The 576,716-nt window shown below is 42.8% G+C and overlaps 6 protein-coding genes and 1 non-coding gene across 9 annotated transcripts; 3 read left to right on the top strand and 4 right to left on the bottom strand.

Annotated features, from left to right (window-relative positions):
* Window positions 1–29,420: 29,420 nt before the first annotated feature.
* On the top strand, window positions 29,421–176,984 carry ETV6 (ETS variant transcription factor 6). 2 transcript variants are annotated; one of them, XM_068402111.1, is made up of 8 exons: window positions 29,421–29,965; window positions 77,428–77,554; window positions 136,996–137,160; window positions 140,948–141,082; window positions 146,211–146,753; window positions 166,439–166,581; window positions 169,395–169,495; window positions 172,793–176,984. In XM_068402111.1, exons 1-8 carry the CDS (start codon window positions 29,933–29,935, stop codon window positions 172,896–172,898), a joined length of 1,353 nt encoding a protein of 450 aa, XP_068258212.1. In that variant the 5' UTR covers window positions 29,421–29,932; the 3' UTR covers window positions 172,899–176,984. The 2 variants fall into 2 exon arrangements, with proteins under 2 accessions (XP_068258212.1, XP_068258211.1); XM_068402110.1 differs by having other exon boundaries at window positions 77,425–77,554.
* A 42,693-nt stretch (window positions 176,985–219,677) lies between these two features.
* On the bottom strand, window positions 219,678–219,793 carry LOC137664480 (U5 spliceosomal RNA). The gene has a single exon (XR_011048329.1). It is a non-coding gene; the product is annotated as a U5 spliceosomal RNA (small nuclear RNA).
* Window positions 219,794–234,537: 14,744 nt separating this feature from the next.
* On the top strand, window positions 234,538–240,786 carry BCL2L14 (BCL2 like 14). The gene is made up of 5 exons (XM_068402429.1): window positions 234,538–234,973; window positions 237,540–237,704; window positions 238,658–238,725; window positions 239,741–240,013; window positions 240,745–240,786. Exons 1-5 carry the CDS (start codon window positions 234,538–234,540, stop codon window positions 240,784–240,786), a joined length of 984 nt encoding a protein of 327 aa, XP_068258530.1.
* A 19,338-nt stretch (window positions 240,787–260,124) lies between these two features.
* On the bottom strand, window positions 260,125–390,381 carry LRP6 (LDL receptor related protein 6). Of its 2 annotated transcripts, XM_068401150.1 has the most exons (23): window positions 389,978–390,381; window positions 373,974–374,367; window positions 332,639–332,836; window positions 321,032–321,228; window positions 320,157–320,288; window positions 311,185–311,581; window positions 310,504–310,675; window positions 294,672–294,888; window positions 293,023–293,312; window positions 288,706–288,932; window positions 286,308–286,492; window positions 284,254–284,580; window positions 280,080–280,282; window positions 278,055–278,266; window positions 277,672–277,862; window positions 273,033–273,242; window positions 271,565–271,690; window positions 269,984–270,220; window positions 268,164–268,274; window positions 266,074–266,304; window positions 264,619–264,755; window positions 263,317–263,414; window positions 260,125–261,525 (listed from the first exon to the last, which is right to left on the bottom strand). In XM_068401150.1, the coding sequence occupies exons 1-23, from the start codon at window positions 390,030–390,032 to the stop codon at window positions 261,234–261,236; spliced, it is 4,839 nt and encodes a 1,612-aa protein (XP_068257251.1). In that variant the 5' UTR covers window positions 390,033–390,381; the 3' UTR covers window positions 260,125–261,233. The 2 variants fall into 2 exon arrangements, with proteins under 2 accessions (XP_068257251.1, XP_068257252.1); XM_068401151.1 differs by lacking the exon at window positions 320,157–320,288.
* A 15,451-nt stretch (window positions 390,382–405,832) lies between these two features.
* Window positions 405,833–412,559, bottom strand: MANSC1 (MANSC domain containing 1). The gene is made up of 3 exons (XM_068401869.1): window positions 412,081–412,559; window positions 411,056–411,196; window positions 405,833–407,324 (listed from the first exon to the last, which is right to left on the bottom strand). Exons 1-3 carry the CDS (start codon window positions 412,298–412,300, stop codon window positions 406,339–406,341), a joined length of 1,347 nt encoding a protein of 448 aa, XP_068257970.1. The 5' UTR covers window positions 412,301–412,559; the 3' UTR covers window positions 405,833–406,338.
* A 4,848-nt stretch (window positions 412,560–417,407) lies between these two features.
* On the top strand, window positions 417,408–494,278 carry BORCS5 (BLOC-1 related complex subunit 5). Its single transcript, XM_068402302.1, has 4 exons — window positions 417,408–417,565; window positions 418,489–418,632; window positions 471,223–471,380; window positions 490,135–494,278. The coding sequence occupies exons 1-4, from the start codon at window positions 417,508–417,510 to the stop codon at window positions 490,363–490,365; spliced, it is 591 nt and encodes a 196-aa protein (XP_068258403.1). The 5' UTR covers window positions 417,408–417,507; the 3' UTR covers window positions 490,366–494,278.
* A 3,941-nt stretch (window positions 494,279–498,219) lies between these two features.
* DUSP16 (dual specificity phosphatase 16) lies at window positions 498,220–567,109 on the bottom strand. The gene is given in 9 exon segments (XM_068401439.1): window positions 498,220–502,336; window positions 502,338–502,475; window positions 506,066–506,189; window positions 506,889–507,048; window positions 513,974–514,137; window positions 528,957–529,095; window positions 530,234–530,833; window positions 537,412–537,488; window positions 566,632–567,109. Coding segments are annotated over 7 exon segments (1,995 nt in total). The 5' UTR covers window positions 530,465–530,833; window positions 537,412–537,488; window positions 566,632–567,109; the 3' UTR covers window positions 498,220–501,297.
* Between the last annotated feature and the right edge of the window lie 9,607 nt (window positions 567,110–576,716).

Genomic DNA, 576,716 nt, shown 5'->3' with positions numbered 1-576,716 from the left:
CTGAATTATTCTGTGATTCTATAAGGAGAGGAGGAGGAGTGATAACAGCTTCCACCCTCCATTAAAGATTTCAGCTTGAAGCCTCAGATAGTCTATTAAGGACTGTGATGCTGTAGTCATATGAACACTAGAGAGCAGAATAGTGTGGAAAGGATGCGCTGTTCTCATCAGCCCTGTCTGGTCTAGCACATTCTGCATTTTGTTACAGGGGCTAATCCTTCTAGCACTGCCTCTTGCCCTCTCCAACACCACATCCACATCTGGGCCCTGCTCTGCTGCTTTGCGTCAGGCCTCCTCGTAGCTTTCTGTGATCTGCCTTGTTACAGATATCCCTTTTTCTGGGCTTCCAGGTTCTCTTGCTTTCTTGAAAAGGTCCCTTTTCAAGGCCAGCTGACCTTGTCTCCTGCTCTATCTATCTATCTATCTATCTATCTATCTATCTTCGAACTTCTGAAGGACAGACAGGCTGCCCTTTGTGTTCCATACTCTCATCATCCAGGTCCCTTTTGTCTCCATTGTCCAAGATTACAATTTCCTCCTAGTGCCCTAGTTCTGCGCAGGCCAAAACCTTCCAGCCATCAGCTAAAGGTGCTTGTTAAAGTGGCCAGCATGCTCTGCTACAGTCATTTTATCCCAATCACTCATTTGCTCTATTAGTAGTCTTTACAAACATTGCCTAATATTAACCAGTTGTTAGCATAAGCCTGAATTCACAAGAGTTAGTAGTACAGTGAAGGCAGGATGGTGAGTCTGTTGAGCTCCTCAGTCTCTCTTCAGTAATCCCCCTTGCTGTGAGACAGTGGGATGCTGAAAATCTGTGGGAGTTGCTTGCAGTTCTTTGGGCTAGATGAAAGATTACTATGATTTAGAGCCTGTGGAGTAAGCTAATAGTAAAGGAAAATGATAAACATTTAAAGAGACAGAAAAATGAAGCTAATGAAAAAGAAGCTAAGCTCCAACCCAAAATAAATGTTTAGATTGTTAAAAACATTCCACAAAATTTCCAGTCGTAAAAGATGGAAACCGAATGATAAAAAAAACATCAGGAGCAATAGGGCAATTTGCAGGCTGGATTGTTCTCCACATAATATCAGACCCACTAAAGCTCATGCTGTCAGTGCAAAGCACAAGAATTTGTCACTTGGGTCTTCCTAATCTCCTTTTCCAGCTGCACCACAGCTGTGGTACCAGGCTGGAGCTTTTCTCCTTGTGTGATGATTCGTGGCCCACAAGCCCCAGGAGCAGGAACAAAGGTAAAGCAGTGGGTGGTAGACAGAAGACGTGCAGGTATCAATGACTCAGAGAGGCAAGGAGTCAAAGACTGGTCAGAAATTAAGTTAGGGACCAAATATGTGGTGATGACATAGTAAAAAATATGTTATGTCACAGCTTTCCCGATGCTCCTGGGTCCTGGGGGAGAGGCATATAATAAAAGCAGCCCATTTGAGAGACACATCTGCTGGGGAGTTACTAACCACTAGATGGAACCCAAACGCTTCACACTCATCAGCTGTAGGGAGTTAATCCTGATTTTAGGTGAGGCTGTGGTTCTGGTAGCTGCGTGTCAACACCTGTACTCAGTAGCATAAAGCTTATATGAAACTACAGCGAGAGCTCCCAAAATGTGGGTAATTCATTCACTCCAGTGAGTAGAGACACTGAATGTTTCATGTCCAAACTGTGGAAATGTTACTGGTTCCTACTGCATGGCACAAAAACCTCTGATGAAGAGTGCTGGAATACATCCTCCATTAGACAGACCACCAGCACGTGATTTTGGGTAAGTCATTTAATTTGACTGTGGCTTGGTTTCCCCCATCACTAAAGTGAGTTTTGAAACTATCTGCATTGAAGTGTGCTGAGTGTCCAATACATTATTTGTGAAATTATTTAATACTCTTAATTGGGGTATGTTGTGCCAGTACACAGTGACAGACAAAAATATGGTTGTCTAGAAACAGCTGCTCTACCACAAATCCTGCACTCTGCTGTCCTCCAGGTTTTTGGGCAGTAGGGATAGGAGACTCCAGACTTATTTTCTAAATAAAACAAACTAAAGGAGAGTTACCACTCACTTCTGAAAAGCTTAGAATGTTTAATTATTATTAAAGAATAACCAGTATTTCAAAGCCTAGAGGCCCTGGGCAAGATCAGGTCTCTGTTGTACCGTGTCTTGTACAAACACAGTAGTAAGAGGAATTCCTTCCCTTAAGCAGGTTACAATCTTCATAGGAAAAATATACCTGGGGACAAAGAAAGCAAGCCGTGCCCCAGTAAATGCAAACAAGCCTTTACACAAGGGAATTCAGAGGGAAAAAGAGTACCTCAGCAGCTGGTGTAAGGCTGACATAGCACCACTGATGCTGTGAGTTTACAGCAATTTATACCAGCTGAGGATATGCCTAAGGTAGGCGAAGTGTCTTTCTTAATGTAATATTCAAAGTCTAGCCTGGAGTTGAACCAGATCTTCAGAACCCTAATCACAAGGCTTTCCTTTTCATGTGCTTGCTTTCCCACCGGCCAGCTCCTGGAAGAGCGTCTTGCTTGTCTCAGATTCTGGTCCTCAAGGACTCAGCTGAAACATCATTGTACACAGCTTGTAGGAACCTAGCTGGGATCTTAGATGGGCACACAGTAATGTGGAGAAAGACTAGTTCAGATCTGAGAAAAAAGAGACTGAAAAATTGTAGTTCGTGATTTTAAAGGAGAGTCAGGTGGAAGGAAGGTAGAATTCTCGCTATTACCAAGCAAATTTTAAAAATAAATGCATATTCTAAGTGATGCTTTATGATTAAATGTTTGGTTTTTTTCACAGAATGCAGTGTGATATATTGCTGTCTAACCTTTTATCAGATAACTGAGTTGTGTATTAATTGAATATATTGCTCCAGATGAATTAATGGCCTGTAAAAGTCATAAAAGATTGCTTTTCCTTACCTGCATTGGGGTGATATTGTGACTATATTAATAGCTGCCATGCAGCACAGTGCAATATGGAGATATTTGATTTCTCGAGACACATGGGAGGTAGATGGCTCCAAAATATTGCTCAACAGTTACTTTACCTTTCAAATAAAAAAACAAAACAAAACAAAACCAACAGGTTTAACTGGTAACTATTCTGAGAAATGTTTATAAGCTATCCAGCTGAAGATTAAAAAAAGAAGCATTTTTGTCAATTTGTATGTATAAACAAAAGGCACACCAAGAAACCACTGAGAGTCACCAGAATATTGAAAATGGAGCAGGAAAACCTGCTCTGTTAGTGCGAGACTGATGGTCCCTCTGGTATACTGTCCTTCAGAGAAAGAAGAGCCAGACCTCCAGCAAGTACATTTTGCCAACTGCCAAAAGCTTGCTGGGTAAGTGGTAGGGAAGTCAGTCACTAATTTAATTTGTTGATTAATTGATAGCTTATATGAAACACATGAACAAATAATGGAGCAGTCCAAAACTGTAACTTAAGTTTGTAGAGTGTTTAGTCTTTTAGAGTACCAAATTCAGCTTGTGGGTTTAACAGGAACAGTTTACAGAACCTAATTTGAAGCCAGTGAAGTTCCCTTTGGAGGGGTTCAACTAGGAGAGTAAAACTCCAGATAAGACATTACTGAGTAGCGTTAGTACCAGTTACACAAAAAATCTATAGAAAAAAGATAGACGATGAGCGCTATACAAGCGGCAAGCCAGTCTTCCCAATTCACAGACCAAGCTAAGGACATTGCATTTCCCAGTTTTGGCATTTCTTCCTGTCTGTGCAATGTCATTAAAACAAGAGGCAAAACTTTGACTTTGCAATGTTGGTGACTAGAGGAAGATAAGTCAAATCAGGTACTTGGACTGAAAATAGGTTGAACAAGGTTTTTTTTATTGAAGGCTTGCTCTGCACATGAACTCTGAATTTCCTGGCTTTGGTCAGTCCTCTTCTGTTTCACAAACGCTAACAACTGAACAACTCCATCCTCCAGCTCTCGCGAAAAAAAACAGTTTGTCTCAGAGACTTTCTGCAGTATTCTTGGAAATAAGGACAGAAATGAAATTAAGAAAGCAAATGACTTGTGAAAAGGGAGTAGCAGGGTTGTTGTAGTAGTCTCTGCATATAAAAGAGACTGTGCTTGTAATCATAAAATTTGTTAATCTGATATAAAGCGGTAAAACTTTAAAACAGTAACTAACATTTTAACAACTCATTGCTGATCCTCCTAAGAGTAAATAATAAATGCCCACTCAGTTCCTCTTCACTTTCATAAAACTGTGTTTGACACTGACCATGCAGAAATATTGTCTTTCAGATTGAGACTACTGACACGCATTCACAACTTATGCTTAATTATAAAGTCCCTGTGGTCTTGGTTGGAGACAGTTTTCCTAGACTTTAGGCATGATTATCTTATGTGATATGCTGGCATCTGTTCATTGGAGAACACAAGTCCCTATTAAGAAAGCCTGTTACTGATGTGCCCCATTCACAAGTGATTAAGGCTTTACATTTAGTTTAATCCTGTTCTATCTATTCTGGAATAGTTATGCCTCCAGGAAAGGGCAGATAACTGATTTTTGTTTTCCAAATAGTAGTTTAACAAACAACAGCCAACAAGAAGTTAAAAAATTAAATATAGGATCATGTGTTTCTCCAAGCGGACTGTACTCTCACGCTTGGGAAGAAATTGGAAATTGCGTGGAGGTTACATACTACTCCAGAGTAGTATGTTGGATGTTGAATGCCTTGATTTTCATAAGGGCTTTGACACAGTCTCTTGTAGTCTCCTAATCATCGTCATTGGTGAGAAATCCAGATGGGGTGGATCAGTGGGGTGAAAAATTGGCTGGACAAGGCCTAAAGACTTGTGATCAGCGATGCAAAGTCCAGCTGGTAGTCAGTAACTAGGGCCATGAGTCAGGGACTGGTACTGGGACCATAATGTTTAGCGTCTTCATTAATGACCCGAATGATGGGATGGAGTGTACTCTCAGCAAGTTTGCAGATGACACCAAATTGGTAGGAGTAGTCAATATCCTGGAGGGCAGGACCACTGTTCAAAGGGACTGGAACAGCAGGAACAGGCTGAAGAAATGGGCTGACAAGAAGCTGATGAGGTTCAGCAAGAACAAGAACAAGGTCTTGCATCTTGGATGGAATAACTTTATGCAATGATGCAGACTGGTGGCTGACTGCTATGAAACAACTCTGCAGAAAAGCATTTGGAGGTCATAGCAGACAGCAGGTTGAGCATGAAGGAACACTGTGCCCTTGAGTCAAAGAAAGCCAGCAACATCTTGGGCTTTATTAGGAGGAATGTAGCCAGCAGGTCCAGAGAAATCCTTTCCCTCTATTTGACACTTGTAAGACCATATCTGGACTACCATGTCCAGATGTACTGGACTACTAGATGTACATGTACTACTACAGTGCGATCTTACCAGTTCCAGGATGCTTTCAGTTCCAGCTCTGAATGCCAGCAGACACAAAGTGCAAAGATAGTGAGTGCTGGGATGAGAAGCAGAAAAGGGAGTGAGATGAGTTAGTTTTGGTGATTCCAACAAAAAGATAAACGGTGTAGATTTTGTCAAGCTTTTTTCTATTTAACCACCAGTTGTGATTATAAGACAGAATTCATAGCACTAGTTGACACAGGACTTTTATGCATTGTGCAGCTCCATCTGACTAGAGTAGAACCAGTGACAAGGCTCTGCAGTTGGGACTGAGTTCAAGGGGGTGTACATGATGCCTCCTGGTCTCCATGGTCAATATAGTTCTAGATGATACAACTGAAGGATCCCAGAGGGTGACTCATCTGATCAACCATGAAGTGACTTCTTTAGGGTGAGATGAACTGTTCTTTAGACCCCCTTGACTGTATTGACTAGGAGTGCAATTCAGTTTCTCAATCTCAGGCACCTAGGGCCATCTGAGATGTCATGCCATATCTGCCAGCTTTCTAGCCAATGCTACAGAAGGTCACCAAGTCTCCCACAGACCTTGTGCCATATCCACCAGTCCCAATACCCTGTTATCTCAGGCTAGTTAGGTCACACATACAGACTGACAGAAGTCTGTAGAAGTGGGTGTCTTTATCTGGAGGCAATTTTCCACCCTCTTCTGCGTTAATGTTATGAGGCCAACAACATCTTGAAAGTCCAGCCTTTGCATGTAGCGCAATGACGCTTCACGTCAAAAGCATTGCACGGTTGGTGTGCAGTAAGGAGCAGTGACAATATCACAGAGGAGCGCTGTACTTCCCTAAAGGTTGAATGAACAGAAAGATGAATAGAAAGAATTACCTTGGACCACTGACTCAAAACTAAAAAAAAAAAACCTTAAAGCCCCAAATCTTTCTCTCATAAAATATGAAGTACGGTTGACTAACAATGGCAAAACTGGAAACTTTGCTCTGAATCAGATATCATAAAAAATAAAAGGTGGCCCACAAGTTTCACTGCGCCTTGATGACTGATGGAGAACAAGAGCATGGTAATTGTTTGCAAACCAGTCCTGGAAACCTCTTGACTGTTCTGAGATGCAGAAACTCATCTGAGGATGACGCAGCAGTAATCAGCATTTTACCTGAAAAATATTACCAACAGTCTCTTCTTTGGAGGCTGAAATGATGGGAAATATAAATATGGCAAATTAATGTAGGAACATATGTTAGAATGGACAAAAAGCTGAAAGAGAAGAGGAAAATATCAAGCTGATTTACTCTGGATTAAAAGGCAGTGATGTTTTTCAGGCATGTAGGAAATCACTAAGCCAGCATAGTGTAGGACAGATTAAGGTTGCAGCACAAAATTGGAATCAGCATCTGAAGTTTTCAGTTTTCCTGCAATTTTCTTTTAGATTTGGTCTTCACTTGGACAGGTTTTTACATATATATACATGTACACAAACTTTACATATATATACATGTACACACCTAAATCTAAAGATGTACTTAGGATTGTTTTCAAGAGCTTTTAGATTTTTGCAAATTTTACATAGCACTTTGCAGCATCTGTGATCATTTGGTGGCTATGTGGAAAGATATCCTTGCTTATTGTTTGCCGTGCAGGGTGCCTAAGCAGCAGGGCCATTCAGAGGCTCAGTGGTTATGTTGGTTCAGGGCTTGTTAGCACTACAAAGACCAGCCACCATGTCTGCGCCTATACTAGTAATTTAAACGGTGCCAAGGAACATCCCCAGCTATGGGAACACAGTCACCTACCCTGTTTAGTCGTTAGAGCAATCCTTGGGGGCTCCTTTTGGTTTGAACCAACCAGCATGCCCCTGAGCGAAGCCTGGGCATCGTTCAGGAGTTAACGTGGGCCAGGGACCATTCCTCAAAGGAGGTTTGGGTGCAATCAGGCTGATTTGGAGGGGTGAGCTTAACAGTGAGGTGGTTGGCTGTCCCATGCCAGTTGGCAGCAGGGCCAAAGAACTGTCTCAGAGACACTACGTTTACTAGTATACACGTTACCTGAGAGTACCAAGATACAGTCTGGATGCGCTGGCTAATGAACCTTGCTGGGAAAGGGAAGATATTATCCCAGTTAAATTACTACACTAACAAGGTTGCAGCACCTCCATTACCTGCAGTGCCCTGGGCATCTCTAGATGTCCCATCGTGACAGGCACTGTCCAGGCACAGATCATTTCTGCCTGTCAGTGGGCAGGAAGGTTTCGCATCCAGCAGTTTCCCACACAGCTGGTGCCATGTGCCAAGGTAGCACATTTTTTAGCATCCTTTCCATGGACGAACACAGACTTTTGCAGCACTGAATGTGTGTGATATGATCGACTGGACTTCTTTGTGCACATTTGCATGAATGAAGGAAACAAACCTTTCTCCTGTCCCATAAACTCTATCACCCTTAAGCTCCTAGTGACACTTGCCAGGTTTCTCTGCTCTCAGACAGGCTGCAGTGGGCTTTCTCCAGGGCCCAGGCTTTCTCCTATGCTGTAGACAGGCCAGCAAATTAGCCCCTAGACATCTCTCTTGGCTTTCAGCCCTTTCTTGCTTAGGAGAAACTAACAGATGTGCCCTTTTGCTGTTCTGCTCTGAGCTCATTACAGGTTTCCAGGCAGGGGAAATTAGCAAAGTCTCCTTAGCATCTGCCTTTTCCAGCCAAGGGAGGGCCACATGCAGACAAGCTCCTCAGCCCTGGCTATCTGATTTTATTTGGGCACAGATCCCTGTAAGTTCACTGCCCAAACTGTCCCCCTCCTTTGCCACTTGTGTCAGCCTCAGCTGGTCCTCCCACATGTGTGTACCTTTCTTCTCACAGGGGACATGAACTTGCCATGCTTCAAGAGGTCAGTGCCATCGTGGCGTTGCTCTGGAGAATTTGCAATAGATTTAGATGAGGAGTCAGAAAACTGAAAAAACCTCTAAGGCTTTAGTTATATTTCTTTAATGGTGGTAAAAGAAGCCATGGATCTGTTGTCAATCAGTTGCCATGGTTATTTATTTTTCTTAAAGCCTCAGGTCCTACAGCCCAGTAATTTACCTGAGAAGCTTGGTTCTTGCTTTAAAAGAAATTATTATAAGAGCTGTGGATAAAGGCATGAAAATACTCATTCTAACAGGCAAAATAAGAAAGTTTTAAAAAAAAACCCAACCCAGCAGGGCCAGATGCATGGATGTGAAAGGGGGGAGGATGACAGGTGAGTGGGCCACATCCTGGGAGGCATGTCCCCACACCAGATCATCTGATAATTGACACCGAGGTTGTTCCTTCATGTGACAAGGGCCCATGCAAGACCCAGTCATACGACAAGGAAGAGAAACACCACCCTCTCTGCCAGGCCAAGCGCCAAAGGCCGGGCCATCCAGTTACGCAAAGAGGAAGGTCTTTTCCTCCTCCTCTCCCTTAGCTTTGTCACCTCCTCTGGCTCCAGCGCAGGCAGAGGCAGGCTGTCATGTTGGGCTTTGAACCGGAGAGTTATGAGCACTTAGAGCAGGCAGCAGGAGGCAGGGAACAGCAGGTTAATCACAGATCCCTCATTTGGCAAAGCAACATCACAAAGTAAAATTTGCTGGTGATGTTTTAGAGCTTGCTGGTTTTAAGTGTCTACATGGGGAGAAAACCCTTCTTCATTGATCAACCATTATCATGATTGATAATCATGGGGACTGTTAACACTGTTAACCCATTGTGGCGGTGCCTTAGCAAAAAATACGTTCTGTAATGTAAGATAATATCTTTGCAGTTCTTGTTTACTTGTAGTAACTTCAATATTAACAATTAGTTCTAGAAAAAAATTTATGCCTGTTTCTTTCACCAGCAGAATGTTACTGGGAATCAAGATGATACTATTATGGTGTCTAACAGCAGGGCAATGAGCTATAGGAGACTCTTACCTTGGTTGAGGAAGAGTTAACTTACACTGGGGGGGCTTTGAACCAAGAAGGGATATTAATTTTCTGAAGAAATTGATCTCACTGAGCCTCAAACTGTTGGAGCTTGGTGCAGGAATTATCAAGGGAAATCTACACATCCTGTGACATGCATTGGGGTGGACAAGATAATCACAACAAAGGTAGGGGTTGATGGAGTTTTGGAGTTTACTCTGGTTTTATGCTGATATAAATCCTCATATGCTAAGCCACTGGCCTTATTACAATAAATGCCGTGATCCTGTAACTGTTTGCACCTCAGAGGGAGCCAGACAGCATGACTTCCTCTGCTGAGTATGTTTTTAGCCTTGGAGCTGTGATGGACCTGCCACAGTAATATGAAGCAAAGGCAAATACACTACAAGCACAAAGGGACAGCCTGGAATATATGTGTGCATGACGTTAGCTAATTGCCTAAACTCTTGCTGTAGTCAGTGGAGACAAAGAGATAATTCGCCTGTTCCTCTGACCTGTTTCAGACATCTGGCAGTAGGATGAGATGAACTTCGAGTCACTAAAGCAAGACCTTTCCCTCTCAGTGCCACAAAGTGATGGGGAACAACTGATTTGGACCTCCTGGCTCTATTGATTGCAATGATTTTTATTTTTTTTTTTGGTGTCCATCAGTAAAGGTGACAGCAGAATTAAATTCAATTTGAGGAAGGAAAAGGCATCTAAATTTGGTATGGTTTTGTTCTATTTTGAATTCTGTTTGTCCATATTAAGAACTGACCAGTACTGAATGAGTCAATATGGTCCAGAAACTCAGGAAATATCCTGGTATCAGAACAAACAAATAAGAGTATTAATATGGGAATTAACCATTCAGATTGTGTGAATGTGAAATTATATAAATTGAAATCTAGAAAGGCAAGATTAATGGGGTAAATTTGAGATTACAACAGTGGTCTCTGTACTGGGTCAGTGGCTGTTCCACGTGCTGTGACAAAGGCCACTCCATATGACTACTTTTGAAACACTAAACAAAAGACTTTGGCCTTTTTGTGGCAAACAGAAAACAATATCCAACAAGTTGTAATTAACCAAATTACATGATGGTCAAAACAAAGAAAAGATGAAACTCTCCCATTTAAAATTAAATCAAATGCCTTCTAATATTACACAGATAAATACTTCACAATTACGGGATGCAACATCAGTGCCCGTAGGGAAACACAGAACAATACATTTCTAATGCCAGACACTTGAGAGACTATTTATTTAAATTGCATGAAGATTTACACTCCACTAATCTTATTATGAACCATACATAGGAAACATGGGTTAAGGCACATTGTACGATAAAATCGGACTTTAAAAGATTACCACATTCATAAGGATCTTCTCTTAAATAAAGGTAGCAAGACACTTTATATTTTGCAACACCTGGTTCCAGAAAGTAATGCTGTTAGAAAACATTAATGCTGTTGGACTTGTTTGGCGAGCAATTTCTCTTCCAGGCTTCCTTTTTCAATTGAAAGCCATCATTAACACCTGTCAGATCCATATAAACACATTCACCTTTCAAATTATGTGGCCTAGTTGTATTATAGCTCATGTGCGTTCTGAATTTGTGTCTCTGAGGGTGGTAAATTAAGTGACAAAACAAACCTTTTCTCCTATGCAACGATAATCTCTAGCTCCTGTGCTGTCCCTTTCCTCCGTACATGCTCAGCTGCTTTACCACTATTCTCATTTATGTCTTGTGAGAAAGCTGTAACTGAGAGGTGAACTCACAGGCGCAAATTCCCCCAGCAAGGTACTAAACCCTAAGTTTTTGTGCTCTCTGGGACCCTGGAGGTAAGGATGGCACTGCAGTACCACACCGCTTATGGCACTGTGACAGTTGTATGGTCTGGTGCTCTGGGGTTGACCAATGCCTCCAGGGACATAGGGCGAATTTATGATCAGCAGTGGGCAAAGTGGCAGCTTTGATTTAAAATCATGCGCCTATGTGAAAGGACTGAGAAATGTTCTCATCTGTTTTATCAGCTGTCCATCACCATTTGGAGGACAAGTGCCCAGCTGGGCATTTTACCCACTGTGGCTCACTGCATCCAGGTAATAATGATATTTTTTATAGAATTGTCAGACATGTGGATGCATTAGCACATGCTCTGCCCAGGCATCTCAAATGGCTTCAGCTCCTGGAGCTCAGATCAAAGATTTGTGCTTTCCACCTGGTACAAAGAGGCCAAAGGGGTCCTCCCACAGATAGGTATGTTTCAGCATAAACACTGCTGGAACATGAAACATGCACATGTCTGATCTATCTCCTAATTATCTTATCTACAGAATCAGGGTACATGTATATCCATCATGTTGCAATCCAGTTAGGGCCTTGGCAAATAATGAAGTAAGTGTTGGGAGAGCCATAGCAATTAATTCATGGCTCTGGCCTGGTTCAAGGGCAGAGACTTGCCAAGTCTCATAAGGTGAGTGTGAAATTCATGCCCCTGTTTTATCAGCCCCTCTTGCAGCCTTTGCTGCCGTTTCTCTGCTTTCTGCCCGGGGCCACCTCGTGGTGTGCTGGTGACCACAGACCTGCTGACCCACCATGAGTGGCCTATGGGCTCTGAAACTGTGCAGGGCAGTCGCAGACCCGCATGGGGGACAGGATGATGAGGAACCTCCCTTAGGTTCAAAGTGATCCACTGTGGAGGAACTCAGCTGCTGTCCCATCATGTGGCCAGGAACATGACTTTGGTGACCGTAGGCTCAAGAGATCAGAAGATATGGTTACTGAAGGACATCACCTCTATGGCTGTTGTGCCTGTGGCTCTTGCCTGCACATTTTTTCCCATTTGTTCCCGTGCCTTTGCCTCAAGGAAGCCAATATCACATCCATGGGGGAAGGAGAGCGGAGAGTAGAGTGTAGACAGGCAAGGACAATGATTTAAATGACTGATTATTAATATTAAATTGATTTAAGGAAGTCCATTGAATGAGACTCACTCATATGCAAGAGAGAGTAAAATACCTTGACAAGATCAGCTGTTTCAATTTTCCTTCTCTAGAAAATGGCATAAGATTACAGCATTTTCCTTTCATAAGCTATCTCCAGTTCCCCAAAACAAATTTATTTCTTTAATTTCTCTGTCCTAGTGCACAGAGAAATCACCTCTTGTATACCTGAAGAGAGTCTTCATGGATCCATGTAATTTACTTTTTTACAAACAGCTTGAGGCAACTTTCCCACTTGCTGTCACTGAATCATCTATAAACCAAGGATTTATAGACAATCTGGATTTTAAAACGCCAAATTATGAAACAAGCTGGTTCTATATTGCTGTAGAAATCCACTCTTGCAGGAGTCTGTACATATAGTTAAATGTTATTTCTCCCTGGGAGTCCAATAGGACTCTGCTGGTCTCGGTGCCAGCCATTTAGCCTCTGGAAGAAGTTGAAGTGTTATTTCGTAAGAAAGCAGCTAAATTTTATTTTTATATACTTACTTTTTTTTAAAAAAAATACCCCATTTTTTTTCACAACTGATTTAGATCATGTGATGTTTCTACTTAAATTAATTCAATAAATATTTTTAAGTTTGGGCTTTTCCCACCCACTTTTTTCCTTTCATCTTTTTAATTGGGAAAAGAGGTGAGAAATCTCATAAAAGTCAGCTTCTGATTTTTATTTTCAATTGGTAGTGAAACATTTTTTTTTCACACTTGAGCACACACATGTCCATAAAATAATTTTTCTTAAGCAAACTGCAGAAAGTCTTGTCACTCCATCAAGCACTCATGGCACTGACCTTTAGCATTTTAGATGATTTGAGTTCTGTCTCACACAAACTGGGAAGCAACCTTTCAATCAGCTTCTTTTGGTATAATAATGTGGCACCTGACATCAAATGAGGCATTTTAAATAGAGCCAGCTGGCAGCAAGTTTTTTCAGGGAGGAAGCCTGGACTTGTAATTTTCCTTACTTTCCTCATTACAGATTTGATATCTTTAAACTGTAATACTTAGAAATTTTCCCTGCCCTTTCCTTTATGCTGTGTTGGTCAGACTTGCTGGCTGGTGGACAGCTAGGATTTGGGGCTCAACAAACAATATAGGAGCCAGCCTGTTGATTTGGGATCTTCAGAGACAAAGGTATTGTTAGAAAACTACACAAGCTGCGTGGGAAAAAAAAAAAAACAACAAAAACGCAAAACCAAAAAATGAAACATTATTTCTATTGCAAAAATATTTTAAAGCTTTCCAGCATGTAAAGAAGTTTGAGAAAGGATTCTCTATGTCATGGGACATTCATCTGTGGGAAAGTGTATCGAGGAGGGGCATCCAGGACATGCCCTCTTCACCTTTGCTGTCTGGGTGGGTTTTGATGGAAGAAACATCTACCTGTGAAGCAAGAGGATGTGTCATTCAGACTTATGCGTGTTTTACCCACTCAGCTAGTAAAAGATTTAGAGTCATAGAGCAAAAGAATGCAATCCCTTATATTGGCTACAAATAGATGTTGTAAATTTCCACCAAATATGACAAATGAAGTTGAACTTGGTAGTGCTAGGTTAACAGTTGGACTTGATCTTAAAGGTCCTTTCCAACCAAAATGATTCTATGATTCTATGAACATGTCTCTCATAAGGAACACACATAATCTGAGAAAATAAGCTGCAGCATGGGAAATCTTTTACTGATGAACTTAATATTTTTTTACTGGATGATTAAATTGTGGAATTAATTTTTTTTTATTATTTAAGGCATCATATGATCAACATTAAAAAATGGCTTAAGAAGCAGTGCCCACAAAGTCAAACCATGACATAAACTGGCCAGTAGCTTTACTTGCCACAAATATTGTCACCTGAAGACACACATTTGCTGTTAGTCCCCAGAGAGGAACCAAAGGTAAAACACAATCTTTGTAGAAAGTTCCTTCACCTTTGAGATTCATTCCTTTTCACAGCCTGTGACAAGCCAGTTTTGACCATTGAAAAGCATGATGCAAGATGCCTCAGTTTGCCATGGCTTCCTCTTCATCTGGGCAAGCAGCCAGGATATCTCTTGTGGGTGGAGGTGAAAAAGGGAGACGAGTTCTGATGTGTCAAGAGCTGCTGCTTTGAAAGTTGTTTGTTTTTAATTTTGTGAAGCACATTTCCATAGCAAAATGGTGGGCACAGTAGATGTTGTGTTTTCTGTTGTTTTGTGTAATTTAAATAATGAGCACTTGGCTATGGACAGGAGGGTAGATGGGAGAAAGAAGGGGTAGTTATTCTTGAGAAGTGTGGAGACACTACTGGAATTTTCTCTTTTTTTCAAAGGGGAAAACTTTGTGAGCTGTTTGGCATTCAGATATGGATAGAGATTAATTTTATATATGAACTTAAGTCAAGCATTTTTTTTATGTCAACCTAGAATACAAAATTTACACATCTATACAAGGGCCTTCCTTTAGAAGAGGAGGAAAGAGAAATGGATTTTTAAAAAAAGAAATAATTTGTATCTATATGTGTCACAGGTGGCCAGGGTCTCTGTGCTCCTTGTGGAGTGATCCAGATTTGTAAAAAGTGAGCCTGATGTTGATCTCCAGTATATCCACACCCACTTATTGGAAACTATGGACCCACTTGGATATATACTGTTCTATGTGAGATAACATACATGTGGTACAGTGGCCTTGGTACAGTGAATAGCAACTGTGCATAAAACTGTCAATGCATTTGCATAGGTTTTCTTCCCACAGTGCAAGTGGCTGCCCAGTGTGGAAGTGACAACACATGATGAGCTGGTGTTTGTGGTTATGTCTCTTCAGCTCAGCAAGCTTTGGTAATGAGACCTGCTCCTGACAGACTGGGATGCTGAAGTATCTCTGGTGTCCCTGGAAAAGGCAGGAGGATATAACAGAGGTCTATACAAACCATAAATACTGTGGACAGAGTGAGTAAAGCTATTCTTCACCACCTTTTCCATGAAAAGACCTGGGGGCTATCAGATCATGCATTTAGGAGCCAGGCTGGGAGCAAACAAATGGAGGTCATGCAGGTGTTGGTAAACCTGTGGCACTCCTTGCTAAAGCATGTGGTGCACGCAAAAGCCTTACAGGAGCTCAAGAAGCAATTAGCCAACTACTTGGAAGAAAAATCCATTGAAGGTTACTGACAAATGACATGAGGTTCAGAAGATGCCCTAAGCTAAAAATAGTCAAAGCTTGGGAAGTAACTCGGGAGAAGCATTGCATATGCTTCACCTGTTACTACTCTTTCCTAGGTGTCTGCTTATGGACGTTGTTGGACATAAGACGCTGCATTAGATAGATTCTTGGTCTGAGCCAGTATACTCCTTCCTATGTTTTTATATTCCTCTTGAGGAAGACTTGGAGTGCCACACTACCTGCAAGCATGGTGTCTGAATGTGACCACATGGAAATTGGCTGCTTGGGAACTTTTGCTTTCTGAGACTTTCCCAGGCCTAGAAGGGGGAGCATGTAACAAACCAGTCCTCATTTCCATTGCTTTCTAATGCCAGGCCCACAGGACTACACACATGCTCTCTAAACAAAGAGATTCCTAGCAACCCCAGATCTGTTTTTTTGTCAGCTGTTTGGGACAGACCCATTTCTGGTGGCGAATTCAGGGTGGGGAACACCGAATAGTTCCCTTTCCTAAGGACATCTCAGCTGCTACAAAATGTTCATAAGATGCAATGGACCTCTAAACAGTCCTCCCACTTTGAACCCAAGAAATGAAATAGCATTGCTGGCACTCAGGGGTTGTTTACACAGAAATTGTAGGACTTTAACTACCCTGCCATTGGGACAGTAGTTTAACCTTCTAATATGGATTTGCAAATGTGTATAAAATTACTAATGCCTACATAGCTATTATCATGCAAAAAATAGACCATACACTATGGATACGGTTCCACTGAAACATCAGTGTCCACTGAAAGGTTGTACCATAATATTACTGCATCAAGGGGAAAAAAACCCCACACTTCCAGCATGAATTGCTTTACCAATAGAAAAATCTACATACAGGCTTAAATGACTTACTGGGGCAGCTAAATTCTTATTTGATTGAAATGGCCATTTCTGACATCTTAATGAACCAGGTTCTTTACAGGGTCACAGAGACATGACCCTATATGCTTCTAGTTGGCTCCCACCTGTATGCTGCTGTCACAAACCTAATAGCATCTTCAAAGAGATTTTGGAGAGCAGATGAAGAGTTTGGGTGAAGTCCCAGTGAGCACTACACAGTCAAAACCCTCCCTGTAGCCTTACCCACAACACTTGTAGGAAAGGGTGTGCCGACCTGTCACCTGTAAGCAGAGGCTGTAACAAGGAAACGATAAAGAACAATGGATGCTTTCACTGCTCCTTCAAACAGGACAAGTCCGGAGTGATCCTCCATCACTCCTAAAGAGCTATAAAGCTGGTACGATTCTTCAGGAAAGCACTTTGTCGCTTATGCTTCTCACACTTCCTTGTCCTATAACAGTTGAAAAAAAAAAAACATGGTTTGCTTGCCACAAAATAAAGCACCATGCTGGAATGCGCCCTTTGAATTTTGAAGCCACCTTTTCGTTTATGAGACTGTTTTTCTCTCTATGCCTGTTTTCATTGCATACTTTCTTGCAGAAAATACAAAAAGTTGGGAATTTTTCAGCAAAATAAGTTCAGTCTGCTGACATAGTAGCAGTATGTGAAATATCTCTCATATTCCAAGTACTTCGGGCTTTGGTCACAAATTCTTTTTTACTCTTCCAGTCCTTCCCACCCCATACCTTCTTGCTGCTCCTTGGGAAATGAGCTAGTGGTCTCAGTGCAACTTCTGATGAACACAAGGTGCCCCCACTGACAAATATCCCTGTAGGAGCCTCAACATTGGTAGCATCAGTACAGAACAACACGGATGGACTGCTACGCAACTTGGCATTTTTACGTCCTCATGCCCATGCAATCAAAACCTTTCATGAATTCATCGTGGCATCATCTGTGTGCAAGAGCTAAGGTATACAATCTCTGTTTTGCAGCTGAGGTGCTGAAAGATAAAGTGTCTTGCTCAGGGTACCACAGTAAGGGCCATTCTAACAGTTTAATCTCAAAATGACCCAGGAACATCTCATCCCACAAACGACATCCTCAAAGTAGGAATCAGCCACCATTTTAATATGGATGGTGTATCCTTACAAGGAATCATGAGAAGATGAACTCACTGGCCACATGTGCTGGATCAGCGGAAGGACCAACACATTTGGAAGTGTCAACCTTTGCATCCTTCACCCAGATGAAATCTCTTTACAAAAGCAAGCGGCCAAAAAAGGTGTTGTGTAGAGCTGCATCAGAAGGTGTAAATCACTGTCTCTCTTTACTGGGTACACTGAAGGGCAGCATTTATCTCACAGAGAAGATGTACAAGGCAGATGACTGAGTTCAGGGTACTCCTGCAGATGGAGGACTGTGGTGTTGACGGTGGCCAGAGGGTGGTAGCACTGCACAACTGAAGTGCCACAGCCCTCTGCACCGGGAGGAGGGAGCTGTGGGGTGAGGCAGCCTCTGATGCACCTGAGTAGCTGAAGAGGAGGTGATGAAGTTGGAATAAATGGTGGAAACTAATACCAAAAGACTGTTACTAAAAACAGGCCTTATCTTTTATACTGCTTTTTTTCTGATTCCTTCAGCCGATGTGTTACGCTGGTTTTCTCCTCTCACTTTATACTGGGGGATGCTTCTCTGCCCTCCTCAAGCTAAGGTAAAAATAGCTACAGCTTCTTCATTTCTTGTGAGGAAAAGGAGGAAGAAGCGGTGAGGAAAGGTGGGTTTGGAAATGAAGAGAAACTGTTACAAAAGCATCTCACTTTCTTAGGCCCTAAAAACACTGTGCTACCTCAGACAGTGCAATCCACCAGTAACCCTGGTGTCTGTTTTCTGGGCTTCTACTTTTTCAGATGATGTTCCTTCTGGTGTGGCAGTCACAGGCTGTCAGACATACAGTTTTTGCCCTGTGGCACATAACGACCACAAACAAATAACCCCACCAGGATGGTGGTCACGTGCAGAATTGTAAGTCCCTTCTGACTGAAATTATTCTATTCTATTCTATTCTATTCTATTCTATTCTATCCTATCTCAAAGCACTTCGAGAACCTAAGAATACTTGGTGTTGTGAAAGTCTTCTGGAGTATAGGTGTGTCTCCATTTTGTAGTTGTAGGTACAAATTGTTACCTTCATTCTGCTGAAAGAAGGAAAACTGAGGAAATAACTTGTTTAAGGGCACAGACCACACTAATGCTAGTGTCAGGGCTATTGTGTGTGTGTGTGTATTTGTGTGCGTGTGCATATAGTGGTGTGTCTGCCTGTTAGTATTCCTTAGCTTGTAGTTTAAAGCACAGAGGATCCAAAGCTCACAGCCTCCACCTGTCATTTTACTTGGCATTATGCATTCTAGAGCTATAAAAAATAGCTTTGGGCTGCTGACATCAGTCATCTCTTCTTCTCTCATATGCCACTGAGAACTGTGTGTCCCTGTCTGTCCTACTCCTATTTCAAGTTGCATTTATTGTAAGAGTTTAAACCAGAATAATGTGTTGGCCTTGCTGCATGACCATTAACAAGTGCCTTCACTGCTGTGAGCCTTGGCTCTCCCATAGGTTAAACAGAGGCAATGATGCTTACCCCACACTCAGAGCTCGGAGGGCTCCGAGATCTCCAGCTGCTGTGCAAGAGACAATAGCGTGATTATAAATGCCCAGGCACTGTAAGACCCTGTGCTCAGTGTCATTTCTTTGCCAGCCTCCTAACGCAACAGCTTTCAAACACCACCATGCACGGTCTCACTGGATTTTTTTCTCTTTCCCCATCCCCTCTTGCTGCTCTTTCCTTTCTTGCTGCCTCCCCTCCTCTCCCCTAGGCCTCTCTCAAGAAAATCTGCCTTCTCTATTGACCCATTTTCCTCCCCTATCATTGGGTTCTGGTTTGTCAGATCCCTTCTCTTTACAGCCGCTCGTATCAATACTTACTTCACCATCCCCTTTCCTGCTCCCTTCCTCCAAAATTCTCCCCCAGCCCTGACACTTTCCCTAGAAACAGCCACAGGCTATTTCTAACCTTCCTTCTCTCATCAAAGCACTTGAGAAATCAGCTCACTTTCATCTCTCAGCAGGGAAGTTGCCATGCAGTGGTGGTGGCGGTGCTTCTTGGGCTGGGCTGGGAACCAGGAGCTCCTGGTTGGTGATGGTGGCACCACCACTGACTCACCGCCTGGCCCTTGGCATGCTGTTCGACCTCTCTCCTCTCCTAGCTTTAAAATAGGAGCAATAATTATGCACTTACCTCACATAGGTGGTGTAAAAATTTAATTACCACTTGTAAGATGCTATCTAAGAGTGAAATGTGTCTTTATATCTCACGGTGGTAGCTGTGACCAATGCAATCTGCGCTTAGTTCAGGCCCTGGCATATGAAACTGTCTTCCCTGGGCAGCCGAAGCCTTCCCTCATTCTGGTCACAAAGGTCCCTGGGCCATAGTCCTCTGACACAGAGTAATCTCCCTGGCTGTGGGCCATTCCCCCTGGATAACAGGCAGGGGGGCTGAATTCACCTCCGTTCAACATCACCTATCCAGCTGCTCCTCTGATCACTCCCTCTCTCTCCCCATGAAATTGCTGATGAGGCCTCTCCTGAACCAAAATCCTGGTCCTCTTCTTGACTGCCTTTTCCATCCTCACCCATTGCCTCACTCTTCACTTTCCCTCTGCTATGGCTGACAGGACTTGTCCAAGCTGCCCTACCTCCTCCTCCTTCCTGGCTGCCTTCTCAGCCTGTCTTGACTGGTACAACCCAACACTTGGCCTCCACTTTCCTCAGGCAGTGGCCACAAAGATGGGTCTGTCTAGTGAGATGCTGCCCACCCATGAGGGTGGGAAGGGGCAGTGGACCACGTGCCGGGCAGGCAGCAGTGGCAATGCTGCCATCCCACCACTGTCCAAGTGACGAACCACAGGTCATGAGGAAAGCACAAGGCAGTGAGCAACGTGTCCAGAGCCCAATGCTTCTCTCCTCCTATGCATGCACATGGGGGCTCCACGGTCTGGTCCTCCATCGCCACCTGTGCCCAACATTAAGCAGGAGTAGATGCATCCTCAGATACTGCCCTGGCTTGTCGCACACAAAAATGACACAAAACCCACTGGGACTGATGTTGCCAAGAACAGTGCTCAAGCTGAAATCAAGAGGAAGGGGCTGGCGGCCCTCCGTAGCCACCAAAGCCCCATGCAGAGTTGGGCCTGATAAGGTCGGGCCTTGGCACCCAGGTCCACCCACCTCTGTGCCTCTTCTCAGTCATCTCCCACGCTAATATTGGGGTCAGCTCAAATTTCCGGTCTTAATTACGCCACTCCCTTCATGCACCAAAAAAAATCGTCAGCAGCTTGGGCTGATTACCACTTCTTTCCTGTGAGAGGGCAATCTGTTTGCTCTGATGGAGATTGCAGAATATGCGGTGCCTGAAGAAGCTGCAGTTAACCCTTCTGGATGTGGACCTGCTTTTGGAAATAAAAGACAACAACAGAAATAAAGGCCATTTTAGATCAAGGCAATCTGAATGACCTGTAACTCAAATGGAATAGAAAAGTTGTTTATTTTTTGTATTCTTGGCCAAAATCTTTGTCTTTGGGGTGTATTTGGCAGTTTCTGTGCTAAAGTTATAAAAGGGCGTGAGGATGGAGTAAGACCTGTGAGAGGAAACTGTTTACTGCTCAGCCACGGAGAGGCTACTGCCTATCTGTAATGCATGCACTCTAAACTATATCCATAAACATCAGGCATGATTTAATAGGCTATAAAATCCTACATCATGATGCCACTGGAACTATTGAAAATAAAAGCAGATAAATCACAGTTCTGTGCAACAAGCTGTACTCACGCTGCTTTTTTTCATTTGCCAGGGTTTCATTCTGTCGTTTGCTGAGCATGCGCTACTGTCACTCGGCCTTGAGTTGAGTTTCTCTTTCCTTTTCCTTTTCCTTTTCCTTTTCCTTTTCCTTTTCCTTTTCCAAGTTTGAGTTTCCACATCAGCCCACCAGCTTTGCAGCTGTGTGGTCATGGTGCTGTAAGCTTTTGCCCCGGGGGGTGCAGAACTGGGCACAAAGGTGCTGAGCTTCCACAGGCTTGAAGCAGCAGCACCCAATTTTTTTTCCCTAGCAATACCGGGCAATCATCGTAAGCAGATTGACTGCTGTTGCTCATATAATGTTATTCCTCACATTAGATTATGAGCATTAAATCTACTAGACAATGTTTATCTGGCAGGAAAACAATTTGTGTCACTCTTTTACTGCCAGCAAGATATAGAGTTACAATGACATGGATGACAGAGTGTGCACCACAACTCCGAACGGGCACAACAGATGTAATCCTGTCACCCCGTAGAGAAAATGATGCTGAAAAAGGAGGAGAGCGGGTGTGAGGCTGTGAAAATATTATTAATACAGAGGACTGGGTTTTGAGAAAAGTTTGCTTCACTTCTGCAGCTGAGGTGAGTGAACAGAAGTAAAAACCAGCCCTAGTACATGCAAAATGTAAATCTATTTGGACTTCTCTGACAGAGAATTTGAACTCTGTCCCTTCAGCTTCTATTTTTTTAAAAAATGCTTTGCAGTAATAGAATATAGCTTGATGATTTTTCCACTTTTACCTTGAGTTTCATCATATATCTTCTTATTCCTTCATTTTCCTGGTATGAATCATGTAATTACATATGAAATGAGAAGGCAGGTGGGAAGGTGAGAAAGGAGGGAGGGAGAAAGAAAAATAACAAAGAAAGAAGAAAAGAAGGAAGGAAAGAGAAGAAAGACACTTTCTAGTGTTCAAAATTTGGGGGAAAAGTTTGAAAACATGTACTTTACAAGATGAATTCCAGAGACAAGGTAAGAAAATGCAGACACATACAATTTAAAGAATTTTCTGAAGTAATTTTTTCCTCAAAATCTTGTTATTGTTGAGGTAAAAGGAAACTAACTCATTATTTTGAATTAATGAGGTAGTCAATATTGACATACACTTCACTGTTCTGGACTGTGCAAGAACAAAACATGGAGGTATAGCTTACGTCTGAAATGGGAGGCTGGGGATCTAGGGCTTTGCAGAATTGTCTTCCAAAAATCCTATTTTTGGTAACCCTTTTTGCTTTCCCTCATTTACTGGTGTTTTTGCGCACCCTGCAGAGCCCTGCTGGCTCAAGAAATGAGCCCACATCTGTGGCAACCTCTCTGTGGCATCAAGGACCTCAGTCCCGGCTCTGGCTGCGCATGTGCTTGACCAGCGTAGCCCTGCCCCTGTCGCTGCACATCATCAGGTGGTGCTGTGAAGTTCCTCACATATCTGCGGAGATTTAAATTCCATTAAACAACCACCCCATGCTAAGTAGGTCGAGCGAGGAGGTTTCACCCAGTGCAGGCTAGCCTCTTACCCCAGCTCCTCTGCAGCTCCCTGCTACTGATCTTCCCTCAGCAGAGTTCCCTCCGTTCCTCTCAGCCCTCCTAGGCTCAGGAGACGCTCTCCCTCCTCCGAAAAGCCTCTGATACAGCCTGACTGGCCTTACCCATCTCCAGCCACAGGCAGAGGTCTCCTGCTTTTAGTCCTTGGCCCTTGCATGCCTGGTGGCCCTTCCACACATTCTGTTGGGGCAAGATTTTGTAGGGTCAGGGCAAGGAGCAGCACCTGGCCAAGCCTCTCGTCTCTTTGCTAGTGAGCAAGAGGGCTACTAGCATGAGCTGAGGGGAGAAGCTGCATCTATGGCTTTGAGGGACCAGAAGATTCCAGTTTAAGGTATCCCTCCCAGTCTCCATCTGCTTTCACCACAGCGAGGGGAACTGAGCTGGCTTTAAAGGTAGGGATGCACACACACAGACACGCAGACGATACACTCTTTGTGCCTTTTCACAGTGCTAAAGGCAGCTGCTGGCACAACCAAAGGAGGGTGTGCTGTGACCTGCACAACACAGCAGTGTGGGATGGGGCACTTTTACAGGGTGCTAGCCCTGGAAGCTTTGCTTTGTGGCACCATACTGTAATCAGAACACTAGTAGAGGTAGACAAGGACTTGGCTGTAACAGCCTCGGGGTGCCACGGTGTTGCTCCACAGTGGTATGAGTGGTCCCATGAAGTTTAGCCTGACCTGATAGTCAGGTTTAGCTATTGCCAGGTTGGTGCCACTGGAGTTAGTGCTCTCAGGAGCTCTGTCAGGGCCACTCACTGCCTCATTTTTACGTGCTGCAACGTGAAAGTATGTACCAGGAGCAGCACTGTCAACACGTGTCTAAGCAGTGACTTGTGCAACGAAGTCCGCTTTTCAAACATGACTATAAACTTGTCTCTCAGAAGACGCTGCACTGCTTTGAACATCGAAGAGGAGTTAAATCAGTACAGTCCTCGATCCCCCTTCCCCTTTCTCCTAATAGAATAGTCACACTTATGGTGGTAGAAAAACATTTCTCTTATTTACAGAAGCAATATACTAGATGATTCAAAATAATCCAGTATATGATGATGTGTGAGGATGACATAGCTTAGAGCACCAAGCATGTTCAGTGTTATTTTTTTACATATATTTGCTGCTGGATGAATTGGTGTCATACCAGGATTTTTGCATGTCCATTTTGACTGTTGTGGGTTTCTGAAACGGGAAAGCTATGCAAGTGCCTATGTAAATTGTCTAAGTATCTTTATCTCAAAATGCCTGCAGCTTTAGGGAATGCACTAGTATTGCTATTTTGATTTAAAAACCAAACCAAAACCAAAACAAAAACAAACCTTTTATCAAAATCATTATACTGGTGCAAATCCTATTTATGGAGCCAGTCCTAAGCATTTAGAAGTTCACTGAATCTCAAAGAAGATTAGGCTCTTAGGTGAACAAACAAGAATGCAAATAATATGGATATAGCATTTCTCACTCTAACACCTCAGACTGAATTTCATATATATTCCTAAAAAGCCAAAGATTTGTGACTTCTACCACAAGAAACATTAACCTGGCTGAATCTTGGAATAAGGACCTGCCTGAGAATATCAAGTGAAAGCTAATCTTCTTACTGCTAATGATGAGAAGCAGCATGACTGATGCACATTAGGGCCATAAAATGCAATTCGGTTTCAGAAAGGAATTTGGTAAGTGAAAAAGAATCGTAGTGCTAAATATGCAACGGGGATCACTTCCACAGCACCTCTGTGCACCAACACTCATGGATTCCCTGGTGTGTCCTCAGGACCAAAAACTCTGTTGCATGCTAACATCAACATATCCTTGCATGATCATGTAATTTACTGCTGTCTCCTACTGCGTTCTGTTCCTTAAGAGCTTGATCCTGTCCCTCAGTCTGGAAGAGTCATCTGTGTCGAGGCTCAGTAATGTCAGCAGACCCATCAAGTCACATCAAGTGACTATTTGTATCTGCTCAAACATTGGCAGACAAAAATAAAACTAGTAATACAAATGAAGCAAAGAAAGGAGCACTAAATGAGTGAGTCAGTTAAGTTGTGCTCAGGAAAGATAAAGGGAAGGAAAAGATAACGGCAGGGAAACAGTAGAATGAGTTAATGATAACCGTGCACTGGGAACTAATAAGTGCCTATGCAAACACAAAGAGGAAAGAAAAAATTCTACCATGAACAAAGTCTCCTTAATAAAAGTGAGGTGAAGTCAATGATTATTGCAAATGTCTGAGGTACTGCTCTACACTGCTGAAACCAGAAAACCAGTACACAAAAGAATAAATTAAAACCTTGGCTTTTGGCTGGATGTAGGTTCCCAAGTATCTAACTCCTTTGGGAAAAAGGCTCCAACATCCTTTAGGGACATATGAATAAAACTAGCCTAGCTGTTGAGAAAGTGCATGTAGGAAGACCTTGGGGGTCTCACGGATGTAAAAGAGGTCCAGGTGACAGAGAATCAGCAGAAGCTGGTATGCAGCTGCACCACTGTGGACAGAAAATGAAAAGTCCCAACGAAAGGTTGGTTTGCCTCCTTTTCTACAGGGCTTGCTCTGTTTCCAGGGACAAACTCTAGACCAGAAAATACAAGCATCCAAAGCCAGACTTTCAGGCCACTACAAGGAGAAAGAACATACTTCTGTCTATGGGTTTTCTCATCCTGCTGCTGTCCCCCAACATGCCATCCATTTCCCTTTCCTGGGAGAGCCCTAAGCAAGGCAGGAACTTGGCCTCCCTTCACAGGCCAGAGCACGGTTAACTTCTGCCTGAATTAGTGTTGCTGCCATCTATTCAAGCAAAAAGTTAGGGGATTTCTGGCTAGGGTGTCAATGAAAGGTGGCTCTGAGGGATCATAAATCCTCCTTTTAACTAAAGGGTCCTCCCTGGAGATAAGCAGTAGCCTCTAGGTGAGAGGGAAGGAAACTAACCGGGAGCCTGTTCAAGGTTTAATACGAGCTAATGGCCTTCCTTTCCGCTCTGTGCAATCTCCACGTGGAGCGGATCTAAAGGGGAGCTGACAGCTGGAGAAGCTTTCTCCTCACATTTCCAGAGTAACTGTCCTGCAACCACAGACCATCCTGCTCACCAGGAGATTTGGTAGCATTTTTCTTCTCCTGCACAGAGCAGCAGACAGGACCATATAGTCTGAGGTCTCAAGAGATGGAACTAATGAGAGGAACTGCAAGAAATCAGGTCAGAGAAACAAGGGCAGAAACAAGCAGAGAAGCTAACACATTACAAGGAGTTTGGCCCTCTTTGTTCAAAGGGCTCAAAGATGTTCTCCAGTCACTGTGGCTAGCATCTGGCTAGCATGGTTGAGGCACATCTGCTTCTCTTGGCAAGTGCAGACCACAGGGTGGTGTGGCATGTGTTTTGTCCATACAGCAGCTTCAATAGGATTGACTTCTCACTGGAAAGGTGCTGCACTCACAGCTGTAGCCTTCTTTACACATTCACCATTTCTCTCCCTACCTTTTGTAGTTACTATCCATTGCACTCGCATTTAGTGGAGTAGTGGAAAAAAAGAACAGAAGGAGCTGGAAGAGAACGGCTCTAAAACAGGTTGTGATCTTGGACAGATACTTGCAACCATTCATACTGGTTGAGAGGTCTACCAATATGGTTCAAGGCCTATATTTGTAAGGGATGTTAATCGTAAGTGAAAGGAACAGCAGATATCAGTGACCCCCAGAAAGAACAGATGTCAAAACTCCAAGCAGAAAAATGAGACTTGGGACACACAGCTTCACCACAATCTCTGTGGAGGAAAACAGATTGCAGTTGCACTGCAAGAGAGAACACTGAGGAGTAACAGGACCAGATCTGATTCAGGGCAATGGAAGGTGACAAATTTTATACAAGCTTCTGAGGCAACCTGGAGACAAACTAAACCATGATGGGGTTTTGGCTGCTTTCACAGAGGATCAGGCAGATACTTGTCCCTAAATGCAGGCATCCACGGGCTGAGGAGATGATGACCAATTGGACAGGGCTCAGAGAAGACCAATGACAATGATAAAGTGGCTGCAGGGACTGATAATGAAAGGAGAAAAAAAGAATGAATGGCAATGGCTCGGAAAAGAAGTGATACCTGGGTGCAGGGCACAAACAGCCAGCGAGGAGAAAAATTGTTTAGGGGAGTACAGTACATGGTTATAACCAGAAGTAATTGGGTGAAACTGGACAAATTAAAATATAGGCCAAATATCTTCCTGACCATGGGACTTGCTGGACCGTGAAATAGTCTCCAAAAGAAAGAGGTGGAAGCCCCATTACCTGATGCATTTAAACCAAAAGTGGACAGAGCAATGAAGCATGTGCTGTAAATCCTCTGTGAGCAGGGGAGAGGAGCAGATGACCAAATGGGTCTCTTCCATCTCTAATTTCTACATTTAATGTAAGGAATCACAAAAACCCTCAACTTGCCATGAGATACAGAATAATGACTCAGCACTTGGGGAAAGCCAGTGGTAGTCACGCAGGTAGGAAGGGAAAATGACATGGTGATGAAGCAGAGAGGATAATAGGGGAGAGAGCGGCATTGTAAAAGCAATAGAGATGCAACAACTCTACTCCAGCATGGCTCCAGTTCAGCCATGCTAAGGGAAGACAGGTAAATATGCATCCTTTATTATTGAGTTGGCTCTGTATTAAAAAAGTCATTGGTTACCAGGCTGAGAGGGAATAGTACCTTCCTTCCCTCTTCCTTGTTTAGTTTCAGGGACTGGAAAAAATGAAGCTGTAAGAGGCTGCATGGAGTTGGTCTTGCTTTGCAAAATGGCCTGCGGTAGCCCACCAAGCAATGCCTACCAGGAGATCCCAGCAGTCTTGCCTCTCGTCCATGCAGGTGAAGCAGTACTGCATTTGATACAAGCATGCCACGGTTAAGCAGACACCAGATAATGTGAGCTAAGGCTTGCTTTAAAACACCGTGGTAGGATTCCTGCTCGTTTGCTGTTTTCGGTAGCACTGAATCACTTAATAGGCGGCTATTCTATCCCAATGCACAGCATCCTTACAGCAGACTTCAGAGGCGGCTCTGCCTTGCAGTGACACGGGCATGAGCAGGGCTGTGCCCTCAGCATGTTCAGGACTTACAATAAAGCAGGTGCATCCAAAAACCAGCCACAACACTCAAAACTGTCTTTAAAATCACAAAGACTCAGACCAAGAGATGGCCAAGTTGCCTTTTGCCTTTCTCCCCATCCTTTTCACCCCCTCCATCACAAGGGCTGGGGCTGTACCCAGTTCTGTGGCTCCGGGAGCTGGAGGGTGAAGGAAAACAGGGTAACACCATTGCGGCTGGGCATTCTGGCGTTGTTTATTCTGGAGAAAAGGAGGCTCGGGGGAGACCTTATCACTCTCTACAACTATCAGAAAGGAAGTTGTAGCGACGTGGGTGTCAGTCTCTTCTCCCAGGTAACATGTGATAGGACGAGAGGAAACAGCCTCAAGTTGCGCCAGGGGAGGTTTACACTGGATATCGGGAAAAATTTCTTCACCGAAAGGGTTATCAAGCATTGGAACAGGCTGCCCAGGGAAGTGGTGGAGTCACCATCCCTGGAGGTATTTAAAAGACATGTAGATGTGGTGCTTAGGGACATGGTTTAGTGGTGGACATGGCAGTGTTAGGTTAACGGTTGGACTCTTATGATCTTGAAGGTCCTTTCCAACCAAAACGATTCCATGACTCTATAACGCACGTGGCAGTATGTCTCCCATAAGGTGCGGGTGACACAACGGCCCCTGAACCTCTGCGCTGAGCTACCTGCGACCCGCTCCGGAGTCTAAACACAGGCAGAGCCCCGGGGGCTTCCCTCGCCCGGCGGGCAGGAGGTTTCCCCCGGGGTGGCCGTCCTCCGGTGGGGCAGGGGCTGGGGGGCGACCTCCCGCCCCCCTCCTCGGTCCCTTCGCCTTTGCAGTCACAGGCGGGGGGCTCTGTGGGGCGGCGGGCCGGGCCGGGCCGCGCGTGGGGCTACGGCGGGGCGGGGGGGGGGGGGGGAACGGACACGGGCCGGCAGTGCCCCCCCCACCCGCCCCGGACTTCCCGTGCCCCACGGTAACCCGAGCCTCATTTCCTGGTCGGGGCTCTTAAAGGGGCAGCCCCGGCGGCGGAACAAAGGCCATTGTGCTGCCCGCGGTCCGGCGTTCCCCCGCTGTGCCCCCCCCGCCCCCGGCCACGCTCGCCCATCCCGCTGCCTGGCCCAGCGCGGCGCTGAAGGCCGGTACCGGCGTGCGGCGTTTAAAGGGCCCGGGCGTCCCCGCCGCAGCCGCGGCACCCCTCGAAGGCAAATCAAACGAAATAAGGCGACACGACCCGGCTGCACCCTCCCAGCCTCCGCTCCGCTTTAGCCGGCCCGCACACGGCACCCGAGGGCGCCGGCGGCTCGCCGCACTCCCCACGCCGGCCGCGGGGCAACCGCCGCCTCCCCTCCGCAGCGACGGCTGCGGCGGTGGCCGTTCATACTGCCGGCCGTCTCCTGCCGGCGCGGCCCCTTTAAGAGGCGGTGCGGGGTGCCGGGAACGCACGTCAGTTTCGGCCCCGAAACTCCCGATCAATGAGCGGCGCGGGGCGGGGCGCAGCACCCGGCCAGGCCAGGCCCGGCCCGGCCCCCGCCGCCTTTCGGTTTCTCTCTTCCAGGAAGGAAAACACCGGCGGGGAGCGGGGCCGTGCCGGCAGCCCCCGCCCCTCCCGCCAGCGCCCCCATCCCTCCCCCTGCGTTCCCCCCGTGCTCCCGTTCCCCCTGCCGCGCGCGCGCACCGGCTCACACACGGACTCGCACGAGCAGAGCGCGCGCAGTCACAGGCACACAGAGCCGCGGGAGCGCGCGGCGGAGCGGGGGGGCGGGAGTGATCGCGCGCCCCCAGAGGAGCGGCGGCGGCGGCGCTGCTGAGGAGGGGACTCCGGCGGCGGGGCGCCTCCCCCGGGCAGCTCCGCGGGCCGTGCTGCACCGCGCCCGCCGCCGGGCGATGGTGGCGGCAGTAACTTCCCCTTGAGGGGACAGGCCGGGTCGGGCCGCGCCGCCGGGCCGGGAGAAGAGCGGAAAGTGGGGAAAGCCCGAGAACTTCCCGTCCGCCCGCGCCCGCCCCGCCGGGCTTCGCCGTTTCCCTCCTGAGAGATGTCTGAGGCTCCTGCTCAGTGTTGCATCAAGGTAAAGCCCCGTCCCTCCTCTGTCCGTCCCTGTGTCTGTCTGGCCCCTGTCAGCGCGGGACGCGCCCGCCGGCGCCTCGGGGCGGTGGGCGCTGTGCTTTGCGCGGGGTTGTTTGGGTGAAAAAATAACTGTTTCTTCCTCTTCTTTTTTCCCCCCCGCGTGAAGGGCGGTCGCCAGGGGGTCGGGGTCCCCCCGCCTTTGCAGGGCGCGCAGCCCCCAGCCCCGGCAGTCAGGAACGGGGATCTGCCCGCGCTGGCGGCCGGCCGCGGCCGGGGGGAGGACGCGGGGGGGCGGACAGAGGGACGCGGTTCCCGTCGGTTGTCAGCGCCGTGCGGCTGCCCTGGGGGGACAGGCACCGCGAAGCCGCCGCGGCCGGGATTTCGCGGCGTGGCTCTTCACGGCTGGAGCCGGCGGCGCGCTGGGCTCTTCCAGCGGAGCCCCGGGGCCCGGCCTGGCCTCCCGCGGGGCCGGCTGCCCGCTGCCCCCCGCCAGCAACTTCGCAGAAAGTTTCCTGCCGTCGGGGAGATGCAGCCGCCGCTGCTCACACCAGCAGTGGCTTGTGGGGCTTTCTCTCTGTTTTTTGCCTTTGAATTTTTTTTGTAATATCCATATTATTTATTTTTAGTCGCCGCATTTACCGGCATCGCTTGCCCGTCAGCAGGTAGGGGAGCCAGGGCTGCACAGCCCGGCCTCACTCTGCCAGGGCCTGGGGGATGCGTTTCTCCGTGGCTCGGCCTGTTGAAGAAGGGGTTGCCCCGTGAAGTTTCTTACTTGAAGTGGAGGCGGTATAAAGCTGAGACAATGGAAACAAAATTGAGTTTCCTTTTTTGTCCAGACCTTTCCTATCTAGCAGCCTGCTAGAAACAGTGCTTTCCTCTCTCCTTCCCTCACCCCTCAATTTTGTTTCAATTATGCATTTTCTTCGGGAGTCGCTTTGCCTTTTTGCCAGCCTGGAATCTCCCTTCTGCTCACAACTAACTGTGTCCGAGTAAGAGTGCTTTAGCGGTTGTCTCTCCCTGCCTGACAGGAAAAGGTGACTTCCAGACTCTCTCTAAGGGGAAGAGTCTGGAATAACCACGTATTTATTCAGCTTAAAAGCGTGATGCTTTTTTGTTTGATTGTCCCATGCATATGTGTGTACGTTTGCTATGGGGGTCTTGCATTCTATATGGTGTGACCACAGTTTGAAAACTTCAGAGTGTATTTTCTCTTGCTGAGTTAAATGTATTCGGGCCTGTGTCCCATGAAGTCTTGTGGCTTAGAGAGTCTAGTTTGACTTTTCATAACATAGAAGGACAAATTAGATAATAGGGTATTGTGTGTGCGTTACAGTATGGCAAAATGCTAATGCAGGCGAAACGTGTACAATTAACTAAGAAGATTCCTATGTATATAAACTGAAATATAACTGGTTTTTTTTCTGGTAAACCCTGTGGAAAGGTAGGATGTGTTCTCCGGACAGAAGAACACGAATGTCATGAAAAAGTGGTGTTGTATAAGTTGTGTTTCCTTGTTTTCAACGTGTGTTGTTTTGAAAATATGAGGCTTACTTCTGCTCTTACTGAAGTCAGCAACAAAACTACTGTTGATTTCAGGAACAGTAAAACTGGTCCTTCGCTAACCTCACTAAGGTATGTTATAGAGTCATACTCTAAGGGATCAGCTACATAGCAGGAGAGATACAAGCAAACTTCTGTTTGAGTCTTGAAATGACTAAATGCCAATTTTTCATTACATTTAGAGAGATATTGGGAAACTGATTTTAAGTTACCTTCTAAACATTGTGGTCTGAACTTATTTTTATTTTTCAATGTGTGATTTGTTTACATGCTGCCCCTTGCAGTTATCTTTGTCAGAAGACAGAAACTACTTTGTTGGCTTCTCTGTTGGTGATTATTTTAATAGTTTTAGATGTAGAAAGTATGTATTTTCAGACAGAAATGTGAATTTCAAATGATAGCATTTCTTCACCAGTCAAACCATTCTGGCTAACTTTCTTTTCAGTTTTTCTAACTACCATTGTTTTTTCGATGCTTGTTTCAACCAGCCAGAGTTAAAGGTGGTTGCAATCAGCAGCTGGATTTAAGAGGAGCTGTTTAAATGGTAGTGTGATTGTACAAGTACGATCGATTATTTCTTCAGCGCGCCAGTCCAGCTCACAGCACGGAGCGAGAGGTCGAGGCAGAGGAGCGAGCTCTGCACTGTGCTCCAACTTCGCTGCTAAGCTGCTGTGTTGTTCTGAAAAGTAGCCAAGTATTGTGCTGTGAGGGTGTTGCAGTGTTTCATTAGGAGCCTGTGAACTGGAAGCGGTGGTACTGGTGGATGTATTTTGTATTTATTTATTTTTTCCCTTCCTCCTCCAACACAGGGCAAGGGTGCATGCAGTAAATGTCTAAGCAACTGGAGTGATGAACCATGGAAAGCTTCAGTGGAGGGAGTGAAGGCTAGTGCTTTGTTTATGCCTGAGCTGCTCAGAGCACGGTCTCCCTATCTTGCCTTACTAGAGTAGCGCTCTAATAAGATTTAGGAAAACTTTGAGGAGGTGAAGTTTTGGTATATATTTAACTACTGGTAATCAATATAAACTTGCAGTAATATCTCTGTTCATGTCAAGTACTTATCAGTATGTGTGTGTGATTGTATATTGATATGTGTTTGCTTTGCGGCAAGTATGTGTGCTTACTTACATTAACTCTTTCTCCAGAGGAGAAATATAATGCTAGTATCCTGATCTTGCCAACACTTGGGTGTGTGCTTGCTTGGCTGATGGCAAGCAGACATGGTAGCTCCAACTGTGCTGTTGTGGCAAGGAAGTTAAGTGTGTGCGTGGAGAGTCTAAAGCTGCAGAGAGAAGTCATCGCTGGGGTTTGGAAAATAAGATCTTGGGGGTCAGAGATGAGCATGAAAGTTGGACCCTCAGTGTTCGCTACAACTTAGGGCAGCAATGTACTCTGTGCGTGAACCAGTAGGCTTCGGGCTTGTAGCAGACTCCAGCCTGAGAAGGCCTGAGGGATTTGACTCTGAGGTGAGTTGGGAAGGGACATCTGGTGTGGTTGTCGTATTTGGACACTTTTTTCATCCCAGTTGTTGGGATGTCTACGTTGGTAGTAAACCTGTTCCTCTGATCCTGAGCCACAGTAGTTAGCTGATTATATTTTTGTAAATACTGCCACGATGTTATAGTATTGGCAAGTGATCCTTACGGCCTCACCTCTCTTCCCCCAGGTGGGAGAACTGAGGCACAGGGAGAGTATAAACATCTTGGCAAGGGCTTACACCAGAGCAGAAGTTTGAAGGGAGACAGAACTAGCAGTTTAGACACAGGTGATGATTTTTGTGATTAATTAAGGTCCATGAGCTGATGAGTTCTGTTTAAAATCTCACCTGGAGCTTTCTGATTCTGAGGATCTCCCTATTTTTTTCCTGAAATTATAATACCTTGAGAATATCCCCATGGTGTCATATGGGGAGGCTCAAAATTCAGCAGGCCAATGGAAGGGTCCCAAAGGGCACAGTTTAATTTGCTTATTTTCCTTTTTTATAAATCTGTTACTTTCAGTTGCTTAGTCTGATTTACCATGCAACCATACAAACAATTGTGCTAGTGCAAGTGTGGAGTTGCAGGGGAACTAAAACTGGGAATATGGGGAGGATCAGCTGCTTTATATCTCCCAGATCAGGGCTTCTCTGAGCCCAGGCACCCTTGCACGCACCTGGCTGATGCTTGAGCTGAGAGTGCTTTCTGTGGGCAGTGCTGAAGGCATGGAGCCTTCCTGGAGTCAGGTTTCACAACTGACTCCAGTGGAGGTTTCATGCAGCTGTACACTGGTGGATGTGAGTGCTTTCTCTTGCAGCGAGCTGACGTAGTGGTCCTTGTGACTGTGTGGGCACCACCAGAGTCGGCACAGAACCCTGTAGCTTGAGGACTTGTCTCACTGGTGCTTGTTTTGGATTTGAGGATGTACTTTGTAATCATTTAAAAAAAGGAAGAGGAAAAAAAGACTGATCATGTAAGCTGAAGGGCAAAGAATCAGCATAGTGTTTGAGCTTTCAATCTTAACTGGCTTCCCCATATTTACTTAATTTTTAAGTAGTGCTTTATGTCTCTGAATACTTCATTGATGCTGTTTTTGCAAAGAAGTCTCCCACCAAAGGCTTCCCATGCTGAGGGACTGTTCAGCACCACGCAGACAGAATCCTGTTACCTTTAACCAAGTCTGAGTATCTGTTAGTGCAGAGTACATTCCTTAATGTTTATTAGGGAACTTGTGTACTAGGAGGAGGATCCTTCTTCTGTTAGTGTCAATGACAAAACTCTCATTAAGTTCAGTTGGTGTAGGAATGAATGGGAGAAGACCAGTGTTTAGAAGTACATACTATTTAACACCTGATTAATCATTTAACTCCTTGGCACCAGATAAATTTAATCCCTCTGAAGCAAAATTTTACTAACACTGCCCCAATTAAACACTGGTCATTACTAGTCACTGTGTCATTACAGGTGAAGTCAGTTTCCTGGGAGGCAACCCAATAAAACGGCAGCCCCAATCTGAAATGTCCCAATTAAACAGAGGATACTTTAATGATAATTTACATTCATATTGCACCTTGCCTTTTGGAGGGAGGTGGCTAAGCAGCGCTGTGCTGATAGAAATAATAGTAAGCAGGAGATGAAGTCTGGTACAGTTACACAGAAGCGAGGTTTCTGCCTTTTAGAAAAGTTATCTGGGTCCTTGACTGCTTGCTTTCTGAAGTCTTCTGACAAAAGCCTTCCTGATAACCTGCTTACTGTGAGAAAGGAGAGCTAAGGCAACCTGTGGTTTTGGCCTGACCTACAATCCAAAAATTGTCTAATTTGGGGTTTTTTTTGTATGCATTTGTTTTGGAGTATTTGTGGTTCGGTGCCTTCAGATGGGCATCCCCAGAGGAACAGCAATTCAAAAGCAAGTGCTTCTGAAAATGTTTGCTTTGGCCTTTGCTTTCCCTATCTGTGAAACAGGCATAAAATAATAATGAACTTACCTCTGTAGGGCAGCAGTGAGGCTTGGTGTTTGTAATGCAGCGTGGAAACAAACGGTGTTTATTACAGAAATCAGTGACAGAGTGGTCTGATTTGTTCCTGGCCTTTTAGTTCACATGGTGTTGGGAGGGGCATGGTGGCTGGTTGGCTGTTGGTTTCTTTTGGTAGGGGCCACCTCCCTCTGCTGAGCAGTGAGAGAGCTCAAGATACTACAGCTTCACTGTGTCCCAATGGCTGGATCAGCCACATGTGGGCAGGGTAGTGTTTCTGTGCCTACAGCCTGCACTGAACTTGGCTTTGGAACAGCTGGGCACGTGGTGCAGGCATAGCTGTTCTGCCGCAGTCCTGCTCCTGGCCGAGGGCAGGAGCCCCTGGGAGGGATGGCAGCCAGATGTGGCTACCACAACGATCCCCACCACCTTGCCCTGACCACTGTCCTTCCCAGGACTCCCTGAAGCCAAATGCAGAGCAGGCTGTGTACTCGGTTGTCCCAGACGTTACTTTTTCCTGGGGGTAGGGGGGCATCCCTCTTTGTTAGATCAGATACACCTTCGTCATCTGGCAAGGGAGGGTCCTGCTAGCAAAGGCAGCGGCTGGTGGTCAGCTGCTAGCATTGTCACAACAGTTAATTTTTAGGCTGATGTGTCTCTGCCTCCTGAGGGAAAGAGGCCACCCAGTACAGCCTACGGGTTACGGGTGGGATGTTACTCTTCGGCAGTCGTGAAGAAGCCAAACCAAGCCCAGGTATCCGGCTGAGCAAAGAGACCAGACAGGCCACCAAAACTCCTGTGCCTTTAACAGCAGAGTTGCAGCAGTTGATTTCTGTTAACATGGGTTATTTTTTTAGGTCTACAGCCCAAGCCAAATTTAGACCATATTGGTTCTGGTGTTGCTGAGTTGTCTTTAGGCATGCTGGAGCACAGAGGACTACTTCTTTAGTAACATATGGAACTCAAGGCTAGATTATACTAATTTTTTTTTTCCAAAAATGCCACTGCTGGCAAGAAAATAAATGCAGAAAACTCCAGCTGAAGTTGAACTTGTTTATGGAATGTTTGGAGCAGCGCTAAATAAAAGATTTTGGAAGGAGTTAAGCTTTTCACTGATAGATGGTATCGCTTCTCTTCTGGAACACTACTGACCAAAGTGAACTGGGCATAGCAATTAAGGAAAGCTGTAAATGATTCTTTATCAAAGTGATTTTCTAAGGGTTATTCCTTGTTAAGCCACATGCAGTTTCTGTGCTTCAGTGTTGTTCTTGTACAGTTTGCAAATACTGTTGTGGTTAAGACAGTCTGGAGAGAAAATAGGTGTGAAAGAGAGAGAGAGATTCTCACTGCAGTGTTTATGTTGGTGTTATATGGAATGTTTGCACACAGAAATAAATTGCATTGTAAATCATTTTAAAGATGTGTATAATGCCAAGAGTAGTATTGGGTGTGACTGCAAGAGTTAAGTGTTAGTACAACTCCACAAAAATACTTCGAATGTGACAACTGGGCTTTACATGTTAAACTACTAACAGCTGGCTAATATTAAATCCAGACTTTGGATTTTTAATTTTAAAATAAGATTAAATGTGTTTATAAATAGGAACTATGGGTAGTTTCTTAGTGGTGGTTCTTGTTTGTTTGCTTGGGTTTTTTTGTTTGTTTTTTTTTTGGTCTGCTTTGGTTGTAGGGTTGGTGTGTTTTGTGGGGTTTTTTTTTTCTTTTTTTTTCTAGCTAGCTCAGGTAGGGTCTGATCAAGCTTGGAAATAACTTGTTTTGAAAAGTCTTGGGAGTTTAATCTGGAGGAAACCAACTGGCATCTAGTGAGGAGTATCCTTAAAGCGGATGGAATGCAGCAGAGAGTGAGATTCTGTATATAGCCTGTGTTTCAACAGAGTATGGCTGAAGTGATTTTTTTCCATTATGTTTTCAGTGGGATCCTACAAAACATCTATTAACAGAAACTAGAAATGTTTTCTAAATGGTATGGGATTCTGTGGAAATCCAGGGGCTTGGAGTTCTACCAGATAAATGAAATGCTTAATAGAAGTGACAGAGATAGTAGTACTAGAATGCAGAGACAAATGTATCCAGTTAGTAGAGCCACAACAAGGCATTCAATATCTGCAAAGTGCATTTTCCTTTTCTCTTTCTCCTTTTTTCTGAAAAAGGACTTCACATAAACTTCTTTTATGTCATTGATGGAGCACTGTGAACCTCTGCTGATGTGCTTGGAGGTTGAATGGAGCAAACCCAGGATTACAGCAATATTGGGGAGCTCCTTCTCCCTTTCTAGGAACTCATCTGAGGTCTGTACTTGGATTCCCCCCTCCCATGACAGAAGTAATCCTTCTTTCTTCTGGTGAATTAGAGCTGGAGATTGTTGTGTCACCACGCTCCCCCTTGAATGGCAAGTTATCATCTTCCTACCTGCCCTGTGCTTTAAAACCAAGGCCAAGCCAGGCCTTCTCAGACCTGCCCAGGAGTTAAGCTTAGATGTGGTAGGGTGTGAGGAACTGGAGGCTCTGGGGTGAGGATATTGGTCCCAGTCATCACTGGAGGCTACTGTAAAAAATATTCTCTGGCAGATTGGTCCTCCCTGCCACATCCACGAGAGGCTGCTTGGATATTTCCAGGGGGCACCCCTGTGCAAGACTAGCTGCAACTTGAAGCCTGCAGAGCGATGGGAGTAGTGCTGATGGGCCATTGTCAGCTGTGCCACCACTTTTCTACCATGGCAGCTCTGGTCCCAGCCCAGCTCCAGAGGAACAGCTCCCTCCAGTTTAGAGCACTGTTGTGCTGGGTCGGGCAGCCTGGTGTAGGCACATGTAGGTGCCAGGTGCCCGACTGGGTCTGTGCTGTGACTGTGGAGTGATGGACCTGCCATCTCCCTTGGGGTGAGGTAGAGGTAAGGAAATGAAGGGCTGAACTGCTTTCACAGAAGGATGAGGATGCACTCGTTCCTGCTAAGCCCCAGTGTGCCAGGAAAGGCACCAGGCTGCAGGAACAGGAGTGCTGATGAGTGTAAAAGATATTTCTCAGTTGGCAGTCTGAATGGTTGTGTCACCATCAAATGGCTTGAGCAAATGGGTTCTCTGGAAGAGGACTCGGGGAAGACTGGGAGCGGCTTCCAGGGGAAGAAGGTTATGGGCTGTAAAATATTTCATGGCATGTGGCCTGAGATATGTATCGCACGTTGCACAGTAAACATTGGGCTCAAACGCACTGGAGATAGTGTCTTAGGCAAGCTACCTCACACCAGCTGAGTCATCAGAGCCATCCGCGACTGACCATGTGCTGGCTTTTATTACCTCCCAACTGGGACAAATTACAACTTCTTTTAAACCTCAGAGTAAGAAGAGAGTGAATTAATAGTTTATGCACAGCCAATTAGCACAGCCAACTGAACCACGTTGACAGGCAGTGGTTGAGTTTTGCAGGCTTGGTGAAGCGGACAGAAAGTGCCGTATTTTTTTTTCCTCTGGTAGTTTTTAGTGAGTCTCTCTCATGGCTCTTCTGCTTAACAGAAACTGTGAGGTCTGCTTGAGATGTTCGGTCCTGTTCACTGATAGACCTCCCAGAACTGGTCTCTGGCAGCTGGGATCATATTTTGAGAAATGATTTGGTTGGTGAATAAAAGAGAAAACTGAGTTCAGTTTTCAATTTGGAGTCAAATAGGTAGATGAAACTGTAGTGGGAAAGGAGCAGGGAGTACAATAGAAATTATCTGTATGTTGCAGTTTGAATCCGTGCCGTGTATTGGTTCTGATTACAGAGTGTTTTCCTGACTGCTAGGAACGTTTGTAGTGGCACTGAAAAAAACACAGAAATGAGCAGTGAAGTTGCCTGGGGAAACTTCTATAGGAAGAGAAGCTACATTGCCTGTGACTTTGGCTTGGAAAGGAGACTGCTGAGGGAGATATAATAGAAATCTATAAAATTGCACAGTAGTGTGGTATGGGGAACAATCATTTCTGATAGTACAAGACTAGAGCAGGCAATTAAATTACCAGCCAGCAAGATTAAAATAAGTACTTCTTCCACCTGTGTTAAATTATGGAACTCCCTGCTGCAGGATGCTGCGGAGGCTAAAAGTATAAATGGATTTAAAAAAGAGGGTAGAGGAATACAGGGAAGATATTAAGCCTTAACAGCCTGTGTGGGGGGAAAACCCCCCTATAATTACACAGGAGAAAGATTGCTTTTTCTGTCTGTTAAGCCTTTCCTGAAACAGAGACTTCTTGTCTTTTGGGGACAAGATCCCAGGCAAGATAGAATTGCTCTGGTGATGTACAGGCATTCAGATGCTTCAGCGTAAAATTTTGCACCCTTGAAGGCTAGTCTCAAGTGCTTATTAGTCTCCTCTGCATTGTTTTCTAAGTCCTAGGCCCCGCAGTCTTGATTTCAAGAACACTAGTTAATTGTAAGTGGGAAGAGAGCTAAGGAAGAATTTGCGTCTGTGACTCAGAGAGATTTGTGAAGTCTGGATTGCTAGGACTAGCAAGAGATTGGCTTTGTTGCTTTAATTACCCAGAATCAAATGAAAGAGGGGAAAACCTTCAGGGAATACATGGAAGAGGAATTACAGACCAGCATCTGAAAAAGGGAAGTTTTCTGGTCATGGGGAAGGGACATTGTTTGCTTCTAGGAGCCAAATGTGGGTTGACCTATGCTTTTCCAAAGGTCTCCCGGTTCCCATTATCACCCATGTGAAAAGTGTTCCTGAAGCATTAACTCTTTTTCATATACGTGACAAATGGTGTCCCAACTAGAGCTTGCAGACATGGGCATGAGTTGCTGCTCTCACTGCCTGGCCAAATGTTGCAAGCGGTCACTGAAGTGTCTCACTCGCTAAGAAATGCTGTCATTTGTACAGACCTTGCATCATGCTTTGATTGTGACGCCTTTTTTTTTTAATGGCAAACAGAAGAATGGATATACAAAATCAGCTCTGATGTTGTTTTGCATGTGTACTCTTTAGTTATTTTTCCTAAAGAGAGAGTGATTCACAGTGTTGGATAGCCATTAAAACATATTGATGTGCAGCTAAATATGGCCTTTAACCTGAATTTAGTTCTCCTTTCTGCTAATCTATACAATGTCCACAGGTATCTATTGAAGTAATTGGATAGCCTCATACAGATTTAGTTAGGTTTTTATTTTGGAAAATAACAAATTGCTGTTTATGATAGACTGCACTTGGCTTTGCAGTAAAATGTAATTACAAGTGCAGTCTCCCCCATCAAAAGCCTGAACATTAAAAGTAGTTCTTAAAAAAAAAAGTTTTGATAATTCTACATGAAAAGGAAGTATCTGGTACATTTTGAGGCAATATTAATAAATAACAAACTTTTTTATTAAGCAAATGAAATATTACCTTTCGTTTTTTAAATTGCACTAATTGTTTCTTGTCATGCTGATCTAGTATTAGTAGATTTTGCTCCCTCACTCCTCATTTTTATTTGTTGACTGGAGGAAGAAAACAACTGTTTCTGCAACTCCAAAGCATTTTCCAGCTTTGGGTAAACTACTCATTGTAATGAGCCAATTGACTAAACTGAAAGAAGAAAATATTCTCTCGGTATCTGTTGCCAAAAGCTGGCTTGGCTCTTTGGCAGGCTCGGCTTCTAGGTGTACAACAGTGAGTCGCACTCGTTCAAATGGTTGGACTTTCTTTTATGCTTTGGCACAAAGTTTTGTACTTGGGATTTACCTTTAAAATTATTTTCTGCTATTATAATTATAACTGGATCTCAGTACACTGTAGATTCACATTTCTTAGGATTTTTTTAAATAAAAAAAAACAACTTAAAATTGAAATTTTAAAAGAAGTGGCTTAGAAAAATTATACATGTTTAGACATAGTGCCTTGGCGGATCTTGAATACAGTGCTAGTCAGAATTTCTTTCTGCCCTCTGCATGTCATCATCTGTACTGAGTTTTCCTGTAATACTTTAGTGGTGAGACCCATCTTCTTTAGCCATGGAGGGATGAAGCAATGGAAAATCACCTGATGTGAAGGGTATTTCTCCAGTCTAGTGTGAGGGTTTGGCTTTGGAAAAAAGAGAAGCCATTGTAGATGCAGAAGACAACTCCTGGTTCCAAATGAAATGAAACCCCATATAATATTAGTGCTCCTGGAAAGAAAAGGCTCTGAAAAAAACAGGTTTTAACTTGCATCCATAGTAGATGTCTCTGTATGCTTTCTAAGATACTCAAAAGTCTCCATTAGCTCAATGTTTTAATATGTTTGTTGTCACAGTCAGTTCCCTGTGAGGCAGGGAACTAGGATTGCCCTGCTTCACAGATGGGGAGCTGAGTGGCTTCATGTAGTGTCTCAGTATCTATAGCTGCAGCAAAATAATGCTGTCCTCTCCCAATGCAGTCTCCTTGGGCCCTTTGCCTGCTGCCTGCCTGGGATGCCCCCTCCCTATTTGCTTGGCAGGTGATACTGTGCTTAGGCTGGCCTGTCCCATCACTCATACTTGTCCTTCCTGCTTGCTGGGGTGAGAACCTCATGGTCCTACTGGGTGTCTCTAGGAGGTGAAGAGTTATCTCACCATCCCTTCAGCTAGTCCAGTTATAAGGTGAACTTAAATACTGATTGGGCTAATTTTCTTCAGTCTAGACTGGAGTTTCCTAATTCCCTGTCCATTTTTCATCAGTGGTCCACAGAGCACTCTGTCATGTGCAAAATACTCCTTGAACTTTATGGGCCTTGGCCTCCTTTTTGTTGAAAAAGAGGAAAAACCCCTCCCCCAAACAACAACTGAAGTTCTGTCACTTTCTTAATCTCAATTTAAAAATAAACGTAGGTGGACCCAGGTTGTCAGCAGGTGGTTGGCATAGCGGTGAAGAAAGTGTGAAAGCCATGGATCGAAGACATAGAGATAGCTCCTTTGATGATTTGCATAGAAAGGATGCTGAGCAGCTGGCCTGGAGTAGGGCTTGTTTTAGAGCATGTTTAAGCCTTATAGTGAGCACATGCATATTTAAATTTTCATCTTCTAAAGAGAAAAAAAACCCAACAAAACCCAAAATGAATTAAGAGAATTAATTACTAGAAGTGGTTAGAATGATAACTTTTGGGGATGGAGGAAGTTCCATTTTTGGGTTGTTTTCCGTGTAACACCTGAGAAACAGAGCCAGCCTTAAGTTTTGACTGGTCAGCAAAATTTTTTCTTGCAACTGTTCAAATTCCTTGCTCACAAAAATGAATGGCTTGGTTGGTATCCATGCTTCTGGAAATGAAATAATTACATATACTTGAAAAGTAGACATTTTTTGTTCAGAACTTGTCCCTGTGGGTTGTCTGAGAAAACTTTTTACTGTAGTCTTAAAAACTCCCAACTACAACTCCTGGTCAGCTACAGGTTTTTTTAGACACATGCTGGTGGTGATAAGAGTATAGGTGAGCAGTCTTGCACTTCAGGGTTGGAGCTTCAGTCTTGATTTCCACCAGAGCTCCCAGAGTATGCTGCTCTCAACCCATCCACCTTCACAGCCAGACACAGAAATTTAAAGATACTGAGCACTGCTGCAAGATGTGAGCTTTTGACATGGGGTGGCTCTCCATGCCTGTGTAGATAGGGAGCTGTTTGAACCAAATAGAGATCTGGTATCTGTATTTCTATATACCTACTCTATACTGTGGGACTGGAGGTTAGTGAAGGAAGGAAAACAGGAGCCAGGGAATAGGGTGGGACTGAGAATGAAGGAATTAAGAAGTGAGGTGAGGGGAGTTTGCCATGGCAGCAACTGCAAGCAGCTAGGCCCATTGCAGACTCCTGTGGAAATCATGAAAATTTGCTTTAGAGGGTCTTGAAAGGCAGAAGCAGGGAGAAGCTGAATTGGGAAGGGTTATTTCTTATCATGTGGGAACAAAGAGAATCAGATGGAAGCATCCAGCAGTTATAAATAGGGGGAAGTATGTTTTCATGCAACATAACAGTGAGGTTACCAAACTTACTGCCAGGAGTTGTAATGCAGGGCCAAACAGGTAATTCGTTTCAAGAAACAGTTCATACTAGTGGATTTATCTGGGACCATTAATTGCAAAGATACAGCTGCAGTCTTTGACTCAGAAAGCCCCTAACCTGAGAGTTGGTGGGGGAGCATGCAAGGGAGAGTTTATTCCTTGTGCTCTTTCCTCAAGCATTTCCTGATGGGTGTTGCTGGAGATGTGGTACTAGCTTGGACAGACCTTTGGGCTGACCAGAACTACTGTGGTTTTCCATTTTTCTTTAGGGCTTTCATACTTTGTTTCTGGACTCTCTACAGATGCCTCTAACAAGTGGAAAAATAATAGTTGAGAAAACCTGTCATGTGAATCGTGGAATCAGACCTTCTGCTTTGTTTCTTGCTCTTGTTGTGATGTTTCCTTAGCAGAGGTAACCTGACCATCTGAAATTCGTGAGACTAATGTCCTTCAGGTTATGAAGGACTTCTCAGTGAATTTTGTTTGGGAAAATTATTGGGGATTTTCCTGTCCTTGACTCTCCTCTTGGGCTGTGATGCCATTTATTGGCATAAAGTGCCCTGACCTATTTTATTTCTCTAGGTTTTTCCCAAGATCTGGCTGACAGAGGGTGGAAAAAAATTAGATTCTTAGATAATTCAAATGCTATTTGCTGTGTTAGCTACACCTCTTCTGATGGCTGATAAGAGACAAGTGAACACAGTTCCTTGCAAGACAAGGATGTGTTTGTTTTGATGGCACAAACACGTAACCACATGACTGTGTGGCTGATGAACAGGTGTTATACAATACAGGGGCAATTTTAGCGCTTCCATTAATTTATTGCATCAGCATGCGTGAAACCTGCTTTGGAGTGACTATCTTGATTTGATAGTTCAATCTCTTTGCCTTTCAATCCTTGACTTTTTTTTCAAGTTCCTAATAGCTGAGAAAATTGTTGTTTACTGAGTGCCTGGACTTCATTTTTCTACACATAATGATTAAAAAATGAGTAAGCCGGCAGACAGGACCTTCTCATGGGACCCTGTGTACACCAAATGTTTTTCTTCAGTGCAAGTTGAGGTGTTTCTCAAACCGTGCTTGTCCTGTGCTAATGCAGTTAGTGAGCAATTAGAACTAGAAAGGTGAGCTGGCTAAAAGGAAAAAAAAATGACTGTAAATGCTTGTGTGTCCTTTACCAAGCCCCACATCTAGAATGGTGTCCTACGGCAGGCAGATACAATAGCAGCTTGCTCTCACGTGGTACATACTTGCCTGTCTTTAGGCTGAACTTAGTTGTGGTGTCTGAGCTGTACAACCTGCTTACCTTTAACTGTCTCCTGAGGTCCTGTCCCACTGCAACAGCTTGGATGGTCCCTATGGGGACAAGCTCTTCCTTTGCTGTTTCCAAATGCTGACTATAGAGCCTGAATGTCTGAAAAAGTTATAGCTGCTACCAACACAGTAAAACAGAAACAGAAATTCCCCAAAAATGCTGATGGCTGAAGGAATTATGTTTTCCTAATGTTAAACACAAATAAGTTAATTTTATCATTCCATACAAAAGTGAATTAAAGAATGTCCATGTACCTCATGGAGAGGCTGGATGTGCACTGTCCTAACGCAGAGTCCAGCACAGCAGTAACGTGATCCTGTGACCAAGGACTGTATTATTTGCCCAGGTTTTGTAGATCATCTTTAATTTCTTACTATTATCCTAGCTGTTTGCACTCAACTGCTTAACTCCTGAATTTCCCGCTCAGGCTTTGGGTATCAATATGGTTCGTGGTGCTGCAGGACTGGGTGCTGGGATGCCAGCTTTGGATAAATGAACAGTTAATGATGCACTCTTGAATGCAGCCCTTGTTTTCGGCTGGGTGAAGCAGGTCTAAATTTTCTCATGCCTGCCTTTTCCAGTGCTCAGCCTGCCCCCTTCTCACATTTCCCAATGGATAGCGTATTCATTCATGCAGTTACCATGCTGTGTTTTCCTTCAGGTTGGTACCTCAAGTTTTACCTTGCCTTTCACGTGTTTGAAGCCTCAGTCCTTAAAAGTGGTGATGACAAGGCTACTGGGACAACGCAACCCTTGGAGATTGCAAAGTCCGTTTGTTCTTCAAGTTACTTGAAATAGGAGCTAAATGAAATGCCTGGTTTTAGAAAGTATAGCAGTATTCTATGTGATCTTGTCCTTCCAGTGGAAAAAAAGGCGAGGGTTTGATAATCTATATGGCAGTACGGTGGTAAACTTGGAGTGATTTAGACCGTTAATGGAAAGTACTTTAACTTTGATTTCTTGACAGTGTGTCAGATTAAAGGATAATCTTAGCCTGTTTGATTTCCCATTGCTGCTGGCTTGCGTAGCATCTGCCTAAAATGAAAAGGTAATGCACGGATCCCAGCATGCAAAAGTAGCAGGCTGCTTGCATGGCCACGTCGTTAACTTCCCTCCCTCCATTTCTCGATCTCAGGTCTTGCTGCTGTCCATTGTTAATTAAGAAGCCCTGAATGCCAACCATTTTTCAAGACACAGGTCATTTGTGCTGAGATGTTTGTTTCTCCCGTGGCTAACTAGTGTCTAGCCTCCTCCTGTTCTGCCTCTTGCGTGCTCTGTCACTGCCCTTTTCACAGGGTAAGGGTATTCTCCCTAAACTCTGCCCTAACTATTTGTTGATGTAAAGTGTATGTAGGAGGTTGCGGGCTATATTGTCAGGGTACGATATAAGGTGTTTTCTTTTAAAACACAGTGGGATTTGGCACCATAAGAGATGAGGCTCTTTAAGTATGATGTGAGGAAGAGTCCTGCTCAAGATATGGTGAGGCAAGTGAAATTTGTGACTTGAGCAGGGGTCCTGAGTCTTTATCCTAGGTTGGGCCTGCTAGTTCCAGAATTCTTCTACGGTGTGGCTGTATGATACTGTAATACCATCCTTCCCTGCCTCCGGCAGTGTCTCTGTGAAGGAGTATTTGCCCATATCCAACTTCGGGCTGACATGAAGCTGGTTACTTTTCCACAGATATTTAACCATTCTTTAAAGGCACTACAAAATTGCACCATTGTTATTTTGCTGAAGTAGTAGTTTGATGAGACTCTTAATTCAAGATAAGGTGATAGCACCCTGAAAGATATTGTCCTACCCTTCCCCTTCCTCCTCCTGTGGGCTGGCACAAATGCTTGGGCGGACATGTGCTTGATAAGGTAGCAGATCTGGATTAAAATGGACAGCTTGTGCTAGAGCAAGGCAGAGCATGGTGTGGAGGTGGGAACCAGCAGCTGGGAACATGAGGAGGGCAGGGCATGGCACGTTTTTTCAGTGGTGGTGCCAGTTGATCTGGGATTAAAGCATTGATGAAACTCAGAATAAAGCTTTGGCCAGATCTGTGTTACCTGACATCAGAACCAAAGCTTTTAAAGATTCACGCCTACTTTCTTTACAAGGACTGTCCCTTTGGGCTAGATAGAGTAGCTGCAGGAAAAGTGGTCACTGGTTCAGGAAAACAGGGTTCTTCATGTGCCAAGAAGCCATCTCTCCTTTTCTTATGCCAGCAGACACCAAGCATCTGAAGCAGCACGGGTTGCTGTTCTAGTGTGAAGGGTAGAGCTGTTCCCTGGAGGTATGAATGAGCCTTTTGGTATCAATGTGAGGCCCCGCTGCTGTCACCTGCAGACTTCCAACTGTGCTATGGCTTGCTTTGCATTTCTGAACACACCTTGACTGTGCTGTTTAGGTTTAATTGTAGGAGGACACTGCTTCAATAAAAGGAGGCACTTGCACATATTGAGTCTTCTGAGATAGACTGAGAGCACTGACTGCCAGACCCCCCACTTTGATTGCAAATTTATGCTGTTCTCTACCGCTGGTGCTGGCAGACGGTCTGGACCTGTTTAACCATGCAGCAAAGCGTGAAGCCTCTCTGGGTCAGGGGAGGAAGTTCGTGCCTAATCTAGAGGTCATTTCGGAGTTTCAATTATCTCTTAAAATTGTGTCCTTGAAGCATGCAAACATGGAAATGATACGTTCAGTCCATAAATGCTAGCTCTTTATGAGCCATGCTCACTGCAGCTTTCCTGGGAACTTGGTATATGTGCCCTGTATTGGATTTGGTGTGAAAGATATTTGTGGCATCCTTTCGATAGAAAACTAGGCCAGCTCATAGATATTGTTTTGTTTTTCTTATGTCTTCTCTGCTGGCCTTGCGACATGGTTATAAAAAATATACCACCCTGCTGCATATGCTCATTATCCTGGGCAGGAAGGATGGGATTGGGTTAAAGGTACTGTATGGAGATACAGGAGGTTTTAGTTCAGTCCCTGCTCTGCCACTGCTTCTCTGTGACCTTGAAGTCATTTAATGTGATTGCCCCTCCATAAAACGTTAACGCCTAGCAAAATGGAGTCAAGATCACAAGTGGAAACTGCTTGTGCCTCTGTAATACAAATAATTAATAATGATCTTGCCGTGACCCCTTGCTGGGATAATTAGTATTGCAGGATCATTGGCGGTAGGACCCAGGGTTTAACAGTACCAGGGTATGATTTTCGGTAGTTCACTTTTGGTTTTTTTTTAAACTTCTGTTTTGAACTCTTATCTGAAGAACTCTTAAAGATACCACTGTGTTGGCTGATGCATAAAAGGGGGCCTGAACCACGGCTAGGATAATGAACTTAAAATTTAATGAAAATTAATATTAAAAATCTGCACAGTGTGAAACTGCCAAGCTATCAGTTTGGTATTACCCCAGCGTTGGCAATTTGAGTAGATTTTAGTGAAATGGTTCCTTCCGGCTGATAGCAGCTTAGGTGGTGGTTGTGGTGAAGACTTGAGAAATTGTCCTCCCTCCTCCAAAGTTACTTGAAAAACTAAAGAAAGTTTTGCAGCTAAAGGAGGAGAGAATTCACTCTTAAAGACCCAAGTATTTACCAGAGATTATAAGACAATTGTGTTTTATTGACCCTCATCTCTATGCTCCCCTGAGTTCAAGAGGATTTGGCTGAAGCCTATAGTGATAACTGATAAAGGAAAACTCATTATTAGTCAGTGACACTGGCCATAATGAAAGCTAGTCGAGAGACAGATTTTGTCACACAGGTAATGTCACTACTTTTAATTCAGTTTCTGAAAGTTCAGACATCGGGGAAGAAGAATGTATTTGGTTTAAAAAAAAAAACCTCACAAACCCTTAGAAGTCTGGTCAGATTCCTAGGGATTTCTTAAGAGCAAGGTCAGTTTGTCTTTTTTTTTTAGTTACTATTATTTTTTATTTTGAGGTATTCACATGCAAAGCAGAATGATTCAGCATTTCAGAACTCCATTCTTTATTTGTTTTTTCCTGACTCAGCTTGAGGAAATTGACAGAAACAGCACCCTTCCCTCAGATTACAGACAACATGTTTTCTAATAATGATAATTTCTGATTAGCAGATGATGGCACCAAGAGCAACAAAAATGGGAAATAATGGTATGAAGTAGAACTTACTCGTTTTTTTTGTTTGTTGGTTTGGTTTTTTTTTTCCCCCAAGGCCAGAGGGCCTGGTAAGAAGCCATGAGCGGAGTCCATTGCATCTCTTTAACCAGTGTTTTACATCTTACTTGTGACACCTGTACAACAGGCAGCAGACAAACCTTCCAGATTTTTTTTTTCTCGACCCACCTACCCAACTACGTGTCCATATCCCATGTCCAGTCTCAAGTAACACTCGTGACTGCCTGAAACTGTGCAGACGCTGTATCTCTTAGGTTTGCATGGTGTCTCTGTCTGACAGGCAACCTGGCTGGGGAAGGGGGCAACTAACTGGCTGTTCTTGCTCCGGAACAGTGGGTAGCACCAATGCTGTTGCTTCTCTGCAGCCTCAAGAGGTGACTTGATGTCTGATTACCTGTCTCCTCTTCTGCTCAAGACTTTGCAACTTGAGGCTCAGCAGATTTTAAGGCTGACCTTGCCCAGATGAATCATCTCTCTTTGGTGTGTGTGTACCTTTTATGGGAGAGAAAGGAGGCAGGGATACTCGCTGGCTGTGATAGAAGACTACTTTCCCCTGCCCTGTCTCAGTGCATCAGATGGAGGCATCTTTTCTTCCTGAGCCCCTGCCTTGCCTACAAGTTGGAAAACTAATTGGGCTCTCGTACTGAGGAAGGATTTGTATTCCCACCACCCCCTGCAAAATGTAAAACATTCAGAATGTCTTTGACAAGTATGAAATTGGTGCAGGAGCTACTTTGTTAGCTTAGTCAACTGCTATCCACCTGTCTTCCATTCATCTGGCTATGATTTTATTATCAGTTCATTGTTTGTACTGTGACTGGAAGAAATCTCCATTTGTTGTTAAATCCCTTTCATATTTATTTAAAGTGCTCGTCTGTCTTGGTTTTGTCTCTTGTCCCGTCTCAGAGATGTGATTTCCTCTTTCTTCTACCACCCCTTGCCAAACACTTTGTACCATACATAGGTGTCATGGTAGAGTAGTAGCACTGTAGACCTGTTCATCATGGACTGGATGGATATCAGACAGTGAAGAGGTCCAATGCTGGATGTTTTTGTTTTGTTTAATTTAAAAAAAGTAAAGAAGCCTTAGCTGGAACACTTCCCTATGAATAGACAGCCATTAGCTCTTGGAACACTGTAATTACCAGAGAGAACTCCTAAATATCTCAAAGTGAGGTTTTTATTTTTTTTTTGAGTGGAAACAAATTACCTAAGAATGGAAATCCTTGATTTAGAAATGTAGCTTCCACGCTAGTCCTGCTGAATGTCTGTGCATTGCCCTCCCTGCTGCTCTGAAATAAGTCCTGCCAGTGCTGCTGCCTCACTGGTAGTGTGGACTCTCAGCTCTGTTAAGGGACAGCAACTATGGCCTGACAGTCGGCTCCCAGGGATTACTCCCTTCCTTTTCCTTTTCTAGGCTGAAATGGTCAATGTTTGCCACCTTGTTTGAGAACAGGCACTTTCCAAGCTGCAGCAGCTGTTTGTACAGAATCTACATCCCTCTTAGGTTATGTGAGCAGCTGGACAGAGGATTTTAGAGCTACCCCTGCTGGGCTTAAGTTTCTGAGAGTCATTTTGGTTGGATCCATCCTTGAATTAGATCAGCTCAAGCAATGTTATTGTGCAATTTTTACTCGGGACCAGTACAGCAGACAAGGAAAGGTGTGCATATGTGTGTGGGAGGATGTTTTCAGCCCTGTAAATAATAATCTCTAACTCTTCGCAGGTCACTTCTTTCTTTCCTCTCCCCTTACTCCCAAAGATTGTTCCTGCATGTTTTACTGGTGAGATGAGGTTTCCTTTGGAAGTCAGGTGCCAAGTTGAGCTTCACTCAGATTTACTAAAAGGTGGTTGAAGTGCTGGGGGAGGGAGCTCCCTTTGAGCATCTGCCCTTGCCTGCAGGGTATCCCTGTGAAGAACTACTCGTTCTTAAATGCCTTGAGAAAGGGCAGGGGCATAGGTTCCTGGAAGAGTTTTCTTTCCCCAGGGGACCCCTGAGGAATTTTGCTTGCACTTGTAGCCACTTTGTGGTGAGTACAAATGCACCTTGCTCTGCACTTCTTGGAACTGGGGCTCACTCACCACTTACATCTCAAGCAGTGGTGCTGCATGTTTTCGTGTACCCCTCCTGACTCCCACAGTCCTGCAGTTATGGTGGATTTTTGGCCACCTGTGGTTTGAAGCAGAGTTGCTGAGGACTCTGTGTGTGTATACAGGAATAGCAGATTAGAAAATGAGAGGTTGAGAGGCTCAAACAGCTTCCTGAAAGTGTGGGAGTACAGGCCAGAGAAAGGAACAGGAATCTTTTTGAAGCTATATCAGTGCTTTACACGGGCAAGAATAGCAGACAGAGCGTATTGACAGAGCAGTCTGAGGATAAATGGGGCTGTGTGGCAAAGCTTTAGTGCTGTAAAAATCACCGCTGTCCACTAGTGAACAAATTATTCCAGCACAAGTGCAGTTTTACCAGTACAGTTCGGTGCACAGTGTGCGCTTCTGCTGGCATAGTTAGGCTAATCAGATCTGTAGGACATCAGTGGGCCTGCATGTGTCTGTAGTGTACGTGCAGCCTTTCAAAAAATTACGGAGGAGGTGTGAGAGTCAACTCAGACCATGTCTTGTGACATACTCTACCCCTGGGTATTGGACATGTAATGGACTGGCATGGACAGTCATCGTAGCAACGATTGGACTTGCTTCCAGTCATCGTAGCAACCAATGCCCTATCTTGCAAGACTTCATTTACCTCGCTTTGCTTCTGAGCCTCCTTCTCAAAGAGTTTTTCTACCCTTTTCTCGTCTGCAGCTTACAGCTTGGGGTTGTTCCCCAAAGGGTGTTAAAATACTCATAGTCGAACTCTGCTTTTTTCTGTATTAGCTTTTCCCCACTTTCCCAAGCCCATACCTTTTTGCCTCTTTGCATCCCCATCTCCTGGATGGCCCAGATGGGTCCCCATTTCCTGGATGGCCCAGCAATACTCTGTTTTCTTTTTCAGTAAGCTCCTGCTCCTTTTTTATGGAGCATGTATTCCTGGATAATGCAGTAGCAAAACTGTCTCTGCAAATGGCACAGTCAGAGGGAATAGCCTTTCCTTCCCCCTTAAGCACCCAAGTAACAGATTGATAGACAGAGGTCCACCAGCTTTTTTTTTCCTCCAGATTATTTGGAAAATACCTTGCTTCTCTAAGGGAAGCGATCCACTGGGCAGTAACCAGGCCTTGGGTCCTTGGTGGAGTGAGGTCCAGTTTTTGTTTCATGTTTCACCTGCTGTTTCCAAAGGCTTCACAAAGCAAATCAGTGCAATTTCCCCTGTTTTTCCAGTGGGAAAACTGAGGCAGAGAGGAGCAGTGGTGAAAAGGGAACAGCTTGTTAAGCGTCTGCCATCCTAAGATAGAAATAGCAACCTGTTTTGTTCTGGCCTGGTGCGTTGGGCACTTTTTCAACACCTTTAAGCACATGCTTAGTGATAAGCATGGCAATAGCTCCCTCACCATTCCCTCTTTTCAGAGCATCATGAACAGTACTGCTCACTGAACCCAAACTGCAGGGCTGTTTCCACTTATGCCAACCCATTAGCATCACCCAAGCTGTCAGCCTGGAGAAAGCAGTATTTGCTGGTGTAAAGGATGTCAGCGTCTGGCCTGTAGAACCTGTCTTATCATTAAGGATGCAGGAGATGGAGCAAAAAGTCATCTCTACAGTGAGGAAGTGTTATCAGCTGGGTTGCAGGAGATGGAGGCAAACAAACTTGTCCTGACAAGTTGGCTTTTGGATGGGGTTGACTTGAAAAGAAACTCCTGAACATCCAGGTGGGTTCAGAACAGTCGCACAGAGGCGTCACAGGGTCACGAAGCAAACACTTTCATACAGAAGTGTAATGACCCCTGTTAGTCATGCCTTGAGCATTTAAGTGGTATAGTACCTCTGTTTAAAAAAATAACAACCTAAAACAACAACAAACTCCAAACCAAACGAGCAGTGACTGTTCCAATACATCCACTTGCCTGTCTTCAAAGAGAGCTTCAGTATTCGTAATCGTTCTGGTGTAAAATGTTTCATGATTATGCTAAGAGGCAGACTTAGGTCAGCGTTGGAAGCTACTTTAATGAATCCCAAGGTTTGACAGCCAACCTAGCTTTTGTAAGAGCTGCAATTTATTGTTGCCAAGAAAATTGCCTTTTCCAGGATCTCAACTCAGGAGCTGTTTGCAGGGTGGTGGGATTACAGTGCCTAGAAAGAGTGTTACAACTCCATTTGCTGCTTGAGTTCTTCTCATATATCATGTGAGACACCATTCATTTTTTTTCCTCTGTAGGCCAACCTCAGTTCAGCATATCCCTCTGGGCATTTTGATCGTCTTGGGGTCTTTGCCACTGATTTCAGAAGGATATGACTCAGAACTTTCACCTGGGTTGGATTTTCTCAATAAGATTGCTTATGAGAGAATGAGTTTCAGGATCGTATCTCAGGAATTTATGTACTTTTGTTTCTTTCCATCTATAGACCCAGCATTTTTGTGAGTGTTACAGTCTTAGCATCAGGACTTAATCCATTCTGATTAGAACCAGTGGGAGTTTCCATTATTAATTGCCACTGACAAAAATTCCAGCTCATAAATTTGGGATCAAAATGTGTGTTGTGTATGTTATATGCTACATTAAGTGCAGTATATATTATATATATCATAATTTTATGTGCAATATATTCTGTTGCCTGTTACATTTACTTTTAAGTAATGTTATTTTCTAAAATTAGAGACTACTGTATGCTCTTTAAAGAGTTAGTCTGAAGTGGATTTTTTGTCCAATCCTGCAGACAGCTGGATTTTCTTATGGGTGATTCCTTGACCTCTCTGTGTGCTTCTCGTCTGTGCCTCAGTATCCCCTGCATAAAAAAATAAAAAGGAGAAATGCTGCTCTATAGCCTTGTGCTGGGAGGCTTTAACTGTGCTGCTGCCTGTACAGCATGCAGCAATCCTGAAACATGTTCCACAGACCGTAAGCACAAGCTACTAGCAGGAATGGACTGATGTTGTGTGGGACGTTTGAAACACTTAGATAACTTAGTTTCCACAGAGGAGAAGCAAATTGTATGAAGGATTGAAGGGAGTGAACTGATGTCTAAAGATGAGTGAGAGGTGAAAGGGAAGACTGATAGATGGAAGGAGAAGAGAACTTGGTCACTGCCAAATTGGGAAGCATTGAGTTAACATCTAATTCTATAGCCAGGAGGGTTAAGAATTAGTTAAGTAACATCTATATAGTGATTTATTAAATAGTTAAATGATTTATTAAAAGGTTAAATTAAATTTATTAAATGGTTAGTAGAAAGCTAGAGCCATAATACAAGGAATATTTTCTCATTTTTCTCTTTTGTTTTGGGAGATGCGTGGAGCGGATGGAACTGATGGTTCAGAAAGGGTTTGCTCATTTCTGCAACATCTCCGAAGGTCAGGATTAGCAACTAACAGAGCCCAGATGAAGAAAGAGAAAGGAACATATTCTCCACTCTTAGAAACTTGCAATTTGTGATGCAGATTGAGAGGAGGCACATACACCAGTTTTGCAACTTGTCCTTGGCTCACCCAGGTAGTTGCCATACATGAGATTTGCATCAAAAATTTTGCTAAACTTTCATAACCAAATTAACAGAATTGTGCAAAACTTGTGTGATCTAAGGTTTTGTGATTTAGGCCTGAGTCCTATAAACATCTCCTGAGATTTTCTGGACCTGCACTTAGTTTTGGCCAAATATAGCTTGAGCATCTTGATGGTTTGAGGGTGAAACAATTGAAAACTTTCATGTTTACAGTGCTGATCATGGCTAAAAGACTAAAACAGCAGCTCTTGATCTGAACATTCCCAAATTTGGAAGTCTGAAATCCACATCTGGTTAGAATTTTTAGATGGAAATATTTTATCCTTAAAAAAAAAAAAGTAAAAAAAAAAACCCAAACAAAACAAAACACTGGTGCTTAAACTTAAACAATCAGGAAATAAACCCTCAGGAAAAAGAAAACATTGTATGGAGTTGTATTTTTTTGGAAAGAATTGACTGCAGTTCTTGTCACCTTGATGTCCTTAATTCACACTGCTAATTTCATATTGCTCAAGTTAAAAAAAGAGGATGGTAGATTAAAGCAAGATGTATATAATGGTTTAACATGCTTTGAGACTTTCTCTTGCACTGCCTCTCAGTGAGAAAGTTAAGGGTTAATAATTTGCTCTGTCTGCTCTTGATGTATAGATGTAGTCTTCACACACCAAGAACACAGTGCTACAAATGTGCATGGGTCCCACTGGGTTTGGTGGGATTACTCAGGTGTCTGCATGCCTGCAGGCTTGCAGCTCAGTTTTATAGGATTTTTTTTTTTTTAGAATCCTTTTTTAAAATACACAGGAATTAAGCAATTTCCTTTACACAGTGCCTCAGCCAAAGCCCAGTGAAGTCATTGGGAAGACTCCCACTGTTTTTTAGTTGGCATTTGGATCTATCCCATATTCCTTATGGCCTAGTCAACTGGGTGGGTGTATGGGGGTGTATAACCATCTTAGTTTTTCTAGAATGGCTATCCTGCTGTAATTTAGTTACCATAGAATAGTTTTCCCACGTTACTAGCAGCATAATTATTCTGGAACAAAAATACTTTGATTCCAGAATTGTCTCTGTATGGGGAGCTACTCCGAAATGAAAATAGGCGGCTTCATCTGCAATAGCTGTGCCACTTGGTTGCTTTCTATAGGCAAGGTGTTTTAAACAGAGGTGAAAGGCAGTAATATGAATCGCTTTTTACATCAGCACAGCATGTCTGCTGTGAATTTTTGCCGAGTTGTAGTTATCCTAGTTTATAAAACAGAACACCCAAACCCCCCAAACCCAAGTGTAGACAAGCCCTTACTATGGACTTCAGCTAAACTCCTGATCCCGCAATCAGATCTGCGTAGGTGGACCTCTGTGCCTATGACTTCAGTGGGACTCTCTATATGTTCAGATACCCACCTATGGAGATCTGATGGCAGGATTGTGGTCCCGCACTCGCAAGAGAGCACAAGTGTTGCCCTTTGTTAGGGATGAGCGCACAGGGAATGTGGGGTGTGACCCAGGCGGTTCAAAGCATTGAAAGTGTGCTATCTTTGAGATCCCTGAGCAAACCTACCCACTCTCACATTTTAATGGGAGGCCTATTTATGGAGATGTTGATAAGCAATCTGGAGGAAAAAGCTTTATCTGTCATTGCCTTTTTTCACTAGTACAGATGAAGCGAAACATTCAGTAAATTAACTCTTTTTGCAATGTGAGTATGGATCCTGTGAATGGACTTGGAGCGGACTTTGAGGCTACAGTTTCCATCCTTAGTGCCTGAACCCACGGATGAGACCTGTAGGCCTGGGCATCTTAGGCTCATTTTCAAAGCTACTACATTACTCTTGTCTGTTTAGCTCTTCCTTTAACACCCTAACTTTTCTATTAACGTGAGTACTGGCTAATACACTACACATATGCACATACACAATATTAATTCCAGGCATTTCACAAGACAGTTTTTAGAAATTCACCCACATAACGTGTTAACTTTAAAGCATCCACTTCAGAAATACAGCAGGAGTTTAACTAACAAAAAAAAAAGAGGGTTTAAGTGACACTTACTCAGTCCTTCTCTTTGTAGTACGTAAGTTCATGCACAAGTATGGAATTTGCAGGAGGAGATGAGTTAGAGTTTCTCTGCCTTTTTTTTTTAATTAACTACATATATTGAATGTGGTGCATGTTCTTACATCTGTGTAGCGTGTTTATTATATAGAAATAGAACTGGTATTAAGTGGCATTTCCCGTGAAAAATGTCAGAAGAAAAGATTTTTTAATAGATTTTTCCTTTGTGGTGAAAAAAAAAAGTTTATATCCATTTTCAGAAGAAACACATTTTTCCATAAATACAAGGACTTGTTTTGTTAACCACAAACAGAAAATCAGCCACTTCTTTGTATTACTTCCCATCTTAAGATCTCTGCTGTGAGTGTCTGTCCTAAAAACTGTTGGGTGTCGTCAGCTCTCATCAATTAAAATAGATATGGAAGCTTACCAGCATGTCACTGGATTGCATTCAGAGAAATCTGGTTGAAGACCTGGTCAGATGTGATGTTCTGGCTGCAGTTAATCCAAACTGAAGAGGTACTGCCTCAAGTAATTATCACCGTATTATTTGTGCCTTCCACCTCCAACCCACCTGCCTATAAAAGGCTCTTATTTGCTCAGGTTTGGCTGTGTAGTTGCTTTCTAATCCAGTGCTATCAAAATTATCAGTTTGTTTTTTGTTTTTTGTTTTTTTTTTTTAAAGTTGTCATTTTCTTTAAATAGTGAAATTTGGAAGTTGAGATTCCCATCTCAGTGGGATTTACTTCCCATTGGTCCTAGGGTCTGTTGTAGTTTCCTGAGCCAGATTTTCCCTGTGTTTAAAGCCTGTTTTCTTAGTGGCATCTGCATATTGAGGTAAAGATACTGATTAAAAAGCAAAGAAGCTAAGACTGCAAACTAATTTTGTTTTAAAAATAGCAGAGATCTATTTTTCCGTTATAGGGAAATATGGAAAGCAGATGGTAGGAATTTTTGGCAGCGGGAGTTACTTTATTTGTTGGTGGAAAAGGGCTTGTTCTGGGGAGGGTGCATGGGGCGGGACTTGATTTGTGTGCTCCAGCACTGCAGAGCCATCCCAGATGCATCTTGAATTGTGCTGTGGCCAAAGCTCGAGGTGGCTCAGAGAGGCTGCCTAGATGAGGTGTGCTGGGCAGCAGCTTGACTTCTCGGGTCTAGCTTGTCTAAGCAAAAGCCGGCCCAGACCTCACTCTCTGTGGAGCCTCCATCTCTGTGTATTTTCTTCAGAAGCAGAAGCCCCTTCACTGTGTGCCTCCTTTGGCTACGGCACCTTGGAGCGGCGACTGTCCCTTCCACAGGCTGGGTGCATACCTCCTCTTCCCAACTGTACCCACCATGCTTCGGTGCCCTACACTTGGCAATGCCATGCAGGGGTGATGGTGAGAGGGAGCTGGGCTGCTTTGCTTGGCTCTGACACTGGCCAGAGAGGCGAACTTGGAAACATGCTTCGCTTGTTTGTGCTAATAGGGTGAGTGTAAGATGTGGATCCCCTTTGAAAGGTGCTGCGTGGAGAAGGCAGCAATGTTGCTGACGTGATGTGTTGTGAGTGGCCGCACATGTGCGCCTGAAATCCACCCAGGACTGTCAAAACCTAATTGGTGTAAAAGGGGTGTTTTGCTGAGAGCCCCCACTTTCTCACAGCCGTAGAGGAAAGGAAAGCGTGTGGGCTGAAGCCAGCATAACAAACGCGGCTGCCGGCCGTCCTTCCATCGGCCGGGCGTGCGGGGCACTTCCACGTGCCTGGCCTCATCCCAGTCCAGGCGTTTCCAGGGCAATGGTGCAGTCTCTCAGCATTTCTAGTACAGGATTTGCCTTGCAGCAGAGTCCCCTTGTTCTGTGGGTAGGTGGGGATGAAGAGACTCCTCTCCCTCATAGCCTAAACTGTGTTATGAACTTACTGCAGGTACATGGCTCAGTTTAGGAGCTGTACAGCTGAGCTACCATTCCTGTCTGCTCATAGGCTGGGTTTCAGGTTCAGGTAATTGAAATTATCCCCCAGCAGCTTTAATCAGCAGGTAGTTCATTGCCATGATGTATTTTGTGATCCCAGCTTTGCTCGGGCTGATCTCCTGCCACCTGTCTGCTGGCTGGATTGGGTGGAGTTACCTCCTGGGGTTGGGAGGTCTTCCTTTCAATCCCGGGCTCCTCTGCCTCTCCTGCTGTTATGCATGTACTCTGTATGTTAATGTTCATCAGCTTCTGTCACGAGCCTTGCAATATCTGCTCAGCTTTCGTCCGCCTGCCAGCTAGCGAGGAGGTGACTGTGCTTTCCGAAAGGGCAGGGGAAGGAAGGGAGGAAAAGAGCTAAAGCAAACGGGCCTGTGAGCCTGGTGGTGCAAAGTGTCCCTTCTTATACTAAATTTAACTGTTGTTGCGAACGAGCGGGCTTGCGCTCGGCAGCAGCTTGTAGTCCGTAAACCGTCTCTGTTTCCTGCTGATTTCATGTTTTGCTAGGAAGGACATGGCACAGGACTTGAGATAGGATTAAGCAATGATCATGGGCATTAGTGGAATGACCGTAGTGAGAGACAGGCTTGTTCTCTCTCTCAACTCTGTCCAAAGGGAGGTAGCTATGACCTGTCATGTGACAACAAGCTTTTCCTTCAGTGCTGGAGCTGTTCTCTTGTGCCACAGTTTAGTTGCCTCCCGAAAATGCCCAGTGCTGAACCTTTATTAAGGGCTCTGTGACCAGATGTTTGTGGTTCGACAGAAGCAGCTGACATTGGTTTAAAAGGAAAAATGTTGTAATATTTCCTTCATAGAGCCACTGATGAGAAACTTCAGACAAGATTTTTACTTGACAAAATTCTGCTTTGACATAGTTGAGAGAGGCAGGAGGTTTCTCTCGTGGCTTCTTATTACAAACGACGTCATCAAAAGAGCAGCGTCTTTTGCGTCTTGAGAATCTGTCTGCCCTTGCTGCTAATTCCCCACCTGAAATCTTAACTTACCATGGGTGACATTAGACACACTTCAGCAGTGGCAAGCTGTGAAGAGAAGTGTGAACAGCCATCCCCATGGTAAGGAGATTTCTAAGAAGAGTTAAAGTTTGTTTAGTCTATGGTTCAAGTACTTTTAAAGGGACGAAACCATGTCCAAGTTGTCTGGAAGCCTGTTTTCTGCATGAAACTTGAAGAAAACGAGGCCAAAGTTCAGGTAGACTTCAGGGGTTTACACTGGCGAAGCAGATCTGTTGCATCAGTGTAAGTAAAATTTAACTGAAGAAATAATTCCTGTTTTTTTCCTATAATATCCCCCCCCTCCCACTGGCTTCAGAGGTCTTTGAATGAAGATTTATATTTCTAAATTCTAGCTAAATGGCAGCAACGAAACAGTGCTGTTGTACAATCATCCTTAAAGTTCTCATATATCACATGGAATAATCAGGTACGGATTTTTTTTATGTAGACCTGAAGTTTTCTGAAGACTGAGATGGCATTTTGGCCAAAGCTTTTATAGACGCGGCAGAGAATCATAACCTCAAGTGCAGTGCAAGAGCAGAGACGATCCATGCGGCCTTATTCCTTCTGCACTCAAAACTTGGTCAGGCCCTGCTCCTCAGCCATTGAAGCTTGTTTAGGCTTTTGCTATCTACACTGGTGTGGCAAATAATAGTTAGCATGGACAACTACAGCCTTATGTATGTGTTTAGAAATTAGGCATGACTCTCTGGGTGCTGATAATTTACCTACTGTTGATCTAGATTTGGTGTCAGTATGTGTAAGTGATCAAGGTTGGTTTTTTTAATAGTGGTGTAGATTACATGCCTTACATAGTATCCTTTAATAGAAAAAAAACCCACCTTGAGAGATTGACCACTGAAGATTTGTCCTCACTACTCTGACAGTATGCCTTGTAACTCCAGTTTCCCCACTACACTCCCTCCTGTTCATATGCACATCCTTACTTCCACTAGAGCCTGCTTTCTCCTTGAGCTTAAGCGGTTGAGACTCCCTGTTGACAAAGCTCAAGTTACAAAAATAGTAGAGTGTGAGAGATCCTAGTTACATTAACTCTGCAGCTGCTGGTGCAGTCACTGTGTGTAGCTAATCAAATGCTTCTGTTTAACCTGAGGGTCACTTCTGCTTGGGTTTGAGCCTCCAGTGGCTTCAGGTAAGCCACTGGACTTTGCTCTGGAGCAGATAAAGAGCACTCTCACATTCCCTTCTGCCTAGTCTGCTTCAGAATGGTAACTCCTGGAGGCAGGGTGGTAAGGAGCAGCTGCAGGGATAAGCAGGAGCAATTAAACCCCTGCAATTGTTTATTAAACTCTGAACTTTGACTAGAGGGGAATTTGTGTTCCAGCATAAATTGAAATGAAGAGATTGCCAATTGACTCCCATTGACTGACACAGTTCTAAAATTTGCTAGCCAACTTTTGCTCCAGGACTCCTGCTTTGGGTGATTTTCCTAGGCTGATACACCAATTTTGAGACTGACAGCATGCCACATGTTTGGTGCAGGATCTATGGAGCGTCTGTTCTTGTGTATACTGAGATAAGTTAGTTTGAATTAATACAGGACAAAAACCCCTCTAGATAACCCCTAGCATAGCAATGAGTTTTAATGGAAGATTAGCATTTAGTTGTCTCTCTGTAAAGAATGGGGTAGGCTTTGTCTAAGTCAGCCGATGTTAATGAATCCACACTGACAAAAATAAATATTCTGATTTTGGTTTTATCAGAAGGACTAATTTTTCCAGGGTGTGAGGGTGTAATAAAATGTTTTTCTTTTAGAAAAAAAGACTGCTTTCTTCATTGTATTAATGGGCACCTGTAGGTATTCTGAATAGTGAACACACACACATACTTTGGTCTCTGTTCTCTAGGATTTGCTGAGGTATTTGGATTTGCAGTGGTTGTGTCTGAAGTCTGCGCATCTAGTGCCCTTACAACTTTGTGTTTCCATCAAGAGGGGAAAAAACTCACCACCTTTAATAAAAAAGATTTTTATGCTTTTTTATGACTTTCATAGTTAAACCTTGAAGGTAAGACTCTTTGCTCCTTCTGTAGAGCAGGGAACTCGTGGGGTTTCCTTCCACTTGCTCTCATGGGTGTCTTGTGTTTACTTTCCATCCCCGTCAATGAGATCTGATTTCCTTCTGTGTTCTTTGCTGTATCTGGGGCTGTCAGTGTTTCCCATTTTTCTTTTCTCCCATGTGCTAGGGAATTTGTGCCCCTAAATTCTCACCTGTCTCTCAGTAACAGGCTTCCTCATTCTCTCCCCAAACTAGGACCTCTGTGTACATGTAATAATCATTTCTGTTGTGCCAAGGGTGCTATGTGCATCTCTCAACAGGGTTGATGTGGTTTTTTTTCAGCTGTTCTGTAATTATGGGCTTAGCTATGCCAAGGGGTATTGTCATGCTGGACTGTATCGCAGGCTATATCGCCAGCTAGCTATTACAAGTAATAGGAGCAGGTAGTTCTAAAGATACCAGTATCTCCATTTCCCACTTTTGCAATTTCCAGTGTTCAGCAAAACCTGTGTCAGTAGGAAAGTGCATGCTTGCTCACAGTTATTTTTTAAGATTAGTTCATGCAACATCAAAGAGTAAGATCATGCATTTATTTTTATAGACTTGTAGGTGGAGATGAGTTTCAGCACAGGTTCCTGATTATTACTATAAATTTTGACATTAAGGTTAAAGCTGCAATCATGATATGTAACACTACGCATATATAAATAAATGTCTGTGCACATATGCATGCATGTATTGAAAGGTAGCAGAGCTTTGCCTGGGAGCCTGTCCACTCTTCCACCTACATCAACTAATCCAACAAAAAGTTTCAGGTTTCCCTACAAAGCAGGCTACTGTGCTTTTTAACTGTGTTAGTAGCTTTAGCATTTCCAGTCTGGGGCCCTGGGTCATTGTATTTTTATTGCTAGGATTCCAGTCTGGATGGAAATAGGATGAGGAGAAGCTTTTGGGGTAAATAAATATAGTTTTCTGTGGCACCTTACAAAGTTATGTAATTTTAGCACTGGATTAGCAGGCAGGAGGCAAGTGGAGCGGTTGCTGGCTGCACAATGAAGGCAGTTTGCTGCGTGGATATCATCCAGTTGCACATACAGCGTGCACCATTCTAATTCAGATTGGATTTTCCTGGTGCGAAGAACCACGCTTGCCCTAAGAGGGATGTCTGTATGTCTGAACCTAAAAGCGGCTTGAGGATGCATGCTGTAGAGGAGCAGTCTGTGTAGGATGGCTGCATTATGCATGTGAAGTGTAATCCACACAAGTTTTAAGCATCCAGGCTGTTACGAGGGATCCTTTCTCACACTGCTATGTGGTTACGTATGTAGATATTACTATTGAATCCCTCCATGGTGGCCATGACGGGAGCTGGACCAGTTCAGACAGCTTACAACCATAGGGGATGGTGTTTCTGTGGGGCTCACAGGGTCGTGAGGGCTGGCTGTTATTATTTGAGCTGATTTTAAGGGCTCCCCAATAGCTGCCTTTCTGGTGTAACTGGAACGTGGTGAATGATTTTGTTGCTTGCAGGTGTGTAAGCAGTGGTGCCCATTCACTTGTTGTGCAGTGAGCTTGTAAATCCCTCATAAATTGTTTGTAAATCGCTTTGGGATCCTTCTGGCTGACAGGCAGATCCTGTATAAGCACGTCACCCAGCCCTGCTGAGGCAGTCCTGCAAAGCGCAAGCCTTCAGGATCAAAACCAGTTGCCAAAGAAGCAGGTGTGTCAGTGCGAAGTGGCCCAAGAGGAGCAGCTGTAAGCTTGAACTTTGCCCATTTATTTGCTCAAGGTTTTATCTCATCCTTTATTATACAGCCCAGTGAAAATGAATATTTAACGTGTCAGTTGAACCGGGGCCAGCCGAGTGGCAGGCTGCGTGTGTGCTAGGTGGCTGTGTGTGCTGGATGGCCTCACGGGTGAAAGAGCGGAGTGATATGAGAGTGTTGGAGGGGAAGGCCGTGCTTTCTGTGCCATCGAAGAAGATAGGGACACCTGAGTAAACAGCTGGTACCCGGGGCTGTGTGGGTAGGATGACTGGTTTAGTACACTCAATTGATTTTTTTTTTTTTTTTTTTTTATACTCATGCCTGTAGCATTTTCGTTTTGTGGGGAAATTCTGACATTAGAGCCAGACAAGAGCACTCAGAATGGAAAGCTAAACTTGCATGTTATTTTTGATTTTGCTTCAGGATTTTGAATGTGGATAGCAAAATTAATATTGAAACAGAATTTTCTTCTGAATTGAAGGCCAAATGTTCCACTTGGAAAGTGTAGTAGCACAGTGTGCTGCTGCGCTTGAGATAAGTTATTCTGAAAAAAAACCCCAACAAACCTCAACATTAAAACAGAAAACCTATGTAGTAATTGAAAGGTCTATGTTTGGTGCGGTGTTTTGATTTTTAGCAGGATTGTGTGTATTGAGGGAAATGTTTACAGTAAAATTTGTTACCACTTCTGGTCTTCAGATCTTTGACAGCAGACTTATAGCCAGGCAGTTGCAATTGATGAATTATTTTTTTTGTCTGGTGCGTTGTAGGAGGATAAAGCAGCATAATTTTCTAGGATTAGGAACTGTTTGGTGTTGGAGGTAAGGCATCCATATCCACATACAGTAGCCCGGCCTTGGTTGTGAATTAGGCACGTGTACATAGGGGAAGTGGCATGACCTAATATGCAGGGAGCCAGGTGGATGTTCAGAACACCTTCGTTCTGTCCCTGGCTCTGCCTACCTTGAGCTGTTCGTCTGACTGCTCTGTGCCTCAGTTTCTCATTTTATCTGACGCGTAACTTATCTACTTAGATGTTAAACAATTTGCAGTGGGACTGCCTCTTACTATTCAAAACAACTGCTCTACTTCAATGCAGTCTTAATAATAAACATAAACAACTGCTGTCTCTGGAGATCCAGAATAAATTTAGGAAGATTCTGGTTAATTTTTGATTTTTCAACTGTATTACCAAGGGTTGATCTTTGGACCTATATAACCAAACTTTTTCCTTATTTGCTTTCTGTTATTCTGCCTTTCGAAGGACTTTGTGGAAAAGAAAGCAGCATAAAAATCACACAACCGGTTTGGCAGGTCCTGTATAAACAGGAGAAATGCCAGGAAAAGTCTCATGTCTTTGTTGCCAGCTTTAAAAAAAAAAAAAAAAAATCCAGTTAATTTTCTCCTAACAAAAACCTCAGCCGTCGCTATGTATGAGCAGGACTGTGGGGAAGAGCATGTGGTGGAAGGGGCTGAGGGATGCTTGCTAGAAGGAACATGCGTGTCCTCAAATGCTGGGAAAGTTCCTATTCTTGGGCAATTGTCCCAGTCACCTTCTTGGCTGTAGGAACAGAAGTGTTTTGCCGTGCTTCTTGTAAGCAGGTTTGTTTTTTTTCCTTCCCCCATCTCCTCTGACAGTCTCACAGCTCAGCTAGAGCGTGAAACGCACCCTGCTTGATTAGGCGAGGGTGATTGATGCCCCCCTATTTTGCTTTGCCTGTGCCAGCAGAAAGCTGTGCTGGTTTTTGAGGCTGGTTAGCTGTGAGTTGGGTCGGGTAGGGAGACCTACCTTCCTAACTGGATCTGTGCCGTTGCGTAACCGTGGGAAGGGTTGGAGTGCCTCTGTCCTGATTCTTCTGGCAGAGGAGGGACGTGTTTCTGGAACGGGTTCACAGCTCTCTTCTGAAGAAGGCCATCTCTGCAGCCACTTGTGCGTCAAAAGATTTCAGTCAATGCTTTGACAAGGAGCATTAGAAATCAGGAGTGCTCATGGGGAGGGTATTTAAAATCAGTGCTGAAATGCAAAGTGAAAAGATGCCTTCTCAGAGCTTTTGCATGATATCCATGTCATTTTACTTCTCTCTTGTAGTTCATCCTTCTGCTTCCAGAACAGCAACATAACCCCAGAAACATGGCCATGTGGGTAGAGGGGCAAAATGGGATTTAGACAACTTGCTGCTTCTTCCTTCACCTCTGTTCCTAATTGTAAAATAAGATTCAAAAAGATCCTTCCTCTGGTGCTTCTCTGTCCTGACTATTTTGGCTTTGATCTCTTCAGGGCTGTCCTCTGCTCAGCGCTTCTGCAGTGCCTTGGACAATGGCCCAGTGGTTCAGTTTGCTTCTGAGTGCTCTCACTGTGTAAATGTCAAGTCCTAACAGTTGGGTTCAGATCCCAATAGAGTTCTTAGGAGAGAATATTATTTTCTAAGGTGTCAAAGTAGGTTTTTGCTCAGCTCTTGTGCTCCTGATGGGCTAACCACCTAATCTACATTGGTCCTTCCACTTGTAAAGGTGAGTGTAATAACGCTTCTCTTCATTGCAGGAAAGTGGTAAAGGTATTATAGGACATATTTAAATAGTGTAATAATGAGGACTGTGGACAAGCCTTCAGATTGAGTCAGAACGGCCCAGGACTATCACTTTATTCTTTGTCTTAAAGATGGCTTCAATTTACTCCATTTCAACTGGCTCAGTTCCCAAACTTGTCACTTATGTAGTGAGGCAATATTTGCAGCTCATGGTAAGAGTGGAGTGGCTCTCACTACAGTGGCCATTCAGTTGTGAACCAGCAATGCTCAGCTGTGAAAACAAGCCAAAGATAACCAGAGTGAAACTTCAGCACTTCTCTTCTGCCAGGAGCAACATCATAACCAATGCTTCAGGTTTATGAGCTAAAACAAAATAATAATTTGAGGAAGAACAAAAAGTGATGCAAAAGTTGAAAGGAACAATTAAAACAATTGGGGAACTTAACGAACAGGAAGAGCTATGGCAGAAGGAGAACAGCTCAGCTGTGATTTTTGTGCTTAGCCATCCCAGGGCTTGACAGACCTGTGGGCTCAGCGTTATCCCATTGCCCTGTTGGCACAACCAAGGCAATGATGGCTGCGGTAATGTCACAACTTGTTTTGGAGAGTCAGTAGCAGGTCTGGGAACAGAATCCTGTCCTTCTCACCATTTGTCTTCAAACCTCTTCTGTGGAGATTGTTTTTTCCTGTGCTTTGCGATGTGGCATCTGCTGCCCAGCCCCATACAGCAGCACTATGCAGGGGGTGATGCACTACTTCTTCCCCTTCTGAGGACTGGGAGTGCCGCTGGAATTTCCAGAGTGAAGGAATAAGGGGTGTGGGATGTACCCTGTCACATGGACAGGTTGTACCTGGAAGGCATCTCTTGTTTTCAGAGCAGTTTGGAAAGGATTGCTAATAGCTCTCCTTACACAACAGAATATTCACCCGCTTAGTTCATTACTTATTAGCTCCAGGCAGGGACATTGCAGATTTGTTAATGGTAAAGGCCAAATCATTAGAGTGTGCAGCATTAATGGAGGAGAAGGCATTTAATAAAGAGCCATCACTCGACCCTGTCATTGTCCCTGGAATACAGACCATATTGTCGAATTCGAGCTCTGCTCTCCTTCTGTCACCTACCCCTTCTTAAAAGGATGGCTTGCTTCGGAGCTTCAGCTTCTTTTCAAACACATGCAAAAGCTCATCTTCTTTTGAATCAGTTACGCTGTACCATGACCAGCTGTTCCTGTACAAACATATTTAAAATGTCTCCTTAAAGTTCTGCCAATCCTGATGGTTCTGTGCTGGAAGGACCATGTTTTAGAGGAAATAAAACATTTTGCTGTGCCTCAAGCTATCCCCCAGGTGGTTTGTTTACTTTTTCTAAGTGATATTTTATGTCTAATGCATTGATCAGCAAAAAGTTCAGTTTCTTCTAGTTTGCATTCTCATACCGATAGACGGCTGACTGGAGAGACCTTCCAAAAGCAGCTAAATAGCTTGTTAAATAAATTGTAAAAAAAAAAACCCAACCCTGGTTCTTGTACAGGTTGACCTGCTTGCAGATTTTCTTTCTTTTGATGTAACTCTGCTTCCTTCAGTGGTCTCCCTTAGTGTTTTAATCACAGGTTCTTATTAGCTTATCCTTCTGCAATATGTCTTCCAGATTATCTTCCCCTTCCTCTGTTTTTATTTACTTTTAGCTGTTGGGCTGTATCTGTTCTATCTCTCTCTGTAGTTTCTTTATTCCTTCCTTATAAGTTAGACCTTCTGACTCTTGCAAAACTTGTCTATCTTGCGTATATAGATGCGTGTGTGTGTATATATGCGATGCAGAATGAAGAGCCTGCAAATGTGAAGGATGCAATATTCTAAGTGAAATCCTACCAGCTGTATTTTATATGCTCTCCTTTGTCAGCTAGAGTTTCCTTTTTTAGTCACACTGATCTCATGTTGTTCATGTTAAAGTAAGTGGCTGGAGTAGGTGAAAGATAGTGGGAGAGGAAGATCGTAATTTGATGTTTCTTCCATATCCAGTTTCTGTAAAGGAGACAAGGTCAGTGCGAGTATGGTCGTTTTTAGGAACTCCCTCTGCATTTAATGTGCTGGGAGTCAAATAATCTTTCTGGTATTTTATAGTGGTAAACATCCATCGCAGCTTTGAGAAGGGGTATTTTATTTGGCTGTCTTACTATCTTCATGGATTCTGTTCAGTTTTCCTGAGCACCCATGTGGATCTGCCCATTTTTTCACCAACAGCCCTTACTATAGCTAACCTTTTCCCAGGCTGGCCTAGATTTCCCTCTGAAAGTTGCCTTTACCTTTAAAAGTTTCCTTTTAAAGGTGTGTTGAATGTGCCATGCTGTGTATGCTGGGTTACTTTTGTGCCACTTGAGCCTTTAGGAGCAGCAGCGGTAAGGTGTAGGGTTAGACCTCATCATGGCACCCCCAGGTTTCTCTGTGTATTTGGTATGTCCTTTTTTCATGGAAAGTCTGCCAGAAGTCTGAAGTGTGTTGAAACGCTGTCATGAAAATGCGGTGGTGCTGCATACGTATGCCAATAGTGTTTTGTTTTGCCAGTGAGGAAAGTTGTAAAGATGTCAACCTTGCAGGGTTAAACTGTTGTTTCACAGGATAAGAAGTAGGTACACCAGTTCTCTGGTCTGAAATGGTCTTCCAATGCCAGAACCCAAGCCTGTGATCAGGGTTGTATTCTCAGTGCCTCCAGTGGTGGATAACTTTTCTTGATAGAGGAGAGATGTTCTCATGCTTACCAGGGTAGGGACCTACATGGCCAAACCTAAACAACTTTTCTTCCAGTTTGTTATAGTAGCTGATTTTTGGGTGTGCCTACATTTTCAAATGGTAACAGATATAAGATAATTATGGCATATCATGATGCAATTTGTTTTGAAACAGGCGTATATACACACTGTTCACCTTCATGTTCAAACTGATTTCATGTAGATAAGGAAAGAGAGTAAACTTAAGTGACTGAACCAGAGAAGATAAAAGGTTGAGGCCTATATGTGGACTTTACTTCCACTAATGTAAATCAGGACCAGAATTACTGTTTTAAAAAAATCACTGGAGAGTTTTGAAGGTGTAGATAAGAGCAGAGTCCAGCCATGCAATGAGACTGAGAAGGGTAATTTCTTATATTTTTAAATTGTATTTTTAAAATGTATGCTTGGATGTTGTATCTCCTCAGGAATTTTGTTTCTATCAGTGACTGAGGATTAAAAGAAGCTATGACTTTTATGTGAACTACTCTCCCATGATTTTTCCACTACTTAACCAATGGGCACGTAGATAATCCACAGCGGTGAATGAGTTGACCTCATCCATGTGACAGTTCTGACCTGTGGTTCTTGCTATGGAAATATTCTATATCCCCTGTTGTGAAGGATCCTGTTCACAGTTAGTGTAGTGTCAGTAAAAATATTCAGAAAGCAATGCTCATCCCTTGTAGAAAGACCAGAAATGATGCTTCTCCTGGAAATGTGTTTGAATACACAGCAGCATTGCAAGTTGCCAGTACAGTGACAGTTCATAATGCAACTGAGTGAAAACACTTGTGCTGCCATGCCGGTCCTGAGATGCTGCAGAGTAGCTCCAGGATTGTCCTTTCCCGTAACACGTGAGAGGGCAGCTCCCCTTAGTTTTCCCATCTCAGTTTCATGGCATCCAGAAATTTTGCACTGAAATGAGTGCATGACTCCAGTCGTGGCTGTTCAGGGTGTGAATTCCCACGTGTACAGGCAGGGTTGTACAACCACCGTATGTTACAGAGATGAGACTCCCCAGCACTGCCTGTTTTAGGAAAGGGAATGTAAAAAAGATGCAGTGAAATGTCTCTGATGCGCAGATATCTAAGCCTGGAAAGTCTTCTCTTTGCTTTCCCTGCTGCTTACTCACTGGCCACAGTACTTCAAAGCCTCACGTGTTTTTTTCCTAGCTGTACAGTAAACTCTCTCTCTTAGCCTTCTGTGGCGCTTTGTGCTAAGCGAGTGTGCTAACAAAATCACGATGTAGGCACAAAAGAGGTTGCCTTGTGGATCACAGCAGTGGCCTGCCTTTCTCCGTGCCCTGCTTAAACAGAGGTCAGTAGCGAGTTCTTTGGAGGAATGTCGCAGTGACAACCCCATAACTCAAATTTTGGAGTTGCATGTGGAAAGAAGCTGGGGGCAAATAGTTTCTTAACATCAGGCAGTTGAAACCAGGGTTGATGTTCTGCCTTGAAGTAGTAGGTCAGATGGGCCAAGTCCCAGCTTTACTGCCTCTTCTTAGAGCCTTGCTGCAGAAGGGTGGATGGAAGGGTCTCCCACGTCAAACTGATAAGGCTTTACTCCCGTTTTGGAGTGTGATGATTCCACTTCCAAATTCTGAACCAGAATCTGCCTCTCATATATATTTTGTGCTACCTGGGATATCTATGGATAACATCCATTATTATTAATATAAATTACTAATCCTTTCTTGAATCTTATTAAGCTCTTTACCTTAGTATTATCTTTTAGTTTTACCTGATATTATCTTCCCATAGCCTGTTCCTGCTCTCTATTCCCCCATATGATCAGTGACCTCAGCGAAGAAATACTCTTTGAGCATGTGGTTCAGCTAGTTTATTGCTTCACTTATATTTGCTAATTTGAGATATTTTGCAGTGCTTAGACAATAATGCAACCGTATCATGGCATTTTCAACAACAACATTGACCTCCGCAATCTGCCTTTTCACGACACTTGAGTGCATCAATATTGCTGTCTGTACGATCTAAATTTAATTAGAACAGTGGCTGTAATAATTTTGAGAGAAGCATGAACTTCCCCACTGTCTCCTTTCCCCTTCCCTTTCATGATGAACTGTTGCACCTCTGTGGGTTTTTTTTTTAATTTGCTTGAGTAAGGATTGAGATGTGAGAGGGTAGCCATCTCCTGCCCATGTGCTGGGAGGTTTGTCAGAGGCAGGCTGAAGGGAGGAGGCAGGGAGGAACTGAACTTCACAAAATCACTAAGGTCACTGAGACAATCTCTGCTCTCTGTGTGCAGGAAATGAGATGTTAATCTTTTCCCAGTGCTGCTTTGCATAAGGTCCATTCCAGAGGACTGTGTTTGTTTTAATTTCTCTAATTACTGATAGTGTGCTGATTATGCTCTTGTAGATTTGATGTGAATTGCTATATTAATGGGATCAAAAATGAGAAGCCTGCCATGGAAATTAAGACGATGACAGCAACTAGGGGAAGGGAGGGAAGTGCAGAGTTTATTTCATACCCTGGTACTGCAGAGCTCTACTTTGCTTTCTCTGGAGCCTGATCCTTTGTCCCTGGCAGAAGTTGGAGTATGCAAGCTATAACATTGATCAAAGTCCCAAAAGGTTTTAATTGTGTACTCAGTGCCATACAGTCAGTCTCTTAGGGACTCTGACTTCCACCCTCCTCCCTATGTTAGACCCTGTAATTCATCTCATAGTGGTTGCTTAGACTTTCGTATCCAGCTATAGTGTTGCATGCAAAACACCGGTGAACACTGCATATGTCTTCCTTCCCTTTCTTCCTCCCCTCACTTGCTTCCCTAATGATTAACTTACTTGAATCTCCTGCTGTCCCCCTGTGCTATTCTGTCGCTGGTTTGCTGGCATTGCCCTGCTGAGTACCCAGATGTGCAGGGCCTTCTGAATCTTTCCTGCAATCACCTCATTCCCCCCCAACAACCCTTTTCTGTAAGGCCATTTTTTCCTCCTCTACTGTACCCAAGGCACCTACTTCTAGGAGGATCCACAGTAGCAAAACCAGACACCATCCCCACCCCCCACGCTCCCCGCAGCTCCTGGTTACTTGGCTTATCTTTCCACTTTCCCTGCCTCACTGTGCTTGCTGAAAGAGATAACAGCCATGGTCCTGTGTCCTTGCAGAGCTGAACATCCTCCATGATTTGGGGTATTCAGTGCTGTGTCTAGAACACCAGCTTTCACAGTCCTGAGAGTTACAACCATACGTTTCAAACCTGGATTTGTACAAGGCAAGGGCATGTTACTCAGGGCTTTTTAAGCCTAGGGCTTTCTCAAAAATCCAAGAGGGCACCAGAACATCTGCAGACCTGCTAGTGCTGTCCTCTCTGAGTACACCTCCTACAGGCGAGGAGTTGGAGCAGGGTGATGGGATGATACCCAGGGAGCTGGAACCTTGCCTTAAAACAGCATCTCACTACCACTGTCCTGCGAGTAAGCAAGGATGATGGCCTGTGAGGACAGGACAGGTAACTCTCCCTTTTTACTTCTAACTGTTGGCTTCCCGACAGTTACCGCAGCACAAATTGCTGTATCTCCACCTTGCGGTAACGCCTGCATCTCTGGGGAGCAGGGGGAGTCTGGGCCATTTGGAGAAGCGAAGGTGAACTGCAAATGCAACAAGATCGGCGGGGAGTGGCACACGTACACCAGCAGCCTGGGGGGCAAGCGCATGTCAGCTTTCTCTTGGTTAACTTCACCCTGTGTAGTATCATTACATGCAACATAGAAGTAGGTTTTTACGCAGTGATAAGAGGCAGCTGCCTTTTATGTCCAACACAGGGTATTTGCAGACCATGTTGGCCATTCTGGTTTCCTGAAAACTGCAGCATAGGTAATGTGTTTCTTTGCTTTATCAATTTAAAAAAAGTCATTTTAGTATACCATCCTATCCAACTACTGAAGTAGTCATGTCATTGGGACAACATGAGGGCTTGCTTAGCATGCTTTCTTACATATTTTATTTTAATTTCTGCAAAAACATGTGTGTCTGTTGTGCCCGCCATCTGAGTGGGGTTAGAAAAGGGACAAAAAGACTTAAGACTGCAAGCTGGAGAACATTCACGATGAATGCTCCTGCTTTGGAGTTTAGAAGGGCATAACTTTAGCAAAAGCGTGAAGCTATTTTTACTTGCAGCATCAGTCATCCTCAACTGTTAGACTTTTTTTAAAAGGTGACTACAAATCTAATTTTGCAGTTTTGACATTTTAAAATTATTATTTTGGCAATATTAATTATTTGTGTTCCTGACAGAATTTTCTAGCTGTTCGGGTAGATCTTGTCTGTAAAGGATCTACCCTGATTCTTCAAACTGAAATCAGTGTGTGCTTTGATGGCTTTGGGAGTCTAGTCAGCTGTTATGTACACTCCTACTAGATAGTCATGATGAATATAGCTTCCTTTTTTAGACAGGATGGTTTGATCTAAGGTTTTCTCAGCACCTGGATATTTAGTGTTTTGTACTTTTCTAGTACAAAGAGAACAGAACCATAGCTTATCTTGATTCTTAACCATGTATTTAAGTCTGTCTCTGGGAGATCAGGCAGGTGAAAGCATGCCCCAGTCTAAGCAGACCTGGCTGGTTGACTAGGTGGCACTGTTGGAGCACCAGCCACTACTAGAGTAAACCCCAAGGAGGGTCTCTGCAAAGGTTGACTTAATGCGTCTCTTCATTTATTGTAGTCAAGGTGAAATTTCAAGGTGAAACTTTTCTGACTCACTGTGAGCTGAAGAAGCCTTTCAAAAACGATGACAACAAGCAGTATGCCAACTGTTTAATCCACCTCATTGTGGCTACTGGCAAAATACTAGGGAGCTGCTATTTTGAAGTTGCTTGTAGATGGCATTTGTTTGAGGTTGAGCGTTTGGTCACTTGTGGGTTTAAATGTTTATAGAGTCCCCTGGCAGGCAGCGAATCTGGAATGTGGTAATGCCAAGCTCTTTCCTAGCACTCATCACCAATAATCTCAAAGGACCACACCAAATGTGTATTGATAGTCTCTTTTACAGGGAGACTAAGCTGCAGCAAGGCTGTTTGCTGAAGTACACACAAGGCTCATGCTGGTTCTGCTACCAGCACTACCTATTCTTCCTCCCGAGCTGTTGCTTGAACCACCCTACGATTGAACCATCTATTCTTGGCCTTGATGCAAAGGGAAATGTTAAACTGACTGTTTAGGAAACTCGCAGAAAAATTCCTAGTAGCGGAGTATCTGGTTGCATAACCTTGGAAGCATGAGATACTAGCCATGTTTTGTTTGATGGGTCACACAGAGAGAAGCCCTAGGCAGTTCTGGAGTTGTGAAGATTAAAGCAAATCTGTTCTCAGTGGTGTGAATACAACAGGTACCTACTGGAAGTGTGACTCTAAAAAGCTTCAGAAAGCCTGGAGGAGCAAATGTGACCTTGTGCGTTCACGTGTCTGTGTAGGCCAGGAGTTGCGTGTGGCTGAAGCACAGAGCTACGGTCGGTTGCAGAACTGGACTGAGGTTTGCAATTCTGCTTCCAGCCATGTTACTGACTCATGCTGCAAACAGGGATGAAGCTCATTTCTCCACAAGCTCAATGTCTTGACCTCCTTGTGACATTACCATTCCACACCTTTCGGAAATGTGGCCAGGACAGTTACAAGGGCTACTCTTTCAGGATGCACTTGTTGAATCACACAGAATCACAGAATCACAGAATCAACCAGGTTGGAAGAGACCTCAGGGATCATCGAGTCCAACCGTTGCCCTGACACCACCCTGTCAACTAGACCATGGCACTAAGTGCCATGTCCAGTCTTTTCTTAAACACATCCAGAGATGGTGACTCCACCACCTCCCTGGGCAGCCCATTCCAATGTCTAATAACCCTTTCTGAAAAGAAATTCTTCCTAACGTCCAACCTGAACCTCCCCTGGCGAAGCTTGAGGCTGTATCCTCTTGTCCTATCGCTAGTTGCCCGGGAGAAGAGGCCGACTCCCACTTCACTACAACCTCCCTTCAGGTAGTTGTAGACTGCAATAAGGTCACCTCTGAGCCTCCTCTTCTCCAGGCTAAACAACCCCAGCTCCCTCAGCTGTTCCTCATAGGTCAGACCCTCCAGACCCTTCACCAGCTTGGTCGCCCTCGTCTGGACTCGCTCCAACACCTCAACATCTTTCTTGAAGTGCGGGGCCCAGAACTGGACATGTATTGCCCTTGAGAGGCACATGCCGTCCTTTTTCAAGACAGCCTAACTCTGAAATTACTTGGCTCATTTGAGCTTTGCTCTTTCTGTAACTCAGGTTGTCCGTGTGTCTAATAGAAAGAAAAAGACTTACCTAATGTCTGTAAATTGCTTTGATATTTGGGTTAAAGGTGCTGGGAAAAAAAGCAGGCTGCCCAGAGAGGTTGTGGAGTCTCCTTCTCTGGAGACATTCAAAACCCGCCTGGACGCGTTCCTGTGTGATATGGTCTAGGCAATCCTGCCCCGGCAGGGGGATTGGACTAGATGATCTTTCGAGGTCCCTTCCAATCCCTAACATTCTGTGATTCTGTGATTCTGTGATTAGTAAGAGAGGGCATTTCAAAGGCAGTAATGAGAGTTGGATAGCTAACTCCCCTTTGTGCCTTCTAAAAGGTGTTCTGCAAATATTACCAATTCACACATTACTATGGATATCCAAGGTGTGCGGAGAACGTAACTGCATTTCCACAACCTCTTTTTGGTTTTTACTGTTCTGTTCTTGTGAATACTAGGAAACAATGAATCAAATGTATTTATTTATAGCAGTAAATCTCAGTGAAGCTGTCTTGGTATAAATCAGGTTACCATATGCCTTTAGGAGGTTGATCAGTGTGGAGAGAAAGGCAGCAGGCACTGGAAGTGTAATGTCTTAGTTTGGTACAGCACCTCCTGGGTGTTGAGGGAAGTGCACAGGGTTCTGGATTTAATTTTGTCTTCTGCTTGCGCTTTCTTTCTGCTCTTGGCCAGTGAGAAGGCCCTTTGAAGCCACTTAGCCCTTTTCTTTGCAGTGGTGATTCAGTATTTCTGTGAGCATGAAATGTGACCTGAGGTTGAACTGTATCCTGCGTTCTTCGGGAGGGAGGAAAAGGACTTCAGGTCTCCCATCTACCCTCTAGTGCCTGTTTGCAGAGGCAGGCATCTGTGTGGCTATGTTTCAGAAGTGTTCCTCTTTTTATAAATATCTCATTCAATAAACAGAACGAGCAGCTGCAGTGTGGTTTGATTATCTGAGCTGTGGATCGCAGCGGGAAATGCTAGCAAGTGGCTAGTCTCGTTGCGAATCGCTGGTGTATGCACCAGTGGCGAGAAGGTGCAAATGGGCAGCAAGACGGCAGAATGGGCACAGAGAGCTGCACCTTGTGGGAACGTGAAGCATAGAGTCAGCTGCTTTGGGTCAGGGAAGGAGTTGCGTAAGTTGAAAGCAGAATAATGTTTTGTAGCTCCAAAGGTGCGTCTTTTACCGTGTCTCAATGAACATCCCTGTTTGTTAACGAAGGAAAACTAAATTCATATGAGCTAATGGATTGCTATTGACTGGACAGTGATGAGTAGAAAGAAACTGAGTGGACACAGTGAGGTGTTAAAGGGCTTTGTGGGAGACTGGAATATAAGATTGAACAATTTCTGGTTAATAAGTACTGAGCTGGAAGTCACGGAGGCTGTGCTCACAGAAATAACATAGTGGTGGTGGAGTGAACCAGGCCTGTCTTCCTACTCCATCTAAACCCAGAATAGTTAGTGTTGAGATGGATCACTTATTCTCCACGTGCCATCAGTCTTCTCTGCCGTTACTGTCAGCAGTGGTGGCTGTAGTATAGTGGTGGGACTCCAGACGTTGAGGTGAAACTTCTGGTTCTGCGTGAGCTCTTGAGCAGCAAGCTGATAGCAGCACCTTGCACCAGAATGAGCTGGGCTTGCTTTGAAGTGGTGGCTGAGAGATGCAAGACTTTCTAGGTGCTCCATGTCCCATTTCTTTTTGGACATGTCACCTAGTCTGCATGAAGAGTTTTCTGCTTTGGTACATTTAGTTATTTACTAATGTTGTACAAACCTCTCCTTCCCTTTGCTGGCAGTGAGGGTGCTAATGTTACGTTCTCCAGGTGCCTCTATCAGCCTCAGTCTAGTTCCCTGCCACACGGCTGTGAAAATGTTGTGGTTCGTAATGGAAGTAATCACCTTCTCTTGCTCCAGCACTGAGTTTGTCTTTCCCATTTGCCAGAGATCGGGGTCAGGGTGGGGAGCTGCACATGTACTCTCCTGCAAATGCTCAGAAATGAAGGTAGCTCCTTTTGCTTCTGTATGTATGTGGATGTAAATCCACACTGTTTGTGCTGCCATCGTTAAATGTCAGCAGCATGGTTTTGGGGAATAACACGCATTGCCTTCCAGGAAGCATAGGATAATGATTTTTTTATGCTCCTGTAAAATTGTGGCTATGTTTATTTACAAAGGATATAATTTCTGCTGTGATTGGAGTACACGCTTAGAATACGGAAAAATTTTCCCATCAGATCAGATGAAATTTCAGTCTTAAATTTCTTGGCAGATGTTTTCAGAAAATACCAAACAGTGACAATTATGAAACTAATGCCACATTCACAAATTGCCCTTTAATTCTATTTGACTGTCCTTGCGTAGCTGCTTTCTGTATGCTGACTTACTTACTTGGTTGCAAGTTAAACTACTTCAAAGAAAGTGCTAGTAACTAGTTTAGGCAAGAAAAAAGTAGTACTACATTACTCGGTGGTAAATAGTTTTTAGTCACAGCCTATGGTTTTCTGCAGCAAAGACAAAACTAATTGCTTAATGTCTTTAAAATGCTATGAAGGAATAAAGTGTTAAACACTTAATAAACATGCTCAGATCACGACTGATTTGTTAGCATAAGATTAAGTGGTTTTGTCACTTTCTGTAATGGTACTTATGCACGTATCATGGAGTTGCAGTCAAATTTTCACCAACATAAAACCCTCAGAGTCTCCCCACTTGTGTGTCACTTCCCTTTCCTCCCTCAGCAAATTTCTGAGAAGACCCTTGGAAACTTCATGGACCTTTTGAAAATTAAACCCATCACCCCTGGCCACAGCGCCGGGCAGCACGTTGCCCGTGCAGCGCTTGCCCGCAAGTGGACAGGCTACGAGGTTCGTGGCTCCGTGGGCAGCCGGGTGCATCACTAGTGCTGTTCGCCCCCACCACGCGCGCACATTTCCTTCCTTCCACCCACTTCCCCCTCCCCTGCCTTGGTTTCACACCTCTGTTCCAAAGTTCACATTGTCCTCTCTCTTTCTCTCCCCCCCCGCCGCCCTTTCTTTTTAACAGCAGGAAAGAATTTCGTACACACCTCCAGTGAGCCCGGTACCAAATTACACTTCCTCGTCACCACTACATGTCCCAGTGCCTCGAGCGATCAGGATGGAGGAAGACACGATCAGACTGCCGGCACACCTGCGTGAGTGTCAGCATGGAAGCTTCTTATGTTCTTGGATTGAGGAGGGTGTGGGGTGGGGTGAGGAGCCTAAAGCTTCAGACTACTTTTTTCTAAAAAAAAAAAGCTCTAGTTGTACTCTTTTTAATCAAAGGAAATTGCTCTTAAATACAGTACATTATCCACCCCCCACCCTGCCACCTTCCGTCCCCTGCACCCCATGTCAAGGATGTGGCTTATTTCTCATGACAGGCACAAATGTGAAGGGAAGTGCTGTGTTTCTTTCCATGCTATGGGAATTGCTCAGCGATGTGCTGTGACGGAAAGTCAGAGTTTCATGAACTGTGGCAAGTGGAGTGCATTTGTGCCGTGGGTATTTTCAGGTTGTTATGGGTCTTGGTATACTCCTGGTGCCCAGGCTCTCTTACTACAGAGCCTGTGTGCTGACAGAGGCACTGGGAAAGGAGGAAGAATGAGCTTAGCTGTGCACAAAAGGATGCTGCATAGGAGGAAGGGCATATCACTGACATTGGAACAAAAACTGGAGCTGGGGGCATGGCGAGAGCCAGGCGCTTCCTTGCTGAGATGACTTAATGTTTGAGGAATAGGAAAGGCCAAGGGCTGTTGGCCAGCGAGAGGTGATAATTTAGTGAGATAGGATGGGGACAAGGAAGAGTGGAATTTTCCTTTTTGGAGGGGAAGCAGTTCTGATGTAAATTAAGAAGTTTTAAGTAAACTTTTGTCAGGTGTTACATTCCTGTGGTACTTGAGCCCCAACGAGCAACAGAGCCAGGAGCAAATGTAACTTTGTGCGTTGCCATCTGACAAATGCGTTTGGGTTTTCAGAGGGAGGAAGAAGAAAGTCCATGTCTGTCACAAGACATTCTCATTCCTGTCCTCAGCTGTCATCCAGGCACTCTCCTTTTCTGGATGCAAACTGTGCTCCCAGTGCTTCTGTAATCCTGTGCTTGCTTCCTTGCTGGCCACTGCGTTGCGGTGTCCCAAGGTCACTCGTTGCCCACGCTGCGTTCTGCACGGTCCTGTTTTGCCTGCTGCTGCCTGTTACTCTCGTCTGCCTGTGCTGTAGTGTAGCCCAGGTTGTACCTTTTCTGTGCTTTCTGAGGGGAATGGGAGCTGGTGCTGCAGCATTTCTGACCGTCTGGTCGCTGCCTGAGTATCCCTGAGCTTCCAGGCCCTGCTTGTCTGTGCATGTGGCTGCTGGCCTGTTTCCCCAGCCCAGGGAGGACTTGCTGCCACACTTACAGCACATTTCTATGCTTTGCCCAAAACTTAGACGTAAAGAAACCAACACAGAAGCAGTTCTTCTTCAGCAGTTCTCTTCCCCACTGTGGTTTTTAATCCTTGAGATGGTGCCCCCCCCACCCCATAGCATTAGTTGGTAGTTTACTTCTGCTGTGGGAGCCACTGTCTGTCCTCTTCACAGCTAGGATCACGGCTGGCTTTCCAATTACTTACTGCCTTCCCTGCTGGATCTGACAGATGCACCAGGCAGGAAGGTAGAGACCCTCGATACTGAAAGGGGTGGGGCACTGTGTTTACTACCTGCTTCCTTCCCATCAGCTAGCCAGCATGCTGGATAGTGTGAAGCTTATAAGGCTTCTTCTCAGTGAAAACTTTTTATCCAATATTTTTAGGTGCGATCCAACCTTTCACCTTGATTTTTGTTTTGGTTTTTCTTTCCTTTTGATTGGCACGTTTTTAAACTTGTAAGGAGGCTCCTTTCCCATTAGTATTTCCCCATCAGTCTGACTTGTTGTAGTGTAAAAACACAGATGATTAATCATTAAACATCTGTGGAATAGTCTTCCATAAAGTCAGTGTCTCAGGTCATAAACAACACGGAGCATGTTTACATAGCCTTACTAGTTGCAGTCCATGGCAGTGTAGTATTTTGTAGCTCAGTGTGCAGTCAATATTGACTCAAACACTGTCACCAACCAACTGACCCAAACAGTGTTAGAACCACTGTTTATAAATTCATAGCTAGGCCAGAAGGGACCATTGTGAATTCCTAAAATGATCTCTGGTATAACTTGAGTTACAGAAGTTCGCTCAGTAGCTTCGGTGTTTAGGTCCAGTAACTGTTTTGAGCTACAGCATGTTATGCAGAAAAATTTCTGCTCTTCATGTAAAGACTTCGGTGATGGGGAGGATATAAGGTCTCTAGATGTTCTTTCAATGCTTAATTATCCTCCTTATTTGCTTTTTTTTTTTAAGTGCCCTATTTATAGTTTGAATTAGTCAAGCTTCAGTTTCCAACTATTAGATCTCATTATCTCCTTTCCTGCTAAATATTGTCAAAAGACTACTCCTGATATAGATGCTTTTAGATAAAGTAATTTCTTAACCTTTTCTTGGCTGAACTGGATAGGAAGAGAGGTTTTTAAGGCTGTCAATCTTCCTGTAAAGCTTCCAGATTTCAAATTCTGTTTGCATCATCTCTGTGAACTGTTTCCCACTTCAGACATCCTTCTTAAAGTGAGGGCAACAGAACTGAAGATCGTGTTCTAGGAGTAGTCTTCCTAATAACAGGTATAGAAATAATGAAGTGCCTTTTGGACCTTGGGTCATGAGGTTTAAAAGGTATTAACATGGGATTTTGCAATTCCTGCGTGGAACCCTCTAGTTTTTTTGAGATGTGTGTAAATCCAAAATGCCTTAAAAGTCAGGCAAAGTAGCTAATTTCTAGTTCAGAGTGTGGAAGGATGTGTGAAGACTGGGTTTAGATCCACAAAGTCTGAGGGTTTTTTAGGTCTGAGATTTTGTTTGGTTCCAGCCTTATTATTGTTTTTGTTGATTAGGCGAAGCATAATAACCTCCCTCAACCCTCACTCACTCCAGTGCAACAAGGAGATATGGTAAGTTTCTCTAGCCATTCACAGAGCTGACAGCTGGACGGGTCTCCACTCATTGTCTGTTTCGGTGACATTCTGATGGCATTTACTGAAATAAAGGCAGAGTTCGGTCCTAACCCATACCTCTTCATTTGTGCCAGCCTGCAAGTTCAAGAACCATGCTAGAGGTGCAGCTGAAAGCAACAGTTGGCCCAAGCGAAGGTACAACTAGAGATAAATGTTTCAGATGTAACGTGAAGTGCACTCTGTGGATTCACACAGTGTTTTACGCCTTCCTATTAGAAATTTCACTGTTTCTAATGTTTAAGAGCACTCTGAAGGTGCTAATAGCCAATAGTATCAGGACAATTAGTAGAGCAATTTCCTTTGGTGCAATAAATTATTTCTCACTGTTTGGTGAGCAAATGGGTTTCAGCTATGCTGAGCTGATTTGATCCAGAGACTGGAAAAGGGAGAATTGCAAAGTTTAGAAGGGTAGAATGCAGACCCCTCTTTGCTACAAGCATGCAGGGGAGGACTCCTCCTCTTTGGTCAACAAAGCTAGAAATATACAGAGAAGTCCCTTTTCCTGGGGGTGATGTGAAGGCACTTTTCCCATTTTTGCACAACCTTTCTTGTTTTAGTTAGCTGCTTGCTTTCCAGCCTGCCGCCCTATTCCTATAGTGTAGAAGTAGAACGTAATCAGTCTTAGCTTTAAAGCTCTGGGAAAGCGAGAATCGTTTTCTGGTAATATACACCTTTCTCTGATGATGTACTTCTCTGTAAAGGACTTTTGACCAATACTTTTAAACATACTTGTTTGCCCAACATCCACTTCTTACTTAGCAACTGAGTATTGGGAGCATTGTAAACAAACTATCAGTGGGGAGCTGGAGAATATGTTTTCCTCTATTTTAGGTGTGTAGTCAGAAAGCACAGCGATCTCCAGTTCGCTCTTTGTTGCTGGTGTATATGCTGTGGTAGCTTTGCAGCATAGCTGATCTCTGCTAGACTGCACTAATGTCAGATAGAAGGAGTGTTTGGAAAATGGAGATGTTTACCGAGGATTCAAAAGAAGCAAGTTCAGCTCTCGCACAAGGCTCTGCCCTTGGTGCCTTCTGTGACCTTGAACATCTTGCTTGAGTTTCGCCACTGTAAAATGAAAAAAAAAAAGTGCAAAGACTCTTAAAAGTTGTAAAAATTAGTACAGTGACTGCCCAGATATTGTGATAAAGAAGAATGCTGAGATAGGTAGAAGTCCTGAAACTATTTGCATACCCCTTATCTCTGAGGAAACTTACTCCATATTACCATGGAAAGAAAGTTCTCTTCCTCCCGCCCCCCCCCCCCCCCCTTTATTTTATTAAAGCCAGTCTTTTTGTCATGTTTGGTACAATGTCATTAGTTAGTCATTTTGTGCAATGGCCAATACCTTGTGGTAAAAAGTTCATGGAAGTGGATAGAGGATACAGCATTTAAGAGATGGATGTGAGAACCCGTCCCTATATCTATTAATATGCTCTGAATCAGAGAGAAAATAGCTTTTTCCTTTTTTGTAATATGCAAGATAAAAATAAGGTGGTTTGCCTTTTACAACAGCAACTGTAAATGTGTGCTAAAGACTTCATGGTTTTCTTCATCTCCTTCAAAGTAACACTTCTTCAACAAGAGACACAGAAATACCAGTGCTGAAAAAGGACTTGTGCATGCTCTGATCCTGTGCAGCAGCCTTCCCCCTTGCACGTTTCTGTCGATTTGTACAGTCTGATTTTTATCTCTGAAGGACATCTTCCCTTGGGAACACATGTGTATTTGTTTAGGGAGATGGACCTCATGGGCAAAGATTTCAGTGTTTTCTATTGATACAAGCATGAACAGGAGTTCATTTCTTCCTCTGAACTACTTACTCTTCTTTCTCTAGTGTTGGCGTCCTTCATATGCCTGCAGCCCATTGTCACAGAAGGGCACACTGCAGATACTTTTCTGTACACATGAAGCGATTATTCTTGTCAGCAACTAGTTTTTCTTGCTTTTGCTTTTTTTCTGAACCCCCAGCAGCCTTCACTGAGGTTCAGAGTAAAATGACACACTCTAGATGTCAGGGTACCTGCATCACCTCATGGGGAGAACTTTTACATCGGGACTGTAGTGTTGTTGTCTTCTTGACTGCATTCACTTTTTAGGGGGTTATGGTGGTGGGGAAGGCTAAGGACCTATTTGTAAAATTGTTTCAGTACTTTTTGTTTCAAATGTAGGCTTGGGTTCTGGTCTTTGGTTTTCCAGTGTGTGATATGTTCCAGGCAACTGCTGATTTTGATGAACTTCAGAGTGTCCACACCTGGTCACATACAGCTAGTCAGATCACATTTTTTATTTCAGTATTTCTGTGTCCCTTGTAATTACTCTCTGTTCTACTACCCTCATTAAGGAGGACAGAAGGGAAATTTTGGTTTTCACAGAATGACAGAATCACAGAATGTTAGGGATTGGAAGGGACCTCGAAAGATCATCTAGTCCAATCCCCCTGCCGGGGCAGGATTGCCTAGACCATATCACACAGGAACGCGTCCAGGCGGGTTTTGGATGTCTCCAGAGAAGGAGACTCCACAACCTCTCTGGGCAGCCTGTTCCAGTGTTTGGTCACCCTCACCGTAAAGAAGTTTTTCCTCATATTTAAGTGGAACCTCCTGTGTTCCAGCTTGCACCCATTGCCCCTTGTCCTGTCAAGGGATGTCACTGAGAAGAGCCTGGCTCCATCCTCATGACACTTGCCCTTTACATATTTATAAACATTAATGAGGTCACCCCTCAGTCTCCTCTTCTCTAAGCTAAAGAGACCCAGCTCCCTCAGCCTCTCCTCATAAGGGAGATGTTCCACTCCCTTAATCATCTTCGTGGCTCTGCGCTGGACTCTCTGTAGCAGTTCCCTGTCCTTCTTGAACTGGGGGGCCCAGAACTGGACACAATATTCCAGATGCGGCCTGACCAGGGCAGAGTAGAGGGGGAGGAGAACCTCTCTTGACCTGCTAACCACACCCCTTCTAATACACCCCAGGATGCCATTGGCCTTCTTGGCCACAAGGGCACACTGCTGGCTCATGGTCATCCTGTTGTCCACTAGGACCCCCAGGTCCCTTTCCCCTACGCTGCTCTCCAACAGCTCTGTCCCCAACTTGTACTCATACATGGGGTTGTTCTTGCCCAGATGCAGGACTCTACACTTGCCCTTGTTATATTTCATTAAATTTCTCCCCGCCCAACTCTCCAGCCTGTCCAGGTCCCTCTGAATGGCTGCGCAGCCTTCCGGTGCGTCAGCCTCTACTCCCAGTTTTGTGTCATCAGCGAACTTGCTGACAGTGCACTCTATTCCCTCATCCAAGTCATTAATGAATATATTGAATAGAACTGGTCCCAGAACCGACCCTTGCGGGACTCCGCTAGACACAGACCTCCAACTGGACTCTGTCCCACTGACCACCACTCTCTGGCTTCTTTCCTTCAGCCAGTTCACAATCCACCTCACTACCCGATTATCCAGACCACACTTCCCCAGTTTAGCTGCGAGGATGCTGTGGGAGACCGTGTCAAACGCTTTACTGAAATCGAGATTTTCTGAATTCGAGATTTCAGTAATCGAATTCAGTAAATCGAATTCTTTACTGAAATCGAGATTTTCTACAGTGATTGTATTAAAGGCTTTAAGTTTTCAATGAGTGCTTCAGAGGAGTCTTTCTGCATGCCTATTTATATTGATGTTTGATACTCTGATTAGATGGAGACCAGTCTGGTGGCTCTATATTGGTTTGACATCTTTGTGACCCTAGCTGTACTACATTCTGCAAAAAAACCCTCTGTGTAACCCCCAAGTGTGGACATGAGTAATAGGGCAGGCCAGGCAGCTGGGCTGTCAGTTGGGCAGGTTCTTTGAACTAAGGCATTTATCAGACCCAAAAGCAGTTTATTACAAGTTTCTTTCTCCCGATCACACATTGTTGGTTATATGCATCATTTGTGTTTTAAGGGCACCAGTTTTCTTTTTTTTTTTAAAGTAATGCAGGAAACAATTACGAGAAGGAGGAGGAAGCAACAACACTGTCAGGGTTGCCAAGGATCCATTTTTCCTGTATAGCATCTATTAATTATGCTGCTCCTTTTATTAATCCTTTGGCACCTGTTAATTATTCTGCAATTTTGGCTAGCAGCTGGAAAGCCACTTCGAAGCATTAAGCATATTGTTATTTAGTTACCAGAATATTGAATGCATTGAACTGAAAGTATGTAGTGAGACAGGAAAAAAAGCCCTTCACCCTAAGCCACATTTAGAGCAGCAAGCAATAAAAATATTTGCTTTGGAAGGATCTTTGTGGAACAAAACTGACTGACGCACATACAGAGAAAATAAAATAAAAGCTGCATAAGACAAAGGGACTGTAAGAGGTGGCCAGAATGTCAAATTAATGACTCTGAGACTTATTCTGGTCCCACTGAAATGAGTGCTTAAATTCCCACTGATTTTCGTGAAATCTGAACTGGCGTTTTTCTAAGATGATTGGCTTCTTCCAGCCTCCTCTTTACTCTTCTCTGACATTATGGCCACTTAAGCCCCATTCCTCCCTCTTACTGTCTTTATATGCTTGCCTTTCCCCCTGATAATTTTTTGACCTTCTACTTCATTCTCTCTCTGGGTAGCTAGTTCTTTCCTAACCAATCCCAATCCACTACAAAGAAAAAAAATTAAAATAAAATTTAAGCCAGGACGGTGGCACTGTTTGCTACCATCTGACGGTTTGCAGTATTTAATCCTCTTGGTGTTGCATTTTTGTTATAAGGGGCCAGTGCTGTGAGCTGGTTTCTGCTTCTTGAGAGAGTATTTTAGAGTCAAGTGCTCTCCCCCCCCTACACTCCCCTCCCCACCAAAGGTACCTGGTTGTTACCCAGACAGAGTTAACACGGTGGTTTCCTGCACTGACAGACAGTCCTCAGTGGAAGTGTGTGGAGGGATGAGATCCTTCCTGCCCCAGTGGGAACTTGCAAAGCAGTCCTGAGGTGGGAGGGTGAGCGACCTGTGCTGCAGGGTACAGAGAGCCTGAAGCGTGGGAGTCCCAGTGGTGCTAAGCCGGTCTTTTACCCTCCTGGAAACTTCAGGGTTTTAAATCTTCAAAATGCAGACTCACCTCTATTCAGAGGGCAAAGGAAGCCATGTTGCATTAATCTGGGATTCAAGCCGATCCCTTGTGGAATTCCCCTGGAAAGTGTGGGGAGGAATAAGAAGCAAAAGCAGCAGGACATTTATGGTATTGCTGGGTTTGAAGCATTTTTAGCTTTGTCTTAAAGGGACGCTGTCAAGAGCAGCGAACCTAAAATTAGCTTGCTTTTCTCTTTCTATCTCAAACGTGTCTGTTTAATTTTTCATTTGTGTAATGTTATAAATGCTTCCATGTTGTTTTTTTTTTATGAAATAAAATTAATATAAAGAACCCAGTGTTCATAAATAGCCCTGCAATTAAAGAAAACACAGAAGAGAAACTGCGTGTAAGCCATGACTAACAACTCCACAATAACAAACCATTGTGTGGTGAGCGCCTTGCAACAAAACACAAATGGGTAGAAAACCCTATGGAAACAACATAGCATGCATGTGATGTCCACTCCCCTAATAAAAAACAGAGCTGAGCCTCTGAATATTAGAAGAGAGTACCACTGTCCAGCGTTTAGAGGAGCATGTAACATGTGAGGAGAAGCCTGCTGCAACTTCAGGGTACCAGGGCTTAATGTAATAGGTCATGTGTATACACACACACAGAGAAAACAATCATTTTATGTCCTTTATGAGAGGCTGGATTTCCTTCTGCTGTACTTGTATGTCTTCTCTTCCCTGTGCTAGCACTGCTTGTGATATGTAACAAATACAGTCTGACCAAATCTCAATTAAACAGGGTTTTACATCCATTTTACAACTCCCCATTTTACTGCTGGAGCAGAAGGACTAAATTATTCATAAGTTTGTTGAAGAAATTTTTGGTAAAATGCTTCTGTCCAGATTTGGAGGCCCAATCCAACACCTCAGCCAAGAACCTCTTCTCAAGATCATTTTCCAAAGATACTTGGGACAGGGAAGCACTGGTGCATCAGCCATTCCACTGTTGTGGATTTTTGTGCACTGTCTTTTATGGAATGTGTAAGTTTCATCATGTTTACTCCTCATGCAAACTTTGTTTCATGCAGGACTAGCACGCTGCAATTAATGTAGCAGTGATCTTTGTACAAGAACTTACAAGTTATTTATATATTTAATAAGCATATGGTTGGTGATGTTGTGAGTTAATAAGCAGTCACCATTGATTGGCTTTCTGGAGTCAAAGCATTGCGATACTTGCTCAGCTCCAAGTCTTTGTTTACAAGTCTTTATGTATAAAAATCTTACCCTGGGAATAGCCCTAAGCACCCTGCTTTATTTACTGCGTATGCCTGTCTGGTTTTGATCTCCATATACTTTTGTACCCCTCTGAAAAAAAGTGTCCATTCTGCAGTGGCAGCAGGGTTAAGTATCTCTATAGCAATTATACAGACCAGAAGATGGAAATGCTAAATTACACCATGACAGGTTAAAATGAAATTAACGTCTCTAATGATTAACCAACATATCCTTTCTGCCTTTTGAGTCCACAGGCATAGTATGGGACTGCAATCAGTAGAGAGGTAGGATGAGGGACTCCTGTTGAAGTGAGTCCAGAGCAGGGCCACAAAGATGATCAGAGGGCAGGAGCACCTCTCCTGTGAAGAGAGGGTGAGAGAGTTGAGGTTGTTCAGCCTGGAGAAGAGAAGGCTCCGGGGAGACCTTCTAGCAGCCTTCCAGTACCTGAAGGGGGCCTACAGGAAAGCAGGAGAGGGACTTTTTACAAGGGCATGGAGTGATAGGAGAAGGGGTAACAGTTTTAAAGTGAAAGAGGGTAGATTTAGATTAGGTATTAGGAAGAAATTCCTGACTGTGTGGGTGGTGAGACACTGGAACAGGTTGCCCAGAGAAGTTATGGATGCCCCGTCCCTGGCAGTGTTTAAGGCCAGATTGGATGAGACTTTGAGCATCCTGGTCTAGTGGAAGATGTCCCTGCCCATGGCAGGGGGGTTAGAACTAGATGATCTTTAAGGTCCCTTCCAGCCCAAGCCATTCTATGATTCTATGAAAATCCTTGGTGTTAGGGGGGTTGATCTGGAGACAGTGCAAGTCCTCCTATTTGAGAGTTTACTGAGTGGATCCTTGTAGATGGTGATTCACTATTGAAGTCCCAGAGTTACTTGTAGCACTGGATTGCACGTGTTGCAAAGAACTGGACCTATCTCCTGCGGGCAAGGAATATTCTCCCTGTGTCCTACATGGCCTTTTGCCTTGTCATGGTGCTGTGACATGCAGAAGGGGTGGTATCCCAATACGGGCTTTTGGCATCACGTACTCCCTTCTGAAAGGAATAGCAGTAGTTTGACTGACTTTTGGACTATGCGCCACTGGGCATGCCCTGGAGGTGGAGGAAGCAGTGAATTGGGCGACAGGAGTTCAGTCGGGAGGGTCTGACAACTATACTGACCACAATGAAGACCTGGTCTGAACAAACCAGTTGTAATCAGCACTGTGAGAGTCACCTCTTTGCCAGAGTGATAAATTTTGCAAATGCTTTCTGGTAAGGATAAGCTCTAGGAACATGCTCATTTCAGAGGAAAATACTTATGGTATTGGTAATGAAATTGCACTATCTCAGCATCCTGCAAAAAAGGTTTATTTTCTTAACTTATTAATATGTTCTCAGTATTCTCCCTGTTTCAGTTCCTCTAGAAGCATTTTTTTGTTTCCCTCAGGTGTCTTAAAGCTTCTTGTTTGCAGAACAAACCTCTCGAAGGGGCTGTGACCTGGTCAGAGCACGAACATTTTATTTTAAACCCACCAGCAGCAAAAAAACAGAATATTTTTGAAGGGAAATTTCCTTTTTGGGTTTTTGTATCCCTGAAAGAATTTCCGATGTAGGCAGACAGTAATTCCCAGCTACATACTTCCTGATAAGGAAACAGCTCCAATAAATGCAGCTATAAATAGCTACCTTTTTATTTTTCAAAAATGTAGGGAGAGTTGTTTAGCCTTTCTTTCACTGTTGAAAAGGACAGTGTAGGATAAGAGCATTAGGTTTGGCACCCCTTGGCTCTCCAGATTCACAAATTAAGGTTTTAATCTACATTTGTACATTTAATTGCGTAAAGTTTAGACGTCTATTTCTACTCATCCTTCTCACAACACTGTAGAAGAAAAAAACACCTCCTTTTTATATGGTAAACATAAACTGCATTTTGCCTTCCTCATGAGGGAAAAATATTACCTGCTTTAAGTAGAATTCATAATGCTTTTGTTCTGTGCCTATATTTTAGTGCTTCTCTTTCTAGATATAGTTTGTTAAGGTGTCTTGTCATCTCAAAATAAGTAGCATGGTCTTCAACTGCATTTTTTCACGTTTACTGTGAATGTGCTATAGCAAATTCATAGTTAGACATAAATTCCCTTTTTTCTAAAAGTAACTTGCTGGGACAATTTTGTGCAGTTATTTTATAAACCTTCTGAATTTTCTGCATTATCTCCCCCCTTTTTATGATTCTGTTTCATGTATTTTTAATGTCATGCCTTTCACTTTGGATTCTTGCTAAAATTTTTCTTTGCCAGTTCTGCTTGTCTTTGTTCTTGTGTGCCAAATGCACAGTACCTTCAGAAAAACAAATTATTGTTTACCTACACAAAAATTTATAGAGATGAATAAATTCAGTGCAAGGGTTAGTGTGAAAATGTCTTTGCAGGGTAGATTTGAGGTTAGCTGTACCTGTCATTCGGATTACAATTGAAAGTACGTGTCCACTAGCTTGATTGTTTTATAGAGAATGAGTCTGCTTCATAAATCACCTTGATCAGCACTTAGACCTTAGTTAGACCTTGGTTTCTGTCCTACTGGGGGGAAGGGTCTGTGGGTCTGCTTGCAGGCTGGTCTCCTGCCTGGCTGCTGATGGGCAGGTGTCTCCAGCCAAATCCCAAGACATGTCTAGAGATGAGCTTCTTCACAGGGTTGTTAGTGGCTGGGGCATCCTCTTTCCTCACTTGTTCCCACCGTGAGTGCTCTCCCTGATTTTCCTGGGGGGAAGGCGAGGTGCCCATGGTGGGCTCCCTGCCATGCACAGCGCTGGTTGCACCACGGCCAAAGCCCCTGGAAGGGCGAGGGTGCAACTTCCTCAGTGCTGGGAGCCAGCGGGGAGTTGAGGCCCAGCACAGCAGAGAGGAGGTCGAATAATCTGCCTTTCCCTCCTCCTCCTCCCACTTTTCTCCTTCCAGTGATTTCACAGGATCTTATGACTTGTGGCCAAATCCTACCCGCAAAGGCACTCAGCTGCCGTGGGCCCCTCCTCTTGGCCTGTGACTGTGCTCCCAGCTGGCCCAGAGCCAAACAGATTGCACAAGGGTGCAGCTGGTGGAAGATCCCTCCTTGCCCTTACCGTTCATTGTTCGCTGAAACACCATGGCAGGGCTCAGCACGCGCCCCTCCTCAAACGTTGGTTGTGTAGCCCCTGAGCACGTTGCTTGTACTCCATTTTCCATTGTATGTACCTGAAGGGGTTTTACCTTCTCCTGGCTGTGCTCCTCTCTTGGCTGCACTGGGAAGGTTGATCTGCATGTGCAGGCCTTGCCGCACCTCCTCAACAGGCCTGTGGAACATGCACAATTAATACGGTATTAATTAATTATGGGGAGAAGTCGCTGCTGGCACAAGAACCAAGGCTTGCAGCTTATAAAGTGAATGCTTTGATGCTGAGCTTTAAACAACATTTCCATCAACTCAAGCCAGCAGAGAGATTCTGTGATATTTAAACCCTCCCTCCGTACAGACTCCAGAGCTCACCGTTCTGCCACCCTAGGCACTAACAACAAAAATAGCGGTGGCAAAGGAGGGTTCAGAAGGCACAACCGGGGATCAGCCCTCATGAGTAAAATTGCAAAAGTCCTAGGTGGAAATGCTGGGGCTGAACTGGAAAGGGTTGGTCGAGCCAGCTTAATAGATGCTTGCAGTGTGAAAAAAAAAACGACCTTCTGGACGTGCTGAAATGAGTAGGAGTTGTCTCACTGACTTCAGCAGCTGCCGTGGTTTTATCCAGAATATGTGTGTGTGTGTGTCAGTAAATATGTAGGTTTGCGCTGTGCTTTTACATATTTGGCCAATATTTGGGGGAAGAGAGATGAAGGAACGACTGTGCCTCTTTGGTTTTATGCAATACTGAGAATTTCTCCCTTTCTACTTCCTCCTTCTTGGTAGTGCAGAAGGAAGCAGCCCCCGTCCCTGCCGGTCCACAAACCAGTTTCTCATTTCAGTTCTGCCGCTTGAGTGGGTCCTTGTGTATTTCCTAGTGGGGGGAATCTCCCTTTATGTATATCAGTTCCTCCTTCCTATTCTCTCTTTCGCTCTGATTTCTTCCAAGCAATCCATCTCCTTCAGTTTTTAACCTCCTCGCTGGCTTTCGCTTCCTCTCCATGCTTCAGTGAAGGCGTTTTGTCAGAAAAACCCCTCTGTACACAAATACTTCTTTGTTCCCCTTTTTTTTTTTCCTGTGTCATACTTCTTTGTATCTTGCTTCCTTGGAAACTTCCGTAGTAGTCTTATTACCTCTGGGCTTTTAGCTGCATTGCTCTGGGTAGTCATTACTGTGTTGCTGAGTGTATAATTGTTTAAGGCACCTTGATATTTTTATTAGAGGTATTTTTTTTTACTGCTCTTTAAATACTAATAGGCAGTGGTGACAAATATCGTTATTAAATACACGAGGCTTGTTTCATCACTACTCTATAGCTTGCTTGGTGGTTTTCACTTGTTGAAAGTGAGTGTAACCAAATCACAGGAGTCATTCTCTACTTCTACTTTGTGGTGTTCTCAGGGATGCAATGCACGGCATGGGATGGTGGTGAATGGGTCACATGCAGTAGAAGTTGTTCAAGGTTTGGTTCAGGATTGAAGCCTTGGAGCTCAACAAAATGGGAACAAGGGATAGCACTCAATGTCTGTAGGAGCTGGAACATTTACAGTCCTCCTCCTTTTTTTACACCCTCTCTCAGTTTTAAAATCATGCAGAATGAAAAACAAGCGGAGGGACTGGGAGTGACAGCAAAGGTAACAGTGACAGTGAGACGAGCTGTGTTTGTGATGGGCAGACCCGAAGCAGCTGGGCTGTTAAAGTAGTCAGTATTTGCTGTTGGCCTCCTGCCACACCGTTATCAGTGTGTGCAATAATGATGGCTGAATCTCAAAGTTTGGCGGATGATTCAGTTCAACAGAACACCCGGAAGTAAATCCAGATGTCTTTAAAATTGGTTGGATATGCAGTGTTGTGGTGAGTTCTCCATAATTATGATTTTCTTGTGAGAGTTCTGGGAGAATCCAGCTAGTCCAGAGTAACCCTGAGAGCACAGCTTCTCACCCACGGCCTTTCTGGTGCTCCATCGTTTGCAGTGAGAACATGTATGCACAAAAAACCCACTTGAACTCAGAAAAGAGTTAACAATCAAGATTTATTTCAAAGCTGAGAAGTTTTGGATTTTTTTTTTTTCAATCTGACATACATCATGTGTCTCTGTGTACATGTACGTATTTAGATCCTGCAGAAAGGAGGCTTGCTCAAGTACTTAGGTTTTATGCACAGAGACTGTTCCTATTCCTTTTTCTTTTGAAGCTAATTAACACTTACAACGTGTTACAACCATTTCTTTTAGGCAAAGTTGTAAAATTACTGCCTATGATCAGAAAAAACAGATGCAGAAGATGGTGGAAGGCACCTTTCGTGCTATATGCGCTGCCCAGTAGGCTCGCAATGCCGTCCTCCCCACGTCTCTACTGCGTCAAGCAGGCATCAGAGGGTTAGCCTGTGTTTGCGACTAGAGGCCCAGGCTTGGACTGGTCTTTCAGTCTGTTTTTACCAGATTGAGTGTACAGAGTCAGCAGTATTGTATATGGTTTGAAATCTCTAAGTTGGCTTAAAATTGTAGATGGGGCTTAATCAGCTGCATTTAATGCTTTCTTACTGAGCGCACTCCATGGACCACCTCCTGAAAACTACTAATGTGAAGACTAATCCACAAACAGTCTTGTCACCACTTTGGAAACTGAAATAATCAGAGTGGTATAACCTGTTGTGAATAAAGGTAGCTCACACTGATCATTTTATCCTGAAATGACTGGGCCCCCAATCTGAAGCATTTTCACAGTACAATTTTATAAGTCAATATAACATCAAGTCGATATAACATCAACAATGTGAAGGCTGTAAAAATACAGTTAGTGGTACAAAACCTGTCTCTTAACCAGCTCTAAATTACACTTATACTTTGTATAATTTGAACCTCAGGGCAGTCGCACTTCAATAGATCCTGACAACTGGAAGAGCAGGGACATCATCTTTCTCTGTATGAATAAAATGTCCAGCTTGTCTTTACCACTTGAAATTATGGTCGTGTACTAAATTAACTGCTCCCGGTGTCACTCAGAATTGAGATGAAAGTAAATTTTTCTTATTTTAATGATATTTTCTCAATTCTTCTTGAGAGACAGCAACTCATTCATATGGAACCACAGTACAGGGAAATCTCATCCAGAAGGATGTTGTGGTTGTTCAGCAGAAAACAATTATTGATGTGAGTAGCTCATGACTTTTTCATGTGGTTTTACAGTAAAATCTGTGAATGTCCCTTGACTGTAGAGTTAAGCAAAGATATTTGTCAAAAATTGGTCACCAGTCTCAAATTTGTTTAGCAGCTCTGCACTGATTTCATGATTTTGCACCAAAATTGTTAGGAAATTGAAGTTCTATCAAGTCTTGTTGAAACTTGTGAACTTCTAGAGGCGTTTCTTAACACCTTGAGTTTGTTCAAATTCAGTCCCACTCAGGGTGTGGTGGTCTCATCCACACAGTCATTTTTAATATGATAGGGGATCTGGCCTAAAACAGACTACTTCCCCAGTTTTCCCGTTCCCAGAAGACTAGAGGGAGGGATAGGACTCTGCAGTTTGAGGCAAAGATAGTTTTGTAAGTGAATGGGTTGGCCGGGAGAATGTTATCATATGGCTATGAAATCATACTTGGTATGGAGAAGGTGAACAGGGAATGATTATTCACAGTTCCTCACAGAACAGCAAATCCAGAGATCCAAGATAAATCATTGGGCAACGTGTCTGCATCACTACATGAAAAAAATCATTACAGGAAGATGTTTTAAGGGCTGAAAGTGTAAATGGATCTCTAAAAGGAACCAGATAAACCTGTGGAGAGAGGGATAGGCCATTTGGTCAGTAAGGAAACAGTGGCCTGAGTGCAACCACAGCTCATGATGTCCTTAAACCACAGATTACCAGAGACTGAGAGAAGCAATATATATTATAGAAGAGATTGCTTAATGTTTCCTTATTCCTTATACTTTTTGCTTATGCAGCCACTACTGAAGACACTTGGCTAGATGGGTCTGCAATCTTTTCTAGTATGGCAGTTTTTGTATTTTACTCCATCTTGTAACCATCTCCAGTGATTTGACAGTAGCATGGATGCCATCCAAGCAGATACATATTCAGCGTGCATATGCTATGCCAAAGGGCTCTTTTAGGTGATAACTAACTCATCAGCCAGAGGCCACGGATAAAAGTTAAGTGGGGGGATTTGCCTTTAAGCAATTCTGACAAAAGTCTCTTTACACAACAGCTGACTGAATCACTGAATGTAATGCCAAGGGCAGCAATAGAAAAAAAAAAGTCATGTAAATTAGCTGGCGAGAGAACAGGGCAAAGCTATCTGGTGAAGGAGGGAACGGGAGAAGAGGAGAGGGCAGGCAGGCACCTGCCAGAGCTTCGGCTTCAAGGACCAGAGCTCCCTTTTCACGTGTTTGAAAATCAAATTTTGAAGTTGAGACTGAGGGGGAAACATGGAGAGTCTCTCTCGCTAGCACACAGGCCTCCAGTGGATTGTGACCACCCCCGTATATGATTCTGTTACTCCTAACCCTTGTTTCTCCCACATGCCCTCAAAGGGTTGCTTTCATTTTCCTGCTGTCATCCAGTCCAAGATCCAGTTTGGCCCATGCCGCTTCTATGGCTCTGTCTCATCCATGTAACGTGTAATACGAATTTCAGTTCTGCTTCCTCTCTTGCCCCAAACAACAGTTTGGGTTTATGGGCATAGTCATTAGAAAAAGTTATTATTCAGTATTACTTGCTATTTGAAATGGTAAATTAAAAGCTTACTGGAAGTCTGGCAGTGCTTCTGATCTGTGTCCCCTTTGCTAAGGTGCTTCATAAAATACTGTATGTTGTTATTCACTCTGGCCTGGATGTTCTTGGCTCTCTCCCACTTAGTGATTCACAAGATGTCTGTGATATTCATTTTTGTAAATGTGGTTCCCCCCCTTCCCTTTGTATATTCTCCCCTCTCTTCTCCTTTGCTTGTGAGTCTTGAAAAATTAAGAAGTTCATTAAATAAAATCCATAGTATATTCAAGGGACAGAGTGCAGTCTCTGGTGTGCCATCCCAAGAGATCCAAGATACAGTACAAATTTTCCCCCTGATTTCCAAGTAAGGGGATTAGAGCAGTTTGGGAAGCTTTTCTACAGCTTACCCTCCTCTTCCTTGCTCTTAGCTCTCTCTGTGTGTCCTGTGTCTCTCTCCTGAATAGAGATATTTTTTTGCTAGTAAAAGCTCAGCAGCTCATCTCTTCCGAACGCTCCTGGCTGTCTTTGGGAAGGGAGGAGCAGGAGAAAAGCCGGGTGCGGCGGGGTCTCTGCACGCCTGTGCGAGGGCAGAGCCGCTGATCCCAGCATGCCGGCTGCACTAAAGCAGGCAGGGTGTTTGCGGGGCTCGCATGCCAGAGTCTCTTCAAACAGCTCTGCTCAAAGGCATGAGCTGGGCTCACTTCTGAGGGAAATTTCCTTTTTGGGGAAGTTGCTGCAAAGGAATTTCCTGTGTGGGCAGACAGAGCTTCCTGACTTGAAGGCTTCTTGGAAGGGAAACCGTTTCATAATGAAATGATAAATTAAAGACATACCAGCCTGGTTCGCTTCAAAACAGCTATTGAGAGAGCTGAGCAGTGCACCATTATACTCCCGCGCAGAATGAAAATAAATTGCATCCTGACAGGATTCTCCGTAGTGGAGCATATCCTTCCCCCCAGCCTTCCTCCTTGTATGTCTCGCTTTCCTACTCTCCCTCCCCCTTTCCCTCTCCCATGCTATTTGCTGCCCTCTTATCTATCTTTTGCAGTCCCCTCTAACCAACAGGCAAAGGAATGTGATGTTGGAGATGGTTTGCTCAATGTACTCCTTTCCCCATGGAGCAGGCAGCTCTGGTTTAGGCCCTGCTATGCTGGTCGGCACAGCAAAGGCCCCAGATGTAAGGCAAGAAAATGGCATGTGGCTGCCGTGAAAAGTGGGTGCCATGGCTGCTGACGTGGTTGTGGCAAGGACAATTTAGGGGTATCAACAGAGTTTAAGTCAGTGCCTATAATAAGGAATGTCTTGGTGTGGTCGTGAAAATAGCTGGGAGGAAGGGTTGCAGATATCTATTTCCTGTTAAATAAGAGGAAAAAAGGACCTTTGCTCCATCCCAGCCAAGACACAATGGAGGGAGGGCATCCCCAGAGAGCTCAGGCTGTTAACAGCTGAGTTTTCAATAGGCACAAACCGGCTTATATTATTTCCCTGCTTTGCACAGTCCCAATCTGTTGAAAAGTGAAGGCGAGTGCTTGTGGGTCTCTGTGCCCTAAGGGATGCCTATAGCTGTGAGCTCAGGTGGACTGGGTGAAGAGCTTCGATTAGACTGATTGACTTGCTGAACTCGTACGTGGAGATGGAGGATATAATTTCAGATGGCATGGGGGTAGGGGAAATAAACAAGCAAGAGTTTCATGTCACCTTTCTCTGTCTCAACTATATTGTCTGTAAACTTGATGGGTGATTCTGCTCACAATACCTAGTTCCACAAAGTGATCTGACGTGCACTGCTGCAAGTGTGGCATCAGCATTTTCTTTTCTCCCTTGAGGGAAGGCCTTTATTCCCTGCCTCCTATTCAGCTGGCAATTAAAGCGGCTCTAATTCATTGCAAGAGTCCCCTGAACTGGTGTGTGTGTTATATGCCTTGTTCTGCCAAGGAGGCCTTATCCCTCTCATTGCTTAGGGAGTTTCTTAGGAGTTCTGAAACACTCAAATCGCCAGCAGAACATTGCAGGATTTTATAGTGAGTGTTGCAGTTTTGGGAAGTTTTTCTTAACAATGCATCTGCTGGAGTCACATGACAATGAAAGAATTTGAGTTTTTATTTGTATTTTTTAAAGCAAGTTTTTGGCCTGTATAAAGAAAAGCTAGAAAAGGTGATTCATAGGGCTCAGAAGTCAGATACAAAGGACCCCAAAGTAAAATATGTATGTGTATGATTGTATGTATATGATATATTTTTTATAGCTTTGGCTGTTTTTACCTTCTCTTTGTTGAAGCCATGTTGCCTCATTTTCAGTGTCTTGGGATTGGTAGTCCTGAAACTATTCAAGAAACAGGACTCCAGCATTAATTTGGGAAGTTATCTCATCAATAACAACGTGTAATCATTCCTCATATTGTACAGATCTGCGTAGTATGAAGTCTGAAACGCAGAACTTTGCTCGTTGTGATTGGCATACCACAGCACGTGCCCACGGTGCATGACAGCACCATGAAGGCAAATCTGACTGTGCTGTGGCCAGGGCTGTCTTACAGCTGTCCAAAGAGGTGGTGATACTGCTTAAATGAAAGTTAGGAAGGATCTGTCCTGAGAAGTCTGTACTAGGGGCATGCCAGCCTCAGAGCTACAGCATACAGGAGGTCCTCAGAGAAACAGACTTCTGTATGGTACTAGACTCTCTTCTTCATTCAGGTGTATTATTAGGCCAGACTGAGTTGAAAACTAAATAGTTTATAGCAGAAAGATCCTCACCAGGGCCTGCATTTTGAGGTGCTCTCTTTCCTAAACCGGTGGAAGTTTTGTGGAAATACTCAAATGGCAACACTCAATATAGTTGTGACTACTACTGGTTTTAAGAAGACAGTTTCTATAGTCAAGGTATAGCTCAGCAGAGAACAGTATGGAAATACCTGCTTTGTTTTAAATCTATTTGTAAGACACCTGGTAACTTTTATTTGCAGTGCTATTGCTTGTAGAGGTAGATTTGGAGTTGAGGATGGTCTCTGAGAAACAGCTTCCATGCCAGCTACAGTGCCTGTTCAGCTTGAAAGGGCTTAGAGGTTAAATTGTTAGCATTTGTCTAACGTGGATGACATACCTTGGATGGAGCCTTGTGTGGGACGTTTGACAGGCTTACTGCCCAGTGTGTTTCGTTTTGAGTTGTGAGGCACCCAGAAGTGCACTAGGCAATCTGACTGCAAAGAGTGGATAAACACTGGGCTCAGGACTTTTATGCTGTCACCACCTTTTGATAGCGTTAAATTGATTAAAATCAACATACCACGTACCATTTGCATAAGTTGCTCCTCTTTCTGCTCTTGCTAATGTATTTTGTTTAGCTAATCTCCACCTAAAGAAACTTCATTGCATTTTCTTTATTGCCTGCCTCTTTCTTATGCTAGGGTGATGTGCGCCTCTCCACTTGTGTGCCTGACACAGTCTCAATCAGTTCTGGGATTTGCCTTCCCTCCTTCCCAAACCATGTTCTCCCAATCTCTCATCTTTCCCCCCAAAGCACACAGAACTGGTTTCTGTCCTCCCTTTTTTTTTTTAGCGAAAACTAAACAGATTTACTTCTGATCTACTCAGAACTAAAATCTAGGTAACATCCTGCAATGGCGGCAGCTGTAGCCACGCCAGGAGGAAATCTGAGTGGGAGCACAATTGTAGAGCTGCACATAGGACAGAACAGTTCCACCAAGTTTCTTTTTGGTAATAAAGGTTTGCATTGTTAATCAGGTGCCACTCCAAGCTCACTATTCAGCTTAATGATAGTGAGTTCCAGTAAAATGTGGGTGGGAGGACACTTAGTTTGTGCTGGTTTTGTATTGCTTTAAACGCACACACTGTTTGTTCTTGGCCTGATATCAAAAGAGTGCTGGAAGGAAATGAGGTAGAAAAAGGACATGAAAATCATAACCGTGTGACTGATGTCTAAGGGTATTGTTCCTACTTCCATGTGGAAAGCCCAGAAATTCCTAGTAGATGTTCTTACTGGGTTGGCAGAAGATGGAAATCTTATATTTCACTTTTGGCAATTGTGGGTCAATAGGGATTTCTCTAATCATCTAAAAAATAGCAGTGATGGAGTTTAAATAAATTGTAGGCAATTATCCCTATCATAGGAATAGCTCCTACAATGCAAGGTCTTTGAGGACAAAGGAAAGACTGGAGAGGTGAGGTAGGATGCATCTTACTACACTTGCTCTTGCAGGTGATGTTCTAGGGCCTTATCTTGAGCTTTGTCCCTCCATGTAGTGTGTATTTCTGCTTGAAATGAGAAAGCTGGGGATGGTGAGGCATATAGTACATGTCCCTGCTCTGGAAAAGGTAATTTTTTTATATGCTTGTCCATTTTGGTGGAATTTCTGTGACTTCCCTTGTGAGACAATTAAGTCTCACCCATAGGAGGCTGGCATTCAGCCTCCATTTTCCTTTATCAAGCTAGGTTTGCATCTTCTGAATTACAGACTTGGACCGCTCTGAATCTCTGCTTGTGGAGTGCTTATACCAAATATTTGCAGGCATTTCTCTCACTACACTGTCTGCTTCTCCTACACTGCTGCACGAAGTATGTGCAATGTTTTTGAAAGCTCAGCACATTTGGTGTTGGAAAAGTTGGGGAAGGAATATGTGAGTGTCACGGTTTAAAGTTGGGCCGGCTATTAAACCTATGGCAGATGCTCTCTGTTAACCCTCCTCCCCCCCCCACCCCCCAAAGGGAAAGGGAAAGGGAAAAGGGAGAGAGGCTTCCGGGTTGGAAAGTTAAAACAGTTTTAATAAACTATAATAATGAAAAAGAGTATAATAACAATAATAGAAATAATCAAATATATACAAATATATATACAAAACCAAGATTGAGCTCCCCTGAAGTCAGCCACGTCACCACCGGCACTGCAGGGCAGGCTCCGGGAAGGCCCAGGCTGGGCCTAGCGACGGTCGAGAGCTGGATTCAGGGATGTACGGATCGGGATCGGGGGCAGCAGGAAAACAGACGGAGTCCTCCTTGGACACCGGCCATAGCAGAAAGAGAGCGAGACCCTCGTGATCCCCCCGCTTTATACTGAGAATGACGTGTATGGGATGGAATACCCTCTTAAACCTATGGCAGATGCTCTCTGAGCCAAAGATCATTTCAAGGTAGCTATTCTTTGGATTCTTCTACTACTCTGACTCCCAGGCTGTCGGGAGTGTAACCGGTACTTTATCAAGCTAGATCTCGCCATGATCATTTGAAATGCTTCCTTTTTCAGCTCAGTGTAATTTACAAACACAGATCTATTGCAGTAAGAAATGTTAACAGGAAAGAAATGTAAACACTCCGACTGTGTTTGACTTCCTCTAAATATCTATATGTTTGTGTTGAGGGAGTTATTCAATTAAGAATAAAATAAAGCTTTCCAGTCAACCCTAGGAGAGCCTAACTTTGAGATAGGTTCATCTCTTGAGGATCCGTGCAGCAATGGTAGTTGGTATGTTGCCCAAGCTGTCACTATGATAGCATTTCAACATGGCATCAGAGACAGCTCTACACCAGCTGTATTTGCTTCCCATGAGAAAGTGGATTGGCAAGGAGAACCCTGAGGCTGAAAGTGAAAATTATGGACATGAGTTTCCTCTCTTGCACAATCCCTATTTAGGGGTTTTCAATTCCTATGCCTGATTGTATATGAAAATGCTTAACTCCTTAACTGCTGAAGCATGTAATGATTTTCTCCAGGAAATCTGTCTTTCAGTATTTGATCAAATGTTACGTGAAGGGAAAGGGTGAAAAAAGATGCAGCTCCCCATGTACCTCACTTTACTAAAGTGTGGATAACATAGTGAGTCAGTGCACTACTTCTTTTAGTAGCGAAGCCCTGGATTAAAATTCAGCATAAGACACAGAGAAGACAGGCAAAGTCAGACTCTTCATAGTCTTTACTAATTTGCAGGTTTTTTTCAATGCTGCTCTTTTAATTTTTTCCAGGGCAGGTGGCAACCAGTATATAACTAAGCAAGGCATATTTGGCAGTAGGTTTACTTTTTCAATTATCTTTCAAAGCCGCCTTGGAAATAGTTGAAAAGACTCCCTGAAATCCCCAAACTAGAATTTGAAAAGGAAGTATTTGTCCTTTTCACAGAATGTCTTCTCAGTTCAGCAGCCTCAGGACCATAGCAGGATGGCAGGAGTTGTGGCAGGCTCACACTGAAGAGTAGTCTCAAAACACATACAGACCGAGAGCTGGAATACTTGAAACCATAGTCACCTGAATTTCACTAGTTCCTTTTACACATGTCAGAGATTCAACTCTGCCTAGCTAGACTAATGTGACCATAACTGTCTGGTTTAAATGTGTTTGGGGATGGACAGTTAGCCTTTCTGAAGCAGGTGAAGAGAGGTGATCTCTCCATGCTGACACTAATCGCTTATATGTGAGAAAAAATGTAAGAGGCACAAAGTTTTATTTTTCTTAGGGAAATTTCCTTTCTAAGGAAGTTAGTCATATAAAATAATAATAATTATTTTTAAATACAGTATGAGTCGAGGGAGTGCCCTGATTACACATTTCCTGGAAAAGGCCGTTGGTGACGTACCATTGACTAATGAAAACTCACCAGTTAGAAGTAGCTCTTTTCTGTTAACTATTTGAAAAGACAAGAGTATTTTAAAAGTACAGGTCTTCGACGTTTCCTTGTTCTTTCTTTTTTTAGCTCACCATCGATGGGCCTGTTTACATCATTAGCAGCTACAGATTCATGGCACTGATTGGAAAATACTAAACTATTCTGATAAAATAAGTAAAATCAAAGCCTGCTTGCCATCATGTTGCCAGTAATGTGGCTGTGCAGCTTAATGCCACAACCTAAAATGCAGGAAGGAAGAAGAGAAGCACAAAGGAGGCACAACAAGCATGACAGCAGATCAGTCAGATTTCCCATGAAAATCAGGATGATGCTTTAGCTACTAGTGAGCAGCAGCCCTCAAAGAGCTGTGTAGTCCCTGCCTAGGGGTTAAGGATGGAGTTTTGTGCCTGTACGAGAAATTCTGGGGAGGAAAGAGAAGAGCCGTAGAATTGAACTTCTGTATTCCATCGCTACTAATTCAGGTTTTTCTAGCATGTTTTAAACCAGTGTCCAGGAAATCTGGGAGTGGATGAGCCAGAACTTCCAGATACCATTTTAGCTGTTATGTCTAAGACTCTGGGAATTGTGTTGCTTATGCTCAGAAGAGCAAGACTTGTGACTGCAATTTGTTCAACTCAAAATGACCTCCAAGCCTTACTGGAAGTCAACTTAAAAAAAAGCAAAATCTCCCCCCCTACTTCTACCAAAAGAGATTTTTCAGTTTTAAAATCATCGTCATGCAACATTTTGTTATGAGTTTAACCCCAACTATATCAACATGACAGAATTATGCAAACAAGGAAATTTCCATGGGCTGAATTGCACAATTTCAAGAAACAATCTGAGTTATTAAATAAACGTGAGCGCTGATGCCTTAGCATTGAAGGGCTGTGCACTCTCTGTAGCAGTTGGAGCAGAGAGAATAAATTTACCTTTCTTCTTCCCTGTTCATTGACTGAACACACAAGTGGGTATGAATAGTACCTGGCTAACTGTTTGCGTGCAGTGCCAAACCACAGGGGTTGTTCAGAGAGCTAGTGCATGGGATTTACCATTTAGTCAAAGAAGTAGCACTAAGAGGGAGATACAAGCAATGCTGCTATAGGTATTAAAGCTATGCAAGGAGAGTCTAAGGTGTTTCCTAGTGCGTTAGAGATGTTCCTTTGTACTTCCATAGGATTCTGTATGGTCTGCGATGACAGCTAGCTCTAGGATATAGCAAGATTTTCCAACTCCACCACAAAGATTTCTGCGAAAGATACAACACAGGCACCAACCCAGCAATGATGTCTGTTTCAGCTTTCAGGAACATGCTGGACTTAAATCAAATAACCTTATATTCTCGTCTAGAAACCTTAAGCTTGCCCACCAGTCTATATCCTAGGTACGCTCCCATAAATGAACTACTAGGCTGTATATTATGCCTGTAAGGGCAGAATACCATTCTCATCTCTCAGTGCTAGATCTTTTTTATTACAATGGTGCTCGGTTATGGCAGGGATGAGTCTTATAGAAATTAAGATAATTAAGTGATTAAGGTAAGTAAAAACTCAGTACCAACCTCTGACTTTGCATGAATGAAAACCAAAACCAGTAATGGCCATGAACAAATTGATCTGGGATATGTAAGGTGTATAGCTGTCGGAGGAGTGAGATTCTGGAAGAGCCATCCAGCAGGATTAATGGCTCAAGCAGTCTAAGCAGCGGATGGAGCTGGTACTATTTTAAACAGGATTATTATAGAGAGGATTCAGTTTGGGGATACTTTCTGAAGGGTGATCCACTTAGAAGTCCTTTCTAAACCAGTGCCTCGTGGCCTTAAAGGTCTGTGTGCTACTCACACAAATCTGGAGTTCTTGGTGAAATCTTCCAAGTCAGGATTTACGAGGGTGCCTGAGATGTGTGCAAAACCTGAGATTTATTGACTTTTCTGTGGTTATCACATGCCTCAAAAACCCTTGTCCCATGCAGGCTGTAGGTGTGTATATTTGTGGAAGGGATTAGAGTTGAGACTGAGAAGATGAGACAGAGGTGAGATGAGCAAAAGGATTACATCTGGAGTTAGGGAATTGTAGAATAGGTGTTTTCTGTGAAACCGAGAGGGGAGGGTAGGCAAGATACCTCCAGTCCGCTCTGTGAAAAAAGAAAAACAGGGATCCAGGCATAAGCTACCTGCATTGGGACAGAAGAGTGGCATATTTGGCATCATGTGGCTTGCAAATGTGTGCAAAACACATTATTCCAGCAGCAGAAGTTGATTTTCTGAAGGCTTAGTCAATGAATATGAATGAATCAATATACTCTTACATTTTATTGGGTAATAATCAACTGGTGAGCCTCATCAGCAGAATGACGGATGTGGCTTCTTTATCTGACTGTCAAACAGAGAGTTTATGTGTCATTCTTCACTTACGTGAGTTTGCCCAAGGCTTGCATTATTGGTAAAAACTGTCCCATTTGCTGTATTTAATGATCTACAGGTTATCAAGCCTTCTGCAATCCTTTACTGGCTGTGACACTTTATTGCATGATGCTCCTTACTTTCCCTACCTAGAAAAAGGTCCTTTGCAAGGATAAACATTAATTCTTAGAAAATATTTTGAAATCTGCTGATGAAAGGTGCTTCTTTCCACTATCTCCAGAGTATTAGCAATAATCCTGTCTGAAAAGGATGGAAGAATAGGTAATATGGGTCAAAAGGCATTGACAATTAGAAGTTTATCTAACAGTCCTGCCTTTAGTATAAAAGAGCTGCGACCATTTGAGGAAGGGTGACTGAACTGAGGAGCGTGCCTTTGCACTGAGCAATGCTGAGGGAGGCTGGAGCCCCGTAATATCTTATCTCACCACATCTGCGTTTCCAAAGTCTGCCCTAGATGGATGGCAAGTCTGCAGTATACAACAATAACTCGGGAGAGCACAGGGAGCGAACAAAACATGATCTAGGGAGATCTTTCCTCATTTGTAGTTATCAGGACTTTGAGCACAGCTACATTGTTGTTGACAGCTTAATTCTGCTCCGTGGTTCATCCCCAAAATGGTCACAAGAATCTGCATACACTGACGAAGATGATGGCTGCATTTTGGAAAATGTTCTGGCACAATTACTGTAAGCGAGACTAGTTGGCTTGTTTTTTTACTTCTAGTGGTGAACGCGCACGCTGGGAACTTCAGAAAGAGTAGCTCTGACGGTGTTTCCTGTGTGGGATTTTGTTGCAAATTTCTCTTCAAGCACTTAAAAACAAATTTAGATTTTGCATTTTCTGCAGTGTTTCTGTAATATGAAAGGCAATATAATCTTAATTCATTTTAAGAGGCACTGATTTGACTGTTTGATGTAAAGGTGTTTTCGATCTTGCTGATGTCATTTCAGAAGGACAGCAATTGAACAGATCTGCAGCAATGCTGAACTTGTGTAAAAGGAAAAGGAGAATTAAGCTTGGGTATTTAAGACCAGTACCAATATTTATCTTTTGTCTTTTTTTAAAGGCCTTGACGTGTTTTATACTTAAATACTTCCCTTTTGTTACCTCACATTGTTGGTAGTTTGCTGACCTGGGTGGTTTCTATCAATCGTAGACTTCCAACTATTGACTTTCCAAGTAAATATAAAGGTGACTACTAAACATGTAAGTATAAAGAGGTGACTGATAAAAGAAATTATCTGTCTTTGAAAAGCCAAGTTCCTTGGCAGTGCCACAGAGGTGTCTTCAACTTTAGAAGACTGAGTTAAGACAAAGTTGTTGCTGGTTGAGGGCTGTCTGTTTGTTTTAAGTGAGACTCAACAGAATCAGTCCAGTAATGCACAAAAATTTCTAGCTTAAGTAAGCCATTGTAAGTGGAGGACATAAGCTTTTCATAGTCCAGGTATCTTGAAGAGCTTCAGAAAACAAAGAAACAGTGTTGCTGGGGTTGGTTCAGAGCCAATATTTCCAGTCTGCTATTCCCCGTGAGGCTCTCTGGTGTTCTTAAGGTTACAGGAAATTAGGAAGTTCAGTCTGAGTCTACTACTCCTGTGGCCCTGGTTGTCCTGGACCAGGTCCTGCTTCATCATATTCCGTGCTTGTTGTGAGAGAAACAAGGTACTGAAACTGGAATCGCCTTTGCAGAGATAGTAAAGAAGATAGATGAGAGAATCTCAGGCTGCACTGGAGGAATTGTTCCAGTGAGATGATCCACGTCCTCTGACGTTAAGGTTCTCATGCAGCTGTAGGCAGGAACACTGAACAACTTCAGCTGGATAAGCTCTGCTTGCAAGACCTGAACCTGCTTCTTCAACAGCTTTTTCTGGCTCGCTTCTTTCCCCCCTCTCACTGGAATTCAAATGTTTCGAAGATGGGGTTCCTTATGCCTTAGTCCTCCTATCTCTTGGGGCTTGTTTTTTTTTTAACTTTGTTATTCTGTCCTTCTTATTGGTATAGGCTTTGTTCCCTCAGCACCACACCAACTCCACTGCTCCAAAACCCACAAGACAGCCTAGCAGATGGGGTATAAACCCCATGTAACGTACATCACAGACCCACTAAACACTGATTTTTATTCCAGTCCTAGATCAGAGTAGGGGGAGAAATGGGGAGGGGAGGGGCAGTGAGAAGGGAGAACAAGGTGGCTCAGGGGAATGCTAATAGATTTGGTTTGAGTCCAAATCATGCGAGCAGTGATCATAAATAAACACTTGCTGGTGAGTCAGTGGCTTCTGTTAAGTGAACGGATGGTCCCTGTCCTGTCCTCAGTGAAGAACCGTTCATGCACATCCATCCCACATCATTAAACCGACTGTAGGTGTAACTTTGAGCTCAGGGTTAATCTGCCGGGCCTGGGGGAATCAGAGAGCAAAAGAGGTTCTCGCAGCTCAAGATGGCTTCTCCATGTCAGGGTTAGCCCATGGCTGAGGCAAAGTCATGTGAACTAGCTCTTCTCTAGTCTACATGGTAGAGGCCTTGTTGATCACGCCGCTCTTCAGAGCTGGTGCTGCACTGACTTCCCTACTGATACGGAAGTGTCATGGAAAGTGATAGCGAAAACTTAACTGAATGGTGCAGCATCAGAAGGGGGAGGGAAGCCAAGAAAAACCCACTTGTCAGCTGAACAAATTAAAAAATTAGAAAACTCGGCATTTTGTCAGTCACTCCACCCCCTGGCATTTCCTTCACGGTTAGGACTTTAATCATCAGTAAAACAATAATAACATAACATGTACAATGAGTCCAACCATCAACTATCGTAATTCTCTTCAACACAGCAAAACACTCTTCAACAAATAACCATTAAGACATTAAACCTCTTTTATGAATAAATTGTTTGGTATTCTGAAGGCAATTTGTTTGACATTATTTTTGCAGGATTAAGGAGTTGAAGACCTTGACAACATGCTAATTGCCTATACCTGGCATAAAGGCAATATTAAAGCCTTGGTAATACTCCATGCCATTGACAAAAGTAGCATTCACAGGGGATCGTTTGCTAATGTAGTCCTTGGTTTGGCTGCTAATTAAAGCAAGTTAGTGTATATTATAATGATGCTTTTCATCCCAAATACCATTTTTGCTGAGGGTCTTCCAAAACCCATACAGTCCCCTGAGGAAGGTGACATTAGTGTTATTACCATTGTCCATTTCAGAGAAGGGAATCGAGGCTGCAGTTTCCCCAAATACTGTAAACCAGGGTAATGTAGTGCCACTGCTGAAAAATGTCAGTCCCACTGTCCCGTTGCTCTGGCTGGTTTTCCCACCTGTATGCTGGCCACTGGCAAAATTTCTTTTTCCGATGTGCAAATATTCAGACTGAGAAATTCCTCTGGGTTAAAACTAATGTTGGGAGAAAATAGATTTTTTTTTTTTATTTTACCTGGGTCATTTCCTTGATCAGGCTGCTTGTACAGCTCCTTGAACACTAACAAGGTTTCAAGGGAGCTGTATGAAAACTGGAACATGAGATGGGAGTAGGTAGGACTGATTTATTGAGACAGTGCCACTTTAAACCAACATAAAGTGCTCATAAAACTGTGGCCTGAGGTACAGTTAAATAGCCTGTTTAAGGGCTTGTTCACATCACTCTCATGGGCTTCCCCAAGTCAGCTTTAGTCTAGTGAGCATGCACAGGGTCAAATGGAGTCTTTTGCTGCTGCATCTGAATTGTAGCCAGCCTGGCTAACCCACACCAGTTGCAGCTGAAGTGGTGAGTGAAGAGCAGAGGTGTCATCAATAGTGTAAGATGCAGAATCCAGTAATCTTCATCTGTGTTCTCCAAAACAATGAAAAACATACTCCCCACAGCCTGATAGTAGTACTTAATCGGTTATGATGTTTTTCCCTTCTTTTTAAAACAACTGATTTACAGGCGTGAAGCCTCTACTCCTCAAAAGTAAGAGCAGCCAGGGAAAAAACAGACAAGGAAGCAATTTTTCCTGAAGCTTATTTCCTGGCAAGGCACAGTTTTCAGCTTTAGAAGGATGTATGGGGCAGAGAGAAGTCCTGTAAACATGTTCACATTTGACAGAGCTTCTTGAGCTTTTGCCTTAGCCTGAATCTCACAGGACACACTGACTGTGGTTCGTTGTCCTCCCAGAGGAACTTGGTATTAAATTGTAAATTCCATACACACACAAAGAAGAAAAAGAGAAAAGAAGTGAGGCTGTATCAGATCTTATAAAAAAACCTGAGTCTTCATTATTTCCTCCCCCTGCTTTCTGAAATACTTCTAATCTAAAAATCATGGAAGCTGAGATCATCCCAAGGAAAGTTAGAATAAACATGACTGGAAAAGGCCCCTCGGGAAGACGTCTCAATCTCCTGCTGCTGTGCGGTTGTAAAAGCCTTCTGCCTTGTCTCTGCAGCTGAATAGGTATCAATAAAGTACACAGCTCAGAAGAATGAGACAACTTCACTTTCTTAGAAACGTGATGGGGGATCAAAAGAAATCAAGTGGCAATAAACTCTGTGTCAGTGATTTGCTTTACTATGTATCTGTCCAGCATCTGCTTTTTTTTTTTTTAAGTGTACTGCAGGAAAAAATCTGCTATATTGCTTTATTCAGGCAATGTCCTTGTTTTGCTGCATTTTAAAAGCATTGGTTGGTGCATCTATGAAAGGTCTGTGTGTGCATGGGCATGTTTACATTGAACATTGGGTCTCAATGTTCTGACTTTTGCTGATGACACTAAGCAAATAATCTCACGTCCCTCTGAGCTGGATGTAGAGGCAGACACCACACATGTAGCCAGCGTAGGAGGTGTACTCTGCAGCTTGTCAACGGAAGCTCATCCGAAAATCAGTAGTTCATATCCCTGGTGCTGGTCATCACTTTACAGTCAACCTCACCCAAACTTCTGCTACGTAAATGAGGGGCATTATGGTTTTTAACTGCAGAGCTGACCCCTGTGCTTTGGATGCTGAAGGTTCAGGCTTTTACCCTTATGTGTATTATGAGGGAGGCTGCACACCTGCTCTGCTAGTGTGATTTATGGCCGCTTTTTGGTTTAGATAAGAGTAACAGCTTTTAGGAAGCAGAGAATAGATAGCTGAGGTTATGTCTTTGAGATTACAGCAAGGAACTTACTTCCAAGTGATGTACTTTAGTGTCACTCATCCGTTGGGAGAGCCAGGCCCGGGAGAGGCTGAAGGATGTGGACATTTCTCCTAAGCCCACCTAGGACTGTCAGAAGACCACTGCAATGAGCTCAGATATTGCTGTGGGTGGGATGGTGTCAGGGAATAAAAGAGTAGGGCAAGGAGTTCTGGTGGCACCGGGCTTCTGCAGCTGCCTGTTATCCATCTGGGGTTTGCAGCTACTGAAGGCTCCTGTTTGTCACTGTCTGGAGGACAGGTCCAGGAGCTGTCTTGTCTCACCTGTCTGTCCTCTCCTGCTACTTCACTCTAAAACACATCCAAGTCCTTGGCAAAATGCTGTTAGGAGCAGAGAAGAAAAAGCTGTAGTATTTTCCTCCTACCAGGCCTGCTTCCTGGTGGTTTTCTTAGGAGGGCACATTTTGGTGGTTACAGACTGTAATCTCCTAGACTACTGTGCCCCACTCTGAGAGCACGTCTTGCAACACAACCGCTGCTCACAGCTCTAAGCACATTTAATTATGTCTCAGCTTTTGTTCTGTCTTTCAATTCAGGGGACTGCTTGTAGAAATGGTTATGATTGTTAATAGTAAGCTTTGACCATTAGGACTTCACTCTAAACACCAAGAGGCTTGTTTTTCTGAAACATGAATGAGGTGCTGAATAAGGTCACCCTACCAAGAACTGCTCTCACTTATTGATTGTCTGATATGTGCATTTATCAGCAGCTGATAAATGAGAAGGGTTTTGTTGTGACTTAGATCACAGCAGGTCTCAAGTCAGTCAGCAATTTTTTGTCAGTGGGAAGGAGCGAAGGGGTTATCAGTATACACGCCTAATATGTCCATGTTGTCAGTTTGTAGCTGTGGGTGCTGATTGAGTTCTTGAGGTCATTCAGTGTGTGTGCGTGTGTATACATCTGCTTCGTCAACTATTGATGATTTGCAGAAATTTGTTGCTGCCTACTGTGGGTTTTAAAAGATGGATCTTGATCAAATAGCCAGTCATCATCCTGGCTACCTGATGCATTTCATCTATACTATGTACTATGCCCGCTTTGGAAACTGCAGTCATCCCCAAGCTACTTTGTACTGTATTTCTCTTTCTTTCTCTGTATTTACTTGCAGATGGGTGTGTTTAAGTATATATTTAAAATTCAGTGCCTTTATGTCTCACTGTCTGAGAATGGGAGAGGAAGATAGGGAGCTGCCAATGAGGAAATAGTGTCTGAAAGCTAGAAGAATGGAAATAGTGAGAAGCCAGGCACATTTTTTGAGAGATGTAATGGGGAAAACAAAATCCTATTACAAATCTAAATGTCCCTAAAAGTCTTGGAAACCCAAGTGGAAACTAACTCCAGGTACTTGCATATGTACAAATGATCTGTATTTCAAATTCCAAGTCCTCTATGGATTGTTACAGTGCCCACAGCAGATTTTTCAAAATGCGTAAGGGTAATGACTTTTACTGGATAGGGTGTAACACTGGCACTTTCAACATAACAAATTGTCTGGTCCAGAGAGCAAAATATTCCAGGAAATGGTGCAATTGTATATTCAAAGTATAATAAAGAGATAGCTAAAGCTTTCATAATATTATTAGATGTTCAGGACAATAAGTAAGCACTGAACTGACTGCAGTTATTGTCCAACTAGCGGTCGTGGGTGCCATGGGCTGAACCTATCTTGTAGGACAGTTCTCTGTCACACTGCCTTCCTTGGAAATGGGAAACATCTTTTGTAGTACCTGCTGTTTTAACTGTCTGTCACTTCTCCTTACTGCCTTGAATGGCTGAGTATTTGCAGAGCAATCTACAGCCATCACCCTGATGTGGGAGAGTAGCTGAAGTCTGGGTGCAGCGCTGATACATGTGTAGTCCATCAGGGCTTGCTTGGTGACTTCCCAAAGAGACTTTGTCTTGCAGCAAGGTTAGCTCTGAAGTCTCTTCATTGCCTTGCGGATTTTCTGATTTTTCTTTCTTTTTTTCTTTCTTTTTTCCTTATCTTTTTGCAAGGACCTTCTCCAAAGCAAATCACCCCTAAAAAAATGTGGTGACTTGTTTTTATTCTTAATGATCTGTTTTTCTTAGAGACTAAAGAAAAAGCTTTGGCTTTGAACTTGCGTGTTTGAACTCTGCTGATCTTGACTTACTTGATCTAATGTTTGATATTAGGATGTAACATTTCTATTGGTGGCATAGAAACATATAATTTTTTCTGCCTCGGTCTCCCAGATATGCCAACAGCATACTGGACTGCATTAGGCAGAGCCTTGCCAGCAGGTCGAGGGAGGGGATACTTCCCCTCTGCTTAGCCCTGGTGAGACCATATCTGGAAGTGCTGTGTCCAGTCCTGGGCTCCCTGGTATGAGACGTGGACATACTGGAGGAAGTTCAGTGAAGGGTTGTGAGGTTGTTTAAGGGACTGGAGCATCTAATGTGAGGAGCGGCTGAGAGCGCTGCAGCTGTTTAGCCTCAAGAAGAGAAGGCTTGGAGGTATCTTATCAGTGTGTATAAATACTTGATGGAAAAGAGTAAAGACAGAGTCAGACTGTTCTCAGTGGTGTACAGTGACAATGGGCACAAAATGAAATACAAAATACTCCGTTTACACATAAGAAAAACTTCTTTACTGGGAGGATGATCAAACACTGCAACAGGCTACCCAGAAAGGTTCTGGAGTCTCTGTCTTTGGAAATACTCAAAACCCGACTAGATGTGGTCCTGAACAACCTGCTCTGGCTGACCCTGTTTTGATCAGGGGTTGGACTCAGGCAATCTCTGAAGACACCTTCCAACTTCAACGATTTTGTGATATATGCAAGCTGATGAACCCTGGGAAAAGCTTATTGTAAGGAACCTCATGCTCCTGTTGACTGTTATCTTTAGTCTGCTGGGAGGTTAAAATAAACTAAGCAAAAGGAGTTCATGAAATAGAGAGAAGAGGACTGAATGGGACTGTAGTTGGTAACCAAGTTTCAGAACAGTCTGGAATCACAAGCATTCACTAAGTTATTTGAAAACCTAGTTTACAGGATATCATCTATTCCCTTTATTTTCCTAGGTCACTGAAGTTCATTCAAAAGTTCTGTCTTTTAAATGGGGTAGTAAGCTCTAACTCTCTCTCCTCTTGCCACTTAAGAAAAATCATAGGCTGAAGTAGTGTCAAATTAGAACTTTAAAGGATAGTGAGCCACATTTACAGAGATATTTAGGATCACAGAATAGTTCAAGTTAGAAGGGACCTCGGGAGGTCTCTACTCCAACCTGCTACTAAAAGCAGGGTCAGCTACAAGGCCAGACAAGGCCCCTGAGTGCTTTTTCAAGTTGGGCCTTTTAAACCTCCAACGATGAAGACTGCACAACAACTCTGGGCAAGTGCTTGAGTGTCCGCATGGTGAAAAAGATTTTCCAGTCTGAATCTTTTGCTCTTCAACTTTTTTTTTTTAGGTGAATGAAGATAACAAAGAGGTGCCTTTTGGGGTTTTCAGGAGTGTATAAACAAGCTAGATCTCTTACTCTCTTGGGCACTTCTAGAAGTCCCCCTAGGCCCTTATCTTTATTTGGAAGCATGAAAGTGCATCTGAAAATCTTGCCCAATGTCTCCTGGGCTTCATAACTATTTGGAAGCTTGAAACTGAAATCTCTTCCCCTTCCAAATTTTGTTAGCTTTCTTGTGTTTATGAGCAATGATTTAGGATGTGGAGAGGCTTTGATTACAGGAGGGTGCGTCTGGTGAAATATAACCGAAGCATTTCTTTTTGTTAACTTTGCTGATGATAATAATGATGAGGTAAGGTCAGAAGTAGGGTCATAATTACATGATGTTTGCCAAGAGAGGAAAGATTCAGAATTCCTTTCACACTGCCTAGCACATTTCTAGGAAACTGCATCAATAAAATGTTTTTAAAGGCAAAGAAAACGTGTGTGTGTAATCTTAAAAACACTATGCCTGTGTATATCAAACAGGCTTTATTTCTGAATAACATTTTAGGTAGAAAACCTCATGCGTCAGCTCCAGTAGCATATATTTTCATGTGTGACAGCGGCTAATTTGGTCATACTTGTTACCCTAACCATAACTGCCTTTTTTTTTTTTTTTGTGGCAGTGTTTGCTTTTGCTCTGTCCGTTTCTTGTTGTTCTTAAGAACAGATATTTGCCAAAACAAATGTATGTGAATGATAAAGGTCAAGAGGAATGTCTGTTGGACCACAGGAAATTTCCTGTGCAGGAAGAGATCTTGGGAACTTCCTGTGGAGCAGAGCATTGTGGGTCTGTTGGCAGAAGTCCCTTTACCACAGCTGCAATTAACTAGAAGAGGGTAGAAAATAGTCGGCACTGCCTTTTTCAGTCATATAGTTCAAGAGAAGAGCCTGAACTAAACACTTAAAAAAACCACTGCATGAGCAACTGTTAAATCAGAGTTGTGGGTTTGCAGATGACTAGTCTCATAACCAAAACCCAAGCAAATAAGAATGGTGCAGAATTCCAGGCCACCTCTGCTCATACTGCCATATACTTCGTGCCCCCCTTATAGACTAACTTGGTGTACATGGGAGTATCCTAAGGTTTGATGCTGCTAGAAGGAGACCTCTTCAAGCTTGGTCCCAAATGCCTGAGAATGAAATGTGTCCTTGGGCCCTGCATTTTGTACACCACTGTAGCCTGGTACCTTGCAGGATTTATGAGACATTGCTAGTCAGCGTGTACTCTCCAGCAGGGTTTTCCCATGTCAGTACTGTCCCTGCATCTTCCATGAGGCTTCCCAGCGGGTACTTCCCAAGCAAGTTCAAATCTTCAAGTCAGCCATATCCCATGTGTTGCATTAAATCTGTTTGATGCCAGAAACTTGTGTTGACTGCCAGTTGTTCAGCATGGAAGACCCTTATTTTTGGATCATCCTTATTTTTGCCACTATCAGACATGCATCCCTTTCCCCGCCTCTCTGAGATGACACTTCCAGGGAGCAGGGGAACTGCTTCTGGAGAGAGGAGTGAGGAGACAAAAACCGAGGAGGGATGCAGGATGCTAACATAAAACACTACAGCAAAAAAGGAGTGGAGAGACAACTGGATAATAGGAGGAAACGAGTGTAGTTCAAAGGGCAGAAAGAGAAGGGGAGAGATGAAAAAGACACCAGAAGCACAGTTTTTATAAAAAGGGAAACTGGACAGTGTGGAGACAAATGTATTTTTTCTAACAGTATGTACAAAGTATGATTAGATCCTACATGAGGCAGGATTTGTGGGGCAAGGGGTGTCAAACCCATTATTAGGTGATGGCAAAGTAAGCTTGATACAGACACTTGGCAATACATCCTAGACTGCAGTCCCAACTTCATCTGTGAAGACAGTGGTATGCCCTCCGCCTATACCCGGTCCTTGGCTTTGCTGGAGAAGGTGCTGTAGAAAAGGCCACTGAAGTGGTGCTTGAGGTTGTGGTCTGTGCTCTCTGCAGCCCAGCATTAAATGCAGCATTAAGGCTGTTGACTCTCTTCAGAGAGGTCAAACAGCAGCTGACCGTAACATTTGTACTTCAGCCTTGTGAGCACAACTTCAGGATAATGGTCTCGCCTGGTGATTTCTAAGCCCCAGCCTCTCAGGTAGCATGGTTCTCCTCAGAGAGTTTGGGTCCTGTGACCTAGCGCCCATGCCTGTGCTGCTTCAGCCTTTGTTTTTTTCTTATAGCTGTATGCATGTGCACTTTTCTATTATACCAAGGAACTCTTTGTTTGCTTACTAAGTGCTTCCCCACAGGAAATTTCCTGTGATGGAAAACTCTGGGGAAGCTTCCTGTCAGACGAGATGCTGCAGGGGCCAGATAACGGAGACGCTCGAGCCCACAGACCGCAGCAGCTGAGGAGGCGTTGTCACCTGGTGCTTTCTGCCAGAGGAGGTTGGGAGGCAGGAAGAGTAAACCACTTTCTTGAGTGATCTGGGGTGACAGGACAGGGGAACAGCTCACTGGAAAACCTACGACTGCTGTTGGCTGATGAAGTCTTTACTAAGGCTGGGCACTGCAGTTTGGTGTTGTTGAACCCAGGTCCCCGGAAGCTATAGATTAATTTTTATTGCTAACCCTCATGGGTCAGCTAGGTCAGCATTTCTCAGGCTCTGAAAAAGGCCTGTAGTTAAGTGTCCCATTGAGAGCTGGGTACCAAGCGTGGCTCTGAAGCTTACAACCAGTTGAGGAAAAAGCCGTTGCCTCATAGAAGCAGCCCACCTTTTGATGATGTTGCCCCTCTCCGAACAGTTGCTTTCCTGAAAAGGGAGAGTCCTGCAGCTGTACTATTTTTGAGCCCATGGCTGTCCCTGGCAGTCTGTGGAGAACCACTTTGTATCACTTACTGGTATTTGCTCTTAACAAAGAGCAAAAAGAACAAAAGTACAAGAAGAATGGTCTGGCTGTCAAGTAACTGTTACTACGAATGGCACCCCAGGCTCCAGCAGAGACCTCTTGTCATTTTGGGCAGGAGTTATGGCTTGGCACAACTGGAGCTTAGTAACCTCCTAGGAACTGTGGCCTGCGACTGTGCAACACTGCTTCGGTCAGTCCAAGGCTGACAGTACAAAACTTATGTGGGGAAAGCACGCTGATGCAAGAGAGCTCTTCAGGCAAAGGCACACAATGTCAATGGTCATTGCATTGCCTATGTGGTTAGGTGGGACCTTGGGGAACACTGAGGCCAATAAGGTACCTGAAAATGACATATATGCTTCCACAACTCTTTGCCATTTAGCCTCACAGTGCCTCAGGATTCCTCATATATGTCATGATGCTAGTGCTTCTTTCTGCCCCCATTGACATCTGCTCAAGATCAGTGATGACCAACTGTATGAAGAGGTAGGACTTTAGAGCTGTCAGTCTGTCAGCACAGAGGTGTGCCTGCCCCATAAACAATACTTTTAACTTCCCTCTCACCAAACTACCCTCTGCTCTCCAGTGTCCTCCCTTTCAACTCTTCAGAATTCTTCCTCTACCCCTACAATACCTCAGCTTTCCATGCTGTCTGCTGTATTCATCTGTACCATACACTGACTTTTACAATTCCCCCCACAAAGTTGCTCATTCCTGATAACATTCCTTAAACCTCTTTTTTGCTAGTACTCTCGTTTCCTTTGTGATCAGTTGCCTAAATATTGCCTACACAGTGGGGTTTGTTGTTTGCATGCAGTTCCTCTGTATGTTGATTTATGCCAAGAACCTATGGCAATTTTTTACCAAAAGATGGAAAAGAGAATAATCTGCCAGACATTTTGACCCAAATGTTCCTGTTTTTCTTCAGAGCTCAGCCTCTTGAATCTGGTAAAGGCACTTCATTTGCTTCATTGCTTTTCTGTTTGTCATGTTTCAGAAATTCAGGTTGAGATCAAGTTAAATTGAACTACAAAGTCCTGAAGGAGCTTCTTTAGGTCCGCTCCCCCTAGACTAGGAAAGACAGATGTTTTAAGCTTTTAGTTTTCAATATGGCATAATTTCAATACAACCTTCATTCAACCAGCAGTAACTGTTTCAGTTTGATTAATGGACTTGACTCATAAACGTGTGCAGGCTGGCCAGCAGGCTACTATTTCTTGGCTGATGTGGGACCTCAAATTGCAAGTGCTGCTTCTCAGCTACGGGGCAGACAGGAATGAGGCACTGCTTTTGGTCTCCTGGTAGGGCAAAGAAACAGCTTCAGGGTTATATGTAGCCATCAGTCCCTATGTTGTGTAACCTGCCATGGATCAAAGGTATCCAGGAAAAATGACAAGCTCTTTTTGTGGGGTGAGTGGTTGCACCACTTCTTTTTCAGGTTTCCAGACACTTCCCATGATAAGAACTTGGTTTTGATAGTTTTACAACTTTTCTACTTTTTATCTGCTGTGGCTGATAATTTCTTTGCTAGAACAGATAACACTACATCGGGTTTGAACTCTCAAAATGTCTAGTACCCTAAGATCTGGAACAGACTTGAAGGAAGAGAGGTAGTCTCTCCTGTGCTCTGAGTACCCCTCTTCTGGGCTGGGCGGATGGGAGCAGAGTCTGCCTGTTCACAGGCAAAAATGAGAAGAGCTCAAACTTGGGGGGCAGGGGGAAGAGCCTGGAGCAAGGAGGCTGGTCAAGAAGGCTGGCATTGCACACTGGCACAATTAGAAGTGGAGAGAAAAGTACACGAAGTTTAGCTAGGAGGATGGATTTCTTCATCTTGCCCTTCCTCTGCTGTCACATACATCTGCTGCACAACCTGCTGGCAAAATGAGCCAGGGTTATGGCAAGGTGTCTCATACCCTCCTGCCAGTGTTGATTCCTGTAACAAATGACAGTATATTCCTGCTGCTGTCAGTTGCCCCTTTAGCAAAAAGTGGCAAAGGGCTGTAGGTTGGATCTAAAAGTGCTAGCCCTGCTGCTGACCCATGCAGGTTTCATTATGATGCCATGGTGGAATTTCTGAGGGTTTTTTTCACCATTACTGATACTTTAAAAACAAGGGAAAAAATTACACTCTCTCTATATATTCTGTGTTACAGCTACTAAGGTTGTAAAGGTGAGGAAATGTCAGAATTAACGTTGCCTATGTGTACATTCATCCTTCAATTACGTGAGCTTTGCATATGCATCAACACATGCAGTGTCTAGCGAAGTGTGGACTCCAGGGACTGGATGAATAACTTTCCTAAATACTGATAGAAAGGAAAGGGGATAAACCTTAGTCAGTAGAGAGGATAATTGCAGGAGAAAGCTATTAAGTCTGCAAGGACTCTTGCTCTGCTCACTGGTATCTCAGCATGAATAATGTTTTTGCAGCTCACAAGTTTTTTGTAGCCACACCAGCTTTGGTAACTACAGCTGCGCTGGAATGGTTGTCTTGAAGCATGTGAGAGATTCTTCCTGGTTGCATTCAGTACATGTGGGTTTGCTAGGTCAGAAGTGGTTTGTACCAAATCACAGTGGAGGCCTGCGGCTGACCTTGGGTTTTCCTAGTCCCTTGACCAGTGTCTTCCTTGCTAGAAGCTTCTTCCTTTTGCAGCAGGGCACAGACCTACCTTCCCTTCCATTCGTATTCAATATCCCTGTGGCAAATAACTCAGCTGTTTACATGGGAAAGTAATAGTAGGAAAGTATTTATTGTATTTTTAGCAGTCTGTAATGTAATTTAGCAGATGGAAAAAGCAAGGAGGAGAGCCAGCTTTCTGCAGACCACCAATATGTGCTTTGCAGGCTGGAGCTGGAGGATTGGTACTCTGAACTAACCGAGACAGTGTAAAGGCTGCTGAACAGATGCACGTGCTATCAAGCTGGAAATGGACTCATGAGAAGACCTGCAGTTAAAATCAGTCAAATCAAGAGTAAGCTCTTCCATTGGCTGTAGTAGGCTTTGGGTTAAACCCCATTAGGTCCTAAGATGTTTGGTTTGGAGGTCTGCATAGTATGGTGTGTGTTTGTAAAGTGTTTGTCATGCTGTGGAGGTAATACATAAACCTCACCATGTACTTGTACAAACTGAGTAAGTGTGCTACAGAAAGTCCAGGACAAAGCACTGTATTGTTCATTCCAAAAAATTAATTTGGTTTTCATAATTTATAATGCTTAATAGTACAGTAGGAAATCTTCTGTAATATATTGTGTAAACATAATAAAGTCTCGGGAGAATTAGAATTCACTACAGATTGGCTATTGAATATTTTCAGTGAAGTGAAACAGCTCAAGGCTGCAAAAAATGATCCAACTGGCAGATTAGTAAACTGAGAATTTGCACTGTTGATTTGTAAATATAAATAGTGAAGTTTAGAAGTGAAATCATTAATAGAGCTTATCTGTCAGTAAACTTTGACATTAATTTTTAATACTATAAAAGCATCTGTCTTTGAAACAAAATTATTCTTAGAAGAGGTCAACACTATAAGATTTTTACTGTTATTCCAAAATATTCTAAGTTGGAAGAAAAGAGTTTGTAGCAATGGTTATCAAACCAGTTCTCGTAACAGTTATGGAAAGTTTTGCTTACCCTAAAACCTGGGTTACCCCAAAACTCAAAGTAGACATTACAGTAAGTGTTGTGAAACCAAAGCACCAAAAAGTAGTTGCATCTTGAATGCAATGGATTAATGCCAACCTTGAAATATTGCACTTTTTTCCCTTTTTGTTTTTTTTCAGTGGATCTGATTTTGTATATTCAAACAAACTTCGTTAGGGGTTCACCAGTCTCCAGAGTGCCATGAACTCTTCTTTTTTTTTTTTTTTCCTTTACTTACCACCTGTGGAGACCGAGATGCTGCCTCCTATAGCAAAATCTATGATGTTACCCCATCATTTCTGTTTTGTTTAGCTTTAATGAGCTGGTGATATGGGAAAAATACCAATAAGCTACATCCTCCTAATAGCTCTGCACAGAGATTACAATCTTAAGGAAACTCTCTGGACAAAAATATCATTTCTCTCCTGTTTGTGTGCATTACCAAGCACGCTGGGGTCCTGGTTTATGATTGCAACTGAGATACGACAATTATGCAGAATAATAATGCAGGCCTGTTGAATTAGATGATGAAGATCATTTGATTTCAATTAGGACAGCACCTCCTGGCTCTTCACGTGGACCAGGGCCTCACTGTGTGAGCTGCTGTATTTAGTGAAATAACTGTGTTGTCTGGCTGTACAAACAGGACATCAGCCCCACTGATTTATAGATACTGGGTATTTTTAAGCTGCTGTGAAAAACGAGGCGAGGGCTTGTGTTGTTAGTGAGAACTTAAGAATGTATCAAAATTTCAGCATAATCCTTTCCAGAAGAAAAAATTTAGAATTAAAGAGACACTCCCCCACCCCGAACTAAAAATATGTATTCTTAAAAAAAACTTAATCCAGAGACGGGCAGATTTTCCAGCCCTTTCTTTCCCTGGAAGGCAGTTATCCAAGTGACACATCCCACTAACATCGCTTTAACTGCTTGTTTAAGTAAATGCTCACGAGAATATGGGTTAAACCATGCAACCCTCAGTGTCTTCTTTATTACTTCAATGTCATACTTACTCTGGTATTCATTTGGTCTTCATACTTTACTTACATATTTACTTTGGTATTCATCTTCCTTTCCACTATTTATGAGGGTTGCTTTGCAATTTTACATGTATCTCAGTTTTGACAATGCAAGTATGAATATCATTTATACTTTTGGTTAGAATTGCTTTGAGTTTGGACAAATTTCAATTGTTTCATTTAAACAAATGTAATTAGGAGGCTTTTATTTAAAAGCAGAAAGAAAACCCATAGCCATTTTGACTGAATGTGAAAGAAATCTACACAGAGAAAGCAAAATTCTTTTTGCATGAACAGCACGGTTTTCTTTATTTAACATTGTGGAAATAAGAATAGAGTTACCAAAATGTACACCGGCTCTTTACAAGAAATAAAAATAAATCACTAAGTGTATAATAGAATGAATATTGGGATTAACTACAGATAAGGTCTTCCTAGGGCTTCTCTGACACATGGAGAAATGTCTGAGAACTGATGAAGTGGAGAGAGAAGGAAAAAGAAGAGAAAAAATATATGCAAAGCCACTTGGGTAGAGTTATGCAAATGGCCTTATCAGGGCAAGCAAAAGGCTTCTCCATTGTGCCTGCCAATTAGGAAATAGCAGCTACGGTCATACTCAACTCCCTCTTCCTGAGGAGATGCAGCTTTAGCCTGTGATGTTGGCAGCCACACAGTGAAAGGAGATTAAAAATTGTCTCCTCTTTTATGTCTTTTTAGGAGGTTGGCAGAGATGCTAAATGAATCCTGGACAGGGCAAGCACCCTGATGGTATCCCAGTACCATTTTTTCAATTTCATATGGATTCGAGCAAACCAAGAGAGCAAAGAAAGCCACTAGGCTTTGAGAGAGGTACAGAAATAGTCCCAGATTTCTTTGAAGTCACTTATGTCCCTCCATCCTTACTCCCATTCTGAAGAGAGAAGGGAAGAAGAAACACTTCCTGCTGTTCAGCCCAACTCAGCCTGCTTGGTCCAGGTGTGCTGCTCTCTCTCTCTCACCTTTTATGATTAAATCCACTCTCACAGTTGGTCAAGCTGAATGGAAACACAGGAAAACAGCATCTAATCTTACGCAGTGTTTTCCAAATGCCAAAATGTGTTAAGATTTATGAAGTGTTTTGATAATTAACACAAAAGGAAGACATTATGCTCAAAATGAGTAAGATGAACCTTCTGATAGTCTGGGAAGCTTTTATCTCCCTTTTGGTGCCATACATACTACTCCCAGCATTGCAGCTAAATTGTCAAGATTACCACTGGTTTCCACAGGAGATGCAGACATGCTTTTCAGCATTGAAAGCCAGTGTTTTCAAAACCTTGAGCAGGCTGGTCACTCGTTTAATGTTCAGCTGGGTGGAATAAGTTCATGGTCAATATGACGTGTTCATGAGGATTTTTCATAGCTAGGGTTTCACTGTGCCTGAATTGTCTGGAGGCAGCCGGAGGGTACTGTCAGATGAGTAGGTCGGCTGAAGTGTTACGCTCTGGATTGGGTGCACACCCTGAGGGTGCATCCAATGTGTTAATGCTGCTTTATTCAAGTCGCTGCTTCCCAGGCTTAAAAGATAACTCTGTGAGTAGCATTACTGAAGCAAGAGGGCAAAGACTGAAAAACCAGTGTGATCTTTCTGCGTGTTAAAGCAGAGCAGCATGTGAAAATAAGAACTGAAACATTTTGTCTTTCTCTTCTTATCCCCATAGTGAGAGAGAGAACATCCTGGATGGAAGAACAGGATTTAGTGGAGGCTAATAGAGTTGGCAGAAACGTGTGCGTTGGAGCTGGCAGGGTGCAGGGCTGTGGGACCAACCAGCCCAGGGGGAAGCTGCAGGGAGAGGCATTCCTCAGTACCCAACAAAAGCTCTGAGCCTTGAAGATCCTTCTTGTTGCATGGAGATGCAGGCTGTGCAAAAAAATCAACTCAGGCCTTCAAAACGATCAGTGAACTGAACTAGAGAGAGAACTAGAAAGTTTGATGCAGAGGAGCTGTGCTCCCTCTGTCCCAGTCAGGACATCTGGCATCAACACTGCATCTGCCCTTGTGAACAGTACAGTCTGGGGACTGTGTTCATGTATGTATCTTTGGCAAAAACAAAAACAACAGAAAAGGAACCAAGCATTTCTCAAGAAATGCTGGTACTTCGCGTGCAACTTTGCGCTAATTTCTCTGCCAATTTGCCCTCTGCCGCGAAAATCCCTTCTCTGGACACAAAGCTGAAGAGACAGCAATATGCCCAGATATACAGAAAAATTTCAGTGTGCGCTGTCTTGGACTCTTTGGCCTTACTAATGCATGTCTCAGCCCATTCTTTTAGATCCCTTCTTTGTTGTTAGGTTTTCAAAATCTTTTTTTCTTCAAAGCTAGTTCCTATAGAGAGTTTTTAATGCCCCTTACTGAGAGCAACTTGTTTCCCAGTATCATTTCTCCAGGTTAGCAATTGTTGTAATTGCTGCAAGGATGCCATTTAACAACGAAGGGGAGGCAGTGAAGTGACACTTGTTCTGCATGCCAGCCCTTCTCTTACACACAGAGGCTCACTTATAGTTCTGGGAGAGAAAGGGGAAAAACAGAGGAACAGTACTATGATTTTTTTTGTTCAACGCATGCTGCTCACTCCTTGTTTTCTTTCTGATAACACCAAGGTATTTACGTGCAAACAAAAGACTCCTCTTGCCGAATCAACCTCCTCCTCCTACTACTACTTGATTCCGTCAGCAGAGTTGCAAAAGCATGACCATGACAGCACTAAATGAATAAGGGTGAGGTTGGGCTGACAAAGGAAATCTCTTCACACAGTGTGCACGGCTCAGGGGTAGTGGGGGGAAGAGAAAAATCTAGAAAAAGTTCAAAACGAGGCATCAACAACACATCTTGTTAAAAATTAATCATGGTGTTTTCTTTTGAGAATTAATCTTCAAGTGAAGTAGTGTTTCAGGACCTAGAATAACAAATTTGGTCAAAGCAGGGAAGAGACAATATTGAACAGGACCAACCTAACAGCTGCCCATTCCAGCTGCTTCAGAGGAAGGTATAAGAAAGAAATGCTGTAATTTATTAAGGAATAAACCAGCCCACAAAGAAACCTTTTTCTGAATTTCCATTGTTTAGTTATCCGAATACCTGAATAAAGAGGGCGTAAATCTTTTCTGAAATTGCGTTCATGTCCTCAGAAACTCTCCATGATGTCAAACATGGAGTGTTTTCATGAACATACAGTATTTGAGTCCATATGCTCTATGTTTATTGTCTGCCAGAGTGGTGTGAGACATCTAGAGTCTGCAGATTTTCTCAGGGCTTCATGGGAAAATTTTTGGCACCTTGCATTCTCTAATGTCATTTTGTGTTAAATTGCTGAAGAAGGCTTCTCCCCCCGCCCCAAACTGACAATGAGCCCATGTCTACATTTCTGTACCATGCTGTCAGTGCTAAGCCAGTTGACCCCAGTCATGTGAAAAAATCAAAATCATGTTAATAAGCAAAGCATTTCAGAAAAGCAGTTTTCCACTTGTAGCTTGTTAAGAAGAAAGGAAAGACCTGGAATATGAACATGCTTTGCACTGACAATGTGTATCTATTAGCTTAGTAGTTTCTGTAAGGCAGGAATTATAAAAACAGGCATGAAGGGAAAAGTTAGGGCAACCTGAAAAGTTAGATTAGAAGGTATCCTTTCTTCAAAACATAGTTCACTATGCCTCCCTAATGTGCATGTTTGCTTCCTGCCTTCTTACTTCTCAAGTCTTCCTTTTGTCCCACTCCTTGCCATCTGGCACTCATACACATGTACACTTTGATCCACAGCCTGAGAGGCTTATAAACTGAGCAGTCCTGTTGCAGTCTGGATTTGACTCCTGTGCTCCAGTTGCCAAGAAACTTCCCTTCCTCTGATCTAATACTGAACAGAATTTGCAAAAATTGTTGTTGCTGATACGGTTGGCAAGACAGCTTTCATGGGTACTTAATTTGTGACAGAGTCGGCTTAATCAAAGAGAGGATATCCAGGCAAGTGTTTCTTAGTAGGACAGAAGATACCACATCAAGGATGGCCAAGTTCAGACAAGTCCAGGCACATGACCAGTAGGTCCAAATGGTGGATTTTTAAAAAGGTGTTCCGTCTTGTGTAAGTTGGTTGTGAATGAGTCTTCCCAGGAGAGCAGAAACTTGAGATGATTTGGAAGTTGTGATACAAAAGAATGAAGCTAAACTGGTTTGGACTTTGTAAACTAAGCAAGTCTTGAAGCATTGGAAGACTAGAAGAGAAATTACTACTTTATAGAGACAACTCTGTTGCTTTCCCGACTTGATTGTTATGTCTTTTTGTGAATAGACATAGTGTGTGAACAGATACACCCATAAATCTGGATTTGTGCAACAGATAAGATACGTAATTTGACAACTGTCCTTCACAGAGCTGGCTGAAATTTGCCAAAAGATGGGGGAGTACTACTATGAAAATTTTAATTAGACAAGTTGATGAAAAAGTATTTCGACTACATTTTCACAATATCGACTTAGTAAAGAGTGTATGGGGATTCCAGTAGTTTCAGTTGGTTCCCATGGGGACCAGCATTGTATGCACACCATCATGCTGTTCACTTTGCTTGTACATTCAATCCTTTCCCTCTCCTGTCTGTTTGTATTGTAATGTCCTCCAGGCAGGGATGACTCCTTATTCAATGTTTTATACTACCTGGCACAACTGTGAGCAATGTAAAGAAGCCATTAGATGTTACTAAATATTTCTAACAGGTAATATCATTTGATTCTCTTTCACAATACTTAAACTAAGAAAAATAAGGTTGCCGCCCCTCACCCCTGTGAAAGAGGGGACACTGTTAGTGGGACCGAGAGGGGTAACTTTCTCACCCCTCCCTGCTGTTGCAGCTCCACAGCTGATCCCACCTCAGCTCTGGGATGCCCAGCTGCAGCACACGATGCCCCTCTCAAGAGAGAGGTCCCCTTTCTCCCGGCACATCTGCACTAGTTGGCGATAGCAAGCACACGGATGGCCATCCTTAGGGTGGGAAAGGAAGGGTGGAAAGAAGGACAGCACAAGATAGCTTCACTGATGTCGAGGTCACTAGGTGTCTATACTAGCACAGTAGGTTTACAGAGTATTAAGAATTGTGAATCTGTGATGGTATCAGTTATCCATTGTTACTAGGTATGCAGTCGCTCTCATAGCACCTTTACCTTTGCAAGAAACCTGAAAAGCAGGATGAGACAGAACCTCCTTGTGAATTATCTTATCCATTTGTTTTCCTTCTCATTCAGAGCTTGATCCTCTACTGGAAATGCGTAGGTAAATTATTTGCCTCTATTGACATTGCAATAATTTTTCCAGCCCTGGAAGCAAGCCTTTCTCGGTGACATCATCAAGATTAAACTCAAGTAATACAGTGAGCCCATGCATTTTTCAGTGACATGACATGTTCTGTAACAATACTAGCTGAAGCATTTCCTCCCTTCTCTGTCATCACATCCAGCTGTTATTCTTTTTGCAGTTTGCTGCCTCCCTGCCAGTTGTGTTGACCCAACCGTTAGTGCAGTTGTGCTCTTAATCCCCTCAGAAAGCTGATCTGGCAGAAACCGATGCACATATATACTAAATACAGATTATCTCTCTCATCAAGATCACAGCATAGCTCCTCCACCAGTTGCACTGGTACATTGAAGGGGTGGCCAGAAAACAGTACCAAGTCAGCACTGCCACTGAACACTACATGTTGTCTGAGCTGTGGCCTGAAAGGAGCTGATTTGAAGGACAGTGTAGTGATTGCAGACATGCCAGCATTGAGATAGAAGTTATCCATCTTTGTTCTGGCTCCTTCATACCAGACAGAGTAATAGAAAGGCGTTCCAATATATGCAGTTCAGGGGTGGAGGATATTTCGCTCAAGCACAGGACTCCTGCAAGACACCTTGTGAAGTGTGAGGGGTGAAACTTAAGTGCATATTTCTGAGATCTGGGGCTGTCACAGAGAGGTAGCCATAGCTGACACAAGTGTGTCTCTGCGCTGCAGTCAGAGGTGAGTCGGTGTCACAGCTGCCCGAGAATTTGCCAAAGCTGTAGCACCCACAGACTTCAGCATGAACTAGCTACCATGGTGTCAGGCAGGCTGTGCTGAACATGCAGCGTATGCTCAAGCCCTTGTTGTGGTTGGCACCTCAGGGAGCTAGTTCAGAGGGCACGCGAGGGATGACTGCAAGTGCTGCAGCCGTGCCTCTGACTGCAGCATGCACATGTCATTGAGACACACAGCACAGCATCCTAGCTCCAATCTGACAAGCTCCCGAACAGGAGTTTGCCTGCTGTCCCAATTAATAAAGTCGATTGCTTGGGCAATATTTTCAAGTGGCCCCAAATAGAAATAATGCCTCAACTTCATAAGACTTGCACAGAAATACTAAGTGGAAGCCACTTTTTGAGGGGGCCTAATATGAGAAGTTAGTGAGTGTGCTGACTAGCTTCAGAGCAAGCAGGAGTTAAACTCTGGAGAGGAAGCAATTCTCAAGCTGCAGCAAAGATAATCATGATAATTTATCATTTGATAATCAAAGAGCACACACTTAATTTGTTCTCATTATCAATGTATTTCAAGCACAAGTACCTTAGTACAAGAAGCCTTTCTGTGCACAAGTTACACTGCAGGGGTAGAGATAAAGGGCCCCATGCAAATGCAGTGCAGTTACTTCTATATGGGTGATGTGTTGTAGTGCAGTTTGGAGTCCATCTCAGTGGCCTCTTTGTCCCCCTGAATGTGGAAAAGGACTCCTGGCATCTAGAGCTGTTGTTTTAAGCACTTGACCTTTCTCTAGGACAGTAGTGTCTTCTTGTAAAAATGACTGACAGTTTCTAAGAACTGCAGGGATTTGGTTCATTAAGGAACTATCGAGAAACGAAGCTAAATGTGGGGTTTTTGACCATGTCAGAACTCCGGTTTGCAGCATCTTGGGAGCGGGAAATGTCTGCAGCATGCTAAGGGTGGGCTTTTACCTCCAAAGCCCAAGATGTGGTTCAAAACTGAGTACAGCGTGCAGTCTCCAGAGCTGTAATTTGCACCGTTTCTCCCAGTTATTTAATATTTAATGTCACCTGAAGGCAGGTCTTCGCATAAAGCACAGAAGAACTCATATACTGGTGGATTGAAGCAGGCTTTTATAGCCCTCCTGGATTAGGAATCTGAAGGAGAATGCCTGCATAAGCAAGAGAGAGGTCCAGAAGTGAAATCAGTTAGAGTAGAAGTATGACATGCTTTTACCACATGCTGTGGTAAAATTTTCTCTACACTGATTTGCTTAATGGTTACAGGCAAAGTAAGCCATGGTTCTGGCTGCGCTGCCAAAATCTGCTTTTACAGTAGCAGCACAAAAGTGCAGCTGCAGCTCACAAGGCTTGGAGCCCCAGCGCTGAGGAAGCCAAGAGAAGACATCTTGCTGTCACAGCATAGACTGTTCTGTAGTGGAACTGGCCTCACGTTCCCTGGAAACAGCCTGGAAAACATGCTCTTTGTGTACATGCTCTCCCCTCCCCAGCTCTCACAATCGCAGTTGAGTTAGGAGACGAAGTCACAGCCAAGATTCCTCAAGGGAAAGGGACCCAACTTCTTCAGGATGTGAGCCTCTGAGAACAAAATCTCCTTCTGAGAAGAAAGCAGCTTCTTAATACAGGAGGATTACAATGTCTTGCTATGTTGGTGGTGGTGTTCTGTTGGCATGTGAAACTGAGATTTCAAAATTTTCCACTCGATTCCGCTGTACAAAAAGGACTTCCTAACCTCTCTCTTCTGAAACGGTAGAATCACCTTTAAGTTCGCAGCCACTGGAAGAATGAGGTGACCTAGCTGATGATAGGTTAAAGTGATAAATTGCTGAAAGGATCCATCTTAATTTTAGCAGCTGCATTCATTGCAGCTAGCAACTATTTCTTCTTTTTTTTCACATCTTTCTGGAGTGTTGATCAGGTACCCAAAACTGGAGCTTTCAGTTCCATCACCAGCATTACTGCTGCATGCTCTAAGCATGGTAATAATCTCAGCATGCCTCTCCACTGTACAGCAATTAGGCAGCAGGCAAAAGATTTAAGTAAAACCATATGTAGGTCAAGACTACCAAGATCAATTTATTTCTAATTACTTACAAATCTTCAACACCCCAGCCAGGGATCAAGGCCATATTGTGTTAAAAGAAAGAAACAGCATGTATTGACAGTTCATTCTAATATAGGTTTGGTTTTTTTTTTACCTTAAAATTACTGTTGCCAGCATGCACCAAGTAAGTGACACAAGAAGTGGGAAGGAAAAGTAAGTGTTAAGGACGTAAAGATGCTCTGCATTTGTCCAGTTGTAAAGAGGAGCAGAATATAGTTCCTGGATTCCTTCCCTCCTATAACAGATTCAGTGTACGGGCAGCTGTCCAATGACTTTGTGCCTCACATCTATAAAACAGATATAACAATCTAATCTGTCTGCAGTTGAAAGGCACTGCGTAGTGTAAATGTGCGAGTATTACTAATAGTAGTATCAGCAGTGGCCATATCCAATACAGGAAAACTGTAAAGAATGTGTGTTAGACCTGAATTTTGACCTGGATTAAGATAAATTGGTTTGAAACAATAAAGAGTTGCTGAGAAGAAAATTAAAGTTTTTATAATCTCCTTGACTTCTACTTGCAAAACTGCTTGCTTCTGGCACCGTGGTCTTTTGAGCTAGCTAACCCGTGCCATTGTCAGGGCTCAGCTAGTTTTGTTTAGGATCTAGTTTTTGCACATACAAGGGAAAAAGCAACAGAAGACATTTCTTTCAGCTCCTTTTGGAAGGGAGCAGTAGGAAAGCAATGTCTGCTCCATGGAAAACAGCCAAAAATTGGTTGAGAAGGAGTCAGGAGTGGATTAAGACTATAACTGGGAGCAGATCCAAACCAACATTTCCCCATTTCCCATCCCCCTGCCAGCTGCTTGTGTTGCACAAGCTGCTCTGGTAGGAATCTGGTGGTCACCTGCCCCCTCTGCCTATGGGAACAACGTGAGCAAAGAGAGGGGACGTCTTGGACCCAAGAAGGTTCCTCCTGTGTGTGGCAACCGCGGCAGTGGCGGAACGGCTGCAGTCAGCCAAACGGTGTTGTGCTGTCCGCGGCTCACTGACTCACTGCTACGCTCTGGCCTTCTCTGAATGTGGTGCCCAGATGCAAAAAGCCAGCCTTCGCCCTGCCCTGGAAGGAGAGCTCTTGTCAGGCTTCTAGGAAGGTTTTGCAAACAACACGAAGGAAAGCTGGAGCTGTTCTGTGCAGTTCTTGAAAGCTCTTGGACATGGCTCATGGAACGAGTGCCTAGAAAACAGGCTGGTCTTTTCATCACCTCTGCGGTTGCTCGCTTCTTTGGCTGGTAGTTTTTCACTTCCAGAACTTCAAACCCTGGCCACTTCAGCACGCAAACCAGCACCATTTGTCTAGACTGGTTTGCTCAGTCCTGGGTGAATTCTCTTTCCAGACCGCAAACTGCCTGTCAGCAGCAGGTGGACGGCTCCAGCATTGTAACGTTTTCTGTGACTGATTGCAAAATGGGGCAGCTCACAGAGGAAAGAAGGCTACATCCTAAGGTCTGCTTTTTCTGTGAGCTAACTCCAGATGATGCAGGTAGAAACAGAAAGGAGAGAGGTAGCTGCTATGGGTCAAATACTGATTTCGATTACAATAAATGTAGCACAACTGGCCACGTTAAATGACTGGGGTTGCACATGAGGCTTTATTCTGACTTCAGGTACGACTCTAAGGACTTCAGGAACTGGTCTGCAGTGTTCAGGGACTTTTCTGATTGGTTTTGGGGCAGGGGGTCTTAGACATAGCTGAGTAATCTTGTGTAAGAGAGTTACTTCATTTACTAACCTGTATCTGCAAAGAAAAGGGTTTGGCTATAGAGTGAGAAGTAGTATGTTCTTCATGTTGAATTCTGTAGAGTGTGGCCTTTCCCTCCTCCTTTCCTGCTTACACACACTTCAGATTTTGTGGGGTTTTTGTACCAGTGACTTCATCTGCCATCATTAATCAGCGAGCTATCTCAGCCCAGCAAGCTAATTTAGAGTCCTGCTTGTGCATTTGATCAGCAAATGCAAACCATGTGTAATGTCAGCAGGTCAGGGGAGGTGATGGAACATGGGATTTTCACCTCAGTTCCAGAAAGGGCCATAGTTGCTTCCAGGAAGCTGAGCTTGGCAGTGGGTGTGGGGAATTGAAAAGATTTATTTCCCTGTATGAGAGCTCAGAGCTTGATCATTCTAATCAAGCATTTTCCAATCAATATGTTTCTTATGGGCTTTCCAAAGGCTGCATTAGAAAAGCAATTTTATTTATTTTATGACCCTGGAGCCCTGAGGGATTTGGGTGTGTCAGCTTTCCAGGGTCTTTGTACAGACAGTGAGAAGAGATGAGCTGGGTCACGGGGCACCATGCTAGCAAAGTCACCATGGCAGAAACCCAGCCCAGTGCTTTACTAGGTTTGTTTCTGTAGACATCTCCGTACACAGAAGCCCCAAAAAAGACGCCGTGCATGAAGCATTACCTGCACTTGTGCTCTACCACTAATACGCTGTTCAGCAGGACAGCAGGAGACATGAGCCTATGCCTTTTATTTCAGATTACTACTGAAAAAGCTGTTTTACCCTCTGTTCCCAGCGGTGTGGGAAGCTTCCCAAAGCCTTGTCATTCTGATTACAGGCAGTTTCACATCTCTTTAAAGGACACACAAGCCTCACTGGGGTCTCTCTTCCTGCCCATCACACGACTCCTCTGTTCTCTATCCGTTTTCTTCCTTAACAAGACTTGTAAAGGCACATTTTCGTCTGCTGCCATCCATTTCCCTTGTACCAGTTTCTACTCACCTCCCAAATAATTCTCTCTGAGGATTAGCCAGGATTAACCTTTTCCTCCTTTTCTACCTTGCTTATCTCTGGGCCTTGAAACTGCAGAGCCAGCTTTCTACTGTAGGATGAGGCAATCCCAGTGGGCCAGCAGCAATGAATGGCAATTGCTTCTCCACTACCTGAGTCAAGTGGCACCTGCTGGAAAGAGCAAGTGGTCGGGCACATCACTGCATATCAGACCTCCATCCCCTACTTGTAACAGCAAGTGCATGGACCACTGGTGATACAGGGTTTATCCTGTGGTAGGGCTTCATCTTCTACACATATGCCAACCCAAGAGCAGTCCCAGAAGGCACTTATTTAGGCTATCCATTGCATGGGGGTAGCTAAGCACGCCACAGCTCTCTTGTCGCCTGTTCCCCTCCTCTGAGGAATTAGAAAGGCTTCCCAAGAAAGCAGCGTCCTTAATCTTCCTGCCTTTACCCTCTTTAGCAGAGGTAGTCCTGAAGAGCTGCTGAGCGCCCTGTGGGTGGGAGCCTGCCAGTGCTGGTAGCTAAGGGGAAGGCACTTGCAGTAAGAGATTGGTGCAGCAGCTGTAGCAGAGACAGTGTAAAATTCCCATCTCAGGAGGACCTCAGCGCCCCGTTTGGGCTTGAATTTGAAACCCCCTTTAGCGTGATAAGCACACTGCTGTTGAGCTCAGCGCTGCAGACTTTCTCAGAGAGCAGCACGTTGTGGTTTGTGCTGTCAGATTCGAGTGCTGTGTTAGAACAGGGCCCCTGGTCTGCATCAACAATCAATACCCCTGAACAGGGAACCAGAGAGCAGCAGAGACAGCACCGCGGGAGTATTGAACCACAGTCATTCAAAACAGCTGTGCAGCATTTTGCACTTTGGAAGCATTTCAGATGTTAACTGGCCAAGCCCTATGACACCTCTTTGCATTTTGGTAGTCTAGCTTTTCAAACGAAGAAGTGAGACAGAAGGAGGAGACTTTTAAAAAGTTACTCTGGCAGAGCCTGGGACAAGGATTTGAATCTAATCCTATGTTTTTCCTCCAGACCGTGTTGTCTTTACACTGAAATAAAGAGAAAAACAACAAACTCATGCCCCTCTCCTTCTTGACATACACAATCATATGCACAACTGCATATTATGCTTTATGGGTAACATGGAAGAATTTTGTTAATAACAAAAAAGAGAGCTTCAGTTCCTAAAGAGCTAGCTGGTAGCAGACATACAAGTCTTCTGAACTTCTCCAGCATCATTTTCCCACTAAAGGCTTGAGTACTGTCCTATAGCCAGAGCTGGCCTGCCTGGTGCTGCCAGTGATGATGCATCTGTCGCTGGGTGTTTGGAAACCAGCTGCTGCTTTGCATGCGCTGGCCCCTTTGCTGTTTGCCCAACTGCACTAAGTAGTTTTCAGCGTGGGAGTAAGAACAATTCTGCCTGCCCTGCAGAAAGCAGGGATAAATGAGAGGTCTGTCTTTACCCCCTTCTCGCCTCATCATCCTGCCTGCCAGGCAGCCAGGCGTAAAGGGTGGAGTGCCCCGACGAAGTGGAACAAAAGTTTGACAAAACATACTGTGAATGCTGTTTCCGTCACGCATGCTGTTGTGTGGCCGCGTCCTCATATCGAAACTAAAACAGAACAGCAGCTCTCAGTGGTACCGTACATCACACTTTGCATTGGATTTGTGTCTTCAGATTGTTCCAAAATGAGTCAAGGTGAAAACAGCCTGCAGTACATTATACTTCACGTTTTAGATGTATCTGTTACATGCACCATACATAGCAACTCATACTGTGAAATGCATACCCTGTCTTCCAAAGCAAAGAACAGGATGCTGAATATGAGTGCTTTGCAAGATCCAAGGTTGACTACATCTCTTAAAAAAAAAAAAAGTGGTAACCCCACCAGAAGTTTGTGGTCAGATGACAATATTACTGCCTGTGTAGTTTTATGTGCAGAAGGTTATATTAGGTGAGCAGAGCACTCTCTTTTTCCAACATCAAAGCCTGACCATGCTTAAGTTTCCGGAGGGGCTCACCGTCAAAAGGAGTGAACTGTTTAGAGACCATCAGCTTAAACTCCTCTTCAGCAGACCAGTACATTCTGGTGCACGTGTCTATGGGTGTAAGTGCTTGAACATACCTAAACAAGTTTACTGGCTACTCCAAGGTGTAAATTACCCATCGGCCCCTCTTCATTGTACTTGGTTTTGCTGCGCAAGAATAGAAGGGAACAGGGAGTGGATTTCTTCTGCAGTCCAGATGGTTATCAGCTTGTGCCCTGGAGCATGAGAACAGATCACTCTCACCATTTATAAGGTAGCTAGTGTCACAAGTGTTAGAAACAGGACTTCAGGTGAGGAGTAAGCAACAGAAGTAGATAATCCATTAAGACACCAGTGTGCCAGCCTGGGGCATTAGAAAGGTGAGCATGAATTTTGCTCCCTGTTTAATGCATATGAAGCTGTCAGTTTATAAATGTATCTATAAAGTACTGTATTTTACTCTGCTGGAGGTGGTGTTTGGAAGCTGACAGAAGACAGACGAGAGAATACACTGGATCTCGCAGAGCTGGATTCTGATGGTTTACATGGCTTTGTCTAACCTGCTTTCAGCTATTGAGTTCAAGAAGTTTTTGTTGTTTATTTTTGCACTATGCAGATAGGGAGACCAAGGTTGGGAATGCTTGCCAGGTTTCAGCTAGCAGAGCAATGGCAGGGACGGGAACAGAGCCAGGTCCAACTCCCAGGTCAAAATTCACGCTCTGAAGTCCGTGCCGCTGCTGGCCACCGAGAGGGCAGACCAGGAGAAAGGCAGCATCCCCCATGACTGATCTGCACCTACTGAAAGCAGCAAAGCCTTCCCACTGATTTCAACAGTCAGTTCAGCAGGCAAAACTTTGTCCTCATTTTGTAGCACAGCACTCATTTTCCTCACTTTATTCTGCCTGGTAAATATCTTTGTTAGTTGAAGACAACGCTGTTAGCTTTCACGGAGAATAAAACTGGAGAGATAAAAAGAGCCCATTTTCCTCCAGCGTGGACACGACAATAAAAGAGAAGATGGAGAGGGGAAAATAAGAAACAACATCCAAAAAAGAAAAATTGTATAAGCGGGATTAGTTTTTCTTTCATGGAGAGTATAGGAAAGCATTTTCAGGACCTACTGATAGTTAGTATGCTGTGCTGTAAAATCCCTTAAGCTGCAAAGCCAACCCTCTCATGCCCTTGTTTTCACAAAACCAACTGCTTCTTTTTAAGAAAGGGCAAAGAAGGTGGGATACAAGTTGAGTAAATGCTGTACTGCACATGAAAGAATTATTTTTTGAATGGCAGTTTCTGAAGCACTTCTAGCAACACCGGTCTGCACCCCCAGAAAAGCCTCCTGCAACTAAACTGGTTCAGCCTCACAAAGCAAATGGGCATGCAGTAGAGGCAGGCAACTAAAGAGGGTTTTTTTGAGAAACTAACGTACCAGGAAAGCAGCAGGGCAGGGAGGGAGGGAAGGCAATGAGAGAAGAGGCAATCCATCTGGGGAAAAGCAGTTAATTTATTTTATGGCACTTCATATCTTCCAAACACAATATAAGTATTTAATTAAGGTATCACCCCATGGGTGGAGAGATGTGGCGCATCCACCCACTCATTTTGGTGATAGCCAAACTGAATTAGAACGGCTGCTTGCCGATTTTCAGTAACTAGAAGCCAAGTGGGCCTAGGTCATACTACTTTGGGTCTTTTCTCACAAGCTTCGGAGATGCTGCTGAAACCCAGCAGAGACCTGATTTGCAGTGTGAAGCATTGGGTTTGTTTCAGAGTTGCCAGCACAGCACATGCAGCTTGTCCCAGTCTGTGTAGCTTATTTGGCTGTTTTGGGTCTAGCACCAATCAATTTAAACCTCTGTTTAGACATGGTACTTTTGTGTTGGGTGAACGGAATGCAAAAATACACTGTTACCAGGGCATGGGAAATGATGATCTATGCTTGCACAGGGAGTGATTTATTTATTATGTTGTTATCTATAGGGGAGCATGCACGTCATGTGACATTATCATATCGCTCTGTCCGTGTCGGCCTAATTTTCCCAGTGATGTTTTGTCTTGTTTTGTGCCTCATCTTGTGAAGTGCACATCAGAAGTCCGGTTAGATTTCCACATGACAGTGCTCCTTTGGGCAACTTATTACTTGCATGGCATGGCAAAGGGGGAGGCAAAAGAAACCACACATGAGCGTTTCAAGCACTCCTCAGATGATCTTTTAAACCCTTTCATACATTGTGGTCTGGCTGCATCGTATCTGACTCCTTTCTTTTTTAGCTGCAGTCAATGTGCATGCTGCCCAGCAGCGACCCAGTGCCTGGAGTGTGTTTTCTGCAAGAATAACCCCATGTTCAGAAAAAGATGAACCTCACTGGCCTTTTAGATGACAGTTTGCATGTTTCTGAGCAGATCTATGCCTCACCCCAGTCCCTTCAAAAAGAAAGGTCCTACAGAAAACTCTGACCCCTGTAATCAGACCCTAATTCAATAGAGGGAAAAGAATTTAAGTCCTTCATAAATAAATAAATGCTACTTTTTGTTTCTGTGTGGCACATAAAACAGTGCTACAGGGGCAGTTGAAAGCCAATGGGAATTCTTGCTGCTGCCATGCGACGTCCCTTCCTTAGGTCAGCTCTGACCCTTTCTCAGGCTCCATCTCAATTCCTTTTCTGACTGAGATTCAGTTCTGTATGCAGCTGTGGCTCTGGGACTTTCCAAAGCCGCTGTCTGGGAATCTGGCATAACAGCAGAATGCAATTCACTGCATGTGACCTTCTTGCTAAAACAGAAAAAAGGGTTGCCTATCTGTTAAAGAAGTAAAAACCAAAACAAAACAGAGCGGTACAAGTCTCATAGGTTTCTTTTAGTGCCTGGTGGGAGGAGGGTAATCAGATCTCAGAGAATGGTGTGCCAGGAAGGAAATTTCTTACCATGCGCAGCATACAATCAGCCAGGTGCAATATGAGGAAGGGAGGTTCGTCTTCCTCTGAAGCATAAGGTATTAGCCCCTGCCAGAGGCTGTGTACCAGAGATCTGATCAGATATGGCAAATTTTATGTTCCTATGCACAGTGTGAAGCTTTCATTTCTACGCAACACATTGTAGCAAGTCAAACAATGAGTCATCTCACGAGGAGGAAGAGGAAAGAAAGCTTTTATCTCCCAGTGGATTTGAGATAATCTCTCTACCTGGGTATAAACAGCTCTTCACCTTGCTGCCTTCTCTCCAGGGGAAGGAAGCGATTGTAAATTTGTCTGTAAAACAGATATTGAATTGTCACACCTCCCAAGCCTCTCTGCCTGGGCCCAATAAAGGTGGCAGGCTAAAGGTCTTTGACTTTCGTGGCAGCTTGGTTGCACCCCTGTGAGTAAACACAGTGATCTAGTCTGTATATGCTGTACTAGCTGGCTGGGAGAAAGGGAGTGCCAGATTCTCCTTGGAGCCTTGGAAAATCTGTGCCCAAACCAAACATACCTGCTATTTTACTATAAAATGGCGTACCACCCTGATATGGACAGAGTTACATTGGTAATATTTTATCACTATACAGGAAACACAAGCTAAAGCAGTGCTAAAGGTGCTGTAGCCTCAGTGCTTATTTCCCTCTCCAGTGTGGGAATAGCATCTGCTAGCGTAACAGCATCTGCACAGGAGGGGTGAGCCAGTCTGAATACACCTTTCTCAACCATGCCTGCACTGATAACCACTTACAGACACACAGTTACTGAGGCTCTGTGAAGCAGCCCTTCCGTACAGACCCCAGCCGCCTAGAGGGAAGTACGGCTGTAGCTCTCTTGCATCTGACTACTTTTCATTGTTCTTGATTGATGACTTTACAAGGGGCACGAAGAGAGAGCACGCCTCTCTTCTATGAAAGGATACACACAGAGGATGGATGGGGCCAAGGATTTTGCCTCCTGCCTGCTCTGCACCTCAGAAGGAGCAGCTGGAGGAAAAATCCCATTTCACAGTGGAAACCTGGAATGAAATAATGTCCTAGGAGCTTTTTTCAGGATGCTGAGGCAGTTCTTGTTTCTCAACATGTCACAGATAAACCAAGGTGCCTAAAGTAATGAAGTATTTCACAGTCCAGTGCTTAGAGTAATTCTGCGTCAATGTGACATTCCTCTCTTACACCTTCCCCTGAGACTTTGTTCATTGTGGTGTGGGGAGAAAGGGGGATTCACTGATGTTTGCCTATATTCCCATGCCTTGTCTCAATTTGGTAACACAGTCGTGGTCTCTTCCTGCCACAGGTTTGCAGCCCGTTTACTGGAGCAGGGATGATGTGGCACAGTGGCTCAGGTGGGCGGAGAAGGAGTTTTCCTTGAGGCCAATTGAGAGCAACACTTTTGAGATGAACGGCAAGGCTCTGCTGCTCCTGACCAAAGAGGACTTTCGATACAGGTCTCCTCATTCAGGTGAGGATTGCTTACAGAAGCTGTGATTGAAAAGAGAGAGGAAGCTGCAACGAAATCTGGAGAGGGTCAGAGAAGGAAACAGTCACATTTGTTGGGGCGGACTGGTCAGGGGGGAGGAGAGGGAGGACAGAGGCACTTGTATGAGGCAAGGACAAAAAGGACAAGGAGGGAATCAAATCCTCATACACCTGAGTTGTAGGCAAATTTGAATGCAAACCCAAACCCAAACATCTAACCTGTTTCTAGTTAAAACTGCCCACAGAACTCCCAGAAAGCAAGCTTCTCTGACAGCACTTTGTGACTTCCAGCTCTTGCCTGTGAAGGCTTATCTTTTCACAGACCCAACTAAAGCAGCAAGTTAATCAAGTGTTCCAGCTTAAGAAGCCCATATTAGCATTCTGGCTCACAGTTGGCTTGGCTGACGTGCGGCTAAAAGTGACTGCAAAACTCCTCCCTGGGGGACCTTTCCTCTATTTTACAGCCCCTGTGGGCTTTGCTTTGCTTTACTATATTCTCTCACGTGCTGGAGTCCAGCCCAAGGCACAGCACAGACAGGTGTGTGAATCAGTCTGCCTGTTGCTCAAATTATGTCTTTATTTATTCACAAAGAAGATTTAGAAATGTGTATGTTGCCTGCCTGTATTTATATCCCTGCGGTCTGTCTGCTCCAGTTTTACAGTCAAAGTAAGGCTCTGCCCTCCTTTGTCAGGGATGTTTAACTAAATATGAGTTATTGGTTCTAAATAAGAGTTGTGAGCTTTTCTCTTGTAACCATACAAGGTAGTCCTGCTAAATATAAAGGCTCGTAATTCAATCACCATAGGTGATCAAAGAGTTCAGACCAAGCGGTTACAGAATTGCTGCGAGGAGGGTTCCAGCACAAGGCTGGCTAGGTGCAGAAGTACAGCTGGTGCTGCTTGGGTCCAGCTGGTAAACAAGCAGTGGCACTAATTCTACATCGAGCTGCTTGGCGACTCCCTTGAACACACCCCCACAACCATCCTCCTGCAGAATCTGCCGCACAAACTGTGGCTTATGTTTAGTGTATATGAAGTTTTTTAAGCATGTGCTTCGAATCCAGGACTAATTTTGTATGGAAGGAGAAGCCAAGCATTAATGTCTATTGCCAGTATAATACAGTAGTGAAAACTGATGCCTAGAGACATCTTTTTTTTTTTTAATTCTGGTACACCACTTTGAATCGTTTCATTAAAAAATGAGCCCTGCTTAAGGCAAAGGGAGTATTGAAAGTGGGGATGTGGGCAAGGACTGTAAGGGACAACTTTGTGTATCTTCTTTGCAACTCCCCTTGTCATCCCAGTGCCTTGCTGCCTACACGTTATGCCCCTGCTCTTCCCCTTGTGTGGTATGAGGGCACTTGAAATGAGAAGGATTAAAACGTTTGTAGGCTGGAGATAGAGCGTTCCCAGAGAAGAGCCTCTGGCTTGCAGATCCTCACTTTATGCAGAAGGTTAAGCTCTTATTTACCTAAATTTGGAATGAAATGACCAAACTAAAGGGTTCCTCCCTCGCTTTTTTGCTCCTCCTTCTCTCTAGGTATTCCCCACTGCTAATAAACCTTTTAGAGAATATCTGAGTCAGTGCTTTAAAATTTAGATGACTACAGGTAAAGGGACATTACCTCAACATTTCCCAGCAATTAACTATATGTGAAATTTAAGAACTATGAAATAATATCTGCCATAGAGGCATTAAGTTTTTCGAGTGTAGCTACCTGAAAGCTGTATCCTTTCACCTCATGGTTAAACCATGAGAATCGTATCCACTCCCTGCAGCACTTCTAGCAATAAAGTGGGCCCACAGCCCCACAGGTATTCTCCTGTTTAGGGCTGGCCTGGGAAGGGAGGCAGCAGAGGAGGGAGAGAGTGAAAAACGCTTTTCAGCTTCTTAACTAGTATTACTGCATCTGGGTGGTGCAGGAGCATCCCTGCTAGCTAAACAGCCAGGTTTATGGACGTTTTCACTACTCTGTCAGGCCAAATCAAAAGAGGTACAAATTTGCTACCTTATTGCTTGGAGTGTTACAGCTAGTTATGATTATGCCACTGTTGCATTCAAAGATGCAAATTATGTGGTAAAATCACTTTTTAGCCTTTCATGTACTAAACATGGATAAGGTAACTGGGTTCTCAAGGCTTTGTTTTTAATTAGATTTTCAGGTATTGCAATCACCTTTTAAAAATGCCCTGAAGTCACTGCTGAGACAGTAAAAGCAGCCAAGATGCTAAAAATAAAGGAAGCTGAACTATGGAAAGCAGGATGGCTTTAACTGTTTCACTCCAAGACACTAACCTTGGCCACAGATAGAGCATTGGCAGTTTATAGAGACAAGGGACAAATGGCGTACAGCTTACAATCTCATAGATACAACTACTAAAAAACCCCCACACACTTGAGAAAACTCTCCCAGAAAATCCAAGTTCTCCTAAGTGAAACTTCACTAAGTTCCTTTTTAGATAGCATGTTATTGCTGCAACCTATTCCTCTGTAATACAAGCAGTGTCAAACAGAAGAGAGCAAGGAGAATTAAAAGTCGAGAGACTTCCTACCCTGTGTTGCACATTTTCGCTTTGGAATGTGCAACCAGTTACATCAGACAAAATGTCTAAGTACCTAGGTGTTTCATGTAGATGTTGGAGGAAGTGCGTCAGTTCAAGATGTAATACCTAAAAAGACACAAAATAAGCAGTTAGTCCATTGGTCTTGTAGATATTGCAGTGCTAAGTTCCACTGAGGGAAGATACAACAATTCTGGTGCCAGGCAGTGGCAGGGGAAGCGAGGAACAGCCTGCCTGCACCCCAAAAAGAAACAAGCATCTGGATCAATTCACACAAGAACATGTCATCTTGGTGCAGTGCAATTTGCTGCAGACGTTTCTGTGGAAGAGTGATATAACAGCAACTAACAGACTATATTCGCCCATACAGAGCACCAAGTCTGCTGGATTTTGTTTCTTAGTCTGCATCATATCTGTGGTCTAATATTGCCTGTTGCAGTGAGTTCCATACAGATTCTAGTAGCTAGAAATGACGAGCTTTGAGATCCCATTTGAGCATTTCAGGAGTCCAACCCATGACACCAAGAGTGACTTACAGAAGTTCCTAAGGCACCTATAACACTTGAGTGTCTCCAGGAGTTGCTACCCCAGCAAGGGTGTTCAGGATAGTTAAATCTCTCAATTCTTTTCAAGTCTTTGAGTCCATCCCAAAGTAACTTCTCAAATTGAGAGTTCTTCCTCCTGTGGATTTCCTAGAATGGAGTATCTTAGTAGCACACTGCCTCTGGCCTTGAGACACCAGTGTTGCATGGAAAGGCTTTACAGCACCGTCTTTGCTCCCAGCAACTCACTGCATAAATCATGGGGTCCACATTTAAGAATTCTGTGTCCTAAGGTGTCTATCTAGAAAACTGAGGCTGTAATGAGAGAAGGTGGAACACTGAACTAACTACTACTTGTAAAGGTTTGGAGCTCTTGGATGGACAGTCATGTAGCCTGAAAAAAACTCGGTATTGAGGTAATAAAAGCCATGTCTTGTCATTCTCCCATTTTTCCACAGGCACATACAGAGGCATGATATGCGGCTTTTCTTTTTTTCCTTTCAGGGAAGAACCTTGCAAAACAGTGAAATGTAGGATTTTACTGCAAGCATTTTTGGGTCCGAAAATAGCACCCAGGAGCAACGAATTCACGCATCAGATGGCTAAATGAGTCTTCTCAGCAGTATGTAGGTTTTCATTTCCTTTTTCCTGCTGTTTGTCTTTCAGGTGATGTTTTGTATGAACTCCTTCAGCATATCCTGAAGCAAAGGAAAGCTCGTATGCTCTTCACACCTTTCTTCCACCCTGGGAACTCTATCCATGCTCAGCCAGAGGTGATATTACACCAGAATCACGACGAAGGTAACTGTCTCGTGGGAGCTGCCATTATAGAGGCGAGTAGGGTAGGGCTGTGCGGAATTATGTCATTTTCTTGCTCCAAAGTTATTAACTAAAGCTACTCTCCTCCCTTTGTCTCCATAGCTTTAGAGCAATCAGCTGGTCTAGGGAGTCAACTATCCATTCTCCATTCATCTGCTATTATTCTGTCCTGTTTCCAAAGCCTATTTAAAAGCTGTGCCAGATGCAGATTAAAAAAATACCAGAAAGTTTTATTGACCCCATTGATTTCATTTTTCCTCACTCCCAATTAGGTAGACAAAAACGCTTCATGGACTTTTAGTATCCTGGAGATGCAACTAGATGCAATTGTTTGCAGAGCAAGGGAGAAGGCAGCCTGAGAGAGGAACATCTAACTCAAAGTCACTTCATGACAATCTGTCATCGCATCATGACGGAGTTCCTAGAGCTGAGCCCATCTGGTTGCTCAGCTTTTGAGCCGATTGAGAAATTCATGTTGAGAAAAAGTTTTTTTCTGCAGGTTTTCTCTCATTTTTACTGTCAGAATTACTTGCTTAAATTATTAGTTAGCCTTCTAGTAGTGTTCACACATACCATGCCTGTCAGAGGTGGTGAAGAAAGAATAGATTTGTTTACGGAATTGCAGATTCGGGCTGCTTCTGCTCATTATTACTACAGATCAACATGTAAGTGTACTTCCTTCAATGGAAAATTGAGGTTTTAGTTTCTTTAAAAATACACACACTAAAGTACTTCTTGGTTTTCTCGAATAACAGAAAAAAATGAATCCTAAGCCTTTTGAAAGGTCCTTTCCATAAAAGCATCATGGAGAATTAACTTTTTGAATTAAAAAAAAATCTAGGAAAAAGTAGTAGTGTTTTGTTTTTTTTTTTAAGTGAACAGGAGAAGAGAATAGAAGTGAGTTTGGATATCGCCTTAGTCTCTGCTAACTGGAGAAAAGATGCACAAGTTATTTCAAGATTCAACGTGGGATTGCAAGAGAAGATTTCAGGGGTACTGTCAGACCTATACTAGTTGCCCATGGCCAGCCTGAGCAAGCCAGAATCAAGTGGCACCAGCTAAACTCTGCGACTAAGCCAGAAGCAGGACAGCAGCAGGTGGGATAAGGACACTCCAAAGTGTTTCCACACAGCTGTGTAAATATTTCAGATTAGAAGAGGGTGCTACAGGTCAGGATGATGTTGAATTGGCAGGGTTGTGCAAGGGACAGTTGCCTAGTGTATTAAGATAGGCACTTTCCAGAGACCATTATGAAAATCTCCATTATTGCCTGAAGCTTGGCGTTCACGCACAAGTGTTCCCTTTCTAAATTTCAAACAGAAATGCTATCTGCCCTTTCAGACACCCCTACATTAAAGATATGGGGCAATTTTCACTCTAGAGAGGATTTCACAGGGATGTTGAGTTGGCCTTTCATGTGTGTCATGTAAAACGTAAGTCCTTTGCAATCTAGTCCAACTTCTGTCAGAGCACAGGATGATTAAGAAACAACTTTGATTTCCTCCTCACAGTATCTGGCTGCTAATAGTACCACTGTTTTTGCTTAGAGAACTCTGTGCTATTACTTAAAACTTTTCTTTATAATGACAAAAATTAGTTCTTGTTTTGCTGTGAGAGGAACTTCAAAACAAGCTAAAGAAACTGCAGCTTACCTGCCACAAGACTCTGAGCAATCAGAAAATCTCGATGCCAAGAATTTATAGGCAGGTGAATTTATTTATGTATTTTGACATTCCTTCTTTCTTCTTCCTGTTTCACAGAGTCACTTGGGAGAAACTAGCACAATTAAGTTTACCATTTTCCCTCAGCAGAATGCAACTTAGTAAAAAAAGGAGAATGAATGTGAGAAGCAGAACTTAACCCTGCCTAACTCACAAACTGTAACAGGGGGATCAAGTGTTACTTTGGCACAATTTTGAGTGGTTAAACTTCATAGGTGATGCATCTTTTTTTAGAGTCCCTCCTTACTCCAGTGATCTTTTTCCATTTTCCTCTTCTGGCTCTTTTACCCATTTCCTAATAAATTATATACTTATGATCCTGCTTCTAAATGTTTTCATTTTAAGTTAGTTAATCCAGAATCAGATGAGACCAACACTTATGTCTAGTGGCTTTTTACTATCTTAAGCAAAGTGCGTTTGACTGAAACCAGTTGACAGCGGTTCAAGAAATCTCCAAGATGCATTGGCATTGGCTTGGAATCTGCCCTGTGGGCATCGGTCTCTGTCCCTGTAGAGGGATGAGCAATGGAGAGTGAATTACCTACATCTCCAGCGGTCCTTCTGACTCAGCACTGAGTCACTTGATGGGATGCCATACAGGAAGCTTACACTGTCATTCCCTGCAGTTCTTTTATGGTTAAGCAAAGAGTGCCAATCTTTGGGATTGTCACACCAGCAATTGCTCACTCCCAGAGTGAGTGCAGCCCCACCCAGATCCCTACATGGATCAGATAGGTCAGCAGTTTTCCTGGGAGCTAAATTCCCTTTCACAGCTTTCCCTTCAAGAAAAGAGTGTTGGTCACTCAGAATGAAGAGCCAGACTGATGAGTGAATCTATTCCTGCAGGAAATGATATACCGTATGTGCTCAACTTACAGTCATCAGATATGCCAAGGAATTAATGTGATGAGGAATTTATTCTGTTCAGGGTCATTCGTGGCAGTGGAACTGCTTGAAACTGAGTTTGAATTGTTTTATGGTAAACAGCAACTTCGGCCATGAGAAGATTCTTTAGTTAAGTATTTAAAGGGAAAGATCTTGGAGGAAAGTGAACACTAGTGTGTGTCCGTTTGTGGTTTTTCCTCTTGCTGCTTTTTAAAGAGTTCCTTGGTCCCTACCTTCTCTCCGCCCTGTCTTTGTTCAGTATCACCATGGTTTGGGAGCAGACAGATAGGTCTGCTGCTGTTTGGAGCTTGTCAGAGCCAACTGATGTTTGCAGAGAGCTTGGTGGAAAGCACAGCAAGGCATTTCTTTCTGCTTTCAAGATACCTGCTCCCCACAGCTAAGGCGCTTTAAATAAGTAAGACAAACAATACAATATTCTGGTCTGTATTTACAGGCCAAGGATGAGCGCAGTGCATTTGAATGTGCAGTGATGGGCGTGGATGGTCTGTAGAAGATAGGATGCTGAGTAAAATTGGGGGGTTGGTTTTCCTTCTGTTGTGGCAAAGAAAGCAGACTTTAAGAAAAGATAGCCACAGAGGTAGGTACAGTTGTAAATTAATTCTTCTTTGATCTTCACATCATTTGGGCTCTCCCACATGAGCTGGCCACATTGTGTTTAAAGCTGTTTGGGTTTAAACAAGAACAATACACAGCTCTGGAGTTTCATGTCCTCCAGCTGTTTCATTGTGAGTACCTTAAATAGCTCTACAAATGCATTTTTCTTATCTGGGACCACAAGTGTATGAAGTAAGTGTTCTGGAGCCATGTAGTTTTTGTCTAAAATTTCAGATTTTCCTGTAGACTTTAGTCTCCCTGTGTAGACGAACAGCCCATTGAGTAGGCAAAAGGGTTGGTGCTATGTCACTGCCTGGCACTACATTTTCTCAGGACTAGAGCTTTTCCTGTCCAGGCCTTTCCCTGAGTAAGTGCTGATCCCTCTCCTAATCACAGAATCACAGAATGTTAGGGATTGGAAGGGACCTCGAAAGATCATCTAGTCCAATCCCCCTGCCGGGGCAGGATTGCCTAGACCATATCACACAGGAACGTGTCCAGGCGGGTTTTGAATGTCTCCAGAGAAGGAGACTCCACAACCTCTCTGGGCAGCCTGTTCCAGTGTTCAGTCACCCTCACTGTAAAGAAGTTTTTCCTCAAATTTAAGTGGAACCTCCTGTGTTCCAGCTTGCACCCATTGCCCCTTGTCCTGTCAAGGGATGTCACTGAGAAGAGCCTGGCTCCATCCTCTTGACACTTGCCTGCCTGGGTTCCGGGGCAGCAGGAGGCCCTGGGTCTTTACCTCAACAAGGTCTTCAACGAGTATCACTGCCTTGACAAGAGAGCAAGAGGATCATTAAAGAGGATCGGAGCAAATGGAGTGAACAAACAGGCAGACACAAATAGGCGGCTACTTGTTTCAGTTGTTGACATGTACCCAGCAGTTTCCTTATCATCCAAGGCTTTCAACAAACAGCACTGAAATTTGATGTTTGTTTTTCATATAAAAACCTGTTAGTTGCTGTGCTCTGGTGATATTTTCCTCTTTGTCAGTAATTTCCCAAGTCAAAATTAATGGCCTTAGCTAAGCTGAAAGTTTGCACTGTTTATGTCAAGCATTTCATTTTGTGAGAGGATTGTTAGTACTCAAAGACATTGACCTAGAGCCGCGATTTATCTCCCCTCTACTGTTAAGGATTACAGCTGGGGAAGTATGCTCATGCAAAAGTGATGCTAGAAGTCTTCCTGCTGAAGAAATGTAATTGCTTATATGGGGCAACCCATCAGTAGACAGCACAGACTAAATAAAACAAGGTGAAAATATCCTTATGAAGATATTACATGCTCTTAAAATCAAGGCAGGGATAAAATTTAGCTAGTGTTTCACAAAGAGCTTCCTACCAGTGGGTTTTTTTAGATAACCCAGTCCTTATTTCAGACTAAGATATTCTCTACCTTGACCCAAGCCTCTGCCATCTAAAACTTACTACTCAGTATCTTCCTGAAGACATTTTCCCTTTAGATCTCTGCCCTCTCCCTTACAGAGCTCATGGTGGTACAATAACAGGGACCACATGTAGAGACATGAATGGCAGGAGATAAGTTTCAAAGCATTTGCACAGAAACACAGTACAGCTGAATCAGATCTTACTTTCTTCACTTGTGTTCCAGTCAGCTTCTCAAAATGGGATTTCTCTTAACACGTTTCCACAGGAACTACCGTTACATGGTGGTGGAGGGAGATTGTTTTCACATTACTGATTTCATTCTGTGTAGTAATAACTATCTACATTTATATGGCATTTTTCTGGGCATCTGTAGGTCACACAAATAAAAACATTTCCAAGCTGACAGCAGTACCCAGTAAGCCCAGCTGGCGGTTTGACAGTTAGATCCTACACCTTGATCACAATATAGAGAACCTGTATTTTCTTTTTTTTAATCCACAGATAGCTTTGTCCAGAGACCTTCAAGACCATCCACAGAAACAGTCCACCACAACCCCCCCACCATTGAACTGTTGCATCGTTCTAGATCACCCATCACCAACAACCACCGTCCATCACCAGATCCTGATCAGCGGCCACTGAAGTCCCCTATGGACAACACTATCCGTCGCCTCTCCCCAGCCGACAGGGTGCCGGGGACAAGGCATCAGCAAGAGAACAACCATCAGGAGCCCTATCCTCTCTCAGTGTCCCCGATAGAAAACAACCACTGCCCGCCTCCTTCGGAGGTGCTCCAGAAGCCCTCCAGCCCTCGCCAGGAGAACACCAGGGTCATCCAGCTGATGCCCAGCCCTATCATGCATCCCTTGATACTGAACCCCAGGCACTCCGATTTCAAACCACCAAGGTTGTCTGAGGATGGGCTGCACAGGGAGGTAAAGCCAATTAACCTGTCCCACCGAGAAGAGTTAGCTTATATGAACCACATCATGGTGTCTGTATCCCCTCCTGAGGACCATGCAATGCCAATTGGAAGAATAGCAGGTAAGTGACATTCTCTACACCAAAGCTGACGCTCTTCATTCATAACTAACCATACTGTGTATTAAGAGCTTCTTATTTCCTTTTGCAACTCTGTGACCTCAAGAGTTTACTGGCATTCTGCAAGTTTCACCACATCTGTGGTTTAGACAGTTAGATATGGTTAAATGAGTTTCGAGGCAGGTAAGCAAAGGTGCAGAGTGACTTGCTTGTGACCGCAGAATGCGTAATTGGTATTGAAACATTTGTGTCCTGACACTCACTGCCTCTCTACCCACTAGCAATCCTTTTGTTTCCCAAGATACTTATCTCCAAAGCCTTGTCCTGCAAAGAGGTAATTTTCCAAGAGTTGCATTCACATTAGTGTCCAGTCTCATGGAAAGGAAAAAAAACCCTGTTAGTGGCCTTTCAGATAATGCAGCATCAAACCCGCTATTACGGAGATGGACTAATGAAATACCACCTCAGAGTCCTACTTTGTAGGCTTCCCTGTACTTCTCACACTAGGATTGTCCCTTTTTACGGAAACAAGGTTGCCTTTGTCCCACGCAAACCACAGGCATTGTCTCACTTTTGTTATCGTAAATAACTGACATCACAACAGCTGAATCAGGAAGCTGAGGTTACAGAACATGTTTTTTGTACTTGAAAGGGAACTGTAAATAGATAGGGAGAGGGGGAAGGGAAATCCAACCACTTCAGAAATATGCTGAATGCCCCAGTAACCAATGTCTTTTGAGAGATGTAAATACACACCACACCCAAAAACATTCCATGCTTTTATGTCAGCAGCGAACTAATGTGATACCCAGCTCCTGTGGGGTATTACAGATGTCCACAGAGGTGCATTTTAACACACATTGTTCTTTTTTGTCCTTACATGCCTTAAGTTTGTTACAGATGTGGTGCTGCCTCAGCTTTAATGAGGAAGATTTTCTATTTTCTTAAGACTTACCACTTTAAATTCAAAAGGTACCTGTCTCACCATCTCGTCAAGCATCAAGCACAAGGGCCATGATCCTTTCATATAATAGAGAGATGGGTTACAGAAATTAATCCTTTGACACTTTTGCCTGGCTGACATTTGTCTCTCTCCTTTTGATTTTTATTACCCACACGATTCTCAGCAAGAAATATACTTAATGTTATGGCAGAGAAGATACCCTACTGGTTGCAACACTGGTGATTTCCTTTCCATAAAGTACCATTGGAAGATCAGAGGGGTTGTTAATTTTTATTTTTTCAAAAGGAAACATTCTCTAAGAATGAAGCCTGGACTGAAAAGAATATAAGTAAAAATATGGGGAGCGGGTGGTGGTGTAATTTTTTAATTTAAACCCAGGAGTTTTCTTACATAATTGGGAATCTTTGGTTTCTGCACGTTGCGCACTGGGTTCAGTGACACCAGCCTGTAACTAGTACCCCCACGTCCTTCCCATCCCTATGTTGTTTGCAGGGCAACGGAGCCCAAGCCCATGGGTGTTTGGGCCTAACACAGTTGCCTGGCAAATACGCGTAGCAGTTTAAAGTGTTATACACAGGCTATATTTGCATGCTTAACTGCTTTCACTTGGAGTCTCATGGCTTTGCTTAGACCCACCAGCGTGGGTGGCATGTCTTGAAGAGCTAGTGAAGTATTTCTTGCCAAAAAGACCTGAGGTGTACTCCAGCAGTTCAGATGAGGGCAGTGCTTTATGGCCAAGGGTCAGGGGATTATATAGTTGACAGTTGCTAGCATCTTAGATTTCTACTGATAAATTTGCCAGTGTACTTCCATCAGCACCCCATGTCCTTTAATTGTAAACGCCAACAAGCTTCACTTGCTCTACAGGCACAAGCTAGTGCTATTCTGTTTGGGTTATAATGGCTCCTGAACCATAGCTGGACCCTGTAAAGGGCTCACAGCCAATTTAAAGGTGACAAAACCCAGATTACTATCAAAAATGTAGACAGCCCATGTTTCATACTTGAAGTCAGCTTCATCAGTGCTATTGAATTCAATGGCAGCATACTTAGGCCCCCTAGAAAGAAAGTACACACCTACTTCCCCACCATCTCACAGCCTTCAATTAAGAGCTCTTGCCATTAAGTGATTTCATTTTAAGAGCATTTCTTTTTTATGTCAGTGTAAATCTGTCTTCCACCTGAGTGTCCTTATCTTCACTGACACCACTGTAGTTAACATGGAGGCTTTTGACCAACCATGGCTCTCCACTTCAATTTGAGAGAGACCATGAAAATTACAACACTTGGCTCTTAAACTGCAAATGTACATCAATACAGATGTATTGTTAAAAAGAGCTTTTTAAAAATCACTGGCATTATTTCCATTTTATGGATGAGGAAGACTGATGGGTTGGGTAATGAAAAGATTTACCAATAAGTCCAGTGCCAGAGCTAAATACTTACCTGTTTACATTGGTGAGAAGAGCGCCTTGACTTTCTACTGACTTAACCATTTGCATGCAGGTGATTTTCAGGGGAGATAGTGATGAGGAGCAGCTACCAGGGAAGCCCCGTGGGCTGCTGACTAAAACATTGGGCTGAGCTCCAAAACATGTTCTATTCCCAGCTCAGATATTTTAAATTGTAAAAGGAATTATTCCTGGACTTAAGATACCTCACAACCTCATAAACGTGTTTACATGTAGACAGAGTCTGTTTTTAAATGCAGCATGCAATTACTTGGTGCTGAGAAAGAAAACAATGTTTTCGCTTGCTGCTATCCACAAATACTCTGTTTTCAGGAGGTCGATCAATAGAGCTCTGGACTTCCTGTCAGACAAAATAATGACCTCTACTCACTGGCTGACTAATCTTTCCTACCTTTTTATGTAATACCGTTTCTCAAAATATTAATTTTACTGGTAAAGCACTTTCCCTTTTACAGCAAAGAATTTCACGTTGAAGGTCTTATTCTCTTTTCCTCTAAGGCCATTTTACACTTTTCTATCAAAGGAAGAGGCATAAAGTATCTTTATGTTACTCATTAAGGTCCCATATATTATTCATCAGTGGCTAGAGCTGATTTTAAAAATTATGTTTAGCTATCTTCTCAACACAATATGCACGAGTCTTTTCCATAACTTTGTCAGAACTAGAGGTCATTGTGTTGGGATGATCCAAAGGCAGACTTGCATCCCCTGTAAATACACCAGGCAAGGGTTAAGCTAACTAACTCAGGCATCAATAGTCATCTAGCTACGGCAGCACTTAAAATATTAAAAATACCTCAGAAGGGGAGTTATGCAGAGTGGTATAATGGACAATTTTCCCCACTGGCACTGCTAATTCAAAGCAGCAACCGTGTTTGTTGGTAGTTGGCTCCTAACTTGGACTCTAGCAAACAGGCAGTCTGTCTATCTGGCTTACTTTTAGCTCTGAATTTTTTAAATAGTCGGTCTTGGTTCCCCCCAAATAGTCTCCAAGAATTTCACTATGTGGGAAAAAAGAATATGGTTTTCTTTTTTTTAGTGGTTTTTTTTTTAACGCAGTTGCAGTTTCAATCAAGAGAGACGCCTGAAATTAGCTCTTCTGCAAAATGGAAATTCTACTTTCCATACACCTCTGCTGGGAAAGTTTTGTTATCAAACATTTTAGGAGTTTGATATCTCATAAAAGGTACTTCCCCAAGGTACAAGGAGAGGCAGGGGTTATTGCGTTGGCAAGCGTTCATAGCGCGTCATGGCTGAGGCATGCACCGCAGCCCCGGTGGAACCACAGCCTCCAGAAACCCTCCCTGCATCCATCCTGAAGTTCTACCCCCATGGCTTTCCTTGGGACCTCTGCCATTGACTTCAACCAGGGCAGCTTTTCACCACAACACTTTATTTAGGTGTCAAAAATGTCCTTTTTTCAGATATCCGGGTCTACCTCAGCTTGTTAGGATGAAGGAAGATGGAAACTGACATATTAGATCTCACCATAAACCTGTTGGTTGCCTAAAGAGGCAGTTATGGGATTATCCAACTACAACAGGGTTGGTTTTGTCCTAACTTTTATCACATAGAGGTTGGCTTAGAAACATCCAAATTAATCTAATGACATGCTGGAATTCACCTCACTTTTGATTCAGTCACTTGAAACTCACTAATACAATTCTGGATGTTTCTTGTGAGGGGAAATACATTGCTGAGCAGGTTCCTGAGATTTCCAGCTCCCAGTCTCTTTTTCTGTACTAGCTATCTGGGACTGAAATGTTTGTTCACTAATCCACAGCAAATGCTGGCCCTGAAACTCTGGGATACAGATACAACTACCCCTTTACTCAAGCACGGCCCAGTACAGATACTAACTAAACAACTGCACGGGTGTGAAAGGCAAGGTCCCAGAGAGCAGTGGTAGGTGCAGCTGGACTCCCCCCAAGGGCTTTCCTGTCCTGTTGGAATTCGGACCCAGTAAAACCCGTTAAGCACAAAGTTCATTCAGTGCATGTCTGAGGCAGACCTGTCCCATTCCTACAAGCAGCTTGGAAGAATGAGCACTGCTATTTGTCTGCAGAGCCCCACCCTGCCTATTGCTTTTGATTCTGCTCTGCATTTGGTGGGGGGGAAATCTAAAGGCAGGTGAATATTGTGCCTGTTGTTGTCTGTTGGTATGCTGTTCTTACCAGCTGGGTTACCTTAGCAACTGGGCTGTGTTTGACTTTATGAGCTGCCAGATTTGTTTCTTCTAGTTCAGGAGTCTGAGGAAAAGCCAGGTAATGTTTAAACTGTTCAGAGGCGCCTTGTCTACCACTGTATTGGTTTGGCCCATAAAGCTATTGACTGCTGTTGGAATGAGGATAGGCAAGATTCTTACCCTGCCAAAGTCATGAAAGAGATCTACCTCCAGCTTTGCTTCGGACTTGCCGCAGCCCCTCGGTGTGCCACACATCCAGAGAGTACAGGGGCGTAGCATGAACCCCGCAGGTTTGTAGCAAGACACGTATAAGTGACTTCTCAATAAAAACAGTCTGACGGCCGAAACTGAAAATGCAGTCCCCTGTTAAGAGCACATCAGCTATGAATGACTCACATTCTACTAAAATCTACAAAACAGCGCTTATGATGGGTGCAGACTGTGGGCTAGCTCTGAGTATGGGGAGGTCTTCCACCCGAAAGCTCTGTAAGGATAGTAGTTTGGTTGTTTTGTGTCAGGAGAGAGGTTGAAGGGGGAACAGGATCAGGGATTCTCCTCCCCCTTTGTTTGAAAAACTTAATCACTTGTCATAAACTTGTGTGGGAGGGGGACAGACAGGAGGGATTAGTTGAGTGAATCTTTCACAAACAAAGTGCTTTAAAAAGTGAGAATCAACTAATACTTTTTTTTTTTACTTTGGAGTTGAGCTGGAAAGCTTCTATTAAAGGAGGATAAGACAAACAAACTCAGCTGATCAAGCTATTAGATTCATAACAGTAGACATTTAGAGCTTAAACATCACAAGTCACCACACTTCAAAACACAGCACCTTGGTCATCGGTGTCTCCTCAACTTATCTACTAGGACCAGAGCCCCAGTGTCCACATTTGTTCCAGATGCGTCAATATGATGTTTACAACTGTGTCAAGTTGTAGGATGATCTTTTTTTTTAACTGATATACCAGCAAAATCCTTTGTGTAAATGCAGTTATACCACATTAGTTGATTTTCCTTTCTGTACAAAATAGCTGTACAGGCACAGTTACTATGCAATGGCATATTCTGGGTGGTAGAGAGGGAATGTGGGAAAGCAGGCAAAGAACAGTTACACTTGTATAGTAAAACGAGTGAAAACCAACAACTAAGCACAACTTAGGAGTTAAAACTTTTGCAGTAGCTGATACTGTTAGCCCTCACATAAGGGATGCAGCTTCCTCTTCCATTTAATTTTTAGTGTTTGCAATACAGTAGTATCTATAGGTTCTATTGTGCTACAGTCCCTGCCCCAAAGAGTTTAGTGTCCAGACAGACAAGGTAAATAGAAAAAAAGAAAGGGCATGCAAAGGTGAAAGGTCTTTTCAAGAGCTGTTGGTGAGAGGTGTTGGAAAGAGAGCTATACTGCATAGAAAATAAAGTCATGCAGTACAGTGTATCAGTAGACACTATCTGACCAGTCCCCCACTCAAAATTGTAGGTTAAATTTACTTCCAGATTCTAGTAACTAATAACACCTTTTGTTATGCTATAGTGCCTCACATTTACAGGTTCCAATTTGTTAAAAAAAAATGTATTATCCAATTTAAAATTGGAACGACCAATACCCTGCGCTACTGGTCAGGCTGGTATTTCCTTGTTTTTTTTCTTCACTAGATGTCTCATCATGACAGCAACCCAAGCTAGCCATAAACTCGAGAGGCTGGGTATATAACTTACACTAAGCTCTCTGCAGCTGCTTTTGTCTGTTGCAGCATTTAAAGCTAGTTGTAATGTTTCTGTGATACAGCCACTTCTGCATCAGTGTTGCAGTCACATCCTCCAAGCAAATGCAGAACCTGCCCAACTGTGGCCATTTACTACTGGGACACTAACTTGGATTCTTGAACCCAAATCAGTCTAGTCTTTTTTTCTCTTACTTATGAATTGTCTACATGTGTAAGGCAGTGAGCACAGCAGGTGCTAATAGTAAAGACTTGAACCTAATTCTCTCATATAGTCATTTGGTGGTTTGTAAGTGACTTTATTCCAGAATGACAACACTGCTTCCTTCTACAAGGAAGTCACTTATGTTGACAGGCATGTTCACACAGACCTGCCATGTCACTTGGTATCAGGGAAGAGCCTACGCCAGTCAGGTTCCCTGTGTGCACAAGCACTCAAGGTTACTATCCATCCAGCGATGTTCATCACTGTTTCATTCCTTACTATTCCCCCTTCCAAAGTTGCATCACAAACTTCACTGTGGTGAATTCTTATCTAAACTGAAAATGATTGCTGTATCCTCCTTTGAAGAGGACGACAAACCAAGCTGTAGAGACTTAGCTTTTGTTCTATGCTTCCTTAGAGGTATTCTGTTTTTTTAAAACAGCACATATCATTGCTAATAACGTAGGAGCCTACCTGTATACATGCCTGAGCCTGCCACGGCTATCTTTACCACTGTCATGAGGCATGATCCCAGCAGGGTTTGACAGCACAGTACTGACTGGTGGGCTTTTGTGAAGCACAGACTTTGGAGGCAACTGTGACAAGACAGTCACGGCAGCTGAACAAGTTACAGCCTGGCAGACTACAGAAAACCAAAACAGTGGTTCACTTTAGCATGTTAAGTTGTAAGCAGTGGGGGTTCAGTGCCTGCTTTCCAGGCAGCTGACCCTCCTTCCCATAGGGCAGTATCTCACACAGACAGCTTGGAGCCTTGAAAGAGCCTGGGAATCTTGGTGTAGGCACGGCCTGTCACTCCCATTTAGATATGACAATGATAATGTGACTGGCCTTGTTTAATCACTTGCCCTTGCAGTCATGTACACTTTTAAATTTGCAATATGTGCCACATCTATTCCAAGCCCCTTGTGGAAAGCCAGACTACTATAAAGAGACTGAAGTATGGGTGAGAGTCAAGCTCATAGAGTTCATATTCATAGGAGAAGTTTTCATTATAACCTTGAGAGTCATCTTAATGTGGCATTATCAATTAATTCCAGCACAAAAGTGTGCCTTCCCTATCAATTCAACTAGTGACACTCAAGCAATAGCTGAATGGCAATAGCTTGGCTAGGTGGTTGCAGATTTTCTGTGAAGTGTCTTGCTTTACAGCTGCCTCCATTCTTACTGCACAGTTACAGAAATTGAGTCAGGGCTTGTTCAGGTCCACTCAGAAGCCAGGACTGACCAAGCCATAGGAAAGCTCAGTCATTTAGATTTCATCCTTCTCGTTACTGTACTGCAGCATCTACGTGCCATGGCTAGACAGATGTGGTAAGTGGGTTCAGAGTACCCTCAGCCTCTATTGAGGTCAGCAGGATGTTAAACATTTTTTTAAGAAACTAGCCTTTTAATGAAAACATGTCCCTTATTTTCCCTGTATATTTCACGCTTTCTTCAGGCTAGAGTTGCTCTGGTAATTCAGGTTTGTTTCTACAAAGCACTTTGAACCCTTTTAGTTAAATAAGAAAAACACACTGTATTGTTGACAGTGTTGACACTACACTTCACTGTCTTCAGAGACAGGCCTATTTAAGTCTAGTGTTAATATTACTCAGTTAGAAGTGGCATACAAAAGTTTACATCAGTTTATGTTAATTCAAATGCACACCTTTAAACTGGTAAGACTCCAGATATAAAGAAGGTCTCAACAATATACCGTTTTCCGTCTCTGTTGAGGGAAGGGAAGGAAGAGAGTTAGAGTTTGGCTATGTCTACATGTGAAGATTTAACCTGTAGAAGAGGAGGTCACATTTCAGTTTTCTGCAAGGGGCCTATCAGAAGTGCTAAATGTACAGGTTATGAAGAAGTCCCTTTAGGAGGGGCTTCCTGTGTACACACCAGGAGCCACATCCTCCAGCCACACTCACACCTCCAAGAGAGCTTTGGGCTTTCTGATGGAGCACAGAAGTGAGGTTCTTGGGCAGCAGTCTCCTACAAACAACTATTTTCTGCTGTTGAAAAAAAACAAAACAGCTGAGATACCTCATAAGACTAAACCTGAGGGTGAACTGAGCTTGTAACAGAAGATACTGGGGATTCTAACATTGTAAGGTCAAAAATCATTACTCTTGTTGAAAATTACTTTACTGTAGTTAAGTCGTTCCTCCTTTTGCTTGCTTCTCTAAAGTAGAATCCAGAAGATGAAACTTCATCCTTCATTCTTAAATTCTCCTCATTAAAGTGTTTGGCCAGTTTTCTGATGTCAAAGTGGTTATGAGGTGTTTGTAGGATGAGCACGTGAGCAGGCAGAGGTTGAATTTCTTTCCCTTTTCCTAGTTATTGCCCTTCGTGAGCAATAAAGGTGAGGAAAAGCCACAGGAGGATCAGAGGCAGGTTTCTTTAGCAAGATAAATGGAAGAGTGCTCTTTACCATTGTGGTGGAGCAGGAAAAGAGCAGCACTTGATGCTAATACTGGAAATACCTGTCTGGGGGAGATGGGGGTATGGAACAGGAGAACAGGGCAGGGAAAAAAAAATAAAATTTTTTAATACAGTAGACTTCAGCTTGCAAATTCTTGATCTATTGAACTCTCTGGCCCATCCATTACATATTCTTTGTGATTTGAGTGCTCTTTTCTACAACCACATGAGGGATATGAACCTTTTGGATCCTCCTTACCCTTACAAGTTTTTATTGCCAAAGATAGAGCTTGGCCTCGACTTGCTGTGTTACTTTTACAACCTCACAGCACAACTGCTTGCAGGATGACAGTCTCAGGTTTCTGCTGTCCTTCTGCCTGATCTCCCACTCAGTGTTTGGGTACAAGACAGAAACAACATACAACTGTTGTATTGTGTGATCTGGCAACCTCTTTCCTCAGCCTCAGGTTTAATTTAATGAGCTGAACTAGCAGTTGTCTGCCAGGAGGTTTCTCCACATAGAAACATTGGCTTTACTGTACCAGCTTACCACCCTGCTTCCAACAGCAGCAAACTTTCACAGAAAGAAAACTCTTTTCCCTCAGTAACCTGGACATGGATTACCAGATAGAGATGATCAGGGCTGCTCCATCTCAGCATCAGTGCTCCCCCAGTCCTCAGAGCCATTGAACCCCTTAATCATGAGACTTGGTGACTTTTTTGTTGTAGTTTTGTCTGCTAAAATAAGTATGTAATGGAATTAGATAGATATTGAGGCTGGACTGTGTCTCAACACAGCACTAATCCTACTGTAGCATGTCTGTCTTTCTCAGTGTGCTGTCTTTTGGTTTCCCAATTGTTTGGTTTTTTTTTGCTATGGAAAAGGTTTTCAGCAAGAATATGGGAGCTGATTTGATAAGTCCAGCCATATGTCTTTCCTCTCCTTTGCACCAGCTTTATTTTTCCTCCCTCTCCATTTGTGTGATGAGAGCACGTTAACTGAGTAGTTCTCACCGTACTCGTGAAACACATTAGAGCATCAGCCAGCCTGATAAACTTCATGCCCCAGTTAGATAGCCCGAAGGTCCATTTGACTTGTCCAGAAAGCTCTGCCTGTTGCACGGTTTAGGATGTGATTAAAATGCAATTAGAGCTCATCTCCATGGCAAGCCTAAACCAAGGACTTAGGAGTTCTCTCCCAGTCTTTTTTATTTTCCATACAATTGAACGGCCATTAACCTTTGTGATTTCTTGGTTCTGGCTACAGTTTAAACAAATACAAATGTCCCAAAGTACTGTTGTCTTCTGGGAGACTTACTGGCCTTCTCAGGCAAGGGGGATGATCACAGACAGTAGGCTGAAGGTCCGTGGGACCTTCTGGTCCCCTCTGTCTTTCCTCCCTGTCCTCACCTGCTCTGCCAGCATAGTCTTACCGCTTCCTTTGTGCTGGCTTTAGCATTCACTAGATCTTCCTGCATGCAAATTCAGCTCTCAAATAGCAGAAAGCCAGCTGGTGTTTTTTGCAGGGTTTGTTTTCTTCTGTTTAAGTGATTTAAGTCAGTTCACGGAGAATCTAACAACAGAGACAGCACAAGATAAGCAGCAGGAGGAAGGGAGGATAAAATGGAAGGGAGATGAGGATGTTCTTCTCGCAGTGGCTATGGCCAGCTGAATTTTACCAGTTCATCATTTTGATACCATGAGCATCACCACGTTAGCTATCCTAACCACACTTCAGGTGTACTTACGGAAACCAGAGTAGCAGAGAACTTATAGAGAAGCTCTGTTCATTAATCTCAGCTGTGAACAGCCATTATTTGCCTCACTGTGAACAAATGCAGCTGAAGCACAAATCACCTTTTAAAATAAAGGGGCCCAAGCTTGGGAGAACTCTTCAGCTGGTAGAAATCACAGAACCATTTAAGTCAAATGATATCATGCTGGAGAAATTTTAGGCTAACCTACCCAGCAAGGGGTAAGACCTCAGCTGATGTCAGAGGGAGTATGACATTACTTTGGCATGATCTCTTCCTCTGTGAAGCCATGTTAATTTCCAAGTCAGTCATCAGCCAGACCGAACGCATTTTATAGAATGATCTTCAGTGCAAGATGTGGGTGGGTCTCGCAAAATGTTTCTGTGGTTCAGAAAGGATTTTGGTAGTTGATCCATGAAGAGGGCCAGCTCTGCTTCTGCACCATGGGCCTCGCTTAAACAACAGGGGTCTCAGATGCAGGGTATGTTTTAGGAAATATCGCAGTGCAGGGGAATGTTATATTCTGGACAAAAGAGGTTTTTAACATAGGTATGCCTATACTGCTAACAGCATTATTTAGTCTAAGGGAGCACAGATGTAAGACCTCTCACTACTGCAACATCAAGACTACCAGTCTTGTGTCTGCCTTGGCCAGATGATACTAGAGAAGTCGTTCGTAATGGCTGGACAAGTGTCAAAATACTAGGAACCTAAGGTCCATTATGTTTCATTTATGTATCATTCTGAGATGGTATTTCAGTTCTAAGGGATATATGTATTAATATCATATAGCCATTAGGAAGTATTTATATGCCAGTGTTCTTTAGATGTGTGTTCAGAAGACTGTGCCTATAGACTTAAAGCATATTTGAAATGAAGAATCTATAATACATGCTTCCACTCACACAGTGTATATTTGACTGTGTCAAGGGATTCGTAATGACAATATTACAGTCTTCCCTTTTTTGTAACATGACCGTAGCAGTGCTGTAAGTGTGGGCAGTAAACAGAGCTTTTTGGCCAGAGAAGAGAAAGAGTTTTACCATGCCAAGGAGGAGTGGCTGAGGTTTGGACACTTCTGCCACTTCTGTCCACTCTGTGAAAGGAGGGGTTAAATCTAGAGCAAGGAGGCAAGCTTCCTGCTATCAGTGGGGTTCAAAGACAGCAATTGCTGTTCATGGGAGAGATTTCTTCCTACTCCTCAAACCCCAACTGCTCTGTCTCCTCTCCCCCACCCTCTCCAGAGCTGTGCAACTGCGTGTTTTTCTTGTGCCTACTTTCAACCCTGTCCGCCAAGCAGCAGCCAGGAGACTGAGTGAGCAGGCAGCCCCCAAGGCTTTACTCTAGCTTGGTCGACCTTGGGACTGTACAACACATGGCTGTTATTAGCAGGAGTGTGAAACTGCTGCTTCTTGCACATGTAGGGCAGTGCTTATGGGGGACGTTTTGAGAGCCAGCTAAGTACTCTACACCTTATCACTACCTTGTGCGTAACTACAAAAATCCCTCGAGAAGCATTAACTACAGGAAGAAAGTTGTAGCCGTGCCTCTCCACTTGAAGGTACAGTTTGCCCTAATTCCCAGCTAATTGCGTAGTTCAGTCTTGCCCAGCAGTACAGCTGAGAAAATGGTGGGACATGGAAATACCTGCTTTCAGGAGCCCTACCACGTTCACAGAATCACAGAATCACAGAATGTTAGGGATTGGAAGGGACCTCGAAAGATCATCTAGTCCAATCCCCCTGCCGGGGCAGGATTGCCTAGACCATATCACACAGGAACGCGTCCAGGCGGGTTTTGAATGTCTCCAGAGAAGGAGACTCCACAACCTCTCTGGGCAGCCTGTTCCAGTGTTCGGTCACCCTCACCGTAAAGAAGTTTTTCCTCATATTTATGCAGAACCTCCTGTGTTCCAGCTTGTACCCATTGCCCCTTGTCCTGTCAAGGGATGTCACTGAGAAGAGCCTGGCTCCATCCTCATGACACTTGCCCTTTACATATTTATAAACATTAATGAGGTCACCCCTCAGTCTCCTCTTCTCTAAGCTAAAGAGACCCAGCTCCCTCAGCCTCTCCTCATAAGGGAGATGTTCCACCCCCGTAATCATCTTCGTGGCTCTGCGCTGGACTCTCTCTAGCAGTTCCCTGTCCTTCCTGAACTGAGGGGCCCAGAACTGGACACAATATTCCAGATGCGGCCTCACCAGGGCAGAGTAGAGGGGGAGGAGAACCTCTCTTGACCTGCTAACCACACCCCTTCTAATCCACCCCAGGATGCCATTGGCCTTCTTGGCCACAAGGGCACACTGCTGGCTCATGGTCATCCTGTTGTCCACTAGGACCCCCAGGTCCCTTTCCCCTACGCTGGTCTCCAACAGGTCTGCCCCCAACTTGTACTGGTACATGGGGTTGTTCTTGCCCAGATGCAGGACTCTACACTTGCCCTTGTTATATTTCATTAAATTTCTCCCCACCCAACTCTCCAGCCTGTCCAGGTCCCTCTGAATGGCTGCGCAGCCTTCCCGTGTGTCAGCCACTCCTCCCAGTTTTGTGTCATCAGCGAACTTGCTGACAGTGCACTCTATTCCCTCATCCAAGTCATTAATGAATATATTGAATAGTACTGGGCCCAGTACTGACCCTTGAGGGACTCCGCTAAACACAGGCCTCCAAGTGGACTCTGTCCCATTGACCACCACTCTCTGGCTTCTTTCCTTCAGCCAGTTCACAATCCACCTCACTACCCGATCATCCAGACCACACTTCCTCAGTTTAGCTGCGAGGATGCTGTGGGAGACCGTGTCAAACGCTTTACTGAAATCGAGATAGACCACATCCACAGCTTTACCATCATCTATCCACCTGGTTACGTCCTCATAAAAGGCTATCAAGTTGGTTAAGCATGACTTCCCCTTGGTGAAGCCATGCTGAGTGCCCCTAATGATCCCCCTATCCTTGATGTGCCTAGAGACAGCACCAAGAACAAGTTGTTCCATCACCTTTCCGGGGGTGGAGGTGAGGCTGACCGGTCTATAGTTACCCAGTTACGTTGCTGGACCCATTCACCACCTTCCCACTTTGGCTAGGTTGTTTGATACCGCATCACCTTAAATCCTCTCAGTCCAGCTCTCGCCACAACTAAACCGCTTTAACTTCAGATTGGACAAAGTTCAACCATCTGAATTCACTTTAAAAAAAAGTACATGTGTGTGTTACCGGGAAATGATGTTTCCTTGTGCTACAGAGACATAGTTACTTTCTAAGTAAGCTTATTTTAGCCAAAAGGCAGGAAATTGCAACATGCCCAAACAATTTAGGTACCAGCCCTGACTCAACTCCCCTGTTGAATCTCCTACACTTTTAAACTTGCTGGGCCTCAGCAACATCTGTATGCTTTCTTGCCATGGCTTGCTAGCCAACATACTCCCTGTGGAGAGTTCCCCTGTGTGACTTCTCCTTTGGAGGCCTTCTAACAGCCAAGGAAGTGATTTAGGCTTCATGGAGTCACTTAGACCATTGAGACTTTCCTCAAACAAGTGATTTACACTTACAAAACAACCATCCACATACAAGGCCCTCTCTCAGTTTCTCCATCCTTCCTGAAAGTATATGTAACAGCTTTGACCTTCCTGGAGGATGCTACTTTCTGTATTGTCTTCACCAGCCTTCTGTGGAGGTGTCTCTTTTGCCAGTGGAGAAACTCCTTCTAATAGCATTTTCTAGCATTGCCTCTTCTTGGATTTTCACCAGTTTCGTAGGCTGCATTTTACTCTGGATGGGCTCTACTCCAAATTCATTACACTCGCTAAGAGTTATCAGGTAGTCTTTGACCTGTAGTCTCTATTGTCCTATTAAAGATGGTCTCTACTGGCCTAATAATGGTAGATTATTTAGTTGCTGCTCCTCTGTCAGTCAGAGAGACCCCTCCAGAACCTCATATTTTTTTTCCGTGCAGTCTGTGGAGAAAGATACCCAGGGTGTAAATAATTTGTGGTTAAAAACAAAAAAAATCACTGAGTGCCTATGCTCAAATCCCTAAAGGTCTCCCATGTGAAACTTGAAAGAAGGCAAACTGATTTAGGTACTCTGCAAACAGAGCTCATATATTTAACTAAATTGTGCTGCCAAGCATCAGCTTGTCCATAACTAACGGTGTGCACGCTCATAGCTCTCAGCAGAAGTGGGAAGAAATGCAGTGAGCCTACATCTTTTCTACTGGTGTTTAAAGCTAATGCTTTTTATTTCCTGTTTGCAGGGGCCTGAGACACAATTGCCACAGTTGCATTGATGCATGCTAGCTTATTAAATTATTGCAACTCAGCCATATATCTAAATTTGCTGATAGACAAGTGTAACTTCTGAAGATGAGTTTTTAAGTGGTTGAAGGAGTCAATCCGAATTTTCAATAATTTTTAGTTTTCTTGTTGAAACAAACAGAGATTGAGAGGTCTAAGACACTTGGGTGGTTGGGTTTTTTTGCAAATTCCATCAGCCTAGTAAATACCTCTGCAAGTCTGAGCAGCTCAGTCAGTTTAGAATATGGGATGGGGCCCTTGATCACTTGGGACTTTTCTTATAAAGATCTCAAGATGCAGATCTGAGTTCTTCTCATTTGAGGAATATTTATATTCAAGGTTAGCCTGAATCCATTCTAAAAATTAAGTTAACAACAAAAAACAAATCTGCACTTGAATCCTACCACTTCTCAGAGTCTGAATTACTCCAGTAATTTGCGACCCAGACATCTTGGGCTGAATTTTTTTGGGCTTTCTTGTTTTTGTGAAGGAGGGGGACACGGGGAGGGGGGAGGAAGTAATGATAGCCAATGGAAAATAATCAAAGCCTTAAGGTTTGACTAGAATTTACTTGCTAGCCACACCGAGGTGAATTGTGCAGCCCTGGCACAGCGCGATGCACATTGCATGTGCAATTCCAGTCAGCTCTCAAGGAGCCATCAACTCCTTGAAACTCTTCCAGGGACCACTGTAGAGAGGATATTAGGGGTCTGCCATCCCCGTGTCAAGGTTTAAGGCTGGGCTGGCTGTTAAACAGATGGCATGATGCTCTCTATTAACCTTTTCCTTCCCCTGGAAGGGGAAGGAAAAGAGAAAAGGGAAAGAGACTTACAGGTTGGAAAGTTAAAACAGTTTTAATAAACAATAACAATGAAAAAGAACATAACAAGAATAATGGTAATAATTAAATACATACAAAACCAAGATCAAGCTCCCCCCATGACAATCATGTCCCCAGCTGGCACTGCAGGGCAGGCTCTGGGAAGTCCCGGACTGGACTCAAGCAGATGGGAACTGGATTCAGGAATGCACGGATTGGGATCAAGGGCGGTAGGAAAACGAACAGAGTCCTCTTTGGACGCTGGCCATAGAAGAAGAGAGAGAGCAACCCCTGTGATCCCTAAGCTTTAAACTGAGAATGACCTGTATGGGAGGGAATACACCTGTCCTGTCCGCTCCTCCCCGGAGGTGCGACTCTTCTATGGCCCTTCACTTGTGGACTATGAGGAATTTAGCAGTGACCTTGGTTTCTATAGACATAAGTATAAGCAAGAGCCTTTCTGCATACCATTCCTACCGTTACCTTAGTGATAACTATAAACTACGAGCGTTATCAATCCTAGAAGCAGACACTGTCTGAAAAACCTGTAGTTAGTTTCAGAAAGTACAATTAAGAAGAAACTTAGCTGAAAGGAAAAATCACTGAAAGGAAGATTGTTTCTGTCATAGTCCAAACCAGGACACCCCATCACTAAGAGTTGTATTTATACACTTGGAAATTTTCTAGAGCATAGTTATGGCAGTATACTACTGATTAAAAATAACATTGCATATTACAAATAATGAGGTGAAAGTAAAGTTTAGTGTAAATCATATCTCTGCAGAACTGTAAATATTAGCTGTAAGTTACTGCAATCGGAGAGTGTCTGCCCTGGGCTGCACGTTCAAGAATATGACAGAGCCTGACATTGACTTGCCTCTGCGGGAGCACAGTCCCTCCAGCTGACCCCAAGGAGGGCCATTCCTTCCAGGACTAGCAGTAGTGGCACAAGCACAGCCAAATGACTGACACTGGGACGCTGAATTCCTGCAGCGCTCTTCTGATGGGGCCGTACGCCAACCGACCACCTCAGCAAACTTCCAGCACAGTCCAAAAGTGCTGGTTCAACAACAGACCTACACGTCCTTCCTCTCTTCCCACAGGTTTCTAATAAATTCCTGCCTTGGCCAAAAAGTGTCTCTTTTTTCCTTGAGGAATGTCAGCTAAGTGAATGTTTTCCGATTTGAAACTGCTGCCACCAAGACAGACCTCGCTCGCGGATGAGGTGGGGCCAGACTGAGCCCACCACGGGTGTTTAGCCCAGTACTGCCCACTGATGGTCACAGTGAATGATTCATCACTGACCTAGGGAATCATATTACCTTTACAGTGATTTTAATGAAGGACTGGACAGAAAGAAACCATGGAGGTCTTTGAGAAATGCTGATCTAAACCAGTGAATTCGGCATGAATTGTTGACACGGACTATGCAGGTTTTGTTGTTAAACGTTATCACAGATTACACGGGATGATGAAAAAAAATGGTAGTTTTTGGAGCGCAGCAGTATTACCAACTCTGATCAACTGGTAAAATTTGCCCTGGGGAGTCAGAGCTAGAGGAATTGAAGCAAAAGTAAAATTAAAAAGAGACGGTTAAAGTTTTTGTTGTTTATTTTTAAATTAAGATTCCTACACTAAAAAATCATTTTCTATACAGTCTTTCATTGAAAGAGTTGAAAGAAGGAATTGCATGTGTGCCAAGGAACCACTTACGTGGCCCTTACTATTCTATTACCTGAGCACCTCCCACATTATTAAAAGGCACAAACGAGTAGAGCAAGATAATCTCCCTTTCCTTGTTCCTTATAAATGAAGTCTAGAAAAGGAGGTTTTTTTCTAATATGTTCATGTCTAGGAGTCTAAGCGTGTGTGTGTGTGTGAAAAATTACTGATGGAAAGGTGATGGAAGAACTGAGTTTTGTGAATTTGTGAGAGAAAAGATGACAGAAATTAAAGTGGTAGCCTGAGACTTTCAATTTCACGCTCCTCTGCAGACCTCCTGCATAGTCCAGGGGAAGTCACTTGTGCCCAGAGCCGCACAAGGGGTTGGCTGCAGCAGTGCCTGGCATTGCAGTGTGTCATTGCAGCCAGCTACCTGCTTGGTATCTGCAGCTGTGGGGTAGGTGGCTGGGCTATGTGCGTGACTTGAGGTGGAGGGACAGAGAAGGGAAGGTTTTTCTGCATCCATGTGCCAAGAAGGGACCCGTTTAGGCTGGTCATTGGGAAATGCATGCAGAGGAGAATTGTTTTCTCTCCTGGTCCCAGCTGCGGGTACCTTATTCTAGGTGAGAGGGAGGAAGCTACCACTGAACAACATTCTCATCCATGAATGAAAAAAATGGAAATTGGTTTAATTTTTTAAATTAAAACACAAAAAAAATTTCAAATGGGAATGGACATTTTTCTGTGAAAATTGTTAATGAAAATAAGGTTTCTCCAACCAAAAAATCTGACTGCCTCTTTCCTTTCACATTCCTCCTCTTGTAGATGTCACAGAAGAGGTGACCGTCGGGGTAGGTTTCAGCTAGAATGGAAACCTGCAATTTTTCCCAGATCTCATCTCTTCAAAATGCACTGCTTTGCACTCCATAGGACTGGTAGGGAGAGTCTATAGTAAGGGCACTGGCAAACTAAGCTCTAGTTTTAGAGACAGTACAGGTTTCAGAGATACTCTTTACAGCTCAAAAGTGGGAAATACCATCAATAATTTTAATATCTCTAACTATTTCAGGTGTGCTCATTAAACGTGTTATTCATATACCTTTTCAAAAAGCATTTTATATTCTCGTACTGAACATGTCATCATCCCCATTGAAGCATGTACCAACCCCAGACAGACAGGAATAAAAAGACAGGCTGACGGGAATCCATTTTAGCACCTAGAAGCTAATGTCTTTGGTTGACTGCCCTTTAACCACTCCAATAAGCCCTCTCTCAGAGACTGGTTTTGCTTTCAAAGTAAAACGCAACTATACAGCCATCTGAGGGGTCTGGACAGTTGAGCTATAAAAACTCTGTTGTTTCTGACAGCAGCAGAACTCCCAGCTCTATGCAATTCACTTTCCATATTTCATAGTTGCCAGCTATTACGCTGTGCTGCGCACACACACATTGCAAGCAGGAAGTAGGAGCAGCTCAGCTCTTGGCTTCTTCAGTCTCAAGAGACTGCCATGAAACTGAAAAACACTAAACTAAAACCTAAGTATCTGTTAGACCTTTAATTAGCGACCTAAGGAGTGTTTGCCAAGAGGAAATTTGAATTCAATTATCCAAATAGAAAGTATTTAACCTCTCAATAGCACTCAAGTAATTATAATACTTGGGTTTTTATTCAGGAACCTTAAAAAATAAAACAAAAAGGAAATTAAAAAATGGTAAAGGTGTCATTTTTGTATCACATGGAGTGTACAAAGGAAAGCTGTAACATTGCCCATGCTTTAGACCCCTCATGTTAGCACAGAAAGGGGCAGCCAAAAGCAGGGAGAGCAGGTTGCAGGATTATTGATTTCCCCACTGAAACGCCCAGCAACAGCATCAGGGCCAACAGTGGTAGTTTTATGTGCATCAGTACAACAATAAACACACAACTAAGATCAGCAGGTCATCTCATGCAGCTTTCAATGTGATAAAGATGCTCAGTCAGTGTCAGAAGGACTAGGACGCATCAGAGGAGGCTGTATATTCCCGTACATTTTGCAAACATCAGTCAATACCAACAAAGCTATTTGCATTTCAGATTGCAGCAGCTGTTTCAGCCCTGTTCCCAACTGTCCTTTCACTACACATCCACCCAAAAGTTTCCGGAATTAATCCCAAGGAAAAAAAGTCAGTATTTTCTTCTTCCTCTCTTTACAGACTGTAGGTTGCTTTGGGATTATGTTTATCAGCTGCTTTCTGACAGCCGGTACGAAAATTTCATCCGATGGGAAGATAAGGAATCCAAAATATTTCGGATAGTGGATCCCAACGGGCTGGCCCGGCTGTGGGGAAACCACAAGGTAAGGAAGCAATGCAGTTTTCCTCCTACGGGAGTTCGCCTCTTGTAACATCACTGGATTCACTTATAAACAAGAGAAAAGGAAGAAAGCATGTGCATGTAAACTAGTGCTGGAAAGTTGTAAGCTTTCATTCTACGCGCATTAGAAATATAAAGCATCCAGCCTCAAGCACTAAAACCTATCCTTCATATAGAGAACCTGTTGGTTTGGTTGAAAGGCATTTAGTTATAAATGCATTTAATTATAAAATTACAAGGAGTGCAAAAATTAACGGTTCTTCTCTCTCACGACATCTCATTTCTTCCCAAAACCTGATGCGAAGGATGTTCTGGTTAGATGTGGTCTACAAGGAGCTGTATGCTACATCTCAGTGAGAGCTTTCTGTCTGTGTTCCTGTCTGCACCAACATTCAGATTTCACATGCTGTCCTGTGACAGACACCAAATGCTGCAGGATTATGTATTGCCTTTTAAGAGGGTAACTCTGCTTTGTTCTGTGGAAAGCAGTTACTGATTTTTGCAGTTTGGGGCCGAGTATGTATAGATATATCTGTAGAAGCAGATGTGTATGAGTATATTCATATGAATATATGAGTAGTCAGCATGGATTTACAAAAGGGAAATCGTGCTTGACCACCCTGATATCTGCCTATGATGAAATTACTAGCTTGGTGGATGCAGGGAGAACAGTGGATGTAGCTTATCTTGACTTTAGAAAGGCTTTTGAGACTGTCTCCCATAATATCCTCATAGACAAACTAATGAAGTATGACCTGGACAAGAATACAGTAAGGTAGATTGAAAACTGGCTGAACTGCTGGGCTGAAAAGGTTGTGATCAATGGCACAAAATCCAGTCACTAGTGGTGTTACCCCAGGGATTGATTCTGGGGCCAGTGGTGTTTAACATGTTCATTAATGACCTGGATGATGGGACACCCTCAGCAAGTTCTGAGACAATACAAAACTGGGAGGAGTGGGTGATACACCAGAGGGTTGTGCTGCCATCCAGAGGAACCTGGACACGGTGGAGAAATGAGCTAATGGGAATTTCATGAAACGTAACAAGGGGCAATGTAAAGTCCCCCACCTGGGGAGGAATGACCTGGAGAGGTGTGGAACTTTGCATTTCCCCTTGTTACATTTCATGAGACCCCAGATGCGGGACTGATTTACTAGGAAAGTGGTCAGACACTGGAGCAGGTTGCCCAGAGGAGACTGTGGAGTTGTTCTCGGAGATGTTCAAAACCCAACTGAACGCAGTCCTGAGCAACCATCTCTGGTTTATCCTGCTTTGAGCAGTGGAACTGGACTAGGTGATCTCCAGAGGTGCCTTCCAACCTCAACTATTCTGTGATTCTGTATATGAGTATACATAGCCTATAATCTTGATAAGGTCAAGATTTTCTCATGTGATTCATGGCTTACAAGAACATCTGTCTTAGAGGTCTTCGTCTGCAACACTGGGAATGGAGAGTTCTGCCTTTACCCCACCTCCGTGCTAATAATCGGGCCTTGCCATCATGTCTCATGTTGGGTGTCTAAAACTGAAGCTACTTCAGACCACTATCCACTTGCGAAATGCAGTGGCCTTTTAGCATGTAAGAAATGGAAAAAGCACACGTGGTATTTCAGGGGGCTTCCCAATGAGCAGAGTCTAGATTTTTGCAGGGAAAACATTGTCATCGTTAGTGTTTAATTGCCACAGGAGCTCTCTACGTGGCCTCCCTTAGAGCTGTTGCAGTCAGGGCAAGCAGAGGAAGTCTGCTCTTAGGGGAATTTTAGACAAGCGGATCAGTCTCATGTAATAAAGCCAGGTCAACACTACAGCCTTCTGCCTGATCTTGGACTGACAGAGCTGTGCCAAGCCCAACTCCTAACATGGAGGCTCACAGAGGAAAAGCGTGCTTCTACTGGTTCAGCATGTTTTGCCCATGGCAAGGCAGCTGCTTTATACTCGTGCAAACACGGCTTTGCCAGTAGAGTTGCCTCTCTGCTGGGGGTTTCTTTGCCAGCATAGTAACCAGTGCTCCTTGTACCAGAAAAACGCTCTTGATGTAGACGTAGCCTAAGGGACTGATCCTGCTATCCCAAGTCAGTACTATGGGGGCTGCCCACATACAGCTCTTCCAGTGCCCCTCACTTAGCCTTGTGACACTCGCTTCAGCAGGACCATACCTCAGTCACCCTGCAGTGCTCTGGCTATGGCCTTTGGGGTCAGCAGCTCCCAAAATGAAGGGGAAGCTCTGTCATAGAACCAGATGTACCACCTAATGGGCTTCTTCATTTACACCTGTATAACAAGAGGATAAACAGGCTCTCAATCACCACAGTGCTCTGTAAGCATTAACTAGTTAATGGAGGGGAATCCCAGAGGAACAGCGCTCTTAGCAGGGATTGCTGACAGATTCAGTCTGTTAGCCACTGTTCTTACGCTTTTGCAAAAGGTGGTTTCATTAAGAACAAGCCTGTCACATCCCACTTGGCATGAGCATCTCCCTCCATCTAATATCTTCTCTTGTGGTTGATGAAGCCTTTTGTTATCTGTGATCCAAGAAACTGGAGGAAAACCTCACTTGGAATTTTTGTTAGACTTCCTTGCTTAAATTGCCTTGAATGTAAAGAGACCCATAAAAATTTGGTGATGAGGGCTGGAGGGGCAGGATGGGCCTGCAAACAGCAGAAGAGTGGAACATGTAATTTCTTGAACTGACTTGGTTACTAGCTATGATAGTTCTGCAACTCCTTTTGGGGCTTAGGAAGGTTTTAATGAATCATCTCACCACGTTTTTCCTTTGTCTTTTGAAAAAAACAGAACAGAACAAATATGACTTACGAGAAAATGTCCAGAGCCCTACGCCACTACTACAAACTAAATATTATCCGAAAGGAGCCAGGACAAAGGCTTTTGTTCAGGTAATTTTTTCTTTCCTTTGCCATTCCTTTCTACAGACAATTAGTTTTTTAAGATGGAGGATGGAGTTATGTGTGGGATACTTCATTGCCACAGCTATAACACAGATGACAATGGGCATATATTTATAAAACCTGTCTAGACTAGTGCTTCCCAGCTTTCAAGACAACTGCACCAATTTACAAAAATACAGGCCTGTTTCAATGATCAGTGGAGTCAATAGAAGTCTTTTCACTTGCTTCAAGCGGGCTGTGCCATTGTTTAAGATCTTAGCTAAATGATTCACAATCTCAGCCAAACTGCTGGAAAACCCACTCCAAGTTCACTTCTCAAACACAGCTGCTGGTGAAAGCTAAGCAGGGATCAGGCATTTCCTCAAGTGCATCAGCATCACAGAAGAGAAGTGCTGATGACCATGTCTTCAGTGGTGCTACCTTCAAGGAAGAGAAGGACCTCCAAGAGCTGTTCATAAAACCTAATGCATCGAATTGGATGATACAACCAAGAATTTAGGATGTAACGTTAAAGCAGGGAGTTACTTGTACAAACTAGAGTGCGGCTGGCAGAGAGCGAGAGCGCTCCAGTTCTCTTCAGGCAAGACCAGTGAATCCTAGTGCGTACGTCTGACCCACAGAGCACTGAACTCAGACCAAAGACTGCTTTGATGTCAGTGGTCTGGATCTAGTAATGTTCTTGGAAATTATATCAATAGGAAGGCAGTCTTGGAGTTTGTTTTCTTAAATAGCTAACAGAACTGCATTAGCACTCAAACTATCTACAGCTGAAAAGGTTTCTGTGGAATGTCTTGTTTATGTCAGCTCTTAGAAGGAGACTTAGATGGGGGAAGGAGAGTGAAGAGAAGAAGGAATCACAGGCAAAACCGACTGCATGATTTTAGATTTTTTTTGCAGAAAGTTAAAACAAGGTTGCTCCATCAGCAGCAGTACCAAGGGAACCTGGATTGCTATGTCCTTGTGTGAAGACTGCGCTGCCCGGGCGATGATGCTCAGTAGTGAATGTGCTTATCTTGGAGACTCTCCTTTGGTGGGGGCATAAACAAATCAGGAGTCCATCTCTTCTTAACCAGGCTGCCTGTTTTCTCAAAACTGGAGAAACTTAATACCCTTGGAGACTTCAGTTCCTCTCAGACTTGCCCAAAATTGACCAACAGATTCAAGGTCACCAGGGAGCATAAAACATGAGCATATAGACCTCATTTCCTTCGGAAAGTGGAAAAAAAACCAACAAAGCATTTTTTGCACAATTCCCAATAAAAACTTATTGATGTTGTTTTCTTAGACCTATTTATATCTGAAGAGAAAAAGAAGAACAGCTGCAAAAAATCAAGCCATTAATATGCCTTTCTTGGCTATTTCTCGCAAGCACAGAAATAATAGGAAATGTGACTTTATAAGTAACATGCAGGCAGTTGTCATCAGCAGATATCTGTACAGAGCTTTAAGTAAAATGGAGTCAGAGAAGGATTTATAATAGGTTGCCTGCATGTCTTCTGCAACAAAAGAGGTCACAGATACTGTTTCTTCATTAGCTTGTAGTTCTGGGTTGGTTTTTGAAAATTTAATCAAATGCTATTACAAATACCCATGCTTCGAGTTTCTTGGCATGACTTAAAGCACAGACCAGAAAGTACTGCAGTAAAGTTCACATCAGCCCATTTCCCACATGGTTTAGGAAACAGAGCAGACAGAAGGTAGGGAGGGCAGCAGGAGCACTCTCTGTTTTGACTTCATCCTCACGCAAGATCAACAAGACAAGCAGAGGGTTTAAATCAGGGCACAGTCTGGCCCGTAGGCTTTGGTGCATTTTCACTGTGTAGCCAGGGACTGATTCACCACTTCTGTATGCTAGTTTTTCACCACCGTAACACCGTTTATATCAGCAGCGTTCTTCCGGCATACAAATGGGAGTGACGCAGCACTGAGTCACAGCCCCCTTTTTTTTCCCCCCTAAATGCATATGTGCACATGATTTCCAAAATTAGAAGGGGTGGCAAAAGGTTAGTTCCAGCCTGTGCGATGCGTTTGCTGAGAGACTCCAGATTTTTCAGACGGAAAGCCCTCAGCTTTATAACCTCAGAGGCAGAAGAGGAGGCAAGTCTTGCCCATTAGCTTCAGCCGTGATTTTTCTGGGTCAGTGATAGTAACGAGGCTCCTGTCAGCTGGTTTTGTTTTCACTGGGGCGAGGATACTGAGCATATCATCAACCTGAAATAAAATCACCTCCTCTGATTAACACGTTTTGTACTGCTGAATGTTAGCCAGTACATCGTTAATGAAAGACTCTGAAATTTTGTAACACTTCCAGCATAAACATCTTTCATCCTAATTTCTCCAGAAGTACTTATGAGTTAGGGAAGTGATTTGTGTTTAAACTAGGATTTCATCCTTCCTGTGCTACTCTCTCTTCCTACGCCATTAAATTCAGAAAGAAAAAGCAGAGCTTTCCTATGCTATCTCTGTGCAGTGGTACACGAAAGCATCCTGGCAAAGATCAAGACTGCAGACTTGATCTGCAGGCTGGTGGATGTCCTTTCCCATTTCCTACTGCTGCCATGCCTCCCCAGAGGCAGTTTCTGTTCCTAGCCCCCTACAGACTTACTGCATCAAGACATTAGTGCTAGGAGCCGTGGCATTCATTTAGAGAGGATGCTGCTTCATTACAATTAGGCTTGCTACAATCACACAGGAAGAGACTGTCTTTGCTCACAGATCCCTAGCCCAAAAGCTTTTTCTTTCAGGGCTTTTTCCATTTCCCAGAACTTGTTCTGACTTGGTCCTTGGCTTTTTCCACCACTCTTTCTTTGGTGTTTCATATTCCTCTTCACTCACCTACACACAAGCCTACACAAACCAGTAGCCCTCTGCCTCTCCAGGCCTTGCAAGTGCTTTTGCTTTGAAATACGCTGGCCATGAAGGTCTTTAATGTTTTTGTCACCAGACACCATAAATGAGTGTACCTGTGGCATACTATCTTACAGGACAACAGCAAACAATATGAGGGAGAAGAAGTAAATGTAATTCTTTGGAAAAGACCATGGGGCTTGGTTCAAATTTGGGCTTTCAAGGAGCAGGGGTAAACGCCTGTGATTTTCTTGGTTTCCTTTCAAGGTATGGAGGAGGGGAGACACCAGTAAGCTGGGGAGAAGCTGGGAAATACTAAGGCATTGGGAGGATACAGCAAAGGTGATTTGGGGAGTGGTACAGCTTAGGGGCCTCAATGTCTTGATGAAGGTAAAAGCTGAGACCACTGGGAAATCCACTTGTTTCTCTGTTTTGCAGGTTCATGAAGACCCCAGATGAGATTATGAGTGGTCGAACAGACCGCCTCGAGCACCTTGAATCCCAGGAACTGGATGAACAAATATACCAAGAAGATGAGTGCTGAAGGGAACTGGTGCACCCCCTCTGTCGGTCCATGGGAGAAACATCTGCCCAGATGACTGGCACAGTTTGGGAGGGGAAGCAACAATACAGAAGCAGTACTTGGGGTCGCCGCTTAGCTTGAAGACCACGCAGGACCTGAAGCACCTTAACAAAACAAACAGGCAGAAGTGGTGCTGGCAGAAAAGTATAGGGGAGAAAGCCTGGACTTATGCACTACTTCATAGTTCCTACAAAGTCTCCCTTGATTTCTTTCTTTCTTTTTGGTTTGTTTCAGTTTTGGGGGGTTTTTTGTTGTTTTTTTTCCCTAATAAACATGCAGTTTGACTTTCCTTATCTCACATAGGACACGACGTCAGATTATGCTTTTTTTTTGGAAGGCTTTCCTATGGAAATAGAGCACTCTTATTTTCTAAGCAAGTCTCATGACATAACACCGCATAAAACAATAGCATCACAGAAGGGATTTGCTCAAGGGTTCCAGTTTGCTCGGATCAATTTACATGTGCTGCACTGGGAAATGTGTTGAAGCTACCAAAAGAATTGACCACACATACTGCCAAACGAAGAGGAGTCACCCTTCACTCATAGGCTGGGATGTCATCCCAGCACCTCTTGGGCTCATGATGAGTCCTGCGAGTGGCTATTAACTGCTGGAATATGGACCAAAACCAATCACCTAAGTGCTCCAGGGAGGAGAAAAATAAATGTGACAAACCTCTGCAATAGACTGGTGTTGACATTTTCCCTCCCTCTAGCAAAGAAGTGATAGAATGGAGCGGGAGGGAGGGAGGACGGGGACAAATACATATATATGTGTATATATATAAATGTTTCATATATATATGTATATGTATGTAACCCCCACAACACATACACAATGCAGAATTTCAGCTCAAAGCTTTCTATAAAAAAGCAAAGGCTGAAGCATCTGCAGTTACAAAAGGGAGGGATGTTTCTTATACCTTCTAGCAATTTTGGGGTGAAAGGTGAAGGACTGTTCCTTACATTGTAGGGAGACAGCAAAGGGATCCATCACATGGTTTGTATTACTCAGAAACCTCTCCAGGATCATTTTGGCTGCTGGAGAGGTAGATGATTCACCAATCTGAAAACTGATGGTAGAGAACTAGAGACCAAATAACTATACTTATATCTTGGAATTTATTTTGGCTTTGTTTTGGGATTTGTTTTTTTTATGCCTCCCACTACCCTCACCCACCCCACAGCTCTGCCATCAAGGGAGCTTGTCTCAGCTTGCCTGTTTTTAACATGATTTAAAAGACAAGAAAGAAAGAAACCCTATAGCCATGTTGCTTTCTTGATTTTTGGTTTTGTTCTGATTGCAAGGTGCCCCATTTTTTTACACCCCCAATTTGCTTTGCTGCACTGAGGGTGCTTTGCGTGAGGTGAAGACCTATGCCTAGTCTGGTCGCAGGAAACTCAGCAGTCCTTGATGCCCAATAGAAGAGAAACTACTGGCCTTTTTCATTTCACATTGCTGGGGCCACCATGACAGGAAAGTCTGTAGTGTCCAGATGTCCAGCGATCCATCATCAGTGGACCTTTTAATGGAAGGGAGATCTAGCAGCAGCAATAATGCTTGCAAAGGAAGAAGATGTGTAGAGAAACTGTGAAGGAATCACATGGTGTCTGGAAGAAAGCACATCCACATCAGTTCATTAAAACAGAAAGCTGCTTTTATGGGTACATGCATACTAGAAATGGAAAAAAATTAATGGTGTAATCTAATCTGTTTCAACCAAAAAACAAGGTACATTGCCATGACAGAGCTTTTAGCAGCTATTAAACCAACACAACCTTTGATCTTACCAGATATTTAACAAGAGGGTTAATCTATCCAGGAAAAAATGTCACTCAGCAATGAAGTGTCCCGTATGTTTAAACAGAGATAGTCCAATGTCACAAAAGACTGACTTAATATTGTCACAGGTCGTAGATGGAACAGCTTTGTTAAGGATGTAGATAGGCATCATACAAAGAGGAGAGATTTTTCAGAGCCAGTATCTGATGAGGAACGACAGGGTGTACATCTCTCCCTAAGCTTTTCACAGCCACATTTTTTTATTAAATCATTGTCAATATGTTAGAAGTCCCAGAACAGCACATACTTGACTTTTTCTGCCTCAAAAGACAAGACACGGGAGTGTGTATCAGAAAGATGAGCAGACAACCTGTCACCTGTCTCTGCCGTGACTCTGAAGTCCTTGGAGCTTAGGAGATGTGAGATTGGGAGACACTGAAGGACTTCAGTGGTCACAGATCTGAAACCAAAGGTCTCTTGAAACCAAGGGGACAAGGAGTTACTCTGCTCTCTCACCCAGCTCAAGGGCACCCAAGTTGTGGCCATGTCTCAGGAGCTGGGATGAAGAGGGTATGGTGAAGATGTGACTATGAATGAGAGATGAAGTGTGATCAGAAGTATCAATGTAAAGAAAGGCTCTTGCTGGTTTCTGGTGTTTCCTAGGGAGCTCAGTGGTAGAAAGAAACCAAGTTTGTGCACAGAACAATTCATATCCTTTACTGCTCTGGCTGTGACAAGTGCATAACTGCAGTATGTTGCCGGCTGCAGCTACTGTTACGAGATGGTGAGGGAAAGAAAAAGACAAATAGGGATCTTCTATGTAAAGTGATCTGATACGGGTTTTGGTCACAGCCAAGGTGCACACTGCAAAATACAGAGAATGAGAGTCAATCCACCAGTGTAAGCCCATATGCTGACTGTGTATGCTAGCAAACAAAGTTCATCCTCAGCACTGGGCAAGACAGGAAAAAGCAAGGAATGCTGAAATCACAGGTGTTGTCCCATAGGGAAATTTTCTAGGGGAAATTTTGTAGAGGAAATCTTCGCTTTTACCAAAATGCAATCACTTTCACCTGCAGAATCCAAGTCAAAGGGAAAAAAATACTTGGTGGCTGTTGGAAACTCTTCCAGTTCACATGTAAAGGACATCTTAAGGCAACTTCTTCTCCACCACAACCACAGAGAAGAAGTTCTCTCAAGGCTGATGCTAGCTGGAATGAAAATAGCCTTTGAACTTGGAGCAGGCCGATCCCACAGAGGCCCTTCATGGCTGGTGCTGTCCCTTGCCTTCACCTGCTCTGCGTGGCACAGCAGTGAGTGGCATGGGTGACACTGCAGCTGCCACCGAGCTGCGGGGGCTTGGGACCTGTTGTGGTAGCTGCAGGATTTGAACTGCTCTTGGGGTCTTGGAAGCAAGTTTACCAGCTATGACTAAAAAAAATAAATCCAGGTTAGAGCAGCTGCAGTAGACAGGTTCCCTTCTACCTCGCATCCAAATGGCAGTTACATGGAGTGCAAACAGAGCATTAGCATAGTGAGCTGTGGGAACATCTGGCTGCCCGTCTGGGTTAACAAAGGTAACGCTGTCTTTCCGCCAACCCTGACACCCACCTTCCCTCCCTGATTTCTGATTTCCCAGTGTAGAATCTGCCAGCAGCAAAGCAGCCAAAGTTTCTGCCTTTGCCACCAAAGCAAGTGGAAAAAGGGAGAAAGAGTCTCATCCTTGGAGACATGCAAAAGCCGATTGGACCAGGTGACCTCCAGAGGTCCCTGCCAGCCTCAACACCCAACAAAGGATCTTCACACTGTGCAGTTAAGTGGGACTTTCATTGCCATCAGCTTGCTACAAGTCTGAACAGGCCACAAGCCAGTCAGGTAGGACATGCTGCAGTTCCACAACAGAACATTATTTAAGTTTCAAACCTTTTGACTGCCTCTCCATCCAAAAAACACTACTGGCACCCTTTCTGTGAACACTATGTCGCTGCCACCCTTTCTGTGAACACTATGTCGCTGCCACCCTCCCCAGATTTCAAACTCCACGCATGCATTCTTCAGATCTCTTTGTCAGACTGCAACCGTGTGCAAATCCAAAATGCATCAGTTCGAGGTCTTTTTTTTTAAATAAAATTCTAGTCTGTTTTCATTGATGATGGCTTTTTGGTTTTTTAAGGTGTGGGGCTAAGGGACTGAATCAAATGAATGTAACAAAACAAAAACAAAAAAGCCTATTCTCAGGGCCAGTGAGTTGCAAATAGTTTTTAAAATGCCTGTAATTACATCATCTCAATAAAAAAATTTAATATAAAAGTGGGAATGCCAGATTTTGTTGGTGCAATCATTGCTACAAGGTCCTTTCTTTTTAAGAACTATGGTACCCAAGTATCCTACAGCACATAGCAGCTGTTTCCAATCAGGAAAAGAAACCTACAGGCTTCCCATGCCCAAACGTGTACGCACAGAGCCTGGATCTTCCCTGGGAAGCGTTGTTTGGAAAAGTTAAGGCTGTCCCTTGGAGTATTTGCTTTGCTGCCTGTCCTTGGAGATGAGCACCTCACTCGTGCCTAGATGGATGTACCTGGCCCTCCTTCCTTCTCTTGGAGAGGATATAGCAGCAAAAACAAAAAAAATGAGGTGGTGCAATGACTGTTGCATCTTTTTTTATCCTGCTAAACAGGCCAGGTCAAGGAGTTTGGGAGCAAGAGGTTTTTCTGCAGTTTTCATCTTTGCAAACCAGTGTAGAAACACTGCCACTAATATGCTGCCCTTCCAGCATAGGGGGACCTTATTTTCCCATCTTCACCCCTAATCAGGCAAGGCACGGGGACATCGGTTCTACCAGGTGCTGGGTGCTTAGGGGACAGCAAGGTGAGGTGGCACAAGCTGCTCACTGCTGTCCATTGCTCCCTGCGGCAGTCCCTATCTCCTGCAGAGCGGCGTTACTAGGGCTTACAGCAGCGTGAGGCTCCTGGAGGGTTTCTTAACGCGTGGCTCCACAGAGGTGCCACCAAACGCCACAGCAAACACGTCTGGTCATTGAGGCCCAGCTGTGGCATGGTGGCCATGTCTGGTGCGCTCTCTGGTTGGAACGGTTCATGGCGAGTGAAGTCGTTCAGATCTCAGCTACGGCTCAGGATGAACCCATGATAATGATGTGGCTGATCTGTGCGTTATCCACGCAGCTGCTCCTTGCTCACTGTTTGTTCTTGTTTAGTTTTGTTTTGTTTTTAATTTGTTACCTTTAAACCACAAGGCAAAGGAATAAGCACCAAACAAAACCCTCTCTGAACCAAGACATCAAGCAAAAAGGAAACAAAGTGTGTTGCTCTGTAATTCAGTCCCTTCGGGCCATTTCTCTTCATTTTAGAAGAGGAAATAGACGTATCCTACATACACCCTCTCACAGCTTTCTGTGCACCCTGAACAATAGCAAGCGCTGCAGGTTGAAGGCATATGGAGGAAGTTCTTGGTGGTTTTGGTTGTTGCTCCAGTGAGGATGAGGCTTAGCTCAAGAGTTAGTCTTGAGCCCAGAGGGATGTTAGAAAGCATCCTTTGGAGGCTTCAGGACAGAAGAGGCCCAGCAGCACATGCTCTCCCGTTTTCATCTCCCATTTTCAAAATTAATTCAGCTGTAAAGGAAAGCTACCAGGCCAACACTAGCGCGGGGATCACGGATGATGCACACATTTGCAGGCTACCACAGGCATGATGATGCACGCGTCCTCCAAAACGCTCCCCAGTGCTGACCAGGAGAGATTTTGCAAGGGTGTCAGAGGACCTCAACAACCATCCATGCACTGCCGGGACTTGCAGAGGCTGACAGTGAGGTACTGACAGCAGCATTTTTTTAATTATGTAGAAACACATTTTAAAGTAATACTTAGCAGAAAGGTTTTCACTTCTCCCAGATGAGACTCCATCTGTGAGGCACAAGCAAACAAGCATGTGCTTTTTTTCCCCTCAAAGACTGATACTGATTCAGACAATCGTGACTTCAGTGTGGAACCCAAGCAGCTTCTGAGCAAGGCAGAAAGAGCCACCTACAAAAGGTGTGAGGGCACGAGGAGAGGGAGGATTCACTACCACAGTATGAAGCCAAAAATGAAGCGTACTTCATTAATCACCTGAAAGAAAGGATTGGTGTGTCGGTGTAAATATTCCCATAGCACAGGACCAGGTGGATTTACCGCATGACAGCTCTCTCCATACTGGATTCCTGTGCACCCGGGGATCTGCTGGCTACACTGGATTCACCCCAGGCACCACCCTGCCCAATTCTGCTGCAGACAGCAGCAGCCCTTCCTACCCCATGCAAAGCACAACAGGACTGGAAATCCTGCCAAATTATACCCACCTGATAGGAGAAAGGTGCCCTATTTCATGAGCTGCTTCAGAACAAACGGCTGAATGCACGCAGATGTCCCACCAGGCCCAGCAAGGAGGAGGAAGCTGGGGAGGGAGGAAGGAAAGGTCCAAGCCTTCCCCTCACTGGACAGCTGCCTAAGAGCCCAAAAGAGAGCAGGGCGATGCTGGGGGATGCTTCCCAGCACATGCTTTCAAAAGAGGCAAGGACATGAAGTGCCGAGAGATCAGTGCCAGGGCAGCTGCAACTCCAGCACAAAATGTAAGACACAACTGTGCCCACTGGTGAACAAGATCTCATCAGTTTCTTCATTCTAGGTGTTCCTACCTGTTTTCCCCAACCGACTCAAAAATTACATGTCATTTTGCAGCCGAGGCAGAAAAAGAGGGGCAAGAGCCTGTCCTCCCACCTTCATCCCCCCAGTCCGCCCTTTCCTCACTTTGCTGCCCTAAGAAAAGGGGAGTGGGATGTGAATGCGCAGCAGCCAGCTGTCCCCTACGTGAAGAGACATTGGTGTGCCACACACAGGAGTGTGTGCCTTGCTGCCAAGCACATGGGGACCTGCCCCACGCCAGCCCCCTCACTCAGCCCAAACTGGGTTCAGTGGTGGCAATGTCACCAGTGAATGAAGTAGCCTTTTTCCTCCTCCCCTGTAGCAGTAATGTTGTATCCCTGCTGTAACAGCTCTCATTTGCTCAAAAGGACAGCACTAACAGCGCTTAACAACTCCCTTCCATGGTTGATCATCAGAAGCCAGGCAACCTGTTTGCTTATTGACCGGCTCTGCGCCCGACATGTGCTCCTGGTTAGATTGCCCACTGAAGGGTAAGACTTGGGCTGTGTGTAATGGTTCACTCGGCAGGACACCCATTTCTTCTTGTGATTCTTGTCAGACCGAGGCAGGCTAAACATACAAATGGGAAAAAAAAAAAAATCTGGCAATTGCTATAGAGAATTGGGGCAGTGCACATGTTTACTTCCATGTCCATTTATCAACAAAAGCGAGAGCGTGCATCTCTGCCAGCCTCAGTAGAGCATCAATATATTCCAGAACAGGAACCAGACTGAGATACCAATTTAACACCAGGCAGACCTCTTTCTGTGACTGCACTGAGCTGGCTCTCACAAACTATAACCAAAATTTAGGGGAAAAAAAAGAAAACATGGCGCTCTCACATAAGACAATAGAGGTCGTTATGACCAATATGATCAGTTGTAAAACCTGCAGGGACTCATCAATCTCTCTGCCTCCTGCAAACACCTCTGCATAAAGTTTCTCAGCATCTCAAAGTGCTGGAGAACAGCCGCAACAGGAAGAACGATAACTGTTCAGGAATTAGAACTGATCTCCTGCCGCCTGATAAACACTGTTAGCCTGGGGTTGTTGACTTGAAGCCAAGATCTGCTAAATGGACAAAGTTTTCAAGTCAACCCTTCCCGGTGTTTGACAAGGTAAAGGGAAGGAACTAGAGTGAAGACAGCTCGAACAAAGCAGGTATTGTTCCCTAGGGGCTCCAAAAGATATGAAGGCATGACCCATCAGAAGAAAGCATGCAAAAGCAGCAGAGATGGCATGAAAGCCGAGGCAAGCAAAGCGTCAGTTTGGACAATCACAAAGATGAAAGCTGGGTGTGTTCACCACATGCCTTTGACTTTCCTTCCCAAAGGCAGGGCCAAGGTCAGTAACTTTCTCTTGGCTAATGCGTGCTTACAGGATATGAACCAGTCTCGATTCAAAGACCAGCGGAGTGAGGACTCCACCTCCTCTGTACCAAAGGTTAATCATCCCCTGCATTAAAATACGTCCCTTCCTTTCTGTTTAACTGTATCTTAATTCCACTTCCAATCATTAGCTCTCATTATGCTTTTCTTCACTAAATTCCTGTAAATGGTAGTATTCCCACCCATACACGAAAATCCATACTGACTGCAATCAATCAGTGCAACTCGTACTCTTCTTTTTTTTTTCCCCCCCCCAACTAAACAAGCAAAATGCAAGGGAGGAACTGAAGCTCCGTGGTACAACAGCTTCCTGGAGGGGCTGCTTCCGACTCGGAGAGCTTCAGGATGCAGCCACGCTTGTTTCTTGGGGTGCTGTCTGGGCCGCTCCTGCAGGAAAGGCTCCGGAGAGCACATCAGTCTCTTGGGAACTGGGTGATGTGAAACAGAAAAGGGTAAAGGGAGAAACCCACATCGAGGTGCCACTTCAGTCCCATGAGGGCCCAGGTAACCCAACAACTATGTATCTACCAAACATCCAGCTAGGGTGGGTGGTTTTCCCCCGACTTGGGAATGACCCTGGGGATATTGCCTGCAAATACAGTAGCAGATACATCAGCAAAAGAGACTGCCTGTTTCCTTATTTCTTTTCAAAATGTCACAGAATCACAGAATCACAGAATGTTAGGGATTGGAAGGGACCTTGAAAGATCATCTAGTCCAATCCCCCTGCCGGGGCAGGATTACCTAGATCATATCACACAGGAACGCGTCCAGGCGAGTTTTGAATGTCTCCAGAGAAGGAGACTCCACAACCTCTCTGGTCCTTAGCGTTGGTGAGTGCTCTTGGGAACACACTGTCTCACAGATGAAGGTTTCTTCCTCTTCACATTCCTTCCCGGCTCACATCCCGGTTTGCTCCTCAAAATTCAGTGGAATCGGCAAGCAAGAATAATTAACAGGCAATCAAATTTCACATGGCCAGGACTTCACCCAGCATTCAATTCACATAGTCCAACCCACTGCTGAAATTTCCTCAACATTACACAGAACAGGAGGAAAACAGGTCAGACAGATCTGCCGTTCCAGCACTAACCATTTCATGCATGAAGCAACAGCTTTGCTCTGCTAAAGCCAATGGAAATTAGGGCTGTATAAAATCTGTGTGACACAGAGATCTGAGTGGTATCCACAGAAAATATCCTACCCTGGAAATATTGAGGGTTTGCTGCAAAAATAAAACTTAACCCCCACAACAACCTCCTCAACCAAGCCAATTCCCACCCTGGAGTGAAAAACATAACAATTGGTTTTGATGGTACTTTGAGGAGACCTGGATTCAGTGCTGACATCCATCAGCTCCCAAAACAGATGAACTGACAGCACAAAATCAGCCTCCGACCCAATTATCAAGGACTCTTGTGTCCAGGGTTGTCAAGTCATGTGTTTTCCAATTAGAAGAGTTTCATTAGAAATGTTTTCACACCAAAAGATGTCTGCTATGCAAAAAAAGAAAGGCTTCATAAAATTAAGCCAAGTCCAGCTGAAGACAAACATACAGCCCAGTTTCCAAAAGGACTGATTAACCCACAGTTTTCACTGAAGTCAACAGAAATTTAGAATTTCATTTGGGAATTGGACTGCTCCTTTGGCCTCCTACATCCATTGATTCTTCATTTGTGCACATTATTAAGGGTACCTTGCATTGCTCTTTCTAAATGACTCAGATCTAGCAGCTTTGCAGTTTTCCTTGCCTAACGTCAAGGCCCCGCCACATCCTCATGCTCAGACCTCCTCTGCTGCAGTCTTTGCAGAAGCCGGGCTTGGGGAGCAGTGCTCAGCAGTGGACAAGGGATTGGGTAAGTGACACCCCTTGGAAGACCTCAGCACAAGGGCTGATCTCCACGGAAGGAGGCCAGGAGCAAACTACAAGTGCCATCTGAGATAGCCAAGACATCTGCATAGGCCTGGTGGGACATGCTGGAGACGTGCATCCTTCTGGTTTCACAAAGGCTTCTGGTTTGGGAAGCGCACGTAACAAAGACACACTAGCAAGGGAGGATAAAGCCACCCTTTCACCTTCATGACAGGTGACCCAACAGAGATGTTTTTAGGTGATGTTTGAGGGAAGAAATGGTGAGTTGCCTTGGGACGAACTTGGCTCTCATGCTTCAGACCATCAGCGAAAGGGTTGGCGGGGGGGGGGGTCCCCTAAGTGAAGCATCTGTGGCCGAAGCAGATGTGTGCAGCATGGGAAGGGATGGGGGGAGAGACGCCCAGTCCCTGCTGAAAAGCAAACAACAGGCACGGCTATGGGTGTGAGGCGCCGATTGGAAAAGGGTAAATATTTATCCAAGAGAATTTTAGAAAGAAGGAAACATTTTTCATTTAGTTGTAAGTCTTTCAGGAAATTATTCATTTTTCCAATGAAAATATTTTCTTTAAATTCAAAACAACTGTTTTTCTCCCGGCTTTTGTTTACAAAAGAAGGAAGAGTTTCAGCTCTGCCCTTTTTCATCCGTCCTCCACAAAATGTCAACCAAGCCTCGCATCTTGGGTTGAGAAGTCATTTTTTCAGAAAAAAAAGAAGGGGGGGGAGGAAAGAAAGTGTTGTGAGGCTTTGCTGAGCAGCTGTAGCTGCTGCTGCAGAGAGGAGGGCAGAGAGATCCTGCTCTCTCCACCTGCTGGAGATGGGCACGAGGTTATTTGTAATGATCTCGTTAGAGCCAAAGGCTGACTGCCAGAAAAGCAAAGGGGAAAACCAATTGACTCACCTCTTCAAGAGCCATTTAAGCATTCCTAGTAAGAAAATGAACATTTTTTGTCTCTAGTTCACTCCTACTTTTTCCACTTTGATATTTTTTTATTTCAGACAGATGCCTCCTGTGGGTCCCAGCCACATGGGGTCTGTATGCAATGAGTGAGCAATTTCCAGTCCACAAAATGACTGTCCTGTCATCTTTTGCTCTTTCATCTCCCATTTCATAGCAGTGTTGTCACCATCCTTACGAAGCCACAAAAAAAATTCACGGGCCTTGTGCTATGACTGAGGTCTGGTAACCGGGTCTGTCGCTGAGCCCAGCTTCCACAAGAAGTTCGTTCCTCAGAGGTGACATCTGCCCCTGTTTTCCACTGGGACTCAAACCAAGAGCTGTTACCTCCAGCTTCACAGCTTACCTCAGCTGTTGTGGTAATAACATGACCACTCAAGACAAACTATTTAGTTGTGATTTAAATCTTATGAATTCTGAAAAAAAAAAACCTAAAATTGAATATAAATCACAGGCCATTGATACAGGAACAGTCCCTGAGCATGTAGGCCACCTTTTGCATCTGTGAAAATTAACAGTGTCTTAACATGCAACCAAACTGAGAACAATCATGGTAAATCCATCTGAATACAGGAATGGATGTGCCTGTGTGGGAAAGAAGAGGTGTCGGCCCACCAGCAAGCATGAGTTGTTGTTACAAACCAGCAGGAGACAACACACTGCTTCCAGGAGCAGCTGCAGAAACGCGAGGCACACACAGCTGTGACTGAGGCTAACAAGGTGGGGGAAAAGGGCAAAAATATGGTAGATAACCAGCTTCCCAGCTCTGACCGCCCCTGTGACCCATCCTCTGGAGCAGCCAGTGCAACCTGGCTTACCCTAATCGACAGCAAGGAGCCTCTCTCCCACATCTTCAGCCACAAATGTTAGTCTGGTAAACCCAGGTCCTCTCACATGTTCCCACCACCCTCACGGTCACAGCACCAGCCCTTTGGCAGCCACTACACACACTGACCGAGGTGAAAATAACCTGAACAGAAAGAAGGGGCTGGTTTTCAGCCACTTCAGCTCCACAATCTGACTCACCGCCCGACTGCGCAAACAGCAACGCTGCTGCAAGGTGGGCAGCGGGAACATGCATCCCAAAGAGCGAAGAGGGGAGGCCTTCAGCCTGCTTAAAGCAATTGGGAAACTGCAGCCCAGCTAGATCCCCACTTGGGCCAGCTCGCTCTCACTGTCTGCTTCCCATGGAGCTCCATGCTGCCATTTTCTTTGTGTTTTCTGTCATCTGATCACCCGTCCCTACTCAACACAGCTCCACAGCAATTCACTTTTAAGCAAACCAGGCTGGAAAACTGAATTCCTGGGGCATGGTATGGTCTTTACACACTGCAGAACAGCAAAGCTAGTGGCTGTCCTGCTATCTGAGCGGATGCTGGCAACTGGCTGATGCGCTTCAAAAGAGCTCATACATGCACAGCTCTCCAAGACTTTCAACTGCAGCCTTCACCATTTATTTTCTCCCTTTCATTTATGTCCCCCCGCCCTGCAATTGTTCTTTGCAACCACCTGAGAGCGGCCAACAAACCCAACAGGTCTGCTTCAGAAGAGTCTATAGCTCTTCTGTCCAGGGGTTAATGCCTTTTGTGGCTGGGCAGAGGAACAAGACTGGGGCAGAGGAACACCAAAGACACAAGCAGCAGCACTGGGCACTCCCATGGTTCATACAGGAAGCCCCAGTTCCCATGGCCAGACCCTGCCATCTTTCACAGGCGCTGCCCCTTTGCTTACCAGGAAGCACCATGTCTCCCCAGATAACACTGTTGCCCTCCACTGGTGGTCTCCTGTGGCAAGACCACCCTATGTGTAGGCTTTAGAGAGAAGCCTCATCTTTTTCCAGATAAAAATCCGCCAGAAAGAGAGTTCACTTCAGTACAAGTTACATCAGATTATCCAAAACACATCACAGTCTCCCGGCTGCTTCCTTGGCACCATGACACAGCACCCTCCAAAAACCAGCCCTTTCGTCTTGTATAAGGAGTTGGCCACAGAAGTAACCACCTCCACACAAGATTGCTGTAATTCCCAGGCTCTGAAATCCCCAGGATATTCACTTGCCAGCTCTCACCACTATTTTGATCTTCGCAGCCTCGGTGAAGATGAGCTGGGGGAAGATGATGGGTGTTGCAGGCTAGATGGGTGTTGCTCTGCTCACAGAGGCAGCAGGTACTTTCCTGATATCCCTGATTGCCTCCGAGCAATTCCCCCTCCCTTGAGCCCTTCTGGTCCTTTGCTGTGTGGTGAAGTCCAAGAAAAACACCGAGGGGATTTGGGGGGGGGGGGTCAGTTTTGTCATTTAGCAACATGTGAGGAGCTCCTGTTGCCACAACCTTGTGTGGCAGCTGCCTCCAGAAATCCCCTCAGCTGACCACTTGCTGGTGCTGGCAGCACACAGGCAGCAGAGCTGCACTGCGCTGAGACCTCCGGCCCTCTGGCCTGAGAGTTTCTCCTGGTGTGCATCCCAACACCTCCTGGATTTGACTTATTCAAGCACACGATGAGTCACTTTGCCAAGCCAACAGCACAGACAAATAGTCCTGGCTCCTGGTCCCTCCACTCTGTTTCTTCCCCTAAACATATCACACTCATTAATTTCATTTAACTCTGCAGGCTGCTTAGTGTTTTTGCACCTTTGCACAGATATCATACTAAGTGTGCAGACCTTTGCTTGCATTTACAGTCGACAACTTCAGTCTCCTCTTCTGAGCCCTACAGAAATGCACAAGCACTTGTCAAAGACAAATTGTTTTCATTTTCTTCCCTCCCCCTACAAGGAGGTGAGAAGGATATTGCAATAGGTGTTGTACTCCCCACCCACATTTTTTCTCACTGCCAAACACATTGCATCAGGAACAATTAGAAAATTTTTCTTTGTGTGGGCCCATAGACTATATATAAAATGCAGAAACATTTTTTTCTTCTTAAAACACAAACAAAACAAAAAAACACCTCCCTCATGATCTTTGGACCAGCTTTCAGGGAACTGGTTCAGCTGATAAGGTGAGGAACCCTACTACTGGGATAGCTACAGCCACAGATGCAGAGCTGATCTCCCAACCTTAGGAAGGGAGAAAAGGATGCTCAGGGGCTGTTTATTCCATCAAGGAGGCAAAGACACAAGGAGAAAGAGCTTTTTGAAAGTTACAGCTGCACACACTCACTGCAGAAGGAGACTGCGGAAAATACAGCCTAGGTCTGCAACAACTTCTGCTTCTGCCAGCACTGGTGTGTTGTTCCCCAAAGTACCTTCCCTGTAACTCAGTGTGATAAACTGGCACAGCAAGAATGGAACCAGACTGACGTTCATCAAACACCTGACCCAAGATGCGAACCGCAACAGCCATTACCACCATTGCATGCAGAAGCACAAGCTCAGCAGACATCGGCATAAGAGCCCAGCTAAGATCGGTGTGTGGCACTTATCAGACAGACTGAAAGCAGTAAGTGACAGTTAATATCCAGACATTCAGGTAGGTGCAGGCAGTGCCCTTCCAAAGCAACAACCTTGGCCAGAAGAGGAGCTTCATCTGCGATCTGAGCTGTGTCTTGGGTTGTATGGCCCAGACAAAGAAAGAGTGTGTGCATAACCCTCCATAAGTAGTTGCAGCAAATATTTCACACAATAGCTTAATTTTGTTTCATGCAGTCACTCTTTAATGCTGGTTATTTCTCGGACCTGTCCTGCACACCTATATAGAGCATACACAAGCTCCCACTGCCACCTTGTCCACATACCACAGGACTTCACAGGAGTTGCAATTACCAGTAGCTGAACTGCAGGGCTGGAAGTTTGTACTCTTGGGGTCTAACTAGAGTCAGTAACTCCAGTGGCATGGGGCTGTGGGCTGGGTGTGGGCTTCCAGGGACTGAAAGGGGAGTGGGAAGCATTGGCAAGGTCCACCTGGAGGTGAGGCCAGAGGGAAAAGTTTAGCCCCAGGTCTACATCCAGGACCCCCAGGAGTCCTGACTGAAGTCAGGTTTTGTTCAGGATCAAATATGTGCAAGATCTTCATTCCAGAGCTATGGCTGTGATGAGGTGGAGCTGAGCAGGGCAGAAGCCCTCACTTGCGGCTCATGCACCTCCACCTCCAGTCCCCGGCTGAGGGCCGAGCCCAGCAATCTTCACCCCCGAGCTGCGTGCCTGCTCCAGACTGTCCTCACCTTGCCAAGGGGCCTCTGGGGTCCTGCACTTCTCCAGCTCCAATGTGCCCCCACCCAGCACTGCTGGCAGCAGCAGCGGTTGCTCCAGCAAGCAGCAGACACCCATCTATCACACCGGGTTATCACTTTCTCTCCTCTGACACAAAGTAAAATGCTCCCCACCTTGCTGCCAACAACCCTAACCACATCACAAACAAGGAGGAATCTACAGAAGTATTCAAAACATCTGGATGTTGTGCCACCACGGCAATTAAATCCACACTCACTTTCTCACACAGCGCCTGGAGGGAAACTGACTGCATGGCAGGGCAGAAGAGGACATGCCATGGTAATCTCGGCTTCCTCATAGCCCAGCTCCATGTTGCAAACTCTGAAACCATCCTCAGTGGCAGGCCTTTCCCCAGGCGCCCAGTCCACCCTCTCTGGGGTGGGCGCCCTCTCTGGAGGAGAAGCCATGCCAGAAACAGCCCTGCACCCATGAGGGACTGCAACGCCTGGGGTTGCCTCTCCTCACGCCCGCCTTTAGCTGCTTTTTTGGAGCCGAGGTGGAGCAGCAGCTGAGCAGGACTGGGGAAGGGGAACGTCCTCCTGGGCATGGACAGCAGGTTTGTGCTTTAAGAGAGGGCTGTGGCATGCCAGGCTCCCCTCCCCTGCCCAGCTGAGCCCCCTGCCCCAGAGCTGCGGCTGCTGCCTCAAGGAGGCACAGGGAGGCATCCCACCCTGGGCGAGAAAGGACATAGGTGCAGCTGAGGTACTCCTAAGCACTCTCCCCCTCGCAGCCTGCCAGAACAGGCTCCTTCCCTCTGCACACCTCAGAGCGGGGCTCTCCCAGCTGCCCTGCCTGGGGCCAGGGGTTATCTGCATGCCAGTGGCACCCCCATGGAAAGGTTCTCATGGATCTTGTTTCCATCACAAAAAAGCGAGTTTGCCACAGTGCGACCGCTCTGCAGCAGTGCCTTGACTTTGGTGGCATCTCAGAGGGCACAAGGTGGGTTTCCACCAGCCCTTTGGGCAGCCCAGGTGTTCTGCCCAGCTCCCTGCTGCCTGCGGTGCGGCATGGCTGGCCCGAGGGAGAGCTGGGCTGTCTGATGCCCAGACTTTCCAACCCGCACATTGCGAGCTCCTGCCTTGAAATGGCCCCAAAAAATCTGCTTGGAAATTCCCCATCACCACCACCACTGCCCACTTTTATCTTCTGCTTCAGAAGCACAACAGAAAAGAAACCACAAAAGGGATATTTCATTAATCGCATTTCGATGTCCAGTCTTTCCTGTCACCAACACCAGTGAGGGAGTCGAGGAGAAGAATAACGCCGCTCTGAAGCCAGGGAGGAGATTCCTGCCGGAGGGCTGCACAGAAGCTCCCCGGCACACTTGCTGCCTGTTACCCATGAACGAAATGCCAAGCCAGCATCCGAACACAGCTCGCGTTACCTCCCAGTCTCTCACCCTTAGGCTCCCATTGCTTTCAATGCCTTTGGACAAGGCACATACTCTCTTGATTATCTTTGCAGCAGAAGCTTCTAGTTTATTTGCAGCCCGCAAATACCTTTTTGTTCCAGCTGATTTCATTACTTGGTAGAAATACACTCTTTGCAACATGGATAAGGTTAGCTTTACATGGATGTGTGGTGCCTAATAAAACGGCCCTGCTTACTCACTGGAGTTCCTAGAAGTTCATTCAATAGAAATAAAGAACAATTTGGCAACTTGGCTACCAGGCTACAGGCTGCCAGCCAGCTTTCAAATCAGTAACAAATGAGATGAGACTAAAATCCTCTGCCTGGGTTCAGCTGGATGAACTATTTTTGTGAATACTGTATTTTCTGGGAAAATGGCATTTCACCTGCAAGTTCAGGTCAAGTGAAACAAATAGTTCCAGCTGGAAAAAAGCATGAAAATAAAATATAGCATTTGAAAAGTTTAGTCTGGCAGACTTGAAAATTATTTGTTCCAGAAATGTCAAATGGAAACTTTTTGACTTTTCCTTTCAGGATGGAAATTCTCATTTAAAAATTGACCTAAATTTATAAAAGGAATATACTAAATAACAGGAGCAAGGAGGAGACTATACCACTCTGGATCACGTATAGCATTTCAAGATAATAAGAAATATTTGGGCCTCTTTTTTCATTTTTCTAGGGGAAAAATAATCCTGATCTTCTTTGCCTTCAACTAGCAAATGTTTTCTCCCCAAAACATTCCCCTTAGCCACTGAGCAAAAAACACGATCACCTCTCCACTGGGGTTTTGCAAACATTAAGAACAGCTTGTAGCACATCTTCAAGACAAGTTGTGGACAACCAGGACCACAGAGAAATTACTCGATATGTTCAGGGCCATAGGACAGGCAAGGAGAGTCAGAAGTAAACTCTGTGTCTTTTGATCATTTTCTTGTCAATAATATAGTGGATGTCACTGACTGGGATGCTTTTTTTCTCCTGCGAAATGATCGCTTCACTCTCTTCCCAGGGTCCATTCGAGGAAAGTGTCAGAGTCGCAGCATTATCAACATGGGAAAGTGAAATGGGGAGAGGTTTTTGAGCTGCGTTTACATAATAAACAGCCTGCAAATTTGGGGCGCCTGTGTTTTTGGCTGCCTGACTTCAGATACCCGCAGCCTGATTTGCATCAGTATTATGCACCCAGAACTCCTACTGAGATCAAAAAACCAGCTCAGTGCCTCTGTAAAAGCAGGTTGTGGCATCCAAAAATGGAGGCACGCAAACTCAGCGCATTTTTCCAAAATCTGGGTCCACACCCCTCATGTGAGATGGCCACTGAGTCAAATGCGGAGTTCAGCCTCAGCAGTTCCTGGCAGAATCCAACCCAATTTCTATCTCTACAAAAATCCGGCAAAACCCCATTTAAAATTTTGGAGGCTGGCTGTTGTCCTGTGCTCTTTTTTTTAATTCCCTGATCTAAGGCATTTCTCCTAGAGCCTGGAAGTACTAAAATTGCTCCACACTCGCTATGGGCCATCTATATGTGCACATACATACAGAAGCGCAAAAGCAGTTGGTTTAGAGCAGACACCACGAGCTTTTGCTGAAGAGCAGATATGCACCAAAGTTGAACAAGGAGCCCGTCTAGTCCATGGGCTTTCGCCATGCTGCGAAGTGGGTGCTGACCATGCTCAGCAGCTCCAGGGTGCTCATGCTCTGTGTGCTCGCCACCCTCCATCAGAAATCTGCAGCAAACGGAGGTAAATGTAGACAACGTGCCATCAGTCTGTGGCCAAAAGAAAAAAGAAAATTTATCAGCGTTTCCTGCTTTTCTGGGAGCAAGGTGGACTCCAGAAGGTTCTGCGCTGGCTGTCTGCAACATCTACCTGTGGGGTTTTGCTTACTGGTTTGTTTTTTTTTTTTTTTCAAGTAGATGGAGGTGTCTGTATTTGGCTTGGAGAAGGAGCATACATTGCCAGAGTTTGGAAAGGGAAATGTCATGCCCAGGTAGTTAGCTTAACAACAACTGGGCTCCATCCAGCTGTGGCAGGACTGCTGGGTGGTTGCTTTCATGTGCTTTTCATTTCATGTTCATCACCCTAGCATTGGAGCAGTTTGCATCTTCATTTAGCACAGGTTTAACCACAAGAGCTCTCTCCTTGCGAGGAGGGGGAAGGGCAAGAGGCTGAGTGCTTTGCAGAGGGTGGAGTACAGAAATTTGCTGAGCAGATTTCATCTAGCCTTGTTTTCGACTCTGATCTTCATCAAACGCAGCTCGATAGGCAGGCAAATCTGCGGCAGCCTGTGGAAAGGCAGTGGCGGGGTCATCGCACCGGGACGGCAGTGCTCAGGGGAGATGCACTGGGCTGGCTCCAGCCGCAGGTGCCAACGCTACTGCAGAGGGACCATTTCCAAAGATGCTCAGCAGCTTCGCACCCTTTGCTTTTGTCACAGGCAACATTAAAAGCCCCGTTGCCCTGGGGAAGAGGAACGACAGACAGAAAGCCAGGAGAGGGTGTTAAGAAAAGAAATCTAATCATTTATAAAAAGCAGCTTAACCCAGGTAGCCGTAGGTACTCTAACAATCTGTTCTGGGCAAGAATTGTATTTCCTGTGAGTTCTTTCACTTATGTCAGTCTGTGTTTCAAGTCAGCTTTGACACCACCTCAGTGACAAAGGCTTTGAAGTCTGAACTAAATGTGCTACAGAGATCATTATTCATAACCACTCAGACGGAGAGGGAATATTTCCCTTTTGAAAGGTCCTGTCAAACCTGTCCTGTGCTTTGTTTGCTTTCAGAGGCACCGTGGTCATTCTTTGGGAGGAAAGAGGATGGAGGAAAGAAAGAGCTATAACAGTCTGGCAGGGATCAGCCTTCAAAAATCACTGATCAAAAATTCGCTAATTAAGAAAGTATGGGGACCATCCCAGATGGGAACCACTGCTTCACACGGACTCCCTCTAAAGGACCTTTGTGCAGAACCTTCCCCAGGGAGCAGTCTTGAGCCCAACTCTGTGACACCTTGATCTCTATCTATTGTACTGAGAGTCAAGCTGCTGTTACGTTGTAGGTCAGTGGCTCTGTTTGCAGTGGCAAGGTGCAACCCAAACAGCGAGTGTTTACAGACTTGGAGAGCACAAATCCAAGTCAGTCCTCAGGGAGAGCACTAATCATCTAGGATTTTACACTACAGGGATTTGCAGGGTTGGGGCTGCATGCATACATCTCCAGAATGGCTTTGAAGATATATAATTTTTACATGAGGGTTATGAGAATGAGTTTTGGCTAAAGTTCTGTGTAATAGTCATTTCAAATGCCCCGAGGCTCAACCTGCTCCTGCTAAAGTCCCTGGAAAGACTCCAAGGCAGCAAGCCAAGACCCTTGCTCTCTGTGCCTACTCTTCTTTTAGTGCCTTCCCTCTGTTCATTTGTCCTCCTCTTATTGCTGCTTTTTTCCCCCCCGCTCTCTGAACATTTCTGTTTCTGGGTTCAACTAAACCTTCCTCTGACACTGTGTCATTCCTTAAAACTTTGTCAGCGTTTGTTTCCTGAACCCACCTTCTTCTCTTCTCTGGATTTGTCTCTCTTTAGGGTCTTCTCCTCAAGCTTTTTAGTATCGCTGCTGGCCCTTCTCTCCCAGACTCCCATTTGGTATCACTTCAAATGCATCTTTCCTTCATGGTGGCTTCTACCTCCCTGCCCACTTACAAACACTTCTCTGATAAACATCATATTGCCTCCTGCTGCTCTCTTCTCTTTTTCTTCAGTGTCTCTTCTGTATCTATCTTTCCTCTGCTTCCACCTCTGAAGTTCATTTCTGCCTCAGGATCTCTGCATCCTTCCCGCTACCTCATCTCATCTCCTGTTTTTCCTTTCCTTTCCATATCACCCCAGTCTCCTCATTCGCATCTCCCATCTGTTTCTTTCCTCCTTTCCCCCTTCATATTAGCCTGCCTTTCTTTCTCCACTACATACATAATTCCCCAATACTTTCTTTCTCAGAGAAGGAGCTGGACATAGAGAAGAAGGGGAAGGAGCCTCAGGGGGATATTTTTATTACCTAAGTTAGATAAATAAGTTCCCTATGCATTCGGTGGAGAAGCGTAGGACAACTTAGGAGGTTTATTAGATGTCGTCTTCCTTTATTGACTCTGTAGGGAGCCTAACGCGCTCCACCTAATTTAGTAGCCTGAAATTAATGAAGCCACGTGAATATCCTCTGCACAATCTCACTTTTGTTTAGGCCCATGCGAAGGAGAGAGGGAAGGACAAGATATCAATAACACAAGGAAGCTATTTGCCAGTGACGAGGCAGCCTCAGCTTCTGGCATACCTGGTAGGCACTGGTGACACACAGGGAGTGGCGGCTTTTCAGAGATCCAAAGGAGAGGAAAAGGGTTTTGCAGATGTCTGGGGGGATTGTCTTCCAGCCAGAATGGGGCTTTGGGCTGTGAAAGCCAGGTCACCTCTGAAAAAGGGCCATGGGGGACAGATCTGTTAGATCTGTTAGATCTATTAGACGAGAAGGGCAGGGTCAGCCGACTCTTGGGGGACCTGAAAAGCAGAAGTGGCGAGGAGTCATCCAGCAGAAGGAAGCAAAGAGATGAGCAATGTGGTGGTCAAAGCAGCAAGACAAAAAAGGAGGTTTTAACACCACGTTGCTCAGGAGGCTTGAGAGGATCAGTGTCACAGGCACTCAGGCCACTGCAATAGTAGGGGCGATACCAAGGGCCCACATCTAGGTTTTCATTGTGCTGGCTGACAGATAAGGAGATGCTGGATTTGAGAGACGATGCAGACAGAAGCCCCAGGAATGGAAAACAGCCTGGATGCTGGAGTCCAGAGAGACAGCTGAAGCAAAGATGAACAGCTTGCTACTTTAATTCCCCACTCTGGGGACCTCCCCAGACCATCTGCGCACCTGGGTATACCTCTAATATTTCCTCTGCTTTATTTCCTATGTCCCCACCAGGTCCTGGGCTACAGCTGCTCTTGTAACACTTAGTGTGTGTTCACGGAGGACAGAGCTGAACGGAGTAAAACATTGCATCTGCTTCAGGGTCATAAAATATTGCTCCAAACAGGATACTGGTTGGGAACCTATTCTCCAGCTTCCCATATTTTTCACATTGTTTGCCTTGGCAAGCCCACTGAAAACCCCCAAGCATTTGGGTGAGTGAAAAGGAATATTAATCTGGGACAACACAGAGGCTGGAGGACAGAGGGGTAGGAAGCTCAAAGGCTGTACACCCTTTCACAGCTGATGTCTTTATTCTTGCTGCAATTTCTTTAGGTGACTTCCAAGACTATTAGATAATATTCTCTTGCCAAAGCCAAATAATCTGTTTTGAACTGACTAAACCCACTCCTGTCCTTTACTGAGAACCACTTGCAGCTCTTTCAATTTCACCCATGTAGAATTGGAAGGATTAGATTTTCCTATTTTTTTAATGAAGGAGAACCCCCCAAGTCCAGCTTTTCCCCAAGATCTGACAATACACAGAGTGAGAAGGGTGGTAGGAGGGCTCTCAGTACTCCACTAGTGAATAAACATGGGAATTTTCCAAACCAATTAAGAGCCAAGAGGTGCAAGAAGACAAATATCATGGGAACTATGGACATTTTAAAAGACAATCAGTCTTTGCTCTGAGAAACAAAAAAACCCACAAGGTTCTTGAGGTTTCCCAGGGTAAGTGTTTTTCCTCCCACCCTGCTATTTTCCCTCCCCCTCACCAATGGTATACAAGCACCTTTCTTTGTCGAAAGTACAAAGTGTTTGGGAGAGGACAATGCATCCAAAGTGACTCCAGAATAAAACAAGAAAAACCTTTCAGCACAAGGACTTGCGGAGGTGGGGGGGCAGAACAAAAGCACGAACACCCTGTGAGAGATTGGAGGAGAAGCTGCTTTGAACGCGCAAGGAGAGAAGGAGCCCTCACCCTTTGCGAGGCTTTCTTGATGCAGCCGCAAAGCTGCTCTCTGACTTCCAGCTCTGTGAATTTCCACTCCGGCCTTGCTGTTTATAACCAGTACACAAAGCCCTTATCTTCCAAGCACAGCTTTAAATTCTAGAGAGAGCATGCCGTCAAGAGAGACTGTCAAGGCTGATGAGCACGGGGTTAAACCAGTGCTGCGGCAATGGGACACTGCTCAAGGAGCTGCGAGGCTGGGTTTTTAGCACATCCAGACACACACTTATATCTGTTTTTCCCCTCTCCCTGTTGCTCTGAAGCTACAGCTTGACCGTCTGATCTCAGAATATCTATGCAACCATGAAAGTCTTTTGAGCCCGCAGGAATGCGGTGCTTGCCGTACCCCCGCAGCCACGAGCGCCTGGCGGGATGGGGAAGCGCTGGCACGGGTGGCAGGCGCGTGCTTTTAGAAACATTGTGGCTGTAACCTTTTTCTGGTGCGTGTATATCTTTCTGTTTGTCTTTTTGTATGGATACCAGGACTTTCAAGCATGCCAGTTAAGTAACCAGGGCAATTCACATTCTGGCAGCCAATTTCAATGGCAAATGCAAGCGGCTCATGTAACGCACGTGGGAACTTATAAAAGCCATGTGCCTCCACGGAGAACACTGAGCTTCTTCCCAGGCCGGTAAAGAAGGAGCATCCCACTGAGACAAAACCCACAAATCCAAGAGGACAACCGTCTGCTCTATGTTTTGGTATTACCCAGCCAGAAAGTGAGAATTTCCATCAAAACTATCTCTTATTCTGAGAAAAAGCCTCCCATTCCTTTGTGCTCTGAGGTTATTGCTTCACAGCACACATTAGGAAAGGCAAAGTTGGTAGAGTGGAAAAAAAAAAAAAAAAGAGCAACCTGGGAATAAATTAGTCTATCATCACCACTATAAATGGAAGGCAGCTTAAGACTGTTGAATGTGGAAATCACAAACATCCTGGTACATATTTTTCTGTTCATATCATACATTCAGATAAATTGAAAGTGATCTTTTGTATCATACTTCCCCCGCCTATCCAATGCAGTCATTTCCTCTAATAAACTTCCTAGTGCTTTGTGTGGTCAAGTGTTAGATGGCCCCAAGGGATGAAGTTTCCACCACTTCCTTGCAAGGCATTGCACATCTCTCCATCAAGGAGATTCTTGATATTCAGTTAAATGTTCCTTTTCTCGGTGCACTCCCATTACTCCTGATTATCCCCCTGTGTACAGCCTTAAGTAAATCTGCTTAGCATTTACTTTTTTCTAACACCGGTGACAGTTACCGTATTCTGTCTTTTTCATCTTTTGACTACTTTATGGAGAAAAATTCTGGGGTAGCCTATTCACAGGCAACTTCCCCCCTTTTATTTGGTTGCTGTTCTTGAATCCCCTCCAGCATGCCTCTGTCTGCCTAGAAGTGCAGTACTCAAGACTCAGGGCAATATTCTACATGCTCTGCCTTTCCACATGTAAGAGGGTGCCTTCCCACACATTGCCCACTTCTGCAGCTTGAGAAATATCACTTCCAATCAGTTAGCTGCTATCATTCCTCGATCTCCTCAAAGCTATTTATTCCTGCTGCATATTTGAGTTTCAAGTTGTTTTCCTCCAGTTTGCATTTTTCCAAGTTGGAACTTGTATTGTTGTTTTCCAACCATTCTTTAATCTCTCTTGAATAGCTTCATATCACTTTCTTGTCTATAAGGGTGTTCACAGCCTTTCCCAGTACAGCATTGTGGTGTCTTTCACTCCTTGTAAAAAAAATTCAGAAGTATATGTACACAAACCATCAGAACACCTAGAGACCTGCAGTTAATGACTACATTTGCACAACACACAAGATCTAGCTTTTTTCCTCCTCTACTGCTCTGCTTGTTTTCTAAAGGTCTCACAAACTGTTTAAGAGAATGCATCCCAACTGCAAGTCACAGCAGTCATCCATCACCCATGGGTTTCATTCAAGCTCTGCTTACTCTGTTTGGCATGGGGAAGCCACCGCCATCCCCACTAAGGCTGCCATTATAACAGTGTAAGGACGCTCATGTTGATAGAGCTCATTTCCGTAAATTTACAATACAAAGTTTAGGAATAAAAACTGGGTGTTCCCCACAGAACATGTTAAGTCAGCCTGAATTTATCACCAGACCCTGTGGTATGTGATTACACACCCGCTCCACACCAGCCTGCTGCCAGACCACCATGTTACCACAGTCCAGTCCCGGTGTTGCAGGCTGGCCTTGACCTCGTGGCCAAGATGACCATCTGGGGCTAATTTGAATGGGGTTGGTGTGAATTTGACACCTGATGACCAGAGCTGAGGCTCCCCAAGGAGAGGTGACCCATGTGGCTGCACAGAGCCTGCACACTAACTTCAACAACCTCTGTGTATGTGTGTGCAGAGCTTGCTGCAGTGCCCGTCATGCACAGCACTCAAGGCGAAATCAGACCAGCTTACCTTCCACCACTCTCCCCAAAAAGTGTTTTCATCTCTTAAAACATATAGGCAACCTCGGTCATGTCATATTCTTTTGGGGATTAGTATTTTGAGGTCTTTTGAGCACCTCTGCCAACAGATGACACCAACTATTAAAGCATCCAGTGAAGCAGATTGAGTACCCGTTTCTGCCTTTCTGGAATACCAGTTTACCAATAAAAGGACTTCTTGTCATGTGTAAGCTGAGGACTCGGCCAGGCTGCCATGCCTTTGTGCTCAGCACCTTAACTGTAGAGAACATACCTCAATAATTACAACGCTAGGTCTCTGGCTTGAAAACCATTCACGCAAACAAGTGGTACCTTTAAGGTGAGATTATGCACAGGCACAGAGCAAAGCACATGCTTAGCATGACTACGGTGCAATCTGTCAGCTGTACACACGTACTCAAACTAGCTTTACACTTGGTTCCCGCTAGCAGTGTAGAAGAAGTGGCAACACACTGCTGAGATGCTAATGAAATACCTGGGTGGCAGGGAGATCCACATGGCCACGTGCCAGCAGATTTGCAGCACAGTCTCTTCAGAGCCACACCAAAACTGCTGCAACGTGCAGCACAGCAGAGCAGATGTACCCTACCTCGGTAGCTACTGTCCGGCTGAGGCTGGGGGAGGTCCATGGGTAAATTCAGAGAGGTCCAGGAGAAGCATCTCAATTTTAGTGCTCACAGCAATGCATTTCCAGTGGAAAATATCTGGATACTCACCCATTTAAGTTAAAACCACTGCCTGAAATAGATCTGTACTGGTGTCATAGATTACAATAAGAAACCCTGGGTAGGAGAACAAAGTAAGAGTTTTCTGAGTACACGGTTTCAGTGGTAGCTGCTTCCCCAGCTGGCAGGCACAGAGGGATTTTTGCTGCTTTGCCTTGCAGTGGCCTATTTGATGAGCACCGCTACTCGTAGCTTACCACCCACCTCACCTTTATCACCTGCCTGAGTCCTGTGAACATCACCTTGGCAATTATTCTTCAAAAGGAAGCACAAAGGAGTGGCTTTATTGATTTTTTATTCTTTTTTTTTTTTTTGTGGGAAGAGAGGTCCATGTGTAAAAGAAAGCATCTGAGTAGAGCACATGTACTCCCTTCTGTTTGTCCTTAGCAGCGCAAGTCTCGGAGCCCAGAGGAGGCTGGGCTTGTGCAACACTCTCACGTTGTCCTTCCTCATGGCCAGCTGAACAGCTTTTTGCAGCGAGATGGCCACCACCAGCAGCAAGTTCAGAAATGACACCACTTTCAGTTCAATTTCCCAGCCACGCTGAGAAAAAGGATCTTAAGGAGATTTGCAGGCAAGCAAAATAGGAGCCAGCTTTCTCCTTCCCTCCTTCCCTTTCCCCAGGGGCCACCAGGGCTCTCCTCAGGCTGCTGCCCTTCTGCTGTCCCTGCTTTCACACTCTTTTCTTCTAGGCAATCTCTGCAGTGCCCTTCCTGGCTGAGGCATTTACAGAGCAGCTTCAGTGCTTTTTTCCCCCAGGAGATGAGCGTGCCACCCCACAGGGCCTGGGAAAGAAATCCTTGCTGACTGTGAAGCAATCACGTGCTTCTCGGGGACTGGTTTTGTGCTGGAGGTGGTGGGGTTGTTTGCTCATTTACTTCTTTCCTGTGTTTTCCTCTTCTTTTTCTGTTTCCTATTTATCTTTCCTCCCAGAACCTTTAAAACCGTGCAGCTTCCCACCAGTGGAAGGCCTCCAGCTCTGGACCAGGGCATAACAGCCCAAGAGCAATGTTATCAAACAGTTTGGAGCCAGGGTTGAGGAGAAGTGTGTTGTCCAGCAGGAAGAAGACTATACGGAAGCAAACCAAATATAGTTACCCAGCCTGGGACTCAGCCAGGACTGTACCTTCGGACTCGCGCCCCTGTGTTTTTTTATTTTTTTTTTTTTTAAACAAAATTGCCAGGAAATGTTTTGTTACCACATGTGGGCAAGGAACAACAGCTTGCACCTGGGCAGGGAAACCTTCGGCAGCTCGGCAGCTCGCTGGCAGAACGCACAGTACCACCTACCGCTTAATGGGATCACTGCCTGACATGGCTTCGGCAGCCTGTCCTTGGAGGCCTCCTGTCCATGCTCTGATCCAGCCCAACACGGCTTTGCTTCTGACAGGATCACAGCACCGGAATGCATGCGCCTGCAGGCAAATAATCACACCAGAGGCTGCAACATGACAGTGCTGAGAATTAACCTAACCACCAAGCCTGCTTTGGGTGCAGCTCTCTTGTCATCCTGCGGCTCCCAGAATTAATGAACTTAGCAGTGCAACGCGATGGGCACGTAAGTGGGATCATTCATACCCACCTCACATCCGCAACGAGACGGATCAAAGCAACACGCTGTGCCGAGGTGCTTGTGCCCATCTGCCAGCCTACCTGCGACAAGCAGCGTGGAGACCGACAGCACAGCAACGTAAAGGCACCGCGTGGGCACCAGGAGACCGAGGCTACAGCAACATGGAAGACAGCACATTAACAACGCAGTGCTGATCTGCCCTAGCAGCCCTTGCCACTGATTTATAGAGCCAGAACAATTCATTTATCCAGGCTACCTTCATTTTATTGTTATTAATTGTTATGAGGTTTTTTGGCAGGGACAGGGAAGCTTGTCTTCTTAAAAATAGCTTAGGGGACGGCCGCTGGCAGAGTCACAATGAGAGAAGGATCCAGCTCCAGATCTTTTTACAAAGAACGTGTTCTTTGTAAACAAGAAGCAAGTAATTGGGTGCAATCAAGTGCAGAGATAAATAGTAGCACTTCCCAAGGTATAGCTCAAGGCCCTGATGCTGCCAGTCCCTGTTTGCTGGCAAACATTCAGAAAGGCCAAAGACCTGTTCGAGTCTCTGCAGGCTTTCTGGCAGGACCAGTGCCCAATGGCTTTGCAAGGCTGGAGAGGAGAGAGTTTCCTACACAGATCAGGATGCCTTAGCAGGGCAGGCTTTCGGATGTACAAAATACATCACAACGCTATCAAAAACATGCAGCATTAAGGGCTGGGAATCTGGTTCCATGACTGCGCCTGCATCTTCGCTCTCTGTGGCTGACACACATGTGTTTCTGCAGGGCCCTCGTCCACACGCTCCATGCAGCTTCCATGGCTTTCTCACTTTGCATTCTGCAGTCAAGCAAATTTCCACAACCGAAAAGGAAAATTAGCAGCAGGAAAGAACCAACATTCTAAACAGTGAGTGTGCTGAGAGCTTGAACTACACTTTTATCTTGTACCCATTTTTGATGTCCACTGATTGTTTTACTGCAGATCCTTACTCCCCATTTCCAGTTCATGCCAGTACGCATCAAACCTGAACACAAATACGAGCTTGTCTCTAGGTCACAGGCATTTGAGTTCCTCTGCCTGATCTACCAGCATGATGTTGCAAGGATGGCTTTCAAGCAGTTTGAGCGAGCTGGTGCTTAACCTACAGGAGGGTTGTGCTAGTAGGTTTTGGCTATCAGGGTCCAAGATCCTTGCTGTGGAACTGAGCAAGCCAGCTTTCCAGCATCCAAGTGCTCACCCCATCATCCAGCTTCACTTCCAGCCAAGCCAGAGAGCAGCAGGACTCCTGGAGAGCTGCCCTCATCGGTAGCCTTTGAACTTACCATGGAGGTCTCTGCTGCCGCCACCGCACCTCAGCTCTCTGAAGCTTTCACTTCTTACAGCTCTTGGGTGCATGAAAATTGTGTTACGCAGCCCCACAGATCGGGAGGGCTGGCCTACCTTTAATATGTTGCTTTCTAATGTATTTCTGTGCTCACTTCCAGGAAAGTTTTGGCAATCTGTGAAACTCTTTCTTTGGAAAACATGTCGCACTCTGTCATTAGGTGAAAATGGCCCCCGGAACAGCTAAAAAACCAAAGCATTTGCCCACATATCCTATTTGCAGGAGGAAAGTGCCTCACTGCTTCGGTCTTTTTTTTTTTTTCCACCCCAGTACATATGATGAAAACATCTGAAACTCTTAGGATTTATATAAGCAGAGTGGGCAGCCTTTTCAGATTTAGTTGGACTGTGACATACAATTTCGTTTCAGAGCTCTCTTGCTTGCTGCCTGAATATGCGCCCTGTAATCAGACCAAGTTTTAGCAGCTCGGCCAGCAAGCGTGGCTGCTGCGGTTACCCTGTGCTGACAATAGGCAGGTGCTCCTTGCTGTAAACCGATGCAGCTACGCTGAAATCAATAAACCACAACAATTTATACTTGCTGAAGTTCCGGCCCCTTATTTTGCTGATTTTTTTTTTTTTTTTACTGTTTTCTTTTCTTCCTTTGCCGCTTTAGCATATTTGCGCACGATGGCCTCGACCAAACACAGCACATCATGCCAGGGACAGGCTGAGCACTGAGTCAGAGCAGAGAGTGCCATCTACTGAAACCTGAGTTTTCCGTGACCAGTTCCTCTTCCCCCTCCCTTCACATCCCCCCCCTCATCCCCCCCCCGCTTCCTCCAGGGCCTGGGATACACTTCCAAAAGACACAAAAGAGCAGGAAAGAGGATTTAAGTTGTTTATAAGGCCATCACCCCTATTTTAACAGGCAAAACCTCGGGGAGGGGGGAAGAAGGGGATTTGTTTTCCAGCTTTTTAGTCTGCCTCAAGCAGAAAGGTACACAAAAGAGAGAAAAAAGTCCCGGCTTGAAAAACATTTCCTTTTAAATGGCATGATATGCCTTTAAGGGGAAGGTAGCAGGCAATGATCCATCCTCACCACATACAGACTTGCCTTGTTCTTCCATTTCTGGCTGAGTGATAAAACGTTAAATGTCATTTCCTGTATCAGTGGTTAACCACTAGATGCTGGATCTGAGATTTACCAGAAGTGCAATATTCAAAAGTGGACCTGCTGCTTTCAATAACCCTTTCTTGCACCCTGTGGGAACCATTTAACCTTTGAGAGAGAGGACAAAAAAACAAAACAAACAAACAAAAATACCTTGGATTTGGGTAGGGAGATAAGTCTTGAGCTTTGTGCCAATGGCTCACACTTCGTACAGGCAGTCATAGGGATAAATCCTTCCCTGGCCCCAGCCTGGCACAATGCTGAGGCTTGTGAGAAAGCGAAGCAACTACGTGGGTTGTTTATGAGCCCTCGGTTCTATCGTCGGCAGCTGGAGATCAGGCACTGGGGACGCGGCTGTTTGTTTTGCCCTGATTTTCTTCTACTAAAAGCCAGCGTATTTAGCAAATGGACTGATGCTAGAATCCAAACCATGTCCTCCCTACCAGCCCTTACTTTCCATTTATTTCACACTGCAGAGACAAGCAGTTTATCATCTGCCCAGCCTGTATTCATTTTATTACCATCATCACAGTCAGTGATGGGGTTGAGGGGATTGAAAATTGTTTTGGGAAGAGCAGCTGGGAGAGTTAGGAGCAGATAAGGAAATTTCAGTTGAGGCTACATTTCCAAAGGCTGAATTTTGAACATGTGGTTGTGCAATTGCCTGTGCAAATAGAGAGTTATTTTCCTAATTACGTAATATTTGTAAAGCACTCAGAACATAAAATGGCTAAGCACACATCGAGAAATACTAATTAGAGAAAGTTGTGCCCAAATAGGGGTGATGAGCTTCTAGAAATAATAGAAGCAGGTCCTTTGGACATACACCTTATGTCTAAACTGCCTATGCATGGCTCTCGGTTGCAGCAACACCCCTCGCTTTACCCTCCAGCCCCTATATCATCGCAGTATCCCTGCTCTCAAAGAGCTCAAACAATGCAGCTCAGTCAGAGAACGCCCTTTTTCAGGGTGGGGAACGGCTCTGCCTTTGCTGCGTGCCTGTGCCTCGCGCGACAGAGCCCTTGTCCCCGAAGGTTGCCTGTAGGCAATATTGCAAGTCAAATAATAAATAGTAATAACCTCGGAGTTGAGGTACCTCACTCCTTTCTTCCTCAGCCAACAGGAAACCCCCACACCTCTTCTGTCATTACTATTTACTCATTTGCACTGCCACAGCACCCAGCTGACTCAGTCGTGAACCTGAATCCAGCCATGCTAGGTGCTGTGCAAAACACTCTGCGGCCACGGAGTCCCTCCCTCACAGAGCTGATGCTCTCAGACATGAAAGGGAAACACTCCCAGCATCCCCGGCCAGGCACACCTTGACCGCTGGTACCCACACCCTACACAGGGTTTAGTTCCCGAAGCACATGCACAAGGAGGCAATAGAAATTGTATGGTTCGGATCCTGGGCTCTCCAGGGAAACAAGGGCAGAGAACAGTATTTGCACAGCACAGCTCGCGTTGCTCTTGAGCAGTATCCACTGGCCACTGAGCAGGGATAAACAAAGCAGTGCTGAGTCCAGGGGAGAGGCTTTCTGTGCCGCTCAGGGAGAAGCTGGGATGATGGAAGATCCAAGAAGATTGCCCCAAAAGGCGATGTGCTTTTTTTTCTTCACTCCAAAAGTCACAGGAAATCTCCAGATTACTCATCCTTTCCCAGGAACCCTGGCTGGAAAAAAATCAAGGGGCCTCACTATTTTCCTACAAACACACACACACACACAAAGGAGCCCTGCAAAGACCTTAACACCAGCTGTGCTTGCCCTTGCCAGAACTTCCTGAATCCACCCCCGTTTACCCTAGCTTGCCAAGCAATGCAAATATTTGAGAGGCCACCTCGTTTCCGCAGCGTCTGATGTAAAAAATCCGCATCGAATCCAAGCGGTAAAGGCTGTGACTCACAGCTACTCAGCAGCCAGAAGTCCTGTCAGGCAGGCCAAGCTCTTATATACCAGGAGGTCACTGGAACACACTCTGGCTCACCTCTCTCATCGATCAAAAGAGCGCAACCACTTAGAAACATCTCCCGCTTGCCTTCCCTTTTTGAAGTCAAATGCTAAGAAGCTGCTTCCTAGTAGGCAGAGAACAGGATGACACAGATAACTGTATCTCGGGGGAAGAAAATGAAGTTTTGTCTCAGCTGAAAATTACAGCACAAATGAGTTCTGTCCTATAACCCGGACACTGCAGCCAAGAGAAACTTGAGTCAGAAGACCTGATTGCAGTTCCTGCCTCCGCTACTGTCCCACTGTTTGATCTTGGGTTAGTCATTTAACTGCCCCTGGAAATAAAGTCCTTCTCTCATGACTACTGCTTGGGGACAGCCTGGACATCAGCAAGAACATGGAAAAGCCAGGTGACATCTCAGACCGGGGGGAAAATAATATCATATTGCTGCAAGGTCTACATGGAAGACGGGTGGTGAGGAAGGAGTGAGGTAGAAACCACTGCTTTGATAGCTACCGAGGTGTTAAAAAAGAATTAACAAAATGGGGCACCTCTCCCCTCACACACACACATACATTGGGAATGTAGAGCTTCTGGGCTTCCAATATGCTGCACAAGCAAGACATGCCTCATCACAAAGTCTCCAAGGAGGTGACTTGCCTTTCACGCTTTAAAGGTTAAATCTTTGACCACGTCAGCAATCCCACACATTCAGGAACTGTGAATCAGGGCTTGAGAAGTTGCAAGTCTGACTTCAACTTCCCAAAGTTTCCAAAGCATGCCCTTGCATACTTTTTCATATGAGCACCCAGATTATTTTTCATATTTAATCGACTCCAGAAGCTGAAACTAATGATCTGTCTGTTAGGGCAGTAACACTCAGGACAGTATGGCCCCTCTTCAGTCTTCATATTTGAAAAGCTTTTTCTGCTGCTCTGTAGTTCTGTAATGGACCACACCTACTGCACAGAGGAAATAATTCCTGTCTTTAGTCAAGACTAAGAAAAGACATAATCTACTGAGATTTTATTTTCTTCTTTTAGGTTTTGTTTATACCTCAGGATTGTACTGGTTTTAAGTCAGTTCATGGCAGACTGAGGACACACAAATTCATTAAACCATGTCAAAACTAATGTCTCAATTTTAAGAACACCTTAAAATGCATTTAGTGTTGACCAGGAATGGCAAATTTAGGCCCGGACACCTAAATTTCCATATATAACTTTTCGAAGTAGTTTCTCCATCCTTCAAAAGCACACCTTGCTTACTTGCACACAGCTCCAGGCTTAAGCTTCAAGCTTGACTTCCTTCTCTGCATGTCCAAATTAACTACATGGATGTCTCTCACTGGGTGAATGCGCTGAATCTGGTTCAAAGTGGTCTTGCAGCAGCTCAGCTGAATTCTGATCCAGTCACCCCTCTCCATGCCTTTACATCTACCTTCCCAGATCTCCCCTCACATCTGCAGGAAGGGGTTGCATTGCCATTGAAAGACATATGGAGGCTGAGGCCAAGGGACCTAAGAGGAACACAAGGTGAGGCTGCCACACCCCTGTGGCTATCACAAGTAAATATGCCTTCGAGTTGTCTTTAAGTAGTGAATAAAGGAAAGCAAACGCTCCTTGTCCAGAGGCTGCTTCCACAGGCATAGTCATAACAATCCCCTACGGAAGAGCAGGGAAAATCTGATGACGTCATGTTTATTCATGAAGACTTACCCTTGTGTTGATGTTCTCATGCAAGGCCCCAAGCTGAGCTACAATGCTTTTCTATCCAGCAAAAAGGAGCAGCCTGGTGCACGCCACCTCCCTTATATACTGCTATAGTGGTATACGCTGCTACAGCATGTAAACTTTAGGTCTATACGGTTTGGATGGTCAAGGCTTCAACATGTGACAAAAAACTCGAGGGCAAAACATGGACTTAAAAGACCCATGTCCATGGGTCTGCAGGAAGTCTAAAGAGTAGACGTGGTCATCCCTGGAATGGAAATTAGTTTCTTGATCAACAAGAAAACTATTTCTGATGTAAATAGCTTTTAGCATTAAAAGATGACAGGTTTGGCTGTCTTGCAGTTATTAAACTACAGGACGGAAAGGAGTGATATCTCCCTGAATGAGGTGCAGTTGAGTTGTGCTTGGCAAGCACATTAAGAAATTTTTGAACTTGCCAAAGGAAGGTAAAGGTAGCATTATGGGGGGAAGCGCAGAGCTAGGTATTTCTTAAGAAAAATGTCTTGAAGAAGAGACTCAAAATTAAGAGCTTATACTTTCAGAGATTCTGAGCGTTTTTGTTTCCCATGATACCCTATATAAAGGGCAACGTCAGTGGCAGTTTTTCTTTTAAATCCAGATTTTTCTTCATTGCTGCAGACCATGCTTTGCAGCAAGTCCATTCTTACCACTGTGCATGTATCTGTTCAGCTAGTAGTTTGTAGAGCACTGTAGGCTGTGACCTAAGCAGGCAAAAATGTGCTGAAATGTAAACTAACATATTTGGTAGGGATGTAACACAAAAGAGTTACAGAGGTTATTATAGCTTTGCAGATATGGACACAACAGAGAAGCAGCTCCTTCCATGGCATTGCAAACCCTTAGGGCTTACACATCATGAGCTGGCTCCAAAAGATAAGAGACAAAAATAATTCCCATAATATTTCTTTTTTTATTTGCTTTCTATGGTTTATGTTTTCAGGATTTTCTCTTTAAGCACAAGGGTTATGAATTTACATTAAAAATATAGTGGAAGTTTAATCACGTGATTCCAGGAACAAACATTTAATGGGGAAAAAACCCTATATATTTTCCAGCATGTAACTCAGACCAGATAACCACCAATACTTTAAAAGCAGCATTCCTTGCAAGTAAATCCTGGGATAACCTAGAGACAGAAGGCAGCAGTGCACTGCAGGAGATGGGCAGGTTGTTGGGCAGAGACAAAAAGGAGGTATATTGGGCAAAACTGGCAGGGTTTGGGAAAAGGAGGTGCACTGGGCCAAACTGGCAGGGGCTGTGGGGGTGACTGGTGTGGGAGGAGGCCATGAATACCCTGGGCTAGTCATAGCTGCCTCCTGCTGCTTTGAAACAGATGGGACCAGCCCACAGTGAGCCAAAACTCCAACCAAAGGAGCACATGGCACCTCCACTCAAACATATTTAAGCATGAATGGCAGCCATGAGGAGAGGAGTTAAGTGTGGAGATGTGTTTGGAGATGCAGAGGAAACATGAAGAAGACATGAGGAGAAATGTGAAGAGAAGCATTAGGAGAATGTGGAGGGAGACAGTGTTGGGGGCATGGCTGGAGATGCACTCTTCAAGGAGGCAACCCACACTGGGGCAGGGACACACCTGAGAGACTGCAGCCTGTGAAGATCCCACACCAGGGGAGCAATACGGGGAAGCCCGGAGGAACACCCACTAAGAAGCAAAGAGCAGCAGATAAAAACCGTCAAGCACACAACCGCAACATCGTCTGACACCCATCACCTCACCGAAAAGACTGGGAGAGACTGAGCGTAACCTGTGGTGAAAACAAGGGGAGCTGAGCCTTAGAAGGGGGGAGGAAAGCTGTGTGGCAGAAGATGAGCCTGGGGAAGGGGGAGGAAAGGTGAATGCTGCCATCCTGCTGGTGAATGACAATGGGGGGGACTTCTTTTTTCCGTTCCTTAAAAAACCATATAGCACATGGTTTATCCACTATATAGCTCATTACAAGAGCTGCAAAACTGTTTTATCCTGCTTCCTGCCTCAAGCTGGTGCAAAACACAATCATCTAGTATGCCTTTCTAGGTCTAGCCCTCTAAATTTGGTGAGGCCAAGCAGCTATTCCCTTATAAGGTTCATTTTGCAACTACCCACTTCTTGTGAAGCCTCCCTGCCTTCCAGCTGTTTTATTTTCCCCAAACTTTTCTTACTTCTTTCCAGCAAATAGGGTAAAGTCTCCCAAGTAGCTTTGTTTCTTTAAATTGTCAATCATTCCCTCATAGACCTGAAATTATAAACAGCTGTCTACAAAAACACAATTGCTTCTGGAGTAACCAATGTTAAGGACACCCGGAGAGGGTTCTGACTTCAGCCTTCGTACAGGGAGAGAGACAGGGGTGCCGGAAACAAAGACCCTGTTTCAGCGCAGATTATCCCAGCATGAACAATAGAGGCACATATGGGATGTGCAGCCAATTCCTTATAAAGAAAATGCCTCTTGGTTTATTCAGGAGGCTCCAAAAAAACAAAAGAAAAGAAAAAACCAGCAACGCAGGTCCCCCCACTGCACCCCCAGGTACCTGGCCATGGGATGGAAAGAAAAGCTGTGCAGAGCCACCTATGCGGATGCCCACGGAGCTTGTCAAGGAGCAGATGCCTTGGGCAGGGAATTAGCTTCTATGGCTTGGCCTCTGGGGCCGTATGACTGCCATCCAAAAATGCTGAGATGAAGGGAGAGGGTCACGGACATCGAGCGCTAGTCAGAGTAGCACCTGGCCACTATCAGCTGTTTTGATAAGAAATGTTATTGCATTAACCCATCTGGTGCTCAGGAGTCAAGATTTTCCAGACATACGCATAAGCAAGAGAAAAGCATAAAGGTTATTTTCGTTAGCAAAAATTATCTCTAAATAAAAGCCAAAGCTATTTCCCTGCAAACTTTCAGGAACATCCTGTGGAGAAACGCAACTGCTAAATGAGAAACATCATTGACTGTTTGTGTGGATACTCAATGTCTCCCACATCCATGTGTCCACAGCATTCCTATGCACAAAACCAGCAACCACTCTGGTACTCCTGTCTGACCAAGCAGAGCTCTTTCCTAAGTCAGGCAGACACAACTGCTGTATTATAAACTTGAAAACAGAGGATCCCAACTTAGCAAATGATTGTAACAAAATCTCAGCAACAAACACTACCTGGCTTAAAAAGCAAAGCCTATTGTCTGCTTTCACTCTTTAAAAACTCCTTATATTTTCACTCATGAGATAAAGCACTTAATCTCCTGCAAAAGGTATTCCCTGCATGTGAACTGCTGGCCGGTAGATAGATCTCTACCAAACTATTTTTCTGAAACAAATCGTCATGTGTTTGTTTTGCATGCAGGAAAGACAGGCAGGCAGATGAATACATATGTCCCCCACCCCCTTGTTCACTCATTCCTCTAATAATTTTAGAGAATCTTGGAAATTATACATTTATAATGGAAACAGAAGCCAACTAAATTCTGAACTGTGACATTGCAGGGCTTTGGATGCAGGTTTCATCACAGTATCTACCACAATTCAACTGCCTCATGATAAAGATGACTCCAGCCTTGGGTGAAACTTAGCACTGTCTGCAGAAGTGCTGGTTTCCTTATGTTAAGACAGGCCATGCAGTGTGCTGTAAAGAGAATAAACATCTGTTGTCATCCTATAATCTAGTAACAAAGAAAGAACAAAAGCAACATCTTCACAAGAATCAACAGGGCACCTTTCCCCTCTCTCTCTCTTTAAGGTCCATCTGTATATTGCCACAGGAAGGGGAGAGGGGAAAGGGAAGTGGAAAAGACTTCTCCATTTAATGGTGCAGCACTAGAAAAACAATCCAGGAATAGAATGGCCATATTTTAAAAACTGACATGTTTGGGGGTTTTGGTTTGGGGTGTTTTTTCTGTCTTCCTTTCTTTGTTTCTTTAAGCAAAAAGAGTTGTCAGTACGTATTTCAAGGAAAAAAACACTTTGCGAATGTGTGTTGCTGTTGCCACTACCAGCTCCTCCACTTCTAGCTCACCAGGTAAGTCCAGAAATGTCTAGGTGTGGAAGATTATGTCTCAACAACTTTCATGTCAAGAGCCCTCGGGGTATCTTTTGACACACAAGTTTCCAGGAGCACTTTTAGCTGATGAGGACACTGTGTTCCCTCCTTGCCCACGCTGTTTGCTCCCGTGCCCAGGTCAAGCCCTCTATTTTGCTTATTCAAGTGTTTGGAGCAAGGAATTGATCCCACCGAAAATTAACATTTCCCCACCCTTTTTTTTTTTCTGGCTCTCAGCTGGATCCAATCACTAATGTGCTTCGCTGTGCAATCACACAAAGGGTAGTGCTAGCAAGCGTGGGGGTGGGAGGCAAGGAGTGGGCTGTGCCCCTTGGTGGCACGGAGACCAGTTGGACTGACAGTGAAACTGGAGCGTAGGCAGACACAAACCACCACTCAGTGTAAGAGAAAAATCAGCATTCATCGCTCATCTCACACTGCTGGACATCACGCTGCAGGCAAACACCCATCAGGTTCTGTATGGCAGAGGAAACTGCATCACATAAACACTTCAGAGCAAGATCAAACTGTTTTGAAATGGACTGACGTAGGACACTTCACATCCTGGTGGCGGCACTCCACAAGCCTCTGGCAAAGATGAGGGAAGACCACACGAAGCGGTGGGCTGTGAAGGAGCTGTGCAAACTCCTCTGGGCCTTGCTCTTCCACATGGCTTCTCCCCTCCACCATCCTACAAGGAAGGTCCTTTATGTTTTGGTGACTGATCAACTGCTTCAGCTTGGCAGAAACCACCCAGGATGGGAAGGGGGGTTGAAGAAGGCAGAATTTGATTCTAGGAAATCTGTGGTGTGAGGCTTTAACCTAAAATCAGTAACAAACCAGCAAAGCAGAAGGCCTGAACAGACAGCAGGTAGTAGCAGCTACGAGCGTGGTGTGTGAGAGCAGGAGTGGAGGGGCTGGAAAAGCAGACTGTGGGTAGAGACACACATAAAACAAGGTGAAGTTTTCTTTCCAATGAAGACAGAAAAATAAAAAAGCACCTGTTCGCCCCTTTATCTCCCCTTTCTCTCCCCTCTCCCAACAGCAAATAGCATCAAAGGCAAAGTCTGTCTTCCTAAAACAGATCCACCATACAGACAGATTCTCCCACATGTTCTCCACCGGGTTTGAACTGATGCAATCCAGTTTGAGAGGGAAATGCTGTGTTTCTTGGTGGTATCCAGACAGGGGTGCGGGGGGGGGGGGGTAGGGCCTGTGTGAAGAGGGACGTGGCAGACATGCACTGTGCCCCTGTGGAACTGAAAAGCACCAGCCTACACCCACAAATGACCGACACCCCCAGATCCTGACCCCTCCCCAAAACAACCCTGCGGCCTCAAGTGCCCCTTACAGGCACCTCAGCTTCTCCGAGCCAGCACCGGGGGCCCTTGAGTAGCCCCTCTCCCGCCCGGCGGCCACCGCTGTGCCGGGATAACGACTCCTGCCCAAACCCCCGCCGCCGCCACAGCCCCCCGGCGGTGCCCAGCGCAGGCCCCGGTGCCGGCGGTGTCCGGGCGGGCCCCGGCGGCGGGTTCCCCCTGGGCCTCGGGAGAGGCCGCCGCGCCCGCCGTCCGCCGCGGCGGAGCACGCCGGCATGGCGCCACCTGGCGGTGCGGAGGGGCCGCCTCTCCCGAGTAAATTAAAATGTGAAAATGAATTTTACAAAAAATTAAAACAAAATTTAAAAACTAAAAAAATGTAAAAAATAAAACAATATTTAAACAAGTCCTTGGGAGCCCGAGTGCCGGCTTTTACTGAGCACTCCTGTCGTTCAGCGAGGCGTCGAAGCAGCCGCGTCACCTTGGTAAACCGGTGAATTAACACGCTTAAAAGTGCTGTTGGTCTTTCAAGAATTTTATCGATCGCGTGACGTATAAAGAAACGCAGCGCTATGTCAGATGAGGCTGCCTGGCTGCCTAACACCCCAAATTCACAGAGGAAAGTCCTGAAGAAAGGGTCTTCCCCCCCAAAACCAGGAGGCCTTCCCGTCCCGCTCCTTGCCCCGCGGGTGCTGCGTGGGAGCCCGGCACAGACAGCTGGGGTGGCCAGGCAGGAGATGGCCCCCTGCAAGGCAGCACTGAGCTACCGCCCTGCCCTGCTTGTGTGAGGAGAAAGGACACGGGGGTGTCACTCCGTTGCCAAAAGTGAAGTCAAAGATCATGATGATTTAAATCTTCAAATGCACATTTTTGAATGTGATGAAATTCCAGGATAATTATTGTCACTTTTCAGCTTTTCCTGCTTTTCAACAGCAGAAATGGCGTTACCTCCCATCTTTAAACACTAAGCCTTGCAGTAATAACTCTACTGTTATCTTCTGTTTCAGATCATCTCTTCCTCGGGAATCTCCACCTAACTTTACCTGGTAAGCTGTGTTTGCAACAAGGACATATTGTCCACATTATTATTCGGTTAAGAATTTCATTTTTCTAAAACATAATTTTAAAACCATGGTGCTTAACGCTTGGTATGTCTTTGGACCCATCTGTACCCAGCTCCGGAGTTTTGTAAGCTGAGATCTAGGCTGTAGGTGAGACTTCAGCAGAAGAAAGACTGCATGAATTTCTGCCCATGGTGGCACCTAAATAAATACTCCAGACTTGAGGATGATGAGGACACTTGCAACTCCCATGTAAATAAGCCAGGGAGTTGCCACATGTCTGAGAAAGCAACTGCAAAGGTCTTGGGAGTAATTCAGCTTCCAAAGGTGGTGCTCTTACAGAAGACACTGATCTATTACCCTGCTGTCTGCCCAAGTCTGGCGTCTAGCACACCATGCTGCAAGTCACTATGAAAAACAAGGGAAATAGACCTTATAAAGCAAGATTTTATGGAGAGAAACATTGGGTTGCTGTCCTGAGCTCTGTCTGTGAATGAAATCAGCTTTGAAGATACTATTAATAAGGCATAGGTAGGGGAGGTTGCAGGATAAGTGTATCTTACCATTTTCTGGAGGAGTGATTGTTTCTTCATGTGTCTCTGTGCCGCTCTCTTCTAGCTTTCTGGGACATATATGAAAGAAAAGAGAAGTGACTGAATTTCCTCCGGCATCAGTGCTTCATGACATCAAAATGGTAATTCACTCTGAGCAGATTGATTCTGCTTTGGAAATTTGCAGATTCCCTCCCCTTTCAAACATCTTTGATCAGCAGCCAAATGGTTAATGTTACATTTAAGCAATTGCCAGGCATCCAAATTCACTCTCATCAAGGAATAAGGACTGTTCACAATGCTCTGTGCTCAATTGCTGCAATAGCTACTGAGTAAGATTTTGTGTGTCTGTTTTTTCAGCCACAAGATAAGATACAGCATGAGGCTGCAAGATTTAAAACAAGCAGAAATTGTCCTGTAATAAATACCATTTAAAATACAAGATATTCTCTAATACATCCATTCACTTAGTAAAAGTCTTAAAAGTTCCAAATAATAGAAATCCAACATGATTTGAGCATCACCTTTGATTTAACCAAGGAAAATACCTGAAGCAAAGAAATCCACAGAAGCCTGTGCTTTCCTGGTAGATACATTCAGTCAGTCAAAGGCTATTAGTGTCAGAGGTTCGACCAGGTACAGGTTATTCCTTGCGCTGAAGGGAAGGTCTGAGTATACAATATAATTGGTCAATTCTGGCCTTGAAAACAGAGGTCCATGAAACATCAAGGAGCAACAAAGGGTAGGGGAAGAAACTGCTCCCCAAGGAAAGACAAATCAGAAGCTGAGGGTCACCACAGCACAAGCAGTGCCCTCACACACCCACCTCTCCAGCACAGTCCCACAGGACCTGAAGAGTGTCCATTAACAGCCCCCAACTAGGTGATGTGATGAACCAGGTCCAGGGTCCATCCAGAAATCCTGGTGAGGAGGTAGGGCCAGAGACAAGGCTATAACATAGGCCTAAGGTCTATCCAAGAGACAGGACGGAAGATAGGTACAGCACAATGCAGACAGGCACTCACTATTCTGTTCAATCACTATCGAGACAAGTTTGGCTCTGCCTTTCAGGTACTTGTGGGCAGCTGTTAGATAACATCTTAGCCTCCTCCTTGCTAGACTAAACATGCCCATCTCTTTCAATCTATTTTCATAGGACATGAGCTCTAGGCTCCTTACCATCCGGTAGCCTTCTGCTGGACCCTCTTCAGTTTCTCCACATCCTTCTTTGGACATACTGTTCCAGGTGTGGGCTCAGCTGCACAGAGCAGGAGGAGATAGGAACTTACAGTGGTCTGCTGGCCACGTTCCTCCTAATGTGATCTACTGTTCTGTTTGCCTTGCTTGCAGTGAGAGCACCCCTGTCAGCTCATATTCAATCGAACATCCTCCATGACCCCCAGGTCCTTTTCAGCAGAATTGCTGCTCAGTCAGTTGCTGATATGTAGGGCAATTCTGCCCCGGTGTGGAACTTCACATGAGTCCTTACTGAAGTCCTGCAACAGCTCTTTTGTCGGTCCTTCTCTTGAGATTATTGAGGTCTCTCGGGATTGAGGCTCTGCCATTTGTCTCTGCCACTTTCCCTATTGTGGTGTTACCTGCAGAGATGCTGAGGGTGTACTCTATGTTCTCCTCCCATTGCTGCTAAAGATGTTGAACAGTATCAGCCCCAGTATTAACTCCTGGGCTACCCATTACCAGCCACATGTCAGGTGATGAGCCGCTGATCACTATCCTTTGAGTCTGGCAATCCAGCCAATTTTCCCAGCGGTCCTTTTGTTTACCCTATACTTCCTCACCTTCCAAATGAGAACGCTGTAGGAGACACTATAGGGAAGCCTCACTAAAGTCAAGATATCTCCACCACCCTCTCCGCACCCACATAACCAGCCATTTCCTTTATGCCTGTTGCTGACTTTGTCTCAAGCTGAGCTTTGGCTTTCTGTGTTTTGTGTCCAAGTACCTAAGCAATGCTTCTGTAAGTTCTCTTTTGTCAGAGCAAAAAATGCATCTTGTAAAATTGCCTCTCTTCCTCCACAGTGGGATGATGTGTCCCTGAGTTCTTCTGAACTTCTCTTTATAAATCAGCCAGATGTCCCAAGCGTCTTTCTGCTTCACAGCTGATTCCCAGGGATTCTACCTTGACATTCCCTGAGTGAGACAAACCCGACACTCCTGAGTGGAGCATTCAAACTACTGCTCACCTTCCCAGCCTCCCTCCAGGCCCTGAAATCCCACAGAGGGCACAATGGGCAGCTGAGACCAGTCCTGCCTGGAGTCACCACAGCACATTTCCTTAAAGTCCTCAGGAGATAACAGCACGGGCTTTAGGACAAAATGAAGAAGAAAAAAATTTAGTTAAGTTACCTCTCATTTAGAATTTTCCTGCATTGTTCTCATTAGCAGTGCTACAGAAATCTTTAAAGCTGCAGCTGGGCAGTGCTAGAGCTGGTTTGTCAGTGGGGGAAGAAGGGGAAATTCCCAGTGAATTCTCCAATGAGAAGGGGATGAGAAATGTAATGGTTCATTAATGTCCAGGCTGCTCCTGTGGAGTTTGTAAGGGAAAAATCAATTTTTACTTGTCAAATTATTGGCCACTGTATCTGAATAAAGTGGTAAAAGATGCTATTTGTCATGTAGCCCTTGGGCTGTGATTAGGGGTAGCAGTCCATTGGCTTCCAGCAGCTTTCCTCATTCACACAGTAATCAACCCTGCTCTGCTGTAGGGAGGGCTGAGGTAACAGAAAATGTGCTAGTCTCGGGGAGACAGTACTATTTCTGTCTCCAGTATGCTGTGTGACCTCTGTGAACACATCCCACACCTCCTCTTGGTCTCATCTGCTCAGGTTTTGTGTCAGGGATTGCTGGTTGCTACAGAAGGTGGTACAGGTGGACTTGGGTGCTGGGTAAGCACTCACTGACACTGCATCATTGCAGTAGTGGTGAGAAAGCTGCATGATGGAAATCACCGTGCCAGACCTAAATAAAACAATGCTGTATGGTGTATGCTTTTTGTCCAGCTGTTAAACAGGCAGCGATTTTGGTTCTTACTTCCTTCTTCCCCTCCCAGGTCCCCCATAAAATCCTCCCTTCTGTCACAAATGTGCTGAATCCATCTTATTATTCCAAAAGGTTTACTAGGCTGAACACATAAGGCACTAGGGGAAATGCTGTCATTAGAAAACCATCGCTAGCAGTCCTCCTGGCACAGAAACATCTATTGACAGAGCAGGAAAGCAGCAGCTGGGACTGTGCTTGGATGCAGGGAACCAGGTGTTCCTCCTCGTCCCAAGGTGAGGAAATGCAACAGATCTTAGTCAGGCTGCAATGACTGTGGTCCAAATAAGAGCTACTAGCAAGCTGCTCTTTTCTCTCTGCTGCGATACGAGTACAAAACCAAGTCTGTTGCTAGCTCTAGATGAAAGGTTGATCTTTAAAACCAAAAGGCTCAATGACTGTGGGGAAGGGGGCCTGTGTCTTTAAAGTCATGTATGGAGGAAGCTACAGCTCATTACTTTGTTTTTACAGCCATTATTATTTTCTGGGTTGTTTAACAGCATGCAGATGTTTGAAGGGCCTGTTCAGCCTTTAGCAAAGAAAATGCTTTTTTCTTCACCAGTGACTGCAAGATTTTCAGGAAAGGACAAGCGTCCTCTCATGTGTGTGGACAGCATTCAGCACATGACAAATATTACTCGAATACAAATGATTTGTATGAAAACTGGTAGCAGCCTGACTTTGTTAACAGCACTGTTCTTACTAACAAATTCTAGATGCTCTTGATTCAAAGAAGTGAATTTTAAATATTTAATAGTGAATCTTTGAACTTTATTTCTTTAATATCCAAAGCTGGATTGAGCCATGCTTCTATAAGACGTGAGGATAAAGTACTTTAACCATAAAAGCAATGCTTATTTAAAACCTGGATTTATTTTTTTCTTTATCTAAAGAACCTGTTATAAAGCTAATCTCACGCAGCTTTCAGAAAACTTCTTCAACATTTTCAGCATCTCTATTCAGTGAGTAGAACTTGTTGCATGTCTCTCTTTTTGACCACCTCTTAAGAGAACAAAACAAAAAACCACCATGATTGTACAACCCACTGAGAAACAGTGACACTTGAAAATCCTAGGAGCTGTCAGTTATGGAAAAAATTAAAATATAATAATCTCCTTACATATAGACACACAAATTTCTGTTTAAAATAACTTGAAAGTCACTTTGAACTTCAAATAGTTCTCACTATATCTATCAAGAGGTTTGAGACTTCAGCACAGAATTGACTTACACCTGATATTCTACTAATTAAGTCAATTAGAAAGTCTTCTCCTAATAACTAATTAGGACCCTAATTTCTGTTTTCAGTTCATTGGGCACTGCAGACTGTAAGTGACTTTTGAAAGTGAGACTTCCTGTCTTCAACACTGACGAATGTAAACACCCAGTGTCATTTATCAAAACACCCCCCTTAATCTCCAGAGTACGTATCCCTCTTCACCCTGAAGATGAAATGTAATTAATGTTGTACCAAAAAAAAAGAAGCAGCAACAAGGCACAGCACCTCTGGGTGCAGAATGGGAATTGGGACAAATGAAAAACAGAGCTTCAATGTTGCGGGAAATTCTGCAATTTCAGTATCCTGTTCCCTCTCAATTTGGGATGGAGAGCTGAAGACAATTTTTCATTGAATAAAATAATTTAGGTCAAAGCAAAACTAAGTATTTTACTGAACTGCATTTCTGCATTGCTATGCATTGCTCCATATACCCCCCATATATCTCCTGACCAGCCCAGACAGAAGGGAGAGGCTGTTCTCTGGGAAATCAAAATCAGGGCGCAAAATGGGACCCAAACTACAACTCTCATGAAGCAAAGCAACACCAGGCAAGGCAGCCATACATCAATGTAATTGAAAACATATGTCTGAACATACATTTATCCAAAGAGATGAAATACAACAATTCAGTTTGGGGGAAAAAAGGCATTTCATTTCAATGCCATATCCCCCTTCAAGGATTTTTTTCAGGTATTCAGCAAAGCTGAAATAATTTCAGTGGGAAATCCCTTACCTACTTTTATGGGGAACGAGTTCTGTGTCTGTATCTAGGTAAATAATGTCATTAAATAACCCTCACAAAGAGCCTTAGATCCAGTTTTAAAGGACTGTAAAGCAAGTTATAATGATCAGTAAAGGCTTTCTTTTCCCCTCTTGAGCAACCAGAGGTTCCAAACATTGTCACAGATGTAGGCTCTTCCTTGACATCACCTATACCTTAGAGTTTACAGCTGGAAAAAAGTGTAAAGGACAACACTGTTACCAGGAGGAACTGCACCTCAAGCTTCAGACCCACTTACATTTTCAGGAGGCCCTGCTGTTTTCTGCAGAGCTCTGCCCGAGCCCACTGATCCACCCACTTAAATTCATTTACAGAATGAAGGCCCTCATGGTAGCAGGGAGTTTTGGGCATTTACAGCACTACAGGAGTGCTAAGGCTTATGATTAATGGACTAACAAATGCTAGAGAAGTAGGAAAATGGGAAACCCAGTATCTCTGTCTCGGAGGAAAAGCCCCTTATGCACACAGATGGTTGGTTTTAACTTAAATGGGAAAAGCAGCTTTTATTGTTAATGTTGAAAAAAAGGTAGTAAGTCCCAAAGGATTGCACAAAATGGATATTCTAGAATTCAGAAACCATGCTCCTTCCTCAGGAAGTCAAGGATTTGATTCCACATATTCCTTTGGGAATTATTATCCTAATTTGAAACAAAATGATAAATTCTTAATCTTTTAATTATTGAGGCTTATAGATCTGCCATCTGTGTTATTCACCAAGACTTTTTCCACCCTCTAGTAGCTATGCAAAGCATGGCAGTTCAGCTCATTTTGGGGTGCTTTTTATTCTGATACAGTGTTTTTCTCTGACTGGAAATCTTGCTAAAATACCGCTCTTCTGGAGAAATCCTCATCAAAGAGTTTATTCCATGTGACCTGTGAGAATAACTGACCAACACAGACTGAAACTGCATCTGCATTGGCCTCTGATCCCCTTGATGCATATGGTTTCATTCAGGTTGTGGTTTCCAGTCCTATGCTTCCCCCTCAAAAACATGTTTGCCTTCACAGCTGTTAGCTGCAATGAATCAAGTGTATAAGAACAATATACATATTTCCTACCTGAAGCTCATGCAATTTTTCCACTCTGCAAAGGAGAAAAAAAAAAACAACTATGCATACTTACATAAGGATGTGTTCATACCGCTTCACATATCAGTAGCAAACAGCAGGAGTTAAGACATTCCCTTGGGCTGAAGTACACCAGAGACAGTGAGTTTGCCTCTGCCAGCTGAGCTGTGGCAACTGCGCATCCATCTCAGCTGGACATCGAAGCAAATCTTTTTATCTACATGTGTGAAGAACACATTTAGGAAGTTACTGAAACTCCTTCAATGTGTATGAAGTGATTAGACATTAAATGGAATCAGAGAATGAATCACAGAATGGTTGGGGTCAGAAGGCACCTTTAGAGATCATCTAGTCCAACCCCCCTGCCATGGGCAAGGATATCTTTCATAGAATCATAGAAACCTCAAAAAATTCCTTGACACTTGTGCCTGTTCCTCTCCATGGAAATCTTTAGTAAAAGGCAAAAGATTTATACAATCTGAAGAGAAACCAGAGTATCTTCCACTAGACCAGGTTGCTCAAAGCCCATACAACCTGGCCTTGAGTACTGCCAGGGAGGGGGCATCCACAGCTTCTCTGGGCAACCTGTTCCAGTGTCTCACCACCCTCACAGTAAAGAATTTCTTCCTCATGTCCAATCTAAACCTACCCTCTTTCAGTTTAAAACTGTTACTCCTTGTCCTGTCACTACAGGCCCTGGTAAAAAGTCTCTCAGTCTTTCTTATAAGCCCCCTTTAAGTACCGAAAGGCCACAATGAGGTGTCCCCGAAACCTTCTCTTCTCCAGGCTGAACAACCCCAACTCTCTCAACCTGTCTTCATAGGAGAGGTGCTCCATCCCTCCGATCATTTTTGCGGCCCTCCTCTGGACCCGCTCCAACAACTCCATGTCTGTCTTGTGCTGGGGGTCCCAGAGCTGGATGCAGTATTGCAGGTGGGGTCTCACCAGAGCGGGGTAGAGGGAGAGAATCACCTCCCTTGACCTGCTGGCCACAGTAATGAAATGTAAATACTCAAATGTATGCACAAAAGGAATATACAGTTGCAGATAACACAAGCACCTGAAACAGCTCAGAGACATTGGGAAAATACTCTTCTGTGGGTGGGACATTTGTAGCAGCACTAGTGTGGTGTATCATCATACACATCCCCAGATGTGTATAGTGATGTTCTGGTTTGCCAGAACCACAGAACTGCTGAGGCAATAACTTCACCCATCTGGTGAAGGATCTGCATGCAGGCCTATAGGGTTTGCACTGGCTCTTCCCAAGTTGAATTTCACCCCAGCCCAAGGTTTTGCCCACACTTGCAATAAGCCCTGAGTTCAACACAGGGTGTAGCTGCTCCACCACAGGCTCCTGGAGTTGTCAAGGGTATGGTCAGTTGTATCACGATGTTGTGCTGAAGTAGGTACGCCAGGGGCTGGTTTGTGCTGACTCAATGCTTTCAGACAGACTTTGGTTTTGTTAGATATTGGGCTTTATTCTGCACAGTTGATGCCAAAGGCTACAATAATTCAAGTGTGAAAACACTTTCCAGAGATAGATAGCTGTATATGATTTTTTAATTCTACGCCTATCTCATATTTCACTACTAATCCAGAAACTTAAACATTTTGTGGTAGGGTGTTTTTTTTCCTTATAGAAAATAAAGGGATTAAGAAAAACTTGCTTAGAGAGATTTTTGGCTCAGTGGCTCTTAGGCAAACTCTACTTACTGTTTTATTGAAAAGGCTGGCAGAAAGGATGATACTCAAACCCTGCCATGCCATGCTGACTCCCAGCCTCTGAAACATATCCTTGGCACTCAGAGAAGATCACAGCCTACAGCACCCTAAACCGAACTGGTTTAAGGACAAGGTAGTGGGAGACTGGAAAAAGTGTCTTTACCTTATACCACTGGAACTGCGTTGAGCTGCTGGTCAGGTACTGGACCAGAAGTGACTGTAAATAACAAGAAAAATAAAAGGATGTGGATTTTTCCCCACTCAATGTACCAAAATAAATAAAGTCCAGAATGACTTTTCTACTGACAGCCTCATGGCACAACTTGAAGATCTAGAAAGTGCCTGAGAGCCACCAGAGCAGGCAGCTTCATAGGGGAAAGGAAGCTGGGAGCTGAGGGTGACAGCAAGCAGCCCAGAGCAGCATCCTCATGGGCACAAGGCAGTCCCACAGTACCTGTGCAAGGCAAGCAGAGCAGGTCTGGTGATCCTAACCGAGCACAGCCAGGAGTGCCGCGATTCCCAGAGACGTCTGCAGTGAGGAGGCAGCTGTGAGGCAAAGCCAGTGGGTCAGGGTCAGGGTCTGGATTGACAGGCCCATGGCCAGGCTCAGGCAGAGCTGCAGGACCAAGGATGAGATGCAACCTCTGAGCAAAGCAGGGAGGCTCCCAGCAAGGCCTCCTGCCATGGCTCTTTCCCCAGCATCCAGTCCAGTGTCACCCAGCCGCACCATGTCAGAGCTGGCCTGGAGCACCAGTGCTGAGTCCCAGGGAGGAGCTGGGGGAAGCCAGAAGGTTAAAAGGGGGAAGAGAGCAGTGCCCTTTTGACCACAAACCTCCGCCTTGCCCCACGGCAATACACGGTAAGAAGGAGAGACAAAACTCTTTTGGAAAAAGCTGTGTCACGTGGCAACTTAAAATAAAAATTATATCCCATCTAAACCAAACGAGCGAGGGTAGCAGCACTGCTCAGAAACAAACCTTAACACCCGGTGCAGTTTTGTGCAATATCTCCCTTTCCACGTGTTATTTCTGGGTTTGCACTGTTATGTGAGCCAGGAATGAGACACGGACGCGCCTGGGTTCCTGAACCCTCACTAAAGCTCGGACTCTTGTTTTACACACGCAAGCATCAGCTCGGCCGTCTCAGGCAGAAGAGCCAAGGCCCTTTACGCCTTGTCAGTCGCATTATTTTCCATCGCAACGCCATCTCACCCCGGCCCGGCGGGGGCTCGGGCTGCTGGATCCCACCATCGCCCCATTTAAGGCCCCGGCCGCGGCCTCCCCCCGAGCGGGCCGCACGGGCCCGCCGCCGCCGCCAGGTGTCGCTGCCCGCCGCCCTTTTCCCTCCCTCAGCGCCGGGGCCCGGGCAGGGCGGGGGGAGCTGCCCGCCCCCGCCGCGGGTACCGGCAGCCCCCATCGTCACCTTGCCGGGGACACTGCTTCTCGATGGGCTCCTGGCGAGGGCACCCCGCCTCGGCTGTAATCGTTTCCACCCCGTAAGCCGGGTCTGACGTTCCCCGCTGCTGCCAGCTTTCCATCCCTCTGCTGCGCTAGGCCTGAGCGGTCGGGGAGCCCGTCCTCTGCGTGGCAGCAGCCTTTGATATCACGAAGATGCGGGTCAGCCTTTGATATCAAAAAGATGCGGGTATTTGTTAGCAGACGATGCGTGGAGGCACCGCTTGCCCACCTGGAGTCTGTCCCCGCCATGCCCAGCTTGTGCAGGCACTTGAGGTCCCCCGGCGCTGCCAAAGGCTCCTTTAATTAATGACTCTTTTCTGAAGTTCGGCTGATGATTGGGGTAGATCGGTCTGCCTTGTTTGGTGGGACTTTGTTTTTTCTCTCCTACTATTCTTTGGTGGAAGGAGCCAGTTTCTAGAGTTTGCAGTCAGAAAAAGCTCCTTAAGGTGGAACGACTGGGTCACGTTACCCTTGGTCATTTCAAACTTGCAAGGCAAGAACAAATTAAATACTGAAATTGCTTTAGAACTTTTCAGCTCAGAATGGAGAAATGCTTAAGTTGTTTCTGGTGGGGAAAAAAACAAACCACACCAAACTCCAAACCTTTCCATCTCTCAAGAGAGTTTTTTTCCTCTTTGATTTATTTTTACCTCTTGGAAATAACTAGTTTCTCTCATCAGAGATCACAGGCTCTTCCCATTTTTTAAGGGGAATCTTCCTATACTTTTGGCTTAATACATATAGTAAAAACCAGTCCTCACAGGCACTTTTAAAGTCAGTGGAAACAATGGTTTTATTTTTAAGTGTCCTTTTGCAGACTGTGCAAATCAAAGGTTGGGATATCAAGGATTTTAGGCTGGGATGTAAGTAGAAACAAAACTGAAACTAGCTGATAACTGACCTAAATTTGCCCAAGGTGGGAAATGAAAAAACCCCTTGAGGCAGCTTATCCCCTCTGGAGGACTGCAGGAGTCAACACCAAGTGTTTGGCTGGGTTAGCTAAAGGTAAATGAGACAGTTAAAAAAGGGCCAGAGGAGTTAGATAAGATAGACGGCAACAGAAAGGTAAGAAACCTAAGAAGATAATATGAGGGTTCTCCAGGAAATTAAAATCCATAATACAAAATCCATAATACAAGCAAGACAGAGAACCTAGTTTGGATCTTAATTTAAGAAACAACATGAAAGGACAGCGAACCGAAAGAGAAACCAAATGTGAACCTCCTGTAAAACAGGGAGTTATACTGCCATTATTCAGAATGTTTGTTCTTCTATCTGCTTATGGGAAAGACTATTAAGATAAATTTTCCTTGGCAGGCAAAGCAGTGGGAGGAAAACAGAGAAGCACAATGAAGAAAAAATAATTAAAGTACTTTAAAAATATATTGTATTGTATCTGTGAGAGTTTCCCTTTTACATCCATTGTGCCTCCTCTGGGACTGTTTCCAGTTCTATTTGTCTGAAAAAGCTACTGCCAAAATGAAAGAATGAGTCCTGGTCAGAGCGAGCCTTCCCTTACATCCACATCTGCCCAGGCTGGCTGTAACATCCTTAGAAATATCCCTGTTCCTAATATTGCTCCATAAGGGACAAAGTCACGTCCCTCCACCCAGAGATTTTAGTAACCCAGAGCTCCAGCCAAGGCAGAAAATTGGCTGTGGCTTTTCCTGTGTGCAGCCAGGGCCGACAATGTGCAAACACGGACTGCCACACTCTTTCCTAAAAAACACCAGGGATTTAAAAGAATCCAGGTATTTTGATTTCTCAGCAGTTCAGAATGACGACCAGAATGGTTGCTTTCAAGGGTATAGGGATATTCTGGGTCTGAGGTGGAAAACAGCAGATACAGATGGAAGCGATGGGTTGGATGAGTAGCTGTATGTCGGCAGAGGTCATTGCTCCATGGGTAGTGATGCTGCCTCAACCAAATCAAATCAAATCAAAACAAAACAAATCAAAAAGTTTGACTTTGCCAGTATATTTCAAAAGTTATGCAAGGCTATATATCCACCTCTGGTTATAAGGTCAGCACAAGTGTCGAGAGGAAAATGGCCAATTTTTGCGTGTTTTGTCATGATATAACATGGAACAACAGTGCAATCATTTATATAGGAATAGATAAAATGGACAGAGTTGATGTTAGCTTGTTTTTTCTCAGTCCTCTCGCTTTCTGACTGCTGCTATAAAATATAAAATCACACTTTTAAAGGGGTGGTTGTTTAGGTCTTTTTTCATGCTTCCAGCAGGCTACCCTTCCCTTTTCTGGGCCTCAAATACTGAATTTTCCCTCTCAGTATTGGACAAAGTATATTCTGCACTGGGGTATGGTGTATGTTAGAAAAGAAAACGAAAATTGAAAGTTTTTGAAATTTTTGCAGTCCAGGGAATGACAGATCATTAATAATCCGTAATATGTAGGCTTTCCATCTGCTATTATTGCTCTCAGGTCAGCTGGCCCTAGGAAAGCAGGAAGGAAATGGAAAGCTTCAGTGATCATGAACAAAAAAGCTTCTATAGGCCTGCAATGTATAAGTGAACTCCAAGCTGCTATTCCCTGGAAATGCAAAAGTTGGCTCTGCTTATATTTCTGTTTCTGCTAGTAAATTCCTCCCTTCACAGGAGAGGCACCAGACAGATCTTTCCTGTACGATGGTCTCAGACGAGGGCGCAGCCTCAAGTGCTTTTGTTCCTGAGAAGGGATCTCCTCCCAGTCAGAAACCCTTTGTACCTCCTAAAACTGTTTCTCTGCCACAGATAAAGGCAAGCGTTCACCCTTCTTGGCTGTTTCATGTGCATCAGGTCCCTCCTAGCTTGTAATTTTGTCTACAAGCTTATTTCAAAAATTGAAGATCACTGGCATGGTGAAAATCCCTCTTAAAATGGATGCGTGCTTCTGACCTGACTAACTTGGGCTTAGTTATACGGGTAACGAAATCACAACCTTGGTCCTCGAGTTACAAGAGCAATATCATGTTGCTGTTGCAAGTATTTTACTAATCTTATCTAATTAATGTTTAACATGATTTTGGAAAAAAATGTAACAACATACAAAAAAACAGACTGTTTACAGTTGTTTATAGAAGAATAGGTGTAACTGTTTTCAAAACACTTAAGAAAACCTTCCTGTATCAAAACGATGATTTGATTTGACCTGTATCATGGAGAAAAAGAGGGTTTGGGAGTAAAAAAACAAACAAACAAACAAACAAAAAAACCACAGTGTTTGGCAAGAAGCCCCAAAGAGCTATAGACTTTTTTCCCCTTGCCCGGTGCGCTGCAGAGAGCAAGTCACATGAGGGAGGGGCTGGCCCTACCCTTTCTGCTTTTTATAAGCGAGCTAACATGTTTGAACATTGTTCTCATAAGGAAGTACACGGGGCACTATTTTTTTTATTGCAAGCACAGCACCCTTCTTAGTGAAAGCTTATGAACACGTTTTGATGAAAGACTGAAAATATTAAATAAAAGAAGTGAACTTCAGTTTTCTGAAGGGAAGCGCTGTGCTTGCAAGGCTGGCTCTAGCAAGGCAAGTCTAACCACTGGAAGAGGAGGAGAAATAATTGAGATCAGCGGGCACCCAGGGTTGCTGGTGCAATAGTCCTGGAAGGTAATGAAAACCCCTTTTCTTCTCTGAACTTGGTTTCTCTTGTATAGTGCTTGGCTGTCTATAATCCAGCACAAGACTCTCTGAATCTTAGTTGTATATGGATTAAATGGCTATATTTATCATCGTTAATTTAGGTACCGAACAATGTACTTTCAGGTTTAGCTGTGGTGAACTGCCCGGGGACTTCTGGAGCTGTCATACAAGCTTTGCTGCTGTTGGCTGTATGCTCTTGAAAGAAGAGATTGACGTATCTAGCCAAGGAGAGCAAATTCCTTTTCTGCCAGCCACACTACAGTCAGTTGTGGAAGGTTGAATTTAAAATTTGGGACTACCCCAGTATATACATGTAGACTTAAATCTTCGCCACCTGGTTCTTACATGTCTGCCCTGTTCAAACTAGGTCACCTCTTGCTGGTAAGATGTCTTCATTTACAACTGAAAGAAACCCTAATCCAAGCAAGTAAATGGTAGAGGTGCTTCAGCAGGTCACATGCTCCCCTGAAATCATCAGTAAGCAGATCTGTTATTCCGTTTTTCTCCCAGATCTTTCCTGCACAGTGACAGCCGATTTAGTCTACTGGAGGTCACACATATGTGCCTTACCATTTCTGCTGGTGCTGAAAGCCAAGTAGTGCATCACTTCTCTTCTAGAGGCTAAGTCTTTGGCAGCTTTACAGCTTGGATTATGGGAAATACTTCTGGACAGCTGCAGACTAGCAGACAACTTCTCTTCTGAAAGACATGTATCAGCATAGACCTTTTTATATAGCATGTGTTGTATCTGTTGCACAACAGTGCTCATGGAAAATCTGTTGCCACTAGGGATGTTTTCCTTGGCATCCTAGTGTAACTCTGCCTTCGCTAATTATCTTGTATCCTATTTAGTTAAGATTAAATAAGGGACACATAATCCTTCAGTTTGCAAGTTACTGCTTTCCATCCTAGAGGCAATGGTATTGTGGTACCACGTGGAGAAGGCCTTTCTGGTGGGCTTGTGTGTAAAACCAGCTTTCCACAGCATCTGTACAGTTTAAAATGGTTCAGCCTCTTTTGCACAGACAATACCTATTAGTTAAGGGTTTTGTGAGAATGACTGACTTAATATATGCAAAATACTTCTTCAGCAAAGTGTGTTGCTTACATACTAATGAACTCTGGAGACATGTGATGGTTCTGCTTTTCTCCATGAGAACTATCAGTAAGTTAGGGTCATCCACTTGGAGGAAAGGACCTAGCTTGAAGAGCTGGGAGAGGAATCCTGACATTTGCTTCCCCTTGCACAGGAGTCTCCACTACCATGTGCCCCAATATGCTCCTCTGTACATGAGAGCAGAGCTGAAGGGAAGGACCCGCACCTGGGATGAGTCAGTAAGGTAAACAGCCATGCTTTTATTTTTAGCACCGTTCTCCAGCATTGCCTCAAAAATTAAGTGTTTTATTTAGAACTGGGGTCCCAGGCAAGCAACCACATTTCTGTCTCTGCTGGTTGAGAGAGAAGCACCAGAGCAGACCTGAACAGGTTGGACTAACAATTCAAGGACTGTTAGTTAGGACGAGAGGAAACGGCCTCAAGTTGCGCCAGGGGAGGTTTAGGTTTGATATCAGGAAGAATTTCTTCACCGAAAGGGTTATCAAGCACTGGAACAGGCTGCCCAGGGAAGTGATGGAGTCACCATCCCTGGAGGTATTTAAAAGGCATGTAGATGTGGTGCTTAGGGACATGGTTTAGTGGTGGACTTGGCAGTGTTAGGTTAACGGTTGAACTCTCTGATCTTAAAGGTCATTTCCAACCTAAATTATTCTATGATTCTGTGATGATTCTGTGTTCATTTTTCAGAGGCCTCTTTCGCTTCTCCTTTCTGCTTTGTCTATTCAGCCTTTCAGGGCAGGTGCTGCCTCTTGCTGCAGAGCCACCTTCAGCTACCTGTGCTTCCCTGGGGTTTGCTAGTGCTGGCGAGAATGTACGTGACGTGGAATTGAGCCAAACAGCAGGGTCAGCTCTGACATTGCCTCTGCTTGGTCAAGGTCCCTCAGCCTTTTGGAGATAAATCCCAGGGCTCTCCGTGAGGCAAGGAGATGAACCTTCCTGTGGAAGAAATAGTGGTAGAGCTTGTCTGTGCTCTGTGGGCACCTGACGAGGAAGGACGGGAGACGTGTCAGCAGGGTCACGAGAAAAGGAGGGGCTGGGAAAGCATGAGTACAGCACCCAAGTTTGGGCTCATGTGGGGTCTGTGGTGAGCATGGGCCAAGAGGACTTGTAGAGTTAGCCACCATGGTGGTTTGCAGCTATACGTGCAACTGTATATTAATAAATAACACCGATACAACAACTGTTGAGAAATGGCACAGCCAGGACACCACTTGGTCCGGATTTGCTGAACACAGGCCTATAGCTGGACATCATCCAAATCAACAGTTATTTCATCGATACTTGAACCCCCAGGCTACACTTCTTCCTAAAGAAGATTAAAGAGTTACGTTGCTAGTCTATCTCTTTTTTATGCTTTTCTTTCTGTATCCCGCCCACTCAGCCTCGTATAATAAATTTCTCAAGCTTTTAGTTGATTATCATTGCAATTGGCCGAGGGTGGTATTACAGTCCTACAAGTTTGGGGGGTATTTTAGTGGATTTGTGCAAATTTAGCCAGCGGTGGCTCTCAGAGACTCCACAGGAAAGCAGGTTTTGTTGCTCGTGCTGCCCATGTAAGTCCATCTGTGTTTTTGCTAAATTTCTCTATCCTGGCAAATAATTCTTGCAGTGGATGGAGGGTTATAGCTAAATGTACCACTAAAAGTGTTGGCAGTTCGTTTCCATTTTCTGGGAAATGGTATGTGGATGTGACATTTGGCAATGGGAGGAAAAGGTCTGGAGGAGAGTAAAGAGGGAGGGGGTAACGGCTGCTCCCTCAGAGCCTGAAAGCTCCAGAAGATAAATAATTTAGACCAGAGTTTTTAAGTAGACAGAATGAGACCGTGCTGCTACTTTCCATAATCTGATCCTCTGAGTTTCTTTTAATCATCCTAGGAAATAAAACGCAGATTCGGGTTTTAGCAGGACTTCCATGTACTTGTCAAACCAAATCAATGCTTGCATTAAAAAACGTTCTTTATAGAAACTCATTTCTGAGAGTTCGTGCAAAGCGAGTGCTGCTCCTGCAAAAGGCCTGGCTTGTCTCTGGCCCACACCAGATGGGATATTGGAAAAATAACATGGTTATAGTATGAAGAAGTAAGTCTAGAGAGAGACATAAGTCACCAATTAAGATTTTGAACTTTAAAATGAACTGAAAAATGAGTTAGCTACCAGCAGTCTCCTTTATAAACCCTTGCCAGCATGTGGTGATAACTCCTTTTCTTGCTGCCTGCAAGTAATGGCATAAATGAGCTGTGACTCCTTGTTCTCCTTTTATGCTCCTCCAGCCTCGTTGTACACACAGGAGTGAGATTTCTTACCGAGACGTCAGTGCTTTAAAAAGTCCCACTGAGGAAGCTCCTATACTACATTTTTACCAACATAATTTGTTTCATTTCTCAGAGGTTCCCCATCAGAGCGAGGTGCAGGCTTAGCTGCACAGCTGCATCTGATGTGCAAGTGCTTATTTGATGTTACGTACTAGCAAGCTGTAATAATACCCTACCTCCTGCTATCGGTCTGCACTTAGCCTCGTTTAGGAGACCAGCCTTTGAACTCTTATTTGATTTTTATCTGTACAGTCACCTTGGGTAGGGCTGTGCTCAACATATAAGTAACAGCTCAGTATATACAGCTGTAAGGGTTTTTTAGTGCTACTGGTAATTCCTCTTGCTGTTTGGGAATGGATTTTTATAGTATTTTATATAATTACTTTATAATTTATATAGGTTTTTAATATATAGTTTATCTATTTTTATATTGTTATTTATAATTTATATTAGTGAAAAATGAGTATATATGCATGTTACACAAATTGTTTTAGATCTATAAGGAGTACCCATGGTAATTGTTTTAGATCTATAAGGAGTACCCATGGTGGGGAAGGCTACGCTGTTTTAAGTAGCATCAGTGTCTGATCTGAAGGGCGAGGTTAGATCTTTTCAATTAGAATCTTGAGTTCGAACAAAGTATTAAATAATAAAAAAGAATGGCATAGCCTTTAAAATTTTCTCACTATTTCTGGACAAACTTCAAAATGAAATAAATACTTAGTCTGGTTTCCAGGGCAAAGGGACATGCCTGTTCCTGGGCTTGTTGGCTAGCTGAAGAGATTTGCCATAGCCCTGCTTTCTGTGTAGCCGAGACACTGGGAAGTGCACTTCAGCTTAAAACGCTCTTTAAGCTGCTCTGATTTGCACTGGAAGACGGGCTGAAACAATCATGGGGCACAGCAAAGGTCTTACCTTTGCTCCCCTGCATCCCGAGTGTGGTATGTACATCAGCACTCCCTTCCTGGGCACAGCAATGAAGAAGGAGCAACCCCATGCCTGTCTTGCATCATTTCAGTTCTTCTTTTTTTTCCTCTGTATTTCTAGTTTCCACTTCTCTTTCTCCACTTGGTTTGTTTCTTGTAACAATCTCTTGCTGGGCTTTCAGTTTCCCTTGCAGGTTCATTAAAGCTGCCTGCACGAATGCTGTGAGAAGATACAAAGCTCCTGCTGACCCTTTGAATATCTCATGGCAGCAACTAGCAAGAGAAGGGGAACTTGCACCATCTTCCTTCGCCTCCAGACTGCCCCAGATGTGTCCAGCAGACAGGGACTCACCTTGGCATGACCTTGTGAGCAAGAGGTCTCAGTGCAGTACTGGGCCCTTCACAGGACAAGGCTTCTGCTGAAACCCAGGAGGCTGCTTGAAGACAACGTAGTTGCTTGTACCTTGGATGCTATTGGGATAAATTCTCATCCAAGCGTAGAGAGATGTTTTGCCACAGGAAGTTAAGTATAGATTTTTAAACATTAAATTGCAGCACGCTGCTAGCAGAAAACTGAGCAAGCTGACACCCAGGCTTGCATGGGGAAGAAAATTTCAGAGGCTGTTGCCATGTGTTTGAGACAGGAGCAAGAATGAGAAATCACATTTTGGCTCACTCGTGGAGTGATGTAACATAGCAGCTCCCTGAGAGATAAACAAGCCATCTTCCTTTCGCTACCAATGGATGTGCTGGGGGTTTTCTCCTGGTTTTTTCCCCCTCCCCCCAACCACACTATTCCCATTCTCATTTCATTAGTGACTGTCCTAAAGTGAAAGTGGAAGCCAGTGATATCCCAGAGCAGAATCTGGAACAGTCCTTTCTCTTGAGGGAATAATAGAGTCCCTATAACGGGAGGCAGACTGAGCTGCATAGACGCACTTAGCAGTGCAAGGTTAGAGGAACTGTTGTGTTGCACCTACGATGCGACAGTTCCAAGTTTCTTCCTCCTCAGCTCTTTCCCTTTCTTCTTCCCCTTTTCTTTCCTCATCTCCTTCCCCTTCCTGGTAAGGATAATGCTGAACTAAGAGTATGTGTAAGCTGTGGGCTTGGAGTTGTTTTAATTTCTGATGTTCATGCATTTCATAAGGAGGGTTTGGGGGTTTTATACGTTCCCATTTTTCCTTCTGTTGTCTCAACAACACCACCAAAAACCAGTTTAGTGTGGTGGAAGTAAGCGGCTTATCTAAGTTTTGTTATATTGGTTGCTTTCTGCAGCCAATGGCAAAACACCACAGAGTGCCACAATTTTTTTTTTTAACATGAAAGGTTACAAATGTAAAACTTAACCAAAATGGAGTTAAAATCTTACAATAAAAGTAGTGTTGAAAACAAGGTGACAAATCAGCTGAGCTTTGTTTCTTTCCATAGCTTGTTAGGGCAGGGAAACCTTTTGACTTATCAGTCACTTCAAACTTTTTTATTAAACCCCTTGAAGCGTGTCAGTCCTAACACCACCTATATCCAGAAGACAAATGGTATCCTTTATACCTGAGTAGTGAAATGAGTTGCATGTGAGGTGAGGTGCCTGTTCCAAATAGAGGTTCAGAACTTTAAAGCCAGACTTTTGCTAAAGGCCAACCAGTATTCCCCGGTGGATTTTCATGGGACTACGATGGTTTACACCTGTCACGGTTTAAAGCTGGGCCAGCTATTAACCAGGTGGCAGATGCTCTCTGTTAACCCTCTCCCCCCCACCAAGGGAAAGGGAAAAGGGAGAGAGACTTATGGGTTGGAAAGTTAAAACAGTTTTAATAAACTATAATAATGAAAAAGAGTATAATAACAATAATAATAGAAATAATCAAATATATACAAATATATACAAATATATACAAATATATACAAAAACAAGACTGAGAGCTTGGAAATCCTCCTCAGGCATAGTTGCTCCCCCCAGCACGGGCAGAGGGGAAAATGCAGTAGCTCCCCCTGCCATCACACCTGCAGGCTTTTAACTGGAGAACTGGCAAAGCTGGTACCAATCAGTGGGAGACAGGAGAGCCCCTCCCTCCTGGGCCCCACCTCCAGGAGGCAGTGGGTTAGTGATAAATAGGAAAGTGAGAATGACGTGTATGGGATGGAATACCTCATTGGTCAATCTTGGGTCACCTGCCCTGTCTGCTCCTCCCTGCAGGTGCAACCCCCCTTCAGCTCTTCACTCGTAAGCAGTGAGGAATTTAGCAGTGACCTTGGTTTCTCTAAGACTAATTGGCCTAGTTTGGGCCAAACCAGGACAACACCAGATGAAGATTTGGTGCTTCATACATACGTATATGACTTATTTCACCCTCATACTTAGGGAAAAGAAAGCTTTAGGATGAGTAACAAATGGATCATTACACAACAATTTGTAGTTTCCTGGAGTTTGAAGGAAGCAGCTAGTAACTTCAGACCTCTGCACAGTAAAGACAGGTGATCTGCAATTAAAGTACAGCCTGGCAATCTCCCTGCCTCTGAGCCTTGCCTCCCAGTACCTGTGAAGAAACAGGATACCCAGGTCCCTTCATACCCCATTGCACCCCCATTGCTGTGCCTGGAGACCCCTGCAGAATAAAGCTGCGCTAGAAATCTGCCTCCTACAGAACAGCTGCTCCATTGTTGTGAATTAGGAGGTATGCCTTGCTCTTATCCCAACAGCAGAAGTTAAAAATACATGGAGAGCAAAGCACCTTGTTTCCACTGACTTTCCTTCGGACTCAGGGGTGTATGGTGTGTGTTTAACTCCCAAATGTGAGTCTCCATGCTTAGGATTTAAACGTCCTGTTGGATACATATCAGCAATAGTGTTACATTCAAAGCGGTGAATAGCTGAATAATATTCCAGACAGGAAAAAAGTCGCTTAAATTTGTTTCTGTCAGTCTGAGGTCATAGTGTGAGTGAATTTGGTACTTGTTTAAGAGAGGGCAGTGGGAACAGAAGCCTCCTATTTCAACTTGTCAGAAAGAGAGACCCCAGTGACAGGTTCTGGATATGTGAATAGTTTTGTTCGACTTTACGTGGGTTGTTGAACTTAGACATTGCAGAAAGCCAGCTGTCGGTGGTCCGGGCTGCCTGCTCAAACATCTAAAACCTCACCTGGGCTCTACAGAAGACGCCTTGTCAGGAATAAAAGCAGCACAGCAGCGAGGTGGCTGCATCACAGCTGATCACTCCCGTTTCTTCCTCTTGTTGCTCTGGCTTCAGGGAGGCTGGGTGGTAAAAGGGTCTAGATCTAAGCAAAGATTTAAGAGTGTTTCACGCGGTGACTTGATGATCTACAGCGTGTAGGGAAGCAGGAAGATGTCAAAATGCATGTGCGTGCTGTGGGATCAGTATGTTTGTTTACACAAGAACAAGTTACACTAGGTAAGTGCCACCACACCGTCCATTGCACGCAGTCAAACACGCAAGATTGTTGACTCAGGTCCTCTAAAGTGAAAGGACAGTTGAGAACATTATGCTAGGTAAACATCATAATTTTTCCTAATGTTTGGGCTAGTTCGTGTTTGGTTTCCTACCTAGAGCACGCAGGGCCCGAATTTGTCAAAGCTTCCTCTGAAAGCCCAATTCTCATATATTTAGATGCTTGCTCATTCGAGCCATGGTATAGGCTTTTCCTTTGCAGTGCTTTGATGAATCGTTTTTCTTTCCATCCCAAGAATCAGTTATTATTGTTATGGGCTTTTCTTTTTTCCTGCACTGCACCTTGACCATTGAATACTCCTGGAATTTTCTCATTTTTCCTGTCTAAGTCACCAAATGCAGTTACGAGCAGTGTATCAGGTCTCTTGTTCCCGTTCTGACAGCCTTGGTTGCCACCTGAGGTATTTCTCAGTAACCAAATTCTCTTTCTAGAAAACAGTGATTCTCTGGCTCCCGGGTACTGCAATATTCTTCACATCACTGAGGTATATAAGGTGTTTGGTGAAAGGTTCTGTAGAAATGTGAAGTACTGGTTGGTATTCATGAAAACAGGTTGCTCCCTAAGCCATTAAAACTAAGAATATGTTCTTGCAGGAACCAAGATGTCTTCGCCAAATGATGTCAGTATGGAAGAAATACCGCTGGAAGAGGATGAGCGAGACAGCATAGAATACAAGATCCTAATGGCCTACGCCCGGCGGCGGTTGCCTGTCAGTAAATATGTGAAGATTCTGAAAGATGAGACTGATGTGCAGAAATCATTGTCCTTGACCAGGGCAGAAGTAAAGATTGACCATCAAAGGGATGAAGATGGACCAAGCCAACAACTAGTTTATCAGAGTGGCATGATACAACAGCAAGGCAAAAAGCAACCAAAAAGAAAATACTTGCCAAGATATTGTCTACCTTTTCTCCGCAGCAGAGCAGAGCAGGAAGAGCCCCCAGCGCTGTTAGGGTGCCCAGATTGCATGGCACATTTCTCCATTTCCGAGGCACAATTTCAGGGCATTCAAGAAGGGAGTTCTCAGCATCAGACAAGTATGTCTTAGTTCTTTCCTTTTGCTGTTTGTCTTTAAATCTCTCTCTAAATAGCTTAAATGGCTGGTGGCCTGTGGAAAGGCAGAAGGAGGAAGGTGGTTTCTTTCACTTTTTGGTCACCTCTTATTCTAGCTCTATTGATTTCCAATTAGGAAGGCAGATTGCCAGATCTTCAGTAGTGCTTGCACATACAAGATTCATGCTTGTGACTGGCTTTTCTGTTTTCCATCATATGGTGGTTAAGTATCATATAATTGCACAGGTTTTTTTTCCGAGCATTAGCTTTTTCTTTTTCATACTTGGTTAGAAAGAAAACACAAAACACTGGTCAGACTGAAGACCTCTACACTAAAATCGAGGAAGACTTGTTTAAGGGTCCGTTCAAGGAGCTTTATTATGTGATAAATATTCCACACTAAAGACAGAAGTGCTAGATCCTGCTTGAAACTCTGGTGCCAAGCAGTTGGCAGTGACCAGCCGCAAGCACAGAGCAGCCCGTGTCTCTGGGCCACCTCTCAACCCTACCACGTATCTTAAATGGAAACAGTCTTCCAGAGTTATCTAAGTCTCCTTTACATGTTGCTGTTATATTAAATCTGAACCCCATGTGTTGGCAGAAGAGGCGGTAGGTGACTGTAATCCATACAACAACCAGGGATCCCATCCACACAAACATCTGGTACCCCAGCCCCCAAAGCCAGCCCCATATCAGGTGCTGCACTGCAGGCAAAGAGGTTTTACCTTTTCTGCTCTGGATAATAACTAATACCTTAACTTCTCATTCAAGACTGAGAGAGGAGGATGACATATCCCCATTAAGTTGCCGTATACAGTATACGATAGGTTGCCATATTTTTTTCATACACATAAGATAGGGGGTTGCTTGTTTAATTTGTCCAGCTTGATACTGTTGGTGTCACAGCAATTGCTCTCCCCTTTCACTGCTTTGAAAGATATTTCTAAAAATTACCCATCACTGACTTTTCCAGCCTAATGCCCCATCCCTGGTCAGTTTAACCGCCCTGGACCAGCTCCTACTCACCAAGCCCATAACTCTCCCTGCTGCCAAATCCAGCTCTGTCTCTCAAGAAAGGGTCCCTGCCTCAGCCCAGTGCCTTTTGCTAGGGGAAAATAAATATAACTTTTCATTGTTTGGTTGCCAGGGACAAATGTCTGCATCCAGATATCTGTTTTTATGTCCATTTTATTTTCACATTGCCAAGGAAAGCGCTCAAGAGTTTGGATGCAATCAGCTGATGGCCCTGCCAGTACATCATCATGTTCCCTGCAGCACAGGTGGCAGCCTGGCCTCGAGGTAAAACTTCCCTGTGCTGGGTGTTAGCCTTCCCAGGGCTGCTGCTTGGCTTCACATCCAAGCTTTACCTGACCTTCAGCAGATTGCTGGACCAATTCCTAAAACATCATCATTATTATTATTATTATTATTATTATTAGTCACTTATACTGCTAGCAGCTGCACTGCAGGCTTGGCCAGGCCATTCTGGAGGAAATGGGGATTACCTGTCTGAATCTAAGGCCTGTTCAACTTAAAACCAGTTGCCTAATCTTCAGTTTCCAAAGTCATGAACAGCCCAATCCCCTTCCTAGAAGTTTAGCAGCTCCCTGACAAAGCTCTGCAGGCAGATGAGGTCATGGAAATGTCTTGGGGCTGATTTAATTGGCTGCATTAACCCCTGCTGCCTTCATAATAAACTCTGCTAGTGAATTTTACATGTGTTATGGGTTAGGCTGCTGCTGAGCTTGTCTCCATGTCTGCTGGTCATGCAGGAGCTGCCACTTGGCAGCGGTGTTGGGGAGACGAAGTTTTGCATCCCAGGCTCTGTGAGGCATATTGTAAGGAAGAGCACCTTTTAGATGAACCAAACTTTGCAACAGCTCCTCCTGCTCTCTTTGCTATAGCAGGATCCCTATTGGAGTCCCCTCACTGAGCAATGCCTTCAGCCAGTGAGGGTCCTGAACACGGTCATTACACAGAGTGGATAAAGCCAGTCTGGTTGCCGAGTTCTCCCACTATTCATGTCTGCTTAATACAACAGTGTCAAGGACACGAGAAGCTTTTGTGCTAGAGGTGCCTCTGAAGTCGTCTGCTTCTCCTTTGCTCAGGATACGCCTGTGAGAACAAGGCTAATTCAAATACACCATCTTTTCTGAATCTGAACCTATAGATAAACTAATCATGGCCAATACCACTCTCACAGTAACGTCTAAGATTCACAGTCCTATAGAGCAGTACTCTCACGTTTCTTAATGCATAGTGTGCTTCTGGCTTGCAAGGATGTACACTAGTGAGCACCATGCACACTTGCTTCTGTACAGCCTCTGTATAGTTAGCTGTGACTTAGATACTAGGGAAGGGTTGTACTGCGTTACTTGTCTCTCCAAATTATTACCAGCTGGTCACAAGCAATAGCATGGGTAAAGGTATCTATCTCTTGGTATCCTCTGGGAACTTCCACCTCAGGGGGCATGTAAACGAGTAAATCACTGAATTATTTCCTAGAAAGTTTAATTGCCTTCTTTATTTCTCATCCTCCTTCCCTATCAGGTGAAACAGCAGATGTCAGCTACATTGCAGACAAACTTGCCAAGCTTGTTACTTCCAGATCCCAGAAATCTCCTTCAGATGTGTCATTCAGGGCACGGTTTGAGGCCCCGTTTTGGGAACAAGACAATAGTGATGCTACCCATGAAACTGAGGGCAAGGAACATGGTAAGGGTGAAGAAGTTCATGCTCACATGCAGTATATGTCAGGTTGGGATTGCACGCTGAGGCATTTTCTCTAGACATGGTGAAGGACTCCGGACTTCTGAGGTAAGACGCTGTGAAGAAGGAAGTTTGCTCTGCTGGTTCTTGCTCTGTTGCCCACATTTCAGGGACTGCTCTTGCAGTCTTCCAACAAACCCTGCCCGCTACTGCAATTAAAGGGAGCATCCTTAAAGATCCAGGGACTGTGACATGAGAAAAGGAGGATGAAGGTAAAGAGACGTAAGGTGACAGAGCAGCAGTAGGAGTGGCAGGGCTGGGTGCAGAGTAATACACCGGGGGTCTAAGGCCAAAGACCAGTCCTTGGGACAATATTGTCTTGGTCAATCCCTCTTCAGTGGGAGGACAACACCGCTCAACAATCTCTGTTACAGGTCTGAACTGCTTGCCTTCCACGTCATCTGCCGAGACTGAGTTTTAATGTAAGCTTTCTAGGGATTTCTGGTTACAAGAGAGATCCTGCCATACTTGCATTTTCTGTAATATGGCAAACCCAGAGTTTTTCCTAATGAGTTGCAAAAGGTATAATTGGTAATGATGAGGGGATTTTTTTTTCCTAATTTTGAGTCCATTTCATGGGCTTCTGCTAGCTGCTCTTTTGTTCTGGCTTGTTATCAGACGTACCTCAAAGCCCAAAGGGCTGGCAGTGGGATGCTAAAGCCCCTGCTCTTTCCCAGATTCTTAACTGCAGCAAAACATCAGGCAAATGGAGAAACAGCATTGTTTACTCCATGCAGACTAGAACAGTGAGCCTCTGCTTACAGCCTGGACACAGAACTCTGAATTTGCCACAAAATAGCAGCTGTTTTCATGATGAAGTGACACAAAGGCTTTTGTCAGTTTGCTATCTGGATCCTACTAGAAGCTGTGATATTTATGTTATGTCTTTTCTTTAACAGATGAAGAAAAGATAATACAAACAATAGTTTCACTGTTAAGAGAATCAGGGGACCGACTAGGAGAAAAGGTAACTCCTCCTGTTTTCAAGAGCTACACAGGCGAGAGTGTGAGAGAGAGATTACCCTTCTCTTGGGGGTGAATGTTTTGTAACCTAGTGCGCTCTATCCTGAACTTCTATTTCCACATTTAGGGCTTTCCAAAACCTTCACCGTTCATCCTGAAATCTTTCTTCAGACCAGAGGACTAGCAGAGATCTCTATTGGATTGTGGGAGGAAGGCAACAAAAATGTTGTGCATTTCAAAGAGGAGTCACTTTCCTCGTTCCTGTTGAGTTTCATGGCATGTTGAGCACTTGACTGACTCTGAAACTCTTGTGTTTGCATTGAGTTTGGCATACAAGTTGCTTCCAGGGGAGGGAGGGAAACTCCAGCTTTGAGAGTTGCTGTAGGGAAATAAATCCTCTGAGTGCATTTTGAAAGCCCTGGCCAAAAGGTATAGAAGAACCCCTGCATGGGTCCTTCAGTTGGAGTGGATGTTTCCTCTGTGAAAAATATAGGTACTTGTTCCTTTCTTTAGCTGTCCCTTCTGCTCTGTAAAGATATACTCCCACATGGTGGACATGTTCAGCTCCTGCAGCAGAGAGGTACCCAGATACAGTAAGAAGCAACACAAAGACTGTGACTGAGCAAATGGAGCTTAGCATGGCAGCTGTTGCCAGCACTTCTCATAACCTTGCCTTTCCTGTCATCCTGTCCCTGGACCTGTATTCCCATGTCTCCTTACCTGCAGGTCTCAATATCAGTGTCACACTTGTTTTGCTTTCTCTCTCTCTGCTTCTCTCATTCAAATGCAAAAAAAAAGGGAAGATTTTTTCAAGGCAAAAACATAGAGCCACCTCCAGAGCCTAAAGGAACAGTTTTGCAGTGAGGTGTGGGGTTTGTGTGTCACCTCTTGCATTCACCACCATGATTAGACTATATTGCATATATTACACCTAGAGATGCTCTCCTTTCCCAATGAGATAGGGAAAGAAATTCCAGCAAAAGTGGCTCAATGTAACCAATTCTTATTCTTATTTTCAGATCAAAAAGGACAGGGTTTTCTCTGAGCATTTTAAAGGCATGCTGTCCTACACTTTCTTCAAGAGGATCACTGATTTGTTCCTGGAGGATGTCTCAGAAGACTCAACAAGTGAGCCAGGAGGCCAAGTACAATGCACGAAAGTTGCCCTTACAATGGAAGTTGCCACCAGACTTACTGCTGTGGACAACCATCCTATGAACCTGGTCTTGGGCTTTGGATTAAAGTACCTCAGAGAGAACTTCAAGCCATGGATTCAGGACCAAGGTGGCTGGGTATGCATTTTGCCTCCCTTGACTTGTGTGTAGCCTAAGGCACCTTGAAGCAGCACACTTTCACAGAACTAACGTGGGCCATATGCAAACCAAACTCTTTAACACAGCATGCACTCCAGCTGTGGAATTACTTCCTACAAAACATCTTCTATGCTGAAAGTTTTTTATTTACATGGGTCCAAAAATCAATAGGAGACATTCTTGGAGGGTTGTTAAGTGTAAAACACCACTCCTGACACAGACAATCTCTCCACCACAAATAGCAGAAGGCTGGGAGGAACACCAGGAAATTCACGCTTGCCCTAATCCTATACTTCTCCCTAGAAGTCCGGTGTCTGCCGGTTCTGGGGACAGAATAGCAGTTCAGCAGTTCATACGGTCTGCCCTTATGGTGTGGTATGGTTCCACTTTCCCTGTACAGAAAGGCATCTATCTTCATACTCTTTCAAAGTCGGTTGTGCAAGGTGCTCTTTTGTCAGCAGTGGTGCGGAGCTGCTGCCCTTTGTAGGTCGTTTGGTGGGATTTGCTGGGAGGCACTTGCAATGGAGATCCTAGTCCTTTTGTGCTTCATGAAATGAATGGAAACATTCAGCAGCTGTACAGCCTGTGTCCATTGGAACAGATAGCATGCGAGGTCAGGAAATCCTACTGGCAAACCTACTGCCAGAGTTGAAATTAAGATGAGAGTCCATATTGCTTTTATAATTTTAAGTTTTCTTTCTGTGTTACAGGAGAAGGCTTTGACTTCACTGGATGAGGAAGAAGTAGAGTAATCATGACTGAATTCATTCTTCAGGGTGCATGAGCCTTCAATGAAGGATCACGCAGGATCTTACCACAATCCGATGCCAGAATGATTAGTGGCCTATGTATTTTTATTTCTTCCATGGAAGGTTGGAGTGTTGCATGGCTAACTCCGATGGGTACAACTGCACTTTCTTAAAGTTGGTATTGATGTAGAAGTGTTCTTCAGTGGATAGGAAGGCACTTCCAACTCCCCTGGAGCATTCAGACCAAGGATACTGATTTCAGGTACCTTTCTGAGTAGAGATCCTTGCCACTACTCGTATGGATGGATGTTAAAAGTGTGAACAGGAGGAAAACATCAAAGTGTACAATCAAGAACCACTGGACTGTGATCAACTATCATCCAAGTGAGACAAGGGCTGCCAGCTTTGTACGGTTCATAGTGGTACCTTCTGTTATCAGTTCCAGAGTCCCTTGTTAGAAGATATACCTACACACTGCTATCAGTCTATCAGTTTCCTCTCTTTCCCTCTTTCTCTGATTAGATTCTCCAAAGTGCTGATGCCATTTTATACTTCTGAAAGGGACTGAGTAAGGTTAATGAAGGCTTTTTACTCCAGTGCCTTCCCCATACCCCCAAGACTTGATCTACCTGCAGGTGCTTTTAATTTGAACTCTCTTGTTTTAAACCCTTTCAAAGAATAGCAAAATAGATGTTGACTTTTACAGCATTATTTTTTCTATTAATATGGAAGATACAAACATTGTGAGAGCTTTGTAATCCAAGAAATTTAGAACTTATCCTACTGTGTCAGTTTCCCTCCTTATTCAAAAGGAGCTGGATGCTATGTGTAATCTCAGGGATTTCTCTGTAAACTGAACTGGTCCTTCAGCCATTGAAAACAAGTGATCTGATTAGAGTTCTCGTATGTGTGGCAGTGAAAGGAATAACAGTGCGTCATTTAGAGCAGAGGTGAGTGCCAGTGAAACTCTTCATGATTTCGAGGCTTGGTTTGTGGCCCATTTAGTTGATGACTTTTGGATTTACGTCCCCTGCAAATCCCCAGTGTAGAAAGAGGGAACTCGGGACATCTGCTGAAGCTGTAAAACCATGGCATCTCTTCTGTGATTTTCCAGTACAAACAGGTAATGTTTCCTGAACAGGCTCTCTACCTCTCAGTAAGATGCCCTTCCATTTCAGGTACTCATTCTGTGTGTACAAGTATGTTAACTACAAAGATTGCATGAAGAAGTTCTTAACAAATCATGAATTTGAATGAAAGTGATAAAAAGCATTTTAACAGGATGTGTAAAATACACAATGCTATCAAAGATCAAGTATTTTTCTAATAAACCTTAAAGTTTCAACTCATGTGTAGCAAACTGCCTCTGTTTGGACACGTATGTGTGAAACAAAAGACAGAGAAGTTGGAAGCGAGTTGCCTTTGTTTCCCTTCTTCAAAGGAGTTGGGAAGTACTTGATATATCTCTAGACTGTAAATCTAAGATTTCCTTAGTTTTTAAGAACATCCACTCTTTCTGATGACTTCAGATGTCCCCAAAGGGGGGATGATTTGTGGGGGAGAGGCAAGCACTTACCCAAAAGTTCGAATTGTTGTTCATCTTCTTCTGTCTCTTTCTCCAACATCTTTTTCCTATGGAGAAAAAATTGTGAGGTATTGTCGCCTCCCACACATTGGAGGCTGCTGCTTTATTATAAATTTGATTGGTTTCTAAAGCAGGCTTGTTAGCTAGATCTTGGCTCTGAAGAACTAGATCTGATTCTATTTTAATCACACTAAGACTAGACTCAGTCTGCTAGCGTCCACCAGTTTGCCATTAGTTGGGCGCTAGCTTATGGAAGTCACTTTTAAAATTTTCTCTGCTTGAATAACAGGCTGCTATTTAGCAAGGTGCAAATTCTGTGTTTGTGAGTGTGGTTTTCCAGCTGAAGGTTTGACAGCCCTAAACCCACACTTGTCCCTCATTCCCAGTTTGGTACTCAGGGCTAGTTTCATGCCAAGAGCGGAGCCAGCAAAATAAACCATCTTGAATAGGAATGTGAAAGCTAGCCATCTAAGAAAAGATATTCAGCTGGTTTTTATTTTTCTCTCGGTTGTTAAGAGGGATTTTTTTCAGTAGCAGTAGGGGCCAGCATAGGAAATCAGCCAAGTGAGCTGTTTCTTATTTAGCCATTCTTACATTTGTCATCCGCATCAATTAGATTTTAAGAGCAATCTACTCCTTTTATGGCAGGGATCTGTGGTAACCTCCTCGCTGGAACGATGGCTTTGGTTTATGCTAAGAGCAGTCGGCAAGGCTGAGCACCGAGCTGTTGCCACTGCTGCTGCCTGGCATGAATTAACAAAGCTCTACTACTGGCTCAACCAGTCTTCATCTTGCTGTCTTTTTTTTGATCTGTGATGACTAAACTAGCGTGTGTTTTGGGTATGTATGGAAGTGGAAGGGATGTTGCGAGGGAGGGCGAGTGGCCATGCCTTCATTTTACATTAATCTCTCACAATACGCCTTTGTTTGTGTTTAGCTGCAGGACCCTCAGGTGCCGATTTGGGGTGTTACTGTAAAAGATAGAGAAGTTTACTGTTAAAACAACAAGTGTCGCTTGGGATTTTTCTTATTCTAGATCTACCCAGGTCAGCATCACGCTATTTGTTATATCAGCAAGTTTAATTTTAAAACAAGCTGATTTCACTATGTGTTAAGGTTGCAACAACAGAGTTTAGCCCTGTGCAGGTGATGCTGGGATTTATTTTTAAAGGACACTAGAAGTGTCCTGCAGCTGCCTTCTGCGCTGTGTTAAAGGGAGCCAGTCCACTGGGGCAGCCTATGTTAGCACACAGGATCTGCCGTCCCAGCCTAATGTCACCCTCCAAGACCCGGGGCTCCAGTAGCAAGTGGGACCTGCCCCGGCTGCCATTCTCTGGAGCAGCTAAAGTGTCAGAAAAGAAGATCCCATTGTCCACGTGCACCCATGTTGCACATAGGAGCTCTGCCCTGGCTCGCGGCTGCAGTGCCCCTTGCTCCAGTGAGTAAGCAGAAGGCAGAAATAGTAGAAAACCGCTTGGAGCCTTCACCCAAACCCAAACATTTTACTTGTCCGTTACTTACCTTTGCTTGTTGTCAGAGGGTTGGATTTCTTTAAGCTTTCAGGAAATGCTGGCAAATCCAGTATTGCTCCAAAACAGGCTGATAGAGGCATCCTTGGGTCTTCTCACCGCATCGCATGGTCTCCCTCTTTTTAAGCTGCTTCTGCTTTGTCTCCTTCCCATAGATGAGTAGCATGCTACTACTACCGATACACACACCTGAGTAGACAGAAAAGCAGCAGGTGGACAGAAAGTGAATTGCAGGGAAGCACCGAGGGGAATGGCTCAATAGACACCATTGTCTGAAAAGTGGACCTACTGCCTGTGAGTTGTCTGCTGTAGAGGCTCACAATCTGGAACAAGTTCAGGGTTAAAAGTTCACAGCTGGGGTGTTGTAGTGTGAGTGAAGGGTGAGAACCAAGCAGAAAACATTAAAGCTGATTGCCTTGCTTGTTTATCTGCAGCTGAGATGCTCTTGCCAGGAATGGTGTAAACCCCAGAAACAAGACAGAAATTCTAGCTCTGGGATGATACTTAGCACAGAAGATTGTGGGGTAGGGTTAGGACATGTTCTGGGATGGGAGCTACAGCGATTCATCCTGGTCAACCCACAGAGAAGGTTTCTCCTGTGTCCCATGACTTGTTCCACCGCATATCTGCTGCATCCAAAGCAGAAAGCTTTTCTCTGTGCGGATGCAGAGATGATGTGTTTTCCTGCCTGGGGTGGTAGAAATGATGGGTTGCAAAAAGATTTCTTCCTGAAGTCAGCATCTTTGCTGACTGATATGATCTCTGTGATGACTTTCATGATAATCTTTCCCTTGTCTTTCTACCCCAGTGTCACTTTTGGCAGATCCATGCCAAACATGGCTCTTGCCTCTTCTCTAAGGGGAAGCTCAGGTGATTCCCAGCCAAAGCCAGCATGCTAAACAAGGAACTAACTGAGTTCATCACTGGATGCTGAAGAGAGATGGGACTTAAGTTTTTAGAAGTTAAACACTCAAAGTGGAACTTTCTGTCTGCCACTGCAGTGGTTCTGCTTTAAATGTTCATTACACACAGCACGGCAATGGAAAATATGGGTTATGTTATCTTCCCTAGAGATCTGAACCTGGATTTTCTTGCATGCCAGCTAGCTGTCCTGACCCCCGTCGATGTGGATAATACCAGCACTCAGATAATACCACCAGTATTATCCTCTCTGCTCACCGCCAACCTGAAATGACATAACCAGGGGAGCATCTGCTAGATTGGTCCTGTTTGCTAACCAGGCAAGAGGATGGTTGGTACCAAGCAGCTCATCACTGCTCAGACTGGGGGCTCTGCTCGTGTCTGGTGGCAGAAATGCAGGCATGTATGGGACTACTTTTGTTAAGCAAAGCCTGAAGGAAATCTTTGGTGATGCCAGCGGTGCCTAAATATTCAGTATAGGTGCCTGTAGTGAAATTAAAATCTTTTGGTGGGTCAAGGCTCTAGGACCTGCAAGAGGCAGGGGTATAAACCATACTGGGATACAGGAAAACTACACACACGCTCTGTATTTAAAGTAGCTGTATGTCCCCGGCTTCAGCTGGCTTTGGTTTCTTTCTTTCATCAAACTTGTGTGTCTTTGCGTTTTGCAAAAGGTGCCTTCCTGTGAGCACCTGGGTTACAAAGATTTTCTGTGGGACAGGGGAATTGCTTCAGGCATTATCTTCATGTTAAGCATCAGAGAAAAGGTGAGGGTGAGCTTGTGACTGACCTTCTCGGGCAAAGTTATGGAAGGCTGTTAATAGCAGCCAAGTCTTGGGCTTTGCCTTGCCAATCCTAACATCAAAAAGCCCTGAGTGAGCTCCTCAACCTCTCCCAGAAAAACCCTGAACGATTAACCCCCTCAGGTGGTGTTCTGGGGTTTTTGAATTTGCTGGGAAGGCTGGGTGCCATATTTGCCTTCTTTATTTTATCCTTCCAGGTAAACGCAGATCACTTGGTTACTTTCTCTCCAGAAGCGGAAGAGTGAAGGCTTTTAATGGAAAGCTCATCTCTCTGATCCCGCCCTCTCCAGGAGCTGGATGCTAAGCAAAATGCTGAATATTATGCAAAAGCCACAGCACTTAGACATGAAAAACACCAGCGTAATTTAGAGACGAGGTGTCTGTAGCAGAGATGTATTCCATCGTGATGATCCGTAACTTCTCATTACAACCAAAACACACTCCACAGACAGGGTATACGGACAGATGATTTCCGCGTGTTTTTTTTCCCAAAGCAGTGCTCACACAAGGAAAGCTCAGGTCTTTCCACAGGAGTGGGGAGCATTCACCACCACACCTACATACCCTGTCCCACTTTTATTTGTTGTGCAGAGAGGGCCGCTTCAGCCACTTACTGCCCCTGGTTTGCATCCATCCATACAAAGGCATCCATCTGTATCCCAGTTTGGGGTACTCGGGTGATTATTACCAAAATATGGGACATAATTTGTTCCACTTTCACTGTGGCCAGTCCAGGGTAGCCATTGCTGTACTGACCCAGCTCACAAAGAAACCTTTGAAGGTTGCTGACCAAGAGAGGTCCTGCGCCAGCTCAAGTGATGGGGACCTAAGTGCCCACACAGAAGTCTGAGGTTTAGCCATAAAAGAACATGGATTAAAAAAAAAACCCAAGACCTTAAAAGTTTAAACCCCTGACCCCAAACCTGAAACCAGGTTGGATACCAAATAGACCTCAGAATATCTATTAGATCCTGGGCCCTCCATGAAAATGGATTTCTGCCCATCCAGAGCACACAAGCGGAGGAGGTCATGGAGGAGGTGGTGCGGCTACAAAATGCACATGCCTGTGGAAACATTCACCCAGCCCAAATCTGCTCCTGTTTTCAGCGGCTGTGCCCAGCGGTACCACCCCATGCACCTGCTCCCTCTTCCCTCACTGCAACCTCACAGGTGAAGGGCAGAGGGAGCATCAGGCCAGCTGTACAGAAGCAAGGAGAAACCTCCCGCCGATTAAGTGAAACTCGCCCTTCAAACAATAACAAACAAGCTATGTTGGTGAGCCAGGGACTTGCACGTGCTCTGTCGAGCCTTAGCGTGAAGCGATGTGTAAAAGTATTAGCAAGGAACAGGGCAGAGTTCAGCGCTGAGGTCAGCTCTCTGCTTTTAATTGAGGCAAGTAGGAGTCAGGAAAGACAATATCCCATTATTGAGTGGGTAGTGCCTGTCGTGTTAGATGCAGTGTCTGCATTCAATTAAAGCAGGCAAATTAGCCTTCAGTGCCAGCAGAAAAAACAAAATAAGAGCCAATTTGATGGACCAAAATTAAACGTGAGACAGGAAGAATTTATCATCCCCACAAAAACGTTTGGAATACACACTGGAGAGAAACTTCAAGAAATCCATGGAAATGCTTTGAAGGGGAGTGACTCACCAGCACTTTGAAGGCTAAGTTTTCTTTTTACTTTCTGCTTTTGAAAAAGGCTTTAAGATTCATAAACTGTATTTTGCTCTAAGTGGGGGGGCCTGGAATAACATTCTTATCCCCATTCTCTCAAATGCTACTGAGCAAACTGCTTATGCTCTTTGCTTACCACTGGGCCCCTGAAGGGTGATACTCAGCATCCCATCCCAGGCACTATTTTGTGACCCCAGCAGTGTGAAAAGCAAGTGGACAGTTTTAGGTTGAGATTGCCATCTCTTCTCCTGCTTGGACAGAGCATAGGAAAATACACAGATACATCCACGTGGACATGTTACACTAGGGTCTCTCATATGGGGAAGAGGAGCGGGGAAACCTGCAAAACACTGTAATTACCAGTATTAAATGGCCTGCTTGCCCCACCACTACTAATGTTTTTCAAAATAAAGGATTGGAAAGTATCATATTATTTTACCTAGAGGTAGTGACTCAAGCAAAGCAAGCTGAAAACCACTATGGGAACAAATTTGCTGCTAATACTGTGCATGTGACTTTGCCCTTCATTCATGAGGATTTGGTACAGACATTACCAAGCATCTCACCTCAAAAGTAAGTTGGCTAATTACCTTCTGGCCTTGGGGTCCCTCTTTCTAGCAGCCCAAGGATGGGTGAAGCTATTGCAATGTTGAGTATTTTGCTGTAGTTGTTCCCAAGAAGGATGGACTGTCAGGTTCTTTGTGCACATACCAAAATAAAAATATACAAAACCACCAAAATCCAGTATTTGTGTTTTTCCTAAAAAATTGCAATGAAAACAAGCGGAGACAGCTGTAGTTACAGAGTATTGAGCTCTACTAGATATATAAAAATATATAATTTTAATATATATGAAATCTATTAAAAAAACACAAAGATACAAAAGATAGAATAGGTTCAGTGATCTGATGTATCTGGAAGGAGCCGATGTACAAATCATTAAATATAAGACTAATATCAGTTAGTTGTTAGAGTAACAGTTGCAATGCAGTGGTAACAGATAGAGGGAGAGGGGTAGATTCTTACTCTTGATGCTGCATATGAAATTCAATTCCTTCTAAGGATGTTTAGACTTAGAAGTAGCAAGCACCTTTGGGCAGAAGGGAGGCATCTTCATATTTAATACGATCCTTGCTTGCAGTGCTTTTTTCATTCCCCCCCCCTCCCCAGCTCTTTCATGTCACAAAATAACACAGGAATAGAACTGGCCAGAGATCATTTCAAATATGAAGTGGCCTCATGCAGCTGTGCAATAAAGAAGAGCATCTTGCCAAAAACAAAACAAAAAAACAACCCAAACCCTTCTCTCTGAAACACTCTTTTTCATGACTTACTGTTAGCTCCAAGCGGCATGCCAGAGTCAGGAGACTAAATCCACCAAGTACCTGCTTACAGCCACAGCAGCTAATTGTGCACAGCCACAAGACAAATGCCAGGTAAATCAGAAACAAATGTTGGAGATATCCTGCAGTAAATGATGCATCTGAATCACCAAGCCCTCTTAGCTCTACAGGTGCTTTGCCTGTTGTCTTTTACAGTTACAGAAAGACATAGGTTTTATTACCAACATAAAATTAACTCAAGGAAATGAACAACTGGGACACGAGGATTATGTCTCCTGTCTGTCTTTTTGGTCCTCTCATTTTGGAGCCACCTAAAGCTGAAGGATGATGCAAATATCAAATGAGAAGAGAAAAAAATACTCATGTGGTAGAAGGAGCCAAATATCCTATAACAGCAGAAAACCCAGCTCTCCCTTTCCCACCAGTTCCTATGCCCCCTGCGCTGACAGGCAGACCCACGTTTTCTACAAAGACCTGGAAAAAACAAGACCAACTCTTCCTTACCTGGTGCCATTCACCAAATAACTTTCCCTCGGATTCTGGCTTTATAACAAGCCCATACTTCCGTCTAACTTTTGACTTCTGAGCATTTTTTGTCTCTTTTTGGGAGACAGAGGTATGCCAACAGAGGAGACAATTGGTATCCCTTCCGCTCCTTTTTCAAAATTTGAGGGAATACGTCTTTCCTACTCAATTACTCAAGTTTAAGTGACACCAGCTCTTTTCCCCAGCTGTTCAGGAAGCCCTGGGACATGGGGATGTGGGAGTGTCAGCAGAGGAGTGGTGCTGGGTTTTCCGCTCCATCGGGAAACCGCCAAGCAGCCCCTCTCATGTGAGCTCCTCTTCTCATACGCCTCACTGCCTCCCTGGCTCCTCTCCCTGGGAGGGAGCATTGCTGCCCTTCCCCATCACCACTGCACCAACCTCTGCACCCATTTCCCCCCCAGCCACCTCCTTCCTGCCCTGCTCCTCACATGTGCAAACGCCAGAGCCCACCCCTCCCGAGGGGGGACAGGTGGACCTCAGTCCTCACTCACCATGTGAGGTTGACCAGGCTGCCGAGAAGCTCCTCAGCACCAGCTGCCGTCAGCCCCCCCACACAGCCCAGCGCTGGATACGCTGCTTTTTGAGTGGCCAAAACCAAGGGGGACAAGACAAGGCGACAGGGGTTTTGGAGAAGTGGATGCAACGCAGAGACAGTGTGGAGAAGACCTATGGGCATCGCACTGGAAGGATGGGAGAGAGAAGTACATTCTTTAAAAAAAAATTGGCCCTCATTACCAGTGCTGCTGGTGGAACAACTTTTTATTAGAAGCATCTGAAAGTGGTTTTCTTCCATCAAGTGATTAATCCCTAACAGCTGTGCTTCAGAACAACAGCCCACATTAAGCCATCCACACAGCGATGCAGCCGCAGCATTTCACAAAACATTCACAGGATGGAAAGAAGAAAGTGGCATCAAGGGAGGAATCACTCTGTCTCCAGCAAAAAGAGCATGCCTGAAAAATACACTAAAGGATTTTTTTTAAAAAACATCTATTGCCTTATGAGCCATTTTAATCAAAAATTCATTTACAAACTCTCCTCCTGTCCACAGTAGGGGTCATTTTCTGATCTGTTCTTCCTTGGCTTTTCAGCACAGGGCGTGTTTGCCTGAACTCTGGATGGTTATCTGCAGGATTCCCCTGCCGCTCGCTTCCCACCTGAAGTCAAATCAGCGTGTCAGCAACACCACACTCATTTCCACAGCAGCCAAATGCCATTTCACAGCAAGGACAACAGCAGCCTCTGGTAAGGAACGAGCCACAAAAGCACAATAAGTGCCCTCAGAGGCCAAGGTCTGGTTTTCATTAGGCGCTCCACGTAACGAGAGCCAGGGGAGGTGCAAGACAGGAAAGAGGCCGTACACAGGCACGGCTCACAGGAGGTTTTTATAACACTTTCCACGAGCATCAACAAGCATATAGGACGGAGAAGGGCTCACACTGCACCGGGGTGTCTCAGCTGATTCCTGATGCATCGCCCGATCGCCATTTCCTCCTCCAGCTCACCTGCTGCCCTCCGGCTGGCCCCAAACGCTGGCAAACGACAACTCTTGCCAGCACAATAGTGCCTCGCCGCTGAAAAATGCAGTCGGGGCAGCGCACGAGAGGGATTATGCCCGCCAGGAAGCCCTTGCGGTCTCACGAAGCAGCCCAGAGCGGCCACCTTTTCTGCCTCACCAAGCCACGATGCTGATTTCTGCACTGCCGCTCCGCTCTTCAAGACAAAAGCAGCGTGGCTGGATTCTTATGAGCCAAATCAAGGAAGGCCTGAGCAGAAAGCAGCTTATCTGACCATGTTATCATCACCTGCTCCCTCAGCCGTGAAAGCACTGCCCTTCCCTGCTCCCCCACCTGCTGGTACCTTTGCCAGGCAAGGGAGGGGAACCAGCAGCACCGGGGTTTCTCTGGCTTCGCTTCAAAAGAGCTTCTTTGTTTCAGGGGTGTTTCCTTTTCCCAAAGACCGAACAGAGGCAGGGAGAAACTGAGCACATCTCCACAGTCACAAAATCAGCAAATGGCTCGCACTGGCCACAGTCTCCACCAGGCCAGGCCGCTGGACCTGGTCAGCCCTGGCATCTTCCTCTCCCACCCTCTGCCATGCAGACAGTGACTCCCCTTTCACTTCTTTATTCCCACCATTTTTTTTTTCCCCAGCACCCAGGGTACAAGCACTTCATTCTCCCATCTCAGGCTCTATGCTTACACTGATGCCCAGCCTTGGCTCTTGCTATACATCCCCTCAGATTATACCATTTTAATGTATATTTCCTGATCTGATCCCAAGCTGTGTAGTGAAAATACTCTTCTCCCATTTTCCTCGTCCCAGTCTCACAGCTGCCACGTCACACAGAAAAAAAAAATGCATACAATGAAAAGACGTTCTCATCTGGAACAATTTATTGATGTGACCCTTACCCAGCCTCACCTCATTTGTACCTTGCCATTTGTTATGCCGTGTATCCCTGCCCATGGCAGGGGGGTTGGACAGGATGATCTTTAAGGTCCCTTCCAACCCAAACCATTCTGTGATTCTGTTTTTCTGCAAGTGACATTAGGCAGAAAGCAGCTGTGTAAAACATTTAGCACCCATCTATCACAAAGTACAGGTGGATTTCACACATTATGATAGAGCTAGAGGACTAAAGTTATTTAAGAAGGTTTCTCAGCTACTTTCTTGTTTGTTTTAAAAGGGAACCAACCTGGGAAAAAAGCTGGGAGGCAATCGGCTACGGGTGTGAATGCAAGGGAATGCTCTTGGCTACTTCAGCATATCCCTTCTCCCTCCCCCAACCCTGTACAGAGATGCAGGGGCAGAAATGGGGGTGTTTTTGTGTCCTGTTCATAGAATCATAGAATGGTTTGGGTTGGAAGGGACCTTAAAGATCATCTAGTTCCAACCCCCCTGCCACGGACAGGGACATCTTTCCACTAGACCAGGTTGCTCAAAGCCTCATCCAACGTGGCCTCTCCCAGGCCCAGGAATGAATGTTCTCCCACATTCATTCTCTTCTCCCTGATAGAGTACTGGGGGTGTAGGTGGGATGGTAGGAGAGGCCTCTCTTAAATTGTCTCCTCTGCTCCCTCCTTAACTGATCTTGTCTGGCCCCTTAATGATTATTTCATTCCTAGCACAGATGGGGTGCAGAAAACACAGGACTCCCTGCTTTTCTGCCAGACTCCTCTGGCTCTTTGCCCTGAACTGCCCAACTTGTTCCTTTTCTCCAGCCTTGCCAGGTTATTCCCGCTGCAGTCCCTGCCATGCCAGCCAGGCACATTGTTCTTATGGCAGTGCTGAGAAGCCATCACTGTGTCCCTGAGCAACTTCAGAGAGCCACTTTTAACATTATCCTTTCTTCTTATTGCCACACACTTCCAGGTCCCTTCCTATCATATGCCCTGAATCCTTCATTCATCTTTTTTTATGCTCTACTTCCCTCATTCCCCTCCATACACATTTTTGGAGAGGAACGAGAAGACTGGAGCACAAACACCACACCCTCATCACACCTCTTCGCTCTCCCCATAGTCCTTCCACTGCATTGGTCCTCTCTGACCATCTCTGTTGTGCAACATGTTCCTACTACTCTTTCCCTGCAGGGGGAACTGGCCCAGGAAACTGGGAGCAGATCTTACACCACATGAGTTGCAGGTGAAGGCTTCTAGACTTTCCTCCTGGGGCAGCCGGGATGCTTCACCACAGGCTCCCAGCACTCCAGCAGCCATCAAAGCTGCCTGTAGCCCTTTATTCAGCAAACCACCAGCAGGGATCATCAGTTGTTTGAAACATGTGCAGAGGGGGTGCTTGGTGGTGGGCCACTTAGTCATTCCTCACCAGCCACGTGTTCTGCAGGTTAAGGTGGTTATTGGTTTCTTGTCAGGGAGACAAAGCTAAGAACTTTGGTAACCCTGACAAACAGAAAACACTTACCACATGAAATCCTTCAATCTTCTCAGACCCAAAGGATATTCTTTACACATCCTCAGAGAGGCAAACTTCGTAGTTGCTGCAGAACATTCCCCTTAAACTCATGAAAAAGGCTATCTTGCTGTGAAAGCAAAGCTGAGGTAAGATCACTGCTGTGCCACGCCAAGCTAGGCAACCCAAGACATCAGGCCTTTTCTGGCTAAGCAGTTTCTTTATGCAACAGAGGGTGCAAACAGGAGAGGGCTGGCAGCTCCCAGTCTTTCCTATAAACAGAGAGTTTGCATTTAGCTGCCATCATAGATCTCACTGTGAACAAGGGCAAGGTAAAGATTATTTACCCACACACTCAGTTTCTACAGGAGAAATGAGCTGTTTGTTGTTATTTACTTTTTAAAAAGTCACTAAGCCCAGCAACATAAGATATATGTTCCCAACCTGAGGAGCCAGGAAAAGGGATGTAGGAACAAGCTGCTGCACAGACTTGATACAAGGCAAAACTTCCCCTTATCAGGTGCCTGCTTTTCAGCAGGCAGCTCTACCAGACATCCCGTGATTCCCATGCAGACTTTACTCAGCTAGGTACAAAATCTCCGTCGTGAAAACAGGTTTATCACGTTCAGCAGTTCCCCTCCAGGAATGAGCCTGTGATTTCGCATTCTCACCTGCTTAGGGAAGTGCTGCCAATACTGGCAGATCCAAAAAAATCTCATCTTTTATGCTCTTAACGAAGTGTTCCTCCCCCTAACAAAACAAGATGCAGTGTGTTATCCCTTCTCGAGTACAAATGGCAGGATTCCAGCGCTGCTCGTGTGTGCGTGTGTACAGGAAGACACAGAATCAGGCAAAGGAAATCAATTATTTTCAGACTTCCAACTGGTCTTTTCTAAGACAGGCAGGGAGCATTTTTTAAATGCTGAAAAATACCCCAGTGTCTCTTACTATGCCTGCTGTCCCTTCGTGGCTGGTTAAGCATGATTCCAGCAGCTCTGCCATCTCTGGAGACCTTGGTAACTGGCACAGGTAAGACATGGTGGAGCTGCAGCTGAAACACAACTTACTTCTGTTTCCTGCACTACTCTCCCTCTGAAGAGTATTGGTTTCTTGAAAGATTTAACTCAAGTGGCTCGTTGATAGGGCTGATCCTCCTCTTTGTGATGTCCTTCCATACTGCCTCTCTGGTACGCACTTTGAAGAACCACATTTGAGATGCAGTCTGAGGCTTAACAGCTGTATCTGGAAAAGACCAAGATTCACGAAATCCAAAACAACATGAATGCTATACACAAACTTCTACTATATTACAATTGCACAGACCCTGCAGAAAGTAGCCACCATCGTTTACAAAAAAAAAAAAAGACCTGGTGAGCCTTCTGTAGCCCAGCAGCAATTCACAACTGACATTTTTAGAGAAAAACGCAGCACCCAGCAGCTCCAGACTAATGGCTCATTTTCTAAGGTAGAAGAAATATAGCACCTTGAAATAAAATAAGCACGGCACACTGGCTGAGAATGAGTAGCATATATTTTTACAACATTTTGTAAGACTGACAATGTAGGCCCTGTTTTACTGATATGGGCAGTGATATGCGGCTTCCCCATGCCTCCACGTAGAAAAACTGGAGCTATAAAAGAATCTTAGTATAGCCACATCCACGCTAATACAAAGCCATATTTTTTTTCACTACCAGTGGATGCAAGTGGAGCGGGAATTTTTGTGCTGAGCTTATAAACTCAGAACTGCTTCCTATCCAATTACTTGTCACAGCAATAGGATTGTGATGGGAGAGTGGGGGAAGAGGGTGAGAGGGCTTTTGTTTTCCATTTTAGAATTAAGACTGGGAAAAAAAAAGTACTTCTGTCCTTGCAAACATTTCAATACAGATTTTAAAGATCAGCAGTCTCCAAAATAATCATCAGGCATCTCTAGTCTGGTAAGGCTTTACTTGGTAAAATTGTCTGGTTTGTATTACGCAGTAAACCAATTTAAGTGATCAATAATGGAGACTTAGCTTTAAACTCTATCCAGTTGCACTGTAGAATCAGGGAAGTCAGCAGAACTGCACGTCAGCTATGTGTTTCAGGCAATGCATCAGTGTTTGCAGAGTCTGCCTACAGCATCAGAAAGTTGAGCACATTCTGGCTTTTATGGAGAGTAAAGACACACGTGGACTTTTACCTTTAATTACCACTCCTCCAGATGCTGAAATAAAATGAAGCATACCCCTCCTTTTTCACTCTTAGTTTTATTATAAAAATCAACATTTCATTTGTTACAACTCAGTTTATAGTAATAATTGGAAAGGATTTTTGTACAAGGTTTATATACACCTCACAAGTAAAGCACTTTATTTTACAAAAAAAAAAAAAGTTAGTGAATGAGTGAATAGGGCTGACCAAATATTGGTCATTATAATATAAATACATCCTTGCAAAGCACCATCGTACCAAAGTTGATGAACAAGAGACACCAGCTGGCTTTAAGACAATGACAAACAGTGATTAAAGCTTACTAAAAAAGAACAAACAAAACAAAAAACAAAAACAAGATTAAAAATCTGAAAGCAGCACCAGATCCTTCACTTGCAAACAAGGCTAGTTCAGCTTAAGAGTGGTGGTATCCTCTTTACAAAAAGACACTTTCATTTTCCCTTGCTGACTCTTAACTGCCTGGCTTAAGGCTACAGCCATTTTAATCAGGACTTCAAAGCAGCTCCTTGTTCATTTTAAAAGAGGGGAACAAGACTGCCCTCCAATAGTTTCATCATACCAATCACCCTGTGCTACTAAGACAATCCCTGGCGCAAATGGCATATGGTCAGTTTACTTACCCTGCCCTGCACAGTTTTGCAGTGGATCACCCACTCCCTATGAATGCTACGCTGGCATCACCCACTAAGCCGCACTTCTTAAAGATGCCAAGAAAACTGCCCATTTTGGATCACTACGGTATTTTATTTTACTACTTTTAGAACAAAACAGAATGTTTCATACCCATTTTCAAGCTATTAGGTCATTCCTAACTTATTTTCAAGGTGCATCTGTCACCTGCCAATTAAGCTGAAGTTTAATTTTCAAGCAATAACCCCACCACAATGCAATTTTTAAAAATTCCATGGCTAAGAAAGCAATTCCTGAATAACAAATGTTCAAATTATTTTTGAACCACCTATTTTTTTTGTTGTAGAAATAATAAGTAATCTGCTACATGCACAATACACATTCAAAAGCAGATTCTGTCCATAACAATATTGTGTGACAAACACACTCAAGACAAAAACATCAGGGGAAAAAAGCGATTGATTACTTTTTAAGAGATATTTCAAGTCATTCGGTTCAACAGCATGCATGTTCTGTAAACTACAGGGAGTTCTGTAGTTTAACCAGCTCCCTCTAGAATGGTGGTAATCAATTAATTCAAGGAGATTTGGCAAAGCAGTAAGGTATGGAAATACTCCATACTCAAGACAGTGGCCTTTTCTTCATCTTAGGACAGGCTTAATTAGTTTAAAGTAACACAAATGAATTCGTGTTTAAGACTCACAAATAATTTCTAGAGAATGGACTATAATAAATAGAGAAGCAATGTAGAACTGGAGACCAGAACACCACCAAAGCTCATTAGTGCAATAAATACGTATTTTCTGCATGCACCTTCACTTGCACTGGATTGTAGCACCTGCCGTGTTTGGGTGCATTTTTTCTTCATAATTACACTAGGACTACAACAGATTGATTTTTTTGTAGCTACAGGAATCAGAGGAGTTCTACTCATGTGTAAAACGGACTCCAGAAGTAAGTGAACACTATTAAAAAACATGCTTCCTCTCCTGTCTGGCATGATAGAGCATTAACTATTGAGGTTTCAAGTAGCAAGCATTCTGTTGCCTGTCCTATGACCTGGCCAAAATACGTCCAGCTTACATGAGACAGCAGGACAGCATCCAGCATCAGCACTCTGAAGGCAGGGAGGCTGAACCTGCCAATGGGGGCGTGTGAACAGGTATGCACGGCAGAGAAAATTATTACCTTTGGGTAAATTCACATTATCAAAGACACGTGTACCTGCATACATATACTTGTACGTGGGGGGAAAATGTTATGGCAGTAATCTGGAATTTACAATACTGAAAGTTACAACTCACAGCAAAATGAATCCTTTGATATCAACTGGCTCATTTGCATACTTTGCATTACTGTAAATAATCTCATTTAATGTATATGCACAGGTTGCAGGAATTTATATTCATGGAAACCATTCTTTATTTCAAATGCAAATGCTATGTGCATGCTCTATTTATCGTATCTCAGTTCTTTTCAAATAAATATCTTGGTATCCAAAAGCAGTGGAGAAATGAGGAGTGTTCCTTAGGAAGGTATGAAATCTATGCAGTATGGCATGCTAGGTATAATTTTAAAAGGCAAGATTAGGTCTCATTAATGTTGCCATTTAAACATGCTAAGCTCCTGCTGAACATGCAAGGGTTAGTTTTCAACAAATTATGCTGTAATGTCCTTTTTTTAAAAAAAACAAAACAAAACAAACTACAAAGGACTGCTCCTTTCCTGATTGAGCATGACAGCTATTTCCATTGCCAGCCAGGTATGAACACTCCCCAGGTGTCTACATAGAGGAAAAACTGCACCATGAGTACTTGTGTTAAATGCCCCACTGTGTATATGCTGGATGCTGTAACATAGGGATATTTGTGCTTAGCATAAAGACAAGGAGCAGTTTCATTGACACCAATGAGACCACTTCCATGCTAGTGCTACAAACCCGCTTCAGAGATCTCCTTTATTGACATGTATGTGTTATCTACAGTCTTAACAGCTCAGTCAATTTGAGAAGCAGGAGAAAGCATGATCCTCTCTGAGGGCAGGAGAGAATATGAATCACGACTGGCTCAGTGGTGGAGAGGAAAAGCCAGAAATTGTTCAGTCTCAATGTTCAGTAAGTCTGTGGTTTATCCACTGGGAATGTGTCAGATGTGCATACTAGTTGCATCAATGCTTTTGTAATTTGGAGATCTGCCTAAGAGGAACTTCACAGATCATCAACTCTTTCAAAATTTTACTCTAGATTTACTGGGAAAATACACATACTTGCAAAGGCAGATCACAGCTTCCCACTAAATAAATTCTGTGGTTAGTCCAGACGAGAAACAGCCTTCTCCCTATGCTAGTCATCTTCAGTGGAAAAACATCGTCTGTCCACTTTGCCCCTCTTCACGTGAACCTCCTAGAGGCAAATCACTCCCAATATCTGATGTGCAAACTGAAATGTATGCATCAAAAAGACTTGATCAAATCCTACACTGAATTATATGTCCACCCCACTGACTTCAATTGAGTTATGCATGGACATGAACTAGTGCAGAAGGCAGGCAGCACCATTCATATGCAGAGAACATTGTTGTTCTAAAGAATCCTTCACTGTACTTAACACACGAATTTACCTGCAGGAAGTCCCCTCCAAGAAGGAGCCTCAGTGAGGCAGTCCAACCGTACCAGAAAGAGGATGCCACTCCTTAAGCTCAACCACCTTACAGTTTTTCAAACAGAAATTGGCACACTGAAAAAAAGTATTTTGCAAGAAGAGACCATTGCCATTGCAGTACAAGCACTTGGACTGAGATACAACAATGCAATATTCTTCTGAGTTCGTTAGTGCAAGTTTCCACATGTGAACCCCACACGGAATGCTGCACAAGAAAAAATGTAAACAACAGAGAAGTTTCTATTCTCATCGGCGTGCCAGCCTCAACACCCCCCCGCCCCGACACACCCGCCCTCCCCCACTTCATATAAATGGTTTCGAGTTCCCTTATAGTTCACAATACCCTCCTCAACATCCATCCTGCTGGAGAACACAAACAAGCTTCTTCACCAGCAAGGAAGAGCCAGAAGAACAGCTACCATGATTCCTAGATACCTAGAAGGAGGCTGGCCAAAAAAAAAATTTAGCATGCCAGATCCAGAGATCAACTGCAATAGCTTGGAGAACACCAAGGCTTTTTAAAGTTTCCTCAGGTATCTTGGACTACTAGAAAGACCCTTTATTACAGCTGGAATCCCCAATGCCATGATTTTCCTTGGAGCTGAAACCAAGTGAGGCTCCAGTACTCCAGATGAGCGGCAGCACTAGCAAGAATTACTTGTCACTAATTCTGTCAACAACATGACTTAAAGCCCATGCCACGTTTTCAGATTATTTCTCTTTTAGTGGAAACTGGCTGGGAAACAAGCAACAGAGAACAATAAAACCATAACGGCACCTCTGAAGAGTTGTTACACCCATACTATGCCCAAAGCCTAGGAGGCAGAAGCTCCTCAGTACCTTTGCTTTGAGACAGAAGACTCAGAGGGCCAGTCTTTGAAGGCATAGAGCACCTTCAACATGGATTTGATGTCAACAGAAGGTGCAAACGCATAATGCCATCTAAGATCAGGTACATTGTGAGCTCCACTACAGTCACAGCAAATTCAAAACACTGCACTGGAGTCAAAGACGAGTTAATAATATGCTAGGGTTGCCCCTCAATCTACACAAATAATGTTTTCACTTGATTACATACCCTCCCTGTCAAAATCACCGTGGTGAGGCTGACGGGAGAAGGGGCTAAATATGATAATATATAAAAATAGAGATGCGAATATAAAATGGTTTGGTTAAGAATATCTTAAAATTTGACATTCACAGCGGTTAACACTAAAGTATTATACTCACACCAAGTAAAAGAGGAGGTATGTCAAAATCATACTGATAAAAACTGACTTTACCTAACACAAAGAAATCATGATCAGTTAACACAGCATGGGAACCCCTTTCAATGATCGAAACATCTATTTTTTTATGGACAGTTGCTCCACTGAAAGTTAAATGCTTCCTTACAAGGAAAAAATAATATATATATTTTTATATATATATATATGATTTGTATACTGTGATATCAATATACACTGAAAGTACTGCAAGGATATATTATTCATTTACAGTAAAACTAACAATCCATGGTTAAATTTATAGTTTATAAATATGCTGTCTATATTATATGTGGTATAAAAATATTTGACATTTTGTGGGCACTAGGTCAAAATAAGGTTTTCTTTTTTAAGGGACTAAAAATCATTCAGGTATATGCATATTACCCTTGTCAATTACGTGAAAATTGTACTGACCTGGTACAAAACAGAATCCTACTGTGTTGGCAAAATGAAGAAGGTAATGTATAGCATGATACTCACTGCATGACAAGGCTAATTAGGAGAAAAAAAAGAACTTACAGCAGCCCAGTTCTAGCAGTGCTTTAAATAACGATATCATGATTTAAAGTGACACCAGCAGGAAGAGAGGATGCAGAAGAGATGGGAAAAGCTAAACAGGAGAAAAAAGCAAACTTTAAAATATACCCAACAAAAACCATTGAAATTCCAGAAGCAAGGAGAGAGCTCTAAATGCTCTAGTTTGGTAAATGCATTAAGGAAAAACAGAGGTGTATTCACTTAAAGTGTGTGATTATTTTTCTGGATTCACTGCTACGATTGCTGTATTCCTGTAGAAAACAAAGCCCTTTGTATAAGGTTAATATCTGTCCTGACTGCATTTTCAAGTTTAACTTTAATTGCTGGCCCCCCGTAGTTAACATAGAGGTTATTTGGCTACTTCCAAGTATCTATGGTATGCTGCTCTGAGACGGACTTCTTAATTATTAATTACTTTAAACATTTTTGGTATTGACAAACCCCACTTGCCTCGCTGGACAAGTAACACACATCCTGGTCTTTCCATTTCCTTATGTGCTCAGTCACTTCACTGGATTAAGGCATGTTTTTGTGTTCCATTTGCAAAAATAAAACCTTTTTGTACAAATGTCTGGGTTCTTTTATACAAAAATTTTTCTTCTTATGGCACAAGCAGCAGTTGCTGTTTAAGAAAATATATAAATATCCTTTTTTTTCTTCTGTACAAATATCTTCAGTATTCCTCCACGCCATTTAATAACATTTAACTGTACACTGTCCTACCTCCTCCCTCGCTGAGAGCTCCCTCCCCCCTCCCCAGTAGAACATTTTGTATTTACACTTTCACGGTGGAGGCAGATAACGGGGCGGGGGGGCTACCCCTCACGAGGAGTCAGTGCAGGGGGACGGCGGTGGTGGGTAGAGATGGTGAGAGTAGCTCCGCTCTGTGTACGGGGAAGGCGGGCAGCTTTCGTAGTTCTCCTCCGCCGACAGGTACTGGCTGCGTGGAGTGGGTGGCGGGGGGACGGGCTCTGAATCATAGTTCAAGTCACTGGTATAGCCCTTGGCCATCGCTGCAGTGACCCTTCGGCTGGGGGCATAGTCACTGTCACAGACATCCGTGCTGCAGGGCGTTGTGGGAGGTGCAAAATGCCGGTAGCTGTAAGGCCTGTAGCTGCGGAGGGGAGATTCATGGGAAAAGCGTCAGCAAGACCGTGCATTCTGGGTGATGCGCCCGCGAACGAGCGAGCAGCGGATAAGCCAAGGTGGAAACAGAGAGCGGGTCAACCTCTCTGCAGTAGATACAGAGCATCATGCTCTTCTCTCTCTTACACTGCAAACTCGCTAACTCCCCTGCAGAAGGCCCATCTTTGCACTACAGCATCAGTCAAATTATAGCGACCAGTGAAAGGGATACTAATTATTAATAATCTACGGACAACAGGCTCCCTAAGTACTTAGTTGAGGTAGATAAGTTGCTCCTAAAGCAGTGGAGCAGGAAGGGCACGGCAGGGAAAAAATAGCTGTGTTGCAATTACATGGAGAAGATATTCAGTTTCCATTATGCAATCTATGGATACTAACTTCCAAGCCCAGACAGGGAGACTGAAAATCGTCTGGCACATTCATAGCAGTTAGGAGAACCACTCACCAGAGCAATAACTGGGATGGAATTCCCAAAGGTTGCTACCACAAAACGTCTTTTAAAATAAGCCCAAGATAGTTTAAAGAAAACAAAATTAGAAAGGGAGGTGCTTGGTAGCTACAACTGCCAGCATCAAAATCAGTTGTTAGGGGCGAGTGCGGATGCAGCTCCTCTATACTCAAGTCAGAACATTAGGAAAGACGGGAAGATCAGAAGCAGCAAGGCCAGGGTTTATTTTTGGGTGGGGGAGCGTTCGGAAAACATTCAACCCTATGCTACATCCCTAATACCATTTATAATAATAAAAGTCACATCAGCTAACTAGTGATCAGCATGACTCATGCTGGTGCCAAAATTTGGGTTTCTTTCATTACAAGATTATTCATAATTTTAAAAGATTTTTCATATGGCTGGAAGGGACCATTATAAACATCTGGTCTGACCTTCTGCACAACAGAGGCCGTATTTTCTGCTAATGGAGAAGAGATGTGTTTTCAGCCCCAGAGACCTCATTATCCAAAAGCCCCCAAAGGCTCTGTGTTAGGGAGGCATTTCTTTCAATAGACAAATACAGCACTCTCTTCTCATTGACCAGATCTACTAGTGATTTGGGAGTGCAGCCTTTACACCCTTGGGTAGTAGGTCTCTCTTTCTTTATTTTTGGTAACTAGTTATAAAATGATAATGAGCTCTAGCATCTTATAGGGAAGGTGAGAAAGATACACTCAAGTAAACAGAGATAAAGCTTGCATGACCATAACTATTAGTCAGAGAAAATAAGGAAAAGGTTAGTAACCTTTTTCAGATATTAACCCTTAATATGTCAAATTAGAAATTCTGTGCTTTATCTAGGCCATAATATTAATGTTATTTCTGACCTACTAGCGTTAATATTGCCAACTTTCCTCCGCATGGTGTTTGCCTATCATTTCTGGTACTTACATAACAAATTATTTATGACAGAAGTCTAAAACAAGGCAGGGTTCATTCCAGGGTAAGTATTTTTGGCTCAGTTATCATGGTACCAGGTTTCTTTTGGCATTTAGCTAATTTTGTGATGAGTGTTATCATTCCCCCTAAAGCACTATACCCGAGAGGTGTACTACTAACCCGCTTACTGTACAATTTACCTCAAACAGTGCTGCTCTTACACGCACACTTCAGTGACACGATACATGTGAACCCATTTAAGCACCTGTTTTAGTGCTTGCAGAATTAAGGCCTTTGATTGCAATTCTTATGGAGCAGAGGCTGTCTTTATTCTGCATTTTCTGCACTAACTGCTTTGATCCTGATGGAAGCTATTGTAGTAATAATTACCTGTAGGATCTATGAGTGGATGGGCTGTTTGAAGAATAACCGAATTCCATGGTATAATGTGAACGTTCAGTAGCTGGTGATGGTGGTGGGTTCAAAATCTAAGCAAAAAAAGAAAAAAGCCACAGTTAAAATAAAAAGAACAAAAAAACCCCAAAAACATATGAAGGAGACTCAAGAAAACATCAGTTTATAAATTTTCTTTTTAGTACCATTTAATAGGAACCTTAAATTAAGAACTGCATGCATAGCCCCTCCCAACAAACAGGACTTTTCTTCTGATTATTCCCCAGTTCTTTAACAGACACTGGAAATGCTGCTTTTTACCATTCTCATAGAAGCTATTACTAAGCTCTTCTCAAAAAAAGCTGACTGCTGTTGCTATTTTGACATACCCAGTGCTGAAAAGTAAAGTTGAAGCTAGTTGTTCAATACTAGATTGCCCCTAGGGATACCACTGCCCTAGGCAAACTGGCAGATGTCTTGCTCCTGCTAACTGTAGTTCCCAAGTATTATGCTGTTTATAATACTTGCAGCGTGCTGTCCAAGGCAAACATTTCTTCCCTATACAGGCATGCTCTTACTGCACAAACAGTATTTTGATTAGTTTAAAGATATAACATGATGGGTTGATTCTCAGAACTGAAAACAGACAGTTGAAGATTTCAGCCTGCACTGACCGAGCATGTAACACTTTTAACACTTGACAGTGGGTTGGTGGACTTCATATAAAAATAGCTAAAACAACAATCACTGATGCTAGAACCAAAGAGACAGGGAGCCCTCTAGGGCTGGTACCAACTGCTCTACAGCATCTAGCGCAGCACACTACTCATTTGTGACTAGAGGAATGCTATGGAGTTGCAAGACACTTGTTTATTTATTTGTCATTTGCAAGACACAAGACACAAAACTTAATTTTAATTCCTTGAAAGACCTATACAGAATCAACCATAGTCTTACCTCCAGAGGCACGTGACAGACTATAATGAAAGGAGATCGCTCTGCCACAGCTGCTCAACGTTTGTAGGAATTTTTTCATCTCCCCTGACATTCAATCTAACATCTTTTTCTAGCACTGAACCCTCTCACAACTTTTTAAAATTAATAGAAAATTCCTATACTGTTTTCAATGAAGACAATCTCCTCTCCCTTCCCTTTCAAAATCACTTACTCCATATTTAAACAAGTTTATTAGGCTAGAAATCTAAAACAAAACATTCATCTGTCAATTAATTATCCTCAGAAAGACACTGGCACTTCCCTGAAAGCTATTAAAGGTCTATGAATAACAGAATGACTTACTGGAGGGAAGTAAGTGCCTTTGGTACTTGAAGAACTACTGGAAGAGGCTCCCGTGACATGGGCCCTGTCATAGGGTGGCCCGCTGCTCCCTCCCATAATGCTGAGGGAGCTGATCACAGATTTACCTCGAGACATCCCTAAAGAAGAACAAAGATGTATGCTAATATTCAATTATTTGAAGGAAACAGAGAAAAGAAAGCTTAAAAAAATAATCTAGAGAATAACAGCCATGTAAGCACAACTCCTAAAACCAAAATTAATCTTCTTGGTATTAAGAGCAAATTCAGTTCTCGTTGATGGACAACTGGAATGAAGCGTGTCAGGGGATAAACATGTTGGTGTTACGTGTCAGCTACTCAACTGCAGGACTGGGCACTGGGCTAGAGCTGTATGAAGAGAAACAGATTTCTTTCACTTGAATGGCCGGAAGACTTGAGAGAACAGGCATTCAGGCACTATTTCCATGCCTCAGAATAAAACATGAAACTGACTCCGACCACCTCAACTGAGCAACTGAAATTTGTGCAAGAGAAGAGAGGGTATGTGTTCTTTCATTTCCACACCGTTAAGTGAACTTTTGCTACTGGACTGAAGCACGCTGGCAGAGAGTCCAAGCAAGAAACGGAGAGGTATGCCACTGTGCTCGAAATAATGGTTAACGTTCTGCTCAAAGACTCTCTTTATGAAAGCAGTTTATTACAGAAAGCAAAGAAATTTGGTGCAGGATTTTAACCCTGTAACAGCCTCTATGTTCTGACTGGAACCCGCTGGATCCAAAGCCACAAGTTACAGTACGTATTTAATCAATATATACAGAAGCAATGAATATAAGTGAAGTGCAACATTGTGGTTGTCTTATTTTTTAAGCAGCAGTAGCATCATGCATTTGGATTGGTGTTGGAAACTTCACCATCAAACAAAATAAGCTGAGACCACAGTTATTGCTGGTCTTTACAGACTCTCAGAATCACAGAACGTTAGGGATTGGAAGGGACCTCGAAAGATCATCTAGTCCAATCTTTACAAGAAGTTTCACAAGCATACAAACCCAGTCTACAAATCGAACAAGAATAATTACATAATGTGTAAAGTCCCATGAATGTAACTCTGTGCAACTTTATGCAACTTTACACTGTACTGTCATGACACCTTGTTGATGCTATAATAGTCTAAAAAGAGGCTTCTTTAGTAGCAAAGGAAGAGAACTCCCACGGTATGTGTATCTGTTTGAGCTTATGGTTCTGCTAAGTATCTAAATGTTCGTGAATAGCATAGGTAAAATAGCAGTTCATTATTATAAAGAAGGATGGTGACGAGCCTTGACAGTCCTGGCTTCCAACAGCTTCCAAGAATGATGCATCTGGAACGGACATCTCCTGTGCCTACATGCACAGTATCCTCAGCTACAGCTATGTGGTGCCAAAGAGCAGGACAAGGATCACACCATTTACTCACCAGGAAGAGACCCTGACAAAGAGCTTGGGTGAGGCACATAACCAAGAGGTACAGAGGCTGGTCCGTGCACCACGTAATCATTGGTCATTGTTTCCCCATCTCCCTTCATGCGTGGGCACAGCACCCTCTGGCAAATGAAGTACATTGCTCCAACCACAAAAACTGTAAGGATCACACCAATGATGGAGCCTATTGTGTTGTTAGGCTGTGGCGCAGGCTCCTCTGTTGTGTCTAAAAGGAAAAAAGGAAAAAAGGAAAATTAGACCGTGTAAGTTAATCCAACAGCTTCACATACCAACATTAGTTTTCCTAACATCTTTCCACACAGGAAAAATAAAAGCCTCCTCTTCTGTAGGCAGACAACAGCTTTCAAATTAATATACGTGAGGAAAAAATAGGCACTGGGACAGGTCTGTTTAAAGATTCAGAGTGTCCATAAGGGCTACCTGTGCTCAAGATGACCTCCACACACGCAGAAAGGTTTTGGAATCACAAATGACAGGAAATGAACAGTACATGCATGTGCAGGGGGTTGATGAACCAGGTCCTGATCTTGCTTCATGCTGACATGCAGGGCTATCCTTTGAACTTGATGAACAAGACCTGCAGCCATGACTCCGGATGGCACTACGCTGGGGACTCCAGTTACGCTGGTTCTTGTCATTAAAGACAATGACAATTACTTTCATGTTGCACCTCATCACATCAGCACGTAGATTATCACTGAAGGTAACAGATTTGCACTCCCTTTTCTCTACTATGTAACATCCACTTACGCTGAACAGTAGAGGTGGTGCACCAGTGAAGAATTTGGGGTTTGCTGCTATTTATTAAACTACCTAACCTACTCCACATCTGACCCACACTGATGGTTACAGATATATAGCTGAGCATCAGCTTTAGAGGTGACATCCTTATGAGGAATCTGTATCTGAAATGATTATTTCACAGTCAAAATGAGTGGTTTTCCCTACAATACCAATTTTAAGCAATGACATTTCTGAGAATAACTGACAACCCCCTGCCTGTGCTTCATGAATTTGACAAGAAAAGCAGACTTTAAAGTATTTTCCTGTTCTAGTCAGTGTTTTACATCTTAGCCATTACTGAAAGTCTTTTCCTCAACACATTTTCTTCTCCCTGAACACCAAACCCACACTTCAACCAGCTTGTCACAGTCTAGAGAGATAAGTAAATAGACTTCTGATCATACTGGAGGAGGGACAGTGACAACTGCAGTCTTACTCTGGGTGGGCTAATTTTCCATCCTCAGTTACAAAACCAGAAAATATATGAACTATAATAAAGATAACTGTACGTGTCTGTGATAATGTCACTAATAACTTGGTAGCATGACAGAACATCTCCTATTACTCCTTCTTAAGATCAAGGGTCCAACTCTGGCTTTGCATTTTCAAGTTACGTGTGTGTCAACAATGATATACGGATCTCTAACACAAGAAGAGATGTCCCTATTTACAATTTCTTTTAAAGCACCAACAGTGAAAATGAACTTTCAAGTTGGAATTTTAAAGGCAGTGAATTTCTTGCAGAGCCCTGGAGATTTCAAGGTAGCAGATCACATGTTACAAATCATAAATCAAGCTCAGAATTACATCTTTTCAAGATTCAAAGGAAATTTTAGAAGGTTTATTCTGTAAACAGAGTGCTCCTCTGATTCTAAAAGCACCTGCTATTAATTCTCTGGATGAGAAAACCATGAAGCAGAGCAATTTTATATAAAAGCCTCATGCTGCTAGAAAGATTTTTTAACACTGTACCACCTCAGCATACTAACAGGCTATAGTAAAACAAACCTTTTATTTCTTTCAAAAGTTTAAAAAGGTAAGCAGAACAATTACTAGCCTGCTCTGCCTCAGGGACTACTCGTTCAGAATACTAGTTATTTTTGTTATTCCTATTCCACTACATTTTGCATTAATTGCATGACAGCAGTTATGAACAGGAGCATCCATTTTGGGAATAATTAATTCAGTCTGGTTGGCAGAATAAAATCTAACTCATAGAGAAGGCAAGAAACAAATTTTGGATACTGCAATCAAGTCTCTAGTCTCAGGTTTTACACTTACAGCATCCTTGCTCATCTGAGCTGTCACTGCAGTCCAGGTTGTGATCACATTTCTTGCTTTTCCCAATGCACTGCCCGCTAGCACAGCGGAACTGATCGGTTAAACAGAGCACTGGAAAGAGAACCCCCCACACATACCAAGAGTCAGTATCAAAGACTTCTACTCTTTAAAATGATTCAGAAAACAAGACACTGAAGCATACAATCAGAAGTATCTTGGGTGAGCTTGGCCTGCTGCTAGCTTCATTTCTTGAAGTAGCCAGTGGCACAAAAAATCCTTCATGCCAACCATGCAGAAAAAGTGATTCAGTGTTCTGTTAAGGATATTGCACAGTGGGTACCTCATCCTTACTGCCTATGTACAATAAGAACACTACAAGATAAAGTTACCTTGACTAAAATAGCTCAGAAGCAGAAGGCCACTGAGAACACGGGCACTTATCCCAGGACATGGTTATTGCAAAATTACTACAAGAATCCCCAACTCTAAGCATTCACTGTAATATAAGAAAGAAGAATTAAATTATTAAAAATAAATTTGCCAAACCATGATGATAAAATTGTTTAAGATAGATAAATGTGGTTTCTCAATGCCCTTGTGCTCTTCCTGTAAACCAGAAAACTCCTTGATCATGGGACAATATATTTCACTTGACATTATGTTTTTAAACTGAAATGAAAGACAGAAGATAAAACTGGAGCTTTGCCAGCACACTCAAAAAATAAACTACCACTTTGGGAAAAGAAGGTGCTGCAGGCAAGGTGCTGGCTGCTGCTGTTTACACATATTTTTGCCTCCTGTTTCTCATAAATCCAGAAATTCTTTCTGACTTCAGTTGAATTAAGAAGTTAAACTAAAGGCTTTTCTGATCTGTAATCAGTTTGAATACTCTGAATAACAGGGCCACTTTGAAGGTGATAAACAGCCCCTGGTCTGATATCTCCAGTCACTGGATGGCAACTGGGAAACTAACTTACACTTAATGTATTTTCAGGTGTCAGCATCTCATCTGGCTAACAGTCATTTTTCATCACACAGGAATTTCTGCATCGGTCTGTATGTTTTTGTTTGAGCTGGAGCATATCTTTTGGAAAGAAACTCAGCCTCGATTCAAAGACCCTTAGACAGTCTCTTCAAAGAAGGAAAATGTACTGAAAGGACACAGAGAAGAGGCATCCTTTCAAGCTTACAAGTTGCCCCTACAACTCCTCACTGCTTGCGTAGTGGGGAAAGAGCAAGTTTGCTCACGTTTCACATTGTATAGTGGTGGGGTAGTTCAGATTCCACCAGCATAACCTGTCCTTTGCAAAATTAAAGAACCTAATTCTCATTCTATTGGCAGTAGCACTTCCCTCTTTTGCTGTGCTTTATAGGAAGAAGAGGTCTCCATAAATCTCGCCTGTCTCTCACTCCCACTTACTCACAAAAGCTTAACTTCATTTTGTTCAAATGTTATAAAATAAATAATCCTAAGACCTTTACTCGGTACAAGGTACACAAAAAACCATCACAAGGTTTGCTCCACTTTGTAATTCACTCCCAGTTACCAGGCTTTTAGAGGTTAAAGACATACCACCTTTTTAATAGTACTTTTCACAAACAGAGCTTAAATCACTGTGCAGGAAATCAGTGTTATTTCTGTCTCACAGGTGGAGAAACAAAAGTACGGAGTTGTGAAATAATTTCCCATTCAACAGATCAGTTTAGAAACTAGCAGAACTTCGTATCCTTCCAAATCCTACTCAGTAATAACTTTGGTATCTATCACAGTGTCCCCATGACAGCTTTATTTTCATCACACTCCGAAAGATCCTCTGTACCTTCACAGTTCTTCTCATCTGAGTTGTCCTGGCAATTTGCTTCTCCATTGCACCGGAGGGCACCTTCTATGCACTGACCACTTTCACACTGGAACTGGGTGTCTGAGCACACAGGGCAGTTCTTTTCATCACTATGGTCTTCACATTCAGTGAAACCATCACAGCGCCAGGCCACTGGAATGCAGTCAATCTCACCTGTGAAACAGGTGAACTGCTGAGGAGAGCATGTTGGTGGTTCTTCAAAAATCAAGCAAACAAACAAAAATTAAAAATCCAGGTGAACAAACAGTAGATCAAGACAGGTAAGGACATGAAGATCTCAGCTGATCATAAGATAACTTCCACCCCTGCTGCCTGTGCAGTCATTTGTGCAGATCTTGAGCCCCATGTGACTGATGTAGGCTCACATCGATGGAGGCTCGTTAGACAAAGAACAAGAGGAACAGAGAAACGTGCACACTCAAAACACAATTATCTTCTTCCCTTCTGACTTCAGCTCTTACACTCTTCTCTTAGTAGGTCTTCAGAAGTCTTCATTTAAAGTCAACATACTTTTCTACTCCCCCTTTCCTGCAACACCACTGTATACACAACCGATGGCTCATTTTCTTTTTAATGTTTGACAGTCACTGTATAAAAGATGTTAAAAGGACATAACGCGCTGCAGATGGATGCACTGTGACTCAATGTCTAGTTATGTGCCCTCAACAGCTCTGTTCAGTCAAAATTCTTTTAAAACGACAAAAACTGCTCCATCTAGTCAAGTCCCACTATCTCAACACAGCTGTTAACTGTTATTTAACATTTACTACAGTAACTGTTAATCTTATGGAGTAAATAAGTGTGGATTTTTCTCTTTTTATTTAATCCCCCTTTCCTCCCCCCTGTTTTGTCCTGGTATTAAACATGCTCTGAGAAAATATCTGGATTATGTTAGCTCTTGTTCCATTGTGAGACCACACGTCGCCTTGATGGCGAGAAGATTGCATAATAAATCCATTCAGTACGGTGGCACGAAGAGACCCAAGCACCAAAGTGCCTCTCCTCTCCCCCATTTCAACCCCACCCTTGGAGACACCAGGGCGTAGGCTACAGTTGCCGTATCACTACAGAGGAGGCAGCTCGCCCTTCTGGGACTGCAGTTCAGAAAGACATGCACAGGGCGTGTTTGAGAAGGACAGCAGAGAAGAATAAAATGGCACAGACATTGTGCAATATGCCAGAACATAAGAATCTACCACTATTTGAAAAAGGAGAACATATATAGTGATAGAAAAAAAGTAATAAAACTCATACAATTAAAAAATCAAGTTGAAATAATTCAGTGGTCTCAAGTAGAAAGGGTGAACAGAAATCCTTATTCAACAGTCAACTAGTGAATTTTTCCTCCTCTCTTACTCCTCAATGCTTGCAGATTTAGCTAGGGGGGAGGCAAAGAGGCAAGTGTGTAAAAGCGTGTAACAGCACCTGGTGCACTGTCACGTTCTTTCCGCTCAGAAGCCACCCTAGAGATGGAGACACTCCCCCAGCCCCAACCCAGAAGCTGAGAGCTCAGTGACACAGATAATGGGAAGGACTTACCTCCGCAGGACAGCTCATCCTGCAGCAGAACAAGGTGGACTGGGCAAGAGCAGCGTGTGGTGCCATCGCCCTTCACAATGCAAATGTGCGAGCAGCCACCATTATCTTGAGAACAAGGATGTTGTCCTGTGATTTTAAAAATAGAAAAGACAGGTACTGACAAGACATCCCCACCTCTTTTTTCGACCTTTCAGTGATTTCTTTGGGCACACAGGACTCCCTTCATTACTTCCTTCCCCCTGGGGAGAGCACTACTAAAAACAACTCTGAAAAAGTTGTATTTTGTTGTGTGCATTTTTTTCCCTTTACACACATCAATAATTTCCCTTTAGACACATCGATCATTGTCCATGATCTGAAACATTGTGAGAATCATGCCATGGAGTCTACTAAAACAGTAAACAGTACTCAAAGCATTTTGCTTCCTGTGCAAGGTCGAATTAGTTCTGCAGCAAAAATAGTAGCATTAGTAATACAAAAAGATGCCTTGGATTCCATACTTGATTTTCTCTACCAAAGATCATTAAAAAGGTAAACTTTTCTAATTTATGTATTCTGAAGCTTCCATACTGTCTCCGAAACTCAAATTAACATGCTCTAGATAAATATGTCTCTTCATTTTAATGTTTAATAAGGACAACATACTTCTCTTGGAACTCCTGACAGATTTACTGAGATTAATAGCAAACAAAACTACTAGTAGTCTGCACTGGTGCTTTAATTAAACATCCCCAGACATTTTTCTACATATTTCTCCAAGGCATGCACCACAGCTTATTAACCAGGCCTATTTCCTCCAGGATGACAGCAGCTCCACTGCTTTAACCATCCAGCTCCCATTGTTTCAAGCGCATGTGTGCGGGGAAAGGCTATATCCTTGTAAACAGAAAACTTTTAAAAGTGCAGCCATGTTCAACACAAATTGTTATTTAATACACACTTCCTTTGTGCAAGGCAACGTTGCTCTTCCGTCGTTTACTTTCAATATGAATTGACACCAACAAAAACTGTTCACTTTGCCTTCAAGGCAGGCAGTCCATTGGAACATTTACTGCTAGTAAAAGGTCCTGAGAGCTGTCTTTGTCTAGATGGAGTAAACACCTAATAGTAACTCACTAGTGTGTTGCAGCCATAATCGTCCACTAGGAAAAACAGGACCTTTCCACTGTGCCTATAGACACTCAAATGCCAGGTGCCTGTATGGGACTACCAATAAAGTTGTCATCAGCAACAAAACATGACACTGGGTTTGTGATAGATTTCCAGTCCACTGCCAACTGCCTGAAGAAAACAAACTTAATTGCACCCTGGCGATGTACAGACACAAAACAATAGCAACTTCTGCCCCCCTCAGATCTGCACTGATGTCGATCAGTGACAAGGCAAAACAGGCTCATCTCTCTGTGGCCACTCCTTGCCTCCAGCCCCACAAGCACTGTTTGCACTTGCAAACAGGGATTGCACTTACTATATTCCTGAATGTTGAGCTCTTTCACAGCATGGATGTCACTGAGTTGTGCAATACGAGCTTGGACCTTTGTACGTCCTTCTCGACCAGTCATATCAATCTTTTCAATCATCTGCTGTTGCCTGTCAATCCAATACAGCCAGTTTTCAAATACAGTTAGTCCCACAGGCTGCAAGATATTAGAGTCTTCCAAAACAATCCGGTTAGCACCTACAGAAGGGAAAGAGTGGTTTAGCTCAACTAGAATCAACTGAAATACTATCACAAACATTTTTCATGCTACTGACACGACTATTTTCCACTAATTTTACATTACCACATAATCCTACTATAAAAACACAAGCAATCCTGGGTCCTCTGATGCAAGACTGATGCATTTTGCAGACAGATGATAAAATATTTTTTCTACTTTCATCAAGACGACAGTTTTTGTGCTTCAAATATATTTACTGTATTTAAGAAACACCTGGAGTTGGGGACTCTGCTCTTACGAGCCTATCCAGTCTTTTATCAATAGGATAGGAATTGGTAATTCTTTTCATTCTTCTATCCCTTTTTTGGAGAGATTAACTGCTTTGTCTTGGCATACAACAGGGAATAAGACAACGGATTATTAGCTTGAGTTAACTAATACAGGATAAAATCCAAGTGAAGACAAGGTAGTTAGTACTTTTCACGTGAATTATGAGATTAAGGTAAACACCTGACTTGTAACTTTCTCATATTCTTTCGTTTCAACTACATTACCTTCACTAAGGTTTTCATGCTAAATTGGGAACGATCCTTTCTTCCTAGCAAAAACTTACTTTCCTCAGTTCCTTTAGCAATCATCGGTAGCAGCCAAGACACTTTAGCCTTACACCTCTGAACAGTATTTGTTGGCTTTTATGCTAGATTACCTGGCATTAAATATAGTCAAGAGCAACTGCCACACTTCATGGTTAACATGCCACATAAACAGAAGACAGACAGCAGCTGTTTCAAAGGTATCATTAAAGACTGTCCAAAGATGGTGAAGACTTCATAACTCATACACAGAAGGAAAATATGTTACTCAAAACCTCAGAGCTGAAGAGTGAGGTTTAATCCATGCTTTGGTTATTTTACATGATATGACATGGTCATTAACACTCAAATATTCAGTGAGGTTTATCAGATTCTGAGCATAAAATTACTCATAAGGAAGCTGCTTCAATTTTGAAATGCTGAAACAATATCACACAGTCTCAAATTAGGCCACAGCTTGAAAATTTACATATAAATCTTGGTATTTCAGATATCTGGGCTCACTGCTAAGCTTATTTTTCACTTTTACTATAGCAGACAATAGCTTTGCGTATGTTCATCCACAAAACAATTTCCAATAAGTTTTTATATTTTGTCCTGTAAAAATATACTAGTACAACTGAATATCACAGAAAAATTTTACCATGTCTCTACCGAACCCACACAAGATAATGCTATGGGACAAAAGACATATATTTTATGATTTTACAATTTGATCAAGTTCTATCCCTCTGCTTTGTTTTGTAGCAAGAATGTTTATTGGCTTGTTGAGAATTAATCAACAGTATGTCAGTGATAATGACTTATAAACAAATTCAGCTATGAAAAGTGTATTTATCTCCTTTTTACTAAATGCATACAGAGTTCAGTAGTTAAGTAACCTTCCAAACATTTAGCAAGTGGTAACATCTAAAGCAGAACACGGAAATTCAAATATTAAAGCTCAGCTAGACTGGGCTCTCGCCCACCACTTTGGAACAACCCCAGCAATGATCTGATTAAGAAAAGATGTTGATGGATTCTGAAGGAGGCTATACCCAGACTGATGTAGGAATTAATAGACTGAGTGATATAAGTCAACTAAATAACTGCAGCCATCTATTAACGCCCATGAACATGACTCATTGTATAGGGAAAAGGTAAAAAACAGCAACCTGCATCTCAAGGAGAAGAAAAGCTAAACTGGGAATAGGGGAAAATGCAAAGATGATAGGAAGGAATATAGTTAAAACTAAGACCTTGACCTACCCAGATGGAGTCTGTACATGCCCTGCTCTGCCATGCCCATGTCAATCAGTGTGGCATTTTGAAGTACGCTCCTAAAGCTCTGAAGCTTGAAATTTTCACTCCCTTAATGTCCTTATCTTTCTTCTTAATATTTGTGATTAAGTGCAACTGACTATTTCTGACTAAACCGAGACACTGAAATCTCTCCTTCCATAAACAAACAATAAAATCCAAAGCTGGCTCATCAGGGTGCTAGTCCTCTTTATTGGGAATGTCAGATGAAAGGGAGATGTCATTAAGAGGAGCTTTGTCTCCTGGCATCATCATTCTCTTTTCAGCAATAACTTTTACAAAAATACTTAAAAACAAACACACACACACAAAAATCAGGACATACCCATAGGTCATTCTATTTCCAAATAAAAATTACTTAATTCCAGAATCATTATAGACGTTTCCAAATCACACTAATTATTCTGGAATAGAAGAACTAATTTCCAAATAGTTTCCATGGTAGGGAGCTAATTCCAGTCATCTTTTCACAAACAACCCCTTAATCATGTGAAGAATCTGGTTAGCTTCAACAGGATCTCTCATTTGGACAGCATAACCGAGTCCTAACTGCATGCCTAAAGGACAGGGAGGAAGAGGAGGACTGCATCACATAAAAGGCACTCTAGCTCTCCTTCTCTTTATGAGTACTGGCATCTACAGAGTTGACAGAGCAAGAGACTCTGCATGTTTTTAAGAAGCTAACATGCAGAAAAATTACTCTGCCAGTCAAAAGAGCCTATTAATCAGCATTCCTAAGCACAGGAATGCACCTCAGCAGTTAGCCATTTATAGTGGTGATTATAGCAATCTTTGTCATGCAAATACCAAAAAGCAAGAGAGGTTTTGGAATGATTTTTCTTCAAGTTCTTCAAAAACATGATGAGCTTTCACCACACAACACTGGTGATCCAACAGCCCCATCTATTTTAAAAAAACGGAGAATCATTAAAACCAGACTAGATTAGAATTTAGACCCATCTCCTCCTCTGGTGTCCTAATTCCTGGCAAATAACAGACATAAAGACAGAAACAAAGCACATATGATGTTCCATGGCTGCCCATTACTTTACTCATGCAGACCTTGGATCCAGGATAGCCTAGAACATACCAGGATACACCATACCACTTTTTTTTCCTAAAAAAACAATTCACTAACTCAGCTTATGTCCTATGCTTTAAAATAGTAAACAGTCAGGATATTGCAGTTCATTAGTGATCCTCAATCTTCCAGTGACACACCACGTTAATCACTGAAAAAATTACTATCTTGCTGAGCCTCAATTCTAATCATCTAGAAAACCTGAAATGTTTTCCAAAACAAAAGCTTATTCTAGCAGCTTAATAAAAGGCTGAAAATCGCACTGGTGTCAGTGGGATTACATGCTGCTACTTTGAATGAAGGTATCATGTCATCAGTGAAAGACATTACTACAGACTACCACACTCGTTAAATTTTCAAACTCGCTCACAGATTGTAAAGCGTGTCCTTATTTCCTTATGTGTGTACTTCTGGTAGCAGAATGACACTCAGCTGAAGTACAAGGACATGCACTATTCAAACCAGGGGTGGACTTACTGCAGAGGAAGGAGAAATTCTGCCACTGCCCTCCACTAGCAGCAGAGTGAGGGAGGCATATAGCCCATCACCTAACAGACATGGGTATGCATGTGCTCAGAACGTCCTGGTACTCCCATCAGCAACATCCCGCCCACCTCATATCACAACAAATTACTACCAAAGCCACAGGAGACAGCTGAGCTGATCCAGCAGCTTGCTGGATCAGGCTAGTAAATAAGAAACATCTCAGTCTCTCTCAATCTTACTGCATGATTTTGTGTCTTCTCTTGCCCCATTTCTGCTTGCTTGCTGGACTCTTGCTGAACCAATTCAGCTTTCCAAACCAACAGAACACTGTCCTCTATTTCTCTTTTCCTGTATATTGTTGTTAGGTTATTCTTTTGCTTATGTGGTTAAGTGAGCTGAATCAACTCATAGAGGAGGTCAGACAAGCAGCATAACCAACATTAGGGAGCAGGCAAGAGAATTCCATAGCTGGAAGAGGGAGGTTTTTGCCTTTTGAGAAAAGAGAGATGTTAGATCTGCTCTATCCTTCTCACATCATTTCACCCGAAATGACAGGCACATAAGTGACCTGCACACCTGCTGCTTTAACTCTGCAGGAAAGATTTTTTCCACTAACGGGAAACTTTACTCTGATTGACAGACTACTGCACCAAAACCAATGCCTTGAAAAACAACCCTCTCCCTCCGCTTTCCAAAACTGCTGCAATTTATTTGTGAACTGACTTTGGGAAACCACACGAAGGCCTTGCAGTGAGAAACTGAAGTAAATAGCATGTGTAGCAATTAATAATGCAAATCATAGATATAGGCATGAGAGTGTAAAGGCACGCTGCATGAATCATGCACGTTCCCTGGCTGGGAATTTCGGGAGCGATTAGAATCACAGTACAGACTGTTTATAGTAGGAAGGAAAAGAAGACACCTTTCTCTGCATTCCCCCACACCCACACCACACAAATGAATCACTGAATTAAAGTGCTACTCTACCTGAAAGGTCACTGCTTTCAATTCTCCGCAGGTCTGAATCAGCCCAGAACAACTTGCCTAGCTGGCTGTCAATAGCTAAGGCTATGGGCTTGCTCAAACCACTGAAAAAAAGGACCTCTCGTTCAGTTCCATCCAATGCTGCTCTCTCAATTTTAGGAGACCTTTCCTGCAGGTTGGTGAAATACATGTATCTGGAATAGGAATGGTTAGAGGAAAAAAGTTTATTTGATCTTTCCACATTTTTGCTGTATGACCAAGACATCTTAACAAATGTCAAAGGTATTTTTATTCTGACAAACAGAAACCAACCAGCAGCAAGAAAACAAACTGATTCTCAAGACCTTCAGCCTGAATTTCCCCACATCACTATTTCAGCTACATACCCTTTCTCTGGATTCACCACAATGGCCCTGGGCCTATCTTGGTCTCCTTTGAGCACCACTCCCATTGGTCTCCCATCCAGGCGTGTCACATTGATCACATTAGTTGCTTCGCAGGTCCAGTAGATATAGCGGCTGTAGATGTCAATGCTCAGGTCATAAGGCTGCATATCTAGGTTCTGATTGGGAACTGGACTTGTCACAACAGTGAGGCTCTACAAGGGAAAGAAAAACAACCCACAGAAAAACATTTAATCTGATCCAACGTGAGCAATTCTATTTGCTATGGATGCACCACATCAAACTACTGCTCAGCAAAGGGGGGCAGCCAAAATACTATAATAAAGTAAGGAGACACGGAGGTTCAGTTGCCCCACCAACACCTTTAATCAGATATAGACACTTAGTCCTGATGGTTTGTTGTAATGGCAATCACATAAGTTGGCTGCAGCTCACAAGACTTAGTAAGTTTGACCAATAAGTCCAAATTGTCTCTATGTTGAAGACTCAGCGTCAGCTTCCACGTTTCCTCTGCTTTCTTGACAACTCTAAGTACAGTTTGGATAGACCCAAACCCAGCACATTTAGCACTCTACAACAGAAACACTTCGCCACGAATTGCCAAAGCTGCAGCTGAATGGATAAAAACTCGGGCAAAGTGAGGCCAGACAGCACTTGAAATTCTTGCCTCATTCTCCTCCACCATTGCTCCCATCACACTTGGGAGACATAAGGATGAATAATCAATGGGAAGGCAACTCTGACAACACACAGAAAGCATATCAGCTAGCGTAAGACAGTGGCTTTAGAGCATTTCCAGGTAACACCTTTCTGCTTCAAAGTTCTTGCCTTCTACTGGTCCAGACTGCTAGAGTTTACATGCCTTTCTGGTTTTTTAACTTATTATTTTTTAGAAAGAAACTGCATAGTCTCCCTATAGTGAAAGGTGAACCTAACCGACATCTTTCATGAACTTTTCAAAAATCTGAAGAGGATTGATAACTCACAAAACATGGCCTTACATAATCTTTTTGGAAAACTTCATGCTTTTGAGGTGAGCAGCTTTTACTCTCTCACCCCTAAATTAAACTTCACCTGAAAATTTGCCTTTCTTGTCACTTCTATGAAAGGGTGTGCCTACAGTCTTGCATTTGTTTATTCTGCTGGAGCTGGCAAAAACCTGGTGCCTTTGACTAGTTTTGGGTGTTAAATTATTTAGATATTACAAAGGGCATTTCAGCAGGATCCAACTACCACCACACCCACCACCAGAAACCACACTCTCTTTCAAATTAAACTGAATATAGCACCTCTGTGTTGTTCATCTTCGTCTCCCATTCCTCCCTCATTCAAAAATATCAGGAAGAAAAAAATCTATTTTAAAATGTGAAAGGAGTCATTGCTCACAATTAACCTCACTAAACCTGTATCACCTTTTGCCTTCTATCCTACTCTACTTTTCCTGTATTCCCCAGTCAAACACGTTTTCCCAAGCCTGCTACATCTCTTACAGGTCACTAGTTTCAGCTTTCTCGCTCAGTGCCTCTGTAGTTGACAACAGCTCTTCCTATCCACTACCAGAACCTGTGAGGCTTCAGGCACAGCCGTGTGCTCACAAAGTCCCACCCTCTTCACGTCAGAGTCAATGCCCCTGCACCCTGCTCATTTGCAGCTCTTCCTCCTCTCTCACACACTCTGTTTCTCCCAAGAGCCTCCCCTTCCATGTTTCACTTCTCTCAGATAGGGGTTTCCGACAGTCCACAGCCAAAAGACAGTGTTGAGCAAATAACGCATTGTGAACAACAGTATTTTTAAGTTGGCCTTTGTTTTCCACGTTTTGTTTCTTGCTGCACCTCCCAGATTACCACCTGAGGACTCCAGGAATTCCAGATGCCACTTGTTTTACCAAGTGACAGCTAGTAATCTACAGGAAGTCCGTGTATCTAAATTATTCACGTACAATCATTCATTGTTGTGTGTAGGGTATGCCTCCCTCATCTTTTAGTAATTCCATCACCTGCAGCATACCTGGCTGCCGTCTTCCTGTGCCTTCCGTATGATGTTCTGCCGAGAATCAATCCAGTACAGCTGCTTATCCAGGGGGTCATAATCGATGGCTCGAACATTCCTGAGACTATGGATAGGGAGTATGATATCTGGACTCTGCTGCTCATCTATCACCATGCGATTAATTGCATTCTTCTGACTGAACAACAGAAAGGTTGTAGGAGCTTGATGGGTTAAAAAAAAAAAAAGGGTGAAGGAGTCACACATAACAATAATGTTGGATATTTGTATGTTCAATAATGACAACTACTATATAAATCCAGAGAGTACCTATTATTTCATCCCCCTTCTCCCTCTTTCTTTGCCCCCTTGCTCCCACCCCCTAAAACATCACCACACAAAAAAACCAACCCCTGGTCAGTTTGGAAAGCCTTTCAAATGACCTCTTTTTACTATAAATGTCTGAACATTGATGTGACAGGCAAAGATAATTTTGTAAGCTGCAGGCCTAATGAATGTGAAGACTTCTGTCAAAATCACCTCAAAGAGGAACGGTCAGCCATGCCTCTCAAGGAACTGTCAGTTTTCTTTCTAAAGGGGTCCCAGGGAAATGCAGCTCCACTATTTTGAAGTTGAATCTTTTGCTAGGTACTCTTCTACTTGCAGAGGAAGCTGAGCAAAAGCCAGCACTGATTCCTTATTTAGAGGTCCTAGGGAAGAGAGACTGCCATTATAGTGGTTCGGTCCTGTTCCCACAAATCCTCTTTCTGACTGCACCAGAATGGAACAACCACTACTTTACAGGAAAACCTCTCAGGTGTGTGCAAGGCTGTGTTTTTGGAGAAAAGCCTATTCACTGTTCTCAAATTTATATATCTTTCTTATTTCTAGGTGCTCATTTCGGAATGCTAACTTGCAATCAGAAAAAAAAATCTGATGCTCTTCTCCAGCTTTCCAGATGCCCAGCAAAAATTTCCTGGACAAATTATTTTTTTCTTATAAATACCATAAAACATCAGAAAATAAGACTTCCCCACCCCATATAGCTGTAGTTTACCAGCTGTATCTTACAGTAAGTGCACAAGGCATTTAATACATCATTAAAAAGAAATTATCCCTGTATTACATAACTGGGTCAGAAATCAGAGGAGGTAATTAAAGCATTTTCCCTTTTCACAGCATTCTTTTCAATAATAGTCAACCTGAAGCCACTGCCGTGCAAGACAGCACAAGAGCCAGCAGCCAGAAATGCAGCTTGAAGCCTCCCTATAGTTCGCACAAACAATTCTCTATAGCACAAGTCTGGAGCGATTAGCAGTGGGACGCTGCACTCATTCAATCCAGCCTGTAAAACAGGTAAGATAGCACCTTGGAAAGGGGAAGTAGCAAAAGTCTTCCAGACAGCATCATCACCTTGCTTTGTTATTTTAGGCATACGCTTTGAACATTTATTCTGGCTGCTGGAAAAAAAAAAAAGAGGCGGGGGGAGTTTCCTTGGTAACTAACACTCAGTCCTAATATCCTATAACAATCAGGCCTAATTGCAAGGTTTTTTTGCTTTCTGGAAAACCTGTATTTCCCCTCCAAGCGTTTCTCCAATAATTTAAGTTGCCTTCTACTTAGCTCTAAACTGTAGAAGAAAGCACAAAAAAAAAGCAAAGCAAAGTTTATATGAATGTGTACAGCAAAATAACAGATTCAGAAAACATCAGAATTCTTACCAAGCAGTTAAGAGTAATGGAAAGGGAAAAAAGCTTAAGATAAAACACTGCAGGTAAACATACCATCATAAGCACCTAAAATTCTTTCCACTTTTCCCCAAAGACACCCTCTCACTGTCTAAGATTGCCTGGCTTCCAACTTTGAATTGACAGCTCATTATAAAAAGCAACAACAGAATTTCCCCCCTTGAGTCCCCACATCTCTGAAACAGTACCAATTTCAGAAATCCCTTCCCTGTTTTCATCATTCTCCCTCCCAATAGTCACATATTTTAACTATATTTTTGGCAGGCAAATGGAGTGCAACGAGCACATCCCCTGTGTAACACTGCCTCAAACTTCATGACACATGGTAGGTCTGATGAGATACCAGATCTCATCAGAGCAGTGTGTCCTTCCCGTAATTAAAAGAATCTATGCACGCATAAGCAGGGTGATCCAGAAGGGAGGAACTGGCCTCTAGACAGGGCCTGGATTAATAATAATGCTCAGGAGTACATAAGCAAGTAAAACAGGCAAGAGAAAGTTAAAACGATTCACGCTCCAATTTCTGTGGCCAAGAGTAAAATTAAATTATATGCGGAGAAGCTTAAGTCTCCAATTACCTACAAATGAGAAGATGGAAAGTTCCCAGGTTTGAACACAGCAGAAGGAAAATGCCTAATACTTCATGAACAGCCCTGAACTGTACTGCGGGGAAATAGTTGTATTTGCTCACAACATATTTCCTGTATTTTTCTCCTTCCTTTGTAACCAAGAGCATTTTCAAAAGAAAACATGACCTTTGATCATTTTGCTACTCATTCTCCACTGGAAGTCAAACTCTTCACAGTCATCACTGGAGAGGTGCCAGTCATGCTTCTAACTCGCAGGAAGGTGTGAGAGTGTTAGAGTACAAAAATCCAGTTGTCATGCAAGTGCCCCTTGTAATAAAAAAGGAGAGGAGTACAGGACACATGGCAGGGAGTTTTCCAAAGAGCATGATTTTTTAAAAATGCCATGAGGTGGCATTCGTGGAACAAGCTGCCCTGCATTTGGCTTTAAAACAACAGTTGGATCTCCCTACTCATGCATAATGCAGACAAGATACAATCTGTCTCTCCATACCATGAATCTCTTCACCCACTGACTAATCTGACTGACACCAGTGGAAATCAGCCATCCAGTGTGGCTGCCAAAATTATGAGAGCTTCAATGGCAGCCAGTTATTGAGAGATGGATAAATTATTTGGTTAGAAACTAAGTACACACAGCCTGAGGGGCCTTGCGGTTTGTATTCTGCACAACAATAAAGAAAAATGGGGCTTGGCTGCACTGAGATCAGAAATTTCAAGTCCTGGATTGACCGTGGAGCCAAGCTCCACCTCACTGAGTAAGAAACACTTCTGGGAGTACAAGAGTGTTGTTGGGGGTACACCTCAGCATATCGTCAGTCAGCAAACAGAATTACTACAGAATTAAATCCTGACCCACCTAAATGCAAAGTCCAGAATATAGACCAAACTATCACGTATCCTATACGTCAGGCAAGATTAGAAACAAATAAGCAAGCAAGTAAGTACTTGAAGAGGATTTGAGAGAAACATAACAAATCAAAACGCATTTTGAGCCTTCCTGCTTACACAAATTTAGCTGAGTCACTAAAAAGATTCACTAGAGCCACTCTTATTTTACTATGATACTGGTCTGTTGCAAGATTTTCTTTTTATTTTTTGCTTTCAATATCCTATCTTCTCTGAAAAGTCAGTAGGATTTTAGTATTAGAAAACTGTATTTAAATATACCCTGCTTCCTATGGAGGAAGGGAGGCTAAGGAACCAAAATTTTTTCAAACACACATTTGGTATTAAAAATAGAAACTAGTCCTAACTTGGCCTATCAGCAAAAAAGCCTCACCATGGACCTGTTGGAGTGAGTCCAGAGGAGGGCCACAAAGATGATCAGAGGGCTGGAGCACCTCTGCTATGAAGACAGGCTGAGAGAGTTGGGGCTCTTCAGCCTGGAGAACAGAAGGCTCCAGGGAGACCTTCTAGCAGCCTTCCAGTACCTGAAGGGGGCCTACAGGAAAGGGGAAGAGGGACTTTTTACAAGGGCATGTAGTGATAGGATGAGGGGGAACGGTTTTAAACTGAAAGAGGGTCAATTTAGATGAGATATTAGGAAGAAATTCTTTACTGTGAGGGTGGTGAGACACTGGAACAGGTTGCCCAGAGAAGTCATGGATGCCTCATCCCTGGGAGTGTTCAAAGCCAAGCTGGATAGGGCTTTGAGCAACCTGGTCTAGTGGAAGGCATCCCTGCCCACAGCAGGGGGGTTGGAACCAGATGATCTTTAAGGTTCCTTCCAACCCAAATCATTCTATGATTCTATGATCTCATGTAAAAATATAACTCTTCTTTCCTCCAAGTACAATGCTTGCATCTGTTACTAAACACATCTGCTTCTCTCTTTTATTTTCATTCATCATGGCTTACCACTACAAGTCCTGTTGTCAGAGTTCAAGGAATAGTGAGCTGGGCAGCCACAGACAAAACCACCAACAGGGACTGCTAAGCACAGGTGAGAGCAGTGACCGTTGCTAGAGGCACACTCGTTCCAGCCTGCCTGCCTGGAGGAATGGAAGACCAAGATGTCCATAACATAATCCAAATGCCCTTGGATGATAGTTCGGTTCTGGCCACTGGTCTTGTTGGCTCGTTCGATGCTACGCCGGCTCCAGTCTGTCCAGTAAATGTAATCCTGATACTGAGTCAAGCCAAATGGGTGAGGCAAGTCATCAGCTATAATCTCACGGTCAAGGCCTGTTTCAAAAGGAAAGGGAGAGAAAAAGCAGAGTTATATGGGGACAAACAATATGCTGTTTAATGCTGCTGGACATGTCCCCTGTATAGAAAGATTAACATATAATTAAAGTTACTATTTCATTATTACAAAAGCAAATTATAAAGTAACGTACAATATTCAAAAGACCATCCTGAAGTCTCAGAGCTTATCACAGGAATGTGCTAATCCTGCTTGCGATCACAGAAGAGAATGTATTTTACTAAAGAAAAAGGTCTCAGTTTTGAAAATGATCAGGGTTCTCAAAGATTCTGTCCTTTCCCTCTTCCCTGAAACAAGCAGGTTCCCTCTGAAGGAGACGCAGGATCCTGACACTGTATTCCCAGTTCAGCATCTCTCGCACCATATTTTGGTCACTGCTTACAGAGAGAAAATTGTTATGAGCTTAATACAATTCTATACTATATTATGAGAAAAATTAATTTTTTTCTCATAATGCAGTGTAGAATGTAGGTTAAACTAACGTGTCTCTGGAATGCCATAACAGGAAGGAGTAGTCAGAAACTCAAGGTAGGAAACAGTTAATTGTGTGGAAATTCTAAGACGAGACCTTAAGGAGCAGGGCATGGGGGGTGAAATGATTTCAACCACTTCATTACCATGGGACGTCCTGCTGTCTAGTCACAGAAAATGAACAGGAGATTATGAAGCAAGAAGTCATTCCCTCTTTGCACAAAGAAGACAAGGATGCACAGCCCTGCACTCTGCCATCACTAGCTACAGGCACAGGGAAGATGAAATTCTGATGCTGTGTCCAGTTCCACGGTACACAGGGGAACGCTGAGTCAGACTCAAAAGCACACCAAAATACATGAAGAAAATATTTTATAGTACATATAATTCCTATAATGCATTTTCCTGTTTTGATCTTTTTCTAGTTTTGTTCCACTATTGCAAACGTACTGTTTAAAGAAGACTAACTCCTTTAGCCTTAAATATTGGCTAGTGATAACACGAATCTGAATATTTTGGCACACAAGGCAGTCCACACCTGTGGTGGGTGCTGAGAGTTAAAAAAAGATACTGTGCAAATCTGAGGGGGCTTGGGTCCTCAGTACACTGCCTCAGGACAATGAAAGAATAAAATACTCCACCTCCATTTAGCTGTAATGACCAGTTTATAAAATAATCACACAGACCCTAGCATGAGAGTGAGCCCCCCTGGTGATCAGTACTAGCCAGGAAAAGCTCCTTAGTGTTGAGGATACTGAGGGAAAAAAAAAAGCCTGAACCCTGAGGATACCAACAAAGATTAAAAACCAAACTGTATTAAATTACACTGTGAAAAATGTCCATTAAGCTGTTATCTTGGCTTTCTCTCTACCTTTCTACAGATGATGAAGTGTTTGTTCTGTATTTGCCAGTGTTCTTCAGAGCAGCAAAATAAGACTCTCCAAAACACAGGAAGTTGACAGCTTTGTCCTGCATATAACTGAAAACATGTACAGCTTGTATAATTTTAACTTTGTGAGCAACTATATTATCTACAAGAAAATCGAGGACTCGCTAAATGCTGTGTTGCATAAACATCAATTATAGAAGCAAATGTTAAAGGCGTGTGAGTTTAGAAAAATCTATTTTTGTCTTAAGACGTGTATCTTTGCATTATTTAAGCAATAATTTGCCACAGGGAACTGTGAAAAAGCAGCAGCATCCCCACAACGCTGCCCAGGGCTCTGGGGCTCACCTAGCATGTTGGAGGATTCTATCAGGTTGGTATCGAGGTCGGTCCAGTACAGTCGTCTTTTAGCGTAATCAATAGTTAGGCCGTTAGCACGTCCCACATTTGGTACCAAAGTAGTGCGCTCAGTACCATCCATAGCAGCTCTATCAATCTTTGGCTTACCACCCCATTCAGTCCAGTACATAAACCTGATTAAAAGGACAAAAGAAAAAAAAAAAAATCACATTTATCCAAAAAAAGAACTCAAGGAGAGAAACAAAACAAAAATCCTTAGAAACAATAAGAGAAAAACAAAAGCTGTAAATCTGAGCATTTATTAAGCCCCATTACATTAAATGCTTTTTCAAAATACAAGCAAGGAAGGGAGTCAGGTTTCCTCAAAATGCTTCCAACATTATTTTTTTCACTTAGAGCTGAATTTTCACCAGCAAGTTCCATAGGAAAGCACTTCAATCTCAACTAATCCATGCACATCAGTTAAGAGGAAAAAGGTTGGCAGTTGGGCACCTTCATTTATACCTGGTTATTTAGCAAGATACTTTCCATAGCATTTAGCTTCTGTTTCTATTCAGTTGTCCATCAAATGAAGAAATAGAAAAAGGTAGATATGCAGGGTACTTTTGTAAATAGGTGCCACTGCTCATCTCCACGCAACTAAGTCAGTCAGGCATGTAACAGTGTGTTACATTTCAGCCAAGGGCAGAATAACAAAAAGCTGTATGGCATCTCCACTGGAGCAAAAGTATGAACTATTACATACTCACACACCACTTTATGCTTCATTTGGCAGAAGCATAGACTTGTACACGATTATGTTTTTTTAGGCCCTGTACAGTAGAGGGCTGCATATTTGACATCTGATGTCAAGTAGTTAGTCGCTTCTTCCAAAACATAAAGCCAACACCATTTTAAAAATGAGTAAGACACAGCTAGCCAATGTTTAAACTTTTATCTTTCAATACCTTTAGTAACAAACACCTGTGAAATGCTTTTAATTTCAATCAACCACACAGTGGGAAAGGTTGCTTCAAAAACCAATGATTAAGGGGGAGCTATTCCTTAGACACCAGGAATACTTGCAAATTTTTCTTAAAAATTTTGCAAGTATTTTGTGCATAAGTTTTGCAAGCTCTACACAGCATGGATCTAAGTGTTAGAATTGCCCCCATGGTAGTAATGCCATGAAAATTTCCATATAAAGTACAACAACATAGCTCAGCTATAAGACAAAAGGAAAAACAGGCATTCGGGCTGAAAACTAAAGTAATTTTTTTCCTGCTCTGTGAAGAGACAAAGCATTGAATTATAATAATCCTTGGAAAAAACCATTCCCAGCATAAAACTAGAATTAACCGTAGCAACCTTTTCTTAAAGCTGAGTAACTGGATCTAACAATCTCGTCTTGAATGCCCTCTGATGTACTTGGCCAGGCAACCCCTGGCATGTCAGGACTGAACCACATCTACATGTCCCACTGGGGGCAGCACAGAACTCTGTTCGGCTTCAGCATTGCCACAGTTCCCATCACCTTGTTGAAATGAAGCAGGAGGAATGTGTTCAAGTGGTGCAGAGTCTCTGCAATGCTGTAACTCTTGCAGTGTCACTGGAAATGTGATCGTTTCATAACACTTGAAAATTGAAGTTCCCTCATTTGTAAAATAAGAAAAATACAATGCTGGTATAGCCTCAAAAAGGTTTTGCAGGAATTAGTTAATGTCAAATGAGCATTTCATGGCAGTAGAGCTATTTCAGAAGCTAAATAGTTTTGCCTTGCCTGGCTCCTTCCTCCCTCCCCCTGCTTATTGCCCTACTTTTGCTATTACATTTGGATCCAACTGAGAAGTTTCTTCTCAGGTAATCTTTCATTTTGGGGATAGGTGGGTATAATTGTTTCCACTCTCTGTCCTTGCTTCCCTTGTCCATACCAACTAAAAAGGCTCCCTTATCTGAAGAAACAAACACATTCCTTATTCTCAGACAATAAGCTTCACTCCCCCACTCTCAAGTTATATCATTTAATACCTTTATTGGACCCTAACTTGTGATAAAAAGGATCCTCATTTTTAAAAGGACAAATATTTTCTTCTCAATGCTATAGCCTTTTTCTAATTAATGAATTCCATAAACCTAAAACTTCTTTGATTCTGTGGTTAATTAAAAAACTAAATATAAATCCCTTTTTAATGAGCTGCTCGGATTTCTTTTTTTGTAGTATTCTTAATGATTATTCAGGACACTAAGAGCATATTTCTCCAGCCCTCATACTCTAAATTACCAGGTTGTATTCCCCAGCTCAGCTCTCTCAGGATTTACATGCAGTGCCTAACTAACATGCCCTAGAGGAAGCATTACGATGTTGTTTTTCACCATTCATAAATACAAAATTAAATCAGCAAGTTACCCCTCAGCAGGGTCCAATGCCAATGCCCGGGGACTGTCGAGATCTTTCCACACCAGCACTTGGCGATGCTGTCCATCCAACTTTGACACTTCTATACGATTTGTTCCAGTATCAGCCCAATACAAGTTCTTCCCCAGCCAATCTACGGCCATGCCTTCTGGGTAATCCAAGCCAAACTCCACAACATGTTCCAGTGCGCTGCCATTCATAAACGCTCTGCTGATAGTCTGCAGGGATACAAAGGTACACAGCAAATTAGAAATTTTACCAGTCTGTCATTGGGCTGGTTGTTTTCTTTGTTGCATTTTAAACACTTTCAGATTTTAGGCATCTCATAGGAAAGAGGATCTTACAATATGCTACTTATTTGCAAGGCGAACAATGCTGCTATTCAGAAGTAATGATTTACTGTACTCTACGAATGTATTCTGTGTCAATTCCAAGAGCGTTTCACTGGGGAAATAAATGGGATAACTAGTCTGGTTCAATTAAGCAGTCTACATGCCAAAGTGACCTTAATAGCTCAGTGCCAACTTTGAGGGGGAAATATTTTGGCTCTCCCAGGACTATACAAAAGCATTGATGTTATAGCACAGAACAATGTTTAAAGCAGCCTAATGAAAAAGTTCAGGATAGAACAGCAAACAGAAGAAAACAACCTCATGACCAATTAGCTCAGTAGTGCAAATGCTTCAGTACTGATAGTTTAATTTAATTTCACTAAGCATAATTTCTTCTTGGTTTTTTATTCAAAAGACTTATTTTAACTCTTGCCATCATGGATCAGCCTGTGATAACAGATACAGCCAGAATTATATTTTAATATCAGAGTTTAGGCATTCCCTCATTTACTATGACCACTTATAAGCCTGAAAGTAAAGGAGTAACATTAGGATGGTACAAAATTCTTTTTGGCAAACACGGGCTTCTGTGTCCTTAATATTCCTCTCTGCACACACTGCTCATACTTCTAACCCATCACAAGTTAACACAAAGATTGATATTTTGTTTACTTTCCAGTTTGGATGCTACCTGCTAACCATGTCAGTTTGTGACAGTACACAGCAGGGAAGTTTGTATCTCAGTCTTCACCTGTATCACCCTTAAAAATTGATCAGATCATTGCTTTATTTTTATTTCAAACACAGCTCAAATAAATACAATACCTGAAGAGCTCAGCCACGTCACCTCTCTCAAACTCACTTAAACTCTGTGTTTTTAACTTTTCTGATTCTTCAGTTGCAAAGGTCTATGAGTTATTCCTGGCACAGGTCTCAACCCAATTGTGGAAAACTTTCTTTTATTAAAAACTAATTTTTGATGCTCACAAATCTCATTAGATCTACAACCAATGAAAAAAACAAAGGGCATAACTAGACTCACTGATAACAGACAGACAATACACAGATTTCTGTCACTCCATTAACCACCACATTTAAACACCTACCCTCAACCTTTTCTGATTTGTCAGTCTAGACCCTAGACCTGCTTTACAGAATCACAGAATGTTAGGGATTGGAAGGGACCTCGAAAGATCATCTAGTCCAATCCCCCTGCCGGAGCAGCATTGCCTAGACCATATCACACAGGAATGCGTCCAGGTGGGTTTTGAATGTCTCCAGAGAAGGAGACTCCACAACCTCTCTGGGCAGCCTGTTCCAGTGTTCGGTCACCCTCACCGTAAAGAAGTTTTTCCTCATATTTATGTGGAACCTCCTGTGTTCCAACTTGCACCCATTGCCCCTTGTCCTGTCAAGGGATGTCACTGAGAAGAGCCTGGCTCCATCCTCATGACACTTGCCCTTTACATATTTATAAACATTAATGAGGTCACCCCTCAGTCTCCTCTTCTCTAAGCTAAAGAGACCCAGCTCCCTCAGCCTCTCCTCATAAGGGAGATGTTCCACCCCCTTAATCATCTTCGTGGCTCTGCGCTGGACTCTCTCTAGCAGTTCCCTGTCCTTCTTGAACTGAGGGGCCCAGAACTGGACACAATATTCCAGATGCGGCCTCACCAGGGCAGAGTAGAGGGGGAGGAGAACCTCTCTCGACCTGCTAACCACACCCCTTCTAATACACCCCAGGATGCCATTGGCCTTCTTGGCCACAAGGGCACACTGCTGGCTCATGGTCATCCTGTTGTCCACTAGGACCCCCAGGTCCCTTTCCCCTACGCTGCTCTCCAACAGGTCTGCCCCCAACTTCTACTGGTACATGGGGTTGTTCTTGCCCAGATGCAGGACTCTACACTTGCCCTTGTTATATTTCATTAAATTTCTCCCCGCCCAACTTTCCAGCCTGTCCAGGTCTCTCTGAATGGCTGCGCAGCCTTCCGGCACATCAGCCACTCCTCCCAGTTTTGTGTCATCAGCGAACTTGCTGACAGTGCACTCTATTCCCTCATCCAAGTCATTAATGAATATATTGAATAGAACTGGTCCCAGTACCGACCCTTGAGGGACTCCGCTAGACACAGGCCTCCAACTGGACTCAGTCCCATTGACCACCACTCTCTGGCTTCTTTCCTTCAGCCAGTTCACAATCCACCTCACTATCCGATCATCCAGACCACCCTTCTTCAGTTTAGCTGCGAGGATGCTGTGGGAGACCGTGTCAAACGCCTTACTGAAATCGAGATAGACCACATCCACAGCTTTACCATCATCTATCCACCGGGTTACGTCCTCATAAAAGGCTATCAAGTTGGTTAAGCATGACTTCCCCTTGGTGAAGCCGTGCTGAGTGCCCCTAATGATCCCCCTATCCTTGATGTGCCTAGAGACAGCACCAAGGACAAGTTGTTCCATCACCTTTCCGGGGATGGAGGTGAGGCTGACCGGTCTATAGTTACCCGGGTCCTCCTTCTTGCCCTTTTTGAAGACTGGAGTGACGTTCGCTTTCCTCCAGTCCTCAGGCACCTCTCCCGTTGCCCACAACTTAGTAAAGATGATGGAGAGTGGCCTAGCAATGACTTCCGCCAGCTCCCTCAGCACCCGCAGGTGCATCCCATCAGGGCCCATGGATTTATGGACGTCCAGATTGCTTAATTGGTCCCTGACCCAGCCCTCATCTACCAAGACAGATTCCTCCTCTATCCTGACTTCTTCTGGGGCATCAGGGGTCCGGGGCTCCTCAGGACAGCCTCCAGCAGTATAGACAGAGGCAAAGAAGGCATTCAGTAACTCCGCCTTCTTTTTATCCTCTGTCTCCAGGGCCCCCACCTCATTCATCAGTGGGCCTACATTGCCTCTAGTGTTGGCTTTACCTGCAATGTATTTGAAGAAGCCCCTTCTGTTGTCCTTGACCTCTCTTGCAAGGTTTAATTCCAAGGAGGCCTTAGCTTTCCTAGTTGCCTCCCTACATCCTCTGACAACAGACTTATATTCCTTCCAAGTGGCCAGCCCCTCCTTCCATGATCTGTACACCCTCTTCTTCCACTTGAGTTTGCCCAGCAGTTCCCTGTTTAACCATGCAGGTCTCCTGGTACCCTTCCTTGACTTCCTACCTGCTGGGATGCTCTGATCTTGAGCTCGGAAGGAGCAGTCCTTGAATGCTAACCAACTATCTTGGGCCCCCTTACCTTCTAGTACCCTGTCCCATGGGATTTCCCCTAGCAATTGCTTGAAAAGGCCAAAGTTGGCCCTCCTGAAGTCCAGGGTTGTGATTCTGCTAGCTATTCTGGTCCTGCCACATGAGATCCTGGACTCTACCATCTCATGGTCACTACAACCAAGGCTGCCCTCAACCTTCGCCTCTTCAACCAGACCCTCCTTGTTAGTGAGGATAAGATCCAGCAACGCTCCTCTCCTAGTTGCCTCATCCACCATTTGCATCAGAAAGTTATCATCAACGCACTGGAGGAACCTCCTGGACTGAGGATGGCTGGCTGAGTAGGCCTCTCAGCAAATATCACAAAGTCTGTGATTCATAATGTGTCTCATGTGCAGTAGCTATATAAGCTAATGAATAGCTAAGACCCATTTTCACTTCCTGACCCAAGACAAGGCTTTCTCCATTAAATATATCTAGCAAAACATCTGTAATCCCGTAAATCTCCTGCCATATGGCATTCTTCTCAGCCTTCTGCCAAAAAACTTTATTTTTACAAACTTATCCTTTCTGTGAAAATGTATACATTAGATTTAAATTATTTATAGGAGAGAATGCTGCTAGCATAACGAAAATATATGCCATTCTTAGTTAAAACAAGCTCTTTTACCTATCCCTTGAATCTTGTAAATCACATTTGTCAATCCATTCCCAAGTATCTCAAGAACCTTGTAACAACTTAATAGCCAATATGGAATAAACCTCTACCTTCAATGAAATGTCAGTCCAGTAAATCCGATTGTCTGTCACATCAAAATCCAGAGCAGAAGCTTCCTTGACGCCAGTGAGTGGAATAGCAACGTTGTTGTTGTTCGTTTCTAAAGAGATTCGTCTGATATCTGCTCTCCGAGAAAACAGCAGGAAAGCCTCTGGGACAATGCAGGTCTTCATATCATTGATGAGCTCTAAGCCTATGGGGCAAGCGCAGCGAAGGCCTTGTGGTCTGTACAGACAAAGGTGACTGCAGCCGCCATTATCCTCTGCACAAGGGTTTGTACCTAAGCATGCAACAAAAGCAAAAGCAATCATTGCAAACTGACTTCAGTTGGAAGATGAAGACAGTCCTCACACGCATCAATGACGCTATGAGTTCTTTAAGAAATACATATAGTTTTTCACCTTTTATTCTCTGAATGAATTCATTTTTGTTCGGTTCCTGTAATCCTTTGGAAAGCTGTTTCTCTATGTGGCTAGAAAGCCAGTGCTTGTTTTCCTGACCCCATGAAACAAACCCAGCATTAGGGAAAGGGATCTGGACTACAACAGCTACTGATGTTCCCGATTCACAACAAAAGCACTAAATGGACAGTAAGTATGTAAGTAAGCAAGTGTATGTTCTGCTGCCTTTTGCAGTACACTGGTTCAGTTACATACCCCAGTTGTGTTCCTAGAGATGGAAAATTTGCAGATCTATTTTCACATCCATTCAATGGCCTCTTCTCTCCAGGATGCTAGTAAAGCAGGTCTTTGCAATACTAACTTGCGTACCTGCACATGTTGGAAATCCACCTACTAAAAGAGGCCCAGCATTACCAAGCTCAATTAGCCAAACAGATGGAAAGAGAGCTGCATTTAAAACACAAGTACCTTAAGGCATCTTGTTAACGTGGCAACAGAAATGCAAAGATATACCTCAACTATATTTGATTAATTCCCTGGGGTACAGTCCAGACGTGGCAGCAAGAAGCTGAAAGCCCTATCCGTATAGCAGGATATTCAGGGAATGTGATGAGTTCTGTGATGCCACAGTCGCACTGCTACCAGTGTTTGGATAGCCAATGATAGCAAATTTAAAGCTAGATCCTGCATTTTTACACCAAAGACACTACAGGGCAGAAAGTACTTCTAGTTATTTTTAAAGATGATTTTGCTGTATTAACGTGAAAAGTACTGAACAGAATAAAACTGGCTCATTCTTAGCTATTGCATACTGGGAGCACATGTTCAGATTGCAAGATGAAAAGCTGCTACAGCTGCAGTTTCATAAACAGCTGGGCTAATCTAATAGCGGGCTGTTACAAAGAGAAGTTCTCATTTTCCATGATCCTTCTTCCCCCTTTACTGGATCCAGGGCTGTTCAGACCTATGAGCCACTCCAATTCCCTAAGAAGCAGAAAATGACCCATTTTGGGGGGAGCCTGGTTGTTTTCCAGCTGATACTCTTCCAAGCTAGAGAGCTGAAGCACCTCACAAAACACCTACCCCACCCCATCAAACTGAAGCCTACAGTTATCATGCAATAAAACTGGATTCTGCCCGTTTCTAAATATCTGACCTGGTATAAAGTGATACCTGCAGAAAAGCACTGCTGAAATTTTCTATTTCATTTTACTTGCCTGATTAGTAGTCTCACTCACCAATTATCTGGTGGACGTTTGTAGCTTTCAGGCCCATTAGATCAGGCAGTTGATCTATGATGATCTCTCTTTCTGCTGTTCGCTTATGCACGCGTTCAATACTGCGTCTTTGCCAGTCTGTCCAATAAACATAGTCTCCCAACAACGTGAATCCAAAGATGTGAGGCAGCTTGTCCTCCACCAGAACTCTTCTCCCAGTTCCATCAGCATTCATGACCTATGGATATATACAAACTTATTATGTATACAGAATAATTCTGTCACTCTTTATCAAAGATTAATTAACTAGCTGCTCCACACTTAGACTTCATATTAAAAGATAATCTCCTAGCCAGTAAAATGCTATCAATGTTACACAGCACTCTAATAAAAAAAGACTGTATTTCAATAGGTACTTATGCTAAAAACCACACAGGATCTCTTATATATAAGACTAGTCTCATAAACAGATCATAATGTGAAATTATGGCACAACATTCCTTATATTTGCTTTAAGAACTAATATTATTTGTGTCTGCTGGACATTGCCTCTCCCTCTTATTTCTGACTTATGTCTCTTGGTTTAGTTTTAAATGAGAGACACTGTGTTTTACATGAATGAAGACAAGCTTACAATGTCAAGGAGTCCTGGCTCAGGATCTTGTAGTCCACAGTCCCTCCCAAGTGAGCTTTGCCCATGTTACAGATAGCAGAAGAGGAGGCTGCACATAAATTCTGGGAGGCAAACATGTCAAGATGATCTACAGAATATGTTTATATTCCCAAGTCTGAATAAAGAACCAGTTTTACATTCTTCAAAATCAAGTTTAGTATTTTTTGTACTAGAAGGAACACTAATAATCTGTAAATAATTGCATGCCTTTGATCAAGACACCTGAATTTACTGTGTCATTTTTCTCTACTGCTAAAACGAAGTAATACCTAACTTCCTCAACTTCAGAGGCACTGAAAGGATTAATTAAACATATGTATGCATGTTCAAGTTATCCAGTACCTTAAGAATGCCAAGTACCATTATAAAAAGTACCATAGTGACAGGAGTGAAGAGAGTCCTGTGTTTTAAGAGAAGCTTAAAAATGATGCAGCACTGCAATTTTATAGAAAAGTTCCTTCAGAAATATTTCTGCTTGTTTCAAGTTCACAGTTTAAGTTTACAGCACGTAAACTACCCTTCAAAAAAAAGAAAAAAACCCCAAACAACCTTAATGTAAAAATTTCTCAAAACAATGTGATTAACAAATTTCAAGATAGCATACTAATCCTTGAAACATCAAAACATCCTTCCCACTACTCAAGGATGTTGCTAGACTGGAAAAGGATGACTTACTAAATCACTGTTTTCAAATCTCTCTCACTTGCCTTGGTGGAATTAAGATAGCCATAGACAAGTCTGTATGATTTCCCATTCTTCCTATGGCTCAAACCCAAAGACTTGTGCAATGACAACCTTCAGGATCAATTGTTTAACAACTCCAGCTAGACGGATAATGTTTTGTGGTCAGAAGAATTTCATAGCGCATGAGAAATGAGAAGTTTGCAGCAACTCATACCTTTTGCTTACCCAAGCACAGATGGGGAGGGAGGAAAGGAACAGAGAAACACAAAAGAAACCCATACCTTTCCCAGCATACAGTACAACGTACACATGAATAAAATATTTCTAAGTTCACTTAAAAAGTGGAACAAAATGCTATGATCTTCACAATAATTCAATTTCTCTTTAAAACTATTCCCTACCATAAACTTCCTGACATTACTGCACTTACTCTCAGTATGTTAGAATGGGAATTGAACCTTACGTGCACATTTCCTACAGAAGAATAAAGGGGCTCTGCATACTTGCTGGTTTGTAGGAATAAGCTCCACATTTAAAAAAAAAAAATCGTAGTAACTCTGTGGAATTGGCTTACCAAAAAATCTTCAGTCTAGTAGCATATACGGTACGCTTCTACAAATGCACTAATACACACGCATTGTAAAAATAAGATTAACATTACTTGGTGAAATTTTTTTCTTCCCCTGCTCACCAAAGGATCTCACTAAGATCCTTTAGAAAGTCAAGCAGAGTACTTGCAGCTTCACTTTGCATTATGGTGCATTTACCATCCTAAAGCTGTAACTCATGTCCTTTACACTGGTAACCAAATCCAAACACAGCTTTTCCTATAACAGATTGTTTAGCTGGGCTCAGAGCCCAGCATAATTGCCTAATTTCTGGACCTCCTTTTGAAAACAAGCCTTGCTATTCCATTTATTCTACTTCAGAAAATTTCAGCATCTGCTGGCTCTCTCAGTTCCTAGCAGCATGCCTCCTACACTCTGTTTTGATAAATGAGGTTGCTAAACAACAGACTAATGGTTAACTTTAGAACCAGGGACACAGATTTAACATCTGTAAGATAACTGTGAGTTACAGTCCTTAAGCCAACAATTCCTTCAAGAAACCGTCACCACCACCAAGCAAAACTGGTCACCCCCTTTTGCCTACTACCCCTTTTCTAACCATAGCACAGTCATCTTGCATTTCTGCGATGACTTGTTTCCCCCTTCCCCTTAAACTACAGAGATAAGCCATTTGCTTGTAACTAATTAATATGTGTCAATTAGTCCTTTCTAAGCAGATCAAACAGACATACAGAATGTTATGGATGTTGCAAAGCAAATTGACTAAAACCACACAGTAATAACTACTAAAACATCTCTATCACAAAGCAGTATCTTCAGATAGTACACTTTTTACCTTGTACTTATAAAGGGAAGAAACTTCCATATTTAAGGGGGTGCTTAACTACTGGCAAAGACAATTAGTTCGAAGGTGTATGGTGTGACATGAGCTTTCTTTGGCAAACTTCAAAAGGGAAGCTGTTCAAATAAACTTCCTCTTAAACTGAAAGAAAGTCAGGAAAAGAGAAGGGAGGACTTAAGGATTAAGTATCTGCTTTTAATTAATTTTTGTTTTGCCACACACAGGTTATTATGAAAGACAGCTTTATGCCAACTAGACAAAACAGACGCCAATCTGAAAGCACTTATACATACCTGCCTCCCTACCTCCAGTGCAATCTTACCTGAGTCCATCTGCGCAATATTACTTAATATAAACATCTGCCCATTAGCAGCTGGGTACCACCATATGAACAGTTCCACAGCACCACATTGTCTGCAGTCGCTTTGGCTGCATTTTAGGAGATTTGAATAGAATTTCATCAATAGGCTACAGAACCAAATAGTCTGGTGTCAGGCAGAAGGAAAGTGGCAAGAGATACAGGGATAATACATATAATAAGCACAAGGAAAAAGAAACAATCGCTAATCAACCAATTTCAAAGGATTTCGGCATCATCTTTTCACATATTGAAATTCAGGTGATAACCGAGTCCCAGCCAATACTGCTTTATGCATTCATTCCCCTTCTCCAGCCCCAGATGGATCAGCTCATCACAGTGAAGCCTATCCCCACAGAATCCCCCATATGAGAAACCCACCTTCTGCTGCTATGAAGCAGTGTCTCCAGTGGTTTATTCTGTTTTAACCACAATGTGGTGTGGGTTTCACATTCTGAGGCCATTCTGAATACTGCAAACCACAGTGAGAATATAGACTACAACAGGAAACAGATGTGGTGCAACCACAAACACTACCTTTACTGAAAGAGTGAGTAGTTCCACGAAAAAAATGAAACTAAGTACAAAAATTAAATGGCTTCAGAAAAAATACCAGATATCCTGCCTGTAGGATAAGGGCTTTGCTTATCCTAGAACAATAATGAATGTAAACCTATGGCCTCGTGAAAGTAAAGTTTATTCAAAATAAATGAATTAATGCTAAAAATGTGGTCATATTTTAAGATGTTGTACTTCATGGTCAGCAGGAAAAATAAAATAGCAACTTTGAAGCATTACTTCTATTTTAAAGTTACAGACTGGACTGCAGAGTGATGTATTCTAAGGATCTTTCTTGCTGTCAGAATACCCTGGATTCAATTCACACTTGAATATCAGTAATAACTGTGATAAATAGGCTAATGCAGTGAAATAATATCTTAGATAATCTGGGATTTGAGTGTAAGGTAGTTTACACTTGTAATTTGACTGTTTTAAGTCTAGAGCTCAATCATTATACCTATCCCATTTGTGAAAATGACGTTCAGCTCTGGTTAGAGCCTGTGCTGGAACCCTGGCAAAGCTATGCAGACTAGCAGTCTGCTCAGGTCTAGCGGACCAAGGCCAGTGGCAGTAGAGACCAGGCAGAGATACACCAGCATATATCCACAGCACTGAGGATGTGCTAATAATAGAAACAGCCTGTCCATATCAGGCTATACCTACATCAATATCACATAAGAACCCAGTTCTACAACGTGCCAGACAGCCTCAATACTGACGACTCCTGGAGAAGACAGCACACAGGCTCTGGAAAGAACACGCTTTCCCACGTAAATCTGTGAGACCATCAGAAAAACCTGATATGATTTACTTGTAATTAACCTAGTGCCATAAGCAGGGTGACAGTGTGCAAACTGTTGCCTTTTGTCTTAACTCATGAGCACAGTTTAATTTTCAATGCAGAACCACAGAACCTTAGACCAGCCTAGGTTGGAAGGGACCTCAAAAGATCATCTGGTCCAACCTTTTGTGGGAAAGGGAGCCTAGATGAGATTATCCAGCATCCTGTTCAGTCAGATGTTGAAAACTTCCAGTGATGGGGACTCTACCACCTCCCTCAGGAGGTTATTCCAGTGAATGATTGCTCTCACTGTAAAATATTTCTTTCTTATATTGAGATGAAACCTCTCCCAGCACAACTTGTACCAGCTGCCCCTGTCCTCCCCAAGTGGCTCCTTGTGAAGGGAGGGTCTCCATCCTCCTTGTAGCTGCCCTTTAAGTACTGGAAAACTGTGATGAGGTCTCCCCAAGCCTTCTCTTCTCCAGGGAGAAAAGACCTAACTCCTTCAGTATTTCCTCACAAGGCAGGTTCTCCAGCCCTTTGATCATCTTCATGGCCCTCCTTTGGGCCCTCTCCAGTTTGTCTGCATCTTTTTTGAATTGTGGGGACCAAAGCTGGACACAGTACTCTAGGTGTGGCCTGACAAGCACTGAGTAGAGTGGGATGATCACATCTCTAGCTCTGCTAGCAATGCCCCTGTGGATGCAGCCCAGGACCCTATTTGCCTTTCCACCAGGACCCCCAGACCCCTTTCAGCAAGGCTGCTCCCCAGTCACACATATCCTAGCTGGTACTGAGCTCTTGGGTTATGTCATCCCACGTGCAGGACCTTGCACTTGTCTTTGTTAAACTTCACATAGTTCTTGCTAGCCCACTGTTCCAGCCTGTCCAGGTGTCTCTGTAAGACGGCTCTCCCTTCTTGACATGTCTACCTCACCACCCACTTCACTGTCATCAGCAAACTTGGTGAGGGTGCTTTCAGTTCATCATCCAGATAATTTATGAAGATGTTGAACACCGTGGGGGCCCAGTATCAATCCCTGAGGGACCCCACTTGTGACAGGCTGCCAGTCCGAGTAAAAACAACTGATCACCACCCTCTGAGGTGCGGCCTGTGAGCAAACTCCCTACCCATCTCACAGACCACCCATTCAGTCTGTATCTTGACAGTTTGTCTAGGATGCTGTGGTAAACAGTGTCAAGTGCTTTGCTGAAGTCCAGGTAAACAATATCTACTGCTCTCCCCATGTCAATAGAAAATGTTATTTTGTTGTAGGAGGTGATCAGGTTTGTCTGGCATGACTGGCCCTTGGTAAATCTGTGTTGGCTTTTCCCAATCACCTGCTTCATTTGGCTTGCAAGTTTCTAGGAGAACTCTTCCCAGGGACTGAAGTAAGACTAATGGGCCCATAGTTTCCTGGGTCCTCTTTTATGCCTTCTCTTTTGGATGTAGTTACAAATAATCAGGGAGCAAGTAAGTATCATGCATGCTAAGCTCTCTCTCAGGATGACTGGAACTGAGGAAGTCATAGTCAATGAAAATTCATAAACAATGGCTGGTAACTCTGCATCTTCAAAAAACTAAAGATTACTTACAAGAATGGAATAGACCTCTGTGATGGACTGAAAGCCCCTGGCTACACTACAAGATGCTGCCAAAACTTCATTTATTTCACAGACACGCACATCAGTAAAATAAAAACCAAAAAACCCAAACCAACCAACTTCCTCCAGTAAAATCCATAAACTGCTCTAATTTCAGATACAAACATAACAAAATAAGAATAACTTGAACCTAAGCCCTGATTTTTAAAACTGACAGTCAATTTGTGGACAAACGATGGAGACCTTAGCTGTCTACTGGTTCCTGAACTTTAGCACCTTTACCAGTACCAGGAAAGTCCACTCAATACACAGGACCTCAGCTGCCCTGCTCAAGTACTACTGCCATCACTGTGCCAGCTTTACAAAATTTCTGGCAGGGACCACAGCTGGAAACCATCTCTCCCCACAGACTCAAAGGAAGGATGCAATTGTAGCATTTATCTTCCTTCTGAAAGGATAAGGAGTAAGAGTATTCTGACTCGGAGGCCATGCTTTTCATGTCACATGTCCCACAAATGCAGAACACACTAGCTTGTTGTTTCCTTGGTACATGTTGAAATATACTCTCAGATATATAGTTATGGTTTACCTTACAGCATGAAAAAAACCCCAGCCATTTGGCACAGACTTATATGAAGGAAATGTCACAGAAAAAAGCTAAACTTTTCCTGAGCAGACCTTAAACACTTGAGTCATTCTAACAAGTTGGGTTTCTTGCAATAGTTTGAAAGACAGCAGAAAAACATCAGAAAGCATTACCACCTTCACAGTTTCAACATGGGTCATGCTAACAGACTCTAGGAATAGATACAACTAAAAAACAATGAGGTGAAAAAGTGAATTTCTCATGAGTTTGATCATTAACACTGATCTGCATAAGATGATTGCAAAGAAGTATTATTGTAAGACAGTTGTGAAATACTGAATCCAATACATATATCCCAGATATTTCAACATAACGTGGAAAAAGATCTTGAACGAGGCCTGCATTATACCTGAAATAGTTCAGGAATATCCAAGGTTTAGGCTTAGTTACTTCAGCCCTGATTAACCAATGACAAATACTGTGCTGTTTGTTTGCTGCAACATATATTGACTCAGTTCATGACACTACTAATCAAAGATATGACTGTTCATCTTTCACCTAAATGTACACAAAACTTACTATATCAGAGAAGTGAAAAACAAAGCTAACTCATTAAATTTATTTGGTTAAGGAAAAAAAAGAAAACTAGGGCAGCACCTCTCAAAAATAACTCCGGAAGAGAGCTAGAATGCCTTCTGAACATTACATTAGCATTTTTTCATACTGGGTTTGAGAGCTATGTATTTCCAACTTGCTTCTTTAAGCAACATAAACAGACCAGACCAGAATGACTTTACTGTTATGACTGTGACAATATCATACAATTAACACATGTATATACTATAAAACAGCAGCTCTAAGAGAGGAAAAAAGGGACATCTAGTCTGAATTTCCAGTTTTATTAGTCTTCCTCTCTATAACACAAGTCCTGATCAACTATACCTTCTTTGATTGAGTAACTGAAACTTTAAACTCAACTTGAGACAATTATTCTGTCAGTGTCATTAATTTACTGTTAACAGAATTTTTCCTCAATTCCAAAACATTAAGGAATGTTTTAGATATGAAATGCAAAGCCATCTCTTCACTGCATTGAAATCCTGAGAAATCAGCAGAAGGGATACCTGGAACCCTTTATATTTGCTTCAGAAACCAAACGCCTCCAGCCAACTCTATAATTTCTTACTGTTAATTGTTTTATAATAGCCATTACCAATTTCTAATTTAACAGTTCCCCAGTACCCTCAATTTCCTTTTGAGCTCTAATCATCTTTCCAAAGAATTCAAAATATATTTTTCCTGAGCATGGATAATATTCCTAATAGGACTGCAGTGAAGATAAGTATGTAAAAACAGAATAGAGATTAACTTCATAAATAGCCCTTTCTATCATGCTACAGACACTGTTATAAGCTCATTTATTTCACAATAGGACAACTTTCCCAGCTTGCTGATCAATCAATGCCAACAACAGAATTGTTTTCTCAGTGATGGAATTTAATTGTAGAAACAATTGGTTGAGTTTTCAATGAAACAGCTCAAGTCAGGTGAAGTGACAAGCAGGCAGGGAAGTGAGTTTAGTGACAATCAAATATGACATCTTCTAGGCAATGTCATACAATACAAAAAAACCCTGCATTTGTAAAGAACAGGCTAAGACAAAAAATTGAGATGAAATGATGAACAGGATGAGAAGAGAGGTTTTCACTGGAAAAACAGAGGATCCTCTGAAAAGATCCAGTGGTAAAACAGGTGAATAAAGATGTTTGGCTATGGAAATTGATTTTGGTACACTAATACATACGGTGGAGTGGCAACAGTCAAGAGGGTGTTGTGTTACATGGGCATAGGCTATAGTGGTACAGACAAAGAAAGCTAATTACTCTGATTTTGTAACTTACCATTTGTCAACTAAGTCCTATCAGCAACCATACGCACGCTTCACAGGAAGCAAAGGAGACTAGCCAAGACCAAACTGAACCCTCACAGTGGTTTAGGGGACAGTTTTACAAGATTATGTTCAGCATCAGAACTTCTAATGCTCTTGCACATGTGCAAAAGGCTCTGTTCTTTCCTCTTCCTTCCCAAGGTACTTTCTTTCAGTACCCTGCCCCAGGAACTTCTTATTTTTAATTTGTTCTTACCCAGCTTGGTGGTTTCCACACTCCTCCATAAGCAACTATAATCGATTTTTTTTGCAGAGGGGAAAAAAATGTAAAAAGTTTTCTGCTGTTTTGACAAGTCTAAGTGGTTCAGGGAACAGTCCAATGAGTGACTGAGCCACTGCAAAGCTGGAGGGGTGGCTCTGGGATACTTTCCACTTCTGGTGGCAGTAAGCTATTAAGTTAATTCAACTGCTCCCTTCATTAAATCACTTCAATTTCAAGGGTCTCTGCATGTCCAAAAGCTTGTTTTTTCACCATATGTATCTACCTGCCTAAATAAAAGCTATCTACTTTCTTATAATCCTTTTCTCGCACACCTTCACAAACTTACAACATCATGAATGGTATTAGAAAAAAGTTCAGGTTAGGACTACAAAATCTCAGAAAGAAATAAGGAGCCTGTGTGAAGAAAGCTGAATAATTATTGAGAGGGATCCCAAGGTCACGTGAATGCTTCTGAAGAAGCCCAGGTCCAAGATCAGTACAATCTTTTTTGTACAGTAATGCAACTAAGCTTGAGAGAAGAAAAAAACCAGCCACAATACTGGAGAATAAGGGATATCAGCACGCTGACAAACAGCACTCAGCTGAGTCAGAAATGCAGATGATAGCTCAGTCTCTTCACATCACTCCCCAGCTTGCCTTCAGATATTCTTTTAAGTATGTCAGACTCAGTGAGGTCAGATGATGGCTCTAGTTATTTTAGTTTCACAGATTTTTGTGTTTTCCATTAGGTAACCAATACTGACTGCCAGTAGAGTCTTGTTACTTTCTAGATGACACAACAGCATAAAATAAAATGCAATTTCCTAACTCCGATGGGAAAAATCTAGGAAGCATGTATGACACATTAAAGGGATCCAAAGGTTGTACTTCAACCAGCTCCATGCTAGGCCATTGAGAGTCATGAGGTTTACAGAGCTATCCTTAGCAAAACCGGACTGCCCATCTGTCAGCAAAGCTTGTAAGAAACATCTCTGAATTTCCAACATGGGAAGTCTCAGTCAAGCTGCACAGATATAAGCAACAACCAAGTCTCAGAAAGGTACACTTTTACTGTTAACAATAACATGCAGAGAGGTTGTAGAAGCCAGCTCAAGTGTGTCTTGAGTGTGGGCATCTGCCTCTGACATGGCCACTCCATGCTCTCTTTAGATTTAACAGAAAGAATAGGTGCTTTTAGGTTAAGAATCATCCAATCTATTCTAAACATTTACTTTAGGGTAAAGCAAGCCACATCGCAGAAGTGCTGATTCTGACATTTTCTATAAAGGCAACATAAGGCAACTTACTGAGCTGAAGATCCCTGCACCTCATTAGATTAAAACCACCCTCAGATTTCAGGGAGAAATACAGATTTATGACACAAGAGTGATTTTAAAATTGAATGTCCAAGTGTTCTGTAATATCACATAATTTTTTAGGGCAGTAATTTAACTTCTTAGAAAAATACCATGCTTGGTACCCAGATCACAGAATCAGGTTAGTCTTGGACAAGCATTCTGGCTGTATCTACCCAAAACCTTCCCTTGGTATCCTCTTTCCCTTGCAAGGTGCCGGGAACCTCTCCCTGTTCCATTAAGGATGACAGCCTCTTGATAGCAGATCCCTCAGGACTTCTCTGAGAACTCGTCAGCACAAGTGGTTTGTAATGGGTGTCTCTATAATCAAACTTTTCACATTTCAGTTTTCTTTAGATATCCTCAACTTAAAGGCAACTAAAATTTGACTTTTTAATGTTCCTGAATTGAAACTGGCATGGATGTTTTAAATATGTTCCTTCTTTTTTACTTTTATATTAAAGTGCTTGGAACAACTGCAAAAGGTACATGCCTAATGGACAATTCTGTAGCACCATGCTCAAAAGCCAAAGCAAACAAGGAATTTAACATTTTAATTTTTTTTTTTAATAATAACAAGCTTACAATGCCAGGAGGTCCTGGCTCAACATTTGGGGTCCACAGAGAAGAGGCCACTCAAATTCTTGTATCCGGCTCTTCAACAGTCCGGAGACTTTATTAATATGTGGGTCTATGAATGTCATTTGTTTGCTTTGTAACACAGTTTTCTTATCTTGGTCTGCATCATGAAATTTAATTCTTCCCTAAGTTTATTAAAAAGTTCAAAAGAAACTTCTCAAATGGAAATTATACAAAGTATAAACTATTTTTTTTTTAAAACTAAGCCCTTACTCCACTACTAATTTTAAAAATCTGTAATTTTTCTTAATGCAGTCGTAGCAGGCTTTTAGAAATAGCTGGAAATTCTGTGACAAAGTAAGCTTTAAATTTCTCAAACTGGATGGAGGAGAGGGATCTGACCCCACCCTCTGCAGCATGTACTTTTTGTTCTTTGCTGAATGAAGTTCCCAAGTGTCACAACTATCCAAACCAGGTGGATAATGAATTGTGGCCAAAATTAAACAGTAAAGCAACTTCAAATATTTGTTTCAACTACCTTACTTCTCATACCTACAAAAGCTTAATGGAAGTACACAAAAGCAGCTGTGTTCAACAGCTAGGAATTCAGTGGTTTCTGCTTCTCGGTTTTCAAACCTCTGCTTCAAACTAAAGGTGGATGAGGTAGGATCAGTAATCAGGCTTACAAGTCATCAGCGTTTCACAATACAAAGACTAATGCTATGAGACAAAATTTCTCAGTCGGAAAATAAATGGTGAATGCTTAGAAAACAAAATTTCCTTATTAGGGTGGCGGTACAATTGAGGGAGTTGTCATCAGAGGAAAATGTAGCCCTGCAATTTCAGGATTAGAATATGAATTAGAGCATTCTCTAGATGCCAAGCTATTAGCTCCTGGGTCAAACATAGAAAGGTCCTCTCTGTTCAAGATTTTTGTGCTCAAAAACGTCTTGGCAGCATCCGCTTTCTGTTGTCCGACAAGGCTGGGTTCTGAAGACTTGTGTGCACTTATGCTGAAAAACAGCAGGATATAAGACTTTCCATATTAATCATGAGGATTAGAAACAGTAATTCCAGGCACGGCTAATAGATTTGGGAATGCAGAAACACTTCAAGTCAGAGCTGCACTCAAAAAAATCACTAGATAATGGTTGGCTCTGTATAGGAGGCAGAGTCCTTTCTCTAAACTCACCACTAGTAGGTGTAAGTGGGTGTCATCTCTGGCTCTGAGAATGGAGAATAGGAAGGAAGAAGAAAAACAAAGCAAAGACTGAAAAATTGTGAAAAATCAGCCATATCATCATTATTTCCTCTTAATGCACACATCCATACATGCACGCAGCCATTTATAATTGCTTTATCAATAGGAGCTTTGCTGACCATTTAAAATCCAACCTATGCCTTAAAACAGGTAGCGTACGTGCTCAGAAGACAAATATTCACTTGAGCAGGAAAACATAAGACCAATTCAACAGAGCAGATCATACATTTTTAACCTCATAGCACGGCAGGAAAATGCTTTAAACCTGTAGCAAGTCAATGAGAAATCTTCCCTACTGGCAAGCACAATAGCAGCCATCCATTTCAATAGAAGTTTATCAGCAGTGAAACCTGACCGAGATAAATGACGAAGCTGTTGAGCCACAGCCTGCTTCTGCCTGCTGCAGGCTGCCAGATAAAATGGGAACAAAAGCTCCCTGCTGTACCCCCTACCAGTCTCCATTAACCCCTGCTGATGCTTTATTATCGTCTGGGGGCTCCAGAACAGCATAGCATGAATCAGTGTGTAAAAAAATAAATAATAAAAGCTCATATGTAGCACAAACAAACCAGAAACATAGCTTGCAAGAAACATTCATTTTGGTAGCTCTGCAATTAAATAATGGTTCTGAGGAATTCCACATACTAGAAAAAAAAAAAGGAAAAAAGCACAATGTATGTATGTAAAATAACGTATGAAAAAATACTTAAAGGCAACAGAGTGCAAGTACAAACAGTGTTTCTCCTGCCTTTACCCCTCCTGCCAAATACGTACAAATATACAAATAAAGCAGGGACCAGGCATATATTCTGATGTCTTCAAGTCCAATTCCAAGTTTCATCTTTTGATCCTGTCACAAATATCCTCTTTGTTTCTCTTCCTTCAGTGTACTTTCTCCAAATGTAAGTTTAAAACATTTACTGAAGGTCAAAGCATCTTCTGCTAAACTGATGTAAAAAATGGATGGGAAGGGCAGGGAAAGTGTTACAAATCTCCTCAGGATTCATGGTTGCCATAGGAGAGAAAGGCAGTGGGAGGAAAACGGGAGACTTGAAATGTTAGTAATATTCTCGCTATCATAGATTTAGATAGTGTCATTGCAGCCTGAGATTTCTGTAGCCTCCCATAACAAAGTCAATCTCTCATAAAAGATTACACAGAGGCCACACAAGATCCTGGGGAAAATTCACGAAAATTCACCAGTAAAGAAACTCAGGACTACATTTACATTACTTGGCACACTGTGGGGGGGAATCTACTTTAGACTGAACCATTCCCTTGGATGAACACCTCCTCTTCATCCTATAGAGCCTTTCCATGCTTTACTAATTACAGAAGCTGTACTGAACTCACACTCTCATCTATCACTATCAGAGGTTATAAATTTTCAACCCATTTCTGCCCCTCTGAAGTGCAGTTAGCAAGCAGCAGTATAACATCTAAGGAAGAACATGACGTTTTTCCTAAAGCTAATGCAACAAGCTAAGAGAATAAAGACCCCAAACCTTCAAGGAATAGAATGGCCTCAACACAGGAAAAGAGAGAGGCTGTATGGGTTCAGGCCAAAGGTCTACCCATCCCACTATCCCATCTCAGAGAATAATCAAAACTTACAGTTACAGAGAAGCATAATAAAGCAAATACATACTGAAACTTTGCAAGAAGCCTTTTTCATTCTATAGCAATTTACAGTTCAGTGATTCATGGTTCAGAAGGCAATTTATTTTCTAGTAAACTGCAGTAGAATTCCCTTCCACAGACTTACCCAGTCTTCCCAGTAACACGTCAGCTTTTAACATCCACAACCATTTCCAAAACTTACCACACAGTTTGAAGAACCATCTGCTTTTGTTTGTTCTGCACCCATCACCTGTCAGTACCATTTATGAATGCCAATTTCTTCTACCAAAAAAGGTGTGTGGGGGGAAGTTGTGGTCACCTTATACATTATTTTCTTGATTTTATACATCTCTATAACATACCCCTAAATTAACACCTTCTGCAATAAAAAAAAAAAACACCCCCCAAATCCTCAAACAAAACTAAAATCACAAAACACCAAAGAAAAACTGTGGGAGAATTTCTTCTCTGTTGCTTCAAAGGTTTTAGTTGGGCTTTTTCAAGATTTTTTGCACATTTATAAGAGTTAACAAATGCTAGCTTTTTATAAAAGCAGGAACAGTAAAATCATAACTCTAACACTTGGAGCCTCACAGGAAAAAAATAACTAGTAATTCTGAAACCTTAAGATGATAAATCTTCTCCAATGCCCTGCATAGATGTTACATGACAACCTGGAACAAACTCATTCTGCTGGCTCACATTGGTTTAAAAACAATGAAATGGAAATTGTTCCAGCAGACTTTGTGCCAGATCAGATATCTTCTGTCCTGCCACAGGCATTGTAATGTTGGCATAAACATTATATCATGTGTTCTAGCCAGCCTGACAGAATCGCAGCAGTGAGCTCATGCCTGATCTAGATGAAAATGTCTATCACAAACTGATCCAGCACTGAACAGAATCATTATTAACGAATATGGAACCATGGTCTGAGTAAGACTGAAATACATGAAAAAATCTCAATGTTTTGGCAAGCATGAGAATGGAGAATGCCTAACTTTCCTTTTGCAAAATACATTTAAGTCCAAGACAGTACCAGGGCTGAAGTGCTCCATCTGTTATAAATAAATCTATAAGCATAGCTAAGACTCTTTTTCCCCTCTTTTCTTAGAGCTGGTATAATGTTAGGTGAATTATAGACTATAAATCTTGTTTTCAAGGCAAAGAAAACCATGCTCCCTGAGGCTCTCCCAAGGAGTGCTTCAAAGCAACTCACCTTGCAGGACTGGAGTTACTTTGACTCTGAAGGAGAACAGTTATGTGACCTTCCAGTGCAAGACTATGACTTCACATTGACTTATTTGAAGTTGTAAATAAATAAAACAATTTCTTAAGGCTAGAGAAGATATTGTGCCTAATATGATAAGTGCTGAAAATTATTTGCAATGGTAAGGATTCACTAAGGAAAGCTGTAATTCATCAGAAGAAAGGTAAATCTACCAGGATATAGCAAAGGTAGATGGTGCTACTATGCACCAGGTAGTAGCCAAGTCTCCTGCTTCTGGATAAACTTCTGTCTTTTGATAGTAAACCAAACAAGTACTAAACAATACTATTTTCTCAAAGACTGACAAAGAGATAGTAAATGTCATATTTGTTCCATAAATAATACAGAACATATATGGAACATATATAAAATATATAAAAATAAACACAATATTTTCAATGTGGGAGAGAAGAAAAATGACCTTTTTGTTTTTAATTAATGGTTTCAGCAGAACATACCAGAAAGAAAGGAAAAATCTATCCCCTTGCTGGAACCCTAATAAAACAAGGGAGATACAAAGTGTAGAGGATTTGTGGGAGTACAAATAATTATATGTGAAATGAGATTTATTTCTTTAAATATGTTCTACTAGCATCTAAGCTGAGCAGCACAAAGAATAAAAGATTTTTTTTTTTTTAACCTACAAACATTATTCCCCGTAAAAAAGCTTTTTTTCCGGACGACCTAAGAATTTACTTATTTAACAAATCCTTATCATACATTCTTAAAAAGAGGGATCTACTACATGGATATCATTTCCATTTTACACACAGAAAAATGGAGGAAGAATAGCAAGTAACTTGCCCAAAGAGAGAGGATAAACTGAATTGTTTCTTAAAGCACAAATCAACCATTATGCCATTGCCCTTTTGGGCTATATCAGAATTTTAACACGTAGCAAAGTAGAGTAACTACATTCTATAACTCCATGGAATTAAAAATGCAGGTGCAATTACAAACCTCTATTTTGTCTGTTTTGGCATCTCCCCAGTATATTTTGCTTTCTGCATAATCCAATGCCAGTCCATTCGGCCATCCAAGCGAGGTATTCACCAGCACAATTCTGTCTGAGCCATCTAATGCTGCCCTCTCAATCTTTGGGATTTCTCCCCAGTCAGTCCAGTACATGTACCTGCAAAGGAAACAAAATCTTAAGAACTCTTATCAATCCAAAGTTTCAATATTCACATAGCTTCTTCTGGACTACTGTTCCCCGAAACCACATTGCACACAGAAAAGTACATTTCTAAGCCAAACATATTTCCTCACCTAAGTAAGGATGCCCAGACCATTCCGAAAGCATTGACATGTAAACACACTGTCCCTTTACACAAAACTCCTGGATCAGTCTGCTCAGCAAGACAACATAACCAGTGCTATTAGCTACAATAAAAGAACAGGTCAACACAGTCCCAAAAATATTTTTAAACAGGAGAACAGAACCTAAAGACACATAAGATGACTAGCCAGGCAGTCAAAGGAAAGCAGTAGTCCCTGTGCCTCAGAGCCTTAACTTTCAAAGAATCCCAGTATTTTCATTTTGAAGACTCAGAAGTCTATCATTGCATCTGCATACAGGTAAACAGAGGTATCTTCTTTACATGACTAATATTTAAAAAATGCTCATGAACAGCTGCTCACCCAACCATGGGATCCAGCACAATAGCTCTGGGTTCTTCCAGGTCTTCTGATATCAAGATTTTTCTCATTGTCCCATTAAGCCTTGTAACTTCAATACGGTCTGTGCCAGTGTCAGTCCAATACAGATTTCGGGCAACCCAGTCCACAGCAATGCCATCAGGATGTGCAATCTGTGCTGTGACAACAAACTGACTACCTGACCCATCGACGAATGAGCGGCGGATAGCCCGAACTTCATCATCGGTCCAATAGATGTATCCTTCCAGAGGATCAAAGTCAATGGCAATGGCATGACGGATGTCCTCCAGTGGCAAAACGATGTCTGTAAAATCTGGGGTGTCTAAGGAAATTCGCCTCAAATCTGTCCGGCGGGCTAGAAGCAGCAATTCAGTGGCACCTACATGAACAAGGTAAAAACACAACCATCTTACAAACACTGTACAGTAAGACTGTAAATAGTGAAACTGATTCTGCACCATTTGGTACAAGCTAGTCTAGCTGCCTTGATTTCACAAGACCTAACCAAACCGATGGGCATCAGAACAGAGTTCCACTCAAAGGCTTCAAATGTGAGGTTATTCTTCTGCAGAATAGGTCAGATGTGTTCACAGTGAAAATTCAGTGGTCATTTCCTTCTCCAAAATATATTATGTTGGACATGTTTTCTACCCATATAATTCCCTCAAAAGGTACTGAAATAGATATGCAGTGACTATGCTGCTATTTTATGCAAATCAACAGATGGCCTGCAGCCTCTCAGATGAAAAATTAATTATATAAATAATTTACTGTCTGTTTGCTGTTGTTGGTATAGGGGACAACCATGACAAACAAGCTGCATGTTTCAACAACACCCTTAGAAGAGGAAAAATATAACACAGAACGCCATAAGTAATTCTCCTTTGAGAAACTCCTATCAGAGGAATCAGATTTGGGAATTGACAACTGTCCAGCGACCATACAAAGCAGGAGGGCTGTCAGCTTCTCCCACATTTGTTGAGAACAAGCTTATTGAATACATGAAGATAAACAACTGTGTGTCTTATAAAGTCATTTTGAGCTGAAGCATACAAAAGCCTTGCTGACTTTTAGGTCAAAAGTCAGAATCGCAGTAACTAAGATCAGCTTGCACTGGGGAAGATATTTTCACATAGGGCAACACAAGCTGTTTAATGGTACACGTGCTGGGCATCTGATCAATGACAGATGTACTTACTGTCTATTCTAATTCATTCTCGTTTCATTTTCTATTCTATGTCACTAGATTTCAGTGTAATGAAGGATAAACAACCACCACACCCCATTCCAATTAAATTGGCTTATCAGTTTGGAGTCTCGGCGAGATAAGAGCAGCTCAGGCCTCAGGGAAGCCTGAGCTAAGGTGCTCATCCTAAATGCAGGGAAAGTGTTTCCATGGCTCTCCTCAAATAGTGAGGGGAAAGGGTTTGGCAGGGACTGATGTAGGTGTGAGGACAGAAGAGGGTAGAAAAAAAGGAAGTGGGTGTGGAAGGTTTAGGAAAATAAACGCATCAAGACTGCAGCGAAAAAGAGCCATCCCCAAGCCACATTCTGTCCATGTCTTGATCTTACGAGCTGTAAATACAGGCTAGAAGACTAAAAGAAAAACAACTAACACAAGTAGGTCGCTGACGAAAAAAGAATTTTGGTGTCTGATGCCAAATTTCTTTTTAAAAAAGTCAGCAATTGTTGTTGGTGCTAGATGAAACCTCACTGCATGCCAAACTTTGGAGAAATGCCAAAGCAGCCATTGCTTCATTTACAGCAAGTTTAGCACATTAAAAACATCCAAGACACTTTCACAGTGCTGCAAGAAACAGTACCTTTCAACAACTGAAGCTGAGAATATTATTACAAGTGTTCCTGATTGGCAGTCCAGAACAGACTAAGATCAGCTTTGGGATCCTCTGTCCTAAAACACCTTGTGTTCAGAAACACATGTACACACTACTCAATTGTTCTTCTAGTGAATAACTCTTATGCATTAATTAATATCAGGAAGGGGGAACCTGTAATTACATGCCTATGCATCCTCCAACATAATGTAAAGCATGTGACACAGTAAATGGAAAACAGGCATATTAATAAGATTTTTTATAATTACAGAAGCAACTAATCTTGTCACAGCAGTCTATATATCCACCTGTATTTGCTGCTACTAAATATATCAAACAATTCAGCATCAAGATCCAAGCATTCAGCTACATTATGGTCATATAAAGTATTAATACATAACTAACCCCAACTATTTAGGTTCAAGTAAAAAAGAAATCTCTAGTACTTTCTTTCTTACAAACTTCACGGTCATTTATCCAACTTACCTTTTAAACTATGAAAATCATATTAAAAATGTCAAACAGTAATACCTTTTTTGCATTATCTAGTAAAATTAAGGTTGAACAAATGCACTAACCTCAGATTTCTAAACAGAAAGCTATGTCTAGTCTACCATATACAGAAAAAGTGTAAGGCATAATTTAAAAATAATTTGTGTGCTCTAGCTGAAATTGACAGTCATTTTGAAGAACCAATGCCAGGTCCCCAGAAAGACTCAGTTGAGTACAACCAAGCCTTTGCTGAAACTCACCCTTAAAATTGACCAATTGACCTCCCCATTCTTCTCAAAGAAGACTCCTTTCAACAGCTTCAGCATCCTGCTTTCAGGTTGCAACACTGTTGTTCAGTCAAATAACTCACTGTGTCTACGCTTTAATTTAGCATCGGAAAATGACTGGCTTTCAGCTAACCCATGTTGCACTCTGGATCCTTGAGCTAAGAATTTCATGGTCTTTATCTGAGGGTTTGGCTAACATTCCAGCCCTCACTAAAACACCACCCCCACCCCTCCAATCAAGCAATAAAAAGTTTAAAGCTTACTTTAGAGCTATTACCCACCCATTTGCAAATTGACACCTCAGCTGCTTAGGTAGATCACCAGTCATTCTGTTCAGGAAAAAGAACTGAGTAGCAGAGAAGCATCTCACTGCAACTTAGGTTGAGGGAAAGATCACTCTGAATGCCTTCAGGCTTGTCCCGACAATAGCAAAACCAGCAAACACAAGAGCTGTGCACATTTATGGACTGATCCCATTACCACCTTGATAGCAGTCAAGAAAAAAAGGTGGTCTCAAAACTAAAACAATTTGTACTTGTTGCAAACACCAGCTGTAAAAGTTTACCTGGTTAGGCACTGATCACCACTCATTCAGAAGACTGCTCAAGGTACCTAAGGTTGCCCAGACATAACAGAATCAATTTTGTTCACTTCTGTTCCAAAGACTAGTTACAATGCAAAAGCTAAAATGTGACAGCAGGTTCTCCAGACTTCTTTGCTCTGCCCCTCCAAGAGAAAGCCTGCCTCTAATGATGAGCGTGACAGAGAACATCATGGGTATGGAATCATATTTCAAAAAAAAGAATGAAAAGGCAAGAAAAGACAATGCAGGCTGCACGCCGGTATAACTTCTTTTTTTCTTTTCAATTTATCTGCACTTACTGGGAGACTGGAATGAGCCACGAACACATAAAACACCTCAAACCTCAACTGTCTCAAACGCTTTCAAAAGGCGCATCAAGGCTGCAACCAGAGCTCAGACCTGGGGCAGTTTTTCCTCTAGACACCTCAGACTGCACATACAAAGATGAAGTGGCCCAGAGGCACACACAGGAGGCTCAGAGCAGAGATTACTGCCCACACTGTCTTCTAACTGCTGGCGATCTCTGCTGCACCCAACATAAGCATGCCTGTAGACACAAGTGCATCTTGAACACAGTGCTGGATTTGAAGGCACAGACCACCAGGTATGCCAAGGTGTGTGCTCATAGCCTTCAAACCACAGGTGCAAAGTTCCCATGCAAACACTTCAACGTAGAGTATGCATACGGCTGTCCCATATTTAAAGTCAGGTCCTTCTGCTTACCCCCCTTGCTGATCTCCCACACAAGCCTAAGTGATCTCAGCAACCCGTAACTTATTTTTAGAACTATTCAAATTGGGGACCAAGTTCAAGATTCTTTTTAGCAGTGCCTAAGTCATGGGGTATTCAGGATAGTTACCAATTTTTCTAAAATCAAGTCCCTTACTTAAGATGTCTAAATATGGACCTAAAAGCTTTACTCCAGACTCTTATTTTTGAAAGCTTTAGCCTACTTTTATTAAGCACTTTAAGAGCTGGGATTACAAGCTAATGGATGGTGCATTACATTAGTCCTGGAACTAATACTTTCCTCAAAAATTCACTATTAAAAATCGAAATAATTTAAATCTATGTGCTAGCTGAAGTTAAGGGAAAGGGGGAGAAAAGGGGAAACAGAGCAAGCATGCAGATACATGCAATGGCGTAGCTTTAAAGTCCAATGTCTAATGCCCCGCTAACCTTTACAATTAATTACATCTTTTCAATGATATACAAGCCTCAGTCATTTATAAGTTATTGAACTTAAAAACCATCAGTGGTTGCTGAGGCTAGTACAGCTACACAGACACACGCTCAGGAATTCATACATAAGTGCTAGATCTCGGACATACATTCTCTGTATCTGAGAAATCAAGATTATTAATACACCCTCAATAGAATTACCACACATCTGAGTAAAATATTTCTTTGTTAAATGTCTTTCCCCAGTTGTAAAGTTGCTATTGTCAGAGCACTCCTGATACTACAATACAAACAAGATCTTTTCATCTAGACAAGCTCAACCTTAAAACTCCAAAGGCAAAAGGATGTGTATCTGAAATTAATCACATATTTTTTCTTTCCTTCAAAAGAAATGAAAGAATTAGGGTGTTAAATTAACATATTGATCTGTGCAGTCAAATCAGGATTCTGACTATTCCCAGCAAAGCAAATTTCCAACTGGGCAGCCCTAAATTGCAAAAGGAAGCGCAAATTTCTGATTATTGACTTCAGGCCTACAAAGGAAATAGGATGTGAGCGTCCACAGGCAAAATACTCTTTTCCTGGAAGAGAACAGAATGGCCAAAGCAAAGCTTAAATGGAAGTCTGAAGCAGTGCTTTTTCTTCATGAGGAAACTCGCATCTCCTTGCTCAGCCGAAGTCACCACTGGTTTTCTCAGTAGAAACCACAGATCCGTATTGGCTGCAGCAAATGCGGGAAATAAGTAAAATTCACTATAAGCAAAGACAGAAGCTGAGCACATGGACAGAGAGATCTTCAAACACTAATAAAAATGTAACTCCAATGACAAACTCATAAGACAAACCTAAATCTTCTTATAAAAAACAACTATCAAACAGGTCATTTAAACGTAGAACTGCCAAACTCAGAACATCAGTGCCTATAATACTGAAAAAGAGAAATCCCAGTATGTCCTGCAGAAGCAGACAATAAATTACCAAGAATACGACGACAGTAGGTAAGAGCTCCCTGGCAGAAGTGCCCTGTGTGCTCTTTACTTCGGACGTTACTGACTGAGGAATAGCTGGCCATGAAAACTGCTTATTCGACCTCTTTTTTCTTTGAGGGACAGGGATTTACGAACTTTCACCTAGACAATGGGGGAGCTAAGAGCTTGCTACAAGCCTACATCTCAGTTAAATAACTGTTTTGTTTCATAAGAGGAACAGAAATTAAGACATGAACAACCAGCCAGTATTATCTGTTATTAGAAAAACACCTAATTTTATTTCAAGTCATCACCCTTTGTGAAACACTATGGAAAAGTGTTTCTAAATGGAGGATGTGGGGGGTATGATATTCATAGCTCTCACAAGAAATGATAAAACTCCTTTAAGGTGTGATAAAAAAGAAAACTAAAAAAATGGAGAAACTAACACTAGGAGAAAGGGGAGGGAGGAAAAGATTTCCTATAAACCAAGATTATTCAAAAATGCTAGGTTGTCATGGAAACTGCTCAGGTAGGGTCAGCCAGCCTCACCTTTGGCTGCAAGGATCATCTGTCAATGCCAAAGCACTGCAAACACCACAAACACACACTCAAAATTCACCCATCAAAATCTTCCCAGTCGAGGCTGGTGCTCTCATCAGCACAGCATCAAATGAAGATCTCTCCTCAAAGAGGCTCCTTTCAGTATGAAAAAACTCAGTTTAGGAACCAGTCTGATTTTAGTCTACTGCTAGAAGACAAAACAGTCTTAAAGAAGAGAAACTCTTAGCCTTGTTTTTCACCTTTCTTCACCTGTAAGTCATTCCCCCTCTGTCCTTTCCCAAAAGTCATATATATGTTCTAATTGCAAACAGAGATTTAATCACTCGGTGTTTCAGACTCTTGCGGCATAACAGATATATACTGAAACAATGCAAGGTAAAAATGTTCAGTTCTCAGGGTTCAGCTCTACTTTCACAGCAGAGCAGATACAGTAAACAGGCAAGCACAAAGAGAAAAAAAAAAACAACCCAAGAAACCACAACCAACCCCCCTCAACCCACACATCTGAAAAAGAGGAAATAAATTCACTTCCCAAGGGTCACTGAGCAGCCGAAGAAAGGAAGTCAACACACAAACACGTACGGATTTACATCTCAAAATCTGGTCTATGGCTCTGTTCGACCTCCGTGCTCTCCTCCCTTCCCTGAATCAATAATTGCAGCCTTCGCAACTACAAGAAGAAATTCCAGTGAATCTCTGCGTTGAAGAGATCTAGAAAGTTGTAGGTCACTCACAAAAGCCCTAAGCCTATCACCTGCGCTCTCTTCACTGAGAGGAGTGAAAAAACAGTCAAAAATATTTCATTGTTTCGGGGTAAGCTGAGCTCTAAATGATGAATCTGAAGCTTCCTCATGCCTCTCCCAGAAGTTAGCTCTGCACAGGATCGTCGAAGTTAAGCGAAACCAATAGATCTGATGCATAGTTTGAGTAGGTTGTTTCACTTAGGTTATGTGCTAACTCATTTCTAAGTCCAAGAAGCAGTGGTATGCAATACTCACTGAGCTAAATGAACAGAGGCTCAATTTTCTCTTCCTCCCCCCATGTTTTTGAATGATGCAATTGCAGAATGGTGGTTAAAAATGCGACATAATATTGACAAGCACAAGATAAATAAATGTTCTTGTACAAAGTTTTTTGCACACAGATGGACAACATGCTGTAGTAAATTGGTTAACAAAACTTCTGATAAAATGGGAGCTATATTTTGTGAGCCAAATATACTTTGTCTGACTGGGAACATACAATTTGGCTTCTCATGTGTTCAGGGAGTGGGAGAGAAGAGCAACAGCTATAAATTCCAAGACATAAGGAACGGCTGAAAAAGTGAACTGATGATTTTGAGTATCTTCTGAAAGTTCTTTTAATACGGTTTTTAGGGTTTTTTTTAAATACCATTCCTCTACTTGCCTTCAGTAATTTACTTTGATAAACTAGAAAGGTGCCATTCAGCACTTCAGCACAGGGCAGTTAACCTGTGTGGTAGGTTGCCTCCATGAGGACGTGGGGCTGAATCTGAGCAGGGAAGCAGCTGCTTCTGTGATACAATGTGCTTGGAACACAGCACACGGGGAGCAAAAAGATACAGCCCCTCTTGCCTGAAGTCCCTGGCCCTTTTCCTATCAGAGGTAAGTCAAAGGGAAGCAATATCTCTCTCCTGATCTCTCCAGGGCTCGTTCCAACTGTTGTCCTTAGTACTTCAGCCTCTGCTGCCTTACCTTTCTACCTGTGCTTGGCAAGTGACCAAACTTTGTGCAGCTCTGCTTTTGGAAATATGCCTGTATTGGGTAACAACTGCTTTAGCTATCTGCTGCCACAAAGGAGTTGATCTGTGCATATCAAGTATTTTTAAAAAAGCACGTGAATTTGTGTCACATTCTGATTAAACGTGACCAACCCAGAGCAGTATTAGAAATCTTGTTCCTTATACTGGCAGAAATGGAAGAAAAACATCTTGTGCATGTATTGGTAAGTTCTTAAAAACAATCCAGCAAGGCTAATTTGGGAGCTGCTTTTGAGTTTTTCACATAAAAGCAGCAATTTATTTTAACAAGATTCACACAGACACAAATAGCCACGCAAAAATAATCAACAGAGAGCATGAAATAGCATAAAATTAAAGAAAACACTGAAAGCAGCCGACAAGCCTAGAAGAATTTTTAAAATATAAAGTGACAATTTAATAAAAATTATTTCTGTATACATTTTATTTAGCCTATTTACAGTAAATCCTGCTGTATCTTTCTGTTTCTTCCTCCATTTACCTTTGTCATAGAGAGATGATCTGCATAAAAGATGGTTATTTATGAGCCAGCTAATTATCTCCCAGTGTTTATTTTGATCCTGTTAATGTACTACAGCAACCACAGCACAATGTCACAAGACCCATACTTACAAAATATAACAACTTAAAATCATATACATTAGCCCACAATGAGACACTTACTACAAGCAGTTTGGTGTGAGTGCTAGCAGCCCTAAGCCTCAATCACATCTTGGGTTTTAAGGCTGAAACACTTTCAACACCTCTAAAAACCATGCCATTCTTTTCAGTTCCTATATATAGATGTAGATGCCTAACTTTATGGATGTGAACTGAAAGAGATTCCAGGTGTATGTGTGTATAATAAATGGACACCAGATCTTAAAAACAATAATTGTTTTCATTGTCCAATGCTATTAGCCAAATACTAATTCATGAAAAACGTTAGAAACATTTTAGAGACAACAGAGGAGGTAGGTATCATTTTCTCTAAGAAAAGGGAACAACAGAGCCCCCCAAAAAACTTGCAGGGAATTAGTGACAGAGACAGAATTGCAACCCAAATTTTGGAACTGGAGGTAACCTGCTCTTCAGCCATGAGCCTCCTTCTTTTTTGAAAAGTAGAGGGCATTTTCCAATCACTTTTACCTGTACTGCAAAATCATGCATGATTTCACAATTTGCCACCCCGAATATACATTATATAATGAAGCTGGAAGAACACCTTTCCCTCCAAAAATTACTTTATGCTTAATCTAAAAGGATTTTTAAAACAAAGCCTACCATCTTTGCAGGTCTTTCCATTCTCAAGAAGTTTCACACCAGTGGGGCATGCACACTGATAAGAGGGCTTGGCAGGAGACATCAAACACAAGTGGGAGCAGCCACCATTATTAATTCCACATGGGTTTGTAGCTGTTAAACATAAATCACACAGATTAATGCTTCTGATAACAAATGACATCATCTCATGTGTTAAAACACATAAGGCATTTGAGTGGTAGAATCGGTGGCAGCAACATAGATTAAAGAAGGAAATGATAAACACAGAACAAGGAAAAATTAATTCCAAGTGTTGAGTAGTGGAGTATTTATGGTACCAAAATGCATGGATGTTGAACGTTTCCTTTCTTGAGGAAGTAGCACTTAGCTCTAAACAAGAGCCTAGTTTCAGCTCTGCCCTTCTCATTTTCACAAACTATTCAGCATGTCAGTGCTGAATGTATATTAGGTTGTATATATAAAAACAAAATGCAAGCACAGCAAATTAACACAATGGTTAAGACAGTGGTTATTACACAGAGCTAGTCTTACTTAATATCATCTGCCAAATTAACACTACTTTCCATTCAGGAACAACTACTAGGAAAAAATAAAAATACCATGTTGCCTAAAGTTATGGCACATGAAACAGAAAAAGGAATATGACAACAGTATAAATGTGGCAGGCAGAAAAAAAGCAATGGATGTTTTTTTGCACTTAAAAAAAACAATGTAGAGAATATCTGGATTCTCTTTGGGTCTTTTCTCAATCTCTGCATTGGAAAAATTGCATCATGATGCGAGTGAAGCCACCCACCGCCATACAGAAAGACTAATTAAGATTTTTGCAATTAAGTTCCAACTTGCAGTTAAAAAAAGAAAGCAAGACAGCTTACCATTTGGCTGCCTCTTTTGGCTGAAAGCATGGATATCCATGGGAGAGAAGATGTTGGAATGTATTTCACGCAGGTCCTCCCCGGAGTACTTGCTGCAGGCCAAGATCGAATGTGTGTTCCAGTCAGTCCAGTACAACGTGTCCCCAAACAGCGTCAAAGCAAAAGGATGTGGAAGGGAGCCTTTAACCACTGCTTGCCTAATAAGAGTGCAGGGAAGAAAATGAATGCTCAAACACAATTCATGCTACAGTTTTGCTTGAACATAGCCTTTGTGAAAAGAAGTTTTACAGTGCAAATACTGTTGACCAAAACTTTGCATTTCTTTATGGGAAACAAATATAGCGCACCAGGTTGGGGAATGATATGGGGGAACAACACAGGAGTCCTATTTCCAGGCTGCCTACTGATGCTGAGATGGCCAAGAGATGCCAAGTGAAATCCTTACTTGGGTCTGTGGCTATTTTTTAGCACCCTTTTAACACTCAATACCTGTGGGGCCCATGTGCAACTGGGGAGAATTCGAGCTGATTTTATGCAAGTCTGACTGCTACCTGCTGATTTATGATCCCCATCACTTTCAGCCTTAGCAGATTTCAAACCGAGATAGCATTTGGTCAATTATCAGCCCATCCATCTCTTCCAGTTTCACTCTTCTGAACCATCAGAAAAATACTCGAATGGCAAATAATTTCACTGTCAAGAAACTCCTACTTTCATGATTCATTATTATGATAATTATTAAGCTATTGTTTTTATTATAAGCAGTGCCATTAAACAGAGTTCTACTGATCTTCTGCCATGGTAATGGTATCAATTCTGAGCAAACTGGGTCACTGCCTGTCTGCAGGTTCATAAACAAAATTAAAGAGTATACCCATATATTTTATGTATATACACAAACACATGCTCATTAGCCATCACAAAAATGCAGCACAAACATTACTGAAGACAGTTTTTCCAGGTTCTTGTGATGTAGAAACTAATTATCCGTACCCCAGTTCCTCAGAACTGGAATTAAGTAGCTCAATTCTCATGGTTATTTTATTCAGAATCATAGAAAAACTTAGAGTGGAGAGGACCCTGGAAGTCATCTAGACCAACGCCCTGCTCAAAGCAGGGCCACACAAGTATCATTTACACAAGTGCTTCCTCCCACCTCCTTTCTTCTTAACTGCGTGGGTGCACATGTGTTCCCACATACGCAAGCTCCCACTGAGCAGTGGAGACCACCGTCCCTCTCCTGGACTGAAAGCATAAGGGATTGACGCACAGCTCTACTACGCCTTCAAGTATAGGGTACACCATGAACACCAGCCTCCCAATTTTCTTCTTGCAGGGAAGAGAGTCATTATTTGTATATTTACTGAGGAAACACCCCCACACTGTATGCACCACTTTTGTAAAGAAGTCGGTAACTTAAGTGGTTTAGTAGAGGACAAAAATACTCTTATTTTCCAAATATTTTGTGTTAAAATATAACAGAAGAGTATACTAAAGCAAGAAACTTGAAGGTGTCTTCTGCCAATGATTCTGAGTACAAAGACTGCAGTCATTACTGCTCTTTCACCTTTGCTTCTGCCAAAAGATGCATTATCTTTAAAGCTTCTATTTTTTTCTGCTCCTGAGAAAAACACATACATTCCCTTACTTGTCACTCTAGTGTTCCAATTCTACACTAAACAAAATAGTCTATATCTTGATATTTTGCACTCGAAAGTAGGACATATTATCTTTTCTTTCTTATCTCTGTCTGGAGTCAGGTATATATTTGCTTCTAATTAAAGGCACCAACTAAGCATCTTACAAAAGACTATTGTAATATAATTTACAGCTGAAACCTACCAGCCAAACAGTGAAGCCAGAATGAGGCAACAGCTCCTGTACCAAGAATAAAGGCATTCTAACTCTGTAAATGTTTTTACCAACCCCACCCCCAAACGCCTTCAGATTTGAATAATTTTAGTTTATAGCAGGCTTGGAGACTATCTAAGCCTTTATGAGAAATTTATGACATTTGTCATATGGGACAGAAGCCATTAAAATCCAAAGCTCTCACTATGACCAAACCTGCACCAAAGACAGTATTCCCATGCACAAGGGAAGCCACATTTTTCTGAAGCACTCTGACTATCTTGCAACACACTTTAAAAAAAAAATAATCAGAGGATTTTTAAATGCCATTAGTACCCACCATTCTTGGTGGGAATAAATCTTTGAGTACAATAGACACTGTTAGATGTGACCAACTTTCAGACAACCATCTATTCATGTGACAATGCATAAGGTGAACTGTGACCCTTATTTAAACGAGCCCTTATCTGGGGAGATACAGGAGCACTTCGTTTGACTGCATCTTCAGCCACAGCCTTGAAGTGATTACCCTTAAACTTGTATAATTTTTCTCGGCAGATATAAGGTACTGTCACATGAAAATGGCTTTGGGCTCAAATACAACAGCATGTATTTCTCGCATCTCATTAAGATGAGTATTACCAGTAACACGTACTCCATATCCCTTGTTCCCAGCAAGCCGTTACAAGGCGGTAGCTCACTTCCAATCAGCAAAACCAGCAGGGCTTTTTTCCCCTCTGAACATACTCCACAGGCTGCACTGGCAGCCTTGCTGAACGGCAGCCACACAATGTGTATAAGCATGGAAGCAGTGGCCGAGTTGTGCCAAAAGGAGCTTCCTGAGCCTAACAAGGAAGGAGGGAAAAGGGCTGGAGAGCCAAGGTACTAAAAAACAGGAAAAGGAAGGGGAGAGGGAGCAAGAAATGTCCTTCTGATGATGGCTGCCGTGAAGCAGTTATGTTTTAATGTGACCTGCATTAGGAACTGCAGAGCTCTGGTTTTGGCAGGTGAGGAGTCCCGACTTCTGCCTTGACCGATTATTTATGAAACACACCTGGGTGAATGAAGGGGACCAGAATGTCACCTGTAGCACTCAACTACAGCACACAGTTGACAGGAGCAGGCACTTCCCACCTACAGGGTGTTTCACAAGCACCCATGCAGGGTTGGGGAGCAGCCAGGTGTCCACGTTTCTGGCCTCACCAATAAAGCCACTGACCTGGGTACCAGGTACGACGCTGCAGGTGTAACTGGACTGACACAACCTGACAGCTCTTTGGTGGCAACTACCTTCAGCCTCTATGTTATCAGCCCAGGCTTGATTAGAACAAGTGATAAGACAGCAAAAAGCACTACATCCTATTGTCCTTCACTAAGCTCCTCAGTTCCTTCAGACTGCTGCACTTGTATCATTAGTCTCGTTAAAAAGAGACACCAGAGATGATGAGAAAGTAAGATATGAGGATAAGAAGTAATGCTATTCGTTCAGGAGACATCTCTGGGGCTTTGGCAACATGCAAATTGGCTACATATTAGAAGGCGCTAAGCATACACTAACTTTAATAATCTTCCCTGCTCTAGGCATATAATCACATAAATTTGCCTTAAAAATCTTGATGGCAATTGACATTTAAAATGTCACCATCTCTATTCTGTTTAGTTGGCTGGGAAGGAAACGCAGAAGGGGACAGCAGAGAAGGAAGGTGGGAAGAGAAAAAGAGAAAACAAGCAGGTTCCACCAAAATTAAATTCCATCTGTGCTGTGTATCACGATTTCCTAAATACAACTATTTATAGTATCATCATGGTAATCAGAGATGCAACTACAATAAAAACTTGTTATAGTAAAGAGTTTTCTACTGCCTGAATAAAACGTAGATCCTATTTAAATACATCCACCTTTGTTCTATTCTTACTCTGTTAGAGGCCTGTGAGATACTTTGTGAAGATAAAGAAAAAGGAAACAAATAATAAACAAGTTAAAGCAGGTATTACAAAAGGGGCTACTGAACTCTGAAATGGAATACATACATCAAAATTCACAGACATTCTATCCAGTTTTATACTAACAACGGCAAAAAAGCTCCTGCTTCAGGATAATATGTGTTTTAGACAAAGACTAATTGAAATAAAAATTAACAGTAAACCAAAAAAGATCAACTTTAAATTCATATCCTTTATCACAACCAGGATTTCCTCATTCTGCCTTTATTTCTTTCAACTAATACTAGCATTCAAATCCAAAGCTAGATTATAGCTATGAAATTTAAGAATACTTCACACCAAAAGAAAGCCACCAAAATCAAGGTAATATGAATTTAAAATATTATCAGAATTGGTTTTTTTTTACCCTTGAATTTTAACAGAGAATGTTTTATGTCCAAGCATAATAGCATTTCTCCATAAAAATAAACAAGCAAACACTTTCCATTAACCAAATTCTTTCTACTCTGTCTGCGTTACAGTTCTCTAATTTCAAAAACTGATCAGAAAATCTGCAGAAATCCTGGGGTACTTTAGACATCCTGGCCTGTACGTCTCTAAACCATTGACATTCCAGTTTCACAGTAGCAAAACTCCTTTCAGGTGACCTCTAAGGCTGCCTTGTGCTCAATCTCCAGGCAGGGTGTAAGAACTTTCACTTTTATGTTTCAATCCATTTCTCCAGTGTCCCCCTGGAGGATCCTGTACCTATTACCATCTCCTAGGCTTTCAGAAAGGGAAGGATAAAAAAATCTACTGTTGTATCAGTCTTTACAATTTCATTCAAACACAACTGTGGAGACTGGGAAAAAGTGAAGATAATCCATCTTAATACTTCATACTTAATACTATGGCAACATTTATCTTGGCATCCAATGACAATACAATATTAAGAGCTGGAAATTTGTACCAACTGGAGGTAAAGCTTTCTGATTAAGCCCATATATGGTTGAAAAAGTCTTTAAGGGATGTTCATATGTGCGTTTACTGAATTTTAATTTCTTTTCCTTCTTATGCTATACCAGATCAATTTTCAGTTAAAGATACCTGGGGACTACATTCCTATCAAGTCTTTTCTTTTTCCTCTTGGTATAAGAAGAACAAAACAGAAAGTTATTATGCTGCAATTAATATCACATCTTCCTTTATGAAGGACTGAAAATATAAAGACCCATCTTCTGGACCTTGCTTTTAGTGCTCATCACGTTAATGAAAGCCTATAACAGACAGGCTTGCATGAAGCAAATTATAATATTTTACACAAAATGTTTCTCTGCATCTACAGATTGCTTAATACCTGAGCATTCAGGAAATCAGAAGAATTACACAGCTTCGACTTGTGCCTACTGGAAATATTAGCAAGTGGCTGAAGCACTTACAGCACAAATCCCGCACACCATCAGATGAAGCAGGATGAAAGACCAACAGACAACCGTATAACACCACACCACACCAAAGATGCCACAAGGAGGATAGGGAGCTCTGGTTGCCTCAGAAGCTTACAAGGTTTCCTCTCCAGCCAACCTAAGAAAAACAATTGCAAAGCAAACTTGGAAAACTAAGTTGGGACTTTTACCATGAATGCTTGTTCAAATATTCCTATCACAATACAAGCCTGGTTCTAATTACCTGAGAAACTAAACAGGAAACATGACTTGTGGGATATAATACTGTTTTTTTAAAACCAAAATATTTTCTCTTTTGCCACTTCTTTAAGCCACAATTACCATGTGTTTCCAGAAAGTATATGTAACAAATAACAGGTCTAGCAATGACATTTCAAATCCCACCTCCAATAAAAGTCTGAAAAAATCAGTCAGAAGTAAAACTGTCATTGAGAAATTCAGTCATTCTGCAGGTTATTTTCCAAGCAAACACCATCATGACATGCAGTGTAGATCAAAGGCCTCTGGCAAGAGGGGAGGAGACTGGGAAGCCAGCAGGAGATGATGAGGGAGTTTAGGAGGAGGTGCTCCAGTAGATCCACTGACTGCAGAGTGGTCTATGTGCTTCCTAACTGAAGCTGCTCTTCCTTTGCTTTCAGCAGGGATGTGGTCCTCAACTAATTCTACATTTGCCATCTCAGGTCTCAGAAGCAGTATCGATGAGCTGCTCCATTGATCCACCTTGGTTAATCACCTTGTACTACATTTTTTTATTTAAAGTCTAGAAATATGCAGAGACCTGGGACCTAGTGAACTCTAGCTATATACACAGTGTACGTGTATCATCCATAGTCAACTACAGATGTTTTGAAGCTACACCTTTCTAGCATTTTATTTCAGAAGGACTTTGGGGAAGAACCAAGAAATTCATCCTAGCTTTGTGTCCAAATTAATGTAATTAATTCTGCTTATGCAGGCTTCTCTGTGAGTTTTAATTAGGACACTATTAGTCTTCTGCACTGTCCTGTAATGTGTTGGTGAGGTACTGAAACAAGATTTTCACCACGGACTTGTTCCTCTTCACTGCTTCAGGGTATTAAGCGTTTTTATCTCACAGAAATATACGTACAAATATATACAGAGAATGCAATATTTTATACCTGGCACATAATGTCATATATTGTATACATTATACACAAATAATGAGAAAGAAACTCTTCTAAATGCAAGGACACAGTATTTTTAGTGTTTCATCAAATCTGCAACTAATCGTCTGGCAGACAGACATGAGCTGATGCTTGAAAACAGAAACTAGAAAAATCAATGCTGTAGTGCAAGCTTAAGACATTCACCTCCTCGCAAGAGCTTCCCAGCTTTCTGACAGTTGCTGAAAGTATGTTTTCTTACAGTGGCCTCAAAGCCCATCTCATTAGCACAAACACTTCCTGGGGGACCTTGTAAGTGCATTTCCCTTCAGCCAGTAACGTGTTAACTTATTAATTAGAACTGCTGCTGCAGGGTAAAGGAAGAGAAAATTAATTCAAGAGCTGCCTTAGCAGGCCAACCTATCTCGGGTACTTTACTCACAGGAGAGCTGTCTGCAATTCAGTTTTGTTTAATTAGTCACACAAAAAGCAACTGTTCGCTCTGATAAGAGCGGGGCGAGAGCTGCAAAAAACAAAACCATCTCTTGTATGCACCAATTTAATTTTTTAATGATTACATTCCGACAAGAAAAACTGTTCATTCCTTTCTCTCGCTGGCAAACCAAGGGCATTAGTCATCAACTTCTGCACTCTTCCTCTTTATTCTAATGAGCCCATCACTGGAGTAGCTAGGGCTAATAAGTCCCAGGGCTAGCAGGTAACGAACGATACATCATCCCCATAAAATTTGCTGTAGAGGTTTTCTCATGAATTTACGACTCTACCATATATTTACTGAGTGCTACTACCAGTGCTGTCATGCTGCTTACTACTTTTGATGCAGAGGCTCATCGACTCCAAAGGGAGCTTATCTAGGTCCTGTCCGAAGAGGTGACAAAAAAAATCAAGGCCTCCTTTGTTCCTCCCCCTGCATATTCCTCCCACCTGCCTACCGTACTCTTCCACTATCCAGACACCTGCAAGCAAGAAGCAAAGCATCCATGCATATCAATGTCCTTCTCTGACACATAAATCTTTAAATTTTAATTCTTGTGTAGTGCCAAGTGCAGGGATGTGATAGTCAGACTACAGGAATAAAAACACACAAAAAAGTAATGGGTTTCTTGCAGATTTAGAAATATGCCAAAAATGTTTCCCTTTCACTCATTCCAAATTTTAGACCATTGAGGACTGAACCTCAATACTTTAATACTGTCAGTGACACTAATTAAAATCTTTTCCTATTTAGATTGTATTCTCTCTCACCACCCAAACCACAAAAGCAGTTTTCTTGGAACTGTTTGAAATTCTTTTTTTTGATATAAAGATGTTAGCTCCTGCTAACTATTTCTCACTTCCCCCAAAGAAATTAAAACTGTCATCCTGCTTTACATGAAGCCTTCACAACACATTTATCTGCTATAGAGTCTTTCCCATCTCACCTTATGCAACACGAAAAAACTTGAGACAGATAAAATCTTTGCTCATCTGCTTCCTTTGCTAAAAGTTACCAAAACCATTCAGAACTAGAACATCCTATTTTTATGAAGCTCCATGTCTTTCAATAACTCAATTGCCTTTTTCATTTCTTCAATAGCTCCAGCGTCCAGAAGCGTATTTTCCCAGACATGTTGACAATATGTAAAGCACCAGAAAAACTAGTAACACTTTGCAATGATAAAACCAATCTGTTTTAATCCAGAGAAATTTAGACATCAAAAAAAAAATTAAACTTACTTTCTAAATATAAAACAGCAGTTAGAAGAATGGTCTAAATATCAAGAACAAATCACTAAAACTAGCCGTTTCTGAGTAAGCCAGAAAGTCTGTTTTAAGTTAGATTATGCACTTGATGATAATGATCTTGTCCTCCCCTATTCTTAACTCTTAAGGAAAATGACTCTAAAAGGTAGTCCTCTTAAAAGTGTATTTTAAAAGGTGGCGGTGGAAAAAAGTTGGCCTAATCACACAATGTCATCTTTCCTCACGGAAGCAAGGCCATTTGATCATTCTGTGTGTGTCTGCTCAGTATCCCTCTCCCCCAGCTCCATACCCAATGCATCTTGTATCTCTTGGCCAACCATTCAGGAAAGCAGGGATCACAAAGAGATTTTTATTTTTACTTTCTACAAGTTTTCCTTAACAAACGGATGGCTGTGAAGACATGAGCCCTGTGTATTTGACCCATCTGACAAGAGGAGCAGCTGAAATAAGCTGCCCAGGAACACTTTGTCCAGCTGCCAGACCCAGCAAGAGTGCACAAGGAACACAGGAGCAAGGGTGAAGGAATATAAGGAGCCATGGGTGCATTTGAGGGATGGCAAGAAGGAAGGAGGAAAAAAGCAGGGTGTGCGTGCGTGGACAGGGCATAGGCACATACAGAGAGAAGCCAAAGGGACTGCTGCTGGGGTGGAGGGATAAGTAGAAATCCTTCTAAACCCAGATGTTATTAGTTCTACCATTCACAGAAAAATCTGGTTAGTTTTTCTTTTTTTGGGAGTGGGGATGACTAGGAGAAAAAAATGAAGGCTTTGTGGGTTTTGGGTTTTTTTTTTCCACTTAAAAGGAAGATCTCGGGGTTTGTTTTGTCTGCAGAATTAGAAATCGTCTTTTCTTTTTTAGTATTAGAAAATCAGTAATTAAGAGCCAAAATACAGAACTGCAGCTGTAAAATATCATACTGAGAAAGGTGAATTTGCTGAATAACTTAAAGACAGTATTTAACAAAAAAGAATCATTTTAGACAGCCCTAGATGATCATCTTTTCTTAAAACAGGCAGAGGCTAAGAGGTCATTAACAGAGAAAAAAATACACAAAACCACACTGTAGAACAGCTTAACTTGTGCAATTCTTTCCTTTTTTCTCCCTCCTGATGATGTAATTGCAAAGAATAAAAAAAAAACAAACCAAAAATGCCTGGATACAGATGTTGACTATTTTCTGAATCTTCAGAACTTTCTCACATGCCTAGGGAAAAACAGGTGCTGTTAGAAGTGGTGTACACTTCTGAGCGCTTAAGGGAAGTCATACGCGCTTTCCTATCTAAAGACGATTTCCCTTTCTCCCTCTCAAATGGTAACATATGAGCATACTGCCGTGAAATATTTCTGATACATTTCAGTATCAGCTTAAAAAAAATAAAACAACAACTTTAAAGTATTTGACTAATTGTTTTGTTTTAATGAATATGCAAAAATTAATTAGTAGACCTAAAAATCAAAACTACTTGTCTGTGCAGGTCTTTATTACAGGTTTCATCAATTCCAGATAATTTAGTCTGGAATGAGGTAACTGCTGGAACCCAGGTGACTTCACTTCTGTGTCATGATACACAGCTGTTAGATGCAGCTCTCTGCAGACAGACAAGGTTGGTCAGCCCCTCAACACCAAGAAAGATTGGCACCTTCACAGCCTCATCACTAGTAGAATGAATCACTTCCAGGTTAGCCAAAGGCAGACCAGGGAATAAACACCATTAAAATAAAAACAAAATACTAAAACCAAGTATATTTACACCACTGGACAACAAACCACCAGTGAGGGAAAAACTGCAAAGAAGTCTGTAGCAAAAGAAGATTGAAAATGCAGTAGTGCCAGCAGGAAACACCAAAGTAGCTCTGGAACCAGAAAAACTGGAGACTGTAGACAAGACGCGGGATTTGTGCTCCGTGGGAAAAACATAAACATAGATTTGGATGGTGGTGGTGTCGATTTTTGATTAGTGGACAATTTTCAAGCAATTAACATTTCAAAAAAACTCTTCCTCCTGCATCATTTTCCAGGGGGTGCTTTCGAAAGCAGTACCATGTTGTTGCACTAAGGCAGTCCTTTCCCTTTCATATACATAGAAGGGCACAAAAAGGGGTGACTCAAGAATAAAACCAGCCACCAAATTATCCTGTTGGACAAAGCCACTGAAGCACGTTTTAGGTGTGATCAGATCAGTAGTCATTTTGGAGTTGTACTTTCTTCTCACTGGCATTATTGTTTGGACAGTGGGGTTGTTTCGGTTTTGCTTGTTTCTGTTACTCCTACAGGAACTGTAAGCATTTCATACTTGTGTGAGAAATCTACATTTGGACCGCAATTTTTCAGGTGGTAAGCCGTCAGATTGAGCCCCACGTGTGATTGCCTTCAGTCGAGATGATACTTTTTAAAGTTCTGTTACTCATCTGGTTTCATAATCTCTCTATTCTTATATCCAAAGACACAAATTTAAAACTGCACTCCTGTTACCTTCTATAAACAAACACCGTTACAAAAATACTGCATGAACTTTTGGTCTCTTAGCAGGCAGAATTTAAGAAGAAAAGGACATAAACTTTCAAACCAGCATTACAAGAAACTGTGAAGTTCAACATAAATACCACAGGAAAACAGTGGATATGTTTCATGTGTGCTGCCTGTGTTCCTACTCACAAGTCCACACAAAACATCTGTGTTGTTAATATCACTGATTTGTTTTATGCCAGATTAACATTTGTGGTGAAAGAAGGGAGAAGTCCCTAAGAGGTGAGAATGAAGAGCATAAGAAAGGATATTTCATGCCTAGACAAACCAGCTGAAGCATTACAACAATTTGCAAAGGATAATCTCAAAAAATTCTCTATGATATCTTGGGCACAAACTGTGATACATTTGTGTGTGCAATCAGTACTTGTCAAAAATATCTCATTTAATGAAGAGGGTCATTGCCCAAATTACCAGTTATACCCTTAATTAAGAAGTAGTCATGACTGGATCAAAGAGAACTACATCATTGCTATAAAAGTGATAGAGAAAAAGAGTCATTTTAGCATAGTTCTCTGTAAAGACTGTTTTCCACTAATTTCCCAACCCTTAGGATCAATGCAACTGAAATACTAGTATATGATGATCCATTTTTTCAGATTATTTTCTGCATTTCTGAATATCATAGCAAGAGAGCACAGAAGACCTATTGAAAAGGGACAATTTTGCTACACAGTCTTACACAATAGGATTCAAGGATTTCTTTATGGGACTGGTTTTAAAAAAAGCCTTAGTGAGAGTTACAGGATACCCCGAAGAGTAGCACACATTCAACTTTGTAATGTTGGAAAGAAGAGAATAAGGAAGGATAAAAGTTTCTGATAGCACTAGTTTGCTTAAAATTTTGTGAATGCTAACATGACAATTTCCTGCAACACAGCTTATGATGCTGCTTAAGCAACATCTTCCAAGAAAAGCACTGCGTTATATAGATCAAACAAAAACTTCTTACCTATGACTTCCATCCAGATTTGATTTGTGAATGAAATTCAGTTTAGCATCTGCCCAATAAAGTTTCTGTTCTTCATAATCCAATGTCAGTCCATTTGGCCAATATATGTCCGTGTTGACTATAATGGAGCGGCTTGAACCATCCATCCCAGCACGTTCTATCTTTGGCACTTCTCCCCAGTCCGTCCAATACATGAACCTATAGTTATTTTAAAAAGAGAAAAGACAAAAAAAAAAGAAGAAAACAATCACCTATAAATCTACAACTGGAACATTGGACACAACTTTCAGTAAAGGCAAAGGCGCTCTCTATTCTACAGAGACAGTGTCTGTGGACGCTGTTCTACTACACATTCTGTGAAACACAACAGAACAAAGTTACTTTACAAAACGCTGGAGAAAAACAACTTAAGACAAACCCACAGTACTATGTCACGTTATACTTCCATATGTTTGTTTCTTTCCTTGGGTCAAGTGAGAAAGTTTGGGATATCCAACGGATCTTGACAATAATATCAGAATTCAACATTAAACAGTGAAGACATATTACAGTCTATCATAAAAGTACAACAGCCTCTTTAACATGTGTCAGAGCATTGAGGGGAAATGGAAAAAGAAGGCGTGTGGACATACAGTGGACATAGAAGTTGCATGCGAGGCAGTGAGGTGGATTTGATGGAAGACCAGTTCATGTCCTTTTTTCCAGAGAAATTCAGAAACAGGCAGCTAAGTCAACATGTTTAGAAGCACAGTTTGCACCCAGTGATCGGGCCAAACACTCCGTAAAATCTTGGGGAAGCAAGTAACTTCTAAAACATGTTAGCATATACTAGCACATGTTTAAACATTACTTAGCGAGTAGCAGGAGGAGAGAAGTTACCCAGTTGCATGTAAGACTGAGGTGAAGCAAGGGAAACCACTTTATTACGGCAGGAGACTAGGGGAGGGTAAGAATATTTGTCCTTTTTTCTGCAGGTGGTAGAAAATGGATTTACTTTTGTGGGTTGTTAACAAAATGCACTACTAAACAGTAATAACTTATAATATAAACAGATCAGACAAAGTGTGTCCATAGGCTTGCTCTGTTTTGTTATTGCAGCTGGGACAGACAAGATGACTACTGTCCTAAATTGCTTCTCATAACCTCATGACATCTGCCAGCATACCTGCTTGTATCTGTGATCCCCAACCTGGCTCAGTCAAAACAATCCAGATTAGGAAAGATCTGAAGCCTTTAAACTAACCCAGATCATCACACAACCACAATATGTCACTATATGGTACCCACATGTGAAGAGGCCTGGCCACCCATCCTTTAAAGAAAAACAAATGTGCAACACATTTAAGAAACATTTGCAGATGAAGTTATTCTTGGCAAAGAATTATTTTTTTTTATTTTAAAAAGTCGGAAATTCCATGTCATATTTTCTCCCTTAATTCATGTCTACAGCATGTTTGTTTTCATGCACAGCTATATCTGTGGACAGAAATGCAGTTGATTAACACAAATATTGCCCTATTTGATCCCAAGTGAGTCATTCTTTATGGAGCAACGTGCCTGTCAAATAGCACAAATATCTGAAGAGAACATGTAGGAATTCTGTAGGCATGAACAAGTGCTACACAGAAACTAGTTTTCTATCAGGAAGAAGAAAAAAAAAAACAAGTAATTTTCAGATTGCTAGCACAGTAGCAAGACACCTGGTCAAGCTATGCAATAAAAGAACTATATACTTGAAAAAAAGAAGTTTAAAAAAGTCAGGCAGCATTTTATCAGCGAGCATGTGTGAGAAAGAAGAGAGAAAAACAGAGGTTTGTTTAAACTTCTTTAAAAAGACCCTTCTTTGGCTCAGCTGTCAAGTCCTACCCTTCCAGATACTTTATCAAGGTTAATAGGTTTCAAGGCTCTGGGCACCCTGCTAGACTGATTTTTCAGGCTGAAACAGTTCATTAGCTGCTGTACAGCCTCATCTTCTTCCCCATCTCCCTCTCACCTCTCATGCACGCTGCAATTACTCGAGCAAAAACAGGTAAGGGAAGTCTGGTAACAAAGAAAAGCCTTCCTGGACTTCACAAAACCAGCCCTATTCCATTTCTGAGAAAAGCACACATGCACACAGAGCTGGCTTTAAGATTCTGTAACATTTCCAGTCAGCATCAGTGACCTCTGCTTGGTTTCTCCAATACTTTTTTCCCCACTATCACCTGTTTGTTTTCCTGCACCTTGCTTGAAAGCCTACAGGTTTTAATGTCTCCATTAAAACTCTTTGGAACCAGCCACGCTCCAGCTGATCGCATCAAGGGCTGTGCTTCACTTGGGAAGCAGGGCTTTTCATCACTGCAAAAGCAATGCAGGTTATAGCTTGATGACCATTAATTTTGGTAACAGTTGCTTTTAAGCAACTTCTTGCAGATCGTCTTTGTTTCCAGTACAGGGCTTATATGGCCATGGAGGAAACTGGATTCAAGGAACAGGTCTGGGCTAAAAATCAATCATCAGTCTGAATGCATTCTAGTGCACAGCTCCATGAACACTTCCACTTGTACGCAGCGTGTAGGTTTCTATAGCTGCCTCAATCAGCACAGGTGCCAACAACAGTCACTTTCTTATTCAGAAAGTGCACTTACACCCTTTTCTGCAACAGATGAGCAAGTACAGGGTATACGCACCAGGTATAGGAGCAGAAGGGGATGGGAAGAACTGTGTAAAACAGCTGGAAGAAATGCCCCTGTTGTAACCATGTTTTAAGTAAACAGCATCTCCTATAATGCAAGGGAGACCTGGCTAGCAACCAAGGGGAGGGTGGGGTGGACGGATGGACACAACTATAAATTCTCATTACTGCAGAGGTCTCTCTACAGATTTTTATACAGAGATTTCGGATCCCTCCTCCAGGTAATATCAAACTGTTCACATATGTGTGCTCGTTTCTCCTTTCTGGAAGGCTTACAGATTCTTGTTTCATTATATAATGGTTGGTAAGTAATTCATATGGAGACCATACAGAAGGGAAGATGTTACGACATACATACTTATTGAACGATGGTAAGCCAGCTGTACAGACAAGGTAAGGGTCATTCTCCCTCCTCTCCATCCTATTTAAACATGTTTAATTATTTCAATATTAAAAAAAAAAAAAAAAAGCAACACACCAGCCACCACCAAAGCCCACAGGACAGAGCAAAATATTAACTGAAGAGTAACTGAAAGACACCACCAGAAGCTACTGTTCCATTTGCCTCTCTTCTCACCTAGTTATACCTCGCTATAAAATTTAAATTCAGGAATTAAGATTTTAATCCTAGCCCAGAAGAGGAGCAAATAAAAATTTAAAATTGAAATCTATATTACCCTTTGAATTTTAAGGAAAAAAATCCATACATACATAGCATGTTTACCGCACAGCGGTACAGGCACAGAACTGGGCTCCATGCTGGGTAATCCCAAATCCGCAGGATCCAGAGGGCAATACACAGACGTGCTGTAACTGACTTCAGCAAGCCTGTGGGGTCCAGAAACAGGAATGCTTTCCCATGCTGCTTAGCTTTGGCTGATAGTACTGTGATTCCAGGCAGTTATAATCAGGACGGGCTGGTACTAGAGCTCTGGACCTGTGCAGCTGCTTGTTACTGCCTCCTTGCTAAAGGTCACTCCCCACAGGGGTCAGCGATGGGAGCCGCAAGCCCAGACCTCGCTGCTGTACTTTACGTACCAGGTATTTCATCCAAACTCGTCTTTGCAAGGAGTTTAAAATTCGTATGGAGAAGCTGTGGTGCAGCAACACAATCAAATGTAAAAATTGCAAAACTGAATAAATGTACCCTATGCCTAGGGATTTTTAAACATACATGGCATACTTTCTTACCTAACAGGACTACCAGACTTAGCAGGAAGAGCTTTTATTTAGTATCAAATCAACCCACATAGAGCCAAATCTCTCTTCAATGTAATAAGAAATAATATCACAGCTGATTAAAACTGATCCCATTAATCTAGTCGTCCTTTTCCTATTGAAATAATTAACCACTGTATTTTAAAAAACTCTGGTTTTAATCAAACCACCTTAATATTCTGAACTGCTTCATTATTTTTCACCTGTTGTATTCTCTCCATACTGTTAAATGCCACGCTTGTCAGACTTTACTAGCAGACTTTGGAAATGGTTGCAAGCTGTTATAACAATCTAACAGAAAAACAACAACAATAAAGTGTATTTCTGTTTATCTGCACTTGTAATTTTAATATTAGGTAGTCACATCAGGAAATGATACAGACTCCCCTGCCCCTCCCTTAAGGAATTAAGACACATTACGTATTTGAATGTACTTACAGAAAAGAGGAAGGTTCATAGACATCACTGCTTAGCTGGTATTTTGTTTGACTGTGGCCCAGAACGTTCATTTATCTTATATGGTTATACCATCTATAAAAATTATGAACAAATAGAGGAAGAGCTTTGATGGCTTTTCCCTACAAACTTTTTTCTATGCATCTTTAGAGTCAGTATTTTTTAATTTTTGCATCTTGGGTAGGTAAGGTGAACCCAGGCAACAAAACTTCCTCTTAAAAGGCATCAGAAATCACTATGCATTGTACAGCTGTAACTTCATAGCTTTGATTTGCCCCAAATTAAAAGGTTTTGCCACAGCAAAAGAAAAAAAAAAAAAAAAGAGGAAACTCTTTCTTGGTTCCATTCTGTGCAATGAACAAATGTAATAAATAACAGAGCTTCTTTTCCAAAAAGCTCGTAAAGTCTAGGCACACTGATGGCAGAATATCCCACATACATAGAAAAAAGCTTGCCGAGTACAAATGCCAAGATTAAATGCTATAATGTAGCAGCGATATCCAGCAGTACGCACAGAAGGAGAGAAATTCATTGCCAGCACCCATCAGCTTTGCAACTTTCTGATCTGTACCGCTCCCCAACACTGATGCAGATCCTTTCAGCCCTACTATCCTGGGCAAAACTAGGCTCCTGCTACGAGTGTCATTAAAACACCAGCCCCCATCGAGATGCATGCAACTGTTTCACTCATTGAACAGAGGTACCCCACACGACACTTAGCTGATTTTAAGGCAGTTAATTGGGACACCTTACAGGGCAGGCAAACGTTTACCTTCCTGAATGTTATTCAGTGGGAAGAGCAGCTGCTTAATTGGGACAGCCAATTATTTGGTGAGGCCCTTCACCGTGAATGCTCCAACTTTGCTATTATGCTCGTTTCAGCTCCTAAGAACCTCTGAGCTCTACAGGGACCCAAACAGCCGCCAAACCTCAGAGCCTGCAAAGGTTTCAGAAGTACAGCAACCCCTGCAGAGCTCATCAGCTCTGCAGTGGTCCTTGCGAAAGCAGCCCGCCCCAGCTCCAGCACTAGCAGGACTGGCACTCATCTAATGAAGAAATACAAAGTTAAACGATAGGCGCTGGAGGAGTTCCGGAAAATCACGCACAATAAATGTATGCTTGGCTATCGAAAATAGCTCTTGACTTAAGAGGAAATATTCGTGGCCCTTCAGGAGTTTAAGACAACACATTAAAATCAAGTGACCCTTCAGGTATCCTTAACAGAAACTTCCTGAGGCAGGTTCACAGAGGGATGGAAAGTGCAGTCCAGAAAGACATAAGTATCGAATGAAACGGAAAATGGATTTTCAAATAAGGAGACTAAAAGTACCATAGGAAGGTTTTAGTACAAAGTTTCTCAACTGATTGCAAAACTTAGGAAATACTTTCAGTCCTCCAAGAGAAGCAAAAAAATGCACATAGAGAGGAAGAAATATTGCTTTGGGATACAATCAAGACAAACATGAGAGAAAAGATGTTCTCAGCTAGCTGAGAACTGTACTCTTTTACAATAGCTTGTCTCCGAATAAGTAAGTGTGGACATTAGTTGAATGTCATTTTCAGAGTTGCTTTACAAGAATTTCTTATGTTAACATTCAATGCACTCGAGACCATTTTTTGTGCAAGTTAACTTACCCTATCCAGCTTTTCAGCTGCCTCTACAACAACACTCTTGCACATACTAAGAGCAGCTATGTGGGGATGGGGCGTGAATTAAGCAGTGAACTATTGACGTCCTAACACACTGAATTTCCTTGCCTTAAACTTACTGGTTTTAGGAGCCACAGGCTCCCAGCAAAGCTGCAGTTTCTCATTTCAGCTAGGCACAGCTGGCTTAGAACCACCTGTCTTAAGCATTGCTACATACACTGGACAAAAACAAAACAAGACTTCTTTCACTGAAAACCAAGCCTTTTTTATTTTACTCTCCTCAAAAGCATCAGTGTGCCTAGCAAATGACTGAACAATACAGATGTGCTCAAAATGCTTGACAAGCAAGCACCAGCAAACCAAGCTGCACCTGTTTTTAACTCCCCCCACCCAATCTCCTGCATCCTGGTGAAGGCTGGAAGACCAGCAGAACTCCACAGGTGCTAGCATCTCAGCTATTCCATTTCACAACCCAGATTATTAGTGCTCAGACCATCAAAACTAGACATGAATCTGTCCAGTGACTTTAACACAATGACCTGTAACAGAGACATCTCATTCTGCCACTGCTGCTAACAAAGCAGTAACTGTGCAGAAACAGAGGTCCGTAACGATGAACTACTGCAGCCTCCATAGCCAATCTGTTAGGGATGCTAAAAGACTCGACTGACAAGAGGAAGAAATGAATGTGCAAAATTCCGCATCTATGTATGTCTACCATACACTACAAAAAAGTCTACTGGAACACATATTTTATAAGGCATACAAATATTTTTCCCGGTATATCTCTACTGGTTCCCTCAAGAGGAAGAAGCTATCCTGTGGTAGGACTTCTATGCACATAACTGCATTTACCCTAGGACATCAGAGAGTATACTAATTAGGCAAAGACCCACCTGCCACCTGTAACCAGTATGGCAATATGAGGATTTCCACTTTCAAGCTGGCTTTAGTCTCCTATTCAGACCTTATCTAGCAGGAGAAAGAAAATTATTACCAGACCTTCCCTTTTCTTGGAATTCTTTTCTAAAATAAGGGATAAATGCAAACACTCCAGTTTTGGAAAGAATAAAACCTGTGATGAAGTCAACAGAAGCTGATGCTTTGTTTCTAGCTCAGTTTCAACAACACAGTATAAAACTAGAATGTGATTTTGGAGATGGTTTTCACAAGCCCTGAAAAGAATACCTTAGAAAAACACTGAAAGTCATTCATAAGAAATCAATGTGGAAGAACAATCTTACATGATATTCTCATTCCATAAACAGGAAGAAACAACTCAGCATGTAAAAGTATCTCTCAGCCATCATGCCATCTGTTTTCAGGTATTCTAGTTTAAGGAACATGCTGGGCAATCTGACAAGAAAAACACAGATCAGAAGTCATTTTTCATTTTCACCCAGACATTTTTGAGAGTCTCTGGGAAGTAAGATTTGACTTAACTGTCAAACATACGCTGATCTACTGCAGAGTCACATGCATATGGCTGTCCTTTCGGTCACAAATTCCAAGGAAAAAAACAAAGGAGGTCATTAAAAAACAAGCAGCAGCTATTTTTGCTGAACACTCACAAAGGCAGTATTTCAATTGTTTGAGCAGGTGGAAAGGTCTCTTGCTCCTTGAACTTGTAAATTAACCTTTCGTATCTCCAGACACAAAAGGTCTAACAACATGCCTTCCACAGTTATGAAACAGAAACCATTTTCTGGTTTCTCCTAAAGCAAGCAGGAAACCAAGCTTGTCAGAACTTAGCAGCATTTAAAAACAATATTTGAAAAAACAATTTTCCCAGTTTAAGCCAAATAAATATAGAAAGAAGCAATTTCCCCTTTCTGTTACCTATTTAACACCATCCGTAGACCCTAGCTGACAGCAAGATGGAAGCAAGATGCAGATGAGCTTTCACAGAATGTTAGGGATTGGAAGGGACCTCGAAAGATCATCTAGTCCAATCCCCCTGCCGGAGCAGCATTGCCTAGACCATATCACACGGGAACGCGTCCAGGCGGGTTTTGAATGTCTCCAGAGAAGGAGACTCCACAACCTCTCTGGGCAGCCTGTTCCAGTGTTCGGTCACCCTCACCGTAAAGAAGTTTTTCCTCATATTTATGTGGAACCTCCTGTGTTCCAGCTTGCACCCATTGCCCCTTGTCCTGTCAAGGGATGTCACTGAGAAGAGCCTGGCTCCATCCTCATGACACTTGCCCTTTACATATTTATAAACATTAATGAGGTCACCCCTCAGTCTCCTCTTCTCCAAGCTAAAGAGACCCAGCTCCCTCAGCCTCTCCTCATAAGGGAGATGTTCCACTCCCTTAATCATCTTCGTGGCTCTGCGCTGGACTCTCTCTAGCAGTTCCCTGTCCTTCTTGAACTGAGGGGCCCAGAACTGGACACAATATTCCAGATGCGGCCTCACCAGGGCAGAGTAGAGGGGGAGGAGAACCTCTCTCGACCTGCTAACCACACCCCTTCTAATACACCCCAGGATGCCATTGGCCTTCTTGGCCACAAGGGCACACTGCTGGCTCATGGTCATCCTGTTGTCCACTAGGACCCCCAGGTCCCTTTCCCCTACGCTGCTCTCCAACAGGGCTGTCCCCAACTTGTACTCATACATGGGGTTGTTCTTGCCCAGGTGCAGGACTCTACACTTGCCCTTGTTATATTTCATTAAGTTTCTCCCCGCCCAACTTTCCAGCCTGTCCAGGTCTCTCTGAATGGCTGCGCAGCCTTCCGTTGTGTCAGCCACTCCTCCCAGTTTTGTGTCATCAGCGAACTTGCTGACAGCGCACTCTATTCCCTCATCCAAGTCATTAATGAATATATTGAATAGAACTGGTCCCAGTACCGACCCTTGAGGGACTCCGCTAGACACAGGCCTCCAACTGGACTCTGTCCCATTGACCACCACTCTCTGGCTTCTTTCCTTCAGCCAGTTCACAATCCACTTCACTACCCGATCATCCAGACCACCCTTCTTCAGTTTAGCTGCGAGGATGCTGTGGGAGACCGTGTCAAACGCCTTACTGAAATCGAGATAGACCACATCCACAGCTTTACCATCATCTATCCACCGGGTTACGTCCTCATAAAAGGCTATCAAGTTGGTTAAGCATGACTTCCCCTTGGTGAAGCCGTGCTGAGTGCCCCTAATGATCCCCCTATCCTTGATGCGCCTAGAGACAGCACCAAGGACAAGTTGTTCCATCACCTTTCCGGGGATGGAGGTGAGGCTGACCGGTCTATAGTTACCCGGGTCCTCCTTCTTGCCCTTTTTGAAGACTGGAGTGACATTCGCTTTCCTCCAGTCCTCAGGCACCTCTCCCATTGCCCACAACTTAGTAAAGATGATGGAGAGTGGCCTAGCAATGACTTCCGCCAGCTCCCTCAGCACCCGCGGGTGCATCCCATCAGGGCCCATGGATTTATGGACGTCCAGATTGCTTAATTGGTCCCTGACCCAGCCCTCATCTACCAAGACAGATTCCTCCTCTATCCTGACTTCTTCTGGGGCATCAGGGGTCCGGGGCTCCTCAGGACAGCCTCCAGCAGTATAGACAGAGGCAAAGAAGGCATTCAGTAACTCCGCCTTCTTTTTATCCTCTGTCTCCAGGGCCCCCACCTCATTCATCAGTGGGCCTACATTGCCTCTAGTGTTGGCTTTACCTGCAATGTATTTGAAGAAGCCCCTTCTGTTGTCCTTGACCTCTCTTGCAAGGTTTAATTCCAAGGAGGCCTTAGCTTTCCTAGTTGCCTCCCTACATCCTCTGACAACAGACTTATATTCCTTCCAAGTGGCCAGCCCCTCCTTCCATGATCTGTACACCCTCTTCTTCCACTTGAGTTTGCCCAGCAGTTCCCTGTTCAACCATGCAGGTCTCCTGGTACCCTTCCTTGACTTCCTACCTGCTGGGATGCTCTGATCTTGAGCTCGGAAGGAGCAGTCCTTGAATGCTAACCAACTATCTTGGGCCCCCTTACCTTCTAGTACCCTGTCCCATGGGATTTCCCCTAGCAATTGCTTGAAAAGGCCAAAGTTGGCCCTCCTGAAGTCCAGGGTTGTGATTCTGCTAGCTATTCTGGTCCTGCCACATGAGATCCTGAACTCTACCATCTCATGGTCACTACAACCAAGGCTGCCCTCAACCTTCACCTCTTCAACCAGACCCTCCTTGTTAGTAAGGATACAATCCAGCAGCGCTCCTCTCCTAGTTGGCTCATCCACCATTTGCATCAGAAAGTTATCATCAATGCACTGGAGGAACCTCCTGGACTGAGGATGGCTGGCTGAGTAGGCCTCCCAGCAAATATCAGGGTAGTTGAAATCCCCCACAACAACCAGGCCCTGTAATTGCGAGACTGCTCTCAGCTGCCTGTAGAAGGCCTCATCACCCTCCTCATCCTGATCCAGTGGCCTCTAATAGACACCCACAACAGTATCACCCCTGCCAGCCTGCCCCTTAATTTGCACCCACAAACTCTCAACTCGCTCCTGATCCGCCCCTGGACAGAACTCAATACATTCTAGCTGCTCACTCACACAAAGAGCAACTCCACCACCTCTCCTTAGTGGCCTGTCTTTCCTGAACAGGACATAGCCATCCATGACCACATTCCAGTCATGCGAGGCGTCCCACCAAGTCTCTCTAATTGCCACTAGATCATAGCCCCCCGACCGAACACGGATTTCCAACTCCTCCTGTTTATTCCCCATGCTGCGTGCATTGGTGTACAGGCATTTCAGGGAGCGAGCTGAGCACACCGATTTCACCCTAGGGGGATGGGAGGCCTCCTGGTCTACCTCAACACTAGAGCGTTGCCCCAGTGGTGCAAGCCCAGCTACTACCCCATCCCCCTTCGAATCTAGTTTAAAGCTCTCCGAATGAGCCCTGCTAATTCCTGTCCCAGAACCCTTTTGCCCCTACGACATAAACCTTTCCCATGTATTACCGTCACGCCTGGTGTCTTATAAAACCAGCCATTATCAAAGAACCCAAAGCCCTGCCTGTAGCACCAGTCTCGTAGCCAGGCATTAATAGAGAGAATCCTACTATTCCATCCCACGTCATCACCTGAAAATGGAAGGAGGGAGGAGAAAACAACTTGTGCTCCAGACTCTTTCACCAACCGCCCTAGGGCCTTGTAGTCTTTCTTCATCCCCCTCAGACTACGGGATGCAGCTTCTTCCCCACCTGTCTGGAAGATCAGCAGGGGGTAGTAGTCTGTGGCCTTCACCAGGTTGGGGAGTTGCCTGGTGATATCCCTGATTTGGGCTCCAGGCAGGCTGCAGACCTCCCTGTGATGGGGGTCAGCTCTGCATATTGGGCCCTCAGATCCCTTTAGGAAGGAGTCTCCAACCACTAAAACTCTTCTCTTCTTCCTTGTGGAGGAGGTAGCTATACGCCTGTCAGTTTTTTCTGACTGTAGAGGGACCTCTGATATAGGTTGCCTCTCCACCACATCCCCATTGGACCGGCTGTATTCCACTAGGGCTTCATATCTATTGCTCAGAGGCACCTGTGGAGGCAAAGTAGGCAAGGAGGGCACTCGCCTTTTGCCACGGCCATAGACTTGCCTCCACTCACTCCTCTCCTCTAAGTTATTGTTTTCCACCTGAGAGGGGCAGAGTACAGGGGTCCCTCGATCCTGGGAGCTCTCCGGCAGGTGCTCCCATTTTTGTTGCAGGGAGGGCAGAGCCTGGCTCCACCAGTCTATCTCCATTTCAGCCTCCCGAACGCTCCTAAGCCTTTCTACTTCGCCTTGAAGCCTTTCAACCTGGCTTTGCAGCTGTGCCGCTCGGCCGAGCAGATCATCTACCTGCTCACAGCCCCCTGACACCACAGAGACGCTGTAGCGTTCCCTGCAGCCGGCAACCTGCACCATCGCCTCCTTCTGTGGGAGCTCCGTCTGGGTTCCCACATCCATTTTGGTCTTCTTCTGCCGGGTAGATACCATTGTTCTTTCACTGAACTGGGAAATACCTGTTGGTGACACCCCTGGTTCACAGCTCCTTGGCACCTTCCTCGCCTTGTGCACTGGGAGGGAGTCAGCGCCCTCCCCAATGAGCTGCAAACTGCTGCGGCCTCTCCTGCCCCGGGACACACCCAGTCACTGCTGACTCACACAGTCACTGCTGACTCTCCCTCTCCCCTCTGGCCAGGGACTAGTCCCTGCCCTCCAGGAGGCTTTTTATCACCCAATCAATCACCACCCCCAATCAACAGGGGGTGGTGCATTTAAATCGCCCGCGGTGCCTCCGGCTACGCCCCCTCCTCTCGTGATTCGTTGCCGGGAACCTCCCGGTCCGGGGTGGGGGGGAAGCAGCTCGGGGCTGCTGCTCCGGGGGGGCCAAGAGTACGAAAACCGCCCGGTTACAGCCCGATGTCGCCCTCGCCCCCGCACTAACCTCAAGTCGCTGTCGCTGCTGCCGCCGCTGTCCAAACCTTCCACTAAGTACTATTCATTTATGCACAAATGTCTTCTCTTGTTGGGGATTTTCTTTGTCAGTGATTATCTTTTTTTCCTGATATGTATGTTCTACGTAAACATCAAGATACTCAGTTTTAATCAGTAGGGTTCATCTATGCGTATGTAAGCTTTGGAAGGCCTCAGCCAGCCCTTTGCACAGGAATCACTCCAGATATAATACACCAGACCCTGTGAAGTTCAGGCAGTCTTTCAGCAGCAGGTAAGCCAACAGAAAACTAAAATATAAGTTAATGTAACAGGAGACAGACAAATTAACAAAATGAAAATTCTTGCCTTCCAACCTACCTTGGTTCTTCAACTACAACAAGGGAACAGCAGAGGAAAGCAAACCAGCTTGCAGTTTTGACAGACTTTCAAAAAACACACACACACACAAAAACCCCAACAACTGTGCCACAGTCTCTTGAGAGGCCTGGAAAGAAGTGGAGCCAGGACTGCATATTGCCACTGGGTAGCTCTTCAGGGCTGAGGAGTCTCACAGAGGTCTGCCCTGGTCTGCCTCGAGCTGTAGTTGGTCAGCATTGCCCCAGAGGAGCCCACACACACAGAACCACCCGTTTCAAACAGCTTTTTGAGTTCCTATTAAAAGTGCAGATCTACACACCTGTGAACTGAACAAAATGCTGAAAGCAAGTATAAAAGAATATTTAGCTACATTAAAACTACAGGTGGTGGAGAGCAGTGAGAAAACTGTACGATCACTGTTCACTGTCTTTCCTGGATAAAATTTATGTTTTTTGTACAATGAAAAATAATTTTTCTTTACAGAGACTTGCACTAAAAATACAAACATTTGCACTGTAAATACTTAGTTTGTAAATGAGAACTTATAATTCAGTGATTTCAAGTGAGAACTTAGAATTCAGTAATTTCGAAGAGCCTTGGGCTGAAACTAGACAAGTCAGCTGCTACTGTAAATTTTTCACTCCCTGCTTTGACACACAAGGATCTTTTCAGTACAGTCATAATGAAACTTGCTTCTTATCGTTCAATTAAAAAAAAAAAAAAAAAGAGAATTCTTCTCCTTATGTCCCTGTACATCCTGAATACAGGAAGTGGAGAAAGATTTTCCCTATACTTGTATATTAATTGAAGCCCTAGGAACACACCCACTTCTCCATGGCAGGAGAGCATGGTCACACATCTCCATCATGTCACCCAGTGCCTAAGGGTGAGAGGGAGTAATCTGCCATTTGGCATTCTGGGCTGTTTCTTACAAGCAAAAATCTAGTCATCCCACTGTACATCGCTGTGCAAAATTTTGAGTTATGAACTGCACACAGGCTACTTACACAGATACATCAACTACTCCCACATTAAACAGAATTTGCTGGTATAACTATCCTAGCAATCCTTAATGTAGACACAGCTTACAACAGTAAGAGATTTTATCCAAGACCTACTCATAACTTCACTCCCTGTTTTACTGATTTAAGTTGGGGCCAAATCAATTCCCTGAACCAGCTCACCACTATCAAGTGGGTACCTGTGCTAGAACACGAGAAGGCAGGATGGCACTGTCAAGAACAAGAGGAGAAAAGGCATTAAATTAGCTGAAAAAACTACCAGGGAGATGCCCTGGGAAACAGCACGTTCAGTATCATGAGATATTTCTGCAATTTTTCCTCAGTGAGACTTTTTTTTTTTTTAATCGTTCCAAGTAAGTCTTTCATCAGTAAAACATCCCCTTGTTATTCAGTCCCTCTCTCAGTACGCTATTACCAAATGGATCATTTTTATGTTCTTGATTCCTGACTCCTTCAAGGAACCGTAATGAACCTTAACACTCCACCAAACCAAGCTGGCTCTTACGTTTCATATCACATTTCCAGCACTCTGCTAATTCTTTTTTCATATTTTTCATCCTATTGTTTAGTATGTAAATCAGGCTTACTTATATGTAACCATCTTTCCTTAGGCTTTTTTTTTTTTAAATGAATTCATAATGTCATTTAGGACTTCAGTACATTCTCAGTGCAGTTCCTGTCCTTGTAATTTGTTTATCAGTTTGTTGATATGGAAACCAACCTGTTGCCCTCAGTAAGGAACACGCAGGCAAGCAATTCATTTCAGCTTTTCTGAAATAGCTTTATTTGGCCTTGACTGTATTTTTTTTCTTCTATACTTTGATCATCCACTAGACTCACTAAATCGCTTACTCTCCTGTAAGAAAGCAGCATGCAGCAATTAGTCTTTTCATACTACAAAATTACCAAGAATAAGGCCTCTTTTTTAACCCATCAAAAGCTACATGATGTTCACTACAAAATAAACAAAAAAAAAAATGGAAAGAGAAGAGATTGCTCTATGGAAGGTAAAAAGACTAGAAATAAAGGGACACAGCATAATTAATGCATAACGAGACAGGCTACGTTACACCGGAGATTGGGTTAGAACCCTAATTCTGGAGATACAAACCTAGGTGTGCTTGGCTTTTATCGAGAAGGAGGAATGTTTTCACAGAGCATTTAGAAAGGCCCACTAAATGCGATCCGAATACTAGTCAAAGGCTTCACACTCAGATGAAACAAATATCCCTTCATTTTCGTATTGAAAATATTATTGTCAAATAACTGAGATGCCTGAGACTTCACTCTATCTTTTTCTAGGTTAGAATTTGCAATAAAGGAAGTATGAGCACTTTTACTTTTCCATTCCTAGTTTAAACAGCTCAATTTCAAGTACTCAGACTCCATTTTTATGGAAATGTAGCTATGCATTCTACAGCAACTACACTTCTAGTATTTATGCACCTGGAATTCTGAAGTTAAAAATCAATTAAAACAGCTTTAAATCCAACCCATCAGCATTTCTCCCTACAAAGCTTCTTTTGCAGATCATTCACCTTCTGTTCTGGTAAGAGCCAACATTAACCATGCACACTGCATACAAATCACTTCTGGCACTGAGATGCATCGAAAGGGGTGAAAAAAATTCCCAAATCCACCCCCAAGCACAGGCCTCACTCACAAGACATTTTCTAACAAGGCACGAAGAAAATGCCCACCAAACTATTACACTAAAGGGGGAAAACCCATGTATGCTTCCAATCACTCATCAATTTAAAACTTTCAGCTCAACCCTGAATTGCTCTGAAGAAAAAAAAGTGCTGATCATTTCCCATCAGCTCACAGAATTTAAAATAATTATACTGAATGCCATTAAAAAAATTTTTTTTTAAAATACAGGCTATTTACAAACAAGCAGAGAAGTTCACTTCACTGTTTTCTCTACAGCATCCAGAAAAAGATAAAAGGAGGATCACATTTTGAACAACTTAACTAGATAAAACCACAAGTTTTGAAACTCAGCTGGTGCTTGGGAGGGGGAGTGGGAAATGGGTACTACAGAAATGATACAAGGATATACTTATAAACATTTTGGGAAAGGGAAAGCTACATTTATTTTGCAACAATGTAGGGAACTATTGCATACAGAAGCAATCTCTAGAAATTGCACGTCTTACTTAAAAAAACAGAAATTTTCAAAAATCAGAAAAAAATCAGTTTTCTTAGTGTGAAGGTTCACAAAAGCAGAAAACAAGATTCCAGAAACATTTTTCTTATTTAAATAACGTTGTTTTCCTGTCCAATAAATACTATACCAATAAAGCAAATCCATCTGTTTGCAGTTGCTTTTGCCAGAGGCGCAACACCTCAGTGCTGCCATTTTTTCCCCTTCTCCTGTATCAATGCAGAACACAGAGAGCTGAGTCACTAATGCAGAAGGGACCAACAACTTCCTCTCCTTACACCTACTGGCTCGCTACTACTTCCTCTGCACTAATAAAGGGACTGCAGGTCCTCTCTGAAGAATATGTCTCTTTTTCTTCCCTTGTATCTCACACACACAGAGTCTCCAAGCATCTCAAGCAAGCTAGCTATTGCCAGTCCAGGCAGAAAAGTCCAGAAGAGATCATCTGGCCCAGGTTTTGTCAAACATGGAGGATCTTCTTGTGCTGAGACAAACTAAGGGGGTGAAGGCAGTGTGAGCAGGGCCCACTTGCTCTTCTTCCACTCAGAAACCCTCCAGAGAGGTGAAAAAGAGTGTCAGTGACAAGACAACAGGAGAAAAATGGAGATACATGCAGAAGTTCCAAGTATAGTGCCGATACTGAAGGAGCCCACCTAGGCAAATCCTATTAGCTTCTATTTTCAAAATTAGATGTTTAACATAGGGTTTACCTCTGATTCCAAAAAAACAGCCAAACCTAACACTACATGGCACAATTCAGAAGAATGCAATGCTAGAGGGTATTAAGCAGTGAGAAACCACACAAACATAACAAAATCTGCCCGATTCAAAGCTTTTCTGCAGAAGATAATAATTTGAGTGGTTTTACAGAAAAATTCATACAACTGTTTTGGAGTATTTTAACAAAACAATGAAATCGTACTTTGCATTTAACTTACAAACCAGCTGTCATGGTAAACAAAACACTAACCGCATATTAAGTAAATTATATGCTAATACATGTAAAACAAGCATAAGAAAAAACTTCAAAAACACACATCTTTTCTATATCTAAATAAATTGTGAATTTACAGTCCAGTGCTTTAAAGGCTCACTGTTAGGTATGAGGGATACTTCTAGTATACAACTGTGTTATATCAGAAAGCTGGCAGTCTCTTTTATCTAGCTATAAAATGCTCCCCAATTTTCCATGCAGGAATAGAAAATGGCAACTTTAAACATGTGATTTAATCTGATATAATATTTGTTGCTGTGTTTTCACTTGCTACATTTCATCTGTTTAAAATCTGCAGAAAAAAAGGCACAGAGAAAATAAAAAGTTGGGAACATTAAACTTGAGCATAGCAAAAGCCAACATGCACCGGTGGGGAAACTTCATACTGCTCTGAACCAGTGGGAGAAATCTGCTTGTTGAACCCAGGAGAACAGAAGGAGCTCAGGCATTAACCCTGTTTGAACAGGTTGCAATAGGGGAGGAGGGAAGTTTTAGAAGTGTCTCTTTTACTCCACTCCTTCCCTACCCTATACTTCATGACCTTTAAAGGAAAAAAAAACAAAAAACAAAAAAACAACAAACCACCAAGTTACCGCGTGTTAAAAAAAAAATTAGTGCCCGCTACATGTGTGATTTCAGTAATTTTGTGGATACTCAGCACAATGATGGTTAATTCATTTTACAAGCGTGATATATACAGACCATAATTTACCCTTCAGAACAGCTGGCTGGAGACACCACCACTATCGGTCATCATCAAAGGGGAAGGGGAACAGTCACTCTCCCACATGCAGCAGGATCTAAGCCAGCGCAACACACGAAAAGGCATTTCTGCCCATACACAGACACTTATTGTTGCAAACTGATTTTTAGTTTTGATTTTGCTCTAGGGCCAAACTTACTGTTTCATTTAACAGGAATCAAGCGCATCCAGCTAACTCAAGAATAAATATTTGGAAGAATAATTTAAAACATAAGAACATCCAGAGGGAAAACTGAGAAGTTCAGGCCTGGAATGCTTAAAACCTGCAACAGACAATGGCACAAAAGAGCAAGTGATGCATGTGTTGATACACAGCCAGGAACTCAACTTCTATCACATCCCAAAGCTGCTGGCGGTTTTGTCTTTTAAACTTGGTGTTGTGATGCTCCCTTACCTCTATGTTTCTTTCCTGATACTTTGTTACTAGACTTGTTTTAACAGGGAGAAGCCCACAGTCCTCTGTGCCATTCTGCAGGTGCCTCCTGAGCTGCCCCTGAAAATGCAGGACAGGGCAACCGAATTTGTAAGTGAGAACCTAACAGACTGGACACTGAGCAAGGTAAGTGGAGAGTGTGCTCTGTCCTGAATTATAAGTGTGCCACTGAAAACCTGACACGCAGATTTTAAACATTACAAAACAAAATTGGACAGCAGACTGTATCTGAGTTTTTATGTGAATTACTGCATATAGGTCAATTTACTTTGCCAGTGGAAACCATTGTACTAGAGGACATACAAATAACATGGTATGGATAAAGGACCTGTCCCCCTATCATGCAATCTTCTAAATTCTTGTCCATGGCCAACAGGTGAGTGAAAGCCAAAGTTGAGGCCACAGGAAAAAAAAAATATAAGGTAACAAGGGAAGGGAACGATCCCAGAGACAGGGGTACACAAAAAGTTTAGATCATTCCTCATGGCGGTGCCAGCGTTAGGTAAGCTTCACCCAGAACTGAATATAACTCTGATAGCAGTTACTGACACAAAAGCTTCAAGGCAGCAAAAGCACAGAGGAGCTCATGGGAATATGGAAACATTATGTGTAGCAAAGTACATGAAGAAAAGCTGGCAGCTGATGAGATCTTGTCTTAGACCTAAGCCCAACGTGCTGAAGAAACATTACCAGCTGGGAATCCAGATATGGACAAGGTTGAGCCTTGAAGATACAGAGCACAGTAACATTCAAATCTTGCCAAAATTACCTACATAATTTATATGAAAGAAGTCAGCAACAATGAACAGAAATCTGTACATTTGCTAGCAAATTCAAGAAGTTAAAAGTATCCTGATAAAATCCCCCAGCACACCTGTACTCCAACAGCAAGCTACAGCTAAGCAGAAGCAGCACCAACTTAATGATCAGCAATTCTAAATTAGCAATTAAATTCACAGAAAATTTGCATTTATACTGATTTACTAATAGGTAAATTCAGGTCACATTCTGACCTGTAGTCTTTACACTAGGCAAGATCAACTATTCTCCAATGTACAACTGCTCATTTCCAGGGGTGGGAATGCAACACATGAGAGAGATCTGTGTTTTCAGCTGCCACACTACTCTGTTCTTTCTGACCACTGACATACAATATGGTGGGTTTCAACCCTTTTTCCACTACAGGAATTGCTCTAGTGGGAAGACTAAAAAGATACAAATTGTCTGTCAAATTCTTGCAACTCGAACTACACTTTAATTATTAGTGCTCTCCCACTGTTCTCCCTGTATCCCTGTTACACCCAAAAGCAGAGGTTTTAGTTCTTGGTATAACACTATTCCTCTCCACTATTACTTAACTATAACTTCAGTTACGAGTTTCTCAAGTTGACTGAACACTGCATCCATTCACCGTCAACCCAAGTCTGCAAAGCAACTGTGTATCACTCTAATAAACTCTGAAGCAGGACAGCATTAGTATCCTTTTTTTGAAGCGGACAAAGCACTCTTATAAGTAGGAGTCTGAATTACAATCTTAAGGGTGAAAAAGACTGGGGCCTAAAGACAGCTTCATTAATAGTGGCAGCATTGAGCGTGACTGCTGACAGCTTGAGACTTGTGGCCAATCCGTGCATAATTTACAGGTTTCGCTGTATATGATTTCCGTCCCAAGGCAAAGTACGATTAATTCATCTAGGTTCCGGGTTTTCCTTTAAGCTTCCATTTTCCATGGAAATGCAGTAACATGCTCATACAACTCAACCCCCGAAGTTTCGCATCAGCCAGTACTCATAACAAAATATAAGAAAGCAAAATCCCAGATTATGTATGCATATGAATGGATATTCTTTTTCCCCCAAGAGCTGAGTTTATGTACATCAGGGATGCACTCAAATCTCTAGTGTAACAATGTCTGCAAACTATCTGTGTACACTTCCACAAAAATTGTATTTTGCTCTAAATTTAATTTATTGCTTTCAGATCAGGTCCAATTTAGCCTGTCCATTCCATGGTCTGCTTCAGTTAACAATACTTTCTTTTGTTGTAAGTCACGAACAGTAATCCCTTCATGCTTGTTATCTAACTTTACCAAAGGCTTTTATCTGCTTTATTGACAATTACTGTTTAACTACTCTTCTCTGAACTGAATTTAATTGTAATAAAATGGATCTCCAGTTCTGTAAATGACTAAACAAAAAAAAAAAAAAAAGAGTTTGGGATTACCACTGAGGACAAAAATATGTTTGGAAAAAGAACTATATGAAAAAATTCAAATAAGAGGACAGAGTTATCCTAATAATACATAGAAGTAGTGGCAACAGCAAGACTTTCCCCCAAGCGTGCAAGAAATATAGATGGTGGATTTACTCACGGGAGTCTTAACTCTTCATAACCTTGCTCCTGTGGTTTTTTGTGGACCGCATTGTGAAGCTGCCAGAATAGGTCGGTTTTGCACACTGATAATAGCGAGGATGCAGAGGACGCAGACAGACCAGAGAAGACTGTGATCCAATGGCACCTGACACTGACAGCTTGACAGAACCAGGCCAATTGCTCAAAAGGAATAGCTAGACCAGAAGGATATACTCTGTTATTTGAGAATGGAAACAAATGCATATTTACCTTAAGTTGACAAGAAAATAGGCACTGCAGCTTTTTCACAGCATGGGGAAAGAAAATGGACTTATTGACAGCAGTAGGGTTAGACCTAGCTGCTGAAAGCTTCTTCTAACCAACTCCCTTCCTACATCAATAACAATGCCGATCTCTAAGTCACAACTCAAATTTGAAGAAACAGGGTAAGGGCCTTGAGATATTTTTTCCACCTGGAGTCTAATTGTGTAATATCTTCAGGATCAACTGAATGAGTTGACACAACTACTTGAGAAAGGGCTTTTCCAGGCCAGCAAGAATTCATTCCGTAAACAAGTCTTTTTCTAGGATAGGAACTTGAGCCATATTCAATACCATCCTCTGTACTCAGGGAAGCAAAGAAGCTTAAGTTCCAAGTAATACATAAAATTACAGGGTTGTACATATTGATGGCTTTAGTATTGCCTTAATATTTTCAGTACGAAAATCTCTACTCAGAACCCTTCAGTGCTCCTCTATGTTGGGCTGCAATGCCTAATAGCAGATTTTCTGAATCTGCTTTGGAAATGAATGCTTAACAACCCCAGGACTTCTATTAAAAGGAAAAAAAGAAAAAAAAAAAAAGGGTATAAGGCTTCCATTTGCTTCATAGATAAAACAACTTCTATATAGCACCAACTTCTGCTATTTAAGCAGGGACATCATCTCCTCCTCTGTAGGTAGCTCCTCCTAAAGAGATATAAAACTTCTGTCAAAGCAGAGACTGGGGTTTTTTTCAGCACAAAGAGCAAGCAAGCTTTTTCTAGATCATTGAAGTAAACTTGACACACATTGACTATCTGTTACAGAAAAAATAGTACCAGAGTGCTACTTCTTCTGTTGTGCATCCCCTGCAATGAACTGGCATCTGCCTGGGCCCTCTCCGTTAGCCACACTTCTAGGACAAGACACAACCACTCTAATGCTGACTAACGGGCAAAACCTCTGAAAAAAAAAACCCACCCTGTAACAATGTAAGTTTCTCTGCGAATGCTAGAATTAAGAAAACTTAGTCTTCTAGAGAAAGGAATGTCATGGCTAGATTCCTTGAAGTCTAATGAAAACAGAGGCATTGAATGAAGCACGTCCAGCAGCTACAAGATTTGGAGAGGGTCTGTTCCACATGGCTGCCCTGTTACAGACCTGCACAATGCCGCTGGGCTCCCGCCGGGAGGTGCAGCTGGGGCCCAATCTGAAATTGAGCAACAAATTGCAAAGATCCAATTGAGACTTATTTTCTGACTTAGGCTCGGATAACTACAGTATTCACACACGCGTCTTACATATTAGCTACAAACGGTGCTTGTCCCCATTTTTAGGCTATTGTCAGCTCCTAGATGCATCCGTTTTGTGTGTGTGTGCGCTCATTGCTAGCTTAACATAACGCGATCTCATACACTCAGTGTAAAAAGCTGTGAACAGCGCATTTAGCTACACAAACCTCAGATGCATAAACCTGTAACCTCAGAAGAGCTAATTACGAGTACAGCAAAATTCTGCAGCAACCCTTTTCCTCAGCACTTGTACATGTGACCCAAGGTCGGGAGTGGAAGTTGCCACCCATCACCGACTCTCCCACACTTAGTAATACGTTTTGGCTTTTAATCACATTGGGAGAGGTAGCAAGAAACACCAAACATCCACGGCATGAAATAGAGGGGAAGCCATACGAGGAGCGGCTGAAGTCACTGGGTCTGTTCAGCTTGGAGAAGACTGAGAGGAGACCTCATTGCAGTCTACAACTTCCTCACAAGGGGAAGTGGAGGAGTAGGCGATGACCTCCTTCACCCTGGCGACCAGTGACAGAACTCGAGGGAATGGCAGGAAGATATGCCAGGGGAGGTTTAGGTTGGATATTAGGAAAAGGTTCTTCACCCAGAGGGTGGTGGAGCACTGGAACAGGCTCCCCAGGGAAGCAGTCATGGCACCAAGCCTGACAGCATTCAAGAAGCATTTGGACAATGCCCTCAGACACATGGTGTGAATTCTGGGGCTGTTCTACGCTGGGACAGGAGTTGGATTCGATGATCCTTGTGGGTCCCTTCCAACTCAGGACATTCTATGATTCTATGCGGAAAGTAGGCAGCTAACAGAGCTGTTGGTAAAGCTTCTCGTACAGAGAAACTTCATCTCTTGTAGTACCACTGAAGGGAATGGCTTACTGCTCATTTGGTTAAACCCTCCACTGGAAGCACTAATCTATGCCGGAACTGGTTTTGAGCTGTGCATATTTAAGCCAAAATTATCACAGAAAACAGATATTAATTTGCAGTACAACCTGGCACTAATTATGCTGCCCCTCGAAAATAGTATCCAATCCTCACACCATTAAGCAGGTCAAACATTTGGTTAACAGCTGTCTTGATGAGGCCCATGAACTATTTAGTTTGGCAGTATAATGCTGCTACTTCTTTTCTATCCTCCCAATCCCACCTGTAGAAGCAAGAATGCATCCTGTGCTGGAAGATGATGGAGCAAGAATATCTACCAAATGATAACAAGGGTCTGTTAAGCAATTGTGTGTATTTCCTCTTTTGCATCTGCTCATATATTTAAAGACAATATGACTTTCACAAAGTAAGCTGCTTAGTATTCAGACAAAAGATGAACAAATCACAGGGTGAATTAGAAGGCTGCTGGTTGCAACTGAATGACATTATTACTTGTCAAAGGCAAAAATGCTTCTGCATTTCATAGTGTGGATACGTCACCATGAAAATCAGACCTTTAATAGGGGTGACACAGAACTTGAAGAGTGTCTTAAAATCTGTAAAAACCTTAGAGAACAAACACCAGTTAGCAAAAATTAGAATACTGATAGACAGCTTAGTAACACTTAAAAAAAAGACTGCCTTTGAAAGCAGTTAATGGATAATTAGCATTCCTATACGATAACCAAAATCTACAACCAAGGCTATACAGGTCAAGCAGCACAGGAAGCTAAAACTTCTGACAAGCGAAAGAGACCTCATCTCTCCTCAGCTGCTCTGTTCCTGTCTCCTGGGGAAAAAAAAAAAAAATTAATCAATTTTTTCCCCTCCTCTATATTCTTACCACCCTCTTGCCTTCTAGGGAATGCAAGACAGGTATTAAAATTCTGGTGACCCAGGCAAGCATTACTCCTGCCTTCCATGTAGGCAATACCCAGCGCAGCACAAACCATGGTGCCAGGATGAAGACCATCTGACAAAGGAACGAGAACTGGGGATGTGGAAAGGGCAGTACTGTTTCTTTTAGCAGGAAGTGTTTAGCTCTCATCTAAGTCTTGCTGTCATCAAAGAAACAAAACCAAAGTTCACAAGTTATCACTGAAGTGGAATAACACTTGACATTAACATTTTAAACTGAGAGATCTACCTGCATAGAAACACCTAAGAACAGTGAGAAGATCACAACACTACCACAGCAGAAAACCCTCAGCTGTTTTACCAGCATACAGGTAGCTACTGTGGGATGACTGCAACAGAGCAAGAAGCTCAAGGCTCTGACCATGTGAACTAGGATGACAGCCTGATGAAAAGTTGTCAAAACAAATGGTTCCACAAAACCCTTCCATTTTGATGAATAATCAGCATTTTCTACAAAAATATGCTGTCAGATAATTCCACACCAGCTTCAACTAACTGAAAATCCTTTAATGAAAGTGTTAGCTCTTACTTCACCATTTAATGTAGTTTATATAATCCATCTCCTCAAATTAAGAAGGCAGGTCAGCACCTCTGTTTCTTTATAAACAGTTTAGCAGCACATTAGCACTGTGGTTCTTTGCATTTGGGGATGCAGCAATGGAAAGGAGTGCTTTTATCACAAATATTCCTTGAGTCTGTCTCAGCACCCCCCAAAGTGTTCCCAAAAGCATTTATACTTATTGTAGGTTTTAAAACACATTTTTGCTTTTCCCCTTCTAATTCATCTAAATTGTTTGACAAGCAGTGCTGTTATAATGAATGTGCAACGGCACAGCTGGTGCTTCATATGTTTTAAAACACAACCACAAAATGCTGGCACAGAGTTGGCCCAGGCCTATGCCACTCCGGCAGACAGGATTTCAGTACCTCTTCTAACAGGCACCTGCAGAAATGCAAGGAGGGAAAAGGAAAAGCAGAGAACTGCGCTGTGCTCACAAACCAGCTAAATAACATCAAATGTCTTGAAAAAGAAAGTTATGGCAGGAATAGTGATTTGCCCAAGATTTCTCATCAAAACAAACAAAAACCAAAACCACAACACATCACACAAAGAAGAATCTGAAACAAAATCCTCAGCCATCCATCCCTTTAAATGTTGCAGGAAGCAGCGTATTTGCTCAGTGATACACAAATCATTCATTCCACCCAATGATAGTGATAAGGCAGACTGCAACACTACCGAAACTCTTTAGACACATTACACCACTGAACGTGTGATGCTTTTGTAAAGTTACATGCTTGCAACTATTGCCATTTCATGGCATAAAGTCTTCAACTATATCTGTACACAAACATTCCTTACCTGAAGAAGTAAGCTCGGCAAGCTCAGATGACGCACCCCAACCATACTGTTATTATTTTCTACACACCGACCTTACTTGTGTAAAATATCTGTTGACATTTTAAGAATGACCACACTGTCTGGATGCCTGTTACTTTATATCATGGCCTGATCTGCTTCTAAACACAGGAGGTTAAGCTTTCATTATACCAAGAGTTACACACAGAAACCTTCCCTTCAAGAGATCCCCTATTTACCTATGCAAGTGGTTTGACAGTTTTTGACTTCAAATTAAATAGCATCTGACCTTCAACTAAAATATCCAGTTGCTAGGCTTCCTGACTCCATACTACCACCATTCCCTAGGCTACGTTTAGACCTTTACTATACTGAAAACTCACAGCTCGTGCCCTTACAGATGACAAACCATCAATTAAACACTCCCCTAAGTGATTGCCTGGTTTAGGCTTTGTGCAGAGTTGTGATTTTTAAACTATCATCTATATGCTTGGAGACAGAGGAGAAATAATTCCCTTATAAACAAGGCCACACATATTCCACAACAACCACCTTTATGTTCTACATCATCAATAGCCTTCTGCAGAGTAAATATGTTCTCACCACACGGCTCTCACTATTGTCTAGTTTGGAAAACATCCACAGCTATGTAACACAACCCAGCCATATGACTTGCAGCACCGTCGTACCACCACAGACCCCATGCCACCTGCCACTGCTTGCTCAACTGCAGTGCCTGGGGAGTTTTCTTAGCACTACGAGGTGACAAGACCAAAACAGCAGCCGTTTGGCTGCAATAGTTTTAGCCATCTCCAAGAATCAGAACACACAAGACCCAGATGAAAGGGAAGACACTTAGCATTTCTTAAAGTCACCATCTTCAAACCGTCCTGGCTTCCACCTGCACCTGTGAACATTAGCATTTCGAACAGGCTCCCTATAGCCTACACAGATCTGGCCATCTCATATGTGAAGCTGTTCAGTCAGTTATAGAGCTAGAAAGTCAGATGAGCAGTTCTGTGCCATAAGTGCACACGCAACCTCTACCCACCAACTGATCAAGCGCACAAGACAACAGACACCTCCAAGTGGAGTTTGGTTCCAACCTAGCAGCTACCATTTCCATATGTTGGTGTACACATTATTCACACAATCATTCCACAAATCACACAGTATTCTAGTTAAGTGTTTTGATGCAAAAAGAATCCAATTATTTTAAAAAAAAAAGCGCCTACCTAAGTCTCTATCTGTGAACAAATATCCCAGTACAGTACATTTACCCCACTCACAGTCACCTTGGAAATTGTCACAGACTGAGGAACACAATTTTATAACTGAATACACACAGTGTTACCATTATAATGCCAATTCAATTGAATTGTATTTTTCTTCTAGCAGCGACAAGTTTGTCTGTGGGATCGTTCAGCTTACTTCTGCAGCCACGTTTTGCCCACTCTTGTGCTTCTGAAGAGGCACAAAGGAAAATAAAAGAACTGCTTCTCTAAACAAATTCATCCACTGTGCTCTGAAACATGTCAAGAGTGACAAAGGCACAACACTACAATGCAGATTAAAGACTGAAAAAGCAGAGGAATTCTTTAAAAAAAAGTGGCAAAATAAAAACAGTTTGCTTCCTTTTATGATATGCGAAACCAACTCTGCTTCTGGTAAGAGGAATAGTAGTAAAACATTTTGGTTGCAAAGAAGTGGTAGAAAGGAGAAAAACAGAGCCTGGTGTTCACGTGTTTTTGTGGAAGACGCTTTATCAAGCCACATTGTCCTCACGACCAGTCATTTGTAAGTTCAAACCTCCTGTCTTTCCACTCCACTGTCATAGCTTTCCATTTCAATAGTTGGCATAGTGCTAGACACAAACTTAAAATTCAGTCAAACCTGTGAAAAAGAGACAAAGACTAAAATAAAATTGAATGCTGAAAGAACCCACAGAATTCTTTCACTATTAAACTGCAGTTACCCTTGCTGAAGGGCAACTCTATGCCCCAAACCAGAATGCTGCCCATACCTGCTACTGACTCTGAATTCACCAGATGACCACACAGAATTCAGGTTTTTGAGAACTTCAAGCACCTCTAATCCTGAAGAGGGTAACAAATCTATCCATGAAAAAAGGTCTCTGATAAATAAGACACTTAAGCTCTGAAATAAAATTGGGCATGGCCATTCTTGTCAACGATTCCTATTGCTGAAACACTGAATAAGGTGGCGTAATCAAATTAACTATATAACAGGGCATGTGAATTGCATAACTCAGCCTACAAATGTCTAGGTGGCGATCGCACCAGGCCATAAATTACCACTTTATTAACTTACATGATTTCTTGTCATGCATAGAAACACAACTATCTTAAAACAGTGTTGTCTTCAGTTACGCAAAACAGGGTAATTCTAGGTGAAATAAAATGATTTAAGGTCAAAAAGTTTGTTCTGTACATAGTTTGCCTACAACCTTTTTGTTGACTCCCTGGATACAGCAATTGTTAGTATCATTTTATGATTTTGGAGCATTAAAATTACATTTTTTAAAGACTGACAGCTCTACAGTTAGCCACGCAAAGAAAACACTGAACTCTCTCTGTGAAGATTAGTACACAGCTCTTGACAGTACTGAGAAAATAGACGCCAGAACTTAGTGGCTTCATAATTCCAGAGGGACAGGCTGAAATGAAGAAACAAGTCATGTAACGTCTTCAAAGTCAGTCATAAAAAGACTACCACAGATTTTTCTTATTGTTTCTAAAAAAGAAGCCAGAACTTTTCCATCAGAAAAACATCAGTCAAGCACTCACTGAACATAGGTTTGACAAGCTGTGTCGTACATTCATGTGAACTTCTTGACCGTGGTCACGCCAACGGAAACTTATCTAGAAGCAACAGGGAATGATGAAAATGGCAAGTTTCATGGTTCACCAGAACAATGTATTTGCTAAGAAGATGCATGTGCAAGAGAAAAAGGTAACCACATTCTTTTCACTAAAAATAACAAAAATTATCAAGCACAGAATTAACCTAATTCTTGTTCTCACTACCTAGCTTGTGCATTTTTCAAATTCTCAGCAAAACTCCATTTTATTAACCAGATTTGGCACATACTTACATAGGGAAGAGCAGTCATCCCTTACACTGTTTTAAACGTGATTTCGATCTTTCCTTATTTAACAGAAAAAAATACATAGACTAAGCTTACTTATATTCTTTGCCATCTCAAGGGAAAACATTTGAAGTTAATATTCATCAGTTCCTGAAAAGAAGTTTTATATAGCATCTAGGTCCTGCACTAAGAAAACAATCATTTAAGTCGGGACACTGGAATGCCACAAACTCTCTTTGTGCAAAACAACTGTTCTCTACCTAAGCAGCATACTCAACACTGCTATGGCAAAATAACTATTAATGCTGTGATTTTATCTGTCCGAGTTTCACAGTCTACCACAACGAGCCAGCCTGAAAAACCAGGCAGTTCACAAGACAGATTCTAAGAACCATCTTTAAGACAATTTGGAAAACAGAACTTCAGAAAGAAAAACTCTTAAAAGCCAAAGCCCCAGAGGATATGCTTAATGTTTACATTATATACATTCCCTCAAAAAGTTGAACGTAAAGCATACTTTGAAAATTGAAAGTCGGAAGAGCAGATGGTGTACGTGATGGGGGCAAATATGGGGGTGGAGGGGGGAAGAAGAAGAAAGACAAAATTAGATAATCTTAATATATGTTTTTAAAAAAGCTTCATCTTACTCCACTTCAAAATGCAAATATTTGCTTCTAGCTATCCTTTTTAATGCAGAAACATCACTGAGTACAACTATTTTCAGAATATTACTGACTTTTCCATTAGTACAAAATGATTTTTTTTAATATATTCACTTCATAAATTTACTTTATGGCTAACTGGCTCTGCAGATTCTTTCATTGGCACAAAGAACCTTTTTTTTCTTACTTGAGCAGGCCAATTGTGAATTCAGGAATGACAATCCCCAAACAAACTCAGCCTTGGAAATCAACAATAGAACAGTCCTTTGCCAAATCATTCATGAGCATGAGCCTAAGATTACACTTCTTAATCTGTAATACGACAGGCAGCACTCAAGTCAAGGTTTAAGTATCAAGTAACTACCATAGATGACCTTCTACTTGATTTCAGGAGTGTTCTCTTTAAGCTTATTTCATTTTTCAGGGTCGCTTGCTTTCTTTTATTCTAGATTTAAATATAGGACTTCTGCTAAATAGAGCTATCAGGCAGCTTTCCCCAATATGACAAATTTTACTTCTCATTTTCATGAAGTTACTTTTAGAGTATCTTAAGAAATTTCTCTCTCCTCTTTCTTTTCATCCTTCCAAAAATACTGATAGCTACTTCAATCTCTTAGCTCCAGGACCACAAACTGCTAAGTAAGTATTCAGCCTGGGTCCTGCAAAACATTCAAGTACAATTTTAATTTTGAATGAGCAATCCTGACAAGATCAACAGAGCAGTCACAAGTAACACATGCTTATGAGGGTCACCAGAGAAAAGCCTCTGAAAGAGTTACACCCAAACAGAGTTTTTCTGTAACTCCATTCACTTTTTAACGGGTTATCTTCCGTAACAGATTTCAGGCACTTCTTATTGGTACATCATTTGGTGTATGTACTGTTAGTATTTACACTGGTGAACTCTACAGTTAAAATATGCATACACACACATATGTCAACAGCCACATGCATGCACACGTGGGCAAACATACTGTAGTCCACCATCTTTACAAAGCCACATCTCTTTATTCAAAGTTTTGGCTGATGTTATGTATTTCTAGGGTGCCACATGTCTAATTCTCTAAGGGAGCTTTTAATATGTCATTTATAAGGAGGATGAAGGGAACAGGCAAGATGTTTTGGGAGATTTTACAAACCATGCAGGTGGGTGGGGGGAAGAGTCCCAAACTACACTAATCCACAGTCTGTCTCATGTTGTGTGTTTTGAAGAATCATAGAAGACAACTAATACTTTCACAGCCACACATGAGAAATTCAGCTCATAAGATTTAAACTTTAGATTACTAGCAGTTGTTTGCAGAGGGACAGGCTTCAAAAGGAGAAGAGCAACAGAGACAAAGAACTTAAATAGGAACCAGAGCTCAAAAATCTTAATCTTCCCACCCTGTTGCATGGGTGGCCCTTTAGCATCTGTAATCCTATTCTCACTGAAGAAAATGGGAAGACTTCTGTCTCTGTACCTGTACAGCTCCTGGATGACCATAAAGCCTATCAAACCTCGAAAGTCACTGAGCCTTTCTCCCAGTTGTTGCTTGGCTCCATTTCAGGTATGTCCTGCTGGACATTTGAAAGCTGATGCATAGAAATCCTCTACATTCTGACCTGGGTTTTCCTTGTTTAACCTTCATTAGCTAATTATCTGTGTGAGACCAGCTGATAGCATCCATTTTATATGAAGGGGGATACAGAGAAAACAGAACATACTACAACAGGGCCTTGGGACACAGTTTACAGGCAATCTGCTCCAGACAGGGGAACTTGAGACTGGGAGCGAAGAGCTCCTCTCTTTACGTTTCACAGTTATCAGCAAGACTGCCCTTCGGCTACTTACCAGACAATGGGCAAAATGCTCTGGTTACCTACGCTGGTGAGATTTCACTGATTTAAATGAGGCTGAAACAAACATATTAATATAAAGGCCTCTGTTTAGGAACTCACAGTTTTCCGAGTGTCATTTCTGCCTTGAAATAGAAGAACATTTTGATGCAAGTAGACAATTCTTCTCTTGTTAAGTAACAAATTTCTGTCAAACCTCAAGGACACATTGTACTTTCATGCTTTCATAGTATCCGTCTCTTTAAATCCAAATTCGGTTTGTAGCTATAAAACGTTGATTAGGACTATATAATTTATTTAATGCTAAAGCTTTTAGTGGTTATGAGCAGCGATCAGACCTTCACTAAAACAAATCTCTGGTTTCGCTGTTGACTACTTAGCCAAGCCGTTCTGTGCCTGCCAGCTGAACGATGAGTGCTGGCTTGAACACCACATCCAGAAATCCTTCTCCTCAGTCAAACGACTACTTTTATGCATGCGTAGGGGCCAACAGAGATTCTCAGTCAGAACCTCCAGCCATCACTTCTGGCCACAATAAGCACATTATTAAATGCTGTTCAAAAGAGCGTGTCAGGCTACCGCAATAAAACAACAAATTGTTTAATCAGGAAAGCACAGTAAAATCAACACACAACCCGTACTTTACACAGTTAACAGAACATTTGTGTGAGATCTCATGATCAGGTGAAGTACCAGTTCACACACTCACAATAAAACCAGACAACTCTGGATTGTTACTAACTGCTCAAACTCCATCATATTTCAAGTGTTCACAGGAAGAAATAGGCGAGTTTTGTTTTACACATCTGAAAGTGCTCCTCCAGGATCTTCTTTTAGTTTGAGACCTACCGGAGCCCACTACTTTATAAACCACATGTACCTCTTGAGCAAATTCCCCCCGCCCCCCGCTTCATTTTTACCTCAGACTAATCACGCTTATATCTAGATCTGAACACGTACTTCACAGAAAGTGCATTTTTTTAATGTACAGAAGAAAAATGCATGCTGAAAATAAACATCAAAATAGCATCTTTTATTTCAGCTTATTCAGAAGTTTGCCAGAGTTTAACCTCAAAGTTAGACAATGATATAAGATAGTTTTATTCTACAACAAAGAAACACATTTTTAGTAAAAGAACCTTCTACTCGAGAACTGAAGATATTTCTATGCATCACTACAATACAGAGCAAAAGAATCATGCAAGCTCAAATTGCAAGACAGCTTTCTTTACTTTTAGGACAATTTTTAAACAACCTGCTACAGCAGAGATAATACTTATCCTTTAAATAAGAAAAATAAATTTCACACTTACATAGATTTATTTAGAAAAAAAGCTCTCTGACTTAACAGTGCTTTTAGTTGCATAATCTCCTGTCTTTACCACTTCTTGCTTGAAGTGACAGAGAAAACTTAATACAAGTAATACTTTATGCTGAAACATGGAATTAAGATGTAAAAGTGAGAAACAACAAGGTTCCCATGAGAACTGAAAATGTAAAGTATGTGTTAAAGAACCCTGGGGAAAGAAAGGGCGGGGAGAGGGACAAACACACAACAACTCAGAATGGATGCTTTTTTTTTTTTTTTTTTTTTTTTTTAAGAGTGTGGTGTTATTAAAGCATTAAGGTCCAGAAAATGTGTTACTATTCTTTCTATTTCTACTCATCAGTCCAAAGAAAAAAAGGGTTCCACATTATGGGTTGTTGGGTTTTTTTGGGGGAGGGGAGAGATGTTTTGGGGGTTGGTTTGTTTGGTTTTTTGGTTTCAAGGTGCAACACAATTAGCATATTTTAAGATACAACTAACTAGACACAGACACCACAAATACATATTACATATACATTCTCACCCACACGTATGCATTTAAAGCACACAATTTAAAATCTAGAGCATTACTGTGGAACAGCATCACTGGCTCATCTGAAGTGACTTGCTCCAACAGAAAAGGCTCAGGTTTTTCTACTGCTTTCTTTCATTATGAAACACCCACTATGGGGCCAGATGTTTTAAAAAAAAAGCCTGGAAGGGGGCATCCCATACCGAAGAAACTCGACAGAGAGGCTACAGTAATACAACAAAGAGTTAAATGGAGTAATTCTCCAAGCATCAAGCAGAAATCCAAAGCACTAACTTTTGCTTTGCACAGCTCATTTTTAGGTGTTTTATACACAGATCCTGAAATGGTAGAATTGTACCGCTTCAGACACAGGCCCAACTAACAACCCTGGCATGCCAACTGTAACGTGAACCATCCTCCTGTCCTGGGGTCACCGCACAAGTTCTAGAAACACTTATTTAGGTATTTTATTAGGCCACCTCATAATTTATGTCCCTGGTATGTCCTCCTTTCTTACTAGCTGCACTGTAAAAGCTGCATTTGCTCGACATCCTCTGTACAATGCATTATCCCGTGACATTTTATCTGACCACTCTACAGAGAAGACAGTACTGAAATACACTCATTCTCCACAGGGATAGTCTTATTTTTTCCAGGAACGCAGCCAAATAAAGATGGTTCTTCTACAGACTTTTTTCTTTGTTAATCATGCCGAACTTTCATACAGCTAAGTGCTATGATTTTCATTTTTCAAACAAACTTAATCCACAGTTTATTTAAAGAATATTATCTGTCTGTTTCAAATCAAGCTAGCGAGTGGATTTATCAGCTTTCTCCAAGAAATGAGCTATAAATCAATCTTTTTTGTCAACAACATAAATCCAACAGTCAACTTCCTCCTGAGGAACAAAGGCGACTTTCTGCTCCATTTTCTACAATGCAGATCAAAACCTCTGGTCTAAAGTTTGGACTAAACTTTAAACTCTAAAATGGACACATTTAAGTCACTCCCTAAAACACTGCGGGGAGGCTGAACACAACCCACAACCAACCAACCCTATCTTGATTTTAAATGAAGAAAACGTAAGATTTGTTTCCTCCAGCATTCCTCCTTCCATCCACACACTGTACAGCCCATGGACGAGCAGATGCGTTAACAATACAGCCAGATACTACCATGCTCCTCTTATCCACTGCAGCTCAGGCTGAGTCCACATTAAACGTTTCCGCTGCAAATGCACTTGTCGGGTGTACAACGTGTTGGCCGATACATCGCAGCCAGAATTGAGAGTATAATCTCAGTTTATGGCAGAAAGTCTGGTTTTGACAGCAAACCTTATTTAGAAAGGGAAGAAGATGGTCGCAGGATGAACAAAGAAAGATTAAACCAAAATGCAATGAGCTGTATTCACTAAAGGTTAATTTTGCGAATAAATTTCTTCTGGTGCAGATCTGCTTTAACTCTCGCTGTCTATAAGGCTCATCATTATTTCCAAAAAAACTCCCCTCTAAAATATCATGCCTTGAAATAGTAAAGAGATTACAAACAAAACATTTCTGTAAAATGAAGTATAAAAATAATTTCCTGCAGCAATTTGCAATTACTAAGCTGAGTCAGCTGCAATGGTTTTAGTGAGCAATTGAAAGCTCTCTCCTACAAGTCTTATTAGATGTCATGGATTCCGAAGTAATGATTTCCTGACAAACACTGCCAAGTTATGTAAAAGATATCTGGGGGGAGAGGAGGATTAGGATTGTTTTTTTTACTCTGGCCCCTTCCCCAGATATTCCTTTAAAGCCACTCTGCTTCCTTAACAGCAATGCTATTTTGAAGTTCTCAAGCAAGAACACAGAACAAATAATATATCAGATTATAACTCTCTACTGTAAATTAATATGTCCCCTTTGAGTTCCTGATAATAGTTATTAAAAGTTGTCTTACGATTATTTTAATTTTTAAAAGTGTGTGAACAAACACTTTTTAATTAACATCTAGCTAGTAATGCTTACCTGAAGTCTAAAATCATGATTTTAAAAATAATTTTCCTTGTGTTCACTCAGCATAAAGCTGCATTCAAAATGTTGTTAGTGAAAACTTGTTTGTTCACAATTTATTTTTTTTAAATACAACAGGTCTTCATGGTCTAGACTTAGATGCTAAGTTATAATTGCAGGGACTGAAAATGCAGATAAACAGAAACATGCCCAAAGACTCATCACCAGAGGTTATGCACGCAGACCAGAAATTACTACCTCAGTTTAAATACTTAGTTTTACTTATTAAACAAACACTGCATGCAAATATCTGAAGTATACATTGATAATTTACAGCAAGTTGCATAAGGTTTACTAATTCTTATCACCGCAACACTGAGGTACACATTAAGGGACAGGCCAAATCATCTTCTTGGATGTTACCCTAAATTGTCAACAGACTGTCATTTAACGTACCATATTCACATGCCTCACCACAACAAGTCCGAAACTGAAGACATGAAGTGAAAAAAAAAAACAATGAACTTAGTGTTTTGACAAACTTTACAGTGTTTCAAGATGCTACTAGCTTATTCACAGGAAAGTTGGCAAAAGGGAAAGCACAGCCCTCAACTGACCCAGGCCACAGTCTTGTTTTCTAGCCCAAGCACTGAACGAACGAGGTAGGGATGAAAGGCTATTTTCAAACTTGCCTACAGCTAAAAGCACCTACAACTTTAAGATACCTGAGTCTGTAAGAAAAATGTTGGTCCTGCACAAATCAATTCTGTGCACTCTAGTTTGATTTCTAACAAGCCAAATCTCTCCCATCTCCTTCCACAAAGAGAAAACTAGGTAAAACACCTGAAAAATAAAGAAAATACATTAGTGAATATGTGAGTTCCTGGCAACCTCTGGCAGTAGGGTGAGGATAGGCAGTCAATGGCAGTAACATCTAAAACCAGCACAGCAAGATTTACAAGAGAAGTCACCTCTCCAAGCCTTCACTCTGTTTTAAATATGTGGGCTTCTGGTTATTTTCTGGTTACCTTCCTTCACCTCCTCCTTCAGATGAGGTGAAAAGAGGAGAAGAAAGAAATTAACATTTTGAGCTGTGCCATAAAATGATACCTTTACAATTTTAGCATCTAGCCACATGGAAATATTCTAGCATTTGACTGGAAACCAGCATCACATGAACCATACATGACAAATCTCAAACAAACCTTGCAAGTTTTGTGAAAGAACCTTTCAAAATGAACAGACTGTCAATGACATTAAAACAAAACAAAAAAAAAACCAAAACCTAGAGTTAATATTCAACGCTATTACAAGTAAATTAATAGTGTGTGTTCTTGTTCCCAGAAGCCACAAAGATCTTCATAGGACCAAGAGCCAAACCCCAAAAACCTTATATTTCAGAAACAGAGGGTGTTATAGTAATTCTGGGCCAGAAGATGGCAAGGATATTTCAGGTGCCATGCTAGCCTCTTGCAAGATAAAGCACTGCTTTGCCTGCTGTTGTGTTTTGAATCATGCAGTATAATCCTGGCCTAGGCCATCTTCTCTGATTTGTATTCTCCCATGCCTAGAGATTCAGGTCACCCAACAGTCCCTGTTCTAGGATCATCCAGCTACTAGCGACACCGGTGCTGTATTTTAGATCTTCCAAGAGTTATGTGTAGCTCAAGAGCCAAGGCAAGCCACTCCTGATGCAGAGTCATCAGGACAACCTGTGCAATACTACTGCAATCTTTTGTGTTAGCTTAATTAAGTCACAAAAAAATACCTTTTGGTTTGTTTAATATCCTAGCTGTTACCAGAATTTAGTGATGTATTTGCAACCAACATCATCATCTGATCAACAGAGCCTCCTTAGGTGAAGAAAGATTAAATACACCTTTTAAATCTATGTGCCAACGCCACAGCAGTCTGCAGATTTCATATCAGCTTAACACTTGCATATAAATCACCTACAAAACCTCAAAATTAACTCCTTACTGCACAGGCCAGGCTATACAGCAAACGATTAGCTGAATGCACTGATCTGCTGCCTGTGAAATACGTAAGTATCAGCAGAGTAGCAGCAGAGAGATTTTCAGCCAGAAGTAACCTGTTCAAGGGAGAGATGGCACCAAGCAAGAGAAGCTATGAAGCAAAGCCTTCAGTTATTTGCATTATTTTGGGAATTTACATCTAAGGTGCCATTTTATATAATACTAACTTGCATGCAAACAAAAACCCTTCACTGAATGGGTGAATTGACAAAGAAATTCTGAATTCTTGCATTTAAAAAAATTTTTTTTTTTTTCCAAATCAAAGATACTGTAACTATTAGAACTGTTCATTTTCCTTTCCGTACCTTGTTGTGTAACATCTACCACTCAGCAAAAAATACTACCAGTTCCCATGAATTTTTTGTTATGATGTGCAAATGTAAGGCCTGTACTACAATTGCTTTTGTGCTTGACATGCTCAGACGCAAGTTTCCAACTTTCATAGAAGCAAAAGAAGTAGGTCCATAAAGAAAGCAAGCATATATATATTCCCTGCAAAGGTATGAAAAAAAATAAGAGAAAAGTCTGCTGGGGGAGGGGTATGCATTAAAACTGAAGATCTTCCCCAACATGTTAAGTACTTCATCCAGAAATCAACTTCAGCTGTCATAAAAAGTGTTGCAGCTCTTTGTACTCTAATTCATTCATTAACTGAAAACCTTTACAACCCAAAAGCTTTATGAGAGTTTAACAATTAAGGTAACTCTATAGAGTCACTTGATTTAAAACATGTCCTGGAAAGTAAGCAATTAGTCATCACTTCTAGGAGGCACTTAAAATTCCCTTTGTGGTGAACAACACATCTAGAAGTGAGAAAAGCCAGTTCATTTTGATAGTGCTTCTTCACTTCAGCTTCTTCAGAAAGCTGATCGAGTTGTCTAAAGGGTAATTTTTGGGGAACTGTAACGATGATAACAAAGTCCTTTCCTTGAGGACAAAAGGGCTGAACAAATTTAAAAAATAACAAGAAAACAGCAGTACAAATATACCATCCTGCATTTTCAAGCAGTATTCGCTCAAGAATCTGAATAAATATGCCTTTTTTTTTTTCCTCCATTTTGAGTGCTGAAGCAGAAAAACCTCTTTTCCACCTGCTCAACTTTCATGAGAGGAGTTCCTAAATCTGGTGCTCTCCTGCACTTGGTGGTCTAACACCTGGTCTTTCCCTGGCAAAAAGTCAACATTAAAGTGTCAGAGTATGTATTACTCCCACCTGCTGATCTTAAGAGGGTCTCGTGTTTAACACAGGTCAGGAATAAACAGTTTCAGAAAGGATGACTGGGACTGAAAAGCCTTCCTGAAACTGTCCTGAAACCCCCCCGGGCTTACTTCAAAAGAAGGCTGAACAAGCACCCCATTCCCTTCCTCTTCAGCTGCGGTCCCTTCTCCTCTCTCTTGGTACACACACAATATTTTATTATCAAGACAACTAAAACAGAAAAAAGTAAAGTAAGTTATAGCATATGAACGTGAAAAATGAGAAGCTCAAACCTCAAAATGTACACAGGAGATGGCCAGTAAAAGGAGTCTAGACACTTTAGATTCTGATGGCTTCCTAGATAAAAATACCAGAGTAAAAATTAGACTTGGCTGCTGTGTCTCAGTTACCAACTGAGAAATATTTTCCATTAGTAAATGTATTGCATTTCTCGTTATTGATAACAGACATGGGAACCAAGACTAACTTCTACTCCAGTATTTCAGTCATACGTATAATCTCACACACAATTAATAGGTGGTTTTGGCAGTGGTAGCAAAGGCTACCCAAACCAGTTATTCTTTAATTGCCACTACTGTTGCTGTAACATGCTCTGAAAGGGTCCAATCATATTCCTCCAAACTATCACAACAGCACTGAGTAGCGACCTTCAGAGAATGATCATTGAGTACCCTACAACAGACATGTTGCTAAGAAGACCAGTGTGTTGGTGAAACATTTGATTTTTTCTACATGGGACGCTGCCAAGAAAATGCATTATTCATGACTACATATTTGTGCTAGCTTATACTGTTCTTAACATTCCATTTCAAAGCAGGCATTTTCATGTATTCAGTAAGATAGACACATATAATAAATACACATGTATTTATAAATACACAAGCACAGAACAGACAAGTAGTTTGGTACTTAAATCAACTTGATCGTGAAATACTTGATGTATCCTACTTTAGATCAACTACATTTGACAAACTTTAATGAAAAATTGAACTTGCGGGTAATGATGACCTTAGTGTAAATTTCGCTGCTAAATCATTTCTTTTCATGAATTGCAAGTTTATAAAACTGCATCTGGAATAACCATCAACTGAGCATAATAGGAGACGGATTAGACTGCAGGAAAACGAGACGGGTTTTGCTTTTCCAAGTTTCAGATTTTATTAACTGTTCTTGGATCCTTTTATGGCTTATTCCTACCACTGTCTGACAGGAAACAGTGTGAAACCAAAAGACATTTACAAGGCTAAAAAAAAGTGTAAATATTAGTGAAAGAAGCATGCATACAAGAACAGTTTGGGAATTTTTTTTTTTTATTTATATCCGTGTGCCAATGCCACTCTTCCACCTATGTTTCAAGCTTTGGAGGAAGTTCTGAAATATAACCAGATTTATTAAAAGCTGAGAGGTTTTCTGTTCTAAAACTGTGTAAGAGAATTGGAATTTTTGCAACTGCAATATGGTAAGACAGAAAGTGAACATCAGAAAGTGAATATATTACTGTATCACATTCCCAAATCATTCCCTTCATATAACAACTTAGAAAGTGACCTCTACAAAAGAGCTAGAAGAAAAAAATATTTTGTTCTTCAATTACAGTTGTTGGAGGGTTTTTTTTGTTTTGGTTGGGTTTTTTTGTTTGTTTTGGGAAAGGGGGGATGGTGCTTGGGTTTTTTGTTGGAGTTGTTTTGTTTTGTTTTAAATGTAGGCATAATGAAGTGTTTACTCCTACTGCTTTAACAGATCATCAGTATGGAAAAAGTAAGTTCACTTTACCTTTGATTTATTTCATTTTTCTTCTTGTAATTTCCTCTTTGTGTAAAGTATTATGAAAGAGTGCAACAGTACACAATCGTCTAGTTTTGAACACTGAGCAGATTACTGTACATATTTGGAAAATACAAATACTCTTCTAAAAAAAGACCAACTGGCTTGACAACAGTGCATTATTCCTAACTAATGAGAATCTCTGTCTCTCTGGCTATAAGCCAAATAAAAAATACTTTGATTGTGCTTTTCCTCCCTTTTCTCTCTCACTTTTGGGATGGTGGGTGGAAGGGGCATGAGCATTACATCTTTTCTTGCATTCTTAAATGGTTTTAGAATCTAATAAAATAAAACTAATGCTATCATTGGCTCCAATTTGTAAGTTTATAAGATACCTCATAAGTTGTTTATAAGTTTATAAGATAGGAAAAGCATAAATCCATCCTTCTGTTATTTCCAAAGCTGGAAATATAAGTAATACAAAAGAAACACCTTTCCTGTTTATATATCGTCAAAGGCCTATTGAAACTGTGGAAGAAAATATTCAAGATATGGTATTTCTATAAAGTTGAGGAAAGAAGCCATGTTTTACAAAAAGACCCAAACATGCAAGTTCAACTAATTACAATGTAAAGAAGCTGCAAGCCACTAAAACAGCCCTCATCTTCCAAAGAAACAATGCATTGATTGCCCCCCTCAAAAAGTTGACTGGAAATGGCAGCACAATAGATTCGTTTTCTTGCTTGTTCAGGAAAAAAAGATAGTATAAATAAGATTTATACTACAGATAAAAAAAAACAACTATCAAATGACTACACAGCATTAAGGATATTTCATTAGTCTTTCACTTTGGGAGACCCGTCACTTTATTCCAGATGACTACCTACAGGGTAACCTCAAGATAGCCATTTATGTAGCATCACCAAAAACACCACTGAATTTAGCATTTCTGGCAACCACAGCTTTGTCCCAAGAACAGAACAAAAAGATTACACTGTAAGTCACGAGAGCTGAGAAGAATTAGACATGTTCTAGAATGGGCTAAGCCAAAACACAGGACTTTTAAAAACAAAAGTTCCCTGAAGGGTGGGAAAAGGAACACTTCCGTAAATTTTCTGGTTAATTGCTAAAACATGTCTCATTGTTATTAATACAGCATATTTATTTCTCTCATTTCTTCTGCTATTTCAATAAAGCATAAATATCAACAACGAACAAAGCTCCAAAAAAATTCCGCTACTTGACACTGCAGAGAGGCACAAGCCTGTCCACAGGCAGCTGATGGCCTTTCAAGCAGATTACATTGGATTTTACATTAGAACTTCTCCATTTCTGTTCATCTTCTGCACTACTGCCAAAATAAGTTTTTAGTACTTTTTTTAAAAGTTTGATGATTCCTAGTTGTTCACAAATCAATATGAATGCGATTTCAGAAGTGCAAATCATTTTCAAATCACACTAACAGAAAGAGAAGCAAATAATGCAAAATGGCTCAGGATAACCTTGATAACAGTACCATCGCTTATTTAAAATCATTCAACAAACAAGAACCAGCAGAGATTTTAATATTTGTAATTATTTTGTTTTAACAAAGACTTACCCTCTTGCAGGATCTAAGGCAATTGCTCTGGGTTGATCCAATTCTTGCCAAAACAAAACTTTTCTCAGTGATCCATCTAAATTAGAAACTTCAATCCGATTTGTTTCAGAATCTGTCCAGTATAATTTCTCTCCCAGCCAGTCACATGCCAGCCCATCAGGTGACAGAAGTCCAGAAATGACCACATTTTGTACACTCCCAGATTTATTGAACTCTGTTCGTTTAATGGCTTCTTCACTTACATCACTCCAGTATATCAACCCCTTTACAAACACGAAGTCCACTGCTGCTGCGTCCTCTAAGCCACCCACAATCACCGTGGCGTTCTCCTTCCCGTTTGCAGCATCCACCAGTCGCAGATCACGTCGGTTCGCGTACAGCAAGAGTGGGGCAGCTTTAAATGGGAGAAATAAGGGGTGGGGGAACAGACAGATGCATTAACACCACTCATATGAAGGATAACTTGCACTATGATCGCGCATCAGGCCCTAACTACTAATTGAAGAATTTTTAAAAAAATTTTTAAAAGGTGGGGTGTCATTTTAAAGTCTGACTAAAAAGCACCGCTCGAAGCCTTTCAACAGTGCTACAACTCAAGATGGTAACTTCGTAATGGGCAGCTCATTATTCTGGGCTGTGCATTATGCCCCCTCCCTGGCAGTGTTTAAGGCCAGACTGGATGAGGCTTTGAGCAACCTGGTCTAGTGGGAAGGTGTCACTGCCCATGGCAGGGGGGTTGGAACTAGATGATCTTTAAGGTCCCTTCCAACCTAAACCATTCTATGATTCTATGATTATCAAAATAAAATTAAAGAAGAAGGGAGAGAACAAAGAAAACAGAGGTCTGAAGTGCCCAAATGACTCTGTTCTGTAGGGAAGGATGCTTAAATAAGAATCTGAAAGACAAGGGTAAAGCAGTTTTCTAAGCACTCAGTCCTGGTCCACCTTGAGCGAAGATTTTTTTTTTTTTTTTTTTTTTGCTAGAGTTTAGTAATATACACCCCACTTCTACAAAAGCATAATTCATGTCAAGCTATCCAAGCTACCTGTGTGTTGATACTCTCCAAAACAATGTATCTTGGACATTTTACATATAATACATACAAATACAAAATTCATTGCACAGCCATGAGATGAATGTTATTTTAGAGTGTTGACGTTGGTATGAGGAGGTAGGGAGAAAAATAAATCTAGAGGAATGGACAACACTGAGCTCTTTCAAACTCAGCTCTACCACTCCTGTTTAGTTGTCTAACACAAAGGCTTTATTTTCTACACTTTATTTGCTTACTCTATCAGTTTGCAAGGTCTGTATATTTTTCACACACAACACCCAAGATGACTAATGAAAAGTAGTAACAATGAAAACAGATAGTTTCTTAAATGTAATATGGCTGTTTAATTGTCCTTAACCACAAGCTATATATAACATTATAAAAATTCCAGCCTCGTTCCTACTTCAACAAAAGGTCTAGAAAAATACTACAATTGCATAAAGCAATCACATCCTTTTAAACCCATGATAAGAAAGCATTTCTACCTTTCCCTGTGTTTACTCAGGCACTGTAGCAAGAGCTGTACAGCAGCATTTAGATACGTACTATGACTGGCATACTAAATGCTCCTCTACCTGTCACCACAGAAATTTAAGAAAAATCTTACAGATTTATTCACCAGCATAGGTGGGCACTTTAAACTTCTAGCATGATATATGTCCTAACCAAAAGGCTTACATTTATAGAACAAAAGATATGCATGGTTGAATAATGTCAAGGGCTACACTGCCAGAAAAGGTACAGTTCCTTGTATGAGAAACTTACACTGAAATTGGAAATACTAACACATACTTCAGAAAATTCAAAAGCTAGTTTCCAAGATCAGACTACTCCCCTCATTACCACAGAACTGTTTATCAAAGACACTGCCACATGCATATTGGGGTAAGCTGAAGGAACTTAGGTTCCTTAATCTACCTCCAAATAAACAAGTTCTGCTATATATGTTTGGAAGCTTTTTACGCTCTTCCTTTTTTTAAAAAAAACAAACCTAAATTGTTTAGGCTGTCATCCTAATTTTAGTAACACTGAATATAAATTGATTTATGACAATCTTTAGACAGACAGTTACTAAAATGGGAGAAGGGGGAAACTTTGTTTTTAATAATGCTAAATTTGTATTCCCCACTCCAGAAAGTAAGTTTTTATTGTGCAGCAAAACATTCAGTTTAGAGATTTTATTTCCATGGAGAAGTGGTAGACTTCTTTAAATTAGAAAGCAGAATCCTTATATTAAGTAGGTTTATTACCTTACTTTGCTATCTCCTTCCCTTCCTCGTATAATTTCCCACCCCCTAAAGATTTAAAATTAATTACAGTAGAGTTTCTTGAAGTGTAGGCTGCTTATGATGACTGCATTTTTCAGAAAAAAGTATTCAGTAAACTGAAAGCAGTAAAAAATAGATATGCCATAAAACCCTCTACTTTTTAAAGTCTGCATACAATTGCAACCTGAAAAATCTAGTTAATAGCCAGCTCAATGTCATCTAGCGCACCATAGGAAAGCACGCAGCCAACCGGCAGAGCTCTCTCTAATAAGACAGCATGCCCAGCATCTGAAAAAAAGGTAAATCCACGCACAAATCAGTCCAGGTTCCATTATTATGTGCAACACGGAGCAAGAATACCCATGCACACAGCATGCACTGAATTGGAACACCAGGCATGTCAAGTGTAATCACCGAGGCCTGAAGGCACTGCTGAGCCTAACACAACCGCATTGCATAGGTTATTCACTCCTTGCTGGAGCTCAGATCTGGCTGAGGAAAGACTAGACAAAATGTCCTCTTCATGAATGATACAAGTTATTTGGATGAGGGCTCAGAAGAAACACAGCTACACTTAGGATGTATAGTTTCATGCAGATTGATTCAAAGCCACAACTTGTAACACATTCCGCAGGGCTGGCAGATGAGGATATTAAGCTTTCCAATTTGTTGCAACATTCAGGAATGAAGCATGTATCACCAGTATAATAAAAAACAGGTTTCCTCCCCCATCCCCTCCAACCCTTCCCAGAAAACACGAAAGCTTCAATATCCTATAAAACCCAGTTACTGATGTTGGCAGCATTAGTACCTAGTATCATCTTTGCCATTTACTTGACTCAAACAGCAATGCTAGAGGGAAAATTGTGGCAGAAGATCCCATCCTGCCCCATATAACTCACTTTGAAAGAAGCACAGGACACTGAAAAGACAGCTTTCTTGAATAATGCAGTTATGAACTATACTAATAGCCTAAGGGAGGAAGTCCAAGAGAAACTCCTTTCAAAGCTAGGCAACTGTTTTGCAGTTTAAGTTATAATAGGGCAAAGAGATAAAACTCAGATTTTTTTTAAGTAGTCGAAGCTGAACTCTTTATGCATGTTTCTATTTCCCTTTCTATAGACATCACAAAATACATATTTTAACTCTAACAAACAATAATACATTGAAGAGAAGTACACATTTTTAAAAGTAAAAGAAAAAACACCCATCTTAGAAATCAACAACTGAAACAGTAGTGAATATTACCATGTCCTTTATCACCTGAGAGATATACATGTAGTTTATTCTTCTAATTAAAGTACCCAATACAGAGTAAAAGCTATGCTTAGTTATGAAATAAGCTTTTTTTATATTCTCCAGCAGGAACAAACATTTGCTTACAGAACACAAAAGTTACAAAAACTAAAGTTTAAGACATTTGAGCTGCAACAAAAATAATTTAAATCATAAGAAGCTCCTGCCAATAGTAGGTCACTGAGCCTAACTGCTTCTTAACTCGCACTATTCACACAACACCTTCCCTAAGCTTACCACATTCAATATTAAAATCCAGCCACTGTCTTTTTTGCCCTACCTTTACAACTAGAATTCTACATCAGCATCCTTCTCCTCACTAACAAACTTCAGTTCTCATACCAAATATTTCTCTTGGCTACAGCTCTTGTCTCTCTCCCTAGCACACTGAAAGTTGCTGATGCCCAAGATACTAAAGTCTGGTTTCCCTAACACTTGTTTACTTAAGCCTTGCTTCGTACATCTGATTTGTGAGTGTCTGATACTGGCTTAAAAATGCTGCTGCCCACAGGATGCGAAGTGGTGAACCAACACAAAAAGATCACTTTACCAGCTAAAGATGTTTTTCAATTTTTTTGGTGTTTAAGTGGCTACTTTAAGCTGTCAGAATTTGTCCTGCTTTTCTTTAACTAGTCCAGAGGCCTTTTCCACAAGTTCCCACTTGCTCCCTTTCCATTTTCAATGATCCACGACACCTCTGGGTGCCACCTTCAGCATGCTCATTCTCTTTAACTGATGTGGAATTTAGCCTGGTTAAAGCAATTCGCATTGTCTCATTTTCCCCGACCCTTTTTTCTCATTCCCAATCCCCAACAATGCTGTTCTACCCTCACACTTAGTTAAGGGCCCCTCCACAAGTTGATTCAAATCATTACGTCAGTGAAAGGTTTGACTGGGTTAGCGAGTTGAAGTGACTCAAGAAGTGGTCCAGCAAACTCCAAAACTAACATAAGGCAAGCAGCAGGGAGCTGGAAGGGGGAGCAACTCTCCCCCCTTTCACTGGCAGCCTGCTCAGGATTGGACTGCAGCCACATCCTTTCTCCCTGGCTCCCCTTTCAGCTGTCGGTTCCTGACCTCTCTTGCGTTGGCACTAGTACTTGTCCCATACCACAGCGAGCCAATGCAGGGAGCTAAACCAGCAGGAAGGCTACGGTGCTCTCCCCACACCTGCCAAAAAGTTTTTCACCAGCCATCATCCAGAACCAGTTCAGAACAAAATCAGATAAACGTAAGTACTAGCACACCAGGGAAAGGGAGGACTGCATCAGCTTTAACAAATTAGTTGAACCAGTTGCTTGCGAACCTCCAATTTAGGAACAGGACCCGCCAGACTAGAGGTGGCCACCATAAGTTGTGGCAACCTGCCCCAGCATCCCAGTGTGGCCCAGCCAGCAATACTGAGAAACTGCTCCCATTGTGGAAAGAAACATCCATGCAGGAGTCCACTGGTAAGAAACCCATTGATTGTTACATTGGAAGATGATGTCCTTGAGCTGGGAAGAGAAAACTCCCCATCTTTTAAAAGTCTTGCTGAAGAACTCTGAGCATCTAAAGGTGAATTGACACTGTCAAGCACACTGCCACCAGGATGGCAAACATGAGGACTGGAAAAAAGGAGATGCAGTGCTGAGATATGTCAACCAAATACACACTGTCTGGGATGAGGCACAGTAAGCATGAAGGATTTGCCAGACGCCGTGACGGAATGACATGCACCCACATTCAGTCCATAAGAGAAGGTACAGATAACCAGCAAAGAGCATTAATTGCAATCTCCTCAAAACCATTCTATACACAAAACTCCTTGTAAGGCAACCCTCCCCATTCCCAAGATGTCCCACAGAGAGCCAACACAAGAACATAAGAAAAACTCTCTGGATGGACACAAGGGTTCTGGCACAGTCAGTTGTGAGGAGTCTCCCTTCACTCCCCAGGATTCAAATTTCTTCATCATTGCTTATGCTTATAAGGAATTCTGTATATTTGTTATCTGTGAATGTTTGAGTTTTGCTGCTCAGTTTGGGGAAGGAAGAAGGAAAAGGTTGAGGTAGCACTGGAAATAAAACCCTGGGAGACTTGTATCAAATCAGAAGAGAGGCAAGTTGCAAATGAAAATAAACTTCCCCAAAAAGCACGGATGCAGACTCAAGAAACTTAGACAGAGACGGTTCATATTTTCAAATAAACAAAAGAATCACCCGAAAATACCTAAGTTTCAGCATAGCAAGGAGCAGGCCATGACTTTGCACCAAGTGCTCCATCACAGCACCTTTCCTGATTTATTCCACACAATTCACAATTCCACACAACTTTTTTTAAGAAAACTAATGAACTGACATACCAGCAGCCCCTATTCCACCCTCACTGTAAACTGAGAGATCTCTTCTCTCTAAACCTCCTTGTTCTCACAAATGAACTTGCAAGACACAGCAGGTACCCAGGACTTTAGTAAACAAGCATGAGGCAGCCCAAGCTTGTCAGAAAGGACCTTTTCTCTTCCTTCCAGCTAACCTAAAGTGTATTCCACATGCTAAAGCCATCCAAGGGCTGTTCAGATCATAACTCAAAAGGTCACAGGAACAGTCAGGCTTGCCAGTGAATGAGATGAGTACCAACACTAGTGCAAAAGCTAAGACGCCAAGCAGCAACAACAGCACTTGGATTCCACACCAAGCTTCTACTGTTAACTTTGCAGGCCTGTGGCCAGATAGGAACTTTGGAGACCAAGATATCCTGCAAGACTAGCTGGTATAAAGGCAGCAAGTCATCCTCTAGCCTGCTGAATAACAGGAAAAAACTTCTTTTACTAAAGATCTAGACAGATGGAGGCAAGAGAATGTCAAGAGGAAAAAAATTGAGTACAGGGAAGGATAGAAATACCAGATCCAGGCATAAAAAGCCAACGGACCTGGCAGAATACAGCAAAAGCACACATTCATGAAGTACACCAAAAACTCCAGCATATCACAGGCAAATAACTTCTCAATGACAGACATTGCCCGTCAAATCATCGTGTTGGCAACAGAGCCATAGAGCCAGCAGCTGATGATTTCCAAATTATCACAGCATCTCTTCTCAGTGTTACGTAGCACACTCCCACTGACCCACTGTCTCAGCAAGGGAAAGGTGACTCAGCTCATCTTCCCATAACATTGACTCTCCTACTCTGAAGTTCTTTATGTTGCACTCTCATGGGGATAAAACACACCACTTTGACTGGCAGTTAACATCTGCATAACTTAACGTGCTGAATCTACCTTGCTGACAACTGCCTAGGATGAGCAGAGCACTATGCTCCTTGGTCAGGCATCTGCTTGCAACTGCATTGCCATATAACACTACCACCTTCTTCCATTACCCTGCTGCTTACACGAGGGAGCCACAAAGCTGCAAGAAAATAAAGGTGACCTGGCAGCAGCACAGTACACTTTCCTGGGCCAGCAGCTGACTCTGGAAAGCAGGAAGGCTCAAAGGGACGCGTGACCAAGTAGCACCATGATCCATATTAATGTCTGCAGAACCTCAACATTACACTTCCCATTTCCTCAGGGGTCCTCATAACCTTCCTTCAACACTCTTCTAGTTTCTCAGACAGTTGTCAGAATAACACACAGCACTGCAGACGAAGTCCTACCAGTTCCACACACATTGGCAATACTTCCCTAGTTCTACTGGAAACACCCACGCTTAAATCGACACAATCTGTTTAAGGAAAAAGTTAGCATGCATGTCAACTGCTGCAAAGCATCTCCTGTCTGCAAGGTATGTTTCTGACAAGTTCTCCCAAGCACGCACCTTCGCTCACACGGAAAAAGAAATCTTGTTTTGCTATACTGCACCAATTAGACTCCCACATCTGAATAGGGATAATATTTTGCAATCCAAACTTGAAGCCACATGATGACAGATAAGACTACCTGATCACACTGAAACAAAACACTACCCTTCACACCTTCTGGCGTCATCATTTCCTACAAAGCTTCTAACAGTAAGAAAAAAAAAACCAAAAGCCTCTATCATATCCCTCATGAAGCTGTTGAAAGACTGTGCATTGCTTAAGTCCCTCCACTGAATTAGAGCACTGAGACACAACATTGTGATGCTGTGACAGAGGCAGCCCATTTCCCAAAGCCTAGAAAGGCTAAAGGCTGCAAGATACACCTTGCACACCCTGGCAAGCTGAGATGTGAATGCTTCAAAGTTTGTTGCTAGTCTGGAGCTATCACAGTTCATGAGCTGCTGCAGCCTGGACAGCCCACGTGTTTGGGGGTGCACACCCAGTTGAGAGTGGCCTGGGAGCGTTTGCCCTCAATCACCACTTGTCTCCACAGCTGAAGGACCTTAGTTATACTGGCAGACACCATGTGGGAATAGCCCCAGCCAAGGAGTCTCACCCAGATTGCTAATAGTTCCACATGGACCAAAAAAATCCACACCCTGAGCAGCAGCACACTGGTTTACCTCTAAACTAACAAAGCCTTTTTCCATTGACAAGAAGTTCACAGGCACTGAGCTACCCTTATATGACTTTCAGCAATTTATCCCAGCTGGCATGCCTAGAACCTAAAAAACATTTCTTACATCTGTCTGTTCGTCTCATCAGGTAAAAAACAAAACAACTTTTTAACTGATTTATTCTGTTTTGTGGCTGGGGCTTTTTGTTTGTTTAGATTTTTGAAGCACTATCAGGAAGTTGCTGTAAAGCATGAACACAGAATTTAGCACAAGAGACCCCAACTGGAGGACATAATGACCCATAAAAGAGAAAAAGTTGCCAGCACTGATGCGTTCACCACAAAAGTGACAGCCCTCAGCTGGGACATAATAGTGGGACAGACTTGGGGCGGAGGGGGTGGCAGGAGCAGCAGTACTGCCTCGAGGGCTTATCACATTTTCATCCCCACTTCTCTGCAATTCTTCAACAAAGAACCTATCAGCTATCCAGTGATTTCTCTGTGAAATACTTTCCAGACCAAGCTTGGTGAATGGCACCTTTGTCAGTTCATCCATCATAACAAATATTGAGAATAAAATAAGCCATACCTCCAACTAGTAAAACAATTTCACAGGTTTTGTTTCGCATGCAGGCAAAATACTTTCTTCAAGACAAGACAGTATCAACAATTTTGCAAAAATAAGAAGGATTCACACTGAACTAGAAAATAGTTTTATAAGAAAACTGAAAGAAAATACAGTGCAAGTTTAAAACAACTTTCCATCAGCCAAAGAAAAAAGAGTTCTCAAACCAAAATTACACTTTAAACAGTCAAATTCTTAAGACTATTAAGTTTACTACAGATTAATATAATAAATAACAATTCCAGTTCAAATGAACAGTTAGGGACTGTTTTTAAATGGTAAGGAAAGATGTGCACATAGTTCAAGAATTTTGAAAATTATTGCACATTTGATTTTTTTTTTTTTTTAAAAGAGTTGGACCTATGTGATTTATTTAATTTTTTTAACTCTCAGGAACACTCACATCCCAGCACTAGTAATGTCAAATCTTCAACAGGCTTACATCAGATGTAGTGACACATGGAAAAAAAAAAAAAAACAAACAAAAACCCAGCAAAACAAAACAAAACATACACACACATGCAGGATCCCTTGAAAAAGGTGAATGATCTCATCTTTTTCATATTCAATAGGACTCATATCTGGTTATCCAAAAGAGAAACAAACACATAAACACAAAACTGCCCAACTTGGAATTATTTTACTTATTAATTTTACCATTACCTACAAGGTAAAGGCTAACTGTTGAGCCTCAGTTAGATTTCTGAGTTATTAGAACACCAGTGCATTTTCCAAATGGACATAATAAGAGTCACTACAAGGTTTACAAATTCCTACTCTTCTATTATTCTTAATATTCCTACTCTACTAATCCATGTGTGAACAAGAGGAATCTTGGATTTCCACAGTGTTAACATTTTAATTAACACTAATACTATGAGTATGAGCAAGAGTTTTATTCACTGCTTTGACAGAAAAACAAAGGAAAAAAATGTCTGAAATTCGGTGACACTTTACGTTTCTGTTACCTTCCACATACCCTTCCAGAATTCAAGCAAACACATCAGCCACCTTCAAGAATCCTGAACTGTCCAACAATGAACAAAGGAGAATGCCTACTGATGTGGAGTTCTGGAGGCATAAACAGTTTAAAATCAAAAAAAAAAAAACCAAAACACATGAACTGCATTTTTCCTCTGGGAACAGTTGGGGTGGGGGGCGGGGGGGGCAGTAAGAGGGGAAAATATAAAGGAGAAAATTACATTTTGGTATCATAGAGAAGGAAAACAAATGATTTTTGATTAAGCAAAATTATATAGCTAGTTGATTAAGATTTTGTGTCTCAAATACGATTACTTTCCAAATCTGACATCAAGAGCTCACACATGGCCCTCATAAACAGAATTAAAACTATAATCCCATTTCTGCCACATTGATTATATCACAAGGGAGTAATTCTATTTAGGTAATGTGATCCTGTAACAAGATACTAAAAAAATCTGTACGAATGTTGCCATTTTCCATGTCTGTTTATATTAAAAACATTTCCTTATTGTTCTCTCTGTATAAATAATGAAACTCAAAAAGCATTCCCTCTTTTAAACTGACATGCTTCTTTCTCCAAATAGTTTATAACGTTTTGCAAAGAAAACAACGTGTTACTGACTAAACCGTAACTTCTTTTACCCTGCACTTTGAATGGTATGTTCTTAAAAGTGTATTATAAATCAAAGGGGAAAAGGCATTACAGTATTCCCATTCTACTCATAGACTGGTAGGTTTGACTCCATTTCAAAATTGGTGGGAGACTGTGCCTATTACATTGAAATAGAAAGGTCTGTAGCAAGACAATCACAAGGAGACAAAAAACCCACCCTATTTTCATAACTGTTTCACAAGAGAACTTACCGAAAAGCAGAAATGACGACAAGCTCATTTCACTTGCAAACACCATTGCTGGGTTCAGACCAAGTTCCGTCCACGTGGAGCAAATATCGAGCCTGTTCACGTTGTGAATCTCTTGCCATAAATATTTATAAACTACAAGAATATCTCAAGAGCTTAATGAAGGCTCTCTATGGCAGCTTGCTTGCCAAATATATAAATAGGAAAAAGTTACTTAATATTTAGGGTGTCAATACCCAGCATTTATGTACAATCCATTAGAGATGCAATGCTTTCCCCTTCCAAGCCTTGGACAATTACCATAAAAGAATGACACAGCTTCTTTGTTTAGAGCACTGCGTATTCTGTAACTCTGCAAGTGGTATATACTCTGGAACTACACTGGTGAGGTGTAAGTTGAAAAAATAAAGGTTATTATTAGAGACTGTATTTCTTTCACCAAACTGCAATTACCCTCTAAAAGAGCCATCACCACAAAGCACTTAGCACACAGAGAAGTGGAAGCACTCACTGCATGCTCATCCTAAACCTCATCTCCACACACCAACAGTCACCCTTGGTGAGCCATAGTGTTCAGGTTCAAGGGCTCAACTTCTAAGCGAGCAATGCCAGCTGCTTTATACGAATGTGAACAGACCATCCCTGAAGTCTGCGAGGCAGTTGCATCCCCCCACGTCTTTCTAAGCAACTATATCACTCACCGGTAAACATCCATCTGTGGGAAATTCCTTACCAATGTAAATTCTGCTTCACTGGCAACAACTGCCTTCAAAGTACAAATGGCCCCCATGTGCCACCAAAGAAGTGGGTGGCAGCAAAGAATTTCACGAGCCACGTGTAGTTTACTAACCCAATCTCTCTCGGGTGAGCTGGCTGAAGCACGAGGGCTCCCCAGAACTGGCAGAGGAGCTGAGCACGCTCCCAGGCACGGCAGAGCCACCGGCTCAGCCAGAAGCAGGAGCATGCAACAAAGCTTTAGTAACAACTGTATTTCTGGTGCCACTCAACAATAACCTGTGCCCCTCCCTATAGTACAAGGAAGTGGACTCTTCTGAAGAAGCCACTAGCAAAGCAACTCAAGTATTTAGCATTTCATAGGAAATTAATGAGGTTAAATATGCTGGGGACAAAGAATATAGTGTTTAAGTCTGCAGACTGGCTGCCAGAGGAGATGAATGGTGACAGATCAGAAACTGAGACCTGTTTCTCCCTGTTTTCTTCCCCTACCCCACTCCCTCAGAAGGAAAAAAATTATGTTTGCTCTACTTGATTTGAACTAAAAAGTAAATCCCATATTACGTGCACTGCAGCAGATATTTTTGAAGCTGGCATTTTTGAGATGCGACATCATCATAAAGGTGGATTACAGATGTCCAAAGGAATCAGATTTCTCCAGCTCACAGAGTTTAAAAGGTTGCTATGCTCCAGATCCTGACCTATCTCCCTTAAAAAAAAAAAACAAAACACCAACCTTCTATCCATTCTACAGCTTCTAGCTAAATTCCTTACCTAGAACTCAGGGAATGCAGATGTAATCAATTCACTAGGGAAAAAGGAAACATGAACAGGGTTAATGCCCCTCTAACCAGTATTGGTGTGAAACATGAACAAAGCTTTTCACATCAATATATAACTCCTACCGAAGGATACAAGAAGCCCATCACCCGTATCTTCAGCGCACCTTGTCAAGGCAGCTAATTCACCTTCCCTCCAAGACAGAGCAAAAAATCCCATCAAACTTTCTAAGTCCTAACTTTTCAGTTTTAAAGAAAAGCTAATGCAATCTGATAAGTGAACTCTATCACAGAGTTGCAATTGCAAAAACTATTAAAGTAATGGTGGATTTTGTAACACCTTAGATCATGCTAATTTTAGACTGTTCTGTGGTGAGATGAAAGAGAAAAATACATTGGAAATCACAGCAGACAAAGGCGCACTGATTTCTGAGGAAACATGCAATGAAAAAACACGACTAGAATTTGGTTGATTCAAGCTTGGGTGAAGAAATAGACCATGATGATTACAAAAAAAAAACCCTTATATTTCCAAGTCACATTGTCAAAAGTTAAGTATTGTACAGTCCTAGGTGAAGAGACCCTTTGCTTGAAAAACATAGCTCCAGCTGGAAACACCCTACCTCACCTCCAACCCGAGTGCTTCAGAAGTAAAAAGCCTAGTCTGTGTCCCCTTCTCTGACTTCTAGTAGAAAAATATATGCAAACACCTCCAGTCACAGCTTAGCAAGTCTTGAACACTAAGCTCTTCTAAACTACATGCAGAGTCTATCTAAAAAGATAGAAAAAAGCAAAGATGATCCGTTCATCAAAAGCAAGTAACAACAGATTAAAACCAATTAAAACAGTAAAAATATGAAAACAATAACAACAGATTAAAACAAACCCTCTTTTGAACGCATAAGAGGGAAGCAGTAGTTTTAAAATGCCCATTATCAAACAGGCATTTTAATTTCTTCACTAACTGACCTTAAGCACAGAGGTCTGCAATGTTCAGCATGTCTGCACAAACATAATTTATAAGATTCCTATTCAAACAAGAGCTTTATACACTGTCTGCACGATCAGGGTATAAAACCAAAACAAAACTGCAATTGCATGCTGACTGGAGAGTTCTTTCTGGAAGAAAAGTAAGCCACGAATACTTGTGGAGGAAGAACTCTATCACCTCTCGAAAAGTTGAAATCTCAGTTTCACACTTATCTGTAGCTCCCTGACAGATGTGATACCACTGCTATTGCTTCTTTGCAACTGTCAATTATCTAACAAGATTCTGATTGGTTTCACAGCTGTCATGAAGAATACAGCAACACTGCCGTGAAGCAGCTCTAACTCACTCCTCCATACATACCCTCAGGGAGCAGCTTCAAGAAGCACTGTTGATGGTCAAAGAGGAGGAAGCCCAATCCCCCAAATAAAACCAGGGGCTGAGAAAGAACAGAGACTGGACTGTGACGAGGTTCCAGGAAAGTGATCCCTTTCTTCCATCAGCCAGAATATGAAAAAAAAAAAACAACCCCAAACCACACAACCTGCACCGCAAGCTGCCATGACAGTAACCTCCTGCCTCTTAGAAATCCAAAGACCTGCCCTGAAAGTGTCAGTAGGATCTGGCTTATCACAGCCCTTGGACAACTTTGAAAGACAGGCGCCTTGCCCTGCGCATCCATTTCTGGCTAGTAACGCCTGGTACTTCTTCAAGTCCTTATTAGTTTACAGGGCACTGCACTTCCAGGTTACCAATGTTATTCCTTTCCAGATCAGTAAATGAGTCTACCATAGTTTCCTCAGACTAATAATCACAGTTCAGTTGTTGTAAACCTCTGTCCATTTGCTTTTTAAGTCAACAAGAACAGGGAGGCTAGTTCTGTAAGCAGAGAGGATGCTGCAATCCACAAATATACACTATTACATTTTCTGAGTTTCAGTCTCCAGCACTGTTGGCTTGGCACCCTTGACAGCACCGAATTCACAAACCAAATGGTGAACTGCATAACTTCACCTCTACTTTCATGTATAAACTTATTCATACTCATGCTGGCGCTGCCTCTGCCTCATTAAGGAACTGCTGACACCTCTTCTGAGCTCAACACATCTTATTCAAACCAATTCTACTTGCATAGATGTTGTTTATTAGGGAGGATGCATGCATTAAAATTTGATTTTTGTTTCTTCAGAGTTCAGCCGTTCCTGCTGTTTATCTCTATCTAAGGTAACAATTAGCGAGTAGGAAAATTACTATCGTGTCACAAACAGAAGATTACGACTTCAGGTAGGTGATCAAACAGCAGGAGACCATGAACACAGAAGAAACAAAAATGCTGTTTGGATACAAATGTCCTCGGCAATAGACAAAGACAAGAGACAAGAAAAGAAATGACAGTCCAGATGGTTTATAAACTGAATGTTTCTTCAAAGTGTCTTACGAAACATCATCAAGTATACAAAATTTGCAAAAGCACACATCACTATTTCAAGATTAATTTGAAGAAATTACAGTGACAATATTATGAGACATTACATATGACAGTGATTTCTGTGCTGTCATTTGAACTAGGTTGAACAGCAAATTAGAGCCAAACGAATGGTTTATTAAGAACAGGTATGATCGTTACTCAATAAAACGAACTAATCAGGGAACAGTTTCTCTCTATACGCGGGACCCAAATTAACTTTTGAAAATTGGGGTTTAACCTCCACAATAGGAGTATGAAATGTCACACAGCCTATTTAAACAAGTATACTTGTATCTTTGCAAACAGGATACAATATGGCAAACAGATGCATTGAAAAAAAAAAAGAGGGTATGGAGGAGAGGAAAATTTCTGTTTTCCAGAGTCCTGAGCAACTGGAGACTGAGCAGTTACTTCAACCTAAACCACCTTTACTCTAGCTTTCATCAAAACACACTAGTGTTGATGAATTTTCTAAAGCAAAGTGTGATTAACTGTTAGCAATTAACCTCTTCCCCCATTTAGTATGAAAAAATACAAGTAAACAGCAAAATGATGGATGCAAACACCACAGGTGATTTCTTCCCAGAAAGACTGAACACAGAGAAATAGTTACTGTAGTTAAGTTTACAGTATTAAAAAAAAAAATCCTTGGTTTTCTTACCAATTGTGCCCTATAAGACAAGAAATTTTGTTGGAGAGGGGAAGTGGAATAAAAATTCTCAGCTACTTTAAGCGACATGCCCTTGTACGGCACCCGACTGACGATTTAAAGCTGTATGAACATCCGTGGCAGTTCACCAGCGAAACAAAAACTTCCCTCAAGTCCCAGCGCAGAGCCAGCACAGCTGAGAGGAGCATTCGTTCCTCTTCTCGCCAATTCCCGCACACTCACTTCGCTGCGAGGAGGCTCTCGGTAGAACACCAGTTCCCGGGCACTTTCCAACCCCCCCATGCTGAATAGCTGAGGCTCCGCGCCCCCCCCCCCACACACCCGGCAGGATAAAACCCCCCTCTCAGGGGGGAGACGAGAGGAGCCCGGCGATAGTAACAGCGGTATCAGCCTGACACCGGCGTGGCCGAGCTGCTGCCCGGGAGCTGCCGCCCGGGAGCTGCCTGCCGCCCACGGCCGGCTCAGGGGGTGCGGAGAGAGATTGGGGGGGGGGGCGTGCGCTGGCTTTGCGGGCTTGTGGGGTTTTTTTTAAAAAAAAAAAAAAAACAAAAAACAAACTTCAAAACAACAATGGGGCGATGAGAGAAGTAGCCGGTGGCCGCTAGCAGGGCGGGCTGCTCCCAAGCGCGCCTCGGGCCGGGCCGGGCCGGCGGGGAAGTTGCCGGGGAGCCGGGGAGGCCGTGGCGGCGGCTGGGCCCCCGCGCCGGGCCCCGCGCCCCGCCGGCAGCCAGGCCTCTCCCCTCCCGCACGCCCAAACATGGCCCCTCGCCACCAACCCTGCAACTTTTCCCCCTGCTCCCCCCCGCCGGCGCCCCGCTCACCTCTCATCAGGGAACAAAAACTGCAGGCAAGTAGGCTGCGCAGGACAGCCCCCATCTTCCTTCCCTCCTCGCTCTCACCGGCGGGGAGGCGGCGGCGAGAAGCAGCACCTCCGCTGCCAGTTCATGCTTCCAGGCGGGTGGGGGAGGTGGCGGGGAAGGGCGGCCACGGAGATTCCCCCCTCGCCGGTCCCTAGCAGGCCACTTGCCCCGCCGCACCACCGCGGCAGCGGGCGCTGCCCTCCATGCCGGCCACCGCCGCCTCACCGCAACCACCGCGGCCGTTCCCCCATCCACCCCTCCGCTCGCTCCCCCGGCCTCCGCCTCCGCCGGGCGCGCACAGGCGCAGGGATACAGTCCTAGTCCTCCTCCACCTCCTCCCCCGGCCCGGCCTCGCCACCGCCTCCCCGCGCCGCGCCCGGACGGCTCCTGGCTCCCGGAGCAGCGCCCGCCCCCCCGGCACCTCTCCCGTCAGGGAGGGAGCGGGCGGGCGGAGGGGCGGGGGCGGGTGGGCAGGCGCGCGCAGCTCACACACACACGGACAGTCTCACACACCCGCCCCGCGGATGACAAGAGACCGGCGGGCTCCGCACCCCGACGGAGCCGGGTCGCTGGCAGGGGGGAAAGACGGGGGGGTTCGCGGCACCCCCCGAGGTGCCCGCCTGCGGGCAGGGTGAGGGGACGCGGCGGGGGGCGGCCGCCGCCGCTGTCGCATTCCAGCGGGACTACTTGTCGCTCCTCGCCCCCTCCGCCTCCTGCGATGCGGCCTGCGGAGCATCTCCAGCCCGGGAGGGACGGGACTACTTTCTGCCACAGAGCAGCGGCGGCGGCAACAGCACAAAGGCGGCGGCCGCTCCTCCGCCAGGTGAAGGCGCTGCGGTGCGGCCGGGTAGCGTGGGGCACCTCAGGGCCGCCGGTTCCTTTCACTCATCGAGTGTTGTCCTTCTGCTTGCCCGCTGGCACCTTCGAGACGAAGACTGCGGGGCTGGGACGGGCTGCGGCGGCCCTTCGGCAGGGCCCAGCGCTCGGGCCAGCCGTGGGCTCACGCCGGCGTTTCAATGTTCATCGGCCTGCGCTGCCCTGCCGACTGAGTTAGAAACGAAACGGGGGGGAACGGGCTGTAATACTCGAGTATCGCTCGGGGGGTGGAAAAATTAAGCAATATGGCAAAATTAAGTTACAATTAATACCCCCAGCGTGGGGACTCAAGAGCGGTGATCCTGGTGTTTCCCAGAGCGGAGCTAGCAGGCGTCCCTTATCAGCAGGACTTGTTCCTTGGCTGATGTAATGGTGCGTGATTTATTTCTCAGCGCTTGCGGGGGTGGTTTGGGTTTTTGTCCCCCTTGCTAAACTAAATGTAGTAAGCTTGGGTTTGTGCTGCTCGGAGCAGTAGTTAGAAACAAAAAAACTTAAGAGTGGCCAATGTGCTGTGTGTAAACATACTCTTTTCCTTTATTGCATCCATGTAGACACACCCTTTTCTTTCTGAAGAAGCTGAAAAGTTACGATTTTGTAATATATCCTCTCTTAAAAAAAAGCTGCCCTCCTCACCTAATTTGTTCATTCCTAATAAACAATAGGAATGTTGTTTTTCTTTCTTGCGTTTCCTGTAGATTAGAAAATATACTTCAGGATTTCTACAAGGAACATTAAGTAAGTAAATGTCTACACCACATTCTCCCTATTTCATAGAGTGTGACAGTAGGATAATGATATGAGGCAGAACAACTTACAGCAAAATTTGAGATCCTTTCATTCACAAGTCTGTATTATTTTCAGGCTTATTAGAAACTTATGGAAATATTTAACTTTTAATTGTTATGTTGAACATATATTTTTGTAGCTTTTCTTATGATTACAGTAGAAGATAACATCTGGGCCAGATTAAAGGCCCAGACATTGTAGACTGACTCTTAGCATCAGGCTCCTGGAGTCATATGATAATACCAGACTCTCAGCTTTTACTGGGAAGAAACAAAAAAACCCCAGAACTTTTCATGAAAAGTATATTTCCAACCTTCAAGGTTGCAAAAAACCATTTGGAAAATGTAAACAATGTGACTCAACAGCAATACCTGCCTGAGGCCAGGTCTACGTGACAAAATGTTGTCCTTGACTCTCAGGCAGATGAAATAGCCTCCGCTGTTCCTGCGCTGTCAGCTGGGAGGATTAGCAAACTCGAGCAAGATCCACATTAGTAGTGGAGGGGAAGGACTTCCCATGCCAAAATGTACCTAGACAGTAGATAACTGGCATCTAATCCTTGTCACCGCTGCATTTGGCAGGAGCCGGCAGAAGGACCACACCATTATATTTATTTATTTTCATTGTTTAATTGGAATCAGAGAAGAAAAAGAAGTTTGTGGGTTTATTATTTTCCTTATGCTGTACACTCATAATGTTGCACAATCTGTGATTAACCTTTTATGAAGTATGGCAGATTTGTAATGAATTCTTCGTATCTTAATCACACAGTGCATAGCTGAGGAAAACCTCAAGCATGAACCCCTGCATCACAAAACACTCCTTTACATGCTGTTCTCTCTCACATCTTATCCGTTTTGCTGGAGACGCTCTGGAGTCTTGACTATCTCCTTTGGGAGCCTGATCCCCTGCTTGGTTGCTCTTACTCTTATAGATGTCTTCCCTGCTGTCTGGGCTGACTGGTTTTATTTTTAGCTTTCGAACATTATATGCTGTCACCCCTCACGATGGTGCGTAATTCGAGCCCTTTCCTTTCCTGCTAGGATTTCCCCTGAGCCATTTAATGATTATTGGCTTCACCTCCCTCAGCCTAGCCCCTTTCCCCCACAGTCTGCATATTCCAGCCCAGGTAGCCTTTTTTGAACCCATTTTTCCATCAACGCTTAGGATTCAAGACTAAGCCTATGTTGTAACTGTTTCTCAGCTTTACTTCTAATTTGTACATGTAGAATTAACTCCATGGCAGAGGTTTTTACAGAGTAAAATAGAAGGCAAAATAGAAGGCACACAGAAAAGCCTCCAACAGGCAAGGTTTCTCCGAGATGATTATGTTCCTTTATTTGAGCTTAAAGTCAAAGTAAATGGGAGTGGAGACAGAATGTCTCTTTTATTTTAGTAAGAAGTCCCCCTAAGGTTAATTTTCATTAACCTTAAAAAGAGAAACCTTGGTTTGCTGTCTCAAATCCAGTCTGAGGCTCCAACTGCTAAGCAACCTGCACAGCCTTCCCCTTACCTCTGGATTTAGATGGTGGCTCAATGATACAAGAGCTTTCACAGGGTTTTTTTTTATACTCTGGTTGGTTCCCTGGTTTGATTGGTGGCCCAGCCTCACAAGCAGTTGTGTCAGCAGACAGGACAGCAAGGGACGGCAGCTGGGGTTCCTGAAACCAGAAGTGACTGCCAAAGTCAGTCTATCTTTGAACTGTGCCCGGAGTTCCAGTGGAGTCAATGGGATCTTTTGTAGGACTGGGGCTGAAGTCCCTAATGAGCAAAAGCTGTTAGAAGATGGCTGCTCAGCAAATGAATTTGTGGCTGCCCACATCACAGAAACCACTATCATAATTAGCTCTCTCGCTGGATGTCTCAACAAGAATTAATGGGCATGGCGTGGTGAAATCCTGGTCCCTCTGAAGTCAATGGCAAAACTCTCACTGACTTCAAAAGGACCAAGGTTTCATACTGCAACTCTAGCTCAAGTCCTCTCTTGCCCCCAGTAGCAAAGTCTGCAGCACCATAGCTTAGGAAATGGGACGTGGTATAGTGGTGACTTCACCAATGATGCCTATTACAACCATTTCACAGATAAAATAGGACACCCTGACTTAAGTCATCATCACTTTGCCACTTTGCCTAGGTCATACGGTTGGTATTTATGAAGAAAAATGCTTCATCCAACTCTTCCCCAAAACAAGGTCAGCTCTAATAAATGTGATAGATATGCCTGACGAGGTTTATCCTGTTCCAAGAGTGCAATGGGTTCACCATAGTGTTTTTCCTTTAGTGAATAGAGTACAACATCCTCTAGTCCTTCCTAAAGTTCAGCAACAAGCAGACATATTTTCCCCTCGGTTTTACTCTCATACCATATGACCTGTACCTTTTCACCAGGACACAGGCAGCTTACGAGCATATTTCCTTGGACTGATAGTCATGTCTCCATTCCAGAAATTTTCTCCAGGCCATGAGACCTCATTTGTCTTTGCAGTTACTGTCTGCAGGGTTCCCCCCCCTCCCCAGTCTTTCAAACTACAGCAAAAACTAGCACTCCCACTACTTCTGTGTCAAATTTCCCGTCAAACATCCCATCAAGTGCCTTTTTTATCACATAGAGAGTTGCCTCTTCTTCTTGCATTTCAGTACTACCTTATTTTTCCTCCTGTTAAGTACAATACTTATTCTTTCTTTCCCATCTCCTCTACCAGAAAAGGTTGCTTGGTGCCCAGGATAAGAACTGTGTTTTCTTTGTGGCTAAAAAAAATCCTTACAACAAAAACTTCACAGAGGAGAAGGTGCTCGAGTTCAGCAAGCTAGTCCAACAGGAATCCGGCAATATCCCCAAGGAGAAATATGAAATAAGATGACCTAAAAGGCTTGGGCATTTTCTTTATGCCTTTGGAGGAGCGTTGAGACTCCTGCTGATGGTGCATCCAAGGTCAGGCTGTCTACCTACTACCTCTTTTCTCCTCTTCCATCTCCCAGGGAGTTGAAAACAGCACTGCCTAAGGATATGCTTCTTCAGCGGTCGTGTTTTCAGTGTGAACCATGCAGGATTCTGATTTTAATTTGGCGCTGCCCACCAGACCACAGGGCAAGTCCAAGACTTCCCTTACGAATATTTGGCCGTGGCTACATTTCAAAGCCAAATTAGAAAAATGTCATTTCAGAAAGTTACAGTTCTAAAATTTGTAAAGTACTTTAATGCTAGGTCAATACAGCAAAAACATCCTTTTAAAAGAGCTCACATTTCAGGCTGACAGACACCAAAACACACTTTTGTTTTAGTTTGCTCAAATTTTCAAAACCAGTCAGCATCTGGGCTCTATTAGCCATAACGTGCATGCCTTTTAAGCAGCAACAATTTAAGAATATTTCCTTTTCAACCTCCTTTCATGGAGTTCAGCGTTTTGCAATACGCATCCATAATATTTACCAATTCTGCTTTGCACTGCAGCCTTTGAAGTTTAAAAATTAGTTACTGGTAAAGCATTGTACATTTGCTTGCACTCTTTTAGTCACAGGGATTAATGACTAGAATTTATGCCTATGGTCAAGAAAGGTAAGTCACTGTGTCACAGTAATTAGCAATCTTTCCTACAACAATTTTCAATGTTTATGTAATATACACGGCGTGACACGCCATCTGTGCGTAGGGAAGAGTTCATTTGCAACTTGAAATATCTACTTCTGGGCTAAAGTGCTGTAGCATGGCATGCGAAGAGACTCATCCCTCTCCAGTTCAAACTCTGGGAGGAAGATTCATATTTATATTTCATATTTATATTTATACTTTTAATATTTATATTATTTAAATTCATATGAAAATTAGTCTACAATTCAGCCAAGACACTAAGCACCTCAAGAATATGGCTATGGATCATCAACCATGATACCTCTTCAGGGGTGGTGTTTTCATTACCTGTTGAGTAAGTTCTTAAAATAGGCTAGAAAAGCAAGAGGAGTTCCTCAGCGCAGAAAAGGCTGCCCTCTAACGGTTAATCTTTTGGTTAACGTTTTTTGAAGCCCTTTTTAAGATTTTTGTAAGGTAAGGTCACACAAATGCAAGATGTTGGAACAATTTTTTATTTCAAGGAAAGCCCAAACCTTTTTTACCCTCTTAACTGCTTTATAGGTAATAATTAAAAATAAGGATGGAGGTATATTCTTGTTAATGTTTTCATTAAATTACCATTGCCCAGGATTTCTCAGAGAAAAATTGATGCCTCTGACAATTCAGAGCTATTATCGTCCTCTATCCGATAAGTTTTATGTTTCACTGTGGGAAGCGTGTTTCAAGGCCTGGGAAAGTAGCATGTAGGACAAGTGTAAGTCCCCAGTTTATTTCAGAATCATAAAAATGATTGTGGATGCCCTAAAGCATGATACCACTCTTGAATAAGTAAACTTCAAGGACAAAATCCTTACCTTTTGGGTTTTGGTGTTTTTTAATATTTAAATCAAGTAGTCACAATGGAGACAATAGTTTAATTAGTCCTTGCTCACTTCTCAACTAATGAAATCCCAAAATAATTGATAGTGGGTGATCCTACAGTGTATCCTTTTTTAACAGGCCTTGCCAGTTATTTAGTTAGTGAATTTCTGGTTTATTAGAAATGTAGTGATCTTTTTGTCAGAGCTGTAGGACTTGGAGCAAATGGCTGAACTGAAACAGTGCCAAATTTTGTCCCCTATCCCGCTACCAACTGGCAGCAGCACCAAGTGCAGGGTATGCTGTCACCACCCGTTACAGCATACCCTGCATACAAAATGCTGCCACAAAAGGTGCTTGAAATACAAGCACAGGACAGCAAAAAGCTCCGCACATATTCACCCTGGCCATTAGCTAAAGCGTCTCCCATTGATTTCATTGCCTGTTAGAGCAGGAATGAATGTGGGTCCTTAAGCTTCCACTGGCTCAGGTTTATGGCCTGTAACTTGTTCTTCATGCAATGAGGGGATGGAAGAGGCAATTATATATGGCTGAAGCCTCATTTGCTGCTTTTCCATCTCCATTAGTTCTTTGAATAATTTCCTTACAGCGTGGACTTCAGTAAAGACTCTTCCAGTACAGCTGGCAATTCAATGTAGATAAGTGACAAAGGAAAACACAGAGAAAAGCAAACCCACTCCTCAAATATATTTGTTAAAACAGTTGTGCCTGCTATAAAGATATTATTGAAGGATCATCATATTCCATTTTGGAATAATTAGATTCTGTTTTCCCCTCTGAAGAAAGAAAAGTGATTAGAGTGAGGCTATCCAATCCATTCCTCATCCTTGCTTCTTCCTCCCCCTCCCCAGTCAAACCCACAAAGACAGTATTTGGTCACATGGATCTTTGCATAAATGACAGGGAATTGTGTCTGAATAGCCCTGACTCATAAAGCTCCTTCCAATGCCTTTTTCAGTGTCAGAGCTTTGCAGTTAATGCAACTTCTAATTTTTTTCCTTCCTACAATTGTGAAAAATCTAATACCTTTAGAATGATCTGAAAAGAGCTTACACAGAACAAAATCCCCATTTAATCTTGGCATATTAAGAAATCTTTTATTTGAACAATACATTTAAAATGCTATTTTCCTCAAACACTTTTTTTTTTTTTAAGATAAGTAAAGCTCTAAGTGTTGAAAGAAATGATGAGTTAGAGTCCTATCTTCATTTGTGGTTTAGGAATCCCGACACTTCAACCGAAGGAAATGTTAGTGAGGATATGTGCTTCCTGTGGTACACTGTGGCAGTAAATCATAATCTCAGTATATCAAAAGGTGTTCTAGTCGCCATGTTAAAAAAAACAATGGGAGCCAAAGACCCAAACCACTTATAGGTAGGAGAAAAACATGTTTGCAGACCATCGTATACACCAGTTAATTAGTTGTTGCTCCCACTTTGTGTACTACCCCTCAGTTAGGGTCATAAAAACATAGAATCACAGAATGGTTTGGGTTGGAAGGGACCTTAAAGATCATCTAGTCCAACCCCCCTGTCATGGGCAGGGACACCTTTCACTAGATCAGGTTGCTCAAAGCCCCGTCCAACCTGACTTTGAACACTTCCCATGCTGGGGCATCCACAACTTCTCTGGGCAGCCTGTTCCAGTGTCTCACCACCCTCATCATAAAAAATTTCTTCCTTATATCCAATCTAAATCTACCTTCTTTAAGTTTAAAACTGTTGCCCCTTGTCCTGTCACTACAGGCCCTAGTAAAAAGTTTCTCTCTCAATCTTTCTTATCAGCCCCCTTTAAGTACTGAAAGTCTGCAATAAGGTCTTACCAGAGTCTTCTCTTCTCCAGGCTGAACCACCCCAACTCTCTCAGCCTTTCCTCATAGGAGAGGTATTCCATCCCTCTGACCATTTTCATGGCCCTCCTCTGAACCTGCTCTAACAGGTCCATGTCTGACAGGTCCAGGACCCCAGAGCTGAACGCAGTACTCTGGATGGGGTCTCATAAGAGTGGAGTAGAGGGGGAGAATCACCTCCTTCAACCTGCTGGCCACACTTCTTTTTATGCAGCCCAGGGTATGATTGGCTTTCTGGGCTGCGAACGCACATTGCCAGCTCATATCTAATTTTTCTTCTACCAGTATCCCCAAGTCCTTCTTTACAGGGCTGCTCTCAATCTATTCATCCCTCAGTCTGTATTGATAGTGCGGGTTGCCCCAACCCAGGTGCAGGACCTTACCCTTGGCCTTGTTGAACTTCGTGAGGTTTGCATGGGCCCAATCCTCAAGCCTGTCAAGGTCCCTCTGGATGGCATCCCTCCCCTCAAGCGTATCAACTGCACCACTGAGCTTGGTATCATCCACAAACTTACTGAGGGTGCACTCAGTCCCACTGTCTATGTCATTAATAAAGATATTGAACAGTATTGGTCCAACTACAGACCACTGAGGGACACCACTTGTTACTGATCTCCATCTGGACATTGAGCCATTGACTGCAACTCTTTGGATGTGGCATCCAGCTAATTCCTTATCCATTGAACAGTCCATCTATCAAACCCATATCTCTCCAATTAAGCAACAAGGACATTCTGCACATAGTACAGCTTTTACAAAACAGCAAGGTTTAGGCAACCTGCACTTGCTCTCACTTTATTTATTTGGTTTACCCACTGAATGATCACAGTGGACAAGGAGAAGAGCTGTAGCTCTTGGTCTCGTTCAGTGCCCCAGCAGCTCCACTGGTTTCTGCACAGGAAGTTAGAGTACTCAGCTATGCATCTGCCAATTCTTTTTATTATTCTTTCCATTAAATACGTGCCATGGTTTATACTTACATGGACACGAAACATTTGAGACTTGTGCCTGTGGTGTAGCTGGAACACTTGTCATGACTCTTTGAGACAAACAAAGGACAAAATCATTTTTTTCTGAGATACTGCTTTTTATTTCCATAGATTCAGAAGGTTGTCTTCATGAGGGAAAAGCACTCAACTTTATGTAGCCCTGGGTTTTTGACACATGGATCACCCATTTATTATTTTGCTACATAGATACCATTTCAAAAGAAAGTTCAGAACATCAAAATTCAAGTTTAAGATCTGAATACTAAAGCAAAACACAACCTAGCAAATACAAGGGCAAATTCCCTTTTTCTTTCCCTGTGCAAAACCTCCACTCTTGAACAACGTTGGATAGACAATGGAACGGCTGTGCAGAAGAAGGTAGTGGATAGATACTGAGTTGTCACAACTGATGGTAATAGGGTAAAATAAATATGAGTTGAGCTGAGTTAAAGATTTAAACAAGATTTGTTAAATTTTAGGTCAAAAGCCAAATGAGAAATACGCAAAGTCTTTCCTGGAGAGACCTATCTTGTTTTACTAGGTCCATTACAAGACCTGCAACCAAGGTGGTTTCTAATTAGGACTTAATCAACATTCAATCAGGTGAAAATTAACTAAAGGAAAAAAAAATCAGGGTCAGTTACGAAGTTATAAAGTTTACCCCAAAAACCAGACTCATATTTTTAATTCACATTTCAAGCCTACTTTCCTTCTACAGTCTCAGCTGGAACGTAGGTGTCAGGATGCAGCAGAACAGGTACAAGAACCAGGGTCTCACTTGCCAGCTGATGCACGGTGACTTGCTGTTGTGCAAGGTTGTGGACCCCAGCTGCCGCATCTGCCCACTTTAACTCCACCTGGATTGCTGCCCAGGATAACCTTTTTCTATGTTCTAAATGCCTGACATTTTACAAGGTCAGGAGATGCTCCAGATACGAGGAAGTAAGCTGCACTGTAACTGCTTGTAGCACGTATGCACTTTATCGATTGGTCTTTTTGCTGTTGCTGGTGTATGCAGACTGAGTTCCTGGAAATCACTTTCATTATCAGTTGATGGGGTAGCCAGTGGAGAAGTCTGCTGTCACTAGTGATACCATTTTTGGCAACTGCAAAAACGTCATGGCACTTGAAGTACCCTCAAACTCACTCTTGAGATGGAGTCTCCAACATATTTCTGGAAAAGCTTACCCTCTCCCTGCTAGACGTAGCACGTGGATAGACTTCAGCGTTCAGGCCTGTCACTTTTCAAACTCTACCATCCTCAACAACATTCACTTGAATGCGGTATACCTCTGCTGTATGTATTTGTCAGCATAGGAAAGCTACATTTGTATCTTGTTAAGTTTAGTAGTGAGCAGCATAGCACGAGCTGTTCTCACTTGTTTAAGACTATACCTCACAAACAAATTATTCTTTGCCCTTTATAAAATGGAGTGCTCCATAAAGGCAACATATAGCATGTGCCAAATCTGGAGTCTTTCCAGAAATAGTGCCTGAGTTATCACATGGTGGAAAAACATTTGAAATCCTTATTTCGTGCCCTGAAACAAAACAAGGACAACATTGTCATAGTTAAATAATCAGAACCAGCTGAGAAAATGGTCTTCAGATTCTTTCAGAAATTTTACCTCTGGGCTGAGAAGTCCTGTCATCCTATAAGGCAATTGTTTTGGAAAGTTATGAGCCACTAAGTGGAAGGACTTGACTTATAGCCATAAACTATGTGCTGGAGGACCTCCCACTGATATCAATGGGAGCTGCACGCAAAAAGACAGAGCAGCACATGGCCATTGAAGTAAAGGGATCACCTCATTCCTAACTTACTTGGGCTACACAGGACTTCAGTCACATCAGTGGAACTTGTATTTAGAGAGGGAAAAAAGGCTCTTTAATAAAAGCAAACAGAAAAACTTACTTGGAAACTAACCAAACAGCAGGCAAGCCAATAGGAAATCTGTGTCATAGTGAGGGTTTTTCTACCATCTTCCTAGCACAAGAATAAAAGTTTGAACTTTGTGCAAACTTTCAGTCTAGGTGTTGTTGAGAAGAGTTGCAAAAGTCACAGTGTCAAAGTCTAAGCACCACTGATCACATCCTTCTTTCAGTGTAAGTGGGAGCACAGAGAAAACCTGGTGCTGCTCCCAGTGGCTTTTGAATGTTTAGCCAAAACTCAGCTGCTTCTCTGATATGGCAGCTACCAAAGCACCTTAGAAGTACTTACACCTTCTATAGCCATCCATACCATCCTAGCATTCTGAAGAAACACCTTTGTGGTCTTTAGAGTGACTGCTCAAATCAGCAAATGTTTCAAAACATGCCTATGGTTTAGTCAGTCTAACCTACATCTTGAAGGTTCTGGATGTTAACTGCTTGTTAAATGTCTTTGAGAAAATACACAGTGCACAAATTATCTGATGACTATTCCTGGGTGTTGTCAGTATGATGGAATTTTCAATTTTCTCTTAAAAACAAAGCAAACCAAAAAGAAGAGGGATCAGAACACCTTGGACGTGGCATATCTAAACTCTTTGGCCACTTAAGACAGTGAGTTTTTATAGGTTGGAAGGAGAGGAGTAACAGAAGTTAATGCACAACCCTCAGTTTTTTGGTTTTTTTTCATTAAGTGAGCCAATATGCAGAAAACAGTGATCCAGCATAGTTGTACTGAAACTTAAAAACACGTATATTTATTGTCTATAATATCTACCAAGCACAAAGGGAAAAAGAGCAGCAGTTTTATGCTTTGCACTTTGATATCCTCAAGAATTGTAGAAACCTAGAAGAAAAAAGCAAATTTAGACTGTGAGACTAAGAGTGAGTGTAGGCTTCCTGAAGATGAAGAAAAATTTTCAATATATTCCAGTCCTTCAGGAGACCTACCCATCAAGAGGCTGGTAAAGCATCTGGGAATAGCATGTACACTTTTGAAGGGATGTGCAAGGCTTTTGAATGATGGGGCGATGCAGCTGTCCCATAACTGTCTATGAACAGGGAGGCAGAGAAGTATATTACCTATATGAGGGAATGAGTAATGCATAGGAAGGGCCCGCAGCCTAGGCCAATTTCAGGAGTGTGACAGAGCACAAAGTACAGCTCCTGGGTGGAAACTGTTGGCTGCAATAATGGCACTTTAAACTCTCTGTTTTTATCAGCATGGAGTGTGGGATGGTGGGATCAAAGCAGTATCTACTGGTGTCATCAGATGCAAATCCACTAAGGTTGTTTTGTAGGAGGAAGGAAAATAAGATTCAGTTTTGAAACTGTCTTCTCATGTAATTATTTGGGGGGTTTTTTTGTTTGTTTTTGTTAGTTGGTTAGTAATTTACTTGAAAGAATCCTGAGTATAAGCATTTCCTACTCCTACAGGAATTGCAATAAAGTGAAGCACTATTTGAAGAGAACACGCTATACTGAGTTTGCAGCCCTTTGAGGTAGGGACTATGCACTCTTCTCATCCATCTCAAATAGATCTGCAATTTATTTCTTTATGGTTGTTTGCAGCGGTTATAAAATTTGGGCTTTCTATTTGCCTTACTGTACAATACCACAAAATAGTTTTGTTCATGACAGTCTGTATTTACGCACCTTATGTTTGCTCAGCACTATAAAGCAACAACATGAAAACAAGCAGCTACAGCACTTATTACACTCTTCAGGTGATTAAAGTCAATCAGCCTTGAGCCATAATGTAACTGGTTACCTTCAGAAAGAGCCACCTCAAGTGCACAGGTTGTCATCATATCGTGATGGCTGATGATCCAGTGACATGAGTGTGGTGCACAGTTAGGACTATAGGAGATGTCAGTGGAAAAACAGAGGAGTGCACAGATATTTTAGATAAACAGTGTTGAAAAGCATAAAAAAAGGATGGATTTTTTTACAGTTACTCTGTCTCACTCCTTTCTCTTTCATGATACAAGACCATTATCCAGACAAATAAATAAGCTCCGAAAATGCATATAATTAAGCAGCATAGTTGAAAGAATGATGATAGGAAATCTCTCTCTCTCCTGCTGTTAACTGGCAATGCCAATACGTGACTAATAATGCAATCTGATTTAATGTTATTAAAACAGAGAAGTTAATATACTTAGTTTTGTTGTCTTCTATGGCTGTATATATGATATAGTAAGAAGTTTTAAAAGTCTGCATATATAATCCTCCACCCAGAACCTTCCAATAAACAAAACAGCTTTCCTACAAAACATTTTTGCAATGAAAGAGCCATCGATTGTAAAGTTAAAAACTGAGTTAATTAAAACATTTTTAAATGGTCATCCTCAAAACTTGTCAATTCTATTTGATAAACTGTTGTTGCCCTCTAGTGTTCAAACAGAGCTTGTAACTGCCCCTCCAGAAAGATACAGACCGGTCACCTAACAATTCCCTGTTTGCTCTTAATCCAACAAATGGATGACAAAAAAAACCCAAAAGATAAGTGTTTCAGTACACCTGCCTAGAACCTACTTTTCTTTGCTCAAGCATAAAAAAGGATTTTTAATGTAAGAACATTTAAAGTTGTTTGTTTCACTCAAAAACTGTGAAAGACTACTCCGCTTGGCATCCCCACCAAATTAGTCATGGTACCCGTACCCCTCTCTGCTTTACTTCTGCCATTCATCATGCTTGATATACATTGCTGTTTGGGTTGGAGGGCAATGTTTCTAATGATATTAGCCAAATACATGCCCAGTGCTCTGAATGACTCTGAAATATATCTGCCTGTCTTCTCTTGAATGTATCTTTACTGTACTGTACCGTGTCATTTAATACCAACCGTCTTTCCCTTCAACAAATTTGTTATGACACCAGAAATGCACAGTGAGGATTCTGGGGTTGTCCTCAGCACCTGCCCTGCAATAAGCTGCTGTGATGGCATCAGCAACACAGGCTTCTCATGAAGTTGTAGTTCTTTCGAGAGAAAATTATGGTCAACCTCAGATCTGCGCCTGCATTTTTACAGCCCACGACTGGGCCTAGTACTTATCATTTTATTAACTCATTTCCTAGAAATGTTGTTCCCCCTCATCACATTCCTTGACCAGAAACCTTTGAAAATAGCTATTAAGAAAAAAAACCTAAGGTTAAACAAAGTGCAGTCAACAGACAAGCCGATGAACTTGAGATACTTTTCTTTTGTAATTTTGTTCACTTTTAAGAGGTTATCCAAAATGTTTTTCATTTAAGCATTGTCAGACTTAAGCAGTGTAGACCAGCTGGTTTTGTATCTAAAAAGCAATTTGCAGCCCCCGTATAGTAAGAATTCAACTTCTTGACATAAGGAACACTGACTTTTCTTTGATCTTTGAATAATGAAATTTTCAGAGAATTTTCTGCATGAAGATATTGTTTGAGCTCTCAGAAAACTTGCCTTGAGGCCATTTTTGGATCACGCCTGCTTCCCACCACACTAAACTTGACAGATCTAAGAACCTCTTGGATGTGAGTCACGTTTCATATTTTGTAATAGAATTATTTCCTTTTATTCATGAGGCATCCTTCCTTCTCTGTCTTGATGTTTGTTGTTGATTATGCTGCCTGCCACATGGATACTTTGAAATCTAGCCTTTCATTCTAAAAACAGGTTTAGACTGGGTGTATGTAAAAGGAAATGTGAATAATACGAACTGGAAGTTGTGTAGCAAGCAGTAGATGCTCACATGTACTCTCACTCATTTCTTGTTGCAGAGGCCGGGAAACATATGGAGTGGCTATGCATAGTACCAGTCACATAAAGATGACCCTAGAATTGAAGAGGGTGTGCTTTGAGAGCCGGCAAGAGCTCAGTGCAGAAAGGAGGGACAGCAAGTCCAGCACTGTTGCAAGTAGCCCTTTCGCGAGCCACCAGCCTGGTGAGGGAAGTAGAATGCCAGAAGCATGAAGATAATGCAATCTTGTTCATCCACTCCTGCTGACTGCAGGAAACCTCATGAGGTTGGCACCCTCCTACAACATATGTGGGGTTCCCACGGGACAATGGTGGGAACGAGGTACTGAACGAGCTATGTCCAGGCATGTCCAGGGGGTGGTAATGGGGTGGTGATGAACTAGCCAATCATAATACAGAACAAGGGCCTAAGCTATGAGACCAACAAGATATGGGGGAAGTTGAGGACCTTGGCTATGAGAAAAATAAGATATGGGGAAGCTGAAAAATAAGAAAGAATGCAGCACTTGCAAGATATAACTTTTTAGAATAAGCCAATCAGAACTAATATAGAGGCGTGTGAACAAAGCACACTAACCAATCATAATAGAAATGACATGTACACAGAGTGTGTACAAAAATAGAATAGTATAAATGTACCCTCAGATACGTAAATAAACGAGATCTGCTTAATGATCATATTGGTCTGCGTGCAGTGTCTCCGTGCCCTCTCGCGAACACTGACAAACATAGCCACCATTTTCCTTTAAAACTTTTTTACCTCCCTTTAGATGTTCAGCAAATGGAGACTACACCTTTCTGTGTGTCTTCCGCCAATAATACAGCTGCTCTCTTTGCTAAGCCCCCTCAAGTTTCTGCTTGCTCTGTGATCAGGCATTCAGTCTCAACTGGTTGGTAGGGATTTATGTTTATTAGATCAGATTCTCTCTCATGCATATGCCAGGTCACTTGGTCATGACGTTTGTCACGAAAGCCCTTGATTGCAGCTTGCTTTACTTTGATATGATAAAAACTCTTGCTCTCTGATACATACCGCAAAAACCCAATGTGCTACAGGGTGGCGAGCTCTTTGGAAAAGGCAAACTCAAATTTGCAGCACATGGTTTTAAGGATAGCTTGCAATGTATGCAGAAGAAAACAATAAAGATACATAGATATCCATAAACTGTATGTAGCTAAGGAAAATTAGGCCAGCTATGTTATATGTACTACAATTTTTACTGTTTGTACCTAAAACCATTTGGATGCAAAGCTTTACTACTAAGTACTCCTTTAAGGCTACAGATAGAGTAAATGGGATTGCCAAACAGCTGTGTAACACTAGGGCATTTGGGTGCAAATAGCATTGAAAACTCTCATGCGCTGCACAGGTACTCAATTTATTAGGTGTACTTCTATTCCACTAATCTTGTCACAGTACACACTAAGCTCTTCAAATGCTTTTTCTCCTCAAATGTAAGACCTTCTTAGCTTAACTTGGATTTTAGTGTTTATTTTCCGGATTTAGTAATAAATCAAAAATGATAGACATTACAGTTCAGCATAGAAAAAGCAGTTCTCTTCCCCTCTAAGCCATCTGCCACTTTCCCATCAGTGGCCAAAAAAGGAATCCATCCTCTTCCAAGATTTCAATATCTACTGTTCTGTTTCAGAGTTGTCCTCTCAAAAGATGAGAGATGCTCGTCACAATCTTATTCCCTCTCCCCATCACACATCAGCATACATTCCATTGATCAAATAATCCAGCCTGGTATAATGTCTCTTTTGAAGAGATTCGTGTATTTTCTTCCCTGTCAGTGCAATAACTAGTAACAAGAATATCATCCCAAAAAGCAAAGCCGCTACAAGGCTGCTTTTTTCTCCCAGCTGAATGACACCTTTCCCTCTCAGAAGACTCTCTGGCAGGTAGCTTTCTGAATCAGATGGGTCATAGCCCTGAGGGTCGTTTTGGGAAGCGGTGGGCAGAGTGAAACCTGAAAAAGAGAGGAGGGTGACATGGCTGGTATCATTGGAAGAGACAACTGTTGGCTCAGGAGGGATGGCTGGAGTTCTTGGCCCTGATGGTGCAGTAGCAGATCTGGAATTTGTGGTCACCCGCTTGGTTGTTGAAGTAGGAGCAGAAGTTGTGGGACTGGAAAGAGGAACATGAGTAACAGTGATGGTGGTGGCAGGGATACCAGGTTTAGCTCTAGTGTTTACAGCAGGTGGAAAGGTAGCTGTGGTGGTGGTGGTGACAGCAGTAGGTTTAGCACCACCAGTAGGCAGAGCGGTTGTATGAGATTCCAGTTGGTTGGTACTTGAAGGCAGAGCAGTAAGAGTAGTACTGCTGGGTTTAGGAACACCAGACTGAGTGGCGGGGAACGAAGCAGAGGGGTTTCCTATTTGAACAGCAAAAGACTTATTTGACGGCAGATTAATTACTTTCTGCTTCAGGATGGGGTCTAAGCTCTCAGGATGTTTAGCCCTTTGAGACTGAGAAAAAAATGCATGAAATTCACTGTTGTCTAAATGCTTGGCTATGGGGTTCAGGAGTTCAGATGCCTGATGAAAGACAGATTGTTGCAAAGCAGCGGTACGATTCTGATGGCTAGTCTGACTGTGAGAAATAAAGGCTCCAGCATCCGAAGACAAAGAATACCCATTTGAAGAAAAGTCCTCACTTTTGAAGGATGTATCCTCCAGGGCATGGGTGCCTGGAAACAGAAAGCAAATACCAGTATTTGATTATTAAATCTATTTTTGCATAGGCTTACTCCAACAATTTGTATTTCTTAGTAAGAGAGATATAAGGGGGCTCCAGAAAGTAATGACTAGTGAAACTGAGGCATCAAGATCTTCCTTTCTTTAAAATATGGTGAGTGACTTTTGAATTCTGTGTCATAAAACCTGTCAGTCTCAAGCCTGGGCACACCAGACCGTGACTGCTGCTTCTTACAGAATTCACCTGTGCAGAGCGAGCATCCCAATCTGATTGTTTTGTACTCATATTGCACACATATAAGTGTTTTATTTAGCAGTGCAATGCAGAGTGAGCAGGCCTATTGCCTTTAAACCATTCTCAGCCTCTGTCAGTTAAGAAGAGGCTCACTTTTATTTGTCAGATGTACACATTTCCACCTAGCCAAGATGATTATATACTCCCCTTTCTTTTAATATCCAAGCACCCTGTGATGGTTTGATTCAATTCACATGCAAAAATTGTCTTGTGATACAAGGTGGCAATAATATCCACCTTTTATAGGCCATTTTATACATATACTCATCTGTAGGAAAGACCCAAGCTCCTACTGCCATGCTAGAAGAAAGACTGCTCCAAGAGTCTCCAAGGTTTTTGCAGTGAAGGCCTCCACAAGAAGAAGACTGCGTGTGATCATTTCTCCAGAAGTTGATATGTATTGCTTGCAAACCAGGTGGGTGAATGTTATTTAATAGAATTTGGAAGTAGAGCAACAGCGTTATGTGATAGAAATTCCATACAATCGATAATCCGAGTAGCTACCTGATTCTACTCAGGTATCACAGAGAGACTTTGGGTGGGCACGAGCTCTTGGGAAGACTGGCTGTTATTATTCAGATTTTACACGTGTATATATGTGTGTGTATATATATATATATATATAATCGTTATCATTCAGTTGCCGCCCAGAGCATTTATAAAGGGATCATCCTCTCAAGTAGTTCTGACTCTCGCTCATCTCTTTTCTTATAGAAACAATGAGGTTTGTTAACTGCACTGGAATTGAAATAAATAACAAAAAGTCCATGACATTTTCATTGTCACTTTTTTCTCAAGTAGGAAGTCTTATCTAGAGGGATGGATTCATTTCAGTTTTATTATACATGCAAAGAAGCCTACCTGGCTTCTGTTTTAATATATATTTCCAAGCCTTAAGACTCCACAAAAAAATGAAATGCAAAAAAAAACAACCCTCAAAAACCAACAAGCCAAAAAAACTGGCAATGCTTTAAACAAGAGCACAGCAAATACTTCACTTGAATTTTAAACACCAATTTTTATCCTAACCTTCCAGTCAGGCACCAGCTTGTTAGCAAACTAAGATCCTAAATAGAGATAATGAACTCCAACCGCAAGGTCTGACTTAGAGAAAAGCCATACTTTGTTTTTAGAGAGTGGCTTTAAATAACGAAATGTTCACTTCTTAGAGAATCAGAAACTGTATGGTCAAACTCCCAGCTGTTTCTGCAGCTCTGGACACATTTCCACACCAGCAAGGAAATGGCCTGTCACCACCATGGAGCCAGTCCCCAGCTCACTTTTTCCCTGTTCCCGATGCACTCCCACAGACGCTTCCCCCTCCCGTGCCTTTAAACAAACAGCGGACGGAGTGTGACAGCTACACGGCACTTGCAGCATGCTATGTCATCTTCTGTTCGCTCCCCTGGGCAACAGCTAGAAAAGCACAGAGTATGCACACAGTGTTCAAAGGACGGGTGAAGGGAGCACAGGGTGGCTACGTCCCATACGGGAGTTAAGTACCACTGCTACTCTGCAGCGCTTGAGTTAATTAACTGCCTGCACTAACTAACTCTACTTCACATTTTCAGCACCGAACACTCACTAGATGATAGTATCCTTTGTCTGCATTTTAGACTACAAGCTCCCAAATGTAATTGCCCAAAGCTGTCACATGCGAGGTACAGCTGGGGTACTAGGATACGCTTGTTGGTAAGAAAGAACAAGGGCACTACCCAAGTCAACCTTTGAAAAGATATTAAAAAACCAAATTGGTCCTGCTGATATCTCAAATCCAATAAGCTGCATTAGAAACCAAACTTCAGGTTGTCACTCTTAAAAGAGTAAACTAAACACCACCTGAGCATACTTTGCTAGAACCCATCAGTCTTGCCTGGGTATCTTAGTGGAGCGGAAAAGGCAAACGCCATAAAAGTACCCAAGGAGCAGGAATCAGAAACGTTATTTCTTTTTCAGCAATAGCTCTTTGAAACCAGGACCAGGAAATGTTTTACTTCCCAAGCCATAATTGTTTCCATTAGTTAGCAGCCACAAGAATAGTTAAAAAAAAGAAAAAAAACCAAAATTTTATTACTAATATAGCGTCAGTATTTTAAGTTGCTTTATTACCAGTAAAGCATCTTCCCCCCTTTTAGTTTGGTTTTCAGTGTAACCACATGCAGATTCTCACATGAAAAAATGAAGCTTGAAATGTTCATCAGTACCAACACTGCTCAGCTGCTGCCTTTGAAAGCTTATTAGGAACATAAGGTAACTAAGCTAGCATGATCTTTCCATAATTCAATGTTCACAGAAGCTAAAAAATGCAAAATGAAAAATAGATGGCATACGAAATAAAGTTGTTAACTGAGCATTACACTACACGCAGGATGAAAGCAGAAGCATGACTACATTTCTTGTTTCTTTCTTTGCATTCCCTGTATTCTTCTAGGGGAGAAAGAGCTGGAGAAAAGAGTAGTTGTAACGATAATTTTACAGGCATGCAATTCATATGTTGCACATTGCTTTTGCCCAATTCCTGTGTGACTGTGCTTGCACAAAAATATTTGGTAACATTATGTGAATAATCTTTCTACATATTCTGCTGTCGCCCCTTCATGGTTCCTCTTGGAAAAGTTCTCTTTTTCAGCAAGAGAGTTCAGTCTGTAAATACGAGCTTTCTGCTCTCTCAAGCAGCCACACTGAAACCACCTTATGAACTCTTGGCAGGAGGACGGTCTAATTATGAGTTTCTTATCTCAGCCGTTCAGACAGGTCTGGTGCAAGTCAACATCAGTCAACAAGTAAGACTTGCTGTTAAAAATCCCATAAGACAGCGAGAAATTTCTAAGTGAGCAGTCCATATGCCATAAAGCTTTGAGCTTAGTCCGTTTGCATCTGCGCTTCAGGTTCCCTAACTGAAAGCAGAAAATAATGATTACTATTGACAATTACTCAGTAACATCACAGCGGAGCTCTGAGGCTTGCGCAACATTTGCTCAGTGTTTCTGCCTGTGTGTATAAGGTATTCATCAGTGTAGCATGGATCCTTTGAATATGCAGATGACTACAAGGGCATCCTATTTCCATTGCTTTCAGTGATACTCTTCAGCGTTATGTACAGGAAATTTTCCATCTTGAATATATCAAGATGGAAGCAGCTTCTTTTTAAGCTAGGAAAAATTATGAGGAGTTCTGAATCTAATGTGAAGGAATTTCATAAGGTTGGGATGTTATTCCAACTGGGAAGCTGGGCCCACGCTGGAGCTCACCACACACCTGCCCATCCACCTCCCACAAAGGAAAAAGAGCAACATTGTCAAATTACAGCGCTTGGCTTAGAACATTTTACTAAAAATGCAACATCCAAACATTTTCTCGTCTCTACTGAAAAGTCACAGGTGCAAAAGTCATCTAGTGTGGGGATCGGTGGCTTTTACTATTATTTACCTCTAGTTATCTTGTAGCTCACAAATCCTGTCACAGGTTTCATTGGACAAGCCTCTGTGCTAGGGCAGTAAAACAGGTAGCAGTTCGGATGTGCGCTTGTCCTTCGAGTATCAAAAATCATCAAATTGCACTTCTTGTCTCCTGCAAAACATGATATATACATACTTCAGCAGTAAGAACTTTTATACCACCTTGATAATAAGCTCTGGTCTGTTAAATTAGTTCTTCCTTGTGTAAGAGGAAAACTACTGACATAAAACATTCTTACAGGAAAAACAACCCAGCACTGCAAAAGAATGGCCCAGAGCCAATGTACGAAAGGTCACAACTTCCTCTTCCTGTACAGATGAGCTTGGGGAAATAATGAGTCTAATCCCTCATCCTCCCCTCACCTGTACCACACTGGCACCACTCAATATAATAATTTCTCACTTACAAATCCTGATAAATCTGAAAACCTCCTTGATATGCTCATAGGGACGGAAAGGATTTATACACTTTTCCCCATCACATCCCAGGAATCGCTTTGGTTGTTGCTGCTTGGGGGGGGTCACCTTTAACACTGCCATTTCTACTTGCTGCTCTACCTCCTACTGCTCCAAGAGTTTGATGCAAACCAGCCATCTCGGAGAAGGGTAAGCACTCATTTTTGGCTAAAATTAAACATAGCACAAAACGTGAGTTACTTTATAGCGCGTCTACTAAATACAGCTTACGCATCTTGGAGTTTGCGGGACTGAGAGGTTTCAACATTTAAAATTACCACTGTTTCTTTGCTGCAACGATTTTCTTGAACAGACGGGGGTCTTGCATTAAGATCTAACATCAGACTTCGCAAAACGGGAGAGCAGCCGCAAGCTGTAACTAGTCGCAGCGCACATGAAAGGATAAATTAACATTTCCGTGCTGAATATACAGAACAGCCTTATCCTTTCTGCTCGAATACCACGCGAGCCCAAACTTCAGAAGTAATTTCCCAAGTGTTCATACGCAGTAAGAGAAAAGACCGAAGAGGAGCCGGTTACCTGAGAGCTTTTCCCCCAAGCAGCAAGCGCGAACACAGGCCTCCGGGGCTGGGGCGTACACGGGCTCTACGCCCCTGATGCCTTTGGGCAGAGATAAGTTTATATCGATGATGGCATTTTCCATTTTCTCCGCGGAACACTCTTGACCCAGGGATGGTCCGGCCATCACGCAGGTGATCACCAGCAAGCAAACCGGCCACCGGCTGCTACCGGGAGACATGGTCACTAGGGTGGGCTCTTCGCGGGGCTGGGATGACGCCGGCCTCGGGGCGCCCCTTACCACGGACGTACCGGACCCTCCTCGACCACACACCGGCTTTCGCGGCGAGCTTTCCGAAGCGCTGGTAGCCGGGGGAAGCAGCCGCCGAGACGCCTCCTCTGCTCCCGGGGCGGAGATGCGTTTCTGGGGGCACCTTCGGGCCGCCCCCCGCTCCCGCAGCCCGGTGGCGGGAAGGCAGCGGCGGGGCCGCGCTGGGCTCCGCTCCGCGCCCGGGGCGGGAAGGCAGCGGCGGGGCACGTCCGGGAGGCGGGGCCGGGCCGCCTGCCTGCCCGCCCTCCTGCCTGCCCGTCCCACTGCCTGCCCGCCCTCCTGCCTGCCCGCCCTCCTGCCTGCCTGTCCCCCTGCCTGCCCTCCCGCCTGCGTGTCCCCCTGCCTGCCCTCCCTCTGCCCGCCCGGCGGGGCTGCGGTGGTGGTCCCGCTCCGCCGGCCCCTCGGGCTCGTCCCGAGCATCAGGCGCGAAGGAAAAACCACCCGGTGAAACTCTTCAGGTCGAGGCGGTTGGTGGGTCAGGTTGATGCGGTTTTGCTCGGAGCCTGACCTGGCTCTTCTCCGACTGAGATCCGCTTTTGGAGGCTGTAATGAAAGCAATTAATATGCATATCCTGGTCTAAACGGACACGTGCATATTTCGGTGTGTGCATAAGAGCCTCTCTGCTGCCTGAGTAAATCCTGCCCAAGCCGTAGCCGGGCACGGGGTGTTTGCTGAATGGAGTTGTACGGACGAGCCTATCTACTGGGAGCACGGGCTGGCAGCTTAGCCCTTCTTCCCTCAACAGCCTTAGTGCAATTCCTTCCTTAAGTAATGTTTTCACTTGGAGATTTTTCATTTCCTCTTTTCAGTATTTTTTTCTTATTATTTTGGGGGCAGTGTTCAGGAGTAAAAGTGGCCCAGAGAGTAAGGAGTGCAAGGAATAAAGGGATTGTAAGATATTTTCCTTCTTTTTCAGATCTTTCATCCTGCATCCTACTTAAAATAATGCAGTTGCCTGTAAATAAAAGACATTTTCTTTTTAGGGGTGAAGGGATACCAAAGGGCAGGTTATTTTACAGACTGTAATGGTTAGAGTAGAATAATGAAAATAGGGACTCTGGTCATGTCTCTGGCAGACACTTGCTGTCTATTTTAAAGAAAGAAACTTAAATGGAGGTGAGATTTCTTGCTTCCCTGAGATCCTTCCCTGGCAGCAGCGGGGGCACATCCTGCTTCACGATGCCCTGCTGCCTGCCTGGCGCTGTGCCTGACCCCACAGACCCACGCCAAGGGATGGGCGGCTGGCTTGTTCTTCACTCCCAGTCAGTCCCTGTCTCCTTTGTTAATACAGCTAGCTGGCTGTTGGCTTTTGTCTGGACGTAAGCGTTGTAAGAGACTGAGCCTATCATGACATTTCGCATCGAATGGCCGATTTGGAGCAATTCCTAATTTCTTGTGATTTTCACACTCTTGGTGCTTTTTTTCTGAAATTTTCAGCTGCATTTGTTTAAGAAAATGTTTGTTTCTATTTTTTGGCAATGTAGAGGAATGCTTTGGGTAGACAGGTTTCTTTCTTTTGGTAAATTGGTAAAATTATTTTCACCGTTAAAAGAAAAAGCTGTAAGAGAATGTGAATATTTGAGGTGTCACCTATTAACCATATCACACAGTAAATGAACTTTGGGAATGAATACTGAAAGCAAGCACAAATACCACCTGTGCTATGCGTTAGGCAGAGTTCCAGCTGCCACCTGCCTTTGCTTACATAGTGGTGGAGAGAGAAGCTGAGCTGAAAAAAGCTCAAAAGAAAGGCTGAAGGTCTAGCTGGGGTGGTTGTAACTGAAGGGTGAAGAAAATGGTTCTTCACCGGGACTACTGGGATAGCGTTAAGGGTTAGGGCTGTCAGGGTACTATAATGATAGTTCATGTGGAGACCTGCATGAGATAGCCTTAGATGATTAGGGGAATATGAGAAGGGCTGATACAACAATATGATATGAGCAGGGCAGAAGAGATATTAGCGGATGACACAATTGCCCTGGTCCAGCCACCAATGCTTCTTTCCCCCCTTCCTACCTCTTCTTTGCAGGGTAGGCACCCAACCTCCCTGGAGAGAGCAGATGCAACTCAGCCAGGCTGCTGAGGTGCAGGGAAGCCGAGGTCCATCAAAAGCCATGCAGAAACCACTGATGGTGGCTAGGAGAGAGCCAGCCTTGCCCAGCAGCTGCTGCGCTTCCCTCCCCACTGAGATGGGAAGGAAGGGAGGCCGAGACAGGGGAGGATGGTGGGACCTCGCCAGCCCTGCGTCATGGTGCTTCATCACTAAAGGTGTCTTGCTACCTCTGTTGAGCACCTCTCTGCTTGGGAGCTGGTGCCCTACAGGGTGAAATACCTGGGTGCAGATAAGAGGAACTTCAAATATATATATATATATATGTATGTTTGTGGGTATTCACACTCAAATACACTATATGTATAGTTAACACCCTCGCCTCCAAACTAGTCATTGTAAGCCAGTCTCAGAGGGTCCAAGAATGTAGCAGTCGCATTTTGTAATGCTTGGTGGCAGCAATGAGGCCAAGGGGACTGTGCCCATCGAGTCGGGACTGCACACCCGTGGGTCACAATGCAGGGGGCAGGTGGGTCAGGGCTACTCCTGTACTGTGCTGCCCCAAGTACAGCTTCTGCCTTAAGCCCTAGCCTGGCCCTTCTGAGGAACCTACAGCTACATATTTAATATACCATTTGGACAGTTTCAAATAATCAACTTATGTCAAGCATTGAATGTACAGAGTAAGTCATAAAGGAAAAATGAAACTGATAAGAAATGATATAAAATATTTGCCAAGGCCCTTAGGTTGCTTGGGCCACAGTAATACAAACATCAGATTTATATATTCTAATGTAGATACGTACAACCATACACTGTTTCAGGTATATTAATTTAGTTACCGGCTGCAGAACACTACAGAGGGCTTGTGTTATATCCACACTAGAGGCAAAATAAAGAATTCACTTACGCAACTAACACATTAAAAATATACCTGTATTTTAATAATATTTTCAGTGATAAAAATCCACGTGGCAGACATGTATATTGGTTGATAGGTAAACTAAAAACTTCTCCGGGGTGGTAATATATCGCAAATTCACACTTTCATAATACATGAAAACATTTCAGAGAGGAGCGAGAAGTCCATTACTCAGAACTGGAAAGGACATGAATTGAAGTTAAATGTGCTGATCCAATGGAGCTAATTTTAAAATTTGTCCGAGACTGATGGATAATGTCAAATGACATTATGGCAAGCACTGGTTAGGCTGTAGTCCTACAGACATCATGCACTTTATCTTTAAACACTGCATTAATCTTTGAACACTGCCAGTCCTTCCTTAAAAGCCACTGAGACTACTCACAGGTGTGACTTCAATCATGTGTGTGCATATTGCAGATTGGGAACTCGTCTGTAAACTGAATTGTGCGAACAATAGTTTGTTCCTCACCCAAAATAATTACATTGCTTTCATACTATTTGTTTGTTATTTTAGCAGGAATCAAGCAGTTGTTCAGGTAGTTGAAAGGAAGGTCTATTATTATTAGGTTACAGAAGCACATAGTACAGCCTACAGCTGGTGAAAGGTGGTGTTGGGTTGGGATTGTCTTCCCACAGCCTTGATCTCAGTAACAGTTGTGAGGTGCAGTTCCCATGAGATAGGAGCATTATTTTTGTACTAAATTAAATCTTGGTGGCAATTGGCAAAGGCAGCCAAGAGAAACGACACTGAGTTCAGTGCAGAGCTTTAAATGACACTGGGCATCGTATGTGAGCAGAGAATGGACTTGTTCAGAAGCTAGCACTGTTCCATATTTATAGACATTTCTTCTGTCAGGGTCAATTGCGTGGCTTCTTTGCTGATTTGACTGTCAAATATGAAAATAATAAGTCTGAAATCTCAAAGTATGTTTCCTTCTCTTTTTCACTTGCTTTTTTTTGCTTAACCCGAGTTGCCTGTGGACTTTTGGTCCAGGCTGCTGCTAGGGAAGCGGTCATACCTCTGTACTCGGCCTTGAATACTGTGTTCAGTTTTGGGCCCCTTACTACAACAAAGACATTGAGGTGCAAGACATTGAGGTGCTGGAGTATGTCCAAAGAAGGGCAACGAAGCTGGTAAAGAGTCTAGAGCACATGTCTTATGAGGAGCAACTGAGGGAATTGGGGTTGTTTAGCCTGGAGAAAAGGAGGCTGAGGGGAGACCTTATCACTCTCTACAACTACCTGAAAGGAGGTTGTAGCGAGGAGGGTGTCGGTCTCTTCTCCCAGATAACACGTGATAGGATGAGAGAAAACGGCCTCAAGTTTCGCCAGGGGAGGTTTACACTGGATATCAGGAAAAATTTCTTCACTGAAAGTGCTATCAAGCAGTGGAACAGGCTGCCCGGGGAAGTGGTGGAGTCACCATCCCTGGAGGTATTTAAAAGACGAGTAGATGTGATGCTTAGGGACATGGTTTAGTGGTGGACATGGCAGTGCCAGGTTAATGGTTGGACTCGATGATCTTAAAGGTCCTTTCCAACCAAAACGATTCTATGATTCTATGATCCTACCTCGCTCCGGCGACGGCCCTTCCCTGCGTGCGACTCAGGGCTCGGTGCCCTGCCGCGGGCAAGGGGCTGCAGTTTTGGGGAGCCGATGTCTGCGAGGCCACGGGAGAACAGTGTGGTGCTGCCGAGGGTGGCTTCCTTGGGCAGCCTGGGACGCAGACCCAGCACTTTGGGGTTTGGCGGATTTGCCTTGGGGCAGAAAAATTAATATCCGTAATTAAAAAAATAGATGAGCGCTGCTCTGCCTCCCCGCCCCCCGAGCGCGCTCGCCGCCGCTCCGGCGGAGCAGCTTCCAGGAGGGCTGAGGCCCCACAGCCGCCATCCCCTCAGCTCCTTTCCCTTCCCTTCTCCGCTGCGGCGACCTCGGCCTCTAAGCGGAGCCCCGCCCGCCCATCGTGCCGCGCCGCGCCGGGCGGGGCCTGCCCGCGGCTCAGGCGCAGACGCCGGCCAGCGCAGGCGGAAGCCCCGTCGGCGGGCAGCGGTGGCGGCCGCGGTAGCGGCGCTGCCCGCCGCGCTGCGGGAGGCGGGGGGGAGGAGGAGGGCGACGAGGCCGGTGGCGCCGCCGCCATCACCATGGGAGCGGAGCAGAGCGCAGAGGCCGAGAGCCGCCCAGGCGAGCCCAGCGCCTCAGGTCAGTGGCCGTCGCGCTGCGGGGCGGGAGGGGGCCGCCCGTTGGCGGGCGGTGGCCGGGAGGGCGAGGGCCCCGGGAGCGGGGTTCCCCGTCCCTCTGGGCGGCGGGGGTGCCTGCGGGAGGGGGATGTGGTTCTGTGGCGGCGCAGCGCCTCGCTGCAGGGGCCTGGCGCGGCGGTGGCGGAGGAGGCGAGGGGCGGAGGCGGTTGCTGTGGAGAAGGGAACGGCTTTTTCTTAGCGAGGCAGCAGCTGGCGGCGCCCGGCCCTTCCTCTGGGGAGGGCGCCGGGCCCGCTTCGAGCGGCGAGGGGGGCAGCACCCGGATCGGGGGAGGCAGAGCCGGCGAGGTGGGTGCACCCGAGAGCCCGGGCGAGGGCCCATCTCCCGCTGGCGGGGCGCGGGAGGGAGGGAGCAGGGAGCAGAGCTCGGGGGAGAGTCCGGAGGAGGGTGTCAGTGGTGCAGGTGATTCGTCTGAATGTATCCCTGTGAGTGATAGCGAGGAGTGTACAGTCCTGAAACAAGCGTCCCAAATGTGCTTGAAATCAAGCTGTTGAACTGACCCTTTCCTGTGAAGATATCTAATAACATAAACGAGCCTTACTGCGGTGGGGTGCTGACAGATACACAGCGTTTGGTGTTTTTACCTTCATCATTAAAACAAAAGCATGTCGGATTATCCCTGGCGTGAGAAAGCAACGTGTCTTTCATCAGGTGTTACCTGATTTTGAAAAAAAATTGCTGAACATAATAGACTCACAGAGAGGGGGTGTGAAGGGAGAGTACCGTCCTTGAGCGATCTCAGGGATGCGTTCATAATATGGAAAATGTACCTCTACTATGTTAAACGTGGTAACATTCACTTAGGGTTAAATTATGGAATCTGCTTATTATTTTGATTGTTCCCTCCCCCCACCTTATCCTTCCAGCATCTCCGTCGCCAGCCAAGCAACGAGCAAAAATGGATGACATTGTGGTGGTAGCCCCAGGTACGCAATCCTCCCGGAATGTCAGCAATGATCCAGATGTCATAAAACTGCAGGAAATTCCAACTTTCCAGCCCCTTTTGAAAGGTAAGCGATTGTTCTTCCTCTGTTTTTAAAGGCCTTTTTTTGTACCTAATGGAGTGTGTGATTTGTGTGTCCTGAGGTTCTTACTGAAGTTCACATGTCTGTCCATATTTTTCACTACCCCCTTGTTTTAAAACGTACTTTCTTTTGTTCTTTCATAATTATTCTCAGCCTCCTTAACGATGAGTGTACTGGTTTAGAGGTGTGCTGCTAATGTTCTCTGTGGTGGAACCATCTACTGTGGAGACAGTACAGCTCCAAGCATGCCAGCTTGCCCTGTATCACTGGCTGATGAGAGATGCCGTGTTGCATTCTAATATATAATGGACCACAGTCTCCAGTTTTGCTCTAGAGTCTTAAAAACATCTGTGCGTTACTTTCTTGGAGTCATAGTTACCTGTGTATGGATTCAGTTGCTTGAAATCAAGATGTCTTGTGGGAGTTTCCAACCCAGAGCAGATTTTGTTCTTGGTTTTGGGGGTGTAGGGGGGTGGACTGAGGCTTGCGGGGGTCCTTAAGCCCTGTGTTATATCAGTGGACTTCTTAAATTCCCACTCTGTCTTTGTTTATTTCTTTTCCTCCCGGTCTTTTTTTCTTTCTTCCCCTGCACTCATTCTTTGTTCCTTCTATTCTGTTCAAAGGGAAGTGAAGATTTAAATCAGAGTTGTCAAGCCTACAGTTTACCAAAAACTCTTTGTGCATTTTGTGGCTTGGCTTCTAGCTACCTCTTTTTCTAGAGACTGTGGCATGTCCTTAGTATCTGAAAGTGCCTTAGGAAGAAAGATATCTGGAGCAGCCTGCACAAATTGATTTGGTAAAAGCAGCTAGCTCCTGGACTTCTCTCCCTGGAACAGTGTGGGTCAGCAAACCTGTGTGAATGTGCTGTGTAGTGGACGCTCAGTGAGCCAATGTTTTTTTGAAAATGCGAGGCCTGCTGTGCATGCATGTATTAGCTGCAGCGCTTGCTCATGCCTTGTAGGCCTGCTATGACAGAGAGGAAGGAGCTGGGATGTTTAGCCCTCCCTGCTACTGGAATAAATGATGTAGTCTTGTACAGCTGAGGGTTTAGGCACTACTGGTCTGCGTGTCACTGATCCGTGCATGGCTGCTGGGAAGATAGGGCAGCCACTTTGCCCTGCAAGCATCACTGGAAGTAATTGAACATCACAACATCACTTTGTGGACAGGAACTCTTCTTTTTTTTTTTTTCATTTTGTGTCTACTGCATGAGGACCCTGGAGCATGACTAGAACTTGTGGACACTATAATAGCCCAATAGACCAAATAATTGGCATTTTATTGGGTACTGTTAGACACGGGACTAGATGTGCGCAGCACTGACTACTGTTTCCAGCAGAAGGGACAGAAAGATAGGGAGGTCACTAAATCGTAGAAAAGCAAACATGGATATTTTGGGGGCTGGTACTGCAGTCCCTCTTGACCAAGGAGAGTGTGTGTGTGTTGGTTATACACTTTTTTTTTAAACTTTACAGTGGATGATGTAGAAATCTGTATTTGATTTATTCCTGACACTTTCACTGCCATTTTAGAATGGACTGTAAGATTGCTGATGTTGGCGCAGCGTTCATTTTAGTGGCAGGCTGGATCATTACATGTGGGCAGAACATGCTTTGCCTGCGTCCTGCCTTGTACAAAAGGCAGATCCAGGATCTTGCCAGTCGTAGTTTGGAATGTAAATGCTGGAACCCAAATTCATGAAAGAAATAAAGAAGTTTTGATCGGAGAGACCAAATCTAGATGATGCATTAACATCTGGCACCGAGGTTGTTGGGTATGTATAAGAGCGCCATGACAAAGAGTTTCAGTTCCACCCAGCCTCGAACTGTGGTGAGCAAACCTGGGTTGCATGAGAGCTGTGGAAGTCCTGGGAAGTGAGGCTGGTGATCGCTTCCAGAGGCAGTGTTCCTGTATGGGTGATTGAGGAGCAAGGATAACAGCGCTTGAGGTGAGAAGTGAGAAAGAAGAGGTAGCAGCAGCCAAGTGGCTGAGATAGAGAGGCTAGAAGGCACTGCCTTAGATGGCCAGTCCAGATTCTTTAACTGCTAAACATGCATGTGTTAAGTTGTTTGATGGGAAGTTGTCTTGGTCACTGCGTTGCTTTTGCTGGTCGGTCTTCTGACCTGAAGCTATGTACGTATGATAGAAACCACCTTTTCCTTTTCTATCACTTGGCCTGCGGAGAGTTTCCCTCCGAGTCTCTTGAGATTTGGTGACATCTGGTGACTGCTCGAGAGTATTGCATGCTTAATCATACTTTTGTGAACAGCATTTTCATCCTCAAATACTTGTTATTACTTGAACAACAGGACTGTGATGCTTGTGTTCACTACAGAAAGCAGTGTGGGCTGTTGAGTGAGTGGAGTCTTGAGAGACCCCAGATTTGCAACAGTCCTGCTCAAGAAGCTGTTCTGTTTTGGAGTGGTCTCTTTGTATTCTTCACATGCAAGATCATTTTACTGGAATGGATGAAGAAGGATACTAGAAATCTTCTAGGAGTTAATCCTAAGAACTTGTGTGTTTGTGATCTGCCAGCTTGGAGAGCTGAAGATGTGAACTCATAGCCCTTGAGCTTCATTATTCTTTTCAATTTCTCCTTGGTTAAGCAAAGCCAAGGGGTTTTATTTTGCTTTTAAGTCTCAGAAGCAGCCTAATAGTTAAATTGATGGACTGGGGTAGCACATGGTCATGAAGAAACTGCACATTCTTGAGAGACAAAGCACTTAAGAGTTGAAGCAGTAGTCTCTCCTAGCCATATCAAGTTGAGCTTTTAATCAGTGAAGCTGGAGGTCTTTAGTGCTGTACACCCTTGCATGGCAGAAAATGCCAGTGTCGTGTCCATTAAATCTTTCATACTAGGTTTTCCTTGACTTCTACAGCAAAAATTTCACCTCAGAGTTACAACTATGATTGTGTAGGGACCTTCTGAGTAATGTTTGCCTTCTTCCAAGTACTGTCATTGGTACTGAGCATGCATAATAAGCAGTTTTGAGAGGTCTGTGTTTAAGCGTTTGCTGATTCCAGTGTTTGACCCTGTCAGACATAGCTGTTTGGTGGGGTAGGTGCTACTGTCTTGAAGTTGCTGTGTAGCACCTACTATGGTGAGTCAAAGACTAGAGTGTCTTTTTTCTTAATGCTAGGGACTATCTGCTCTCGTGCCATATTCATGTGGACGGAAAGGGGAGAGTGTCTCACATGCAGTGGGTTTAGGAAGGCATTCCAGTGGATGCCTGTTGTATTGCCATTTGTAAATGTCAAATCCCAATCCCGCCCAAACTGAAAGGAGAAAAAACCTACTCTTAGGGAGGACAGCTGGGAGTGACGTGCCCGATTGTTGTTCTCCAGAAGCTGCTATATATTTGGGGTATTTGCATTTTTTTTTGTCTTAAATGTAAAAAAACTTCTATTAGAAATGGTAGCAGGGAACTTCACTTGCTTGGTGAAACAAGATTTATTTTTTTTTTTTTTTTTTCCCCCCTCTCAAGTGGGGAGGAAAGTTTATAACTTAGACTTCTGTGAGCAACAGAGGAAGTCTCCAATCTTCTTCTGGTTGCAAGCATTCCTCACAGAGATCACTTTGTAGGCAATACAGAACAAAACATGAAAACATGGTATGCTGTTTCTTTCCTTTATGCGGCTTCCTGAGGATATTTGAATGAAAATGGAGCTTCTCTGTGTTCAGTGTCCCTGGTTCTTCCAGTCTGTTCATAGCGTGAAGTCATAGCAGTTGTGTATAAAATCAAAGTGATCTTCTGTGAGTAATCCAAAACGGTATTGCTTGCGTAGCTTATGAACAAAGCAGCCCATCTGATGGAGGTGTTTGGAAAAAACCTAGAGGTGCAATCTTATGCGTAGTCATGACTACAGAAGGTTGATAAGGTACGACAGTGTGGGATTTCTCTTAGAAAGGCTCTTAATAGATCTGTAAAGTATCACCTCTGACAAGGGATTTGGCTTTTATGACCAGGGGATCCTCTTTGAGGATTGAGGACTGCTGGTAAGAGAAGGGATCCACTTGATGAAGTGCGGTTAGAGCATCTTTACTGAAAGGTGTGCCAACCTGAAAACAAGAGCGTTAAATTAGGAATGATTAGTGACCACAGCTAAGAGAGGAAGCAGTGGACAGGGTTGAAAAGCAAAGGGTGAATACTCTGTTGTGTGGGTTTTTTTCCTATGCAGTTTTTCTTGGTAATTAAACTAAGATGGGTGGGGTAAGGAATTAAACATTATTACAAAGTTTCCCAAAAGCTTTTGAAAAGGGTGTTTAGGTCTTAAGTTTGTGTTGTGAAAACAGAATGCTCATTGCATTCTTCCAGAGGGCATCAGCATCTCTCTCAAGCCTCAAGAAAGATTGAGGTCTGTCTTTCTGGTAGCAGTGAAGTGTTACGGTAAACAAAAAAGATGGATACCTATAAAGGACCTATTGGTGTGTGTTAGTAATACAGGAGAAACTGTTGGAGAACTAGTCGTCCAACTACAAATATAATTCCTATTCTGTGCCAAGGTCAGCAAGGCCTAAGGCAAACAAAATGTTGTGAGCTTGATAGTAGGAACAAAAACTTTGACTGGTGTATCTGTTAATTTAACAATCGAGTTAAAATGGGTTGAGACCGACACTCTACTTTCCTTGACTGATTAGTTCTGGGAAAGGGAGCAGGACATTGGTGAAGTTGGAATGTGTGTGTCTAGGGCTCTGTTTTGGGCAGCTATCTTGTAAGTGGTGTGCTCTAGATGTTGTAAGACAAAATAAATCTTCCGGGCCTTTTTGAAGGAAGTCAATGTAATTGGTACCCATTTGTGACTGTCTTCTTGCAGGAAAAATGATTTAACTTTCATTGCCAGTGGGTTGAACGAAAAGCAAAAGATCCCACAGTTTGTATTGGAAGAAAAGTTTTGTTACTTCCTAGCTACTTAGCAGAAACTGTGTCACAAATAGATTCTGGGCTACATCAGTGGTTTCTGATGGTGTTTAATGTCAAGTTGGTTATCAGTTTTGGATACTTAGTTACTTAGTAACTGCAGTTACTTAGAAGAGACTTAAATGAAAGGAAAAATCACTGAAAGGAAAACTGGTTCTGTTCTGGTCCAAACCAGGACACTTAGCAAATGGTTTTCATGCTTTATTGAGAGCCTCTTCTGGGACACTTGAAAACCAAGGTGTTTTAATGGCCATGGTTTGTGTAGAAAATGGTGACTTTCAAGTTGCTTTCTGTTTGGTTTGGTGCTAAGTTAAAAATTCAAGTAACATGCAGGCATGGGAAGAGAAATTATTCTTGTTTTGGAGACCAATTCTTCACACTGTGTAAGAATGACTTTCAGTTTCTTCTTGTATTTGGTGCTTGCTGTGCAGTAGTTCATTGAATGCCCAGGCTGGCAGCTTGCCCCCCTGTTGAAAGGGGGACTTAGTCCTTGCTGCTTTTGCTTCTGGCCATGTGGCCAGAGCTCTGTTGCTCTGGCTCTGGTATTTTTTGGGCTCTTTGGTAGAAGACCTGTCTTTTACTGGTTAGTCCCATGCTGGCTTGGTGAGTGGAGCTGCCTTGTAGGAGAGATCAGTGAATGCTAAGTTGTTGTCTGATAATTCACAGGAGTGGAGGTGAAGGAGGAGCACAGGGCATTAGATCCCATTTTCAGTAGCAATCTGTTAAATTGACTCAAGTCTGATGACTTCATTACATCTTGATGCTGTGTTGGTAACGATGCTGAAAGAATTAGCTTAAATTGCCTGTTCCCTCTGTGTGTGGTAATGGTATCATACAGAGGACTGTATGATGTAGGTTGTGAAGTAGCTACTGCTGGTAAAATGTGATTTTTCTGTTCCTGGGATGTGCCTGGGTTGTCTGTCCAAAATAATGGTTTCTGAACACGCCTCTTTACTGTGGAAACTAGCTCTGCATGTAGGGCCTTCTGTCTTAGCTGTGTGGTGTGGTTGTGCGTTAGTGTTTTGGGTTTCTCCAAGGTGACAGACTATTTTCTGCTGATGATGATTGTACTCTATTAGGGACAATGTCTTCTCAGAATTTAGAAAGGCAAATTCATGCCCAGATGGTATCTTAGGTGACTTATGAAATGAAAACTGGAATCCACTCTGTGTGCCAGGCAGGTGCCTTCTGGCTCCTCCTCAGCTCATCTGTTTGATTGAACGTCCAGATGGCAGATGCCTTTTTAATGCCACTAATGGTTTGAAGGCCTGCACTGCAGTCTGCCAGGGCTGCTCCCCAGGTGTCAGTGTAGGCAAGACTGTGACCTTCCTCTAGATGGGTGTTCTTGTATATTACAGTAAACACATTTGTAACTAAAACACCACCCTCAGTAACTTAAAACAAACTTTTGGTAACCAGTCCCCTGTAAATACTGACAGTTCTTTCGTGTTGCCATTCTCCTTGCCCTTTCCTCTTCATTTGGAGGAAGTGGCTGCCCATATGGTGGTGACATCCCTTGGAAGCATAGGTGGTACTGAGTGATTCAGGATGCTATATGTACCATGAATTCACTGAATATGGGCTTGCGGTTATTTAGAGACACTTCAGCAGCCCTGTCTGACTTATCTATGGAGGAAAATTAAACTAAAAAAGTAGTTTTAATGCTAGGTATTTAGTTGTTGAAGCTGTTGCTGATCCCTGCTTGGCCTGCTGCCCAGGAACGTAATGATACTGTTCTTTTTTTTTTTTTTTTTTGTGTGACAGTCTTTGGTTTGTTGTATGCAAGTTCCCTCAAGAGCAGGGATTGTTTCTGTGAGTTAGGTAATGTGCCGATACTTAACTGGAGACTGTGGCTTATGAACAGTTTGGGCATGGGTCTGTGCAGAGACTGCTGATGACATATGCCATCACATGAAGGATGTCTTCTGTCAGAGGAGCTCCTGATCCCTCCAGCACTGAGAGAAACAAAGTTAGCAAGGGCTGCTGAGGCTCTTACTTCAGGCTCACCTGCATTCCCAGGTGAGGAGAGAAGTGGTTTCTCTGCAGACCTATGACAAGTTACTTGTGGTGCACTCCATTCCTTTGTCTGTTAAATGTGCCTGCTGTGCATATTGTAGCTTGTAGCCATATGAAGGTGTTTGTGTGCGGCTCATTAGCATCCCCCAGCCCAATATAACTGGATTCTTGTCCTACAAATACTACTGCTGTTTTTGTAAAAATAGCAAAGCATGGAAAGAGGTTGCTCAGTAGGGTTGTGGCATTTCTGTCCTTAATATTTTTAAAGACATGTTAAGCAAACATCTACCAGGCATGAATTAGAAGTAAATTAATAGATTATGGCTAATCCACGGAGGTTTTTCCTTTCCATGCTGCCTGTTATGCATATTTATGTTGCTTCATTATTTATCAAGAAAGGTATTTCACAAAGCAAAACCCGAGGCCTTTACTCTGAAGAGTCTAGGGTATAGTTTACCTAGCAGTAGTGTAAGAAGGAGACCAAAGTTATATGGCAGAAAGTCCAGCGGCAAGATAGGTCCAGCGTGAGGAGTGTTCTTTTTGTTTCAGTATGGTTTAAGTGAAAACTTGGCAATAGTGTTTTTATTATAGCTGGTGCACATCTTCAGCAGTGGAGCGCAGGGAGATGCTGAGAAATCTCCTGTGAGAGAGAACAGTGGTGAAATTTGTGCTGCTGTATTGATCTCCTGTTGTCCTTCAATCACAGGAGACATAAGCTTGTATTAGGCAGCTTGAAAGGATTGTTTATCCCTGTGTAATTTTTTGGATGAGATCAATTATCAGGCAGAAAACTACTTATCTAAAAATATCGATGTGTTTATCTTTCTGGGACAGCATATAGAGGAAGGATGGATGTTTAGAGTCTGAGCTTTTAAAGCAACAGGTTTTGTCACATCTCACTCCTCATTTTTTGGTGACTGACTTAACATCCTTTGTTCATTCCTTTACCTCACCGTATGCTACTTCTTCCACTTATTGTCTAGGGAATTTAGCTAATAGCATGTTAGTGAATGTTATTCCTATAATTCTCTAGGCATTGTGATACTTCAGTCATTTTTAATCTTTCCCCTGTGCCTTACTAGGAGGATCTGCTTATGCAGCACTTGGTAGCGCTGCTGAGGTATAGGGCTCTTAACAGAATTCGCAACATCCTGGTTTGTTGGATGGGCCCCATGCTTAGTGCTCATAACGCGGTGAAAATGAGCATGCTGGGCAGAAAGAAATACCAAGGATGTTAATGTGAGTGCATATCTGCCTGGGTTGTGTTTTTTTTTTGTTCAGTGGTGGGTTTGTTTGTTTGTTTGTTGTTTTTTTTTCCAGGCTTATGGACCAGTACAGTGTTCTATGTTATAGAGAGCTGCCTTTCCATTTTGGTTTCATGACTTGAAACTAGCTCTGTAAACAGAACCTAGGAGATGCCTCAGTTTGAAAGAAAAGCTCCATACCTGGAAAAGATAGTTGGAGGAGAGGAGGAGAATGATGGTGATGTCCTATTTCCGTGTATTCCTCGATAACTCGTTGACAGTTTGGAGACCTGGACCAATTCATTTTTATGAGTTGAGAGCGTTTGAGTCTGTGGTTAGGTACTATCCAAATAATATACTCAAACACCAGCTGGAAGCGTATTAGGGACTGTGGATACTCAGTTGTCTACCTTTTTACCCCACCTCCCTTTTCAAGTTGTTCCACACCGTGTGGTATAATGTGTATATTGGCAGATAGAAAGAATTAGCCTGTCTGTCTAGACTATTAACCTGGTCTCCTCTTTCCTGGGTGAGTACTGTTGAGCTCCAATTTCTGCTGAGCTGTATAGTTAATAGCTGTGACTCCTGTCTGAATCTTACAGCTCCTCAGGTATGTGTGGCTCATCCCCACTGTCTTGCTGTGTGAATAAGCTTTGCTGGTCATCATAAGTCACCTGCAGATTCTCGTTCCTTTACCTTCATAGAGCTTCTGTGAGAGATCTACAGCTGGCCTGTACAGCTCTTGGGGTGCAGTTACCCTTTGGATAACGTTAGATGATGCGCTGAGGAAAAATAACCATGTGGTAAGGAGTTAACCATGTCCTGGCTTGTAGACTTGCCACACACTTTGATGAGGAGTACTTACCTGTTGGCCAGTGTACCTTGAAATCATTGTTAACTGGTTAAAGTGAAATGCAAATGAAACTAATTATTTATAACATCCAAAATATATAGTGTAATTACAAATGTTTGTAGAAGGTATAATCTCTTTATGCCAAGAGGATATGGGAAATCAGATGCATCTGACTGATAAGGTATAGGAGCTAGCGTGCTCTACTGGAGTGTTGCCGATGAATCTTTCTAGGACAAGGATAAGCGTACATTGGGAAAGTACTTGCAGCACAGCACATCTGTGGTTTGTTTTTTTTTGTGTGTGTGGGTTTTTTTTGAGTCCACAAAGGACACCAGGCATCTAAACCTGGATAGATTTCCACACCCCTCCCCTTCACGTTTGTGTACTTTTATTCAGCATTGTTGTCTTGCTAGGAAGTTAAGACTTGCTCATAAGACTTGGTTGAGTCTGTGACTGAAAGGCCAGTGAAATCTCTCTTCCTGCCTTCTGTGTTTGGTGTGTATGTGGGTATCTTTCTCTGATGCATCTCCCTCTGTTGAATCTGATGTTTTACATCAATGAAAATTGCATGAAAAGAAATGTTCCTGTTAGAAGCATGTGACTAGGATGTATGCAAGTGTGTGTATATAGATATTTGGAGTGATTACTCTCCAAGACTGCTCCTGTAGGGATACTGCAACAGTGTTATTCAGCGGACTGAAGTCTGAAAGGTAAAGTCTCCGCTGTGTAGGCTGGATAGGGTTGGAGAAAGAGAGTGGGACCTAATGAAAGCCCCCTCCTGGTGCTGTTTGGTTCTCTCCTATTTAGCTGGCCACTGGGATACCTACTGCTCCTTTCACTTTTGCTGTATTCTTCCAGCCGTTAATAACATAAAGTATTTGTGTTTGCTAGATAGGAGCTGCTATGTTAGATGTTGGATGCTTGGACATAGAGAAACAAGAAGATTGTGCCTGGGATGTGTCTGTCACACGGGGACTTCAGCATTTGTTGATGAGGGAAGGGATGGGACCTTGGAGTGGTGACTGAGTTCCTGAGGGGGGAACCCTGACACGCAGACAGAAAATTTTAGTGTCTTTAGTTACTATGGCAATGAGCAATATAGACGTGTTCAGATAGAGATGCACAGGAAAAGACCATGGGTGCTGAAACAAAATAGCTGACTCTTCTTCATGAGAAATGTCCACTGTGTTAGTGGAAAGGATGAGTGGTAATGCTGCTTGGCCCCCTGTTAATGTTCGTTTGCTGGACTGGTGGCAGTTTCTGGAATGCTTGTGTCTTGCTGCTAGACCAGCAGCAGTGTTGTAATGGATTGCTTTTGGAAAATGAATGTTTCTGTCTGATCTTAGGCTTTATAGGAATTAATAGGTTTATCCAAGTCCAGAAGATTAGTTGGTTTTAGGCCAATCAATTTATTGAGAAAGATTATGGTTAACCAACAGGGATAGTGTAAATTATTACATCCTAAGTCCTAATTCTTGATTTTTTGTTTTCTTTTTCCTATGGGTGCTGATTCGGTTAAGTATCTGCTGCCTGTCTCCAGTTAACTGCACTTTCCATAACACCACATCATTCAAAAGCTCTGCTCTTGTTTTCATTTTCCTGCCCAGACACTGTTAGCAGAATAAAAAGCAGATTCCAGAAAGTCAAATGTATAGATAATACCCCTCTTTTCTAATTACGAGTTTGACTTACTAAAATTATATAAAGATAAAAAGGTTATTAAGGTAGAAGTGAAAAAAAAAAAAAGTCTACTCAAGCCATAAACCTTGTTATCAAAGCAGCGTGGTGGGAGCTTAGCTTAACCATGTTCTCTCTGTATAATTGTGTAAGATGAGATCAGCAACCAAGCGATAAAGTACAGGTCAGCAAGCTCATTGTTATAAAACCCTGAAGTTTAGAATGAAATTTGATCTGCCTCTATTTCTTTCTTAAGGCAGCTTAACAAAAAGGAAAATAGGAGTTTAGTGGTTCATTTGGCTTGAACAGTGAGGTTTGACATCCTGAATTTTGTAATATTCCCTCTATTTTCCATGTGGGGCTGGTCATGGTATGCTTGGCTTAGTTGTCAGCACCCTTGCACACGTAAAGCGGAAGATGCACAATTGCAGATTACATACTGAACCCCGATATGCAGATTGTCTGCTGGAGATACTGCATTTCAATTTGCAATAGTAGCAAAATTAGTAGTAGTCATGTGTAGTAGGAAGCGGAATTGCTGCCTGTTGTAGTTGTGCATAAGCACCACTCTGCCAGTGTGCTGTACTGCTGAACTTGGAAGCCTACGTCATCCTGAGGCAGTGGTCAGGGAATGGACTACATTAGTCAAGGATAAGGGGCAGGAACAGATGTACAGCTGTAAAGCAGTGGTTTGTTTCAGTAACGTACATTCAGGGTGAAATTGTGACTTTGCTGAAGATGAGGGCAAAGCTCCTGTTGGTTCCAGCAGAGCAAAGATTTTTTTTTTTTTATTTTTTTTGGTCCCAAAATAGGGTGCATTTCTAGATAGTTTAAGTTCATATGGTGGAGTGCTAATGTTGATGTTTGAATCACAGAATCACAGAATGTTAGGGATTGGAAGGGACCTCGAAAGATCATCTAGTCCAATCCTCCTGCCGGAGCAGGATTACCTAGACCATATCACACAGGAACGCATCCAGGCGGGTTTTGAATGTCTCCAGAGAAGGAGACTCCACAACCTCTCTGGGCAGCCTGTTCCAGTGTTCGGTCACCCTCACCGTAAAGAAGTTTTTCCTCATATTTATGTGGAACCTCCTGTGTTCCAGCTTGCACCTGTTGCCCCTTGTCCTGTCAAGGGATGTCACTGAGAAGAGCCTGGCTCCATCCTCATGACACTTGCCCTTTACATATTTATAAACATTAATGAGGTCACCCCTCAGTCTCCTCTTCTCTAAGCTAAAGAGACCCAGCTCCCTCAGCCTCTCCTCATAAGGGAGATGTTCCACTCCCTTAATCATCTTCGTGGCTCTGCGCTGGACTCTCTCTAGCAGTTCCCTGTCCTTCTTGAACTGAGGGGCCCAGAACTGGACACAATACTCCAGATGCGGCCTCACCAGGGCAGAGTAGAGGGGGAGGAGAACCTCTCTCGACCTGCTAACCACACCCCTTCTAATACACCCCAGGATGCCATTGGCCTTCTTGGCCACAAGGGCACACTGCTGGCTCATGGTCATCCTACTGTCCACTAGGACTCCCAGGTCCCTTTCCCCTACGCTGCTCTCCAACAGGTCTGTCCCCAACTTGTACTCATACATGGGGTTGTTCTTGCCCAGATGCAGGACTCTACACTTGCCCTTGTTATATTTCATTAAATTTCTCCCCGCCCAACTCTCCAGCCTGTCTAGGTCCCTCTGAATGGCTGCGCAGCCTTCCAGTATGTCAGCCACTCCTCCCAGTTTGGTGTCATCAGCGAACTTGCTGACAGTGAAGTTTAACAGTAATGTTAATAAAATATGTTCTGGAGACAGTAAGGAAAGTTACACAATGAGGTTGTTAGACTTCACACCCCCTTCACCCTCACACCCTTAAGCGAGATCTACAAAGACTTGGTTGTTCAGAAGATTGGGACATCCTTAGGGGTTTTGTGCTCACTTGTCTAGGCACTCTGTGCTGAATAACCAGAAGGCATTTGTAGCTCAGGAAAAGGGATTGGAGACCAAGATCCCCACTACCCCCTTTTATTTACTCACCTTCCTCTTGGCTATTCCTTGGCCACGCATGCTGAGCTAAGGGGCTCCAGACAGCCTTTGGCATGCCAGAGGTGCTGCTGAGACGCTACTCAGCCTTCATAAAGCTGTGGTCATCCTTCGCATACTCTGTAGCAGGATTTTAGTGCATGGGGAGTTTCTTTTCTTTTTTTTTGTGGTGGAAACTTAACTTCCAGCAATCTTAAGACCCTTGAGAAGTTCTGAAGATTGCACTGCAGTGATGTGAGTACCTTTTGTGGGCTGATGTATTGGATGCTTGTGGACTTTTTTGTTTGAGGTTTTCTTCTTGTGTGTGTGTGAGTAGTTGAGTTCCCTGGGTACTTTTATCTGTGTTGCACATGTCTATGTCTCTCATGTTCCAAAATGTTTGCTAACTGTAATTTTGGCACATAATTTCAGAGAAGACACATATGCCCTGATTGGCCTTGATTTACATTATGTAAAATGTCATGCAGTGCGATTCTCCTGCCTGATTGACTCTTGTATTAGAGATCCACTTTGAGGTGGTTTGAGGCGGTGTATCCAATATGTTTTTTCACTTGGTAAAGAGTTGAAGGGCAAAAGTTAAGTCCACGTGCTGTTACGAGAAGTATTTTTTTTTATGAGGTTAAGAGCAAACAGTATAAATACTAGGCTGCAGTTTGAATTCACTTGTGTGTGTTTTTTTCCTCTTAGTAGCTGGCACATATAGAAATTATACTCTTGGAATGGTAGGTGAGTCTGTTCTAATGCAATGAAAACTGAGACTTTATGATCACAGGCTGCAGTCCTCTAATTGATACAGCTGGGATACCCCTTGTAACTTGCACAGACAGAAATATCGGAGTGCAGACTGCGGTTCAGTGTTGCAGTAAAAGGCCTGGGAAGCTGAGTCAATAACACTGGATTCTTTCCACCATGTTCTATCTGCCTGGAAATGATGTATTGCACCCAAGGGAAAGGTGTAACAGTGGGTGGAGTACTGCCTCTGAATCTACCTGCTGAGCTGTGGCTGGGGAGTCAAGGGGACAGCGTCACAGGCTGCTAGTAAGTAACTCTGCTGCTGTGCCTCACTACTCCTGAGGCATGAAATGCACAGGTTTCTCTTGCACAGCAATCCTTCAACTCAGTGCTGCAATGTCCTTTCTCTGTTTTCTGATTTGCTGTTCGTTACCCCTGTAGTCCTTTGTTAACATGACTATTGAGACTTGGATAGACTGCAGTCTAGGTAACTGCCACAGGGTGTCACTGGAATACAAAAGGAGTAGTAGATGTGCTTGAAAAGGGCGGGAAACTTTGCTGAAACAGTGCATTGGAAACTACTTTCTCTTTTAAGCTCTTTTCCTGAACATTTGTGTTCTAGTTGCATTCGTTGTAGCAAGTGATCAAGGTCTTGGTGGCAAGCTGGGTTTGATACCAGCTGGACCTGTGAGCTGAGCCATGCAATGCTTAACTGAGAGGTGACTACAGGCTGAAACAGTACTGGTCTGTCCATGGCTGTTGATCCTCACCTCAGTACACCACCTGTAACGTGGAATTTAATAATATTTTCTCGGCAACACTGTTTGGAGCATAGATGTGTTGAAGACTGAAGTGTTCCCAAGATACTGGTGCATAGTAAGTTTTTCCCCAGTGGCCCATTGTGTTGGGAAGAATGTTCATGCAGCATAGGGGATGGAACTGGGGAACTGATGTGTATAGAAAATGATTGCAACACTCTCTCCTTCCCCCAACCCCAGCCCAAAAATGTTCAGCTCAATCAGATCTTCTTTCCAGTTCATCACCAGCCCTATAAACCAGTGTTGCTGCCAGAGTGCACAACATGGTATGAACTGAGACCATTTAGCTAATGGGTGAGGGGAGAGAGGTGAAACAAGGAAGGGGGGAAGGGGAAGAAATTATGCATCTCTTAAGTGATGGCCTAAAATTCCAGACTTTTACCTCACCTTCCTAGTGTGTGGGGTACAGCTAATTTCACATAAACAAACACATTTGTTTGGGGAGAATCTTTGTATTGGTCAGATATGTCTATTCAGCTTAAAATCCAATGCTTTGCTAATTCTGAAGTTATTTCTTAGGAGAGGGAGCATGGAAGGGGAATGTCTTGAACCTTCACCTCTGTTGCCTTGGAAATGTCTTTAAGATATCTTGTGTTCGGTCTTATCATGCCAGTAAAAGCCCTTTGACTTCTATGTCATTTATGTGGGATTTATGTGGTTCTCTTTTCATTAATGCATTAATGGGAGGTATGTACCAAAACATCTGGACATCAGCCGGAGAGTAGTGTCCTTCACTATATGCTGTCCAAACCTTTTGGTGCTTGGGAAGGTGTTGGCCCTAACCAGGAACTTGAGGCTATAACCTATTTGCACGTAACCAGTTTTTAAAAATTAAAATACTAATATAGGCAACCTCTATGCTTGCCTAAACTTGTTTTCAGTGAGACACCATGCAAAATTGCTTGTGCGTGTTCTCCCCCTGATCTCACTGTTCAAAGTGAGACTGCGGGCAAGACATGCCTCTTCAGCCCTTGGACTTTGGTATAAAATTATTTGGAGTCTGAGTTTCCTCGTTTAAAATTCATTGTTTCTGCAAACTCTTTCTAAACTCATGTGCCGGCTACAAGGGATGGGAAGCCTTGTTTCAAGTTAAACCAGAAGCAGAATGCTGAGGAAAACCCTTCTCCTGAAGAATCCCTTTCTTTTTCAGATATTACCTGGCTCAGACAAGTGATCATCTCTTCTTACTAGGTTTTTATTGCATTACGTTCTTGTTGTGGTAGATTCTTTTCCCTGTGTGGACAATCCTTCAAGGACAGGATGCATCTGTGACTGACCCTGCCCAATGTCCCTTGTGTGTAACTGGAAGCTGACCTGGAGTCCACTGCACTGCAGCTATCACTTGCAGTTGCGGCAGTGTGACTAGGATGTTTCCAAAGAGCTCCCTGGAAAGTGTAATCTTCTTATGGATCAGTGCATTATAAGTCATAGCGATCAAGAGACTTCGAAAAACATAACTTTCATCTAGCTGTGTTTCGCTTTTAGTTCTTGGTGAAACCAAGAATATGGTGTGATGTGGTCCAAGAAGCGGGAGATGAGTGCTGCAGTATATATTATCCTGGTGATACGTTTCACAAGTTCAAATAAAATTGCTTATGTTTTAAAATGTTCCTTTCAATATGATACCAACCAGAAACAAAACTGCTGGGAAGGCATTGCTGACACTCTTGGTGCTGACTGATCTCTTTTTGCAAGGAATGGGTTGGGGATATTCAACTGGCTGAGGAGGAGGATGAGCAAAAAGTTCGTCAAGGTTTTATCAATTCTTATCTTTTGTAATAGCAGTCTTGAAGGTTTTCTGTCAGCTAAACAAAGCCTCAACCTAAAGGGAAAGCTTTGACTTTCCTTTTAATCCTTAGGCCTCTTGATTTCATCTGAGTAAACAGAATTTTTATCTGTAATAGGAAGTGGAAGGGATACTGGAGATGGAACTTCTTAAGTAATGAATGCTGCTTTACCTCCTGTGAGATTAAATCTCATTTTCTGTGATATGGAAGTGGCAAAAAGCAGATGATTGGAATGGAAGTACATGTTTACATTTATACGTTTCTACAAACAGGATGACTTAGAGTAGAATACTTACCCTGTTGCTTTTTGTTGCCTCCCATTGAGGGGTCTTGTCACCAGTTTTAGTATTAACTGAAATTTGGAGTCAATTTGGGTGGTGGCTGAGTGGCTTTCTTTGCAATAGTTTGAAAATCTCCACTGTTCTATGTTTCCTTAGTTATCCATCTGATTTATTAGATTCTGTGGTAGAGAAGGCAGTAAGGAAGCATGCATTAGTTGTTAAGATCAGAGGCTTCATTTCTTGAACATTTGCGTAGTTTTTGTTTGTTTTGTTAACTGAAATAATTCCTAAGCTCTCAAGTGTGCTTGGATGTATGGGTGTGTGGTGGCAGAAACAAAATTGCTGTTTTATTAGAGAATAATATAAACTTCACACAGCTTTGTAATCTTTGGAGCCGAGAGCCCCGCAGAGCTTTAAAATGGAATTGACTGCACCTCTGTTTTTTGCTAACACAGGGTGGTCCAGAGCCTTGAGGTGCCAGCGTGGATTCGCTTCAGCCAACCTAACACATGAGGTGCTGCACGACCATACTTTGGAGAGGACAGGGATTTGGCTGTGGCTTCAAATTCCATGGGCTATTTGGCCTCTTGCCTCAACCTGGCAACACAGAAATTGCAAAAAGTGCAAACCCGTGGGGTTTTTGTCCATGTTGTCTTTGACATCTTACCAGTAAAACAAAAAGCCCAGTAACAAATACAGTGTCCTGTGAGTAAGGGTCACTGTAGGCAGTTGGCATTTGCTTGCTTCATTGCCTAATAAAGACAACAAGAAATAAAATTTAGACTTTGGTTCACACATTAAATTGGTGGCAAGTTGTAATCATTTCAAGGGTCCAGATGGCCGGTTTGGCGGATTTTCATTTATTTATTTTTCCACACCATGAGTCTAATTAAACTAACTGTGACAAATTGTGGCTGATATTAGTGATACTTGGAGCTTCTTATCAAATGATCAACAAAAACAGAAGAATAAAATGTCATATTAATTTATTTCAAGCTCTCATAATACCTAGCTGCCAGTGAAGCGGCATTATGTACACATGCTGCCTACCTGCTGTCCTGTGTGAGGAGATAAATGTGATGCTTCTGTCTGTCCTTGCTTAGTTGTCAAGTGTTCTGTCTTTAATACCTGGATATTGGGAGCATCTGTTGGTATCTTTGTGAACAACAAACAAAGCTAATGATAATTATTATCAAGGTTTTGTGAAAAAATGTGTTTCTTCTGCTATAAAAGAAATTGCTGTTCCCTGTGACCTTGTAAACTGTTGCTGTGCTACTACTTTGAACAACAGGGGTTTTATGTGTCTTGCTTTTAAAAATTATCTGCTACTCTGGGGTATTTGTGTGAATATTCTGTCTATGTGAAAGACTGCTACTACAAACCTCTAATTAAAATCTTAAGTTAGATTTGTGCTCCAGCTGGCTGTTTTTTTTGCTGTTGCTTTTTTTAACTTAGGAAGAAACAAGGCTCACACAGTCCTGTTCTGTGTATAACGATTTCATAGATACGCAGAGGTCCATTGCTGATGGGAAGGGGAAGGCACTGGCTGTCACTGCACGTTGAGATGGGCATGTGAGGTATTTCAAAGTCTGTTTGCTAAAAGTTTAGAAACTTCTGGAGGCTTTGAGGAATTTGATACAAACCTAAGTAGTGTATTCACTAGGTTGTAAGTACTACAACTGTAGTAAATATGGAATTTGATCAGTACTGAAATGGACGTCATAGCACTTAATGTTTAATGAAGACTGGCATGTTAATAAATCAATGTATCAGATGTCAAAGGTACTGCAGGAAAAAAAATAACAGACTTGACGTGATGCAAACAGGCAAATTCTTCTGACGTAAAATGCAGAGGCTGACGAGATGTCAGTTGTCGAGAATGGATCTGGACTCATTTTTTAAAGTGCTGGAAGTCTTTTACGTGATTTTTCTGTTTTAAATATACCGATATGCCTGACTCTTGCAGTGGTGGAGGGAGACATGGGGTTTATTGAACCTAGAAGGCAGAGGTTTTCTGTGACATAGGCCTTGAGTTTCTCTAGATCAGCTTTTAAATATGTTGCCCTCAATATTTTTCTGTTTGAAGGGTACAAGTTTTCTTGTCTTAAAAAATATGGACCAAATGTCTAAAAGCATTTTAAAAAACAAACAAGCAACATAAAAACCAACCAAAAAACAACAAAAAAAGCCCTGCTGGGTAAAGCTATTTGCTTGAAGTATGTTTCTCCAAAGGGCCTCTTAAAATGATCTCTAGTACATCAACTGATGACTGGGCTGTAGTGGTGTTTGAAACTTCCCCTTCTTTGCTTTAAATGCCAAATGCCTTTAATAGTATCTGAATCCAATTACTTTTGTTGTCAATGTTTGCATCTGAATGTGAAGACTCAACCTAGCCCTTCACGCCAGGCAATGGGACAAATGTGGGAAGAGTAGATTTATTTTTCATGTCATAGCTCTTACCTGTGCGAAAGAAACTGTGGCGTTGTGTCTACCTTGGTGCCACCTCAGCTTGCGGAGGAAAGCATCTACAAAGGTGCAGGTTAAAGTTTTGATTGCATTAACTATTTAAAATCTAAATTAAAATAAAATAGTTTTCCTGTGCAGTGAATCGACAGGAGTGAGTTAGATATAGAGGCGCTGTGCCGCGGCAGTAGGACTGATGTGAAAAACATTGATCTCTGAATAACGATACAGAAGACTGGTTGAATGAGTTGGCTCAAAATGGCCTGTGCTCATACATGCCATCATGGTCAATGTGCAGCAAGGAAAGATAAGGGTAGTGCATACATGACAAAAGAAGAGAGAAATCGTTAAATATTGACAGATCAGGTATACTTTTGGAAAAAGAGGAGAAACTGAGGATGTTTGTTTTCCGACCTCTAATCAATTAATATTTAAGCAGTAGTCATGGGTGACTCATCTCTACTATCTGTTCCTTGTAAATGCAATTCTAAGATGAAAGAAAAATAGGGTGATCAGCATAACCAAGGAATTATCTGGGAAATAAAAAAGGGAAAACATTTCTGGCAGGCTAGGAACCTCAACTGGCTCATCATGGGATCCAGCAGGCACTGGGGCTGGCGTGGGGAGAAATCCCATGGGTTGCAGAGTGAGGTCACATCAGGGATAGCTGAGATCAGCTTTACCAGTTGTGGAGCCGCAACCTCACATGGTTGAGTAACGCTGGGGCATACATGCTCACGGCTGCGGTTGCTACGTCATTCTCCATAAATCCATCACAGAGATTTCCATCTGGAAACATCTGGCACCGTGCTGGTTCAAACTAGCTGTCCTGGCTAGGTACTTCAGAACTAAGGAGACACTTGTCTTGGTGGTTTTAAGTCAAGCACATTACCAAATTAGGTTCTGGACTCAATGCAGAGAAGATAACGTGCACAGAATTTATTGAGGTGGATGAGTTTCCCGTGAAGTGTCCCAGCTGCATTTGCTTCTACGCTTTGCTGACCAGCTTATCCCCTTGAAGTATGGAGCAGGCTGGAAGGGTGGCCGTTCAGCGGCTGGGGGTGGTGACATGGTGGCAGGAGCAGAGGTCTGGCTGTCTCAGCTGGACCTGTGGACTTGCACCTTTGTGGCTTTCTGTACAAATATTTGGTATTCCACTCTTTGATTCCCTGTTTGGTTTAGTGATTTTTTCCAAAAGCAGGGGTGAACAAAACAAGCTAAGCTAATGATTTGGGGCTTTCTTCCTAAAAGCAGCAGAATTGATCTTTTCTTTGGAAAGCAGTCATCAGACGGAACAGAGGTTGAAAAAGATTAACAAGTGCTGAGACTGTTCACAAACCTTTTTTTGAGAAACTGTTTTGATGCCGAATATTTTGATGCGTTTGATTTTCTCCCTCCCTTATCTTCTTAACTCAAGGGGCTTAACAGGAAAACAAAATCTGTACTACTTCTAATTTTTGACCTTACTGAAGTTTTTCAGAAGGCAAATCCCAGACTCTACTGTGATAAACTGCCGCTTTATTATCCAGATTGCTAGGCTTATTTTTCTCGCTTATCAAAATAAGGTATAGTGAAATAGAGATAAGAGCGTATTATTATATTGTTAAAGCCCTGAATATCAGAAAATAAAATAAATCTTACTGTGCAGCTGAAAACCACAGAAATCTTTCTCTCCTCTGTCATTTCCCCAGCTTCTAGTCTGTAGTACCATGCCTTCAATGAAACTTGCAATGTGTGTGGGTTCCTGTCTCTCTGACTGAAGTCTCTGTGCACATAAGAACAAAATGAATGTGACCTCTTCTCAAGCGCTTTTCTCCTCCTCTGGCCCACCATGCCGGTTACTTCCCCTTTGAAATATTTCCTTCACAAAATGGAGCCACAAATGTACCCTTGCATGAAATAGAAGGGATTCAGGTTGATGGCATTTGGCTTAAAAAAAAGAAGAGATCTTCTAGTGTGTGAATTCTCAGAAGCAGGGGCATTGCTCAGGCATGAGAAGGTTGAGGGAGGCCAGACTACCAGATAACGTGCTAAATCAACTGTGTCATGGTACGCCTAATGTTTTTGTTGTGCAAGACTAGTTATTGGGTTGTTTCTTGCAATTAAAAGCAAGTTGTGTATTTTTTTATTATTGCTCATTTTATATTAGGTATAGGTGGAGCCAATGTCTCAGTAGGATTTGGGCAGGGAGGGGGAATTGGCTTTAGCTCAATATTTACCAGTGCCCAAAAGGGTATTATTCAGTGTCTATATTCAGCTTAATATGTCAGATTACAAACAAATACTTCCTTGGTACTTGTGGGTAGTTTAGTATAGTAAAAATGAGAATGATCTCACTTTTCTTTCAAATATATGATAAAAAGTCTTTGGACCTCAGGGTAATAGTCTTTATGTGAGCACATGTAACGTTTAGATAACCTTTTTTCCAGAACTTTTCATGAAATAGATAAGTTTTTCCAAAGCATTTGTCAAATTGGCGTTTTTCTGTGAGCAAATCCAGCATCTATATTCATTGGTGTGCTTTGACTGCTTTCACTCAATAGCAATAATATTTACATTTAATGCCCCCCTCTCCAAACTTGCTTCACTCCCTCGTTAATAGGGCAGTTTCTGGAGAGCTGCTGCGACAGAAGCAACTCTCCAGGCGTGCTAGGACTGTTTCCTGTGAGGCTGCCGAGGAGCAGATAGATTGCCGTCTCCTGAGCCACAGTTAGCTGCGTGCCTTGTGCCGTGCTGTGGTGGAGCAAACACAGCAAAAAAGCAAAAGCAGGATGGGGTAAGATGCAATGGAAAAAGGGGCTGGATCCCATTTTTGAGCACAGGGGAAAGAATCTGTGCCAAAGTCCTAGCTGTAATATGCCTTAGCACACTGGTGTTGGCTGTTCTGTAAGTACATTTCCACTCCCTGTGCTTAATGGTAAAATAATATCTCCATTCACAAACTCACCGCACCGTCTACTCTATTGTGAGTTTAAAACGGTGTCAGTGTAATTTAAGGGAGGGGCAAGAGTTCTGCTGTTGAGAACTTCAGTGCTATTTCATTAAATGTTGGTATTTTGCTCAGAGCTATTGCCATCCCACTTTACGTTCTCAGCTGTAGGACATTTTCTCCTGAAATGAAGCCAGGATGTGCTCACTTGCACAGAGCTGTGTGCAAATGCCTTTTGTTCCCTTGAGTCTCAGTTATCAAAGTTTGGAATCCACTGTACCTAACTTACGTATAATTTTGTTCGTTTAACACACTAGACTTGTTCCAGCCAAAATGTTGGTCCTGAAACACTGGGATAAGAAAATTTTAAGCTTGAAAGAAAATTTTTTAATTCTTCCACAGGAAATGTAATAAATGACCTTAAAATAGTGCCTTATCTCACGTTTGTACTAAACTTCAACTCATGTTTGTCTGTTTTTTTTTCTTGCAAAAAGAATAAACATTCTTTGAATCTGTAAGGAACAGAGAGCTGAAACACCCCCATGTTCACGTGTGTCCTTTTTCCTTTCTATTTTTTCTTTACAGTGACATTTTAGATCTTGCCTACCTGAAAAGCCTTATCCTTAAAATAATACTTTACATCAGGATGCATAGTGGTGGAAGAGCAGCTGCTCCCTGTGGAGCTTCCTGTAGTCCCAGGGACACGCAAAGCCAGGGCTGCTGCTGCTGGAGGAGCCAGGTCCTCTTCTCCAGGGCTGCTCCCTTGCAGATGCTGGTGCAGGTATTGCTATTGTGAAACAGATCAGGGAACGGAGCTATTCTAAAAGTGATACTTTACACTGGCCTAAAGGCCACATTTTGCTGATATTTTGGATCAAAGCAGGTAATTTCTTATCAGATTAGGTTCATTGTTGGGTTTTGGTGCATTTGGTTGGTTTTTTTTGGCTTTGGTTTCAACAGTGAGCCTTTGAAACAAGACCTGGGATTTCTGACAATGTCATTCTACTTCATAAAAAAGCAAAAAATTTAAGTAGCTGATTTTGGTTTTCATAAATATTTAGCATTAAATAGAAATCATCAGGACTTCTGCACATGAGAAAGCAGTAAGACAATTGACAATGCCAACTTTTTTTTTGCCTTATTCTTTAACTATATGCCCCATGACGCCTAAGAAGCAAAAGACAGACTCACTTAACAATAGGCACTAATGTTCAAAATGGCCTCAAGTCACACTGCAGCAGCTTTTGATTCAGAGTTGAGATAAGATGATCTCCTCAGTATTCTTGTCCTTACAGGTGTGGACTTGGAAGGATACTGTTGTGAGTGTCTTCACTAGGAAGACCTCACAGTAGGATGATTCCATCAAAGATTGCAAGGTTTTAAAGTTATTTGTTGCCCAAATGTAGGTAGGGTTAACAAATTGCAAAATGATTTAGTTCAAGGGGATGCTTATATTCCCATTCTCGTGTGAAGTGGCAGTGTAAAGATATGGAGGTGATCTCCTCTGTCCAGGAAGGCATACTGTCCAAAACTAAAAAGGGGGAAAGAATGGCTAGATTGATTCTTTGCTCTTACAATATAGAAAGCAGTTAACTGCTGTAGCCCCAGAGAGCTCTGCTCTTCTGAGGTGTCATGGAGGAGTTTGGCATGACATTAAGTATACTTGCCCTCAGGGACGTTCTTGTTGCGCAGTTAATCATGCACTCTAAATGTGAAGTTGTAGCTAACAGATTTTTTTTTTTTTAAACCTATATGGAGGGGTTTGTGCTTAACTCCTCCTGTGCCCCTTGCTTTGGGATAATAACCATAGGTTTGTGTTAGAAAATTGTTGTGTGTTAAGAAACACGTTCCTTAAGTGAAATAATGTATAGACCTTTGACATATCTTGGGTTAATGTACTTATTTTGGGATGTTGGCGTCTTGGGGGGGGTGTGTATATATATGTATATGTGTATATACACCTACATATATATATATATATATATGCGTGTATTTTTAATGCTTGTGGTAGGTTAGATATACACCGCAGGATGCAGAGAAGCAGATAATTTTCCATGCACTATGGCAGATGGACGAAGACTCCGTAGCTTATCTAGTTCTGGTTGTTTAGATGTTAGTAGAAGTAAACCTTGTTGCTTGTAGTGAGATTTAAAAATGACTTTTCTGTACTTCACAAGTAAAAGCTAATATTTTCAAGAGAAGTCAGTGATGTTGGGACCCTTTGGTTTTTGGATATTCTGTTATAATAATGTCTTTAAACAGTCCTAAAATAAAGGCCCGTTTCTGCAAGCTGCAATTCTTTGCGATATCCTACTAGTGAAAGCATCTCTGATGTCTCAGGCTGCAGCTCTGTGTGTGCTGTAGGAGCAGATGTGAAGCCTGAAGGGGTTTGTGCTGCTGGTGGCTGCTGGTCATCATACCAGTGGCATGGCTGCTAGGACAGTGCTGCCGTAGGGGGCTGTTGCACAGGGCAGGCTTAGCTGACCTAGCTTTGCACTCCTGTTACAGTAGGTCCTACGCTGTCCTCCCCTTCCCCTTCCCCTTCCCCTTCCCCTTCCCCTTCCCTCCACAGAATCACAGAATGTTAGGGATTGGAAGGGACCTCAAAAGATCATCTAGTCCAATCCCCCTGCCGGAGCAGGATTACCTAGACCATATCACACAGGAACACGTCCAGGCGCGTTTTGAATGTCTCCAGAGAAGGAGACTCCACAACCTCTCTGGGCAGCCTGTTCCAGTGTTCAGCCACCCTCACTGTAAAGAAGTTTTTCCTCATATTTATGTGGAACCTCCTGTGTTCTAGCTTGCACCCATTGCCCCTTGTCCTGTCAAGGGATGTCACTGAGAAGAGCCTGGCTCCATCCTCATGACACTTGCCCTTTACATATTTATAAACATTAATGAGGTCACCCCTCAGTCTCCTCTTCTCTAAGCTAAAGAGACCCAGCTCCCTCAGCCTCTCCTCATAAGGGAGATGTTCCACCCCCTTAATCATCTTCGTGGCTCTGCGCTGAACTCTCTCTAGCAGTTCCCTGTCCTTCTTGAACTGAGGGGCCCAGAACTGGACACAATACTCCAGATGCGGCCTCACCAGGGCAGAGTAGAGGGGGAGGAGAACCTCTCTCAACCTGCTAACCACACCCCTTCTAATACACCCCAGGATGCCATTGGCCTTCTTGGCCACAAGGGCACACTGCTGGCTCATGGTCATCCTGCTGTCCACTAGTACCCCCAGGTCCCTTTCCCCTATGCTGCTCTCCAACAGGCCTGTCCCCAACTTATACTGGTACATGGCCCTTCCCTTCCCTTCCCTTCCCTTCCCTTCCCTTCCCTTCCCTTCCCTTCCCTTCCCTTCCCTTCCCTTCCCTTCCCTTCCCTTCCCTTCCCTTCCCTTCCCTTCCCTTCCCTTCCCTTCCCTTCCCTTCCCTTCCCTTCCCTTCCCTTCCCTTCCCTTCCCACCTGGTGGACCTACAGTGAACTGAGGCAATGAGAGCAGATGGGTTTGCTCCTGGGCTGGGGAGCTGGGTTGCTTCATGCAGGGGTCTAACAAGTACCAATGAGGATGGGACCGCGTAGTCAGGAGCACAGGGGAGGTGTGGGGAAAGAGGACACTTGCTTTTGGTGGCTGTGGACTGTTGGACTGGCTCAGCTGGCTTTTTTTACTGGCATGTGAAAATAGCTAGGTGGCTGTACACTGAAATGCACAAAGGGGATTCCTGTGATCTGCTTTGCTGTCTCTGCTTCTGGGGATAATAAAGTCAAAAAAGGCTATTTTAAGAACGTCTTAAACCACTGCAACCTTTTATTCAGTGACTATCTGTCCTTTTTCAGTGAATGTTAAAAACATGGTCACAAAGTTGACTTTTCACTGTCCCCTGCTTCAAATGCAAATAAACAGTCATTGCATAGCTGTTTTCTGATGTCTTTGAAAGGATTTCTGCAAAGTGGATACAATCTGTTTGTTATCTGAGCAGCAGTCCAGTGCATGGCTGAACTGCTAATCAATTCCTGCATGAAGAGGATGGCTGGAGTACAGTTCAGAAATGTTCTAGATTCATCATTTCTTAATAGAGGGATCGGGCTGATGCATTTGTTTTGCTTTTTGGCTACATCTAGCAAACTAGCACCTCATGGAGGATTTGGAAAAGTAAAATAAGGAAATACGCTGATTTTTTTTTTCTTCTTAAATGAACGTTTGATTCCTATCAAAATTACATTTGTTGCCTTGAAATTGTATAATCCTCTTGCATTAAAATGAGGCAATCACTGAAGAACTGCAGGTTTAAAGGGTATTTGCTCTGAAAGCTTGCAGAAGGCAAAATTTCTCCGGCCTGTGCAAGGAAAGTGCTTGGCTTGGGCTCTACCTGTAGGATTAGTACCATGAGGATTGTTGTTCGCTTCTTATGTGCGGGTTGTACCTAGGGTTCGTGAAGTTCATTTGTCTGTGCTGATGGATGGGAGAACATTAAAATGATGCTGTACACACCTGGAAAACTCTGAATGCAACGACTGATGGAGAGAGGTTGATGTCCTCTGCAAGGCAAAGTGCGACAGTCTGGCTCCTCAGGGTCGAGTTATGCATTGTAGCTTCAGCTGATGTAATAGCTCCCTCCCGTTGGAAGAAGGAGAATACACCCCCTCACATTCCTCCTCTGCGTGCAATTCCCCCTCCACTCATCCTTATTGAGTCTGACGTTTATCTGACCCTACGTGAAGCCAATTTGTCTTGCTAACCTGGCAGAAAACTCTTCTTGTGCCAGGTTAATTCTCCACTGTTAATAAGCTGATTTGGTTTACTGCTCTATCAGCCAAGTGCCAGGGTTGGTACAAGAGAGGAGGTAGATGCCGGGCCACCCCTCTCTGATAATGATGAACCATCGGGGGTGAGCTGATACAACTTCAGGCCAAGGCTTTGCTCCTGTGGCACTTAACCGAGTGTTGCTGCTTGATAACCTGGTCCCTTCCCACCTTTCCTTCATGTTGGCTCTAGCACTTGTTTGGATGATGTGCTGAAACACGTCAGCATCTTAGCTACCGTGAAACCGTGGTCTCCAGGTGTGATAAAAAAGCTTTACCTGTTTCACTCTTGGTAAGACAGAGATTTTGCAGAGGACTTTAACTCCCTGCTGGCATTAGCCTGGTATGTGTGTATTGGCATCACGCAGCACACGTGTGTCACGATGTCTGTCCCGGATCCTGCTCAGAACTCCAGGGTTTATCCATCCCTTCAGATGAAGCCATACTTTCCATGTCTGATTGCAGCATTTGCTGGGTAAAATTGGTCTAATAGATTCTGCCATTTATATTGTCAGTCACATGTATATTGACCATTTCAGCTTAACTGTTAGATTGTGTTCTGTTCCAGCAAACTGCAGTAAGAAATTTGGACCCAACAATAAGTCTCTCATGGAATAAAATTAGATTTTTTTTTTTCTTGGCCATGACTGGAATTGTTCTGGATATCAAAGACTCTTACTAATTCTTTTTTGTTTTGAAAGTCATTGAATAGCCTGTTCATTCTTGGCCATTTTCTTATATTCCTCCTTCTCTCAAGTGGTTGCACAACTTGACATTAAAATCAATAATTCCTCATTGATAATTGCTCTCAGGCTATGACATCAGGATTTTCTGGAAATATAAATTCATAGTGCTGATAGCAGACTTACATGATTTCATTCTGGAAACTGGCCACTACAGTTGGGCTCCCTGATGTGCAGGATGCAAGGGAGGAGATGATACAACATTAGTGTGCGTATGTGCCTGACACATTCAGTCCGTGTTTTCTGTTTAGTTTTCTAGGGACTGCTGTGTTACAAGACCACATCTTTAATTCAGGTGTGCTCTGATAAAACCAGAGCATCTCAATCAAAATTGTTTGAATATTTTGTTGTTCTGATTCAGCTTTCCTGTTTTCTGCCTTTGCATTATTTATTTTTGCCTGGCAGAGTGAAATAATTGCTGCTTAAAAATATTGCTGCAGGGATTAGTCTGCCATAGGCATTCTACTTCTTGTGTTTCCGCAGTTCCTGCTGGTCTAATAGATGGGTTTTGGAGGCTTGGTGCAGGCCTGCGTTGAGGCAGCGCTCTGCTCTGAGGCAGATGTGTTCAAAAGGATTATCAGGAACATTCTTCGTTTGCATGTGGGCGGAGTGGGCTTAGTGCTCAAGTGAGAAAGATGATGGCAGGCGGCTCCAGAAGTTAGGAATTGCAATTAGATGCTGGAACAGTCGACTACAGGATGCTGACGGGGCCAAGAATTTAACAAGGTTCAAAAAGGAGTTGGATGTTTGCTTAGGGGTTAGGAATAGAGGGAGTTGTCAGAATAAATGATTACCAAACGTTTTGGAGGGAGTATCAAACCTTATGTTTTTGAGTCTGTGCTGGTTTCTAGGTATCAGGCTAGGTTACCCAGCTTTGGCTGATTCTGGGCCTCTTAATATTGCAGAGGAGATGCAGGACTAGTCAGACCTCTAGTTAGTGATCCACTTTGGCAGTTCTGTGTTCAGAACACTATGCCCAAGGCTTCCGGGGACTGGGAACATCACATCTGTAGGTTTGGCCTGCAATGGGGTGTCCTTTTGGTTTCAAACACTTTGGGGACAGACTGCTTGTGGTAAGGCAGGATACTTGTACCCTCAGCAGTAGTACCATTCCTATGTGAGCTCCCAAAGTGCCTTGGTGAGGAGTAATGTATGTTGGGCATTGACTTTTGGACAGTGCAAGGCAGCATCAGGGAGACTCAAACCAAACCAGTGAGGCAGAATCATTCTCAGCTAATAAAGCTATTAAATGCATCCATGAGCTTGGGCTGTACACCTCCTCAGACCAAACTCTTTTGCAAGAGACCATGTTGGGCTTTGTAGCTGTGCCTGCTAATTCAACATTGACAAACCTTTTTATTTTTAAACACGTTTGCCTCACATATGCATTGTACACACCTCAAGCACTGAAGTGGTCTTTGGGGAGTGGCATGAGCACAGCAGGCTTCATCTCCTGATGTTCCAGTTGGCTCACCAAATGCAGTTTGAGCTTAAAGCTGGTTGAAGGCAGTCTTGTTTTCCCTACTCCCTTGTGCTAGCCCAGCCTCTCATGCAGCCAGACAGGGAGCTGAGCCAAATGAAAACTTAACTCTACCCTCTCTAAAAATAACACCAGTGTTCCTCAATCTCAGTTCCCTGAACTAGGTTTCCACCTAGCTGTAAGAGCACCAGTGACAATGTAAAGGAGAGGTCAATATAACGTGGCCAGTTGTATATGGGGGTGTAGGACAGCAGGTTTGACTTCAATTGGCTTACACTGTATGCTGAGATACTGTATTTCTTCCTGCAATCCTAAAAACAGATGCAAAGCAGAAGCAAGTGGGTGTTTTATCCGCCCCCCCCCCCTTTTTTTTTGTAAGAAAAAATAAACTTTCAATCTTTGAGCTTAGGCTTCTATGAACTGTCTTCATCTGCAAAGAGGTTATTTATTTATTTTGCTGCCAGTTTTGAGATAAAGTTGGTAAAAATGCTGTCTGAATTTTAAAGTTATCCTATGGGTTAATTCCAGTGCTTTTGGATAAAAATGAAAAGGAGAGAATTTTCATCCTCTTCCTGTGTTTGCTGGAAAAACCTGTTGCAAGCAATGGCAGTGATATTGTCAAGGAACGCTCATGAATGTTCTCTTTCTCTAGCAGCAAGGTAATTTGATGGTTAAATGGTAGGGTCTTATACTAAGCCTCTACGACTTTTAAAAATTTTCTTTAGGAAATGACAATAGGATGGAAAGAAACTTCCAGGATTGTAGCGTATACAGCATCATGCATGAATGGATGAAATCTTGCAGAATATGGTCTGATGACTGTTGAGAAGTTGGCGTTTGTCTGTAGGGAAAGGCACCGTGTTTTTTTTTAATCATTTGGGTTACATGAGTGAAAGATAATGTTACCTTCAATAAAGCATGGTTAATGCCAGAAACATAAGAGTTTATTTACGTTGTGATTTTTGTGCTGCAGCTATAGTTGAGAAGCGATGGTTTCTCCAGAGCAAGAGTTTTCTGCCCCATGGTTTTCTGTTTTGAACCTGTCTAGGTATCTGGCAGTGGTCGGGTGAAGGTTAGTGTCTGGGATGCAAACTGTTTGCTCTCTTCCAGGTTCTCTACTGACATCACCCCTCTCTCTAATGGGACTCTTGCAGTGAAACCTGGAGGATGCACCCTGCTGCAAACCTAACTCCTCAACCCATATTCTACCTGGTTAAACCAGGACAGATTGGTTAAAGCATGCAGAGAAGTGATGGGGCAGCTATTGCAAAACGTACAAAGACTAATTCTTTTTAAATTGTACTGAGACATCACGGTATTCTGGTCTCAAAACCGGTGGAGCCTGCAAAACATGTTTTATGGTATTGACCTGGTGGAGGATCAAGTGTATTCTTAAAGACTGAAGGTGGGAAGGTTGGAGGTAAATAGCTATGAAGTTTGGCGTGCTCTAGGAGGGTAGAGGTTAGGATAAATGAGGCAAAAGGAGAGGCTTTCTGACGTAGAGCATGGAATGCTCTTGGTAAAGAGGACCAGAGAGGGGCATCAGGCCCTTTGCTTGGAGGAGGGGAAGGCAAAGATGCTCCTGTTAAAAAGACAAGCTCTGCATGGTTGTTGAAGCCAGTGGGTGCGGGTGGCAGAAGTTGCATGAGTGGGGGGTTAGTAGCTAATTCCCGTGTGACCTCGGGAGAGCGTTCCTGTGTACTACAGTTCTGGATGGTAGTCACGCATGATTTTTAAGAACTTACATGGGCATCACAGGAATTCTAAGTTGAAACACCTGTGTTTACCTTTGTTATCTCTAAGTAAAGACTTAGATTGAAGTGTTCTGGCTGAAGGACAGCTGTCTTTATCAGCCTTAAGCACTGGAGAGTTGCATGCTAACCACAAAAATTGCCACTTAGGAATTTTGCTTTTTATACAAAAAATGGAAAGGCAAATGAAGAAGTATGGGAAGAACATATGTTTCCAAGCTCTCTGCAGCCAGGATGTCTGGAAGTACAGGGGATAATCCTATGACTTTGCTAATGCTGTAAGAAAAAATACTACACGTTGTGAAACTTGCAGTGCAGTTATGGGAGTAGTACTGAGTCTGAACGTGGGGAGGGTGCGTGCATACATTCACACATACAACAGTAATTACAATAGCCTAAAATTCCTGTCCCAACCACAATCATGTTGCTCCATTTTTCAGTAACTAAGAAAGGAATTTGGCCCAGTGAATGGATTTGAAACGCTCTCAGTTGGCCTGAGTGATCCAGAAGCATTCCTTCATGTTATAAGAAACATGTGCATTTTGTGTTCGCAGATGGTGAATGCTGTACACCAGAATGCAAACCGAGTACTCCTTGCTGCTGCTTCTTCTCTAACTCAGACTAGACTTGACTAGTTTACATTAACCAAGTCGGATATAAAAGAGGCATAGTGCAAGCACTGCATTCGAGCAGGGAGTAAGCTGAAGTCTTGTTCTGGTAGTGATTCTTCGTAGCTCTCTGTCAAAAGGAATATGGTATGAATCTACTGCAAAGGGGTAACGTGCGAAGTAGTTTTATAATGTTCTTTAAGAGTAGTAGGGATTACATAAGCACTGTTTACAAGACATTGGTGCCTTTATGAAGCCTAATTTTTGTCTTTGCCTGTTGCTCAGAATCACTGAGGGTGGCAGGTGTCTCTAGTGACAGTCTGGTCCAATTCCCGTGCTCAACGCAGGGTCAGCCAGAGCAGGGTGCTCAGGACAGTGTCTGGTTGTGTTTTGAGTATCTCCAAGGATGGAGACTCCACAACCTCTCTGGGTAACAAGTTCCAGTGTTTGATCACCTTCTCAGTAAAAAAACAAACCAAAACAAAGAAAGCTTATATTTATGTGGAATTTTCACTATTTCAATTTGTGTCCATTACCTCTTGTCCTTTCATTGCATACCCCTGAGAGAGGAACCTGGCCACATCTTCTGTATTCCACTTCACTGAATGGTCCCAGCTCTCTCAACCTTTCATTGTATGACAGATCTCTAGTCCCTTAATCATCTCTGTGGTCCTTCACTGGACTCGTGCTCATACGTCCATGTGTCTCTCATACTGGGAAGCCCAGCACAGGACACAGTACTGCAGAGGTGGCTCCCCCAGTGCTGAGCAGAAGGAAAGGATCACCTCCCTTGATCTGCTGGCAACTCTTCCCAATGCAGCTTGGGATCTGTTGTCTGTCTTTGCTGCAGAGGCACACTGCTGGCTCATGTTCAACTTGTCTACCAGGACCCGCGAGTCCTCCTCTGCAAAGCTGCTTTCCAGCCAGTCAGCCCCCAGCATGTACTGGTGCTTGGGGTGATTCCTCTCTGCATTTCTTGTTGTTGAACTTCATGAGAGTCCCATCAGCACATTTATGCAGCCTGTTGCGGTCCCTCTGAATGGCTGCACAACCCTCTGATATTGTCAGCTGTTCCTCCCAGTTTTGTATACTCTGAAAATTTGCTGAGGGTGCACTCTGTCCCATCATCTAGGTCATTAATGAACGTGTTGAGCAATATTGGCCCCAGTATTGCTCTCTGTAGTAACACCACTAGTAACTGGCCTCCATCTGGACTTCGTGCCACTCATCACAACCCTTTGAGCCCAGCAGCTCAGCTAGTTTTCAATCCACCTCACTTTCTGCTCATCCAGCCTGTTTAGAGGTTGTACGAGGTTAAAATCTGTATCAGTAAAGGACTCATCAAACTATTGCAGTTAAAAAAATCCCGATAAATATTGCTGGAAACAGGAGATGCAAAATAAACAGTAATGGAAAAGCAGATAGAAAAGGCTGCAAAAGAACAGGGAGAGGAAAGGAGGTGCGTAAGTACAGTTTTGGGTGGAAGAGTTGTTCTGCTAATTAGCTGTGGCTTAGCTTTTCTTTTGTCTATAAGAGACTTTGGAAGTGTGGACTGAAATATTTTTTTTTTTAAGAAAAATAAGTCAAAATGATAGGAAGGAGAAGTTCACAATCAGGTTTGGCAATCTCAAAAAGCTGCTCAAGAACCCTGAGCCTTCCTATGGCTCAGTTTCACAAGGACAACTGGCTGAAATAATATACTGGATTCAAACCCTTCTTGTCCCCATAGGAGAACAACTTTCCTTTGATTATTGTTGATTTATACAAACTTTTCTCTCTTGAGTATGGGAAATGATCCAGTACTTAATTATTAGGCATTGTGAACCTCAAGGTTATGCATGTTATGTACACGTTTATCTCAGCTTGTTCTGTTTAAATTGATACTAATTGGTTATGTTGAAAGCAAAGCTCCTGATAAGATGTCTTGTTATCAGTGTTCCTGCTAAGCTAATTAAACCCCTGAGACAGCACTGCTATATGTTTTTTCTTCCTGTGATGAAAAAAGTGTTTATTTTGTTCATAGGCATATGAATTCCTGCATTGCAACTATCACCTCTCTTCTTACATAGGGATTTATCTTGCTGCGAGTGCAGCTCTGGCAAATTCTGCAGGCAATGTATCTCTTGAGACAAAACAGCCAGACTCCCAGAGAGGTGTTGGTAGGGCAAATGCCACTATAATTAGATGGTTAATTATAGTCAAGGTCGTTTGGGAATTTGTGTCCCTGTTAGCATTTCTGTGACCAAACATCCCATTTGCAGATACTAGAAATACTCATGCAAATATCCTAAATTACAATACCCTAGAAAAGAAGTGAACCCTAAAATGAGCACGGGTGTGAATATCACCTGGGTTTCCTATGGAGCTGTGTCCCTATGTATCAGCCAACAACTATTTCATCTTTAGGACAGTAAAGTGACCACTGATGTAGTAGCATCAAATGGATGTTTGTATACCTCCAAAAAAATTCTTCCCTTTCCTTTCCAGCCAAGCTCTGACCACTGAGTTAGGACATGTTTCGGTGCAAATGCTTGTAATGAATTTGATGCTAAAAATGTGCTTTGTGTATTCCGGAAAATCACTCTATTTTTTAATTGTATTTTAAGGCTGGCATGTGTTGTTTCTGCTCGTGTAGGTTTTTTATGCATGCTTCCCTGGAATGATATTACATGTTCAGTTCTAGATTTGTAGTGTTGTTGGTGGTGCATCTGGCTGGCTGTTCAGTTGTGAAAAGGGAAAGAATAACCTTGAGGGCAATCTGTTGCAGCAGGGATGTGGCATCTTATTAAGCCTTCAAGGCAAGAGGAGAATTTCCATTCATTTAGATGGCTGTCTCATTGCGACCCCCTCTCTCTTTTCAATAAGTAGCACATAGATTAATCTATTGGACCCTTCTTTGCAAAATACGTATTTGCAGGCTAGCTGTTTTACTTTATTTTTTAACTACTACTAGTGTTTTACAGTTTCAAAAGAACGGTTATGTAAAGAGGAAATAAGACCTTGATCTTCCCAAACATCTTTGTTTGATAAGCAACCTTCTCATTGGAAACTGATTTAAAATATGTCTTATTTGTTGTTTAAAGTGTATTTGAGAGCGTGTATGTTCCTTCCTCATGGTTTGTTGGAGGACATATTTCTTGCCTGACCTCGACTATGGCTGTTACTTGGACTCTGCCTACTTGTTTAGGGCACTGATGTGGTCATGAACTTCAATGGGAGCAGTCAAGGCTTTTAGAAAATGAGGCTATGAGTTGAGGAACTGTCTAGTTTGTTAACATTTTCTGTCTGAAATAGAAAACAGTAATAATAAAGGAAGCATAAAAAACAGTGAGAAACTACACGAGTACAGGGTTTACTCTTGTGTAAGCGGGTGTTGCAGGTAGCCCTGTGGCAGCAGGTATCGCCAACGTGTGTGAATTCACAGGAGCGGCTGGATCCAAGTGATATTAGCTGTACCACTGAGAATTGGAGAGGTTGAAAAATCAAAGGACAGGTTGACTGACCTGTCTGAACACTGGATTCCTATGCTTTGTTTTAAGCCAGATAATCGCCTTCCCTTTCTTTCTTTCTTCTAGAAGACTCCTTGAAGTGATGGTGGCAGGGAGTAATTTTCTATATCTGTTTTCCTCAGTACTTGTAACACTCTAGTACAGTTGGTATGTGTTAATGGTAACATTTGAAAGTGATTTTTTTTTCTTCACTTGATTTCTGAAGGTAATTGACCTTCATTCTGCCACGTACAAGCTAAAACGACATTGTTTTTTATAAGCTGTTCAGAACAACCACAACCTTTTCATAAACACCAGAGGAGGTTTTAGGACTAGTTTCCTAGAAAAGTGGGAGTCTGTAGGTCGACGCTACCAGAACATCTCCTTCCAATTACAGCAGACTTTTCCTTCTGGAAAACTGTACAAATGGATTTTTCTTTCTCCCCAGTGACCCAAGGAAGAACGCAGTTGTAGATGCAATGTATCTGTCATCCTGTAAGTTGAAGTTTCTGTAGAGTGCTTATAGGTAGGAGCCATCCCAGGCTAAAAGGTGGCTATTTTCATTCTTTGTTCACTGCTAGACATTTTAGGGCTCTTGACTTTTACTGAACCCTTTTGGTTTTGTCAAAATCTTCTCTCCTCCTTGCTTTAATAGATTGTCCGTGGATTCCACGTTGCTGGGACAAACAGTAATGCATTTCATTCAGTACTAGTTGCCTGAAGGCACAGGTTGATGTACTTCAGATAAATGTCAGCTTGGGTAAAATGCTAGGGGAGTGTGCAAGGAAAAGCATCATCTGCTTCCCTTTGCTCCAGAAAGCTGGCAGCTTGTGAGGAGAGGATGGAAAAAGGAGGGAGGAGAGAAGAGGAAAAAATCAGAGGTGCTTTATCAGATGGGACTGAGCCTGGAAGCATGAAACAGCATAGATGCCAGATTTGAGCAAATATTGCTGAGTCTTGGTGGAGAGTGCTGCTGTGCAAGGAGAGGAAGGCACATAAGCCCATTAATCAGCCACACCTCTTCACTAACTTTAGAGCATGCTAGGGAAGGATATGAGAAAATCTGTACAAAAAAAGAGAAAACAAAGGTCAAAAATCCATAGGTCTGCACTTCTGAATTGCTTTGTGCACATGTTTTGTTCCTATTTTTTTCCTATTTTTTTGCTTCTCTGCCGTATCAGCTTTTTATTGTTCATAGAGAGACAAACAGACTCTTGTTCCAGAGGGAAGGGGGTGGCGGGAAGACCTGGGTAAGCGGGGAGGAATGTCCTGTTCACTGCCTCACTCTGGCTCCAGGTTGAAGACACGAGGGGGGATTTTGATGTATAAGGAGCAGCGAAGTGTCGGAAAACAAGCGACAATGAAAACAAAACGCAGCCAGTAACCTTGGGGCTCTGACACTGAGCAAATGTTTATCAGAGGAGGATTCTGCTGGACATCACCGGATAAGAATGAGTTGATGTCACTCTTGGCAAGGGCAGGAGCTCGGTTTTTTCCACACAAACAGCACAACACAGCAAGGGGGAAGGAGAGGGAAGGGTGGAAAGGAGGGGAGGGGAAAGAGGAAGAGGAGGAGAGATCTGTTTGCTATAAATTGGGCTAATAAAAATATATAAAAGCATGGCTTGTTTTGTTGGAAGGAGTCTCAGTGCTGGGACATAAATAGACAAAGGTTAAGGATGCTTCAGGGCTCCTCCTACACTGTGGCTTGAAGAGCTGTACACAGATTCCTGACAGCCATTGCGTAATTTGCTTTGACTTGCTCCCGGTTGAGAGTGTACTATGGGCTCATTCCTGTGGCCCTCATTCAACAAAACCTCATTTGGCTTTAATGGGAATTTTTGCTTGAATAAAGAGGTTCAGCTTTTGTGACCTCTCGTAACTTCAGTGCCTGGCCAATGAATAGGAGGACCTCCCCTTGTCCTCAGCTCCTGCATACCCTTCTTTTAAATTCTTCATCATATTTTATACTTCAAGTAATGCAAAGTTTTCTCTGTGAAAGAGAGACTTACACCAGACAGGCAGCAGAACAGTGAAAGCTGCCTTCCAACAGGTACCACTCTGAAACTAAGAAGTAACTACTGGTATTTGCTGAATTTGATGGTGAGCGGTGTTGGAAAGCACCTAAGAAAGGGTGTAGATATAATGAAAGAATGTTGTGATAGAGCAATTTTAAAAAAACCTGCTTCTGAAAACGAAACGAGTCTTCTAAAACCAGAAAAAAGCATGGGAAATCATTAACAGCATCTAATCTACAAGCTGTCTATACTGGAACACCTGCTGCTAGTTGTCCCCTGTGTGAATGCTCTTGTAGAGCATAGAAGTGACATGGCTTTTTTATTCATTTATTTATTTATTTTAAAACATATGACTTGATCTAATGACTTTTTTTTTCCCTTTCCTTAATAAAAATAGGAGTTGTGTGGTTTTTGCTCTGTTTGTGTTCATGTCTTCTAGTTCAGAGCAGACCATTTCTATAGTGGCACAAGTTAAACTAAGAAAGGGCTCTTCTGGACTGGAGTAAGTGTCAGTACTGAGCCTTATAGCAGTATAGATGTGAGGTATTTTGTGTGTCCTGTATCCCACCCTTTCCTCTTCTCCACCATGTATGCAAGTTGCTACGAGGAGTCTACAGCTACCCAAACATCTGTAAGGTATTTGTGTAGTTAGCAAACAGCCTTTCAGGATGTTGAGCACTTGTGGAAAATTGGGCTGTTTTTCAAAATGTAAAAGTATTTAAAGACTGGATTGTTGAGGGCCCAAACTTTGCAAATCACTTTAACAATGCAACTTATATTCAACTGGCTCTCATCACCAGGCTTTTAGAGGCGCTATGGTAGTGTAAGGAGGCAAAGCTTTACATTTGACTCTCTCGTTACGTGATTCCCTCAGGTATATGTCACTCTCTGGAAGCTTTTCAATTTGATGACTTGCTATCTCATTCAAAAAGTTCAGCTAGCGTGGTGTTGATTGAAAAAATTTGAGTGCTCTCTGTTCAATGACCTTACTAGACATGTGTACACTTCAGACCTTTTTTGCAATGACTCAGCTCTGGGTATGAGCAAAGAACAGTGTACCAGACTTCAAGGCAGACTGGACAAGGAAAAGCTGTTGTGTGTGTGCTGGACCTGTTTAGAAGTGCAAGCGATGTAGCTGGGAAGGAGGAATGGTCAGGTTTGTTGTGTGCTTCACTCCTTTACTGAAAGCTATCAGAATCAAACAAACCATTTAACTGCTGCTGCCTCTCCCTAAATTAAGTCAGCAGAGGAGAAAAAGTAAATCACATATTCATTAACTAGAAAGCTGAATGAAAACATTTAAGGTACTAATGCATTTCTAAGAGAGTCTTAAGAACTCAAGGCTCTGGACTTTCAAGTTTTAACATGTTCTAAATTGGTTTGTACCTTAATTTTAAGGCAGTTGAGGAGTTAAATACTGTTGTATGTTAACCATCACTCGTGTCTTCTATAGATTTAGTTTTCCTATTCTCTTTCTCCCCCAACCCAAAAAGAGATGTGTACGTGTCTGCACGTCCTTTCTTTTCTTCCTCTCACTATTTTTATAACAAAGAAGAGTATCTGCCTGGTAACAAGGCATGTCTTTGGCTTTACAGCTCATCCCTTCCTGGTATTTTATTTCTTATCTGAAGTCAGAACCTTCTGCACAGAATGTAAGAATTAATTGCTGTCAGTGTCGCAAACCAAGTTGTTGTTTCAGATGGTGAGTGAAGAGAAATTGAGCTTTATGGGCATGTGTATATATATTAATATAGAATAATGGGGTTTTCTTGAGGTGCCTTTCTGCCCAGCGGTGTGTTGTGGAGGGGGAGAGGTGTCCAGCTAGTTTTTTCTTGCTCAGGTGCTCCTCCTAGATGCTTCAGGATCCAGGGGCTGAGGAGGTGGGTGCTGCCCTTCCACTGTGGCAGGAGGCCTGAGCTAGGAGAGCAAGCCTTGCTTCTCAATGTGTAAGCTGCAGTGGATGAGCGTTGCAGCTCTGCTCTCTGATTCAGGCCCCTCCTTAATTATTGGAAAGGTTACAGCGCCCGAGCCTCACCAAGTGTTGTAACTGGCTTTTTGCACAAGCAGTACCCGATGGAGATGTGTTAATTTAAATGCTGTTAAGTTTCTCTTGTAGGAAACCAAGTCAGAAAATCTGGTTTGTTTGGCTTTTTTTAAAGCCATACCAGATAAAATACTCAACAGTTTAGTAACTATTCAGTGTTTTTAGTTTTATTTGGCTATTGTACATAATTTCTAGTGCTATGAGCAAAAGGAGTAGACGGATGTCCTCACGCACCCAATTACTCTAACTGGTGGTATTCTGATGCTGTATGCATCCATAACATGGTGTATTTTTCTTTCTCGGTGTAGTCAGAGGATGCCGAGAGTGAGTCCTGTGCCTGGGCGGGCTCTTATTTGGATGCCAGACTCTGCCCCAGACTGAGGAAGAGTGTCTGTCTGTCTCTAGATCATCCCCAGAGCGGGAAAGCTGATCTAACAGCTGAGAGGAGGAAAGACATACCTATAGCTGTGTGTTTTGTGCTGCTTCTGAGGCTTGTTGGCCCCCTTGTGATCCAGTTTGGCTTGGTGGGCTGATGGGGAACTAACAGCGACAAGGGGTAGTTTTTGGGTAGGTTGATGAGCTGAATCCATGTGTGGAGGAGCTCAGTGAGAACCAGAGTTGGTACAAGGACGGGGCAAGGAGGGGTGGCAGAGCGAGATCCATCCCCTTTTCAGTGGCGGAGCACCCTAAGATCAGCTCAGGATGTAGTTCTGTGAGGTTACCTTCCTTAACAGGGACAGGGGGCTATTCCCGACTGCTGGGAGGCTTTCCAGCTAAAAAAGCTTTATATGTCTTGTAATGGACCTTATGAATACCTTGAGGAAGATGTGATTTAGGATGAGCAAAGCTCTACCTAGCACGTATTTAGAACCATTACGGTGAGGAAGTGAAATTTTGCTATAAAATGACTGATACTTTCCATGACAGCCTTAGGAAATAGGTTCGTGCTGTATGTGAGCACACCATCAGCAGACTGTATATGAAACAAAAAATAAGGGGGGGATGTTTTTACAGCTGCACTGTTTCAGGGGGGTTAAGTGGAGGGAGAAATTAATTGTTATATTCTGGGTATCTCTAACTGCAGAAGGAGTGACGCATGTGCTTGGCAGAGCTGGAATGTGGAAGCTGGGGCTGGCTCCGAGATGTGTCTCCCCAGGCTGATGGCCACGCTGGGACTCGAGTCATTGTCTTCTAGTGTGGGGAGCTGGTTCTGAAGAAGCTCCCAGGCTTGCTAACGCCGTGCTCTTACTTGTTGTAACTGATAAAAGCAGTACTCCTAGATTACCATTACCTACAGGTTACCTATAAGGACAGGATCACATAAATGTCATTAGGCAGTCAAAGCTTGCTTAAGTAGCAGCCTATTTTAATAGTAAGATGATACTCTTTCATAATGTTTTACTAGTGAGTTCATCTACTGAAGTACAAAGGGAATGTAAACTGTCTACTACAGAGGACGTGCAATTTGCTTGATTTTTTTTTTTCCACCTCTGGCGATTTTAAAACGCTTCATGCTAGGGATTCCTTATTGCGCTTTGTCTTTCTTCAAGGCACTTTGCCACTTGACAGTATTTGACAGGAGATGATAAACATGGAGGTAATACAATACAGAGCACAGCAGGCCACTTACTTCTCTGTAACTGTTGAATGTTTTAGGTGCCCTAATAAGCCCTGCAAAGCTGAGTGATTAGTTTTTAAACACACTGTCAAAAGTAAATAGTGTGTGCATTGTCTCCTCCTTCTCTCCCCAGCTCAGCCTTTGAGTAATTTCAATATCCTGAATTTAGTTCTTATAATTTCATGCCAGCTCTATGCTTCCTTCTGGCCAGGGAAGACACTCTTATGTTGCAATACAGTGCTGGGAACAGTAATAGTTACTTAGATACTAATACTGCTGGGAAAAGGACATCTATTGTATTCCTTGAGTTACTTCTAAAATTGGTTCTAATAGTTGCAGGAAAAGAATCAAAGCAGACTGAGAAAGAAAAGTACATCAGCGCTTGAGTTTGGCTAACTTGAATTAGGAAGGTAGGAACAAAACTTGAATATTTAAATACAGGTGGGAGAGCTAGGACAGGGATGAAAGCATTGGTTCAGCCTTTGGCAGCAGGCGTTCATAGAAGAAGTGTTAGATGGTAGGATCATTTAAATGGAAAATGGCTCTTCCTGAATAATTTTGTGCTATTTGGGCAGTGGGGCTGCCAAAGGAAAAACTTTAATTGTCTGAGGGCATCCAGATTCCCAAAGTGATGCCTCTTCGCTTCGTACTGAACAGGAGAAATGCAGTGGGTAGACTTCTCTCCTTTACTCAGTTGGACTTGCTGGTAGATAACCACTTACCCTAATAAACAAAATAGTCCAGTTAAACTTGTTATAAGAAAAAGTAAGGAGTAATTACTTAATTTCTGTGAAGTATATGCTGTATGAGCTACGCACCTAAGGGTTATATCATCTAAAATGTTTCATCAGCCCCACTTGAACTTTGCCACTCCTGAGTAGAGCAGCCGTTCCAAGCCACGCTGGTAAAGCCTTCAGAGGAGAAATAAGTATACTTCAAATTAAAATTTGGATGTGAAATGGCAGCCCGCATTGCTAGTAAAATGTCTGAGTGGTAAGTTGAGTCACATGTGAAAAAAGAAGATAAAGTAGAAAATGCCAACTCCGTTGCATTTACAGATGACTCTTGTTCTTTTCTGTATTTTCCTGAATGTGCATAGTAGAGAGAAATTACTGTTCCTAGTACCTGTAGCCAGAAAGTGTCAATAGTATATTTTGGACAGTGCTTCTTTAATGTATATTTTAGATAACACTCTTGGAAAAATGGGCAAAGGCCATGACATGGCCATAACCCTTGGCCGTGATGTTATTTTTACTATGGCAATGTGCATTCACTCAAACCCTTAAGGTCTGGGGATGCAGTTTTAATTGAGGCTATAGTGTTTGCCAGAACAGAAGTGAATTATTTGAAGTCTAACACTTGACTGCATGTTGATCTGATACAGAAATTCTCTGTGAAGAAAGAGGAAGAAAAAATCCCATGCCTACTTTTTTGTGATGATACAAAAATAATAGGAAATACAGGAAAAGTGCTGCTACACACCAAATAGAAACTGTGTATTTCAGGTATATAAATGATGATTATAACAGAATCAGCACTGTGCTTTGATTGCAATTATAAAGCATTGATAAAAAGTTTCATCAACAAATCCTATTACTTATTTAAAAGGAACTCTTTCAGTGAAGCTATCTTTAAAGTATTCTCTGCCACTTTTAGAAAAGTTTTCTCCATCTATGGAAAAGAAAACTGAAGTCTTGGACTTGCTGAATCTTTAAGTAAATGGCCTGTTCATCAGTCTTGCTCTGTACCATGCTGTGGCAATAAATTCCGAACAGAAAACTCTCAAATTGACATATGAACTGAAGAAAGTGCCTGAAAGTTTGGGGAAACCCAAGAGACAGCAATATCCGTTAATCTAATAAAAGATGTTACTTGTTGAAGCAGCATACCTTATTTACAGGCATGTTATAGATGTAATCTGTGAGCCTGAAGTGGCTGGCCATTTTGCCTTTGTCTTTTCTGTAACGTGGTCTTGGGCACAAGGCCTATGAATAAGTTACCATGGAGAAAACTAGGTTGTGAGCTCAGGTTTGCAGCACTTCAGCTGCACTGTAGTAATTGCCTGCGTGTGTGCTTTTGCCTCTTCGTAAAAGCAGCACAATGTACTCTGCCCCCACTGAATTTACTCGGGGTTAGTGTGTGTACACAGGCCAGTTATTGTGGAATAGAAAACGTGCCCCAACTTCACGTGGGTGCACTTGGGCTCAGGGGTTACTTTAGATATCACCTTTCCTCTAAACCACTGAACCAGTGGTTTTAGTTTTTTTTTCTTTTCTGTTAGTACGTGCTGTGTTGTGTGGATGAATATCGATGACTTTTGCCTAAAATAAAAATTGTCATGAGGCTAATCTTTATTACTGGTAATAGAATCAATTAAATGAGTTTTAGCTTGTAGATTTTTTTTTTTTAATTTTATTTAAAGGAAATTGAGTTTGTTCCTGCTGTCCCTTTTCTCTTCCATCTGCAGCTTAGCAAACTTTGCATCTGCTGGCAAATTTCAATGAAACTTTGCAGTGGGAAAGAGACATGAAAGGTAGTTAAGGTCCTGTTACTTCAAAGAAGATGGGTGGACAGGTGAAGTTGAGACCCTCTCAATGCTTTGCATGCATAAAAAAATTGAAGTGACAACTTGCTGTTGCTAAAATGGAGAAGTCCCCCTCTGTCTTTCCTTCCCTCTCTCCTGGGACTAGCTCTAGTTTTTGATCTCCTGGTGCTCTGATTCCTTTTGCTACCTTAGAGGAAAAAGAAGACCACTGGATTAGTTGTCTGTGGTTTTAGTGAAGTGAATAGTTCCCTGTGCAAAAGCTGTGGTGAGGCATGTGATGAGGAAGATGGGAGTTGGACCTTCCCTTTTATGGAGCATGTATGTGGGGGTCGGAGGGAAGAAGCTGTTGATTTGGCTGTGGTTGTCTTATGAGCCTTTATTAGATGTCTGAGAATCTGTGTGGGAGAGACCGCACCGATGCTCAGTGCTCAACGCTGACGGTGCTGTAGGAAAGCAGGCTCCGCTGCTGCCTGCCCTGCTGGCGTTTTGGTATTTGAGGACAAGAGAAGGGGAGGGATGTTCTGGCGGTGAAGTCATTAGGCCGAGGGACAGCAGTTTCTGTGTGGTCTCAGATAAATCATTTCATCTCTTGGTGCCTCAATTCTTCATCTTATAAAATGACGCTAGTCTTCTGGCCTTTGGGTTTGCAGAGTACTTAGGATAACGGGGTCAGTTGTAGCCTATGGATATCACGTGCTGATGTAATCAGATGATGGTAGGTCTTGGGTCTCTCTTGATGTGGTTTCCAAAAAAAAAAAAAGTTGCTGCAGAGTAAATACAGCTTATTGCATAACACAGGACCACCATCTCTCACTTCCCGTGAATTACCCCATCCATTTTTCCAGCCTCATGCTTATTTTTTTACTTTGGGGTCTGTTGCAGGAAGTTGGCCATACAATATTGCAATTGCATAGTCAAAACCACTTCTTTTCCATATTACTTGTGTGCTCTAGAAGTGAAGAATCAGTGGGGAGATGGACTGGGTAGGCTCTTGGCTGCATTTAGTTGACAAAGTGCAGCTGTGTGCTTTTCTTCAAAGCATATTGTGTACCTTTTTCCGTACCTGAAGCTTCAAAAGAAGGGTGTTGGTAGACATGCTTCCAATTTTATGGCAACTGCTAGCGACTTTTTGAAACTGTAACACTGGGCAATCTCATGCTTCCAGAGAGGCACATCTAAGTAACTGCAGACTGAAATCTCAGTACATGAAAGGGTGCACTATTTTCTCCTTTTGGACATTCAGGTTTCTAACAGTCCAAACGAGGAAGCATTTCTGATTCCTTTCTGTTTTACTTATTTTCAAATGGAAATTTTAATTTAGAAATTTTTTGCGTCACGGAGGCATTTGTGTTTTGCAGCAGTCTTCAAAGTCCCGGTCATGATCAGACTCCACTGTGCTAACTGCTATACAGATCATACAAAGCACAGGGCAAAAGTCATCACATAAGAGAAGCTGAAAGCTTCAGCGATGCAAAAAATTGTGTGCATGTTATTGATTATGTATCGCCATCCCTATGTGACAGGCGAAAGCTTTAATAATGTGTAGAAATCTTTGCTGGATCTAGTCCTAAGCAAAAATGAGGCTCAATAGGAAAGCAGAAATATCATAAACAAATACTCTTTTAGTGTAATTATAATAACAACAAAACCCCCTCTGAATCACAATTTCTGCTAATGTAAATTATGTGACCTTAATAGGTGGAAATCTGTAAGAGTGTGTGGTTTGTGTCTTAGAATTGTAGCAAACTACATTTCTATAGAAGCCTAAATGTCTTGAATCTTCTTAAAGTTTGTTTTTTAAGACAAATGGTGGAGGAACAGAAGGGGAGGTGATTTATGTATGTTGGTGAGTAATGTCTTATAGGCAATAGCTTACACTGTGCTAGGAGGCCGAGGTGCAGTATTCATACAGAGAGCATATTTGAGCTCTGCAGTCAGAAAAGTTGCCTGTTAAACGATGTGACAAGATGAGAGTCTTCAGCCCATCTGTCACCCATGCAGAAGTAAATGAACACATGGTACCGACTCCAAAGTAGAGGGAAAATCTGCTGTTACAGCCAACATTCCTTGCCACAATACAAATATGTTCTTTGCTCACATAATAGCTATTCAGTTTGCCTACAGTCATTGTGTTCCCCCATTAAAGTTCAAAGGAATTGAAAATACACAGTCGACAAAGCCAACTTTTGTCTTGAAGTGAATATGTGTTTTATTACAAGGTGTTTTATCAGTGAGATTTTTAGAAAATAAACTGATCTGTGAAAAAGATCATGTGGTCACCCACATTTGAGCTTAAAGATTTCTGCGTGAGTAGCAGTGATTTTATTTTTATTTTCTATTTTCTTTCTGTTTCTTTATGGTTGACTTTTACTAATTCTATGGTGTATGCCCTTTTCTTAAGGGCTGCCTGGGTTTCCAAATTTGAGTGTATAAATTTTGATGTTTCCTAACGGAGGTGTTAGTAAAAAAAAAAAACAAAACACCAAAAAACCCCACAACAAAACAACCCCCCCAAAAAGCTATTTTGACTCTTCAGGCTTTGCTGAAAATGTAGTCTTCAAGAATGAGAGAGGAAGTACTCAGTTAAAATTCAAAGCATATAGTCAGTAAGAGCCCTGTAAATCTGATTACCTTACCTGTTTGGAAGTATTTTAATACCTTTTATTTTGCTGCACATACATGTGCAATTATTTATTTTCCGTAGGTCATAATAAAGTCCTCCTGCATGGAGAATATATGAAAATGGGCTCTCTATCTCAGCTAATAGCAAGTTGCTACCTACAAACTTGTGCGAGTAGTAACGGTCAAGAAAGAAGACTCGGTCTTTAGGGATGTAATTTCATCTGTTTCTTGTGTGGATCTTTTTTTGGTACTTGGGATGCCTGAAGGTACTGGCAAAACAATCTCCCCATGCAAACAGCAACAAGAAAGGCGACTATAATAGTTAACCTGTGGCCACTGAGGCCAGACTTTAAGAAACTGACCAGACTATGTAGCTTCTACCCAAGAGATTTAGAAATGCTTGATGAGGCAAGTTGTGGGGTTGATTGTTTTTAAATGCTCTTGGAACACAGGAAAGATCCTGGAGACTTGAAAAACACTAGTGCTTTTTAAGCTAAAACTAATGCTGTCTTAATGAGGTAAATGAAATTACTCAATGCTATTATATTAATAGTAACTATAGTCTACTCAAATTCAATGAGGAATAAAAGAGCTGAAAAAGTTTTACTGTCTTGGATTAAATATATGAAGAGGAGTCTCATAAAAAATGAGGGTGGTAAGAGGAGAAGTTGAGAATAGCTGAAATAAGGTAAGTTGCAGGCAGCACAGGTGATTTTGAAGGGTGTGAGAGGGAAAAACAGTGTAGTTAAAGCAGTATGAAGGGAGCTGTAGGCAAAAAGATATCCACACAAAAAAAAGGCAAAAAGAAACTTGTGTTAGGAAAGCAAAAGATCACAAACTCTAGCAGGTTAAATAGGAAATCATTAGGAGACTAGAGTAGAAATTCCTTGAAAACAGCTTTCTACTAGCATATACTTAATAAAAGCTTTCTAGATTCTCCAGTAGCTTGCTGAAGAGTCTGTGGGATTGTCTTCAGAGAAGAATTTCAGAAAAGCAAAATCATTAGTTGAATCAGCATTTGCTACAAAAGAAGTATGTCATTCTTTACAAGAATGAATGAGAAGTGTTCACAGAAAAGGTTTTAGAAAAAACGGTACCATACACAGTAATAAACCTCCAGAAACAGGTACCAGAACCGGGAACGCCTCTGTAAAGTTGACAAACTATTGCTAATTGTGGTGTGTAACCTGTTGTTTCATTTAACCTTGCTCCGGGAGAAGAGGTGACGACACGTGCAATAGACTGTAATGCATGCTCTTGAAAAGGGTGTTGCTGATTTGTAGGTCCAGCAAAGGGGTAGCAATTGTAGAAGCAACTGCATTGTTAGAGGTGTAACCATTATACATTGTAGAAGAATTGACTTGGCTTTTAAAGAGGGAAGCCAGGCCTCAGGTTAGAGGTATTTGAAGGTGCTACAGAGGTAATCAGAGAAATTAAGTATTCTGTGGGAGAGGAGACGGATCAGTGGGGTTCTTGAGCTTGGAAAGACAATGGGAGAAAGTACACCGCGCTCTATAGATTTCTCTTGTGTCACAGCACAACTACTACAGAGTAGCAAGTGTAAAGCAAGTGAAAAGAGTTTTCTTCATGCTGTGCATAAATAAGCATCTTATTGCCACAGGATACTGTGGAGATAAATGTATACCTTTCAAAAAAGATTAGTGAAATTCAAGTATCATAGCTTCACTGAGCACAGTATTTTGTGCCTGAAATGTTTATTAATGCCTTTTGGAGGCAGGAAGGTTGTGGCAGAGGAAGAAGAACTGATAAAGATGTTGTTTTCTATATGTCCACTGTTGTCAAATGTTGGAAGCAGTATTCCGGGCAAGGTAGACTTCTGGTCTGATTAAATAAGGAGTTACTTTTAAAGTTCTCTCTTATATTCCACAGAAAGATTGGTTAGCTGATGACAGCAACCCTTGCTGGTATTAAAAGTAGTAACAAGACCACAGCATCATGTGCTTTGCTGTCTGTAATAATACATTAACAACTGTGGACCTCTTGGTTTTCTTTTTGTAATTTCTGCTGTTACTGGTTGAAAAGGGGATTGACAAGTGGAAATACAGAAGTCAAAAAGAAATATTAATACTTTTCAGGTTGGAAAGCATTCAAGTTGTTGTTAGGATTGTCCATTAAAGCAACAGTCAAACTAAGGGGGGTTACTATGTTCTGTATGTATGTAGAATCAGTATAGCATGTAAAGCGTTTTTTTCAAGAACTTCACTTCTAGTCATAAAAACGTTTTTTAAACTAACAGCTTTCTTCTGCTCAGTAGGATGTGATTTGTTGGAAGTGTATGTTGACCTGGAACCAACAAGGAGATGACTAAGTAGGAGGAAAATGGTTTTAACATGCCTCTGCTTTGCCAGGGAATATGGAAACAATAACAGATTTGTCAAGTCTGTGGGTCAGCTAGACTTGTAGTGATATATGATATTTCTCTATGCACGGCATACTTGGTGTATTGGGTTGTTTTTTTCTAAAGCACCATTTAGGAGCTGAAATGTGAATCTTTCTTTGTCCCAGTTGTTGTTTATCACCTTCATGGACATGCTGTTTACTGATCAGATGTATCCAGAGTGGGGGGGGAGATCTTTACTTCTCTTCATCGTGGCAGACACGTAATGTGGTCTGTCTTCTTATTTGTTGTTCTGGTGTAATTTGATAGCCAAGACTGTGCATGTTTGGCAGTTGCCAAAGCACTTTCTCTCTATGCACTAAAGCTCTGTAGTAGTCCATCTCCTGTTTCGCCATTTTTGTTTTCCCCAAGCCACGACATCCTCCATGCTGCCTTTCCTTATCACGCTGGGGTATGTTGCATCACTCATGTGCCAAGCAGTCTCATCTCGAGGTTTCAGACAGTGCAAAGATGATTCCTGGTGTGCTTCCTTCTTTGGAAGAGTACCAACAGCTTGAGAAATGAGTATTCAATTTAGTAAGAAGTTAAAACTGTAGATGCTTTTTTCTTCCCATTTAAGAGCAGAACCGTGCTCTTGGGGGGCAAGGAGTAATAATCACACAGGTGAAATCACAGGAACACCCTTTCCTCAGTGAAGAAGAGGTCATAGCTCAGCAGTTAGTTGCTCTGAGATGTGCTGGTGACCAGGTTCAAATTCTGGCTGTTTCAGGAGTGAGCCTGAACCACTCAGTGACCTCTGTCTCTCCCCATTTTGGCACTTGTAAGAGTGACCTAATAAATATTTTGTTGCAACCAATATGATCTCATATCCTCTTACAAACCATGTGTAGACCAGTCACTGAGGATGGCCCTGTTGAGTGAAGAGTTCAAAGTGTGGGATAAGGCTGTAAGAAGGAACAGTGATTTTCAAGAGGGCAGTGGTTTAATGATATACCTGGAGGTTCGCAAGTGCTGGCCATCTCTCTGCTCTAAACATGAAGCTTTCTCAGTGCTGAATTCATAGAGGCTGTTAGATACCTCCTTAACTTTCTTTTAGTATAGGAACAAAGGACACCAGCAACACCCTTTTTAACCCCCTACCCTTTTCTATGTCTCACTTTTGGTTCAGGGTTTTTCCTGTGGGTCTCAAGTTTTTCATGGGCATAGGGAAGTGTGCTGCTGTGTCTTAAGTGCAGAGCTCATGGCGGAAGTATTGCGTTAAACCTGTTTGGGCTCACTGCCTGCTGCTGGGGAGAGGAGGAAGGGAAGAGATCTGGGTTCAGTGGCAAGGGGTGGGGTCCTTTCCAGCCCTGCATCTCTCTGTTTCTACACCCTGGGCTTCCCTAGTAAAACCTCTCTGGGATCTGAGTGGCTGCAGTCTCTCTTCTATGAAGTTTCAAGATGACTTACTGTTGCCATCTGTCTTTTGGAGCAAAGCTACTGACTTGCTAAAAAATAAAGTGCAGTGAATTAATAAAATCGTAGAATCACAGAATGGTTTGGGTAGGAAGGAAACCTTTAAAGATCATCTAGTTCTAACCCCCATGCCATGGGCATGGACATCTTCAACTAGACCAAGGTTGCTCAAAGCCCCCATCCAGCCTGACCTTGAACACTTCCAGCGATGAGGCATCCACAACTTCTCTGCACAACTTGTTCCAGTGTCTCACCACCCTCATTGTAAAAAATATCTTCCTTATGTCCAATCTAAACCTCCCCTCTTTCAGTTTAAAACCATTGCCCCTTGTCCTGTCACTTACAGGCCCTGGTAAAAAGTCTCTCTGTGTCTTTTTTACCAGCCCACTTTAAGTATTGAAAGGCCACAATGAGGTCTCCCCGAAGCCTTCTCTTCTCCAGGCTGAAAAACCCCAACTCTCTCAGCCTGTCCTCATAGGAGAGGTGCTCCAGCCTTCTGACCACTTTCGTGGGCCTTCTCTGGACCCGCTCCAACAGGTCTATGTCTTTCTTGTGCTGGGGGCTCCAGAGCTGAACGCAGTACTCCAGGTGGGGTCTCACCAGAGCGGAGGGGGATGTTAATGTTAAGAAAATGTTAATATTTATAGCATGGGTAGTAAGTAGTTACTATGAACAACAAAAAATGGTGGATTGACTTTTTGACAATGGGAATTTCTCCCAAGTGGAAGGCTGCATGGCCTTTTTCATGCTGCTGTTTGCTTTTTCCTCTCTTGCAAGTTGAAACTCTAAGCTAAATTGTTCTCTGGCATTGTCAGCATGAGCCTAGAGGCCTTTGGAGAAGCAAATTCTTTTGGCTTCTCCCTACTGCATCACCCAAAATAATACCATAGTCTATCTTTAAGTGGCATATGCTGTTTGTTTTTTATCTCTACTCCAAACATTTTGTACTGGATTGTATTTCCACCTCTGCCTTCTTATGAAGGAATTCCAGCTGAACAGTTAACGTCTCCCTTCACTTAAGCCTGTGTTTTTCTGGATAGTGAATTAGAGGCTCCTTACAGTTCATTACATAATGCTAAAAGCAAAATTAACCTGTACAAGGTTGTATGTATGTAATATAAGTTTGAGTAGCATGTTCCTTTATAGCTCATTTTACAGTCCTTGGCCTATTCTGCTTCAAAATTCTCATAAGCGACGTAAGTTGGCCAAAATACACACTTCATGTTAATTAAATCTCTTAAATAGAGGTCTAATTTCTTCCTCCTCTTGAAGTTGGTGAGAGATTAGTAATAAAAGAAAATTGGTTGGTTGATAGCATCGTGTATTTGATCGGTGCAGAAACAGGATAATTGCCTCAGGTGTATGGTGAACTCTTCATTCCTATGTGAACATTGAACATATTAAAAGCTGACAACATTATTTGAACATTTATCTTGATGATAATTTTATAGAAGATCAGAATTAACAAACTGAGGAAGCACTAGATCATTAACATACACATTTAAAAAAAAGTCTTATTTCTTTTAGTGTGTTTGCACCCATTAGTTTTGCACTCCAGCTGAAAGTGGGCTTGAAAGATTTGCAATTGATATTGCTGGACCTAAGATTTTGTTTGAGATTATTCTTTCTAAAACATAAAAAATAATTCGACTATTGCTAATACAGGGTTTTGAGAATAAATGAAGTGTCTGTTTCCTCTCGTGACCTCCTGACTCAGGCAGCACAATTGTAGTGGGCAACAAGTCAGTAAAAGAAAATTATCTTTTTTTTTTCCTCTTAAGACGAGGAAAGAAAAGGTTTTGTGCAAAGGGTAATTGAGAGCATCCTGAGAGAATAAAATGTTGAGTGTTGATGAAAAGTAAACCTACTTCATTGTATCTGATGAAGTTGCTGTCCTAGTTTTGTTTTCATTTCTGTCTGCAAATGTTTTCAAAGAGGTTTAACTTTCTCAAATTCATAAGATGCTTCTGACTTATGTCTTCATTTCTGTCTTGTTCTTGTGTTTTGGCAAGAACTTGATGTCACCAGTTGTAGCTTCCAATCGGCATGGGGGCCGTCCAAAATAGTTTCCATTTCCCACTGAGGTACATTCTTAGAAGAACTTTTCCAATCCAAATAACTGGCATTTATTGCTTTTTAATTGCTTAGTGTGATACTTGCTTACATTTGCTGTTTTAATGTCTTTTCCTGTCTGTAAACTGAGAGTCCCAAAGGGCACATGCGTGCAGTCACTGAATTCAGTTTACATAGCTTGATGGATGTTTTGGGAAAAGCGGATTGTGGGTATGTGCTGTTTGTCACAGATGGTGTCCCAAGAAGAAAAAAGTGCTAATGCTGAAGGAAAATGAAATGAAACTAAGTAAACGACATAGCGAAAAAAGAATGGTGTTAGAGTTTAGCATCATTTTTTCCAGCAGCTTTGGGGAAAGTGGACACTATGGCACATGTATGCTTGAGCTCAGCAAAGGTTCTCAAGTTGTGCTATGTGGACAACAAACAATGGGCAGGAGAAATTTCTCTGGACAATTTCGCTCCTCTGCGTATTACCAGTGTCCCAATTTTAAGTCTAATACCTTTTTTTTTTTTGGTGAGCTTTTTGTGAAACCTGGTCATGCAAGTAGGTAAGGGTCTTAATTCCATATTAAAAAAAAAAAAGTATATTGCCAGTCTTTGAGATTGTAAAGAAAAATTTTAGAAGGTGAAAGGGTTCTGAAGCTTTAAAAAAGGCAAGGTAGGCAAAACACAGACATTCCAACTAAGTTAAATTATTAGGGGTGAGTCATTTTTCGTTCAGGTTTGTTTTGGGGGACCAGTGAATTTTTAGAGCTCTGGTTTTGACAGCATGATTCTAGTGAAAATAGTTTTAGTCCCATGCCCACTATGGGAATGCAGATCTCAACTCCTTCCCCTTCTGTCATACATAAACGAGGAGGGAGTTAATTTTTCACAGTGTAGGATTGTCTGTGGAGAAGAAACAGGACTCACTTTACACAGCATAGCGCTGAAAACCAAGCTGATGTGCGTTATGGACCTGCATTTAGAATCTGTGTTTAAGTCCTGTCAAGGAGGGCTAAGCTGTATGGCGAACTGTTCTTTGCACTGCTATAAATCCTAAACATCCATAAATCTTCAGTCCATGTCCTTCCCACTTTTAGCCTTCACTGGACTAAGGACCTGAATTAGTTTTTCATTACCACTTATAAAGCTTTTCTTCTGCTGCCTCTCTGCTTGTAGCTGAACTAGTTGTTATATGAACAGTCAGATTAACTCTGGTCCTTCTCTTGCCTTGTAGGACTCCTCAGTGGACAGACCTCTCCAACCAACACCAAACTGGAAAAGCTGGACCCCCAGCAGGTGCTGCAGCTGTGTCTCCGGTACCAAGATCATCTTCACCAGTGTGCAGAAGCGGTTGCCTTTGATCAGAATGCGCTTGTGAAGCGGATCAAGGAGGTACTGCCTGCAGCGTGCCTGCTTCTGGTGGGGAAGGGCTTGGGGCATTGGCTTGGCCATCTTGTGCTATGAATGCAGGTGCTTGTTGTAGATGGCCTTGGGTCACTGGCAGCAGTCCGCTTCAAAGTAAACCCTGTAGAGAAACTTTGTGGGTGTGCACTTCAAGCAAAGTTTCCTGGCTTTCATTGTAGTTACTGTTAGGTGGTGTGTTTACTGGCTATGCCCTATGATTCCTGGCTGTAAACAGTGCCTGTTCCTCTAGTATGGCAAGTACTGCAAGTAACTGTTGAAGAAGTAGATGATGACTGGAATTTTTAAATGTAACTTTCCTTATTTAGGTCTGTGTAGCATACATTTTATTTTGCCTCACGGTTAGGCTCTAATTTAAGGGAATAAATGGTTATCTTAACATCTTCTGTGGTTGGAGAAGGTAGTCTTTCTTTTCTTTCTTTCTTTCTTTCTTTCTTTCTTTCTTTCTTTCTTTCTTTCTTCTCCTCTCCTCTTCTCTCCCCTCCTCTTTCTTTCTTTCTTTCTTTCTTTCTTTCTTTTCTTTCTTTCTTTCTTTCTTTCTTTCTTTCTTGTCTTTCCTTATTTAATGGATTTGTAGAGCTAGACTTTGTTTTCAAAGCCCATAATGTGCTGCCTCTTCTCTGATCTGGTCCTGTGCTGCTGTTTTTACCACTAAACTATCATTTGAAAATCACTTAATCTGCTTAAATATTCAACGATACTGTTGGGGAGGAAATGAATTCCTGGGGTGAGCATCCTGCAACTGCGTTGTCTTTCTCATGTGTAACTACTGATGTTGGAAGCAGTAGGATGGCTGACAGATTTTTTTTTTTTAAAGTCAAGACAGACTGGCATGAGAGGAGATGCTGTTTGAGAGTTCTCACATACTCCCAGATATGTAGAAGAATTGGTGAATGCTGCATATGTCAAAAGTCTATAAGACCAAATACCTTTCAGTGTCAAAAGAAAAATTTTTGAACAGGTGGTTAATTTTTATTCATGCAATATAAACAATGACCTTGATTCGTTGTTGCTCTATTGGCTTAGAGTTAAGAAGATCCCACATGACAAACTGGATAATAAATTTGATTCATGGGCTGTTTTGAGAAGCTGCTGTCATCATGAAGTTCTAAGTCCAAAATAACATGGGAGCCATTAAAAAGGCCTTTTTACTTTGGTGTATCAAGACCTGAGGCCAGCTATTACACAAGATGTAAAGATATTTGCAGATGTTGGTGACTCAGATCACACAATCTCAGAAATGGGATTTAATTGCCAGCCTAATGACAGTGTACTGCATTAATCCAAGCAGACTATCATTCTTTTGGCTGTTGAAGTGTGAGAGGGAATATCGACATGATTTAAAGTTATTGTAGACGCCACCAGTGCTGTCTACATTATTTGGATTTGCCTTCTATAGGGCAAGTGGCAGAATCCCTTTCAAATTAGCTATGGTGATGTTTTCTTCCAGTTCGTAAGGCTTATGATTTTTTTCATGTAAAATAATTAAAACTGTGGTGCTGATACTGTAACTAGTTTCTTTATCACAGACTCCTCTCTGACAAAGTGTTGGAGAAATAGGTGACTTTGTAACTTAGGCAACTGACAAGCCAGTTGTGTTTTTTTTTTTTTTGTCACAACACTTCAGTAACTTCAGATACTTTCAATGCCTCTGCCAGATCTGGTGGGTTTTTACTGTTCATTTTCTTAATAATTTTAAAATGTTTTTCTTGCATTGCCTGTTCTGCGTGTGTGTTCTGGAGGAGCCGGGTGAGACTCACTTGGCTTAAATCATTCTTTCCAAATTGTTTGGGCTCTCCTTGGTGCACTAAATTGAACTGCTGTTGACAGTTGTTGACAACAAGGGGTGCAGCTGAACTGGAGCAGGGTATGTATCTTGTTACAAGTGTAGACAAAGGAAATTGCATTTGGCTGCGCCCAATTGTCAGCAATGATTTAGTTTTGCTGTGTAGACAAAGCTTTGACCCTTGGTAAGGAGGGAAAATGAAAGAGAAAATGAAGTGTATTGTGAAAAGCATAACGTGTGCATGAGGTGGACAGTAAATTCTTTTTATCCTCATTTTAGTAGTCGGTGTTTCCCTTTTCCTCTCACACTGTAAGCACTGAAGTGTTTTTCTTCTGATAACAGACTTACCAAGTGATCGATGCTTTTAACTTTCCTACAAAATGCTGGTGAGCTTCAGTCCCCAATGCCTGCCATTTGTCTGAGGTATGTTCGCTTTTCAGACTGTCACTGAGTGTACTCAGTGCAGTAATAGTCCACTGTATAGGACACTACAGTCATACTGCCTGCAGCCAGGACTTTTTTTTTTTAGTCTTTCCTTGAAAAAATGTCCCAGGGCAAATATCTTTTGCTCATTCTCTGTGTAGCCAGAAACAATGTTTCCTGGTTTCTGGCAAAACTCAAAAGTACTGTTGTAAATTTATTGGTCCTCGATAACTTGTAATTGACTGTGGTCATTTGTAAATCGGCACACAATCTGAATTAAAATAGTTCTTAATAGGAAAGAGAATAAGCTACGGAAAACAAAAACATTGCATGACAGTAGTTGCTGCAGATATAAGTAGACCCATCTGTGCGTTCTCTTACTTTGGGGACCGAAACAGTCTAGCTTTGCTCTCCATCCCATTTCCCAGTTTAGCCAGAATTTCTTTACAGTGTGTTGGCTGGATCCGTACCTGCTTCTAAACGTAGAACCTGTGTGGCTTCCAGGTTGCTGTGACTGTTCTATCTCTAGAAGAAATACATTTACCCAAGTGTTTCCTTGAAGGGGAAAGAATTGAAGACGTGATCGAAGGTAGTTGACTCAACTGCCTGTCTTCAGCAGTTTCACTTACTTGTACTCAAACTGTTGGTTTTGGAAGGGATTGATTTTCATTACAATAGTCTTTGTCTTCACTGCCAAAAAAAAAGATGTGCTTGCATCTTTTTAGGGAAAAATAACCACTATGCATTAAATATTATGTTTCATACTAATTTTTGGCAGCTGACTCACCATCTGTTGCAATACTGCATTAATTTCAGGACCATTGAAATAGTTAGGATTCCTTTTAATTTTTTCTCCTGATCGGCTTGAAAAACAACAGAACAGCAATTTGGGATTTATGTATGTGTTAATTCAGGGTTATGGCATTTCACAAAATTTGATGTTTTTCAAGAAACAAAGCCTACGTGCAGCATTTTCTGGGTAATTTGTCTACTCTTTGGTATTTTGTAGGATGAAAATTTTTAGCTTATTGGATTAATCACCACATTATTGATTTCTGGGAGCATTCTATTCTGATGGGTCTGGGAACGGGATCTAGTCTGTCTACTGATGGTATGTTGGACCCACATGAAGCTTGTTATATGTGTATGCTAGGAAAAAGGTGCATTTTTAAAACCCAGTAGATAACATGTTATAAAATGCTACGGTATAAAAGGCAATCATAGCTAGTTAAAAGGTTAAACTGATCTTACCTGCACCTTAGCACTCTTGCCACAGAGTATTTAATGGTGGGGACAGAGTTGACGATGCTCCTTACGGAGAATGTGATACTTCAGGCTAAAAATCTCAAGGGTGAACCATGACTTGCTAAGCAGGGACAAAACAATCTCGGTCTGCCTGTTCCTGGGTGTTGTATATTAAAAAGAAATCTCTTTAGGGTGTATCTGCATGAGGACAAAAGAGCTCAACTGCAGCGTTCTGCCTTTGTTTCTGTGGTGGGTTTAGGGTCCGAGCTGTAGCCAGGAGGTCTTAACTTGCTGCATCCCACATCTGTCTCTGCCATGACAGTGCTGTAGATCTACATTATAACTAGTTTGAAGTTTTGAGCAACTCGGGCTGCTGTTGGGTTTATGAGAGCTGCATGTGCTCTCTTTGCCAGGAGTGACTGCCTCCGTTTTGCGATCTGTAAAATGGAGGGTTTCTGACAAGATTAGTTTGAAGGCAAATGTTGACCAGCACTAAATATGAGGTATGACTTGGGGGAAAGAAGGGAATGAAGCAGGGAGAGGGCTACGTTACATTAAGTCCTTATCAGTGGAGGGTATCTGTTTTGGGTGTCAGGGAGAGAATTTGGGAAGTCATCTGATAGGGGACGATGAGTAACAGGGAATAGGAAAAAAGTAGAATAGGTAAAGGCTGGGGAACAGAGCTAAATTTTCAGAAAGGGCCCATGATTTTGCGTGCCTCCAAAATTGTCTTGTTTCAATGCCTTTAAAAAAGATTATTTTTCATGCACAAGGTGCTAAGCTTCTCAAAAATCCCATCTTTCAAAATATCTGAAGCTGAGCATCCAAAAATTACTAGTCACACTTGAAAATGTAGGCCTAGCTTCTTTCTACGAAAGCAGAAGGGAAGCTGAAAGCCATCTAAGCTCCTTTCAAAGAAGCTTTGAATGAAAAGATCTTCAGCATTTCTTATTAGACTTCCTATATTGGCAAAGGGGATGTGCTACTCGACGTATCCTATGTACCCTTAAATGTAGTTCCTAGATAAACTGTGCTTAAAATATATTTGAAAGTGGATTATTGGGAAGGCTTTTATGCTTCACCCTAAAAGCAAATATCGATGCAGTGTTATCTGTAGCTTTTATTCCCATAGGAATCTCAGACTACAATAAGTTTGAAAACAGAACACTTTTTACAATACAAAATGAAATTAAAAATATCTCAGTCTAAGCTGATACATGCCTAAGGGGAAAAAAAAAACATTTTCAAATATAATAAACATTGCTTTTATATTCTTAACTATTCTTAATAGTTAAACAACTTTTGTTCAGGCAGGCATTAATATCAGTAATTGGTTTGCCACATAGCAAATTACAGTGTATGGCTCATTTCATACCTGTAAATTCCTCTATGGGAATAGCTCATTACTTTGAACAAATATTCCAGAATAAGATGTTTATGGATTTATTTTTTTACTTGTCATTTTTTTTTCTTTACCAGCTTGCTGCAAGAAGTAATTGTAATGGGCTTCTCTAGTATGTAGTTAAGATGTCCAGAAATATATCCCTTAATATTTGGCAAGTAAATAACTTCTGAAGCCACACATACACCACATCGTGTCTCCCAGTATATTTCAGCTGTTGAAAATTATGGATAGGAGTTAAATCATTATTGTCTATAAGCAACAAGTCTAGTGTGTTTGGCAGAATAACAAGAAAAGAACTTTTATACACAAGCATTATATACAAGCACATTGTAGCTTATCCCATGCTTTTAAGACTCATAAATTGTGATTCAGCCGTTCATGTCACCACGTGTGTGAAGTAAAGCATGCCCAGCAATTTGGGGATTTAGGAATTGCAGTTTATTTTTTGTGAATGCCTCATGGCTTTTTGACCTTTATCGCAACTACGTTGTTACTATGACGTTGAGCGTTTGTTTTACTGAAGAGACCTGTCACGTAGTGGCAAAATGTGCTGGGGAATGTGGCCTGCAGAGGTCATCAACGTGGTTGTGTTCCACCCTGAGGAAAGGACGGGTTTGCTATGGGCAGGGCCTGTGGCTTTGAACCCCTCTGGTTAGAGGTGAGAGGGCTGGCAGTGGTAGGGACAGCTTGTAAAGGTTTGACATTCCCTGGTGGGAATTAAAGGGCAAGGTACCATGAAGGTGGTGACAAAGGGAAAAGCTGTCTAAGTGCGGGAAGCTGTTCCATCACCGGGAATGAATGAATCCTGGGCCAGAAACCATGGAAGGATACGCCTGGCTGGAGACTAGGTCGATGCAGTGCAGGATCCCATTAACAAAGGCTGCAGTTAGACTCGGGGTGTGTATCTGCTGCAAGCACAAATAGTTTCTACTGGGTGATGCACCACAGTCACTCTTCTTAGCTCCATCCCTCTCTAAGCAGAAAGATTTGGAGTGTCTGGGATTCATCCCGTGCTCCAGTCACAGTTGACCAGTGTCCCTTCAGAGAATGAACTCAAATGAAGGGGAGGTTTTGTGGAGGTGTTTTTTGCTTGGTCTTTGGTTTTGTTTGTTTTAGTACTCTGCTGAGTGAGATGTTTGTTGCCGTTCCTGTTAGTTATGGCTTCCCTGTAGGTGGTATCAGAGCTGAGCTTCCGAAACTATTTGTGAAACCTGTTTTCAGTGAACATTTTGGTTCACAGACTTAAATTACCAATGCCACAAATCCAGGGAAAGAGGCCTAGAATTCTTTGGAATGTAGTATTTCTGAAATGGGGATGAACTTGGGTTAAAATGCCTCTTGTATTTTCAAGGGATTTAATGCCATGCTGCCATGCTTTTTAGAAAAGCTAGGAAATGTAGTGTTCTGTGAAGAACAGGTGCCTTAAATGTAGTCTTTGGTGTCTTGGAATTATGAGATTGATGAGGACTGTGGCAATCTATCAGGCTCCTTATTTCTCCTCTCTTCTGTGATGAAGTGTTATTCATAAAGACTGGAATCTTAACAGACACCATCATGTAGAAATAAATGCAGAGTGTTGTTAAGCTGGAAACTACCTTCATGTCCTTTAGTTGATCTTGCTCGTTTTTCTCCAGCCTGATGTGCAGGTAGCTTGAATTCTTGAGTGGTGGGGTGATGTCTTAACCAGCCAGCATTGAAATGGGAAGATGCTTTTGAAAAAGCTTCACAATTGATAGTTTAACACATAGAATGAATGTCTTGCTGTGTATGCCTGAGGCAGATAGCCAGTCCTCTGTTGTACATGAGCTTTATGAAGTGATCTACCAGTTATTAAGGAAGAGGGAAGATTGTTGGCACTTGTGACAGCCTGAAATCTGTTGTGTTAACATGCACTGCTTCATTTGGTGTCATAAAAAAGACCAGTCCCTTGCTTCTAGAGTATGTATGTGAAATCAGTTCCAGCATGTTCCCTTCTCTTGTGCTTTGGTTTCTTATGGCCTTTTGAGAAAAGATCTAAACTGGAATCCTTTCCACCACCAAACTTCCAAGAAAGAGTAGAAAATTAAACTTAAACAAGCATCTAGCAGTCAGAAAATTTGTATTATTATAGAACATAGGTGCTTAAGAGACTGTCACTGAAAATTGGAAGTCTAGTATGCTAAGCCTTATATTAATGCTTTCATCAGGACTAGTGCATGGAGCTTATGATTATCAGGTGCCAGAAGGAATAGAATTCAGTTTCTTCTCACAGCTTGTTTAAACTAGAAAATTGAGTTTCTTATTCTACCCTTCTTATTCCCCAGGTGGAAAAAAGCCCAAACAACAACAACAACCAAACACCCCCCGGTCCCCCCGACACTGTAGATCTTCCAAGGGGAGTAAGAAGCATTGAAGTCTATTCCAGAGTTAGCAGACTTGATATTGAATTTGGGCATGAAACAGATTTGAGGTACGAAGGAAGCAAGTATCAGCCTGGAGTGTATCACACAAGGTACTCCCACAAGAAACAGGAACATATTGATTGCATTGCACAAGGTGTAGAGATGATCTTGTCTGACACACCGTGCACAGCTCTCGCTATGTTCAAGGAAGGCGAGTTCATAGTACAACAGAAGGGCTGTAAGGATGCTTGGGAAGTGGAGAACCTCGGGGAGGAAACTGGAAAAGCTTTACTTATTTGGCTTAGTCAAATGAAGACCAAAAATGGTAGGATTTCTCTTTCTAAATAAGTCTGGGGTTAACGCAGATTGAAAATGGTCTTTTTCCTCCTAGCTGGACTGTGTTGATACAGGAAAAGTCACTTTACAGGCTTTCATTCTGAATGATTACCTCCTGTTTCAATGTTGAATTGAAATTTTCAAGGTGTCAACTCTACCCCTAAGTGAGAATTTTGCGGGGGGGGGGCAGGAGGGTTGGGCTGGGGGAGAGGGGAAGTGTCAGAAATGTTAGCTGAAAGCTGTTCAGCAGTTTGACTTTCATTTTATGTAGGTTAGCGAGTATTATTTGCAAATATTTGGAGTTGCACTGATGACTTAAAGATGGTAGGTGCTAGGCTGGGGGAGTGGGGTTGACCTTGTGTTAGCAGCCCTATAATTAGCATTCTGATAACAATCAGATGTGATCTGCAGAGATGACTTCATGTTGAAAGTATTACAAAGCCATAGTGCAAGTAATCTGTCCATCTTGCTTTTTATGAAGGGTAGGGTTTCCTGAATGTTTCTGTGCCATTGGTGCATGAATGTTTCTATATGAGAACATTATTAACCATTATTTCAACGCTGCTCTAGAGGTATGAAACATATCATTTACTAGTAATTAATTCGTGTGGGCGTTGTTCCTGACTGGATGTGTCATCTACCTCTGGAAGCCTGGATAAAATACTGAATTATAGTATAGTAGAATACCCTGTAATCAAGTGTATGAACTGTGCCAAACTGTGGTGTAGTGGACAAGAAGTAAGATTTTTTTTTTTTTTTTTTTTTTTTACCAGAAGAAAGTGATGTATTTGAAGAGCAATTGCTGGGACTGGCAAATTATCTAAAAAGATAAAATCCCAAATCAGATGAATTTCAGCTTAAAAAGGTGCTCAGGTAGTTGTTGTAAAACAAATCAACAAAATAGCAGTATATGGCAAGGAATTTATAAGAGTTTTTAAGGTCAGAAAGGATTCTTGGATCATAGCCTTCCTTTTGCTTAATCCAGTCCATAGAATTTAATTCTTGCCTATGCCCGACCTAAGCTACATGAGAACTGAAGATGAACGACTTAATTTTCAATTCTAAGTTCTCCTGCCACATCATAGTGTAAATTTTCAAATGCCTTCTCGCTTTTGATCAATTTGTTCTAGAGATCCATTTGTAGACATAAACAAGGAGAGAGAAATACTCAGCCTTCTGTGAAACTTGAGGCCACTGCAGCTCAATACAATAAAAACAAATGCTCAGAGTGGATTAGAGTTACCACTACTCACTCACTGAACTTTTGTCTGAATCATTGATCATTGTTGGTGGTATGTACTCTTGTTATTATATTTTGAACAACAGCCTCAGAGGAGCTTGCTATGGAAATGATCATCAGTGCTGAAGATTTCCTTGAGGCTTTCCTGAAGCCAAAGACTTACTATCAGATGTTGTGACCTCCAGAACAGTCCTGGGACATTTGAACTTCAGTACTGGGGAAATATGGTGGAGTCAGTCTGGAAAGTAGCTCTTCTGGGAATGAAGGAGTAGATCCTCCCCTTCTCATTGTCGCTGGGATGTACTTGGCTCATTTCATGCTCTGTTTGAACATGAAAGAGCTGATGTAGAGCTTCAAAAAGATCTTTGAGAAATTTTTCAGATTATCAATGGCTAACATTGTTAGAGCTGACATACCTTTGAGTTCACCTGGTGAGAAGCTGTTGATCTGGACTTTCATATGAGAACTGTGGCTGTCGGGGAAAGAGCAAAAGCTTCATCTGGGCTGTCAGATGTCTAGAAATCCCCAACTCCTGACTGCTGGGTTTGTGCCCCTGCACATCTCATGCTTCTTGCGTGTGTACAGGCCATGTGCACAGCACATGGGAGGTAGGTCTGATGCAACCAGATGTGTTGGACTGGCTGTGTAAGTGCAGCAGGGTGCTTGAACCCATCTTTGTCTGCAATTCCTCAGACAAAAAAAAAAAAAGGAGGATTCCTAGATAATCCTTTTACCACTTCACAAACTGTAGGAAATGGTTAAAACTCAGCTCCATTGTATTCTCTGAGAACAGATTTAAGAGCTTTTTCTTCTTAAGTAGTGTTCTCTTCTAGGAAACGCTTTCTTCTAGTGTGTCTAACCCTGACTAAATATGGCAAAGGTAGCATCCCCTTTTGAAAAATTTTGAAAGACCTTCTGTAGGACATCTGGAAAGGAAGACCTATGGCTATCAGGTCGCAAGTGCCCTTCAAAAAGGGCAAGAAGGAGGACCCGGGTTACTATAGACCGGTCAGCCTCACCTCCATCCCCGGAAAGGTGATGGAACAACTTGTTCTTGATGCTGTCTCTAGGCACATCAAGGACAGGAGGATCATTAGGGGCACTCAGCATGGCTTCACCAAGGGAAAGTCATGCTTAACCAACTTGATAGCCTTTTACGAGGACGTAACCCGGTGGATAGACGATGGTAAAGCTGTGGATGTGGTCTATCTCGATTTCAGTAAGGCGTTTGACACGGTCTCCCACAGCATCCTCACAGCTAAACTGGGGAAGTGTGGTCTGGATGATCGGGTAGTGAGGTGGATTGTGAACTGGCTGAAGGAAAGAAGCCAGAGAGTGGTGGTCAATGGGACAGAGTCCAGTTGGAGGCCTGTGTCTAGCGGAGTCCCTCAAGGGTCGGTACTGGGACCAGTACTACTCAATATATTCATTAATGACTTGGATGAGGGAATAGAGTGCACTGTCAGCAAGTTCACTGATGACACAAAACTGGGAGGAGTGGCTGATGTGCCGGAAGGCTGCGCAGCCATTCAGAGAGACCTGGACAGGCTGGAGAGTTGGGCGGGGAGAAATTTAATGAAATATAACAAGGGCACGTGTAGAGTCCTGCATCTGGGCAAGAACAACCCCATGTACCAGTACAAGCTGGGGACAGACCTGTTGGAGAGCAGCATAGGGGAAAGGGACCTGGGGGTCCTAGTGGACAACAGGATGACCATGAGCCAGCAGTGTGCTCTTGTGGCCAAGAAGGCCAATGGCATCCTGGGGTGTATTAGAAGGGGTGTGGTTAGCAGGTCGAGAGAGGTTCTCCTCCCCCTCTACTCTGCCCTGGTGAGGCCGCATCTGGAGTATTGTGTCCAGTTCTGGGCCCCTCAGTTCAAGAAGGACAGGGAACTGCTAGAGAGAGTCCAGCGCAGAGCCACGAAGATGATTAAGGGAGTGGAACATCTCCCTTATGAGGAGAGGCTGAGGGAGCTGGGTCTCTTTAGCTTGGAGAAGAGGAGACTGAGGGGTGACCTCATTAATGTTTATAAATATGTAAAGGGCAAGTGTCATGAGGATGGAGCCAGGCTCTTCTCAGTGACATCCCTTGACAGGACAAGGGGCAATGGGTGCAAGTTGGAACACTGGAGGTTCCACATAAATATGAGGAAAAACTTCTTTACGGTGAGGGTGACCGAACACTGGAACAGGCTGCCCAGAGAGGTTGTGGAGTCTCCTTCTCTGGAGACATTCAAAACCCGCCTGGACGTGTTCCTGTGTGATATGGTCTAGGTAATCCTGCTCCGGCAGGGGGATTGGACTAGATGATCTTTCGAGGTCCCTTCCAATCCCTAACATTCTGTGATTCTGTGAAGTGTGAAGCTGAGAATAATATCATTAGATCAGATGGCTTGCAAATGTAATGATGCTGACTATTTTAGATAGCACCTTTTCACTCTGAAATGAGAACGGTGGTGTTTTCTGAGGAACATCCCATTAATGATAGCGGTCATCTCTTTTCAAATCGGAGCTTATTTTTGATAGGAAAACCAACTTGCTTAAAGCTAGTCATTCTGACATGTTGAAAGCACAGAACTGAAATTTGTGATAAAACAAAACCCTAAGGGTAAATAACATTTACAAGTGCTGTTGTCCTGTAATATTCAAGCTCTGTCTGGATATCGGAGCGTTCTGAATGAGTAATACGGCAGCGGTGTAAAATCAGGAAGTGGGGGAACTGAAGGCCGTGTTTTGTAGCAGAATTATTAGGTAGTCTGAAATAAGAGTTGTGCAAGCTATCATTCAGAAAAACAGATCACTCTGTAACAGATTTTTCTTTCTCCAGGAACAGCTAATTAAAGACAGGCTAGGAGTTTCTTACTGATTTTCGTGGAGTTTTACTCTGCAAAAGAGAAGTTTTGTGAGGACGTTGCACACACAGGTTCATTAATCTTATGTATTGTCTGGGTGTTTTTTTGTTATTTAATTTTTTTAAACTTTGTAATTTAGGAGAGGTATGGAAGCATTTCTAATGCTTTGAATCTATCAACATTTTTTTAGTTGTGATAAATTTTAGAGGTGGGTTTTTAGATGGATGTAGATTGTTCTACGAAAGCAGCAATTGAAAGTTCTGAAAGAGTGTTCTTATGAGCTAAAGTCAATGAGCTAGAAATTACTATAACTTTTCTTGGTGACAATTTAGAAAACTTACTGATAAAATCACATAATTTCTGCTCCCCCCGCCAAGAATCTTGTGCATTTAAAAGTCTGACACAGCCACAGCAAACACTGCGTTATGATCCAGGAACTCGTGCAGTGGGAGAGATGGTGCTTCTCTTCACATGGTGGTCCTGCCACTTCTGTGACTGTCAGGCTGATGGGTCAGTCAAGCAAGCTGATGGGACAGAAGACCAAACCACTGAAGAAGAGCGAGCCTGGGAAGACCAAACTTGTTTTGTTCTCCCCCACCGACTTACATGCAGAACTGAGCCCGTGATAACACAGCTAATTTGAAGGAGGAGGGTGGGACCACTGCTTTGCAGCCTGAGGTTGGGTTGGATTTTGTGTAACGTGAAACTGTGCCCTGAGTTTCATTTGCTTATGTTATGGTTTAGCTGTTTTGAGAAAGAAAGATGATAAGTAGCTGTGGTGTTGAGGGAAATGTATGTAAAGACAGTCCAGTAGAACAGGACTGTGATATGAGATGTATCCAAGCTGGAGAGCTGGCTATAGCATCTACAGCACCAGATTCCAGATGGCTGCTGGTTATCGGGCTTTGCTGTCCATCTTCTCCCACCTCTGTGAAGTGAGGACCTGCTTTTCCAAGTGCTTGGAAGTCTACTGGTTCATTTGTGCTGGGTGAGAGATAGGTATTGTTTTAATCATAGCTTAGGACTCTTTTTTTAGCAACAGTTAGTGATAGCAGTCATAACTTAAGCTTGGGGGACTGCCAGTTGGCAGAGGGATGCTGGTAGCTCTCAAGCAGGGAAGGCTCGAGCCAGAGCTGTGAGGGAGACATGGGCTGAGGAGGTCAGACTGCGGGGTAGCGACAAACATATCCTGTCCAATAACGTGATATGCAGGAAAAGATTTACATAAAGGTGGAAAAGCTAATTTCAAGAATGAACCTTCTTATTATTTTGAATTATGAATTCTTTTGTGTGACCTAAGACCTCCCAAAATAGTTAAATCTTGACGTTACAGTCGCAGCAGCCTATCTTACGCTATCATATATCTACTATAGCTCTAAGGGACCAGGTATGGATTTAGCTGTAGATCTTTTGAGGTAAGGGCCCTGATGTACCTATTAATATTACTAAAACTCAATGTTAGAGCCAGTTAAAATGGTTACTCTTTGTTCTCTAACTTGACTGCGATCTGTGCAATGCTTAGACAGAATAACCCTTGGTAATTGTTTACAGCAATGACAACTTACAGAGGGAGCAAAAGGAGCATTTTGGCATGGGATTTGGTCTTGGATGTGATAAGCAGAGCTTAAACGCAAATTATAATTGTTTACCTGGCAGTGGCGCAGAGGAAGGGTACTCGTGAGAGCTGTACTCATGACTGATGCTGAAGAGAAGGGCGTGGGATCCTTGGCTGGGCGTCTCTGTTTTCTACCCTGGCAAAGATGCTACCCAGTAAGTTTATCACTTACCAGTGTGTGGGATGAGTGGGAGAAACAGAGGATGTTCCCATCATCGGGAAGTCATCACGATCTATTGCGCTAACTTTGCGTGACATTATCAAAGAGAGAGGGGAAGGGGAAAAAAAAAGCCATTCATTGAGCACATTTGTTTTCAAGCAGTACAGAAAGAGGAGCTGTCTTCAGTTTTAAGTGCGTTGATTGAAAAGTATTTTCACACCAGCACGTCGTGACTAATATTCCATGCAGTCATGTTCCCACCTGTCACTTTCAGATGTGGTTTTTGTGCAGCTGCAGGAAGGAGTTCATTTAACCCCAGCCAGGCACCTGACAACATGAAGGGAAATGCCGCTTGTGCTCTGAGCACTGTTCTAGCAAGTGAACTCTCTGGAGTAAGGATTGCACCTTAATTGCTGGGGTTTTTTGAGTGGCAGCCATGGGGGATGGGAGCTAAGGGCAGATCATTAGGGCAGAGGGACACAGGACAAACCGATGTCTAGCTGAACTCCTGAAGGCTGTTGCTGAGTGAGGGGGAAACAAAACATATTCTTGCCTTATTGGCATTTTAAGGAGGGAGTGGAGAAGCTGGGAATGACAGAACATCCTCTTATGAGATGTATTTATTTTGTTATGAATGTCAGCAGTGCCTCTCTAGAAATTTGATTCCAAGTTTAATGAACTTCTGATTGTATTTGCATGTTCTGCTACCAGGAAAAATGTGCCCAGCTGCAATTTTCAGTCTCAGTCATTGAACTAACAAGATGCGACCTCTGTTTCTGACAGCTCAGAACACTTACGTGCCCATGACAGAGGTGCTATAAAACCATGCCAGGTAAGAGGTATATGTAGGGCACTGGTTTGTTTTCAGCATTGTCTCTTGAAAAGAATTGGGCAATGTCCAGTGCTGACCTCAGTCTTTTTGTGAGATAAATTCATGTCTTTATTCTGCTTGGCAGTGTGGGCCAAGAATGCAAGAATTTGTGGTGTGCAAGATGTCTGAAAGTACCCTCAATTGTGTTTGTGTTTCATCAGTGTGGTGTTACAAATGGGCCTGTGTAACGCAGAGGAGAGTCTGTGAGCCCTCACTGGTTGACAATATGAATGGTGTAGCAGGAGGGGCTGTGCTGGGGCCCTTGTAAGTGGGGGAATATCCATCTTGCACTGTATTTGGAAGTAATTATGAATCTGTTTTCATTTGAAGAAAGAAAAGCCCAGTAGGTGTCATTTCATATTTAAAATGTGAAGCTGAGGCATAAATTAGTGTCCTGCTGCTACTGATCCACAGAGGACTCATGAGCTTTGACATAGAAACAGACTCAAATTCTGAATGTCACTGGCTGTACAAAAAAAGTACATCATGGTGGAAGGTGAGTTTTAGGCTTGTCATTTTTATGATACTATACTCCTAAAAGAAAAACTGAAAAAAATCTTCCATCCTTTTCGATGTAGGAGGGGAAAAAAATCCTGTCGTCTATTCTGGGAATGTCTAACCTCAGGTTTGCTGCTTTAACAGGAGGAATTATTTTTGGAAAGAAATAAAATATGCATTGGGAGCTCTCACCCCTTCACTGAGAACACATCTTTTTTTCCTCAAGACCAGGCTGGGTCTTCACAAAACCTCTCGCTTTGACGAGAATTAGGAGCAGGACCTCACATGCTAGGCTCTGCCCTCTGCTTTTGTGCTGTTGCTTCTTAACAGGCTTCGGGTCCAGTCTTTTGACTCTCTAAGCTCTTCTGTACCTGCAAGCTGGGGATGATACTAGCTTACTTAGTGGCGATGTTTGAAGGAGAAATTGGTCATGGTGAAGCCTCAGTGGTGAAGCATCGAGGGGCTGGTGACAGCGCAGCTCCACATCTGTCATGGCTTATGGGCACAGGGTGGTGACCTGCTGACTGGGGAGTTGCCCACAACTGTGGTGGCCTGGCGTAGCAGAAAGCTCAAAGCAAGCAGAGCAAAAACAATGGCTCAAATAAACACTTGCAGATGGTTGCAGGGCAGTGGAAGAGCTGCTGGCTCTGAGGCATCTTGCTGGGCTTCCCAGAGAGCTTCTCAGCCAGGGATGGGCAAGAAGGCTGAGACCTGAGTGTTTTTCAGAAGAGACTGTGGCAGGGTCTCGTGTATGGGAGGTGGGAGTTGATGAGAGCTGCTCAGAGAGGGCAATTTCACTCATATGACCCTCGAGGGTGTCTTGAAAAGCATGGACTGCCTTGGCTACAGGCAAGGGAGCAGACTCCGCCTAAGCTCCCCTTCTCCAGATGCTTTTTATTGCTACTGTATGGAATTAAATAGATGGGAATTAAGCAGTTTCTTAGGCATGTTCCCTGTTCATTGTGAATTCCCAAAGGGTAGTTTTAGTCTCTGTGGTGGGTAAATAGGGCTGACCCTCTGAGTCCTGCAACTGAAGGCCCCATCTGAGTGCCAGAGGAATAGGACTGCATGCCAGGAGAGGTAAAAGCACAAGGTCTGGCACTGGAGGAGCTCGCTTGGAGGGGGAGGAGGCAGGAAGGATGTAAGTGTGTATTTAGGCTTACTTCAAGGAAAGCTGCAAAGAGGCATTGGCATTTATATACAGGAGTTAACACGTAGCTTCCCCCCGGCTAGTTAAAAAGACCAGGTTCAGTCTGAGTAAAAATTGGCCTTTCCTCACAGTTACTCAACTTCAGTCCTCCTTGTTGTGTCACTGGCTGTACAGCTGCTGTGGCCTCCCGCAGCAGACAAACGTGAATGCTAGGTGTAGGGAAACCATAGGAAACGCTCACTTCCACCCTTTCTCTTTTTTGTGAAGCAGCTTTTTTTTGTAGCCATTGTGAATGTGTCCAAAAGTAGCAAAGAGCTTGGAAGGCCACTCCACATTTCTTCTTCCTTTTACAGGTCAGCTTCAGCTGCTCCCCATATTCCCCTCCAGTAACTGGATGTTACTGGTATTTATGCAAGGAGCCTAAAAGTCAACAGATAGAAATTATTGGAGTGGAGAGAAATGAGGGCCTTTGTTTTTTTTGATTCAGAGCTCGGTAGATGCAAGCTTTGCCTCTTGCACAGTGCTGTGAGACGACGTGGAGAACCGGCTTGTGGAGGAGAACTTCAACACCAGGGGAGGTTTCTGCCTGGGTCCCTGCACCGTTCGGTTTAATGGGGCATGCTGGCTTTTGGCAGGTTTCTGACTGGCTGCCACTCCACGCCACTGTCTCTTATTAGGTAGGACATTTTTAGGCACTGGATTGAATTTACTTCCATCCCGTGCAGACCTGGTGGTGGTCTGCTTTTTACACACTCCAATTTACAGAGCTAGCGCCAAGCTACTAAATTATTAAGCCGAGGTTTTAATAGAAACCCCTGTGTAGGCTTAAATTGTTTCCACTCTGTTTGGAGTTTCCTGCTCTGCTGGTTTTTATTTTGTCCTGTGCATGAAAGTGTGGAGGGAGGAATTCACAGGAAGCACAGAGGCAAAGAGGAAGAATTCAGCCTGAGAGCACTAGAAAGTACAGATGAAATAAAAGGTTAATTGGTACTGTATCCAGCTCTGATGGAGGTGATAGGGGAAAAAAAATGCTTCCTAATCCCCATGACAGTTCAGCAGAAACTAGAGTGTTTGTTTTCAATGCTGTTTGTAACTTAGGTTTCTCAATAAAATATTTTCTTGCCCAACCATTTCTGTCTTAACCCCTTCCCCAGGGCTTGAAAGGGATGTTTGTCAGCAAACACAGCTCTCCCAGTTTTCCCCCAGTGCCAAACCCCAGTGGGATGGCAGTGCTCAGTCTGGTGGGACTTCTCTCCTCGGTGGAGGGATGCCCCTTCCAGCTTTGCACCGCTTCCACCCAGCCCTTCCCTTGCTCCTGGCTCTCCCCTATGGCCCCACACTGCTGTGTGCTGGGTCAGGATTATAGTGGCCGATGAAGTAGTATGGAAGTCAGATATGGTAAGCATGGCTTATTTTTTAGCAGTGCACCGACAAATTTGTGTTGTCCCTGATGAGACAGGTACAATCGCTGTTCTCCACCGAATGGGTTGACTCAGTCACACAGTTAAAATGAGGGATGTTGTTTGTGCTGGGGCCTCCTGATAGGCCAGTTCTCAGCAGTGACTCCCTCAGGCTGCTTCATTGTGAGCAGTGACCTCCTTCCTCTGGGGGTACTTAGATGGGAGAGGTTCTGGAAAAACAGTGATAAGAGGTGGCAGTGGGCTAAAACTGGTCAGCGTGTGTCTGCTCCTGCCCTTCGCTTGGCAGCCACTGTGGGCATGTGTGGAGTCCCAAGTGAGGGGACTGCTTTTGCTGAGGACAGAGCGTGGTTGCAGGATGTGTGCCCACCACTCAGTCATACCAGTTTGAAGAGCCAGCGCACTGGAGTGACTGGGGTTGTCAAGCACAGCTACAGCGAGGCGAAGCAACCAAGCTTCAGGTGTCTGCTTGAGGGCTTGGAGCAGATCTGTTACCAAGCACTCTGAATATATGGGATGTCTTACAACGTGTAAAACGGCTTAAACCATCTGACTTGGCTCATGTGTGTATGGGACTAGCAGCTATTGGCTGAATCCCGCCTGGAGTGTACAGGTCTGGCTGAAGAGAAAGTTGGGCTGTGAATTATAAAGGCTACCTTCGTCACTCAGTGCAGTTCCTGTCATTGTCATCACGCCAGAGCCGTGTTTGGGTACTTACTGTGTTTAATTGCGTGGCTGATTTACTTAATGTCTCTCCTGGGGTTACTCATAACACATTTATTTTTAGGATTCGGGGAAATTAGGGACAGTAGCAATCCGTTGTGGTTCTCTCCCAAGGCAGGAGCTTTCCAGACGACGATGATAACAGCAGTGGCTTAGTTGCAGAGTAACCTGGCTAAGCCAATGGAATTAACACTGGCAACTGTGGTGGAGCTTAGTGCTTGCAAATGAACCATCTCCACTGAAAATATACTACAGGTGTAGGTGGAGGCCACGAGTTCCCTGGATTTGGATAAGTTGGAGGATATGTATACAGTTTATTGGGAAATCCTTGGCAGCACATTGGCTTTCAACCCTGTAAATAAAGAATTTTCTGATCAAATACTCAGCGTTTGGGTTTAGAACTGAGGTGGGCATATGTCCTCCCTGGTATACAGCTATGAATCATTCTGTTTCATGACAAACTTGTTGTGCCCCAGCAGAGGAGCTCCTTTGTACCTGGCTGGTAGCTCCAGTGGGGTGTCTAACGTGCTTCTCGGTTGCTTTTAGGAAAGACAGCGTGCTGAAAGGCCTGTGGTAACAGTCAGCCTAATGCGCCTCGCTCTGCTTGTTGTTTTTAAACAGATGGACCTCTCCGTGGAAACTCTTTACAGCTTCATGCAGGAGCGCCAGAAGAAGTATGCCAAGTATGCGGAGCAGATCCAGAAGGTCAACGAGATGTCTGCCATCCTCCGCCGTATACAGATGGGCATCGACCAGACGATCCCGCTAATGGAGCGGCTGAACAGCATGCTGCCAGAGAGCGAGAGGCTGGAGCCCTTCAGCATGAAACCCGACCGGGAGCTAAAGTCTTAGCCGATCCAGCAGGCTCCCCCGCCTCACCTTCCACGCTCCAGCGTTCAGCACAGACGCGTTTCCAATGGGCTGGGCTGGCAGATATTTGAAGTGGACGGCAGTGCTGCCTGACTTTCTGCCAGGGCATCGCAGGAAGAGCAGCGTCAGCTGCCAGAACCGCGCAGCCAGGAATCCAGGGGCTCCCCGGTCCCGTCGTCTGGAGAAGATGATTTACCGTTCTTTCATCTCCCTCCTCTTGCCCTCTCATCTCTTTCACCGCTACCACCGCCTGTGCTGAGACTTTTGTTTCATTGCTGTGACTAGATTGGGGTTTACAGAGGAGGAGTTTTCTTTCATCTGATTTTTTTTTTTTTTTTTTTTACTAGCAAAATTCAAAGGGATACGGGGTGCGACAAACCCTCTAACATGGTTTTTGTGCCACTGGGGTCTAGACGATTAGATGGCTGGCAGGTATTTCTGAGATCCCGGAGCCAGGAACTGGCTTATTAAAATCTGCCTATTATCGTAATTAACATGGTTTGCATGGCAGGGTTTTGGCATGTCCTCCTCGAGGCTCCTGTTTTTATGGGCTCACTAATTTATGAGGCTGTAAACGAATAACTGTTCCAGATAATGTATATCTGTTAATGTTAGGCAAGCCTTAGCGTTCCTCTCCCCCTTGGCCTGGCAAAGTCCCTGTGCCCCAGCTGGTGGCATTTCGTGTCCCTCACCTTGCACAGTGATTCTGACAGGCACTGGCACCGACCTGCTCACTTTGCATCCCAAAGCTGGACACGAGGTGTCTTTTATTTTTATTGTGACACTCCAGTTATCTTGGTGCTGTCTTTTTCTGCCAGAGGGATGCAGTTGTTTCTTTACCTTCAAGTGTGTGGAGTTGGAGGGGGGAGATAGGTGAAGTCCTTTAGGTCTTCTCCTTGGCTTAGCTGCCATCATGCTGAGAGCTTGCCTGCGCGTGCTGTTTTATGATTGAAACCACACGGCCCTTTGGGACCGCGCTCAGTGAGCTGCTCCAAAGGCAACAGAATGCTCTTGCCTTCTCCCAGGCCGAGGGCCCTGCTGGAAGGCAGGCAGTGTGGCCGTGCCGCCTGGGCGGTGGGCTGGCCCGTAGGAGATGGGCTGGTTGCCAAGTCTGCCACTGGTCTGCTGGCTGCAGGTGATTTGCAGCACCTCTCCGAGCTTTGGTTTCTCCCCGTATAAAATGTGGGGGATATTCTACATGCTGCTGTAAAAATACTTACAGATCTAGAAATAAGGTTTAACAGCCTGCATCGCCATTGCGTGGCAGCCCTTGTCTGCAGCAGAAAGGGCATGAAACCAGAAGCAAGGAGTTTGCTGGGTCAAGGGCAGGTTTGTGTGTGTTGATGTTAGTCCCAGGATGCGGTTGCTGGTGAGGAGGCTGAAGTGCAGCCATGAACCCCAAGGGTTGATGTACATCAGGAGTGTAATTCCAGTGGTGAGGATAGCTCTTTGAGAGTCAGTGTGACAACCCAACTTCCAGTATAGCACAAGACTAGGTGACTTGCCAAAGGCGACTTGCTTCGGTACCTCTTGGTACTTAAGAGTACTAAATCAGCAAAAGATGGTTTCTAAGCATTTGGGAGTAAGAGCGCAGTAGGTTTTTGAGGGTATTAATTGCTGCCTGGTGGCAGGAAGCAACAGGCCGTTCTCTTGTTGCGTTCCCAAAGGCCATGTAGCCTAGAGAGAATTTTGTGACACAGACTGTAGCCAACTGAGATGCATATCTGGACCGCAGGGGTGATTGGACCCCAGGGCCCACTGAACACTGTCTGAAAGCAGAGTCCCATAGAAGTGAAGCCCCCTGGAATGATGCCTGGGAAGAACGATTGACTGCTTGAGAGATGGCAAGGAACTCGGCAGAGTTTCTAGTAAAGGCAGCACAGTCTGCCTGGATGTCTACTGCTTCCACCTCAGAGTTGTTACATAGTTGTATACACGTAGGCATATGCTGTTGTTGCACAGGATGTAACATCAGGCTTCCATCTTTGCTCATGTGTCCTGCGGTATTTTACACATGGTTTGTTAAAAGCTTACGTGAGACTTAACAACCCATGAAAACCTGATTGTCATGGCTATGCCCATGAAGGTCCTTGTCCATCGCTGAATATGTCTCTGCCTCCTGCCATCAGACACACCAGAATGTTCAGCAGCTTTAAATAGTGGCTGTGGGCGTTTTTGTCATCCTCATCCAGATGATGCTGTCTGGAAGTTTAGAATGTGCGACATTCAGCTGTCTGCCAGACGGGATCACGGATATCCCACACCCTGGCATGCTGGAAGCCTGTACTGGTGGGAAGATCCTGATATTGGATCTTGAGGCAGGGGCTGGGCTGCAGATGCTCTCTCCTGTAAAGCTTCGAGACATTTAAGCTCATGCTATTAAGTATCAGATCAAAGCATTGCTCCTTGCAGTGCTAATGAGGGCAAGCGAATAGTTACTCCTATCTGAAAGCTGCAGGAAAGAGGGCTGCAAATCAGTTCCTTCCTTATTTGCTATAAACCACCTAGACATTGGGCTGATAATGGGAGAAAATGCTTGTTCCTGTGAACACTGGCCTTTAAGCTTGTGGATGTGCTGCTGGGCCTCCCAGCTAGAGCTTTCTGAGCGGTGAGGGTAAGTTGTGCAGAACATTAATAGCTTAACTAGAAAGAAAACAGAGCTGAAATGTGAAGGCTGACCTCTTCCAAAGCACACAGGTCACCACCTTCGTTCCACAGGTGATAGTCTTCTGTGTGGGTACTGTAGGATAATGTGCACCCTCTAACCATTCTCAAACGATGGTTTACAGTTTTATTTAAAACATTGTTACTGGCTTCATTAACTGTAAGTCTTTGGACCTCTCACTGAGGGGAAGACATTTCCTGCCACGTCTTCTTGAGCTGCTGCTTGGCTGCTCCTCGTTCGCTTTGCCGTGTGTGCTGCTTTCAGCTTCATCTCGGATGCAGGTGGTGCTCAAGGTGAGACTGTTGCTTTACTCCCTTTCCTGCTGTTTAGCAGGAGATTGGAGATGTGACTGGAATTACCTTTCTGCTTAGGAATTTCCTTTTCCAAGCCACATGCTGTTGGAGGTGGCCTCAGGTATCTCTCACGAACGTACTAGCTGTTACTTCTGCCACAAAGTTAGTGCTATGAACAGAGAATAATCTCATGTGCTCCACTGAAAACAAACATTTTTGCCCTTTTCTGCTTTCTGAGGTGGTGTGTGGTCTAGGGTGCAGGCTAAGCTTCTTGATAGGCAATCTTCTGAAATGCTGGAGAACAGGGTGAGTCTCTGGGTCTGCGGTTCCCTGCTGGCCTGAGCTGCTCTTTTTTTTCCCCTGGCTCTGTTGTTGTGACCCTCACTTTGTGCTGCTGCTGGTGCTTGTTGCATCCTACACTGGTCCGTGTGCTACAGGTGCAGAAGGGGTTTGCTTTATTGTTTCCGTTGTTTTTGTAATTTAATGCATTGACAGGGTGCTAAAGGGCCAACCTATCTGCAGGGCAATTTCTGTGAAGATCCGGTGAAGGGGACGGAAAAAAGAGTTGTGTTTTTTTTAAAAATAGATGTATTTTAAAGTAAATATATTTAAATATATTTAAATGTTTAAAGTGTATTTTCCCCTCCTCTAAGCTTTTACACAGAAAAAGTAGAAATACACGTTTTCACATACCCACTTGTTGCATGAGCCAGCCCCTCTCTCTCTATTGGACTGTGTGCCAGTGGTTTTCTGAGGTACTATTGTAACGTCCCTCCTGTTCCCCAGCTGCCAGAGTGTATTTTGATGACCAGCCTCGTGGCTGAACGTTCCTTGGTTTATGGGTTATTATTCTGTTCGCAGACTTGCTCTGCTTTCAGCTGCCTACATGCTACGAGTCCCACAGCTCCGGCATTAAAACGTTTGGTATTGCTCTTTTCCCAGTGTGGTGTTTCTCTGATTGCCTGGCTTATTCTTCATTTACAGCACACCACTTCTTGCTGCGATGGCTGTGGACAGCACACGCACTTTGGCGTGGGAGGTCGTATCTTGGCTTTACTGCTTTGTACACAGAACCCACCTTCGTGCCAGGGCAGCCGGTTTTGGCTGCCCTGGGGCTGCCTTTGCCCCGGGACTGTAAGGAAACGTGTCCCAGAATGAAAATAAATGTTGGGTTTTCTAGGTGCTGTCCCAGTTCTGGTTGGCACTGATGTACCCTGCTTTTTCTGTGCTGGTGGCCTCTTGGAGGTAAAGAAGAGGGTCTGGGGTGGATGGACTCAGACACTTGCATAAGACTGTAGCTTCCCTGTGCAAAGCACTCGTGGTGCGAGACACTCTCTGCCTGTTTTGTTAGGGAACTTGCACCTTGTGTGCTCCCAATGCCTTTCCTAAGATTCAGCGGGGAGACTAAACATGAGCAGCAAAGTATTTCTCATTTCTTTTTTTTCCCCCCATGCTTATCTGCCTGTCAAAGAGAGACCATGTCCTGACAGATGCTTTACATCAGTTCTTTGCCAGATTGCAGAAAGAACTAGAGATGGGCATCCTTGGGCAGGCTGGCTCTCAGGGTGGCCCCTGCCCTGCCTGCTGCTCATCTCCTCTCACCAGTTCTTCACACATCACTGAATGGGTCAGTTTGCACTTGTAGCCAAAGTTCAGCCTCTTTCCAGCTGGTCTGCGGTACTTCTCTGGGGGTGGTTGGCTTGCTTTCAGCTGCCATAGGTAGGTTTTAACTTCTTCATAATGTGAGCCTGCACCGGGGCAGCCTGATCCACAGCAAGGTGACACAGACAGGAGAATAGCCCACCCAGTGGTCCCCGAAGCCAGGGTAGGTCTGAGGTGCGGATGGGTGTGTGCAATGCACCTACAGCCTTACAGAGCTAATCCTAAGGTGTGTGGGAGAGGAGAGGAGCATTCAAAGGGCAATTTTTAGTCAGCTGCCTAAAATAACCCTTTTTGTCATTTTAAGCTTTACATTTAATAGATGGAGAGGGAGGACTGACCTCATAGGGAAGCTGTGATGGTAATGAGATACGATGGCCTACCGTAGGACAGCAGCACAACCAGAAATAAATGAGGATGGCTGTAGATTTTGTCAAAACGTGACTCCTAGCTGGGTATGTGAACAGCTACTTGCTACACAGATGGATTTGAGATAACTTCCCAGTGTAGCTTACAACTGTATCCCAGCAAAAGGGCCTCCCTGCCCCAGTTCTGGGGAGCCGATTGTGGACAGGCATTAACAGTCCTGTCATCTGCAAAGCACCTTACGACCATTGTGCGCACTTCCTCCCACAGGAGGTGGCAGGAGCCTGCTCTGGTGCCATCAGCATCTCTGGGGAACTTGTTGACCTTAGGGAAGCCCAGCTCTGAAAACATCTTGAGATGGAGCTGTTTCCTGCAGGAAACCGGTTATTCTAATAAACTTAGAACTATCAGTGGTTTAGAGGAGAGTAAGTGAATGTACCTGCAGCAGAACGCTCTTCTGGCATTGGGAAAGCAAAGCGGTGACGGATTCTCACCTACTGCACAGGGGGTGCTGAACAAAAAGAGAGACAAATTCGTAGGGTTTTTGTTTTGTTGGGGTTTTTTTTGTTTGTTTATTTGTTTTTTTAAAGTGATCTGATGCCCCAGCCTCATCGTTGCCTGTAGGATATCACACTTTGGCTTTGTATAGCAGTGGAGCTTGGTGAGGGTCCCTGTAAACAGCAGCTGAAATCCACGCCTCGAAGTGAGTAATGGCAATTCCCTACATGTCTGTTTTACACCATGTTATATGCTAGGAAAGCAGCCCCTTCCCAGAGGGGTGGGTGTTGCAGAAGGCTAGAAATAGCTCCCTTTCCTTTTCTGTTTATAGTGGCTCTCATTAATATCCTCGAAGCGCAGAATTAGTCGAAGGGTTCACAGCAGAAACACTTCAGTTTTTGCCTCAGAGCAACCCTTTGGGCCTGAGGGCCAAGAAGTTCTCTGTAGGCATGGTTCAAAGGGAGAGGACTGTTGCCAGGCTAAGCTGATGATGTATTATGAACACTGTTCTTCCACCTGAATTCCCAATTGTGGTTTTGAGTGTATAATATAATAGTGGTATTGTATTATAAAGCTATAATGTCTAAAAGTACTAGAATAACTCTAGTTATCTCAGAAACTTGAAGAACAAATACAGGCTAGCTAGGTGTTTAGTCAAGGTGTGGCTAGCCAATTAAAATGTTGAGGCAGGTGAGTTTGGCTGAATCTCACTAATTTCAGATTTTAAAAGGGGCAGTAGCAGTCTTATTAGGACTCCAGTGCTGTCCCCAGGAGAACCTCCAGGTCCTTGTTCTGGGCTTTTGATACCACCGCTTTCTGGTAGAAATTAATTTAAACCTTGTGCTGTGAATTAAAGTGTAAGGAGCAGCTAGGGTATGAGTGTGTAGTTACCAAAATGAGCAGCTCACATTATTATCACATTTCTACTCTCTTTCTCCCATCTCTCCCCCCTCCCCCAGCCCCCCCAAAAAGAAGTAGGGCTGCCTGATGCATGCTGGGGGGAGGTTTGCCCTGTTTTCAGTCCACTTCACTCCAGGAATGTAACAGTGATGGTTACATCAAGAGCCTGGTGACCTCGGGGACCCCTTCCCAGTAATGCCAGTCAATTAAATGAAAATTAAATGTTGATGATGTGTGAGACACGTTTCAGTTGCCTCTCAGGTTTTGACAGGAGATGGAGTTAAACTGTCTCTTCACAGAGCTGTCTGCTGGCAGGGGCAAGAGTGGAGGGATGGAGGAACAAGAGCAGAGTAAGTCCTGCAAAGAAGGCAAGAGAAGGAGTGGTGAAAGCTGAAGTGCATGCTTCAAAAACCAGACCTGAAGGGAAGAAGGAGTTTGTATGAGAGCTAGTCTGACTTCCTGAGATCAGAAATGGACTTCGGAGTGAGGTGAGGGAAGCTACAGCAGGTAAATCTGAGAAGATTGTCAGGTGAACTTCACAAGCTGATGCCATTTAGGTCTAGTATTGTGCATGGTTCTTGTTTTACTGTGCAATGGATGCAAGCTTTCTGTGTATGAGGTGGTACATCTTGGTTGCAGAAGCAAGCATAGAAGCCCACGCAGATTGTTACTTGTGCTGTGGCTGATGGTACGGTCTCTTCCAGAGAGGCCAAAGATGCTGCATTTCCCTTTCCAGGATTATAGGTTAAAACTACAGTTTAAAAAAATGCTTCTACTACAGGACCTAAGTTTGAAGATGCTGTTACACAAACCTATAGGTGTGAGCTTTGCCACCTAAGGATATAACCTTAGCAGCCATATGCTACTGCAGGATTTATTTTTAATATATGCTCCATTTGAAGAAGCTGTGCTCTGAAGGAGCAATGAGGGGCATAGCCCTGCCTTAGCAATCAGAAGTAAGTCGCTCTGAATGCTTCAGGACTGGCAGAATCAGTCAAAACAAGTATTGAAAAAATTTATTAAATTATTCTTCAAATAAGAAGTATGGGAGGCAAGAAGAAAACATGGGGTTCATCCTAGGTAACTTAATCAGTTTGAAAGACTTGCTTCAGAAAGACCAGCACAGCTGCCTTGGGAACGGTTTACTCACAACAGTATTAGACGTTGTAAGATGTTAATGCAGAGAAGCGCCGCTGCTGCTCTTCAAGGGAGCAGAAGAGGTGGAGTAAACAGGAATGGGTAAGAGGCCGAAACTGTTACCAGTGCTGTAAAATCACCGCCGCTTGCAACGAGCGGTCCAAAGTGACCCGGTCTGTGTCATTCATTAACAGGCATTAAGGAGAGACAGGATAAGGACGAGACCCCTGCTAGTCCTGGGTGCTGGGGACCAGGTCCTACTGCAGGCAGGTAATGCACACTCCACAGCCAGAGGCACACAGGCTCCTTCCTCAGCCGTTCTGTATAAACAGGTACCATTTCTGACTTTATTTCATCATAACATACAGGTAATGCTCATGACACAACAAGATGAGAAACTCGCATCTCTCTGAACCATTTAAACAGCTTGCCATACACCAAAGAACATTATATTCATATTGAACATGTACACATTTCCCCCCCCTCGCATCCTCCACTCTTTGCTTTCCAAACTTCTAAAAAAACCATTTCCAGCATTGTTCAGGTACAGGACACTAGTTCAGACAGGAGACAGGGCACCACCCTGCGCAGGACAGGGGGTTGAGGCTTCCTCCTACAGGAACCCGTCCCCTAAAAATACTGAGCCTACAGCTTTGATGCATTCAGTGACTATAGTGTATTGGAAATCATGAGGAGCCAGAAGTCCAGATTTCAGTTCCTCAGAAGGCAATTAACCAAACGAAATCCAAACGTACATATTTGTATGTATAGAGAGAAGGGGAGAACACACACGTGAAGGAGCACAAAAGACAGGAAGATTCTGTTTCTGCCTCTAGGGACTGAGCTGTGTCAACCCCCATTAAATGATTTAAATCAAAGACAGGCTTTTACTGAAATCTGGCTGAGAGGAGCACTGCTAAATTGTTTACATACATATATATACACACACAGAGTGTGTATATATGCTGAAAATAGTTGTAATGTAATTGCTTTCACTTGATACGTAAACAGAGCCAAGTGGCAGTATGTTTAATGAAGAGCCCAGACCTGACATGTTTTCCTGTGTGCTGTCAAACTACCCCTTGCCCAGACTATCCCTTCTTCCAGCGTCTTGTACACACAGCACGAACACGGCCTCTGGGTTCAGTTACTCCTGGTGCTGCCTCTCTCTCTGCCTTTTGCACTTTTTAGGATCAAGTTAATCAATGCTGTAGCTTTCAGTGCTATTTTCAACAGTCCGCTGTAGGAAATTAAAGTCACATCCTAGCCACAAAAACAACACAATGACAAAATCTTCTCCACTTTTCAATATAGTAAAACCTGAGATTTGAGTCACAAACTAGCTAAACTTACAGTAAAAAAAAAAAATAATAAAATAACCCAAGCTGCTGACTTGAATTAGGGCTTCAGTTTGCCGATGACAATTTTTTTTTTAAAGCTGTTGGCCAGGGATAAGTATTTGTTACACATGATTTACAATTTTCAGCTGCCTGCACTGAAATGGGACAAAACAATATACTTCCTCCCCAATGATACACATGTTCTGGGGGGATCCTGGGGAAGACGGAGGTAACACGTGCGCAGCTCCCATCGGAGCAGGAAGGACGAAGCATTACGCTGTGCCTCTGGTACCACCCCTTGCTGACCGCAAACCTCTTGCAGCAACGCCCGCACATAAAGCAATTTGCGGAGTGGCAGCCGCGGTACGGCACGAGTGGCGAGCTGGAGGGGGAAGCAGCTGGTTCGCTGTCAAAAACAACATGAGAAGGGCTGTGCATAATCTCCCATGAAACGGCCTGCTGGCAGCAGGGAAGCGACACCTCCTTGAGCTGGCGTGGTCCCCGGGGTGTGAGGGTGAGGATGCAGTACCGGCCAGCAGCAGCACAGCTAGAAGCATCCGCAGCCAAATCACACATCAGCATGCTGGGAAACCAAGACCCTACACTGGGACAGAGGACAACAGCCAGGATCAAGTCCCTTTGGAGCTGCAAGTATGGGAGGTGAGCAGGCTTCCCATTAAAGCTGTCTCTCCTCAAACCCCCTTTCTTTCACACCCCCACTATGAGAGGGGACACTGGAGGTCCCCTTCTGTTTTCCTTGGACAGCCAGCCAGAGCTCTGTTTCTCAAATGAGGTCAGCAAACCTCATGAGAAGCTTCTACCTTTGGATCCCCACGGTTTGAGTGAGGATGTTGGGATGGAAAAACGCAACCACCTGAATTGCCCCCACCCCACACGTGACTGGAACCATATATGAAGAGCAGTTCCTTAATGGCACTGCTCAGTTAAGGACAAAAGCCCATCCCAACTCAGTTTTAGCTTTAAAAAACAAAAAAAAAAGCCTTCAAGAGCCATCTATTGAATTGTCAATTGGTAAGAAAAGGATGTTGTGGTATTGTACCAGCCACCTTCTCTTGCACGTAACCCTAAGTATTAATCAGACCGTTACAGCTTAGAAGCTAAAGCAGCTACCCCTCTCCCAGAAGCCAGCTTAATATCAAAAATACAAATACTGCTTATTTTATGTTTCAAAAGACTGGGGGAAACAGTCATAAGTATGGTTCATTCGTTTTTTTTAAGAATTGCTGCTGAGCCAACTGAAACACTTGTGCGTAGACAGCTTTAAAAAAAATAAAATCAAATGTGGCTAGTTGTTACTTGTTCACATTGCTTGTGAACTGACTACCAGCATCTGGCAGCCATAAAGCCCTAGTTTATTTTTTATATTTTTGAGGTACTGTTTTGTTTTTTTTTTTCTCTGAAGCAGCTCTCTAGAGAATCACCTAAAGCCTATCCATTAGAACAATAGTTACACCAGTATTTACATTTGTCTGAACTCTGCGTTCAGACCAGCCTTGCTGTAACCAGTCCCTATGTCCTTTGGAACCGCTCCCGGTCTCCTTTCGTACGGGACAAAGGTCTCCCTCCAGAGGTTGGCTCAGTGTCAGGGCTAAGGTGCACTGGTGAAGATGTGGGGTATGAGGAGGGGAGAACAAAACTAGCTTTGATGGGTAGGAGCATGTTTCAGTGGAACCAGAGAAAAGGGTTTGATACCAAGAGAGCTTCCTTTTTAAAAACCACTGAAAGGATGTGCAGTCCATTGCATATAATCGCTTCCTCTGGCAGGGAAAGATCTTTGAAATGTTCTGCCCTTTTCCAGGAAAGGGGAGGAGAAAAACCCAGCAGCACACTTGGTCTCCTCAGGCAGATGCTCACTTGTCATTTCTTTGCCATATTAATCTAGCCACTGCGTTCACCCTGAAGCCTCGCATTTCTTCCCTCCCCGCCCCCTTTTTATGAAGTTTGTTCTTTTCAGATTTACAGGGACCTCCAAACACTGGGGGAATGGCACGGAGGAGGAAGCAACTCCGCTACAGTCACAGAAGCCTGCTGCGCCTCAGGACACTTCAATGATTTCCATGCTGCCCGAGAAGCTCGACTGACTGCCTACTTTCCCCAGTTCTTCTCTGGATCTGTTGTCTGACATGATGCTCTCCCCAAACTCCATCTGGCAGCTTCTGCGCTTAAACTGCTTTTCAAAAGAGCTTTCCTCATGCCAGCTCCGCCTGGAGTCACCTCGATCACCCTGCTTCGCCCTCCTGCGCACAGCACAGGCTTGGTCGCAGCCCGTGGGCAGCTGACTGCAGCTGTAGGCAGAGTAAGCAGCGCTGTTCCCGTAGATGGCGGAGGCAGAGTAGAAATGCGAGGACTCAGTTGCAAAATACCAGCTGTTGGTAAGGGATGTAGCCGATGTCTGAGGAGCCAAGATGTCCGAGTGCCAGCCTTTGAGGCCCAGCCCAGCAGCAGACTTTGCCAAATGCTGCTGGCTGGTGGAGAGACCAAACAAGAAGTTCGTTCGGTAGTTGTCCTCCATGCTCCCGCTCCGGTGAAGGGGGTACAGGAGCGACCGCTGAGTGGTGGCACTGCCACTGGCTCTCCCCAGGTGCTGCCGTTTGCTCTGGCTATCCATCTGCCAGGTGTTCTGGGGTTTCTTGGGAGGGTTTGCTTCCTCTTTGTCAGGGCTGGTTTCTGGGGTCTGCTCCGAGACCTCCTGTACAGGAGAGAACTGACACAGCTTGCTGCTGCCCTCTAAAGCAGTGGCGTGCTTGTAGTATTCCAGGGTGTCTTCAGAGGAGGCAAAGCCCTGAACCGATGCAGTCACACAGTTGCTACTTGCCGAATAGGACACAGATTTGATATCCAAGGAAAAGGAGCGCTTCAGCCGGTTGCTGTCTTCCACCTTATCTAGGGAGACGTGCAGTCCGTTTATGCCCTGTACCAACGGGCCGTCTTCCAGAGGGGACAAGTGCCCGCGTGGCATGCTGCCGCAGTCCGCCGGCTTCTGCTCCACGATCTCAGAGGTAGCGGTAATGCAGAGCTGGTTAGTGGAGAGGCTGCTCTGCCCACCCTCTGGGGCCAGCATGTGCTCGCTGTTTTTTTTCCAAATGCAGAAGTTTCAGCTTACTAATATGTCCAGGCTGACTGCTCTGGTTCTTGATCTTTTTCTCAAAGTCCAAAAGCTGGCCCAGAAAGTTGAAGTTGGGAGAAATGGTTGGCCTTTTTTCTTTCACAAATCTGGGAAAAAGAGGGGACAAACCAACCAAGAATTAATGTAAGGACCTGCTGCTGCTCAGACCCGAGGTAACATTCACAACAATCGCTCTAGGGTTAACAGCCTATTCTTAACTTATTGGGATGCTTGGACTGAGGTTCAGTCAAGCACAAGTAACTTGAGGATGGAGTTAAGAAAAGACAGCTTTTAAGCAAGATAATGCCTTCAATTCTCTCTATAGCTTACTTAAAGGTGGCTAAAAAAGGGGCAAAGAAAGCATTTTTTTAATCTCTTTATGATGTCACAACACTTTGAGTGAATAATTTTCCTTATTTTACTTCACCAGTGGGATCTCTGCTACCTCGGTTCCTGACCAGAGCTAAGAGCTCCTCAAGTTCTTCATGAACAGCTTCAGAGCTCCAGCCTCCTGCGCTAGAGAAAGCGGACCACCTTCCCCACCATTCAAAGGGACGAAATTCCACGTTCCTTTCACCTCTCTCGTGCTGTTGTTACTGCAGCAAGCGCTTCCTACCCTGTTTATCTTTGTCAGGCAAGACAAAGAGCTCTGATGTATGCTGACCTTATACAGCACATGCCAGCCATTTCTACCATACGCTGGTATTGGCCACTGACATGATCATCAAAAAGAAAAGCAGAAAGGAGCAAATGAGGCATTAAACCAAAAACGTTCTCTCAGGCTCTGTGGGTGTTCAGCAGTGAAGGGCAACAGTACTACTGAATCACAGGAAGAGGTAACCTATTTTCGAGTCCTGTAGGAAGCAGCTGGACACGCATACACGTGCCAGTCTAAGCATGCACTTACATACTCGGTGAATATGGACAAGGTGCAATGCGTACTTAAAATGTCTTCCTGAACCAGGACTCTAAATGTACGGAAGACTTAAGTATTAGAAGTCATGTCATATACTTTAAAGTTAAATACAAAAGCAACACTTCCTACCAGTCTGATTTGCACATAGCTAAGTAAGTAGTCTTTGCTTTTTACTGGCTGTAAAACAGAAAGCTGCCCCAATCCTTCCTTTTTTCTTTTTTTTAAGGCATTCCTGGAACTAAGAAGGTACCAGATGACAAGGAAATTAACAAGGGAAGAAACCTTGAAGAGCTAAACCTAGTGCAAACACACATATAATGGTATCACTGGGAAAATTCAATATTATTAAAACCAAAATCTCTCTGGGGATGTGTACAGAAGGTGAGTGTGCAGTCATTAAAAACAGCTTGAAAAAAATCCAAAGGTGTACTTGTGCATGTATGTATACACTAGCAAAAATATGCAAGCAAGCACATGAAAAATAAAAAAAAGTAAGTTTTGTTTGGTTTGTTTAGTTGTCAAACAACAAACAATAGTAGAAATAGTTGAGCTGACACGATGACCTGGAAGATCAGATTGTGCAAAGCAATAGTGGAAACTTTCACCATGAAGTGCCAACACTGGCAAATAGAGAAAACTAGTTAAGTCTCCTCAGAAGAGCTTCTTTAGGTCTATCTCCTAGCATTGAATTTGGGGGCTTTTATTCCAGCGTAAGCAATTCGCTCATAAGAATTCATACAACCTTCATTCATTCTTTTCCAGTCAAAGCTAGTTGTACTTGTTATTGGATTTGTTATTTAAAGCAAGATCCTTCTGGTCAACACTGCCATTTCTGGCCTGTGTTCTGATAGCCTCTCCCTTCCCCTTTCTCCTCATCTCACCCCAAAATATTGGGCAGTCCTAAATCTAAAACTAGCTTTTTAAAAAATGAAAAGGATTCAAGAAAGTCTGGATCCCCCCAACAAGTTTTAAGGCTTTGCAAACTTTTTCATTTCAAAACACACACTCTTTTTTCCAACTGGAAAACATGTATAACATTTAATTTCTATGTTTGTTTCCCTTGTATCGTCCATTACACAAAAGATTAAAAAACATTTATTTCCTCAGATCTTGCACTTCAAGTAACAGTATCACCTTTTGATTTTTGCAATAGTGTCAGACAAACATTTTATTGTATGACTTTAACTCAGAGAAAAGTATTTTTCTTTCAAGCTTTGACAACAAGAGATCCCAAACCTCTTGAAGTGTGCTGCAGACTGTTCTCACTAAGCCATATCAAAGGAAATATAGCAAAATATAATCTAAATTTCACAGTAGTTGTTCAGAATTAACAGTGCAAAGAAAAAGAGGCCTAGGATGATTAATCCTTCGCACTCCATTAACACTTCTGGTTAAGAAATAAACTAGAATTTAATGCAGAGATTTCATGGAGGAATTTAGAAGCAGCCTTTTAGAAGTTCCCTGAAGCATGTGCATTTTAGAAATGTTTAGTACTTTACAGCTCTAACCTCCAGATCACTACAGCCTGAGACCAGACAGGTTTTTTTAGTGACTCAGGCTCATACCTTGCACAGTATCCATCCACATCCACCAATTCATCCATATTATCTACACCTGTATAACTGTGTGTTTTCACCTATGCCTCTTAACCAAACCTGTTTCACCATACATGTTGAAATTACTGCACAACACCAAACTGTCAGCAGGCTCTAGTAAGAAACAGTGGAAAAGTTCTAAGGGCAATGGGAGATGGTTGTAGTTCAGGCACCTGTTACATGCACTTTTTTCACTGCATACATAATTATGTTCATCAGCTTAGAAGAAAATGCCCCATGGAAATCACGCTCCACAAGGGAATATCAAATGTTCATCTTTCTGTCCTCATCAGTGTTTTAGAGACAGTAGTAGCAAACACCCTAGTGATTTGGAAGGTACTTCTCTCCACCTGCTCCAGTGCAGTTGTTCAAATTGCTTCTGCATCGTGCACATTATAGCAATGTGTCAGCTGTGCCAAGCAGCATATAAAGAAAAGAAGAAAAGAAACCCCATCATTTTCTGTACGATTCAACAAAGCAGGTTGTTAAATGAAATAGAGAAGTCTTGGTAAACTGCAGCCATGCCACCTGGAATCTAGTAAAGCGTTCACAATCCAAGTACAGAAACATGGGATTTGAAAGGCTAAAAAAGGGGGAGGGGGTCCCACAAAAATTCCCTGATGCTGCAAAGAGCCAACACTTCAAAATAGTTTCTGGTTGAGTTTAATAGCAACAAAGCAGCTTGCTTAATTCCTAGACATTTCACCTGCGGCAGTTCTTTGAGAGCATTACCAAATATCAAACTGAATTCAACAGCTCCAGCCTAGCATGTGTCATAAGTGTGATTATAAATATCCTCAGTTCTCTTTCTTTAACCCTATCCATTCCATTCTCCCTCTGACTTACAAGATGCTGTTATATGCATGGTATAGCTGTGTGCGTTTGTGTCGGTACATACACATACACTTAATAAGCAGTTCAAATTCCATGTATTTGCCTACTTGGAGCAAAGACCAACATCAGCATTTTGCAGGTGGGGAATTAATATTAGGTGTGTGATGTCTACAAAACACCGATTTGTTTATGGAGGAAGCCTACATTTAAAATAAGAGTGTGCAGAGGCCAGCAAACTACCGGATAAAATAACATGTCTGCTTCTACCCTTGGTCATATAACCTTTTATTCTTCACTTTAAAAACAAGGCAACAGGCACAAGAATTAATATGAAGGGAAATTTTCTCCTTACCTGTAAGCTTCGTCTAAGGACATATCCATTCTCTTCATGATATATGCAATAGCGATTGTGGCAGAGCGAGATATTCCAGCTAAACAGTGCACTAACACACGGCCATTTGATGCTTTTGCTTTTTCTATATAGCAAAGAAATTGGCAAGTGTCACACTCAGCAGCATTATCCCATGATGAAAAGTTTGAAAAGAAAGCAATGTTACTTAAAATTGTTCAAAACTTCCAAATCAACTGCTAATTGCAAATCTCATGGAAGCTTTAAACAAAAAAAATCACTTATTTTCTCTAGCACTGTATGGCATTGAGTATAGAAAAAGCATGCAACTACAGACAGGAAACATACTGCAGTTACAGCATAATGCATTTTAATGTGGATATAAACAAACCTATTTAGGTGTCTGGGAAAGGTGATTGTTTCTAATTTTATATGCAAGTAAAAATCAAGCATTCATGATGGAACAATTTGGCCAGTTCACATTTGGCTAGCTCACTTCTCAAAGCTAAAGACAGGATCTGTATGTCCAATTTTCTGATTTGCTCTCTGTGGGCATATATCAGGCATCTACCCAGGTTGCCAGAAAGCAGAGTTGAGCTCTTAAAAAGTGTCTTTGTTCCTCAAGTGCTGGAACATGCAGTGGCATAATCTCCTTACGTTATTTTACTTCTGTGCTTATAAAGTGATGGTGATCATGTATGTAGATCCCAGGGTATTTTCATACCACCCAGAAAGCATTCAGGTCTTCTCCAGCCAAAACAGCCAGGCAGACACACAAAGGAATCCAGAAACTGTTGTAGAGACAGAATTTAAATTTTCTTCTCACCTATAAAATCGACTGATTTATCCAACCAAGGCAAAATTTTCTCACAAAAGCTGTCATTCACAGGCACTCTCAGGAAATGGGATTCTGGAATAAAATCAGGCTTTGGACAAGTATTGCTGGCGTTTAGTACGTAGCCAATATCATTCTGCTGCATCAGCTCCTAGGAAGGAGAGAAAGATTAAGCCTAGAGAAGTCAAATGGTACCTTTGGCACATTACAAAGAAACTATGAACCCCAAGCACATCATAAAGCCAAAACTCAAAACTGGAATTCATGTTGGAATTGCTCTAGCTGTATGAGGGGCATTCTTTTTCGAAAAAGAAAGACGCTTTCTCAGCTTTTAGTTCTTCAAACAACTTTTAATGAGACATCCAGTGTGTCAAAATAACATATGGACTGCAAAGCCCACACAAAGTTAACAAAGAACAGAAAGAATGGTAGAATATCTTCTGCTACTATGAAGCATCACTTCCAAGAGAATGGATTTTTTTTTGCTACTTTGGTTTAAATTCTCACCATGCAAGCTGACAACGTAACCAAACACTTCCCACATGTAGTTTGCTGACCCGAATACATGTTTCCTGGATCACATATGTAAGACTGACGCTGCCCCACCACAGATACTGGTGAGAAATATGAAATGAAACTGATGCCTCCTGCAGTCACCTATTAAAGTATCTGTGACTTCCTTCTTTCTAAGGCAATGGTGCAAAACTCACTCAAAACCTTGAGAGGAAGAGCTGAGTAAGAGCTGAAGACCTTGAATCAGACCATTTTCACACAGCACTAACTGCAGTTTTATAGGAGTTCAGCTCTGTGATTTACAATTTAGTTGCTCATATTTCAGTTTTCTGTCTTTAGTCCTCTTGCATCTCAGAGTTTATCACAGCAACAAGCAAAGAGATTCAAAATATAAGAGTCAGCTGGGCTTTTTAAATAAGTCAATCTTCATGGTTACAAATACAAAAAAAGACACCTCTTCTCTGCACCTTGCCATACTCTTTGTATTTAGAGTTGTGCAAAGTAATACCTGATGCCGTAGGTACCTTAAGTGGCAAAACAAGTGAAACAAGTACTAGAGAACTAGAGATGGCACTACCAAAACCATCCAGTCTCCTGCAAGTAAGGACCTTGCCACAGAAAAGCAATTAAGCAGGCTGGAGTAATACTGATAAATATTGAACTTATAAATACTGAACTTTTCTGGTTCAGATATGATTTGGCAGTAAGTGACATGCAGTGAGTGCTGCGCTTGGACAGTAGTTACGCTGAATACAAACACTGGGGAGCTTTTGGCCAGATTTCTACGGAAACTAATGTCTGAAACTAAACTGAAACAGAAAAAAAAAAAGCCAAAAAAATCTGATTTTAATCCTTTTGCTTTTACAGCAATTATATGAAAAAAGAAAAGTTATGTCAATTGATGGCAGCAGTGGCAAGAATGAATTCTTACACTGCAGATTTCAACTGGAGAACTACCAGTATGAAAATAAATAGTCATGAAGCCAAAGGGTCGCTTCTTCCCCATAGGTATTTTTTCTGCAAGCATGAAGATGTTTTGGTGAAGAGAACAGGGATATGGCTATTTAGCTGAAGAGCCAGAGCTCTATCTTGTTCAAATCAGAGCAGTTTAAATAATGTCTCATATTTAGTATACAGGTACACCACATGTATGTTACCGTGTGCATGTAGAAGGGATGAATACTCACACACGTATATGCATGCATAAATTAAATGTTCAGTGAGAGCAAAGGACTGCAGGGGAGAAGGGAATCTACCTCGGTCATTTACAGAGAGAAGTCTATACAACTGCTACAGACTGCATTTTAAACAGGGAATTTACATTAATCTCTGCTAGCGAGCTGAGTTTTGTTGTCTGGAGCAAAATGAGCAGCTCCTCCAAACTTTCATTCGAAGTCCCTCACATCAGCACATTCAGAGGTGCCTGAAGGTGTGGGCACCTTCAACTAATGAACATACATTGTATCGTAAACATACCCATCCAAGGGGAACAGGAGATGACCAATTACTCCCAAAGCAAATCATCAGAAATATAATTTGCAGCAATAGTCAAAAAAAAAAAAAAAAAAAAGGGGGCCAGATGTGTCAAAATAAGTTCTCAGCCCTACTGCTTCTTACCCTGCTCCCAGTAAAGCTCAGCTTCTCATCAATGACAACAAATTCCAGTATGTCACTGGTTTCCCCCTCTCCCTTGCTTCACGTCTCCCCAACTCAACCAGCAAGCTCCCTTCAGCCCCACATGCCTTTCATACCCAACTCCGTCGCACCTTCCTTTACTATATTTAGCGCTCACACACCAATAGACCTAAAAGTTTAAAAGCAGGAGCACTGTAAGGAAGTAGGGGAATATCTGGAATTATCCAGAGAGGGAAGGTATTGGGAATGGGGTTCTTGGCACAGGGCACTAGCTACCGCTAGACCTGGGGTATCGTACGTGTGCAAGGGAGACCCCCGATCCCCAGCACCTCTGCCTCACTGTCCTGGGCTACGCAGCTTTCCCCTTCTAGCATCCCAACCTCTTCAGCAACAACTTCCATAAAATAAGCATCTGCTTTAGATCACTACGTTGAAATACGGCCCCCAAACCGGCTCACATATTGTTGTCACTGCTTGAAGGTGAGCGAGGAACAACTGGAATAGCAGGTACAAAAGTATGTGCAGGGTCATGAACTTTATCATGTAAAAAGGAGGGAGGCAATAAAGGTACCACTAACAAATGGACTGTCACGATACGTGTTTGTTCAGAATATAGCTAAGTGGAGGCTGATGAATTTAGAAGAATAGAAAACCTTATTATTTCTTTTAAAGCTTAAGCGTTGGTGGGCCACGCAGTCCAACCATCACGATTCCACAGTTATGCAAGGCTTTTGATGTGGAATTGATTATTCAAATGGGAACAAGAAGGCTGCAGATGCCAAGGCCGAAATCTCCGAGCCAAAAAAACACCCAAAAATGTGTTAGTGCTTGTCTTTGAGACTAAGGCTAAAGAAAGAAGTTTTGCTTCCTTCTGTTCTAAACAATCAATCATTCCCTGTGCAACATGCTCCAATATAATAACCATAACAGTGCTTCATTGTACGGCACCCAAGAGGAAGAAGTGAATTACGACGGGAGGAAGATCCAGAAATCCTAATACTAACAACTTTGTGAAAAGAAGGTAAATGCTCTTTTGTCAGCTTATTTACATTTTTTGACTTGTTTAATCTGAAAATTAATGGCACCCTAAAATGTTATTTTATTCCAGGAAATAAAATCCAGATCTGGAAGAAAAGAAAGAGAATAGTTATGTAAGTAGCAAAGCAGAAAGTTTTACAGTTTAAATGCTGGTACAAAACATGAGATGTAAGTAGGAGGCTCATTCAGGCCCATAACCACAACATGGATTTTTTCTTCTGTTATACTAAACTAACTTCCAGAGAGGACACTGTCACTGTGAGAGTATATGTTAGAATTAGTTTGTCTTTCTTTCACAAGAAGCAACAAAGATCTGTAAAAGTAAGTACCCTCTTGCAATGCCACCAATATATCACACTGAGACCCAAGAAGTGAAATGAACTTTTCTGTCAGAACTTTTATGAAGAACTTTTTAGTATTTCAACCCTGCAAAAAAGATATTGTGAACATTTTCAGAGTTAAGCATTTAGAAAGAAATCTGTAAAGCAAGCATACAAAGAATTTCCCAAGACTTTTCTGAAGTAATCATTAATTTTGCTAAAGGACACAAACCAAGCATTCACGTTTGCGTATCTTTCATAAATGAAGTGTTATCAGCAGAGGTATTAATGGCAAATAGCGTTAGGATTCTTAAAAGGTCATGAATACAAATTGCTCTGCAACAAGACAAGTATTTCGCTTCCCGTGTGCTGAGATAAGCTTATAAAGATCCTGAAAAGATTAGCTCATCCTGATAAAACATGCTGAAAATTCACGTCTTCAAATGGTCACGTTGAACTGTGGTGCAGATTTAAGAGTTCTTTTTGAAGATATTTTCAAGACATTTAAATTTTAGAGAAATCAGTATGTCTGGTCAGTGGGAGGCATAATGGGAACTCACAGATAGCATTTGAAGGCAAAAATAAGGTCAATGTATACAACTACAGCTCACAGTTTTGAGACTTACTAGAATTTTTCAGAAAATTGTTTTTAAAAATCTGAACTTGAATAAAACCCCCAAACTAGTCTAATCTTAACAGAAGGTTGATTTCTTGTTGCCAGTAACCAGCAAAGCAGCAAGGCCATTAAACCAGAGCATGCAAATGTAACCACTTACCAGCTCCTGGACTGTCCTAACAGAGACAGAACTTTGCTATTTTGCTACTTATCCCTGTTTTTTTTTGTTTCTCATCATCTCCTTTTGAATGTTCTTCACTTCCCAGCTTTCTTAGCACATACATATTGATATTTCTGGGCACTCAATACAGTAAGAGTCATCCTCCTTGCTCTTCCTAATACCCCTGCGTAGGATCCAGGCTTCCCCAGAAGCAAAGCGTGTGGAAAGGAGAGCAGCAGAGATCTGCCCATTGCATTTTGAGGATGCTGATCTCTAGCTACCGCTAACTTTGAGCTGAATCAAGAAATGGATTAAACCCAGGAAACTGGGAGTTGCCAATACCTGGGAGAAGATTGAGTCGATTCTAAGAGGCAAAAATCAAAATTTGTTCCCACAGGTTCTTTAGGTTCCTAAAGGTACCGATGCTAAAGATGGAAGCCATTTCAGATTTTCCACAGGCAGTCACTGAAACTGAAGAGATCATACAAGCTACCAAGACACTAAGGTCTACTTCAGCGCAGCAAACAATTGACATGCTCAGAATAAGGCACTGCCTGCTATTTCTTCAAAGTCAGAGAACAAAGGTATAACTAACAAGCAGATCTGAAATCATAAAATGTGTTTTTGTCCTTAAACGGGTAAGAAACCTAAGAGGTACTTCAGTCATCTATGGAAGAACTTCCAAAAGACTGACTGTCAAGGATGACACCAGGTAATAAGAACTTTCTGTGGATTGTATGCTGTGGTTTTTGTGGTTCTCCATAAAAAATGGGAAACACAGTGATCCTTGATTGTAACTCCCCAGCATATGTGAGGAAGTACAAATCTGACAAACTCCTGGGGGTCCTACAGTATCTGCAGCTGCAGCACTTCCTGATGTCTGATGGACACATGCTGAAATAGTATCAAGATTGTAGATAAATAGGCAAGAGAGCCACCACCAGGTCTAACGTCTTCCTTTAGACAGCTCTGCCACACAGGGCTCACCAGTAGCAGTTGTGGTTTTAGCCTCCTCTGGCCGTATAATGAAATTCCTGACCTCTGCTACCACTTGGATTCCTTTCCTGGTGAGGCACACACACTGTGCCTGTGCCCAACACCTATTCATAGGCACCAATTTAGTGCAAGAAAAGGGAACGGCCTCTTTCATCCCTCTGGGATTATTCACCACTGAAGAGCCACAGCACTGGAGTTCCAGTCACATCCCAAATGAAGTAGCACACCCCTGGCCCTGGAGGAGAACAAGTTGGCCCCTCACTCCCACTGTGACCTACGATAGCACTTGCCGTTCACACATTGAAACAAACAGCATAAAAGCATCTTTCTAATACTCTACCATTTAAAGCAAGGAAATTTTTTTTAACTGCTTAGTTCCTGCTGTCTTTTGTCTAGGGACCACAAATTACTTCTGTGGTAGGAAGAGTAATAAGCTGCTTTGACATCCATCATAAGCAAATCAAGTTTGAACTTCTGACTTGCTACCTGGCAGTAAAGACACAGAAGATTTCAAAGGACAAAGTAAATACAATGACTGCTGACTGTCCTCCATACAGAAGATTTTTCTGCGTGCTCTATTAAAGCACAATTACCGTCTACATGATTGCTTGTGTGTCAAAGATCCCCTTAAAACAATTGTGAAAAATCCAAAAATAGCCTATTAATGGCTAGATGGAGTGAACATAGAAGAAACTAGTGAAAAATATGATAATGGTCAAAGTATATGAATTTGATCCAATTACAGGACTATTAGGATAGTTCCTGCCTTAAGCTTTATACATGGATAAAAAACATACATAAGTCTTGCACATAATTAAAGTGAAATGTTAGGGTGAAGCACTCCTCCCCTCTCCCCCATCCATGTATTTAATGCCAGCATATGAAGGCTGTTGGAGATTCAACTAATAGGACTGTCAGGTAACATGGGAGGCAAGAGGGCACATGCAGCAGAAATAATAAAAATTCCCTTGTGAAGGGACGCAAGGTGTAGATTGTAAACAATATGAGTTGGTCTCCTCATGGAGACAAACATCTGTGGCTATGCATAGGAATACAGACCTATAGCAATTTCAGACAAGCTCTTTTAGACATCTGATAGTCCAGCACCCTGCAAGTGCTATATTTGATGACGTTGCTGACTATTTTAAGTATACCAAAATGTCCTGGGCTATTCTGTAGGAACAGAAATTATTAAATGCATATGTATTCAGAAACAGTAAAAGTTTCTTAGTGCAATGCTACCATAAAAGCTCATTTTAAATGACCCCACTGATTGTCCAGGTCTGAACATTTTATAAGGTGTACAAAGATTTGTTTGCTGTAGTCCCTCATTATACAATTCATGGTATTTAAGTGCTATTTCTTCCAGCACTTGAAGGAAATACTAAAAAACAGACAATCTTCCTTTGTCCTACTGTAACCATTAATACATTAACATCCAAGACTTGCCAAAACAAACCAGTCAGAGCCATACACAGGAAACTACCTCACCTGCTGTAATGGTGGATTTCATAAGTTTGCTGTTGGTTGATAGGTTACAGAGGAAGGTACCGTACCATGTTCTCCAAGGTGAGGGAGAAAGGAGACCAAGTCTCATACTACATGACATGTCGATTAATTATATGGTCTGTATATCATTAGTTCTCACATAGCTTTCCATGGCTTATGCACAGACAGCTATTATCTGTATCTACTTTAAATGTTTTATAGCTGTAATGATGCAGTATGATAGAAGCATGGAAGACGACACATGGCGATTACTCATCCAAGTAAACAACATGACACCCAGAACGCTCACCTTGTTGAGGACATCCCGCTGACACCCAAGATAGAGATAAGGCAGGATTCTGGTTGGGCCAATGTTGGAGACAGGTAGGCAGGGTTGAGAAATGCAAGTAGGGACGAGCGTGGATTTTCCTTCACAGAGACCAGGGAAAGAGCTGGAGAACTCAGCAAATCCACCTGTGAGAGGAACAGTATGTATTTAATTTAAGTGCAGTGTTGCAGGCATTGGTGCCCACACCAATTCTTGGAAAGCAGCATTTGTTGCAGGAGATGAGGAGGCATTAAGGGGCAGCAGGAAAGCCGTAACAGAGGAACTGTACGTGTGCCTCTTCCAGAGGTACCATGACTGTGTGGAACCATCCATCAGCACGCAAGGCCTGGCTTCGCGTTCCCACTCTGCCTGGAATGTTTATCTCCCCCCCGCACCCCATTCCTCATAAGGTTTTGATGCTTCTTCCCATTCTTAATGATATGTGGAAATGAGACTTTAAAAAACCAGCCACAGCATCTACCATACCAAAAGCGCACACACCTTTTCCTCTCCGCCCCAGCAAGCTGTTTTCTAAACACCTCCTTCTCCTGTACTAGGTCTACAATCAGACTTCATTAAGAAAAAGTCATGTTTACTTAATTGGGTAGAAGCATCAATATGTGGTTATTAATGTTTGCTTTTAAAATCCTACATTATTATTATTTTCTACGCTGCTCCACAATTAATATATTTCATCCAACACCCTGGAAGACGTTTCATCTTTCAAAACCACACCAAGCCAAGGCTTCTCCATCTCAACTGGAGGAGGTGAGGCAGAGGGGGACTGCACGGGAAGACTTCACCCAGCCATGGGCTCCCCTAGCAAATCACCACAAGCCTCTACTCCCTTTACTGCTAGCTGGTTCTTCATCTGCACCAGTTATTAGGCCCCATCCATATTATGGCTCCAAAACATTTTCATTACCATTTCCCACCACTGCATTAAACCACTCAGAAAAACTAGAGTGGAATGACTGATAACACATTTAAACCCACCTAAAATCCCAGTGGCCATCAAAAATGAATCATAGAATCATAGAATGGTTTGGGTTGGAAGAGACCTTAAAGATCATCTATTTCCAACCCCCTGCCATGGGCAGGGACACCTTCCACTAGACCAGGTTGCTCAAAGCCCCATCCAACCTGGCCTTAAACACTGCCAGGGACGGGGCAGCCACAGCTTCTCTGGGCAACCTGTTCCAGTGTCTCACTACCCGCACAGTAAAGAATTTCTTTCTAATATCTAATCTAAATCTACCCTCTTTCAGTTTAAAACCGTTCTCCCTCATCCTATCACCACCTGACCTTGTAAAAAGTCCCTCTCCAGCTTTCCTGTAGGCCCCCTTCAGGTACTGGAAGGCTGCTAGAAGGTCTCCCCAGAGCCTTCTTTTCTTCAGGCTGAAGAGCCCCAACTCTCTCAGCCTGTCTTCATAGCAGAGGTGCTCCAGCCCTCTGATCATCTTTGTAGCCCTCCTCTGGACTCGCTCCAACAGGTCCATGTCCTTCTTATGTTGAGGGCCCCAGAGATGGACGCAGTACTCCAGGTGGGGTCTCACGAGAGTGGAGCAGAGGGGCAGAATCACCTCCCTCAACCTGCTGGCCACACTGCTTGTGATGCAGCCCAGGATATGGTTGGCAAGCTCAAGCTCCATTTTTTTTCTTGCTCGGCTAGTTCCTGGCTTCCCTACCATCACAAGGGCTGCGTTGTAAAACTGTGCTACCAACTGTGGTCCAACGGGCCTTACCCACAGTGAGAAAACAAAACTGAATGAACCTCCAGCAACAAACTTATACTTCAACTAAACGCATTCTCACAAAAGCTAGCTAGCTTTTTCCAAGCCTAGCTAAATCCCAAACTCAGCTTTCTCATCCTTCATCTTCACAAGCTAGTCTGAAGAAGAACCAGAGGCAGCTGCTTAACTGTGTATGTTGTATGCTTTTCTTGACTGTTTTCACCATTTCACAGCCAACCAGTGAGGGTGAAAGGCACAAACCACAGTGAAAGTCCCCAGCTATTACCTCACATTAAAGCATAGAGACAAGTGGAATTTTAAGTGAAGGAAGAGTAATTACAACCTCTTCAGAACAAGGCACCTTTTTATCATCAAGGAAGTGAAGTATTAATGTGCTAAATCTGCCAAATGCTATGTTCACTATTATTACAGTTTGAAGATGTGAATTAAAATTATTCAGGAATAAGATAATGTACTGTTTTGTCAAGGCTTGCATTACCACTGCCTGAATTATGCCTATTCTTTGGATTTAAAAATCTGTATCTTTAATAAACATAGAAAAAAACAAGGTAATAGCCATGTGTGTAACAGCCCATTTTATCTGATGAACAAAAAAGCCAGCAAGCAGTTTTCAGAACAAAAGCTTTATAAACAGTAATGCCTGTTCAGTCTCATGACTTAAAAAAAAAAAATAGAATAAATCACTTATCTATTTTCTTAGAGAAGTGATTTTAGACAACTATGACAATGTTTATCATGAGAACATGTGGTTGAGGTTGGACTGTGTGAGATGGGGCAGGGCAGGGGGTTGCTAAGCTAAGGTTCTGCCCATCACAGAGCCATACCCCTAAACTGAAGGACATAGGCTGGGGACACAGTATAAAGTTTTGCCTCTGACATTTTCTGTTCCTGTTAGCTGGATTTCCTCCTTCTTGCTTTACAACCACCCTGTTAAGCAGCACAGATGCTGCTTGTTCAATGTATCAATCAAATGACAGAAGGAGTTTGCAAAACAATTAATTCTCTCACTTGCTAAATTCTCTTAGGTACAGCATGTTTTCCCTCTGTTATAGGAAGCAATCCTTGAATTTTTAGGCAATACATGCCTATCAGATTAAATTTAATGTAAGATATGGTGCTCAGCAGTTCCTTGACAGGCTGGGGAAGAAGTGAAAGTTAAATGTCTTTGGTTTCATTTGCTCGTTCTTTCCTTCTTGGGAAGCTTGTTGGCCACTTCCTGGAGCCTCTCTCTGACACAGTTGGAAATAAAGAAGTGACTCTTCTTCCTTACAAAGAAGCAGCACGAGCAAAGAAAAGATTTTACATCTGTGCTTTCACTGTAAAAGACTATATGGGCAAAGTTTAAAAAGGAAAAAAAAAAGAATTTTCCCAGCTACCTATGGATTGGTCTCACTTCTGTATGAACACTGCAACAAGACATTAAGCAAGAAGCTAATATGCAAGGAGCAATTTTTTATTTCATTTTTATTCTAAGGCTCTGCCAAGGCAAACTTGAAGTGATTCAAGATTAGATGCTTCAACACTTCCTCTGGGACATTCATCCTTTCAAAGTCACATTTCTTGCTTCTACTCACTCTTTCCTAGTAGCATGTTGTTTCGTTATCGTTACAACATGAATTACAACCATAAAACTCCCAAATTGGGTAAGTCTGACATTACATTACCTATCTTTACACATGCTCCCAAGTGAGCCCTTTTTTGCTTTGAATATATTGTAACCTGGTATTAGTATCCATAGTGAACTGACTTGAAAAAGTATGAAATCGGTGACTTGTTACAAATACTAGTCTATCTTCCCTGCCATCTTCTATAACCATTCCAAAAAGTCAGTAGCTTTTCAACAAATCTGGCTTTGATTTATGGGACTCACAATAGGAAAAACACATTCTAGATCAGCTTATGTTGAAAAATTGCTTTAAAAAAACCTGAAACAAGCAAACCCCATAACAACAAAACACACTGTTGTATGCATCCTGCTAAACTAATGATTTCTTCTAGTGCAACAAATATAATGTCATAGGTCTGGAACAAGAGCATCCATGCATACCATCACTGAGCTGTCATGTCATTATGAGCCTAACTTCTCTTCTAAGGAACTACATTCATCGCTATTTGCTTGCATTGACTTACAAAATATATCTATTATTTAAAATATATAGATAGATATATTAAAAAACTAACAGCACCTAAAGATGTGCAGAAAAAAAGGTATTTATTTCACGTCTCTTTTTTCTAACAGAGATTATGGCCCCCATGAGTCCCCAAAGCTGAAGTCTACGCACAGTCTACATGAGAAGCCTGTTATGAGAAAAGTGCTTTAAGCACTCAGACTACCCATACACTTCTGCTGTAAATGAAGCAGATCATCCTCAAAAAACAAACTTTAAACATTTAGAAAATTAATTTAGTGTACAGGTGAGAATGCAGAATAGAAAACTGAGCCTTAAAAGAAAGATGGGACTGGTTTTGTTTCAAATTCCATAATTTCAGGATGATCTTTGCATCAAGGGAAGTTTCATCTTTAAATCTTCTTACCTACCTCAGTTGCAATAGGGCTACTGGCAGCACTGTGCAGTTTGTTTCAGTAAGAGAAAATACATTTTTCTTCTGGAGCTAGTTTCTAAATACCACCCTTTCTCCCACCACTACTCCAGCCTCTGCAAATAATAAATCAATCACAAAAGCATGTTGAAACTGTGGGGGAAAAAAAGTTAACAGAGCTACTGGGTTAATAAAGTTTCACTGAAGTCTTTGATAAATGTAAGTGGGCCCTGGAAATAGATGACTGACAAATAACTCCAAAATATTCTCTCCTAAATAGCTTATGAACCATACAGGTTTTCTGTGTTCTTGATGGTGAAGTTGAGCTGAAACAGCTCTCTTGACATTCAACAGGATGAAACCACTTCTTGTCTACTTGAATGTTATGGACAGAGGAAGGAGGAAATACTTTTATGTATTACACATATATCTACAAAATTTTGCTTGTGTTTAAAAAGATCCTCCCCGCTGCAGGAGGCTTTTGAAGTTTTTCAATCTACTTTTTCTGATATTGCTGAATTAAATGGAAGACTCTTCCATCACCACTCATGCAATAGTTCTATTACATCTGAAAACCTTGATGGTCAAGCAGGATAAGCAGCACAATGCATCTCCTTCTTCAGTTCTCAATAGGCGTTTGCTTCTGTCATGACTGCACATATGTAAGTCATTGTATCCTTTGGCTGGTAGCAAGTAGCTAACAGTACTTGTTTTACTTGTGTAATAGGCCCTACCCAAGTCCGAAGGAAAAAATCTTTGGGGATGATGACTTCCATCATTATGGGAGCAAATTAAAGCAATATGAGACAGAAGTGATTTCAGACTATCATCAAACACATTTTCCAACATGACAGCAAAAGTTATCAAAGTAGCAGTGGTAAACTGTGATGTTCAGTTGGTTGTCCTTTATGTTTCTGAGACAAAAATCAATTAATTAAATTCTGCTCTAATTTTAGATGATCCATCAGAAGATTGCAAAGTTCTGTAACTTCCCCAAGGTAACTCAGCTCTTGCTTAGGTAGCCTGTTAAAATGAACAGACTGGGGAAATTATTTCAGTTTTAACTGAGTGGCAAGCATCCCTGGCTGCAGCCCGTTTAATGAACAGCAGTACCGTACCACATTCCGGTGCTGACTTTTTCTGTTCACTTCGTGCGGCTGCGACACACGACAGTTTCTACGAAACCATGTTGAGGCACCAAAAGCCATCAGTGTTTTTGCAGCCTAAGCCCTCGTGTGTGCAGCATACAACCCAACACCTCCTAGGTCTTTACAGTACAGCCCGCCTTTCTTGCTTACAAGCCTCCACATCCATTAGCAGAAATTTGGCAAGATCCAGTAACCTACTCAGTTTACCCTGTTGCTATGGTTCTGCAAAGTGGTGACTATAGACTTCCCTTTGATCAAGACACTACTGTTTCCTAACTACAATTATGATCGTAAAGGTATGATCGTTAAAAGGAATCTTGGTATCAGAAGTTTCGGCTTCCTTCTCAGCCAACTCAGGAAACAAAATAGGGCCAAACCCAGAAGGCATGAAAACGTTTCAGCAAACTTCCACAGTAAAAGTTATTCTTTCTTATAGATTCATTGCATAAACCCTCATATAAATAAAACTCACAGCTAACTTTGCCAGCAGCAGGAAGAAGAGAGGGAGAGAAGATGGGATCAGGTGACAACAAGTGATAGCCAGAGAAATACTGATTTGGGAAGAGCAACCTTTCATTAAGGGAATGGAATCCATCCAGATCCTTATGACTATTTAGTTTAACTACCATCAGACACAAACCCTAAATTAATACAGAGGAATAACTACTGAGAACCACAAGCATTTATATCAGCTCATTTCTGTTATGTTATATGGAAACAGACCAGGAGCATTCCACCGTGCTGCCAGCTGAAATGCCGCAGTTTCAGGGACAGCAGCTCTCTAAACCACCATGGAGGTTTGCAAGTGGAAAGGCTAGTTAAGCCCCAGGGTCTTGATTTGAACACTTAATACAGAGTTGTGAAGTGCAGATAACATTTTACTGGTTTACTCAATAAAACCATTCCAGTTAAATGACACCATAATAGGACATAAAACTGAGGCCAAAATGGTAGATGTTTCCTATGTTCATTCCCTGTTATGCTGGTTTCTCTTCCTCCTCCCTGCCTTTATATTTCCTTCAAATGGGTCAAACCACTCAGGGGTGTAACCAAAGTTAGACAATTTCACAGGAAACATACTAATTCTGAATTAAAAACTAAAAGCATTTTTCTTTGCTTATAGAAGGCCAAGTACTTGTGAGACAGATTTGGCGTGGGGAAGAGCAAAAAAGTTAAGCAGAAACACCAATCTACTAAAAATTCAGTTTTTAAAATCAAGCAAATGCAATTCTGTAATTCCTCGACATCCTCAAGTGTTTGCAGAGATCTGCACCGGTAGTTTTATCCTTAATCATCTAGAGATAGCTGCTCTTGCTGATCAGGCAAGTGCATACTGACAAAGCACAGAAAGGAAGAGAGACCTGACTACACTTCAGAGAGCAGATGGATTAAGGCTGGGTGTGAAATTAAAGTGCAACAGCAGACACGCCCCAACTCTGCAAGGCAAACATAAAAACAAGGGACCTTCCCATTAGGTGTAACTTACTTTTTCTAGTGTAACTATCCAAGGATGGAGATAACTCCTACAAAAATGAGAGCTCCATGCATATACAAGTCCTAACAGTAACAAATGCAACCGACAAGCTTATACTGCATTTGTTCTGGGAAGATTTCTTATTCTTTGTAAAGGTAGCCATGAAACATAACTTGGAATGAAAGAAAGATGAGAAAATAGGTCTTCACATCACTTCACGTTTGCTATGAGCCTGTCAGCTAAAGCTCAAAAGAGAACCCCATGCCCAGAACCTGGCAGCAAAGCTGAGGAGGAGGGGAGAAGAGAAGAGATACAGCTAGAGAAGAGGTTGGTAACCGAGACGAGGGTCCCGGCCACCTTCTCCAACTAATGGAGACCGATTGTAAAGACCAGAAGAGCAGCTTTCCACCTTCACACTAAGGAACCATGGTTTTGAACCAAGTAATTTGAGGGGCTGCAGAGCAGAAGAATCCCACCTGCCACCGGTGCCCATTTCATGGTGGATCCTCGGGCAGCTATTGCAGCCTGAGATCCCAAGGAGTCCTCTTGCATTGCTGGCACCCACATGGCACTGCTGCCTGCTCACACCGGCAAATCCACAACTAGCTCAGCTCAACCTGAAACTACTTTTCAGAAGGAGACACTAATTTGAGGCTCTGCACTGTACCCGTGCTCACTTCCATAGGGCTTACAAGAATTTCCATTTTTTTTTCATTTAATTACTCCTTTTGTCAAACCTTATGGAAGCTGACCAACAAGCTTAAACATCTTTTGTGGGTGACAGCAGAGAGACAGACAACATGGCAACTCCTATGAGCTTGGCTTCCCTAAAACTTCAGGCTAAGAAAAGCCTACGAAGTGTTTTATACAACATCCCCGCAGATCCAGCTGGCCCTGCAGCTCTGCGTGCTTCACACAGGATGCACAGAAAGATCCCGCCCTGTGCTCCTGATGGAGAAATAAAAGACAGTGAATGTGTCTGGTTTTCACAGGTCATGGAGTCTGCTGGAAAAGCACACTGGTAAGAGAGCAAACTTTGGCATTTCTCTTAAGTGCCATTCAAATCAGATGCTTCTCCTTTTTTTCCTCTCCTTTGGATTCTGACCATTCAGAAAAGGCCAAAGGGAGAAATTAGCTTTTTTCAATGAATTCTTGAAAAAAGACTAGAAGCAACTTCCCTCTTTTCCCCGCAAGACCTAATTGTCTGCCAGTTCGTCAGTGTTAAACTCAGCATCAAACACAATTATTTTAAAGCAGGGAGTGGAAAAGGTTTAAGACCCAAGTAATGAGTCAAAAAAACAAATACTACATGCATGTACTAGGAAAGGATTGCAAGAAGGAGACTTTGAAGCTCGTGTATTTGACAGATGATTCCACCACCCTTGTTAAATCCAGAATTTGCTTCTTCATTAATGGCACTAAATATTCATAATTTCATATAGCCATATACTAATAAATATTGTATCAGTATCACTTTTTAAAGGAAAAGAAAAATAAAAAAGCAGGAAAATTTGCAACTACCTCTACAACATAATATTTAGATCCTGTAATTTTAAGTAAGCCTTACCAAACCTCTGTATTCAAAGATATGTAGTGGAGTACATTCATGTTTGGCTTTTTCTTTTTCTTCTCCTAGTAGCAATTTAGAATTTGTTACTGTAAATACTGATTAGTGCTAGGCACATAACACAACATTACTGAAAACTATGCTAAAAAAAAAAATCAAATTTAAAAAGCACTAGAACAAAGACAAAATATACAAAACTAACGTTTGCTTTGCCTCAAATCAGATCAGAGGCTCTTAATGCTGTGACTTAACAGCACTTTCACAGTCGCATTCCCATCAAACGTTAAAATGTTTATCTAAAAGCACAGATTTTTTTCCCTTGCTGTAAGGAAGGAAAGTTGTAAACCTTCTGACTCACAAGTTTTACGAATCTACAATGTTTCCACTCTGTTTAAACGAGCTGCAGACCTCCACAGGCCATTACAATTCACGCATTCCAGCTCGCTCCGCAGGGATGCTTGCCATTTTCCATTGCATAAGCTCAGGCTGGAGAGCCCCGTTCGGAGCGCTGCCATCCCCGCGCCCGCCCTCCCCGTCCCCTCTCGTCAGCCACGGGGAGTCCTTCCACCGGATTCAAGGTTGCACGGTTTGGGAAAGCTAGGGGTGTTTTTATTACGGCAGCGTTCAGAAAGTGGCCCCGTTATGCCAGGTGTTTTACAAGCACAGTAGCAAGGGAAGCTCTTTGCCCTGGAGGGTTTTCTGCCTTTGGTAAGACAAGGTTAATAGGCAGGTTAAGCAAACAAGGCTTGAGGGGTTGGCAAGAATGGGGTCAAGCCCCCCCCCCCACCCAGGTGGCATATAGAAAAGTCAGACTAATGACAAGTAAAGACAGCATATTGGACACTCAACACTTGCCCTTTCTGCCTTTAAAGAAAAAAAAATAAAAATACCTTCATCGTAATTTCAGTCAATTAAGTTTCACAATCATCCAGAGGTATCCGAAACAAAAGCAAACTTAACAAGTTATTCTTGGGTTTGAGAAATGTTATGAGAGCTCCACTCGAGTCAAACTTTGCTCTCTCTCAAAAGACAGCAAGTGGATACACATATGAAAGTAATAAACCCTGCTCCCATTCTTTAAGTGCTTAAAACAATCATGGCACTATATGAACATTCAAAACTGCATTTTAAGTACAAAGGGTGGGAGGATATTCACAGTGGACCAGCAGTAGCCAAGGGTAGTAGTTTTTCTACGTTCTCGTTAAAAATTGATGGAGAGGGAGATTTTTGAAGAGGGTGATTCAGAGCTAAGCTCCTCTCCTGCTCTCATCTCCTCCCCACCGACACTGGCCATGCTCCATGGGTTATGGGACCACTAAGGGAGTGCTGCACTCCCTCAGCAAGACTTCTACCTCTTTCTTTAGACTTGCTTCTCATGGCATCAACCAGTCAGAGTATCAGGAAAGCCAGCGTGATTGTGCAACTATCCTTCCTTCTCTAAACACTGGCAGTATATTTAACAGCTTGTTCTCACTCACTATAATTATTTCACCTTGAAGATAACTCGATTATTTTAATCAATCACTGCCATTTGAAGGTGTGCTCTTCTGGAGGCACTCTGCAAAGACTTACTCATAAGGAACACTCTGAACTTCAGTCGGCCACAATCAAAAATTACTAAGCTCCGAATCCAAATGTTAAAAGGTGTCAGGGTATTAAGACAGGAATTTATCAAACAGCATGAACCACAGCTACCTCATGACGTTTTTCAGTCCACACAGGATATCCTTCTACTTGGCACATGGTATTGCAGAAGTAGGGAAGAAAGCTTAGTCTCGCAGCCCTGGTCACTTGAGGAGATAGAAATGACCAGCTCTACCTAAGAGAATGTTTGTAAGATCTCCCACTCCTCTGCCACGTGTCACAGTTTTTCTGGTGACAAAGCAGGGAGAGAGCACTGGGCTTTTTTTCCATCCAGCTTTGCTTTAGGCAAGTAGAGGCAACACAATGGTAAATATACCCTAGAGATACTGGCATTTTTATACTAGGATTCCTTTAAATGGGCTTCCAATTTCAAACATTTTTAAGAAAAATGCCAGTATAAACAAGACTGTAGAAGAGTTCCTGCCTTGTTTCCTTCTCCTCGCATCCTCCAATGCAAGTCTTCCATTTTGTACACACACTTTGTCAGGTGAGGAACAGGTCAGGGGGAAACAATGATTTGGGAAGTTCCAGAAAAAAAATACCTTTTGCAACAGTCCCTGGCTAATCACTCACTATTTTGTTTCCAGGACCTTTGCCCGATCTCACTGAACTCATTGTGTGTGCTGTTTCTTTACATACTCAGCTTGACTTCATTCACCGTCTGCTGCATACGTCACCTGCATTCGTCACTGAATACAAAATTAATAATTTATGTCTTTCTGCTTATTACGGTAGCTTTGTGCTCTGTAGAAGCTTATCAGAGAGCTCTTGTGAAAGCAAAATCCATTAAATCATATTATTGCTGACTTTTTTCATAGGTAGAAGGGTAGCAGAGATTAGTAGGCAATTCACCATTTGGGCCTCGATTGCACAACTCTTTCACATGGTGACTGTACTCATAGTCCAACCATGGTTTTGGAAGGGAGGCGTACAGCTCCCCAGCTCGATGCTCAGTGCTTCTGCAAGTCATATGCGGGCTTCATGCTGGGCACCTAGAAAAATCTGTAATTCTCTGAATTATACAGATAACCTGTGTAGTAAGTAGCGTGTAGAAGTTTATGGCCCCCTTTTCAAGAGAGCTCTCATCTGACTTGAGCATGAGACCAGTCATTCTTTCCCAGTCTTTACTTCATCCATTGAAGGATAGCAGCTTTGTTTCCAACCGTTAAGCAACAGGAAGTATACAACTTTCTACACAGAACCCTGATTACATCTACAGATCAGGCAGATGCTATTTAATGAGAGGCACGGCTCCAAAGGAATATATCTTTGGAGATCTACATACAGATCTACACCTTGGCATACAGGCAGTGGAGGGTAAAACTGTACAGCCAGTTCTAGAAGCTCACAAAAGGCTTCCAGTATATTTAACTCCCCTTCTGCCCATACACTTTATAATCTGGTACATTATGTAAGTTTTCCATATTGGCTGTTTTCAGTGGCATTGAATACCGAGGTACATCAAATCTAAGCAGCAATTCAGTAACTGACAGAAAAATACATCTTTCACGGAATGCTGGCAAAATATGGTCTGGTCTTGCAGCACTAACAAATTCTTAAAGAGTTCAGTGAAACTGTTTCTATGATCCTGCATTACAGTACTCTGAAGTTTAGCTAGTCTTTCTTGGACATTTACCATTGCCACATATCCACTTGAGTACAAGGATTCTTGCTTTCAGTTTCAGTGCAGAGCCAGTACAGTGTTTCTGTGTTAGGCTATTACATTTTTAATGTCAAGTTGGAAATACAGAAAGGTAGACATTTCTGTTTTTTCAGAAATCCTTCTGTTTAGCATGAGTCTTCTGTACAAAAAAATAAAACAGCCAACACAAAATAAAAAGCTGTGCTTCATCTTCTTCACAGGCAACATTTCAAAGGTAACCATTACGAAGACATCTGTGCCTGCACGAGTACGAGTAAGCCAGATTAAGAGAAGCTGGGAAGAGCAAGCGTTTTAGGAAAGTAGAACATGAATGATTTCCACTGGCATAGTGGAACAGAATTTAAGCAAGACTCTTGACATTTACCACCTTAATAATGCCAGTTCAAGCAAGAACTGTTAGTCTCTCTTAACTGTTCCCACAGAGCAAGCAGAAACGTCATAAAAATACTGTAACTAGGAAAAGGACTCCATGAAAGTAAATCCAGTTCTCAAAATATGGGAAGAGAAGGAATCAAGTCACATCCCTGTGTTTAAACTTTATTTAACTTAGCAGAGCAGATGCAATGATGGAGGGGGGGCTAAGCCTTCAGTACCCACATTTCAGTATTTTGCGCACTGTTAAAAATTCAGAACCAAAACAAATATTTAAATTCCTGAGAACATTCCCCACCAGATTATAAATATTTTTATGAGGTTAGATCAAGAGCTTAAACTAATTGGTAAGGGTTCCTTTGAGGTCTTTACATTAGTAACTTCAATGAAAAGCAACCTCCAGGGTAGAGCATACCTTTATGCACAACCTAAATAAAAAAACACCTCACTGAGTGCTCAGTAATCAGCAGAAGCAGGAAGAACAGATGCAGGAATTTCAGATATTTGTTAATTGCTCCTTATTCTATCCCAACAAAAAAATATTTTCCTCCCCTAAAATGTTTATTTGAGGTCACTATTTTAAACAAACCAGATTGAGTGGCACAGGGAAAACTGAAGTCCAAAGGTTTTTCTTTTTACCCAGTGCACTGACCCCTACTCTCATTATAGGCCATAAATGTTTATGAAAGTTCGTCATCAGCTTGCTGAGACAATACATTTTATCTAGTTTCCTAGAGCTACGTATCAGTAACCTCCAAGGAACTTTCTGTAAGACCAAATCCAGCACCTTCTCCTTTCACCCCACACCCCAAAAGGCTTCTCGTGTGCGTGTGTTTCTTAAGTAGCTAGCTTTTTCATAAATGTAAGAAAAAAAAAAAGGACTGTGAAAACTATTTTCTTATGTAAGGATTAAAATCAGAGCAAACTCATTATAAAAGAAGGAAACGCTAGAGAGCTGAAGGAATAGAGTTAATGTTAATTACTTTACTACCAATTCATCTGAGTTGAGTATATTTCCTGAAATAAGCACTTACCTGTAACAGATCAGTAGTTACCAACTACCACGTGCTAGAAATAAAAATAAAAAAAAAACACACAACCAAACAAAAACAAAGCAATTTCTCATAGTATCATTAAGATATACATAACTGGTGTTTGTCCAGACTATGCACTGGGGTGCTGAACACTCCCTCCCTGGTACTGTCCATTCCTACAGGAGCCACAGGCAAGTCTGAGGATGGAGACACTCTGACCACCTCCTTTATGGGGTCCAGCAGAGGAAAAAGAAGATCAAGCCACATCTCATGCAAGTAATCTAGAGGGCCAGTAGAAGGAAGGGAAGTTTTATGATACTGTCCTTTGCTTGGTGGGGCTCCTTAATAAAGCCAACTCCTCCCCTGCCATGAGGTCTAATTCTTAGTCACTAGATAGCTGTGTGTCTTTCCACCACGGAAATTAAGTTGCAAATAGTCTGTACTGCTGCATGAAGCTGTAATATGCTTCTGGTTATTAAAAAAATCTCAGGACAGATAAGCAGAGTTGGGTAGTCAAACAATAAAAGGATTTCTTGAGGCATTAAGTGCTTCTAGACTGGCCTATTTTTTAAATAACAGTTTTAAATTTAAGGGAGTATTAAGCACATATTTCAGGGATCTTACATTAAGCATTTACTGTGCTTAGACACCACACATTTACTTGGTGGCTCATATGGAAGAAGAGTTACTTAATCTAATATTGTAGCCCACAACCCACAGGTGTAATTCTTACCAAGAGAGCAAAGAAAACAGAAGCACCAAACATAGCTAAAGCAAAACCCTACTAAGTTTTCTCTAAGTACAGATCACATAAGCACCAAATGCACCTGCCCAAGTGCAGAAATTATTAGTTTTCTCTGTATTCACTTTCAAAATAGTTTGGGAAAAGTTCTCTCAGTAACACAACCACCTCCCTACAAACCTCAGTGAAACCTTCTTGCTAAGACAAAGCACCTCTCTGGAGTTCTTTCCCTTTTTCTCATCATTATTCAGTCACTGATGGTGGTTTTAACATTTCAGACACTATGTATACACGTCATTAGATCACTGATAGAGTCACTGCAACGGATTTCCTATTTGTATTCATTATCCCCTTCTTTCAGCCCTGGATCTACTTCATGTCCCTCCTTGTTCCTTCTTGTGAACACTGGGTCTACTGTTCCATGACAGAAATAACAACACAAACACATGTTAACACCAACAAATCCTGTATTACAAGGGCTTGAATTTCTAGGGATGCTTTGACCTAGGATTTAAAAAAAAAAAAAAAAAGAGAGAAAGGCAAAAAAAAAAAGGTGTGGATGAGGGAGAAGACCTAAATAGAGTACTAATGCTTAAGGAGTCACACAAAATAATCTCCGTAATTCTGGGAGATCATTTCCCTTGTTCTTATTGTAGTAATTACCAATTCAGCAAGGAAGGGATTTTCCTCCTAGCACATACAATACTTAGAAGGCCAGGGAAGGACATTTCTTTCACTATTTTTGACCCTAAAATAGCAGACATACGCATCTAAAAAACCCTGTATTGATCAATTTCCATTTACGGAGCACTAAAAGTGTAATATATCCCCTGTAAGATTAAATTTCTAAGCATTATATGTATTACGAGCATCACTATATGCATAAAGAACAACAGAAAAAGCTATGCTATAACTTAAGTTTATACCAGCACTGTTGCAAAATTGTGTTCACATCAGCGATAATGACAGCATTTCCTTTCTTCTCCTTATTCGAGTGTTTTGTTTTTTTTTCTTGGTACATCATACCTGAGAGCAGATATACAGAGCTGAAATTCTTCTCCAGTTTGCCCAGAAGCACAGTAAGAAAGCAGTCAGATGAGAGAGAGGTCACATCTTTAGAGCCTTGGTCATACACCACCACTTCCTGCTTGCAATCAATTTCAATCTGAAACACAAGTAATTCAGAATAAGATAGGAAGGAGGAAGATGATTAAAAGCACCACATTATCACCTGCACCAGGGTTCCCACATATATGCTATGCAGCAGTTCAGATATATCTACTTCTAAGTAGCTGTACACAAACCAGTTTTTATTTTATACTAAATATGTCTGATAATTTACAAACTCTTAAAAGAATTAAATCTGATTTCTTGCTCCAAGTTGAAGCATACTCTGTAAATTCCTACCATTAGGTAATTGTACATCACTTGCAAAATGCTTTACCTTCAGCTAGGTTGGTTGGTTTGTTTAAAAACTACGCTTTCTAAAAGAAGGCCCTGCCTTAGTTTCTGCTTCTGGGTTTTTTGCATATAAACAGTAAAAAGACCTTAAGCTGCCTAAAACCACACACATTTTTAGCCATCTATACAACTTTATGTCTAAAATATGCTTTAGATAGTAGTAATAATAATAATGATAATAAAAGACTTCAGTTTTTAACATGTCAAAGGAAGAATGTAATAGATTACTTTTATAACCAAAACATTTGAAACAAATACCAATGGATTAAAAAAAAAAAAAACACACACATAGATACACATTAAGTTTAAATAGCTTAGCTCTTTTCTTTTTGCTAGTAACACTATTTAGAAAAAAAAACAAAACAAGTAACCAAAAACCCAAACTACTCACACAACAAGTATTTTAAACAGCAAGTAGGAGCCAGGATTGGCAGAGCTACAGTTTCTTTGCAAACTGTACGACCACTTGTTAAGCAATCCCCGCCACCACAGACCCCAAAGAATTCTTCGAAGTTTAGAATGAGAATGTTTCCTGCCTTAATTACATACATTTAAGGAACTGTGCTTTGCAGGACACATAAGAACCCTGAGAACATTTTTTCTAAGTAATGTCTAAATCCCTCCCCATTACTCTGTCACTTAGGGGAGAGCAGGCTACAAAGAATCCCAAAGATAAACTTAGTAGTAACTGATAGCCTCTTAAATCAGGTAAGAGCTCAGCAAAACTCAGTCCCCCAATTTTTATTTTTTTAAAATGAAATACCTAAAGAAAAATTATTACAAGTTGCCTTTCAGGCACTCCTTTAAACAAATACAAGGAAGAACAGGAAAATGACCCCTACCTTGTGTTTTGCTGAATGCTGAATGAGCTCTGTAATCAAAACTTTGTCCTGCTGCAGCCTCCGCTTCATAAGCTTGGAGCAGTTGATGTTGATGGCATCCAAGATGTGGGACGTATTGTATTCCACAAAGGGGCGGCTATCAATCAGCAGCAATTTTTCTGTACCACTCTCCAGCAAAGCCACCAACTTCTCGGCGACAATGAGTTGAGTCCTGATCATCTCATCGGCCATGACAACAATAAGGCCTCTTTCACCACCTCCCTCTCTAATTTGCTGCGATGATGTAATGGCTGTGTACTCAAAGGCTTAGCCACACCATTGTACTAGAAGTGTATGAGGTCATGCTGGTAGTGACTGGCAAAAGAAAAGTTAAATCCATTTTCAGAAAGAGCTCTTCAACTGAATGTCTCCTCCTGCTTCCAGTTGATGTGCCGTTATAAAGGGTTCATTCCACAAAGCAGCCCCTCACATCTGATTCATCGCGAGATGACTATGGAGTAGCCATTTCACAATTCAAACAAAAGATGCTTTCTGGCTGCCACTGCGTTACATCATTCTTTACCTTGCTCCCACCCATCAGCTTTACATTGGACTAAGAGCCTGTAAGAAGGGGAAGATAAAAAAAACAAAACAAAACCCATAAACCAGATGAGGCCATGAACATTTGCAGAACAAAACATTCAGCTTTGAGGATAACTGCACAGTGGTCTGTACCATGTAATAAATACCCTCCTGAGAAGTTCCCCTCTCTGCTGTATATGCCAAACACCTAGAGAGAGTATTTGCAACTACAGCCTCTGAATCTATTCCAATGATCTTGCCTGGACAATTATCTTTTATTTCAGGCAATGTACCCTGTCTTAATTGCAGACTTTCCCTGCCACTAGCTCTGCCTCTTCACAAGACTTTGTTAGAATACAATAAAGAGATACTGCCCTAAATCATGATATTCCTTTCAATAGCAAAACTAATTAGATGCGTTTCAGCACTTCACCACCTAGTAAGAAGTTGTAAAATTTGTTGAGATACGTTTTTAAAGTTTAATGCTTTGGAAAGCATTTCACAAACCAGCACTGCAAGTCAGGGAACTGCAACTATACAAAAGAAAGGACAAAACTTACATCCACCTCTCTCCTTTAAGAGCATGGTTAAAGAGAAACCAGGACAAGAAGATGCTACATCAGCACACAAGCATTTATTTGAATTAATCACCAGACACGGAACAGAGGCCCCGTGAATACACTACTGAAAAGTAAAGCAGGGTGCACTGTCTCTGGCCCTTCTGGAGCAGGTGGGACAGTTACGTGAGGTACATGACACTTTTAACACATGATAAATAATATCTGAAGCAAACTATACTTTTGCAAAATTAGATCCCAACAGCATCTGAACCGCATCAGCCTACACAGCAGCAGCAGCAGAGCAGTAAATAAATCACCTGAAATGTTTCACCATCTGTTTGACTGCCTCACAGTTGTCCTCAGGCTTTTTAGAGCCTCCCAAAATACACTTTGATGGAACAAGCTGCTGTAGGAACACTCCTCAGAAAGGAGCCACCACAGGGCTTCATCCATAAGGGATTTAGCTGCATTTTACTGTATATAGTGCTGCAGCTATACATGCAACAGAAAACGTGAGTCAACCTGCTTTGCTCCCACAGTTCAAACTTGGTCTTTTAGAGCAATCATGGATATTTACAGAGACAGCCGTCTATGTAAGGCTGCAAACAACAACTCCAGAGGAAACACATGCCACACCTTCAGCTGCCTCAGTAATCAACTCCAGCAAGAGTAGACAGCTGAGGGTGGTGACTTCTCCAATCAAGGTGGTGGAGCTCACAGGCTAGAGCCGTACATGAAAGGACAAGCCTGGCAGAGTTCCTCACCTCAGTAGTATGGCAGACTGTTTGGAAACGAGCAATCTGGGCTCAAATTGGCGCAGAATAAAGCCAGCTCAGCAAGAAACCACATTTCTCCAGTTTGTGTGTCTCACACCATCGCATTCCCTTTTCCTGTCTGGGGAAGCGATTTTAGGTCACAAAACCATGCAACACCTCTTGCATGAAGCAAAGTGTACCTTCAAGGGAGTCTTAGGTCGGTTCTGGCCCATGCCACCCAGCCTGTGACCTAAGCAGCCTTTCTACCTCTGCTTTCTGCTGGCTGGGACAAAGTAAAGCAACACAACTGTCACAAAACCGAAGTGGACAGATGAAGAAAATAAAAATCCAATTGATTGGCACTCTTGAGGCAGCTAAACATTTGTAAACAGAAGAAGTTATGAGGATATGTTTTCCTGGATTCTTAATGCACACACAGGTACATATGGGGATGAAAATTTTATATATTAAAAAGAAAAAGTAATTTTACATCCTCAGTTTAACAGGTTCAGCTGGAAAGCTTGCATTTTACTTAAAAATAATTTTACATGCTTCAGTTTGTAAAGTTTCTTGTATATCTTAATTGCAAGAGAAGTCATGAACGCAAACTGATTTAAAGATAGTTTATTAAAAGTCCTGTTAGAGCAACAGGTCAGTTGTGCTTAGCAATGGGAAATCACAGGTCAGCAGATGTTTTACTCGTTAGATATATTATGCAATTCTAAATATACAAAATCTTAAATAAATTCAATTCTGAAAAAAAGTACAAACTTCACTTTAACAACCTAAAAAAGAAAACTGAAAGAAACTTACTTCATGAGAGTTTCATGTAGGAATATGAGATAAACACCAGGTTTCACACAAACAGCCACTAGTTGACAAAATGTGATTTTCTATTTGCCCCAACTCTACTCCTATAGAGCCAGTGCTTTTAAGCTTGTCCAGATAAATGGAAGTGTATAACAGTGAAACATTGCTCTATATTACATATTGCTCTATACTACAAAAATTATTGGAAAAATTACTATACCAAGCCTTAATTAAACCTATTAAAAAAACCCAAACCCTATCTTTGCAACCTGGTTGGCAGGTTTGCTCCCTCTCAAAGAGCAGTTATTATATACTGGCCTCAGGCTCTCTGTAGACAGGCTGGAAGGTATCAAAAGACTATGCCATTATGCAAATGGGGAAAAAAGTGAAACTTGATAGTTGTGTCCATTTTTTTTTAGAGAGAAAAGAGTATTATTCTTTTATTTTTTTATTTCTCTTAACATGTCCTGTCACGAATTTTGATTCTCTTTTATTCATAACAAAGGCTGCCAGATACCAAACCCACTGAACTCAATGAAAACTTTTCCACTGGCTCTAGTGGGAATTGGCTCTAGCTCTTTTGTGAGCTAGACAGTTTGTTCGTGAACTAGACAGTTTGTTTTGATGGGTAAATTGCTGACTTAAAGTCCAAGTAATAACAGGAAAATAAAGCAGCTGAGAAACTACAGAACTCTAAAACAGAGGCTGTTAAAAATATGTAAGCTTTAATTTGCAACCTTCAGTTTGGGTATATTTCTTACCTTCTAAATGCTTACTGCTCACTGACTCAGCCTTCACTCTCATATGATAGAAGTTTGTTTCAGAAGAACATTAAAAAGAACTCAAACCAGTCATATATGGTGACTGGGTGAAAAGCAGGTAAAGAACATAAGACAAGTGGGCTGCCAGACAAGAATCCTTTTAAATAACACTATTACCCTGATGTATAGCTATGTGTTAAGTTTCTGAAAGCATTCTGCCTGTGGCTTGAAAGCTATAAACTTAACAGTAATGTCACCTCAAGTCATTGTGATTGAAATCCTATTTCAACAGGAACAGCTCCATTGGGCAGGGGAGGAACAACATTTTTGTCAAATTACAGGTTTTTGTTTTAATTCTCTCTGTTTCTGGTACTATCATACTTTGGGACTCTTCCTTGTGACTTATCTAAACAAGAGAAACTGGCATACTCCTGCTTTAGGTAAACACTAGAGCTTTCCTCCCCCCTTCCTGGTGACTGCTCTTACCATTCAGCTACTATGAGGTGTTGAGGTATCTGATTCATTTCTAATCATAGTTTGTAAAAAGGCAAAATTCCATTTCTTGACTGTTCTCTTTCTGCTGCGCTCTTTGTGACTTAGATTGCAATGGTATGTATTGACACTATAGTGTCTAATAAAATGATGCAATATTATGCTTTGCCCTAAATAGGCCATTATGTTGCTGATCTTCAAGCTAGGAAACCATCTTAGTCACAGGATGTTCTACACTGAAATCAGGATTACGGAAAAGTGAGCCGTAATCGAGCTATGAGAATACTGCATGAAGTCACTCACATACACACTGGTAATACTGCATGGCTTCTTCCTCCTTGTAGACAGACTGCAACATGTGGCACTGCTTGTTACCTCTTATTTTAAAGAAGAAAATTAAACTTTTAACTCACTGTAAAACTAAAGATCTGTTCCACAATGGAAATTTGGCACTTAAGTTGTGTGTTTGATTCTTCAGTCAAAGTAACCCACATTTTGTATCCACTCTTAATTTCTACTTCTACCACTTTGACTCCAAGCAATTCCCTCACATTACAGCAGGACACTTGTTTGAGTTATCTCAGGCTTCATCTTGTATGATAGCAACTATTTTTAAAGATGTAGATGCAGCAAGAATATATTTTAGAAACCTCTCAGAATGACACTCTAATTCTACCTTGGTTAAGGAACTGGCAGAGAGCTTCTAGAAGCCTTGCTACAATCTCTGAAAGACTTCTACCTCACATTAGAAGATAACCTTGAAGTTGAACCTTAGTGTCATAAATGCTCAGCAATTTTGTTCCCGACGTCACTAATGCCTGCTTTGTCAGGTGCCTACAGCAATGCTCTCACATACATTACTGCTGCACGGCAAAACGCCAACAAAATAACTTTACGGCGCCTGAACATCAGAACGTTCTCAAGGGCGGCTTTTGCATACTCGGCCTGAGACACTTTAGCTGATTTTCAAAACCATGTATTTTTCCACTTTCTAGAGTCAAACACATGCACATATAAGGAAAAACACTATCTTCCCCTACAAACTGCCTTTCACTTTCTCAGGATGGACACCAGCAAAAAAAAAAAGAAACCCAAAAGCTGAATCAAAACACCAAGGTAGGAGTTCCTAAACTGCAGGACGCATGCCACTGCTGGCACATCAGTTCTTTTCAGAGGAGTATTTGGCTTCAGCGTTACTGAGCTGGGAGCTGCCAGTGGTTCAATAGCTGCTGCTCCCTACCACCACAGCCACATGGGATACTCAACAAACAAGCCTACACAAACTCCTGCATCAGAGAGGAACTCCTGATCTAGGGATCACCAGGTGAATTCCCACTCCTGCGAGCTGTTTACCTCCCTGCCCCAACATCTATGACAGCCACAGCATTCCCTCACCAGCCTCAGGAAGATGGAAATAAAAGTTGTTATGGACAGATGCTTGTAACCAATGCTACTAGAGACTGAGTGACAATCAAGGAGAGAGAGGGCTGATCCTTGTTCAAGTTGCTATTCATCAGTGGTAAGAAACACAAAGTGTCTATGAAGCACAAGGGAAATAAGATTTCTAGTGAAAGTGAGGAATGGCTACACTTCTGAATTCAGCAAACAAGCCAATAAATTCCAGAGATCGACAACTGCGTAACAAAGTGTAAAGCCTAGGAAGAAAAATGTAACAGGTTACAAGAAGCCTACCTCTTGCCTGCCATTGCGCAGACCACTCAGGAGTGAGATTACAAATGCTTGTGATTTAAAAGAAGAGATGTATTAACAAGAGCTCACGTCCCTCAACTGAGGGGAACAAGGGTGTCTTTTGGCTTTTAAGATGACTCAAGCAAGTGTCATCATCTCATAAGCACATCATTTCCTCACGTTGATAGGGGGGTTGAGGAACATGGACCTCCCGAGCATACTCCACTTTGGTGCAAGACTGGAGAGCTTCAAGGAATTCACTCAAATAGAAACACATAGATTTTTTTTTTTTTAAATGTCACTTATGTACCACGTTCATAAAAGAGAAGCAGCTTTAAGAATTTCACCCTGCTTTCCTTTTCTTACCTGTATAATCAGAATGGCTGCTCCCTCCTCTCCTACTTTCTGTACATCTGTACTTTAGATCTATATATGCAGTCAAAATGAAATACTGTTAATTTTCTCTTCCTTGTAGAAACAGCAGCCACATGAATTTTAGATTACACACTGTACATTCGTGAGAAAGGCAAGTATAATCCATTAAAAAAAAAAAAGAGATGAAGGAGAATTTTCTGTTCAGTACTCCATTATCCTTCATCCTACTTGACTAATTACTCAGTTTTGATTACTAGTTCTAAAGAAAAGTCACCCCACTTCATCGTGCTCATTAAACTGAAAACTAAGACATGGAGAGACAGAGTCAGAAAGGAAATCAACTTCCCATGAATAACCTGCATAAAACACCTCCAGTTTATTTTTTTAAGCTTGCTCTATTTCTACACCTACTGGTCAGTGACATTTTTACCACCAGCACTGTAAGATGGCTGGGCTAAGCAAGATGAATGGACCTTCTGTTTAGATAACAGCAATATATTGCTTTTCATACAAATAGTGGTATTTGAAATAACATAATGTGTTCTACTACCAAAACAAAACCAAAAAACCACACCACCAAAACACCACAATTTGCTGACCTACTCAACATAGCCCTCAAATATGTGCAGTGTTCTTGCAAATATCATCCATGTACCATCACCCGCTCTAAGCAATAAGCCAGATTATCATCACTTGCCTTTACCAAGAAGCCAACCTCTTTGACATACACTGTGGAATAATAAATGTTTATTATGTGCTACAGCAGGGAAACCTGACTGACAGAATGTGAGCTCATGGGAAGTGTCTGAACATGCTGTTGATGCATTACATCACTCTATTCAACCGCTTGGAGACTTTATTTGGGGACTCCCTTCTCCACCCATACAATCAAGAAGCTCTTTCCATTTCAAAATACTTTTTCATTGTAGGTTCACAGCATATAGTTTTGGGCCACCCAGAATGAAAGCTTACCTAATCCACTCCAAACAAATCCTATAATACATAACATTTTTAATTTCCTATTGCCTGGGACACTAGGCAACCAAGAAAAGTTTCACTGGACTTTTAAAAGATGATTCTTCCTGTATGACTTCCAAGTCAAAGCAACTGAAAATTCTGGAGTACTTTTATATGAATTCATTATTGTTTCATGTCAAAAGCAATTACTCACCTACATTTAAGTCAAAATCTAAATGGGCTGAACAGGACGACAGAGGGTGGTCCACATACAAAGGCCAGCAAACCGAAATACCTAAACATAGAAAATAAATTTTTAAAAAACCCTTATTACAAGTAAAAAAAAAATCAGAAAATGGATTTCACATTTCAGTGTAGTCATTTGCTGTAAAACTCCCCCAAATGCATGCAAACCTAGGTGAGAAGAGACCTTTAAATGCTAGCATTCATTTAAATGGAAAGAGTCTGACATAGAAGGTTATGTTATATGGATTTTCTAAAAGCAAAGAAAAAAAACACAACAAATGTCTCCACTATCTTTAAAAAGAAAAAAGAAAAAAGTTGGAGATTCTTAAAAAAAGTCCAACCAAACAAAACAACCCAACCAACAGTAGACTTCGAAACAATTTGACACATCTCCCCGCTAGAAAACTAATATGTAACTAGCATTCACGGGTGATGCATTTGCGTGAATTCAAATTCACAAATTCTTGTTCGGTATATATTAATATAGCAGATTGCCGTAAGTCAGTCTGATTACAGTCTGATTTTGCATGGACAAAGACTAACGAAACAGAACATCTTGGGTAATTAATCCCACCTCCCCGCACGCTAAAAATGCCAACACTAGAAACTGGTAACACTGATGTCACCAATCATTACGTAGAGTCATACCTGTACAACCTCTGTACAAAGCACCTGCTGTTCCTACATGAACAAATTAAATTATAACCTTCACACGAGGAAGTAAAAATAAACACATTAGTGTCAATTCCAAACCGTTTCCTGGGCAGCTAAAAACAAGATTCAAATCATCGCTATCAAGAGATGACAGCTCCACTTAATCACTGTAACATAAACCATGATAATAAATCATTGCCAAGCACTGCCTTATTATGAAATCCAGGAGTGGCTCCAAACCACGTAGTAAGTGATGTGACAACCATGAAGAGCCGCCGCAGCAGAGGGCTGAGCACGTTATGACAGTCGGTGAACAGACTCAAAATCCAGGTCATCTTGCGAGGAAAGGAGCTACAAGAATCACCTTGGTGTCTTTAGGCAACTGCCCTAAAAACCCTGCAAACAGCAACATTAGAACATGGGTCTAGAGCCCTCCAGACAGTGAAACATTTTGCTACCCAGACTACGCTCTGCTCGCTGGGACAGACACCTTGACTGGGACCTGTGTGTTTGTCCCTGAGAGGTCCCAGGCTGGAGATCCTCTCACTTGTCCATCTTTAGCACATTGGTGTACATACGTGACAGCAGCAGGGCAGAGAGGTGGACGAGAAGATCTGTCGAAGCCTGTGCCAGCTTCATTTCTTCCCCTGCCTGCTCTGGCTGGCCAATACCCTTTTGAGCCCCAGGAAGAGGCTCTGCAGATCTCCTTTGCTCCCTCCCCCAGTCCAGCAGCATAAGCCCAGCAGAAGGCAATGGAGAATGAAGAGAAAGCTCATCCTACTCATCGTATTTGTCCCTATTCCCTTTTCTAATCTCATCTCTGGAAATCAAAACTAATCTAGTGCTTAATACTGATTAGGCTTTGCCTGGACAAAAGACCCTATGATCAGGGACCACTGACAGTCCAAAGAAACAAAGTACTGGGACAAAAAGCATCTCCCTTCTTGTTCCTTAGTGCTTCACATGCAGTTTCAGAAGTCTCTCTGAAAACTGCCAGGTAGTCTTCACATTCACTAGTACCTGCCATTCATGCCTCTCCAAAGTCCTTACAAATAAACTAGCTACTACCTCAGGAAACCATATACTATTTTTCCCACTTCAATGAACAGAAGTAAATCAGGAGTTTAAAGCAGCCCCAAGAGCCCTCATTTCACCATTGGGCGCAATGAATTCTGCTGAAGAGCAGATGAGAAACAAAGCATATACTCAATTTCAACATAGTTTACTGGAAGGAGGTGTCACATTTTAGAACAGGATCCACTCATGATTGAATACTAAGCTGCTGCAAGTTTAGCCATAAGCATTAAGTGCATTTGGAAATTCCCTGGCAATGCTGTTAAAGGAACAGACATTTCCTGTAATTTTCAGAAACATTTTATACCTTCCCTTCTCCTTCTTAGCCTTGGTGGTAAGAAGGGGGAGGGAGAGAGAGGACACCGTATTACCATTAAGTGAAATATGAATGAGCCACCCAAGTTTAAAGTGGAAACTTCAGCTATTTGTGCTTAGGAGAAAGTTTTTTAAAAAAAGTCTTTCATCATTAAGAGGCCAGAATTTTTCTGCTGACTTTAGGAAAAGAAATATACATCCTTTCAATTAGGGTGAATTACAAAAGGATATAAACTTGCCTTTTTACTTACTTCTGGCAAATAAGAAGTCCTCCAGGCCTTATTTAAATACCTTTTTCTATTTTCCAGATTTAAAAATGGAAGCCTTTTTTTCCTCCTCTCTTGCTCAGGGCCTTCCCTAAACTGCAGCTAAACGAACCCAACCCGTCAGGTCACACAGCGTTCCTCCCACAGCTACAGAGTTGTGGTGCATCAAGCAAGCGAGAAGCCAGGGAGGGACGGAACAGTCAAGCGTGACAGCATCCTTCTAAGGACCTCAGTCCCCACCTCTCCTTTCCTAAAAGTTTAATCCTGTCCTTTCCTAAAAAATCTAATCTTGTATGAAGTATCTGGCATAAAATTTATAAAATTTACAGAAAGTTATAAAATATTTTATTTATCTATGTAATCCGAGTCTGAAGAGATCCAACCCAAAGCCACAGCATGTAATGTAAGAATTCACAAACCGAATGAAAACCAGAGGACAGCTGCCTATCCTTGCAAAACACATCACGAGTGCTATTTGGGTCCTGTACACCGAACGGTGAAGATTCATCATTTAGTTGTAACAACTGGCAAAGTCCATGCCTGCCAGTCTATCAGCAACTGTATTTTAGCATTTGATTCAAAGACATGAAGTGCAAGAAGGGAAAATCCTAAAGGATTGAACTACATAAATTGTCAAGCTGTTGAAATTCCAGCATCTCCTTACTCTTTGTAGAACAAGACTGCTTTACAGCAGCCCCTTTCAGGACACCGAGGTTTCCATCTACTACACAATCCGCACATCCCAAACCGACTGACCATGTTCTGCAGCTCTGCAGACCAACGCGAATAGTGACTTTGGTATTTTACATGGTCATTTTTTTGCTGAGAAACAGATCAAAAGGAGGAGGAGGAGCGCTCTGAAGAGTAGTGCTATATAAACATCAAGCACAGCAGTTGTAATAGTCCATGCTACTTCTTTAAAAAGCTTCCCATGAAAGAAGGTAAGACGGGACCTCAGAGCCTTCAGATAATGGTTCGCCTTTAAGGTTAAGGCCTTTTGCCTAGTGAGAGACTTTAAGAGGGAGACATTCAAATAGCATGGGCCTGCAAATAAGGAGACAAAATTTAAAAAAAAAAAAATGCAACTCTGATCTGCTTTGTGGTCACTGTAAGATGAAAACAGAAGGTGGATCTGAAGTCTTCATACAAAAAACCAGGACGGATTAAAGGCAGAGGATAATGATGGTAATGTTATTAGGGAAATAAATCAGAATAGCTTCTGGGCAAGGCAGGGGTGAATTTCTTGCAACAGACTTTTTAATGACTCTTCTGTTAAATTAAATCGAATGACTAAAGATCACAGTGAGTCAATCTCCTTTAAGAACAGAGACGTGTAAACTGCTTCCATGGTACGCTGTGGGTTAAAATGTTCTGGTCTTTCACCCATTTGAGGAAATTACACCAGTGCTCCTGGAAGGCAACATGCACATTCAACCCCTTCACATCAGGGCATGAGAAAGTTTGGAAGGAATTTCTTTTTTTTTTTTTTTATTTTTTTTTAAACTGTCAACATTAATACTTTGTTTCTTCCTGCTTGTGTCTCAAAATACAGCGCTGCACTGCGTGGCATGCATGTCCTGTCATCTGTACAGAGAAACATCTAGAAGTTAAAAAAAACAACCTAATATGCATTTATTTAAAAAACCCTGTGCATGCTCAAAACAAAATTAATATTGTAAGCCGTGTATGCTACACAGTGGCAAAAGCACACAGAAGCACCTTCAGAAGGGATGCTGGGCCCAATAAAACATCCACATTACATGTATGTAAGCTCAGTCGTACTCATTAAAGCAGTTAAGTTTAATTGTGTTTCTCCTTAAACAACATTTACATGGCAAGGAAACAGAATAGATGGTGGAAAACACGAGTCTACAAACACGGTACAGCCCGATCATCTTGAGGTGGTGGTAGAGAAGGAAATGCAGAGGTATACGGTGTACAGCAATGGCTCCCAATTAGTGTGGTGGAATAATTCCAGTTGTTAGGTGCTCCCAGAAATGAAACAATTGCTTAATCCTGTTAAGGGGTCTCCTGTTCTAGGCTGTGCAGAGTAGGAAGGGGTTTGGGCTACGACACGGAGTGACTGTGGAATTGCAGATGAGGCCCAGAAAATAAATTAACAAACTCCTAGATCCAGACGACTGGGACTCAAATCTCTCACCACGGTGTAAGACTCCTGATGGCTCACACATTGGGAACAGAACATATTTTCATACCTAATTTGTACCCACAAAGGTAACTCTCATGGCCTGCTTATTACAATTGCTTTCAAATTTTAATTTAATTGACAAGATGGTACCAACAGGGCCTCAATTCAGGAACAATAGCAGAAGTCGTGGTATCTCACTGAGCTACACTCCAGGTAATGTGCCCTGGTACGTCTTTCCCAAGGGATCCCAAGCATTTCTTTTAATTTGAATCATGTTATACAAGAACCTGCAGCAGTGCCAAAGCTACATTTCTAGCATGGTAACTACATGGCTGAAAAGAGAAGCCATATATATCTTTACAACAGAAGGAGAGAGCAGAGGGTGACTTCCATTCCCCAGCTGTGCCTCTTACATCACTATAAACATTACCATTTAAGTAGAGGAAGAGTGACATAACCACAAAATATGTTAATCCCCCTTAAGAACAACTGACAAAATGTGACTGCCATTACATCTAGTTTGCAAGAATTAAAAGGGACCAGGATTTTTTAAATTTTGAAGAGCAAAAGCATGCAATGCCAAACCGAGGGAGTAAATTACATTGTTGTTATCTCATACGCACCTTAGTCAAAGACCAGGGTCAACAAGAAATGTTTTGTAGCAGCCTTGCTGGGCTTCTAACAGGATTTTGAACAGCAAAAAGAAACAAAACATATTCCCTTAAATTACATTTGCATTTTCCTGTTTGAAGTGCGCTTACACGTATGCACAGCTCCGTACAAACCTATGAACAAGATTTTATATTTCTCCAGAATTTGTAGAGGTGCTCTGTTTTACACAGTCCTTTAAAAAGTGACCAAAAAGGCACTGATTGTTGTCAAAGTAATCCCAAGTTAGGAGAGTTCAATATACTTACTTTTGCAATAACTGAAGTAATATATCAACAGAAGGGATCAAATTCAGTGTATGCGGAGCCAACTAAAATACTTGGAAAGAAGTATATCATCTGCAAACTGCAAGATCATTGTACTTCTTAGGTATTCAGCAAGGGAAGAAGCACCAGTTATTTGTCAATGATCATGGATACATCAATAAATAATACTAATTAGCTTTACAATAACTTACTGATTATACATAAATCCCTGTCAATACCGCTGGCAAGTGCTCTGATAATTTTCAGACAGACTTCGAGTCTGCATGTGAGCAGCCCATAGGAATGAGTTAGGTTTTGGTACGCAATCCTGAGGTTTTTACCTCCAGGAAACTGATCCTGAAGGATAAAGGTATACGATGGGTGGTCCTTAATCACTTCCTTTATGTGAAGATTGAGGTCAGAGTGGAAAAAGAGCCAAGGAAGGAAGTCTGCAGCACCCCTCAAACACACACACACACACACCTTCCTGAACAACTCCTTCGACAGCTTAGAGGGTTAACTTGTAGTTTAAATTAAGTAGTCAGAGGTTGGGATAGAAATAAACAGCTTGCACAAGCAACACACTGTGCTATTAAGTTTTTAGAAGTGACTTAAAAATTAGGTCAGTCTAATTTGTGGCTGATACTTTGTTCTTTCACTACTATGAACTCACAATGATGTCAGTCTCATGTTCAAACATGCCACATTTAGCAGCGTACAGGCTTCCTGAGAGACTCTCTCAGCCTTCCTTTGTGCAAAAGGCTTCTGCCAGATTCTTAGCTCATACTTCACTGACTCAGGCATGCCACTCCAGTTTCAAGGGAGTTACACTGGCTTCTTGTCAAATACTGCACAGTTTGGGATTTTTTTCTTTTTTTTTTTTTTAAACTTTACTGACAAAGTTTAAGAACGTGTGGCCATATTCAGGTCACCATTTTAGGGCTCACCTTCTTTAGACAACATCCTGAAGAGAACTGCCCATTAAAAGGTGTGGGAAACAGGTGCTTTGAACTAATTCATTCCACCTTTTAATACTTAAAGGGGCCATATAAGAAAGATGGAGAGAGACTTTTTTACCAGGGCCTGTAGTGACAGGACAAGGGACAATGGTTTTAAACTGAAAGAGGGGAGGTTTAGACCGCACATAAGGAAGAATTTTTTTACAATGAGGGTGGTGGGACACTAGAACAGGTTGCCCAGAGCAGCTGTGAATGCCCCATCCTTGGGAGTATTCAAGGTCAGGTTGGACAGGGCTTTGAGCAACCAGGTCTAGTGGAAGATGTTCCCTGCCCACAGCAGATGGGTTGGACTAGGTGATCTTTAAAGGTCCCTTCCAACACAAATGATTCTATGATTCCATGATCTTCCCCCATCCTTACCTGGTCTAAAGAAATCTTAAACATCCCTGTATTCTACCCAAAGTCAGCTAACTCTTGAGGACGCAAAGCATCCCACTGAACTGGGACTTACTACAGAAATGCTTCTTATGCAGCCACCTCAAAAAAACAAAGCACACTCACATACAGAAGCTGATGTGTCAGCATAACTTTTGATGTTCAAGGAATGTATCTTTTCATTATTATTTCTGACACAAAATTTGCTGTGGGGTTTTTAAGCATGCTAGCAAAGAAGACAGCTTGTGAAGCACAAGGATATTGTAAATTTGTCCAGCTACAAAATTTCAAATAAGCCTCAGACCCAGCAGTAAGCTTTTGCAAACATCTTTAACCAGACCCAAGTGAAGCAGCTGTTTGAACCACCACTGCTGCTTGTTTTGGTTGAATGGCAAGATTAAATTAAAAAAGATAAAGGAGAGATTCTAAAAGCAGTAATTAGTCCCTTCCACTTCTCACTTTTCAGTGGGAGACCCACTCTGAGGTGCCACCCTACCTCTCCCCCACTGTTCCCCCCCAGCCCCATCCTCTCAGATGGGCCCAATCAGCCTTTTGTGCAGCTGCTCTCTAACTTGAAAGCATAAAAAATTCTCAGGTAGGAATAAAGGAAAACCAACTAAAAATATAACAGTAGGTAAAAAAAAAAACCCACAATGGGTGACTGAAAATGGCCATCTGCAAGCTCACTCTTAGCGATCCTAATTCTCACCATTTAACTCATGTTTATGTCCATCACTAAATATCTACACTTAACATCGTGTGCATCTTAACTGCAGTCAATCTATGTTTCCCACTGCAGCAGCCATCGCAGAAGCTCTACCTCACAAACACTCAGCTGAAGCAGAAGCAAAAGAGGAAAAAAAGGGTGAACACTTATATGCTGCTAAAGCATTTCTCTTGGGGCTACACTACAAGAGATATACTACTAGCCAAGACTCTCCCACTTTCTTGTTCATGATGCTGTGTTTCCCAACTGGTACAGATATTTTTATTTGGTTTTTGTTTGTTGGTTTTAAACTATCAGGTCAGCATGTTCAAACCTATACTATACATCCATGGAACAATGCTATTGCATGAGTCCTTAACACAGTTAGAAAAGCATCCCACTCTGTCTCAGGAAAAGATGCATTATCTCACGGTCATTTCCAGCACCACATTAAATTCCAGCCACTCTGTGAAAGAAAACATACAGATGTGGTTCACAAGATCTGCATATCCAACAGATCTTCACTATTACTGCTGTATCTGCAACTGCCCAAGGATACACGAAAGGCAAGTCTTGCAGGGAGAGGTGACATCTTTTATGAGACCAGTTAATATGAAGCGATAAGGAGAGGGAGGGCACGAACTCCAGAATGCACGAGCTCTTCCTCACACACGCGGACGTGAAACAGAACTAAACCGTGACACAGAAACAAAAGCCAAGGCTTCCAAAACATCTCAACATCCAGCTTGTCCCTCTTCCCAAACAGGAAAAGAAGTCCAAAGCACATCCCGAAGTATGTCATAAATTACCCAGTGAATCATATTCCTCATGGAAACTGGCTGGCTGAAGCCACACTGCTGAAAATACACGATAAAAGACAGAAAGAAATCTAAAAGATACTCTCAAAGAAAGAACACTCCCTTCTCCCCAAATCCTCGGAGTTAATACCAAAACAAGAAAATCCTGGAGTCATCACAGTTACTAGATTTGTGGTACATTTTTCCCACAAACAAACTTTTCTCTGGATTATCAAGTTGTTTTTTATTATTAACTCAAACTTGACCGAGATTTAGCTTTATATTCACTGCTTTCATTTTTTTTCAAGCTTCAAGTAGGGTTTGTGTTCCTGAAGCCTTGCCTGTCTTCCTCAAACTAGTCATTTTAAACAGAAAAAGAAAAAAAAAAAAAAACAACACTCTCCTTACAATTTTTTCTTAGAGCCTGCCTGAAAAAAAGTTTGTATTTTCTGAAAAAAAAAACACAAAACAAAAATCACACACACAAAAAACCCATACAAAAATGATAGTTTGCATAAAACTATTTTTCAGGCTACTGAAAAACTTTGACCATTTCCAGCTACAAATAAAAATATACCACATTACTCAAAATGGTAGAACTAGATTTCACTCTAGAAAGCTACAAGAAGTAACTTTTGTAGAAGATTCATTTTTACTTTAAAACCAATATGTTTTTCCTTCAGTTCCAAGTTGACTTAAAGGTATCAGTGACAAAGATAGTAGGTGAGATTAGACACACTTGCCTTTACAAAGTTGTGACAGTGATAGATACAGTCAGTGTTACCAGGGGGTTTTGTTTGCTTGGTTTTTAATTCTCTTTGGATTGCAAAGAAATGTTAGCTAGCTAGTTTGCCACCTAGAGTGCTGTATGCAATCTAGCTTCTCCACGGGAACTCTGAGTAGCATGAAAAGACTGACCCTGGTGGCTTGAACCACAGAGCACGAGGAGTCACAGCAAAAAGACACCCGAGAGAAGGTAGCTTCTACCAATGAATGCCAAAAGCGTTTCAGATGCGCAGACTTAGAGGAATCTTTTCCAGAAAATACTTCGTCCCTGACTGCAATTGCCCTCTCTGATAGGATTATAGCACAGGTCAAAATGTGCAGGAAAAGAGTTTAACGCAACCACAGAAGCGGAGGTCACCAGGAAAGAGGGGAAGGAGCAGCACTCCTCCCACCCTCTTCAGGCTTCTTCCTCTGCAGCCACACCACCAGGCTCAAGGTAGAGCAGTAAATGCCTAGGCACAGACTTCTGAAATCAAATAGTCCATAACCTGGGAGCTGGGCAAAGTCAAGCACAAAATCAAATAATTTTTTAGAACATCCAAATCTTAATTTAGCTTAGACTGCTTCAGAACAGGTAAAATAAAAACACCTATGATTTAGATCTAGAAGAAAATATATGTAGTCTACCTGTAGCTATAATGCCTATCCAAGGCTAAAACGTTCTTCCTAATCTCGTTCTCATCATCAGATTAAAGCACAGTTTTGCCAAGGTTCAGCTTTCTGGCAGTCTATTGAAAGCATAACCTCATAAGATCTTCTTGAGAACCAGCTTTAGGTTTGGCAGGGAGACCACTTGGCATCAAAGGTATGACTTTTGGTATGCTTATGGCCATATGCCTGAATTGTAGTCAAAAAGCAAGAAGCTGCAGGGATTTCTTTTTTTTTTTTTTTTTTTTTTTAATGTGTTTGGCAGCTAAATTCTCCTGGTATTCCATGGGCAATGAGCATGCTTCAGTGCAGCAACAGACAGTGTGCAGAGGAGATGTTTAAATCTAAGACTCTGAACCAAACCACCAACTTGGTGCTCAAACTAGCTTTGATAGAAAGGTGGGCTTATTTGTGCAGGCTCACCCCACGGCATGACTACAGAGCTTTCCATACCCTTCCTAAACACTTTCTCCATGGCACTTCACAGCGTAGGGCAGATGGACTATGCTGAGCAACTCAATCTGCATGATCCTCCTCACCACCACATCCAGAATGATTGGTTCTGCAATTGCTGCTGTGTGGCACCACAGTACCAAACACCAGAGAAAGCAGATGATCTCTTAAGCTTGAGTTATTACTTCTGCTCGAACACACTGACAGCATAAGGAATGGAAAATAATCTTACTGTGAGCACACAGAAGTTGCTACAGGCAGCAGGGGTGGTCTGTATATGGAGCTGAGTGAGAAGTATGCTGGAATAACTGAAGGAGAGAAAAATACACTAGTGCCCCAAAAAGATTAACCTGGCCATCAGGTATTAATCTACAAAACCTACAGTTTTCCCCAGGAGCTGATACACCTTTGGTTTAAAGAAAGCATGCACGGCTTGGATGGGAAAGGGGGACTTGGCCACAAAGAATTCCTGCTTCGATGGTACAAACGGACAGTGCCTGCTGCCTGGGACTAAAGATCCAAAGACCCGTGGCACAGTTCGAAGTGCACCATTGCTCCTTATGCTAGATTGCTGTAGTTTTTTGGTGTGTTTAAGGTAAAACTCAAGTTAATAACTCCTTTCAGCACAGGACCATAGAGTCAAGTATGAGAAAGCACCAGCATGATGATTGCTCACACATGCTCATGATGGTCTCAGCACACCTCGTTCTTATGCAGCATGATAGGGATGTTCCTTACATAAGCACCTTCCTCGGGGCAGTACTCGCTCAGTCGAGGAGTAATTATTTAACCACAATCCCATCTGCTTTGCATTCCCGTTAAAGAAAATCTTATGCAAAAAGGTAAGAGCTTGGCTGCAAGTCCTTGGCCAAAACATCCTCTTACCAGTGCTGTGCTGCTTGCCAGGTCATCGCTGTTCGTACTTCAGAAGTTTGCAGCAGACAGACCGTGCCAGATGTGAAGAACCTTGTCATTAAAAGAAAAACCTTAAGCCTAGCAGTAGGAAGTGTTCTCCATGCTTTGCTAATATTGTCAAACTATACTGTATAGACAATTACAATTAATAAAAGTATTCTTAGAAAGCTTAATGACAGCTTTGGAGCCATGGTTTCTCTGCTTCAGGTAGACTGGAATGAGGAAATCAGTGGGGAAGAAAATTTCTCTTGCTGTACTTTAGCCCCTCACAAACGCAAAAAGGACTCCCAATGGAAACCGTCCCAGTCCAGAGAGCAATTTAAGTGGTACAGCTCTACCCAGGAACATCAGATTCTCCTTCTGCCTACCCATGGGAAATACCTTTACTGCCAGCACCTTAGCTTATAACCACAGAAAAGCATGATCCTGTTCCCCATTAGCTACATAAAGGCATTTGAGGTGTTTCTTCCGAAAGGAGTGAACAGAAAAAGCTCACCAGCTCCAAGAAGAACATCTGAAAAAACACTCATGCTGTCACCACACAAAAAAGTGAAGTGCAATAAAATGGCCCACTCCTTCACTGCATTTTGTACCTACTACTGTATATAACTCCAATGACTAAAAGCAGTGGCTCCCAGACAGGACGCTGAATAGTCTAGGTAAGTATCTTTTACCACACTTCTACTTTGACAAAATCAGTCATATCCAAAGTTCTTTTGGTGGACAAGTGACATCAAGTAAATGATTTACTGACTTAGAATTCACGTTTCTTTTTAGGGATAAATGATCACAGAAGACCAGACTAACTAAGAATCTAAATATGGGCACGTTCTTTTAGTATTTTTAAGGCACGCTCAGATCCTCCTGGGGCCTGTCACAAACTGTCTATCATCCAGCAAGGCTAAAGGCAATTCCCATGGTACTCCACCCAACCCTTGCTCTTTTCAGACATTTAAATGCATTCAGGTTTATCCACGAAAAAGCTTTTCTAGTGAGCAAGTTCCATGTTTGAATGCAGCCATTAGATTACCAATAGTTTCAGACACAGACAAACTTGCAAAACCCACCTTTAGACTATTGATGCCCCAAGCAGGAATGGTGTGTTGCATCCACCATGGCAGAAGCATTCAGAACTTTACAAAGAGAGCAGCCAACGTGCAAAGAGCCTGGAGGTAACACTTCCATCAGGGTTACTGACATAGGCATTCTCTGATTGTCTCACAACAATTAAGAAAACCTTGAATAATTATGAAGGAGAAGAGCAATGCTGGGTCACCTTTTATGCTTCACAGGTTTCAAGCAAACCATAAAGAGAGATTAAGCCTCCTGGAAGGTCTGGTAATTTTGTTACCTTATTTATATTATTATCATGATCAATTGCATTTCAATTTTAATTTTCAAATCCAGACGGGAGTTACTTAATCCGTTATAAAACTATAAACATAGCTAAATTGTTTGAGGTTGACAGCCACACTAAGACATAAATGAATTTGTGGTATCCTATGCAAACTGTTCAGTGAAAACCCAGAATTACATATTAGCACCTGATGGGTCTTTCACAGACACAGTCAGATCTGAAAATTCAATCAGAAAACTTGCTAATTTGTTGTAGTTTTGAGTTTCCTAAAAAAACCCCACCACCCTGAAAGCAAATCTCAGCTTAACACACACATGTGCATTACTTCACTAAGTTCCCAGAGAACACAGTAACAGCAGTAGTCAAAGGGACGTGTCCTGCTGGAGCAGAAACAAGTTTACATGAACTATGTTTTGGGTACCGTCAAGAACCACCATGTCTAAACGCATCACTTTGACACCTCGTCTCATCTTAGATTGTTGTCTCAAAATGCAAGTGCTAAAACGTCCACAACAAACCTAAACATACATTAAGGAAACAACCACTGCTTGTAACGCAGTCTCCACAAGAAAAAGTAGAAGGACAGGAATTAATTGAAAGGACAGGCAACTTAAGATGTTACTACACTTTCTTCTGGATTTTAACCACCACACATTGCAATAAAAACGGTGACAGAAAGAAAATGTGATTAAATGACAGTCATTTTAGAGAAACGTGTGACTAGCTAATGGCTGCACCTACATATCAAGTCACCGCATGTTCCACCCATTTCTAGTACCCTCCTGAAGGAACTCAAAAATCTGCTACAGCCGAGAGGCTACTCTTTTTGCATTCCCCTTTCCCATCAACTTGCTTCATCTCATGATGGATTTCTACACCAAAGCTAGAGTTGCATCCTGCCCATTTTTCCACTTGGTATTAAGATAATTTAATCAACATAGATAGATAAAAAACACTCACCTAGGCACATGATCTCTTTTTGCTGGTAGCACAGCAGCATTTCCTCTGGCCTTGACTATGCTGCTCACACCTACACAGAACACCTCATCAAATGTAATTTTCCAGACCTGTTCCTTTGACCAGATGCATCTTTATTTTCTTCTTAAGCCATACAAGATAACATGAGACCCTCACCTATCTCATGCTCCTTCTAAACACTGCCTCGAAACCACTACTTTGCCACAATGTCTACAAGGACTTTGGCATCAGTACTAAGACTATTATGTCAACCAGAATTGCCTAAGTGAACACCACTCCTTTCAGCCTCTGGGACCACCAAACACAGCAAAGTCCATGGTCTGTGCCTGGCCTCCTGGGTTCTGTAATAAATATCTGTATTACTGCATGGAAGGGATACTCTAAAAAAAGTGTATATTAAGTAAAAATAAGCTGCGACTTTGGTTTTAGATGCCAAAGCAAACAAGATTAGTACTCCATAAAGAAAACAACCAAGTTATTTACCACTTTGGAGTTCTACCAAGTATTTCATACAACCAAGCTAAAGCTGAGGATTTTAGTATATTTTCATTACAACTTGTTTTTGAATAATTGGGTCTCAAGACAGCACTGTTTTTTTCAGAAAAAAAGATGCAATCTCCAATATTTTTTCTCTACTTCTAGAGTAACACTTCTTAATCATTCCATTTCACAACAGTGACCTTAACAAAAAAAAAATGAAGAAACAAGTATTTTGATAACAAGTTCTCTGTGCTAAGCGTTTCGTAAGAATTTTATGCTTGCAGAGATGCCATGTCATTCCAGACAGACTGTATTTCAAAATGGAAACCTATCAGGAAGGAATTTATAGAATCATGCTCCTCAAATGAAGGGAAGACAGCTGATTTAGAAGAGAGCACCCTATACTATCGGTCCAGCCTTCCTCACTCCTTTAGCTGGTAAAACGGCACTGGCATTACATTTCAAGTCAGCTGAAGCACTCTGTATATGAGGAACCATAAGTTGCCAGGAAGACTGATGAGGAAGAGTTTTTCCTAGGGGAAAATAAAAACAAACAACTCCCCCAAAAAGTCTGTATGTGGCTGTTGGGAGGAGGGGAGGAACAACAGGAAGGAGGAAGAAATCACTACGAATCTGGTGTGTTTAATTCAGAAAAACATCAGAGCTCTTGCAATTCCCACAAACTAAACAAGGAATCACACAGTTACTGTGGAAAAAGGAGAAGAGTCAAGCCAATTCTGTTTACAGAAGGAAGTAAGGGGAATACCATGCCAAACACAAGAGGAATTTAATTTGACGAAGGAGAATCTACATTTCGATTTAGCCTTTGAACCATGGCAGGACATTCCAAGGAACATTTTTCATTCCGTGTTTGTTCTTTACCTGGAAATAAGAAACTAAGCTTTTCCCCTGCTCCTCACCAGAGTGATCTTAGTACTATGTCACAAAGCCAGTTTACTGTTTGCATTAGCTCACCGCTAAATGACAGTGGCCATAATACAACCGAGTTCACCACACTCATGGAAGGAATTCTACCAAAACTAGTACCACGCTGTTATGTTTCAGAAATGGGGATTAAGACACTGCTGGTCCAGAAGAGCCTCTGTTCAAGATGAGAGAGGAAATTAAAAGCTGCATGTTTAGCTCCCAGCTGAGTCTGAAAGTTGCGGAAGGTATACATACCACTTCACAAGGAAAGGGAACAGGAAGCCAGGGAAGAAAAGAGTCATTATGTTTAAATGGTAACATTTTTCTGAGGTTACATGGGCCAAATGAGCATATCCCAGAAAAATGTGAATCCAAGCCTGGGTAAAGAAACAGAAAGCAGAGTAAGTGACAGCAGATTGGGGCGGGAGGGAGCTTTAGAAGAGCAAAGAGTATAAGATCGGAAAATGTATCAAAACAATAAGAAAAATTGTAAGAGCTGGTGCACAAAAATAGAAGGGTGCAATTAAGTTTGATACGAGCAACCAGATAATAATAGCTGAGAGACCAAAAACAGGTTTCTTTGTAAGAGCCTCTCCACAGGATGCTGGCAAAAGATAAGTCCAAGATAGACTATGACGATCTACTATGTAGACTATGATGATCTACTTATGTAGATCTACTATGATGATCTACATGTCAGGACTGACATGCCAAAAGAAGAAAAGAAAAAAAAAATTGATTAACTAACACTAAGTCACCATGTCCTCAAGATTTATGAGGGAATTAAAGAATCTAAGGGCTGAGCAGATAATAGAAATATGTAATGCTCGTTAAAGCAAGATATTCCAGCATAAGTACAAAGTGTTTGTAAAACATGCTATAGGTGACAGAAAGAAGAAAAAGAAAAAAAAAAAAAAATCAGTAAACTTCAGTACTAGAAAAACTGGTTTAAAAGTAGCCACACAGAAGCTTTGGAAGACCTGATATGGGCATAAAGGAGCATAAGGCAAGAAACGGGGGAGGACACAGAACTACTCCTCTCCATCTGACCCAAACCCACCGTTATATTTGCCCAGGTAACTTTGAGCATGTCAACTCAATTGTTTGAAGGACCTTTATGCAGACTTACTAGAAAGTCAATTTTGTAATCTGTAACAAAAAGTTCCAAAGAATCTGAATTATAACAAAAATATATTATTTACAACTATAGGCACACACCATTCCCCATCACTGAGGAGATAAAAAAACTTGGAGGAACGGTAAAGAAAAAAGCCAAATTGAAGCCTATGTCGATAGAAACAATATTGGATGAAGTTATGGGAAATTAACTACTTTTTAGGTTAATTCTTTAGCTTTGCACCTGTCTGAAGAGCAGAGCTGTGTTGACAGAAGGCTACTTCAGTTGACTTGTTTGTACAAATCCACGTGCAAATTTGATGCAAGTCAGCAAAACTGTTTGCGCAGTCTGGAAAAAGAAAAAAAAATTTAAAAAAAGTCTTTTCCCTGAATGACAAAAGCCCTCAGTTGCCAAAATGCCACCAAGGACAAGACTAGTATCGACATGCTGTAGGGACAGCAGTTTTATCAGTAGGATGCTCTGGATTCCTATCTGCCCTATACATGATCTTCTGCAACACCATCTTTTCCAGTGTGCACGCCACTGCATTACAGCAATGCAAGCAGCCATGCGGCAACAGGAGCTCTGCAGAGCTCGAGCTGAACCAGCAGAACTTTGCTACTCTAGGCAGGACCCCAAGACGATGAACCTGGTATATCATCATACTATTACTCAAAGTAAATGTAAAGAACGCTCAAAAACCCCAAATGATTTTGAGATTGAAAGTATATAAAAAAATACAATGTTAATATTAAAAAGAAGTCAGAAGCACCTGCTGAAGAGGAATGGGAGTACTAAATTGAGTTCTAGGTTTAATCAACACCTTCTCCAGAGCTGCAGGTAGAGATGACACAAGCCATTAACAAGGGAGGAAAATGAGAGTTCTGTACGATGACTCTGAAGACATTGGTACCATTTAAATTAATACGAGGTGAAAAGGAAAAAAATCTAGCCATTCATTCTCAAGGGAGAACAGAGATTTACCACTTTACCAAACAAATATGATATAAAAGAAATGCTTTCAAGTTTTTAGTAAAAAGGGAGTAGGCTTTCATTTCAATTTCCTTTGAAAGACCAAGTAACAATCAGAAATCACAAGCATATTCAAACAGATTCATCATAAGCTACTGAATGGACAAAATTTATCTGCCTACTCCAGATAACTATAACCACTAAAACTACATACTAAGTGTTCCATGAAGACCATGTATCCTGATCTCAATTCATTATACCTAGACACAACCTAAGAAGCTTTATCTGCAAGGCTGTTTGGTGTTTCTGGCTAATTAATTGCTTATCATATAAAACAATGAGAACTCACTTTGAGTGAAAGTTTTGTAAGATATAAGCTGCTCTGGACAGAATGTGCATGCATATATACCCATGTATGTGTTTGCATGTATATATATAGCTTGTATGTGGGTGTATGTATATAAAACCACATACATACACACACATATACACACATATATATACATACATATATATACATACATATGTCCTGCCATTGTTTTAAAGGAAAAGCACCCTCACAGAACTCAAGTTCTGAACTTGTCAGGTAGCAGACAAGCAAGAGTTTCCAATGGAGCACAAAGCTCTTGGAGCTCCGAGCAGCCAAGCCAACCCAACCCAACTAGAATGCAACTTGAATCGACGGTTCCAGCCTTAGTTTCCAGTGGGCAAATCCATGCAATGAATACGCTTCTTGCTGCCTTTGCAGAAGACAAGCTTGGAAAGGGATTCCTCCAACTTTCAACAATTCCCTTCAGACTGCCATGGGCTGCAATGGGCTTACCTGCACTGCAGGACACAGGTAACTCCAACTCACGTCTTGGCTTGTGGGCCAAGCGCATGGGAAACCCCCAAACAAGGGCAAAAGACAGGTCTCTGGAACAAGAGGAAATTCTTTTGCTGGAGCACGCCTGGCTAGTAAACCACTAAGCCCATTCCTACCCCCTCAACAAGCAGACATGTGAACCAGAGGCACATCATACCTTTGGCTGCTCCAAGAACTGCTGTTTCGGAGCCTCATACACAGACACACACCCAACCGAGAGGGCAGACTGAGGGGGTACACTCCATGGCAGCTTAAAACCAGCTAAGTCAGGGCTAGCAGAGAGCAACCATGTCCCTTATGCCAGCTCATGTTAATTCAGTGAGCTGACTCAAAGAGCTAAATCAGTCACAAACAAACTGTACAAGCAAGTAGAATAAACAAACACATAAATAAACCACATCCAAACAATTTTCAGCAATTTCTGGTTCTTGGCTCCGGCTCACTGTGAAATCCTGAGAGCCACTAAGAGTGAATTTGCAATGACGTGGCTGGGAAGACAAGAAAAGAATCACGGTAACTCTGGGTGTTTTGTGTTACCTGCCATAGAAATGTATGCTACGCTGCACTAACTTGAGAGAGCTCCACCAATTTCAGTGGATCCATGCTAACGTTCTCCCATTTCACTTTTACTGCTGCTGAAACTATTTCTTTTGGTCAACAAGAGTAATAGCAAGCTGGGTAGAAGAAAGGAGAGGATGGTCTACACAGTATTTTACTTCTAAAGCTTGTCTATGTACCAAAAAGGCAGGTAATTTAAAGTTTGGCATGGAGCGAACAACTGCCTAGAGCCTATGGAGCAAACAGTATGACGGATTTCTGGTCTGCTTCAAACAAAACACAAACAGGTTAGCTCAAACAGCAGAACAGGCTACTTGTGAGTTCATTCACTGACTTGGCCTCAAGTGAATTATGAACAGTCGTAAAAACTACTCCAAGCAGACGACTCAGGGCAGCAGCTGGAGGCAAAGGGACTGTGTCAAGCAGCTGGACTCAGTAACTTTTTCTACTAGCACAGCTGGAAAAAGACACTTTGTCAATAGCCTTTAGACTGTTCTTCTGCTTTGGGTATTTAGGTTAAAGCTCCTTATGGCACTGACTAGATGCGCTTACGAAGCACTCACACCAGTAGCAGCACATAACATGACCCAAAAATGCTAGCAGACAAACAGCAGGGGCCTGGGGAAGCTGGTACATTTGTACCTGCAACTTTGTTAGAGGACATCAGTCTCTTGAACTGGACACGTTCTAGAAGTAAACACAAAATTTGCCAACCTTTTTTTTTTTTTTTTAAGAGATAAAAGCTTCTCTTCCATCTAGAATAGCTACATGCATACCCAGTTCAAAAAAAGCCAACAATATATTACTAATAGCATTAAGAAAATTAGCAACTCACAACAAGAGTGTTGAGACAGATAATTTTCCCCACTCCTCCCCACCGTCTCAGTTGCATTGAAAGACATGTCTTTACGTGGACTCGGGAGCGTGCTGTAAGTCTCTGAACCTTACAAATTTCCAGTATGAAGACATGGTCTATAGTGCAAGGTTTTGAAACTAACTCGTTCTTAAATATTTACAAATGCCTAGCCATAAAGACCAAGTACACAAACCCATGCAATATTATTCTCCCAACAGCTGTCATATATTCTAATCCAGCATTTCTAGTTTTTAATATGTATCTTCAGTTAGATGAATTATAAACCAAAGCAGAGACTCAGAAAGACAAAATGCACAACTCATCAGTGTTTAACAATCTTTAGAAGATATTTTCTAGGTGCACAAACAGTATTTACTACTATGAACCCACTGGAAGCTACACATTTCCCTGTACTTCCTATAACTTGTTGTTAGATTTCATTTAGACAGCCTGTCAAATGGCTTTTGATCATACACAGAGAAAATAACTCTTTTGTTATCTACTACTACAAGCTTAGTATTACCAGCCAAAGTGGAACGATCCTATCCTGTTGTCACATTAGAACTACGTTTTCTGTGATTCAAAAGGCTCATTGTCACGTGCAACGAACACAGAACTTCTTTCTTCCTTTTAAAAAATATTTTTCATCTCTGTTGACTCTACTTTCTTCTCTTTTCCCCCCTTTATTTAGCCCATATGGTGTATTTTTCCATCTGATCAAATACCTCTTCTTTTCCATTATCCCCTGATTTTTCTCTCTCTCCAGTTCTGTTCCTTATGCACGTCTCCCTTTTCTAGGATTTTCACAATGACAAAAGTTGACCCTAATACCACACAACTTTTTAAACTGGACATACCGAAACTTCAGCTCCAGAAAGTGATAAGCCTGAATATTTTTCCACTGTAGTGCAATTTAACCACATTTTGAGTAAAACCAGAAGGGTCACAGATCTGTCCACAGACATCAGAAAATAGTACTGCATTTCAAGTTAACCATTTAAACATAAATCAGAAGTAATTCTCCAGAATTCTGAATTCAAGAAATCCTGGTGGAGAAGCTGAAAGATGTGGGTTTATGTTGGTGGTTTACTTACTTTACCTTCATTATGTCCCAAAGCAGCTGATCTACTTGACGCCCACCCCACTCGTCCTGTCCAAAAAAAGTAATGCTATTTGCTACCAACAGGTAGACTTCTCCAGCTGTGCTTTGATGTATAATAATTGACATGTGAGAGACCTTCAAAGGAGGAAGTCACGCTTGTAGATTCTCACTTTGCCAACATAAACGGAAAAAACGGGTAAACAAGTGATAAATAGCTAAGTAAGAATAATGCTTGACTGTATTGGAAAGCTATATCACCAGTTGGGCCAAATATTAAGCACTCAGTAGAAATGCCTCACTTTGGTGGATATAACAAGAAGATTTTTGTAAGTTTACTTTATAATTTAGTCAAGCAAAGATATATCTACTGGATATCTACTCCAGTATCAGGCAGGTTCCAGGTCAGGGAAAGCATAACATTAAGTAATATTTTTTTTCCTTAAGGCGTCTAACATTTATCTTATGCTTAAAGTTATGTTTTCTTTCTTTTTTTTTTTTCCCTAACCAAAATTGAACTGGAGACCACACGTGTCAATACTGAGGTATAACTATTTACTGAGCACATACACATAAAAAAAATTAATGCTCAACATCCCTCCCAAATTAATCCATAACATAAATTCTTGCCTTTAAAATATTTGAAGACTTAAATCATCAACATGGTCTTGAATTTTTTTTTTTAATTATTCATCAAGCATGAAAGCCATTTTTCTGCCAAAGTAGACAGTCTCTTCAAGGAAAAGCGTGGAGAAAAGAAAAAAAAAAAAAAAGAGGAAAAACCACCATCGAAGGACTTGGCAGCCTTTAAAAATTCCCAAAACGAACACTGCATCTCTCTAAGCTAGCATTTGCTAACAGCGTCACTGTACTCAGCTTTTTTTGTGTGCCTACCACTAAGCAGCATGTAAGAACAGGCAGTCACAAAGCTTCCTGAAAGGACAAGACCTGAACCTTTAACCTGAACCAGTCCCTCCTTCCCCACCCACTCACCTCCCCTATTGCATTACCTCCTTATTGTCGAGTGAAACAGTAGACAAAGTCAGCGACTGAAAAGAACATTCTGCCTATTTTAATGCAAAATCTTGAAAATCCTCACCACAGCTCAATTAAAAAGATTAGATGATCTTTGGTTGAACCCTCTCAAAATCCTGTAACTAAGAGAAAAAGATTTTGTTTTAAACAGCAGCTGTATTTTCACTTAGCTATGCAGACATTTCATAGCCACTTTGCCATACTGGCTTCTGTCTGGGCGTTTGAATAAAAATAGCTAATGTGCTTGCTTGTTACGCCATTAAATAAAGTGCACCAAGGAATTGCCAGTACTGGTTTTGCCCATGAAAGGCAGTGGTCATTAATAGCTTGTATTTGCAGAAGGCTGTCAGAGGAACAGCATGCCTGAGCTTCCTCCACAGTTTTCTATAGGTCTAACCATACACGAGGCAGCAGGGGAAAAAGACACTACACGTTTCCTCGTTCCGAACAGGTCACACCTGTAGGAGAGTTGGCAAGTCATACAAGCCCCAATTGGAGAAAAAATATTCAAGTCCTATAAATCTGAGAGGGCAGAAAGATGTGGGTCTCTTCATGGAAGGAGTATCTTGGCAAAACATGCAATGATAGTATTAGTTAGTATTTCGACACTTTCTTTTGCTGTCCTGACTCATACCTGAGAGATCTGCACTTGTATTACTGTTGGTTTTCACCCATTTTATGCTTGAAGGAGTTAACTTTCTTTCAGCAATATTTTGAGAGGAAATAGGCAACAAATGGGCTACTCATACAATCACATCTGGGCTGGATGAACAGATTTTTCAGGCATCTTCAAATAGGTCCACCTGGACATCACAGCAGACAGGCTAAGTGAGCCACAGGGAGGAAAGAGGCTTTGTCAGCTGGATGGTATCCAAACACGGATCACCTAACAAGCAGAATGGAGGACTGAGAAGGTGACAGCATGCTCACAACGTGTCAACCATGAGAAGTCAGGGATTTTCACCAGCTGGACAGGAGAGCTCACTCCACTGACACTCTCCACCGAGACCAGGAAAAATATTCATTATACATATTCAGATGAAAAGTTACATGCAAGAAAAACCAAACCAAAACGAAAAAGGGAGATAGTGAGAAACAAACATGGCAGCAGAGAAAAGTACAAAGTGAGAAACAAACATGGTAGCAGAGAAAAGTACAAGTACAAACAGCTTTATGAGTTTGTCTAAGTATGCCCTAAATAAGTCTCCTACTAGCTAGAAGAACATGCAGTTTACCAGACCTCAAAAGGATGGTGCCTGTTTGCCTTCAGCTGACATGTCTTCCCGAGACATGGGACTACAAACATATAGACCAGTCACTGTCGATTACCTCTCTTCAGCAAGGCCTCAAAGCACTCCCTGTGCAAAGCTTCAGAGCTTTTAGGAAAGTGAAATGACCTGGGTTTAGCCCTGCAGAAAGGGGAAGAAGGTATTGGGTCCTGTTGCTATGAGAAGAGACTAGACACTAATGCAGAACTCCAAATGGACTACAGGAAGAGAGATTTTCACAGCCTGTCCTCAGTTTGGAGCATCTCTGCCTTGCAGCCAGGGTCTTGGGACAGGCAGAGGGAGCCCTACTGAAGTGGTGACAGCATTTGCCTTCTGCTAATCTGGATTCAATCTAGTGCGTACTTTCAGACTTATCTGGACCTAACAACGTGTCAACCCAATGCGCTAAGATTACTGCTGTACATATTTTGCTGGAATATTCTTTGCCCTTGCTTAAAAACTGGCAAAGCTTTATGAATCTTTGTTGAAACCAAGATGAAGTTCATTCTGTTTGCTCCCCAAGTGTTCCCAGTAAGAGGTCTCTACCTAAATTATTTTAGAAAGGCACTTTAAGTATGATGGCGTTAGAAGAGAGACATATAACACAAAGTTTCTTCCCTGTCCAGCTCTCTTCCGTCCCAGTTTTCCAGAGTTCAAACAGACTCCCATGAAGCTGTCAGGGACAGCAGAGCTGGAAAGCAAGAGAAAACAGAGTCCAAAGCATAATTTTTAAGGAAAGAAGGTATGAAATCCCTACACCTAAGCAGGTTCCCACCTGTAACGAAATACTTGTGAGAGTTGTATAGACAATAGGTGCTATACTTATTCCAGACAGCATTAATACAATGACTGGAAAGTAATCTCATGCCGGTTCTATAGGCAAATATGTTCTTGGTGCTTACAACCCACCTTTGAATTTAAGCCTTGTTTCAGTGGCAGGATGGCATGTTGAGAGAAGCCCTCTGAAGTGTAGTTCAGACTCTTCACGTGTATTTGGAAGACGGTGTTTAGAAGATTCATGGATTCCACGCTTAAGAGACTATATAAACTTAGTGAAATATGCACTATTGAGAAAGTCACTCCCCTGCAAGCACCATCTTGCAGGTAGAAACCCATGTCCTGACATGGGATTTGAGTCTTTACAGTTTGGGGTGAATGATTCTTACACCTAGCAATCAGGAAGCAAAAACACCACTTGGGTTATTAAAAGTGTGGTGTTTGTTTCCCTAACACTATGAATTACTCAGCCTTCAAACGTGCTTTACTAGGGTTCAGTAGGAGAAAACACAGTACTGAATCAATTTTATCCAGAATAGTGCCAGGGGAGGGAGAGTTGCTCTCCTATTTTGAGAGCAACATCTATGCTACACATGCAGAGCCAAAGCCTTCTAATCCAGCAGGCTGAATACATACTAGTTATTCAAACTCAAGAACGTGTGCATAAAAGGAATTTCATACAATTAGTCTCTGTTGTCCTCATTTTATGCTCTCTGTAAAGTTCTCATTCCAATGTTGCTACATTACATACTCAGACCCATCTTTTTGCCTCCCACAACGCCTTCAGTAATATAAAAAACATTACATAACCAGGCAAGGATGTCTAAAAAGAGAGTATTTGCACAAGCCACTGATCTATCATTTAGTCAACAAACAGACTCAATTCATAGATTATAATAGTAAAGCAAAACCAAGTGAAGCACAATGAAAACGGGTAACACTGTTTTAGTCACAATATTAGAAACCATGTGTCATAGTTTTCTACCAAATTAATGTAATGGAACACAGTTATGATTTTATGAAGAAAAATTTACATACTATTTTAGCAGACTCTCACTCTGGATAGCATGTAAAAAGATCTTATGGAAGAAAAAAAAATTACGTTTATTCTCAACTAACGAAAGCCTCTGCACACCTCCACTTGTGTATCGTTATTTGCTAAACAACTGACAGAAGTTTATAACTTAAGCTTGAAACCAAATGAAAATGCAGATTTACCCGAGGAGGTCCACAAAAGGAACTGATCCTAGTTTCTGAGAAACAGGATGAAAACTTGTACTACACAGGGCAATATTAGTTCCAAGAACACACTAAAGAGAAGCTGCGTAAGTTACTGGCGGTGTATAGCTCATATTGTGACCAAGAAAGAGCAGAGATAACTGACTTCCTCACAAAGAAGGACCTTGTTGCAGCATTTCTTTTGCATATTCACACGGCACAAACATTACCACTTCGGACAGTGCAAGCGCAGAAAAGCAGCAGCATGGGAGCTCAGGAAGGTCCGTGGCAGAAGAGATCATTCTGCATCCCCGCAGCCCCACAGGAAACCTCCTGTCACTGAGGCAACACTCTTTCCCTTCTTTCCTAGCCTGCCCAATTGTTAATTTGGGGGTTTTTTTTCAGCTCCTGGAGCATTTCGTAGGGACACAATGTGGAAAGCTGATAGCCTTCCCAGAGCCAACTCCGAGTAGGTCAGCCTTGGCTCAGCAGCAGACCACATAGCACAGCAAAAGGAAACACAAGCCCTTGAACTCAAGCCCATCTTCCCTCTCGTCCTCCATACACACACCCTAGGTGCAAATTTTCTTTCATCGCTGAGGAACAGATTCACTGGTGGCCAACATCATCTCCCCTGGAGACCATGCTAGCTGCCAATAGGCCCTCTCCATAAGCAAACCGAGAACTGCTCCGATTAAAACTATGAAAACCCAGAAGTTAAGATGCCAAACTTTACCATTAGTGCGTATTTTGTGCTTCCTTTGGGTGTTATGGGAAGTTACAGAATAACTGTAATGGAGATTTCTCATTTGGAGCTACCAAGCTAACACCAACCTAAAGATCAGGTCTGGCAAAGAAGAGAAGTGGTGACATGAACTTCCCTGTTCCCATGGCCGTCTTCAGCCAGCAGCAACACTGCAGTAGCACGGGGCATCTCAGCCTCTAGCCTTCCTCCAGAGCCAGTTTCATCTCAATTAGCTTTGGCATAAGGGCGGTGATACTATTATACTAGTGATACAGAAAACCCTGAGGATATGGTCCCCCAAGTGAAGACTAGGAAGTAGCCTGAAGTTACAATGTTCACTTTGCTTTCACGTGAATGACTCCTGGTCTTCAGTTATCGCTGCCTTTAGTCCAGGCAGACATCACCAGGCCACCCATCACCTATGGCTTTTGATTCATCCAGAAAGTAGAGGCCACATACGCAATCGAGAGCCCTAAAGAATGCTGCATTACCCTTTATTTATGAAGGGGGACACCAAATAAATCAGAGAACTATTACCGATACTGATATGATATGTAGTTACCGGTATTTAAAATATTCTACAGAAACCTTTCACGTCACTACGCTAAATCTGGACGCAATCCCTAAGGAATTGTAGGGAAAGTGAATGTACCATTCAACACATTAGGGACACGGCTACATCCCTATTACCCAGAAAACCAGCTTCTTGATAATTCTTCTAAAATAATCAGTCACGGATGTACCATTACACAACTATGGACAAAATGCTACAAGATTGCAAGAAATGTTTAGTCATTTGATCGGCATAACAACAAATCTGTAGAGGCAGATTCACAGGATTCGCAGGCCAAACCCAGGTTTCTTCCTAGGGGTGAAACAGAAGTGAAAAAGGAAGGGATCTGCCAATCCTCCCACACCTCATCCTTTGACAGTAACTACTCTACGCATCTGGCTATTAAGGATTGTCAGCACTTGAAGAATATCCATGATGCTTCCCTGACTGCTCTTACAGGAAAGAAAAAAAAAAAGTCCTAAAAAATTCAACAGATATACTATAAAGTGAAAACTATCACCCTGCCTCCTTTTTCTTTAGGGAAAAAAATGCTCCAACTGTACTTACCGTATTTCTTGGAAAACAGTGACTATTCCTGCATAGGTCTGGAGATTAAGGCATTGAACTTTGAAAAGACAGGTGACCACGCAAGGCCCTTGCCCTGCATGCAGCTCTTACTGTATAATGCATGGGAGCAGAACTCACTTGAAGACCAATTCAAGTAACAGAAATCAACGGCTTATTTGCCTATGCAGCATTTCTTACGAAGGTCTAGAAGAGAGCCTGAATTTGCCCTCCAAGGGCTTCTTACGGCCTACATGAATCGCTTATCTTCAAGGCAGAAGAGCAGCTGACCCATCCTGCCACCCAGTCTCCAGTAACTCCGTACGACTTCATTCGCCCCATCTCCAGCTGCTGGCTGCAAAGACAGAGACAGGGGACTCCCAGGGCAGAGTCATTTTGCCAAGGAAGGTACACAGGCACATGGCAGATACAACTGCAGCTCCTCCCACAGGCTGCGGGCTGGCGTGGACCCCAGAGGAGCCGGCACTGGCTTGGGCGGCAGAGCTCCTAGCGAAATCCATTTAACACATTCCTGCACAGCTTCTGCTGATACCGTTCCTATGGACAGTTGAAGCTATTCTAGCTAAAAGCAAACATCCTTGCCAGGCTAGATGCCTTTGCTGAAAGAAGAGTGCGCATTTCACAGAAACTAAGATAAACTGAGCTCAGTTTCTTCTCCAGAAGCTCTCTCGGTGTGTTTTTGTTCCATTGTAGCTGCTCACAAAACCAGAGCTACTGGAGCAGGAACGTATTTATGTATCTTTATACAACGTGTTGTGTTTTTAAATGCTTGGTTGGGCTTTCTGGACCTTTGCACATATATTACTGTACAGCATTTTGCAGGTACCACCCCTAATTAGCACAGGAACTGGCACCACCCTTGCTGCTTTTACTTATTTGTTCATTTAAAAAGAGACTTTGAAATTGTATATTAAGATATACTGAAGCGCTATTGTATTAACCAAGCATAATGACCAGAATTTACTACACCTCAGGCTTTTTTTTTTTATAGATTCCTTCCTAAAAATATTAGTAAGCATACTCAGTAAATGCAGATTTACTTTTGAATATCACTATTCTTTGTATCTTTTGTCATGAAAAATTAAAGCTAAAAATACTTGTACACACTCTCCCCATTGCATACTTGCTCCACATTCAAATAAAAACCCCCAGACAACCGACATAAACAACTGTGATGAATGTTTCAATCTCCAATGGGCAGTGGGATGAACACCATAAAAAGAAATTAAGACTTACTATTTTTCCACCTTCCCTCAAAACACAAGAGTCTAAACCAACTCCTGTTTGGTCAGTTGTGACTTCGTAAACTCTGTATCTACCAAACCACAGGCTGCCAGGAATAGCATAAATCTTAAAGCAAGGATTACAAAATCATTTTGGGGTTTTAGTTGTTTTTTTTTTTTTCTTTTAGGAACCCCAACACACATCCTTACAAGGAGAAACACTTCAGTCTGCTTTTAGCTTTCAAAACGAGCACAGACCTATTTATTTTGCTGGGTATACACCAAATGTTTGAACAAAAAAAAGTTAGTCATAGGTCAGACTATACAGCCCGCTATGACTACACCCTTGACTTGAAGGAAAATCAAAAGATCGATTTTCTGTTTCAACCAGCTGAAACGACAATAAAAGAAGATAAATTCTCCTGGCTTTTCTGTTCTAAAAAAACAGCTTCCCATCTGACATCTAACCAAATGCTTTTTGGCTGCTGAAAAATCCTACCATTGGCCAGGCTTTGCAATAGGCACATCCCATACACCTTGTTCTGCACGCACTGATGTGCGCTCAACTCCTCATCCCCGCCGCTTCTAGGGGGAAAAAAAAATAAAGTCAGGAGAGGGTATTTGTCAGGCTGCGTCCTGGCACCAGCCACAGAGTTATAAGTTTACGCGAGCGCAAAACCAGGTTAACAATTTGCAATTTGCTTCACCCCTGGACTCCACGGCAGCCCTCCATTTTGTCAACAGCCTCAAATTTAAACGTTTTCCAAGTTGAAGGCAGAACTTCAACATTTCTTCGGGAGCCCTTTGGGGCCTTTAAAGCATCCTCGACCATTTTTTAAGCAGTGGAAAGCCTATTCGGAGCCAGCACTAAGTTTAGAAACGCAGACGCGCACGCCGAAGCTTATCGACAGCCTCCCCAAACATCCCTGCAGACGGCTTCAGGGCAAGCACAAGAAGTCAGCGGTCTCTCGCTCATCCCTTCCAGCGGCGAGCTGCCTCCCCTTCCCCGCGCAACAGGCGCCCGGCTTTCCCTCCGCCTTTACGAGGAGAGGCAGGTGGCTACCGGGAGGTGAGAGACGAAGGGACGAGGAGGCAGGAGCCGCGGCGGGCAGCAGGCTGCCGGCCGCCCCGCAGCAGGTAGGGGGAGCGCGGGGCGGCCCGCCGGTGCCGGTGCCGGTACGGTACCGTACCGTACCACCTCCCCCCGAGCCCCGTTCCTTACCACCTGCGGAGGCGGCCGGAGCCTGCCCGGGCCCGGGCAGCGACCTGTCCGCTGCGGGCGCTCTCCTCCGGAGGTGAGGGGGTGGCGGGGAAGGGCATGAGGGAGGGAGGAGGGAGGGAAGGAGGCCGCCCGCCTCTCCCTCACCTCCCTCCTCTTCCCCGCCCAGCCCTGCCCGGCCCAGCCCGGCCCCGCCATGGCTCCCCCCCGCGCCCCTCGCCCCCCTCCCCGGCTGGCTTCCTCGGGGCGGCCCCGGGCGAGGGGTCCCTATTCTCCTCCCGGCACTTACTGTTTCACCCCGTGTCTGTCTGTCTGTCCCCTCGGCAGCGATAACTTTGTTGTCACCAGCCTCGCCGCTGCCGCCTGAAACAACTTTCCTTCCTTCCAGCCGCTGGGAAAGCTCCTCTTTTTACTTCTTCAATTAAAAAAAAAAAAAAAAACAAAACCAACAGCAATTAAAGAAAAAAAAAAAACAGAAAAACTCTATTCGGCTCTTTTTTAAGAGGGGGAAGCGTGAAGGTGGAAGGGGAGAGGAGAAAGAAAACATTTGGAGCTGCTTTTTTTTCCCCCTCTCCTTCTTCTTCCCTCCTCCCCCCCCCCCAAGATGGCTTGAGAAAATTAAAAGGGGACAGTGACGAGGGGGAGGGGGGACACTGAAGAGCTCGGGAGGGGGGAGAAAGTTTTGGGGGTTGTTTTTTTCGTGTGTGTGATGCGTTGGGTTTTTTTAAAGCCTTCGGTTCGCAGAAGGACCCAAACGATTACAAACGAACGGGCAGAGCAGGCAAGACACAAGGAGGGGAGCGAGCGAGAGAAAAGAGTTTTGCTGGTCAGTAAACTTCAAGCTGCTGGGATGAGGTCATTGGTGTAAAAATAAAGCGATGGCGTCATTTGAAACCAATCCCAGTGAATGAACTCAGCCCGGGGGTTGAAGGTGGGGGGAGAGGGAGAAGGAGAGAGAGGAGGAGCGGGGAGAGAGGATCCCTGCGGGGAGACGGAGGCAGCCGCCGCCGCGCAGCCCCGGCAGCAGGAGGCGGTGGCGGAGGGTGGGGCTGCTCACGCTTCACCATGCTGTCACCGGGGGGGACACGCGTCCGCTGCCCCCGGCCTCCCGCTGGAGCCGCCGGGCCGGCCCCTGGGAGGAGCCGGGGCCGCGCAGCGATTCAACCGAGCCGCCGCCACCGCCCTTCCCCGCCCCTCTCCCGGCTGGGGAGGCAGCTCCGCCCGCCTGCCCTGCCTCCGCTGCGCGCCTCTGGCCGTCGCTTCTCTGGTCTTATCTCCGCCAGGGCCGTCCTGCTTCAGCGTCCCCCTCCGCCCCCGGCGTCGGGGCCTGCGCCCGTCCCCGCATCGAGGCCCGAGGCGGGCCCGTCGCCGTGGGCCTCGCCGGGCATGTGGTGCAGCGCGACGCCGTGGCGAGCCCTGTCCCTCAGCGGCCGCCGTGCCCTCAGCCCGTCGTCGGGCCCTCGGTGCTCGGTGCCAGCAGCTGAAGGGCTTCAGTACCACAGCGGGCACTCAGGGGGCTCCATAAATATTGGCCTTACCTTTCAAAAAGTGTCGCTGTGGGGTATGATGCGGAACCATTGCAGTGTTCAGGTGTCAAATCCTCCCGCGGTAGCGTGGCTTCACGTGTGTCGAGCACCCTGTTGGCTACATGGCACCGTTGAGGGCCTTCACCCTTTAAATAACCTTGCTAAATAAAAAAAAAAATAAAAACCCACATCTAAACCAGTAACCTCAGCAATGTGAAAGTTAAGTCTAAACAGATACACAGAAATATATTATCATGTATCTGTTCTGGCTAGTAACAATGTTAACTAGCAAGGTACATCCTTCAGGGGTTTGATGGGTCCTGTCTGTCTTACGCATCCCTCTTCCAGGTAGACCAGAATATTCTGCAGCCCTCTTTCTCCCTCAGAGGCATCGTCACTAAGGAGAGCCTGCCAGCGCTGCTGGGTACGCAGGACATCTTACACAGCAGAATTCAAACTCCATCAGTCACCTCTGCTGGCTTTCGAATCCCTGTGCCACAAACCCTTGGAAGACGGCATGAGAAAGAGGATAAACCGCATGGGTCCTTACGCTCTTGGTGGCTGTCTCTTCAAACGAAGTGCCTTGGGAAAGGCGCACGGCTATCAGCCACGATAAAATGGTTTGTGTGGTTGGTGATTCAGGAAGCAGGCAACTCTGAACAAATTATGTGGTGGTGGGCTCTGTCCTGGCAAAATTGACCAAGAACCACCTTGACATAGGGCCTGGTGCTAAGGAGTTGTGAGTTGTCTCTCATAAGAAAGCCTTGTTGGCACTCATATTGAACAGTCAGGTCCTCTGCAAAGGAGTGCAGAGCATGCGGGGGGCGAGAGAAGTCCTAAGAGAAGCCCAGTCTGCATGAGACAGTGACAAAAGAAAGATCAAAAGCAGTGAAGAAATTGTGGTAAAGCAATTTATGTCAGTATGTTCACTATTTGCACCTGTCTATCTTGTAGTAGCTGAACAGCGGTTTAGCCTTTTTGTCTCAATTAACCAGTGGCCCTTTTGCAAACCCCTGAAGTGCCCACAGTATTGAAAGTCTGCCCAGTTAACTGCTGGTTAACAGAGCTAGAACTGACCCATTTCGATGAAGGGGATCAGAGAGCATGCCAGAGAAACTCGAGGTGACAGCCAGTGCCCCAGCTTATTCAGACCAGAGAAGTGCAGGAACAAATAGTTCCAGCACGGTTATCCTCACAAAGAGAAGTGGGGAGCAGTGGAGAGGGGCACGTGTTGAGGCGGAAAGACATCTCAATTCTCTCTTCCATTTTGTTGTCTCAACTTGGTAACACCTTACATAACTGTTCTTTTTTTTTTTTTTAACTGGGAGACTGAAAAAGTTTCCTCACTGTAAAACTGTAAGAATAAAAAATACTTGTGATTTTTTTGGAATATTTTTATTTTAGCTGAAAGAAAGGATCTATACAGAAACGTCTAGGGCAGCAAATTAAAGCTTTTCAATGTAGAGTTAGGATATTTTTTTTCCCTAATGTAATAAAAAGCACGACTAAATCACAGTGCTATCACAATTAACTCCTTCAGGTTGAAGTTGTTAGTAAGAATAACATTTTATTTTCTGCTGAGCTTAAGCTGAGAGTCTGATCTGGGAGAGCACTGCAGGGTGAAACGGTACAAGTTTGTTGCTAACCTGAAGACGCGAACGCGAGGAGTCTGGAGGACTCAAAACACGGTAGCATCTGACCTTGCTTCACTGAGATTAGTGGCTGCATCCTTTACCTCCTGTTTGCAATGAGCAGAGCATGCACGTGTTGGCAGCTCACATGCCTCAGCTGGCAGGTGGTCACTCGTGAAGGAGCAGTAATTGTTTTGTGTGTCAGAGTCCAACTCCAGCTTAACTTTTTTTCTTCTTGAAAGCCTTTTGTTCCTCCTTACCACTTGCGCAGCAGGCTCCTGAAAACAATCTGGACTGCAGGTGCAAACCAGGGAGAGAGATGGGCCTTAGTCTGGTAAACACCTGAACCATCTGGGAGAGGGAAAGCCCGGCTTTGCCGGTCTCCCTGGCTGCTGACCTTCCCTCCCCAGGTTTTCAAAGGTCCATCGATTCTATGAAATGTATTTTGCCACATTTCTGGCAATGGATTTTTTTGGCCCCAGCGCTCACTGCCCCTTTTTGGCAAAGTGGTACTGAAAGAGTTAATGTTAGTGTCCTTTTCTTGTACCTCCTTATCAAGCTCATGAGATAAGAAGACCTGAAGTGTCTACATGGGGTAAAACAAGGGCAAAAGACATTATGCTGGCTATCCAGCAAGCTACGCAACAGCACTCAAACTTTGACATTCCCCCATGTCCTACCAGTTCATGTCCTGCTTCTGGCAGGAGCGGCTGTAAGTGTGTCACCCCTCACTGCCCCTATTGCTGGAGGGCCAGGGAGGGGGAATAGATGGCTACTTTCAAGAGCTGGACGTTATGAGCCTTGTTTACAAAGGTTTCTATTTATTCATAAAAGCTAGCATAGCTTTTTGTTCCTTTTCCAGCTAATAGATTTTGTGGCACTTCACTTGGTTAATCAGTTAGCAGTGATTAAACAGGGGAAGGATGAATGACAGCCTGAGTAACGTCATCATGTTTTCTGTGCAGTGGAAAGGAGTGGTTTGCCAGAGGAACCTCTTGCGAAATAAGTGAGAACTGAACTTAAAGCACAGAATTTACCATGCTTTAAAATCCCCTTGCGGGTGCTCACTTCCTCCATGGGCTGAAGCAGGGTTGCTGAAGAGGTTACTGTTCCCAGACAGCTCCCGGTTGCCATCACGGCTGTCTTCTGCCAAAGGTTACCACATCTCCTACCTACCTGCAAGCTGCTCATGCCATCCCTCCCAAACTTGTTTTGGCCAAAGTCAACCCAAGTAGCTTAAGCAGTTTAAATAGTAGATGTCAGCTGAACTGGTTTGTTTTGCCTGAAATGGATTAGGGGAAACCCAAATCAGCAGATGGGAAGTGAGGTGGTGACCTTTTCATGGACAGCTTCAGGGGCACTGGGTACTCTGGCCTAATCTACTTTCAGAGCAGACTGCTGTACCAGACACAACTGCTACCGACAGCTCTTCAGGATATTTAAAAATAGCAGGTTTGCCGAGATACCCACATTGAAATATTCATAGCATTTTTAGATACTACTAGCTTTGTTGGTCATAGAGAGCAGAGTACAGCAGCCGGAGAAGTGCAGGGTTGTGGGAGAGCAGCAATGGGAACGTGAGGATTTGTAAACTGGTAGGAATGGAAGATGTAGGACTGAGGGTAGGGCAAGAGAAGAAGAGAGAGAAAAGTTTGCAGATGGAGATCAGTGGGAGATCACAGAGCGCAGTCTAGAAAGGAAGAATTTGAGTAGTGTGAGAAACATGGGCATCAGAGACGTAGGGTGCAGAGTAGCAATGCTCAGGGGAAAATAGTGAGTTGAGAACAACCAGTATCTCCCCATTCTTCCCTTCCATGTGTGCATCAGACCTTGGGAAGCTGTACCCCTCTGGAAAAGGCTTAAATAAGAATAGCCTCACTACCCTGTCACCACAGGTAGTTTTCATACCTCTACTTCCCCATAGCTTCTCCAGGACTGCCAGATTTATAGCAGGGGTTAGTAACAAGCTGGGGTTAGTATGCAAGTGGAGAGGTCTAGGTTCAATGCAGATATGTGTTTTTGAGCTGGGAGGAATGCAGGACAAGATGGAGCAATATTCTTGTTCTCTGTAGGACAGGAGTGGGCGATTTGGAGCAGTGGAAGAGAAAGGGAGAATTACAGGAACCGGAGCAGCAGAAAGTACAGAGAAAAAGGAAGGAGAGCATCAGCTGTCTGCTTCCTTGTGTCTCCTTACTTCATAAATCCTCTATCCATTACTCAATAGGAATTTACATGATCCCTGTCTCTATAGTTTCTGAGTACCCTTTATTTTTGTAAGTCTTTCGTAGGACAGAGGAGTATCATCATACTATGTTTTATGGATATAAGAATGAGTTACTGAGATAAAGTAACTCATTTAAGGTAGTATAGCAAACTGGTTGCAGATCAGAGACCTGAACCAAGTTCTCTTAAATTCCAAATCTAACCACTAACTCATCCTCCTCCCTCTCCTCTCTTCCATCTCTCAAAAGAAATAGTAACTTTCTTTACTTACCTGAGCGCCAGGCACGTTTGGTAAAATTAAGCACCTGCACAAAAGTTTGTTGGCTTAGCTTGCAAATAGAGACACACACACACACAAAAAGGCTGTAAGTGAGACAGATAACAGAAGACAATGAGAAAAGACCAAAGAAGAAGTAATAATAATTTCTGATGCTCTGGATGGGCTTTATAAAGCTTACGGGCTTTTGATAAATCCTAATCATCTTAAAAAGAAAAAAGGTGGCTATTTTGATGGTTAAGCCACTTCTGCGTGAAACAACAAGATTAAGTTTTGAGAAGTCATTTGAAATCGGAGATCATAATAAATATTATTTACAGAAAAGGAGCATAATAACATGTTGTCATCAGGAAACAGAATAATGAAATACTGTTCTCAAAAAACAGCAAGTTCGGACAAATCTACAGCAACTGAGAAACTAAACTAGTAACATTTCTCACTTTTCTGTATATCTAAAGAGAAAATATTTAAAGAAAAACAACAAAAAAGTGATACATTAAAAAAAATCACAAACACATTCCAGAAATTAAGTTAATTGTCACAATAAACACCCCCTCACCTTCTTTCTTTTAGCTCTTACTCACTGCTAGTCACTTGTCTGTAGGCTGGTGTACTTGTATTGAAATCAACTTGTAATGGGCTGTAAGCACAGATGGTGTAAATCATCATTGCTCAACCAACACTTAAGTTGCTATGCCTATTTATACTATCTGGAGAGTAGCTTTGTTTGTTCATGTTTTGTTTGTGGCCAATGATGAATCAGAACTAAAATGTATTTGTGTTTATTATGAGGGCAACATAAAATGTATGAGGTCTTTGACTATTCATATGCTTCTTTTTAACTACTTGAATACTTTAAATGATGTGAGAGTATAGTACTTACCAACGTTAAATACATTTTTGACTTTATTTTTTCCTTATAATGAAATCTTTTCTTAAGAGTACTACAGATATGATGAAAAAGGACAGCATCCACAAAATGCTTTAAAGTTCTGATAAGTGAAATGTAATCTGGGTCAATATAAACCATTAAGTACAAAGTTACTGTCTTGATAGCATGCTGAAGTAAGCTTACAATGAGGAAACTCGTTTAAAAGTCTGACTGTAGAAAGGGAATGAGTAACTTGTGGTATTAAAGACCAGTTTATTTTTATTTTTATTTTTATTTATTTTAAAATATGGATTTGATAGGTTGCTGTTTATTTTATTTCTATTTCTAAGGTGCAATTTGGGTGTTGCAGTAATATGCAAGTGAAACTATATTGTTATTCAAATGGATTGTGAAAGAGATGGATTTCTCTTCCGTGGAATCATTAAAATGTACTTAACAGATAAAAAGAGCCTCATATCAAAAAAGGAAAAGATAGACAAACTCGTAATGGAAATGAAAAAACTTGAGTTCTAAATGGGAAAAGAAAACCGAGTTAATGACTATTTGTTGTTGCTGGGGAAAGAAAGGCATGAGCACCACAATGACCTGCATTTATAAGCTTTCATCCATATAAACCTTTAAGTGGATAACACCCAGAACATCAATATTATGGCCTCACAGTAAAAACATTCATGAGAAAAAAAAGACTGTTAGCTCTGAAATGCACTGGTCAGAAAATTGTCAGTCTAGTAACTAGCCCAATTGTCAACAACAGACAGCAGAGTTTGTTGAGGACAGGTGAAAATATCAGGTTACACGGAAAAAAAGCATGTGAAAACTTCAGAGCGTGTCTTTTTTTTTTTTTTTTTTTTTTAGGATGCAAGGTTAGAATATGCCTATTTTAGTAGCAATCTGAGTTCAAAACTCCAAGGTGGAGGTCAGGTGAAGGACTGCTTGTTTATTTTTGTACTGCCTTCTTGACTACTCTTCTGATGCTCAGGAACAAGCTGGCTTCTGTGTATTAGGTATGGGTACAACCCTTTTAGCTCTACAGGAGGGTTGAAAATCTCACACTAACATTCAGCTTCAAAGCAGTTTGCCACTTGTTCTCCTTGTAGCTGGGGGAAGAATCATTAACATATTAAAAATGTTTAAACTCTTCGTTTATGCTCAGCCTGCAAAAAGAATGTTCAGGGCTGCAAATCTAATATTTTATTTTCTGTGTGAAGGTCTGCCTCAAACTTCTCATGACTTACTTGAAGCTGCACCCACTTACCTCAGATGTAAATTTGGCTTGTTGACTCTCCGGTCATTAAAAAATTGTTTCAAGCCACTGATCAAATGATGATGAGTTCCAGATAAACTTAGGCTGAAGAATGCACGTCTTCATGACCATTTAAAATCTAAATCAGATATTATGAAATCAAATGGGGCAGAAGAATTTTTAAGAGGGAGAATTTCAAGTAGAGGACATGACTTTCCAAGACATTATTTCTTGGCAACTGTATAAACTTGGAAGAACTTCCTAGACAGGAACATATGAGGACAGATGCTTTTGTGAGCCAGTCAGTGAAGACATTCATGGGAAAATGGGAGATGCAATTTGAGTTCCAGAATATAAAAGGAAAAAGAAGTCCCTGTTAGAAGGGCCTGTCTAATTACTAAGTTGCAGAACTTGTATGTTTATTCATCTGTTATTTTGTACGAGGACCTACAATTAAATGATGTCAACTACAGTTTAAGAAAAATGGTTATTATAACCAATGATTCATTTTAAATACCTTCTTACCGTATAGCGCCATCAGGAGATCAGGATGCAGTTGCACAAACGCTGTAAGCTGGATGTCACTGAAAGAGGAGCTTGGTCCGCTGTTTGTTTTGTAGCATGTGAATGAACAAAGGCTTGAACCACTGCAGAGGAGATGGCAACATGGGAACAAGGATGCACAGCAATTGGTAGGGAAAGAGTGAACCAACGTGTGTCAGTGGCAGTCCCTACTCACAGAGGGCATGTACAGAGCTTGAGAAGATGCAGGCAGGCAGATGACTTGGTTGAGCCCATCCGACAGGTTGCTGATGCCAAGAGGAGATGCTGCAGCTCACACTTTCCTACCCTCTGCTTCTGACTGTGAGCTCCTGCCACTTTCCTTGCTGTGGATTTGGCATTGTTATAATGCAACATGAGTCAATTCAGTTTGCTAATCCACCAGAAGTAGAGTGAGTTACTCTTTCTGACAGTCATTAGGTTGACGTTTGCCATCTGACGATATTAGAAAAGAGCTCTTTACAATGAGGGTAGTCAAACACTGAAACAGGTGCCTGGAGAGGCTGTGGCTTCTCCATCGTTGGAGATGGTCAGTGCTGGAATGGACAAGACCCCGAGCAACCTGATCTAACTTTGGAGCTGGATTTAATGTTGAAGTTGGCTCTGCTGTGTTCAGGGAGCTAGACCAGCTGGCTGCCAGAGGTACCTTCCAACTTAAGTTATTGTATGGTATAGAGGGGGCAGTCGTGATTCCTGTATCTTGTGTCCTTCTTTTATACTGAGAAATCTCAGTGCATCAGTATCCCTGGCTGAAAATTTATCTGTCAAACATTAAGGTAGTCCTGTTGTTATTATGAAATTTCAGTGTATAAATTCCTGTGAGGAAAGCTATTTCAGGAGGAAGTTTGCTTGGATGCTATAAGTCAGTACTAAAAAATATAGCTATTGTAGGGTTGATCTCGTTATTGCTAACCAAACATTATAAAGCCAGGTTGTTAAATATGAATTTATACTGTAAAAATTACTAAAATAACATGTACACAGTTAAAGATTACAAGCAAGCTTAGATTTGTGTTGAAGAGAGACTCTACAATAATCATATGGTAATACGTAATGTATTTTAACTGGTCCAGATTAATGTCAGTGGATGTTAAAAACAGACTCTGTCTCTGCTTTGTTTCTCTGTGGCTCTCCTGTGATGCAGCATGGCTTCTGGATTTTATTGGGCAAATAAAAGTTGTTATTGTGCTTAGCAACTGGACTTTTTTTATGGTAGCAAATTACATTTACATCCATTTAGAGGCCCTTTCATTTTGGTAGGGGTGTGAAAAAAGACCCTGAAATAAAATGAGTCAAGGCTGTATATATGTAATTGAAGGAATGGAGGTATGAAATCCTTCAACAACAACAACAACAAAATCCCTAGTAACGAATGCATACACAAATATATCTTTAAAAAATTCCAGAGCTTTATGCTCAATCACACATCTCCCTCTCCATAGTTATCCATAAGCTGACAGTGTAGCTGCATAGGGTATATTTACTTCCAGTTAAACGTTCCTCAACACTTCTGGAGTGGTGCAAAAGGGCTGTATTGTAGCATTCTCTTGTTTCTTCTCAGTTGTGCAGCCAGATTGTGAACTTTATAAGCCAAAAACATACAAAGACAAAGCAACAAAGCCATCTAAACCTTTTATGAATTATTATCATGCCAAGGAGCCTTATGATTTTTTGAAATTATCTCCATTTTATACAGACTGTCAGTGCTATGCATTCAGGGACATCTGTCTTTTCTGCATTTGAGGACAAACTGGTACAACCCTATCCTGACTAGGAAGGCACGTGTCTTGTTTTCAGTGTTTTGCTTGAGCAGGTACGCTCAAGTGGTTTGAGACTCTAGTCTTTCAAACAGACTTTTAAATAGGTATATACTTCCTATGGAACTTCAGTGTATTTTGGTGGGAACACGGCCGTAGGCTCCACATAGTGTTCAGAGGTGAGTGCAAGCACAAATGCAACCACACTGCAGATTGTCTGGCACTAGGGGATTTGGACCTGAGATGTGCTGATCTTGCATGTGT

Source organism: Nyctibius grandis, chromosome 5 (assembly GCF_013368605.1).
Source record: "Nyctibius grandis isolate bNycGra1 chromosome 5, bNycGra1.pri, whole genome shotgun sequence".
Lineage (NCBI taxonomy): Eukaryota > Metazoa > Chordata > Aves > Nyctibiiformes > Nyctibiidae > Nyctibius > Nyctibius grandis.
This window is presented reverse-complemented; position numbering and strand designations above follow the sequence as displayed.

Bases quoted from the DNA above. Each gene is read 5' to 3' on its own strand.
- ETV6 (XM_068402110.1), top strand. From the start codon at position 29,933: ATGTCTGAGGCTCCTGCTCAGTGTTGCATCAAG. The intron at 29,966-77,424 runs GTAAAGCCCCGT...TCTTTTTAACAG, and splicing joins CTGCTCAGTGTTGCATCAAG to CAGGAAAGAATTTCGTACAC. The intron at 146,754-166,438 runs GTAAGTGACATT...CTCTCTTTACAG, and splicing joins GCCAATTGGAAGAATAGCAG to ACTGTAGGTTGCTTTGGGAT.
- BCL2L14 (XM_068402429.1), top strand. From the start codon at position 234,538: ATGTCTTCGCCAAATGATGTCAGTATGGAAGAAATACCGCTGGAAGAG. The intron at 234,974-237,539 runs GTATGTCTTAGT...CTTCCCTATCAG, and splicing joins GAGTTCTCAGCATCAGACAA to GTGAAACAGCAGATGTCAGC. The intron at 240,014-240,744 runs GTATGCATTTTG...TCTGTGTTACAG, and splicing joins TTCAGGACCAAGGTGGCTGG to GAGAAGGCTTTGACTTCACT.
- LRP6 (XM_068401150.1), bottom strand. From the start codon at position 390,032: ATGGGGGCTGTCCTGCGCAGCCTACTTGCCTGCAGTTTTTGTTCCCTG. The intron at 288,933-293,022 runs GTAGAGGTTTAT...GTATCCCTGCAG, and splicing joins GGACTGACATTTCATTGAAG to ACTATCAGCAGAGCGTTTAT. The intron at 284,581-286,307 runs GTGAGCCCCAGA...CTTTTGAAACAG, and splicing joins AGAATCCTCCAACATGCTAG to GCCTTGACCGTGAGATTATA.
- MANSC1 (XM_068401869.1), bottom strand. From the start codon at position 412,300: ATGTCTCCCGGTAGCAGCCGGTGGCCGGTTTGCTTGCTGGTGATCACC. The intron at 411,197-412,080 runs GTAACCGGCTCC...CATGTTTTGCAG, and splicing joins CTTGGGGGAAAAGCTCTCAG to GAGACAAGAAGTGCAATTTG. The intron at 407,325-411,055 runs GTAAATAATAGT...TTCTGTTTCCAG, and splicing joins GAGCTACAAGATAACTAGAG to GCACCCATGCCCTGGAGGAT.
- BORCS5 (XM_068402302.1), top strand. From the start codon at position 417,508: ATGGGAGCGGAGCAGAGCGCAGAGGCCGAGAGCCGCCCAGGCGAGCCC. The intron at 418,633-471,222 runs GTAAGCGATTGT...CTTGCCTTGTAG, and splicing joins TTTCCAGCCCCTTTTGAAAG to GACTCCTCAGTGGACAGACC. The intron at 471,381-490,134 runs GTACTGCCTGCA...GTTTTTAAACAG, and splicing joins TTGTGAAGCGGATCAAGGAG to ATGGACCTCTCCGTGGAAAC.